Source organism: Oryctolagus cuniculus, chromosome 13 (assembly GCF_051225735.1).
Source record: "Oryctolagus cuniculus isolate XC-2025 breed Fujian yellow rabbit chromosome 13, ASM5122573v1, whole genome shotgun sequence".
Classification (NCBI taxonomy): Eukaryota; Metazoa; Chordata; class Mammalia; order Lagomorpha; family Leporidae; genus Oryctolagus; species Oryctolagus cuniculus.
The window spans coordinates 62,303,108-62,879,823 of NC_142879.1; the positions used below are offsets into that span (position 1 = coordinate 62,303,108).

At 40.3% G+C, this 576,716-nt stretch overlaps 1 protein-coding gene and 2 pseudogenes across 6 annotated transcripts; 1 reads left to right on the forward strand and 2 right to left on the reverse strand.

The window, feature by feature from the left end:
* Window positions 1-21,725: 21,725 nt before the first annotated feature.
* On the reverse strand, window positions 21,726-432,128 carry PLD5 (phospholipase D family member 5). 6 transcript variants are annotated; one of them, XM_051820761.3, is made up of 10 exons: window positions 431,475-432,128; window positions 274,566-274,702; window positions 227,319-227,487; window positions 202,634-202,745; window positions 155,040-155,167; window positions 63,700-63,897; window positions 50,603-50,739; window positions 38,429-38,597; window positions 33,821-33,935; window positions 21,726-23,094 (listed from the first exon to the last, which is right to left on the reverse strand). In XM_051820761.3, the coding sequence occupies exons 1-10, from the start codon at window positions 431,661-431,663 to the stop codon at window positions 22,835-22,837; spliced, it is 1,614 nt and encodes a 537-aa protein (XP_051676721.1). In that variant the 5' UTR covers window positions 431,664-432,128; the 3' UTR covers window positions 21,726-22,834. The 6 variants fall into 6 exon arrangements, with proteins under 6 accessions (XP_051676721.1, XP_069911691.1, XP_069911690.1 ...); XM_070055590.2 differs by having other exon boundaries at window positions 274,559-274,702; XM_070055589.2 differs by lacking the exon at window positions 431,475-432,128 and adding an exon at window positions 373,078-373,489 and having other exon boundaries at window positions 274,559-274,702.
* LOC100343669 (14-3-3 protein theta pseudogene) lies at window positions 72,965-73,679 on the forward strand (annotated as a pseudogene).
* On the reverse strand, window positions 140,684-151,064 carry LOC149122624 (single-strand selective monofunctional uracil DNA glycosylase pseudogene; annotated as a pseudogene).
* Window positions 432,129-576,716: the final 144,588 nt, after the last annotated feature.

Consider the following 576,716-nt stretch of genomic DNA (forward strand, 5'->3'; position numbering starts at 1 on the left):
TCACTCACAGAGATCCTTTGTGGAGATCTTTTTTGCCACAGTGTCTTGGCTTTCCATGGCTGAAATGCTCTCATGGGATTTTCAGCCAGATTCAAATGTCTTAAAGGCTGATTCTGAGGTCAGAGCACTGTTTAGAGGGTTTTTCATTCTATGAGTCTGCTGTGTGGCCAGTTTCCCAGGTGGATCATTCTCTCCTTTTTAACTCTATCTGTTGTTATTACCAGACACTTGGTCTTATTTATGTGATCCCTTTGTCATTTATTCCTATATATATATGATCAGTTACACACTTAAAATGATTACTTTACCATGTAAGATGGCATTAGTACCACCCAGCTTAATGGTGTTTGGAGTCCCAAGGCCAGATTTTAGCTTTACTCTTAGGGGCTAGTCAGTGGGAATGTGTGCAAATTTGTACATGTCCTCTCTCTCTTATTCCCACTATTAGTTTTTATGGGATCTATTTTTAATTAGATTTAAATACCTATGAATAATTCTGTGTTAAGTAAAGAATTCAACCAATGGTATTAGTAAAAAAAGAAAATACTAAAAAAATAAAATAATGAATTGTTCCTCAACAGTCAAGATAAAGGTTGATCAAGTCATTGCTTTCCATTAGTGTCAATTTCACTTCTGCAGGTTTCCTTTTAGATGCTTTGTTGGTTGTCATAGATCAGGGAGAACATAAGATATTTGTCCCTTTGGGACTGGCTTATTTCACTAAACATTATGTTTTCCAGATTCATCCATTTTGTTGCAAATGACCAGATTTCATTTTTTGACTGCTGTGTAATATTCCATAGAGTACATATCCCATAATTTCTTTATCCAGTCTTCTGTTGATGGCATTTAGGTTGATTCCATGTCTTAGCTATTATGAATTGAGCTGTAATAAACATATGAGTATAGATCATTATTTATTGATTTCATTTCCCTTGGGTAAATTCCGAGGAGTGAGATGGCTGGGTCATATGATAGGTCTATATTCAGATTGTGAGGTTTCTCCATACTGTCTTCCAGAGTTGCTTTACCAGTTTACATTACCACCAATAGTGGATTAGTGTACCTTTTTCCCCACATCCTTGCTAGCATTTGTTGTTTGTTGAATTCTGTATGAAAGCCACTTTAACTGTGGATAGTTTGACTTCCTACTTCCCAGTTTGTATCCCTTTGATTTCTTTTTCTTAACAAATAGCTTTGGCTAAAACTTCCAGGACTATATTGAATAGCAGTGGTGAGAGTGGATATTCTTGTCTGGACCAGATATTTTATAGTATTCTGTAGATTCCTAACAGCATTTTTTAGTTTTCTAGTTTCCTCTTCTTGCTTTGGTTTGACTGTATAGTTTCCATTGCTTTGTCTTTTATTATTATTATTATTATTTATTTGACAGATAGAGTTAGACAGTGAGAGAGAGAGGTCTTCCTTCCATTGGTTCACCCCCCAAATTGCCGCAGCTATGCCAATCCGAACCCAGAAGCCAGGTGCTTCTTCCTGGTCTCCCATGTGGGTGCAGGGGCCCAAGCACTTGGGCCATCCTCCACTGCCTTCCTGGGCTACAGCAGAGAGCTTGACTGAAAGAAAAGCAGCCAGGATGAGAACCCGGTGCCCATATATGCTAGCGCCACAGGCAGAGAATTAACCAAGTGAGCCATGTTGCGAACCCCATGTCTTCTAAGTACGATATTCTTTCTTCTGCTTCACCGATTCTGTTGTTAAGGATTTCTACCGCATTTTGTATTTGTTCTATTGAGTTCATAATTTCATTTGATTTCTCTTTAAGGTCTCAATTTCATGTTCTATTGAATTCTTCATTTCATTTTGATTTCTCTTTAAGATCTTAATTTCACTGGAGAAATTTTCTTTCATGTCCTGTACAGATTTCAGTAGTCCGTATATTTGCTTCTGATTACTTCAATGTAATATTAATATAAATTTTTTGAATTCCATTTCTTGCATTTCTTTTTTTCTTTTTTTTATTAAACATTTATTTATTTACTTGAAAGTCAGAGTTACGCAGAGGCAGAAACAGAGTCAGAGGGAGGGGGAGGGGGAGGAGGGGGGGAGGGGGAGGGAGGGAGAGTTTTCCATTCACTGGTTCACTCCCCCAATTGGCTACCATGGCCAGAACTGAGCCAATCCAAAGCCAGGAGCCAGGAGCCACTAGCTTCCCCCAGGTCTCCCACCTGAGTGTAGGGGCCCAAGGACTTGGGCCATTTTCCACTGCTTTCCCAGTCCATAGCAGAGAGCTGGATTGGAAGTAGAGCAGCCAGGTCTCAAACCAGTGCTCATATGGGATGCTGGCGCTTAAGGCCAGGGCGTTAACCCACTGCGCTACATGCCAGGCCCCTTGCATTTCTTTTGTCTTATCATCTTCACAATCTTGTATTGAAGTCTCATGTATAATATTCGTCTACTCTGTCCCAAGGACCACACAAAGGATCTGTTCAGTCCTCAATGTAAGATCAGTTTCCCCAGCAATGTCTCTCGCCAGATAACCAGGAAACCCTGAGCATGTGGAGTCTCCCATTGTGACTGCTCAAATCCCAGCCACACGGTGAATCCTCCCACTCACCCTCAGGTTTTTTTCCCAGTCCGTGTTCAGAAGCCTCAGATAGACACAAGCTCCTATTCCCATGTTAGTTCTCCCCATTAGAGTTAGCAGTCTCCTCTCGGCTTCTTTTCTTTTCTTCTTTTTTTTTTTTTTTTTTTTTTTTTGGACAGGCAGAGTGGGCAATGAGAGAGAGAGAGAGAGACAGAGAGAAAGGTCTTCCTTTTGCCGTTGGTTCACCCTCCAATGGCCGCCGTACCGGCGCACCATGCTGATCCGATGGCAGGAGCCAGGTACTTCTCCTGGTCTCCCATGCGGGTGCAGGGCCCAAGCACTTGGGCCATCCTCCACTGCACTCCCTGGCCACAGCAGAGAGCTGGCCTGGAAGAGGGGCAACCGGGACAGAATCCGGCACCCTGACCGGGACTAGAACCCGGTGTGCCAGCGCCACAAGGCGGAGGATTAGCCTATTGAGCCGTGGCGCCGGCCTCCTCTCAGCTTCTTGATAGGCATAGATACAGTTAACAGCTGCACCAGCTCGTCTTGTATGTCCAAAATGGCGCCCACTCTAACGGCTTTTCACAAGATGCCATTATAAAGTGATCAGGGCGAGAAATGTCCCATTCCGCCACCCCGCCCTTTTTTTCCTTCTCTAGTTTGGCTGGTATTTTATCCTCATGGGGCTCCAGTTTGGGTTCTGTGGGAAATCCCACAGGAGTCTCACAAAGAGTCATGGATCACCACTTACCTGGATAGGAGATGAACTGTGGAAACTCCACAGTAAAACATTGAGTTAGAAAGTTACCACTAGCCACAAAATAAATGTAAAGTGGAGTTATTCATAATAAGTCAGGAGCTGAGGCAATTCCTAACATCTTTTAGGGAGATGCTCCTAATCATACCAAGCAGACATCTCTGGTCCATCAGATAACAGTGTGCTAGGGGCAATACCTTCCTACCTACACTAACTGGACCATTCAAACACAAGTCAGGAACAGTATTGACTGGACTGTTCAAGCAAGGAGGAAACAGCATTGATTGGACAATAAGTCAGAGGATGGCAAACTGGATGGAGGACTGTCGGAAAATGAGGATAAAAAGGGGAGCCCTTGCACCGCTTTCCATCCTCTTGGGGATCATGGCCCGGTGTGTGTGAACCTCTGGATCTCCACACACCTGGAGCTGAAGAGGCAGCCCGTTACTCTGCACAGAGCAGGTAGCGGCACAAGCCAACAACGGACAAAGGGCCCAGTGCGTGTGAACCTCTGGATCTCTTCGCACTTGGAGCTGAAGAGTCAGCTTGCCAGCCCCCTTGCTAAGCGACACAAGGCAACTACTGGATCAAAAGCCGAGATGCCACCTCACCACCTTGCCTGGAGTCCTTGTCAGCCTGCTGCCAGAGTTGACCACAGAGCCGGACCAGGCCTCTCAGCAGGGGACCTCTCCAACTTCTCGCCTTGCCGTCTACCTGGGAACTGTGAGCCTACCGCCCAGAGTGACAGCCTTCCCATGACTTCCTGCCTGTAAGTGACTGATGCGAGATCCGTCTCTGCCGAGACATGGAGCGCTGGACCTTGAACACTGACACTCTTTTTCATGACCATGAGATGAAAAATCAGACACATGAAAAAATGCTCAGGATCCCTAGCCATCAGGGAAATTCAGATCAAAACCACAATGAGGTTTCACCTCACTCCGGTTAGATTGGCTTACATACAGAAATCAACCAACAACAGATGCTGGCGAGGATGTGGGGAAAAAGGGACACTAATCCACTGTTGGTGGGAATGCAAACTGGTAAAGCCACTATGGAAGACAGTTTGGAGAATCCTCAGAAACCTGAATGTAGCACTACCACAGGACCCAGCCATCCCACTCCTGGGAATTTACCCAAATGGAATTAAAGGGGAGAAAAAAAGAGCCATTTGCACCTCAATATTTGTTGCAGCTCAATTCACAATAGCTAAGACATGGAATCAACCTAATGTCCATCAACGGATGACTGGATAAAGAAACTATGGGATATGTACTCTATGGAACACTACACAGCAGTAAAAAACAATGAAATCCGGGCATTTACAACAAAATGGAGGAAGCTGGAAAACATCATGCTGAGTGAAATAAGCCAATCCAAAAGGGACAAATATCATATGTTCTCCCTGATCGATGGCAACTAAACAAACATCTAAAATGATTCCCATTGAAGTGAAATGGACACTATGAGAGACAATGACATGATCAGTCCTTGTCTAGACTGTTGAGGAACAACTTACTATTTTATTCCTTTTAGTATTGTTGTTGTTGTTGTTACTCTGTTTGTTCTACATAAGACCACTGGTTGAACTCTGTAATCAATGCACAATCATTCTTAGGCATTTAAAATTAACAGAAAAGTGATCTCTGTTAAACATAGGAGTGGGAATAAGAGAGGGAGGAGATATATAGGTTGGCACATGCTCACTCGGACTTACCTCCAATGGTAGAACTAGAAATGTGCCAGGGGATTTCAACTCAATCTTACCAAGGAGGCAGGTACCAATGCCAACGCACTTGGTAAAGTGATAAGTATAAATACACAACTGATCAAAAAGATAGGGTAAGTGTCAATGAGATTTCACAAATAAGACCAGTGTAAGCAACTAAAGAAGGATAGAATTAAAAGGGAGAGAATGATCCTGCGGGGAAAACAGGACACACAGCAGACTCATAGAATGGCAGCACTCCTGCCTCAGAATCAACCCTTGGGACATTCGGATCTGGCTAAAAGGTCCATGAGGGTCTCACAGGCATGGAAAGCCATTACACGGTGGCAAAAACCAATCTAAATGAAAGATTCTGGTGAACAAGACCCCAGCAGAAGGAACAGGCCATCAAGGAGAGAGGCGCCTTTCTCTGAAGGGAGGAAGGAACCTCCACTGTGATACGGCCTTGACTAAACAAATTCAGAGTCGGTGAACTCAAGGGGCTTCCATAGCCTAGACAGCTCATAGCAAGAGTCTCGGGTGATTGCTGACATCATAAATAAGAGTGCCAATTGTTGAATCAACAACGGGAGTCACTGGGTACATGCTCCCCACGTAGGATCTCTGTCCTTAATGTGTTTTACTATGAAACTTAAAGACAACACTACTAGTCGAACAGTACCCTATACCTTGTGCAGTTGTGTGAGTACAGCCTGTTGAAATCCTTGCTTAGTATATACTAAGTTGATCTTCAATATATGAAGGTAATTGAAAATGAAACTCGATGAAGGGCGGGATGGGAGAGGGAGTGGGAGAGGGGAGGGCCACGGGAGGGAGGGAGGTTGGTGGGGGGGAGCCACAACAATACAAAAGTTGCACTTTGTAAATTCACATTTATTAAATAAAAAATAACTATATAACAAACAAAAAAAAGAAAAAAAATAATGTTAGTAATATGTTATATAATATAACAATGCTTTGACCCTATGTTATGATGCCATGCAAGGTATCTGCAAATAATGCTGGAGACCTTGATGTACATATACTATTATAATTGTATAGCCCTCAAAATTACTTTAACACTGTATACTGTGATCTGTGGATTAATGAATTAGTTTAAGTAGTATTATTGACATTGATATTAATGGTAGTGATTCCAGTAGTCCTCTAGTCATTAAGGAAATAGTGTTACTCTGATAGTTAAGTGTTATTATAGTAAGTTAAGTAGAAGATAAGTAGTTATGTTAAGCTAAGTAGTTAAGCTAAGCTAAGTAGCTAAGTTAAGTAATTAAGTCATGATTAAGTAGTGGTGTTAAGTTTATTGTTAAGTGTATTAAATAGTATAGATTGATAAGTATATTGATACTGACAAATGTATTGACCTCAGTGAGCATGCTGATGAGTAGTGTGATAAAAAACCCCTGGTGTGTAAGCAATAAAATCTCTCATTGGAAAGATAGTCTTGTGTCCTGGTGTTCCTTTCTTCCTTGTGACTGACAAGTTGTACGTTGCACTTGCTACTGTCAAACTGCGTGACAGTAGGCGCTCGCAATAGCTTTTTGGGCTTTTTTTTTTTTTTTTTTTTTTTGGCTCTTCCTGCAGCTTTTTTACCAGTGGCTTGGCCTGCTGCGGTGTAGTCTTGCCTCACTTTCCAATGCTGGTTTGTAGGTTCTCAGCTGCTGGAATCCCAAGCTGTAGGTGCCCACAACCTCCATGTAGGTCCACCATGTCCCTCTAATTTCAGTAGAGTTTCCTTTACCATTTTCTACTTAACTCTTCTCGGAGTCTACACTCACTCCACTTTTTAAAAACTATCTTCTCCTGGGCTAAAGCAGTAAGCTTCCTCCCTACTCCACCATCTTGGAAACAACCTTTCTTCCTTTCATAAATGAATGAATGAATGAATGAATATTTAAGAGGCAGGCAGAGAGAGAGGGAGGGATGGAACAGAGAGAGACAGAACACAAGAAAGAGCTAGCTAGCTCCCATCTGTTGTTTCATTCCCCAAATGTTTCCAGTGGCCAGAGCTGAGCCAATGCCTGGATCCAGGAACTCAATTCAGGTCCCCTACTTGGGTGATAAGCATGCAACTACTTCTTGTTTCACCTGCTGCCTCCTGGGGTATGTATTAGTAGGTTGGAATCAGAAGTAGAGCTGGCACTCAATCCCAGGCACTCTATATGGGATGCAGGTATCCCAACTGGTGTCCTCATTGCTAGCTCAAACACCCACCTCTCCCTGTAAAAGTCTTAGGAACGAAATGCTGACACTTAAGATTTACCTTCAAGAATCATGGGACATTTCACTACTCTTTCTTTGTTTTCAAGAGTGTCAAGTCAAGTTTATGCTTTTTAGGCATGATCTTGTCCATTTAAATGTCACTGTATAACTTCACAGTTCAGGCATTTTAACTGTTGATCAGGAAAGGGACTAATTCTTAGGATGGAAATAATATTCAAACCCATTGTCTGCTTTGTAGGCTGTGGATTGTTTCAAAAGAAAAATGAGTTATTTAGACATAGTATATTTTGTATTTAAGGACAAGCATAGCTAAATACTCGTTTATAACCAAATGAAAGAAACAGGACCTCAGATCCAGCTCAGCCATCCTTACATTCATTTATTTAACACAATCTTCTGCAACATGGGTGGCCCTCACTTATTTCCTTTTCCAAAATGCTCATGATCCATTTCTTGCATTTGAGTCTCTCATGTGCTCTATACAGTTTTGAAGTGTTAATTTTTTTTCAGGCTTAAATCCTCATCTTAGTTTTATGGTTAAGATTAGTATACTGGGCCAGCGCCACGGCTCACTAGGCTAATCCTCCGCCTTGCGGCACTGGCACACCGGGTTCTAGTCCCGGTTGGGGCGCCGGATTCTGTCCCGGTTGCCCCTCTTCCAGGCCAGCTCTCTGCTGTGGCCCGGGAGTGCAGTGGAGGATGGCCCAAGTACTTGGGCCCTGCACCCCATGGGAGACCAGAAGAAGCATCTGGCTCCTGCCTTTGGATCAGCGTGGTGTGGCGGCCATTGGAGGGTGAACCAATGGCAAAGGAAGACCTTTCTCTCTCTCTCTCTCTCACTGTCCACTCTGCCTGTCAAAAAAAAAAAAAAAAAAGATTAGTATACTGTGGATTCTGTGTTTTCTAGGGTCCCCATGTACTGGGTAAACATTAAAGATATGCCTTTCAGAAACTCAAAAAAAATTAAGAATATGCTTCAGTGTTTATTTTCAATTTCTGTGTCCTTAAATTTAAGGCAAATAGAAATTGACATTTTGAGGGGTCAGTGCTGTAGCGCAGTGGCTTAAATCCCCCAAATTGCATCATTGGTATCCTATATGGGTGCCGGTTTGAGTCCCAGCTACTCTACTTCTGATCCAGTCCCCTGCTAGTGTGCCTGGGATAGCAGCAGAGGATTGCCCAAATCCTTGGGCCCCTATACCCACATGGGGGACCCAGAAGAAGCTCCTGGCTCCTGGATTCAGATCAGCTCAGCTCTGGCTGTTGTGGCCATTTGGGGAGTGAACCAGCAAATGGAGGACCACTCTCTCTGTGTACTCTCTCTGTGTCTCTAGTTCTCCCTGTAACTGTCTTTAAAATAAATCTTAAAAGAAAAAATTGACATCTTGAGATCTGATTATTATTTATAACCCTGTCTTTACTCTTGAGGAACAGTGGTTTTTTTAAATACAACTTGTTGAATTCTTTATTTTGTGGAGGTGATTGTGAAGTAAATTGGAAGTATGTCATTGTGAAAATTAAAAGAAAAATAAGAAGAGAAGAAATCAGGTGGGAGTGAGAGGATATAGGGTGGGAAGTATCATGTTCTTCAAACTGTATATATGAAATACATGAAATATACTCCCTTTATATAAATTTAAAAAAGAATAGCATACAACTGGATTTTGAAAAATCCAATAAGAAAATTTTATCTCTTCAATAGAGTAGATATTTGTTTAGTCTAGGATTAGGTTTAAGTAGAAAATTGTTTTGTCTATGAATTAATTCATCATCTTAACTACTGTTTTCTATTTGGCCTGTTCTGTGTTCCTTTCTCCCTCTATTCTTGCCTCCTAGAGAATTATTTTAAACTCATCCCTCATCCATTTTTTTAAATTATTGGATATATATATATAATTTTATTATTCATCAACCCTTGAAATTATAATATTCATTCTTGACTTATTAAAATCTAAGCTAAATAAATACTTTTGTTCTGAACAAGATATAATGACCTGAAAGCAATTCAACTCCATTTACTTCTCACCTCCTCTTGTCGACCAATTTCCTCCCTCCCTTTCTCTCTCTCTCTCTAGATTTGTAGTTAAATAGCCATAGTAAATCAACGTTTATTCAATGATTTATTTGGCAGTGCCACCGTATTAACCTTTTGTGGTGATTTTCATTCATTCTTAAATCTGTGAGCTTGCATCTGGACTCATTTGCACCCTTAATGTTCTTGTTGGTATATGACAAAATCCTCAACTTTATTGGCCTGAAAATAATTTTTTGTCACCATCTCTTAGAGGAAACATTTTTCTGAGTAAGCAATTCAAAACTGGCAGTTATTTCTTTTAGCACCTTGACGTTATTATGCATTTATTGTCTTCTGTTCTGTTGTTTCTGTTGACAACTTAGCCGTCATTTTTGTTGTTGCTTCTTTGAGGGTAACGTGTGCTTTTTCCTCTGCTTTGATTTTGTCGTCTTTGGTAGTTAGATGTTGTCCTATGATGTACCCAGAAGCTGATTTCTTTACATTATCTTTTTTTTTTTTTTTTTTTTTTTTTTTTTGACAGGCAGAGTGGACAAGTGAGAGAGAGAGACAGAAAGGTTTTCCTTTGCCGTTGGTTCATCCTCCAATGGCCACCGCGGCCGGCGCACTGCGGCCGGCGCACTGCGATGATCCAATAGCAGGGGCCAGGTACTTCTCCTGGTCTCCCATGGGGTGCAGGGCCCAAGCACTTGGGCCATCCTCCACTGCCTTCCCGGGCCACAGCAGAGAGCTGGCCTGGAAGAGGGGCAACCGGGACAGAATCCGGCACCCCGACTGGGACTAGAACCCGGTGTGCCAGCACCGCAAGGCGGAGGATTAGCCTAGTGAGCCTCTGCGCCAGCCTGCATTATCTTATTTGTGATTCATAAAAGTTCTTGGATTTATGAGTTCATATCTCACTAGTTTTTAAATAGATTTATTTATTTATTTGAAAGAGTTACAGAAAGAGGGAGAAACTGAGAGAGTCCTCTTTCATGCACTGGTTTATTATCCAGATTGCCACAATGGTAGGGGTTGGGCCAGGGCTGAAGTGAGAAGCCAGGAGCCTGGGACTTTATCTGGGTCTCCCACATTGGTGACAGGGACCCAGGTTCTTGGACCACCCTCCAAAGCTTTTCCCAAGCCATTAAGGAACTGGATTAGAAGTGGAGCAGTTGGGACTCAAATTGGCAGCCATGTGGGATGCTGTTGTCATAGATAGCGGTTTTACCTGCTATGCCACAACACCTGCCCCTTCAATAGTTTTTGAAAAATTTCAACCTTTGTATTTTCAAATGTGTAACTTCCCCATTCTTTCTCTCCTTATCTTCTTTGACTGAAATTATTTAAATGTTATCTTTTAATTAGAGCATGTATGTCTCTTTGTTCTGATATTTTCCCTATGTCTTTCCACTTACTCAGTATGAATATTTTTCTGACTTGATTTGCAGTTATTAGCTTTTCCTTCTCTGTTGTTAAACTTATCAATTGAGTTAATACATTCAGTTTCCATATTTTAAAGATTTATTTATTTATTTGAAAGGCACAATTACAGAGATGCAGAGGCACAGAGAGAGAGAGAGAGAGACAGACAGACAGACAGACAGACACTCCCCAGATGGCTACAATGGCTGGAGCTAGGCTGATCTGAAGCCAGGAGCTTATTCTGGGTCTCCCATGTAGGTTCAGGGCCCCAAACACTTGGGCCATCTTTGATTGCTTTCCCAGGCCATAGCAGAGAGCAGGATCGGAAGAAGAGCAGTTGGGACTTGAACCAGTGCCCATATGGGATGCTGGCACTGCAGGCAACGGCTTTACCTGTTACTCCACACTGCCAGCCCCTCAGTTTCCATTTTTAAAAAGATTTATTTATTTAATTTGAAAGAGAGAGAGAGAGAGAAAGAGAGAAAGAAAATAAATATGTCTCTTGCATCAGCTGGTTCACTTTCCAAATGGCCACAATGGCCAAGGCTGGGCAAGACCAAAGCCAGAAGCCGAGACCTTCTTCCAGGTCTCTCACATGGGTGTCAAGGGCCCAACATCTTCTCCTGCTTTCCCAAGCTGTTAGCTGGGAACTGGATCAGAAATGGGGCAGCCAAAAAATGAACTGGTGCCCAAATGGGGATGCCAGCACTGCAGATGGCAGCTTAATCTGTTATGCCAGCCCGAGTTTCCATTTTTTTTTAAATTCTAGAATTCAATTTGATTTTTTTTTACCCAGTTGTTTATGTTTTCTGCCAAAATTATCAATGTTGTATTTTAATTTATTCAACACATTAAGTGGATTTAAAGATTGTGAATGAGTTCTTCTTTGTCTGGATTACCTATAGGACTTCTATTTTTTTTTGTTTCTCTTATTTTGTGGGAACATTATTTTTCCCCTTGATATGCTTGGTAACTTTTTATTTTTCACAGGCAGAGTGGACAGTGAGAGAGAGAGAGAGAGAAAGGTCTTCCTTTACTGTTGGTTTACCCTCTAAAGGCTGCTGCGGCTCGCGCACTGCACTGATCCGAAGCCAGGAGCCAGGTGCCTCTCCTGGTCTCCCATGCGGGTGCAGGGCCCAAGCACTTGGGCCATCCTCCAATGCACTCCCGGGCCACAGCAGAGAGCTGGCCTGGAAGAGGGGCAACCAGGACAGAATCCGGTGCCCCGACTGGGACTAGAACCCTGTGTGCCAGCGCTGCAAGGTGGAGGATTAGCCTATTGAGCTGCGGTGCTGGCTGCTTGGTAACTTTTCATTGAATATAAAACATATTTAAAAATGAGAAAAATATGAGGCTCTGAATTTTATGTACGTCCAGAGAGAATATCTGTTTGCTTTTTGCAGGTGGCTAAGATGAGAACAATAGCAACTCCAACTCATTTTCATTCAATCAGGGATGCAGATGATGTTAAACTCTCTGGCTAGGCTTGTCTACTCCCAGTTCATCCTTACTCCTTGTGTATTATCTTTTCTCCTTCTCCAAATCCTGGAGGCTGATAATAACCTATCCTTTGTGGATATGGTTTCTAATATTATATTTTCAACCCTCGAATGTGTTAAAAGCTCTGCTCAGCAGCTGTGCTTCTGAAGCTAGCAGATGGCTGTGAGGAACAGTGGCTGCAAATTCTTGACTTCCCTCTTTAGGTTTTTCTCTATTATCTGTGGACCATGTAATTTTCCTTTTTGCCTTGGTATAGCTTTTATGTATTTAAACAAATGTGGTACTAAAATTTTCTCCCAGCTTTCTGGGTTGTTTACTGCAAATAGATTGATCAACATTACCTACTCCATCATCGCAGGAAAGAAAACACTCTTTAAGTCTTTAACACGATATTTTGCTTTATTTCTTTTCTCCTTAAACTCTATGTCTTGAGAAGGAAAACTATCATTCATTTTGGTATGCCCAGCACTCAGCAGAGAAGGAATATAATGCATGATTACTAAACATTTGTTGGCTAAATTAATAAGTGCATCTTTCTACTGGAATTTGTGATATTGAATATTAATTTTTTCATCATCTTCCAGTGTCACTCCTGCACAGTAGAAAATCAAGGGCATGGCAATGGGAATTGTCTGTTCTGGCTGTAGTCAAAGGGTTAGAACTTAGACCAACACACAAAAAATGTTTTCCTCAGAGAATGAGTATTTTATAAATGAGATGGTTTAGAACTGCATAGTGATGGTAAAATGTAGGTGAGTTTTAGTTTATTCTTAAATTCTCAACGTAAAAGATGCCCTCATTTTCTGCAGTATATGGTGGGCTGCTCTCACCTCCAACCCTAATCCTTGACCTATCACCTCTCATGACAATGGAGTCAGTGAGGACAGTCCCACTGAGTTTATGCAGAAGTATGTGCCCCTGTTGTGAGTGAGCCAGCTGGGTTTTGGCACATTTCTTTCTTCCTGCTTATCTTAAACCCTACACTGGAACCCTGTGGATACATATATCTGGACTGCATTATTTTTCTAATGTAACTTCTTTTAATACAGTGAAAAATTTAAAATCGTCTCCTTTCAAATTTCTTCATCCAACTATCATAGATATAATCACTGTTATCATTTTGGTCTTTCACTGATGTCAGTTCTAGTATTTTCTCTTTGTACTTAAACAACAGAGATTTATCATTCATGGATTGGATTATTTTTAACCATACTCCTGCAGGACACCAGGGCAGGCAAATATTTGAAAACTATTGATTAGAAAATGGATCTAGACTCCATGTTTGAGTTTGCTTTTCATCTCAGATTTTAAGTTTTCTGGTGGGCAAGGACAAATATAATTCATTATCAGTAATAAATCTAGTATTAAAGAGAACTAGAACTCAAAATATATTCATTACATGAAGAGACTCTTCCCCAAGTGTTATTTAACATATAAAATAGAGTATAATTTGTTGTATTTTTATACTTTAAGACCAACGTGCATAGAAAAGAAAAATAAGTATTTTAGAGAACATATGACATCTTGTTGAAAGGTCTCCTTTCTGGGATAAAATTTTAAGAGAAACTGTTAAGATACAAGTAAAGATTATACTGCTTATTCAAAGGGGAGGATAAAATCATAAAGAAATGAAAGGTTTTTATCTCATGAAGAAAACGATTAGTGAGAGTGAATCTCTGTAGTAAGAGGAAATACCACACATCAAGAGATGAGGTTATGAACTCAAACAGGCTCCTTATGTAGGAAGGCTTTTGATGTAGCTCAGTTGAGAACCCTCCTTTCTTTGGTTATGCTCTTATTTATCTGTTTTTTTTTTTTTTTTTTTTTGAATGTGGGCAGAAACTGAAGTCTACCTAAACAGATATCTGGAACTCAGGACCACATTCAAGAAAGCTACTTGAATTTCTTACATTCGTGATTATTTTTTCCTTGCCTAAATATTAAGTCTGCTGGTTGGCATCCTTGAGTAAATTTTTAGAATGTCTTTTTAAAATGATATTGACACCAAAAGTTAGGGTAGCCTGGCCTAGTTTCATTCATCCTTCTTCAGTCATCAGATCTTGGACTTATATTGCTAAAGCACGCCTTACTTTTTTGTCTGCATGGAATTCTTCTCACTGTATATGAACTCACTGATAAATTTGTATTTTTGTAGTTAACTGTGTCAATCATTAATACCATCCCTACATATTTTGGATTTTCCATCATCCCAGAAATTCCAGTAGGATTATATTTCTTAGTATTAGACTGCGTGCGATCATGCTATCTTCAGGTCATTGTGGGTAGAAGTGACTTGTAGCTTCTTGATTAGAAAAGGAAAATTCAAGTGCTGATGTGAGGCTCTCCAGCAATCTCTTTCCCTGTGACCAGCAACATTTGCTCTGTCAGCTTAGGTTCCTCAGGGCCACAGCGAGCAGAACATTCCTGCTGATCCATGGGTCACTAAAATTTTGGGATTGCTAATTACTGTCTGTACTAGGGTTCCACTGCAGAAATAGAATGAACACACACACACACACCCTCAGTGATCAAAAGGAATTGATTTGTGATTATGGGGCTTCTAAGCAAATCTGAAGTCCATAGGGCAGCACACCAGGAAAGGCAGGCTGCAACTCAGGCAGGAGCTGACGCTGTAGTCCATAGGTGGGATTTTGCTTTCACAGAAGCCTCCGTTCTGCTTGTTGGGCCTTTCAATGGAATGATTGAGGCCCACCCTGATTATCAAAGGGTAATCTTCCCTACATTACAAATAAACTGATTATAGACTTTGATTAGACATCCATATAATGTGTTCATAGCAGCCCTGAGTTTGGTGTATTGCTAATGGGACAATCCCTTAGCCAAATTGACACATACTGACCTTTACACTGTCATTTATTAATTAGGTTACCTCAATTACATGTATGTGCAACAACTCAGCAATATATCACTGTCAGCAGATTTTGACTCCTTTAATCTTCTATTTCATGCAACTTTTTATAAATATCTACAAGACTGGCTTAGTGACAAACTCCAAAATACAGAATTTTGTCTTCCACCCATAAATTAAATGGTATTTCATGGACTGTTTTCACTTTTGAATGAATGCCCATACTGGGCTACATGTGAAATAGAATAAAGCACTATTTACCTCTTGATATTACTGATACTACCCAAGTTAAGTTGAAAATGAAGCCAGGCTAAATGTATTCTGACTCCACCACCACTTCTTCCAATCTGTCCTGTGGCATCTTGTTCCTTTTCAGACCCCCAGGAATATTACTTCTGTCCTCTATAAATCTCTGTAAACAGCCACCTTAACCAAATATTCAGCAACATATCAGTACCTTTGCATTTATCAAATCAATCATTAGAATACTTCAAAACATTATACAAGCTTAGAATTCATCTGCTTTACTTCACTCAGTGTGTGTTCTATGTCTCATTTTCTCACATAGAAACATAATGCGCCGGGCCTTCAGAAGTTGTAATTTCTCTTCCAGCTCTAAAATCTGTATCTTTATCAGATAATCATATTCTACATTATTTTTATTTTCCACCTTCAGTGCTAGTAATTAATCTTTATGACTCCAGGATATTTGGTTACTATTGATTTGATAGTTAATATCTATGGAGTAGATCCACATTATTTAACATGGAGATATCCATGCCCATATGAGACTGTCTAACTCAAATGGCATATACTATGTTTCATTTCTTTCCTGTTTTACTTTGAAGTCACTTACAAATTCCAAGCCACTTGCTTTCAGTGTTAGTTAGGCCTTGACAAATTGCAAAAAACCAGCCACATTGTCAGGATATTTCAATTATTGTGATTTTTATTGATGTCAATACATAAGAAAGTATGGAAGATAGGAAAGCAACCCAGTAGCTACAAAGTCCAGACTCATTGTTCAGGAATCATTCATGTCTCCAGTAACCTAAAAGAAATGGTTAATCTCAGGGACTTTAATTATCTTGACTCAAAAAATTATTTTGCTGCTGTGACTGTTTCCATCTTGGCTGCTCTGTTATTCATTTACTTTTTGTTTCTCACTCCTTAAGGGAGGGCTTTGATGGGTGGGGTCAGCTAGCATGAAACAGGAAGACCACTTAACCTTTCCTGAGGCCCTTGTTTGGCCTGTAAATGAATTGCCTTTGTGCAATTGTGAGTGACTTACGTATTAACAGACATGATTTTGCTTGTGTAGGCCTGGTCTTTCCAGGAAAACTATGGAGCCACCCATGAAATATTGATAACATATGTATAGCTTTATTGCTAGGGACAAACTATTTCTCAATGACACTTTCCCAGTAAGGATTTTCAAAGTGCTCCTTTCTTATTAGCATGCAGTTTCTAAAGAAGCAGATAATCTCCATTAAAAGCAAGCATAACTAAAGAGTAAGCTCTGATTCGTGAGTGGTGTTGGATTTTCCGAGTTCTCTTTAAAAGAGCTTAATTTCCCACATATATTGGAAAGTCACATATAATTTCAACATTTTCAATCCTGGAAATTGAGGTCAGTTGTCCCAAGATCAGTTGTCTACCCAGGTGGGAACTCTATAAACTAGAAACCAAGTTTGTCTGTTTCTGTATCTTATAATGAGCTAAGAATGTCTCAGGTATTCCTTGGAATTTTCCATCCATGGGGAACAGTAGAATCCAGACAGGAATTCCAAGGCCAAAAGGAATGAGTTTGACAGCTAGATCTTCCAAGGGGACAGTTTTTTCCCTAAGTTTTCCCACATAAGAAATAAATAAAATTAAAAAAAAAAAGAAGGAGGTACCTTTCTTTGAAGGGGAGGAGAGTTCTTCCACTTTGACCATGGCCTTGTCTAAATATGATCAGAGTCAGTGAACTCAGGGGGCTTCCATAGCCTTGGCAGCTCATGACAAGAGCCTAGGGTGATTACTGAGGCCATAAACAAGAGTGTCAATTTGTTAAGTCAACAACAGGAGTCACTGTGCACTCACTCCTCATGTAGGATCTCTGTCCTTAGTGTGCTGTACATTGTGATTTAATGCTATAACTTGTACTCAAACAGTATTTTTCACTTTATGTTTCTGTGTGGGAGCAAACTGTTGAAATCTTTACTTAAGGTATGCTAAACTGATCTTCTGTATATAAAGAGAATCGAAAATGAATCTTGATGTGAATGGAAGGGGAGAGGGAGTGGGAAAGGGGAGGGTTGTGGGTGGGAGGGACGTAATGGGGGGGGAAGCCATTGTAATCCATAAGCTGCACTTTGGAAATTTATATTCATTAAATAAAAGTTTAAAAAAAAGAGAAATAAATGACAATCTTCACTCTTACTGTCTCTCATCAAATTATTAGCCCAACAAAAACACAGAATCGTAGGATTTAGAAGCTGCTGATAAAATCAAGTTATGGATTATATTGACTACTGCAGATTCAGAAAGTCTACAAAGACTTTGCTAAGCTCTCAAATGATCATTTTTTAAAAAGAAAATTATACCTCTTACTCACCTTAAGCATGCACTATGCATATTCTTTCAAGGTATAACTTTGCCTCAAATCCAACTTTCCTAGAAAATTAGTAAAATTTTACCCTCGGTGGGTCTTCTGAAAGGCACTGTACTAAGCATTCCAAACTGTTTACCTTGAGTAAGTCCCCACTTTCGAGTGGCCAGATGGGAAGGGAATTTGTGCATTTGGATAAGTTGGTTAAGATGGCTGCCAAGGTGAGCTCCAAACCTGAGATTCAGTGTGGAGGTGTTGAAGACATCATGTGTATTTGATTATGGATTTAGGCAGAGAAAGAATAGCATTGTGGGCAAACAGAGGTAGCTGAACTCTGGTTCACAAATGTGTTTTCTATCCCAGGACCCACAGTGCAGTGTGGTTTCTACCACTGTTTCTTTTTTCACTAAACACAAGTACTTATTCACTCAATCAATATATATTAGGAGTAATTTTTAAATAGAGATAAGAATACTGTCACAAAGATGCGTCCTTTTGTGAATATACAAAATAATTGGCCTGGAGCTCACAGGGACTACTGCATTTTCCTTATTCTTTGTCAGAATATGGCTTGGTTATCAATGAGAGACTGGTTTGTATCTGAGATCAAGCTAAGGAGAAAAAGGAATGCCTCATTTCACAGTAGGAAAAAGCCATATAATACTTACTTCTGGAAAAACTGAGAACTTGGTTATACAAAAGTTTTGACAGTTTTAATAATCCCCCCAAATTCAGCCTGTGATCACATGCATTTTTTATAGCTATTTCCAGGAACAAGTTTATCCTATTTACATGAAGGAATATTAAAAATTCAAGATACCCTTTGTAACAGCATTAGAAGTTTAGTAAAAGAAAATGTATCCTTTCCTATTAAATCCCACCCTACTTTTTGTCAAAAAATACCAACAGAAGCATAAGAGATCAGCGAACTTTTAGAATTTTGTAAGGACAAGACTGATAATGGGTCAAAAATAAGAAAATTCAGTTTTTACAGTTTCAAGAAATTTCTAAAGAAACCTATTTAGTCTCCATTAAAACAAACAACTTCATAATTCAGCTAAAGATGGGAATTCTTTTGAGTGGGAAAGGTAGCTGTGAGCTGAAGTTGACTTCAGCACCATTAAAAAGCCTCCACAAAGTTTAGTCAATAAAGTAAAATTGGTAAATTGCTATTTGGTTAATAACATATAAAAAGAAAAGCAAAGGTGCTTGTTTATAGCAAATGACAAAATATTAAATATGAATAGATTTATCTAATCTACCATAGGCCATATGGCAGATACATTAATTTCTCCTTTAAACCATTTATAACAAAAGGCAGAAGGTCATTGGGAACAAGTATAGGAAAAAAAGAATTCATATTTTTCCATTATTTATAGGGATGAGTTTGAATAAGCAATTAGAAAGTACTTTCCATTGCAGGAGATGACTCTGCTCTAGTGCAAGTACAGGCAGTTTGAGACATTCGTAAATATTAAACACGATGGACTGAATTTTAGACATAGGAATGCACACAAATGGTCATACATGAGAAAACAAAAGGGGGAATTCTAGAGTAGAATTCGTGACACAGATGGGCCCTGGTTCTGATCTTATCAAGAAACTGTTAGTCTCTATATTTGTTTTCTCCTGGAATTTAGTTCAATAAAATTTTCTGAAATGGAACAATAACTTAGATTCAATAGAAGTCACTTGAGAATAGCTATAGGCTTGTGGGAAATGAGCTTTTGTCAGTTCCAAGTTTGTTGGGGCACTGTTAACAAACCAGGAATTGCATTAGCAAAACAAATTTTGCAAAGAGTAAGATCAACCATAAATGAGGTCTGACTCATCTCACTAAAATCCAAATCAGATGTGTGACAAACAATAGCACAGACTCAGCCCAAATGGGAAAAGTGGTGCCCAGAGCTATACAGCCTGGAAGTTTTTCTACCAACCTTTTGTTTCTTTGTTGAAGACATTAGTTTTCTTTCTGTATCCCACGGGATCTTGGAAGTTCACGAAACATCACTTTACAAGGCTCTTTAAAGACAGTGTACCTCACTTGTATAATTTTTCATGCATTAAAAGCATGGCATTTGCAGAACAGAGATATAATATCAGTATGTCATGTCCCACTTCTCTCCAATGGTTTGATAAGCTATGATTCAATTATTTGATATAGTAGTGGCTAGTGACAAGGCCATGAAGAACAAGAGTACTGATATTTGACAGTGCATATCAATGATTTGATTTAAGGGTGAAAAAAGCTATGTGGCTTGGGAAGAGAGAAGGCTGCATAAAAATGGTTGCTCGTATGTTTGCAACTGCCAGGCCTATCAGAAGTATTCCCATATAGTACATCACTGTTTAAAATCAACATGAGAATAAATAAGGCACTAGATAAAGTGTTAGCAACACAGAAATCCAAAATAGTTTCAAATTTTGTTTCCCTTTATTCCCTTGGGAAATAGTTCACGGCATGTTTATGGGGGAAAATAGAGGTTAGGAGCCACCTTCCTGCTGATAATTTTCGGTATGATCATTCCTCACAGGGCCTTAAAGGGGTTTTGTTTTATGTTCTTTTCCTCTTTAGAATTCCTGGGATATTTGGGAGTGGGAGGAATGGAACTTGGTCATCTATTTGCACAGTCTGAAAGAGAGGAAGGCCACCAGTAGGTGGTTAGATAAATCATCCAGATGGAAGAGAAAGTTCTATGGCATGAAATGTTCTTTTGCCAGACAAATACCCATTGATGACTCTGTCCAGCAGTCATTTCCTTGATCAGTACTGCCCCCATGGAGCAGTGACCTCGCACCTGCTGCCACCCAGGGTGCCCTGATGAGCTGGTTGGTTCTGTCAACAGGGCTCTGCCTCTGCTGGTGCATGCTAGAAACATGGTTCCTGGACCATGACAATGGTCATTTTGTGAAGGATGGCAAGCACTTTTCCCTACCACATGTGAAAGACAGTGCTAATGAATGGGCCCCTTAATACCAAGCGTATTACTTGTTCTATTACTATGGACAAATACATCAGACAAAACAAAGGATCAACTGCTTTTTCTCCCTTAAGGTGACCTTTTCAAATTCCACACAGATTGCTTTTGTTTGTCCATGGGTGAACTTGGTTTGTCTCCACTCTCTTTTCTTTCTTTTTAAAATCATCACCAAAGCCACCATTACTTTGCTGGGATGACTGGCAGGATAACAGCTCAAATAAGGATTGAGTTTATGGTAAATATTTATAGATTTCTAGGGGCTGGCAGTTATTGATGAAGAATTTCATTGAGAATTCCCCAGTCATAAAATCAGGCTATCTTTAAAAATAGCTTTGTTTCAGCTCTGTTGACTGACTAAATATCCAGTGAAACAATATTTGGAAACAAGAAAGTTACATGATCGCTGGATGACCAACCACAGGTCATCCAACATTAAGTGAACCAGCTGGTAAGATTCCTAGGCTCCTTCTTCACTGTTTAGGCATATTCACAACCAACTCTCTAGAAAGGAAAAAGAATGATTGAGATAGATTATCTTTTTTCTGAAAAATACATGTACAAGCTGTTTCTGAAAGAATGATTCCCTAACACAATGACTAATTTTGTGTTATTTATGCCAAAGTAACCCAGTAAAATGTCCCATTGAAATTATAACAATCCAGATTGCCACTAGGGTTTTTGTGTTGCTGTCTGTCTTCTGTCCACATTCATAATTAGAAGCTGTGGATCTGTTTTCCCTTCTGGGTTCTTGGACCTAGTGTTAAGTCTCTCAGTATACCACAAAGATTATTTCAAGAAAAAGAGTATACATTATAATGCTTAGCATTTATATAGGTTCTTTTGATTTCAAAACAAAGTTATAAATATTTCCTACCATGACAAATCCTTGCGAGGTAGGTATTACTGTCTCTACATTACCAATAAAAACCGGAGACCAAAGAGTGAGGGACTTGGAGCCAGTCAGGAGCCTCAGGGACAGGGCATCCTGGCCACCTGTTTTGGGCTCTGAACAGGACATACCTTTCTCTTGTCTCCCACAGTCTCTATTTATGTAGGTTATATATTGTATAGATATAAAACAACAACACACAATGACATTATAGAACAATAATCTAATATTTCTGTTTCTTAGTAAAATATGTTAAGCACAGTATTTAAATTGCATTTCTCTGAAAAGCATTTGGTATATTAAATAGCAGAAGGTATATTAAATAGCTCTATAAACATTTGCTGGCATACTCTTAACAGCATAATGATTCTAAAGAGATTAAAATCCACTGATACATACAGACCTTCCCTTTATAAATACCATAAACTAATCAAAAACATGAAAAACTACTTTATTCTCAAAATGCAGACTAATAGCTTGCTGGATATTAGCAGGTAACTACATAATTTTTCTGAACTTGAGAGAAAGGATACATATTGCTGGCTGTGGTTTGAAAAGACCTATTCGGTAGGGGGGAAATGCAGTTGAAAGTTGAAAAGACTGCTATTTCCACTTTGTATCCATTCTGAAGAATTCAGACATTATCAAAAGACGTTATCTCACTTGGAACTAATGGTGAGGTGAATATAGGGATGCTATGTTATAAGAACATTTTTTGAAAAGAGAAAATGATGTGAAAAAAACCCTCATGATATTGGAAGAAAATGAAAAAGGAAGTGAAAAGGGTATTGTTCAAGAGAGTTGAAGGCTGGCATGAGATGTAGGCTGGTCATGCTTAGCTGATTGTACAGGCCTTGGAGAAGGCTAACAAGGACACACTTGGTGTTATCAGCCTCTTCTCCAAGGCAAAATCCTCACCTTCCTTCGAAAACCAGTAGTTCTCAGCATGGTGTTAAAGCAAGCACTCACTTCATGCTAGGCTTCCTAAGAACTGACCAGGAAGGTCAGCAGAAAGGTCCTGAGACCAGCGAGGGCTAAGAAACATGAATCAAAGTTTTAAAATCTGTATGCATACATAAAAACTAACTTCTAAGCCAGGATGACATTCTCAGTCTAAAGTAACAAGTACAAAAGTCTTAAACGTAGTGCATACAGAGCTAAGATATTGTTAGATAGATATGACATGTTCAGAGAACATTTTTCATAAGTGTGCTTTTTCCCTAAAAAAAAGACATATTAAATTGTTTTTCGCTCCTCAAGTCCTGTAGGTATAAATATGAAATTCAGAGCTGTTAGGTCAGTTTGTTCACTCTCATTGTATGCTCAAGGGCTCCTTCCCACTTGTGTTGTAGCTGGCAGTTTTGTTGGAGGGGGGTTTGAGTTTGAACAAGCTTGAGCAGTTTGGCTGCTTAGTTGGCTGTAAGGTTTTGGCATAAGGGGAGTACCAGTCCCTTTCAAACACATCTTTAAGTTGCTTAATGATGCTTCTGTTGTTCCTCACATCTGCCTGGTTGATAACAAGGCCGGTGCCAGCATTCTGGGTAAAATCATTCCCAACCCAGTCAAAATTTCCTGCAAACAAAGAGACAACAGTGAGGAATTAGGCTCCACTGGGAATAATTTCAGTGTAATGAAATGCAGAGAAGATTCTATTTTAACAAAATCAAAACACCCAGGACTAATGACAGAGAGAGGCTGAATTGTGTTGACAGCTCTAGAAAAAAAATTCAAGAAGCCTTACATATGGCATATTAATATTTGCATAGTATTTTGGCATTTTCTTCAGCTTTGCTATAGTTGAAACTCAAAACAAGGAATCTGCTGTTCTTTTTTGTAAATGTTATTTCTTATTGACATTCACAAGACACACTAAATACAGCAACATTTAAAATATATAGGAATACACTTTAAAATCCTGTGAATAATTACTACCATCTGAAAGAGACAACATCTAATTCATATATACAAATGAGGGATTCTAATTATAAGCCCAAGAAGCTTTCACATCGAGGAAAAACTGAAGCTAGGGAAGAACACACCTTAACTCAGGACACAAACACTAAGAATCATTTCCCAGGCACAGGAGCAGGCCTCTTGACCCAAGAATCAGGGCAGCAGCTGTGAGCACAGGCTTTCCTGACTGATGTCTTGGTGTTGGCGGGTTTACTCAATTTCTAGGACTGCTATCACAAAGTAATCACAAATTGGGAGACTTAACTTATTCACAGTTCTGGAAACAAAGTTACACAGTGTGAGTGGGATGGGTTCCTTCTCATGACTATCTTTTTCCTCTCTTCCAATGTCTTCCCTCTGTGTATCTCAGTGTCCAATTTTTTCTTTTTCATAAGAGTATCAGGCCCATCCTAATAACTTCACATTAACTTTGTCTTTATCAAGACCCTATCTACAAATCAGGCCACATAATGACATACTCCAGATTAGGACCTCAACGTATAAGTTAGTTATTCATTCATTCATTCTCCAAATAAATTGTTTATTTAATGACTAAATTTCAGGCATTTAATAAGCAAAACTTTAGGAATACAGTGATTTTCCCTACCACACCCACCTTCCCAGGCATCCTCCTCTTCCCTCTTCCATTAGATCCATTTTCAATTTACTTTATAAACAGAAGGCTAACTCTATACTGAGTAAAGAGTTCAACAATTTGCATGAAATACAAACCAAAAAGAAGTAAAAAAAACCTGCTACTCAACTGTCCAGACAAGGGTTGTTCAAAGTCATTGCATCTCAAAGTTAATTTGACTTCTTTTTTTAGAAACTTAATTAACTTTAAAGAAACACCCAAGAATGATACCTCTTTTGCAAGCACTTAGACATAACTATAACTAATGAGACATAAAAATATCCTCCACTTAATACATTAAAAGAAAGTAAGTCCTTCAACAAGTTTTATCATTAATTAAGGCAGCACCTAAGTAAACAAGCAATGGAGTTGGCATAACTAAAACTTAGGAGGCATAAGAATATCCTGCACTTAATAAACTACACTGAAATAAATCTTTGAGAACAAGTTTTAATGTTAACTCTCATAATATAACTCTTTGAGGACAGAGGTCCTGCATGGGAAGTTAGTGCACAGTGACTCCTGTTAATTTAACAATTAACACTCTAATGTATGATGTCAGTGATCACCCAAGGCCCTTGACATGAGCTGCCAAGGCTATGGAAGCCTTCTGAATCCACTGACTCCTTCAGTATTTAGAGAAAAGTACATCCTTCTTTATGACCACTTCTTTACACTGAGGTCTCATGCAGAGAGATCCTTCATGTAGAACATTTTTTGCCACAGTGTCCTAGCTATCCAGGCCTGAAATGTTCTAAAAGGCTTTTCAATCAGACCAGAATGTCTTAAGGGCTGATTCTGAGGTAAGAGTGCTACTTAAAGTGATTGCCATTCTATGAGTAGGCTGTATGGACTCCTTTTTAATTCTATCTATTATTATCACCAGACACTTAATCCTATATATATGATCACTTTAATACTTAATCCTATACACATGATCACTTTAATACTTAATCCTATGCATACAATCACTTTAACACCTAAATTGGTATTTTTACCACCCAGCTTAAGGGAATTTGGGGTCCCATGGCAAATTTTTAAACTGTACCCTTAGAAATAAGTCTTCAGGAATGTATGCAGAACTATACAATTTACAGTTACAAACTTCATACACTTCATACAACTTAGGAACATGGTGATTATTCCCATGGTGCCCACCCTCCCACCTATACTCCCAACCTTTTCTTCCTCTCTTATTCCCACTTTTTTTTTTTACTAAGATCTACTTTCAATTAACTTCAGATTAACTATGTTAAGAGTTCAACAAATAGTATAAAAAATGTTCCTCAACAGTCAAGACAAGGGTTTTTCAAGTCATTTCTTGTCAAAGTGTCAATTTCACTTCTACAGATTGCCTTTTTAGGGGCTCTATTATCATAGATCAAGGAGACCATCTGCTAATAAGATTCATCCATTTTGTTGCAAATGACCAGATTTTTTTTTTACTGATGTGTAGTATTCCATGATGTATATATCCTGTAAATTTCTTTATCCAGTCTGAAGTTGATGGGCATTTAGGTTGATTCCATGTCTTAGCCATAGTGAACTGAGTTGCAGTAAACATGCGGGTGCCTTGTGGTATGTCTTGAAATCTGATATTGTGATGCCTCTGGCTTTGTTATTGTTGTATAAGGTTGCTTTAGCAGGGTCAGTGCCATAGTGTAATCCGTTAATCCTCTGCCTGTGGTGCTAGCATCCCATATAGGCACCAGTTCTAGTCCCGGCTGCCCTTTTTTTTTTTTTTTTTTTTTTTGGACAGGCAGAGTGGGCAGTGAGAGAGAGAGAAAGGTCTTCCTTTGCTGTTGGTTCACCCTCCAATGGCTGCCGTGGCTGGTGCACTGCGCTGATCCGAAGGCAGGAGCCAGGTGCTTCTCCTGGTCTCCCATGGGGTGCAGGGCCCAAGCACTTGGGCCATCCTCCACTGCACTCCCGGGCCACAGCAGAGAGCTGGCCTGGAAGAGGGGCAACTGGGACAGAATCCGGCGCCCCGACCGGGACTAGAACCCAGTGTGCCGGCACCGCAAGGCGGAGGATTAGCCTAGTGAGCTGCGGCGCCAGCCTCCGGCTACCCTTCTTCCAGTCCAGCTCTCTGATATGGCCTGGTAAAGCAATAGAAGATGGCCCAAGACCTTGTGCCCCTGCACTCATGTGGGAGACCAGGAAGAAGTGCCTAGCTCCTGATCGGTACAGCTCTGGCAACTGCAGCCATTTGGGGAGTGAGCCAATGAAAGGAAGACCTTTCTCTCTGTCTCTCCCTCTGTCTGTAACTAACTCTCAAAATAAAGTCATAAAAAAGTTTGCTTTAGCTATTCGAGTTTTCCTGTGTTTCCATATGAATTTCAGCATCATCATCTATATGAGAAGAGTGTCCTTGGTATTTTGATTGGCATTACATTGAATCTGTAAATTGCTTTTGGAAGTATGGGCATTTTGATGATCTTGATTCTTACAATCCAGGAATATGGAAGATTTTTCCTTTTTTTGTATCTTTTTTTTAATGTTTTATGATTCTCAATGTAGAAATCTTTGCCATCCTTGGTTAAATTTATTCCAAGCATTTGACTTTTTTGTTAGCTATTGTGAATGGGACTTATCTTCAAAGTTCTTTCTAAGCTATGGCTTTGTCTGTGTATTCAAAGGTTGTTGATTGTTGTGTATTGACTTTATATCCTGCTACTTTACCAAACTCTTTCATGAGTTCCATTAGTTTCCTATTGGAGTCTTTTGAATCCCCTATATATAGAATCATGTCATCTGCAAATAGTGTGTTGTCAATTTTTACTTCTCAAAAAACCAGTTCTTTTTTGCTGCTCTTTTGTATTTTTTTCAATTATGCTTATTTATTCTCTAATTTTAATTATTTCTTCTCTTCTAGTCTTGGGTTTGGTTTGCTGTTTTTCTAGGTCCTTGAGATGCACTGATAGCTCACTTGGTATGTTTCCAATTTCTTGAAGTAACAATTGCTACAAACTTTCCTGTTAACATTGCTTTTTGCTGTATAAGTTTTGATGTTGTACTGCCATTTTATTCATTTCCAGAAATTCTATGATTTCTCCAATTACCCACTGTTCATTCAGAAGCATATTTTTCAGTCTCCATGTGTTTGTAGAGATTCCTGAATTGCTGATGCCCAGCTTCATTGCATTGTGGTATGAGAAGCTGCATGGTATGACTTCTAATTTTTTGAATTTGCTTAGACTTATTTTATGGCTTAGCATGTAGTCTATCCTATAGAAGTTCCATGCACTGATGAGAAGAATGTGTATTCTGCAGCTATATGATGGAAAGTTCTGTATATACCTGTTAGGTCTATAGTGTTGATTAACTCTGCTGTTTCCCTGTTGATTTTCTGTCTGGTTGATCTGTCCATTGCTCAAAGTGGGGTATTAAAATCCTATATTACTACTGTATTTGAGTCAATTCTCTCTTTAGATCCTGTAACATTTCTTTTAAATAGCCATGTGTCATGTAATTAGGTACATACATGTTTATAATAGTTACATCTTCCTGTTGATCCCTTAATCATTATTAACAGTTTTTTTGTGTTAAAGTCTTTTTTGTCTGATATTAGGATGGCTACTCCAGCTCTTTTTTGTTTTTTGTTGGCATGGAACATTTCCCTATTTTTTGACTTTCAGTCTGCATGCATCTTTGTTGGTGAGATGTATTTCTTGTAGGCAGCAAATAGATAGGTTTTGTTTTTTTAATTCATTTAGCCAGTCTGTGTCTTTTACCTGGAGAGTTGATGCTATTTGCATACAAGGTGACTACTGATAAGTAGCAACTTTGCTCTGCCATTTTCCCATAAATATTCCTATTTTTTAACCTTGGATTTCCTTTGTACTTTTATTGGGAGATTTTTTGCCTTCACCTTCCTTCATAGTGATATCCATGTTTCTGTGTTTGAGTGTAGCACATCCTTAAGAATCTTTTGCAAGACTGGCTGGGTAATGATAAATTATTTCAATTTCTGTTTATTATGGAAGGTCTTTATTTCACCTTTGTTCATAAATGAAGACTTTGCAGGCTACAGTATTCTGGATTACAGAAAAAAAGAGGCGCAGCAGGTTAAAGTCCTGGCTTGAAGCACTGGCATCTCATATAGGCTCCAGTTCTAGTCCCAGCTGCTCCACTTCCGATCCAGCTCTCCACTATTGCCTGGAAAGCAGAAGATGGCCCAAGTCCTTGGGCCCCTGCACCCACGTGGGAGACCTAGAGGAAGCTCCTAGCTCCTGCCTTCGGATCAGCTCAGCTCTGGCCGTTGCAGCCATTTGGGAAGTGAACCAGCGGATAGAAGACCTTTCTCTCTGTCTCTACCTCTCTGTGTAACTATTTCAAATAAATAAATCTTTTATAAAAAAAAAGACTTGGATATATCTCACCATTCTCTCCTATCCTGTAGAGTTTCTGATGAGAAATCTGCTGTGAGTCTAACTGCAGATCCTCTGTAAGTAATTTGGCATTTCTCTCATGCATATTTTAGAATCTTCTATTTATGTTTTACTGTGGTTTGATTACAAAGTTTCATGGCAAGGATCTTTTCTGGTCATGTCTATTAGGAGTTCTTTGTGCTTCCTGTACTTAGATGTCCCTTTCTTTCTCCAAACCAGGGAAGTTTTCTGCTATTATTTCACTAAACAGGCCTTCTAACCTTTCTCTCTGTCCATGCCTTCAGGAACTCCTAGGACCCATATGTTGGGTCATTTGATAGTAGCCTGTAGATCCCCAACAGAGCTTTTTATTTTTCTATTTTCTTTTTCTTGTGTTTGGTCTGATTGTATAATTTCCTGCACTTTGTCTTCTAATCTTCTAAGTCAGATAGCCTTTCTTCTGCTTTACTGATTCTGTTAGGGCTTTCCACTGCATTTTTATTTACTCTACTGAAATTTTCATTTCTCGTATTTCATTGATTTCCCTTTAAGATCTAAATTTCATAGGAGAAATCTTTCACGTGATGTATAGATTTCATTTGCTTCTGATTCTAATAATCCTATCATCAATATTTTTGAATTCTATTTATGGCATTTCTTCAATCTCTTCATCATCACAGTCTAGTATTGAAATATTGTGTTATGTGGGAGCGTCACATTGTCTTCCTTATTTTTATTTCTTGAATTGGTGTGTTTATTATTTGGTGTTTGTAGAGATTGTCATTGGTTTCTTCTATGTTTTTTCACTGTAGAAGCTTTTGTCTTTGGAGTATGCTTCTATGGATTAGTGAAGTATCTAATTTTTCAGTGCATACTGAGAGGCATGTGGTAGGTGTGGCCAGAGAGCTGTTCAGTGCTCCAGGGTGAAGGGAGTGTCCAAGGTGACACCTCCACTGGGTGTGGTAAATCTTTTTTTTTTCTTTTTTAAATCAGAGGCCAGGTTTCTTCTGCTCTGTTGGCATAGTTGGCTCACCTCCTCTCCTCAACAAGACCAATGCCTGGGTGCTAGCCCCAGTGGGTATAATCTTCATCAGCATTGCCACAGAACCACACAAAGGATCTTTGAAGTTCTCAGTGTAAACACAGATTCTGTAGCAATGTCTTGCACCAGGGAATCAAGGAGCCCTGAGTGTGTGTAGTCTCCTACAATGACAGCCCGAAGTCCCAGCACACAAGCCTCCCAAAGTCATGAGCGCCCAGCTCCCTGCCAGTTCTCCCCACCAGACTCTGGTGTCTCCACTTGGTCACTGGGCATGGATACGAACTGGCACAGCTCTTACGTATGTCCAAAATGGTGCCCACTCTATCGGCTTGTTACAGGATGCCATTGCAGGGTGATTGGGGAGAGAGAAATGTGCCCCCTTCCATTTTTTCTCAATTAGTTTGGCAGGTAAACTATCCCCACAGAGCTCTAAGCCTGATTCTCTCCAGGCTCTTCCTGCAGCTTATCACTGGTGGCTTGGGCTCTTGCAGACTGATCTTACCTCACTTTCCAAAGCTGGTGCAGAGGCTCCTGGTTGCTGGGGTCCTGTATTGTGCATCTGTGTGCACACATTGTTGTGCACACATAGTTCTACATATCCCTCTAATTTTCATATAGTTTCCTCTGCCATTTTCTCCCTAACTCTTCCCTGAGACTGCACTCTACTTTTTAAACTATCTTCTGCTAGGCTGTAACAGTAAGCTCCATCCCTACTCCACCATCTTAATCCTTCAAGTTGTTCCTCAACATATGGGTTTTAAGGGGACATGATTCAGCTATGTCAGGTATTCATTCTTGGACTTGCCCCAGAACAGGCTGATAATGTCTACTGCTATGCACATGTAGTCCATCTTCAAGATGGCAGCTAAGAAAGGACTGGACTACCCATAACTCTTACATGCGTCTCTGGTCTCTGGTATCCAACAAAGAGTGTTCCTGAGAGAGAGAACAATGGTTTCTCCCCTGAGGCCACACAACCATTTATTTCTATAATTTTTATTGTCATTTAATGTATACTTATTTACTGAGTGCTTAAAGTCTACAGGTACAATGTTAGGGGTTTTGAATATGAAATAAAATGACTGTCCCTGCCTTCAAGGAGTCCAGGAAGGAAATAAAACATACATGATAGTGTAAGAGATGGATTTACACAATGCCATGAGGGAAGGAGAGAAGGAATTTCTCTCTGGTTCAAAATGTAAGGAAAGGAGCATTCTACTGAGTAATCAGAGATACATAGAAATTTGATAGGAAAATGGAGAGCCACACCCTCAAGGGGAGGGTTACTTCCTGAGGACACACAATGTGGCTGGGATATTGAAACATGAAGGGGAGGAGTGAGGGATGAAGTTGGAATATATGAGACTTTGAGAGTAGAGAAAGTATCATTTGTTAAGTTCCTGCTATGAGCAAACCACTGTAGTTTGCGTTTGTGTCATTATTTCATATGGTTGGTAGGATTTACCTCCACCTTACAGATTAGGATTAGGAGGTCAAAGAGGTGAACACTAATCATGGAGGACTCAGATCTCAGACTCTATGAAGTAAATACAATACTATAAACCAAGATGTATTCTCACTGAACAATTCTGAGCAAGGTCAAGACTGAAAAAGTTATTTTATAAAGTACCACCAGCCCAAGTCTGTTCTAAGCTCCAAGTTTTGTTCTCTTTCAATAAGAGCTGGTTCCATAAAGGGAACTGAAGACTTTCTAAGTGTGTACCCTCTTGGCATATTGGAAAATGATTCCTTTGTCTCTCGTTCTATTCTTAAATTTATTTCTCACAGTTTAAGAATACCAAGTTATTAAGTCAGATTTGTCAGCACACAGAATGATCTCCCCCATCACCTTCCTCTGCTAATAAACATCACAATGGTGTTGTCAGCAGCTTCACGAAAGGCATACATTTGGATGAATTTTTTTTGCTATAAATTAGTGAATCATCTACCAAATAACACATAATATTTTCAGGTCTCTACACACTGTTTTTTTCCTTCAATGCATTGGATAGAGCCAAGGTCCAGCATCTTGTGATGCTTTCACATGCAAACACAGTAATTTCTACACCAGTGTGATCCAGTTTTTCCATATTTCACTTCCCAATGGTTTGGGCAAACATCAAAATCACATATATGCTTCAAAAACTTTTAATTGGGATGCAGCATCAGCATCCCCTTTCCCCCCAAAATGCATGTTGAGGCCCTAGTTGCCAGAGCTGTAGTATGTTTCAAAGCAACATTCCAGTGAGTGTGCAAGACCTTGTTGGGAAGCTATATGAGACTGCTGAGTGTGTTCATTCCCTACCATAGCCTCACCTCCCATCAGCCAAGTTTGAGGCACTTGACTCAAATATATTCTGGAGAATTCAAAAAGTCAGAGAGATAACACTTTTTGCAGATCCTTCTGTAAGTGTTGTGAAAATTTAATGGAGCCGTAATTCCATGACATGTCCAGTGTAAATTTTCTTAATTTTGTATTCCCAGCAAGTGTATGAGTGACAACTTGGGATTTCCAGAACATGCTGATAATTATTTAAAATATCACTGAATTTTCTCTTAGTAGTCTCTGAATTTATGTAAATGGAATTATAGTTTAGGTGGTTGATGTTGTGGGATTTGTTTTGCTAAAATGTTATGTGAAACATATACTCAGTTAAAGAAGTATTATGTACGGAAGATGAAGGAAAGGAGCAAGCAATCTTTACAATGAAACTAGATAGGGACAGTGGTTAGGAGCCTTTCAGATATTTTGTTTAACCATTGTTTATTTATCTGTAAAAGGAAAATAATAGCAATAACTCTTTGATAGTGGTATGGGGGTTAAAGAGATTAAATAACTTCCTACCATCCTCCAGCTTTTAACTCTCAATGCTGGAATTCACAGATGGTTTAAAGTGTGAGTGTAATCTAACAAAAAGCTAGAACTGCGTCTTTAAACTCTTCTGTTTCTGAAACCTGATCCATCTCTGCATTTCTCAATAACTGAATCGAAAGCTTTCCCTTTTTATTAAATGATTGAGGGTTTTGACACTCAGTTTAATAAAAGCTGATTTCATTCGATTAACTCCGACCTGTTAAACATGAGAAAATCCAAATAATCACATTTTGAGATACTGAGACAAACAACAGTAAATAATATTCTCAGATTCCAGAGAAACTAGAATGCCATTTTAAAATCACTTCTGTACTCAATGTTAATGTGATACTATAGCCATTAAAGATGAGAAAAGATGGAACATCTTCACATTGGGCTGGCAGGTAGTAACTCTCCAAATGGCTAACAGCAGTGGCTAGGTTCCCTGTCTTCTAGTGCTAGCCTCTTCCCCCTAATGTCCGCATGGCCTGATCATTTCATATCTGTGGCTTCAACTTTAAACTGCAGATAACAGAAGCTGCCCTCCCTATTGACAATGCTGCTAAAATAATAAAAAGATAAATCAAGTACTGTACAAAGTTAAAAGGGTAAAGTTCTTATTCACTGAATTCGAGATTGAGAAATTAAGAAATTCCATATATCAGCATTTCAGAAGCATATATTTTCTGCTTTTTAGGGTGCCATTTCATGTGTGCTACACAGTAACCATACTGCTAATTTTGGATGGCATGTGCCTTCTTTTTATAGATAATTTAAACTCTTCCTATGAGTTATGACAAGTTAAGGCGTTGCCCTGAATTCACAGACATCATGGAATATTGGAACAGATTTGATACAAAAGTAAATAATTCCACCAATACATAATGGTTTCTGCTTCTGGAGCTGTATTACCTATAGAGTGGTAGCTGGCAATCATCAGGTGTTATCTATGTTCCAGGTACTTTGCATATATTATCACATTTAAATTTCATCCAATGAAGTAGAAATTATAAATTCCATTATGCAGATGAGGAAACTGAAATTTTAGAGTGCTCAAGTAAATTGTCCCAAAGTAAGACATTCAGGAAACTGCAGGGGTGGGCTCATTGCCTGGGTAATGTTATGTTACTGAAGGTCTCCAATGCTTGCCTCCCAGGACTCATAAAAGACTGGCATGGTTCTGTGGGCAAGGGAGTGAGCACCATGCTGGTTCCAGCACCAGGACTTTGTGAATCACTGACCTCCTCACCTATAAATGAGGACAGTAGCCCAAAGAATTTCTACAAAACATTGCTGAGAATGCATCTCCTATGGTTTCCTAGAATGAGTTAGGTCATAGAGGAGATGATGTTTGGCTAAAGAGCTCCTTTCCCTACTCCTCCTGTTGACTGACCTCCAGGTCTTCCCATCAGCCAAGGGTCTCAAGGCTCTGCTTTGACACTTACCAATATAAGCTGCTCCATCTGTCACCATGTATTTGTTGCGATTTAATTTAGGAAAGGTGTGATTCTTTTGTTCCTTTGCAGCACAAGCATTTTCTCTTTCCAGATCAAAAAATTTCTGTAAGAAAAAAAAAAGCAGGTGAATAAAGCATGTTTCTGGTCTTGTTCAAGAGTACAAAAGAGTGTATTATCCAAATATCAACAATAGACCTCCTACTGGGTTATTAAAAACCATAATCTTGTTGCTTTGTATAAAGGAAGCTACTTTTTTGTTCTTAAATGTATATAGGAACAAAAGAGAAAATTAGCATGCTCAACTAAGTCTCTAATCAACAGTTTTAAGCTACAAAATGGACAAAAAATTCAGTCTTTCAACAAGATGAGAGTCAGAAGCTTGTTTAATTCTCATTGTCCTATTCATTAGGGTGCACTGGCATTTACTGCGTGCCTCAGGGTGCTTTCTGCCAAGCATGCCAGTGAACTGAACGGATATTTTTACATGTTGCATAGTTTATATCAATGAATAGCTAAATAAATTGGGGATTTGCAAAGATCGAAAGAGATTTTGCCACCAGAACAAATCTTTTCTATCTAAACACTTAAGGGTACAAGCTCTTTTAATAGAACACTCAGCAAAAACCACAACTTCTATTAATCCTAACTTCAACTTTATAACCTCCAAAGTAGCATTTCAGTTCACCCAAGGCTAGGGATGGGGGATTCAAGAGTTGGATTGCTGAGAGCAAGAGTGGTCAGGCTGCGCTTCTAAACCTGCTAAGTGCTTAGATGAAGCTTCCAAAGTGAAGCTCATGGGTCTCCAATTACTGATTTCATGGGAAGCAACCAGTCAGTGGTGGAGGTCTCAGGTCTCCTCCATGTTGGAAAATGTTGAGCATTTTCAGAACTGCCTGGCATCTTTCCAGAATGAGTTGTGGCATCATACGTGTTCAAAGGAACAAAAAGAAGATATAATTTATATTTTTAAAAGTACAAAGTGTTCCAATTTGATTTCAGAAAGTACTGAGAGTTGGTCTTTACCTTCTTTCCAGGTTAGAGGAGGGACAATAAACTAGATGATCAGTAAGGAAACTGCTTGTCCCTAAATTCTGAATTTTAGTAAAACTTTTGAGATCCATGGTGCACAGACCAAAATCTACTACTGAAGACCTATCTATTCCTCAGCCAGAGGACCATTCTTTGAAGGCCACATTACCATGCTTATGGGGGAATGCTAGTTGATCCACCTTTATATCCTTACTTCTTGCCTTCTGAAAAACTGCATTGGTTTGTGGGCTCTTTAAATTGACTTACCCAGTAAATGCTTTTAAAATAGAGTTAAAACTTCATGAGGTTACAGGGCTAGTGAGGGTGTCATCACTCAAAAACAGCAGTCACATTATTTGGACATTCTCCTGTAACACATGTCCACATATTTGACTGTTTCCTTTACAAAAAGGTACTCCCTTATAGGGATGGGTATTTAGCTTAGCTGTTAGGATTCTGTTTAGAATGTCCACATCCCATGTTGGAATGCCTGGTTCAAATCCGGGGTTTGAGTCTTGGCTGGTCTACTCCTGATTCCAGTTTCCTACTAACCCACATTTGGGAAGCAGCAGGTGATGGCTCAAGTAGCTGAGTTCCTAGATTGAGGTCCTGGTTCCCAACTTTGGCCTGGCTCAGTGCCTGCCATTATGGGCATTTGAGGAGTGAATGAGCAGATAGGAGCTCTCTGTCTGCCTCTCAAATAAATAGATAGTAAATTTTTGAAAGAGGATTATAGAACTAATGTGGACTGGAAAAATAATAAAGTATACACCCTATATTAAGTCAAGGATGAAGTCACAGCCTGAGGCTGTTATGAGAATTCATTTGTTGAAGGAAGTCAAAAATGGTCCCAAAGAGGAAAAGCTGTTTTATCTGCGAGGTTAAAATGATAGCAAAAATTAGATCTTATTTATTGAGATTTTAGATATATGTTATGGATGACAACAAACACATTTCAAATGTGATTTGCTAATTTATGAAAAAATTAAAACTTGGTCAACTGGGATAATCTTGTGAGTTGCAGCCTCATTCTAGGACCCCCTAATGGATGCAAACCCACATCAATGCCAGAGAAAGTGTGTCCACTCCTCTAAGGACCAAGCTTCCCTGCCTGGTTCCCAAGCCATCTGCTTGTTCAGAGCCCAAGGCTCCTGAAGACTGGCCATATGCAATATTCCAACACCCACTTATCTTGGAAGAGCTCAACACCTATCTGTGTTCTAGATATTGGGACCGTAGCTTTCTTTTCCACCTTGCCTCTCCTAAAAAGAGATGGCCTGTGTTTTACAAAATGGGTAGCAGTGAGCTAACAATGCTTGATTTATTCAAAGAACATGACTCAAAGAGCTGAAGTTGATGAAGTACTATAGAGCTTAAAACAATGTATTCTGCTTTCCTTGCACTCTCTTGCAAATCTCCAATGAAGCCCTTTACATTTCATACTCTGGAGAGTTGTCAACTGTAGGGGCCTTAGTAGCAGGAGTACTGTGGTGTCAGGAAGCAGCGGGGGGGGGGGGGGCAGTAGTAGGAACCCATTGACAGGATCTAAGGGAAACTGAGAAAGGAGATGGAGCAAGTACACCAGATTCAGTGCCCAAGGCCCAGACACTCTCCTCTTTACTGTCTCTAGACCTTGCAAGTCTGTTAGCAGTGCTCCTCTGACCTTACACATACTGACTTCTGGAGTGCATGACTTCACTGGGCTACACACTGGCAGAAAATGGCTAACTAGGCCTGAGTCTGGTATTTGCTCCCTGCTTCACTGGCTCATAGAATCTTTCTTCCCACTCTGCCTTTGGTTAGCTCCCTTTAACTTCATTTATTCATGCATTCACTCATTCAATTTGTTTCACACATTTCATGACAAACATCATGCTAGGCAGTGAGAATATGATAGTGAACTAGACACCTGGTTCCTTGTCTCATTTGAGTTTCCATGGAGCTTAGTAAACACTGTAATTATCTGAAAAACATGTTGTCCTTGAGCTGAAATAATCCTAGGCATTCTCTTGTCCACAGAAAGATACTGAAAACCCAGGATCAGTTCTCCTGTATCTCTGCCTGGCTTTCTGAGGCTGTACCAACTTCTCCTTTGATCCCCCAAATCTGCTGCAAATCAAAGCTGGGGCCTGGATCCAATAAATAAGCTAAGGGAAGGATTGGTTGATTTTTCAAGCAGAAATAAGAGACTAGATAGATCAGATGTTCACTATTCCAAAGAGCTGGGAAACTTGATTGTGCCTGGACAACTTTGAAAAATTCTTTTTGTAACCAAGGCTGATTAAGACTCAGTCCTGTAGCAAATCACAAATAATTGGTGTCATTATGCTTGGTATAATCTTCCCATTCAGGTCTGAGGGTACCACTGAGGTACCATGGGGGAGAGAGGAAGAGAGGGAGGGAGAATATGAATGAATATGGGTGAGAAAAGTTTGGGAATGACAAAGTATCTTCAAATAGTTTGTGGAAAATGTGTTGTGAAAAAACTGTGCATGATACCCCCCCCCACTAAGATAAACTTTTAATTCCATTTTTCTATGAATGTTTTGAAGTACTCCATGTGTACATCAGAAACACTTGGACATGGCTATTACAACATGGAAATAGCTATAGGCAAGTAGATCAGAAGCCTACTAAGTTTCTCAGACAATTTTGTTGCAAAGATACTGTGAACTAGGATCAACTCCTTTAACTGTTCATGGCTTACCACTAGGGGACCCCCAATCTTTCCTTCTTTGAATGGCAGTGTTTTTTTGTTTTGTTTTGTTTTTGTTTTTGACAGAGTGGACAGTGAGAGAGAGAGACAGAGAGGAAGGTCTTCCTTTGCTGTTGGTTCACCCTCCAATGGCCGCCGCAGCCAGCACACTGCGCTGATCCGATGGCAGGAGCCAGGTGCTTCTCCTGGTCTCCCATGGGGTGCAGGACCCAAGCACTTGGGCCATCCTCCACTGCACTCCCTGGCCACAGCAGAGAGCTGGCCTGGAAGAGGGGCAACCGGGACAGAATCTGGCGCCCCGACCGGGACTAGAACCCTGTGTGCCAGCGCCGCAAGGCGGAGGATTAGCCTAGTGAGCCGCGGTGCCGGCCTGAATGGCAGTTTTAATTGTGTTCCCTGTTGTTTGAAAATGAGGTCCCCTTAACCAAGGTAGTGATATTTTGTGGGCATTGAGAGTTCCCTGCGTGGAAAGAACATAGAAATGCCACAAGAAGCAGAGCCCCATCACCTAGAGGGCTTACACATTTCTCAGGGCTCATTTCTTGAATGATAGCACAGAGAATTAGGAAAGACTGAGACTCAAAGGATTAATGGTTCTGAGTCCAGTGCAGAGGAGCAGAGGAAAGTCAAAGATGATCTACAGAGTTAACACATTTCCAGCAATACCAGGTCTCCTTTTCTGTATATGATTGTTGAAAAATTAAACTACCTTTTGAAGTATTTTTCATTCCCAAAGATTATTATCCTAGCTTGTACTAGAAGTTTACATGTCTGTGTATGCTTACAGTTTTCGTAGACATGCAAGGAGTATGAACTCTTTTATTCAATAGTACTTACAACATAATACTTACAACTTTCAAACTGCAGTTGGCTATTTCAGTGCAAATAGCTTTAAGAGAGGAAATAAAGTTAAATGTGAGGGGATCAGTTTTCTTCCAGAAGCTTATAAGGAGTCGAACTTTAACGCTTCGTAAAACTAATGCTTCTCTTATTTTTCCATCCAAGTCGGGCCAGTATGTCCTGAAGAAATAATATCCATGTAGATAAAAATAAAGAAAATATTTTATCTTTAGGAAAGAGATTCACAAGATGACAGATAACATTTTGTTACTCTGATCATTATTTTATTCTGTAATAGACAAGGGGATTTCAAAAGTTCATGCTACAAAAATTTTTTGGGTACAAAAATCTTGACATTTATGCAGTTTTTTTTACAATATGAATTTTCCATGAACTTTTAGAAGACCCCTTAAATAAGTAAACTTGCAAGGAAGGTTGAAAAACCATGTGTCTCTTGAGTTAGACATCAGAGATAATGCTTTACTGGCACTTGCCACAGCCTAAAATGAGATCTTCCATCACTAGAGTCTTGCATTGTGTGGGCTCCGTCTGTGTGGACAGACGGGCGACTACCATGAGTCACTCTCATCACATCTCCAACCTTACTCAGGAATCACTCCATATGAATCATCTTTCCAAAGGAACTCAGGACCCTTTCTCCTTCAGTCTCCAATGCCACTTAAGCCTCTCATCTTTAGTAACTGCCTCCCTCCCCAGCCCCTGCAATGAACTTGGTTCTGGTTATCTGAGCTTTTTCAGACTGTTCTCGGTGTTGTCTGTCCTGATCATGCCTCACATGACTCCACTGTCTCCCGCCTTTCCCACTGGACACTTGGAGTCCTCCGCCAGGCACACAGCTTCTCCTGTGGGCTCAGCCTCCTCCCAGAATCCTTAGCACTCTGCAGTAATCATAGCCTAAGGCCACAATTCTTTTTTTTTTTTTTTTAAACTTTTATTTAATGAATATAAATTTCCAAAGTACGACTTATGGATTACAATGGCTTTCCCCCCATACCGTCCCTCCCACCCACAACCCTCCCCTTTCCCACTCCCCTTCCCCTTCCATTCACATCAAGATTCATTTTCGATTATCTTAATATACAGAAGATCAGCTTAGTATACATTAAGTATGGATTTCAACAGTTTGCTCCCACACAGAAACATAAAGTGAAAAATAATAGATGATTTTTTAAAATGATGATGAAATCAGAGCAGACCTATTGTCATGTTTAATCCCAGTGAGAGTCAAGTTGGGAATTGATAATTTCTTTCTTTCTTTTTTTTTTTTTTTTTTTTTACAGAGGATCAGGTTAGTATGCATTAAGTAAGGATTTCAACAGTTTGCACCCCCATAGAAACACAAAGTGAAATATATTGTTTGAGTACTCCTTATAGCATTAAATCTCAATGTACAGCACATTAAGGATAGAGATCCTACATGAGGAGTAAGTGCACAGTGACTCCTGTTGTTGACTTTACCAATTGACACTCCTGTCTATGGCATCAGTAATCTCCCTATGCTCCAGTCATGAGTTTCCAAGGCTATGGAAGCCCTCTGAGTTCTCTGACTCTTATCTTGTTTAGACAAGGTCATAGTCAAAGTGGAGGTTCTCTCCTCCCTTCAGAGAAAGGTACCTCCTTCTTTGATGGCCTGTTCTTTCCACTGGGATCTCACTCGCAGAGATCTTTTGCCAGAGTGTCTTGGCTTTCCATGCCTGAAATACTCTCATGAACTTTTCAGCCAGCTCCGAATGCCTTTAGGGCTGATTCTGAGGCCAGAGTGCTATTTAGGACATCTGCCATTCTATGAGTCTGCTGAGATTCTCACTTCCCATGTTGGATCACTCTCCCCTTTATTTACTCCATCAGTTAGCGTTAGCAGGTACTAGACTTGTCTATGTGCTCCCTTTGACTCCCAGTCCCTTCACCATGACCAACTGTGAACTGAAACTGATCACCTGGAACAGTGAGATGGCATTGGTACATGCCACCTCGATGGGATTGAATTGGAATCCCCTGGTATGCTTCCAACTCCACCACTTGGGGCAAGTCAGCCTGAGCATGTCCCAAATTATACATCTCTTCCCTCTCCCATTCCCACCACCATGTTCAACAGGCATCACATTTCAGTTAATTTTCAACACTTAAGAATAACTGTGCATCAATTACAGATCTAAACCAGTCATATTAAGTAGAACAGACAAAAAAAACTACTAAGAGGGATAATGTATTTAGTTGTTCATTAACAGTCAGGGCTATGCTGATCAAGCCACCATTTCCCATAGTGTCCACCTCACTCCAACAGGTTTCCCTCTTGGTGTTCAGTCAGTCGTCACCGATCAGGGAGAACATATGGAATTTGTCCCTTTGGGACTGGCTTATTTCACTCAGCATGATGTGTTCCAGATTCCTCCATTTTGTTGCAAATGACTGGATTTCGTTGTTTCTTACTGCGGTATAGTATTCTAAAGAGTACATATCCCATAATTTCTTTATCCAGTCTATCGTTGATGGGCATTTAGGTTGGTTCCAGGTCTTAGCTATTGTGAATTGAGCTGCAATAAACATTAGGGTGCAGACTGCTTTTTTGTTTGCCAATTTAAATTCCTTTGGGTAAATTCCAAGGAGTGGGATGGCTGGGTCGAACGGTAGGGTTATCTTCAGGTTTCTGAGGAATCTCCAGACTGACTTCCATAGTGGCTTGACCAGTTTGCATTCCCACCAACAGTGGGTTAGTGTCCCTTTTTCCCCACATCCTCGCCAGCATCTGTTGTTGGTAGATTTCTGCATGTGAGCCATTCTAACCGGGGTGAGGTGAAACCTCATTGTGGTTTTGATTTGCATTTCCCTGATTGCTAATGACCTTGAACATTTTTTCATGTGCCTGTTGGCCATTTGGATTTGCTCTTTTGAAAAATGTCTATTGAGGTCCTTGGCCCATCTCTTAAGTGGGTTGTTGGTTTTGTTTTTGTGGAGTTTCTTGATCTCTTGTAGATTCTGGTTATTAACCCTTTGTCTGTTGCATAGTTTGCAAATATTTTTTCCCATTCTGTCGGTTGTCTTTTCACTCTCCTGACTGTTTCTTTTGCAGTACAGAAACTTCTCAATTTGATGCAATCCCAATAGTTGATTTTGGCTTTGACTGCCTGTGCCTCCCGGGTCTTTTCCAGAAATTCTTTGCCTGTGCCAATATCTTGAAGGGTTTCTCCAATGTTCTCTAGTAACTTGATGGTGTCAGGTCGTAGATTTAGGTCTTTAATCCATGTGGAGTGGATTTTTGTGTAAGGTGTAAGGTAGGGGTCTTGCTTCATGATTCTGCATGTGGAAATCCAATTTTCCCAGCACCATTTATTGAATAGACTGTCCTTGCTCCAGGAATTAGTTTTAGATCCTTGATCAAATATAAGTTGGCTGTAGATGTTTGGGTTGATTTCTGGTATTTCAATTCTGTTCCATTGGTCTATCCATCTGTTTCTGTACCAGTACCATGCTGTTTTAATTACAACTGCCCTGTAGTATGTCCTGAAATCTGGTATTGTGATGCCTCCGGCTTTGTTTTTGTTGTACAAGATTGCTTTAGCTATTCGAGGTCTCTTGTGCCTCCATATAAATTTCAGCACCATTTTTTCCAGATCTGAGAAGAAGGTCTTCGGTATCTTGATTGGTATTGCATTGAATCTGTAAATTGCTTTTGGGAGAATGGACATTTTGATGATGTTGATTCTTCCAATCCATGAGCATGGAAGATTTTTCCATTTCTTGGTATCCTCTTCTATTTCTTTCTTTAAGGTTTTGTAATTTTCATCGTAGAGATCTTTAACGTCTTTGGTTAAGTTTATTCCAAGGTATTTGATTGTTTTTGTAGCTATTGTGAATGGGATTGATCTTAGAAGTTCTTCCTCAGCCATGGCATTGTCTGTGTATACAAAGGCTGTTGATTTTTGTGCATTGATTTTATACCCTGCTACTTTGCCAAACTCTTCTATGAGTTCCAATAGTCTCTTAGTAGAGTTCTTTGGGTCCTCTAAATAAAGAATCATGTCATCTGCAAAGAGGGATAGTTTGAGCTCTTCCTTCCCAATTTGTATCCCTTTAATTTCTTTTTCTTGCCTAATAGCTCTGGCTAGAACCTCCAGAACTATATTGAATAGCAGTGGTGAGAGTGGGCATCCCTGTCTGGTTCCAGATCTCAGTGGAAATGCTTCCAACTTTTCCCCATTCAATAGGATGTTGGCTGTGGGTTTTTCATAGATTGCTTTGATTGTATTGAGGAATGTTCCTTCCAAACCCAGTTTGCTTAGAGTTTTCATCATGAACGGGTGTTGTATTTTATCAAATGCTTTCTCGGCATCTATTGAGATAATCATATGGTTTTTCTTCTGCAGTCTATTAATGTGGTGTATCACATTGATTGTCTTGCGCACATTAAACCATCCCTGCATACCAGGGATGAATCCCACTTGGTCTGGGTGGATGATCTTTCTGATGTGTTGTTGCATTCTATTGGCGAGAATTTTATTGAGGATTTTTGCATCTATGTTCATCAGGGATATTGGTCTGTAATTCTCTTTCAGTGCTGTATCTTTTTCTGGCTTAGGAATTAAGGTGATGCTGGCTTCATAGAAAGAATTTGGGATGACTCCCTCTTCTTCGATTGTTCTGAATAGTTTGAGAAGAATTGGAGTTAGTTCTTCTTTAAACGTCTGGTAGAATTCAGCAGTGAATCCATCTGGTCCTGGGCTTTTCTTTGTTGGGAGGGCCTTTATTACTGTTTCAATTTCTGTCTCAGTTATGGGTCTGTTTAGGTTTTCGATGTCTTCCTGGTTCAATTTAGGCAGGTTGCATGTGTCCAGGAATCTATCCATTTCTGATAGGTTTCCCTGTTTGCTGGCATACAAGTCCTTGTAGTAATTTCTGATGATTCTTTTTATTTCTGTGGTGTCTGTTGTTACATTTCCTTTTTCATCTCTGATTTTATTGATTTGGGTCTTTTCTCTTCTTTTTTTAGTTAGTTGGGCCAATGGGGTGTCAATTTTGTTTATTTTTTCAAAAAACCAGCTCTTCGTTTGGCTGATTTTTTGTAATGTTTTTCTTGATTCAATCCTGTTGATTTCTTCTCTGATTTTAATTATTTCTCTTCTCCTACTAGATTTGGGTCTGATTTGCTGTAGGTTTTCTAGATCCTTGAGGTGAATGGAAAGCTCATCTATTTGGTGTCTTTCCAATTTCTTGATGTAGGCACCTATTGATATAAACTTTCCTCTTAACACTGCTTTTGCTGTGTCCCATAAGTTTTGGTATGTTGTGCTGTTATCCTCATTTACTTCCAGAAAGTTTTTGATTTCTCTTTTGATTTCTTCTATGACCCATTGTTGATTCAGGAGCATGTTGTTCAATCTCCATGTGTTTGTGTATGCTCTAGGGATTCCTGAGTTGGTAATTTCCAACTTCATTCCTTTATGGTCTGAGAAGCTGCATGGTATGATTCTAATTCTTTTGAATTTGCTGAGACTCGCTTTATGGCCTAGTATGTGGTCAATCCTAGAGAAGCTTCCATGTACTGCTGAGAAGAATGTAAAATCTTTAGCTGTAGGATTGAGAGTTCTGTATATATCTGTTAGATCCATTTGGGCTATAGTGTCGTTTAAATCTACTGTATCCTTGTTGATCTTCTGACCGGATGATCTGTCTATTTCTGAGAGTGGAGTATTGAAGTCCCCCAGTACTACTGTATTGGGGTCTAAGTCTCCCTTTAAGTCCGTTAATAAATCTTTTAGATAAACTGGTGCCCTGTAGTTAGGTGCATATACATTGATAATTGTTATATCTTCCTGTTGAATTGATCCCTTAATCATGATATAGTGTCCCTCTTTGTCTCTCTTAACAGTTTTTGTGGTAAAGTTTATGTTGTCCGATATTAAGATGGCTACGCCCGCTCTTTTTTCATTTCTGTTGGCATGGTATATCTTTTTCCAGCCTTTCACTTTCAGTCTGTATGGATCTTTGTTGGAAAGATGTGTTTCTTGTAAGCAGCAAATAGATGGGTTTTGTTCCTTAACCCAATCAGCCAATCTGTGTCTTTTAACTGGACAGTTCAGGCCATTCACGTTCAATGTGACTAATGATAAGTGGTAACTTTGCCCTGCCATTTGCCAAAGATAAGTTCTAATATATGCTTTGAATTCCCTGTGATCTTTTGCTGTGAGGTTTCCTTCCTTGGTTTCCTTCCTTTACCTTCTTTCATATTGATGACCGTGTTTCTGTGTTTCTGTGTGTAACACATCTTTAAGCATCTTTTGCAGGGCTGGACGAGTGGCAACAAATTCTTTCAATTTCTGTTTGCAATGAAAAGTCTTTATTTCACCTTCATTCACAAATGATAGCTTTGCAGGATATAATATTCTGGGCTGGCAGTTGTTCTCTCTTAGTACCTGGGCTATATCTCGCCATTCCCTCCTAGCTTGTAGAGTTTCTGATGAGAAGTCAGCTGTGAGTCTGATTGGAGATCCTCTGAGAGTAATCTGACGTTTCTCTCTTGCACATTTTAGGATCTTTTCTTTATGTTTCACTGTGGAGAGTTTAATTACAACGTGTCGTGGTGAGGATCTCTTTTGGTCGTGTTTATTAGGGGTTCTGTGGGCTTCCTGTACTAGGATTTCTCTGTCCTTCTCCAAACCTGGGAAATTTTCTGCTAATATCTCACTAAAAAGGCCTTCTAATCCTTTTTCCCTCTCCATGCCTTCAGGAACTCCTAGAACCCGAATGTTGGGTTTTTTAATAGCATCCTGAAGATTCCCGACAATATGTTTCAGATTTCTAATTTCCTCTTCTTTTCTTTGGTCTGACTGTATCCTTTCCTGTTCTCTGTCTTCTAAGTCCGATATTCTCTCTTCTGCTTCACCCATTCTGTTTGTAAGGCTCTCTATTGTGTTTTTCATTTGATCTATTGAATTCTTCACTTCAGTCACTATCACAGTTTCCTGTTGTACTAGTTGTTTCGTTTCATTTTGATTCCTCCTTAATATTTCATTTTCACGAGAGAGATTTTCTATCTTGTCCATTAAGGATTTGTGTAGTTCCAGAATTTGTTTTTGAGAACTTCTTAATGTTCTTATCAATTTTTTGAGATCTGCTTCTTGCATTTCTTCTATGTCATCATCTTCATAATCTTGAATTGGGGTGTCTTTTTCATTTGAGGGCGTCATGGTGACTTCCTTGTTTTTATTACCTCGGTTTTTGCGTTTGTTATTTGGCATATTGGAGATATTTGGTTTCTTCACTGTGGTGCTTTTTCTTGTTATACTATGACTCTAGATTAAGTGGACTATCTGTTTTTGATGGAGCCTTAGGGCTTGAGATGGGTGTGGCCTGAGAGCTCTGTTTGGTGTGCCAAAGGTGACACTCCCAGGTTAGGCGTGGTAAATCTCTCTCTCTCTCTCTTTTTTTTTTTTTTTTTGATTCAAAAGGGAAGTAATTCCGCACAGCTGAACGAAGTTGGAGGTAGTTAGCAGGCAAATGATATACCCACAGGAGCCAGAGATTGGAAGCTCTTTCCCAAGATCCCCACAGGGAATCTGTTCGGCCCTCAGAGTGGGCTCAAATTCTCCTTCAGCCTCCCACTGGGTTGCCAAAGTTACGGAATTGTAGCGTCTCTGGAGAGTGCTCACGTGAATTCCGTGAGTTCTCTCCCCCACAGTCTCTTTTTTCACAGTCTCAGTTCAGTAGCACCACAAATTTACTAGCTCCTAATCTCCTGTTAATTCGCCCCGCCCAGAGTCAGGTTTTTCTGCTAGGCTCAGGGCCGGTGCAGACCTGAGGTCGCTCTGCTTATGACGTATGTCCAAGATGGCGCCTGCTCTTTGTCTTGCTCGCCCTTGAGAGGTGAGCGGAGAGAGAGAAACCCGTGTCCGTACTAGTCACCCTTTTTTCTCTCTCTCTCTCTCTTCCAGTTAGCCTTGTGAACTTCCCCCCCCCGGGGGTCGTTCCCTCTAGTCTCCTCTCTCCGCTTGCCTGCCGGTGTCTCGGGCTATTGAGGTTCGGCTCACCTCACGTTCCAGCGCTGGTGTGTTGAGTCTGCCGCTGATGTCCCGAACTGTGGGCTCCCACGCTCTCCACGCAGGTCCGCTGTGAGTCACGCGTTCCGGAAGAGTTTCTTGTGCTGTTTCCTCCCCTACTCTTCCTTGAACCTGCAGTATCTCCACTTTTATTAAACTATCTCTCCCCAGACTATCAGTGTGCTCCCTTCCTATTCCGCCATCTTCCGTTTCTTCCAGGCCACAATTCTTCTCAACTCCTGGCATATATCTTCCACCACAGTGTAGCCACTCGATTTACAATTGGGGGGACACCCTACGCTTCCCTTTCCCTAACAAAACAATCCCATTTCTAGAACTGTCACTTAATTTCTCACTATAAAAGAAAACAAGAAACCCTTTCCTGTCATAAGGTCTATGCCTTAAGTGACTCAACCTGCCCTCAGTCTCATTTGTCCCATTTGTCCACTTCCTGTTCCCTCATTGAAATCTTACCCCAATCCTGGGCCAATCCAATGCTTAGACTGATGATCTATTATTCTATTGACTATTCAAAACCTTACTCTGTCATAATCATTGCACTCCAAAGGTCTCCCCTTTGTATATGACCCTGGCTCCTACCCTCCATGTCCTCAATCTCTCAGTCACACTAAATCTGCTCTTTCATCTCTTGCAAGCTGCCAGCTCACCATCCCTCACCATGTGCCTGCTCCTTCTACTGATCACTTGAAGAATACTTGCCCCTCTACTTTCCTCTCACTTGTGGAAAAGCCTAAACCCTGGATCAGTGCTGTAATCCTCTTTGTCTATTTCTGTAAAGCTGAGGACTTCTGCGAAAAATCATCTCAAGCTTGTGCTCGAAATTGGTCTTTCTGCCTCCAGTCTTACAATGTCAAGTACATCCTCCAAGACCATGAAAGCACCCCATCTAAAAGCCAATATGGTCATCTTACTACCTTTGATTAAAAATGATGGAGGCTCTACAAAGTCGTAAGACCCCCTGGAGGTTAGGCCCCCAGGTCCTGTTCTGTGCCCCCTTTCCAATTTGATCCACCTTACCTTAGGCTCTATGATCAAGCTCGGAACCTGCCAGACTGCTTTTCTCCATTTTAACTTTGTTCATGCTGTTCTTTCTACATGGAGAGTCACCTTTCTCACCCTTTGCTAATTGATTCCTGAGTATTTTGAAGCATCATTCAGGTGGCATCTCCAATACGCTTCTTCTAATCCTGAAACTGTCAGAGATGCCCTTTCACTGAGCATCTGTAACATCCTGCACATACACATATTTCCATTCATAGCGCTATGTTCTAATAACCTATTCTGTGTCTGTCCATTCCTGTTCGATGGAGCTCTTGAAACATATACTTTAATATGTAATGCACAGTGCTCAATAAATATCTGTTGATTGAATACATAAGTCAATAATACCAATACAGTAGTTCTTATCCTTAAGGGATATGTTCCAAAGTCCCTAATATATGTCTGAAGCCAATGACAGCACCTAACTCTATATTACTACATTTGTTCCTTTACATACATATCTGTGATAATGTCTTATAATGCCTAATTTATAAACCAAACTTTAATGACAAAGGCTAATAAGATAAAGTAATTATAAGAATATGTTGTATTAAAGTTATTAAAGCATGAATTATTTGTTCCTGGAATTTTCCACTTCAGATTTTTGGAGCACAGTTGATGAATGGTCATTGCAACTGCAGAAGGGAAATTTGTAAGTGGTGATGGCAGGGGACCACTACGACTCAAAGACTAATCAGGCTGTAGTTTTATTAATTCTTCAGATATTTCTGGGTTTCCTTCTGAAATATATGTTTCATGTGACTGAAGAAATAAATAATGAACAACCCCAAACTGAGACCTAAATAATTAAGTGAATGGCTCAAAGAAAGAGAGCTTGATTGCTACTTCAGAAAAAAGTGAAATAGGGCTGATTTTTTTTTTAATGCAGGATTTGTTTAGTTATACACCATTGTTCCATTCATGTCCTACTACCTTGGAAAGCAGAAGTTAATTCTAAAACTCTTGCTGTACGCATAATAGTGTATTTTTACATGCTGTCAATCATTTCTAATTTTGGAGTGTGTGGACTTTTTCATTTGGCTATCTACAGTGTGTAGACTAAAAGTTAAATCTGTAAGATATTAATTAATTCCAGTAATACAATGAAATTTGGTAGTAGTTACATGTCTATTAAAGTTGAACTCACTCCTGAAAAGCTTTTCCAGGACTATTAGATAAGTCATCAGTTTGGTTTAAAAAATGTTCCATTCATAGAATTGAGAATTTAATTGTAACCTGGATGTTTGAACCATTAATATGTTCTGTTGATGACTTTTCATTTAGAAAACTAAATAAATTTACAGGTTTGAAATTTAAAGAATACAATAAAAGAGAGTCTCTTTGAGTGCATCTTAATGATAGACTAATAACCAAAATACAAAAAATAAAAATCCCCAGGTTGAGTTGTCACCAGTATTTAACATTATTTATCTTTTTTTTTCTTTTTTGACAGGCAGAGTGGACAGTGAGAGAGAGAGAGGACAGAGAGAAAGGTCTTCCTTTGCCATTGGTTCACCCTCCAATGGCCGCCGCGGCCGACGAACCGCGCTGATCCGAAGGCAGGAGCCAGGTGCTTCTCCTGGTCTCCCATGGGGTGCAGGGCCCAAGCACTTGGGCCATCCTCCATGCACTCCCGGGCCACAGCAGAGAGCTGGCCTGGAAGAGGAGCAACCAGGACAGAATCCGGCGCCCCGACCGGGACTAGAACCCCGTGTGCCGGCGCTGCAGGCGGAGGGTTAGCCTATTGAGCCACGGCACCAGCCTCATTTATCTTTAAATTTTAATTTCTAAGATATTTTAGATTCTTCATGATAACCCTTTTTTCCTTGACCATAAAAAAATATCAACTTTGTTCATGGAACTCCACGGAATAAGAGTTTTGCCAATCCTGAGGAATCATTGTCCCAGCCTTTATTCTTTTGAATATGAGAAAGACTCAGCAAAACCTCTTTTGTTTCAAAAGCTTCCTAACCTGAAGCTGAAGCCCAACACTAAACCTAATACCAAGCAAACAGCAAAATGAGAAAAATAAAAAAGGAGGGATAGAAAAACCAGAAGTGCTCAAAGGATGCACAATATTTAGAGTGGAAAGCATGTTAACAGTGTGTATCTTGCAGCTTAAAAATGCTTTTCTACTGACTGTCATCAGAGGCAATCACTTTCTGGGAAAAACACTTTCTTTGCAATCCTACAGTCATTTGCATATAGAACTTGCATGTTATGCATATTTGGGGTTAGCAATATGGAAAATATTCAAGTAATATAGGGCACATTTAATTTTAAGCTCAGGAAATGGATCATTTTAAAATTGTGATTTTTTTTCCCAATTACAAAGTTCTCAAGTTTCACTCCCAGAAATATGCACTTTGAAAACTTTTCCTAGAATAAACTAATTATGCAAAACTTTGACAAGCACCCAATTCTTTGCATTCCCAGCAAGAAAGCAAAAGTGGGAATGCCTGGGCATGGCGATGATTTATGCATGTGATAATTTTGCAAGGAGTTTGTCATAGACTTTGCCTCTAAATTTATTCCATGTTGTCTGTATGCTTGAACAGTGATAAATTATTGGAAAAACATTTTTGGGATGATATCTTCATCACACAGAGGAATAGCTTGCCTGAGAACATATATTTTAAGTTACCTTCTCCTTGACATTGAGAAGACATTATGAGAATTTTGCATTTCATGAAGACTTTCAGGAATACAAGGAAGTGAGACCTGCTTCAGGGAAACTCCTTCAAAATGTCCTATTATAATATGCTCTTCAGGTCTACCTGTGTTAATAATTTTCAAATAATATTTAAAATAATTTTCAAATTTAGAGCCACCTTATTTTAAAAGTTACTCTCATGCTTTTGACTAAACTACTTAGATATTTTTCTGTAGGCTGAGACTGAAAGCAGACTTGCACAAGGGGAGACACATCAGGGGTAAGCTGCGAATGCACCCTAGGCAGATTTGAATGGTGTACTCAGTGTAGCCTGATTGCATCTTGATGTCTAGGCTGCTTTCATCTGCAGTCCTCAGTGTAGTGCCCAGCCCTGGAGAGGATGGGTGCTCACTGACCTCTTGGTGCTTGTACTGGAGATCGGCAGGTAGTCCATGACAGCAATGTACACGTATTGCTTGGCATCGTCTATCACACTGTAGATGGCATCTATGTCAAAGCTTCTGTTTTTAGGGCAAAAGAGTTTGGGAGAATTCTGTGAAGACACAAAAACCAAACTTTTAGAGTGTTAATTTTTTGCAGCTAGGATTTTCTTTGTTTCCTTAATGAGTTTTTGGCTTTTAACTAAATATTTTCAAATCTACCTTCCGATTCTCCATTGGAGTAGTCAAAGATATTTTCAGTCTTATCAAAGTTGAGGCATATAGAGATCAAGGTATGGTGGGATGGGCTTGAGTCTGTTTCTCTCTCTGGGTTTTTTTTTTTTAGAGATTCATTTATTTATTGGAAAGGTAGGTGAGAGATCTTCCATCTGCTGGGTCATCTCCACCAATGCCTGCAACACCCAAGGCTGAGCCAGGTTGAAGCCAGGAGCCAGGAACTTCATCTGGGTTTTCCTAGTGGGTGGCAGGAACCCAAGTATTTGGGTCATCATCCACTGCCTCCCAAGAGCATCAGAAGGAAGCTGGGTTAGGAGTACAGAGTAGCTGGGACCTGAACTGGGCATTCAAACATGGAATTGAAGTGGACTAAGCTGCCCCTCAAATTTTTTTTATAGAAAGACCACTGCTCCAGAGGAATATACACAAGGGCTATAATCAAGTCTCAAGATGGCAATTTCACTCACATATATTGCATTTTTTGTACTCTCTAAATTAGCTACAAATCAAACATATTTGTGTTGGATCCAGTTTATTTTGCCAAGCATAATGGTCTCCAGTTGCATCTACTTTGTAGCAAAAAAGACAGGATTTCATTACTTGTATGGATGAATAATATTTCATGATGTACCTACAACACATTTTTCTTTATTCTTCAGTTGATGGACATCTGAGTTGATTCCATATCATAGCTTTTATGAACTGAGCTGTGATAAATGTGGGGGTGCAGATTCCTCCTTTATGTGCTGATTTCATTTCCTTTGGATAAATTCCTAGGATTGGGATGGCTGGGTCATTTGGTAGATAAATATTAAGATTTTTGAGGAAATCTCCATACTGTTGTCTTTCTTTTATACAGGCATTTTCCAAAGAATGATACAAAGGCCAATGGACACATGAAAAAATGCTCAGGATCACTAACCAGCTGGGAAATGCAAATAAAAACACAATGTGGTTTCACCTCACCCAATTAGAATGGCTATCATCCAAAAATTAAAAAAAAAAAATAACCAAATGTTGGCCAGAATGTGGAGAAAAGGATGCACGAATACTTTGCTGGTGGGAATTTTGTTCTTCAAGTCTGTTTTAGGAGAGAAATCTTGGTTTCAATGCATACTTGTGATTCACTGAGGAGAACTTTAGTCTCAACATTCAATTCTGGTACACAAGTATACCCTGTGAGACATACCTGTTAATTTTCTCAGGTGTTAACATCTATACACTCATCTGTACACACCAAAGCCCAGAAGTCATTTCATTTGAAATGTGATATTGCCAAGAATGTCCTAGATGTAGAACTGTTATGGGCCAAAGAAATCAAACAGCAGTCAAAGCTTTGTGGGGAAGGGCACACAGTTTATTTATGCATGCCAGTTTGACTAGACTCCTGTCTCAGGAGTCAAGCCTCATCCTCTGACTTTCTCTACTTTCATACCCTAAATTTAGCAAGGCAGTACGAAGGCAGTTTCAGGGAGCACATTGTTATCTTAGGCTCTCGAGTCTAACAAATCACAACTGCAAGGTAAGATAGTTTGAGGATACAGGAACCAGGAAGAGTCAATGAAAACTTAAAGACAATTTGGGAGGCACACAACTATCTTATCTTATGTATCTGACTAGGCCTTTATGGCAGGTGGGGAACCAGTTTTTAAAGTCAGACCTGGTTGGCTTAGATCCATCTGGCCCTTTGATAACAAGTGGGAGGGAATGTGTAACATTCCCTCAAACTGGCTCCTTAATGGCAAGCAGGAAGGGGGCTGTAACAGAAGCTACAAAGTTTAGATTTCTTCCCTGAAATCTTTCACTGAGTCAAGAACATTTGAGAAAGAGTCATCAATAATCTACAGCAAAAACTGAGTTAAGATGCCCAAATTCATCAGCAGAGCCAGAGAAGAAGGATGTTCTGAAAGATGTAAGCCATGGCCGGCACCATGGCTCAATAGGCTAATCCTCTGCCTGTGGTGCCAGCACACTGGGTTCTAGTCCCAGTCGGGGTGCTGGATTCTGTGCTGGTTGCCCCTCTTCCAGGCCAGCTCTCTGCTGTGGCCCGGGAGTGCAGTGGAGGATGGCCCAAGTGCTTGGGCCCTGCACCCGCATAGGAGACCAGGAGAAGCACCTGGCTCCTGGTTTCGGATCGGCGCAGCACAGCGGCCATTGGGGGGTGAACCAATGGAAAAGGAAGACCTTTCTCTCTCTCTCTCTCTCTCTCTCTCTCTCTCTCTCTCACTGTCCACTCTGCCTGTCAAAAAAAAAAAAATACATAAAAAAAGACGTAAGCCAAATGAAAGAGAAAAGAAGAAAATTATTCTTATGGTATTTTCATCATGTTGCTTGAGGTTTCCATCTTATAAAATACAGTATTTTTAGAAGTAGTTGTCATAGAAAGGAAAAGATGTAGTTCCAGTCCTAATTTGATAAAGCATACACTACATCAAGTGGAAGAGCATAAATAATGCTAGGGTGCTTAATATCACAAGGCTGAATAAGCAGGTTCTGGAACTGCCAGAAGTGAATGACATATGGGATAGGCAGAGCCATGTTCTGGAACAACTGCCCACACTGCACTGGTGGGAATTCCCATCCCAGCTTAGAGGTGAAGCTCCTGGCATGAATGCCCCCCCTAGTAAGAGCATTTTAGAGGATGCATACCCTCAGATGTCTTTATCCAGAAAGTTCTCTTGGAAAGTCATAAGCAACATACACTTCTGATCATTTAAATTATTTTTCTTTCAGAATGAGAACAAGTTTCTAAGTCTTAAAAAAAATCAAGGATAGTCCTACACTCTGTCCCCAGAACTCCACTTGTCACCGAGACAGCATGTGCTTGTTTGGCGTTTTCTTTGTTCTACCATCTTACTCCTTTCTATGACTTGGATATTAATTTGGATGTTAAATATCCCCCAAAGGCGGGAAGCCATTGTAACCCATGAGTCGTACTTTGGAAATTTATATTCATTAAATAAAAGATAAAAAAAAAAAAATATCCCCCAAAGGCCCATGCGTTACTGACTTGGTCCTCAGCATCTTATGTTAGTGGTACTAGTAGGGTGGAAACTTGATTCAACTATGGTGTTCAGAGGTGGGGCCTCTGGAAGGTGATTGGATTAGATTGGGTTGTTAGGATAGAGTCCACAGGATTACAGCCTGGTGTATTTATAAGAGACTGCATAGACCTAGACAGGTATATTCCCTTTCTTTTGTCCAGGATGCTCTGCACCACCTCAGGACTCTCCAAGCAAGAATACCATACTAGAGGTAAAGCAACAGGGCCAGCCTAGTCTTGAACTGTGAACCTTCATGACTGAGCTAAATGACCCTTTTCTCTTTAATGAAGTATCTGAGGCAACCAGCTTTATAAAGTATAGTGATACTGATTAATATATTCCTGAATACTGTTTGCTTCATGCTGTATGCAGGCGCTTTATAATACCTTCCTAACTAATCCTAACTAATGCTTTCTCTCCACAGTATTTAACAAACACATGTCACTTTGATGAAATGACTCCTGGTCTCCTGAAATCCAGAGGGAAATATCCATGGCCTTGTAGCTTTGCTTCCCTTGTGAGCTGGCTAGCATACCACTTGCACCCTAAAACAGAAGCAATCACCATTCCATGGCTGTGCCCTTATTTTGTCTGCCACTGAACACATCTTCATGCTTGGCTCCCGGTTGATGTATTTCCCTATCTTTGACTGTCCAAGTCCTGTTCATTCTGTTCTCTAAGTTCCAGCTCCAGCCTTATCTCTACCATGAACCCTTTTATAACTAACCAGCTCCCACCTCTGTGTTTCCACACTGTTTCTTTTTCACCATGTTAATCATCTGTGGGTACACATGTCAATGGCACTGAGTACCTGCACACTGTTATGCAACCATTACCACCATCCGTCTCTGGGATTTATTTATGATTTTGAAGAACATATTCAACCACAATTATTTGCACTAGCCTCACAATCTCAGCTAGATTTTTAGTTTGTTGGGGGTTGAGTTTTATTCATTTTCCTGTATCTATTAAAAAACAAAATATTCAAATGATCTAACTTCCTGTACCTGTTAAGTTTGCTTCAAACAAGCTGCATGTTAATATAGAGAAGCTGAGGATCTGAGTTCTGTGCACAGCTCCTTATGCCAACTCTGAAATGTATCCCAACACCTACATAATTTTTTTTCAGTTAATTTCATCACATATTCCAAAACTGGATTTTGACATTGGGGAGGAATAAATTTAGGCAAAAGATGAGGCAGGTGTTGCAGTACAGTGGGTTAGGCCAATGCCTGCATATCAGAATGCCAGCTGTAGTCCTGACTACTCCACTTCAGATTCAGTTTTCTGCTAGTGCATGCTGGGAAGCAGCAGATGATGGCTCAATTGCTTGGACCCCTGCAACCCATGTAGAACACCCAGATGGAGTCTCTAGCTTCAGCCTGGCCAGCTCCTAACTATGTCAGGCATTTGGGGAGTGAACCAGTGGATAGAAGGTTGATCTCTCCCTGTTCTCCAACCCTCACTCTCCCTCTGGCTCTGCCTTTCAAGTATATGGGGAAAAAAATCAAATTTAGGCAAAAAGTTGATGGTGGCCTCTTTATATCAGCTATTCTATTCTGCTTGGCTACTGAGGCTATAATCTAGAAGTAAGAGCTTGGACTTTACAATTGGAGACATCGTAGCATGTCCCTTTCACTTTTTAAAGACTGTTTCCTAGTGAGGTTAATAACAGCACACTTTTCGCACTGCTTTGCCATGAGGCTCAAATGAAAGCATGGCCTGTTCTATAACTGTGCCCTCTTTATTTGCTTTCGCCCAGTCAGCAAATATTCCATGTGCCTGTCGTATTCCAGGTTGTGTTTCAGGCATGTGCTGTATATCAGGGATTAGGCAAAACCTTGGTTTTTGTGGACTTTCATTCAAGCTCATGTCATATGGCATTGCATTCATTGTCTGCATTTACAGCACTAGCTTGTGAGCTGTTTGCTATTCACATATTATGTGCTTAATAATATTTTGTGGATGAATGTAAAAGTGTTTTTCTAAAATTAGTTGATTAATGTTGAAGCTTCACTTGACCCTCAACATTTACTCCTATTTGGAGTTGGCTAATTGTAGGTATTTCCAAACATTTCCTTGCCTTATTGTTTTCCTATGCTCCCTTTTGACTAACACAATGCCTAGTATTTGGTAGGTGTTCCACGTGTTTATTAAGGAAATGCATGGTTACCTGTATCAGTCCCCTTGATACTTCCCTGTGTGTCCCACAGTCCTCTACCTAGATAGGCTAGGGTCTGAAAAATATCTGTTCAAGGTCAGATGAATAAAAGAAGACATAAACAACAATGTACAGCTCTGGCAGAGGAAGTTAACTAGTTCCAATTGTTTTTATAAAAGGTTGTTAAGTTTCCCTCTTAGCACTCCTCAGAAGATTTTCTGAACCTTGCATGGTGCAGTGGAAGGGATGGGAAAACATAGACCCTTTTGTATATTTTTAGCTTTGTCATAATCTTTTATGAATCAAAAGCTCTTGAGACGTCTCATGTCTAGGTTAATCTATGATTCTTAGATTAACAGGTGCCTTATACATGTGTATAACTTATTTGAAATACTTGATTTGTAAAGACTAAACCTGTTAAGATAGGTCTCTCATTCATTTCATAATAGCTTTCTGGCTTTGAGAAGTCCATATTGCAGTTCTAGAATATATATATATATATATATATATATATATATATATATGTTAAAATGTAGCTAAATATGAAAAGACAATCCCTAGAGTCAGAGAAAATATTTGCAAGTCCCTGATAAGGGACTTGTATCTCAATATGGAAATAACCCTTGCAACTCAACTTCTTGAAAATCCCTAATTTAAAAAGAGTTTGGTAGATAATTCTCTAAATAAGATACATAAATGGCTAATATGCATATGAAAACCACAGTAAAATTCCATTTCACATCCACTAAGAGATCTAAAATAAGACAGATATAATAAGTGTTGACAAAGATGTGGAGAAATAGGTACATTCATATATTACTGGTGAGATTATAAAACAGTGCAATTTGGTAAACAGTTCAGCAGTTTCTCAAAATGTTCAACGTATAGTAACAACACTAGCCAGTAATTCTACCCCTAAATAACTGAAGCCAGGTATTCAAATAAAAAGTTATACATGAATGCTCATAGTAGCACCATGCATAATAGCCCCAAAGAAATAACCAAATGTTCATCAACTAAATGCTGTTGCTATTCAATATAATCCTAAAAATATTAGCCAGAGCAATTAGACAAGAAAAAGAAATTGAAGGGATACAAATTGGAAAAGCAGGAAGCAAAATTATTCCTGACTGCAGATGACATGATTCTATATATAGGGGACCCAAAAGACTCCACTGAGAGACCGCTGGAATCATAAGATAGTTTGGTAAGATTGCAAAAATAGAAAAATGAAATTACATAAAGCCAAAAAGCTTCTTCACTGCAATAGAAACACTTAACAAAGTGAGGCAGCAACTGATTAAGGATTACTATCCAGAATCTGAAAAGAAGTTAGGAAACTCAAGAACAATAAAGTTAACATTTCAGTTAAGACATGGGCAAAGGATAGAACAGAAATTTTTCAAAAGAAGAAATTCAAATGGCCAACAGACATATGAAAAAATGCTCAGGATCACTAGCCATCAGGGAAATGCAAATAAATATTACAATGAGATTTCACCTCATCCCAATTAGAATGGCTCTCGTACAGAAATAAAAAAAAAAACTATAAATGTTGGCAAGGATGTGGAGAAAAAGGTTACTGAATCCACTGTTGGTTGGGATGTAAACTAGTACAGCCACTGGAGAAGACAGTATGGAAATCTGAAAACAGATCTACCAATGTCCCAGCCATCCCACTCCTGGGAATTTACCTAAATGAAATGAAATCTGCATTTGAATGAGTTAACTTATCTCCATGTTTATTGCTGCTTAATTCACAATAGCTAAGATATGGAATCTACCCAGAGGCCCATCAACCAATGACTGGATAAAGAACATGTGGTATGGAACACTATGGAATACTATCCACCTACGAAAAAGAGTGATCCTGTCTTTTGCAACAAAATGGATGCATCTGGAAACCACTGTACTTAGTGAAATAAGCTAGTTCCCAAAAGACAAATACCATATGTTTTTCCTGATCTGTGGTTACTAATATAGTATAAAAGATATAATGTATATTAGTGGAATTGACATTTTGAGAATTGATTTTTGTTTATAGCCCTTGTTCTCTACTGCTGTGGAACAGTGGTTTTTTTTTTCTTACATTTTGCTGAATTCATTACTTATTGGAGGGTTAATCTTAAGATTATAAAATAAACTTAATCTATGTCATTGTAAAAATTAAAAGAATAAGGAAGGAAGGAAGAGGGCAAGTGGGAGCATGCTCAGGGGAGAGGGTAATGTGGGAAGAATCACTATGCTCCGAAATCTGCTTATATGAAATAAGAAATTGTAAAAGAAATTAAAAATTTTATGGTATGTAAGGTGCTGAAGGAGTATAACATAACATTTTTCCATGGTAGCACTACATTCTATTGAAAGCCTGCTCCACTCAAGAAGTACATCCCAATATACTGATGAGTGAATGAGTGTAACAATAAACAACATGAAATTATAGTCTGTCAAGCACTTAGATCTATAAAAATAGACCTTTAACTCACCAGTCTTATCTTTGCAAGCAAATATGTTATCTTAAGAGTGCTACAAAAAGCCTGTAAGAGAAAAACTCAGCAAACTATCATTTCCAACTTCTGATCCCAATGGGCAATGTAAGACAATTAGAATTATTTGTCCTTATGTTACAGGAAATCACACAGTTAAATCCAACCAAATACCTATTTATGTTCCACAGGAAAATTATGACAATCTATAGGGGCTGGCGCTATGGCGTAGTGGTAAAGCAGCTGCCTGCAGTGCTGGCATCCCATATGGGTGCTGGTTCGAGTCCCGGCTGCTCCACTTCCTATCCAGCTCTCTGCTAATGGTCTGGGAAAGCAGTGGAAGATGGCCCAAGTTCTTGGGCCCCTGCACCCATGTGGGAGACCCAAAGAAGCTCCTGGCTTCAGATCAGCGCAGCTCCGGCCGTTGCGGGTATCTGGGGAGGGAACCTGTGGATGAAAGACCTCTCTTTCTGTCTCTACCTCTCTCTCTGTGTAATTCTGACTTTCAAGTAAACAAATAAATCTCCAAAAAAATATATATATACTAACTTAAGATTTATATTTAACTATGTTTAATTATCAATGATCTAACATCTAATTTGGGAGAGGCTTTTTCTTAAGGACTTTAAATATTCTTATCCACTTTAAATTTATTCTTGTGACTGTCAGCTTATGAACATACTCTATTTTACAATATTTTGTGACAAATTTATTGAATTTAAATGAATTTGCCTTGGTATTTGTTTGGTCATGCATTACTAAAGAAACTATATGCATTGTGAAACTTTCTATCAATATTACTTGTAATAAAAGCAACCCAATATTTATGGATGATTTCAGAGAGTACCAAGTATTGTTCTGGGAATAACAACAATGAAGAGTATTGTATATGATCCTCAAAGTCCTATAAAACAGTGGAAAGGGAGACCATAAACAAGTAGTTATGAAAATTGTGGGGAGCAACTCGGACTATACTGTTACTGGAATTAAGACTTATTCTATGCATCTGCTCTCCCACAATATGGCGCTGGGAGAGAAGAAAACAGATTCTGCACAGCTGCCTCCAGTTCAGCCAATAAACTGTAGGACTTGCTCTTGATTGGAGGAGAGCAGCGTACTCGGCGTGTGGGCAGCCGAGTTAGGATTGGCAGAGGAGGACTATAAAGGAGGAGAGAGACGGCATGCACCAGGAACATCTAAGGGGAACATCTAAGGGGAACACCTGTGCAGCCCCCGAGAGAGCCGGCCGGCAGTGTGCCGCTCCCCTGCGGAAGTGGGGAATGTGGCCAGGGGGAACCGCCCTTCCACGGAGGTGGAAGGGACAGTAGCCAACCCGGGAAGAACCAGCAGCAAACCCGGGGAGGGCCGAGCAGACGAAAGAACAATGCAGGGTCCTGTGTCGTTCCTCCATGAAGAGGGGGAGCGACATAATGGTGCCGTGACTCGGATAGGAAACCTAGGAGGGAAGAAACGGGAAGAAGTGGAAAATACTGGAGAGAGAGACTAGCAAACAGCCTAGGGAAAAGCCGGACGAAAAAGGTGCCGGAAGAAGCTATTGAAAGCCTAGGCATAGACTCAGATACGGACTACGGGGGGAAGTTGGGAGAAATCTCTAAGGTTGAAAGCGAAAGTGAAAGCTAGAACAAACAGACTCGGATGCGTACTGTGGGGAGAGGCCAGGAGAAATGAGGGAGGAGTATTGTTGGAGGAAAGCTTGGGGAAACATACCGGGTAGAGAAAAATGTTAGGGAAATTGAAGCCGCGGGGGGCAGGCCGAGGCGGAAACGAAAGCCACTTTGGGATTCTCAAGTTAGCCTGGGAATAGGGGGCAAAAAGTTAAAACCAGAAGCGGAAACGTAAGCCCGGTTGGGATCCGTCTGATTAGCCCGGGGAGCAAAGGACGGGAAGCCAAATCGTGGGGCGGAGACGTGAGCTGGGTTGAATTCGCCAGGTTAGCCCGGGGAACTTGGATTGAATACTAGTGGCGGAGACGCAAGCTACGCTGTGTGACTCGCAGAGGCTGCCGCGCGCAGACAGAGCGTGCGGGGCTCAAGTAGATAGGGAACGCGGGGCTAGTGAGAGACCGCGGAGTGTGCGCGCGAAGCCGAGCCGCGCAGAGCCGCGAAGCCGCGCAGATGAGAGAGGCGCGGGCTGAAGCGGCTCAGAGCCAGAAAGCCGCCGAGAAGCGGCCTCGGGGCGGGCGCCGGGAAGCCGCGGGGATAAGAGAAACAGAAGTTTAGAAGTAAAATGAGAAAAATAGGAATGCTGGAAGATAGAAGTAAAATGGGAGAAATAGGAATGCCCGGAGATAAAGAAATAGAGAAATAGAAAGGCCTCCCCACAATATGGCAATGAGAAAGCTTGGATTCGGTCTGCCTGATTAAGGCGGTAAGCACCAGCAGGCGGCTCGACCAGAGTATGAGCCACAGGTCACCGAAGACAGGCACGCATCAGCGCCTAAAAACCTCCTCACAACATGGCGAAGAGAGGACCCGGATTCGGTTTGCCTGATTGATAGGACTTGTAAGAACCTGTGGCAACTCTAGCAAGTAGAGCAGAGTGTGTGCCATGGGACACCAAAGACAGGCGCGTATCAACGCCAAAAAATAAAAAGAAAGGGGGATCTGTGGGGAGCAACTCGGACTATACTGTTACTGGAATTAAGACTTATTCTATGCATCTGCTCTCCCACAATATGGCGCTGGGAGAGGAGAAAACAGCTTCTGCACAGCTGCCTCCAGTTCAGCCAATAAACTGTAGGACTTGCTCCTGATTGGAGGAGAGCAGCGTACTCGGCGTGTGGGCAGCCGAGTTAGGATTGGCAGAGGAGGACTATAAAGGAGGAGAGAGACGGCATGCACCAGGAACATCTAAGGGGAACATCTAAGGGGAACACCTGTGCAGCCCCCGAGAGAGCCGGCCGGCGGTGTGCCGCTCCCCTGCGGAAGTGGGGAATGTGGCCAGGGGGAACCGCCCTTCCACGGAGGTGGAAGGGACAGTAGCCAACCCGGGAAGAACCAGCAGCAAACCCGGGGAGGGCCGAGCAGACGAAAGAACAGCGCAGGGTCCTGTGTCGTTCCTCCATGAAGAGGGGGAGCGACAAAAATGTGATAAAGTCTATTGCAGAGTTAAAAGCAAAAACTGTGACTGAATGATACTAGTTCTAATGGCAGAGGTTCTCTGACTTTCTAAAATGTCTGAACTAACTTCTACCTCTTCAAAAATGATGCCAAATCAATATATATATATATATCAAATCTAAAATCAGACAGGTTTGATATTACTAATAGTAAATAGAAAATAATAAAAAAGAAAAAGTGTTTCACCTTGATTCAAAGGCTCTGAAAAAAAATGCTTCAGACTCATTTTGTGGCAAACATTTACCAAAAGGCAGTTTCTGAATTTACCCTAGGGTATATCAAAGGCCTTGCATTTTAGTATGTTTTACTAAAGGCCCAAGGTACCTCTCTGTGGTAGATATGTTAACTTCAGAATCAACAAAAGAAAACTTTTTATAGGCAAGAATTTACTATATACAGTAGTCACATTCATTTATCCATCGATTGCCCACTTGTTCCTGCTGCATCTGGCTGAACAAGTGCCCTTGCTTGGGATGTCATGTTACCCAATAATCATCTGTATTAAAGGTTCCTTGGTAAATGTTCTATTATTGCTCATCCCAAAACTGGGAATACTACCTGGCATTTTTTTCTATTAGAGAGTTGTCTTGAGAAGCCATGAAGATTTATATTTGGAATAATTTTGTTAGTACAACATCCTATGCAATGTTACTTGTTACTATTCTTGACCTTCATCCACAGAAAATAAGAAAAACATTTTTTTTTGGCTCTATTTGATGAAATTCATTCATAGTCTATTTTCTGCTATTCACACTTCTGTGAATTTGATATTTAACACAACTTCAACTTCTTTTTTCCTCTAATGTTATTTTTCTAAAATTTCAGATTGTACTTTCATTTGAGAAGACAAAATCGATCCAATTCATCTTTGATAAAAATGCTCTTAAGTGACTAAGGGTTTTTGACATAAAAAGTACTAATATCAGTCAATGGATAAAACAGCAATGTTAAATTAGGAGCATGGTTTACAGAAGTTTCTCTGAGCATCAGGATCAGTTCAGAAGCTTGATTCAAATTTGACTCCAGAAGTCTCACCTTGGATGTAGTAGATGAGCTTGCATTGTCAATCTAAATTTTTTTTTTTTTTTGACAGGCAGAGTGGATAGTGAGAGAGACAGAGAGAAAGGTCTTCCTTTGCCGTTGGTTCACCCTCCAATGGCCGCCACAGCTGGCGCGCTACGGCCGGTGCACCATGCTGATCCCAAGGCAGGAGCCAGGTGCTTCTCCTGGTCTCCCATGGGGTGCAGGGCCCAAGCACCTGGGCCATCCTCCACTGCCTACCCAGGCCACAGCAGAGAGCTGGACTGGAAGAGGGGCAACCAGGACAGAATCCGGTGCCCCGATCAATCTAAATTTAAACAGACTGCCAAGCTGATTCTTAAATTCAAGGATTCAGGGCTATAGGCCCAGATATTCACATTGCTGCGACGTGTGGGCAGTGACATGGTGGCCTGGGGAGGTGAGGGATGTGGAATGGATATGAGCTAGAGGTTTTCAGTCTTTCCCTCCAGCCCCAGTCAAGCAAAGCTGCTCTGTTGCAGTGTATGCTTGGATTCTCTCATATGTGTCTCAGTGGGTTCTACTGCTAAAAACAAGTCTGAATATCATTGCTGTAAAACACCAAAAAGAGGCTACTAGATTCTGATGTCAGGACACCCGAGAGCTGATGTCTCTCTTGACACTTCCCATCTGATGGACTTCAAGCTGGTTGCAATGTCTTCATTTGTAACACAGTCACAGTCCTTTGCCTACCCTCCAGGATGATGGTAGGGGTCTAATGAGATAAAGTATCTGAAATTAAGAATGATTCTAAAAATTTCTTATTGTTATTATTAGGGACAGCAAATGATTAGCTTAAGAGCAAGGAACATTTTAACTCTTGGAAGTATGGGACACAGCCAATTTATCTGATTTGCTTTTGCCCAATACAACACCATACTGAAACATTCCAGCTTAAAACAAAGCCTTTGGAGGAAGAAGAGGAGAGAGAGGTCAAGCAACTCACCGACACAAATGCTTGGGATTTGGTCTCATTCAACTGAAGCTGCAATTTCTTTTCATTGTCGTAGACTCCATAGAGTCTCTTGGACCAGGTCTGAGGTACTCTGCTCTTGAATTTTAATGAACTATATAAAGCAAATATCCTTTGTAAATCTAGGACCAGACAGCTGCAGTTGTAGAAGATGACACCGAGTTCTTTCATCTGTGAAATTAAAATGGAAGGCATCAATGCTGCGTACTAGGTATTATATTCAGAGAAAAAAAGGACACCTAAGAACGTAGTAGCGGCCTCTTTTCTCCTTGCATTTGCCGTCACCCAGTAATACGCAGATATAGTCACATCATGGTACATAGAAGTAATCAGTTATAAAAACTTTTAGCTATTTCAAGAACTTTTGCTTGTCTTTTGCATTTGTACTCTTACAGATAATTCTCCATATCTACCTATAGTTTTCTCATTAACTCTTCGGATTTGTTTTCTTAGAACTAATCTCTGTATGAGTTGTTAGAACATGCAGCAAGAGAAAGGCTGAGTCTTAATTGCAGCATAGCAGAACCATTACAGTCATGGATTCAGGAATTGGGCTCCAGCTCCATGACTTTCCAGTTGTGTGACCTTGAACAACATACTGAAACTCTGGACCACAATGTCTTCCTCCATAAAACAGAAGTAATAATATTCCTTTCATATAGTGGATGCTTAGAACAGTGCCTATCAAATGACAGTTACTAAAAATACACTGGCAATCTTTATTCTTGAGGTTGATATAATAATAAGAATAAACGACACATAAATTCTTGCAACTTTTCTCAATGCATGGATGAGGAGAGCAAAGCTCTCACAGGTAAGAATATTTTCCCAAAGTTGGAAATTCAATTGGTAGTAAATGAAGAATTTGAACACAGGTTTTCTGATCCCTCATCAAATATACTTGGAAACATGGTTATACTGGCTTCATCTGAGTCCAGTATCATTTTGTAAAAATTCAGTCAGAAAAGAACATATAAATATGCATGCTTTATTGAGCTAAACATATGGTGAGGGGTTTGTCATGAAACCTTGGCTCTCTAAAGAACTGGAGTCCACTGATAATAAATTTCCCTCCTTTCCCTCCTTCCAGGGTTGCAGGACGGGTCACCCATGTCACCCCCAGGGTACCCAGTACCATGTGCTATGGAGATCTTTCCACAGCCATCTATACATATCTGTCACCATTTTATGAGCTGCTCAGCACACAGAATGAAGGGACCCAAGTTACCTACCATGGATAGATGTATTTCTATTTCTCTAAAGCAAAAAGCAAAGGCATTAGCATTCTTATACAAACAACTATCCTTCTGTACAACTGTGTCCTCACACGTATATTTGGCCCTCCATATCTGAATGTTGCATGTTGTAGAATCAACCAACAGAGGTCAAAATTATTTGGAGAAAAGTTATGCCTGTACTGAAAATTTGAAGACATTTTTCTTGTCATTATTTCCTATATAACATAGTAGACAACTGCCTACACAGCATTTACTATGTGTTAAGAATCAGAAGTAATCTAGAGGGGCTGGCGCTGTGGCATAGGGGGTAAAGCCACGGCCTGCAGTGCCACTATCCCATATGGGCGCCGGTTCAAGTTCCGGCTGCTCCACTTCTGATCCAGCTCTCTGCTATGGCCTGGGAAAGCAGTGGAAGATGGCCCGAGTCCTTGAGCCCCTGCACCCACGTGGGAGACCCAGAAGAAACTACTGGCTCCTAGCTTTGGATAGGCGCAGCTCCAGCCATTGCGGCCAATTGGGGAGTGAACCAGCAGATGGAAGACCTCCCTCTCTCTCTGACTCTCCTCTCTCTGTGTAACTCTGACTTTTAAATAAATAAATAAATCTTTTAAAGTAATCTAGAGATGATTTAGCTATGAGGGAGGTTATGTGTAGGTTCTGTATAAGTGCAATGCTGTTTTTTTTTTTTTTAAGATTTATTTATTTATTTGGAAGTCAGAGTTACACAGAGAGAGGAGAGGCAGAGAGAGAGAGAGGTCTTCCATCCGATAGTTCACTCCCCAACTGGTCACAACGGCCAGAGCTGTGCCGATCCAAAGTCAGAAGCCAGGAGCTTCCTCCAGTTCTCCCACGTGGGTGCAGGGGCTCAAGGACTTGGGCTATCTTGTACTGCTTTCCCAGGCCATAGCAGAGAGCTGGATTGGAAGTGGAGCAGCTGGGCCTTGAACCAGCGCCCTTATGGGATGCTGGCACTTCAGGCCAGGGCGTTAACCTGCTGTGCCACAGTTCTGGCCCCGCAATGCTGTTTTATGTAAAGGATTTGAGCATTTGTGGATTCGGGATCCTGGAACTAATCTCCAGGGATACTAACGAATGACTATGTATCTTTTTGACCTATGCATGTAGATTCCTAGACTTAGATGGACAAGCACCTTAGTGACAATTAAACTTAAAATACAAAAGGAAACAGATAGGAGGGTACATCATTTATGTGCAAAGGCACCAAGGTGAGGAGGGATATAGTCAGATCTGTGAGATCGAAAGTGAGCCAGAAAGAGGAAAGTGTGAATGTGTGTACATGCATGATTTGTTTGCTTGATGGTAGGACATAGACCTGAAGGGACAGGGACATCAGATCCCAGGGACATTTGTGCATAGATAAGAATTCTGACATTTATAATGAAGGTCATGGGGGAAGGGGGTGGGCAGGCATCAAAGGGAGGGCCACAATAAGGTTATGAATTGAAAGGGTTTTTTTGGCTATGGTGTAGATGAGGGCAGACAGGGCAGGACATTCAGCCTCCAAGCCTTGGCAGTGGCACAAGAGGAAACATGTTTTTATGTGCTTTTGAATCACAGTTATTCTAGAAACTGTCCAGAGTAACTGATAATGATGACCAATCTTATTCCAGGTTGAATATAGTACTGCCCACTGTCTACATAGCTCCTCCTGACAGGGTCTCATGTGTATCAAACTTGGCACCTAGACTTTATGCTTATGCACCTTTCTCCAGATTGAATCCATGCTGCCACCCTCTTCTCCAAGGAAACCTCTACCACTTCATTTCTTATCAAATTTCCTATCAGGTTAGCAATTATGTTTGGGATGTGAGTTCTGGTCTTTGGTTGTGGGTAAGTAGCTGTCCAACAGGACAAGGACCTATTGAATATATCTCAATGCCTGCTAAACGCAGGCAAGATACAGGTGCATGTCTGGGAGCTAATGATCTTCCATCCTTTCCTGGGGCCACTACCAGGAAGAAATATACAAATAAATAAAAGTGCTGAACCTGAGGCCAAGGATGTGAACTGAAGCCTAGGATCTTTCATCAGCCAGATGTCAGGCAAGGGGAAGCCATTCAGTTTCTCTGCACCTTCTTCTGAATCTGAGGTGATTGGCTATAAGGGTCTTCCAACTTGGCCATCCAAGAAAATATGCAAAGAGGCAGCTCCAGGACACAATTGCTTGCCTACTTTGCAACCCTTTCCACCTACAGACCTCCTTCCCCAACACTGTCCAGAGAACTTCTGGTGAGGCCAAAGTAACTTCGGCTGGCTGACAAGGTCATAGCAGAAGATCTATCTCAGCAAGGTGTGAGAAGGACAGCTATGGTCCTCTTGGTGGTTTTAGGTTTGTTGGGAACTACAGTTTGCATAAGAAAGCCGGAGCTTCCTAGTGGTCCCACTAATGACTGCTGTATTCCTAATTTTAGGGAAGAACACTTAGTCTCATAACCCACAAAATGTCCATTGCTTTGTAGAATTTTAATCAAGCAAAATGTTATTGTAGGAGAACGACTTAATGCTTTATGCAAGGTTGAGCTGTTTGTGAAAAAGAATTAAAAGATAACAGGCTCTCTGGTATATACTTCCCACTAGAATAAAGATAAATGTTAATAAAGCTTTAATTCACTATATGCTACAAATACTACAATGCTTAGGATGTCAAAACTATAGAACAGATCTAAGTGAACCTTAAATTTCTTTATTGTACTTATTTAAAGAATTAAAAAAAGAACTTCAAAGAGGGGATACATTTTTAAAAAGGGTCTGCTTTGAACTTGGGCTTCTAATAAAGAGTAGTTTAGGAAGGTACAATTCTAGCTTGTGTAGCCAGTTTCTACATAGTTCAGCAGCACTCGAGGTCTTAGCTTGTGTGGGCAGCCCGTTATCTCACACCTATGATTGTAACCCGTGTCTAAATATGCCCTTGAAAATCAAAGAAATTGTAATTTAAAAAAAATGGACAACAGACTTTTCATTGTAAGAAGAAAAAATTCATCGTGTGACATGATATAAAAATAAAGTCTGGTGCTCGAAAGCCAGAGCCATGCCATCATCCTTGCTGTATCTCTCATTTCTTCGAGCACCGACACCTCTCACACCTTGGGGTCCCAGGACTGGCTGGAGTGGTCTCTGGCAAACTTGTTCGTCAGAACCAGCTCCTTTCAGCTCTTAGGAGATTGCCAATGATTTGCCTAGATGTTAAAGTCAGATCAGGGAGGTTTACATCGTGACTCAGTTCCTTGCTTGCCCTTTGGGTAAATTAAATCTTAAATTTCAGTTATTCAAGGAGAAGAATATCTTTCTAAGGGTTGCTGTTAGGATTCAATAATCACAATTTTGTTAGCTAGCGTTGGTTTCTTACTTGGTATGTGTACTGGTTTGAGTACTGTCTCCCCCAAACTCACGTCCACTCAAGTTGTGAGCATAACCTTATTTCGAAGTGCGGTCTTTCCTGATGCAAGCAAGTTGAGATGAAGTCATTAGGGAAGGTCTTGAATCTGATATGATGTAAATCCATAGAAGAGGGAAATTTGGACACAGAGACACAGAGGAGATGATCACATGAAGTCAGAGGTTGGAATGACTCATCTACAAGCCAACAATGCCAAGGATTGCTGACAACTACATGAAACTAGGAAGAGGCAAAGAAAGGATCTCCCCCAGAGTCTTCAGAGAGCACAGTTCTGCCAATGCATCAATTTCAAATCTTAGCCTCCTACACTGGGAGAGAAATTTTTTTCCTTTGACGATCAAGTTCATGGCCATTTAATATGGCAGTCCTAGGAAACTGATCCAATATGTCTCCCCTAGTTTAATTTAAAAAAATTTATGTATCTATTTGAGAGGTAGAGTTACAAAGAGAATGAGACACAGAAAGAGTGGTCTTCTATCTGCTGGTTCATTTCCAAAATGGCTGCAATTCCCAAAGCTGAGCTGACTAGGAGCCAGGAGTTAGGCCACCTTCTACTGCTTTCCCAGGCCATAATCAGAAAGCTGGATCAGAAGAGGAGCAGCTGGGACACAAACCGGCAACCATATGGGATGCTGGTGGTGCAGGCAGAGGTTTAGCCTACTATACCACAGTGCCATCCCCAACCCTACTTTAATCTTGATACTAAATCAGGTAGAAACAATTTTTATCCTATTTCACATAGGAAGAGGTTGAAACTTTTTTTTTTTTTTTTTTTTGGGACAGGCAGAGTTAGACAGTGAGAGAGAGAGAGACAGAGAGAAAGGTCTTCCTTTTTCCGTTGGTTTACCCTCCAAATGACCGCTACAGCCAGCGTGCTGCACCGATCCAAAGCCAGGAGCCAGGTGCTTCTCCTGGTCTCCCATGCGGATGCAGGGCCCAAGCACTTGAGCCATCCTCCACTGCACTCTCGGGCCACAGCAGAGAGCTGGACTGGAAGAGGTGAAACAGACAGAATCCGGCACCCCAACTGGGACTAGAACCCGGGGTGTCGGTGCTGCAAATGGAGGATTAGCCAAGTGAGCCGCAGTGCCAGCCAGAAATTGAAACTTTTGACAGTCGTTTGCCCCGTGGTAAATGACATAGCTGGGATTTGAATTTTGGTATAACTCTGAAGCTTGTGTGTTTAATCACTATTCTATACTGTATTTAGCAAAGGCTAGTATACTATATATATATATCTTCAGAGACTTCAGAGATCTTCAGTATATATATATATAGTATATATATACTATACTATATATATATATATATATATACTATTGTGTCTATTATTGATTCTGTGAAGCCTTTTATTTTTTAGCAAATCATTTCTTGCTTTGTCTACTACTTCACTTGGTACATCTCTCTGATCTAACATGTTTCATACTGTATAATTTTAAAAATTATCTGTCTTGGGGCCGGCGCCGTGGCTCAATAGGCTAATCCTCCACCTTGCGGCACCAGCACACTGAGTTTTAGTCCCAGTTGGGGCTCTGGATTCTGTCCCAGTTGCCCCTCTTCCAGGCCAGCTCTCTGCTGTGGCCCGGGAGTGCAGTGGAGGATGGCCCAAGTGCTTGGGTCCTGCACCCCTTGGGAGACCAGGAGAAACACCTGGCTCCTGCCATCGGATCAGCACGGTGCGCCGGCCGCAGCACCGCGGTGGCCATTGGAGGGTGAACCAATGGCAAAAAGGAAGACCTTTCTGTCTCTCTCTCTCTCTCTGTCTACTCTGCCTGTCAAAAAAAATTATCTGTTTTGGAACAGGCATTTACTTTATCAGTTATGATACCTACATCTCACATTGAACTACCTGAGTTCCATTCTCAGCTCTGGCTTTCTGCTAATGCAGAATCTGGGAGACAAGGTTTTAACTCAAGTAACTGGGTTCCTACCACTCTCATGGGAGATCTGGATTACATTCCTGGATGTTTGGGGAGTAAATCAGTGAATAGGGGCTCTTTGAAGGTTTGTAGCTCTCTCTGCTGAATGAATGAATGGAGTGAGTAAGTAAATAAATAAATAAAGTGTTCCAATAGTTAAGATGTCACTTGGGTTGCCCACATCCCATATTTGAGTATATCAATTTGATTCCTTCCTCCATTTGCAATCCAACTTCCTCTAATTTGCACCTTGGGAGGCTGAAGTAATATCTCAAATACCTGAGTCCCTTTCAGCCATGTTGGACCTGGACTGAGTTCCTGGCTCTTGCCTTTGGCCTGTTCCAACCATGGCTATTGCAGGCACCTGGGGAGTGAACCAGCAGATATAAGATCTTTTTCTGTCTAGCTCTCTCTACTTTTCAGATAAAATGAAAATAAATAAATATTTAAAAATGTTTCTGTTTCCTTTAAGTGACTCTATAGTCTCTGAAGATAGCAGCTATGTCAGGTTCATATTTCCAGGGCTGGGTCCACAGTAGTTTTTCTAAAACTTTCTATTGAATGGAAGTCTGGGTTTTGAAATGAATAATTGGTGGCTAGAGATAAAAATGAGCTCCCTTCTCAACCCAAGATGCCTAGTACCAGGCCAGCCTGATGCCTTCTGATCCTGAGCACCTGAATCTAACAACCCCTCTTTTGTGCCAGGGCCCTGGACCAGGAAAACTGGAGATGGCCACTAGAAGTCCATTGGGCCATGTCAGCCTTAGCAATGCACCTGAGAGACTTTCACAAGCATCGCCCTCAGTGACCAGTGTCAGTGACAGGTCTTGGATTGGCCAATGAGCTGACTGTTCTCTAAATATGCTTCCTGCTCCTACCAAATATGGGTGCAGGGCCTGACACAGGGCTGTCATTTGAATAGGAGACTGCCTTTAATAAGGCAACATTAGCCAGTGATCAGATGATTCCGAATAGAGCCAGAGCCATGAAAGTAGACATCTGGAAGGCAAACTCCTTGACAGTGATTCACTTTTATTAACTCAGGTCTTTGGGGGATCTTTTGCTTTCCACATCAGGTCTTTGGTGGTTCCAGGTTATTTTGCTCACACAAGGCAAGTGTGTATGTTTGGAAACCTCCTTTGAAAGCCTGGATAGGATTACAATGTTTCCCTAACCACAGCGTTCCTCAGGAATACTTGCTCCCTAACCGTCACGTGGAGGTTCTGCCTTCTGTGCTGTGGCTGGGGATAGATAAAGACAACAGCAGTGGTTATGGAGCAGAGCCTTTCCTGCTGCCACTCTGCTTACTCTCTCCTGCTTGCAGAATGATATTGCATAAAGAAGGCCCAGCACTGCTGCTAGATCCCCATATCTGAAGAACACAACTGCTCTTCAACAGGATAACAGGGCATATCAGGATTACTCTGGATAACTGCTGTTTTGAAATTGACAGCTGGCTCTCTCTGCCTCTCCTTCTCTCTCTGTAACTCTTTCAAAAATGTAAGTAAATCTTTAAAAGGGGTGGGGTGGCACTGTGGCATAGCGGGTAAAGCTGCCGCCTGCAGTGCCGGCATCCCATATGGGCGCGGGTTCGAGTCCAAGCTGCTCCACTTCCAATCTAGCTCTCCGCTATGGCCTGGGAAAACAGCAGAAGATGGCCCAAGTCCTTGGACCCCTACACCTACGTTGGAGACCCGAAAGACACTCCTGGCTTTGGATCAGCATAGTTTTGGCCATTGTAGCCAATTGGGGAGTGAACCAGCAGACGGAAGACCTCTTTCTCTCTCTACCTCTCTTTCTCTCTGTGGAACTCTGACTTTCAAATAAATAAATCAATCATAAAAAAATTTGACAGCTGGAAGGGTATTAAAGTGACAACTCTGAGAATTCCTCCCTGCAAAGGAGGGATAAGAAGCAAGAGAGAGACAGGACATAGCAAGTCATCTCCTGGAGCAGGCTCTGAGGATAAACTAACTCCACAATGGGCAAAGCACTTAACCTCCTCACTTCCTTCACTTGGAAATGGGTTTACATTACAAGATTGCCATAAAGAATTAGTGAAGGGGCTGGCATTGTGGCACAGTGAGTAAAGGTACCACCTACGACACTGACATCCAAATGGGCACCAATTCATGTCCTGGCTGCTCCACTTTGGATCCAGCTCCCTGCTGATGACCTGAGAAAATCAGCAGGAATGACCCAAGTGTTGGGGCTCCTGCTACCCACGTGGGAGACCTGGAAGAAGCTCTTGGCTTCAGCCTAGCCCTGCCCCAGTTTCAATGTATAAGGATCTTTACCCCAAATTCTCAGGGAGCGCAGGAATTAAGCAACGGCTGTCTGGCTCCTTACTCTGTGCTTTGCAATAGATACCTACTTTCTTACCATCTGATGTCAGTGATTGGCTTTCTGCAGGTTGGGCTAGCAGACCCAGTTTGGAGGGCCTAGAGCAACTCCTACAACTAGCTTGGGGTGTTCGGCAACATGGCTCTCCAGAAGTGTTAGCCCAAATAAACTGCCCGAAAAGTTAGGCTCCTTCAATTCATTATAGTAATTTAATGCTTTCTAGTGTGACATCTACATCTGAAATTGTATCCAGACTCACGTCATTTTCAAAGGTCTCCCAGAGGACTGTGCTCACTCTCTGCCCATCCTTAGTGCCTGCAATGGGGAAGATGGAGTTGATCCAGAAGGCCAAGCTGGCTGAGCTCCACAACACGGCCACCTGTATGAAGGCGGTGACTGAGCAAGGCACTGAGCTGGCCACTGAGGTGGAAAACCTGCTCTTGGTGGCCTGTAGGAACATGCTCAGGGGCCACGGGCCCATCTGGAGAGTCATCTCAAATATGGAACAGAAGACTGACATCTCCGACAAGAAGCTGCAGCTGATTAAAGACTACTGGGAGAAGGTAGAGTGGGAGCTGTGGTCCATGTGCACCATGGTCTTGGAATTGCTGGATAAATACTTGATAGCCAATGCAACTAATCTACAGAGTAAGGTCTTCTATCTGAGAATGAAGGGAGATTATATCCAGTACCTGGCTGAAGTTGCATGTGGTGATGATCGAAAACAAAGGATAGATAACTCCCAAAGAATCATTTGATATATGGAAGAAAGAGATGCAGCCCACACACCCAATCCACCGGCGGCTGGCTCTGAACTTCTCTGTATTTTACTATGAGATCTTTAATAATCCAGAGCTTGCCTGCACACTGGCTAAAATGGCTTTTGATGAAGCCATTGCAGAACTGGATACACTGAATGAAGACTCCTATAAAGACAGGACCCTCCTCATGCAGTTGCTTAGAGACAATTTAACATTATGGACATCAGATAGTGCAGGAGAAGCTTGTGATGCAGCAGTAGGGAAGGAAAACTAAATGGATACAGGTTGTCATTCTTCTTCCCACCAAGAAACCATTATATGTATCTTCATTCCTTACTCACTTTGGTTTCCTATAGCAAAGAACCCCATTCCTGCATATGGAATCTACTATTTATAGTCTCTTTTCCACACTGCAGCTTTGGGAAAACTCCATTCCTTGATTTGTGCTTGTCTTGGCCTTCCTGGTCTGCAGTGACTGGTGTATAAAAGTATTAATAGCTTAATTATATGTAAATATAAGTAATTTCCAAACATGTATATAGAGAACTAAAGATGTATCTGGTATTTAAGTAATCTGAATCAGTTGTAAGTGACTGTGTTTTGTATTACTGTGAAGATAGGAAAATATAGTTAATTACAATTTAGAGAATGTTCTACATAACTTCTTAATTTGCTTTACTCTTCTTCAGGGATTTTCTTTCAGCAAGAAACTTCTCCATGTTCTTAATGTATTCTTTTAAGTAGGAATCTCGAAGTATTACATTGTACAGAAAAGCATTTGACAGTTCTGGGCTTGGGAGAGGTCACAAATTGGAATGCCTCCCATATCTTGTATTACAGAGGTCACATATTGTTGACACTAGGAGTTTCCTTATTTACTCTTTGCTGATGTTTAACTTGACAGTTTCCCTCCCCTCAATAATTCACTTGTAGCTCCAAAAAGTCATATTCAGGTGCACATCAAATCCAGAGCTACACCAACAACCACATCTATAGACATATCTAGACCCATATCTACATCTGTAGCTATCTCCACAGCTATGTCTATATCCATATCCAAACGTATATCTACATCTATAGCTTTATCTATATCCATATCTACAGGCAGTTCTACATCTATATCCATATCTACTATCCAGAACAAAATCTACATCTATATCCATATCTAGAACTAAATTTTTCATCCATATTTATATCTACATCGAGATCCATACCTACATCTGCATTTGTATCTATATTCTTTTTTTTTTTTGACAGGCAGAGTGGACAGAGAGAGAGAGAGACAGAGAGAAAGGTCTTCCTTTTGCCGTGGGTTCACCCTCCAATGGCCTCTGCGGCCGGCGCATCATGCTGATCTGAAGCCAGGAGCCAGGTGCTTCTCCTGATCTCCCATGGGGTGCAGGGCCCAAGTACTTGAGCCATCCTCCACTGCCCTTCCGGGCCACAGCAGAGTGCTGGACTGGAAGAGGGGCAACTGGGACTAGAACCTGATGTGCCGGCGCCGCAGGTGGAGGATTAGCCTACTGAGCCGTGGCGCCGGCTCTGTATCTATCTTCTTCCATGAATTAGGTACCAGGCCACGTTCTGAGGCTATAACAGAGAATATTCAAACCTCATGCCTTAAAGCACAGAATATAAAAGGAGTACAAACAAAAGTTATGGATTTATAACATAAGGTGATTTATGATCAAAAAGTGTGTTTTGAGGAAGAGAGTCTAGCTGTCATTTCATAGAGAAGGGTACCAAAGCTACAGTCACTGATCTTTTCCAAGGTATCTTTGCTAATTGATAGCAGAGTTCATATCTGAACCCAGGATGTTTTGACTCTCTAATCAGTTTCTTTTCACTGTTTCACCTGCCTTAGGCTATATGCACCCTAACTTCCTTGGAGAAGTTTCCCTTGCACTTTCTACTGCATCTGAGAAATACTTTGAAGAGGAGTTCACTTGCCTTCCCTGGAATACTTGTGCTATCAAACTGGGTGGCTGGAGCTAAAGGCTGGAGATAATTCACTAGAGGTGTTCCCAAGCATAAATGTGATGACTTGAACAGAATATTATCTTCAACAAAGGCATGAAAAGGCAGAAGAAAAAGCTGGAATTGAAACAGACTATGTCTAGGTTATCGTAGGCTTGGATTCTCATTGAAGTCAATGGCAATTTTCTTTTAAGACTCAGTACAAATCTCTCCACAGGATATGCCACAAATCTTGAGCAGATTCTCCTAGGAAATCCATGAGGATGTTTCGTGAAAGCCAAGTGAGACTTAACCATTGCTAAGGGACTAGGCTTGGAGACCAGAGTTTTATTATTATCATGGCTCTCCATCTCAATAGTGGTGTGGCTCTCAACAAGCACTGACACTTGCTTTTGTCACTGAGAAAAAGAAAAGCAGTTCCTGACATCTGAGACTGCCATGTGATTCTCACTTGGCCTTGATTTTCTAGGAACTGTCCTGGCACAGTTACGGACTCAGGTCCTGCTGTGTGAATCACAAACCATTTCACACAGCACTAACAGACAAGATATCACCCCTCGGTGATGATCTATGGTAGATCAAAATAAAAACAAGACCACTCTGTAATCATGACTGAACAGAGACAAAAATATGAATAGTGTTTAAGTCACATATTTGACCAAATATCTCCCCGTCTAATATGGGTGTCTGCTGCTCTTCTATAAACTAAACCTTGGTTTTTGCTTCATTCTTAAACCCCAATAGACAAGATTTATTAAGAAAGCCAATCCTTTGTCTCGACTGTTGAGGAAGATTTTTTCATACTATATGTTGAACTCTTTATACACATATGAGTAACTTTGTTAAGTAAAGTTAATTTGAAAATAGGGAGCTTCTAAGATGGCAAAGTAGGGAGGGAGCTTACTGCTCTAGTCTAGGAGAAGACAGTTTGAAAAAAGTGGAGAGAGTGCAGTCTCAGGGAAGAGTTGCAGAGGAAACTCCATGCAAATTAGAGGGACACAGTGGACCTACATAGAGAGTGTGGACACTCACTACTCAGGACTCCAGAAGCTGAGAGCCTACACATCAGCATTGGAGAGTAAGGTAAGACCAAACTGCAGCAGCCCAAGCCACTGTTGATAAAGCTGCAGGAAGAGCCTTGTGGGAAACTGGCTTGGAGCCCCATGGAGGATAGTGTACCTGCCAAACTAGAGGAGGAAAAGAAGAGGAGGGACACATTTCTGTCTTCCTGATCATCTTACAATGGCATTCTGTAACAAGCCAATAAAGCATGTGCCATTTTGGACGTATGTAACAGCTGTGCCACCTCTTGTCTGCGCAGAGCAACCGCTGTGCCAGCTCTTGTCTGAGCACAGCAACCACCTGAGTGGAAACTCCTGACTCTGGTAGGGAGAACTAACAGGGGGCTGAGTGCTTGTGACTGTGGTAGGCTTGTGTGCCGGGACTGTGAAAAAAAATTAAAAACAGGGTGTGTGGGAGGACTAATGGTGTGGCTAGGACTTTGGGCAGTCATTGTGGGAGACTCCACATGCTCAGGGCTTCCTGATTACCTAAAGGACATTGCTGGGGAATCTGAGCTTACACTGTGGTCTGCACAGATCCTTTGTGTGATCCTTGGGGCAGAGCAGATGAATATTATACCCACTGGGGCTAGCACTCAGATACTGGACTTCTTTGAGGAGAGGAGCTCAGCTGAGCAGAATAAACTTCTCTTCTGATTAAAAAAAAAAACTAAAAGATTTTATTGAACCAAACCTGAGTGTGTCAACTTAGACACACCTTTCACCCTGGAGAACTGAGCAGAGCTCTCTGGCCACACCCACGACACTTGCCTCTAGATAATCAGACACTCCACTTACCTACAAAGGCATAGAACAAGCAAAAAAAAAAAAAAAACCATTGAAACCAATGAGTATCTCGACAAATGCCAAATAACAAATGTACCAATTCAAGAAACAAGAGTAAGGAAGACAACACGGTGCCCCCAAAAGAACACAACACTTCAGTAATGGATTGTGAAGATGATGAGATTGAAGAAATGCCAGATGGAATTCACAAAATTGATAAGATTACATACAAGTAATCAGAAGCAATTGCAGGAACTACTGAAATCCATACATGACATGAAAGAAAATTTCTGCCACAAAATTGAGAACTTGAAGAGAAATCAAAATGAAAATTTCAATAGAGCAAATAAAAAATGCAATGCAAAGCATTAACAACAGAATCAGTGAAGCTGATGAAAGAATATCTGACTTAGGCTGGCGCCGCGGCTCAACAGGCTAATCCTCCACCTGCGACACAGGACACCAGGTTCTAGTCCCAGTCGGGGTGCCGGTTTCTGTCCCACTTCCTCCTCTTCCAGTCTAGCTCTTTGTTATGGCCCGAGATTGCAGTGGAGGATGGCTCAAGTCCTTGGGCCCTGCACCCGCATGGGAGACCAGGAGAAGCACCTGGCTCCTGGCTTCGGATCAGCACAGTGCGCCAGCCGTGGCGCGCCGGCCACAGAGGCCATTGGAGGGTGAACCAACGGCAAAAGGAAGACCTTTCTCTCTCTCTCTCTCACTGTCCACTCTGCCTGTCAAAAAAAAAATAACATAAAAATAAGAATATCTGACTTCGAAGAAAAAGGAAAAGCACAGGAAATTATATAATCTGGCCAAAAATAAGAGGAGGAAATTAGAAAACTAAAATACACTGTTGGGAATCTACAAGATACTATCAAATGACCCAACATACAGGTTCTAGGGGTTTTTGAAGGCATGGAATGAAAGAAAGGACTGGAAGGCCTTCTTGGTGAAATAAAAACAGAAAGAAAGGGAAATCCAAGTACAGGAAGCACATAGAACTCCTAATAGACATGACCAGAAATGATCTTTACAATGACACATTGTAATAAAACCACAATAAAACATAAAGCAAAGATTTTTTTTAAAGATTTACTTATTTATTTGAAAGTCAGAGTTACACAGATAGAGAAGGAGAGGCAGAGAGAGAGAGAGAGAGAGAGAGAGAGAAAGAAGTCTTCCATCTGCTGGTTCACTCCCCAGATGGCCGCAATGACTGGAACTGTGCCAATCTGAAGCCAGGAGCCAGGAGCTTCTTCCAGGTCTCCCACGCGGGTGCAGGGGCCTAAAGACTTGGGCCATCTTCTACTGCTTTCCTAGGCCATAGCAGAGAGCTAGATCGGAAGTGAAGCAGCCAGATCTCGAACCGGCGCCCATATGGGATGCCGGTGCTTCAGGCCAGGGCTTTAACCTGCTGCACCACAGCGCTGGCCCCAAAGGAAAGATTTTAAAATGTTCACTAGAGAAACACCAGATTACTTTCAGACGATCTCCAATTAGATTCAGCAAATTTTTCACCAGAAACCCTACAGGCTAGGCGAAAATGGTGAGAGGGAAAAAAATGTCAACCCAAAATATGGTACCTTGCAAAGCTCTCATTTAAGAAGGAAAGTGAAATAAAGACCTTCCATAACAAACAGAAATTGAAAGAACGTCACCACCCATTCAGCCCTGCAAAATCTGCTTAGGGATGTGCTGTACACAGAAATGCAGTCATCACTACAAAAGATAAAGGAAGAAAATCTAACAGTAAAAGTTCAAATGAAATTCAAAGTAAATATAGGGATATTTTTGGAAAAATGGCAGGGCAAAGCTGTTAGTTATCAATGGTCATCTTGAATGTAAATGGGCTCAACTCTTGTAACTCTCAGTTATATCACACAGGCTGGCTGAATGGATTAAAAAACAAAACCTATCTATTTGCTGCCTACAAGAAACACATCTAACCAACAAAGATGCACACAGACTGAAAGTCAAAATATAGAGATATTATACACCAACAGAAACTAAAAAAGAGCTGGAGTAACCGTCCTAATATGAGACAAAATAGGCTTTAACACAAAAACTATTAAAAGAGACAAAGACAGGCACTATATAATAATTAAGGGATCAATCCAACAGGAAGAAGGAACTATTCTAAACGTATATGCACCTAATTACAGGGTACCTGACTCTTTAAAAGAAATGTTAAGGGATCTAAATAGAGACATAGACTTCAATACAATAGTCATGGGGGACTTCAATACTCCACTTTGAGCAATGGACAGATCAAACAGACAGAAAACCAGCAAGGAAACAGCAGATTTAATCAACACTATAGACCAAATGACCCTAATAGATAGCTTGAGAACTTTTCATCCTACAGCTGCAGAATACAAATTCTTATCACCAGTTCACGGAACTTTTTCTAGGATTGACCACATACAATGCCATAAAGTAAGTCTCAGCAAATTCAAAATAATCAAAATCATACCATGCATCTTCTCGGAACACAATGGAATGAAGCTGGAAATCAGCAATTCAGGAATCTTTAGAAAAATGCAAGGAACAGTTTTGTTATTTTTGTTTTTCATTTTTTTCTCTTCATACTATTTGTTGAATTCTTACTTAACATAGAGTTGATCGTGTGTGTAGGAAGTCAATTGAGGATAGATCTTAGTAAAAAATAAGCATGGAGGGGCGGAGCCAAGATGGCGGAATAGTGAGGGCGCGCACCGATAGTCCGGGAAAATTTAGTTTAATAAAAGGGGAGTTACGGTAGCCTCAGAAAAAAGAACCAGGAAAATATTGCAGACAAAACTCTTCTGGATCCAGTGGGCGTGAATCGGAGGACCTACTGGGAGAACAAGGTTGCCCACCGCGCGCGAAAGCGGAACCGCAGGACCGAGCCGCGGGACTGAGCCGCGGAAGCCGAGCCGAGGGACGGAGCTGCGCAAGCTGCAGGGTCTGCGCGCAAGTGCTCGAAGGGGAGTGCAACAGCGGGGAGACTTGGGAAGTCCAGGGCTCCGAGTCCACACATCGGCGCTGGAAGGGGAGCAGACCTGCGTGGAGAGCGTGGGAGCCCACAGTTCGGGACATCAGCGGCAGACTCAACACACCAGCGCTGGAACGCGAGGTGAGCCGAACCTCAATAACCCGAGACACCGGCAGGCAAGCGGAGAGAGGAGACTAGAGGGAACGACCCCCGGGGCGGGGGGGACTTCACCAAGCTAACTGGAAGAGAGAGAGAGGGAAAAAAAAAAAAGGTGACTGGTATGGACACGGGTTTCTCTCTCTCCGCTCACCTCTCAAGGGCGAGCAAGACAAAGAGCAGGCGCCATCTTGGACATACGTCATAAGCAGAGCGACCTCAGGTCTGCACCGGCCCTGAGCCTAGCAGTAAAACCTGACTCTGGGTGGGGCGAATTAACAGGAGATTAGGACTTAGTAAATTTATGGTGCTACTGAACTGAGACTGTGAAAAAAGAGACGGGGGGGGGGGGAGAGAACTCACGGAATTCACGTGAGCACTCTCCAGAGACGCTACAATTCCGTAACTTTGGCAACCCAGTGGGAGACTGAAGGAGAATTTGAGCCCACTCTAAGGGCCGAACAGATTCCCTGTGTAGTCCTTGGGAAAGAGCTTCTGATCTCTGGCTCCTGTGGGTATATCATTTGCCTGCTAACTACCTCCAACTTTGTTCAGCTGTGCAGAATAACTTCCCTGTTGAATCAAAAAAAAAAGAGAGAGAGAGAGAGAGGTTTACCACGCCTAACCTGGGAGTGTCACCTTTGGCACACCAAACAGAGCTCTCAGGCCACACCCATCTCAAGCCCTAAGGCTCCATCAAAAACAGATAGTCCACTTAATCTAGAGTCATAGTATAACAAGAAAAAGCACCACAGTGAAGAAACCAAATATCTCCAATATGACAAATAACAAACGCAAAAACCAAGGTAATAAAAACAAGGAAGTCACCATGAAGCCCTCAAATGAAAAAGACACCCCAATTCAAGATTATGAGGATGATGACATAGAAGAAATGCAAGAAGCAGATCTCAAAAAATTGATAAGAACATTAAGAAGTTCTCAAAAACAAATTCTTGAACTACAGAAATCCTTAATGGACAAGATAGAAAATCTCTCTCGTGAAAATGAAATATTAAGGAGGAATCAAAATGAAACGAAACAACTAGTACAACAGGAAACTGGGATAGTGACTGAAGTGAAGAATTCAATAGATCAAATGAAAAACACAATAGAGAGCCTTACAAACAGAATGGGAGAAGCAGAAGAGAGAATATCGGACTTAGAAGACAGAGAACAGGAAAGGATACAGTCAGACCAAAGAAAAGAAGAGGAAATTAGAAATCTGAAACATATTGTCGGGAATCTTCAGGATACTATTAAAAAACCCAACATTCGGGTTCTAGGAGTTCCTGAAGGCATGGAGAGGGAGAAAGGATTAGAAGGCCTTTTTAGTGAGATATTAGCAGAAAATTTCCCAGGTTTGGAGAAGGACAGAGAAATCCTAGTACAGGAAGCTCACAGAACCCCTAATAAACACGACCAAAAGAGACCCTCACCACGGCACGTTGTAATTAAACTCTCCACAGTGAAACATAAAGAAAAGATCCTAAAATGTGCAAGAGAGAAACGTCAGATTACTCTCAGAGGATCTCCAATCAGACTCACAGCTGACTTCTCATCAGAAACTCTACAAGCTAGGAGGGAATGGCAAGATACAGCCCAGGTACTAAGAGAGAACAACTGCCAGCCCAGAATATTATACCCTGCAAAGCTATCATTTGTGAATGAAGGTGAAATAAAGACTTTTCATAACAAACAGAAATTGAAAGAATTTGTTGCCACTCGTCCAGCCCTACAAAAGATGCTTAAAGATGTGTTACACACAGAAACAAAGAAACACAGTCATCAATATGAAAGAAGGTAAAGGAAGGAAACCAAGGAAGGAAAGCTCACAGCAAAAGATCACAGGGAATTCAAAGCATATATTAGAACTTATCTTTGGCAAATGGCAGGGCAAAGTTACCACTTATCATTAGTCACATTGAACGTGAATGGCCTGAACTGTCCAGTTAAAAGACACAGATTGGCTGATTGGGTTAAGGAACAAAACCCATCTATTTGCTGCTTACAAGAAACACATCTTTCCAACAAAGATCCATACAGACTGAAAGTGAAAGGCTGGAAAAAGATATACCATGCCAACAGAAATGAAAAAAGAGCAGGCGTAGCCATCTTAATATCAGACACCATAAACTTTACCACAAAAACCATTAAGAGAGACAAAGAGGGACACTACATAATGATTAAGGGATCAATTCAACAGGAAGATATAACAATTATCAATGTATATGCACCTAACTACAGGGCACCGGTTTATCTAAAAGATTTGTTAACGGACTTAAAGGGAGACTTAGACCCCAATACAATAGTACTGGGGGACTTCAATACTCCACTCTCAGAAATAGACAGATCAATAGGACAGAAGATCAACAAGGATACAGTAGATTTAAACGACACTATAGCCCAAATGGATCTAACAGATATATACAGAACTTTCAATCCTACAGCTAAAGATTATACATTCTTCTCAGCGGTACATGGAACCTTCTCTAGGATTGACCACATACTAGGCCATAAAGCAAGTCTCAGCAAATTCAAAAGAATTAGAATCATACCATGCAGCTTCTCAGACCATAAAGGAATGAAGTTGGAAATGAACAACTCAGGAATCCCTAGAGCATACGCAAACACATGGAGATTGAACAACATGCTCCTGAATGAACAATGGGTCATAGAAGAAATCAAAAGAGAAATCAAAAACTTTCTGGAAGTAAATGAGGATAACAGCACAACATACCAAAACTTATGGGACGCAGCAAAAGCAGTGTTAAGAGGAAAGTTTATATCAATAGGTGCCTACATCAAGAAATTGGAAAGGCACCAAATAGATGAGCTTTCTATTCACCTCAAGGATCTAGAAAACCTACAGCAAACCAGACCCAAATCTAGTAGGAGAAGAGAAATAATTAAAATCAGAGAAGAAATCAACAGGATTGAATCAAGAAAAACATTACAAAAAATCAGCCAAACGAGGAGCTGGTTTTTTGAAAAAATAAACAAAATTGACACCCCATTGGCCCAACTAACTAAAAAAAGAAGAGAAAAGACCCAAATCAATAAAATCAGAGATGAAAAAGGAAATGTAACAACAGACACCACAGAAATAAAAAGAATCATCAGAAATTACTACAAGGACTTGTATGCCAGCAAACAGGGAAACCTACCAGAAATGGATAGATTCCTGGACACATGCAACCTACCTAAATTGAACCAGGAAGACATCGAAAACCTAAACAGACCCATAACTGAGACAGAAATTGAAACAGTAATAAAGGCCCTCCCAACAAAGAAAAGCCCAGGACCAGATGGATTCACTGCTGAATTCTACCAGACATTTAAAGAAGAACTAACTCCAATTCTTCTCAAACTATTCAGAACAATTGAAGAAGAGGGAATCCTCCCAAATTCTTTCTATGAAGCCAGCATCACCTTAATTCCTAAGCCGGGAAAAGATGCAGCACTGAAAGAGAATTACAGACCAATATCCCTGATGAACATAGATGCAAAAATCCTCAATAAAATTCTCGCCAATAGAATGCAACAACACATCAGAAAGATCATCCACCCAGACCAAGTGGGATTTATCCCTGGTATGCAGGGATGGTTTAATGTGCGCAAGACAATCAATGTGATACACCACATTAACAGACTGCAGAAGAAAAACCATATGATTCTCTCAATAGATGCCGAGAAAGCATTTGATAAAATACAACACCCGTTCATGATGAAAACTCTAAGCAAACTGGGTTTGGAAGGAACATTCCTCAATACAATCAAAGCAATCTATGAAAAACCCACAGCCAACATCCTATTGAATGGGGAAAAGTTGGAAGCATTTCCACTGAGATCTGGGACCAGACAGGGATGTCCACTCTCACCACTGCTATTCAATATAGTTCTGGAGGTTCTAGCCAGAGCTATTAGGCAAGAAAAAGAAATTAAAGGGATACAAATTGGGAAGGAAGAACTCAAACTATCCCTCTTTGCAGATGACATGATTCTTTATTTAGGGGACCCAAAGAACTCTACCAAGAGACTATTGGAACTCATAGAAGAGTTTGGCAAAGTAGCAGGGTATAAAATCAATGCACAAAAATCAACAGCCTTTGTATACACAGACAATGCCATGGCTGAGGAAGAAATTCTAAGATCAATCCCATTCACAATAGCTACAAAAACAATCAAATACCTTGGAATAAACTTAACCAAGGATGTTAAAGATCTCTACGATGAAAATTACAAAACCTTAAAGAAAGAAATAGAAGAGGATACCAAGAAATGGAAAAATCTGCCATGCTCATGGATTGGAAGAATCAATATCATCAAAATGTCCATTCTCCCAAAAGCAATTTATAGATTCAATGCAATACCAATCAAGATACCGAAGACCTTCTTCTCAGATCTGGAAAAATTGGTGCTGAAATTTATATGGAGGCACAAGAGACCTCGAATAGCTAAAGCAATCTTGTACAACAAAAACAAAGCCGGAGGCATCACAATACCAGATTTCAGGACATACTACAGGGCAGTTGTAATCAAAACAGCATGGTACTGGTACAGAAACAGAAGGATAGACCAATGGAACAGAATTGAAATACCAGAAATCAACCCAAACATCTACAGCCAACTTATATTTGATCAAGGATCTAAAACTAATTCCTGGAGCAAGGACAGTCTATTCAATAAATGGTGCTGGGAAAATTGGATTTCCACGTGCAGAATCATGAAGCAAGACCCCTACCTTACACCTTACACAAAAATCCACTCAACATGGATTAAAGACCTAAATCTACGACCTGACACCATCAAGTTACTAGAGAACATTGGAGAAACCCTTCAAGATATTGGCACAGGCAAAGAGTTTCTGGAAAAGACCCGGGAGGCACAGGCAGTCAAAGCCAAAATTAACTATTGGGATTGCATCAAATTGAGAAGTTTCTGTACTGCAAAAGAAACAGTCAGGAGAGTGAAGAGACAACCGTCAGAATGGGAAAAAATATTTGCAAACTATGCAACAGATAAAGGGTTAATAACCAGAATCTACAAAGAGATCAAGAAACTCCACAAAAACAAAACCAACAACCCACTTAAGAGATGGGCCAAGGACCTCAATAGACATTTTTTTTTTTTTTTGACAGGCAGAGTGGACAGTGAGAGAGAGAGACAGAGAGAAAGGTCTTCCTTTGCCGTTGGTTCACCCTCCAATGGCCGCCGCGGCCGGCGCGCTGCGGCCGGCGCACCGCGCTGATCCGATGGCAGGAGCCAGGAGCCAGGTGCTTTTCCTGGTCTCCCATAGGGTGCAGGGCCCAAGCACCTGGGCCATCCTCCACTGCACTCCCTGGCCACAGCAGAGGGCTGGCCTGGAAGAGGGGCACCGGGACAGAATCCGGCGCCCCGACCGGGACTAGAACCCGGTGTGCCGGCGCCGCTAGGCGGAGGATTAGCCTAGTGAGCCGCGGCGCCGGCCAGACATTTTTCAAAAGAGGAAATCCAAATGGCCAACAGGCACATGAAAAAATGTTCAAGGTCATTAGCAATCAGAGAAATGCAAATCAAAACCACAATGAGGTTCCACCTCACCCCGGTTAGAATGGCTCACATACAGAAATCTACCAACAACAGATGCTGGCGAGGATGTGGGGAAAAAGGGACACTAACCCACTGTTGGTGGGAATGCAAACTGGTTAAGCCACTATGGAAATCAGTCTGGAGATTCCTCAGAAACCTGAAGATAACCCTACTGTTCGACCCAGCCATCCCACTCCTTGGAATTTACCCAAAGGAATTTAAATTGGCAAACAAAAAAGCAGTCTGCAGCCTAATGTTTATTGCAGCACAATTCACAATAGCTAAGACCTGGAACCAACCTAAATGCCCATCAACGGTAGACTGGATAAAGAAATTATGGGATATGTACTCTTTAGAATACTATACTGCAGTAAGAAACAACGAAATCCAGTCATTTGCAACAAAATGGAGGAATCTGGAACACATCATGCTGAGTGAAATAAGCCAGTCCCAAAGGGACAAATACCATATGTTCTCCCTGATCGGTGACAACTGACTGAACACCAAAATGGAAACTTGTTGAAGTGAAAGGGACACTATGAGAAACGGTGACTTGATCAGCATAGCCCTGACTGTTAATGAACAACTTAATACATTATCCCTCTTAGTAGTTTTTTTGTCTGTTCTACTTAATATGACTGATTCAATTCTGTAATTAATACACAGTTATTCTTAAGTGTTGAAAAGTAACTGAAATGTGATCCCTGTTAAACATAAGAGTAGGAATAAGAGAGGGAAGAGATATATAATTTGGGACATGCTCAAGCTGACTTGCCCCAAATGGTAGAGTTAGAAACATACCAGGGGACTCCAATTTAATCCCATCAAGGTGGCATGTACCAATGCCATCTCACTAGTCCAAGTGATCAATTTCAGTTCGCAATTGATCATAATGAAAGGACTAAGAGTCAAAGGGAGCACATAAGCAAGTCTAGTACCTGCTAACACTAACCGATAGAATAAATAAAGGGGAGAGTGATCCAACATGGGAAGTGAGATACTCAGCAGACTCATAGAATGGCAGATGCCCTAAATAGCACTCTGGCCTCAGAATCAGCCCTAAAGGCATTCGGATCTGGCTGAAAAGCCCATGAGAGTATTTCAGGCATGGAAAGCCAAGACACTCTGGCAAAAGATCTCTGTGAGTGAGATCTCAGTGGAAAGAACAGGTCTTCAAAGAAGGAGGTACCTTTCTCTGAAGGGAGGAGAGAACCTCCACTTTGACTATGACCTTGTCTAAACAAGATAAGAGTCGGAGAACTCAAGGGGCTTCCATAGCCTTGGAAACTCATGACTGGAGCATAGGGAGATTACTGATGCCATAGACAGGAGTGTCAATTGGTAAAGTCAACAACAGGAGTCACTGTGCACTTACTCCTCATGTAGGATCTCTGTCCTTAATGTGCTGTGCATTGAGATTTAATGCTATAATGAGTACTCAAATAATATATTTCACTTTGTGTTTCTATGGGGGTGCAAACTGTTGAAATCTTTACTTAATGCATACTAAACTGATCCTCTGTAAAAAAAAAAAAAAAAAAAAAAAGAAAAGAAAAGAAAAGAAACTATCAACTCCCAACTTGACTCTCACTGGGATTAAACATGACAATAGGTCTGATCTGATTTCATCATCATTAAAAAAAATCATCTATTATTTTTCACTTTATGTTTCTGTGTGGGAGCAAACTGTTGAAATCCTTACTTAATGTATACTAAACTGATCTTCTGTATATTAAGATAATCGAAAATGAATCTTGATGTGAATGGAAGGGGAGAGGGAGTGGGAAAGGGGAGGGATGTGGGTGGGACGGTATGGGGGGGAAGCCATAGTAATCCATTATTCGTACTTTGGAAACGTATATTCATTAAATAAAAGTTAAAAAAAAATAAAAAAATAAAAAAATAAAAAAAAATAAGCATGGAGATAACAGAGGGAGGAGGAGATTTGTAACTGTAAAGCTGTATAGTTCTACATATATTCCTATGGATTTACTTCTAAGGGTACAGTTTAAAAAACTTGCCATGGGACCTTAAATCCTCTTAAGCTGGGTGGTAAAAATACCATTTTAAGTGCTAAAGTGATTTATTGATAGGGTTAAGTTTTAAAGTGATCATATAGATAGGAATGTTTGGTAATAATAATAGATAGAATTAAAAAGGAGAGAATGTTCCAACATTGCAGTCCACACAGCAGACTCATAGAATGACAATCACTTTAAGTAACACTCTGACCTCAGAATCAGCCCTTAAGGCTTCCTGGTCTGGCTGAAAAGCCTGAGAGAGCATTTCAGGCATGGAAAGCCAAGACACTGTGGCAAAAATGTTCTACATGAAAGATCTCTTGAGTAAACCCAGCAGAACGAAATGGCCATCAAAGAAGGATGTACTTTGCTCAAAAGGGAGGAAAGAACTTCCACTTTGCTTATGGCCTTGTCTAAGTACTGACAGAATCTGTGGACTCAAAAGGCTTCCATAGCCTAGGCAGCTCACATCAAGAGCCTGAGGTGGTCACTGACATTATACATAAGAGTGTTAATTGTTAAATTAACAACAGGAGTCATTGTGCACTAACTTCCCATGCAGGACCTCTGTCTTCAAAGAGTTATATTATAAGAGTTAACAGCAAAACTTCTTCTCAAAGATTTACTTTGTTTTAGTGTATTAAGTGGAGGATATTCCTATGTCTCATAAGTTATAGTTATGTCTAAGTGCTCACCAAAGATGTATCATTCTTGGGTTCTTCTTTAAATGTTAATTAAGTTTCTCAACATATATGCTTAAAAAAGTGAAATTAACTTGAAATGCAATGATTTTGAATATACCTGGTCTTGACTGTTGAGAAAGTTATTTTTCATACAATTTGTTAAACTCTTTACTTAATATAGTTAATCTTCTATGTATAAAGTTAATTGAAAATAGAAGTTAGTAAAAAAAAATAAGACTGGGAATAGGAGAGAGAAGAGGAAGAGCTTGGGAGTGTGGGTGGGAAGGCGGGTATGGTGGAAAGAATCACTATGTTCCTAAGTTGTATTTATGAAATGCATAATGTTTGTATTCCTTAAATAAAATGTTTCTTCAGAAAAAAAAATTTTTAAAAACTATAAAAAGATAGAAAAAAATCACAGCCTTGCCCGTGCTACCTACTGGTATCCAACCCTGAGCAAAGCCCTGCTTCCTTAGGCCTATCCCTAAATCACCTAACACAAGCCTGAATCCCATCCTGAAACCTGCTTACCGACATGCCTCACAGTTTGCATGGTGTGCATTCTTCTGCATCATAACAAGAAATCTTTTTAGCGTACAGATTCCTGATGGTCTCCAGCTGGAGGCTGACATCACCTTATCCCTAATGGCTACGTCATAGATTTGTGAGGACAGACAGGTCAGGGTGGCAGCACTGACACTTGATGTATGTTCACCATTAATTATTATTATATCGTAAGTCACATTTTAAATGGAAGTACGAAGTATTCAATATTTCAAAGTTAGCCAGGCAGCAGAGCAGGACATTTAGAGGAAATGAACACAGGCAATCATGGCCTCTGTGGACAGGAACAAAGAAGGACTGCGCTTAGGGAAGAGATTTCACCTTTTAGAATCTAAGTCCAAATAATTCTACAGAGGACTTTTCACTGATTTCTTATCTTTCAGCCCCTGTATCTGTGTTATATCTCATTCTAGAATGTATCCCATCATAAACTTTAATCTCAGTATCTGATGGGTCAAATCTTCAAAATCTAATGGGAAAAAAAGGAAACATAAAATGCTTACTTAATGGCACCACAATTATGAGGGATGTTGCCTCCTTTAGGTGTGGTAGGAAGAGCACTGATGAACATTCTCAGCATGGATTATGCCCCAGACACTCCTCCAGTTCCATTTACTACCATCAAGGTACAGGTGGGAACTGTCTCTTTGTGCACCCTGTCTTAATCGTATTCAACTAATGATATTCTTAATTACTCCAAACAGACTTCATGTTCCTTTTTCCCTGTTGTGAACTTTATTCTGCTGTCTCTGGCCTCCTGTTGTTTGGCTACCTTACAGCTTTAGAAGCTGAAGGCAATTGCAGAAGGCAAGCCTTGCCCTCTAGAGATGTAAAGAGAATTAAACTTCCTCTGAGTATCATCTTCTGAATCTCAGAGTGACTGAAGCCCATTTCTAGCTACAAATATTTGGTTCTGGCTATTATTGAAGGTGGAAAAAATGAAGCTGGCCTTTGTTTTGCAGATTTATCACTGAAGCAAAAATTCAGGACAGATTTAGGAACAAACCTTGCTAAAATGTTGGCAGTGGGGAAATAAAAACAGAGAGGTGGGCTTCTGACCTGTTTCCACATCTAGATTATCAAAGGAAAAGTCGATTATCAGATACACCTATTGTCATCTGAGCAATGAGACAAACCTTGCCTGCCAGAGATCAGGCACAGGCCCTGCCCAGCCCCATCCAGCCTCCATGGCAGGCCATATAGTCACTGAACATCCTGATGTGCTGCCCTGGCATTTCAGTTCAACCTTACAGTTGATTGCTGCAGTCTGAAATAAGTTAAACTAATTGACTGAATATCCCAGATGCTTGAATAAAATCATCTTGAAAAACCTGGAGGTTTATCAGCTAACGATTATTTGGAAGAAAATGTAGAAAAAAGAATCTCTTCCTAAGTAGGCATAGTGTTACAGATGAATTCATAGAGTCAAGAGAGGCTTGAGGCCTCAACCAACTGCAATATCCTGCCAAGAAGCTGTAAAATTACTTAAGACTTGATTTATATCAGTGACTCCATTCTGTTCCCTGCATTAGGACATGAAATGTGACAGACTCTTAAGATTGCTTGGGCTTCATGTGATCTTAGAGATGCTATCAACCTAGTGCATGGGGAAAAATAACAATAAAAGGACTACTCATTTATTATACTGCACTCTGTGTGCCACGTACTGTTCTAAATGCTTTACATGTCTGCATTTTAAACCCCACAATAACCCGTAGTACAGTTACGGAAACTGTGGTCCAGAGAGATGAGGAGTCTTGTGCAAATGCAGAACCAGCAAGCAAGGAAGCTGGGTTTCCTGATGCTCAGAGACAAATTTAATATTTAGTTTTCATGTAGAATTATTTATAACATTGAAGCTCATGGAAGATTAGATGTTCCCTAGTGAGAAGCATATATCCTACTGTTTATGTGTGTGTGCTGTTTTTTCTATGCAGGTGTTAGGTTTCAAAACAAAGGAAGAATTAGGGGCACTAGAAGAGAATGAAGATTCCAACACATAGGCCTAGTAATATTTGAAAAGAAAGAGAAGATAATTACCCTAATTTTATCATTATACATTGTATACATGTAAATTACATTATACCCCATAAATATGTACAAATATTACATGTCAATTAAAACAGATTTTAAAAGAGAACTAGGGAAAACGTAACAGAAAATTTTTCCCATTATTTTATGAAAATCAGTGTAAGGTGGTTATCAAAGGGAATGGGCTGAGTAAATTAACAGGAGATCTTTTTTAGCTAGGGCATAGAGGCAGAGTAAAAGGGAGACAGGTTTGGTTTTGTGGGATTTATTGGTGACGCAGAAGCCAGAGCAGGCGTGTGATGGATGCTCTTGTCAGGAGAATGGTGGGAGGAGAGGCATTACCATCATTCTTTGTTGTAATTCAGAATAATTAATACAAGTTAGCCTAACCACAGCTCAATTCATCATTTACAGATGTCTAGTTTGTGGTTTTCATGATTTTTATAGAAATGTGAACAAGTATTTCTTTAATTTTCCTGACAAAGACAAAAGAACCTGTAACTGTGAGCAACTAACATGCATACAGTTAGCTGCTGATTTATATTCTGAGTTACTGCTGGAAATTTAATTACTAGGAGCTCTAACTTGATTTGGTTTCTGCCCTCAAGGTGAAATTTTTATTCCTGGGAATAAAAAAATAAAAAAATTGAATATCAGAAGCTGAAAGACAGTCTCTTGTTCAGAAATGTACTTACTCTCCTGCCCCTTCACTACCACAGTGGGTGGCTGATAAAACTTAACTTACTGATGTCTTATTTTTCACGTCTACCAAGTGGGAATAATAATGCTTGCTTGAAGGAACAATCGGCTTGAAGGGCAGATTGAAGAAACAGGAGAGAATGTAACTCTTGGAAGACAGCTAGCTCAACCTCATCAAAATTATGGACACTGAGGACCCCAATGGGAAAGTGACTTACAAGATCACAGAAGTCCTGGGTTCCATCACCCAATAAGTATATGCAAATAACATACATGGTTTATTTGTAGGATAGATGAAGAGCGTTGCTTTCTCTCTCTTGATCTTTATATATATATATATATATATATATATATATATATATATATATATATATATCTTTCAGAGAGAGACAGAGAGACAGAGAGAGAGACAGACAGGGAGGGAGGGAGGGAGAGAGAGGGAGGAAAGGAGGGAGGGAGGGAGAGGGCGAGAGGGAGGGAGGGAGGGAGAGAAAGCCATTCACTGGTGTAATCCCCAGTGCAATGATTCCATCAGGACCTAAACACAGGATCCAGGAACTCAACTCAGGCTTTACATGTTGGTAGCAGTAACCTAATTCCTTGAGCCATCACCCCTGCCTCCTAGGGTCTGCATTAGCAGGAATCTGGAGTCAAGAGACGGAGACTCCCTTCCTTTTCTTATTTTTACTGTAATCAATACTTCATTTTTACAAGAACCTAAAAACTCTCCAAAATATTCACTTGGCATCCCTGACTTCTGGTTATAAGGAATTCACAAAGCTATACCTTGGATTTATCTAGGATAAGGGAAAGCAATAGATAAAATCTTACAGAGTAACTGAAAATGTTAGTGGGAAGAATCTTAAATGAATGGGGCCCAAAAGTGGAATGGGATATAACAAATTGGAAACAGATTTCAGTTATTTTGGGGAGTGTTTTATCTGGCCTCTTTAGAAACTGAAATTTAAAAATTGAAAGTGGTCCCAAAATGTCACCATGACTCCTCCTGTCATTCCTGCCTTCTGTCTTCCTGTCTTCTTAGAGAACAATGAAGTTGAGATCATTTCAGTTGATTGTTTTTTGATCCCCTTATCGAACTCTTGCAAGGCTCCACTCTCTTTAGACAAAACATTGAACCAAATCTAAGTGACTATCTTCCTTTCAGGTTCATAAACTAAACATCTTACCCAACTTATGCACCAGGATGTTCACAGTAATGTGAATATTATCCATTTAGTTTCTTCTGATCCATGCAAAGAAAAAAGATTAAGAAAATTGGAATAGAGAAAATATTTTCCAAAAGAGAATTTAAAATGTGTAAATACTGTGCCACTTTTCTTTGCAACCCAGTCATCAAATACTGGGAGGAACAGGAAAGTAGATAGAAGCTAGCAAGTTTCCATTTGTAGTTTATGACTCAGAACATTTAGTCTTCAAAATCTACCTTGAGAGAGACCTTGAAATACAGAAATAAGCTGAAAATTTTCAGGGAAAAGGGAACACCTCTAGCACCAGAAACAATACATAAAAAATCCAGACCTGACCTGAAGAAGTTCCCTCTGCACTTCCTAGCTCATGTGCTTGGATCCCTGGGCACAAACCCCAGTAACGCCCTTGTATGGTTGTGAGAACTGAAAGTTTCATTTGTGCCTTGCAGACCCAGGACTGTTGATGTTGGTATTATAATCTTTGGAGTATCTCACACTCACTCATGGTATCTAAAGTGCTCTATCTCTATTGCTGTGCTTCATACAGGTGGCTCCAACACTGGGAGATCTGAGTGATGACCCCACTATATCCTGCAACACCAGGACTCCAACAATCATTACTAATTTCATCAAACACCCTGGAATCTACACAGTGGGACCTAGGGAAGAACTTGCTGGCTTTTCACCTCTCCAGAACCATATCTGCCAGTGAAAATCTCCTGTGCACCTTGTATTCACTTTGTAGGATTTTAGCATGGTTGATATCATATCGCTCAGTCCTGGCACTAGGACTGTTGGTGTTATAAGCCCTAGCACCAGTTGCACCTCCTGGCAGGACCCAAGGAAAGGCCCATCCATATCATACAATCCTAGAGCCACACCAGTGGTGCCATAGTCTCCAGAATCACTCAGTCTTGTCAGTGGGACAAAGGTGGAAATCCTTCTTTGTTTCCCTTAGCACCAAGAACAAGACCCTGACCGTAACAATCCCCAGTCTAACTGAAACAGAACTCTCTGGGCACTGAAGATACATACCCTAAGAAGCTCACATTCTTGTCATATTTACACTTCTAACCTTATGCACTGCAGCAGACTAGACCACTGTGTCACTTAGAGAAACAGTTGACACTGAAGCAAAAGGAATCATTTAGAGGCTCACCTACAACCAAAGTCAAAGAAACAAACCAGGTAATACCCTGCATTGCAGCTAGACCATAAATGCTTTCCCAATAATACATACTCCACAAAGAAGAAGGAACTATTACACCATATGCACAGACATCAGCACAGGGACACAGGAAACATGTGTAGCATGCCACCTCCAAAAGAGTGCAATAATTCTCCAGAATTAGATCCTGACTTGAAGGAAATCTATGAATTGTCAGAAATAGAATTCAAAATAATGACTGTAAGAAAACTCAATGTTATGCCAGAGAATACAGATGGGCAGCTTAAAGAAGTAAGGAAATCAATGAGTTACATGAACAGAAAATTCACCAAGGATATAGAAATCATAAAGAAGAACCAAACCCAATTTTAGAAATGAAATCTTCAATTAGTGAAATAAAAAATAAGATTGAGATGCTTAACAGAATAGATCGAGTGTAGGAAATAATTTCTGACATGGAAGACAAGATATCTGAAATTATCTCCCCCTACAAAAATATAAGGAGAAAATAACTTAAAATGAGTAAATTGTACATGATATATGGGGTACCATTAAACAATAAAATATTAATATTATAGGAATTCCTTAAGAAGAAAAGGAAAAGGACATTGAGAAACTGCTAAGTAAAATAATAGTTGAAAATTTCTTGTCTTGAAAGAGACATGGACATCCAGATACAGGAAGCTCAAAGAGCCCCAAGAAGACTCAACCAACAACAATCTTCTTTGAGGCATTTTGTAGTTAAATTGTTCAAAGATAAGGGCAAAGAGAAAATTCTAAAGACAGTAAGAGGAGAACATCAAATTACAAATAAAGGGAAAAAAAGCCGACTAGAAGCAGTCTGCTCAGTAGAAACTCTAGGCCACAAGAGAAAGGGGTGATATATTTAAGGTCTTTTGAAGAAATTTCAAACTAAGAATATTATACCCAGAAAAACTGACCTCTAGGAGTAAAGGAGAAATAAGGTATTTCCCAAATAAGCAAAAACTGAGAGAATTCAGTACTATCAAACCAGCCTTACAAAAAAAATTCTGAGGAGAGTCCTGCATTAGAAGTAAACATCATGAAAACACATGATACTGCCAAATTCACTAACAGAACAAGTGTTGAATCAACAAAATGACAGGTGTTTGTTCTGTCAATAATAACCTTGAATATAAATGGATTAAATTTCCCATCCAAAAGATTTAGGTTGGCAGAATGGATAAAAACCAAGACCCAACTATATGCAAACTACAAGACACTCACTTCATGAAGATACATTTAGACTGAAAGCCAAAGGCTCTGAAAAGATATACCAGGCACATGGAAACCGAAATGATGAGTAGCTAGCCTCATATCATATAAAGCACACTTTAAATAAACTGTAAAAAGACAAAGAACATTATATTTTGATAAAGGGATTGATTCAGCAAGAAGACATAGCAATCATAAATATATATGCATCCAACACAAAACCACCAAGGTATATACAACAAGTCCTAATAGACCGAAAGGGAAAGATGGACTCAAATACAATAATAGTGGAGGACTTCAACACTCCACTGTCAACGGACAGATCATCCAGATAGAAAATCAATGAAGATATGTCACAGTTAAACCATAATGGACCTAATAGATATCTGTAGCTATTCAACCAATAGCTACAAAATATACATTCTTATCAGCAGCACTTAGAACATTTTCTAGGAGAGACCACATAATAGGTCACAACTCAAGTCTTACTAAATTTAAAAAGATTGAAACCATACCATGTATGTTTTCATACTGCAAAGGAATAAAACTAGAAATTAACAACAACAACAATAGAACATTCACAAATACATGTGATTAAACAACATGCTAATGAATAATCAATGGGTCATTGAAAAAAAGAAAATAAAAAACTTTCTTGAAGTAAATGAAAATACAAAATGTCAAAACCGGTGGGATACACCAAACACAGTATTAAGAGGAAAGTATATAGATAGCATCAAGTGCTTACGTTAAAAAAAGAGAAATGTCTCAAATAATGACATAATGGTACATCTCAAAGACTTAGAAAAACAAGAAGGAACCAATCCCAATATCAGCAGGAGGCAAGAAAAAAAATAAGGATTAGAGTGGAAATAAATGCAATTGAAACTAAAATATACAAAAGATCAACAAAACAAAAAGTTGGTTGAGAAGATAAACAAAATACATAAACCTCTAGCCAGGCTAACAAAGAAACAGAGAAAAAACTCAAATATATAATATTAGAGGTGAAAAGGACACATTACAACCAAAACCATTGAAATACAAAGGATCATAAGAAACCACCATGATGATCTAGGCACTAATATACTGGAAAACCTTGAAGAAACAGATAAATTCCTGGGTACAAATAATCTCCCAAGATTAAACCAAGAAGATATAAAGAATCTAAACAGACCCACAAACAACAATGAGACTGAAGGAGTAATCAAAATTCTTAAATTAAGGAAATTCTGGAACCTTATGACTTTACTACTGAGTTCTACAAAACTTCCAAAGAGGAAGTAACTCCAATACTTTTCAAACTATTTCAAGATACTCTACAGAATGGATTTCTGTCAAAGTTTTTTATGATACACTCTGATACCAAAACCGAACAAAGACACACATGGAAAGAAAACTACAGACCTAAATGCTTAATGAACATAGATGCAAAAATTCTCAATAAAATACTAGCAAAACAAATCCAAGGCCACACCAAAAAATATCATACATCATGATCATGTGGGAACTATCCCAGGATACAATGGTGGTTCAACATCTGCAAATCAATGAATGTCATGACTCACATCAAAAGAATGAACAACAAAAATGAAATAGTCATCTCAGGAGATTTGTAGAAAGCATTTCATAAGATTCAACATCCCTTCATGATAAAAACTCTCCACACATTTGGTATAGAAGGAACATACCTCAAAATTATAAAGGCTATATATGACAAACAGCCAATATCATACTGAATATGAAAAAGCTGAAAGCATTTCCCCTCAGATTTGGATAAGACAAGGATGTTTACTTTCACCACTATTACTCAACATAGCTCTGGAAGTTTCAAAAAGAGCAGTTAGGGAGGAGAAAGAAATAATGGGCACCATAATTGAAAAGGAAAACCCCAAAATATCCATGTTTGCAGAGACATGATATTGTACATGGAGAAACAAATGCTCCACCAAAATGCTGTTAGAACTGATAAACCTGGGTGTAGCTTTATGGTGTAGGGGTAAAGCTGCTGTCTGCAATGCCAGCATTGCATATGGGCACCAGTTCATTCCCAGCTGCTCTACTTTAGATCCAGCTTCTTGCTAATGACCTTGGAAAAGCAGTGGAAGATGTCCCAAGTACCTGAGCCCCTGCCACCCACGTAGAAGACCAGATGAACTCCTCCCTAGCATTAGCCTGGCCTAGCCGTGAATGTTTGCAGCCATCTGGGGAGTGAACCAGTAGTTAGAAGATTGCTCTATGTCTCTCCTTCTCTGTAACTTTATCAAATAAATAAATAAATCTTTTTTTTTTAATGACAGGTAAACCCATTCAGTAAACTTGAATTTTGCAAAAATATAAACTTGGAAGATAGAAAGCATGTTTAAAAGCTATGATAAACTCATTGAAAGTGAAATCAAGAAGGAAATACCACTTATAATAGTCACAAAAATAACATATTTAGGAATAAATTTAAACAAAGATGTGCTCTACAATGAAATTATGCCATTGATGAAAGAAATCAGCAAGATCACAAAAGAAATGGAAAACTATTTATTGCTCAAAGATTGGAAGAATCAACACCATTAAAATGTCTTTAATTTCTAAAGCAACAGATTCAATGCAGTCCATATCAAAATACCAATGAAATTCTTTAAAGAATCAGAAAAAAACTATCCTAAAATTTATATGTAATCACAAAAGACCCAGAATATCCAAAGCTATCCTGGGGAAAAAAAACAAGCTGGAGGCATCACAATACCTAATTTCAAAGCATATAAACAGAAACATAGATAAATGGAACAGAAAAGAACACCCAGAAATTATTCCACTGATTTTTTTTTGTTTACTTAAGGTAAACACATTTCATGTATACAGATTTAGGAAAATAATGGTATTTTCAACCCTATCCTCCTTCCCATCCTTCCTCCTCCTTCCTCTTTTATTCCTTCTCTTAATTTTTATAGTTACCTATTTTCAGTCTACTGTTGCTGTGGATTCGTTCTGAGAGAAGTGCGGTGGGGGCAAGAGGTGCAGAGTCACCAAACAGACACCAGGAGTTGTGTGAAGTGGGCCAGAGGCGAGCAGCCCACAGACTTGTTTATTTCAGTTGGTACAGCAGCTTATATAGCCGAGGCAGCCAATCCGACTAAGGGGCAGTTTATGCCCTAACCAATCACAGCCTGTTGCCAGGCAGGCTCCTTTGCCAGGTGGGTTTTGAAGCCATTCCTGAGTAACTGATGCTCGCTTGCCAGCAGCCATCCTGGCATGGCCTTCTCATTCAACAACAGTCTACTTTATACTCAAAAGATAAACCCTGCACTAACTGAAAAGTTCAACAAATAGTAAGAAAAAATAAAACACTGTTCCTCAACAATAGAGAAAAGGGCTGTAAAGTTTCATCAGATTTCAAAATGTGAATTTCACTCCTATAATTACATTTTTTGTACTCTATAGTTACCACAGATCAAGGAAAATATATGGTATCTGTCTTTTGGGGACTGCCTTATTTCACTAAATATAATGGTTTCCCGTTGCCCAAAGGAAATTAAATCAGCATATGAGTTATGTGTACCTCATGTTTATTTCAACTCAATTCACAATAGCTAAGATATAGAATCCACACAGATGTCCATCAATTGATGACTGGATAAAGAAATTGTGGGGGGACAGTGCTGTGGCATAGCAGGTAAAGCTGCCACCTGCAGTGCCAGCATCTCAAATGGGGGCCAGTTCAAGTCCCGGCTGCTCCACTTCTGATACAGCTCTCTGCTATGGTCTGGAAAAGCAGAAGATGGCCTAAATCCTTGGGTCCCTGCACCCACGTGGGAGACACAGAGGTTCATGGCTCCTGGCTTTGGATCAGCACAGCTCTGGCTGTTGTGGCAGATTGGGGAGTGAACCCATGGATGGAAGACCTCTCTCTCTTTTTCTGCCTCTTCTACACTGTGTAACTCTTTCAAATAAATAAATATTTTAACAAATAGAGACTAGATTTGCTATATGATCCAGAAATCCCACTGCTGGATATACACCCAAAAGACACGAACACATTTTAACATAAAGATACCTGCACCATCATGCTAAAATATGAAATCAAGGTGACCATCATCAGATGAATGGATAAAGAAATGTGGTATGTGTAGATATACAATGGAATATTATCCAGGTATAAAAATGATGAAATTCTACCATTTGCATCAAAATGGATGCAACTGGAGGACATCATGTTGAATGAAATAAGCCAGACCTAGAAAGACAAATACCGTAAGTTCTTCCTTATATATGGGAGTTAAAATCAAAAAACAATTTAAAAAAATGCCTATGTGTATCAGTATTTCTATAAATATTGCTTTGTCAAGCTTTGTTTTATATGTTCATCTAACCAACTGTTAAGAATAATATACTACTATGGTTTTAATGATATGTGACTATTTTAAAATTTACTGCATGTGAGTGAAATTATTTTTTTCATTTGATGATGTTTTTATAGCCCTTGTCTGCTTAGACAGGGTCTTTTTGCTTTTTACTTGTTGCACTCTTTATTCAATAGACATATGAATATAATGTAAATTAAACATATGTTACCTAAAAATTAAGGAAGGAAGGAGAAGGGAAGGGAGTATTATACTCTTATAATTTTATTGAATCATACGATTATATTGAACCACTGAATCTGTTTTGTTTGTATATCACATTAGCATGAGAATTGTGTTGCAGTGATAATCATGCATTTGCTATGACCCTGAGAATCTAATATATTAATAAATCCCTTTTTAAAAAACTCTGGAAAATGCATATTATGAAAAAGCTATGCATGGATTTCAAAATTTGGGGCACCAAGAGAAAAATGAAAGAAAAGGGAATCCCAGAGCAATGTTTCACTTCTGCATGTCTCTCCTCACTTCTTCCTTCTTGAACATGGGCTTACAGGATGCCTTGTCAACAATTCCCTCAGAGCAGCTCCGCCTCCCCTCACTTATACTTCAGCCCTGGGGTAACAGGGCTTGGACTAACCTCCCCAAATGAAATGTTACATTCAGACTTCCAGCCCCATTTTTTCTCATCTCCTCACTGTCCCAGTAGCAATTATGAACATTTCTGTATGACTAAAGGCAACTGTACTTCTCCTCTGGTCTGGCGCACCACTGAGTGAGCCTACAACCCTGAGTGCAATTGCTGGCCAGTCAAGTTTATCTGCCTTAGTGGGAAGATCAAAAACTCAGGTTTGAATTGCAGCTTTACTGCTTTCTTGATTTTGTGCAAATTAATCTTTTGTGACTATACATGACAAATTCCTCAACCTTTTTATAAAGCGAGATGGTTATAATACTCATATGATTATTGTGATAATGAAACACACATGTATGTGTATATAAACATATATGTATATGTCTATACATGTATGTATATAATATTGGGACACTGCCTACCACATACCAGTTAAGAAGTGTTGGGTCTCATCATTGCCATTATCACAAACAACCACACATCAGAAGGAATTATGCTCAGATATAACAGCTGACTGTACACTTCTATCACAATACACTTACATCTCAGGAAAAGGCTCATGGAGAGGCAGTGACCTGCTACAACTTGCATATGAAAATTACAAATGCACTCGCCATGCTCTGCTGCTCCCTGACTCAACAGATTTCCCTTCCTGCCCTTCCTAATTTCAAGTAGGAAACTTGCCTGCCTACCTATTTTTCATTTTTCAGCTTATCACTATCGCATGCTAGTAAAATAGGAAACTCAGGAAGACTTTAATGCAGTTACAGGAAGAAAGATCCTGGAGGAGCAAAGTTATCCTTCTTTGTATTAGGAAGAGCTTCTGACATAAAAATAGATTGTAACTGTCAGAATCCAAGTCATACTTCATACTTGAACCTTAGTCCACAGGCTCCACAATGTAACTTTCTCCTCCTTGTCTCTATCATGACTTTGAGAACCAACTTCTCCATCTCCCAGGTTTCTTTCCTTGTCCAAAGGTAAGGGCTTCCACCTTTGTGGAAGTACTGAAAGCACAAATTCTATCTTCTACTTTTCTCCTGGCAGAAAGAGTGACTTCCAAGTGAGCCTGGAATGAATGCAGCATGCACAGCACAGCTTCCTCCTCTTATCAGAGCAGGCTGGTCTCCTGGCATTTCCCCCTGCCCTCTCTGAGGCATGTTTAAGAACAACACACAGACTTGCATTTGCTATGCCTGTAACTCCTGTAACTTGGGCAAGTTCAATTCTGGGGAAACTAGTAGGATGCCCAGCTGGACCACACATCTTAACATTTCCTGTTTTGCTTTCGTCAGTAATATGCTGATAGTTTGTGTTCAACATCTAAATGATTCCCACAGGTATTTCTAAAAAAAGGCCTGGAGCTCATCAGGATAAGAGAGGAGTGATATTTATAGGCTTCCCAGAATGAACTCCCACTTCTCACACTCTCAACCTCATTCTCCTATGACCATTCCCATGTATTGGAATCAGATATAAGAACTCCAAGCAATTTCCATTTTGCTTTCCATAAGTGACACATTCAGCTAGAATTTTAAAAAGGTGACATGGCTTTGTGTTATGTTATAACATAATATTAATTTACTGCTGTTTCTCATACATCTGTTGCATTATTCATTGTAGAGTTCACCGCTCCCACCCCCATTATTCTGCTTTGAACAGAGCAGTCACTTAAGGTGTTCTAACATTGTTGAAAACAACAATATCCCAAACTCAAAGAGAAAGCATGAGAAGGAGCCTGAAAATACAATTGGGAAAAACCAATTCCTTGTCGGATCCTTCAGTTAGTTCCTGTGGTTAACACACAAAGCACCCAGAGCACTACAGTGCTGAGGCTTTGATATCCTGTCTGTGTCCCTATGGTACACCTGATTCCTTTCGATACACTTCTAGACAACATCTCATTCAAGCTTGATCTGGGAATGCTAGAATAAATGTCAATAGCCAGAAATGGGAAAATTTGAAATCTGGGAAACACATCAAACAATTACCCACTGAAGGCATTAATGTATTCGCCAAGTGTTTGTAATCGATTTTTCAGCTCAGGCGGAAAAAGTCATCATGTTAAGCAGCATGGTTGAGGAGACTTTCCTGAAGGAGAGGGGAGGCAGCCCCACAGCTGCTTGGTAGTGTGCTGGTCAAAGGCTAACAGGGAACATGTCATTGAACTTGAACACGGTTAGGTGTGAAGGACTGTAAAAACCTACTGCCAATAATCTAATATTGCTTTTTCATCCTTATAACCAGCAAGAGAGCTACTCGAATTGTCAATATTCTTATATATAACATTTCTTTGCAATTTTCTGTTTTTTTTTTTTTAATATCTTGGTTCTAGCAGTTTGAATATGTTATGGCCAGTTTTTACTTGTTTAGTTTTTGCATTTATGATGCTTGATGTTCTTTCTCTAGGATTCTTAGATTTATAGTTTATGTCTATCATTAATTTCTCGAACATTCTTGGCTATTCAAAGGTATCTTCTGTCCTACTGTATCTCTTATCTCCTTCTGGTAATTCAAATACATTAGATGTTCAATTTTTTGAGCCTATTATTCTGTTTTTTAGGTCCTTTGAGTAATTTCTGTTTACCTATCTTCAAATACAATGATTTTTTTCTACAACTATGTCCAGTCTCTTAATAAGCCTGCTGATGGCATTCTTTATTCTCTAATTTCTAGCATTTCCATTTAATTCTCATTTCTCTTTCTTATTCTATTCTGCCTCTCTAATGAAATTAACAGCTGTTTTAGCATGTTGCCCAACTCTTCCACTAAAATCTTTATTATATTAATGATAATTTTTAAAGTTCCTTATCTGATTGTTTCAGTATTTTCTTTAATAACAGATCAGAGTGATTGCTTTCTCTGTTTTTCTCTTAATGTATGTGCCATAATTTTATTTTATTTTTTGTGAAGAAAGAAAGATATCTTGAGTAAGAGTACAGATTGTGGCAAATCATCTTTATGCTGATAGGTGACAGGCACATCTTTCTTTCTCCAAGGTGCTGGACATAGAATGGTTAAATCAATCTAGTGAGGATTTCACCTATTTTGGGATTTGTGGCTGCTATAATTACCATCAATAAACCAAGGGATTCAAACTCCACAAATATTTACCTTGTATATGGGGTGTATATGGGGACATGATTTTCTAGGAAGGTATTGTCAACGTCTACTCCACCCTTGGTTTAGGTCTCTAATTTTTTACTGTATCTCTGTGGTGGTTTCTCCATGTGTTTGTCCTTCTCCTAGCAAGAAAAATATTGACTTCTTGTAGGAAAGTCTTTGCTTTTGTAATTCAGTTTTAATATTAGACAGTAGTGACTGATATATAGTGACTGTGTGTGATTCTCTGAGGTGAGGCTTTTAAGTGATTCCCTTCCTACATCCAGTTGTAGGCCTATGCTCAGGAGGTATACTTTTCCTTACCACCCAGGGACAAAGGACTTTTTCAGTTCCCTTCCTCCAGTTTCAATGGGCTTTTACCAGTACCTTAAAGCCTTGACCTGGTAGTTCATTTTTTTTGTTGTTTGTTTTTTTTTTTTGTTTGTTTTGTTTTTTTCCCCCTATGAAATAAATGGGAAACAAGGATCCTGATGAGGTTTCATGCCTTTTCTGCAGAAGCTATTGTTTTTTCAACCACAAGCTTATGGCAACAGAGAGGCTTTCTCAGAGATCTTGTCAATCATGGTGCTATTTCTCCTTGTGTTTGCATTCCACAGGGACTCTATTCTCTTGGAAGACAGTGTCTTTTTTTTTTTTTTTTCAAAGTAATTCATCAAAAATTTCACCTCAATTCTCTTCCTCAGATGAGTAAGTGATTATGTCCTATCTTTTTGTCTGAATTTTTGGATAATTTTGTAGCTCTGCAACATTAACTCTATGATGTATTCAAGGAAAGTTATAAATTTATAAATTATCTGGTTTTCCTTTTTTTAAGGGCAGTGTTTTTTCTTGTGTATTCCATCCTAAGCAGAAGCTCCATGGGGTTTTAAAATCAGAAGTTTCCTTAGAAATAACTATTTGAAGGCTTTCTTTTTGAAGATCACACTCCCTACTCAGTGGTTACTGAGTTGTTCAGCATAGCATTCTTGAGCTAATAGGTACATGTTAGAAGAATGGAAGCAACCCATGGGTACTGAGATGCAGTTCAATAACTGGCAATGTGTCCATATAAGTGAATATACAATTAAGGCCTTCATAGTACCATAAATATGTGTTCACTGATACTACAAAATATTTTTTTCACTGTTAAAGTGCAAATAGCTAATTATAAAATACCAGATATAGCATGATTGCTTTTTATTGTAAGAAAAATGTAAACAATGGAAGTGCATGGGATTTATGGTATCTATTTTTAAAAAATGGTACAATATTTGTCATGTTTTAAATAAGAAAACACTTGAATATTTAATTTTGTACATTTTAGGTATATTTCTATTTACTGTTATTTAGAAGCAAGTGTGTCTTCCTGTGGACAATGATTGATAGGAACAGAAAAAAGAAAATGTTATTGAAGTGGTAGAATATGAGATGTCTTTTTTTTTTCAGTTTCCTACATTATAAAAATGAATGTAACTTTTGGAGGGGATAGTCACTGTGAGTAATTAAGATTCCTTCCTTAGAGTATATCCAAAGGTCCTGCATTGGATATGTAGGATGAGACCATCATGAACAATGCAGACAGAATTGTGCATGCTCAATCAGAACAGTTGATTCTTAGGAAGATCTCACCCTCCTTGTCTTCCTTTGCTCTCCTTGCTCATTTTCATGGTAAAGACCTCTTTGAGATATAATTTACATCAAGAAAGAAGAGACTATAGTTTTGGAGGAAGAGCAATTGGAGACATGTTTGGAGTCCATGATGATCTCTCAATCAAGACAAAGTACACTGAGGTACAACACATGGAAATGATGTATGCAGGCAGATAGGACAAAATCAATTAGATTTGTGAACTGGAAGACGATGTTCCCTGCATGGCCTCATGCCCCTTTCAGGCCCCACCTGCCAATCTGAATATGTAACCACTCCCCTTTGGAAGTGGATAAAAGGCTTGGACTACAGCAGGCCTGGCCCCTTGTTGCCCTCGTTGCCCCCGCACCTTCGGGTTGCATGGCCTGTTGGCCTGCTCTCTGCCTTTGCTCTGCTGCTGTGCTAAGCTACCTGTGGCTGCTCAAAACGATATGCTTGCTCCTAGCCTGTTCTCTACTTGGGATGGACCCAACTTAGCTTCTGGACCTCTCTCCTAAATAATGCCCTCATTTCCCCATGCATTCCTCTCATGGAATAAAATCCTTAAAAACTTACCATGTTGTCTGGTCTACTTGAACCAGTATTTGGAATTCTTCTCTGAATACATGGAAAGAATCCACAAGATATTAATATTGAAAACTATTAATAAGATGGCTGATGTCAGAGAGTTGGAGCTGCCATGACAAAGGAAAAGGAAATATTCTTGTTACAGTTTAGGCCATAAATCCTTGCAAACTGTACCTCTCAGGATAATATGCACAGCTGTTCAACCTTGGCAGCAAAACAAACATTGCCATGTTCTGCGTGTTTCAAGGGCCAGTTATTGCCTCCTTTGTTGGCAAAAATAAATATTTGCCATGGTTTTAAAAAATATATACAATGCACTGAATCAAGAATATGAGGACATTTATTCAACTAACAACTTGAGACTGAAAGTTAAATTCTCCTTTGAGTGGTACATAAAATTAAATTTCCTATTAAAATTTCTAAAGATTGACATCAGCGAATGAAAGAACTAGGAACGCTGGAAGCAGGAACCTTTGTGTTGTACTCAATAGGAAGGAGCATTTCTTTCTCCTCAGAAAACACTGGGTCCTTTTTTGCTGAGCCTTGTCACTACTGAAGTGCTTTTTCATTGCTGCACTTCATCAATCCTCTTCCCTTCCAAGGTACTAATTTGTCATCTGAAAAGCCACTAGGCAATGACTATAACCATTACCTAGGAAGCAGGTCAATATGGTTGTTGTCACTTGGTAACTGAGAAGCCTAACACACAAAGAAAACTGCCTAGCCCCAAATCCTCAGGAAGCCAGTGTCCTGTACTTATTTCTCAGGAATAGCTTGTTTGCTTTTCTGGGTTCTCTGTACAATTTGAATTTATTAAGAATTGTCCAGGGATAAGACTCTGGTGCTATGTTATCCAGAATGTTATTGCACTGCACATTTGTTTGAATATTTCTAGCACACATTTAGTTCTAGCTTGTCTTTTGGGATCAAGGTTGCAGTATTGAACAGCTACAAGGAGCTTTGTTCTGGCTCACTTAAAATAATAAGGCTTGAAAAATAGGTTTCTGCTAAATTATAAAGAGTAAACAGCTTAAGTCACATTGGAATCATGAAGCATGTACATTATTCTTAGGATAGAAATATTTGGTATGGAAGGGAGATGTGGCAGCATGGCCACAAAATACCTTCTAACCTAGCAAGATGAAGAAGGGGCATCTGCGGCCCCCATGCATGTTCTGAATGAAGAAAAAAGGTTTGTAGATTCAAAAGCTACACATTAGCAATAATTAATGTGACCCATCCCCAAAATAATAGAGACCCTGCAACTTTCTAACTCAGTCACTCCTAGTCCTGGTATCCAGTGATATTCATCAGATGTATTCGGGTTCTGGATGCCATAAACATTTTAGGATTATGCAAACAACAAAGAAATCCATAGGAATCCAAGCAAACAAAAGCAAAGGGGGAAGCACTTTTTTCAAGTCTTAGTTGTCACTAAGAAGACAGAAATCCTATGTGGACTTTATTTTAACTCAAAGAAAAGGGGAGGGGTTTGGAGGAGGGAGGGAAGAAGAACACCCAACGAACCTGTGAGAGAACTCCTTTCTTATAATTTTGAACCTGCACAATTTCATCAGTTACTCTCAGTGTGTACATAATGTGGAACCCATTCATTCTTTCTCCTAGCATTTTCCAGATCATTTTGATTCTCAAAAACTAGTGCTGGCTTGATTCTGCATTCTCCACACTCAGCAAAGGAGGGAGAAGAGAAAGTGAAAGAAGATGAAAGTAAGGAGGTGGAACAGAAGATGGCCAAAGAGCTGGAACAAAAGGGAGAGAACAGCATCAATTGTCTTCATTTGAAAACAAAATATCTTTTGCTCCATTACCTTTGGGAACACTAGTTGTAAACAAATTTCTTGCTATTTATATCAGTGATTTCATCCTTCAATTCCTTATGTTGCCAAAGTCTGAGGTTTCTTCAGGAGCTAATTTGAAAAACTATGTATCTACAGGGGATAAGTGTCTATTAATGGCATCATTATTTTTTAAAGAGGCATCTGGGTAATGTAAACCATGACCGTCTGAAAATAGAAAAGAAGAAATGCACAGTTACACGCAATTATGGAGACTACAGAAAAGCCATGTGTTTTTGGAAACCCCATTGGATATTGGAAACACAAGGGCATACATGTGGCACAGTGCTTAATTTGCTACTTGGGATGCCCACATTCCACTTCAGATTGCCTGGTGTGGGTCCTACTTGCTCTGCTTCTGATTCAGCTTCTTGCTACTGGACATCCTGGCTGACAGCATATGATGGCTCAAATACTTCAGTTCCTGCCACCCATGTGGGTGACCTGGATTGACTTCAGTCTCCTGGCCTTGGTCTGGCCCAGTCCTGGCTGTTGCAGGAACCTGGGAGTGAATTACCAGATGTCTGCCACTCTGTCTCTTTCTCTGTATCTCTGCCTTTAATATATAATTAAATGAAAAGAAACAAAACCCAAGTGAATATGGAGGAGGAAGTGAGCACTGACTAATGTGGCACATAAAAAATACCTGCATTCTTCAAGCAAAACTGTGAATGCCTCAAAGATGCTATTAAATTTTTCCATTGAGTTGTGAAATATTTTAAAATTTAAAAACTCTCTCCAGCATCATTCTTGAGGCATGAACACTCTCTAAATTAATTGATATCTTGCAAAATTGAGCAATGTTTGGATATTTCATTTGCAATGGAATTCAGGGCAGAAGAAACACACCAGCAGCAAAGAAAGGAAGTTTTAGAAATGTCTTTTTGGGGGCCTGTGTGGTGGTGCAGTAGGTTAATCCTCTGCCTGCAACACCGGCATCCCATATGGGTGCCGGTTCTAGTCCTGGCTGCTCCTCTTCCCATCCAGCTCTCTGCTACTGCCTGGGATAGCAGTGGAGGATGGCCCAAGTTCCCGGGCCCCTGCACCTGCATGGGAGACCAGGAAGAAGTTCCTGGCTCCTGGCTTTGGATTGGCGCAGCTCCGGCCATTGCGGCCATTTGGGGAATGAACCAATGGAAGGAAGACCTTTCTCTCTGTTTCACTTTCTCACTGTCTGTAAATCTACCTGTCAAATAAATAAATAAAATCTTTTAAAAAAATAAAAGAAATGTCTTTTTGGAAAACCCAAATTCAAATTCATTTGTTTTTAAATGTAAAAGTGGGGGCCATCATTGTGTGGCAGTAATTGCCTTCAATGCCAGCATTCCATATGGGTGCCAATTGGGAGTCCTGGTTGCTCAACTTCCCACCCAGCTCCCTGCTATTGAGATTGGGAAGGCAGTGGAAGATGACCCAAGTACTAGGGCCTCTGCCACTCATGTGGGAGACCTGAATGGAGTTCCAGGCTCCTGGGTTTGGCCTGGTCCCACTCAGGATATTGTGGCTATTTGGGGAGTGGACCTGTAGATGGAAGATAGATCTAACTCTGCCTTTCAAATAAATAAAACAAATATTTTTTTTAAAATGTAAAAGTGAATTAAGTACTCAGCGACTTATAAACTTATGTGACAGTTTTTCCTGGACTATCCATGCATGACCTCACTATTCCATCTGGAATCAACCTAAATACCCATCAACAGTAGACTGGATAAAGAAATTATGGGATATGCACCCTTTAGAATACTATAGAGGAGTCAAAAACAATGAAATCTGGTCATTTGCAACAAAATGGAGGAATCTGGAAAACATCATGCTGAGTGAAATAAGCCAGTCCCAAAGGCACAAATATCATATGTCCCTGATTGGTGACAACTAACCAAGCACCAAAAAGGAAACCTGTTGAAGTTAAATGGACACTATGAGAAATGGTGACTTGATCAGCTCTTGCCCTGACTGCTGATGAACAACTTAATATGTTATCCCTCTTAGTATTTTTTGTTCTACTTAATACTATTGGTTGAACTCTATAATTAATGCACAATTATCTTAAGTGTTGAACCTTAACTGAACAGTGATCCCTGTTAAATATAAGAGTGGGAATAAGAGAGGCAAGAGATGTACAATTTGGGACATGCTCAATCAGACTTGCCCCAAATAGTAGAGTTATAAACATGCCAGGGGATTCCAATTCAATCCCATCAAGGTGGCATGTACCAATGCCATCTCACTAGTCCAAGTGATCAATTTCTGTTCACAATTGATCACACTGATAGGTCAAAGAGTCAAAGGGATCACACAAACAAGAATAGTGTCTGTAAATACTAACTGATAGAATAAAAAAGGGAGAGATGGATCCAACATGGGAAGCGAGATACTCAGCAGACTCATAGAATGGCAGATGTCCTAAACAGCACTCTGGCCTCAGAATCAGCTCTTAAGGCATTTGGATCTGGCTGAAAACCCCATGAGACTATTTCAGGCATGGAAAGACAAGACACTCTGGTAAAAAAAAATGACCTAAATGAAAGATCTCTGTGAGTGAGATCCCAGTGGAAAGAACGGGCCATCAAAGAAGGAGGTACCTTTTTCTGAAGGGAGGAGAGAACTTCCACTTTGCCTATGACCTTGTCAAAATAAGATCAGAGTCGGTGAACTAAAAGGCCTCCATAGCCTTGGCAGCTCATGACAAGAGCCTAGGGTGATTTCTGACACCATAAATAAAAGTGTCAAGTGTTTTTTTTTTTTTTTTTTTTTTTTTTTTGACAGGCAGAGTGGACAGTGAGAGAGAGACAGAGAGTAAGGTCTTCCTTTGCCAGTGGTTCACCCTCCAATGGCCGTTGCGGCCTGCGCGCTGCGGCCGGCGCACCACGCTGATCCGAAGGTCTCCCATGGGGTGCAGGGCCCAAGGAATTGGGCCATCCTCCACTGCCCTCCCTGGCCACAGCAGATAGCTGGCCTGGAAGAGGGGCAACCGGGACAGAATCCGGCGCCCTGACTGGGGCTAGAACCCAGTGTGCCGGCACCGCAAGGCGGAGGATTAGCTTAATGAGCCGCGGCGCCGGCCAAAGAGTCTCAATTGTTAAATCAACAACAGGAGTCACTGTGCACTTACTCCTCATGTAGGATCTCTGTCCTTAATGTGCTGTACAGTGTGATTTAATGTTATAACTAGTACTCAAACAGTATTTTACACTTTATGTTTCTGTGTGGGTGCAAACTGTTGAAAGCTTTACTTAATATATGCTAAATTGATCTTCTGTATACAAAGAGAATTGAAAATGAGTCTTGATGTCAATGGAAGGGGAGCGGGAGAGGGGAGAGTTGCAGGTGGGAGGAAAGTTATGTGGGGGGAAGCCACTGTAATCTATAAGCTGTACTTTGGAAATTTATATTCATTAAATAAAAGTTAAAAAAAAGCAAGTAAATGAGGAAAATGAAAAAAAAAACTTACGCAACAGATATGAATGTTTGACAGATGTGGACTTAAATGTTCCTCTCACTTGTACATTGGTTCAGAACTGTTTTCACTTTCAAAACCTTCATTGCACTGCTTATGGAAAGCTTTATCTGAGGTATGTGTCACTTGAACTTCCAATTATTTCTGCAACTTAGAATATAGCTGCTTAGCACCCCTATGGTTGACTTATACATGATTAATTTTCAGGTATTTAGATGTTACTTGTAAATATTTAAAGGTCCTTTTATTTTATGCATTCCCTGCTGTTCTAACTAAATGCAAATTCTATGTATATCCTTCCATGGACCACATGTCTGTTTCCCCACCTGCAGAACCAACCCAGCCTTCAGAGAAAATTTATCATCCTACAAAGGGCTCTTCCATTAGGAGGAGGAAAACTTTGAGAGGGGAGCTTTTACCAGGAGAGAAAGGTGTTTTCCAGTTGAAATAGCTTCTCACCTCTCTTTCCACTCTTCTCTTGCCTTACATTCCTTTCTCACAAGCAAAATACTCCGAGAGAGCACAGACCAGGGATCAATCTTTCACTTAAACAAGAACGCCCAATGAACATGGTCTGAACTGTGGCAGCCAAAGCTCTATAACAAACTATTTTCAGTCTTTCGAGGTTTCAACAATCTTTTGCAAGAGCACATCTTCTCCTGTATAAGTTTTAACTATTATTTATGGAAAATTAAGAAAAGCCTTTTCATTCCCTCAGTCTGACAAACAGGTTGTGTGTGCCTTAAAGCAAATAAGTGTCTGCCAGCTACTAGCTGGAAATTGGTGAACAATTTTTAGATCCTTACCTGACTAATGCATGCAATGAAGGAAAAGACAAAAGCTAATGTCTCTCTGAAACACACTTACCTATGTTCACTCTTGTGTCTGTACATATGTGCACATACTCAGACACTCAGACCCTAATGGGCTGTTGAATAGCACTAGTCTTTTTTTATTTTTATTTTTATTTTTTATTTTTTGACATGCAGAGTTAGATAGTGAGAGAGAGAGAGACAGAGAGAAAGGTCTTCCTTTGCCACTGGTTCACCCCCCAGAACGGCAGCTACGGCTGGTGCGCTACGTTGATCCGAAGCCAGGAGCCAGGTGCTTCCTCCTGGTCTCCCGTGCGGGTATAGGGCCCAAGCACTTGGGCCATCCTCCACTGCCTTCCCGGGCCACAGCAGAGAGCTGGACTGGAAGAGGGGCAACCGGGACAGAATCCGGCACCGCAACCGGGACTAGAACCTGGGGTGCCGGCACCACAGGCAGAGGATTAGCCTAGTGAGCTGCAGTGCCGGCCAGCACTAGTCTTTTCTCTTTAGCACAGAAGCAGCATTAAATTCTCATCCCCACACCATTTCCAAGATTCATAAAAGTAAGCATGTCAGGGAAAAAATGATTTTATTCAGTAAGTGATTTTGTGCATCTTTAGGTGCTAATGGGTTTTTGAAATTATTTTCAAATAGAGAAAATTAGCAAGGACTACTTAAGCAATTGAGTATACCTTACAAGAAGTTATTGACTAAATAAGTATTGACTAGTAAGAGTTATTTAGAGAGGGATCCAACGATGGGAATTCAGAAGAGTTCAACCTTCTTTAAAATCCATAGACTACTGATATATTTTTTGAGTTACTATTGCCAGGTAGGCCATGCTTACACGTCTCATTGAGTTTTGAATTGTACGTGTGACTATTATCAACAACATGGAAAGACCAAAGACTAAAATGTACTTTGGCTTTATGAATTAGAGTGAACTTTGATTACCCCTACTATAAAATGAAAGTCACTCTCTTGCTTTGTGGTAACCTTTTGAGAATAAGGGGCAAAATAGTAGACGTGTAGCTCATTGGTTACAGCAGGGTTCAGTAAGAGTGGCATTCACAATGACTAATACTAATTACTAATATTTATTCAACTTTTAATAACCGTTTGATCTCAGTAAATTAAAAAAAAACTGAAATCATACCATGTATCTTTCCTGACAACAATTGAATGAAGCTGAAAATTCACAAGAATCTCTAGGAAATATGCAAATACATGGATACTACATAATATGCTCCTGAATGAACAGTGAATCATAGAAGAAATGAAAAGGGAAGTAAAAAATTCCTGGAAATGAATGAATATGACAGTACAACTAATCAAAGCTATGGGATACAGCAAAAGCAGTGTTAAGAGGGAAGTATATAGCATTTAGTGTCTGCATCAAGATATTGGAAAGGCATCAACAAAATGAGCTATTATTGCATCTCAAGGACCTAGAAAAACAACAATAAACCAAATCCAAAATTAGTAGGAAGAAATAATTAAAATTAGAGAAGAAAATTGAAAGAACAAAACAACAAATACAAAAGATCAGTGAAACAAAGTGCTGCTTTTTTTTTTTTGAAAAAATAAAACTGAATCAGCATTGGCTGAAGTCAAAAACAAGAGGGAGAAGACCACAATCAATAAAATCAGAGCTGTAACAACAGATACCACAGATAAAAAAGAATAATCGGGAATTACTACAAATAGCTACATTCCAACAAACTGGAAAATCCAGAAGAAACAAATAGATTCCCAAACACAACAATCTTCTAAAATTGAGTAAAGATGGCATTGAAAACCTAAAAAGACCAATAATCAAGACACAGATTCAATCAGTAATAAAGACCCTCCCAAAAAAGAAGATCCCAGGATGGGTGCAATGGGATGGACCCACTGGATGGGTCTAGTGTTGAATTGTACCAGACCTTTAAAAAGAACTAATTCTAATTCTTCTCAAACTACTCAAAACAATTGAAAGGGAGGGAATCTCTGAAACTCCTTTTATGAGGCCACCATTACATTACATTTTCAGATTTTCAGAAATCTGAAAATAGATCCACCATATGACCCAGCCATCCCACTCCTGGGAATTTATCTAAATGAAATGAAATCAGCATGTCAAAGAGTGATCTGTACTACCAGGTTTATTGCAGCCAAATTCACAATAGCAAAGTTATGGAATCAACTCAGATGCCCATCAACCAATGACTGGATTAAAAAAAATTGATACACACACACTCACACATACATACACAGAGACACACACACATTATGGAATGCCCCTCAGCCATAAAAAAGAATGAAATTCTGTCTTTTGCAACAAAATGTATGCAAGTGGACATCATATATACTTAGTGAAATAAGCCAGTCTCAAAAAGACAAATACCACGTTTTCCCTGATCTGTGGTAACTAATAAAGTATAAAATAATGTAATGTATATAAGTAAAATTGACATTTTGAGAACTGATTATTGCTATAGCCTTTGCGTCTATTGATGAGGAACAGTGATTTTACCTTCTACTAGTTGAATTCTTTACTTAGTGGAGGGGTTAGTCTTATAAAATACACTGGAAGTATGTCATTGTAAAAATTAAAAGAATAGGGGCCGGCACTATGGCATAGTGGGTTAAAGCCCTGGCCTGAAGTATCGGCATCCCATCTGGATGCCTGTTCTAGTCTGGCTGCTCCTCTTCCGATCCAGCTTTCTGCTCTGGCCTGGGAAAGCAGTGGAAGATGGCTCAAGTCCTTGGGCCCCTGCACCCAACTGGGAGACCTGGAAGAAGCTCCTGGGTCCTGGCTTCGGCTCGGCTCAGCTCTAGCCATTGTGGCCATCTGGGGAGTGAACCAGCGGATGGATAACTCTCTCTCTGTCTCCACCTCTCTCTGTAACTCTTTCAAATAAATAAACTAAAACTTTAAAAAAATTAAAAGAATAATAAAGGAAGAAGGGGGCAGGGTGGGAGGGAGGGTAGGGTGAAATATCACTTCTCTCCTAATTATTTATCTTTATTATACATGGAATTCATTCACTTTATATAAATTAAAAAGAAAAAAAAAACTACTTGGATGTCTGCACCCCTATTAGAGTACTTGAGTTTGAGTCTCCATTCCATTCCTGATTCCAGTTTCCTGCTAAAGTACTTTCTGCTAATGTTTATGCTGGGAGGCAGCAGATGACGGCTCAAGTAGTTGGGTTCCTGCCACCCACATGGGAGTCCTAGGTTGGGGTCTTAACTCTGGCATTTGGCAAGTGAACCAGTTGATGGGGTTCTTCTTCTCTCTCCTCCCTTCCTTCCCCCACTTCCTTTTCTTTCTCCCTCTCTCTCAAATAAAATAATGTAAAGCATAAAAATTGCATTAAGCAAAGTATGGTTAACTTTTAGTTCACCAGTATTTCTGATATTGAATTGTAGGTTATGTATGTATAAATATTGATTGTGCACTTATGTATTGTTTTGTAAGTTGCATATTTCACATATATCTTGGAGATTTTTCCTTATTTATACAATTGTCTATAGTTAATCATTTTTGACAATTGAACAATAGTACATTCTGTACAATGGAACTTAGTTTCTGTAACATCTTACTTATATAGTAGTTTATAGTAGTTGTTTATGTAACAAGTTTTTTGTTTTATACTACTTTGAAGGGTATTGTACTGAATATCTATATCTTTGCATATGTATTTATTTTGTTAGAACAGACTCCTTAGGCTGAAACTGCTGGGTTAAAAACAAATGCATTAAGACCTTTTGATTTTGAAAGTATCTTCTGGAATGGTAACTCTTTCAACTCTTGTGAACACAGTATGAAAACATTTCTTTCCCCTACAACCTCTAATCATTAGAATCTTTGTGGGGTAGGTGCTGTGGCATAGCAGGTAAAGCCGCCGCCTGCACTGCTAGCATCTCCTATGGGCACTGGTTCGAGTCTTGGTTGCTCCACTTCCAATCTAGCCCTCTGCTATGGCCTGGGAGAGCAGCAGAAGATGGACCAAGTCCTTGAGCCCCTGCAACCATGTGGGAGACCCAGAAGTTTCAGGCTACTGGCTTCAGATTGGCCCAGCTCTGGCCATTGAGGCCATCTGGGGAGTGAATCAGCAGTTAGAAGACCTCTCTGTCTCTGCCTCTGTCTCTCTGTAACTCTGCCTTTCAAATAAATAAATAAATAAAATATAAAAAACCACAATAGAATCTTTGCTGATTTTGTAGGTGAAAATGGTACTGTTTTTCTGCTCTGAAATTTTAGGAACAAATGTCTTTCCCATGCAGAAAAAAATATGGCCCAATAAGTTCTAAGTAATTGACATACGTGATCTGTTCAGATCATCACAAGAATACTAAGAATCAGGTACTGGTTTTTCATCCCCATTTCACAGATGAGGCAACTAAAACACAGGGCAGTGCAGAAGCTTCCCCCAAATCACATATCCAGCAAATACATCCATGGACATGGATTTCCTGTGTGAGAGCAATCTTGCCTTGGAAACATTCAGTAAGTATTTATCCAATCACTGTTGAGGATCAAGAGGGAAAATCCACAGTTTATGTTGCTACACATAAATGGTGACTGTTTGCTTGAGGAAGGGTTGGTTGTTCTCTAGGCTGCACAACAAAACACACTGGGCAAGCATTTTTAAAATTTAGCATGCTAAGGCACAACCCCAAATCCACGGGGCCAGAACATTCAGCATTTACAGAAACAAACACCCAGTAACAATGATGTGATTCTTAATTAAACAGCTAGCCTTTTAATAATTGTATAGATGCTTCTTTATCCATGTTATTATCATGGATAAATGAAACACCCTTTAAAGAAAGCCTTTGGTTGAACTCAAAGAATATATGAATATTAATTGGATCAACAAATCAACTATGAACGTCTTTATAATACCAGGGAAATAGGAACATGTTACTGATGAAAATAAATTTCAAGTTTTCGTTTTTCACTTAATGAAGTTTTTTGCTGCATGTATAGTGCAGTAACTATGCCCTTATTTTAAAAGATGGGAAGAAAAGTGCTTCAAAGTTGCAATAACTCTACTGTCTATACAGAGGCAAGATGACAGAAATGATCAGCCAAAATGAGAAATGAGAGCTTGTGTCAAGTCCAAGGTTATAACAAGTAGACTATATAGAGTAGTAAGCTCTTATTAATTTTAAAACCCACAAATTTAAGATTATGACAGCTTATAGTATACTTTTGCCCTATTTATGACAGGAGAGGATTTCAAAGGTTTTGGGGGTAAATCTTTAACCTAGTTAAATACACCATTGTATTACTACTACTGGTGGTATACAAACCACACTGGTTAAAAATGAGTTATTAGCTAATTAAAGCAGCAATCTACTGCTGAACATCTGCTTGAAAGTTGCATCTAAAACTGGTTTAATGTGGTATATGCTATGTGCCCTTAAAATAATCAAGTAGCATTTCATTAAGCGTACTCTATACTTCATATTTCATTCATTCATGCAGAAGTTATCCATAATAGTTTTGAGTTAGTGAAGCGTTACAATGAACTTCTGGACCTCTACTACTTATGAAGCCAACGAAAGGGGACAAAGGAAGAGAGCCTAATGAATTTGAACACAACCTGAGAAATAAAAGACCTCAAACCATTCCAGTTTCCTCATTAACAATGTAGACAAAAATTGGAAGGACGTTCTTAACATAAACCAAGGCTCCCTGTCTTTTTCAACCATTAAATCCTCCAAAAACACAGAAAATAATTCCAACTAGATGATTTTAAGTTGGAGCAGTTCAGCCAAATTAGTTTCTTCTTTTCAGTTTAGGGACTCTTGAGAATTTCACAATTTTCCATAAAATCTATGAAAAAATATTCTTTTTAAAAGACAGAGCCTTCTCCTATGGGATCCATATTCTGGTGGCTAAATAGGCCTTCAGAGAACTCCAAAGCCCATTGGAGGGATTTCTATTGATCCCTTTTAATGACTGACCCCCAAAATGCTTGGGCAGCAAGTTACCATGCAACCTTCAAGACACCTACAAATCCGTCCAGAAGACTCTCCAGGGACCAGCGGGGAGAGTAGTTCTTAAGATTCATTCTCTGACACAGAGACTTAGACAGGATCTAAATGGCTACCAGCCATTTACCACTGAGCTGGTGCCCACCTCTATAAATAGGTGTTAATCAAATGTTTGCATGTAGATAAAATGGATTAGTAGAGGACAAGTGAATCTCCTTAGCATTTTGGGTGCTAATTAATGCTTTGAACAACAACTGTGGGCTAAATCTTATCCAGCATGTACAACTGTCTTCATCTAGTCTCTACACACTGACATGATTTTGTGACTCCTCATTTCATAGACCTGTCATATATGTTCATTATAAATCATAATTAACTCCACTCTTGTATAGTATTAGTGCCCTAGCTAGCCCACAGTCCAACTTCCAATAGCCACCTGGAGGCTGAGCACAAATGCTCCTATTTATCACAACTCCATAAGTCCTAACACCACTCTCAATTTTTTTTAAAGAAAGCAAGAGAGAGAGAGAGAGAGAGAGAGAGGGAGGGAGGGAGGGAGGGAGGGAAGGAGAGGGGGAGGAAGGGAGGGAGGAAGAGAGAGAGGGAGAGGGAGAGTTAGAGGGAGGGAGACAGGGAAGCAGGATCTCCTGTTTTCTGGTTCACTCCACAAATGCCTGCAATAGCTAAGGCTTGGCCAGGCCAAAGCCAGGAACTCAGAACTCAATCCGACTCTCCCAAGTGAATAGCAAGGTTCCAACTTCTTGAGCCTTCCCCTACTGTTTCCCAGGGTGCATACTGGTAGGAAGCTGAAATTTGGAGAGGAGTCAGGATATACACCCAGGTACTCAGAAGTGGGATGCCAGCATCCCAAGTAGCATCTTAACCTGTGCCACCTATGTTGCTTTTATCTATGAGACCCATCGTTGTGTCTTAGAGAGAGATGGAAGGGCATTCTAGGGCCATCTTTTTCTTCCTACACACTTTCTAATTACTACTTTGGTATTAAATTTCTCAATATTTTCAAGCATAGTTTTTTTCCAAGGAAGACAAGATGGTGTCATTTCAATGATTCTCTGTTTAGAGTAGGATATTTAAATTGTGCTGTCAGCTACAAATGCATTAGTTAGCACTCAATAACAACATTTTTACAGAAGCACAGACTGTTGCCAAAATTCTGAATCTGTTATTATAGAATGAAACAAAAATGATGACTTACTTTAGAAAAGAACTAAATCAGTTGCCACTAACTTCTTATGTGTAGAAAGGACATATTCTATAAAAGAAAAAAAAAATGGCTTCCTTGGAGTCTTCACTCCAGTGAGTCAAATATTCTGCTATGGGACGTTAAAGATCTTTACAATGAGAATTACAAAATCTTAAAGAAAGAAATAGAAGAGGATACCAAAATATGGAAAAATCTTCCATGCTCATGGATTGGAAGAATCAATATCATCAAAATGTCCATTCTCCCAAAAGCAATTTATAAATTCAATGTGATACCAATCAAAATACCAAAGACATTCTTCACAGATCTAGAAAAAATGATGCTGAAATTCATATGGAGATGCAAGAGACCTCGAATAGCTAAAGCAATCTTGCCCAACAAAAACAAAGCTGGATGCATCACAATACCAGATTTCAGGACATACTACAGGGCAGTTGTTATCAGAACAGCATGGTACTGGTACAGAAACAAATGGATAGACCAATGGAACACAATAGGAACACCAGAAATCAATCAACCCAAACATCTACAGCCAACTTATATTTGATTAAGGATCCAAAACCAATCCCTGGAGCAAGGACAGTCTATTCAATAAATGGTGCTGGGAAAATTGGATTTCCACGTGCAGAAGCATGAAGCAAGACGCCTACCTTACACCTTACACAAAAATCCACTCAACATGGATTAAAGACCTAAATCTATGACCTGACACCATCAAATTATTGGAGAGCATTGTAGAAACCCTGCAAGATATTGGCACCAGCAAAGACTTCTTGGAAAAGACCCTGGAGGCACAGGCAGTCAAAGCTAAAATTAACTATTGGGATTGTATCAAATTGAGAGGTTTCTGTACTACAAAAGTGACAGTCAGGAAAGTGAAGAGGCAACCGACAAAATGGGAAAAAATATTTGCAAACTATTCTACAGATAAAGGATTAATAACCAGAATCTACAAAGAGATCAAGAAACTCCACAACATCAAAACAAAAAACCCACTTGAGAGATGGGCCAAGGACCTCAATAGACATTTTTCATTAGAGGAAATCCAAATGGCCAACAGACACATGAAAAAAATGTTCAAGATAACTAGCAATCAAGGAAATGAAAATCAAAACCACAATGAGATTTCACCTCACCCCAGTTAGAATGGCTCACATACAGAAATCTATCAAAAACAGATGCTGGCAAGGATGTGGGAAAAAGGGACACTAACCCACTGTTGGTGGGAATGCAAACTGGTTAAGCCTCTATGGAAGTCAGTCTGGAGATTCCTCAGAAACCTGAATATAACCCTACCATACAACCCAGCCATCCCACTCCTTGGAATTTACCCAAAGGAAATTAAATTCGCAAAGAAAAGAGCTGTCTGAACCTTAATGTTTATTGCAGCTCAATTCACAATAGCTAAGACCTGGAACCAACCCAAATGCCCATCAACGGTAGACTGGATAAAGAAATTATGGGACATGTACTCTATAGAATACTATACAGCAGTCAAAAACAATGAAATCTGGTCATTTGCAACAAGATGGAGGAATCTGGAACACATCATGCTGAGTGAATTAAGCCAGTCCCAAAGGGACAAATATCATATGTTCTCCCTGATCAGTGACAACTAACTGAGCACCAAAGGGGAAACCTGTTGAAGTGAAAGGGACAGTATGAAAAAGTGACTTGATCAGCCCCTGCCCTGACTGCTGATGAACAACTTAATACTTTATCCCTTTTAGTATTTTCTTTTGTTCTACTTAATACTATTGGCTGAACTCTGTAATTAACACACATTTATTCTTAGGTGTTGAAATTTAACTGAAAAGTGATCCCTGTTAAATATAAGAGTGGGAATAAGAGAGGGAGGAGATGTACAATTTGGAACATGCTCAATCAGACTTGCCCCAAATAGTGGAGATAGAAATGTGCCAGGGGATTACAATACAAGCCCATCAAAGTTACATGTACCAGTGTCATCTCTCTAGTTCAAGTGATGAATTTCTGTTCACAATTGATCACAGTGATAGGTCTAAGAGTCAAAGGGATCACGTAAACAAGACTATTGTCTGCTATTACTAACTGATAGAATAAAAAAGGGAGAGAACAATCCAACATGGGAATTGGGATACACAGCAGACTCATAGAATGGCAGATGTCCTAAAGCACTCTGGCCTCAGAATCAGCCCTTAAGGCATTCGTATCTGCCTGAAGAGCCCATGAGAGTATTTTAGGCATAGAAAAAAAAAGAGGACCTAAATGAAAGATCTCTGTGAGTGAGATCCCAGTGGAAAGAACAGGGCCATCAAAGAAGGAGGTACCTTTCTCTGAAGGGAGGAGAGAATTTCCACTTTGACTATGACCTTGTCTAAATAAGATTGAAGTCAGCGAACTCAAGAGGCTTCCATAGCCTTGGCAACTCATGACTGGAGCCTAGGGAGATTTCTGACGCCACAAACAAGGGTGTCAAATTGTTAAGTCAACAACAGGAGTCACTGTGTACTTACTCCAGGAGTCACTGTGTACTTACTCCTCATGTGGGATCTCTGTCCTTAATGTGTTGTCCAATGTGAATTAATGCTATAACTAGTACTCAAACAGTATTTTACACTTTATGTTCTGTGTGGGTGCAAACTGATGAAATCTTTACTTAATATATACTAAATTGATCTTCTATATATAAAGATTATTGAAAATGAAAAAAGTAGAATTTTTACAATAACTTATGTTGTTCTCATTATATGTCTACTAGTAGCACTGCTGTAGAGACCATTATTTTATCCTCTGCCTCCAGAGTCCAAGATTGTTCTTGAAGCAGTGCCAATGAAAGCCTCTAAAGTACCAATGACCACTTTCTGAGTGTCTCCTTCAGGCTGTTTTTCACTTCATCTCTCAGCATACTTTTTTAAAATAAGTCAAGGTCAAATCTTCAATGGCACCACACTGTTTAGCAGATAAACCTCAAAATTTTAAGTTTGGCCTTTGAGGCCATCCATTGTATATCCAATCTGCTTTTCCAAAGCAGATTATGTATAATTATGTATAATTGCTTTCTTAAAGACAAAACTCAAAAACATTTGCTGTTTGATTAGTGACAATTCTGAAAAGTATTGGGAAGGTGGATTTCTAAACAGCCTTGTCTAAATTCTGCCTTTTCAGGCTAAATTATCAGACAGGGTTAATGTGAGGATTTAGTGACATTATATACAAAAATGTCTAGTGAGTTTTCATTCTCCTGCCTGTGGTTTAAGAAGATAAACGCAGGCCCAGTTTTGACATGTAAGAGGGCCTGGAAGCAGTAGCTCATCTCTGCAGCCTCTTCCATGGTTGCTCCCTGTAGGTCAGGAAGCCGTATACTTCTGGGAGTTAATGCAGTGGCCCCGGTGGCATGTAACTTGCAGCTACTTCATTATACAGGTTATACTCAACAAGTTGAACTCTTTGATGCTGTGTCATAGGTATCTGTAATGCATTCAATTTCAAAAATGGGTGCAATTTTAAATATTTTGAAAAACTGTTGTCTTTTTAAAAAATGCTCAGATTGTTATCATCTATATCTATATGGTCTCTAAGGCTCATTCTTATGTGTATCCTTATATTACATGCCATTTCTATTTTTGATCATCTTTGATTCCAAACTCAGAAAAAGTAAAGGGCTAGGGGCCGGTGCTGTGGCATAGTGTGTAAAGCCAACGCCTGCAGGGCCAGCATCCCATATGAGCACTGGTTCAAATCCCGACTGCTCCACTTTCTGATCCAGCTCTCTGCTGTGGCCTGGGCAAGCAGTAGAAGATGGCCCAAGTCCTTGGGCCCATGCTCCCATGTGGGAGACCTGAAGAAGCTCCTGGCTCTAGGCTCCGAATTGGCGCAGCTCCAGCCATTGCAGCCAATTGTGGAGTGAAACAGTGGATTCAAGACCTCTCTCTCTCTCTCTCTCTCTCTGCCTCTCCTTCTCTCTGTAACTCTGAATTTCAAATAAGTAAATCTTAAAAAAAAAAATCAAGGGCTAAATGAATGCACACCATAGTACCACCTAAAGGGAAGAGGTGGTAGACATTTTATTGTATTTTACTTTCACTGGGATAAGAAACAGTAAAAGGAAATATGAATATTAATATAATACCAAGTAGCTTTATCTTTAACTCAAGTATTCACTTCTTAGACATATGGATGTGTGCTACATAATAATGTTTCAGCAACAAACTGCGTATGTGGCAGTGGTTCCACAAAATTATAATGGAGCTGAAAAATTTAGATCACTTGGTGTTATCATGGCCACCATAAAATCAGGGCACAATGAATTAGTAACATGTTAGTGGTGATGCTGGTGCAAACAAACCTGCTGTGCTGACAGTGGTATAGAAATACAACAATTATGCACATTGTCTAATACTTCATAATAATCATAATGGTGATGTTGGTTTTTATATTTACCATACTATATCTTTTATCATTATTTTGGAGTATACTTAATTATAAAAAAAATTGCTATAAGACAATGTGCTGTATTGTTGCCAGCAGCAGCCTCATAAATCTCGTCATCTTGAGTCCATTGAGAGGCTATGTGAAGAGACTGTCCTATACCATCGAGGTTTGCATTAAGTACGTTCCATGATATTTACACAGTGAAACTGCCAGACGTTGCATTCCTTACCACATATTCCAATTGGTAAGCAATGCATGAATGCAATTTTTAATCTTCCCCTAATGAGGACAGTTCACGAAAAACTATAATATGCTTTGCTTTACAGTTTAAGGATTTTATTAACACATCATTCCTCATTAAATATTTTTAATATGATCAAATGGCTATTTAGTTGGACTAAATTCTAGGCAGAGGTTCCTGAACTTTCTTGTATCATAGCACCCTTAGTGTCTCAATAGTTACATGGCACCCCTAACCAAAAGAAACACCTAAAATTTGATTTCTTAAGTAGTTGGGTCCAAATGACTCCATATTTATTTATATCCTAACAACTCAATACCTGTTTGAAAAAGTTGTACACATAAGTTAAAAAAATTTTTTTTCATTCCTAATTAATCACAATTTCACACTAATTGGAGGTATGCTTCTGTTGTGTACTTCACAACTTCTCAAATTCTGGCATCAGATTATACTGTCTTTGTCTCCACAAGTATCTTTGCCCAGCATCTGTGTTTTATCATAATGACCACCAATAGCCTATCTTCACAAAGAACATTAAAATTATGAACTACCTCAAGACAGGAGCCTTTGGGGTGAGCAGGGCAACAGATTTCACTGTGTTTGCTTTTCACATTTAAAGTATTCTGCATCCAGCCCTCTGGGCAGAGCAGGATAGTCTTTCTAAGGCCACTGTCATGCACCATAGGATAGATAGCAAGAGGAAATACTCATATCCATCTTGACGCCCATATGTCAGCTTTGAAGTAGCTACAGAAGACAGAACTCCATCCATGTATCCTAAAAAGAATTATGGGTATTTCTCTCTTGAGGAGAGAATGTTAGGTAGGAAGTCAGAAATGAGCTTATGTGTGTGTGACAAAGGCCTAAGGAATTGACATTTAGGTCCAGCATCTGCACCTCAAAGTCATCCCGATAACCTTCCAGGTGCAGCCCAGTATCTGCACTTCAAACATCCTTCCCCTAAGGCAGGGCGATGCCAGCCAGGCTTCCTCTGTCTGATAACTCAGGGGGAAAAACTCAGAAAGGAATTTTTCATATTTATATCCAAAAAGTCCTTTGTTCCAGGAGGAGAAGAGGCTGGAAGGCAAGACCGATCCCCTTAAAAACCCTGGCCTCAGTCAGACTGCGTGCTTAGCCCTCTGCTTCTCTGCCGAGCTGCCCACTTGGCCTGCCCAGGTGTATTCTCCACTCAACCATGTAACCTCACTCTCCCCCAGCCTGAGAGACTGGGCACTCTCTCTGAAGTTCTGTCTGGAGAGGTGCCCATCCGTTCTTATGGATGTCCCTACCCTAATAAACCTTGCTATTTTGCTTTCCACTTAAAAAATAAATAAAATATCCTGCATTCCCTCTATGAATCTTCAGCAGTGTCTCAGAATATCTCAGTGCAGAGTTTGGGAACCACAGCTCTGAGTTTTCTTCTGACCCTGAGATATTAAGATTCAAAAGATTTTTAAATTTGAAGCTTGAAACTCTGTATAGTTTACTGTTGAGATTCAAGACCCACGGCATTGTTAGAGAAAGTCAAGAGCATCAGAAAAGGGAGAGACTTGCATCATAGGGCAGGAAGTATGGGAGACTTTGCTATTCTTCCTCTGGTCAGGAGAAGTGACAATCAGGAGAGGCCTTCTAAGTGTCCAAACTATGCGGTGGACCTCCAGAGCTCCCTCAGTGAGCTCAAGTACACTCTCCCCAGTTCCCAGTTTTTCTTCTGCAGCTTGTAGCAAGCTTGCTAAGCAAAGTAGCCTGAATGACTCACTTAGAATTACACTGCATGCAACAATGATTGAAGACTTGGGCAATGGTGACTTATTAAGACAGCTGGCTGCCTATGTTTATGTCATTTGGAGTCCACCTGAGAACACAAACATTTGTCCCAGTGTGTTCCTGAAATGAATGAGGCTATATCCCAACTGGCCTCATGTCATCAAAGCAGCCCAGCCCCATATTGCTCATAATAAATTTGCTTCATTTTCCAAAAGCAATGGGATCCTACAACAGGCTGGGGTGCTTCCAAAGCTAAGGAACTGGAGAGAGCAAGGAAGAAAGTGCCTGGGTAGAAGCAACTATCAACACATCTGACTAGAAAATTCTAAAATGGAATGACAGATGCATGTATTATTTGAGAAAATTATGAATATTAATAAAATTGTGTCTTACTATAATAATTTTGATTTAGGGAAGGAGGACCAAAAATAACTATAGCAATTTTCTAGATGGCCACAAACAAAATTATATTTTATTTTCAGATAGGAGAAGGGCAAGGATAAGACAGTACCACAGAGCTTGTCTAGGGCATAGGAGATTATAGAAGAGAAACTTTGTCAGGAAAGCATATCCATGATTTCCTTAAGGATCTCTTCAATCCCTCCATTGGAACTTTAAGGCGTCTTTGGGTCTTCCTTTTCATTTCTTAATGTAATTTATACTGGCTCTGTTATTGAAATAAAATAAAGAGTGAGGTTCTCTGTTTATTTTTTTTGGTCAGGTCGGCATTTTATATTTAACTTGAGAGTTTACAGTGTATCTTGGAAAGAATGAAAACGACTCACAGCATGGGTGCTGACATTCTTCCAGAAGACCCCAGACCCCTGTGGCTTCCTGTGGCCTACTGTGGAGCCAGCATCTGTCAACACAACTCAGAATGATTCCCATTAAAAAGGGGCATGGCTGCCATCCCAGTTCATTACCCACCTTATAACCAGAGCGTGGGGAAGCAGCAATGTGATCAGTCTTTTTGGCAGTTATCCTGAGACAGATAATTCAGATTAAAAAAATAAAATGGCAATTCACTTTTAATATATTGATGGGTCACAAACTATAGGAATTATTCTGTATTATTTTTAAAATAAAAAGCTGAGAAATAAAAAAAAAAAAAACAGGGACAGCTGAAATAGAAGGCAAAAGAGAGGTAGCATGAAAAAGATGCAACATTTAATGAATTTTCAGAAGCAGAAGGGAAACCAGGTATTGAAATCTATTAAAGTCCTTTCTGTATTTTCTTATCTAATTTCACATAATCTTAACAAAAATAATGAAGTTTAGTCACAGACACACAAGAAATTTGAACTCATGGTTTTCCAACTCTAAAATTGAAATATTTTCTACATACTACTTCAAGTAAGCAAACAAGGAAATGAACAAACATCACTCACGTATTTTAAAAAAAGGTTTTACAGAGGAAGTGTCTTTGATGATGAAATATGAGGGAGAGATTGATACTTATACTCAATTTTTCATTAATATAAAAGTAACATGTGTATATTATTTTAGTGTCAAGGGTAATTAAAAATCAATCCTTAAGTTAATTCTTCAAGCACATTTACAATATGCTTGGTTGACTGGTTTCCCAGTGTTCAGGTACAACCCTTTCTTCCCAGCTAGGGACAGGGGGTTCCATGAGATGTAAGAGTACTAGGGGAACTCTCTTACCCAATAGAGTTGAACTTTCTGGTGAAATGGCTTTTCCCCTGCCTTTTCTGCCAGTGTTCTTACTGATGCTTGCTTCCTGGAACACAGATGCAAGAACTAAGGGGTTCTCGGTTACCTTTTGGCTATCACACAACAAACCTGAGGACTAAGGCAGAAAGACCCAAGGACCTCAACAGTACCATTGAGCCATGATGTCAGTCCTGCATGGTTTACTCATGGATTTCTGGTTGTATCAAACAACAAACTCTGACCTTTTTAAGTCAGTGATAGTTTTTGTTGTTGTCATTTTTAGGCAAACATATTCACAGCTGATGTTATACACTATTAATATTATACACAAAGATCCTTTGCATATAGAATTTTGAAACTTGCTCTCCTCTCTCCTTCCTTCTCCTCCTCTCTCCCCCTCTCCCCCATTCTCTCTCTCTCACTCTGACTTATTTCCAGAATAACACAGAGGGATCTTCAATTTCTTTTCCAAATGGCCACAAGGCAAAAAGCTTGGCCAGGAAGAAGCCAGGAGCCCAGAACTGCACTTGAGTCTCCAGTGGATGGTAGAGGCCCAAAGCAATTGGGCCATCCTCTGCTGCTTTCTGAGATGCATTAGCAGGGAACTGAATCAGAAGTGGAGGAAGTAGGACTTAAACTGACACTCTGATATGGGATGCCTGTCACAAGTAGTGGCCTAATTTCTATTCCACATACCAGCCCTTCATTAACTATTTCTAAAAGACATACTATTTAATGCTTAACACTGTATTTCACTAAATGCACATATCATAATTTATTGCACCACTCTCCTATTATATTCATAGGTTGCTCCTCTTTCTTTCCTTTTTAGTCATTCTAAATAAACCTTTGAACATATTTTACTGTTCATCTTTGAGTACATGAGTAAAAACGTTACCAGGTAGTATGAGAGAAGACAGCAGTGCATGTAAAGAGAGGAGTATGTGTAAAGACAGAGACACAGAGATGAGAAAAGCAAACCTTGCATTGGGAAGAGTCAGTAATGTGTTTGGCTGGTATAGGGGACTGTAAAAGTTACAGTTAGAAAGACAGGTAGGAGTGAAACCAAGGAGAGTTCTGAATATCAGGCTGAGGGGAGTCACTGGAAATTTCTGCACTGTGGAAGGGTCTGAGGGATTTAGGAACACAAATCTGTGTGTTCAGATCAGGATTAATGACAACAGGGAAAAACCAGAACAGGAAGATGTTAGTTCCAGGGTGGACTACTCAAGGCACTCTCTGACATACACTTTTTTTTTTTTGACAGGCAGAGTGGACAGAGAGAGAGAGAGAGAGAGAGAGAGAGAGAGAGAGAGAAAGGTCTTCTTTGCCGTTGGTTTACCCTCCAATGGCCGCCGCGGCTGGCACGCTGTGGCCAGCACACCACGCTAATCCGATGGCAGGAGCCTGGTGCTTCTCCTGGTCTCCCATGAGGTACAGGGCCCAAGCACTTGGGCCATCCTCCACTGCACTCCTGGGCCACAGCAGAGAGCTGGACTGGAAGAGGGGCAACTGGGACAGAATCCAGCGCCCTGACCGAGACTAGAACCTGGTGTGCTGGTGCTGCTAGGCAGAGGATTAGCCTGTTGAGCCATGGCGCCGGCCTGAAATACACTTTTTTTGTGAAAAGAGTTTGTGCAAAATGGAATGAAAAGATAAGTTTAAACTAAAAACAAAATTAAATGCAGTAGGTGTTTTTTATTATTTAAGATTTATTTTATTTGAAAGGTAGAGTTACAGAAAGAGGGAGAGACAGTAAGAGATCTTCAATCCATTGGTCTACTCCCCAAATGGCTTCAAAGGTTGGGACCAATCCAGGCCAGGAGCTTCAACTGGGTCTCCCATGTTGGGGCAGGGGCACAAGTACTTGGGCCATCCTCTGTTGCCTTCACAGGCTGTTAGCAAGAAGCTAGATCTGAAGTGGAGCAGCCATAACTCGAACTGGTGCCCATATGGGATGCCAGAGTTGCAGCTGGTGGCTTAACTCACTATACCACAATGCCAGCCCCCTTAAAGGGTATTTAAACTAGACATTAAGGTATCCATGGTTCATAGCAGAGTGCCTGCATTCATTTCCCAGCTCTGGCTCCTGACTCCAGCTTTCTGCTAATGAAGAACCTGAGAGACAGCAATGATGGCTCAAAGAATGGGATTCCTCTCATTAACGTGGGAGACCTGGATTGCTTTCCCAGATCCAGGCTTTGGTCCCAGCCTCAACCATCGCTATTTTGGGCATCTAGGGAATGAAAGAGCAGATGTGAAGTCTCTCACTCTCTGCCTCTCAAACAAATAAATAAATAAAAAGATAAGTTTATTTTGGTGTAAACATTTTTGAAATTGATGTATAGTTTTATTCTAATACACATTGTCCATGAACTTTTTGAAAAGGCTCAATGCATGGACCTTCATCAGTTCAATCCATGCATCTACAAGCAATTTATCTTTGATAAAGGAGCTCAAATCAATCCCTGGAGCAAGGACAGTCTCTTTAACAAAAGGTGCGAGGGAAACTTGATCTCTACATGCAGAAGGTTGAAACTAGATCTAAACCTTAAACCTTACACAAAAATCCACTCAAGGCCAGCGCCGCGGCTCACTAGGCTAATCCTCCGCCTTGCGGCGCCAGCACACGGGGTTCTAGTCCCGGTCGGGGCTCCGGATTCTGTCCCGGTTGCCCCTCTTCCAGGCCAGCTCTCTGCTGTGGCCAGGGAGTGCAGTGGAGGATGGCCCAAGGCCTTGGGCCCTGCACCCCATGGGAGACCAGGATAAATACCTGGCTCCTGCCATCGGATCAGCGTGGTGCGCCGGCCGCAGCACGCCAACCGTGGCGGCCATTGGAGGGTGAACCAATGGCAAAGGAAGACCTTTCTCTCTATCTCTCTCTCTCTCACTGTCCACTCTGCCTGTCAAAAAAATAAATTAAAAAAATAAAAAAAGAGAAAAAAATCCACTCAAAATGGATCAAAGACCTAAATCTATCACCTGATTCCATCAAATTACCAGAGAACATGAGAAGAAAGGGAAACTCTGCAAGACATTGACATAGGCAAAGACTTCTTGGAAAAAACCCCAGAACCACAGGCAGTCAAAGCCAAAATTGATAAATAGGATTATATCAAGCTGAGAAGCTTCTGCACTGTAAAAGAAACATAGCAAAGTGAAGAGGCAACTGACAGAATGGGAGAAAATATTTGCAAACCATGCAACTGTTAAAAGATTAACATCCAGAATCTACAAAGAGCTCAAGAAATTCAACATTAACAAAACAGTTAATAAAACAGTTAATAAAAGGGAAAGGGACTTCAACAAGCTTTTTTTTTTCAAGAGAGAGGAAATTTAAATGGCCAATAAATACTTAAGAAAATGCTCAGGATCACTAGCCATCAGGGAAATGCAAATCAAAACCATGATGAGGTTTCACTTCACTCCATTTAGAATGGCTCACATACAGAAATCAACAAATGACAAATGCTCATGAGGATGTGGCAAAAAAGGCACCCTGGTTCACTGTTGGTGGGAATGTAAACTGGTACAAGCACTGTGGAAGACATTATGGAGATACCTAGAATATGAAATATAGACCTACCATATGATCCTGCCATCCCACTTCTGAGAATTTACCAAACCCAAAGAAATCAGTATATAAAAGAGTTATCTCTATACCCCTGCCTTGTTCATTGCAGCAGAATTCACTATAGCTAAGCTATAAAATCAACCCAGATGTCCATTAACTGTTGACTAGTTAAAGAAATTATGGTATATATACACTATAGAGTACTACTCAGCTGTAAAAAAAAAAAAAAAAACCCAAATAAACAAACAAAAAAAACCCAAAAACCTGAAATCCTGTCTTTTGCACTAACATGGACACAACGGGAAACCATTATATTTAGTGAGATAAGCCAGTCCCCAAAAGACAGATACCATGTTTTCCCTGATCCAAAGTAACTAATAGAGCACCTGAAATGTAATGTATTGGAGTGAAATACACATTTTGAGATTCAATGATTATCTATAGCCCTTGTCTCTTCTATAGAAGAGCAGTGTTTTTTTCTTTTTCTCTCTTCATACTATTTATTAAAATCTTTTACTTAGTGTAAGGGTTAACTATACAATGATTAAGTAAACTGAAAATAGAGGTTTGTAAAAATGAAGAGTGGGAATGTGAGAGGGAGGAGGAAGGGTTGAAATATGGGCAGGAGGGAGGGTGTGTGTGTGTGTTGGGGGGAAGTGTCACTATGTTCCTAAATCTGTATATATGAAATACATGAAACTTATATAACTTAAATAATTTTTTTAAAAAAAGGAAATCAGTGGCTGGTTCTGTGGCATAGTAGGTTAATCCTCTGCCAGTGGTGCTGGCACCCTATATGGTAGCTGGTTCTAGTTCTGGCTGCTCCTCTTCTGATCTAGCTCTCTGCTATGGCCTGGGAAAGCAGTGGAAGATGCCCCAACTGTTAGGCAGGAAGTCAGAAATTTAGCTTCTGTGTGTGTGAGAAAGGCCTGAAGACTAGCACCTACTGGGGAAGCTCCAGAAGCCCAGCATTTTGCACTTCAAAGTCCTGCTCAGAGCCTGATAGCCTTCCAGGTGGCCCTAGCTCTTCCCCCAAGGAAAGCTCCCAAGAGAATTCTCATTCAGGACAAAAAGGGTTACCTGACCTGATATCATAGGGCACTAAAACCTTCACAAATACCCTAAAGGAAGCCCCTCTACTCTGCCCAGTGCCAGCAAAATTTTCACCCAACAAACCCTTCAGGTAGGACTCTCCATCCTTTGTCCTGGAGGAGAGGGGGATGTGAGTAAACAGACTCCCTTAAAAGCCTAGGGAGTCCAGACTGTGCTCTCGGCCCTCTGCTCCGCTGAGTTGCCCCCCTGACCTGCCCAGAAGTACTCTCTCCATTCAACCATGTAACCTCGCTCTCCCCCAGTCTGAGTGACTGCGCTCTATCTGTCCCTTCCATTCTGACAGATGTCCTTTCCCCAATAAAGCCTTATTGCTTCACTCTCTCACGTCTGAATTCCTTCTTGTGTGAAGACAAGAACCGCCCCATCACCAGCTTCCATGGCCTTTACTCTGGAGACACAACCACTTGGGCCCCTGCACTCACATGGGAGATCTGGAAGAAACTCCTGGCTCTTGGCTTCGGATCGGCTCAGCTCTGGCTATTGTGGCCATTTTGTTAGGCAGGAAGTCAGGTATGTGCTTATGTGCGTGTGACAAAGGCCTAAAGAGAAGAAGTCTATGTCCAGCATATGCATCTCAAAGTCATCCCAATAATGTTTTAGAGGCAGCCCAGTGTTCACATCCTGCTCTGCCCCCTCCTACCCCATAACCTGCCAAGTGGGGGTCCCCGCCCCTTTTGCCTGATAACCTTCCAGGTGCAGCCCAGCAACTCCCTGCCCTCCCTGCCCTTCCTCTAACGGCAGGGGTGGGGGAAGGGGGGAGATGGCGCCAGCCAGACTTCCCTCTGTCTGATAAACTCCTATCTGAGTTTTCTCCCTGAAGTTTTCTATTTACATCCATAAAGTCTTTTGTTGCAGGAGGAGATGTGTGAAGACAAAGACCCATCTCCTTAAAAACCCCTGGCCTCAACCGGATGGCGCATTCAGTCCTCTGCCTCTCTTCTGAGCTGCCCACCTGGCCTGGTCAGGTGTAATCTCTCCACTCTACCATGTAACCTCGCTTCCCCCCACCCCCACCCCAGTCCAAACGACTGGGTACTCTCTTTCAGGTTCTGTCTGGAGAGGTGCCCATCCGTTCCTATGGATGTCCCTTCCCTAATAAACATCGCTATTTTACTTGCCTCTACTCTCTCACGCCTGAATTCTTTCTTGCGCGAAGACATCTTGCCCTTCTCCGGTAACAATTTGAGAAGTGAACTAACAGGTGGGAGACCTTTCTCTCTGTCTCTCCCTCTCATTGTCTGTAACTCTACTTGTCAAATAAATAAATAAAATCTTTTTTAAAAAAAGTCAATGAACCTCTGTAAACTCCAGTTTCTTTAAAAAACAAAAAGAAATCAGTTGGATTCATGGGATGGGAAAAAGGAGGAAGGGAGGCACACAGCTCAAGAAGGGGATTGCAGTTTTGCGATGAAGTGGTTAAAGAACAAAGAGTCAATACACAGACAGTGAAGACAATTGGGTCAGGAGCTGTTAGGATAGAGAGGAAAGAAATTGCAGCAATGTTTAAGACAGAGATAAGGCTTTAACAGTAGAGGATGCAGAGGGTAGAAGTTTGTCTTCACAAATTGAATCTGGAGTTGGGAAAGAATTTGAACACAGAGATACTTATTTAAGACATCACTGATGTAGATTAGTTTTGAGGCAACATTGAAGGGAGAGAGAAGGCTCAAGACATAACCTGGGGAGCAGTGACAGGAGGACTGCTGGGCACTGCTGTCCACAGCTGGATGGTTCTGAAGCCTGGGGCCTGACAGAAGCCTTCAGAAGGCAATGTCTTGGCACCTACTGTGAATTGCTGTGTCAACTGTATCTGACTATTCTGATGTGGAGTTGTAGAAACAAATTTCAGCAGACTGAAGGTGCCAGTTTGAATTAGGAGAAGTTGTGAAGCGAGTACTGCTTTGCATATCTCAAGTGCATACAGATTCTGAAACTGGTTGTAGAGTATTTCCAAATGGAGATCTTGGTTAGACTGTTAAATTAAAAAAGAATGTACTTTAAAATAAAAAAAAAATCACTTGTGAAAATAATATTCTGTGCTGGGAAAGCAGCAAAAAAAATTAGATGTGACTATAGAAATTTAGAATTCTGTCTAGATTAGGGTAGAATGTTCATCAATCAATCAGAGTACTTATTGAGCACCTTCTGTATGCCACTGTTCTAGGTACTGGAGGCTATGCTTTTGGACAAGAGAAAGTCATTTAAGGAGTTTAATTCTAGAGGAGGAAGAATTAAACTGTAGCTGTTTGCTAGATGGCCATACACAAATCTTGTTGTATTTTCAGATAAGACAAGAATAATAGGAAGATAGCATCCCAAGGCTAGCCTGAGGCATAGAGAGATTATAGAGGCAAATGCATCCTCAAATAATCTAATCACACTCATGAACCCTCTAGGGTCTCTTAACTGCCCTAATTAGAGCCTTAATGGGCCTCTCTCTTCATTTTCTCCTGTACACTGCAAGGGCTGTATCACTGAAATAAAAGGAAATGGATAAGCCTTTTCCTATAGATGAGGAACACAGCAGTAAATGACTGCACAAGACAATTCAGGCACAGACACATATCGAGAAGATAAAATGAGGGAACATTACAGGGAATGACGGACTGAGCAACTGGGGAATCCAGAAGGCTGCTCTCAAGGGGAGGCACTAAGCACGGGACATAGGATGGACCCTACAGCTAGGAGAACAACATTAGCAGTAGCAAGGACAAATACTGGGCCCTGGCAAGTAGGGAGAGCTCGGGGGCACCACCCATCAGGAAGAAAGCCCATGTGGCAGGATCACAGTAAATGGGAAAGTTGTCAGGGAGGAGACTGAAGTCAAAGAGATCACAGTGGCCAGAAGCTGCAGGGACATGGTGTGCTGAAGTTCAACTCCAGACACAAATGCTGCCCCACTGTGAAGGCCTCTGTGACCTCCCTGGCATTTCATTCTTCACTGGGCTCTCTGGGACCTCATCTTCACTGCTGTTACTACACACACAGGTGCCCCACAGGCAGGCACCATGCTCCACTGAGGTGTGGGCTGGCAGCAAGCCACGTACCTCATAGCACAAACATTAACTCCACCTGCACCGAGGGAGACATTTCCAATTATTTAAAATTTAAAAGGCAAAAGATGGCCATTTCTGCTTGTGGTTCCAGAAGCCAGAGAAGGCTTTACTACAGGGAAGTCACATATCAACCGTGTTAATAGCTTAGGAATAAGACACCGTGGAACATTTTTCTCTGTTGGGTTTTCTCAGAGTGTACTCAGAGGCAGATCTGAAATGGCTTGGACGGATCTGGCTTAACCTGAAATTTGTAAACTCCCGAAGGAAGTGAAAAGGGGACAAGTGACAAAGCAAGGGGGAAATCCATGGGACAACAGATTTGAACACTGTGGACTAGCAACAGTGTAAGCAACACCCAATGATGCTGGCTAAGGGCTCTTCCCAATCAGCAGTCAGGGACCACTGTGCTAACTTTTCCCTTTAACTCACTCGCTCTTTCCAGTTAACACTAGGGAAATAAAACACCATTTGCCTAAATATTCTAGAAAGTCAAGGAGGGGTTTTGTTTTAGTTTATTCCTTTGTTTTTAAGGAGGAAAAAGGAGACACAGCTGTTGGAAAATGAACAAACTCTCAATGGGAGCGAGAAGGTTCAAGACAGATTAGGAAAGAGAAGAGAGAAAAAGGGTGATGGATTTAATGAGGAGAGAATGACAGCTTTAGGGGAAGAAGGTAGAGGGAGAAAGTGAGGTGTGAAAGCAAAGAGCCCTAGGGGAAATGAGACAGACTTCACAGAAACTACTGGAACGTCATGGTACCTTCCAGGAGGCAGACAGTGAAGGAACAATCAGCAAGGCTGTGTTCCTGGGAACCAGCTGCCCACCAGCCCGCTGAGGTGTGGATTTCATCTTAACACAAAGCTCACCTTGGAGCTCTAAATCTGTGTATTTGTCTGCCTGACATTTCCTCTTGGATTCTTATTTAAAAAATTTTTTTTTGACAGGCAGAGTTAGACAGTGAGAGAGATAGAGAGAAAGGTCTTTCTTTTCCATTGGTTCACCTCCCAAATGGCCACCACAGCCAGCAGGCTGCGTCGATCCGAAGCCAGGTGCTTCCTCCTGGACTCCCATGTGGGTGCAGGGCCCAAGCACTTGGGCCATCCTCCACTGCTCTCCCAGGCCACAGCAGAGAGCTGGACTGGAAGAAGAGCAAACAGGACACAATCCAGTGCCCCAACTGGGACTAGAACCCGGTGTGCCGGCGCCGCAGGAGGATTAGCCTAGTGAGCCGCGGTGCCAGTCTCCTCTTGGATTCTTTATGTGTATCCTAAAGTTAACAAGTCAAAACCTGTCTTATACCCAGCTTGTTCATCTGGGGATAACGTCTCCATCATGCGTGGTGGCTGCCTCTGCCAAGGCATGCAGGTTCAGCAGGTGCGGGGTAGGCTGCAAACCCATTCTCCTGCCCCATTCCCTGCGGGGAGGGTCTCCTCACTCCTCATACCTCATCCTCACTTGTGTCCCCTTCTCCACGCAGAGGCCAGAGTTAGCTCCTGGAAATGTGATTCAGATACTTCTTTACTCTGACATAAACTCTTAATTGTACTTCCAGTAAAAGCTCCAAGGCTGTCTTCAAGAGAGGAAACAAAATGAATACAGCCCTGCTGTGTCTGATCATAGCATGTTGAGCAGGAAAGTTCCTCTACAAGGTAGGCAAAGTTTCATCAGAAACTAGGCAAGTGAAGAAGGACGGCAGTTTCAACTCGAGGCTTTGGGACACAGTCAGAAATGGTTAGTGAAACATACAAGGGCAGCTGGGTGGGCTGCCTTTAGTCCTGAAGATGTTCAAGCCCTTCAGCAGGAAGGTGGGGCTAAGAGAAGAGCCCAAGACTCAAAAGGCGGTGGGATTCAGAAGATGAGGTGCTGGAGGTCTCGCAATGACTCTTCAGCATATCATGTTCGCTTATCACATGGGTCCTTTTTTTTTTAAACCTAGAAGCCTTTTATTTAAGGTATACAAATTTCATGTATTACATATATACAAATTTAGAAACATGGTGATTCTTCCCAACCTACCCTCCCTCCTGCCTGCATGTCCACCATTCTCCCTCCCCTCCCTCCTCCTCTCATTCCTATTTTATACAAAGATCTATTTACAATTAAATTTACACTCATAAGATTAACCCTACATTAAGTAAAGAGTTCAACAAATAGTATGAAAAAAACAAACACACCTGTTCCTCAACAGTCAAGACAAGGACTGTTCAAAATCATTGTATCTAAAAATGTAAATTTTACTCCTATAGATTATGTTAGGTACTCTATTATCACAGATCAGGCAAACATATGACATTTGTCTTTTGGGGACTGGCTTATTTCACTGAGTATGATGGTTTCCAGTTGCATACTTTTTGATGCAAACAGTAAGATTTCATTTTTTTACCACTATATAGTATTCTATGGTGTACATATAATTTCTTTATCCAGTCTTCAGTTGATGGACATCTGAGTTGATTCCATATCTTAGCTACTGTGAATTGAGCTGCAATAAACACACAGGTACAGATCACTCTTTCAAATGCTGATTTTATTTCCTTTGGATAAATTCTCAAGAGTGGGATGGCTGGGTCATATGGTAGATCTGTATTCAGATTTCTGAGGTATCTCCATACTATCTTCCGCCATGTCTGTACCAGCTCACATGGGCCTTTTCTCAGCTCCAGCATATACCAACTTACAAAAATTCTCTGGGGTAAGCCTTTGGCCTAGTGGTTAAAGTACAGATTAAGGCACCAGTGTCTTGCCTTGGAAGTATCTGGATTTTATGCTTCGCTCCAGCTTCCTGTCAATGCAGACAGGAAGGCATCAGTGATGGCACAAATACTTGGGTGCCTGCCACCCATGTGGGATATCTGGATTGAATTCCTGGCCGCTGGCTTTGGCCTCAGCCCAGCCCCAGCTGCTCAGGCATTTAGGGAGTAGATCAACAGATGGAAGATCTTTCTGTGACTCTCAAACAAATCACAAGAAGAAATGTACTCTGGGTCTTCCACAAGCCATTTATTCTTCCTGAAATCCTGTCCTCCACCCCTCCTCTTTCCTGATGCTTCTCATCATTTAGGTCTCAGGACCACATCCAGAGAAATCTTCAACTACCACAGCTATAAAATCAACCCCGATTCCTTGTTCCTCCCATCGCCATTTATCAATAATGCATTTTTTATTCCTCTTTATTCCTATCATTGGACTTGTCTGTGTGTGTGTGTGTTGTAGCCTGACTTCCCTCCAATCTATAAAATCACTGAAGGCAGGAGCTATTTTTTATTAGTTTAATTTTAGCTCCAATGTCTGGCATGGTCTAGATTAAGGGAGTACATTAACAGAAAGATAGAAATTATTTTTTACTGCTTCTCCCTTCTTGAAAATTTCCTAAAATATCCCATTGTTTGGGAAAAGATGGAACTCCAAAATAGGTGCTGGGGAATGAGACAAAGTCCCAGGGAAGAGGGTGACACAGCCAGGTCAATCTCCTTACTAACAGGCTCACTTTGCAAATATCACCCAGCCTGGTGCTGCTGCTGCACAGATTGACTGCTTTTGGGATTGGGACCAAATGAAGCATTTGCCTCATTGTTGATTCCTTGTAGATTACATGTCTGATGAACACATTAAGTCGTCAATCTAAGGATTCTTCTTTAGGGTGTCAGCTGTGTGAGCAATGCCATGGTCATCTTCCATCGAGAAGGTTGGAGCTGTCACCTAGGTTTAGACACTTCTTAGCACCACATATTTCAGCTGGCCATTTAGTTATTTCTAGATCTCAGCCCCATGTCTGTGATGCCAAGAGGACAATAAATACTGTGTTTTCTTTCACAAACCGTGGGAGGATCAGATAAATTCATGTGAAGGAAAAGTGTTTTATAAACTAAGTACAGGCAACTGACAGGAAAGATTATGCTTCCAAAGTCTTCATTGGCAGGATATTTGCTGTAAAAGCATTTTGCCCATAATTTGTCTTCAGAGATGCTAACAAGCTGTGGAACTACTTAGAGAAAAACAACACAAATCTCTTGAATATTTAACCAAGAAACAGCTCCTGTACTCATCTGCAGTGGGTTCTGCCCTCAGGGATACAAGCCATGCTCCATGGGCAATCTAGAGTATGGCACCACTAGACTGCCTCATGTTCCTGGCCTGGGGGCATTGCCCTGGGAAAGCAAGGCCCCAAGGACCCAGGGTGCTCACATTTCTGTTCTCTGAAAGCATGATGAACACCTGATGCTCACACGTTTGTCAGAGCCTATGAGCATCATTTCCACAGAGCCTGTAAGGATGCATGTTCTACAACTTGGATCAATGGATGGGTGATTTGGAAGGCAGATTTGGGATTAACATGGAAGAAGACAAATTCAGGAATAAGCTGCTTGGGTAGAGGTGAGACTCCTGCAGACACTCAGCCCTGCTGGGGGATGCTACATTTTCTTCCCCTTACCACTTCTGAGAGTTCAATGTGGGGTTCCTGGTCTAGAAGGCAAAGAGAGCTGAGCTCACCAGGGTGAATTTCTCTCTTCAGAAAATGTTCCAAGGCTTGAATCCCCTGTGCTGTTTCTCTGCTGGGTTTTAACCCATGAAACATGTCTTCCCTTTAGCAATCTCACGTTTTCCTTGGTGCTGGATATAAACGCAAGTGACACCAAGAAACTGACAATGCCAACTAAAAATAACTTGAAAATAAAAACATTCAAGCCTGCCATAAGTCTGGTGTTTCCCATCTGTTGTAGATGCAGTCTCCAAGACTGTCTGGCACCCAGTTTCAGAATGAGAGAAGGGTCCAGGGCCAGCTTCTCATTCCTTCCACGTCTGTTGCCTGAATCTCATGGAAGAGTCCATCTGGAGACCTCTGCCAGGAGGGGGACCTCAGGGACTCAGAGGAATCTGCTTTTCCCAGTCCCAAAAATGCCTCTGAGAAGATCATGTCATCTCATGATAAATTCTATCCTTTGCTCCAAGATTTAAGTTTAGAAATGGATAAATAAGGATCCAAAGGTAAGAGTTCAGCCATGGAACAAGGGATGCCAGGGCCTGAGAGAGGAGGAGCAGTAGAAATGTGTCTTATGTGAGGCAAGTGGACAGAAGTCAATTAAATGAGGGCCGGTCTTTGAGGTGCAGGATAATATGCCAGAGATTGTTGAAATGATCTGAGATATTTTTGCTGTTGTTTGGTGTGGGGTGATGGTAGGCAAAAGGCAAAAATGTCACCCAGACAGAACCAAGTCAATTCAAATTAATTTGACCCCCACACTAAAAAAAAATAGTTGAGGTGAATAAAACTGTTACATTTTTATTAGTAACTAAATCGAAATATTTCATGTTCATTTGAATACATGATGAAAACATGGCAAGGATTCGTATGAGATCTTGTCCTGTCAATAAATTACAGAGGGTCAGGAGCAGTGTCACAAGGAGTAGGAGGTTGGTCCCAAGTTGGATAACCAGTAGTGGGCTCTGGCAAGGGGTAGCATTATAGGAGCACCTATTACTTAGGAGGTCAGAAGATTACAAAGGTCTTTTTTTTTTAAATTACTTTTCCTTTTTAGTTTAAGAGCTTTTAATGAGGCTGGAAAATCCCAGGCTGGGTTTTTCATGAAGTCATTGGTCCATCTCTGGTAGAGCAAGAATTTACCCCTCCTCAGAGCACAGGTAGAGACTCAGACTCTCCTATAGCCAGATCTTTAGAGTGGAGAGGGGCTTCTTATAGGGTAGTGCCATGAGTCCCAACCCAGAGAGGACAACAAAGAGGGGAGCTCGGATCCAGCCCCATGCGCCAGGCCTGTGCGAGGAACTGTCAAGTGTTATCCTAGTTATTCCTCACAGCAAGCACATGAGGTAAGCATTCCCATTTTATAGACGAGGATCCAGTCTTAGAGAGGTCAATCAATTTGCCCATCATAAAGTCCACGTCTCAAAGCTAGGATGAAAATCCAAGTCTTCTGGCTTTCTCATTCTGCCACATTGTATTCTCCCTCTGATCCAGCCTCAGTCTCCCACAGAAAGTTCACTCTTAGCATCATGTGCTATGTTTTGTCCCTTCTCTCTGACTGTAGACACTCCAATCTTAACACCAGTTACTTGGGGTGCTCTTGGGTAGGGGTCAGCATAGGTTCCCCAATGCCCAGCCAGTCTCAGGCCATGTTCACTTTCCTAAAGGGAACCCCAGACTTAGTCGTCCCAAAAGACCCCAGGTTCATGCCCAGAAGAGCCTTCCTTGGGGTCTTGGCAGTATTAAGCTACGTAGTTACAGTGTGACTCCTGAAGAGCCAAAGTGACTCCATTTAAAGAAAATAAAATAAAAAGAAGCCTCTGTTTCCTGTAGCAGACCTGAGTCCTTGTAAAAGCAGGCATTCAGGCATTCTGGAGATCTCAAAGCTTACCAAGGACAGCTCAGCAGACCAAGGGCAGCTCAGTAGAGATTACCAAATGAGGTAACTCCCTGAACCCAAGCCAAACGGAGACATTCACCCCCCGCCCCGCCTCCCCGTTCAACTAAGAGCAACCCAGAACAGCCCCTTCCAATCACCAAAAGCCCTGTACTGTAAGCCCCCGCTGATGTAACCCTGTGGTTTTTTCCTTTGAAAATGCTCCCAAACAAAGGCCTGGGCTTTTCCTCTGACCTCCACTGCGTCGGCTGGTCAGACGAGGTCCCTGCTGCGGCTTGTACTTTTAAAATAAACCTTGCTTTTGTATTTCGGTGTGATTGGGTCACTGATAGCTTCTTGAGGATCTACTTATCTGGGCATAACAACTCCACATGTCCTCCTCTGGATTGTAGATGATACCTATGGGATCTGAAAACTGTAGTTGGCTCAACTTAGCACTGAGCTGAAGCTCCTCCTCCAGACACCCTTAGCCAAGCTTCCAGGGAAGGGCTGAGGTTCATCAGGGCACCTAGGGGTTCATGGAGAGATCCCAGCAGGAAAGCCTGGAGCAAGTCATGTTGCTGTTACCTGTTCTAGCTCCCCATCCTGTTTGCTCCAGTACTTTTTTGAGAGCGAGCGAGCACATGTGCTCCCATCTGCTGGTTCACTTCCCAGTGCCCCCAATAGCTGAGCTGGGTCTGGTTGAAGCCAAGAGGTATGAACTCAATTCAAGTCTTCCACTCAAGTGGTAGGAACTCAATTACTTGAGCCATCACTGTTGCCTCCCAGAGTCTGCATTAGCACAACGCTGGATTCAGGAGCCAGAACAGAAACCCAGGCATTTTAAGGTGACACACAAGTGTTGTAATTGTTAGGATAAATGCCTACCCCAACAAAAGTCTTTGATGAGCAGGATCAAAGTTCTAAATATTTCTTCTTGGGCAAATATCATAGTGTGACATACATATAAAACACACACATTGCACAACCCCTCAGATACCAAATGTTCTTTCATATATATTGAATTAAAATTGAATAAATGTCCAGTTATAGCTATGTTTCAACATATCTGCTTACTATAGGGGAATATTTTCAAACAATGTTTGGTATCTCCAAAGTAGGAAGAGAAAGCTCTGTGCTTCCTGTCTCTGCGCCTTGCTCCACAAATGATCACTGTGCAGTTTCCAGACTCATCTATGTGCATCTGTATGCATGCACAAACATGTGCTCCTAGGTATTGGGGGTTTTGTTTTCAGAAATGAGATGATATTGCACTCCTCCAAGGAGGCACGGGGGCTGATCTGACTCACAACACCCCAACTCAGAGTCTCGGGCTTCTTTTAGGAGATGTGGGACAAGAAGGAATAATGCTAAGACCAGGTAATGATCCATCCACCAACCTAGCTCAGGAGCTCAACTATACCCACCCCATTGTTGCAAAAGCTTCCCCATCATTTCCCCAACTCCAGTTTCAGTCTTTCCAATCCTTTTCCCCAAGGCTGTCTTTTTTTTTTTTTTTTTTTTTGCCTAAAATCTTTCAAGTTCATCCATGACCTTTAGACTAATTCCATGCTTCTTTGTATGACACCCAAGGCCCCAATTCTGTCTTCTCTCTCCACGCCTGCTGGCATCGCCTGTTCAGCTGCACAGGTGATGCCCTTTGCTCTGAACCAGCCTTGCCTCCTGACTTTGTGCAAAGCAAAACCTTTCTCACTTTTGTTCAGTCAGATCCTCTGCACAATTCTTTAAGCTCAGCTCAAGTATCTTCTTGAAGAACCCATGCCTGACTTTACCCTGGGTCTTTTGAATTACACTCTCTTCAAACTGTGTTATAATCATGTGCATGTTTGCCTGTTTTCTCAGTATAACTTGAGCTCTTTAAGGAAGAAAAACCAAGCTTCTGCATTATCATACCCCCAGGACTTTTTTGTGCCTAGAGCCTGGCACAAAGTAGATGCTAAACAAATCCTCGCTGAACAAGTAAATGGATGAACTGATTAAAGTAATAGGAAATTGACACTGGTTTACAGCAGGTCCAGTATGTTTTGGAGATATTTCCTGCTGAAATCTCTTAGCAGAAAAATACTGTACTGGACTTCTGAGAACTACATCGAAAATCATTTTAGAAGTGGCCAAGTCTAGCCCACAAATCTGAGTACAAATAAGCAGTTTATATCAGTGCCACGTGTTGAATTGCATGCAATGTTTTTGCAGCTTTCAAAGTCCTGAAACTCTTACAGAATTTTGGATAACCTGACTTCTGCAGTGAAAGTAATGCCCCAGGAAGCAGATCTTCCAACTGCAATTGATTTGTTTGCCTGATATTAAAAATTAGGTTTTCTGAGTAAAACCACAGCAACAACGACAAGAAAAGCCAAACAAAAGCCCTTGTCTGCTATTTGTGTGTTGAATCAGTAAAGAGAATATACTGCTTCCCAATAAGAAAAAGAAACTGACTTGAGATATCTGCTAATAAGACTGTCTCTAGTCACCTGTGAAAGGTGGCTAGTCTGAACTGAGATGTGCTGTGTGAAACACTCATGGGATTCAGAAAACTCATTATGAAAAAAAAAAAAGTAAAATGTCTCATTAGGTATTTTATATGGATGATGTTTTGAAATAATACTTAGGATACATTACATAAAATATCATTAAAATTATTTCACTTCTTTTTTGCATTTTTTGCATGGCTATGGAGAAATGTAAACTACATCATAGCTCACATTCATGGCTTGGAGCATATTTCTATTGGATGGAGGTGCTTCAGCATTGCAAATCACCCAGAGCTGACAGTAAACAGCTTTGCACACTAGACTTTCATGCCCTTTTGTGAACTACTCTCTATAATGTTTAAACCCATTCCTTATGTACTGAATGGGAAGTAGCAAGTGGGTGTAGACTTTTTCTTTGACCTAAAGGGTCAGTCACTGTCATTCTGAAGGCCTGGAGCACTTGGAGCGTGCTGTGAGGCATGAGGGGCTAGCAGATACTTACTTAAAGGTTCACCAATTCTGGAGTTCGAGAATTAGTGTGTTGGTTTCAGAAGTCAGAGTGGTTATACTTGCCCCGGGGACAGCTCTCATTTTTCTGGACTGTCACTGTTTTCTTCCTCTTTTACTGGTCATGAGCTTTGGTAAACCTATGAATAATCAGGCCTTGAATAGGGTCTGAGAGGGGCTTCAATAAGTACAAATAGTAGCTTTGAGGAGTCCTGGTCATGTGGGGTCTTTTTGGATCTTTTCAGTTTGGTTCTTTGTTGAATTCTAGTTTAAAAACACTGCTCCAATGTCTAGGTTCTGAAATTTCTGGATATTACTGTACATGGGATGTTACTTTATATGTGAATCACTGATTCAGCCAGTTAGAGAAACTACATGCTATAAGAAAATAAATGTTGCATAAACTAGAAGTTTCCATTCAATTCATAACTGTGTAGTTAACTTATTGAATATTCCAGCATGTTCTTCATCTAGCATCTAAGAGACTATCTCCTGATCTGTCCAATGATGGTTCTAAAGCTTGTCATGTGTATCTCAGAGCCTGTTGTGAAGTTTAAATGAAACAGTGTTCTTCAGAAATTTCTAAAAAGTATAAAATCCTTACTCAAAACCATGACCCTATTAACATGTGTTGGCTTCTCTTAATCTTGCTTTATCATGAAGCGAGATTTCTCCCACAAGTGTCTGAGAATGAAATCCAGACCCATCACTTCTAGAACAAACGTATCTAGCATTGCAGGCAACTCAGAAATGGAAGAGTATTTTTAGGTAGTTCTTAAGGTCCAAATATGGTACATTCAACTTTGATGAAAACAACACAGGCATAATTTAGCAATTTGTGGGTGGGGGTTAAGAAGGTCATATTAAAGTGGTGCAAAGCAACAGAGCTAATTTTCTACACACAGTTTGCTGAAGGAATTAAAGCTTCAGAAAGGCTTTTAAAAATATGACAGAATTGGTGTTGGTGAATTCAACAATAAAGGACTGAAGTGACAGCTAATTATAATAATAGATGCTTGAGCTGTAACACTTGAAGTATGCCGAATGATTTATGGGTCTAAGAGTAGTGTTCTTGCAAGTCATTGTATCAAGATAATGCACTCTAATTTTTTCCAATTAAACTATGAAAGCCATGAAGTAAGAAAAATGGGGCAATAAAATTCACCTAAGTGAATCTTTGTTAATATAGTTGTTAAAATAAATGCATTTCCTAGATCCCACTGAGCCCTCAAAGAAATCCAATGAAACATTTTTAATAAACATTTGTTGAAGGAAACAAAATTTGTGTGTAGGAATTCAACCAACTTTGCCATTAGAATTTTAGCTCATTTTTTAAAAACTTCGTTTAAAGTGGCATTTTTCTGCATTATCGTCATAATGAATAGCATATTCTTAGCCAGTTTGAGGACAATGTCAGGAGTATCAGTAAATTGGTGTGGACCAGCTTTTGGGGAAAGTCATTGCTCTGTCACCAAGCCCCACTTAAAGAATGAGTATCTGTGGCCAGGTTCTTGAGTGTGATGCATCTGTACTGCAAGTCAAGGTACAGTCAAGGTCAGTCAAGATCAGTGAAGGTCAGGAAGCAGAGGCGTCCTGATGCCTGCTGACTGTGCTGGCAGACTGTAAAAAATTGATGATGATGATGTTGCTGTTAGCTCAGATTTGGTAAGCTTACAACGTGTAAGCTTTAAGGAATACACCACACTGCCTTAATTCTTGCCATCTTTTCCTGCCCAGTAATATGGAAACATTTTTAGTACCCAGAAGAGTTACTGCGCTGAATCCCAGCCCATGCCTGTGATAGGGAACTAGCTTGCTAACAAATTCATGCTTACCTTGACACAACTCCTTTTTTTCACAATTTCTGATCTTTAATTCCAGTTTGCATAGGATACAGGAGAACTATGGGGTTATTGAACACACGCTTGTCAATTCATGCAATCATGCAATAAAATTGTCTGAGCATCTAATATGTGCCAGGCCTGGATTAGCTGCTGAGATTTCAGGTCATTAACCCATAGTTGGGTGACACTCCATTCTGGTTCCCCATAAGAGCTCCCAGAGACCTAGCAGGGATTCTAAAGTCAACCTGTGGGGAGGCAAACAGTGGGGATGTTCAAGAGAAGGGATTTTCTAACCCCTGAAAATTACAGGCAGAGAATAGTCAGACTGTATATATAAACAGAACTGTGGTTCACAACCTTCAACAACCAGCCCAGAAAGCCAACCTACTATCTTCAATAGTCATTCCAGGGAGTCAGACCATAGCCCTTATAGCAAACCAAACCATCCCAAATGGCCAGGACATAGTTAACAATTTCCAGTTTACAGCATTCTTCCCTCTGCTTCCAACAGAGGACCAGCCAGGGGAAAAATTTTCTTTTTTTTTTTCCCCACCACAAAGCATTCCCACACTTCTGCTTGCCTTTGAGTCTCTCCCAAGCTCAAATGACACTGGCTGACACCCATACTAATGTGAGCATGTTTGTTCTCATTTGAGTGGTCTTCATTTATTTCCACATCCCTGTTCAATTTCTTCTCTTTTATAAAAGATTTATTTATTTATCAGAGAGAGAGAATTATAGACAAAGAGAGGGAGAGACAGAGAGAGAGGTCTTCCATATGCTGGCTCACTTCCCCAAGTGGCTGCAACGGCTAGAGGTAGGCCGATCCGAAGCCAGGAGCTTCTTCCGAGTCCCCAACGTGGGTACAGGTGCCCAAGAACCTGGGCCATCTTCCACCACCTTCTCAGGCCATTAGCAGACAGCTAGATCAGAAGAGGAGCAGCTGAGACATGAACTGGCACCCATATGGGATGCCAGTGCTGCAGGCAGAAGCTTATCCTACTGCACCACAGTGCTGGTCCTCATTTTTTCTCTTTACCACTGGTCTGATGAATACTCAGAAATCTCCTTAAGTTGGGTTTCTAAACTCCAAGATTCTACTTGTATCCCTTAGATTTGTGCAATGTATACAGTCGGCCAATGTCTTCTGGGTATTACCCAGAACAGCAAGGTTTAGATACAGAATGGATGTAATATCTATAGAATGTAGAATGAAGCTCTATGGCAAGAAATTAAAGACCTCTTCAGAAATGCACACAGCACACCCTTGGATGCTGCTGTCTGCCTCACTGTACTGTTAACCAGATCATGTATTTGTGGGCAAACATGACATTTGCAAAATCTTTGCCAAAGACAATACATGCAAATCAGTATCTCTGATCTATTGACCTAGAGAACTCTTATCAAAGAAGGAAATAAATTTCCCTATCACATACTCTAATGGCTACAATGGACTGGGCAGTACCATGCTGTAATATATGGTGCTAGGTGCATTTTAGTATCTCATTTGGTGTCCTGAATAGTTGCTGGAGGAGAGCATTATTAACTCAATTGTAGAGACAAATAAATGGAAACTTAGAGAGGTGAAAGAACTTGCTCAGAGTTATACCACTTTAAGATGTAGGAAAAAAATCAATTTTAATCCTGACTCCACTTACCTCAGCGTTACATTGGCAAATACGCTTAGAAGCAGGCAATGAAAATAGTAAGACTGGCAAAACAGCAAACGTAGATTCAGCCTCTGCTTTCAGAAGTATGGAGTCAATAGAACTAGAAGCAAAAGCCCACAAATAGGCTACTTTAAAAATACTACTTAATTTTATTTATTTCAAAGGCAGAGAGTGACAGAGAAGGAGAGAGTTAGAAGAGAAATCTCCCATCCATTGGTTTACTCCTCAAATGCCCACAATAGCCAGGGCTGCACCAGGCCAAAGCCAGAAGCCAGGAACTCCATCCAGCTCTCTTCTGTGGGTGGCAAGGACCCCAAGTACTTGAGCCATCACCTCCCGAGGATGCTACTTTTGAAGTATCATATTTGATTTCTACGCATCATATTTTAAGACAGACTTAAAATAAATGGACTAGAAAGCTAGAAAAAAGTGACCAAGATCGAGATCTCAAGACATGCCATGCAAGGATATCTCAGACTACCACACGTTTTAGAACATATTCAGGAAGTAGTAGCTGAAGGGACGTATGAAGAAAAATTTTGAAAATAGATGTTTTACTTGGGAATGACCTACTTACTAAATCTCCTGTTAGGAAAGGCAAGTACAAGAGACCAAATGCGGCTCTTATTTTGTCATGTAATTACATAAATTGAGACTACAGCAAACAACAAGCTAAGTTTGCAAGAACGTCATGCCTGAGAGACTAGCAAAAAGGTTTCCCTATTTGTGTTTCTTATGAACAACATCGTTTGTCAAACTGTAATCTTAAAAATTGTACAAAATGTACAAGACTTAGTTATTAAAATGCAGTCTGCTAATACATATTTTATTAAAAATAGAGGCTTTCACCTCATTTATTTTTAAATGCATATGCAAACAAGAATGACCTTTCTGAGAAGCCTAAAGTAATCTTTTAAATCAATATGGGGAGAATTAATCATTTGTTTTCCCTCATTACACATTCCCTAAGGAATATTAATGATTCTCTGTTGTACTGGCAGCTGAATTGCCTTTACTTTGCTTCATTTTCATTTTTGGTTCTGGTATCTAGTTACCTGTGTTATCAATGCACCACTTCCCTAAGAGCTAAAACATGTCTTTCAAAACTAATCAGCTCTGAGGAAAACATCAGCCCAGATACAGCAAGAAACCAGATGACAGGATGGGCAATAACACAGTGAACTCCTCTTGCCCACAGACATGTACGCTGGGTCTTCAAAACTCTGTCTCAGCACTCTGATCTTTTAATTGAAAGAAAAAAGGACAAGGAGAGGGAATCGAAGACACTTTAAGCCTTGATGCTTTTTCCCATTGTTAACAACAGGCTACAACCTCAACCCACAGGAAGATTTGAAAGAAGTCACAGAGCTCTGTGAGGCATAGGGGGTGTGAATTGTGTTCATGTCCCTCTAAATGGTTACTGCAGATACAGCAGTTATGATCAGCAGCTTTAGGTTCAGTAAAGAACTATCATGATGAGGTGCTGAACTATTACATGACATGCCGCCATATTGGTCAATCTTTTTGCTGCTTCTCCATCTGCCTATTGGACACCAGGACTGCCCCTTTGTCCTGACAGTCTGCATTTCTGTTGACAGAATGGTCCTTCTCCAAGTGTGCCTAGCTCCAGATGCTGGAAACAATGTCCAGTCTGTGTTCCCTTTGGCTCACTCCTCACATCCCATCAGTCACAGTGACACAGCACTGCTGGTCTCCACGCCTCATCAACCTCCCAGTTCTCATAGCTACTATCCTCAGTACTACGGCTTCTCCAGAAAAGTAGACATAACACTGTCCCTTGCTCTACACAGGGGATTGGTTCCAGGAACTTCCCCCCACACCAAATCTAAGGATGCTCAATTCCCTTATATTAAGTGGTGTAGACTCACATATTATATATTCATTACATACATATATTTTATATTCATATACATACACATCCTCTGGTATAATTTATATCTCTAAATTGCTTATAATACCTAACACAATGTCTATGCAATATGAATAGCTATTGTGCTGTATTGTTCACAGAATAAGCAAGAATAAAGTTTGTATATGTTCAGAACAAACAATTTTTTCCCAAATTTTCTCTGTGGTTGGTTGAATTTGTAGATGGAGAACCCACAGAAACAGAGGGAACTGACCACACATACACACTCACACACGTACACACACAGGGTATATATGAGGGTTCTTCAAAAATTTTGTGAAAAAAGGAGTAAAAAGTACATTTATCTTGGTGCAAAAGTTTTTGAAATTCATGTGTAGTTTTTTCATAAAATATATTTTCCACAAACTTTTTGAAGTACTGTGTGTGGGGGTATACAGAGAGAGAAAGAGAAAGGTATTTATTTTAAGGAATTTTCTCACACACAACTGGGGCATTGGCAAGTCTGAAATCTATAGGACAGGCAGGAAGACTGCAAAGTCTGGCAGCGTTTCTATGCTGCAGTCCTTCATCTTTAGGACCCCTTCCCCCACTTTTTGTTCTTATGGCCTTCAACCTACTGGATGAAGCCATTAACACTCTAGAGAAAGATCTGCATCACATCTGGAAAACAGCTCCCTACCAACCCCCAGCCCTATGTTTGATTAAACAACTGGGCCCCACTGTCTCACATGTTGACACACAGAACCTACATTTACATGGCCATCATTCACTCCTTTAACAGTGGTCTGCTTCCTCTAGTCCCTGCTCCCTGTGCATTTTCTCTGGATGGATCCAGTAGAGGCATGCACTGATCATAGATCTTCAGTGGTTACCTCTGGGCCTGCAGGACTGAACCACATCCTACCCTGGGCACCTGCATCTTTCCACTGCTTATCCTTGCCTTTCCCAGTCTTAGGTTCCAAGGCCTTCCATCTGGGACACTTCGTTCCTGCAAGAAGCTGCTCCTGGATCTTCTAACACCCCATACTTGCTCCCAATTTTGTGTGTCCTTGCTCACTCTGTTCCACGTATAAGATCTTTCTTCTTCACCTCATTCACACAGGTGTGCTCACCAGCTGAAATCCCCTTCTCACTGTGGCCTTTGCTCTTTAGTCTGCAGGAATTTTCCTCTTCCCAAGCCCTATGGGGTTGTCTGTGTATTTATTGTGATCTTCCCTAATTACATACCAAGGCTGCCTTCAAGGGCAGGGCTGCAAGTTCAGAAGGCTCTGTGTTTGGCTTCATGCTTTCCTGTTACCATGTTTAAATATTTTATAAATTTTTAAAAAGAGGCTTCATTTTTCATTTTTGCCTGGGTCCCCAAATTATTTCTCTAATGCTGTAGGGCACATGTCTTGCCTGGTCATGTTCACTTTAAATAATGATTGAAAATTGTGTTTGCAAACAGGACTACATAATTTTTATGGGTTTATGCCTTTTTTTTTTTTTCAGTTCTCTGAGTATAGTAAATGTGCAATAAGTAGCTGTTAATTATCTTTACCACATGAGACTAAGCCTTGATTTGCCAGTTGTCCAGTTTGTCGCTAAGGAAACAGAGCCCTACTATTACCAGCTATGGACTCGCATGCTGAGGCACACCAAGAGCTGGCTTATTTTAATATTTAACTTTCAGCTCTTTTCACAATATAGGTAGGCTAAGATTAAAATACACATTAACAGGATTTAAATAGGCCTGTTCTTATTCATTCTAATTACATTGAAGTACACTATTTAAAAATCTCCTCACCCTAGAGATGTCGGATTCTTGTGACCAATGAACATATGGAACCTGACCTTCAACTCCAGCCCAATGGTTCACTTGAGTGAGTTTGTTCAAAACATTATAAATGTAACTTTTTTGAAAAACATGTTTTTCACCTTTTCTTTCCCAAGCTTCTCTTTATTGTGTCACACCTCCAGAGCCCTATGGTTGGAAGACTGCTGTGCCTTTTGCTTTCAGCTTCATACACTGCTTAGTCTTTTGTTTGCTTTGTTAAGAGCTGTGTTGTTCATTCCCCCATGCTGTTTTTAGGAGCTATTGAGAGTCAAAAATCCAAGCCCATGTAGAAGGCCTGTGGTGGTTCACTTTCTTCCTGCAGGACTCCCTGTGGCCAAGAATTCCAGGGGGAGCACCTTATGGATTGGAGGATGCAAGGGGTATGAAGGCAATACACATTGATTTCCTAGTCTTTGAGTCACTTAGAGATCAAGTGTGTTTGCAGAAATCAAGTATTAAGCAACAGTGGGTGTCATTCCACTGCCACCATATCATCCCGGGTTTGCAACTGGAAAGGTATAAACATTAGTTGTTCTTAAAGTTAAAAAGGAGAGAGAGGAAACCTGTAAGTTATCAAAAAAGCCAATGATTCTTCCTATATAATTCATTTCAAAAATTACTGGAAGTGGGTTTAGCCTGGGATTAGGATACCCATGTCCCACATCAGAATGTTGGATTCAGTCCCTGGCTCCTGACTCCATTTTCATGCTACTTCAGACCTTGGGAAGCAGCAGTGATGGCTCAAGTAGCGGGGCCCCTGCCACTCACGTGGGAGACCTGGACTGAGGTCCCAGCTCCTAATTTCAGCTCCCAGCTGTCACAGGTATTAGTTGAGGGAACTAGCAGATGGAAGATCTTTCTCTCTACCCCTCTATTTCTGTTTGCCTTTCTTATAAATAAATAGAAACTCGCATTGTGGCACAGCAGGTTGAGCTGTGCCTACACTGCTAGTCTCCCATGAGGGCACCTGTTTGGGTCCATGCTGCTCTGCTTTCAATACAGCTCCCTGTTGGTGTGCCTGAGAAGGAAGCAGAGGATGGTCCAGGTGCTTGAGCCCAATAGCCATGTAGGAAAACCAGATGCATTTGCAGGCTCCTTGCTTTAGCCTGTGGCCATTTGGGGAGCAAACCAGCAAAAGAGCAGAAGAAAGTTTTAACACTACCTTTTAAATAAACAAATAACTCTTAAAAGCAAAACAGATAAATAAAAATTTAAAATAGTGACAGTGAAATAAGAGTGAGGGATTGCGAACTAGATGGCCTGGGCTTGAATTCTAGCATCACTACTTCCTGGAAGGTGACCTTGGATACATAACTGAGCTGTGTCTATTTAGCATATTTCTTTGTTAAATAAAGTGACAGTACTGTTTACAAGAAAGGTTGTTGTGAGTTTTGAATAATTTATAGTTCAGGCTCTTTACATGCTTAGAGGAATGACCAGTATAAAGACCTCGTTCACTGGAGCTGTTATTATTACCAGTTTTATCTTTTTTCCTACTTACCATAGATTTGAGACAACAATTGACAGCAAGGATTGTGGATTTCACTGGAAAATCTTACAAAATATAAACCTGATGACACTGGCTCAATCTGTCACTTGGAAAATATAATTCTTCGTGTAATTGTTAGCTTTGCATACAACTTTGCACAAAGTCACACCAAGTCTCACGTAATCGAGTACACTTGAAAGGCACATTAATTTAAGGTGGGTGACTAATAACACGATCCCAAATACTCAGGGCTGTGGCAAAGGGGCTCCCGATAGCAGATAGTATTAGTGCACAAGAGTGTTGAGGCAGAGAAGGGGGGGGTGCTGCCCCCAGAGAGGTCCTGAGGAGGCCAGCAGCTGACATACAGAGGCAGGGAAGCCGATAGGGTGCTAAATGTACACAAACAAGAGTTTTCAATCCTGCCTACTCCCTAGCTTATTTCTCCCTCCACCTCTATCAAAGATCTCTCTTTCGAGAGGAAAGCTGAGAAGCATGGTAAGAGAACAAGAATGAGGCTGGTTTCAGTTTTTAAGAGTTTGGTTTAGCAGCAGAAACATGAGATACTGGTGACTTTGGAATGATTTACATCTAAATCTTGGATTGCTGGAATTATATCTGAGTCCCAAATCACTAGTCTAAAACATCTAGACTCCACCTACTTAACTGTCAATCTAAGGAATATGAGAACCACCTCTAAATGCTTGAGTCTTACACAGATTAAAGAGTTTTTTTTTTCCCCAGTAGCAATGAGATCTGTTTTGTTTTTACTCCTACCTTATTAGGAAAGTAGAGAAATAACATCTATCTTTAGATTGTTATGACAAATGAAAAAAATCTATACAAAGCCATTAGCATCACACCTGACACACAAATTGCACATAAAGGAACAGCCTTTCAGCAGGTACAGAGTTCTTCTACTACATGTCCCAGTTTCCTGACCCCAGGGAATTTAACCCGCTATTAAATTCACAACAGACAGTAGAATGCAGATTTCCACAAAAGAAGCCCAAAAGGCTAAAATCATTGAAACCCTAGAGTCCCACCAACTTACCCGTTTTATTTAAGCCTGATGCTTTTCTCTAAGCAGCCCAGATCTCTCTTCCTCCAGGGCAAAGGGTGAGCAGGATTCTCCATCTGCCTTCACTTCAAGAAGATGATCAGAGTATGCAGCGCTTTTTCATGTTTTCTTATGTGAATTTACATTGGATCATGAATTAAGTTTATTTTGAATCCCTGCATTACATGTGCTACAGACCTAAGAAATAGCATGTTCATCCATCTAGGTTTTTAAAGCATGACCTTGTAAGTATATTGGGGCTAAAGGAGGGAAACCTAAAATATACACCGTGTTTATTCTTTCTCACTGTGTGGCTTAGCACCTGAGAACAAACAAGCAGGAGACCAGATCAGCTCCTAGACAGATGAGATGCCCCTTCAGCGTCATAATGAAGAGGTTATAACTCTTCAGTTCCTACTGAGAGAGACATTAAAGGAATCACAAGGGGCTGACTGGTTTTAGGAAAGGAGCCTTAGTGTTGTGAAATCCAGGAAGGGTTCCCAGTGTTTTCCCACTTCACTGATTGTTGTACACCTCTGGGATTTTTATATGAAGGGAAGCTAGGCACATCATCTTTGGATGTCATCCTGAAAATTTAACTTTGAGGAGTGTGAATTACATATCAACTTGCTCTAAAGAATGTGGGAGCAGCATTTGAATTACAAAAGCATGGAAGCAAAGGCAGGTTTTTTTAGTTCTGTTTTGTCCTTTCCCTTTTGTTAAAAGGACAAGGAAAAGTTTATCATTTTAACATTAAACAAAAGGGAGTCACTTAAACCTACACACTTAAAATTAATAAATGTTGAAGATTTTCTTTCCCTCAACTGTAGCACAGGTGGCTGAGCCCCAGTTTTGATGCTAACCGAACTTGGAATTTAGACAACGTGGAAAGATTACCTGTCCCAGAGACTGCCAGTCCAAACCGGCACTGCCGATATAAACGTGCTGTTTGTCCACAATCCAGAAGGAGGACTGCAGCCGGCCCTTGTTGTATGCGGTCATGTTCATGTATGTCACCTCGGCCCCTAGGAGTTCAAGGAGAGCCCGTCAGCCTATGCTTCAAGTTCCTGCACTGACAACCAGTCATCCAGCAGCAGCAAAACTCATTGCTTGTTATCAACCCACAATCAGGACAGCCAAATACTTAATTTAGGTTGATGCAAGGAGTAGCCTCAAGGCACTGATCTGTTCCCCAAAAGAAAAAATACAAAGGAGACAAGAAGAGATTTTCTCTAGTTGTGGAAGGGATTGTGTACACAGTGACAAGACCAGGACTTCTCAAGTCACTCAGATCTACATTACAGCCCTGGCTGTCATTTATCACATAGATGGTGAGGCAGGGGCACCATACTCTTTTTCTTTTGGAATCATCTTAAAATAATTTTGCCATCAATGAAAAGGTCAACTTTGTTTTGCATTTTAACTTTCTGAAAAAATTAGACCCATGCTTTTTCAACTTTTATTAATAAATATAAATTTCCAAAGTACAACTTTCAGATTCTAGTGGCTTTGTTCCCCCATAACCTTCCTCCCACCCCCAACCATCCCATCTCCCACTCCCTCTCCCACCCCATTCTTCATCAAGATTCATTTTTAATTATCTTTATATACAGAAGATGAACTTAGTATATACTAAGTAAAGATTTCAACAGATTGCACCCACACAGGAACACAAAGTATATAGTACTGTCTGAATAGTTTTGCCATTAATTCACATAGTACAACACCTTAAGGACAGAGATCCTACATGTGGAGTAGGTGCACAGTGAATCCCATTGTTGATTTGACAATTGATACTCTTATTTATGGTGTCAGAAATCACACAAGGCTCTTGTCATGAGTTGCCAAGGCTACGGAAGCCTCTTGAGTTCACAAACTCTGATCTTCTTTAGACAAGGCCATAGTAAAAGTGGAAGTTGTCTCCTCCCTTCAGAGAAAGGTACCTCCTTCTTTGATGGCCTGTTCTTTCCACTGGGATCTCACTTGCAGAGATCTTTCATTTAGGTCCTCTTTTTTTTTTGCCAGAGTGTGTTGGTTTTCCATGCCTAAAATATTCTCATGGGCTCTTCAGCCAGATCCAAATGCCTTAAGGCTGATTCTGAGACCAGAGTGCTATTTAGGGCATTTGCCATTCTATGAGTCTGCTGTGTATCCTGCTTCCCATGTCAGATCATTCTCTTCTTTTTAATTCTATCAATTATTATTTGCAGACATTGGACTTATTTATGTAATCACTTTGACACTTAATCCTATCTTTTTGATCAATTATGAACTCAAAACTGATCACTTTAACGAGTAAGATGGCATTGGTACATGTCATCTTGATGGGATTGAATTGGAATTCCCTGGTATGTTTCTAGCTCTACCATTAGGGGTAAGTCCGAGTCAGCATGTGCCGAATTGTACATCTCCTCCCTTTCTTATTCCCACTCTTATATTTAACAGGGATCACTGTTCAGTTAATTTTAAATGCCTAAGAATAAATGTGTACTAATTAAAGAGTTCTATCAGTGGTATTAAGTAGAACAAAAAAATACTAAAAGGAATAAAATAGTAAGTTGTTCCTCAACAGTCAGGACAAGGGCTGATCAAGTCATTGTTTCTCATATTGTCCATTTCACTTCAACCAATATCCTTTTAGGTGCTCAGTTAGTTGGCACTGATCAGGGAGAACATGTGATATTTGCCCCTGTGGGACTGGCTTAATTCACTCAGTATGATGTTTTCCAGATTCCTCCATTGTGTTGCAAATGACCAGATTTCATTTTTTACTGCTGTATAGTATTCTATAGAGTACATATCCTATAATTTCTTTATCCAGTCTACTGTTGAAGGGCATTTGCGTTGGTTCTAGGTCTTAGCTATTGTGAATTGAGCTGCAATAAATATTGAGGTGCAGACAGCTCTTTTATTTCCCACTTTATTTTCCTTTGGGTAAATTCCAAGGAGTGGGATGTCTGGGTCATGTGGTAGGGCTATATTCAGGTTTCTGAGCAACCTCCATCTGTCTTCCATAGTGGCTTTACCAGTTTGCATTCCCACCAACAGTGGATCAGTGTCACATTTTCCCCACATCCTCACCAGCATCTGTTGTTAGTTGATTTTTGTATGTAAGCCATTCTAACCAGGGTGAGCTGAAACCTCATTGTGGTTTTGACTTGCATTTCCCTGATGGCTAGTAATTCTGAACATTTTTTCATATATCTGTTGGCCATTTGGATTTCCTCTTTTGAAAAATGTCTATTTAGGGCTGGCGCCACGGCTCACTAGGTTAATCTTCCACCTGCAGCGCCAGCACCCCAGGTTCTAGTCCCAGCTGGGGCACTGGATTCTGTCCCGGTTGCTCCTCTTCCAGTCCAGCTCTCTGCTGCGACCTGGGAGTGCAGTGGAGGATAGCCCAGGTCCTTGGGCCCTACACCCGCATGGGCGACCAGGAGGAAGCAACTGGCTCCTGGCTTCGGATCGCCACAGCACACCGGCTATAGCGGCCACTTGGGGGGTGAACCAACGGAAAAAGGAAGACCTTTCTCTCTGTCTCTAATTCTGCCTGTCAAAAAAAGAAAAAAAAATAAAAAGAAAAAATGTCTATTTAGGTCCTTGGCCCATCTCTTAAGTGGGTTATTTGTATTGTTGTTGTGGAGTTTCTTGAGCTCTTTGTAGATTCTGGTTATCAAACCTTTATCGGTTGCATAATTTGCAAATATTTTTTTCCCATTCTGTCGGTTGCCTCTTTACTTTCCTATTTCTTTTGTAGCATAGAAACTTCTCAATTTGATGTAATCCCAATTGTTAATTCTGGCTTTGATTGCTTGTGCCTTTGGTGACCCATGCTTTCTATTCATTCCTTCCCCCCTTTACAGGCCTTTACTTCTTCAATCCCTCCTTCATTACTTAATAAGGATTTAATATTTTCTTGGCTTTGCAAAATCAGATAGTTCTTTATTCAAGAAATGATTATTCTGGCTTTACTGAAATGCAACCTTGAGTGGTTAACTGTGTCCCTCAGACCAATGCTAACTCTAAAAACACATTTGAAGAGCTGAATTTGACCAATTGTTTTCAGCATAATGTAGCAGAATCCTCTGTGAAGCCTTCATTATTGCTGCCTCAAATGCATTTACAAACCATCAAAAGCAGCATATAGTCCATTCACTGCAAGGTTATTTGAATAAATTTCTGTCCAAAGTCCATTCTCTTTAAAATGACAGACTTATATGCACATATTTAATGAACTAAACTGTTCTGTCTTCAGATATTTAATGTTAATGATGAGACTATATTCCAGTGGCACACTTCCTTCTCAGAACCTATATTCCCAGAGGAACATATAACACTGTATGCATAAGCATTCCCTTCAGGATATTAGGAAAGAGGGGAAGTGATTTATACCACGGACTTAACCTCTAAGTCTTATGACAATGAAGCTATGCATCCGGGCTCCTTGCGGCTATGGATGGGGGAAGATCCGAGGGGACAGGAGATTCAGGCAGATTTTCTGAGAGTAGAGCAGTTTCTTTCTCCTAGAAGTGACACATATAAGTTCCTCAGCCTCCAGCCTTTCCAGCAAAGTCACATCCAGGGAAGAGTTACAGATCCCAGAAGAGGAATTCTTAGCTATAGCAGAATCTGAATGCCTTAAGTGGCTGCTTACCATGGCCAATACGGAGACTGCAATCTGCATGGAAGCTGCAGTAGGTCCAAGGGACACAGCCAGATCTCCCACATGCAGGAGCAGAGCCCTTCTCTTTAACACACCAAAGTCACTTTCTAGGGTTTCCACAACAAAGCATCAATAACTGGTGTTTGAATGCAACAGAAACTCATTCTCTCCCAGTTCTGGAGATCTGAAGTCCAACTCAGGGTCTGGCAGGACCATACTTGCTCTGAAAGCTTATAGCAGACGCTCTCCCCCGCCCCCTCTGATGGTGGTCATCAACCTTTGGCATTCCTTGGCTTATGTAGCAACACTCCAAGATCTGCCTTTCTTGTCACTTGGGATCTTCTTCCTATGTCTCTGTTTTCTCTTAGGAAGATACTAATCCTGTTGGGTGGTGTCTACCTCACTGCAGTATGGCCACATCTTAACTACATCTGCATCAACTCTATTTTCAGGGAAGATCACACTCTGTGGTCCTAGGGGTCAGGTCTCACATGTCTTTCTGGGGAACACAATTCAACTGATACTGAGACTCAGGTCACATAACTAACTGGCCATGATTTCTACAGCAGGAAGCATGTTCTCTTCTTCTCTTCAAGGAAGAGAAGGAAGGTGATCTTGGTGTTTGCCTCAGGAACCACATTAAGCATGCACCTCCAGCCAAGCCTTCTTTTGCTTTACTTTTCTGCCTAGAAATAAAGTGAACCCTACGTGAAGCCACCAGACCCTCATCTTCTGGCCTGGGACACTGCTGAGACTTGGCTCCCTGACTGGTTGCTGCATTGCAAGAGATGGCTTATTAGTTCTGAGAGTGCCCATCTATTCTCATTCATGTCACTTGCAGTCCCAACCCTCTGCCCCCCTGAAGCACAGCTGAGACTATCTGAAGGACCCACTGTGGACCCTTATGGGACCCCTCTATCACACAATGCATATACATCACTCCAAAAGTACCAAGTTATTTCACTGCAATTTAGCCTACAGAGTTTTATTTCACAGGCCAAAGGTTTCATGTTGAGCTCCACTCAAATTCTGCAGCTATGTACTGAGGCCTGCTTAACAAAGGAAATGATTTGCCTTTGGCAAACCTTTACTTAGTCTCTAATATATACCAAAATGCCATGCTATGTGAAATCAGGGATAAGAGGCCTAACATGCTTGATTACAATTTAGGCACACTGAAGTGTTGTTTTAACCCATTCAGGCTGCTGTACCAGCATACCACAAACTGAGTAGCTCATCAACAATGTGTATTTATTTCTCACAGTTCCAAAGCTTGAGAAGTCTAAGATCAAGGCACTGGCAGAATCAGTGCCTGCTAAGTGACTACTTTCTGTTTCATAGATGGTAACTTCTTGTTGCATCATCACACAGCGGAATGGACAAGAGGTCTCTCTGGGGCTTCTTTTATAAAGGCACTGATGCCATTCATCAGGGCTCCGTCCCATCCCCCAGCACCATCACCTTAGGGGTCAGGATTTCAATCAATGAATTTTGGAGGGACACAAACATTCACGCTCCAGAAGGGTAATCTTTAAAATAATCAGAATCTGCTCCATTCCTGCTGTTTGGCCAGCAAGGAGGGCACTGGATATCAGAGAGATCAGGAGGAAGAGTTTCCATTGCTGCATCAGGGAACCCAAAGTGAAAGCTAAGAATACAAAGGACAGTGAATGTCATCACAGTTCCCTCTAGGGCCAGAGGTAACTGTAGAGAGGCCAGCAGCACTGAGTGCATAAATCTAGCAATACGTAGGAACCGTAACTCCCAGTACTATAGTAACTCTGCGGTACTCTGTGTGTCTAGCACCAAGAAAAGTATGTTACAACAGTACCATGTGGTATGCCTAATTTTCTCTGTTTTACAATAAACTATTGTACTTGGCATAAGCAAATCCACTAAACACATTTGATGATACATTTGAAAAAATATATTTCTGTATATGGTTTGTATAATATCATTTCCCCATTAAAATTTTTTTCTATCCTCCCTATATCCCTGAAGGAATATACTCTTATACTCTTATCTTAATTTATACTTGGGTAGAAATAGTTAATAACCTATAAACTATCCCTCAGTTTACTACTAGCATATTAATTAGTATTTTACTTAAGAAAACGCATAGCTACATGTACTTTCAGAACTGCTTTGCTGGTTGGTTTTAGAAATTATCCTCTTCTTGCTAGTTTTTAAATATATATGGATATTGGAGATGTTTAAAATCCAATCTTTTCTTACTATAAAATATATTTAAATATGAATGTCTTTAAGATACAACTTACTGCATGCATAATCTAAACTGGAGTATATTTCAAAGTGTTGTGTTGTAATTTCAATCTGTAAAGATGATTACACGCATTTATATGAAGTTGTTCCTTTAAATAGTATAGACTTAAAATATTATAAAATATATTTAAATCTGGTTTGATTCAAATAAATACATTCTTTTAAACAGTTTTGAAAAGTAAGTTATGTTGATAGTTGATGAACCTATTTTCATGTTAATGGATTTCATTGTACCAGGAGAAATATGTCAGCTTTTCCATGTGCAGCTCTGTGACCCACTGGGCAGAGTCCCCAGGATGTCAAGTGAGAGATGACAGCAGAGCGACATGACACTAGTGGATCGCTGGCTTATGGCTGTGTGCAACCACCACTGGTGGTGAGTCCACATCTTTGTAAATCTCATTTTCAGCCTGACACTCATTTTTTTTTAAACTAATGTTTAATGGGAGTTATTAGCAACTCCAAGCAATAATTTTAAATTCAAACATGATAAAGCAAGAGTATGTACTTGTTTCTATAATTGCTTTATAAAATACTTAAATCTTTAACAAAAAATCATGTATCTTAATCGGAAATGCTAATCTACAAATGTGCTGACTTGATGGTGTAACAGTCAGTCCTAACCAGTCATACTAACTGAGGTAAAGTGTAGATAACTCCAAGTTTTAGGATGTCAAGTGTTAAAAATCAGGAAATTCCAAATTACCCAATACAACTCCTTTGAGCTTTAACAGAAATGTTCCTTTGAAATTTAAGAGACTGCTCCTGTGTTTGGAGGGACTCTACTTTTTGTACTAAGATATTTTTATGGTAGTAGTCAAAATATTGTACTTTATGTAATGCTTTGTAAAGTCGATGGAAATAATGCACTGTTGTAATACAGGAAATGGAAACATTAAGAGATTTTATTAAAAATTTAAAGAAATGGGCAAAGAATTTGAACAGGCATTTTTCAAAAGAGGAAATTCAAATAGTCAATATACACATGAAAAAGATGCACAGAGGATTGCAAGATAGAGGAACAGGGAGGGAGCTTACTGCTCTAGTCTAGGGGAAGATAGTTTTTTAAAAAAAGTGAAGAGAGTGCAATCTCAGGGAAGAGTTAGGGAGAAAACAGCAGAGGAAACTCCATGCAAATTACAGGGGCACTGTGGATCTATGTGGAAGGTTTGGGCACACACCATTCAGGACCCTGGCAGCTGAGAGCCTCAACAGCAGCTTTGGAGAGTGAGGTTGAGACAGGACTGCAGCAGCCCAAGGCACTGGTGATAAAGCTGTGGAAGAGCCTGGTGTGAGTCCCGCCTGCAGTTGCATGGGTGACAGTGTACTTGCCAACCTGGAGGAAAACAAAGGGGGCACATTCCTCTCTCCCTGACCAGCCAGCACCAGCATCCTATAACCAGTGGAGAGGGGGCAGGCACCATTTTGGATATACACAATAGCTATGCCAGCTTGTGTCAATGCACCCAACAACCAGCTGAGAGGAGATGCCCGATTGCTGGAAGAATTGGTAGGGGCTGGGTGCTCTTGACTACGGGTGCCTTGTGTGCCAGGACTGTGAGACAGTGTCGCTGGATGGGAGGGTGCAGTTTTCTGGATTATTGGGCAGTCACTATGGGCAGCTCCACATGCTTGGGGCCGACCGATTCCCTAGTGAGTGTCATTGCTACAGGATCCATGCTCACACAGAGAACTGCGCAGATCCTTTGTATGGTTCTTATGGTAGTGCCAATGGATAATGTTCCTAGTAGGGCTAGCATGCAAGCATTGGTCTCCTTGGAGGAGAGGAGGTGAGAGTAAGACTATGCCAACAGAGCTGATTAAACCTCCACTCTGATTTAAAAAAAAAAGACTCAGAGCTCCTTGACCATACCCAGAACAGGCCTCTAGATAGTCAAGGAAAGAGCAGACAATCCACTAAGACACAGAGGTGTAGTTCAAAGATAGAAGCTATCAAAGAAAAAAAAAAAAAAACAAAACAAGTATCTCCACAAATACCTAAAAATAAACACAGCAATTCAAGAATAAGAATAAAGAAGACAACATGATGACCCCAAAAGAAAACAAAAACACTTTACACTAGAATGTGAAGATGGAGAGATTGAAGAAATGCCAGACGTGGAATTCAAAAAACTGATCATGGGATTACTTAGAGGTTTAGAGGTCATCAGAAGCAAATCCATGAATTAAAGAATTCCATTCATGACATGAATGAAAACTTTCCCCAAGAAACTGAGATTTTTAAAGAGAAATCAAAGTGAAATATTAGAAATAAAAATTCAATAGATTAAATAAAAATTGCAGTGGAAAGCCTTAACAACAGACTTGGTGAGGCAGAAGAGAGAATATCCAAGTTAGAAGACAAATCTCTGAAAATTTTACAGTCAGACCAAAAAAAAAAAAAAAGAAGAAGAAGAAATTAGAAAACTATAAAACAGAGCTGGATATGTATGGGATACTATCAAACAACCTAACAAACATATGGATCGTAGGAGTTCCTGAAGGTATGGAAGGAGAAAATGGATTAGAAGGCCTTTTCAGTGAAGTAATTACAGAAAACTTCCCTAATGTGGAGAAGGAAATGGATGACCAAGTACAGGGAGCACATAGAACTCAGTCTCTTCAGCAAATGGTGATGGAAAAACTGGATCTCCACATGCATAAATATGAAGCAAGACCCCTACCTTACACCTTACACAAAAATTCACTCAAAATGGATTAAAGAACTAAGTCTCTAACCCAGTACCACCAAACTGTTAGAGAACATTGCAGAAACCCTGCACAACGTTGGCACAGGCAAAGAGTTCTTTGAAAAGACCCTAGAGGCACAGACAATCAAAGCAAAAATTGATAAACGGGAGAAGTTTCTGCACTGCAAAAGAAACACTCAGGAAAACGAAGAAGCACTATTAGCAAACAATGCAACAAATAAAGGATTAATAAATAGAATACATAAAGAGCTCAAGAAACTCAACAGCAGCAAAACAACGCAGTTAAGAGATAGGCCAAGGACTTAAACAGACATTTTTCAAAAGAGGAAATTCAAGTGGTCATCAGACACATGAAAAAATGTTCAGCATCATATAAATCAAAGCCATAATGAAGTTTCACCTCACCCCGGTTAGAATGGCTTTGATTCGGAAATCAACAAACAACAAATGCTGGAGAGGATGTGGGGAAAAAGGTATCCTAATCTACTGGTGGTGGGAATGTAAACTAGTACAACTACTGTAGAAGAAAGTATGTAGGTGCCTCAGAAATCTGAATATAGATCTACCATATGACCCAGCCATCTCCCTCCTGGGAATTTACCAAAGGGAAATGAAATCAGCATATGGAAGAGTTATCTGAACCCCCATGTATATTGTAGCTCAATTCACAATAGCTAAGATATGGAATCAACCTATAAGTTCGTCAGCTGAAGACTGGATATAGAAATTATGGGATATGTATACCACGCAATACTACACAGCAATAAAAAACAATGAAACATGGTCATTTGCAACCAATTGGATGTAACAGGAAATCATCATACTTAGTGAAATAAGCCAGTCCCAGGAGGACAAATACCATACGTTCTCCTTGATGTGTGATAACTAATATAGCACCTAAAAGGTAATCTATGAAAGTGAAAGTGAAATTTATACTTCGAGATGTGATGACTTTGAATAGCCCTTGTCTTGAATATTGAAGAACAGTTTTTATTTAATACAATTTGTTGAACCCTTTACTTAGTTCTAATCTTATGTGTATGAAGTTAATTGAAAATAAATTTTAGTAAAAATAAGAATGGGAATAGGAAAGGAAGGAGGAAGAGTGTGAAAGTTCATGTCGGGGGGGCAGGTACAGTGGGAAGAGTCACTATGTTTCTAAAGTTGTATTTGTGAAACGCATTACGTTTGTATACCTTAAATAAAAGGATTCTGGGGAAAAAGAGAAAAGATGCTCAGGATCACTAGCTATCAGGGAAGTGCAAATAAAAATCACAATGAGGTTTCAACTCACCACAGTTATAATAGGTCTCATACAAAAATCAAAAGACAATAAATGCTGGCAAGTATGTGGGGGATAAGGTACCCTAATGCATTGTTGGTGGGAATGCAAAGTAGTACAGAAATTGTGCAAGACAGTATGGATCTTCCTGAGAAATCTGAAAATAGGTCTACCATATGACTCTGTAATCTCACTCCTGGTAATTTACTCAAATTAAATATAATCAACATATGAAAGAGTTATCTATACCACCACCATGTTTTTTGCAACTCAATTCACAATAGCGAAGACATGGAAGCAACCTAGATGTCTAACAACCTATGAGTGGATAAGAAAATGTGGTGTGTGTGTGTGGGTGTATGTATATGTATGTATACACACACACACAATGGAATACTATTCAGCCATAAAAATGAATGAAAGACTGTCTTTTGCAACAAAATGAATACAACTGGAAATCATTATACTTGGTGAAATAAAGCAGTCCCCAAAAAAGACAAATATCATATTTTCTCTGACTTATGGTAGCTGATAGACTATAAAAATGTAATGTATATGACTGAAATTGACATTTTGAGAACTGATTATTGTTTATCACCCTTCTGTCTACTGTTGAGGAATAGTGTATTTTCTTACTATTTGTTGAATTCTTTACTTAATCAAGGGTTAACCTTATTATTACAAAATAAACTGAAAGTATATCATTTTAAAAATTAAAGGAACAAATAAGAAAGGAAGGTGGAGGGAGGGAGGGAGCATTGGTGAGAGGGATGTTAGGGTGGGAAGTATCACTACACTCCTAAATTTGTATATATGACATAGATGAAATTTGTTCACCTTATATAAATTTATCTCTTCTACAATTCAGCAAAAAAAAGGTAGAGTACACGTGTCCCAGCCCACAAGTGCAATGAAGATTTATGATTTGTGCATATTTCTCCATACACATTCATATAAATTATGATATTCATAAAATTGTGTTTCAAATCCTTGCGTGTGATGTTTAATAACAGCTAATTTTAAAAGTTAAAATTTTAAATAAAAAAGTATAATGCCACAATGAATTGGAAAGTAATGTTCCTATATTGTAGAACTGAGTTAACTAGAGAGACACATGTTCTAAACTGGGTGCATTCTTAGGAGCTCTCTGCTAATTTACATTTCCATCAACAGTGTACAAAAGCTCTCTTTTCTCCACATCCTTACCATCTCCTATCTTTTGTCTTTTTTATAATAGCCAATCATTTTTAAAAAAAAAATATTTGGACTGGCGCTGTGGCTCACTTGGTTAATCCTCCGCCTGCGACACCAGCATCTCATATAGGGGCTGGGTTCTAGTCCCGACTGCCCCTCTTCCAGTCCAGCTCTCTGCTGTGGCCCGGGAGGGCAGTGGAGGATGGCCCAAGTGTTTGGGCTCCTGCACCCACATGGAAGAGCAGGAAGAAGCACCTGGCTCCTGGCTTTGGATCAGCACAGCACTGGCCGTGGCGGCCATTTGGGGAGTGAACCAATGGAAGGAAGACCTTTCTGTCTCTAACTCTGTCAAATAAATTAAAAAAAATATTTGAAATGTATAGTGAGACACACACACACACACACACAGATCTTCCATCCAATGGCTCATTCCCCAAGTGACTGGTACCGAGCCAACAGCCTGGAACTCCATCTGGGTCACCCACATGGGTGGCTGGGCCCCAAACACTCGGTCCATCTTTGGGTGATCTCCTGCATACATTAGCAGGTAGTTGGATTATTAGCAAGGCAGCAGAGACTATAACTGACAACCCAACATGGGATGACGATGCCAAAAGCGACAGTCCAATCCACTGCACTAGCCTCATAGTAACAGCAAATCTTACTGGAGTGAGGTGTCATCTCATTGTTAATTTCATTTGCATTTCCCTGGTGAGTAGTATTTTTGAGCATTTTCTCATGTACCTGTTGTCCATTTGCATGCCTTCCTTTGAGAAATATCTGTTTAAATCTATTACCCATGTATTCAATTGGATTGGGTTTTTTTTTTTTTTTGGTTGTTGTTGCTATTTAGTTGTTTGAGTTCTTTATATATTTTGGTTATTCATCCCTTGTCAGATGTACAGCTGTCAAATATTTTCTCCCATTCCATAGGATGACTCTTCAGTCTGCTGATTTGTTGCCCACCTCAATGTCTTGAAATGTTTTCCCTATATTTTAATAAGTGTTGGTGTTAATTCTTCTTCAAATGTTTGGTAGAACTCAGCAGTGAAGCCGTGTGGTCTTAAGCTTTTCTTTCATGTGACTTTTCTTTAAATTACTGATTCAGTCTTGCTACTTATTACCTGTCTGTATATTCTATTTTTTTCACGTTCAACTTGCATAAGTTACATATATATATAAATCTATTGGATCTATTGTGCTACTGATGTCTTTCTGCATTATTTTCACTTGGTGTCTTTTTGAAGGATTTCTACATAATTTTGCATAACTTCTATCCTTTATCAAATCTTTTGAATATTGAATCATGGGGCCAGCATCATGGCATAGCAAGTAAAGCTGCTTTCTGCAATCCAGCATCCCATATGGGCACTGGTTTGTGTCCCTGTTGCTCCACTTCTGACCCAGCTCCCTGCTAATGTGCTTGATAAAGCAGTGGAAGATGGCCCAAATACTTGGACCCCTACACCTCAGGGAGTCCTAAAATTCCTGGCTCCTGGCTTTGGCCTGGCACAGCCCTGGCTGTTGTGGGCACTTGAAGAGTGAACCAGTAGACAGAAAATCAGTCAATCAATCAATCAATCTCTCTCTCTCTCTCTCCTATTTCTCCCTCTCTAACTCTGATTTGAAAATAAATAAAAGTCTTTAAAAAAAAAAACAATGATTTCTTTATTTCCTCATGGTCTCTTGAATTTTTATGTTCCTTTTGTTGCTGTTGTTTTTAAAGTCAGAGTTACAGAGAGATCTTCCTTCTGCTGGTACACTCCCCACATGGCAAAAATGGCAGGGAACTGGATCTGAAGTGGAGCAGCTGGGATCTGAACACCTACATGGGATGCCATGTAAGGTGGTAGCTTAACCCTCTACACCATGCTGCCAGACCCCTGCTGAATTTCTTTAAAACAGATATTTTGAAATCCTCATCTGAGCATTTGGAAATTTCCATTAATATATGGTCCATTTCTGGTACCTTATTTTGCTCTTTGATTGGGGTCATGATTCCCTGATGCTTTGTGCAGTATGATACCCTCTGCACATTAAAGGATTAGTTTTAGTAATCTGGCTTCTTTTATGTCTGTCCTAGAAATTCCTAGCAGTCTGTTTGGCTGCTGAAGTGGGCTGTGGTCTCTCTGCTGCTGAGGCTCACCTCCTGATGCTGCGCGATCAGCCACTGGTGACTCTGGCTGATGCATAAAATGGCTTAAGTAGGACCGAAGAACTTCACTGGGTACTGACATGGGTTCAGAGGCTCTGTCTGCAGGCAGCGGTGTGGATGAAGGGACCATTAGAATCTGCTCAATGCTGAGGGTTTTATCAGCTTGGTACCGAGTTCCAAAACAGTCCTATGATTCCTTGCTGTCTGTTCAGAATTTCAGGGTGACAGATACAGCCCCTCAGCTACTTATGCAGGTCAAGTGGGGTCACACCTGAGTCTCACATCCCTAGACCCGTACAGTGTTCAGAATGCATGCCAGGCCTGCAAAAGGCTGGTAGTGTTGTACACCAATACAATTCTCTCTCACCAGGGTGCACGTCTCCACCTGATATTGGGGCAAACCTAAAGGCTCTGTCCACAGGCACTGGCCTAGGGACAGAAACAGCGAGGATCTGCCCAGAATTGGGCTTTATCAACCTCCCACTGATTCCTAAGAGCCAGCCTTTTGGCCCCTTGCTTTCTGCTCAAGATTGGAGGAAGGTGATAAAGCAGACCCTGGGCCTCCCAAATTGACCCCAGGCTGATCACACCTGGTTTCTACTGTCCATGGGCCTAATAAAGTCCTAACCCAGCCATGGCTGGCGGTGACACATGCCAAAATGAATGTGACCCACGGAAGTGCAAGTGTGTACCTGACACCAGGCAAAGTCTACAAGTCCAATATGTCAGAACCAGCTGGGTAGCAGAGGCCTTTGGGCTTTTTTTGCGTGTTGGGTTTCAGTGTAGCAGGTCCATCTGTGACCTACAAGGTATGGTCCTAAGCTCCATCTCCAGCCTCTTCACATGGCTGGTGTTTTGCTTTCTGCCAGCCATTGGAAGAGGGGTAGAGGCCAGCTAGCCATGGAGGCTTCAAATATTCATTCCACAGGTAAGGATGTGGGGGCAGAGGCTGGCAGCCTCATTCCAACCAGATTTTGCAGTGAGCTTGGCACTGGAATTCATTTCACCCTCCCTCTCTCAGAATGTGTCTCTCCACACCACTGAGAGATTACTGAAGAATGGATAAAGAAATTCTGGTATATATACACTGTAGAATACTATGCAGCAGTGAAAAAAATGAAATCCTCTTGTTTGCAACAAAATATATGCAACTGGAAACCATTATACTTAGTGAAATAAGCCAGTCCCAGAAAGACAAAAACCATATATTCTGCCTGATCTGTGGTAACTAATAGAGCACTTAAATTGTCATCTATAGAAGTGTAATTGACTCTTTGAGATGTAATGATTTTGAACAGCCCTTGACTTGACTGCTGAAGAACAGTGTTGTTTTCTTCATCATACTATTTGTTAAATTCTTTACTTAGTGTAGGGTTAATCTTATGAATATAAAGTTAACTGAAAATTGATCTTTGTAAAAAGAATGGGAACAGGAAAGGAAGGAGGAAGAAGGGTGGTGTTGCTGGTGAGAGGGAGGGAAGAATGGGAAGAATCACTGTGTTCCTAAATTTGTATATATGAAATGCATGATGTTTGTATACCTTAAATAAAAGATTTCTAGGTAAAACACGTTATTTATTTCAAAAGAAGAATGACAGAAATATAAGGAGAGACACATAAAGAGAGGTATCTTCCAACCCCTGGTTCATTCTCCGAATGCCTAGAACAGCCAGGGTTGGGACAGGCTGACACTCCATCTGGGTCTCCCACACAGGTGGCAGAGACCCAAGTACATGAGTCATCATCTGCTTTACAGGCACATTAGCTGGAAGCTGGATCAGAAGTGGAGCAGCTGGGACTGGAATTCTAACATGGATGCCACTGAGCCATAATACGCACCCCTCCAGGGAACTTCTTTGAAAACAACTTTGCATGCATAGATTTCAGTTTTTTTCCCACCAAAATAAACTTATCTTTAACTTCTGGAGTACCCTTACATAAGCAACTCTAATAAGACAATGTCCTCATAAGAGAGAGAAATGGAGCAGTGGGGAGATCACGGCTTTCCCATCTTTTCTGACCAGTTCTTAAAATTTTGATTTCCTCTAAATGTTCAGAATAAATTACTTATTACTGAAGCTGGATTCAATAACATTTTCTTTCTTTATTAAGTCACTTTGATGGTATTAACCATATAATACTGTAGTTTATTTTGTGCACACATAATTTTAAAATTCCCACAATATTTAGATCTTTTTAAAATTTGACTAAAAAATTAGTTCTGGCCTAAAAATTTACCCAATTTTAGCAAAGAGACAGTTGCACAAGTTTTATCATTAAATGATTCAAATTCACAACATTTAAAATACACACCACAATGAAACAAAAGGAATAGGCTAGTGCATTGTGGTTAAAAGTGAAAAGTTACAACGTTCCACATTCTCAGTGGAACCACATGATGAAAATGAAAGTTTCTATCTCCAAGTTTATTTCCAGAATTTCACTTGTTCAAAGTTTATTATCAGCAGCTTTGGTAAGTTTTATGACATTTGTACATTCAAAAGTACATAGGTAATTTATAAATGAACTATAAAGCACCATATAAAATGGATACTGGTGAAATTCCCACCTTAACAACAACAGTCTTGCTAATATTATAAAGCTGTTGGGGTGTTTTAGTTTCACCCATCTCACCCCAAGAGGCACACAGCAATGTCTGGAGACATTTTTAGTTGCCACAGCTGTTGGTGAGGAGGAAGTGGAGTTAAGGGAGAAGCTGTTAACATTCAGTGGATAGAGGCTATGGATCCTGCTAGACAACCCACAAGGCACAGGATAACCACCCCCAATGCCCACCAACAAAGAACTATTCAACCCAAATGCAGAAACCCTACATTGTAGCTATTTGTATGTTTATGGCTCTTCTCATATCCCTTTCCTAGGAGTTCACATACCCCACTGTTTTGGTTCTAACATATTTTATATGCTTATATATATATGTATATAATCTATATCTCTTTTTAGAAAATGTATTCACTTATTTGAGGGGAAGAGAGACAGGAAGGCAGAGACAGTCAGAAAGAGAGAGGCTCCCATCTGCAGATTCACTCCACAAATGCCCTCAATGGCTGTGGCTGGGCGGGGCAGAGCCAGGGGCGGTGAGTTCAATTCAGAGTTCCCACTTGGGTGGCAGGGACCTACTACCTGAGCAATCACTGCTATCTTGCAAGGTGCACATTAGCAGGATGCTGGGATTGGGAGAGGAGCAGGACACAAACCTAAGAACTCTGATATGAAAGGTGAGCATCCCAACCGGTGTCTTAACCACTAGGCCAAACACCCACCCCTAAAACACATTTTATCATATGTGTATGTATCCTGAATTGTATGATATGAAGTGAGTTGATCACTAGCTTTTAAACTGATTACTAATGAACCTCAAGTATGCCGCAAAGGCAAACAAATCAGTATTAATGTAGACTTCTGGAAAAACTATCAGATTTCTCCTGAAAACAAGGTTTGCAGCAGAAATCCATCTTAATAATCAAACTCTTCTTCTGGATATATTAATATGTGCAAATGAGGAAAAAGTTCACGGCTAGTCTGTTCTTAGGAGCTTCAGTTTTTATTAACAAGTACATTTTAATCACGTTAATATTTTGGAATTCCTTGAAGACTAAAGAATACAAAAGTGTTAAACATCATCTGTCATGACTTATCTGTGCTTTAGAATCACTCAATAAATGAGAGGAAGAAAAATTTTAAGATCTTCAATTATGTGTTCCAGTTATGGAAAAAATTAATCTTAAGAGCACACTGCAGTTTTAGCTTTAACACATCTGTTCAGATACTGCTAAAACTATGTTGTGGAATTTGCGTGGGCTATGTTTGATACACTGTCTTTAATTTACAGATTTGGAGCCACAAGGGTAGTTTCTAGGAGCTGTCTCTTCCCTTCTGCCTTACTCATATTTTTCTTACAACTAAAATTTTCAGTTTCTAGGGAGATAGTGTGCTTTGATTACTATCTCCCGGTCTAACAGTTAGGCTATCTGTAGGAATGGCTGATTTCAGGAACCATCAGCATTAAAAATAATGTTATCCTTATAAAAAATAAACTTGCTTAAAAATAAGATTTGCCTAAATAACACTTCCTCAATTATGCTGAAAAAAAAATTCTACATTCAAAATGAATCAGGAAAAATGTTGTCTTCAGTGGCTCATTAGTTATGCTAAAACTGTTGGGGAGGTTGGCAGCCAGAGCACAAGCTTAAGACCAGGCTTCTCCCCCACCCCCCCACCAATCTGTTGAGGCCATGCCCCCTGGATAGGGAGTGGGACCAGGGGCACTTGCAAGGCTGCTGTGTTGGTGCCAGTGTGCATGGAAAGAAGGCAGCCTTTTAGACTCCAGGGCTGTGGCCAGGCCAGGGAGGATGGGGACGCAGCTTCATTCTTAGAAATTTTAAAAATCCCAGATAAAAATACAATTGAGGTAATTGACACAGGCTTGGTAGCACCAAAAACTGCAATAAGATCTAGCAACTCAAGTGAAGTGGTTTATTTATAACACAGTGAATATAAAGAGGAGGAAATGATGTTTAAAAGCTGATGCCTGAAAGAGTCTGGGGGAGCTAATGTCTCAAGTAAAGTCTCCAGAGGAGAAAAAAGGATCTCTCCAAAAGGAGAAAGAAAAAGGGGAAAATGACTACTGTAAACAAAACAAAACAAGAAATTAGGCATGAGGAAGACAGTCAAAATCCAAATCGCTAGAGGGAACCAAAAACAGAGAAGAAATTATAAGATCAATAATATAGCAACATTTCCAAGAACTAAGAAACAAGTTTCTAAATGAGAAAGCCCACCAACCCCTGGCAATAAATTTTAAAAAGGCACACACACATACCATGAGACATTTTTATAATAGCAGTAGAAAAACAAAAGAGATTCGAGAAGCTTTCAGAGAGAAAAGTGAACAAAAATGATAACCTAAAGGCTAATTGGAACTATACCTTATTTTAACAGCAATGAACACTAGAAAATACTGAGTAGAAATAAATTCATAAACTCAAAAAAATTTTTTCTCAAAGTAAAAATTGCTCCAGGAAATAGTCAAATTTTTAAATATATTTACAAATGGATAGGGGGTTATATTCATGTATAATTTAGGCATGGTATATATCTTATTACTGGGGCAAAGGTTACTCTAGATTTTATAAAGTATTTATCATTAACCTTTCCTCTCCTTGAATATATATAATTAAAAGGGAAAAATCATAAGTTCTTAATATTTTAAGGAGTTATATTCAAATTCCTTCAAACTAAAATTACTAAAACATACTAAAATTATTAAAAACAATACTTCCTTATATTTACATAGTACTATATAAATTATAAAGAGTGACAAAGATTCACAGGGAATTAGCTAGTTCTGTGGTTTGATGGCCTTGTCTCAGGGGAAAGGAGGGACCCTCCTGAGGCCCACAGTATCAAGTAGCTGAGATCCAAGGACTTTATTCAAATTCAGGATTCTTCACACTTCTTGCTCAGGAACACACAGCAATCTGAATTATTCTGACACTCTATAGGGGTGCTACTCATATAAATGGAGATGCTTGAAATAGAAGAGACTGGTTTCCAATAAGGCCCCTATTCAACATTCTTCTTTAACACAGGGTAAAAGAAAATTATGAGGAAGGAAGGAAGGGAGGGGGAGGGGGAAGGAGAAAGGAAACAAGAGAGAGAGAGAGAGAGAGAAGGAGGGAGGGAAGGGAGATGAAAGGGAGTAGGAAGAAGAGGTGGAGAAGGAGGGAGGCAGGCAGAGAGGGAGCAACCTCCATGAAAGGGTGAGCTTTGTTAACTCCAACAAGTAGCACAGGGCTGGTACGTTTGGAGGAATAAATGAGTGAGTAAAAGTTTGTAATCACCTGTGTTTCTTATTATCCATGTGTAGGTCTCTCCTACAGCAAGAATCATTGGTCTGTGTGGGTCAGGGAGCCAAGTCCAGTAACGGGGGAAGCAGACAGGGGGGCTATAGTAAGAAGGTCTCAAGGGTCCAACCTAAGACCTCAAGATGTAGCTTTCTAGGAATTTTCTGGCACACACGGGTCTTCCCGCTCAGCTCCTGAAATGTACTTGCATCTGATGCATCCTGATTCGCCCTCACGTTTGTTCCTTTCTTAGCTGTCAATTCCATCCATAAATTTAAAGATAGGAAGGGAGAAAGTGCAGTACATGGAGAGGGGTGAGAGGAAGATTCCAGAAGAAAAATCTACAGAAGATGTTTCTAGTTAATCTCTAGTGTAGATTGGAGGGACCGAAAGCCAGATTTCCAGGTCTAAATCCTGTTTGTGCCACTTAGGGAGCTGAGTGGTTCTCGGTAGGTCAATTAGCTTCCCTTGACTCAGTTTTCTCCTCCAGGAAATGCAGATGATGTGAGAGGATATGTCATTCAGAGTTGTTGTGAACTATAACTGAGTTAATACATTGAAACACCTGTGTGAGAGAGTGCTCAGAAAAGTGAATCTCCTTGCAGGGTTCTTTGGTAGCTACTCTTCTCAGGTGTCATTTCCTGGTTAGCATTTGTCTTCCTTGCCAGCTTATAAGCCTCATGAGCTTGACAACAGGGGTTGATTAAGCCATACCCAGAGGCATTCAAAAACTCATGTCTGCTGAATGAATCTACAGGCCTCCATTAAACATGGCTTTCCTTCAAAATCACCAAGAAATCAAACTCACTTCACAACAACATGGCAAGTCAATCATGTCATTAAGAAAAAAATTCAAGTTTTAAAATTACATTTTTCATGATTAATGTTGCTGTACTCAGCAAAAAAAAAAAAAAAGAGTGAACAAATGAGAGAATTTGAAATGGGGAATGCCACCAGCTACAGACAGGAAGTGAAGGGAAAGGATATGAGAGCATTAGGGTTTTGGGAGAGGAAAACATGTGTATGTGTCTGTGTGTGTGTGTTATTAAGGAAAGTGGAGACACCATAGAAGAAGCAGGTTCCCCAGTGAATGAAAGAAAATTCTTCAGGTAGAGGATTGCTTGGGAAGCTAGAGCAGGAACCTGTCATCCTCCTCACTATTCCTGAAGCCACTGGTGTCAAACTTCCCTTTCATGAAGGGCTGTGGGGACCCAGACATCAATGCCCACACCTCCCAGGCAGGCAGGCTGTTCACAACACATCCTCCTGAAACATTTTAGGCCAGTTCCCTTTGTGGCTACCAGTGGTGAGAGTGGGAACAAATTCTTCAGGAAAGCCTAGGGCATCCCTGTTAAGGCTTGCATGGGATGCTACAGTTATACCAAGCTTCAGCTCTGCATCACTTTGACTTCCAACACACATTTCTCAAGCCCATGTACAAAGGGTTGTGGTAGAGATTCTGTTCTGTGTGCCTTTGTGGGTTGGGAGGCAGAGACCTCATGACTGCGATCCATGCCCTTATTTATATATATTTTTTTATTTTTTTGACAGGCAGAGTGGACAGTGAGAGAGAGAGACAGAGAGAAAGGTCTTCCTTTTGCCGTTGGTTCACCCTCCAATGGCCGCCGCGGCTGGCGCGCTGCAGCCGGCACACCGTGCTGATCCTTTTTGAAGGCAGGAGCCAGGTACTTCTCCTGGTCTCCCATGGGGTGCAGGGCCCAAGCACTTGGGCCATCCTCCACTGCACTCCTTGCACAAGCAGAGAGCTGGCCTGGAAGAGGGGCAACCGGGACAGAATCCGGCGCCCCAACTGGGACTAGAACCCGGTGTGCCAGCACTGCTAGGTGGAGGATTAGCCTAGTGAGCCGCGGCACCGGCCGATCCATGCCCTTATAAAAGAAGCCTGGGAGAAATCCCTAATCCTTTCTACCAAGCCAGGACTCAGCAAGAAGACAGCTGTCTATGAAGCTGGAAGTGAGTTTTCATCAGACAACTAACCTGCTGATGCCTTGATTTTGAACTTGCCCATTTCCAGAAAGGTGAGAAATGAACTTCTGTTATACATAAGCCACTCAATTTACAGTATATTGTTACAGAAGTCCAAAGGGACTCAGACAATATGTCAAAAGAAATGCTTCTGATGGCTTCCAATCTAAGCTTAAAACTCCCAGAAACTACAATCTATTCTGAAAATCTGAATAAATTCTATATTTTCACGTATTTCTTACTGGCTTAAAGTTTTATAAAACTTTTTCAAAGTCTAATTTGTCATTCTAAAATTTATATGTGTATCTGAAAGACAGACATACACCTTGTGCCTGTTGTTTCACTCCTCAAATGCCCACAACAGCTCAGCTGTGCCATGCAGAAGCCAGAAGCCAGAGAACTTTACCCAGTCTTCCCAGATAGGTGGCAGGGATCCAACTATTTGAGCCATATCCCGCTGCCTCCCAGGATCTGCATGGGTACCAAGCTGGAAGCTGGAGCAGAGCTGGGAGGAATCCAAGCACTCTGACATGGGATATGGGCTTCACAACCAGCATCGTAACTGTTGGGCCAAATGCCCAATGACAGGAATAGTCTCTCCCCAGTCCACAGCATGGATTACTTTTGCTTTTATGGGGGAAAAAAAGACATAGCTTAAAGGCTTTATACTTAGAAGTTAATAAAATTTAAATACTATTCAGAGATTCAAAGGGAGGTTTGCATCAAAGGAAATCCTTTGTTCTACAACAAAACAGTTTTTGAACAGAACTTTCATGTGCTATATTATCACAAAGGTATACTACCCTGGGAAAATAAAACATCACCTGTTTATACCAATGTGGGTTTACCACGAGTAGATGGAGAGGGAAGGTTTGTCTGACCTAAGCTACACATAGGTCCTAGAATTCCTCTTTTTTTTTTTTTTTTAAAGATTTGCTTATTTGAAAGGAAGAATTATATATGGAGAGGAAGAGGCAGAGGGAGAGAATCGTGCATTTGCTGGTTCACTCCCCAAATGGCCATAATAGCCAGAGCTGGGCCACGCCCAAGCCAGGAGCTTCTTCCAGGTCTCCCACATGGGTGCAGGGGCCCATGCACTTGGGCCATCTTCCACTGCTTTCCCAGGTACTTTAGCAGGGAGCTGGATCGGAAGCGGAGCAGCCGAGATAGGAACAGATGCCCAGATGGGTTGCCGGTGTCACAAGCAGTGGCTTTATAAGCTAAACCATAATGCCAGCCCCAGAATTCCTCTATTTTAAACTCTCATTTGAAAACTGTAATCATAGCTGTGAAATATATGAAGAAAGAATTTGGATCACAACTAGCTGAACCTTAAATTTTATAGCTTTAATACCTCACTTTACAAATGGAGACAGGCATTTGGCGTAGTGGTTAAGATCCTGGTTAAGGTGCCCATGTCTCATACTGTCGTGCTGGGATTCGAGTCCCTGCTCCTGACTCAGCTTCCTGCAAAGGCAGATCAATCAGCTGGAAGGGGGTGGAAATGTGTGTTTTTGTTGGAATCAAGTTTCTTTTATATCATGCAAATAAAAAAAGTTGTTCTGTGGTTTCTATCTCCTGGTTGGACACAGACTGGTGCACTTCATATTCAGAAGCTAAAGGAAACCCAGACAGTGAGGCTTCCATGAAGTAATCCATTAGTAAGGAAATGCTAGCCATGTCCAGGGAAAAATCACAAAAGAAACATCAGGTCCTAACAAGGAAGAATCCTGAAAATAATAAAGCATCTAATGCCAGAAGCCTCTCAGAATCAAGGCTATAGGATTTGTGTCATGAAATAGTTCCCATACTCCCTTCCTGTATTTCATGGATTCTCTGCCTCCTATTGTCCCTTCAGCCTGCTTAACTGTAGGCTATGGTGGCATCTTGCAGATGGACTGAGGGCCAAGAATATGTCCCTTGTTTGAAGGGAAGTGGTGGTCCTTTCTGAAGAGTGACAGACCTCCAAGGTACTATGGTGAGGTGTTCAAGACATGCTACCACTGAATCAAGGAATTTTATGATTCAGCAAAAGAATGAGAAGGCTTTAAACAAAGATGTGAATGTTGGAGAATTAACTGTTGGGAACATTTTGTTTAAGAAACCAACATCTGAGGAATCCACCTTGTGATTTCCCTGGAGAAATAACATTTTTTTTTAAGTCACAGAAGCCTCCTATTAAAAATAAATCCTTGTGACATGATAAAGTGCACAAGCTGAATGACAAAGCTATATCTGAGTCAGCAGCACCTTTGGATGCATGGGGGACCAGGCGGGGACCTGAGAGACAGAGAGAGAGGTGTTGTAGCAAGCTCTTGTCAACACTGATGGAAGGGTACTTTGAGGGTTCTGCTCCGACCATGAGCTTAACTCACTAGGGGGAGGCTTGCAGCAATGCCAGCTCAGGTGGTCATGTGCAGCTGCCTCAGGGCAGAGATCTGCTTACGCTGCAGTCATGTCAGCTACTGGATTCCGTACTATGTCACAAAGCAGATTTTAATGGTTCAAAGCCCAAAAAAGTCTGAGAAACAATTATTCTATCCTTCTTTGTGTGACAGTTATTCTTGTGTCTTATATTTATCCCACTCTATCATAAACTTGAAAATACTGATTTGCGCTTTGTTTACCTGAAATCCTCTTGGGTCTGGCACCACACACAGAACCTTTGTGGGCTAGGGAATACTGTTTGAGAAATAACAAAACAGCAACTGTATCACTTCTTCTGTGTCTGCCATTCACTGTGGGTCCTCAGGAAGAAATGCAGTCCCTGTTGTGGACTGAATTACGGGGATGACTGGACAGCTGTGACTCAGAAGAGTCTCTGAAAACTTCAGTCTTCAATTAGTTGTTAAGTTTTTTTCTTGTATTTACCTGTATTTTGCTACTTTGTCTCCTCACAAAATGCAAGTTTCTAAAGAATCTGTTAATATAACACATTTCATTTTGTCACCATCAGCATTATCAAAGACAATTCTTAGAAGATCTTTTCCTTGTCTGTGTGGCTAAGGAAATGTGCTGTATTTACTTCTGGCCATTCTGACTGACTTACAAGCGACTACATAAGTCCAAATATCAAGTGAGTAAAGAAACCCCTCTTCATGTCTCTCTCAGAACCTCCACATACAACATACAAGATCAACTAATTGATTTGAGTTTCAGATTCTGATAAAATGGAGAAAGTTTTAGTCATCCAATCTATAAAACTATACTCACTAACCTATCCTCTTGGGCAAGTCATATACTCTCTAAGAGCCTCATCTGCAAAAAGCAAACAATAATAGAACAGTCTTCTTAAAGCTCTTGAGAAAATGAAAGGGGGTAATAATGAGTACCTAATACTCTACAAATATTAGCTACTATTATTGCTATTAGTATCATAGTTGGGGAATTATAAAGTGTGGTTGGGCAAAATTTGTCTGATGAGGGACTGCCAGCAGGGAGCTGCCTGTCTTGTTCATGGCCATATAAAGGGATGGGAATAAGAAAGTTTCCTCTGCTTGGCTCTTAGATTTCTCTACCTGGAACCAACATTCACTCCACTATTTGCAGCTGTCAGCATCTTCAGGATTTCAGTTGTTAGTTGTCAAGCCCGTATCTCATGCTGCACATGGCAAGTAGCCAGAACTCTTCTATCTTTGGAAATGTTTCTTCCCCATCTCTCAGATCTCTGCACTGGCTTAGTGTTGTTTCGGCAGCTTCATCTATTCCCTAGACAGACCAAGGAATAGCTATCTTCCTCCTGGCATGGAGCCAGCTGAACCTCAAGGTTTCACCTGCTCAGCACCTCTACTATTTGGTTTAATTTTCCATCCAAACTAACCCCCACCCCCCAAACATTTTTTCCTCCGAATATTATTAATGATTTATAGTATTTAGTTCTTTCAACAGCTGTGCTTGAAAGACACAGTCTGGGTGGCTAATGCTTGTGAATCATTTAAAGTAAATGTAATGACCTTAGAATGGAGTTGACATTTTTAAAGCAATTTTGATGCTCTTCTTTTTAGGTTTGGTAAGGTAGGCTTATGAATTTCTCTCCACCTCCCTCCCCTCAAAAGATACAGGGCTCTTTTACTGAAGGTAAAAATGTGAGGAAGGTCTGCTCAGGGAGTCTGAAGTCCTAAGACACAGGAAATGGAAAATCTCTAGCCCAAGGATAAAACGTAACCCAGAAAAACAAAAGAATGTTCAAGGTTACAGTGGAGACAGCAGGACATAAAGGGCTGGCTGATGAAGACAGAAGGCAGGAAATTAATTAAAACAACTTTGCCTTCTTTTCTCATCCTAGATGCTGACTCTTCATCTGAGGCACCTGGCTGCCTTTGTTAGGTTCTATTTCAGCTTAATAAAAGACAGAATAAGAATCAATCTAGGAGGAAAACTGAGATAGTTATAAAAGGTGTAATTAGAGTACGGTAAATGGAATATAAATTCAGAGAAATATGATTGACAGTGGTACTACTTTAATGACTAATTTGCATTTGATCTCATTAAAAGGGAAAAGAAAAAAAGGATTTGAAGGCTAGTACTTTAGAATGACCCAGGATTGGCCAGTGCCGCAGCTCACTTGGCTAATCCCCCGCCTATGGCTCCTGCACCTCGGGTTCTAGTCCTGGTTGGGGCGCCGGATTCTGTCCCAGTTGCTCCTCTTCCAGTCCAGCTCTCTGCTGTGGCCCGAGAAGGCAGTGGAGGATGGCCCAAGTGCTTGGGCCCTGCACCCGCATGGGAGACCAGGAGGAAGCACCTGGCTCCTGCCTTCGGATTGGCGCAGCACACCAGCCGTAGTGGCCATTTGGGGAATGAACCAAGGGAGGGAAGACCTTTCTCTCTGTCTTTCTCACTAACTCTGCCTGTCAAAAAAAAAAAAAAAAAAAAAAGACCCAGGATTTACAGCCCCACAAAATGTTAAATTTCACTAAACTGTTCTACAAAAATGTTTAGTTTCCTTTTGAAGCTGCTGGTCAGACCCAACCACACTGTTTGAAGCACTTAATCTTGGCATCAGTAAAGCATTCCCACAGATGTCTTAACCTCTAGACCTACCTCTGATGGGTAGAAAATCCCTAAGAGTTACAAATCTTCAAAAAGTCCTGACTATGTATTCAATTCAAACACCTAAAAATTAAGGAGCACAAATAAAACATCTGAACACAATGTTCTTTTCTTACACCAACTGTCATTTCCAGCTGATGAATGACCTTTATCAAGTCTTACCAGAAGGAAACTTTTAGGTAACTTTCTAGACTTGACAACATGATTATATGGGCATGCACAAATGACAAATATGGCGAATTGCTAAAATCTGTGTTGATTATGGTAAGCAAATTGTCTGGAGTTAAATGGAAACTCTGAAGCTTAAAAACACACAACACTACTATTTCAAATTTCACAGAAAGGTTTCTTTTGGTATTATGCACAACAAAAGGAAATTAGTAAATTTTTAGTCTGCAGACCATATCCACAGAGGAATATTAGAGAAAAATTCAATTATTACATAACAATACTTCTTGAAAAACAAAATTCTAGCTGAATTTCTAATCAGACTGAGTATCACATGCAACTTAAGACCTTAATTAACCTCATATTACTCCCAAAATGTTATTGAGTTATTCTATAACCATAAATTAAATTATATGAAACTCCATTCAGCTTATGAACAAGTTCTGTCAATGCTGATTATGTTAGGAGCCTCAAAATTATTACAAGTATAGCACCATGCTGTTGCTTTTCTAACAACATATATGGCACTCCTGTTTTTCAAACTTGAACCACTATAATTTAACTGGTATAGATTAGGAAAAGAAAAAAGAAATATTTTAGAGAAGGTTAATGAAAAAGATAAGCTCAAATTACACTCCAGGAAAATAAAACCAGAATAAAGGTGTTACTGAAGCTTTGTCAATACTGCCCTTCCCAAAGTGAAGTTATGAACAACTTTGACTCAGTCGTAATTACAGGAAATTCACTCCAGGGACAGAGCAGCATAGACTTCGTTTGCACTAGTTGGCATTTGCCTTCTCATCAGCTTTGCTTTGTGAGCAATTAGATTCATTCATCAGTCTCTTTGTTGAGTATAACAGCCTCAAATCAAGCTCAACTGTTCTGCGCCGTGTGTGGGGACTTGGTGGTGCAAGCTCCTCGGGGAGAGCCAAAGTCTGGCTCGCTGGGAAAGCACAGACCCATTCCCAAGCCTGTCAGGATGAGTTAGAGCCCATCTCTGCACACCTCCTCCTCAGAACCACATGAAAGATTTAGTCTCTGTTGGTAGTTTTAACTCATTCTCATCCAATATTTATGTGTTGGCATTTTCAGCTGAGAAGTCCTCAGGAGACGAGGAAATCTCTCTGAGACAGAAGGGAGTGGGGACGTGGAGTTGTCTTTACGCCACACACCCCCTAGTGCAGACACGGCAGGACTCAGCACCGCAGCCCCTGAACATACAGACTGTGTTTGTGGAGCAAACAGGACTTCCCTCCTTCCTGTCTTGTCTTCACAGCATTTCCCCTTTCATAAGATATGCCCCCCACTTTTTGAAAAATGTTTTATTACAGTACCTGTCATGTGTCAGGTGCTGTGTTAAACACTTTCTATGAATTATTTCATTGGCCTTCAGAACACCCCGATGCAACAGCTACTGTTATTAGGCCAATGCAGAAGACAGAAGACTGAAGTTTTCAGAGATTAAATAACTCGCAGTGGTCACACAAGTGGTACAGCGAGGGACATATTCCCACTTTCCAGTCTGAACTTTTGTCTTACACCTCAGGCTTGTATGGAAAAGACACCACACACACACACACACACACACACAGGAAGCAGAACCAAATCACTCATATTCTCATTGTTCAAAGGGAACCTCTACTAACACTTGGGTAGATCTTTCACATATACAAAAGTAGATTATCCTTAAACAAAAATGAAACAAAACTAGATTCTGCTTTATAGACTATTGCTTTCTACTTAGCAACAGAATCTGAACATTTCCCCACAACGTGATTTTTGGAGGCTGGTGGGAATATTCCACCATGCAAAATGTTCACACTGTTTAATTTTAGGAACTATGCATTCAGTGTACATCTTTGTGCATAATATATGTGAACCTAGCACTGAGCAGCTGCCGTAGCAACCTGAGGGCAATGGGCCTGGAGAATGAGGGGCTGGCTGCAGTGGGTTCTCAGCCCAGTTGAGTCCACCCTCTGCTGAGGTCATGACCATCCAAGGTACGAACCTCAGTATGACTCATAGCAAGCAACTCTGGTCTGGTTGTTTTTATCATGGTGCTAAAGCTATTATTAAAGCTCATATTGAACTATTTTTATCTTTGGTTTTATATTTTTCAAATTAATTTATTTGAATGTCAGAGTTATATATAGAGGAGGAGATATGGAGAGAGAACTTTCATTTGTTGGTTTACTTCCCAGATGACTGCAACAGCCAGGCCAGGGCTGAGCCAGAAGCCAGGACTTCATCCAGGTCTCCCACATGGGTGACAGGGACCCGAACACTTGGGCCATCTTCTGCTGCTTTTTTCAAGCCATTAGCAGGGAGCTGGATGGGAAGCGGAGCAGCCAGGACATGAATTGGTGCCCATATGGGATGCTGACATAGCTTTACTCACTATGCCACAATGCTGGCCTCTGGTTCAATCTAGTTATTATGCAGTTACTTTACATTTATTAGTTATTTTACATTTTGTTCCACTTTTACTTTGAATGTACCCTTTCCTCAGGAGGAACTATGTCTGATTTATTAGTTTAATAATTCTACAATATAAGGTTATCTTCACACTCCCTTGAATATGATGATTTGAATGTGTTCCCTCCAAATATGGTATTGAAACTCAAAGGTCAACCTGATAGTAGTAACAGGTTGTGCCTTTAAGAGGTGATCAGGCCATGAGGGCCCCTCCCTCATGAATGGGGTTAAGTACTTTGATCAGGGACTTGAAGGAAGAAGTAGGTCCTCTCTTTCCTCCTCTACCTTCTCCCATGGGATAACAGGGTTTAAAAGTCCCCCACCCCCAGGTACCAGCACCTTGATGTTTCACATCCCAGCTTCAAAAATGGTTAGAAATGGATTTCCTCTTCTGCATAAATGATCTCCTTTCACATAGTCTGTTATAGAAGTACAAAATGGACTAACACACCTTCAAACCCTCTTTCAAAGAGAGCTGGGAGAAAGTCAGCAGAAAACTACAGGGAGGCCAGTCAACCATTAATCTTCTTCAAGTTTTGCTGAGAAGGAAATCACGTGATGCCTCTGCCTGCGTCTGGGTTAATTAGCCAGAGGGATGAATGGAGAACTTGGAACCTCAACAAAGCAAGGACACATGCTCTTCTACGAATGACTCCCTACCCCATGCTCCAGCTGAGCAAAAGACCATGTGGAAAAGCACATTCAATTAACTCCCCTTATTAACAGGAACTTATTAAAAGAACAGAAACACATACCAAAGTAGTTTGAATACAGAAACTCTTAAAATGACATTTTCAATGCCATTTTCAAATGGCATTTTTTGTAATCTCCTCTTAAAATGGTATTTTTTATTAGGAGAAAGAAACTATGAAAAAATAAGAATTATATAGGATTTTATACTTTAAAATGATAGTTCTATTATTTAATTCACATAGTATTTGAGAATCATCTCACATTTTAAGTATAGGAAATGCCTTCTTAGTACAGCTCTCTTAGTACAAAAATATTGTCCCTTCACTAGCCTTTAGGTGTTTATTAAGTCAGATAAAATTGTTCAACTCAAATATTTCTTGATTTTAGACTTAACAATATTCTAGGTTACCTAATTTATAAATATCAAGACTCTGATATCTGGGAAATCTGAAAGGTGGCCTATGGGATGCCCCCCACTCACAGCTTGAGCTGTTCACCTAACAAACATTTATTTATTACCCACATGAGCCAGACGTCAAGTCCTCATGCTTCCTTCTTTGCGAGTAAAGCCTAGAAGTACAAACGAGTATTACAGTGTGGGGAATACTCAGAGAGAGGAAGCCCTGGGTAAGTGCACACTGACTGACTAGGAGCCCAGGGCTCAGCCTGAAGAATGTCAGAGGCTTTTTAGGGAGACCCTGATGATGGGACTGGAAGATCTCTGGGCTGCTCTTTGAAGGGTGTCTTTTTTATGATGACCAATCCTATCTCACACTTAGGCTATTATTTACTTAATTATATTTAAATGAACTTAATTTTTATTTAAAGATTATTTGTATGTGTGTATATATGAAAGAGAGAGAGCGCAAGCGAGTGCTATCTGCTGGTTCACTCCACAAACATCTACAATAGCCTGGCTGAAGCCAAGAGCCAGGGATACAATCCAGGTGTCTGACATGGGTGACAGGAACCCAATTATTTAACACATCACCACTGCCCCCGACAGTCTTCATTTGCAGGAAGCTGGAAGTAGGAGCTAGAGCTGGCAATGGGACCCAAGATACTCCGCTGTGGGATGCAGGTGTTTTAACCACTAAGTTAAATGCTTACTCTCTGATTCATTATTTTATTTAGTTTTATACTAACTATTAATATTCATAAACCAATGTCTGCTGTACCAGTGCTTTTTATTCTAAAACATATAAAATAATGCATTCAAATGAAAAATTCAGCAATACCTAAACTCAGTTTATGCATACCCAATGGCATAGGTGCTCTACATTAGAATGTTATTTCTAAAGGTCACAGCAAGGAAAAGATGAGGCAGTTTCCTCGGTTTTAGGAATATCATTCTTTTTTTTTTTTTTTTTGCCCAAAACAGAATACAACTTTTATATTACTGAACTTTATGTACAAAATCATTTGATTTCAAATAAACATTTAATGTAAAAACAAACGTTAAGAGATCTATCATTCCTGAGAACAGAGTGTTAAGTTGGACTGGTGTCAGGAAGAATTGTTAGGATACAATTTGCAATCATTCATGAGAGAAACAATAAAGGCCTCAGTCAAAGTGACTGGGAGGGAGAATTACCTCCAGAGATTTAACAATTGTACAATTATGAGAACTGCAGACTTGATTTTACAGGTTAGAGAAAAATAGGAGCCAAGGAAAATTCTAGGTTTCATATGAGACATGTGTAAGGACTGTCATGTCATAGAACTTGAAGAAGTGCTTTGAGGGCAGTGTGGTATAAGAATCCTGGATAGGCCAGCCCTCTGCTGTGGCCAGGGAGTGCAGTGGAGGATGGCCCAGGTGCTTGGGCCCTGCACCCCATGGGAGACCAGGAAAAGCACCTGGCTCCTGCCATCGGATCAGCGCGGTGCGCTGGCCGCAGCGCGCTGGCCGCGGCAGCCATTGGAGGGTGAACCAACGGCAAAGGAAGACCTTTCTCTCTGTCTCTCTCTCTCTCTCACTGTCCACTCTGCCTGTAAAAAAAAAAAAAAAAAAAAAAAAAGAATCCTGGATAAATTTGAGTCTAGGGTTCAGACCAAACAATGTGTGGTATTACAGGTGATGAATGACACCATAGAAAGGAGAGTAGGAAAGTGAATAGAAGAGAAGGAGAGGGAAGAAGAAAAGAGAATAAACCATTGATTAGGGAAAAGATAGAGTACTCTAAATCAGCAGACTGAGAAAGCGGGGCCAGAGACACAGAAAAGAAATCGAGAGCGGACATTGTCAAAGGAAATCGCAGAACAAACAGCTCCAAGGAAAAGAGCAGTGCATGGTATTCAATGCTGCCAAATGGTCATGCGATTCAAGGTCTGAAATAGCCCCATGGAGCCTCACACACACAAGTCTCCGGCGACTTTGACAAGGTAGACTCAGGGGAGTTAGGGAAGAAGCCAGCAAAATGGCAAGACAGGAGGGGCAGCAGCCTGAGGGATGTTGCTAATTTCATCTTCCCTTTGCCCTAGTTGACTTGAGTATGTCCGCATGTTGGAGGGAGACAGCTATTTACAAAGCAGAGTGTAGCTCTCTTAATGAGAGGGGACTATTGAATGAAATCCTTGAGAAAAGGGGCAGATTGGCTTAGCAGTTAAGCTGCCACTTGGGACACTGCATATCAGAGTACGTGGGTTCTAGTCCCAGCTCTGCTCTCCATTCCAAAAAGACTTAGCAGAGCTCCGAGGACTGGAATACTAGTTGATGAAAAGGTGGAAGTTGGAATCACCAGGTATAAGAGAGGGACAGGAGAAAGTTAGTTCAAAAAGTAAAAGAAAAAAAAAAAAACACAATGTGGAAAGGAGAAAGACATAGAAATAAAGGGGTATTGTGAAGGTTCCTGCTGAGCAATCTGCTGGAAACAGAAATGGAGATGTGCATCTTAACCCACACTAATATACAGCACTGACTGAAAAATAAAAAAGAAGTGCGATTAGGATATCCATCTGCAAGACAGGGGCACAGGGTCACAGAAGCGATCTCACTCACTCATGCATATGGTGAATATTGTCTCCAAGCAGGACAGGAACTACTCAAAGAGTAGAAACCAGAGAGGAAAATCTCTGAACTCCTTCAGATCACAGATGTCAGAAGGTCCCACAAAGGGACCTGAGCAGTAAGCCAGTTGGTAAGGCTGAGGATCACCAGGCAGGAGGGCTTTCAGGGAGGTTATCACTTATTCCTTTATTTCTATCTGTGCCTTTGATTCTGTGCACCTATTATTAAAAAAGAACTTCCTCCCCAGATTCCAGCAATCCCAGAATAGAGATGCATAATAGCCATTGCTGCACTAAACAGACATAATTCTATAATGTATATAAATTCCTTGAAGATGTCATGCATGTCAAGGTTTCTAGACATTAGGATAAAAATAAGGGGTGGGAGTTGCGGCACAGTGGGTTAAGCTACCACTGGCTGCCTACATATAATAATTCATTGCCTGGGAATGAGTCCCACCTCTGCTTCAGGGGCAACTCCCTGTTAATGCACTTGAGAGGCAGTAGGTAATATGTCAAGTACTAGGATCCCTGCCACCCACAGGGGAGACACAGATGGAATTCCAGGCTCTGAAGTTTGGCATGGTCCAGCCCCAGTTGTTGTGGCCACTTGGAGAGTGAATCAGCAGATGGAAGATCAATATCTCGCTCGCTCGCTCCCACTCTGCCTTTCAAATAAATAAACATGAGTAAATAGAAAATTTTAAGAGTATCAAAATAAAGCATCTAGCTCAATTTCTATGTTTTAGAGCATGTGGATTGGGGTAACTATATTATCTCTATCAGGTGAAACCTTTAGGAAGGTTTAAACACATTGAAATGTTGTCCTAAACTGGGAGGCTCTTAGAAGAGAGATGGAAAACTTAAGTCATTCGGATCTGGCTGAAGAGCCCATGAGAGTATTTGAGGCATGGAAAGCCAAGACACTCTGGCAAAAAATAAAACAAACAAACAACAAAAAAAAACAAATGAAAGATCTCTGCAAGTGAGATCCCAGTGGAAAGAATGGGCCATCAAAGGAGGAGGTAACTTTCTCTGAAGGGAGGTGAAAACTTCCACTTTGACTATGACCCTGTCTAAATAAGATCGGAGTCGGCAAACTCAAAAGGCTTCCATAGCCTTGGTAACTCATGACAAGAGTCTCGGGTGATTACTGATGCCATAAACAAGAGTGTCAATTTGTTAAGTCAACAACAGGAGTCACTGTGCACTTACTCCTCATGTAGGATCTCTGTCCTTAATGTGCTGTACAGTGTGATTTAATGCTATAACTAGTACTCAAACAGTACTTTACACTTTGTGTTTCTGTGTGGGTGCAAACTGTTGAAATCTTTACTTAATGTATACTAAATTGATCTTCTGTATATAAAGAGAATTGAAAATGAATCTTGATGTGAATGGAATGGGAGAGGGAGCAGGAGATGGGAAGGTTTCGGGTGGGAGGGGAGTTATGGGGGGGGAAGCCATTGTAATCCATAAGCTGTACTTTGGAAATTTATATTTACTAAATAAAAGTTAAAAAAAAAAAAAAAAAGAAAACATGAATGGAGCAGTACTGGTGTCTTCAGCTTGACAAGCCCCACCCCAAACTGGAGGCAGGAAGAGTTATTGCCTAATCGTAAAGGCAAGTGAACTTGCACATTTCAAAAATGTTTGGTAACATATGGTTAGAACTGAGGCCTTCCTTTCATAAGTAAATCACAGGACTTGCCATGTGCTGTAGGGGCAGAAACCAATACACTCTGGACTAAGAGGTGCTGAACAAACACCAGAAAAACACACCTGGGTAAATCAAGACAATGGCTGTAGTCAAAGCCGTTTATTAACAGTTCATCATGCACTAGGCACCTGCACTTGGTTTCTTTTTAAATTTTTATTTATTTTCATTTTATTTGTGAGAAAGAGCGAGAGTGAGAGGTATCTTCCACTGCTGGTTCCTTCCTCAATGCCTGCAACAGCCAGGACTGGGCCAGGTTGAAGCTAGGAGCCAAGAGCTCAATATGGGTCTCCCACATGGGTGGAAGGTACCAAGTACCAGAGCCATCATTGCTGCCTCCCAAGGCTGCATTAGAAGGAAGCTGCACCAGGAGCAGAAGAGCCAGGGCTTGAACCAGGCATTCCCATATGACATACAGACAAACCAAGCAGCAGCTTAACCTCTGTGCCAAATATCTATCCAAGATGCTTTTATCTACATTATCTAATTTAATTCTCATAGCTCTGAGGGAGGTCAATATTATTTCATTTTACTGAAAAGGACACTAAGGCTCAGAGAAGTAAGAAACTTGCCTAAAGTTGCATCACAGAAAAGACAGAAATGAGTGCTTGTCTATGACACATAATTATGCTAATTATAATTAAAGCTTTATGTGTCCAAACAGGCCAAGTAACTTTTTTTTTTGCCAAATATTTTGGTATGCTACGAAGAAAAGTTGGACACAGAATTCCTTGAAATGAATTTTGACTTCTGTGAACAAAACCAAGACACCAGCCTTCAAGCACTCAAGCATGAGTCCAATTGGCATTCACTCTGAGAAGATGTGAACGAAAGCAAAGTCTGATGGAAAAAACATGCCTGGGTGACAGCAAGGACACCTCAGCTTTTGTCTGTGCCATTATCAGAGCAGGTTCCATAGGAGGCAGCCTCATCAGCTTCCTGTCCACAGTTTTCCACTCTGTGACAGCTATTAGGACAGTCTTTCATAGGGACAACAAAAGACTCTGAAATCATCAGGTTCCTTTTCAAGGGCAGGCTTTTAGATGGTGAAAATGAAAGCTAGAATAATGCAAAGCTTACTATAGGAAAAGAATTAAAATATATTGATTGATGCTACATGAAATTAACACGCCCAAGTAGAATTAGAATTAGGAATAATTATAAATCAGTAAGACCTACATAAAATATAAAGCTTCAAGAAGCATAAAAGTCAAATTAGACTCCATTGATTTGGAGTAAGCAGTTCAAAAATTACCTTGTGAAATCTACAGGCCAAAATTGGGGCAGATTGCATTAAAATTTGCACATGCTCAGATCTAGGAATATATTTTCCTGTTAGGTGTTGTTAATCCTAATCCATGAACATGAAAACAAAACATGGCTTACCAATGATGAATAAGTATAGCTTTTTTTGTACTGAAATCAGCAATAACAAGAATCTTGCTTAGAATCTGACAAAGGAACAGAGCATCTTCCTTGGTTTTACTAGTGCAGCCAAAAGAAGACCAAACAGAATAATTAAAAACTGGAAGGTCATCAAGAAGAATGCAAGGGCTTTCATTTTAAATATTAAAATTAGGACTTAAATGAACCAAGTTAGTCACAAGTAAGTGCCAATTAAATGCCTAGTGTTCATTCCATGCTTTGTGAATTCACAAACCAAATGAACTCAAGATGCCCAGCCAGTACTAATTAGGAGCCTGTGCTGTGGGTTATTCACCAACATGGGTAGGGTTCTGCCTAATTAGCTCACTTGCATGGCCTACACTGCTAATGAAGGCAAGTCCCAAGTGTCAGTTTTACTGAAACCAAAAACAGTCTGAGACCTTCAAGCAGTGCATTCATGACTCTGGTCACAAAGGAAGCCAGTGAAGGGTGATACAGGGGCTGAGCACAGCCACAGCAGCGGAGAGTTCCCAGCAAGGGCATGTTTTGCTTGGTCTCCGCAAGCAAAAGGTGAAAAATGAAGCAATGTGGGTAAAAAGTAAACTAGAACTTGGCCAGCGCCGTGGCTCAATAGGCTAATCCTCTGCCTTGCGGCGCCGGCACACCAGGTTCTAGTCCCGGTTGCCCCTCTTCCAGGCCAGCTCTCTGCTATGGCCCAGGAGTGCAGTGGAGCATGGCCTAAGTGCTTGGGCCCTGCACCCCACGGAAGACCAGGAGAAGCACCTGGCTCCTGCCTTGGGATCAGCGCGGTGCGCTGGCTGCAGCGGCCATTGGAAGGTGAACCAATGGCAAAAAGGAAGACCTGTCTCTCTCTCTCTCTCACTGTCCACTCTGCCTGTCAAAAAAAAAAAAAAAAGTAAACTAGAACTTTTTTTATTTGCTGTAAGTACCTGATTTCCTCCAATTGCTCTAGACAATCTACCACCTGAGTCATCTTCTCTTTAATGCATTGCTGTCACTTCGATCCTCTAAAGCAAAGGACATATTTGCCCACAGTAAGGGAACTGAGAGATCCCAATGGTCTTTTGGGAGGCTTTTATTATCACAGAGCTGCAAGGTGACTCATTAGCAGAATTTTTAAATCTCACAGGGAGAAGACTGGAACCCTTCTTTTTCTTTCTCCATGCCCCTACCCTGCAACAGTCAGTATGTCCTATGAAATTCTTGTGTTGAATTTTCATCTTCACTACACTAGTATTAAGACAGGCGGCTTTGGGGAAGCGATGAAGTCTTCAGTGGATTGGGGTCTTACAGAGGGGCTGGAGGAACCCAGGTTACACTTTTGCCCCTGGCTCTCATTGGCCATGTGCGAACATGGTATTCCTTCCATGGGCAGGAGGTGGCAACAAGGAAGCAGAGACCAGGCCCTTATAAAGCAGTGTAAGAACTTTGACCTTTTCATGCCCTGTTACGTTTACGCTGAGTGTTTTATATCCCAACCTCGCATGACTGCCTCCTCTCTCTGCATTTGGATTGCAAATTGCAGTGAACCTGGAAATATGATTTCTGACATCATCTCTGTGTACCTTAGGAGATTCTCTTCTCCAGTGTATTTCAGGATTCTGATTGTATTATGCTGCTTTCCAGTAGATGCTGCATATAAAAAATTCATTTGCATAAATGGCTTTCCATTTCAGGTGATACAGAAGTTTCTTTCTGTGTTTATTATTTGAATAGAAACACTTCCTATCTCTCAATGTGTTAGCCATCAAGGGTTCTGTTAAAAATACCCCTGTGTTTTTTAAAAACAAGAACAGCCTGACATGCACTGAATATGGTCACTATGCTACAAATAAGACCTGTTGTAATAGGTCTGGTCTAGAATCTATCCCTCTCAGTGTGGTATTAGAAATGGTCAGCTTTAATTTGTTAGAGTTGATGGTTCAAAATTGAGTTTTCTAATTTATAGCTGAGTATTTTAAAGGAACCCTTATTAGCATATGTCATCCTGCCCCAAACCCTTAGGATTCACTTTGTAACACTTCTGACACTGGGGTGAATATTCTGAGTGCTCTGGAGCAGGAGGCAGGTTGTGACAGTTGTCACTGCACGCCTGGCAGCATGTCAGGGCTCTGAGAGTTTCTTGATATTCAGTTAACAAATCAGTTAAGGATCTTTGGAGAGAGGTGGAGGAGACCTGGCTCCTGTCTGAATAGCATTCTTTGACATCCTCTAGTAAATGTCAAAAACAAGCAAAATGAAGCTCTGATTAAAGGAAAGGAGAAGATAGTGGGGCACTGTGTCTCAGGAAGTTCCACAGCACCATCAAGAGTGTTGAATGAAAAACACGGCCATCAACAACCGATGGAAAATGTAGTTCAGAAAAGCTGGACTTTGTGTAGATGTTTCAGGAATCCCTTGGTCAATTTATTCCACTTTATCAGGCTTCTCTAACAAACTGAACTGCCTCCCGTCTTCTTTGAAGCTCAGCCTGTTGGCACAGGACAGATGTTCAGGGACGGCTTGTTGAATAAATAATAATGAATAAAGGAAAAGAAGATGGTAAGACCAATCAAGGAAACAAGACAAAGGCTAAAAGGGAAACATCATGGGTAAGGTGTACAGGTAGACTTTGAGGATGGCACTGTGGCACAGTGGGTGGAACTGCCGCATGCAGTGCTGGCATCCCATATGGGCGCTGGTTCAAGTCCCAGCTGCTCCACTTCCAATCCAGCTCTCAGCTGCGGCCTGGGAAAGCAGTGGAAGATGGCCCAAGTCATTGGAGCACTGCACTGCATGGGAGAGCCAGAGGAGGTTCCTGGCCCCTGGCTTTTTGGACTGGTGCAGCTCTTCCCATTGTGGCCACTTGGGGAGTGAACCAACAGAGGGAAGACACCTCTTTCCTCTCTCTCCCTCTCTGCCTCTCCTCTGTGTAATTTTGCCTTTCAAATAAATTTTAAAAATCTTAAAAAAAAAAGAGCCAGCACCGCGGCTCACTAGGCTAATCCTCCACCTTGCGGCGCCGGCACACCGGGTTCTAATCCCGGTCGGGGCGCCAGATTCTGTCCCGGTTGCCCTTCTTCCAGGCCAGCTCTCTGCTATGGCCCAGGAGTGAAGTGGAGGATGGCCCAGGTCCTTGGGCCCTACACCTGCATGGGAGACCAGGAGAAGCACCTGGCTCCTGGCTTCGGATCAGCGCGATGCACCGGCCACAGCATGCCGGCCACGGCGGCCATTGGAGGGTGAACCAACGGCAAAAAGGAAGACCTTTCTCTCTCGCACTGTCCACTCTGCCTGTCAAAAAAAAAAAGGGGGGGGGGAGGGACAGCACTGTGGCATAGCAGATAAAGCCACCACCTGCAGAGCCAGCATCCCATATGGGCCCCAGTTCGAGTCCCAGGTGCTCCACTTCCAATCCAGCTCTCTGCTATGGCCTGGGAAAGCAGCAAAAGATGGCTCAAGTCCTTGGGCCCCTGCACCAGCATAGGAGGCCTGGAAGAAGCTCCTGGCTTCGGATCGGCACCACTCCTGCCGTTGCAGCCATCTGGGGAGTGAACTAGTGGATGCAAGATTGTCTCTCTTTCTCTCTGCCTCTCCTTCTCTTTGTGTAATTCTGACTTTCAAATAAATAAATAAATAAATCTCTTTAAAATTTATTTTTAAAATGTGGACTTTGTTTAGACAAGGTCATAGTCAAAGTGGAGGTTCTCTCCTCCCTTCAGAGAAAGGTACCTCCTTCTTTGAAGACCTGTTCTTTCCACTGGGATCTCACTCACAGAGATCTTTTGCCAGAGTGTCGTGGCTTTCCGTGCCTGAAATACTCTCATGGGCTTTTCAGCCAGATCCGAATGCCTTTAGGGCTGATTCTGAGGCCAGAGTGCTATTTAGGACATCTGCCATTCTATGAGTCTGCTGAGTATCTCACTTCCCATGTTGGATCACTCTCCCCTTTATTTATTCTATCGGTTAGTGTTAGCAGGTACTAGACTTGTTTATGTGCTCCCTTTGACTCTTAGTCCTTTCATTATGATCAATTGTGAACTGAAATTGATCACTTGGAATAGTGAGATGGCATTGGTACATGCCACCTTGATGGGATTGAATTGGAATCCCCTGGTATGTTTCTAACTCTACCATTTGGGGCAAGTCAGCTTGAGCATGTCCCAAATTATACATCTCTTCCCTCTCTTATTCCCACTCTTATGTTTAACAGGGATCACATTTCAGTTAATTTTCAACACTTAAGAATAACTGTGTATTAATTACAGAACTAAACCAGTCATATTAAGTAGAACAGATAAAAAAACTACTAAGAGGGATAATGTATTAAGTTGTTCATTAACAGTCGGAGAACTCAGAGGGCTTCCATAGCCTTGGAAACTCATGACTGGAGCATAGGGAGATTACTGATGCCATAGACAGGAGTGTCAATTTGTAAAGTCAACAACAGGAGTCACTGTGTACTTACTCCTCATGTAGGATCTCTGTCCTTAATGTGCTGTGCATTGAGATTTAATGCTATAACAAGTACTCAAACAATATATTTCACTTTGTGTTTCTATGGGGGTGCAAACTGTTGAAATCTTTACTTAATGCATACTAAACTGATCCTCTGTAAAAAAAAAAAAAAAAAAAAAGAAATTATCAATTCCCAACTTGACTCTCACTGGGATTAAACATGACAATAGGTCTGCTCTGATTTCATCATCATTTAAAAAAAATCATCTATTATTTTTCACTTTATGTTTCTGTGTGTGAGCAAACTGTTGAAATCCTTACTTAATGTATACTAAGCTGATCTTCTGTATATTAAGATAATCGAAAATGAATCTTGATGTGAATGGAAGGGGAGAGGGAGTGGGAAAGGGGAGGGTTGTGGGTGGGAGGGACGGTATGGGGGGGAAGCCATTGTAATCCATAAATCATACTTTGGAAATTTATATTCATTAAATAAAAGTTAAAAAAAATAAAATAAAATAGAAAAAAAAATGTGGACTTTGAAGGATGAAAACATACTTACAAATTGACAAAGAGGAAAGGGAGTATTCCAGACACAGGGAAACACATATTCCAGGAGACAGAGCCCAGAAACAGAATGTTATATTTGGGAAATCATAGCTGGCTTTCAAATATTTGGAACATCATTGACAGTAAATAGTGTGGATCAGAATGAAGAGGGAACCTGAGTGTTTTTAAATGCTTTTTCTAAGGAACGTGGACATCACATTTAGGCCACTGATTCTAAATTGTTTATACTTTATTATACTAGTCATTCTATGAAAGGATTATTATCCAGCCATGAATAAATAAAAGTTTGGTTTTTCCCAAAAGAATTGTATATTTTCTGACTTCACATTTTTTTTTAAATTTTTGATAGACTACTGGGGCCTTAAATACTAGTCATATTATAGAAAATACATAGAATTACTATGTTTTTACAGACAAAAATAATTCTTAATTATACGCTTTATTGCAACAACAACTCTAAAATGCAAAAACAGGTATTATTGATAAATAATATAACTAACATATTTAATCAGAAACTAAAATGTTATTAGTAGTATAAGATATTCAATAATACCACTGTGACGTTACCTGTGCCAGGTTTGGCGAGGAGTGAGGTATACAGGCATTTACTGGGCGGTGTGAACTGGAGAGCAAGACTTGAAAGAATTGTCACCATTACTCTTAGTGAGCCAAATGGGGGCAGCAGATGGAACACCCTCCTTGAAAATGGATAGGATGAAGGAAGCAGAGAATTTCAACAACAACACTACATCTTATTTAGCTTGACTTTAAGGCCTACCACCCAAGATCACACATTAGCTGATTGAAAATCATTTCAATATTTCTACTTTCAGCTCTGATGAAATGGTTTTTAGAGTAACTCTCTGGATGAGACTACCATAAGAGCCGATAAATGCAAACACAAAAATGTAAAGCTGCAAAAAGGCATTAAGAAGTCTCAAGATTTGTAATGCAAATCTATTTCTACAAACTAAAATTACAAAGTAATATTCTATGAATTTCAAATGGCTGAAATCTTAGAGTACATTTTGTGACCAAAGTAAAAATATTAAAACAGAACAATCCCCCAAATGTTGATCAAATATTGATCCAAATGGAAATCAAGGATGGATTTTCACGTAGCCCACGGTTCAAAGCAGAAATTGCCGTAGAAATCAGAATATTTTCTTACACTAAAAATAAGTTAGAAATTTATGTCATAGTAACAGGTTAAGAGATGCAGCTAAACTAGTACTAAGAGGGAATATTGTAACCTCCCATTTCAAGAAGAGAGTGAGTCAATATTTTCTATGTTTACCTACAGAGTGAATAAAACTAACAAAAATTTAAGCAGTTTTGTGACAGAGTACTGAAATTTAAAACAAGATCCAAGAATAATTAAAGAAATTTTATCTTCATCTTGCTATCAAACATAAAAATTAAGTCCAGACCTAAACAAACTGAAATCTGAAAGATAAAATAATATAGCATACAGAAGAAATGAAACTATTATCATGGCCTTATAATGACAAATATCTTTTATACAGGATGCAATAGGCACAAAAATAAATAATAAATCAGATTTTATTAAAATTAAGAACTTCTATTTATCTAGAAACTTAATTAGAACAGTTAAAAGACAAGTCTCACATGGGAGATGTGATATATATATATACATATATATACACACACATATACATGACAAAGGATTCAAATTCAGAATATTAATAATGGTCCAATAAGACAAAAAACATAAAATACCAATGGTCAAAATACTTGAATGGCCACCTTACCAAAGAGGATATGGTAAATACACATAAAATACACTCAACATCAAGAACATCATGAGGAGCTGTCAGGGAAATGAAAACTAAAGGGACAATATGATACAAAGTCACCAGAACAGCCAAACATACACAAAAAAAGAGTGCCAAATTCTGTGAGGGTATGAGTCAAATCCAAAATGCAAAGTTCATATATTGCTTACGGAAGCCTGTATGATACAGCCTATGTGATGTCAGCAATTCTAGCCCTGGGTACACAGGCAACATAAATTTTTATATGAAAACAGCAAAATGGCATGCAGAAGAACACTTAATAGGAAATTCCAAGATGGTGGAATAGGAAGGGAGCTTCCTGCTCTAGGTTAGGAGACGACAGTTTTGTTTTGTTTTGCTTTTAAAGGTACAGGGAGAGTGCAATCTCAAGCAAGAGAGAGAGAGAAAACTGCAGTGGAAATTCAACAGAAGGAAGCCATGTGGATCTATGTGGAGGGTGTGGACACACAGCAGAAGCACAGACACAACTCCGGACCCTAGCAGCTGAGAGTCTGAGTGCCAGCTTTGGAGACTGAGGCGAGACCAGGCTGCAACAAAGACACTGGTAATGCAGCTGTCAGGCGAGCCTGGTGTGAGCTCGGCCTAGAACCCTGTAGAGGACAGGGTATCTTGACAATCTAGAGGAAAGAAAGGGGTGCCATTTTGAACATATGTAACAGCTGTGCCAGCTCATGTCTGCATGTCCAGCAACCAGCTGAGAGGAGATGCCAGAGTCTGGCTGGGAAAATTGATGGGGGCTTGATACCCATGTAGGATTGTGAGATACTCCCAGTCTCCCAACACATCATGGGCTCTGGGCTCAAACTGCCTTGGCATAGCGCCCATGGGCAGCTGGCTCTGGGAGCATCTCCACTTCTCTGTGGATACGACAGACTAGCTGGGTAGAGTGGATCATTGGCATCCCATGACTGTGGAATCCTGTTGTGCTGAGGCTGTGGGAACACTGGGACTGTATGACAGGGTGCAGGGTGTAGCTTGGTCTCTGCACAGTCACTGTGAGCAGCTCCACATGCACAGAGCTCCCTGACAGCCTGGGGTGGGTTATTACAACAAGATCCGAGCTCACACTGAGGACCACACAGATTTTTTTGTGTGGTTCTTATGGCAGCACAGATGAATATTGCACCCACTAGGTCTAGTGCCAGGGCATTGGTCGCCTTGGAGGAGAACTAATTTCAATTCTTTTTACAAGCTATTCAAAACAATTGAAATGGAGGGAATCCTCCCAAACTCCTTCTATGAAGTCAGCATCACCTTAATTTCTAAGCCATAAAAAGATAACAGAGAAACAGAACTATTGACCAATTTCCTTGATGAACATGGACACAAAAATCCTCAACAAAATATTAGCCAATCTAATCCAACAACACATCAGAAAGATCAACCACCTAGACCAAATGGGATTTATCCCTGGTATGCAGGGATGGTTCAATCTTTGCAAATCAATCAATGTGAAACATCACATTAGCTAATTGAGGAAAAGAACTATGTGATTATCTCAATAGATGCACAGAAAGCATTTGATAAGATACAAAAACCTTTCATGGTGAAAACCGTAAGCCAATTGGGTATTGCCATTCATTGCATATACGATACTCATCAGGCACACTCACACACATACATGATTTAGGTGGTGGTGTTAGTTGGTAATAAATACTTTGTAGATCTCTTTATTAGTGTGTGGAGATCAGACGATGGGAGTGGATGGTGATATGGCTTGAATCAAGTATTAAAGACCTGCAATAGGGCAGTGGATATCTTGCGTGATACCTAAGAGTGAGCAAGATGGAGGGGCAGATGTAAAGAGTGAAGGTTGGAGTTTGGTTTCTGACATGAGTGACTGGGCAGATAGCTATTCAGGGAAAGGGACAGCTGTTGCTGCTGTTGTTGGGGAGAGGAAGAAAACAAGCTAAGTCCATACATCATGCTGAGATGTTCATGGAGCGCACTGGTGGAGATGCACCATAGGTGAAATTAGGGACACCGGTTAGTAAAACTCTTCTTTAATTCCTCTGGATTTAAAGATGGCAATTGGTATTCCAAAGCATCCTAACTTGAAGCCACATTTTGAGATCTGGGAACAAGGTTTGCCTTTCTGACACCTGGATCAAGGAGAAACAGGAGATCTGGAACGTCACCCAGCCACAAAGGGCTCTGTGGCCCTGAGCTAACTACCTCATATCTCTAGCCTGCTGAGCCCTTGCTGGATCTACATCTTCACTAAATGCTTACCAACTACTGGGAGGCTCCACTTTTACCATTTTTCACATTGCATTCCATTAGCTTCAATATTCAGTAATTCTCTCAAGTTTTACTGCTACTTATTTTTTGTGTATTATTTTTAGATAAAACTTCTGGAATTTTAGTAAAAAGCTATAATTTCCCCTAAAAATTTAAATGACAATGTAAATAAGCTTAAATACCTTAAGCCAGGTATTCAAACACAGACCTAAAAGAGTGCCATAAAATATTATTTATAAACAGCACTGCTGTCAGGGCCAGTGCTGTGGCTTAGTATGCTAAACCTCCACCTGTGGTGCCAGCATCCCATACAGGTACTGGTTCCTATCTCAGCTGCTCCTCTTCCAATCCAGCTCTCTGCTATGGCCTGGAAAAGCAGTGGAAGATGGCCCAAATGCTTGGCCCCTGAACCCACGTGGGGAGACCTGGAAGAAGCTCCTGGCTCCAGATAGGCCCAGCTCCAGCTGCTGCAGCCATTTGGGGAGTGAACCAGTGGATTGAAGATCTTTCTCTCTGCCTTTCCCTCACTCGGTCTATAAATCTACCTCTCAAATAAATAAGTAAAATCTTTAAAAATAAACACTGTTATCATTTAATACATTTATTCCAAAGGATGAGACTAGATAAATGTAATAACTGTATTGTAAAGGTTTCTATACTTGTGTATACAGTTCATATTATGTGTATTACTAAAAGCCAGATAAGCCTACTATAGATAAATAGGAAATAGCAATGTGAAATGAAAGACCTGTTTACTGCTCTACTAAAGGAAAGGAAAAATCATTTGATTTCTAATTTTAGTAAGAACTCTTATTATCAACAGATTAAGGTGTAGTAGTATATAGGTATTTATGTGATTGCATTGTGCGAGCTTAGAAATGTAAATACTTCCTTTTCTCTATCAATGACTATAACTAAGCTTTAATTCACTGTTCATAATAGAAATGCAAACCAGGATTTTACCCTTAAATTTAAAAGCTAGAGTATATTATCTGTTTAGAGTAAACAAATATGCAGCAACACCTAATAAAGTCTACTATGTCCTTTAATACCCCCTAGTTTTAAGTTTTGGTTGAGTTCACAAGATTGATCATGGACTATTGCTCATAGATTTACAGTCAATAAATAATATAATTCTCAGGTTCCCTACCTTATTCCTAACTCATCTGCCTTTTCAAATCAAACTCAAAGCAGATGTAAGAAGGCTCCATGAAAAAAATCACTTGCAAATATAGTCACCTTCAGTTGACTACAGTAATGTATTCTTGAAAATATGCTGGATAATGAATTCTCAGGTAGTAGGAACCCAGTTTCACATTTTTAAACGGGAAAAATAAAAATACATATTTAAGCCCTGGGGACTGTATTTACCAATCCTCTGAAGCAGGCATTTTCTGGCTTTTCTAAAAACACTGTGCTGTAAGAGTTTTCAGACCCACTGTTAGCTCCTAAGTTTTCTCTACTTCCCTATGTGTAGAAAACAATGTTCTGCGGGGTGATGGATACGTGTGTGGCCAAGCGTATGTCTTCTACATGATTACGTCTTTCAATACACTTTGTCACTTCCAACTTTTCTTCTTCAATAGGAAAAACAACTAGGACTTCCTCACTTGCTTCATAGTCTCTCCTATTTGTAGAAGGTATTTTCACTTAATAATATAGGCAAGATGAGAAGAAAAAGGCACAGTATGTTTAAACAACAAAAACATGAGATGTAGTCATCAGGTAAAGCGCCAAAGCTCAATGAGGCCAATGTCTGGACCCTCTCTTCCATTCAAAGCTTCTACATTTCACTAGTTCGCACGTGCCTACCCTTGTTACAGCCTTCCAGTTCAGATAGTAAATTCCAGGTAAACATTTGTATAAGTCATTAAAAACTATTTGGAAGTGAGAATTCAGTTCAGTTGGAGAAGATTATGCCAAAATCAAAGTTATTTCATGGGGTGATCATTTAGGGTAGCAGTTAAAATACCACTTGGGGATGCCTTCATTCCATATCACAGCACTTGTGTTTAAGTCTAGGTTGCACTTCTGATTCAGCTTCCCGCTGATGTGTACCCTGTTAGGCAGCAGGTGATGGCTCAGGTATTTGCGTTTCTGCCACACATGGGAGTTCCCAGTACTTGGCTTCAACCTGGCCCAGCCCTGGTTGTTGTGGGCATCTGAGGAGTGAGCCAGGGGACAGAAGACATCTCTGTTTCTGTTTGTCTCTTTGTTCGCCTTTCAAGTAAATATACATCAGTAAAAGTTTTTTTAAAACAAGTTATTTTGGAATTATTCTCTATATTAAACAGATTATGACATAAACAGCAAAATGGCAATATAAATGAAATTCGTCTGTGGAGTTACCTTAAAATTTGTGAGTCAGGCTGTATTAAATAGACTCCTAGACCTGCCTATATTGTTTCAAAAAATACATAGCATGAGGAGGATTTTTTGGGGGAGAAAGATAAAAATAGAAATCCACTGTTTGCTAAGATCCAGCTGTTACTCAAATCATATCACTTAAACATTGAGAGGAAAAATTTTTCTTTCTAGTTAATTGTCATTTTCTGGTTAGGTTACTTTGCAAAAACTAATATGCAAAAATACTAGTTTTAAAATCCCAGTAGCACTAATTAATTAGTTCCTTAATTTAAAAGCTATAATTGAGCTATTTTTCAAAGGAGAAATAAGAAGTGTACCAAGTAAAATGTGGTATTATCTTAAGTAAAATTAAAGGTATTTTAATAGAATGCCCGTTGATAAAGTAGCATATTAACCTTGGTCTTACCCTTTAATTTCAAGGCTTCTAATACCTTTGAGTCAGCTGTTACATCACTTACTAGCTTGATTTCAATATCTTGAGAGGTCAATTGTAGCAACTTTTCAAAAAGACGCTGACCCTGGGAAAAATATTCAGAAACAAAGAAAATCAGAAATACTGACTTACAATGTATACCATTTTAAACAATTGTAAGTAAACTCATTAAAACTTAAAGCATGCATTCACACTTTAAAAGGTAAGTACTTCCATAACTGATACTCAAGATTCATAAACTTCTTTCCAAAGTGTTTATATAGAATAGATGCATTAACTATTCTGCCTTGTACTGCACGGTTCAGCAATCACAATAATAAATTCAAAGCTATAATGCAAATCCACCCCTTTATTCTTACAGCTATAGTTATCTACACATGAAGAGGCAGTGGAGAATATTAAACAGTTGCATTTGGGTCCAAAGAGATCTGGATTCCAGCTGGTTTTCCAATTTACAAGCTATGTTTCTTAATCTTACTAATCTTCCATTTCTTCCTCTGTAAAACACACATTAATATTTCCTTCATGAGGCTTTTGTGAGATTAAAGGAGTTAACAGTAACTATCCTTTGAGCACTAGCTATTAAAGGGGGAATTAAGATTACTAATCAGTGATTTACCTGACTTTATCTTGTTTAAACTTCTCTTACTGAATTTGACCAACATTCTGCCTAAAAATATCTGAAATAAAATATAAAGGTTTTCCATACAAAATTTTAACAAGTATATGATTTTTAGAGCTTTAGTCTTCTGGATTCTCCGATTAATGGAAGTCCCTAGTCACTACATTATGCCACAGGAGTGGATTGGAAAGTCAGCAGATTTATTCTCCTCTGTGATTTTTTATGAACTCTCTCTCCCTATAAAAGGGAACTAGTCTTCTTTCATTGATTTTCCAGTTCTTTGCTACTGGGCCATAAACACAAACGCCTGTAGGGACCAGACTGCCCATTACGCTTTGTTCTCAAAGGCACAGAAGAGGCAAAGTCTCATTTTACTTTGATAAGAAGAAACTATTGGCATTTACTATACAGAAAGGATGTGGTGGGGCCTGTGCTGTGGCACAATGGTTTAAAGCCCTGGCCTGCAGCACTGGCATCCCATATGCATGCCTGTCCTGGCTGCTCTACTGATCCAGCTTCTGATCCCTGTTCATGTGCCTGGGGAAGCAGTGGAAGGTGTCCCAACTCCTTGGGCCCCCGTGTCCACGTGGTAGACCTGGAAGAAGCTCCTGGCTCTTGGCTTTGGATTGGCTCAGCTCCGGCCATTGCAGCTATTTTGGGAGTGAACCAGCAGATGGAAGACACTCTCCCACTCCCCCCCTCCCCCTCAAATAAATAAATCTTTAAAAAGAAAAAGAAATGATGTGGTAAATAGGAAGACACAGCAGAGGAAATGTGAATGCAAAGCAGTGACTCCTGAAATTCAGTTTTAGAAAAGAGAAACATTAAAAGTCAAGACTCCAAGGCTTTGGAGTATGAGGAGGAGGGGGCTGGTGTGCCTGTAGCAGGGTGACAGCCAACAGCAGCCAGGAGGTCTGGCCTGATCCAAGTGTGCTGTGACCTGGAGCTGTCTGGCACTGTCAGAGGTCCACAGCCCCTGAGAGCTGGAGGATGGAGTAGCAGTTACCCCCATGTTAAGCATGGAGACTTCCTTTTAGTTGCACTAAGTGCAGAAATAAAGGTTGCCCAAACCAGAACTCCTCAACAGCAACGCAATCACTCGTGTCCACCCAATCCTGGAGGCGGCCTCACCCTATGTCAGATACTCCTGTGTGGTATGTTGAACGAATCATACAGTTATACAATTCTGCTAAAAGGAGAGTGAAGGAAGGGAGAGAAGGGGATGCCCATCTACAGTGCCTATGTAACTTATGAATCCAGGCAGACGTGAGGGCTTGGATAGTAAGAGACTCAGACTCATGATGCTAGAGAAAATCCACGTGACAGGGCTTTGGAGCTCTTCACAGACAGACACCTTCATGTTCAGCTTCAGCCCTTCTCCCAGAATGCACTATGCTGCCGTCACACGCTGTGGAAGGCCTGGGGATGTCTGCATGGCCTAGAATGCTACAGCCCAGACTTGTGTCCATCACATGTTCTCAGAAGTCTGCATTTTCCCCTCTCACAGAGAAATACTTGATGTGTTTCCTGAGACCCCGTGGTTCATGGGGCAGTATTTTAAAAACAACTTCATTTACATTTGCTCTTAGTTTACAGACTATGTTTAATACATATGAAACACTAGACATCATCTAACTCTGCATTCCTGCCTCTGCGTCAATTACGGACTTGTACTGCATTAGTTTGTGAAATTTAAAACAAAGAAGAGCAGAACTCTCAAACATGAATGAAAATAGAAACTTCGAGACCTACAGAAACTGGCAGACTATTGTTCTTTTTTTTATTTTTTAGTGTGTTCTGATTACTTACACTAAACAATCCTAAAACTCTAATTCCAGTGCTGTGATGAACCTGGGCTTGGGCAGAACTTCTGTGCTTGGGCTTGAGGTTGAACTTCTATTAAATCTCCTGTTTTCACCATGTTATCTCCCTAATCATTTTTGCGAAGACGTTTAAAATGCAGTAACTTCCAAAGGTATTAAACACTTGCTCTATGTAGAGATCAGCAGCTAGGTTTAGTGCTTTCTAAATTAAATTCACTCATCATTTTTTCAATAAAGGAATAACAAAAGCCTCTTGGCTTTTATACGTCAGCAATTTGAAATCTTGCTCTTCCTGATGAAAAATGTTAACCAGTATTTCAAACTTAAATAAATCATCTCAAAGATAGTGGCTCAGGCATGCTGACCTACTTTAAGCTAATTCTTTCTTTTTTGATGAAGTCCGTAAAAACCTTATGATGGACTGAAGAGTCCCAGGGAGGAAGCTATAGGCCAGGAGGCAGAGATGCAGCTTCGGGCCTTGGAGCTTTTCAGGAGGCTGTTTAACATAGGAGGCACTTTTGATCCCATAGGGGAGAAAACAGACCATTTCTTCTACTGCTGGAGGTTCACATTTGGGCTCATAAACCCAATGGATAAAAGACAAATTAACAGAAGTCCCGAGTTTTAATTACCTACATATACACGTGTGCATGGGAGCCTCAGAAAGAAGTGAAACTGAAGGTTTTTTTTTTTAAGATGTATGTATTTACTTTGAAAGGCAGAGTTACAGAGAGGTAGAGAGGTAGAGAGAGAGAAGTAGAGAGAGAGAGAGGTGTAGAGAGAGAGGTGTAGAGAGAGAGAGAGGTCTTCCATTCGCTGGTTCATTTCCCAAATGGCAGCAATGGCCAGAGCTGGGCCAATCTGAAGCCAGGAGCTTCTTCCACGTCACTCACATAGGTGCAGGGGCCCAAGGACTTGGGCCATCCTCTACTGCTTTCCCAGGCCATTGCAGAGAGCTGGAATGAAAGTGGAGCAGCTGGAATTTGAACTGGAGCTCATATGTGATGCCAGTGCTTCAGGCATGTGACTTTACCCTCTATGCCACAATGCTGGCCCCCTTGTATATCATCTTAGGAAAATAGTTAAAAGGGGGTTTGGAGACTCTGGGCAGGAAAACCAACTAATGGGATATGAGGGGAAGAAACACTGGGTACATGGGATATCTTGTTATGCAGACAAGAGCCTCTTGGTGGTAGAGTTGTCTCCAGAAGTAGCTCTTCTGAGTATGGAGAAACATTTTGCAAGGGCAAATTCCACTATAAATGTAAACTTCCTTTACAACAGGGGAAATTATACTCTATTTTTATTCAGTTAGGGAATTAAAGAGTATTTTCTGTATCTATTGTTTATCAATTGCCTTTGCCTCAAAATAATCTATATGTCAAAGGGATATGCTTTGGGGGTAGCATACTGCATATCATTCAATGCTAAGAGAGTAGGGCTCTGATCCTGTCAACCCAAAAGAACCACTGGAAACACTAAAATGCCCAAATATAATGTGAAGGGGAAACATAAAAAAATCAAAGAGAAATAAGAAAATCAGACTTGATAGAATTAATTCTGAGGATTATGTCAAATATAATGTTGTTTTTCAAGCTTGCTTTAGTAGTTTATCTCTTTGTTCAAATGAGAACTTAAACATATCTTGAATCAGTCTCTGTTCTCTTGTATATAATCTCCAGAAATCCATATAACACAGTTAGACACCATTAAATTTAAGCTTTCATCATTCTAAATGCCGTAGGATGTAGAACCCTCAGAATACTGGGATGTCATGCAAACTGAGAAAGTCATAGCTGAAGAATACTTTAGAGATCAATAGTCTGCCGTGCTCCAAATTTTTTTTAAAAAAGACCCTGAAGCCCAAGAAAATTAAGTATTGTACACATGGTCACATGTGGCAAAGGCAGGCCTTGAACCTAAATCTCTTGATTGAGTGTAGTTCTCTTCACATGACCATTTTGTTATAGTAACATTGGAAAATAAAGTGGAATTCCAGAAAAAAGATACCCCAACTCGCTCCCATCACTCCTTTAAGTTCCAGCTGGGGTTTATTTGACTCCCCCAAGCCAAGCAGTGCTGGGGCTGCAAGCACTTAATTACCAGCAGAGCTGGGTTCTGGAAAGTCCAGGGGCCTGCAGAATCATTACAAACCCAAGGCTAATGTCCCAGCACTGCCTGCTTTCTAAGAGGCAAGGCAGGAGTTGAGGCTGCTCCAAAGGCCTGGGACTGGAGTCTGCTCTTAGACTAGTAAATGATCTATGTAAATCTTCATTCACCTGAACAGACAAAGCCCTCAGTAATCTGAGAAAGTCAATCAACATTTGTAAAGCGACCTAACAAGAGGAGAAAAGATGCTTGACAAATGGGCATGGGATGATAGAGGCTACTGGATAAGACAGGAACTACACACAAAACACAAAGTAAGCTCTCAAGGATGGTCAAGGTGGCTGTTACTAATGCCCTGTGATAGCCAAACAAATTAAGGGTGTACTTAAAGAATAGTATGGCCATGGTTGAGTCCCAAATCACTCGCATGAAGTCCAAATGGAAGAAGCATTTCAAAACACACACACGGAGCCAGCACTGTGGCTCACTTGGTTAATCCTCCTCCTGCGGTGCTGGCATCCCATATGGGCACCTGGTTCTAGTACCAGTTGCTCCTCTTTCAGTCTAGCTCTCTGTTGTGGCCCGGGAGGGCAGTGGAGGATGGCCCCAGTACCTGGGCCCTGCACCCTCATGGGAGACTGGGAGGAAGCACCTGGCTCCTGGCTTCAGATTGGCACAGCGTGCCGGCCATCATGGCCACACTGGGGGGGTGAACCAATGGAAGCAAGACCTTTCTCTCTGTCTCTCTCTATAACTCTACCTGTCAAACACACACACACACACACACACACACACACACACACAGAAGCACACAAAGAGGTGAATATAAGAGGAATAGGAAGAGAAATGACTGATATATTGAGAAGATATAACATGCTGCAAATGAGCTTATTAAAAGAGAAAAAGAAATAAGGAAAAAGTCCACTGATAGTTGAAAGCAATTGTCCGGTTGACAAAAGATGTAAATCTACAAGTTGATAATCAATAATGAAGGTAGAACTGAAGTAGAAAGACACCTACAGGCATCCTTTGTAAAATTACTGGACCTCAGAAAAAGGAGGAATTCTTACAAACTTCTGAACAAAAAGGTGGTGATGGGAGTCACTAATCAAGGAAAATGGATTGGACAGACTGACATGTGCCTCACATCTGTGATACTAAGCTGGCCCACAATAGGCCAAGACTGCAGCACAAGAATCTTGCCCCTACTCAAGGACTTCTGTCACAGTGAACAAAAAAATATTCAAAGATATCTATAGGTTTAGAAACTAGATTGCCTCTTTAACCCATAGGAAGAATATAGTCAAGAAAGAACTCTAACCAAAGAGCGAGTGAACTGAACATCATCAAAAAAGACAAAGGGGAGAAGACACAAGTAATGAGCAATATATGTATATTGTATGTGTATATGTCTAAGTGTTTTATATACTTGCTAAACAGAAGAGACATAATACAGGAGAAGCTATACTGAGAATCGGTGACTTGCATTCTCATAGTGGTGAGGCTGCCCAAAAGAGGCTAAGAGTTGATTCTTGGGTAGAGGTGAAAGGATGTTACTCTTTTTATGACCAAAACAGCCTACACATGCAGAACGCACATGGTGTGTGTGTGTATTTTTTTTTTTTTACAGGCAGAGTTAGACAGTGAGAGAGAGAGAGAGAGAGAGAGAGACACACACACAAAGGTCTTCCTTCCTTTGGTTCACCCCCTAAATGGCCGCTCCGGCCAGCGCACTGCGCTGATCCGAAGCCAGGAGCCAGGTGCTTCTCCTGGTCTCCCATGCTGGTGCAGGGCCCAAGCACTTAGGCCATCCTCCACTGCCTTGCCGGGCCACAGCAGAGAGCAGGAATGGAAGAGGAGCAACTGGGACAGGATCCGGCGCCCCAACCGGGAATAGAACCCCGGGATGCCGATGCTACAGGTGGAGAATTAACGAAGTGAGCCGCGGCGCCAGCCCACACAGTATATTTGTAATACTGAAATTTTATGGGGGAGGGGTAGGATTAAGGAAAAAAGTATTTAAAAAGGTTATACCTGAGTAAGGAGAGATTAACAAAAAGGTTGAGGAACACTGATCTACAATGAACAGGATAAGCAATCTCTGTAAAAATGAGAGTAAGATTGAAGGAGACCTTAAAATACTACATGGGAAAAGGTAAGTCAAGATTATGCACACAATTCATGGAGATGAAAGCTATAACGTCAGATGTACAAAATAGCACAGCAGCTGAAAATACAAAGCACATATTAATAGAAATGCAGTTAAAACATTACTATAATATTTCAGACTACATCTCTACAAATTAGCATACACAAGAAAATAAATGAGGATACATGGAAAGTAAATGCTATCAGTGAGCTTGTTATATGCATACATTTATGCATGTATCAGTATACACCTCAAACTGCCTCAAAAATTTTATCTTTGAATATTTACAAAAAGTCTCTCCTACAACTGTCATTAGGGAAGTCTGAACAAAATTTATAATGAGATATTATATGGACTTCATTCTCAACTCACAATCTAATAGAGTGAGAAGCAGGCCATTAATGTGCAACTTGTAAAACAAATCTTACCTTCTCAGAAACTGAAAAATTCTCAGTTTATCTTTAAAGAGAAAAATAATAGCAAATATGTGTATTAAGAAAGCCATGAACAACAAAAGGAAGACCTTTCTCTCTCTCTCACTGTCCACTCTCTCAAAAATAAAATAAAAAAAAAAAAGAAAGCCATGAAGGGGCCGACACCATGGCACACTAGGTTAATCCTCCACCTGTGGCACTGGCATCCCATATGGGCACTGGTTCTAGTCCTGCTGCTCCTCTTCCAATCCAGCTCTCTGCTATGGCCTGGGAAAGCAGTAGAAGATGGCCCGAGTGCTTGGGCCCCTGCACCTGTGTGACCAGGAAGACGCTCCTGGCTCCTGGCTTCGGATCGGCGCAGCGCTGGCCGTAGCAACCATTTGAGGAGTGAACCAAAGGAAGGAAGACCTTTCTCTCTGTCTCTCTGTCTCTCTGTCTGTAACTCTACCTCTCAAATAAATAAATAAAATCTAAAAAAAGAAGAAAAAAGAAAGCCATGAAGGTAAATATCTCATAGCAAAACCATGAAATGAAGCACTACCTGGTTTCAGAGAGAAGTCTGTAAACACAAATGTTGGGTGGGAGGGAAGTTATGGTGGGGGGGGGGAGCCATTGTAATCCATAAACTGTACTTTGGAAATTTATATTTACTAAATAAAAGTTAAAAAAAACAAATGTCTACAATATCATAAACAAATTAAAATCACCATAATCATATCAATACAGTAAAGGATGGATAAATAGAAAAGGGAACTTATTATAAGATCTGAAAATGATATGAAAAAGTTTTAATCAATAACAAAAATGATATTTTAATTCAGTTTGAAAAGAAAAAAGTTTGATTTGGGACAAGAGAAAGGATCCTATTAGTAAATAACATATAAAAATATGTTCAAGGTAAGAATGAACTAAAATGTTCAAGGATGTCCAGTCAACTACATGTACTGTTTTGGAGTAGGAAAAACATTAATCAAACCATAAAAGGTTAAATAATGGCCTCCAAAGATCTGGAACCTCTCGATGTCACCTTATTTGGACCCGAGATTTTTGCAGATGTGACTTAATATTTTGTGATGGGGGATTATCCTGTGTTATCTGAGGACAGTCCTAAATGCAATCACAAGGGCACCTAGGTGACAGAACAAGAAGATCTGACACAGCCGGAGGAGAAGGCAATGTGAAGAGGGAGCAGAGTGAGATTTGAAGATGCTGACCCTCAAGACTGGAGTTCACAGCAGCAAGCGAGGAATGCTGGCAGAAGCTGGAAGAGGCCAGGGAAAGATTCTCTCCAATAGCTTCTGGAAGAAGCAATGCTCTTTTGACCCCTTGGATTTCACCCACTTTTGACCTCTAGCACTATGGAAAAATAAATTTCTGTTGCTTAAAGCTCAAAGTCTGTAATGGCTTATTAAGGTGGTCACAGAAAATGAATACCTAACATAGATAGGTCAAAGCACTAAATGATAATACCAGCATAGAAAATTATAAAACTTAAAAATTACAGAGATTCCACAAAACTAATGATACACAAAAAACTGGAATAGTTGGATGCAAATGGGAAATGAAGAATAGCTATATTCTATAAAAATAGTAAAAATTAACATGATAAGGCCAACAGCTCAATAAAATGTGGGGAAAGTATGAGACTTAGAAAAGCAAGCCTGGACACTGTATGTAGACAAGGAAAGCTCAAAGCAGAGCTACAAAGAGGTCTCTCCTTGTACTCACAGAAACTACAACAAAACATTCGCGTGCCAACATTTCCTCTTGTTAGCAATTTGGGAAAAACATATTCTGACATATTGTTTGTTTCCACCCAGGACACCCAGAAATTCATCCCAAAGAAGTGAGTGAGTGAGTGTAGGATTGTATGAGAATGGAAAAATACAGAATGGTAAATCTTGAACACTTTATCATATTTATGTACATATATGAAAATTAGTATCCTTCAAAAACTTCATGGAAAGTGGATTAAAAAATAAGCTTATTTGGTGAAAAATTTTTTGAAATTCATGCATTTGAGGGATCTTTAAAATATCCATGGAAAATACACATTATGAAAAAAACTATGTGTGGGTTTTAAATTTTTTAGCAGCAAAATAAACTTATCTTTTAATTCCATTTTCCATGAGCCTTTTGAAGTATCCTCATATATATGCACATATAAATAAAGTTTAGATCAAAATGAAAATGGAAATATGAATAGTTAAATGTATTAAACATCTCCTGATACAGTCAAGAGAAACATTTAGGATTTATTTTAAATCTTAGTGTTCTTTTAAAGCAATATATATGCCTTGATTTTTAAAAAATGCACAACTTAAGAGACAAGGCCATATATAAATGGATCCCTTCAGACTCAGTTTATTAGTTTAATTAATCAGCTAGTTCACTTTGCTATAAGCTTGATATATACTTATCTACATTTTAATGAAATTTTAATGAAATTTTCAGTTTTTAGGATACATAAAGTTTGCCAAGGATATAAACATTAATATATTATTTACTTGTGTTTGCTAGTGTCAACTTTTATTCTCAAATGCCCTAGGACACGGGGAAGAATCTTTTTAAAAAATTCATTCAACCAATAGTATTAAGTAGAACAACATGGTATGATAGAGGCATTTACAAATGTAAATCTAAACATTTACAAATGTTTATCCCTTTTAGTATTTTTTTGTTCTACTTAATATTATTGGTTGAACTCTGTAATTAATACACAATTATTCTTAGGTGTTTAAATTTAACTGAAAAGTGATCACTGTTAAATATTAGAGTGGGAATAAGAGAAGGAGGAGATGTACAATTTGGGACATGCTCAAGCTGACTTGCCCCAAATGGTAGAGTTAGAAATGTGCCAGGGGATTCCAATTCAATCCCATCAAGGTGGCATGTACCAATGCCATCTCACTAGTCCAGGTGATCAGTTTCAGTTCACAATTGATCATAATGATAGGTCTAAGAGTCAAAGGGATCACATAAACAAGAATAGTGTCTGCTAATACTAACTGATAGAATAAAAAAGGGAGAGAACGATCCAACATGGGAAGTGGGATACACAGCAGACTCATAGAATGGCAGATGTCCTAAACAGCACTCTGGCCTCAGAATCAGCCCTTAAGGCATGCGGATCTTGCTGAGGAGCCCATGAGAATATTTTAGGCATGGAAAGCCAAGACGCTCTGGAAAAAACAACAACAACAACAAAAAACCCTAAATGAAAGATCTCTGCGAGTGAGATCCCAGTGGAAAGAACAGGTCTTCAAAGAAGAAGGTACCTTTCTCTGAAGGGAGGAGTGAACTTCCACTTTGACTATGACCTTGTCTAAATAAGATTGATTTCCGCCATTTCAAAAGGCTTCCATAGCCTTGGCAACTCATGACAAGGGACTAGGGAGATTACTGATGCCATAAACAAGAGTGTCAATTTGTTAAGTCAACAACAGGAGTCACTGTGCACCTACTCCTCATGTAGGATCTCTGTCCTTAATGTGTTGTTCAATGTGAATTAATGCTATAACTAGTACTGAAACAGCATTTTACACTTTATGTTCTGTGTGGGTGCAAACTGTTGAAATCTTAATATATACTAAACTGATCTTCTGTATATAAAGATAATTGAAAATGAATCTTGATGTGACTGGAATGGGAGAGGGAGCGGGAGTTGGGAGGGTTGTGGGTGGGAGGGAAGTTATGGGGGGGAAAAGCCATTGTAATCCATAAGCTGTACTTTGGAAATTTATATTTATTAAATAAAAGTTTAAAATATTCATTCAATACATTTACTGGTTGCCTTCTATACGTCAGGGAACTCAGAAATTGCTGAAGGTAGCAGACAAATAGCAGATGATGAATAAGTAAATACAGCCATCATGGCAAATTCCAGGATGGAGGAAGTACAGTTCTACGGGAAAACATAGCAGGACACTAAGAACCCAGCTGAAGGCACTCAGGGTAACTCCTCCACAGGAAAGAAGCAAAGAATGAAGGTTCTAGGCAGTCACTTGTGACAAAGTCCAGAAAGCAAGCAGGAGTTGAGGCTGGACAGGTAAGCAAGAGGCACACCTTCAGGGGTTCTGTGAGGCAGGGTAAAGAGTCTGGAACTTACCCAGAAGCTGTTAAGGACCCTCTGAAGCACTTTACACAGGCAAGGAAACCGTCACATTTTGTTCCAAAACAGAAGTCGCAGTGTACATCGCAAGGTGATTCACACATGGTTTGGCAAGGGATAATGTGGGCTGAGATAGAGAAGTGTCACTGGCAGTGAAAACAACTGGAAGGTCTCCAGGTTTTTATGAGCTAGCACGGTGAAGTACTGCAAGATTTAAGCTGGGGCTTCAGAGAGAGAGAGTGGGGATGGCAGCCAGGTCCCGCCGCCTTCAGGACGCATTAGCTGAAATAGGCAGTTTCCTTCCTGAAGCCAGAAGACGTGACCACTTCAAGTCTGAGGTCATGCATCCGTGGGAGCTTCAGGAGCTCAGACAACGTCCAGGCCCAGCTCAAGAATACTCACCCACCTGACGCTACCAGACAGTATCTGCTGTGGAAGGATGCATGCACGCGGCTCGTCCATTCATTACTACCAGGCTCCATCCCATGACAGGACTTAATTATTCCGAACAGTTCATCATCAAGGTTTTGTCTAATGATGGTTATCTCAATTATGCACCCTGTGGGCATGAACATAGCCATCCCTGTCAGGGGCAGATGAAGAGGGATGAATAAAGTCATCATGCCAATAATGTCCTATCGGGAGCAGCCTGTTCATAACAGGACCCTTGCGGCTGGAATCCTACAGCAGGCAGAAAGTAGCTTTGGGGCTACAAAGGACAGGCAGACATTATTTTGGCACTGTCACTTAGTAGTGTCGAAGACTGGCATTGCAGGCCTATATCATTCCTTTCTCCAGGGGAAAGGGGGGGGGGTGACTGGGGCAATAAAAGAGCACCAGTGCATGCCAGATACTCCACCCTTTTTGTTTCACAATCAAATGTTCCTCACAGTGGTGGCGGGGTTTCAAACCTCCCTCTGCAGACTCTAGCACCCCCAGAGATGACAATATTTTACATGCTCCCTGAAAACCCCAGGGTCTGAGGAAGCAACTCTGACATGGCGGTCCTCTAAGTCTACTTCTGAGAACTGATCCTGAGCAAATGAAAAAAAAAAAAGATTTATCCCTGGGGCCGACATTGGGGTGCAATGGGCTAAGCTGCCACTTGTGACGCTGGCCTCATATCCAGGGTGCCGGTTTGAGTCCTTGCTCCCCAACTTCTGATCTAGCTTCCTGCTAATGTACCTGGAAAGGCAGAGAAGGATGGCCAGGTAGTCGGGCCCCTGCTGGGCTGCTGCCACCCTTGTGGGAGTTCAGGATACAGTTTCTGGCTACTGGCTTCCGCCTGTCTCATCTCTGGCTGTTGCAACCATTTGGGGTGCAAGCCAGCAGACAGATGGAAGATCTCTTTCCCTCTGTACCTCCTTCTCTCTCATTCTTTACACTGTTTCAAATAAGTAAACAAATCTTTAAAACATATCTTTCACAAAGCTATTTACTGAAGCAGCACTTATTACAAAAAAGAAAAGAGAAGTAACTTTAATATGAAATAATAGAGGAAAATGGTTATATAGATTGAATGTCACTTATCTGAAATGCTTGGGACCAGAAGTGCTTCAGATTTCAGATTTTTAGAACTTTGGAATACTTGCATACATAAAGATATCTTAGAGATATGTCCTAAGTTTAGACAAGAAATTCATTTATATTCATAAACAATGTATACACAGAGCCTTAAGGCAATTTTATATAGTATTTTAAATATTTTTTCACATGAAACAAAGTTTCATGATGTAGAATTTTCTAGTTGTAGTGTCATGTCCCTGCTCAAAAAGTTTCAAATTTTGGAACATTTTGGATTTTGGATTTTTGGGTTAGAAATGCTCAACCAGTACAATCTGATGAGTCCATTACATTACATATAAATGATGCAGCCTACTAGAAAATGTTAGCAGTGTTTCTAATAAAATGGGAAGGTACTTATGCTGTGATGTCAAATTCCAAATTATGATATAAATTTCTTAATATGTACAAAATTACACATAAAACATCCACCTGTCAAAAACTGTTTTTGTTAATGGTCATATGGACGTTTCAGTCTCCTTCCCATTTCTCTGTAGTTTCCAAATGTTTTATAGCAATGGACTATTACTATTGTAATGAGAAAAATATATCTACTCTTCTACTTAAAGTATCAAAAAGACAAATGACATAGGGGAAATAGAAAATGCAGAGATGCAGCACCAGGAGAAAACAAGTGTCCAGGCAAATAAAACTCAGATAAGACAACCTTAAAGAAAGTCATTATTTATTCCAAATAATTGGAAGGAGCATCTTTAGGTTCATGATTTATTCATGTCTCTGTGATTAGATTTAAAAAGAATCAGAGGCTAAACCCTTGCTAATGATAGTACTTATAACTTTATATAAGAATAATGATTGCCCTGGGAAATATATTGGAAAACAAGCAAGAGCATCATCAGGATTGCTCAACAGATGGGGAAATGGAAGCATGGAGAAGCCGCAGAATATTCCAGGAAAGAGGGGGTTGGACAAGGTCCAGAATCCACAGGAGCCTGCGAGCTCTGGGAAGCAGCCAGGGGCGGAGCAAACCTACAGGAGTCTACTCACTGGCAGCTCTTTCCTTGCTGTTCTGCTATTTCAGATCCTTATAAATGGCTTTTCCTGTCTCTCTCACTGTATTTTGAGCTGTCTGGGTATAGGAACCATTGCTTATTTGATATTCTATCCCCAGCAAATAGCACAGTACATGTTTGTTCAACAAAGGCATATTCAAAGTTATTTTGTCGCCACATTAGCAATGTGAGAATACTAATTTATAAACAAGTATTTGCTGAGTGTGGATTTTTTTAGCGCTGGCAAAAGATGCTATTTTGAAACAAGGTATTTTCCTTCCATCCATGAAGTTATACTAGTTCTATGCTGACATGGCACTAGCAGTTCTACTGAAATCACGTTTAGCCTGCGGATGAAATGGTTATAGAGTCATCTTCTGTTTCAAATTGCCAAGCAATCATTGTGCTCCCTCTCTTCTGGCCACCTGCTAGATAATACATTCACAGGAATAAACACAACCCTGACCCCTGTATCCAAAAACCCATGCAATATTCAAATGTAAGCTACTACCCATTTACATCATCACTGACAGAACAACTGCAACAAACAGGATTCAATTCAAACAGGCAAAATTAGGTTAACAAAAGTTGGGGAAGGAACCAATCCTGCCCTGTCTTGAAACTTATGAAAACAAAGCTAATTAAACTGAATTGTTTGAGCAGTGATTCTCTATCCTGGATGCCCACTGGAAGTCATTTTTAAAAAGTGCCAAAGCCTGGGACCCCATCTAAATATTCTAATTTAACTGATCTGAGGAGCATATTGTAAAAACTCCTGAGGTGCAGTCATGGTAGGATATGACCAGATTGACATAAGAGGGCAAAGATTCTACCTTAAAAATATTCCCCATTTTCTTTTTCTTTCTTTCACCCAAACCCTGAATAAAAATTTGAATTTATAACTAGATAGAATTACCTTAACATCTTTTCATAAAAGCTGAAGTCTCAACAGATAGTTGGATGTTATTACTTCTCTAAGATTACATAATCTCTCTACAAAAAGAGTTAATGTCCACTAACTTTGAAAGTAATGTCTTATGTTGGAACAAAAAAAAAATAAAAATGAAACCTGCAATTACCTTTTATGAGCTCCATATATTTATGGTTTCACAAAATATTACCTCCTCATGTTCATGAAGCAATCAAGTGTGATAGGCATATTTTACCCATTTTATGGATGAGGACATGAAGAAACAAAGGGGTTATGACATTTGCTCAATGTAAACACATCTACTAAACCATTAAAATGTATTTAATGCCAACCACCAGATTCTTTGAACTCTAGTATGTGTCTCTTGAATAACACTACGAATTTGCCTTTTTAAATATGTAAAACTAGGCTCTAAGAATTGAATGTAAACAAAATAACCAATTCTCAACTAAGCCAGCTAACAGAGCACATGTGTATCCTAAGTATGCTTTCATTAACTTATACATGTTTTATTTTTCCCCATATCTTCATTTTTGAAAAGCCAAAGCAAGTTGTAGAAAGTCTGCCGTGATATAGTAGATACGGGTACAACCCCAGCAACAACATCAAATCCAAGAATATCAGGCATGTTTTCCTTTTTTTTTTTTTTTTGACAGGCAGAATGGACAGTGAGAGAGACAGAGAGAAAGGTCTTCCTTTTGCCGTTGGTTCACCCTCCAATGGCTGCTGATCCGATGGCAGGAGCCAGGTGCTTCTCCTGGTCTCCCATGGGGTGCAGGGCCCAAGCACTTGGGCTATCCTCCACTGCACTCCCTGGCCACAGCAGAGAGCTGGCCTGGAAGAGGGGCAACCGGGACAGAATCTGGTGCCCTGACCTGGACTAGAACCTGGTGTGCTGGCGCCACAGGGTGGAGGATTAGCCTAGCGAGCCACGGCACCGGCCCAGACATGTTTTCAATGTAGTACCAGAATAGCCTGCTCTCCCTGACTGCCTCACTCCAACCTGTTAATTATAATACGCTCAAAGAATTTCACTTAAAGGATTTATCTCCACTACCAAGTATGCTCATCTTTCTTCAAAATGGAAAAAAATGTTTTCCTTTAATGAAATATTTTATTATCAGACCATGAATTTTATCAGACTATCACGTGGGAGTAAAATTGTCAAAAGCTGGACTCTCCTGCATCCCAGTCATATCACTATGTTTCCAGTCACATCACTATGTTGCAAAGTAGATGCCGAATGCATATGATGAGCGAGTGAAGAATCTCTTTCAAAAGTCCTGAGGGAGGGCGGACACACCTAGGACAGAAAGGAGGGGCAAGAAAGGAAGAGAGGCCAGAGAGAGTCAATGAAGCTGGGCAATCAACATGGTGGTGACTAGAGTGAAGGTGCTTGTGTACACTGACCCAAAGAGGATTCCACCAAACCATGGGCTTCTGGACAGGTGAGAGGTGCTAGGGGCCTATACTTAAAGTGATTATACTAGAAAATGTTAATAATGCCATTTATGAACAAATGTAAAGATGGCTATGGAACATGACAAGTTTTACAATTTTTATGAAATGGAAATCCTTGCACGCTGTTTAGGTTAACCTACATTGATAGGGTCAGTTAGGAAAAATACCACAAGAAGCAATGAAGGTGCTACAAGATAGTGCCTGGAGGCATATACTACCTATGGAAGCTGCTGTCTCAATCATAATAGTATGATATGTTCTATCAAGTTCAGAATGAGAGCTCTGATGTTGCTGGGTTAATTGAGTCTTCAGGTTAAACCAAAAACAACCAAGAGAACTGTCAACAAAATAAGTGACTACAGATATGATAAGACAACATTACTTCCTGTGTATTTAAGACATCAGCTATCCAGAGGGATGGATATATGTGCACATATCTACTATAGAATATATACATATATATATGATGTATACAATGGGGTGGTAGGTTATTTTCTATTACACGACACTGTATAAGATCAAGTATGTCACAATCTAAGCAGACAACTTTGCACAACAGTTACTGATTAGGAATTTCAGGAGAAAATGAGAAATACAAAAGGTATTCTTAAACTTGTAGAATTCTGGAAAATGTGGTATTTCTGAGTAGTGAGGGAGTAGTTAGTCCTACCATAGCTTTACCAAAGTTGAAGTGGCCACCTGCTTCACCAAGGAAAGAGCCAGATGCTTCTCAAAGGATGTGTTATCCAGGAACTGCTTGAGCTGGCAGGTAAGGGCAAGAGGGTGGGTGCACGCGTGTACACGCATGTATGCTCAAAGGTTTGCAATTAATAAACCAGAAGCCAGATTTCCAACTATTATGATAATTTGCCTAATCCATCTTTTCTATTTAGAGTCTCAGATTTATAGAAATTATAATCCGCTTTTAAATTTTTAAAAATTTATTTTCATTTGAAAGGTAGAGAATGGGAAAGACAGACACGAAAAGAAATCTTCCGCACAGTGGTTCACTCCCGGGATGCCCACAGCAGTCAGCTGGGGCCAAACTTAAAGTCAGAGTCCCAGAACTCCATCTGGGTCTCCCACATGTGTGGCAGAAAACTGTGTATTTGAGCCATCTATTCCTGCCTCCCAATGTGCATATTAGCAAAAAGACAGAATCAGAAGTGGAGCTGGGTCTCAAATGCAGGCACTCTGATAGGAGATACACAAATCCCAAGTTACATCTTAATCACTGTGCCTAAAACCTTCTCCCCATAATCCACTGTTAATTATACATGATAATTATCCCAGTTTCTAGTACAATGTAATAGAATTAAACTGACTTGAACTAGAGATGTAGTGTGTATATAAAGACAATGTGAATTATATATTTATGAGACTAGTAAACGCACAGGTACTAAAATCATCAAATATCAGCCTATACTCTTTACATATATTAACTAATTTAATCTATACAACAAGCTATGAGGTAGGTTTCCTGATTTTGCTGATGAGAAAATTGAGGAGGGAGAGTTCAGGAGCTTGCTGAAGGTTACCAGCTATTAAGTAGGTAAAAAGAACTCTAAGCTGCTCTCCTGGCTCATTTCTATTATCTAAGACCTGCTGACCGCTCACTGTGTAAAGACAGGATCCAAACCTGTACTTTCCAAAATGACCTCTTGGGTTGCTGAGTGTTCACACATGCCACTAAGAAACAAAATCTGCTCAATTTTTTTAGAAATATAATTTTTCAAAATCAATCATCTGAAATGTATCATCCACTGGCAATCATCACTCACTGGTGGACCTTATTGATTTCACATAAACACATCTCTTGAAGGTTCAGTTGTTACAGCTCATTGATTATTGTATTTGGTTCCTTACCGTGAACTCAAGGAATGGGAATTTTTTACCCAATGAATTAGGTGGCTCTCATGTGAAATATATTTCCTGGCTTTTCCTGAATAGTCTTGATTTCATAAATTCCCATCATTTTATCCCATAAATTATCAGTCAAAATGTCCTAGAAATTTCAGTATTTCATGCTCTCAACTCATCTTGTACACAGAAAGAGAAAAAAATCTCCAGTTCTAAAATAATGTTACCATGGAACTAGCCCTTTTCACTGCTGTGATTCAGAGCTGGGGCACTGTCCAGTTTCCTTATCATGGAAGGAAACCATCAGGGATTAATGACACCTAGTGAGAGGCAGAAAAGACAAAACGCGTTTTACAGGGCAAGAATCAAAACAGCAACCTCTTGGAAGCACAGATAAAAAAAAAAAACACATTTTTAATCAATGTGTCTGTTTCTATGCAAATGAAAAACGAAAAGCAGGCATTCATCATCCCTGTTAATAATACCTGTCATTCACTCTTACAAAACTGCTATCTACCCAGTGAATTCACAGGTACCATGGGCCCTATTTCTTTGGGTCTGCTTTCTGCTCAGCTCAGCCTGCCTGCCAATGACTACACATTTCTTTGTGTATTTTGCTGACTGCTGTATTATAATAAACAGATGGGCTGCTTTTTGGTTATCTTTCCTGCTTATCTGTATGCTATTTAGGGTTCCATTTAGGACTTGTCAGGCTCTGTTGGTTTAGAAGTAAATGTCATGTTTTACAATTCTCCCCCAAACAAAAATTACTGCCTTTCAAACCTAGATATTAGTGGAAAATAAACTGTGACTTTGAGTCAATTTTTATTATACATATTTGTTAATGATGGTATTTAGTACCAGAATGTCTTAAAGAAAATTCAAATTAGGTTCATTTGCATAATCAGTATATAAATTATTTTTCCTAGAATTTTGTATATTTGTATCTACAATAAGCCATTCAGTGAATATATCCCACTATTGATAAGATCTTGATAAAAACAAAAGTGGGGTGGGTATTGCTACTTGTGGGTTAAGCCTTTGGTTGCAATGCTGGCATACCATATGGAAGTGCTCATTTTGAGTCCAAGATACTGTTTCTAATCCAGATCTGTGTTAATGTGCCTGAGAAGCAGCAGATGACGACTAAAGCACTTAGTCCTCTGACACATAAGTGGGAGACTCATATGGACTTTCTGGCTCTTGCCTTCAGCTTGGCCCAGCACTGGCTATTGAAGGCAATTGGAGAGTGAACCAGCAGATGGAAGATCCGTTGAGAGACTGACGCTGTGGCTCGGTAGGTTAATCTTCTGCCTGCGGTGCTGGCATCCCATATGGGTACTGGTTCTAGTCCTGGCTGCTCCTTTTCCGATCCAGCTCTCTGGTAGGGCCTGGGAAAGCAGTGGAAGATGGCCCAAGTGCTTGGGCCCCTGCACCTGTGTGGGAGACTCTGAAGAAGCTCCTGGCTTCGGATCCATGCAGCTCTGGCCCTTGAGGCCATTTGGGAAGTGAACCAGAGGATAGAAGACTTTTCTCTCTGTCTCTCCCTCTCACTGTGACTCTATCTTTCAAATAAATAATTAAAATCTGAAAAAAACAATCTGTTGGACCTTCTCTCCCTCCCCCACTCCATTCTACCTTTCAAATAAATGAACATGAAATCATGCTTATAGGTTCACAGACTGGCTGTGCAAAGTTTGAAGTGTTGGGTACAATCTTGAATTTCCTTCTCCACTTGAAAAATCAAAAGCAGGTAAATTTTTAAATCAAATTGGGTTTTCAGCCAGTGCCTTCTTTTCTTAGACAGGTGTAAAACTCGGCCTCAAAGAAAAAGGATACAGAGGTCCTTGAGCTACATATGAACAGAAAAGTTGGCAGTAAGGACCTATTTTATTTTCATTCCTGATCATTGCATAGTAATTTTCCCACTTGCACAGTGAGGGGGAAGAAAAAAAGGGAGCCAGGCTTTTTAAAAATAATCGTTAAAAGCCCAAGAGATGTGATACTTAGAGAAGTTCCCTTGGAGGTTTTAATGCTAAACTCTGTTGTGTAAATGCTTTAGGGGTTGAAGAAGGAGGATGGCGGAAAGGTGAAAGGCTGCAAATCAGGCACCCAAACAGCTCTACTCTGCAGGCACTAGCTCTCTCCTTAAAGACCATGGTCCAAGCCTGGTCCTTGGCTGGTAGGGACCAATTGATGGTATCCTGCAGGGTCCCCCAACAGGCCAGTGAAGGAGGAGAGCATTCACTATCTTGGTGAAGTTGGAAATCCCCTACTCTATTGTTCTCAACTTAGCACCTTTTAATTGTTCTCGGTTCTCCACAGGGCAGGGTCACAGATAGGTGGGTGTGGAGAGAACTGATCATATGATCAGTCTTAAAGCCTCCTGGAATCCATTTAATGTCCAAAGCAGATAAAAACTCTCAATCCTTTATTTTAAGTACAGATCTTTGCCTTATGAAGAAGCAAGGTAAAAATAGGTTGAAAACTGTAGAAAACCCAACTGATTTTAAACTGTAAGGGGGATTTATACTGTTAAAGGAGTGACAGGCAGATGGGTAAGGGATGGGATTGGGGGCAGTAAAACTCTACCAGATGACATCAGATCAAACTGGCTCTCTTTCTAAGGGGCTGTGTATGGGTTCAACAATTGCCTGGTCATTGGCAGAAGGTGGAAAATTCCATTTGTTAGCCATAAACCGGTTATTAGAGAATGACATGAATTAAGTGAGCTTCCAAGTGTTATTGTCACTGTACATCAACAACATCCATCTTAATTCACTCTCAAGTCATGCAATGGACAAAGATTTTCTCCTTAACCAAACCCTAGCCAGACTCCTCTGAGCCCTCTTCTCAACTCTGCCTCAAACTTTGCCTATGAAAACTGCAGAGTCAACAGAGATCAGACATGAGTTCATATACCAGATCCCACTGCCATGCCATTAAAGCTACTCAGCGAAAAAAAAAATTTTTTTTTGAAGAAAATTCAAATCCAGCATTCCTGTGGCACAGAAGACAGATAATCAGGTCATCAAGTCCAAGTGTAAATTTGAATCTTTCCATTGTGTGTTTAACACACATGGCTCTTAATGGCTTTTCAGTGGTGCACTTGAGGTGGAAGGAAGCTGTCACTGACCTGAGCTCATAAAACAGAGATTCCAGGGGCCTGGGCTAAGTAACTGCACGATTCTCTAAGTAACATTTTACAGTTCTGTCCCATTCAGTGGCTATGTTCTGGTCTTATCTGGAATGAAGGAAACTCAACCTATCTTTTGCTTACATGATCAAAACTGCTATAGCATATTGTTCCCAAAGTCAGCTGCTCACAATTCCTTCCATTTGAATAGAAGTGTCCTACTCCTAAAATCCTTTGGCCTTCTCTTGAACCTGGTCTAACCTTTGACATGCTTTGATTAACACTGTGACAAAGATAGTGTTCTGGAAGTCAAGACCTTAAGGTTTTTAGTTTTCACTTTCCACCTCTTGGGATCCTGCTGTCCTAAACAAATCTCAGGTTAGATTATTGAGTGATGAGTGTCTACCTGGGGAGAATGAGACTTGGCCAACTCTCATAATCCAGATCCGAGTGCCTGGGTTCAAATCCAAGCTCATTTTCTGACTCCAGCTTCCTGCTAATGCAGACCCTGGAAGGCAGCAGATGGTGACTCAGGCTCTTGTGTTCCTGCTGCCCCATGGGAGCCCTGGTTCCTTTTGCTTTGGTCCCAGTCTAAGGTCATTGAGGGCTTTTGGATAAGAAATCACCAAACAAGAGCTGTGTCTCTATCTCTTTTCCCTGAAGAAGGAGAAAGAGAAGGAGGAGGAGGAGGAGAGAAGGGCAGGAGTAGAAGGAAGAAAAAAGGAGGAGAGAGAAGGAAGGAGGAATAATAAGAGGAAGAAGAAGAAATGTCTTTTGGAGCCTTGAAAGAAAGCCTCTGAATCATGTAATTGCAGACTGTTTGGCAACACTACCTCCTGCCATAAAGCAGAATAAAAAAATAATTTATGTGTCTTTCTAGAGATATTTTCAGGCAGATTATGCAACTTTTCATGTATATGATAAGGTGTAAAAAATAACATAAAAGTAAGATGACCCAAAGAAATATTTATCCTGCTAGCAGAATTTAAAGGAAAATGTGGAGATTCTAAGACAGCCTCTCCAGTCAGCAAAAATATTCTCAAAGTAAGAAGTTGCTTCAGGTGGTAGCCGCCACAGAGACTCTCTCAATTAGACAAAAGAGCTCCATATTGTCCATAATTTTTAAATTTTCTGTGTATTAATGTTTCTGGCTAAGGAGTGGTTGCTTCTCTCTAGGTCAATTTTTTTTCAAGATTTTATTTATTTATTTATTTATTTATTTATTTATTTATTTATTTTAGAGGTAGAGTTATAGACAGAGAGAGAAACGGAGAGAAAGGTCTTCCATTCGCTGGCTCACTCCCCAAATGGCCACAATAACTGGAGCTGAGACAATCCAAAGCCAGGAGCCAAAGTTTCTTCCAGATCTCTCACATGGGTGCAGGGGCCCAAGCACTTGGGCTATCTTCCATTGCTATCCCTGGCCATAGCAGAGAGCTGGATCGGAAGAGGAACAGCTGGGACATGAATTGGCACCCATATGGGATGCCATCGCCACAGGTGGAGGCTTAGCCCAGTACACCACAATGCAACCCCAATTTTTTATCTTTATTAATTTGAGAGGGAGAAAGGGAGTGAGAGAGAGCAAATAAGCACACTCCCATCTGCTGGTTCACTCCCCAGATGCCCACAATAGCTAGGGCTGAGCTGGGAGTCTAGAACTCAATCCAGATCTCTCATGTAAACGGCAGGGATCCAATTACTTGAGCCATCACTGCTGCCTGCCAGGATCTGCATCAGTGGGAAGGTGGAACTGAGTAGCCCAGGCTGAAATTGGTAGTGGAAACAGAGCTTGAACCAAGGCTCTCGGATTTGGAATGTGGGTGTCCCATGCCTGGTCTGAACCACTAGGTCAAATGCCTGTCCCAAGGACAGCCAATTCTGAGAAGTCACAGCAAGGAACATGCCTTTGATGTACAAACTAACAGGTGCAAAGGCAGGAAAAGGTTCAAAATGGAAACAGGTTTCAATTCTACCAGCAGGAAGTAGTCTAAGAAAGTAAGTCCAAAGTAAATGCAGGGTATTTCTGAGAGGACTGCCACAGAAGGGAGAGCAAAGAGCATCTGAGAACAACAGATTAGGGAAGCACTCAGAAGGAGCAGAGTTACCTTCTACTACAGGTACACTGCATTTCCCAGAGTCAAGAAACAGGTGACACACGCTAGACTGTATTCAGAATCCCCATGGAGTAACGACTAATACATATCCTCATTTCCTCCTTTTTGAACGAAAATATCTATAGTCGCCTTACCCTTTTCTCACAATTATACGTTTGGATAATGTGTTTGGGCCCATTTGGAAGCTCACATGCTTCCAAATCAAAAGAAACTCACATAAGGAGACTCACCCAAATCCAGACCTAACACAAATAGATTCTAATCTTTGAGTCTTTGATGTAATAAAATTCAACTTTTGCTAGATGAGGTGAGTGTATTTTGCATTTGAAAGAGCCAGAGAATAGACTATGGTATATCATTTCCAAGATGATTATTGTTTTTTAACTGTTTTGTGCTAATACATTACACAACAATATATACCCTAAAGAGCTGCTTAAAATGAATGGGGAAAACTGGAAAACACAATTGGTAAGCATATTAAATTCATCTTCAGCACAGCCTTTGTGGTTTTTGTTTGGTTTTATTTTTGGTAACTTTGGACTTCAAAATAGTTTAACTGAATAACAGATTTCCAAGTACCAATGAGGTAATGATTAATGCCAACACATTTTGTACTTAGACAAAACTGATCTTATTCTGAACCCATACAGACATTAAAGCATAGGCCAATGATCACATACTTGGCTATGATAGCTCAATGCAAACTATCATGGTTGCACCAATAAAAAGAAAAATTTGCTAAAAATTATGTGTCATTGCTTATATCCAGAGCATTTCAGTCAAAAATAATTTAGATATTTAGTCAGTTTCCTATAGGTTGTTCTCTCTGTTAAGCACATTTCTTTTTCCTATTCACCAAAATATGACAGATCGAGAATAAATAATTATCCTTGGAAATTTGCCACCACTATTTAAAAAAGTTAGCTTTGCAGCCTAAATATGAGTTATAACACAAATTAACCAAATGAAAACTTCAACAAGTAGTTACAGAACTAGAACTCTAAACATGAAAGCTGCAAAAAACAGAATAGTGGGCCATGCCATTGATAGAAACTATGATGTGAATGGCACGCCCTGAAGCTGTACAACACAGCAACACTGTAGAGAGTACTTTCACTGAGCCAAAACGAAACATGATTTTACCCTTGGAAACCTTCTGTTTTAGAAGGATACTTCACAATGGCTCATAAACGCAATGATATACATGTACTCTGGGTTTGGGCAGACTTAAAAAGATGAACTTGACCTTGAGAAGTGGAGGACAAGGATACTGAAGAGTGTAGGATGCACGTAACTGAAATCATCACACACACAGAGGATGCAGCTTACCTGACATGCTGATGGATGAGTGTGGTTGAGATCCCAATGGGAAGATACTATGTCAACAGACTTTTTGGCCATGTTGAGTAAGTTCATCCAGCCTTGGAAAAGTGATAAGTGAAATGGTGCATTTTCTGAATAGTTAAGGCCTTCAGGAATATTTTCCACCAGGGCAATTCTTAGAAAAGATTTTTGAAAAAAACAAACAAACAAAATGTAGTCAAATTTGAAGCCATGGATCTTTCTTAATGCATGCATACAGATATCATAAAAATGCTATTTACTCTTTCTGGATGTATACGTCTCTAACTTAGATTTTTCCACCAGAAGCCTCTTACTTTTATCTTGTGCTAATCTAATGTGCTCTTAGAGCTTATACTTTGTTTTTCCATAGGGAGCATTTGTATTTCAGAAGATCATGGTATATATCTCAAATGTTCAGTTCCAAACCAGCCCTGAAAAAACATTCAGAGATTCTTATGCGAGCATCTTCTAGTAAGATACTTCTTGGATAACACTTGCATTACTGCAACAGCAGGATTCTACTTCTGCAAACTACTTGAGACTGTAAATTAAGCTTTGCTTATTTCCAGTTTCTACTATAATGTTGGGCAAATCCTGAAACTAAATCAATGTCATTAGTATTGCTTAACACCTGAACGTATGTTTCCCAGCCTAAGAGGTAAACTGACACCGAGAAGAAAGTTATAAAATCTGCCTTTTGCAGGATTTTACTAAAGTTGTAAAGTAAGTATGTATAAAATGATGAAATAATCAAGTTTATTTAACCAAGCCATAAATTAACTGTAATCAGCAATATCCTAGTTAGTCCATTTTGCCATTTTATACATTTTTATATCTTGACATTGTATCCACTGCAACTAGCTCTCCTTCATACAGCTGCTAAAGATGCTTTTTTCATGTCTAGCTGGTGATATACAAGTTCTTTTTATAGGAAGGAAGAAGTGTCCAGTTTAATAAAGGTATGGTATCCTGCAATTCATGCTAGAAAAACCCCAAATTCTTGAGTAGATACCTGGTAAGTGCCACCAGCTCAGGTTGTTTTAATCATAGTTGGATGCTCAGAGCCAGATACAGAGTTAGGGGCTCAGTAAACATGTAGAGAATGAATTTCAGCACTTCAATAAAATGATTCTAAAAATCTATTAAGTATACACTTGTTTCATTTGGCCAATGTTAGAAAGAAAAACAATACTATTAAGAAAATGCTTTTGTGTATTTGATGAACCTAGAGTACTAGAGCAGAATGGTTCAGTATGTGGCCTAGAGACCTTAAAATCTGGGATCCAATCTCCCTTCCACCTACCTGTAAATTTAATTAACGCTTGCTGATTGTTTACAAAAATAGGACAAAATATTACATGCAACACATAAATGGCTATACTAACTATCCCTAGTCCTTAGAACCTTATAATCTAGCAAGAGAGCCTGTCTCCCATGTGCTGACTCAACAAGAAAAGTAGACTATAATAAGTGATGAAGTAAGAGTAAGAAGTTTAATTAAATGGATAATGTATGCCTAAAGTACTGTCTGAACACTAGCAAGAAGGAAAAGTGAATTGTGGTTGAGGAGACCTGGAACTGGAGCAAGCTAGACTCGAAATGAGTCTTCAAAGACCGAATCTGTTATGAGTGACCTGGAACTGATGGCTACTCTAGGTAGAGGCAGGGGTTTGTCAATAATAATGTTTCTGAATAGTTGAGAGTCAGCTAAGCCAATGAAACAAGACAAAGGCATCATGGCAGAACTTTGTGGTGGTGGTGAAAACTAGTGAAGTCCATATCAACCACACTGAGGGAGTTATGATTAAGAGTTTGGACTTGGGGCAGGGGCAGGTACTGTGACTCGGTGGGATAAGCCTCCAGCTGCAGTACTGGCATCCCATATGGGTACCAGTTTGAGTCCTGACTGCCACACTTTTTTTTTTTTTAAAGATTTACTTATTTGAAAGGCAGACTTACAGAGAGGCAGAGGCAGTGTCAGAGAAAGAGAGCGAGCAAGAGCGAGTGAGCGAGAGAGCTATCTTCGATCCACTGGTTCACTACTCAGATGGCTACACTTCTTTCAGGGGTCTCACATGAGTGCAGAGGTCCAAGCACTTGGACCTTCTTCTACTACTCTCCCAGGCCATAGCAGAGAGGTGGATCAGAAGTGGAGCAGCAGGGTCTTGAACTGGTGCGCATATGGGATGCCAGCATGGCAGGCAACAGCTTTACCTGCTATGTCACAGTGCTGGCCCCTGCTCCACTTCTGATCCAGCTCTCTGCTAATGTGCCTGGGAAAACAGCAGAGGATTCCACAGAACTTGAACCTCTTCCTCCATGAGAGAGACCTGAATGAAGGTCCTAGCTCCTGGCTTCAACCTGGTCATTGCAGTCATTTGGGAAATAAACCAGTGGATAGAAGATCTCTCTCCATCTCTCCCTGATTTTCAGATAAATATTTAAAAAGAGTTAGGAGTTGCTTTGAGAGTTAGGAGTTGCTTTAAGAGTTTTAAGTTTGACACCTATATGATATTGGAATGGAGAAAAGGGGGATTAGAAGATGACAAATCCATAGAGAGTAGAGGTTTATGCACAAGTTCAGGAAATAAAAACAGGACATCCAAGTTAAGTCAATGAGAATAAAAACAGGCACGTGACAGACACTTTAGAAACCAAATCTTAAAACAACTTAAGTAATCTTAGTTGTCTGATGAGTCTAAGCAGAAGGAAAAAGAGAAACAGATAGTTAATGTAGACTCCCAGATTTTCTTGTAGAGTCACCATCCCTTCACTTTACTGGGTTCTAGAACCACCCCCAGAGGTATCCTCACTTGGACTGTTGCATTTCTCCAAACCATTTTTCATATACTTGGATTAATCTTTTGAAAATGCAAACTACTCTGCCTGCTGCCAGTTACACTTCCTGTGGATTTCCCCACTGCCTTTAGGATTATGACTTCCGTCCTACTCCATCATGGACAAAAAGTATGTACCAGTCTGGCTTGTCTCTCTGCAGCTTCTCTGGATTCAAATGCTCTCTTTGAATTTTACACCATAGCTACACTTAACATCTTTTACTCCAGTCCCTGCTATCCTCTCTAGATTGTGAATTTCATATGCATCCGACTAATTCTGATCCTTCCCCTCCCCACTGAGCTCTTTACCAACCTTCAAAATTCCAATTCAAATACCATCTCCTCTGATAGGCTTGCCTGTTGCCCCCAAACTAGGCTAGATACTCTTATTATTATCTCCCCTTTCATCCTACACATCCCTCTTGAAATTACTTGTTCAAGGCTGATGCTCCTTGACAGATTATATGGTATGTGAAGGCGGGTACTTGCTCCATTGATCTGGGATTATTTCTTAGAGTCTAACACAGTCAGTGTCCAGAGATTATCCACGAAGTTTCAACTAGAAAGAGGGTGGTGAGAGATAGAGACCATTAAAACTAACAAGGAACATGGAAAAGGATGTAAACTGAGGACTGGAAGAGATTATTAATGGAGAAAAGATAAAGAACAAAACAGCCCAAAGTCTAATATGGAAGAAATGTCTAGATGTTTCTGATTGGCAAAGTGCAAAACAGATAAGAAGATTCATTGGGGACCATTACAGATACAGGAAGATAAGAGAGGCAAGGAGAAAGCTGTGTCTAGGAGACCAAGGTGAGGGCATGTTGAAAGACAGAGTGGATCATTTTATCTAATTGAAAACCTTCAAAGGCAACAGAGGGTGAATTTAGATACTTTAATTCTGGCCACACTTAAAGTCTTATTATATATGCTAATAGAAGCTAGACACAGCATAAACAAACAATCCAAGACCATCAGCAGCTAGGCCTTCCATATAACCAATGACTGTATTTAAAACAATCCAACAAACAAAAGAGCATCTCCCCAACGAAATGAAACCAAACCAAAACACAGAAACTGTCAGCAAATATAATTAACTGGTTTTAATTTTACTTTAATACAAAAGACATTGATAAAGAACAGAGGCGGGCCAGCGCCATGGCTCAGTTGGCTATTCCTCTGTCTGCGGTGCCGGCATCCCATATGGGTGCCAGTTCTAGTCCCGGTTGCTCCTCTTCCAGTCCAGCTCTCTGCTGTGGCCCAGGAGGGCAGTGGAGGATGGCCCAAGTGCTTGGGCCTCTGCACCTGCATGGGAGACCATGCTCCTGGCTTCTGATCATCACAGCGCCGGCCATAGCAGCCATTTGGGGAGTGAACCAATGGAAGGAAGACCTTTCTCTCTCACCAACTCTATCAAATAAATAAATAAATAAATATTTAAAAAAAGAACAGAGGAGCTTCAAGAAGTTAACCAAATATGTGAAATGAAGGATGTAGAATAGCTCTAATTACAGCTGGCTCTGTGCCACACGTTTTTTCAGTGTCTAGTTGGCTTGCACTAGACACATAAGTAAGTCAGGATTCTCAGTCTCTTTTGGAAATCTTTTTTCTTAAAGATTTATTTTATTTATTTGAAAGGAGAGCTAGAGAGAGAGGAGAGACAGACAGATCTTCTATCCAATGGCCTCAAAGGCTTGGGGTGGGCCAGACAGAAGCCAGGGGCCAGGGACTCCATCCAGGTCTCCTACATGGGTACAGGGGTCTAAACAATTGGGTCACCTTCCACTGCTTTCCCAAGCACATTGGCAGGGAGCTGGACTAGAAATGAAAGAGCCAGGACTCCAATCAGTGCTTATATGGGATGTGGGCACTGCAGGCAGTGGCTGAACTCACTGTTCCACAATGCCAGCCCCTCTTTTGTAAATTACTAGAGCAGATTTTTTTTAACATTTTATTTATTTTTTTAAGAGGTAGAATTAGAGTCAGTGAGAGGGAGAGACAGAGAAAGGTCTTCCATCCAATGGTTCACTCCCCAAATGGCCCAACGGCCAGAGCTGCGCCCGAAACTAGGAGCCAGGTGCCTCCTCCGGGTCTTCCTTGTGGATGCAGTGGCCCAAAGATTTGGGCCATCTTCTACTGTCTTCCCAGGCCACAGCAAAGAGCTGGACTGGAAGAGGAGCAATTGGGACTAGAACCGGTGCCCATATGGGATGCTGGTGCCACAGGGGGAGGATTAACCTACTGCGCCACAGCAGTGACCCCATAGAGCAGATGTTCTTAACCTTGGACCAATGGGCAGAATTCAGGAGTAGTATGAACTCAGATTTTACATCTTTATTTTTCCTAACCTCCACTTAAAAGCTATCATTCCCTTCAGTGATGAACAGCTGCAACAGACCACAGAAATATTAGCAGCACCTGTCATTTTGTCTCCAGTAAGAATTTCCTACCATGGAAAGTCTTTATCACTACTTTGAAACTGTGGTAGTGAGTAGATCTTATTATTTCACAAATTTATAGCACAGGATATATATTATCATATCACAAATATCTTAATACTTAGATAATTTTAACATTATTTCCTTTATGATCCTTTGTATTTTAAATTATGCCTTAAATATTATTCAGGGAGGGATTCATAGGCTTCATCAGACTGTGAAGGAGGTACATGGAGTGAGAAGAGTTAACAAGTTCTCAACAACTGTATAATAAAATAATATTCTTCTTTTATTTTACACACTTTCTTAGGAGATTTTTTGTTTTCTTAGTGACTGAAACAGACACATGGGTAAGATTATTAAGAGAAATTTTCAAGTAGAAGAGAACTGGGTCAAACCCATATCTGGGAAATATCTAATCATTTCTGATGGGTAGAGAAAGTGGGCCATGAAGAGAGAACAACAAAGAAAGCAGATGAACTGAAAAGGAGAGTCAAGTTTCCTGGAAGCCAAGGAAGAAGACCAAGTTCATTATTAATATTATTTGACATTTACTAAATATCAAAATACATTATGTTTTTATACCAATAATAGAAACAGAGTTGGTACTCAAGGCCAGAGTTCTGTTATTGTTTTGGGTCAGGAATTCCAATGTAGGGGGTTGGGGGGAGGAATCTCCAGAGTAACTGCCCTGCTTACCTTCTCTCTTTTTCCCTCTCTCATTCTACCCAGAGACCTACACTGCTCCTTTGGTGGCACAGGGTTTGCTTCCTATGCCCTGTTAGAAAACAGCTCTAGAAACCAGCTTTGAAATGACTTATTTTTGTGACCTATCATTTTATTTCCTTTAACAGCCAACAGCTGGCTACCCTCCAGGGGCCGGTGTAATTAGCATGCCTGTAGAACTTATTTACGTGCCATCACAGCCCCAGATGTACACCTACTTCTCAAGCTAAGAAACTCAGACCACATTAAAATCCACCTTTAGGCAAATCCCTAGAATGCCTGCTAACCTTCTCTAAGAGCACTTTGCCCAGGGGCTATAGCACTATTTCTGACACCCGGTAACAAGGGAAAAAGCTGAATATACAAAATATACAGCAAAAATCTTTTTATGCCTCTTTTCATGGTTCTTCAAGATAAACTGTGAATGATTCCAGCTATAGGTCCAGGGAGCTTAGATGGAATAAATATTTTTACAGTTTTTTTCCATTATTGATAGATTAAAAAATAGAATTCTGTTCATATTAATAGTATGCATTTATTCTACAAATATGTGTTCATAAAAATTTCTTTGAATCCAGGAAAAATTGTTCCTTCTCAAAGAAATATTGTAGCTCCCATTAATAAACCACTAAGAAATGAAATCCATGCATTTGCCAGCTTTAGTAAGTATTTTCTGTGTGTGTGTGTCTTTTTAAATATAAGAATTTATCAAATATATCAGCACACTTGATTTTGGTAATATTGTAGAGAAATATTTAAAAGGAAAGGATTTTCAATAGCAGCCTGAACAGCTCTGCCAGTTGCGAGCTGTGTGACCTTCAACAAATTACTAACCTCTATAAACCTGTTTCCATTTCTAAAGTGAAAAAAGGTTATTACAAAAATTAGAATCTATGTGAAGTGCTTTGCTCAGTAACTCCTTCATATTAAGCAGTAATTAAAAGACACTTATTCTTTTTTAAAAATGACACACAGTTTGAAAGCTTATAATTAAAATAATTTCTCCACGTTTTCAAATTGATATAACAGTTACTAAATGATTCTGCCTTCACATGGCTGAAAGGTCTTTGATGAATTGGAACCTCCAGGACTTTTTCAAAGTGAGTGTCAGCATTCTTTCATTGTCTGATGCAATGGGTCAGGTACCAGGATGTCATCTGCAGAGGTGTTTGGCAGGCAGTTCCCTGGCATTGATTCCCTAGATCTTGGTTCTCTGATGGCACTGATTGACAGCGCGGGACAGATGGCACCAGCTCATCGATACAGTTAGATATGCACTCAGAGTCCAGTGATCACTTTTTATACCCAATTGTGGGCCCTGTTACATTTAAAACCCAGGCTAGAGGGCTAACCTTTCCAAGGAGATACTGGAATGCATGATATTGAACTTGATGACTTGCTATCTATTTGGCAGATTCAGCGACCTCCTCTGGACATGGAAAGAGGTGATACAGAGCTAGTGAGTTTGCTTTAATTCAGCTGAGATAAATATTTTATTTTTTGAGGATTTGGATCAGGGTGAGTTTACTTGTGAAAAATAGCAAAAAGCATACTAGCAATGTCTGACTGGGAAACAGTATCCTGATAATTCTTGATCTGAGGTAGGAAGGACTGTAGTTATCTATTAACATAATTAGGGATTCACACTAGCAAATTTGTTTTGAAAAACTTCCAATCAACAGAAAAGCTGCAAGAATAGAGTGAATATATTCATGCAAGAATAAGTATTGTGAAGGTACGCGCGCACACACACACACAAATTTTGAGCCAAACCATTTAAGTTCTAGACATTATGACAGTTAACTGCTGAATCTCCAGCATGCATTTCTAAGGTATCCATTGTTCTAACCAAAACACAATCATTACACAAGAAACTTGACATTAATATGGTCTTATTATCTAATGTTAAAATTTATCCACTTTTTCCAAGAATGTACTCTATTCTTGTTTTTTGTTTTGTGGATCCAAGATCCATTTAATGTTCACTTATTGTATTTAGTTTTCCTCTTTAGTCTTCTGTATTGTAGAAAAATCCCCTAGACTATATCCTTCCTTGTTGTTGATGTTTTAGAATATCCTAGCAGAGGTGTTTTGCCAAATATTGCTGAGTTCAGATTTCCCTGTTACCTCATGATTAGATTTAACTTAAATAGTTGGCAGAAATACTACATAGGTAATGTGTCTTTTAAAGGGTATCCTATCAAGTGGCACATGATGAAATTTGTCTACTCTTGAACGTCATGCAGTCTAGCTTTGGTTAAGGAGCTATCTGCCAGATTTCTCCATTGAACAGTACCATTTTTTCCTGCTATAATTAATTAACTGGTCACAAGGCACCTTTAGAAGGTGATAATGCTGCTCCCAAACATATCACCCAGTGATTTAGCACCCATCCATTTATGATTTTTAACTGAATCTATTGGTTGCAAATTGGCAGTTTCATAATCATTACTCAGTTGTTAGTAGTCTGCTGTAAAGGTAAGAAAAAAGATGCTTCCCTTTTTCCCATCTCATTTTTATGATTTCTTAAAATTTTGTTTTATTAGCCTGGGTCCCTGGGTTCCCATTTTTTAATTTAAAGTGTTATAATTTATTGCTGTCATTACTCACTGTGATGTTCAAATTATTGCAAATATTGCCAATGGAAGAAGCCCTGTAAATTACATCTTGGTTTTTTTGATTTATTCTTTCAATGTTTTAATACTTTCTTAAATGTTGGCACCAGATGTTTCATTTTTATTAACTTTTAAATTGACTTTCAAAGGCAGCAACAGCAGAAAACACCATGGTCCCTGTGAATTGTAGCAGAGCCTCCTTCTCTAAATCTACATGATTTAGGCAGTTGAAAACTTCATTAATTCTAGGCCTATAATTATATTGATTGCATTAAGAGTAATTACTTTTTTGGGAGTACAGCAATAGAAGATATATTATAATTGTAGCTATTATCCTTTGTATATCATAGTTTAAAAGTACTTTCACAGATATTATTACATCACCATCAATAAGCAATCCTATGAAACAGGTATGATTTCTGTTTTGGAGGTGGGCAGAGCAAGGCAAGGTACCATGCAGCCAGATTGGCTAAGAGCCAGATTGGAATTCAGGCTTTTCTGAGCTTATGTGCGTTAGACAACTCTAGATTTGCTCCTAGACTTATCCTGGGGGTTCATCACAAGCACATGTTGGACCTTTAGAGGGTAATGGCAGAGTGATGTTAGAGAACAGGGCTTGCTGCCCTAGAAGGAAAGGTCAGCTTGGTCTGGGATCCTGATCTTGTACAGGGGAGAGAGGAAGGCAGCAAGGACAGCTCCTACCTTGTATCCTTCACTCCATACGCCCTTCTGCCAACCCACACAAAGAAATTGACAGTTTCAGGAAGGCATAGCTGTCTTTGGCTTAGTATTTCCAAATACTGATCCAGAAAGGAAGAAAGAGTCTGAGAAGAAAGCTCACAAAGCAGGAAGACAAAATAGGAAGAATAAAATAGAACTTAGCACTCCTACCTTTAGATAGTTTACCAATACAATGTGAACAAAGAATAGGGGACTCAAGCCCTGACAGTGTCTTCAAAGAGCTAGAACAAGGATGAGCACTTAGCCTAAGGTTCAGATGCCTGTTAAGAGTCATCTATCCTGGCTCCTGCCATCGGATCAGCGCGGTGCGCCGGCCGCAGCGCGCCGGCCGCGGCGGCCATTGGAGGGTGAACCAACAGCAAAAGGAAGACCTTTCTCTCTGTCTCTCTCACTGTCCACTCTGCCTGTCAAAAAAAAAAAAAAAAAGTCATCTATCCCACGGCTGGTGCCGCAGCTCACTTGGCTAATCCTCCGCCTGCGATGCCGGCACCCAGGGTTCCAGTCCTGGTTGGGGTGCCAGATTCTGTCCCAGTTGCTCCTCTTCCAGTCCAGCTCTCTGCCGTGGCCCGGGAAGCCAGTGGAGGACCCTGCACCCGCAAGGGAAACCACCGGCCATTTTGGGGGTGAACCAACAGAAGGAAGACCTTACCTTAGCTATCTGTCTCTCTCTCCTCTAACTCTGCCTTTCAAAAAAAAAAAAAAAAGAGAGAGAGTCCTCCATCCCATCTCAGAGTACCTGAGTTTGATTACTGGTTCTAGTTCCTGACTCTGGCTTCCTAATAATGCAAACCTGGCAGTGGTGATGGATTAAGTAACTGAGTTCCTGACATCCATGAGGGAGACCTGGACTGAGTTTGTGGGCATTTGCGGAGTGAACCAGGGATAACCGCACATACTCTCTCCCTGTCTCTGCCTGCCACCCTCACTCTCACTCTGTGTGTGTGTGTGTGCTCTCAAATACAAAATAATAAAAAGTGGAAGCAGATGACTAGAAAAATGATTAAAATTTACAATGTATACTAGACAAAGGGATTTGCTTTAAAGGCAGTTATTACCACTTGACAGCTAGCAAAATAGCAACTATGCAATTGAATATTTTGAAAGATGTCAAGGAAACTTACTGGCTAAGTTAATATGTACAATAATTTTCAGAAGTATTTTCTGTCATTATTCTCATTTTATGGATGAAGAAACTGAGGTACTAGGAACTTAGGTAACTTGCCCACATGGTAAGTGATGCAGCCTAGATTTAAGCCCAGCATTCTAACTACAGAGTTTATCCTGTCTCAATACACTCCATTGCTTTTTTCAACTTTCAAAGCAAAATACATAGGCAGAGATGCAAAATTCCATTTTTCTCCCGAGTCCTCAATACATGTTCAGTGAATCAGGTCTATGAACACCTTAGCACAGGATATCAATGAGAGTGAATTCTTGACTCACTGGCAGGGTCACTTTCTATTAAGATTTATCCTCTTACTGTCAAGTTCATTTTTACAAAAAGACACAATTATACTTCAATTGTATTCTTTGAATAAAAGCTCAGGATATCATTTCTCCATTGATTCTGGATTACTTATTCATTCCCCATCAACTGTTACTTATGGAGAGCCAAATCTGTGGTGATTCCGTTCCAAGTGCTGAAAGGTACCCAGGCAAAGCACCTGCTGCTGTAGGGTTTCCATTGTATGAGGGAGGGCACAGGCATTAAGTAAACACACAGAAATAAACAGGATGACATGATAGACCTGTAGAGGAGGGCTGCTTTTTCCAATCAACAGCCAGCAAAGTCCTCTCTCAGGCTACAACACTGAAATGAAATGTGAAGCATACTGAGGCAGATTGTTCTGGAGAGAAAAGAAAGAGTAGACAATGACTCACAGCAGGAAGAAGGTTGGGGTTGGAAGACCAACAGGGATTTCAGGGTGGTGAGATCTAGGGAGTCGTGTAGAGAGGAATGGGAGAAAAAGTCAATCAGGTGGCCCAAGAGCAGAACCCACAGACCTCGTGACCGTGGTGCACGATGGAGATTTACATGATATGATGGGACGACACAAAATGGATTTGGTCAGGTGAGGGATGGTGGCATGATCTGATTTACCCTTTACAAGGATTATCCCTGACTTCCTCAGAAATCAGTTGAGAAGTACAAGAGTCACAGCTGAAGACCCCTATATTAGTCTAGGATGTAGGTGGAGGATGTTGGTGGCTTGAATCACAGGATGGTTGCTGGAAAGAGAAAAGTATAAAGATGTGGAATGTATCTGCAGTTAAGGCAGATAAGAAAATGAGTACTGTTGGGGAATTCCTTTCTATGCTCAATCATTGTTCCACACTAGTCATGTTTCTTTGAGAGGGATCTTATATGTGATTCTACTCTTTGTTTCTTCCTATTTCAAATCTCAGCAATCCTCAGAATTTGAAGTCCTATTAACAAATTCCAACATTTGGAAATTCCATTTTTTGCCTACTACGGGCCATGCCAGATTGACATTTACTCTACTAACATTGGCTAAATGAGAAGCTGACTGGTGACCAGTGATGACCTTGACACCTTGTTTGGAGTAAATTCTTCATGTCAAAGCATGATTCCTGAAAACCTTGAAAGAAACAAGATCTGGGAAGAAACCTCAGGGAAGCATAATAGTTTCTTGTTTAGGAAAGTTGTAAATAACTGACACTATTTCCAGAACCAAAAAGATGAGGTTCAAAAAACAAGGAAAGTGTCAACTAAGTGGCCCAGTTGGAGTACAACAATTGTACATCACAAGCTGTCTCATGAGCTGTCTACAGTGGGCCCACTCCCCTGTGGGCTGTAGCTAGTCAGCACCAAAGACAATTTGGGTTGTTATATTTCAAGTGCACCAAGGGCGATGAGCATCATCTGGCAGAACATGTGCCATTTCCAGGGGTTTAAAATAGTTTTTCTAAATGCATCATTTCACAGTCTGATTATGGCTTGAGTTTTTCAGAGTTGATACACTAAAGGAGATGAAAAAATTCTGTCATAAGTGAATCTTGCTGGGTGATCAAATAAATTCTAGATGTTGATCCACTTTCAGATCCCCAGGGGCACACAAGCCTACATAGAAATATTTCCTTTAATGTAATAAATTAATTTCTATATACTTTCCATGTTTATAGAATTTTAATTATTAAATCTAAATTTGAATGTACTCTCAGATTTCAAGCTCCACCGTTATTTTTCCAATAAAAAATATTTGAGGGAAAACTTCAAATGATATTTCAGTGAAATATCTTCATCAAGCATTTCTGTAAAAACAAACTTTTCATAAATAATGAACATAACTTGGACTTAAATCTATTAATTGATTTAAGATTCAAGAAAACTTCTTTATAAGAAATATTACATTCACAGATTAAGAAAATTCAAATAGTACAGACAATTCCTCCATGTAAACTAAACTCAATCCTGATTCCAGTTCCCTGCCCAACGGTCAACTGCAGTGACACTTGCTATTTTCTCCAACTGAGGTATTCCTTTCATACACATTCATAAACTCATCCATTGTGTATTTGGATATCCCCTACATATACCTTCATTAACTTCTGTCCTTTCTGTTCCGATTTTTTTTTCAAAGCACACAGGATAATTTATGAAGGTGTTCCTGTCCTTCATTTATCCATCTCAAAGCAGACAGGACTTCAGGAGAGGGTGAGTCCAGAATACAATGACTGCCCATAAGCCACTTCCCTTGATGTATTTTGTTTCCCCAAATCCTGAGCTATGGAAGAGATGATGCTGGGTGTCCCTGAGTACAAGAGGACAGAGGGTTACTTTTAAGAAGCACCAAGAGAAAGGAGAGATTCTCCTTAACTGGAGATGTCCATGATCCCTGACACGGAATATTCCCTGTGGTTCCCATGGAACATCCTTTGGCTGAAACTGGCTCATTCTGGCAAGGATCAGAAACTGAAGAGGAAGTAAGAAATGATGGGTGCCAACCAGTGCCATTTTTAATGTAATCTATGTCCATCATGAAACAAAAAGATCCCACTCAAGATATATATCACATTGAGATGGAATGTGAATTTGTTAAAACACACACATTTATGCACATAAAAGTATTTAGGTACAGACTGAAAACAGGAAATCCATGTAAAATTTAACTCAACCCACGAAACCCTCAATACAGCATCTGCATGCCCACTCTGTTGCAAGGAAGTGGCATTTTCCATCGATTTTTGATACAAAAATTACATTAAGTTTCCCGGAGGAAGAATTGAAGAAATGAAGACATGTGTGTCTTGGGATTAGCTGCCACTTGCTCTTTTCTCCCTAACAGTTTATAGGGCAGAGTTGCACTCAATGGCTTATTAGCTGGTTAGAGCTGAAATGTCCCTGGAAATCTCTGGGTGCTAATGGGGCTTATGTCTAGATACAGAATATTAAATTAAGTCCTCCTATGTCTTAACTCTGTTAGCAGTAATGCAGCTCCATCAGCTTCTAGTTTGCATAACTAATCTGTTCCTGTCAAAAGGGTGCTACTGCTGAACTTCAAAAGAGGCAAAATTAGGATATGGGTAAAATCATCAACATTATAAATTATTCCTGGAAAAATGTACACAAATACCTATATAGTTATTGTTTAAATAGAGAAAAATTATGAAAATGGTGGTGGTGACAATATGATAATATACACTCAGTGTTCTCATGAACCAAGCACTTTGCAGAAATAATCATAATACCTTTGACACAGATGTTAGTATCCCTGCTTTTAGGATGAAGACAAGAACACTCAGGCAATAGTGTCATGTGATGAGCCCAGAGTTACAAAGTTAGTGGCAAAGCCAATTTTCAGATTTTGTTCTTCCTGGTACCAAAATCTCCCTCACTCAACTCATCCCCCTCAGGAGCTTCTTGTTTATGCAGATATGACTCTGTTAGAACAAGAGTGCAACACCAGCCCTGGTGCAGAATGAATAAGGATAAGAGTGAGTGTCCCAACACTGTTGAACACTTCCCAGCCAGGATCTTCTCCCTTGCTCTCCTTTTGTATAGAATGCAATAGAGGTTGTCAGCATTGCCTCTATCAATAATTGTCTATACTCCATTAAAACATTGATAGATGTTTAATCATGAAAGGACCATATTAATTAGCCAAATCTAGCTTCAATTTTCTCCAGCAGCTGTTATCAACTCTTCAAAACAGTGTTCAATGCTCTAAGGGGTATAATTTCTCTACTTGATGCCTTGATGGATTTTGATATATTTCATAACTCATGAACTCTATTATACAACATGATAGAGTTATTAGGTACTATAGACACAAGAAAAATTAACATCCAAGTGCTTTCTATGAATTTTCTTATAAATATGTAAATATTTTACATAATGAGCAATAAACTTTCATTCACATTCACATTATAATTAACTTTTTAATTTAAGTAGCATCCTAGAAGCTATAAATTTGGGCTCCTGATTCACTTCCAATCACCTCCTAATTTATATTTGCTCTCATTATAAGTAGTCTATGAAAATCTTCAATCTTGCAGTTCTCTAATCTTGGCAGTTTAAAAATTCATAAGACATAATTAGAATCTGTGTAGGAGACATTGGGTTTAATAAAAGGAACACTGAACTAGGAGTCATAGGAAGTTGATTCCAGACCAAAGTTTGTCTCCAACTCAAATTATTCTTTGAAAATAGAACAAAATAACAATCCTAACTCACCTATAAAATGATGAGGGTATGAGAGGCATTCTTTAAGCTTCAGTCCAGCAATAGCATTGCAAATCATATAATTTTAAACTCATAAATCTTAAATGCACTAAACATACTACAAATCAAATTATATACATATATATGTGTGTGTGTGTGTAAGCAGACACATATGGGTATACAGAATTATTTGTATACACTATCAGAAATGACCTACTCATACAATTAAACCACTGTTGAATGTAAGCAATATCCTTCTAGTCAAATGAGAAAAAAATTCAACTCTAAACATCTTGATTTTAGACTATCACTACTAGGAATCACCCAGCTAATCATGTTTAAGTATTTAAAACCCTTTTAACATAGTTGTTAGTCTTTACCCAATAGAGGAATAATAATACCCTATTCACTCAAGTTTAGGAAAATAAAGGAATGGTTCTCATTCCCTCTTACTTAATCTGGAGCACCACTCTCAAATTCAAACATGGCTGACATTTGCTTCCCTATTTGTCACTTTGGTGTTAGGAGAAGTGTTTTGGGAAGGGAGGGTAAGAGGAGGAAGAAAGAGATGGTTACTCTAAAGCAAGAATAAACTATGAAACAAACAAACAAAAAAAACTTAAGAGAAATCAGAGAATTGTTCTTTCCATGAGCAGGGAAACATTTAGCAAATGCAAACTTCAACTGAGGGAACTGACACATTAAGGAAGAAGAGTCTACAGAGAATATGTAGACTTTTTCATCATAATTCATCTTTCTATCGGAAATACCCTCCTTCTCCCATTCCCTTCCAGGATTCCTTAATCAGAATTCAATCATTCATTTCTGGTCAAGTTCAGGGATAAAAATAGATAGTTCCAAGGCTTTTATAATTGTTAAACATGAATATTCTGAGTATGCTCTTATCTGAGTAGAATAAATAATTTATTGTGTGTTATTCTTAGAGTATGGAAAAGTATTTCACCTGCAGGAGGTCAAAAAGAACACCTTGCTATAATAAAAGGCAGAATATGCCTTGCAAAGTTTGAATCATGATATGAACTCACTCAATAATTCTTTCAGTATCCACTCTTAAATGCCAAAACTTAATTGGATAGAGGAGATTTTTTTTTTTTTTCAGAAAAAAAATTACCCTTAGCAGGGGCTTTAAATGAAAAGTATTCACATGTGGCTGGGACACAAGTCAGCAACACCAATTGCACCAAGATGGTATCAAGATTTAGAGACTTCATCACAAGCAGCACTTCAGCCCAGACTAATGTTCCCTAAATATACGCGCTGTGAGCAGCTAGTCCATGATTTTGGCACCTCTCCCTTTCTTTTACATGCCGTGGACAGGCATGTGTGACTCCTTTCTCTTGGCTATCTTCCCAGAGAGGCCAGTGGGATTCTTTCACTTCTCTTTCAGCATACGTAATGGAACTAAATCTTCCTGAACATAATGGGCAGTAATAGTGCCTTTAAAAACAATTGTCACACCTCTTCCTTAGCTCCCCTATAACACAAATAATAATGATTGAGCCTTGGCAGGGGAGTTTTCTTTTTCCCACTTGCATTAAATCTGTGGTCAGAACACTTAGCTTCTATGCATTAAGATAAGTAAAGGGAAGTGGATACCGTTCTGGTATTGAGGGAAGAATAATCTGCAGCTGGAATAATAGGATCAAGGAAATATCATGAATCTGTGCTTTAGGTAGAGTCCCTAATACCGAGAATGACTGAAAAAGATGGCATATTTGCAACCTCAATCCCTAATTTTATAGGGAAAGACCAAGACAAAGAACTCAATGTTTTTCAGAGTAGCAGGTCACCATGTAATAGGGCTAGGTCGGGTTTGAGTTCAGACTTCCAGAATTGTAATCCCATTGTCTTTATTTACTGAACTGATCCACAATCCTTTGTTTTGAAACTCTATGGTCACGAGCCATGAGTATTTATAATGCACACACTATATGTGTGTGTAAATATTATACATATATATATATATATAAAACCTCAGTAGACTCTGAACAATACCCTATAGTTAAACACATTAGTATTTTTACAGTGAAACATGAATATATACACTAAGTCAAATCAATAAAGATCTAGAGTAGGCATTTGTTAGTTTAGGTGAGATTTTGCCACCACAAATGATTAAAACTGTCAGGGTGGGCAGTGCTGAGGTACAGGTTAATCCTCCACCTGTGGTGCCAGCATCCCAAATGGGCGCTGGTTCTATTATTGGCTGCTCCTCTTATTCAGCTCTCTGTTGTGGCCTGAGAAAGCTGTAGAAGATGGCCCAAACACTTGGGCTCCTGAACCCCCATGGGAGACCTGGAAGAAGCTTCTGGCTTTGGATTGGTTGTTGCAGCCATTTGGGTAGTGAACCAATGGATGGAAGACTTTTCTCTCTGTCACGCCCTCTGTCTGTAATTGTACATAAATAAGTAAAATTAAAAAAAAAAAAGTGTGTGTGTGTGTATGTGTGTTCAGAGTCTTTTGGATTTTTAGGATTTCAGATAGTATATTTTGATTTGATGTAACTATACTACTTCCTTTATAGGAAAAAGGAGGAAATTTTTCAAGCACTTTAAAACAGTACATTCATTATTGTTTGATGAGGAAGGGAAGTTCAAATATAGATAAGCCTTATCAAAAGACAGATTGCTGCATCCCAATACCACAGTTTCTGATTCAGGAGACCCGAGGTGGACCTGAGAATTTTCATTTCTACCTGTCTCCAGATGATGTTGACACTGCTGGTTCACTTTGAGAACTACTGTTTAAGAGTATTAGCCTTGGTGGGTTTGAATTCAGTTCACTTTTCTCAAGTATTTAATTTCAGATAAATTATATAATGCATATACAAATGGGCAATAGACACATTAAAAATGCTCAGGATCACTCCCCATCAGGGAAATGCAAATAAAAAATACAATGAGGTTTCACCTCATCCCAGGTAGAATGACTATCATCCAAAAATCAAAAAATAACAAATCCTGGCAAGAATGTGGAGAAAAAGTTACCCTAATACACTACTAGTGTAATGATTCCGGAAGACAGTATGAAGATTCTATAGAAATCCAAAATAAGATCTACCATATGACCACCCAATCCACTCTTGGGAACATACCCAAAAGAAACGAAATCAGCATATAAAATAGTTATTAGGCCCCTACGGTTGAAACACTTCAATTACAATACCTAAGATATGGAATCATCCGGATGCCCATCAACTGATAACTGGATAAAGACAATGTGGTATTTGTACATGATAGAATTCTACTCATATATAAAAAACACTGAAATCCTATTGTTTACAACAAAATGGATGCAACTGGAGACCATTATGCTTAGTGAAATAAACCATATGTGGTAGCTGATATATAGAGTATAAAAAATAAAAACTTATGTATAAATCAAATTGACATCTTAGGATTTTATTATTGTTATAGCCCTTGTCAGCAATGTACCTTGCAGAACAGCAGTCTCTCTACTTTGTACTTATTGAATACTTTTAGTGGAGCATTAAGACTGCTATTATAATATAAATTAAAAATGTGTTATCACAAAACTTAAAAAAAAAAGGAAGGAAGTAGGAGGGATAAAGGGAGTGAAGTATCATTATATTCCTAGAATTGTATCTGAACTACTTGAAATCTGTTCTTTTATTAACAAAAGTTAATAAAAATATCCAGTACAGATTTTGCACACAGTAAAATCACTGTGTTCCCATATAGTGAAATCTGAATAATTTTTGGCCATTATGATTGTAATAAATACTGTACAACAGTAGACTGTACATCAAATTCCTATCCCTACAATCCTGGAAAACATCACTATGACTGGAAGAGAGTTGGTTTAATTGTGCTTTAATCACAAACCCTTCCTTCCCCCAAAACTCCACACGAAATAAATGGTCTAATCTATGCCCATCTTCCTATGCACTACTATCAGTATCCATTATCCGCAAGAGGTCTATGTTATTGAACATATGAGGCAGATTTTTCACTCTTAGGTTTTATATTTTCCTAAATCATGATTGTTCACAACTTTTAAGAGCAGTTTCCAGTCCTATCACCTAAGTTCTAAAGAAACTTTCTCCTGTGGCAGTGTGAGAAAGCTTCACACACACTTAGTTTTATCTTTTCTTATGACATTTATTTATTTGAAAGTCAGATTTAGACAGAGGAGAGACAGAGACAAGAAAGCAAGCAAGCAAGAGAGACTGATTCATTGGTTGATTGCATCTACTGGTTCACTCCCAAAATGGCCAGAGCTGATCCAAAGCCAGGAGACAGGAGCTCCATCTGGGTCTCTCATGTGGGTATATGGGCTCCAGAACTTTGACCATCTTCTACTACTTATCCAGCATATTAGCAGGGGGCTGAATCAGAAGTGAAACAGCCAGGACTCAAACTAGCACCCATATAGGACATTGGCACTGCAGACACTAACCTACTATGCCACAGTGCTTGTCCTTGAAAGTCTTATCTTTAATACAGACTTGGTCAGGCTTAATTTTAACATACCCATGCCTAATAAAACAATATAAAAGTCATCTTTAGGTTGAAGTTTTGTGTATAATACTTCTCAAATAATTCATGTCCTTTGATGATTCCCTCATTTTCCACATTTTGGTCAAATCCTAACTTTTCTGCTTTTCCAAGAGTTAGTATATTGCCTTACTTTTTGCTGATCTGCCACTTGGATGAATAGATACAACAACTTTTTTTGAAAAATTTATTAACTGTCTTCATAAAGACCAGGGTTCTTTGGTCTTGTACTGGCAAAGACACTGCCAATCCAGAGAGCTACAGTGCATGCAACAGCATCAGCCCTTGCAGGGTTCACATTTTCCATATACTTAATGGTCACTCAGGGACTAAGAAGCAACCAGAAAGAGATCCCAGGAAAGTTAGCTTGTGGCAAACGCTACTACTTATTGCTCAAAGGACTCCTACTCCAGCGGCACTAACCTTGGTGAATTGATGAATTTCAGGTTAGGATTTAAGATTTTCAGGTTCATAAACCTGATTTGGCCAGTGCATTGAGTCGGAATAGAATGCCTTCCAATGTGGATCTACATTTTAGTCAGGTACAAAGAGACACAAGCCAGATGACATTTTCTTTATCCATCATAGTCTAGAATGAAAAAGTAGGTTTCAACAGCACATGTTCTGTTAACTTTTTAAAAGATATATTTATTTGAAAGGCAGAACCAGAGACAGAGACAGAGAGAGACAGAGAGAGCGAATGAATGAATGAATGAGTGAATGAATATCTTCTTTTATAGGCTGGTTCACTCCCCAAATGGCCCCAACAGCCAGGATGACTCATGCTAAAGTCAGGAGCCAGGAACTCCATCCTGGTTTCCCATATGTGTGGCAGGGGCTCAAGTATGTGAGCCATCTTCCACCCCCTTCCCAGGTGCATTAGCAGGAAACTGGACCAGAAGAACAGCAGAGATTCAAGCTGGTGCCCCACAAAGGGGCATGGCATAGAACAAGTGTCAGTTTAACTTGCTACATCACAGTATTGGTCTCATTTTTCTCCCTATTGACAAGCCACTTGGAAGCTCAACAATCCAATGCATCATGTAAGAATGGAGTCAGGAAAAAGAAAGATCATTGGTTTTCAAAAGTGTTTCTTATCTAAGAGGGCTTGAATCATTTCACCATTAAGGAATCAACTCGCCAAGGCGGCTCTAGATTCTTAGAGGACAATTTCCCTTCTTACTACTTTGTGACTCTTCTTATAGCATACTGACTCCATTCCTTGTCTTGTCTTAGTGTTCCTCCAAAAAAGATAGCATTTCCTGATTGAAAGTCTAATCACATAATAGCACTCATTTTCTGAAAACACACCAAGACCAGCTTGCCTAGATGTTTAAGAATCTCTCAACTGTTCAGTTTATATAGTCACAAATAAATCTCTTGGCTCCTCCCATAGGTGGCTCCTAAATTTTATTATTTTACTGATTTAAATCTGATTACAAGTTTTTCTAAGTTAGGAAACTGATTTTATTAGTTCTATTATTTGCCAAAACTGCATTTTTAAACATAATAATTTAACAAATGAACACAGTAAGTTTTCTCTGCAACCTAAAATGCTTCTTAGTTTCTATAAATTAAATGCAAGCCAAAATAATATACAGCAGGCTAAGTATTGTCCTTATTGTGTTCCTGCATAAGCTGGTGGCAGTCTACCTCCTAAAGAATTTGTATATTCCAACTCACAGCCAGTCTTGCTGCCAGGGATGGTGCTTTTGTCCTACACATGACCATATCTTTAGTTACTGAAGTTGAGACTTTACACTGCCAGCTTTCTCAGAGAAAACTGCTGTAAGGGAGGTTGTCACCAAAACTCAACTAGTTAGTAGAAGCCAGGTTAATTCAAATTATATTGGAAAAAATGACATTTTCATTTGTCTCTGGAAATAAGGAGTTTCACTTTCAATAAATAATATTAGAAAAGATAGTTGCCTAAATTTATAAGAGATTGTAAATTTCTTGGTAGATGTTTACTTCGAATCAATAAACATGCACTGAATACCAATAATGAGTTAAGAACTACACTAGATGTTGGGGAAACACAGATGAAAATTGCAGTTCTACACTTCAGGCATGCTTGCTTATCTGGCCTGGGGAAAGACTTCAACATTCCTTGTAGCTCTAGGCTTCAGTGCTTCTATCACTGAATAATGAACTTACCGCATGGTCATTTAACTTTCTGATACTCTCTACTGCTTTGAGAACGAGTTACTACGGCATAAAGTGTAGGCTTTGGATTCAGAGGAACCTGCTCCGAGACTACTAACCTTGAGGAAATTAGTGAGACAAAGATGTATCAGTACTCTGAAAACAGGACTTCAACAAACACTTATGTTTAGGGTTGAAGCAAGAGTTACAACCAATGACTAAGAGCTTGAGTTCTGAAGTCACGTGGATCTGGGCTTGAATTCTGCTTCAATCATTTTTCACTAGGATGACTCTTGGTATGGTATTTTCACTCCTCTATGCCTATCTTCTTGTATGTAAAACTGGGGAAAGAATCACTCCATAGGATTGATGTAATGAGTAAGTTGCATAATGGATGTGCCTAGCACATAGTAATCATATAGTAAATACCAGCTGTCATTATTAAGCATTAAATAATTTACTATATTTTAAAGACATAGTGTACTTCATTAGTGTCTATTATTTTGGACAATAAATTCCAACAATCAAATTTTGTTTTCAATATAGTTCAATTTCAATATAGTTCAATCCTACTGGGGAGCTGGGTCCCTCAAGAAACTCTTCTACTGCTGAAAATCACCAAACTGACACTCATGGCTTTGGGTGGAAACAAGGGGATGATCTCTTGCAGTGGGAAGAAGCTTAAGAGAGATGACTTGGAAGCTCCTTTAGCTTTTCTCATTTTTGATTTGCATTTATGTCTTGTTAGAAAGGTTTCTATTATTGAGGTTGGCATTGTAGTGTAGCGGGTTAAGCTGCTGAGATGCTGACATCCCACATGGGTGCCAGTTCTTGTAGATGGCAGCCCCACTTCCAATTCAGAGCCCTGCTAATGTACCTGGGAAAGCAGTGGAAGTTGAACCAGGTGCCTAGAATCCTGCCACCCACATGGGAGACCCAGAAGCCGTGCCTGGCTTCAGTCTGTCCCCATCCTGGCCTCTATGGCCATTTAGGGTATGAAGCAGTAAATGGACCCCCTCTAACCCTCTCTCCCCTCTCCTCCTCCCTCCCTTCCTGTCAAATAAATAAAATAAATCTAAAACAAAGCACAGAGAGAGGGAGCAGGAAGGGGGAGAGATGGGTATCTTCCGTCTGCTGGTACACTCCTCACATGGCTGAAATGGCCAGGGCTGGGACAGCCTGAAGCCCAAAGGCTGAAGCCAGGAGCCAGGAGTATTTTCTAGGCCTCCCACGTGGGTGCAGGGTCTCAAGCACTTAGGCAATCTTCTGCTGCTTTCCCAGGAATATTAGCAGGGAATTGGATCCTAAGTGTAGCTTCCAGGACTTGAACTGGAGCCCATATAGGACACCAGCATTGCAGGCAGTGGCTTTGCTTGCTGTGCTGCATAGTCAGATCCAAATAAAGTTTTTTTTGTTTTTTTTTAAAGAGCAGGGCTTCTATTATCAACATTGAAGTAAAAAATTTAATTATTTTATTTAAATCATTTCATAAATATTTCATATATGAACTGTCACTGTTTTTTATAAAGGAATCTTAATGGGAAAATATGCAACAATATGTCAAGTACTTTTTCTCTGTAAGTCCATCTTCCTTCCTATTTTTCTGGTTCTACTAATTATGCAGAGAAGCTCAAATCAAAACCAATGATGAACTGTGGTTTTGTTTTAAAACTTTTATATCCTATTACTTTTTCAACCTTGTGAAGCAAGAGCCATGTTCTGTGTTAGCTCTGCTTCTGGTGATATTATTATGAACTGGGTCAGGAGGCAGTTAAAAAAGAAATAGGTCCATAACTAGGAATCTCATTTAAAAAAAAAAAAAACCTGGCCATGTTCCGTATTCAAAATAAACTCTATTCTCTATTCCAGGACAATCATGAGATTTCTGAGAAAAGTGTCAAAGAAATGTTCCGTAAGAGGAAGAAGGGCCGAGGGACTGACAAGCTGACAACATCATCCACTTCCATGGAGGATTAGTGAAAATATCCTGCCCTTCTTTCTCAACGCCTCCGAATATTATCATTCAGGGAGCACAGTCTGGAAGACCTGACCAAGGAGGCATAAGAAATGCTGTGCTTACGCCGGTGCCTTTAGTTGCAGTGTTAGGGTGGGGAGCGAGCTCTGGAATGGGGGTGCTGCAAGATTCTGGAAAAGTGGATTGCCCGAGAAGAGAAACACAAAAACGGAGTCATGTTGGCACAAAAGAAAGGCATGTCTAGGGACTGTGAGTGAGGCAGGGTAGTGTTCAGATCAAGTTTAAAAGCACTCATTTGCCAAGAAGAAAGAGGCACCAGGGAAGTGGTCTGAAAAATGCATTCTGTGCATGCTGGTAGCTTGAGTCCTACCTTGTTTCTCTCCTGAGAGGGAAGGTCAGCCTTACAATTTTTCAGACTCCTTTGTAATCACACCTGACAAATGGGAACCAGTGTGTTCAAACCCAGAAAGAAAGAGTTCCTCGACAAGCTAGCCCCAGGCTTTGGGAGGGCAAGGCTTTTAGTATTCTGTGCTTTGGCTTACAGGGAACCATTCTGTACAAGGTCAATCTCCAGAATTTAAAACAGTTTAGGGTGGTAGGGATAGCAATATTTTTTTCCCAAGTAAATTCTCAAGGGGAAATCACAGGTGACTCTTGTAGTTGGGGGCTGGAGGATACGCCAGCTGGAGAGCTAGGTGAGGACAAACAGTGGCTGCCTATGCCACTGATGATACTGCAGGAGGGAGAACCTTGTGCACCACACTGAATTTACGTCTGGCCTGGAGCCCTAGTGAAAAAAATCCAGTGAAGGAAAAGCACATTTATTTCTCTCCACCCCCAAGGGCACCTGGTGACTTGCAGGGAGAGGCTCTATCTTGACACTAGTAGAGGCTGTGGTGGCTCACATGTGTGCAGGGCCAGGGAATATTACCAGAGGGAAATATCCATGTCTCTGATTTTGAGTTTGCCTGGGGACATTGACAGGGGGTTGGGCACCCACTTAAGACTGTGAGGTGCCCTGATCCTTTCAACCTATTATTGGGTCTAGGACTCAAAAGTGCCAAGGAAAAGCACCCACAGGAAGCTGACTCTGGCAACATCTATTCTCTCTCCATGGATAGGGCAGGTTTGCAGGGCTGAGAGGGAATCCTCTGCACCCCACGACTATGGGAACTTTGGGTGCTACGACTGTGGGAATTCCATGACTGCATGAAGGGTGTGGGGTAGAGCTGATTCTCTGGGAAATCACTTTGTCTGGAGTCAGAGGCTCAGAGCTCCCTGACTGCTTGGCATGGGTCATTGCAGAGGGTTCATGACCACATCGAGGTCAGCACAAATCCTTTGCGTGGATCACGTGCCAGCACATATGAGGGCTGTACCCACTGTGGGCTAACCCTAGACATTAATCACCTCGGAAGAAAGGGGGTGACGGTATGATCAGGCCATGATCACACCTCTTACCCCTGCTGACAATGGAGATCTGCCATATGCAACTTGGCATCACCTTGGATTCTTGCCTCACCCTGTAACACAGATATGAGCTCCCTGGCCACACCCAGCACATATGTCTGTGTAGTCACTGAAGGTGCAGATACTTCACTAAGACACAGAGGCACAGTTCTAAGGAAAAACCCATCAAATCATAAAACCAACAAGTGTTTCCACAAATACCTAAAAATAAATGCAGAAATATATGAAAAAAGAAAAACAAGAATGACAACATGACTCTTCCAAAGGAACAAAAAAACAGTGTTTGAGATTTAGGGGATAGTATCAAATCACCCAACATATGGGTCTTAACGGTCCCTGACGGTGTAGAAAGGGAGAATGGATAATGCCTTTTTGGTGAAATAATAACTGAGAACTTGCTTAATTTGGAGAAAGAAAGGAACATTCAAGTACAAAAACCACACAGAGCTCCTAATAGACATGACCAGAAAAGATCTTCACCATGACATATTGAACTCAAACTTTCAAAAGTAAAACAAAGAAAAAGTTCTAAAATGTGCACAAGAGAAATACCAGATTATCTTCAGAGGACCTCCAATTAGACTCACAGCCTGTTTCTCATGAGGAAACATATAAGCCAGGAGAGAATGGAGATACATAGTCCAAATTTTTTTTTTAAAGATTTTATTTATTTATTTGAGAGGTAGAGTTACAGACAGTGAAAGGGAGAGACAGAGAAAGGTCTTCTGTCCGTTGGTCCACTCCTCAGTTGGCTGCAATTGCTGGAGCTGCACTGATCTGAAGCCAGGAGCCAGGTGCTTCTTCCTGGTCTCCCATATGGGTGCAGGGGCCTAAGGACTTGGGGCCATCTTCTACTGCTTTCCCAGGCCACAGCAGAGAGCTGGATTGGAAGAGGAGCAGCCAGGACTAGAATCAGCACCCATATGGGATGCCAGTGTCACAGGCAGAGGATTAACCTACTGCGCCACAGCGCTGGCTCCATCCACATTTTAAAAGAAAAATACCATCAATCTAGAAAATTGTACCCTGAAAAGCTCTCATTTATGAATGAATTTGAAGTAAAGATCATCCATGACAAACAGAAACTGATTTTGTCACCACTCATCCAGCATTACAAATGATGCTTAAGGATGTGCTACACACAGAAACACAGAAAGGTAGTCATCATTATGAAAGAATGTGAAGGCAGAAAAGCTAGTAAAAGTACAAAGGAAATCCAAAGCAAACAATAGAAATATGTAAGGGAAAACGGTAGGGCCATGTCTTTACTTATCAATAGTAACCTTCAACAATAATGGCCTAAAACGTCTAATTAAAAGATACAGACTGGCTAAAAGGAGTGATAAACAAGACCCACCTATTTGCTGCCTATAAGAAACACACTTCAACAACAAAATTACATGCAGACTAAAAGTGAAGAGATAGAAAAAAATATTCCATTCTAATGAAAAGCAAAAGCAAACAGATGTAGCCATCTTAAATCAGATGAAATAGACCTTAACACCAAAATTGCTAAAAGAGAAAAAGGCAGTAGGCAATGAATAAGAGATCAATTCAACAGGCAGTTGTGATTATAGTAATCATATATACACTCAATGACACAGTGCCTGGCTAATTAAAACAACTGTTAATGCATCTAAAGGGAGAAACAGACTGCAGCACAATAGTAATGGGGGACCTAATACCCCACTTTCATCAATGGATATATAAGACAGAAAATCAACAAAGAAACCACACAGCTGATCTACACTATGAACCAAATGGATCTGATATCTACAGAACATTTCACTGAACAGAAGAATACACATTCTTTTCATCAATGCATGAAACTTTCTCTAAAATATACCAAATGCTATACTATAATGCAAGCTTCAGCAAATTAAAAAACTGAAATCATACTATGTATTATTTCTAACCACAATGAAGCAGCAAGTTAACAAGAATCTTTACGAAATACACAAACACATGGAGACTGAACAACATGTTGCTGAAAGAATAGCAGGTCATAGAAAAAAATCAAAAAGGAAATAAATTCCTGTAAACAATTGAAGATGACAATACAACATATCAAGATTTATGGTATTCAGCAAGAGAAAAGTTTATTGCACTTAGCGCCCACATTAAGATATTGGAAAGTCATCAAATAAATGAGCTATCAATGCATCTCAAGGACCTATAAAAACAATAATAAACCAAACTCAAAATTAGTAGGAGGGAAGAAAGAATTAAAATTAGAGAAGAAATTAACAAAATTGAAACAAAAAAACCCACAAAAGATCAGTAAAATTAACAGCTGGTTTCTTGAAAAAATAAACAAAATTGATATACCACTGGCCCAACTAACTTAATCAATAAAATCAGAAATGAAAAAGGAGATAAAACAATGGATACCACAGAAATAAAAAATCAATAGGAATTACTACAAACAGCTATATGTCAACAAATTAGAAAATTTAGAAGAAATGGATAGAATCCTAGACACATATGATCTACCAAAATTGAGTCATAAAGTTGAAGAAAACCTATACAAACCAATGACCAAGACAAATACTGAAACCTAAAGACCCTCCCAACAAACAAAAGTGCAGGACTGGATGGCTTCAATGCTGAATCCTATCAGACTTTTAAAGAAAAACTAACTTCTATTCTTCTCAAACTACTTAAAGCAATTTAAAGGAAGGGAATCCTCTCATACTCTTCATAGGAAGACTGCATCACCTTAATGTTAAAACCATAAGAAGATACAACAAAGATAACTATAGACTAATATCCATGACAAAAATCCTCAACAAAATGCGAGCTAACTGAATCCAACAACACAACAGAAATATCATTCACCCAAAGCAAGGGATATATCTCTGGTATTCAGGGACGATGGTTCAACATATGCAAATCAACCAGTGTGATATATCACATTAACAAGTTAAAGAATAAAAACCATATGATTATCTCATTAGATGCCAAGAAAGCATTTGATAAAATACAACATTCTTTCATGGTAAGAACCTTAGGCAAATTGGGTATAGAAGGAATATTCCTCAATACAATCAAAGCAGTATGGAACAAACCCACAGCCAGCACCATCTTGAATTGGGAAAAGTTGGAAGTATTTCTAAGACCCGGAACCAAACATGGATATCCACTTTCACTATTTCTATCCAATATAGTTCTGGAAGTTTTAACCACAGCCATTAGGCAAGAAAAAGAAATTAAAGGGATATAAATTGGAAAGGAGGATGTGAAATCATCCCTATTTGCAGATGACATGATTCTACTACATGGGGAACCAAAAGACCACACTAACTCATAAAAGACTTTGTTAAAGTTTCAGGATATAAAACTAACACACAAAAATCAATAGCTCTCATTTACAATGTCATGGCTGAAAAAGAATTGTAAGATCAGTCTCATTCACAATAGCTAGGAGTATATTTCAATACCTTGCAATAACCAACCATGGAGGTGAAATATCTCTACAATGAAAATTATAAATCATTAAAGAAATAGATAAAAAAAAAAAACAAAATATTCTCCATGTTCATTGATTTCAAGAATATCATCAGGAGTCGGTGCTGTGGCTCACGTGGTTAATCCTCCACCTGTGGCACTGGCATCCCATATGGGTGCTGGGTTCTAGTCCTGGTTGCTCCTCTTCCAGTCCAGCTCTCTGCTGTGGCCCAGTAGGGCAGTGGAGGATGGCCCAAGTGCTTGGGCCCCTGCACCCACATGAGAGACCAGGAAGAAACACCTGGCTCCTGGATTTGGATTGGCACAGCACTGGCCGTAGCGGCCATTTGGGGAGTGAACCAACAGAAGGAAGACGTTTTTGTTTCCCTCTCTATAACTCTACCTGTCGGCTGGCACCGCAGCTCAATAGGCTAATCCTCCGCCTGCGGCGCCGGCACACCAGGTTCTAGTCCTGGTCAGGGAGCCGGATTCTGTCCCAGTTGCCCCTCTTCCAGGCCAGCTCTCTGCTATGGCCCGGGAGTGCAGTGGAGGATGGCCCAAGTGCTTGGGTCCCTGCACCCGCATGGGAGACCAGGAGAAGCACCTGGTTCCTGGCTTCAGATCAGCGCAATGCGCCGGCCACAGCGTGACAGCCACAGTGGCCATTGGAGGGTGAACCAATGGCAAAGGAAGACCTTTCTCTCTGTCTCTCTCTCACTGTCCATTCTGCCTGTCAAAAAATAAAAAATAACTGTCAAAAAAAAAAAAACAAAAAACAAAAAAGAATATCAAAATGTCCATACTACCAACAGAATTTTACAGATTCAATATGCTTCCAATCAAAATATAAATGAAATTATTCTCAGGTTTAGAAAAAATGATGCTAAAATTCATATAGATACAAAAGAGATCCCAGGTAGTTAAAACTACTTTAACCAACAAAAACAAAGCTAGGGACATCACAATTTCAGATACCAGGACATACAACAGGAAAATTATAATCAATATAGTCTGGTACCAGCAGAAAAATAGACTTGCAGACCGACGGAGCAGAATGGAAACCCCAGAAATCCATCCACACATCTATAACCAACTAATCCTTGAAAAAGGATTTAAAATCAATCCTTGGAGACAGGTCAGTCTCTTCAACAAATGTTGCTGGGAAAATTGGATCTCCACATGCAGACATTTGAAACAAGACCCGTACCTTACATCTTATACAAAAATCAACTCAAAATGGATCAAAGATATATCTAGTAATTCCATCAAATTACTAGAGAAGAATATTAAAGAAACTCGGCAAGACATTAGCACAGGCAAAGACTTCTTGGAAAAGATCCCAGAAGCTCAGGCAATAAAAGTAAAACATTACAAAGATTCCAGGGGACAATCTTCAAGATCACCAGAGTTCCTAGATTTTTATGATAAATTCTACCCTCATTATGAATGCAAGTTGGAGGACATCTTAACTTTGGAGCAATGATTATATGCCAGGCTCTAAGCCTTATATATTTGAATGAAAGTATCTCATTTAATGTACGTGTTTGTTACTCTGCCATGACCACACTGTCCAGCTGCCACTCTATGGTCATACCACCCACACTCCTAATGCTCCTCTTGCTGGAACCCTCTGCCTCCATATTCCCAGCGCCTTCAAGTCTTTGTCCAGTGTTTCCCAATTCTGGGAAATTTGCCTGAGTACTTAATGATATCACAAGCCCTTCCTTCTCCATGTTTACCTATGCTTTCATTTGCATGTTTCTTCTTTTCACAAAATTTATCACTAACTTTATCTCTCTGTTGAGGTTGTTTGCAATCTTGCCCACTTGACTCTAAGCTCTACTGGGTTGTCTGTTTATGTCTCTCTGTCCCACTGAACAATGCCTGGAATTTAGTAAGTAATCTATAACTACTTGTTGAGTGAAAAAAAAAAAGATTTGGTAATATTACAGTAGACTATTAGTGTTTTTTAATTAACAAAGCTATTTGTTTACTAAAAAGAAGAAAAAAGAGATGAAGGAGGAAACTGAAAAATAGGGAAAAGAAAAATCTTTAGTTGACCATTGACAATATCGCTATGATCATGGAACTGTAGTTTTTTTTTTTTTTTTTTTTTTTTTTTTTTAACTTCTTGCAAATATAAAGGCCACATATGTGGCTTGCAAAGTTGGGGAGGCTGAATAACAGATTCAGGTATCTCCATTGCTCTCCCGTGTTATTACTGCTCTTCTGTAGTTTCCAAATGCAGCACCTGGTAGCCACCTCCCTCAACTGCTCAACAGGAATCTGACATTCCAAAGGCTAATGGTGTACCTTTAAAATAGACATCCATTCCCAGATTCGCCCTCCAATATGCATATGAGATGTCTTACTGCCTCAGAGTTAATATACTTCTTGAATATTTATAAGGAGTTATTTTGATAATAATGGGAGCATAACAGATGGCTCTGGTTCCTTTTGTTGGCAATATCTACAGTCTTCCTTGAATTCCCCTAGGTGTGTTGCAACTGCTTTCTCCATTCAGAATTGTGCACAAACGCCTATAAACTCTAAAATCCTTACTCAGCGGAAAAGTGCATTAAAATATTTATTGTTGCTCTCAGTGTAAAAGTAGAAAAAATTTACATTTCTACCAGATATCCACTCTTCTGGCACTAAAACCTTTAAATGGACTCGGTATACAGGATAGATATAGGATCAGAGACTCCCAGATGGTCAAAAGATGGTTACAGCAAGTTAAGAAGCAGCAGACAAGGCAAAGATGACTTTGTGAATAAAGAAATCAAGTTGACAAATGTAGTGTGCTCCAGGCAGGATACTGAGATCATTATATTTTCAACAAAGAGAGTAAGCACATCCCTGCAGAGTCACATCTCTGCAGTCAAGCATTAAAATCTTTATCTTCACCAGATGCATAAAATGCAAAATAAAATTTTTGAGACAGAAGAAGAACATCCTCTTCTTCACAACAAGCTATTTTTCTGTGAATGCACTCTAAATGGCAGCCTTTCACCACTGGTTTTAGGAAAATGAGTTGGTTAAAATGTAAAAAAAGCTGTCACTCCAAATCCAACATATAAATAAATCCTAATACTGTCATATCAAGTAAGTAAAAAGTCGAATGGTTTCATTATCATGATCAAAAGTGGTACAGCTGTCCCTCAGTATTCTGGGGAGATTCATTCCAGCATCTCCCTCAGATACCAAATTCTGTGGATGCTGAAGTCTCTTATATAAAACTGTGAATTATACATAACCTGCACACATCCCCTTGTATACTTCAAACCAACTCTAGATTATTCATAATACTTAGTGCATCATAGTTACTGAACTGTATTGTTCAGGGGAAAAAAATCTGTACAAGTTCAGTACAGATGGAAGGTACTTTTTTTTTTTAATATTCTTGATACGTGATTGGTTGAATCCACAGATGCAGAACCCGTGGATATGGATGGCCCGGTGTAGTACATTTCCATTAAAAAACTAATTTGCATGCTAAGCAAAACCAATTGCAATTACCCTTTGCTGAAAACAAAGTGAATTTGTGGAGCACCCACTTGGAGCTGATGAAATGTTTATTGAGGACAGAGCTAAAACTCTAGAAATACCTCATAAGCCCAAAATTTAGTTGATGATTTTCCAGGCACCTCTATATTCTGAATATACTCAATTTACACACTAAACTGTTCTAACCATTCAAACAGGGTTTCAAGCGATGGCCTGGGGTGACTTCTTAGCTAAGGACATTTTGGTCTACATGTTTTGTTTTTTTCAACTGAATTTTAATACTTGCATGTTCACAAGCATGGATTCTTGTCCTCTGCAACTGCCTGCTGTTACTGTAGCTCACACATTTCCTGTGACCTGGAACTATCAGGGTGGCATAGAGAGCAATGGGCAGAAAAAAAAATCCATGAACCTATACGTTGGGGAGGTGTATTTCCTCTTCAGGCAATCATGCAGCCCTCAGAATTTACTGAGACCTCTTCTGAAACTACCTTGAGAACCAACTAAACGTAAAAATATCTTTATATTACAGTCACACAGCATTTCTGATCAGAAATAAAATTACTCATATTATTCATACCTTACTTTTAAAAAATGCTTGCTGGAAATGACCTTTACCCATTTCTGAAAGTTAAAACTGTATGCTAAACATCAGCAAACAAAACTAAGCCTGCTGTAGTTCAAGATTATTCTTGTCATGGGTGGAAACTTAGAAGGTGGAAAGGTGGGGTACTGGATTCCTGGCTCAGCAGATCTCTCAGTTCCTGTGTAAGTTACCGGACTTCTGTCAGCCTACTCAAGGTATAAAAAGTATCACTGATTTAAAATTTCTGACATACACTGAAGCTAGTTAAACACTAGCTCCTTCCTCATTCCTTCTTGTGGTCTGGGGAGAAACAAAACTGAACTAACTATTGTCCGCTTACAACTTTGTACTCTTGGGAAAAAAAAACCCTGAAGTTGCTTATATGAGATTTTTTTTCTCCCACTTTCTAGCTTAGGTTTTCAAAAATAGGAATGTATTTAGCTCATTTGATATAATTATTTTTGAATAAACAATAGAGCCATCTTGACAATATAAGTTAGACTTCTTTAATGTTAGTATCTAGTGTTCTATCCTTGAAATACAATGAGTTATAATTCTTTGTATTAGCATCAGACCAGCACAATATACTTAACAGCCCCTTGGTATTTCCTAGTAGTTTTACTTCATTTTTAAAAATCCATTTGTTTATCTACTTGAAAGGGAAAGGAACAAAGAGACAGAGATCTCCCATCTGGTGATGTACTCTCTAAATGCCCACAATAAACAGGGCTGGACCAGGCTGAAGACAGGATCCTGGAATTCCATCTGGGTCTCCCATGTGGTTGGCAGAGGCCCAAGCACTTGAGCCATCTATCTGCTACATCCCAAGATGCAATGGCAGGAAACTATATCAGAAAAGATGTCATGGGGACTTGAACTAGCACCCCAAGCGGAGGCTTAACCTGCTGTGCCAAATGGCAAGCCCATGTTAACAGTTTCAATTGGAGCTAACTCAGTAATAAAGCTCAAGGCAGGGGCTTTAAAAAATGCTGACCCTTGAAATAGTTACAATAAGACTACCCATGTCAGATTTAATAGGAGACAAAGGGATCATCCTTAAAATACAAAGTGGTGAGTTTTAGCATGTGGTAGAACTGTCATGAGGAATATCAGGCATTCAGCACACTTGGGATTCTTGTTTTGGAGTGTGAATTCTTATACCCCAAAATATTCTTACTCCAGAAAAAGAATACCTTCCCTCATATTAAAATTACATCATTGGGGGGGGGCGGAGCTGGTGTTGTGGCGTAGTAAGTTAAGCCACCATCTTCGGCATCAGTAACCCATATGGGTGCCAATTTGAGTTCTAGCTGCTCTACTTCTGATCCAACTCCCTGCTAATATGCCTAACAGCCCATTTGGGGAGTGAACCAGCAGATGGAAGATATCACCTCTTTCTGCAACTTTTATTAAAAATCATTTAAAAATTACATCATGGAGTAAAGATATAACCGGAAAGGTAATCATTAGTAACTAAGTAAAGAGGAAATTGTTAGGAGTGAGTGTTGGTTTCTGTACTCAGAACTACCAGGACTCTCCAGAGGACACAACTTTTTCTAGATTCCCAACTACATACGGAGAGGAAGGTGAAAGGAGCAGTTGAGCCACCTGGGGGGTAGTTCCTACTACCTCAAGACACACAGGATATGAATTAGATTCCCTTTACTCTGAAAATGGATTCCTGCCTGGACAAGGCTCATAACAGTATATGGAACTGAAGCTGACCCAGATTGACAAACAGCTCATTATAGCTCATGGTAATACATTAGCAAGTTGAATGACACACATACCAGGCACCATTATAGGAAATATGAAACCATTTCAGGAGTAAAAAAGAGCAGTAGCTGGATTCCAGGAAATCTCTCATCTCATTCCCAGAAATAAAAACATGAATATTCTTCCCTCTTATTACAATGTACATCCCCGTTGATTAAACGACACATATATTGTTAACCACAGTTCAGAGGCGGGGTCACTTCCATTCAATTAGGTCCCACTCTGTGGAGTGTGTGTCTTTGCTTTCTCAGTGGAACACTTGCTGCTTGCTATTCACTATTCTCTGACCCACTCCTGAATCCTCTCTTGAAGCAAAGTCAAAGACCTGGGTACCAGGCAGCCCTTGCTGCCTGTATGGAACCAACATGAATTCTGTATAAAACAGCTCTTCCAAACCAGAAACTTCAAAGTATTCTTCCCATTCAAAAAGTAGTAAACAACCAATTTCTGCCTCTGGGGCTTCATCACATATTTCAAGTCAGGGTACAAAGCCAAATATAGCGTTTCTCCAGGGTCAATCCATCCAACTACCACAGCCAAAAGAACCCAGCATTGGTGAGAGGGTGTTACTGCTTTAAATCAATGTTCAGTCTGACTTGACTTCACTGTAAGCCACTGAACATCTCTTGTTTTGTATCCTTGAGAAATAAAAAATCCTCTCTGCATTCTTTCTACTTCCTTTATTTTTTTTTTAATTTCCCCCACTAGATTTTTTTTCCTCAAAAACATTTGTTTGGTGTTGACATAGAGATGAGTGATGAGATCTCCTCTTAGCTTCCTTCTGGCCTCTGGAAGATGACACCTCATCCACACCTCAGGCTTCTTCCTGAAGCTCTTCTCAACAATGCAGCATTAAGTTCTGGACATCTACACTCAGGACCCACAGGCACCGCCTTGTTCACAACAGAACTGCATTCTCTAGTTATACTTTGACACAAGTAGTTATCCAAATGTGAACCTAACAGAACAGGTGTTCAACCTAGTAGTTCACCTGCACCACATGGGTGCAGAGGTCCAAAGATTTTGGCTGCCATCTGCTGCTCTCCCAGGCACATCATCAGGGAGCTGGTTGAGAACTGGAGCAGCCAGGATTCAAACCAGAGCCCACATGGGATGCCGATGCTAAAGGCAGGGGCTTTAACCCAATGTGCCATAGTGCCAGCCCCTGGTGTGGTATATTCTACTTGTGGCATCATGTTGGTATTCAAAAAGTTTCACATTTTGGAACATTTCAAATTTTTGAACTTGGGGTGCTCAACCTGTATTTTAAAACCCATTTATGGAAGAAAAACCTCAGTCTAAGATGAAACAGCTACTAAGTCCTGGGTTTGAGATCCAATGTTTATCTGACTCCAAAATCTACGCCACTGTGAGGTTCCCACTACTAAATCTCCATTTACTTATCCAGTGGTTCCCACGCCTTAAGTTGCAATAATTTTAAGGAGTTTTTGTTGTTGTTGTTGCTGAATGCAAACCCACAGATTCTACAGGACTTCATTCAAACTCAGAGACTACTCTACCAAGAACCCTAACCAGGTATCTGGACAGATGCTTTGAGAACTGGCTTTTTCAATACCTATATAATTATTGATACATTTCCCCCTGAAAAGCAAACAGAATAATATCCACTCTTCTTAACTGCTTAATGGCTTCCAGTTGGTTTTGAAATAAAGTCCAAATTTCCAACCCCCATGGATGGCACCTTCACCTGATGGTCACTTGCATTCAGTCATATGGAAACAAATGCTTGCTCTTTTGGACTAAAGTCATGCTTTTCCTATTGTTACGATTTTGCACACTGTTGTCTATATTTGGAAAAGGCTGGGGTTGTTTAAGTCTGGTCACCTGCTCTGTCACTGGCCTGGAGGTAGCAGCTCCTTTCTGTGTTTCCCTAACACTAAGGCTATCTCTTGCCTTTTAATTTTTACTCAGCAGTGTACTTGTTTACTGTGCCACCTCTTGCATACTCTTGGTGGTAGGAACTGATAACTCTCTTTGTATTATCACTTTTATCATTCTCCTTTTCTTTAAGATTTACTTATTTATTTGAAAGTCAGAGTTACACAGAGACAGAGAGAGGGAGAGGTCTTTCTTCCGATGGTTCACTCCCCAATTGGCCGCAATGGCCATAGCTGCGCCAATCTGAAGCCAGGAGCCAGGAGCTTCTTCCAGGTCTCTCACATGGGTGCAGGGGCCCAAAGGCTTGGGCTATCTTCTACTGCTTTTCCAGGCCATAGTAGAGAGTTGGATTGGAAGTGGAGCAGCCGGGACTAGAACCGGCGCCCATATGGGATGCCGGCGCTTAAGGCCAAGGTGTTAACCTGCTGCACCACAGCGCTGGCCCCCATCACTCTCCTTAAGCAAAGTAGTCCTTATTTTAAAAAGCCCTATTAAATTTGACAGATTGAAAAAAAGAATGAATCAAATGAACTTAGACAAATAATCTTAAAAGCTTAAAAATTCTGTGGATATATTTAGGCATTTCTTCATGCATGTTAATGAAATGGATCATTAAATATTTCAATGTTTTGGCCTTTCATAGACCTACATATGTTAAATAAAGGGATTTTGGAGGTCATCTTTGATGATCCTGTTATAGGGATGAGAAAACGCAAATGTAAACTGGGAACGTTAAGTGACTTAACCAGCTTTACTTGGGAGGGTCACAGGAGACCTGAAAGCTTTTCTCTCCCTGGTCTCTCTCTCTTTGCCTTAACACTTGTTTTCTTCTTTTATCCTAGTTCAATATTTATTTGAACACCCACACTGTCTGGTGCACTACTAGGCCAGACATATTAACTTAGTACAGCATTCCTCCATTCCTCCTGGCATCAGCACTCAATACACTCTAGCACTCTGCTAGCTGCCAGAAATGCAAACATTGACACAGAGTTGTCGAACCCAGCAAGAGTATAGTCTAGAACAGAAGACAATTCGCAGTAATTAAGGTATAGCACCTCACATCTTTACATTTCTGGCCATACTAAAATACAAGGTCATCCTTTGACATGAACCAAGATCCTGTACCCCAGGGGTATGCATTATGACATAATGGGGTAAGCCACTCTCAGGACATCCACATCCCATACCAGAATGCCAGTTCCAGTGCTGGCTATTTCAGCTTCTCATGGGAGTTTCCTGCTAACGTCCCTGAGAAGAAACAGATGAAAGCCCAAGCATTTTGCCACCTACATGGGAGACTCAAATGGAATCCTTAGACTCCTGGCTTTGGCCTGGCCCAGCCCCAGCTGTTGCAGGCTTCTGGAAAATGAGGAGGCAAATGGAAGATCTCATTCACTCATTCATTCTCTGTCATTCTGTCTTTCAAGTAAGTAGATATTTTATTGGAAATCAACACTGTACTCCATGAAATCCTTGAGACTAATCCTGGAATGAAAATTTGATGGTGACATATACAAAAAATAAGTATCATTGCTCCATCTTTTATCAAAGTTGTAACAGTGAATTTTTTTCAACCAGAAAAAATATACACACCTGAGGAGGATTGCCCAATTTTGTCTATCATGAAAATGCCAACACAACAAAATCACTAAAAACTGACTTCTGAAGGAAACTTTTAATAACACCTGACTCCCAAGAGAAAATAAAAAACTGAGGCCTTTGAGAGCATAATTACTAATGCCTGAACCTGAAATCAGACACAGCAGATACCAAACAATGTAATCAATTTTTAATATCACATTTGCAAGCTATATTTATTCACACATAGATTTAGTATGTTTTGAATTATTTAAAATATCACTTGACTCAGCTTTCATTAATCTGAAACCACAGTCCCAACTTGACACTCACCCATCTAAGACTATTTTGAGGAAGAGTTGACATTTGATGCTAATATTCTTGGAACTCTAAAATTCCCTCTGTCCAACATTCCTAATTTATTACAACAGGAGGGGTGAGGGTGAGAAACTCTTAGCTATGCCTGGTTTTTCTGATAACAATGCAAAAGAAAAGACACCTAAACTCAAAGATTCCCTGATGTAGCATAGCTCAGCTCAACATTATGGACTTTAACACAGAAGCTCATAGTTCACACCTCTAATAGGAATGCACAACAACTCTAAGACACTAGTTTTGTAAAGTAAACCTCCATTGGAGACTTGTTAAATTACTAGCAACATTGATACTAAAGGGTCACCACTAGAGGGCAACTCTGGGTAGTGCCGTAGCACTTAGAACAGCGACCTGACAGGGATCATCAAGGTGGTCATGGGTGAACATTCCCATTAGAATGGTGAAACCACAGAGATGGAGGCAGGGAGGAAGGCTGTGCTAGCACAGAAGGCAACAGATACGAAGGCGCTGAGGCCTGGGAGAGCTTGGTGATTTTAGTGCCAAGGAAGCCATTTTGGACAACTCCATCATTGGAAGGAAGTTGGTAAAGGAGGGGATGTCAAGAGAGAGAGCAGAGGAGGCTTGCAGGGAGCTTGAATTCCATGTGTTGCACAACTTTATGCATAACAAACCAGAGGAACTCCTCCAAGATCTCGAAGAAGAAAGTGAACTTGCATTTCATTTAGAAAACAATGTCCTACACCTCAAGCCTTCCAAGGAATTTTGGGCTTAAAACAAGGGCAGGGTGCAGCCACCTGCAGTTCCAGCACCCCATATGGGTGCCAGGTCAAGTCCCAGCTCCTCCACTTACAATCCAGCTCTCTGGTATGGCCTGGGAAAGCAGAAGATGGCTCAAGTCCTTGGGCCCCTGCAACCAAATGGGAGACCTGGAAGAAGCTCCTGGCTTCAGATTTGCCCAGCTCCAGCCATTGTGGCAATTTGGGGAGTGAACTAGTCGATGGAAGTCTTCTCTGTCTCTGCCTTTCTGTAACTCTGCCTTTGAAATAAATAAATAAATCTTTTAAAAAATAAGTGCAATACAAGGATTTATACCTTAAAGGCTTTGCAAAATTCAGAAACAGACTTTTTTGTGTAGTAAAATCAATAGGTACATATCACCAGTCAGAAATGTAGTCAATGGCCGGCTCCGCAGCTCACTAGGCTAATCCTCCGCCTAGCGGCGCCAGCACACCAGGTTCTAGTCCCGGTCGGGGCGCCGGATTCTGTCCCGGTTGCCCCTCTTCCAGGCCAGCTCTCTGCTGTGGCCAGGGAGTGCAGTGGAGGATGGCCCAGGTGCTTGGGCCCTGCACCCCATGGGAGACCAGGAAAAGCACCTGGCTCCTGGCTCCTGCCATCGGATCAGCACGGTGCGCCGGCCGCGGCGGCCATTGGAGGGTGAACCAACGGCAAAAGGAAGACCTTTCTTTCTGTCTTCTCTTTCACTGTCCACTCTGCCTGTCAAAAAAAAAAAAAAAAAATGTAGTCGATGAAACAGTCTCTCTCCTCTGGTGGTAGTCTTAGGGCAAGCATGCTGAGAACTCAGAACCATAGTCTCTTGGAAGGAGGAGGACAGGAATGGACCAGACCCTGATTAGGGCAAAGTTTTAGGTGGGGACATCCAGAGAGAAGCCCAGTGTTGTGGATCAAGTCACAGTATTATGTGGGCAGGTTTTATGAGGGGTTGTAGTGATTCAATTGACACCCCAACCTAGAGATTTAGCTCTAGACTCATTACTTGAACTGAATACCAGGATATGTACAGTGACTGAATAATGTGATTATCAAATGAAAATATAACAGCTGACTCTAACTTCAGTTAATAGTAAACAGCATCACTGAGAATTGCATGATAAAGACAAGCAAACATCTGCATAATAGCTAAGGAACTAAATATCCCAGTCTGCAATATTTCCAAAAGAGTGATCAAAATAAAGTGCTTCATTTATAACAAGGGACAGGCCTGGCCCATCTTATATAGCTAATGTCACAATTATTGAAGGATTGCGATCATAGTGAAAGTTCACTTTATAGGATGCACACAACAATCAATTTTCAATGTTCCGTGAAAGTAAAACATTAGTAACTACTGATGCATCCTTCCCACAATTTGATATTTCTAACTTAATGGAGAAGAAAAGCCCCAAGATGTCATTATACTGCTCCAATTCATTAGATTTGCTCCATGTTATGGCGTCCTTATTTTGTTACTATTGTTATGGTTATTTTATTGGTATCAGATAGTTTTCTATGTTTTAGTGGACCCCCTATCAAGCCACACTTCTAATGTATGAAAATGACATGAACAGGCAAGTCACAGATGAAGAAGCATGGCTCAAAAGTATGTAGAAAGATTTTTAACATTACTTGTAATTAAAAACACAATATTTTTATTTTATCCAATTAGCAAAGATAAAATAATTTGATAATACATAATTTGGCAAGAATGGAGAAAAAGGTACTCACCTATTTTAAAGATACAAACTCTTTGGGATATGATTTGTACCATCTATCCAAGCTTAACATATATCTACCCTTTGACCTAGCAATTTGATTCTACAACATATAGCTAAATGTGTTTAAATAAGAACTACCTTGTGGCCTAGTTTATTACAATAACAACAAAACTCCCATTGAACTTAAATGTCCTCAAATCAATGAAGGACTTGTTAAATTAAATTCTATTTATACAATGACTACCATGAAGCCAGGGGTACATCTTAATATGTAAAGATGTCCAGGGAAAAATTTCTGCAATGAACAAAATCATTTCTATTTCTTCCCATTTGTGAGAAAAAAAATGGATGGATATCTAAAGTTCCATAATATAGCAAGATGATATAAATAAACTTAATACATACATCAATACACATGTATAAAGCCCTATTTCCTAAAGGATTTCCCTTACCTCTGGGTAAGGGAACTGCAGATCCGCAATAGGAGAGGGATCCTGTTTCAGTTTAAAATTGTATTGTTTATGTGTTCATCATCTGTATACATTAGCTTTTCAACTGCATACACAGTTACTTGTTTAAAAAGGCAGGGATCAAATGGAATAACTTGGAGATATGGGTATAATAAAATAAAGTCGGATGAACTAAATCTTAGGTGATGAATTTTATAGGTTAAACTTGAGAGATTTCTAAACAACATGTTTTTCCCTTTTATTCAAGTAAGTTACACTCTTTAATACTTTAATTCTTTTTATAAAACTGTATGGAATATGTACTCTTATTGTCACCTACCTCTGAAACAAGACAATTTGGGGCCAAAATTGTGGAGTAGCAAGTAAAGCCACTGTCTATGATGCCAGCATTCCATACAGGAGCCCATTTGTATTCCGGTTGTTCAAATTCCAGTCCAGCTCTTTGCTAGTGGCTTTAAAAAAGCAGTGGAAGATGACCCAAGCATGTGGGCCCTACCACCCATGTCGGAGTACTGGACGAAGCTCCTCCCTCCTGGCTTTTATCTGGCTCGGTCCTAGCTTTTGCAGGCACTTGGGGAGTAAGTCAGCAGATGGAAGACCTCTGTCTCTCCCTCTAACTCTGGTTTTCAAATAAATAAATCTCTCTTTTTAAGACAGTGTAGATGACCGAGTTTGCATACAGATGGACAAACTGAGACACACTCAGGTCTCTCAGGTGCCAAGATCTGACATGCTCTTCGCTGTGGCTCACTGCTACACCTTGATCTCGGCTGCCCAGGATGAGCCAACGTCCCAAAGCTTCTCAGTGGGTAGTTAGAGGTCTAACAAACTACAATTTTTAATTTTGTAAAACATGAGTCTGTGGCTCATATCAAAAAGTGACACTTCTGCACTGGATACTACCAGTTTTTGTGAGTGTGACTCAAAAATGAGATGAATATTGATATAAAACCTTTTTTTTTTTTTTAAAGATTGTTTGTTTGAGAGGTAGAGTTACAGAGAGAAAGGTCTTCCATCCACTGGTTCACTCCCCAAATGGCTGCAATGGATAGAGCTGGGCTGATCCAAAGCAAGGAGTTTCTTCCAGGTCCCCCATGTAGGTGCAGGGGCCCAAAGACTTGAACCATCTTCCACTGCTTTCCCAGGCCATAGTACAGAGCTGGATTGGAAGAGGAGCAGCCGGGACTCAAACTAGTGCCCATATACAACAGGTGTGCCACAGGCGAGGCCTAGCCCACCACATCACAGAGCCAGCCTGCAACACTTCACTTTCTAAACCACTGCCCAATCTTCTGCACACATGTTATCTTACTTTTGTCTCATAATACCATAGAAAGAAAATTAGCATCAATATATAAATGAGAATATCAAGCCTAAGCTTGAAGGGACAGATGTGAGATCAACCCTGAGCTTTCTGAAGCTGTTTTATGTTCCAAACACATCACTACATCAAGTGTGAGTCATTTCTGAAAACCAGCTTTGGACTGACAGTGGAGGTTTCTTTGAAGGCTCTTTTATTGCTTACAGCCATGTCTTTCAGATTCACAGTTCAAAGTTTCTAATCTGAAACATAACCCCACTCAAACACTGCATTCCAAATTTGCAAGCTGTTCTAAATTTCAACTTGCACAGTTTTGGAAGTTGAATTCGTTAACAGATTTTTTTGTTGTTGTTGTTAAATTTCATCTCTCTCAATATAGTCTTTGTTATTATGGCAATTACTTTAGCTGAAAGCCTTGATTAAAAAGAGTTTCCAATTTCAGGTCTATAAGCAAAATATAAAAACATTCATCAGATGCATCAATCTAGGTTTTGTTTTCATTTTTCTCTCCACTTCACCACTTTGGACAATATCCTTTTTGTCTCAGGTGAAGGGTTGAGCTCTTTTCTGTATGAGGAGAATAATTCTGCAAGGAGGGCTTCTCAGCAAGGTGGCCAAAATAGACTCTCTGCCAAAAAGCCAGCAGTACATTCTGTCCCCAGCATTATTCCTGAAGATCAGATATGGCTGTGCCCATAAAGCTTCAATGAACTTTTTGAAAAATATGTCCCATGTTCAAATAATCTTTTTGGAGAACTAACCTGGCAACAGGAAATGTCAACATCATTAATCATATATTAAGTTTCATTAAAATCAAAACTTTGAAATAATTAGCTTCTGCTGCTTCCCCAAATAGTAATTATAGACCATTAGGAAGTGTCATGCTCTCAGATTTCCGCCTTTAAAAATTAAATGCTAAAGATAAAACATTATTTTAAAAATAATCTTTGAGATTGTAGCTGTGGGAATATACACAGTACTTTCTGTGGACTGGGGCCAATCAAATCTCTCATAATTCAGGAAATTTGAATTCTGTTGGACTCAATGTTGAATGAAAATGTTAGTGTGTGCAATTTCACATGAAAGTAGAGTCCAAAGGCATAAAAATGCTTGTAGTTTAGTGTGTTTGGGGACTTCTCATTGCATTCATTTAAAATTAATCTTTTATTTTTATTCCCAATAATTGTTAAAAGTGATTTATCCAATGCTAGTTTGAAAGAAAATGATAATATCAGATATTTATACTTCATTTTGGTAGTTTCTCAGCAAGTTTTCTTTATCAACCTTATTTCCAAATGAGCCTTTAGTAATACAATCTAAACTTTAGCTTCTTCCCTCTCATCACCCCTAGATATTGCCCCCAAAATAAATTCTACTAGGGAAGAATAATAACTTGTTCTAACTAATACATATCATTTCAAAGAATAGTATTATTTTTGTAATAGCTTGCTTTACATGGCAATTATTACCCACTAAAAAAGGGTAGCTACTTAGTGATATATGAGATGTTGTTTAAGACACAAAGAAAGAAAAGGAGATGAGTTCTTTATTCTTCGAGATTGTTAATCCAGTTGGGGAAACAATGAAAGAACCAAAACACTGATAACACCAACATGGCTAAAACTGTCATTACGGAAACAGGATCACATTTTTGAAAAAGGGCAGAGGATGAAAAAGCCAAGCAGACTGAGGTTGCACAGCCCAAGCTTCTAGAAGACACTTTACAAGAGTAGATACACAGGAGAGGAGGAGAGCAGTGTGCAGTGTTTGTTCCTCTCCACTATCAACCTTTCCCACTCCACTGGCAACCCTTGAGACTCTGCTGAAACATTAAGCTCTTGCCTCAACAAGCTCAAAACATGTAAGCTCTGCTCTTTTCACATGGACAGTCTTATTTGCTTCCAAAGGAGTAAGTGTGTATGTAGAGGGGTTTGCTTTGAGAAGGGCAATGGGACATCTCCCCCTGAGACATAAGTTGGAGAAGCAAGTACAAATGAAGACACGTTAGGGATTCTAAGTTGGAAAGAAAGCCAAAGATGTATTAAGTGAATGTCATCTTCTCAACTGAAGTAACTCCTACACAGAAACTCAGGGGTAGCTTGGCTAAAGTGGTAGGAAAGAAGGAGGAATTGACAACTGGGGAGAGATACGAGAGAGCCATTAAGAGGTAGATCTGTTGGCTCACTTGCTAAATGCAGTAGATTAAACCTAAGTGTGGGCTGGCACCGTAGCTCACTTGGCTAATCCTCCACCTGCGGCGCCGGTACCCCAGGTTCTAGTCCCGGTTGGGGCGGAGCCGGGTACTAGTCCCAGTTGCTCCTCTTCCAGTACAGCTCTGTGGTGTAGCTGTTTAAGCTGCTGCCTGCAATGCCAGCATCCCATATGGGCACCAGTTTGAGTCCTGGCTGCTCCTCTTCCAGTCTAGCTCTCTGCTATGGCCTAGGAAGACCGTGGAAGATGGCCCAAGTCCTTGGGCCCCTGCACCTCCTGTGAGACCTGGTAGAAACTCCAGGCTCTTGGCTTCAGATGGGCCCAGTTTCAGCCATTGTAGACATTTGGGGAATGAACCAGGGGATGGAAGACCTCTCCCTCTCCCTCTCTCTCTCTCCCTCCCTCGCTCTCTCCTCTCTCTCCCTCCCTCCCCCCGCCATTTCTCTCTCCTTCTCTCTCTCCCCACTTTCTCTCCCCCCCTTCTCTCATCCACTCTCTCTACCTCTGTAACTCTGCCTTTCAAATAAATAATTAAAAAAAAAAAACAGAAGAGTATCTTATAAACAGAGAAGCTATGAAGAGTTACCAGAATTTAGTTACTGATTGAGATAGGAAGAATAACCAGACCCAACTTCCGGTTGTGAGAGTTAAAAGTACAAATCCAGCTAGCTTTCTCAAAGTGAAAAGTAATACGTTCAAGTCTTTTTCATTTAAAGCTACCAATACCTGGAAATACTGGTTGAAAAATCAAGATATTTTGTCTTAAGGAAGTTGTTATGGGTTGATCTCCATAGAATTATTTGCCAGGTGTTAGAGTTTGCATTTAAGGTATTCAGCATTTTTCATTACAAGATGAGGTGACAGAGACACAGTGTTTCCCCTCAATAAATGAATCATTTTCCCTCCTCCAAGGAATGTTTACATGTGAAGTGTGACAGTACTAGCAGATGATATAGTAATCTATCACTGTATTTCTTTCCAAAGTCTAAGTACAATTTTTCTCCCAGATTCAGATTAGGAAATAAATACATTTATAGAATATCTTTATAACAGGAAGGAATAAAATATAAAATGTGGATTTTTTTCTCATACGCTCTGTATTTAATACTTGTTGCCTAGTAACCAGACTATAATGTATCATGGGTTAAAAAAGTCAATTGTCTTTTTATGATATTTCCTGTGTGAGACCATTCAGTCTGAAGGTAAAATATCCAGGATAGAAATTCACATATACATTATCAGGTTGCTGTTCATTTTAAGCCAGAAAAGTAAGGCTCAGACACTAATGCTCTCCACAGGGAACACTTACAATTTAAATTCATTATGAGCTCCAATTCATAATTACTGTTGAAACTCGGTGGTCTCACTTCAGCTTGGCAGCAATTCATAAAGGAGACCTGTAGCTATCTTCCCCTCTGGGTACCTCTCCCTCTCCCTCTCTCTCTTTTTTCACACACACACACACACACACACACACACACACACACACCACCCCTGGCCTAAGAAAAATAAACATAGCAGCTCAGGCAAGAGTTGAATGAAGAGAGGTATGGTATAACCATGCTGGGATGAGTCTGCCCATTGGAAATGATGCCAGGGAAACACTATTGGTGTCACTGAAGAGATTTCATTCATCATAGTTAAACTGTTGTCATTTCTAGATGAAGCCCAAACTGCACTGAACTGGGACAGATTGAGGAGGCCCATGTCTTCTCCAAGACATGCTTACAATTTTTTCTTTTTGAAAGGCAGAGTTAGTGTGAGAGACAGAGAGAAAGGTCTTCCTTCTGTTGGTTCACTCCCCTAATAGCCGCCACAGCCGGGGGGGGGGGGGGGGCGGGGGCTGCGCTGATCTGAAGCCAGGAGCCGGATGCTTCCTCCTGGTCTCCCTTGCAGGTACAGGGACCCAAGCACTTGGGCCATCCTCCACTGCCCTCCCGGGCCACAGCAGAAAGCTGGACTGGAAGAGGAGCAACCGAGACTAGAACCCAGGGTGCCGGCGCCATAGGCAGAGGATTAGCCTAGTGAGCCACAGTGCCGGCCCTAAAAATTTAATCTCTTACTCAAATTTGGAAATTTTCTCGAGGTGAAATGGACTATCAAAAATCCTATTTGATATAACAACTAGAAATGTTCTTTGTTCATTGGAATATACATTTTTGCCAGGTTCATCAGGGAATAAACCAAACCCTCGTCTATAGAAGTTCTCAGAAATGACCCCTATGTATAGAATACGACCAAATAGTAAAGTGAATTAAACCATTGGTCAAATTCATTGCCTTGACTTAAAAGCAAGCATGTCAGGGTCGTGCTGTAGCTTGAGTCAAGGGGAAGGCAGATGATAAGGTATGTTTAGGGTATTCATCTCTTTCCTATCCAGGACCCTCCTTGACTCTTGCCCACCCCCTAAAAGAGAAGTTTTGTTTGTTACCTCTTACCGACATTTATTTTGACAATTTTTTTCTGAGAGTCCATCTTCATCCTCTCCCACAATGTCCACGGCTGAAAATATCAATGCAACTAGGATGGCGAAGCAGCAGACCAAGGCAAAGATCACGATGCACTTCTGCTGGGACTAGAGGAGAGAAAAAAGAGGAGGAAAAGTAAGTGGCACTGCTGTCACTTAGGAAACTCAAGATCTGACAACTTTTTAAAATTCCATGAAGAATCCTTAGGGATATAATTACTTTTATCCCTGTTAGAGGAAGACTGCTCTCTGGATAAAAATACTCAGACCTTCATGCTTACTCTCAATACAGCCATCAAAACCCTCTGAATTACACTAGAACCTGTTTAATAATTCAAGCGCAGCACCCAGACTTTTGAACAAGTTGCTTCCTCTCCTTTCTAATCAAAGGCAATCGAGAAAAGATCATTTGAAGACTTACTATTTCACACTGAAAATGAAACACAGATGCTGGCATCATAGATTAGGCAACCGACACAGTTCATTTTGAAACATTTTAAGGCACAACCAACATTCCTTCTCTTGATAGGATTTTCACCTAGAAACGCAACCCAAAGGTCTAGGTGACCTACGCCACTCATCTCCTTATCTTTGGGCTAATGGGTTATAATTTAAGACACCTCTGTCTCTAGGGGCTCATGGCTACAAGTGACTGAAGACGGAGCCATGATGACTGGGCAGAAGCCATGACCACAGGGAAAAATAATTTTACCTGCTTTTTTTCCCACTATGGTCTGAGCTCTCTTGCCCTTCCAATGTGTGAGGATGCAGCAAAAAGCTGCTTTCTGTGAACTAGGAAGTGGGCGCCTACCAGAACTGAATCTATCATTGCCTCAAACTGGATTTGCTGGCCTTTGGAACCCTGAGAAATAAATAGGTTGTTTATAAGCTGCTTAGTTTATGCTATTTTGTTGTAGTAAACTTAACAGACTAAGACACCCTCTTCTAGATAAACTAGGATGAGGACAGAACAAAAGCAATTTTTAAAAGTTCATGTCTCAGGGGCCAACGCTGTAGTGAGTAAACCTGCTGCCGGCAGCACTGGCATCCCATATGGGCACCAGTTCAAGTTCCGGCTACTCTGCTTCTCATCCAGCTCTCTGCTATGGCCTGAGAAAGCAACAGAAGATGGTTCAAGTCCTTGAGCCCCTGCACCCAAATGTGAGACCTGGAAGAAGCTCCTGGCTTCAAATTGGTGTAGCTCCAGCCATTGCAGCCAATTGGGGAGTGAAGCAGCGGATGGAAGATCTCTCTCTCTGCCTCTCCCTCCCCCTCTCTGCCTGTCTCTGCCTCTCTCTCTCTCTGCCTCTATGTAGCTCTTTCAAATAAATAAATATTTAAAATAAAAGTCCATGTGTCACTTTTATTTTATCCCATTTGTTATTTTATTTGAGAGGAAGAGCTCTCAACTGCTGTTTCACTCCCCAGATGCCCACAACAGTGATGCACAAAGCCAGGAGCTGAGATTTCAATGCAGGTCAGGTCTCACAGAAGGATGACAGGAACTCAACTAGTTGGGACATCACCAGTACCTCCCAGGGTCTGCACTAGCAGGAAGCTGGAGTCAGGAACTGAAGCCAGGTATGGAATCCAGGTACTCTGATACAGGATGCAGGTACCTTATCTGCTAGGCTAAATGCCTTTCTACTTTCTAAGTAATGCTATCAGGGATACAGAAAGATAAGCGTGCTCTTTGCCCAGGCAGCAAGTGTTATCCCTTAGTGATGGAATAAATATATGCACATACATGTGTGTGCATGTTTGTGCACTCCTACACATGCAAACACACATACTTGAGAGTGAGTTGATAAAACCAGCTGAGCTCACTCTTACCACCCTCCTGTTCTTTATCACTATGGTCACTTCATCTTCAAGGAATTCAAGGAACCTTCCCAACTCAGACTCCAGTTGACCAAGAGGCAGCCTCACATTAAAAATTACTGAGGAAGGTCCAGTCAGTTAGGAAGTAACAGCATTTCTGTAACCAGGCACAATCAGCCCAAGTCAGTGTTGCTTTCGTATCCTCTAATCCTCACTGAGGCCTTCGGTACTATTCCAACCTTGTTCCAACTCCACTTGCCTGTCAGCATGCTCTTCCCTTACTCTGCAGTCAAAGACAAAGAAGGTGAAAGCAAAGGAAGCCATAACCACTGTTCTTTCATCACCTTTAAGACATGGGTTATATTTTATTCTTTTTATCTCCAAGCAACCAGCACAGTGCCTGGTAAACAGAAGATGCTCAATAAATCACTGTTCTGCACATAAATAAAGAGTGAATGAATGAATGGAATGAAAATGAGAGCTGCATATTTCCAAGGATCCAGAGTCACATGAAATATTTCTAATTATTCGGATGTGACCTTCCTGAAAATGGGTTTGCTGTTATATTTTTGGTGATTGTAGATTTCGCAACTCATTCTTTACTGGACACAGAGGCAAATTCGGGAGCTACCTTCTGCAACCATCTGTAACTCAGCAGACACATCATACATTTGTCTTGCCTTCTGGTTTCCTATTGATCCTCTTTTTCTCACTAATTTTATGACTAATCAGCAGCATAGTGATCTGATTGAGGGCTCAGGCTTCAGAATCCGGATTCTGCCACTGCTGCTATGCTCTTGAGCAAGTTATTCAGTCTCGTGTTTCAGCTTCCTTATGTGTAAAATGGAGATAATAACAACTTGGTAAAGTACTTAGAAGAGTGCCTGAAAGACAGATAGAACTAAATCAAACTAAATAGTGTTTGCTATTGTTAGTACATTATTGTATTTTGAATAGTTCTGTAAGGTGCCTTGAATAGTTGGAGAAACAAGATGAACACATGAACAGCAACAAGAACAAAAAACAGTAAGTATGTGTTAAGACAGACAGAATAACACACAAAATAGGACAGTTAAAAGAGAGATGTTACACAGAAATTTTCTACTATAAATTTAAAAAAAAAACTGTTCTAAACCCAGTATCAGAATGGCATTTCTCCATTTCTCTCAAGTTTCAGCATGCATCAAAATCCCCTAAAGGGCTTGTTAAGATATACATTGCTGGGCATCCTACTTCTAGAGTGTCTAATTCACATGATCTCTCTATGGTGATGCACAAAGATATACATTTGTAATAAATTCCAAAAACTTTTCTATGCGGCTGATCTAGGGCCACAGTTGTAGAATATGGACCCTAAATTACTGCAGTCTCCCCTTATCCATGGGAGATATGTTTCAAAACCTCAGTAGATGCCTGAAACCATATACAGTACCAAACTTATATATACATTTTCTCCTATCCATGAATACCTCTGATAAAGTTTCATTTGTAAATCAAGCTCAGTTACAGTAACAACAATAACAATCACAAAAGAGGGCAATTATAAAAATTCACAATAGAAGTCTTGTGAATGTTGTCTCTCTGAAAATACCTTATTCACTCTTGTGCTGGTGTGAGAAGACACCAAGGTGAATGACAAGGTTACGGTGATGTAGTGTTGGGATCCTGTGTAGGGTTAATTGAACACAAACACTATGACACCGTGATAGTCAATCTAATGGCCAAGACATCTACTGAGTGACTAACAGGTGGGCAGCATATACAGAGTGGATGTGCCAGACAAAGGGATGATTCACATCCCCAGGCAGGACAGGGTGAGACGATGTGAGATTTCATCACACTGCTCAGAATGGCACACAATTTAAAACTTGTAAATTGTTTATTTCTGAAATTTTCCACTTAATAGTTTTGAACTTCAGTTGATAGCAAGTAATTCAAACAGTGCAAAGCTATACAGTAGATAAGGAGGCACTGCCGTATCATCCCTAGTAAATCCTGCTTGACATTCTTCATCCTTGGGACTCAGGTGGCATGCACATTTTCAAACATTAAAGAGATCACTATAAAAACACCCTAACAAAAATATAAATAAAAATGTAAATATAAATATATAAATCTTTTAAGCTTCTTTGGAGGGGGTTCAAAATGTTTTTTAAGTTTTTATTTATGTATTTGAAAGGTAGAATGACAGAGAAAGAAGGAGAGACAGAGAGAGAGAGATCCTGCATCTGCTGGTTCACTCCCCAAATGCCTGGAATAGCCAGGGCTGGGCCAGGTCAAATCCAGGAGTCAGGAACTCCATGCTCCTCTAAGTGGGTGGCAGAAGCCCAACTGCTGGAGCCATCACCCACTGCTTCCCACGGTATGCACGAGGAGGAAGTTAGATTTGAAGTGGAGGCTAGACTTGATCCCAGGCACTCCCATACAGGATAAGGGTGTCCTAAACAGCAGCTGCTGTGCCACAACATCTACCTCCTAAAAATAATTTAACAGTGATTTATTAAAATATTTTTTACATTTTCTACTTTGAATGTATTTTTTCCTGGCAATTCTGATTACTTGCATAATCAGGAAATGTTTGCTGTTAAATGTTTTTAAAGATTTATTAATTATTTGAAAGTCGAGAGAGAGAGAGAACATACTTCTATACTTTGGCTCATTCTCCAAATGGCTTCAACAGCCAGGGCTGAGCCAGGTCAACAATAGGAGCCAGGAGCCTCCTCCGGGCCTCCTATATTAGTGCAGGGGCCCAAACACTTGGGCCATCCTCTATTGCTTTCCCAGGCACATGAGCAGGAAGCTGAATCAGAAGAGGAGCAGCTGGGACTTGAACTGGTATCCATACAGGATGCTGGCCCTGCAGCTGGCAGCTTAACCCTCTGCACCACAGTGCCAGACCAATGTTAAATATTTTTTAAAAATATACATAATATAGGGGCTGGTGCTGTGTTGTAGCAGGTAAAGCCACTGCCTGCAGTGCCTGCGTCCCATACAGGCACTGGTTCAAGTCCCAGCTGCTCCACTTCCGATCTAGCTCTCTATTACAGCCTGGGAAAGCTGCAGAATATGGCCCAAGTCCTGGGCCCCTGCAGCCATGTGGGAAGACCTGGAAGAAGTTACTGGCTCCTGGCTTCAGATTGGTGCAGCTCTGCCCATTGTGGCCAATTGGGGATGAACAGCAGATGGAAGACTCTCTCTCTCTCTGCCTCTCCTTCTCTGTGTAACTCTGACTTTCAAATAAATGAATCTTTTAAAAAACCATATTATATATAAAAGATCACTCATAAGTCTACTCAGATGTAACTGTCATTAACTTTTGTTCCATTTCTTTACTATACCATTTCTACCTAATAATCTGATAAAATTGCATCACTCTCTATATAAGATTTTATGTTCTGTTTTTTCACTTGATCACATTTAATGCCAGTAAATGTTCTTTTAAAAGAAATTTTGAATTTTTGCATGATACTCCATTACATGGATGTGGCATTGTCTCCTTTATTCCAAGTTTTTTAAATTAAATTTACTTATTTTACAACAGATTAAACATCTGTTGTATTTTATTTTCTTAAGAAATTATAAAGAGAAATAAGAAAAAAATTTAGAGAGATTTAAACTAACATAATGACATTCACGTAACTAAGTGCAGAAGAGACTCTAACCCAGGACATCATATTAAAAATTACCTAATAAAGAATCCTTAGGGAGGCAACTTGAATATATCCTATCAGGTACATCACAAGCACTTAATGGCTGAATTTTAGTAAAACTAACGCTCAGACTATGTATATATTTGTTTGCCTTTATTCTGAATATTTTGATAAAGCAGTAAATGACACCACTGGCTACTCTGTGTGCTACTGGAAGCACTATTATGCAAAAACAGACACATTTCTATTAGCTTCTATTCATTTAATTCTATGAATTAAATTCTACTAAAAATAATAACTAGAATTTTCATTTTAATTTGTTAAAGAAGTGCAGACTCTGATATTCATTTTTAAATGTCTCTTTGGAAAAACGTACTGCCACAGTATAAGGTCATATTACTACTTTCTTTATTCTCATATAATTTCCATCTCATCAAAAGGGAAAGATTCTGTTCAAATGATAGCATCAGAGCCTCATAAATGAGACCTAACTTCAGGTTACTAGGAGACTTATTCATTTTCAAATTAACAGATTATTTCAGAAATAAATTTGAACTACATTTTCTATTTTCCTTGAATTGAATGGAGGGAAGTAAAGTTTTAAGGAGAACCCATAAACCCGATTACAACCTAAAGCAGTTCAATGTATTAAGGGCAAACAAAATTTGAATTGCTATTATCTAGTGTCAGTCAAGGAATACTTTCCACCTCTGTTTACATGCAAACTGAAAAGAATGACTCTCTTGGTCAAGAAGTAAATTTAATTATGATAACATTTGAAACATTTGAATGTCATATCCTTCCTGAATACATTTTACCTCAAATATAGAAATAGAGATGTGTGACCTCTACCTAGGGAAACAGAATTAAACTTGAAAGTTAGAAGAACTACACAAGGGTACTTCAAAAAGTTTGTGTAGGGACAGGTGCTTTGCTTGGTAGTTGGGATGCCTGTACCCTGTATCAGTGAGCATGGGTTTGAGTCCCAACTCTGTTTTTGATTCCAGCTTCCTGATAACGAGCACCCTGGGAAGCAGTGGTGGTATCTCTGGTGGATGGATCACTGCCATACATGTGGGAGACGTGGATTGAGTTTCTAGCTCCCAGTTGGTATAGAAATTTGGGGAGCGAACCAGCAGATGGATACTCCTCAGGCTGTCTTTGTCTCGGTCCGCCTGTTAAATAAATAAGAAGTTTAGAAGTTTATGTAAGTGAATGAAAAGATGTTACTTTAGAATAAAAAAAGTTTTTAAATGTAGTTTTTTCCTAATATGTATTTTCCATGAACTCTTTGAAGTCCCCTCCTATATTCCAACCTGGGTTTTTATGTAACAAGCTCTTTTTTTTTTTTTTTTTTTGGACAGAGTGGACAGTGAGAGAGAGAGAGAGACAGAGAGAAAGGTCTTCCTTTGCCGTTGGTTCACCCTCCAATGGCCGCCGCTGGCACGCGGCAGCTGGCACACCGCGCTGATCCAATGGCAGGAGCCAGGTGGTTATCCTCGTCTCCCATGGGGTGCAGGGCCCAAGGAATTGGGCCATCCTCCACTGCACTCCCGGGCCACAGCAGAGAGCTGGCCTGGAAGAGGGGCAACCGGGACAGAATCCGGTGCCCCGACCGGGACTAGAACCCGGTGTGCTGGTGCCACAAGGCGGAGGATTAGCCTAGTGAGCCACGGCGCCGGCTAACAAGCTCTTAAAAGGTAAAATGCAGATGTATAAAAAGTAACAAAAATTAAAATGATTCATATCTTTTGTCATTTTGTTTATCATACTAAATTTTTTTAAAAACAAAATCATGGCTAAATCCTAAAACTAACACACTTTATATGCACAGTTCTTCATACTTTTCAACCTGGAAGTTCTGATGCAGTTATTTTTTCACAGATGACACGATGTACAAACTAGGGTTCAGAGATATTTTCATGAGCTGACCAAGGTGATCCATCCAGTTGAAAAAAGTTTTGGTATTATATCAGGTCTCTAAATCTTAAATCTCTGGATTTGATTTATAGATTCACACTTTTCCCATTATGGTTTTTAAAAATCTCTTCATTTACTATTTAATCTCAACTATGGTATCATCATCCTCATCATCATCATCATCATCGTTTGGGCTAATGAATTCCCACAGTTATCCATTAGTAGAACATTAGATTGAATACTTGGCCCTGAGCTCTGGAAATATGGCATTCGTGGGTCTCTAATTTTTGTATGCTTCTAGATACAATCCTATCTTGAGTTCTTAGGCACGTTTTCAGGGAAAACAGGTCAACGAAAGAACCAAGCAATCACCTCTGGTGACTTACCAAGCTCCTCAATAATGGCTACAGCATGAAACTATGTCAGAAATGGCTACACCATGGAACTTTGCCAGGAAATCTAGACTATAAACTACACAAGAACTTTTTTCCGGGAATCCTTATAGAATAATCACTTCATTTCCCATATATACGTTTGTGTTCCTCAAGGTTCCATCTTGGGATTTTTCTCTCCTTACTGTATCCCTTCCTTGCTTCCTTGAGGGATTCTTACCTAGGCTTCATTGGCTGTTTCTAACAGTAATTCCCAAATGCAAACCATCAACTCAGGGTACACTGCTGATAATCCATACTGGAAAGGAGAATCCTAGAAAAATCCTCTGGAATTGACACCAATCCCTATAATGTAAAGGCAGGGCCTGGCTTTTTGTCTGTTTCCCTCAACCCAAGGTGTTCTTTATCAAAAGGAATTCACTGATTTGAGGTATTGACACAGCTGTCCCAACAAAGCTCTACCAACTCAAGAAGTCATTTTCTTCTCCAACAGGTAAACACTTGCTGGTCAGTATTGCCCATAGCGGTTGTTTAGGGGTGTTCCAGGTCCAGGCAGGGAAATTCCAGATCTGGAGCATAAAGAGAAGACTCGCATAGAATACCCTCCCGGACCAACTGGAGCCCATCTGGCCATCATAAATTCTCTAAAGAGCACTGCATTAGTGACCAATCAAAGGAATGTCACAAGCACCACTGACCAATCAGGAACTTGGACACAAGCTGACAACATACCATTCAGCCCCAATTTCAATCCAGGAGAACCTCAACCTCTAACGTCCCTGGGAGCCTCAGAATCAAGCAGTAGCTGGCCAGCTCCTTGTTCTGAGCTTTGCAATAAACACCTACTTTCTTCCATCACTCTGTCAGCACATTGCTTTCTGCCTGTCTGGCGAGGGGACCCAGTTTGGGGGTTCTGTAGCAATACCTCCAGTTAGTTTGGGGTGTTGTTCAGGAACAGATTGATCCAAATAAGGATGCAGTTCCACTTTACCCAACTAAATACTTCCTTTGCCTTGCTTCCACAATCACTCTTAAAAAACCTCCCCCCCCCATTTACCTTCAGTACAGCCCAAACCTCCTGCATTCCGGAGCTGGCTGACTCATGAATCACTGCTTGCTCAAGCAAGCTTTTCAATATTTAATGTGCTCAGTTAGTTGTCACCGATCAGGGAGAACATATGATATTTGTCCCTTTGGGACTGCTTATTTCACTCAGCATGACGTTTTCAAGATTCCTCCATTTTGTTGCAAATGACCGGGTTTCATTTTTTTTAACTGCTGTATAGTATTCTATAGAGTATATATCCCATAATTTTTTTTCTTTATTTTTTAACTTTTATTTAATGAATATAAATTTCCAAAGTACGACTTATGGATTACAATGGCTTTCTCCCCCCCCCCACTCGCAACCCTCCCCTTTCCCACTCCCTCTCCCCTTCCATTCACATCAAGATTCATTTTCAATTCTCTTTATATACAGAAGATCAGTTTAGCATATATTAAGTAAAGATTTCAACAGTTTGCACCCACGTAGGAACACAAAGTGAAAAATACTGTTTGAGTACTAGTTATAGCATTAATCAACAATGTACAGCACATTAAGGACAGAGATCCTACACGAGGAGTAAGTGCACAGTGACTCCTGTTGTTGACTTTACAAATTGACACTCCTGTTTATGGCATCAGTAATCTCCCTATGCTCCAGTCATGAGTTTCCAAGGCTATGGAAGCCTTTTGAGTTCACTGACTCTGATCATATTTAGACAAGGTCATAGTCAAAGTGGAGGTTCTCTCCTCCCTTCAGAGAAAGGTACCTCCTTCTTTGAAGACCTGTTCTTTCCACTGGGATCTCACTCACAGAGATCTTTTGCCAGAGTGTCTTGGCTTTCCATGCCTGAAATACTCTCATGGGCTTTTCAGCCAGATCGGAATGCCTTTAGGGCCGATTCTGAGGCCAGAGTGCTGTTTAGGACATCCGCCATTCTATGAGTCTGCTGTGTATCTCGCTTCCCATGTTGGATCATTCTCTCCCTTTTTTATTCTCTCGTTTAGTATTTTCAGACACTAGTCTTGTTTATGTGATCCCTTTGACTCTTAGCCTATCATTATGATCAACTGTGAACAGAAATTGATCACCAGGACTAGTGAGATGGCATTGGTACATGCCACCTTGATGGCATATCCCATAATTTCTTTATCCATTCTTCTGTTGACGGGCATTTAGGTTGATTCTATGTCTTCGGGCCAACAAAGAAGGCAGTACCTTTCTCTGAAGGGAGGTGAGAACTTCCACTTTGAATATGGCCTTGTCTAAATAAGATCGGAGTTGGTGAACTCAAGAGGCTTCCATGGCCTTGGCAGCTCATGAAAAGAGCCTTGGGTGATTACTGATGTCATAAATAAGAATGTTAATTGTTAAATCAACAGGAGTCACTGTGCACCTGCCCCCTCTGTAGGACCTCTGCCCTTAGTGTGTTATACTATGCAAATTAACGGTAAAACTACTACTCAGACAGTACTCTATACTTTGTGTGTCTTTGTGGGTACAGTCTGTTGAAATCTTTACTTAGTATATACTAAGTTGATCTTCTGTATATGAAGATAATTGAAAATGAATCATGATGAAGAATGGGATGGGAGAGGGAGTGGGAGATGGGATGGTTGCTGGTGGGAAAGAGGTTATGGGGGGGAAAGCTGCTATAATTCAAAAGTTGTACTTTGGAAATTTATATTTATTAAATAAAAGTTGAAAAGAAAAAAATATTTAATTTGCCCCTGTTCATCTTTCAACAGTTCTAACATGTATGGGAGAAATCTCAAGAGGAACAGAAAACAGCATCAATCCTGGGAAGCCAATATCCATCAGATCAATGTCCCTAATGAAAGAACAGAAAGAATATGGGACTATAAATAAAAACTTTAATAGCTAAAAATTTGCATCTTTCAAATAAGGGTGGGAGCTTAGCAATAACTAAGATTGACAACTGTACCTGGCAGGGGTTGGGCAAATAAGCATTAAATAAAAATGCAAACTAGCTGACTTTTTGGATGGCAATTTGACAGTTGTTATCAGAATTTTAAGTGCACATATTTTTGACATCTAAATTTCACTTCCCAAAAGATAATTTTACAGGATTGTTTACACATGTGCACAAATTTAAAATGCAAAATGTTCACATGATTATTTGTAAAAAACTGGAAATATTTCAATTTGATATAGAAAAAATATAGTAACCATATGGAATATTATGTAGCCATTAAAATAGATATGTATGTTTATAAGTGAATAGAGAAATCTTTAATGGAATCACACAAAACTATTATGGTGGTTATCCATCAGAAAGATTTTTTGAGATCAGATGGGTTACAATGCTAAAGGTATCCACAGTTCATTATGCATTTTTTCTGTATTATTTGTCTATTTTTTATTATCTGACTCTAAAGTATCTCTGATAGCAATGAGGAAGAGGTTCCCTAATTTTGGACTACTTCTATCCCAGGACACATTATTGCTACATTTTCTTTAGATATGACTCAGCATCAAGCCACTAACCCTGGGTAGTATTCTGTTTACATAAAGTCCCTCAAATTATTAATCAAAGGACAGAACTCCAACTCATGTTTCACAAATTGCACAGGACACCTGGAGATTCCCAGAGTTTTGGAACATAGGGAACACTCAGAGACTGTCCACTTCAACTCTCATCTTACACATTTCTGGGTAAGAAAACTGTCAGGAGCAGGACATGGGAGACCTGGCCGCACACTCTTTTTTTCTGCCAATGCTTACTAAGTTGAAGGACACACAAGAAAGCAAACGAAACAGCAGAGTTTGCAAAAACCAAATGGTACACAAGAGGCACTTCAGGGACAGTCTGTGACTCAAAGGCAAGCACATTTGGCACACTTTGGTGGAGCTGGGTCTGGGAGGACACTCAGGACATAACCGAACCTCTTTAATCCCTTGTTTCCTACACCTGCAGTCACAGGTAGCCTTAGGCAAATATATATATATATATTTAACTCAATTTAAAAATACTTTGTGAACACCTAACACATGTTACACACTGCACTAATCTGGCAATTCAGAAATATAGCCCCCTTTTTTAAGAACGTCGTTGCCCTTAAGGGGATTAGTCATATTTTCTTATAACAAAATACCAGATGCAGCCTAATTCTATAAAGAAAAAGGTTTATTTTGGCTCATGGTTCTAGAGGTTCACAGTTCAAGAGTTGGTGATCCCATTGGTTAGGCCTCTGGCAATGATGTTCCTGCTGGCATGAGTCCTAAGGTGTATCATTGGCAACAGAAAGTGTCTTTTGTCTCTATCAATCTGTATGCTCTCTTTATAAAGTCACCAGGGTTCAGTCATGAATGTTCCTCCTTAATGATCTAATCTAGCCCTAATCAGTCCCTAAAGGCCTCACCACTTAACACCATAATTGGATCAAATTTCCACCCTCTAAGTATCATTGACTTATGATTTTAGCCTTAACATCTTGTATGAGTTCAGGAGCCCAATCATAAACAAAGCTATGGGGGGGGGGGGGAGGGAAGGAGGGAGTGTGTGTGTGTGTGTGTGTGTGTGCGCACGCGTGTGCGTATTGCAGAAAGGATGGATGTGCCATTCCAATGGTACAGAGGGCTGAACTGAAAGGTGGTACTGGCAGGTGTGATTGTGACCTGTTTCACAACAGAGCTCCACTTATACAAGCCAATTCTGATAATCCCCACCCATCACCGCCTGGCAGCCCTACACATCAAGTACTACAACAGGAATAAGGAATTTCCTCCATGCTCACCATAAAGTGAAATGACTTATTCTGAGTATCAGTGAGTAACAATACTCAGTTCATGTCAGTATGCAGCTGTCATTATTTAACACCAAAATGCTGTATTTTCACGTTCTCTGTCTCCCTCCCATCCATTGTATGTAAAGTTGAATAACAACAATCAAAAATGACAAGAAATAGCCAGCATGCCTTTAACAAGCTGGGGGCCATTTTGGTAACCTGCATTCTACATTGTACTATGAACAAGCTGGGAAAAAAACTTTGAATATTTCAGTGCATCAAAGTAAGTCCAAATCTTTTAATTTACTATGATAGAAGATTTGTTCTAAGGTCAGTTTACTACGATTATTTTGTTTCTTTTTCTAATTAGTTTCCTGGTCACTGCAAACAAAGATATTTCACCCAGTGAAGGGGAGAAAATATCACTGTAAATCCATAAGCTGTACTTTGGAAATTTATATTCACTAAATAAAAGTTAAAAAAAAAAAACCTATAGGCAAATCATATTAAGCTGTAATACAGATTTAAAACTTTGCTCTCATCCTACCATCATGACCACAACTTCTAATTTTTATACTCCTGTATTTTACCCTGTTTATATCAACCACTAGGTTCTTGTCTGTGAGTCTCCATTTTAATTGTTAATGTTAAGATATTAGTAGTATGTTTCCTTTTTGCCTTTCTACATTACGTAATCTTAGTTTCTGCTCTGTTCCTTATCCCTCATACCTGGAAAGTTAGGAAAAAAAAATTAAGCAATATTTAAGATAATTAAAATACAAAGAAAGTCCAAATTGATTTTGGCTATACCAATAAAATAAGAAAAGAAAAATGCATCTTTGGCACTCCAAGTATTCAGTTTCCCTCTTATTTTAGCAAACACACACATACAATCCTCAGTCCCCTTGAATAACAGCGCCATTTTTCTCTGCTCAGATACGTCCTAGCTACCTAAAGTTCACTGCTTCCTGAGACATCACTAACTACTGGAGTATCCTACTACACTGGGAAGGCATGTGGTGAACAGGAGCATATTGAATACTTGTGATGAAATTTTCCCCTCTTAACCTTGGCCCTAGCTCCTGTCGGGCTCTCTCTCCTGCCCACCTCATCCCTATCTCCCTCAATTGTTGTCTATTTTCAGACTTCCTTTTCTCCCTTACCCCTCACTGCTCCCTACACCCACCACTATTCCTGCTCTCTTTCAAACATCCCCGGGGCACCTCCCCACTTCTAATCTTTCCTGGATTCAATGCTTCCCACTGATTTACAATCCCCAGCTGAACTTGTGTTGGCTTTTCCCCTACAGAACACTCCATCAGTCTGCTTTGGTTGCAAGTGGCCTACAAAAATACAAATGACAACATCCTGAGGCAATGGAAAAGAAATGCAATTTTACAATCTAGTTCAAGGAGGTCCATAGCAGTTGAAGGAGGAAAGGCAGAGGTTAAATATTTTCATGGGTACTTTAACAGATCTAGAGAATCTTGTCTAATTAACATCTCAGTGGGAATAAAATGCAGCCTGCTCAGTGCTCTTCCATATGCCAACATCCCCTTTCTCTTCACCATTGCTTTATTTATTAGCCTCCTTTGTCAAAGACTCAGGCAAATGCCCACCACAAGCCACACACAGGGCACAGCCATGTCCAGGCATCAGCAGTATGGATCTGTGCAAGCGCTGTTTTGTGGATCTAGATAGTCTGAGGATATCTGAACAAGGTACCATGCTGAGCCCCACAGCAGTCACCTTCCACTAGAAGACTGCCTGCTTATGATGGCTGCAGGGTGAGAGAAAGCTGAGCTGAGCTGCTGTCAGGCTTCTCATCAATCTTCCTTTGGCTGAGTCATTAACAGCATTAATAGCAATTGCTCTTCCATTCTTCACGCTCCCTACCTAGGCATATTTATCACTCCCTCTGAAGCAGAGCCAACAACCTTCTAGAATGCCTAAATCACAAAATAAATAGAAAAAGAGTAAGTGTGGTTTATGTGTTCCCTCTTCTTCCTTGCCTCCCAGCCATGACCTCCCAATTTCCCTATTTATCAGAGAGGCTGACTGCCACTTCATCAGGAAGATCTCACCTACAGGGACAATATTAACAGCCCCTACTTAGGGCTTTCTCCTTTACAGAGAGGTATCTGCATACCTGTCTGCCCTTCCCTGCCCTAATCTCTGATGACCTCCCTCTTTGGTCAATGTCCCTGTGCTGCCTGACCATCAGCCTGGTCCTATTGAGCACTCCTGGCCTCTCCCCTTCCAGATCTGCAGACAGTGGAAACAGGTTAGAGGTTTGATTAGGGCTATGAATGGGCTAAGAACGGTGCCATTTTGAAGCCTATACCTCAGGTGCACGGTGCAGCCACCTGTGTCGTCCGCCTATGTCTAACAATACCCCATTCTTCTCTTGGTGACGTGGGTCCCAGCTTTTACAGCTATGCTATCTAGGTTTCTTTATTATTTTTTATTTTTTATCTTTTGACAGGCAGAGTGGACAGTGAGAGAGAGAAACAGAGAGAAAGGTCTTCCTTTGCCCTTGGTTCACCCTCCAATGGCCGCCGCGGCCGGCGCGCTGCGGCCGGTGCACCGCGCTGATCCGACGGCAGGAGCCAGGTGCTTATCCTGGTCTCCCATGGGGTGCAGGGCCCAAGGACTTGGGCCATCCTCCACTGCACTCCTGGACCACAGCAGAGAGCTGGCCTGGAAGAGGGGCAACCGGGACAGAATCCGGCGACCCGACCGGGACTAGAGCCCGGTGTGCCGGCGCCACAAGGCGGAGGATTAGCCTAGTGAGCCGCGGCGCCGGCTGCTATCTAGGTTTCTAAAAAGTTTGAAAAGTACCTCTCACTCTACACAGACAGCAAATCAGAGACTTTATAACTGCTTGCCTCCCAGAGGAGAGTTTAATTCTTTCACAGTCAACACAGCTTCTTCCCACCAAATCATCTGAAAATCACCACCTTGCCATTCAGTCAACAGAACAGAATTTTATATTCTTGACAGGGGCTTAACCTCAGTCCCAGGACAACCTCACATAGGAGGCCTGATAACTCAGACATGGGCAGCTCCTGGGAAAAAGAAAAAAGCAAGATAAATAGACCAATAAACTCAAAAACAGACCAAAAGAACCATATAAAACTTAAAAGTGAGCAAAATATGTGGATGGACATTTCTCCAAAGGAAATGCATCACTGATCAATAAGCATGTGAAAAGATAGTCAACATTGCTTTAGGGAAATGCAAACCCAAACTTCAATGAGCTATTTCACAGCCATCAGGATGGCCAGCATCAGATAATTAGAAAAGAGCAAGTGTTGGTGAGGATGTGGAGAAACTGGAGCTTTCTGCATTTCTGGTGGTCTAGGATGGTATGGCGAATATAGTGTGACAGTACCACAGTTTCCCAAAAAAAAAAAAAATTTAAAAATAGAATTACCTATGATCTAGCAGTTCTATTTCTTGGTTTAAGAATGGAAAACACGGAATCAAAGAGAGATTTGTAGATCAATTATGACAGCAGCATTTTTCACAACAGCCAAAAGACAGAAACAACTCAAACCAGCAAAGGGACAGAATATGGTATATGCATACAACGAAATATTATTCATCCTTAAAAGGGGAGGCAATTCTGACACATGTCAAAGCAATGAATTAACCATGAAAACATTACACCACGTGGGAAAAAAAAACAACACAAAAAGACAAATGTTGTGTGACTCCACTTTGAGGTATTTAGAGCAAATTACTGAGATAGAACAGTGGTTATTGGGGGTTAGACTAGGGAGGAATTGGGAGCAGTTGCTTAACGGGTATAGAATCTCAGATCTGCAGGACAAAAAGACTTCAGTGAACACATGGTGGTGAGGGTAGCACAACATGAATGTATTTAATACCACTGGACTGCACACTTAATGGTTAAAATGGTAAATTTTATGTCATGCATATTTCACCAAAATTAAATTAAAAATGAAAACCACTAACAGTAACTGGTGAATTTGGACTTTACCAGCTTTGTCTCCATACCGAGGCTTCTCCTTAAAGATTCCTACATCTTCCTCAAGTTCCTGTATCCCTCTCATCCCATTCTCTGGTCTCACATACTTCAGAACATTTCCTCCACATCCCAAGAAGTCAGCATTTACCAATCTCAAATGGCACTTCTTGCCGCTTCTACCTGGAAGACTAACAGCTATTTGTTAGTCCAGGAGTGCAGCAAGAAATAGGATTCCACTCTTGTAAGCATGCCCAGCATCTTGTGTGGCATTCTGTATGTAGTAGACATTGAGGTCACTCATGTGCACAAGGTTATGTTCCCAGGAGAAATCTGTGCCCTGACCTAAAACCTACCAACTGCTCTTCAGAGGGCTCCCAGGCTCAAATACACTGGGAATCTCCAGGTATGTGGTATTTAGCCATTTCCTTTGCATATACCTGGTGTCCACTCCCTCTCAAATTTCAGCCTATGCCCTAATGTCAAGGGATTGTGTAGATAAAACTATGTGTGCAAGTTTGGGACAAAACTAGTCACTGCAAAAATATGAAATTCTGAGTAAGGAGTGAAAAATATGTTCCAAGGAAAGAACAATATGTGAATCTCAAAATGGACTTTGAGCACACGAGCATCCAGGAAAAGCATATTATGGACATAGCATCAAGAGCAGGGTTACCTCTCTTCATTTCTTTGCTTTTGTTTTCTAGTTTTTCATAAATCAAATTAAGTGGGGCTGGCAACGTAATGCAGCCAGTGCCTACAGTGCAGAAAGCTCACAGAAAGGGGCTGGTGCTGTTGCACAGAGGGTTGAGCCACCATCTGCAGTGCTGCCATCCCATACGGGTGCTTGTTCAAGTCTCAGCTGCTTCACTTCCAATCCAGCTCCCTGATCATGTGCCTGAGAAGGCAGCAGAGGATGGCCCAAGTACTTGTGCCCCAGCACCCATGTGGGAGACTTGTATGAAGCTCCTGGCTTCAGCCTGGCTCAGCTCTGGCTGTTGCAGCCATTTGGGAAGTGAACCCATCGATGGAAGATCTCTCTCCCTCTCCCTCCCTCCCTCCCTCCCTCCCTCCCTCTTCCCCTTTTTCAAGTAAATAAATCTTAGGGAAAAAATTTCACAGAAATGCATATTATGAAACTATGGGTATATTTCAAAAGGTTTATACCAAAATAAACATCTTTTACACTCATTTTTAAAAAGATTCATTAATTTGAAAAGCAAGGCAACAGAGAGGGAAAGAGGTTTTCCATCCACTAATTACTCTCCAAATGCCCACAACATCCATTTTTGATGTGCCAGGCTGAGGCCAGGAGCCTGGAACTCCATGTGGGTCTCCCTTATCGCTGGCAGGGGCCCAAGTACTTCTCAGGTGCATTAGTCAGGAATTGGATCAGAAGCAGAGCAGCTGGCATTGCATGTGGCAACTTAAGCCACTGTGCCACAAGTGGACCCCTCCATGAACTCTGAAGTATGCTTGCACATGAGACAACTGAGGAATTGCCCATTTACATTGGGTAAATCCTTGAGGCCTTGGAAGTAATGTGTTCTTTTCTGCCTTTGGAATATTTCAGAGGAAAGGTTATCCCTTATAACAAACATGCATTCTTATTGAACTTGAATGCAAATCCAGCAGAGCTAGCTCACTGAATCACAACCGAGAAGAAATATTCTTAGACAATACTTCAAGTGTTCTTATAGCTCTTCTCTCATCTGGAAAAGTTCTCTTCCTTCTCTGCATTGTCCTATCATCAGTCCACTCCAACCCATGCATTAGTTTCATTCAAGTCCTAAACTGCTTATTAAAGCCCAGATAATTTTTGAATAAATCTGATCTTTAGCGCATCACACTTAAACATATTGATTCTTTTTCAAACCTTATATCTGTGTTCAAAATACACTGGAGATCATCCATTGGGAAATCTTCGCAATATAACCCCTGTGATTCCTTCTACTATCTGATATTTGATAATGTTTTCCAATCAAATCATTGTGACAAGCCTTTCCACCATCACTCCAGCGACTCAACTCCTACTTCTTTGGAGAAGGTGCGTTCTGTATCTCTATGGCTTTCTGTTATTTCCAGGATAAATTATATGCTATGACCTTGTGATATGCATCAAGTACTTATTTTTGTGCAAATGTCTGCTCCTCTGTTGACTTCCAGGTACATATGAATTAAATAATAATGTTCCCCTGAGGGCTACACAACAATCAAATCCTACCTCCAGCCAAGGTTCATTGCATTCCCTGGATTCTCACAAAAAGAGAATAAAGAACTAAAAAGAATGAGAATGAACAAGTTGTGTGTGCTGCCAAAAGTGTCAAACAGTAAGCCCAGATATCCTGGGGGATTCTGAAGATGGAGTGAAAAATATGTGTAGTTTTTCTGTGCTGTAAAATTATTTCAGAATGCACTCAGAATTTGCTTTCATTAGTTACTGTAAGGTGACAGAGATTGCTGCCTTGAAAGAATTTGTTATTTGCAGTCCCCAAAAGGGAGCATGCCTTGGCAGTAGGGGCCAAACAAGGAAGAACCCGGGTTGGTCAGGAGGCAGAAGGAAAAAAGGAGTCAAAGACTATTATGGTTTCCATGGAAGCAAGTGGGTAAGGCAGGGTAGGCAAAGTTGAGCAAGTTTAGGATTGGATAGTTTGAATAACTGTAGCATGTTCTAGGCCATGGAGTGAGGTTTAGTTGTCTGGTATCTGGCCTTAAGGAATTTCAGAGTAGGAAAAATATTGGCTAGTTTGGATTAGACAAAGAAGGGAGGCAGAGATATGGGTTTTGCCTTGGTTGGTTTGTATATGAAAGGCATGTCTGTAAGCAAATTGTTTGCTATCTCTAGAAATTAGTCCTGGGAGAGGCAGAGCCCCTAACACATCAAAGCAACATTAAGAACATCAAAAAACAGGGTTAACACAACAATGTAATAACTTATCTACCAACTCCAGCCCAGAAATAGCATAAACCAAACGAAAGTAATCAGTCTTAGACCACAGTGACTGTTTATAGCCTGTGAACCCAACACACACACACACACACACACACATGCGCCCATGAACGCACACACCCCACAAAACCTATGCAAGGATGTTTTGATCTCAATGAAACCAAAACCTTTCTCTTATTAACATGCAAAGCTACACTGCAGTTGAAATACAATTGATGTGGGCCGGCGCCACGGCTCACTAGGCTAATCCTCCGCCTTGCGGCGCCGGCACACCGGGTTCTAGTCCCGGTCGGGGCGCCGGATTCTGTCCCAGTTGCTCCTCTTCCAGGCCACCTCTCTGCTGTGGCCAGGGAGTGCAGTGGAGGATGACCCAAGTACTTGGGCCCTGCACCCCATGGGAGACCAGGAGAAGTACCTGGCTCCTGCCATCAGATCAGCGCGGTGCGCTGGCCATGGTGTGCCGGCCGCAGCACGCCGGCCGTGGCAGCCATTGGAGGGTGAACCAACCGCAAAGGAAGACCTTTCTCTCCGTCTCTCTCTCTCTCACTGTCCACTCTGCCTGTCAAAAAAAAAAAAAAAAAAGAAAGAAAGAAAAAAGAAAAGAAAACAAAGAAATACAATTGACGTGGAATGTTGTAATTCTCTATGCCACATTTATGAGGAAATGGCCAAGGCCAGGGGTTTGAATTCTATATTATCTTGTTAAATAGGACATTCTTTATTATCCTATATACTCTTCTTAACATTGACTGATGTATTAAAAAACAAAAGATGGTGTTTTCCTTTATGATACTATGTTGGAAAATTATATTTAAAATTAATGTTTTTCTAAAACTGACCTTAAATCTGCTAGGCTGGAGCTGGCACTGTGGCACAGCATGTAAAGCTGCTGCCTGTAGCACTGGCATTCCATATGGGCTCCAGTTCAAGTCCCGTCTGCTGCATTTCCAATCCAGCTCCCTGCTAATGTATCTGGGAAAGCAACAGCAGATGTCCCAATTACTTGATCCTTTGCACCCACGTGGGAGATCCTGATGAAGTTTCTGGCTCCTAGCTTTGGTCTGGCCCAGCCCCAGCTGTTGCCACCATTTGGGGAGTGAACCAGCAGATGGAAGATCTTTTTTTTTTTTTTTTTTTTTTGACAGGCAGAGTTAGAGAGAGAGACAGAAAGGTCTTCCTTTTGTTGGTTCACCCCCCAAATGGCCACTACGGCCGGCGCTGTGCCAAGCTGAAGCCAGGAACCAGGTGCTTTCTCCTTGTCTCCCATGGGGGTGCAGGGCCCAAGCACTTGGGCCATCCTCCACTGCACTCCCAGGCCACGGCAGAGAGCTGGACTGGAAGAGGAGCAACCGAGACAGAATCCGGCGCCCTGACTGGGACTAGAACCCGAGGAGCCAGCGCCACAGGCGGAGGATTAGCCTAGTGAGCCACCACGCCGGCCAGATCTCTCTCTCTCCTTCTCTCTCTCTATATATAAATCTTTCAAATAAAAAATTTTTAACTTTTAATAAATATAAATTTCCAAAGTATAACTTTTGGATTATAGTGCTCTTCCCCCATAACCCGCCCCTACCTGCAACCATCACATCTGCCATTCCAAGTCCCTCTCCCATCCCATTCTTCATCAAGATTCACTTTCAATTATCTTTATATACAGAAGATCAACTTAGTATATACTAAGTAAAGATCAAATAAACTCTTTAAAAAAAAAAAAAGCCTCTTAGACTACCTTTGGCCACTGGAGGCTGGAAATGTGCCTGTGGCAGCCATGAGACAGAAATGGTTATTCACTGGGAACAATGTCTCTTCCCAAGCCCAGGTCTGGTAAACAGTTCTAACAATGGAAACCAAATCTTTGAATACCACTACCCACCATTTCATAATAAGCTTGAAGTCCCTGGTAAAAACTGGTCTTAACAAAAAGCAATGAATATATATGGGTACACTTCAGTTCTCCAAGATAATAAATAATTAAGCCACACATAATGAAATATTTGACATAGATATATTTTGGGGTGAAAGTTCTGCATTAGCCTGATTGCCTAATGATTAAAATGTAGGAGTGAATAAAATTCCTTCAGAAAGGGGCTAGCATTGTAGCACAGCAGATAAAGCTACCACCTGTGATGCCAGCATCCCATATGGGCACTAGTTCAAGACCTGGCTTCTCCACTTCTGATCCAGCTCACTGATAATGCACCTGGGAAAGTAGAAGAAGATGGCCCAACTGCTTGGGCCCCTGAACCAACATGGGGGACTTGTAGGAAGCTCCTGGCTCCTGGCTTTGGCTTGGTCTAGCCCCTGCCATTGCAGCCATCTGGGGAGTGAACTAGCCAATGGAAGAACCCTCTCTCCATTTATCCCTCTTTCTCTGACTTTAGAATAAATAAAATAAATCCTTTTAAAAAATGCATTCAGGAAACATTTATTCAGAGTCTACCAATTTCCGACACAATTCTAGGCCAAAGAGATTTAATAGCAAACATGACATGTATGGTCTCTACTCTTACAGCTTTCATTATAAAAGAAGAGATAAACAATAACTGAATAAGGAAGTAGACAAGCAGAATAATGTCTGAAATTGGTATATGTGCAGCTCAAGTGAGCACATGTCTGAAATTGGAAATGCCATGTGTATGTGTGTATATACATGTAACATATCTAAAAGTCTGGTGTAATGGTGAGTAGAGATTAGGCCTTTTTGTCAGGACAATTAAGGAGGTCTACTTGAAGTTAACACTTGGGGCTGGCGCTGTGGTTAGTGGGTAAAGCTGCCGCTTGCAGTGCCAGCATCCCATATGGGCGCCAGTCCGAGTTCCGGCTACTCCTCTTCCGATCCAGCTCTCTCCTATGGCCTAAGAAAGTAGTAAAAGATGATCCAAGTCCTTGGGCCCCTGCACCTCTGTGGGAGACCTGGAAGAAGCTCCTGGCTTTGGATCGGTGCAGCTCTGGCCATTTCGGCCAATTGCGGAGTGAACCAGCGGATGGAAGACCCCTCTCTTTCTCTCTGCCTCTCCTGCTCTTTCTGTGTAACTCTTTCAAGTAAATAAATAAATCTAAAAAAAAAAAAATTAACACTTTAGTTGCAAAATGGACCAGCTAATTAAGTCACGTTGGAAAGGAAAGTAATAATGAGAACAGCAAGGACAAAGGACTTCAGATGAAATCCAGGAGATAATAAGCAGGAAACTGCAGATTACAAGAGCCTTCTATGCTATAGCTAATGATAAAACATTTTATCCTTAGAGGGAAAAAGAAAAAAACAGAAGAATTTAAGGTAGGCTGTTGGCATGATGTAATTGACCTTGTTTTACTCTGCCATATGTGAACAGGTTGCAGACTTGGTGTCTCACTGCCCTTAAATACTTCAATGACTGCATCTGCAAAGCAAGAACACTCTCCCACATAGCCATAGGACACACAGTAACACAACTAGTTGTCAGAAACTTAACTCTGCTATAATATTATCACAGAACACACACGCCCCTTTCAAATGTCACCAAAGTACACAAATGAGTCTAGTCTGGGAACAGGCTCATCCCAAAATGACACATCTCTTCAGTCTCATTCAATCCAGAACAACTTCCTCAGGCCTCCCTTGACCTTCACAACATTGCTACATAACATTCTAGCATTCAGTAGAATGTCCCCACCCCCTTCCCCCTTTGGCTTTTTCTGATGTTCCCTCAATCAGCAGACCCACGTTATGCACTTCAGGTAGGAATCAGGTAAGTGATGCTGAGGTCTTTACTTCCTATTGGGAAGTACCCAATTTTTATTTGCCCCAACTCGGGATGTTCATTTGATCACTCGATTAAGATGATCTCCATCAGATTTCTCCTCTACAGAGTCACAACTTCCTCACTGCAGCTAAGAAACATTTTGAGTGACATACAATGCAACTATGAAAACACTGCTCTTCAGCAACACTAGTTTCAGCATCTGTTCATAACTCCTGTGTGAATCAATTACTACTACTATGGTTGCCAAAGGGTAGTTTTCTAAGATCATCATTCTTTCCACATTTATTGGTTGGCATTTTAACATAAGGAAGAGTTTTCTCCTTTATTCTCACCTATTTACTTACATATGTTAGTACAGGCCCCTAGATTCCTATTCTGTTTCTGTATCATAAGATGCCATTTGACTATCCATTCTGATGCTTCAATTTCACCTCCACACTGGATTCCTTCTCCTCCTGACATGTATCCATTAGATACTTTACTTTATGGTACAACAAAATGTTTCAGGTACATCTTGTACTATCGCTGCCTAAACCCTAAAATTAGTCTTCCCTCTAAGTATTCCTGCTTACTTTCAGTGGAGAATACATATCAGAAACCAATATTTTACTAAAAATGCAGCGTTAATGTTATTAGAATGTGATTTCTCCCAGAGCCTCTTAGTGCATAATGCTAGGAAATAAACACATTCCTATATTTTTGTCATCTATTTCTAAATATTAAAAATCCTAACTTCATTCTAATGTCTCAAATTCTAATTCATCTCCTGGGTTCACTTATACCTCCCCTCACCTGCCTTCACTGACAATAAGCAATCAACCTCAGCATCTTTAATCAATTAACACACCTGTCCAGTTTCCCTGGATGTAACCAATCCCCAATCCCAATCCCAATCCACCACTGCTCCCCTCAAACAGCATCCATGCTTAGCTGTAACTTTAACAAATATTAGGGAAGAGAAAGAGGAATGCTGTTGACACTTTTCAAAATGATTTGTCTGCTGGTGTAAAATGAATTTTAAGAAGAAATACTGGAGTCGGAAAGAACAGCTGGGAGGCCACCTCTTCACCAAATTAGATGACAGATTACTTAAAAGATAAGTGGAAGAGTCCAAAATATGTGTTGGAGTTAGAGCTGTATGTTCGGCTGAAGGGGCATGGGGTTTGAGGGGCAAGGAGGAATGCAGGATGATAGGAAGGGTTTGACTGTGTGACTGGGATGGTGAAGACTTTGACAAAGAAAAGCAAATGAGGACCAAGTGAGGTGAAAGCATTTGCTTCAGGAATGTCTATTTCCTGAGCCATTACATCAATGGATTTTATGATTCTGCTTTCCAATTTGTAGAATGTACGTTTGCATTCATATTATCTTTACGGTCTTCCCAGGGACCCCAAGAGCTATATTTTGCAATTTTTATTTTGAATTTATTTATGTTAATATCCAGTGGGCAATGCCAAACTGGCAGCTGGGTAGTAATGTCAGCATTGAAGATGACATTCAATATCACAAGACTAAAAGAGACTGCCAAGATAAAGAATAAAGATATCAAAAAAGGAGAAGTATTTCTAATTTAAAATGTTTTAGTTAATAATACACTTGTTTGATACTATCTTTATATTGAAATAGATGGAAAGCATCCCAAGAAAATAAGAGTTTTAATTGTATGTTTCATCAAAATAAATATTGGCTCTCATTAATCACATTCAAATAGACTATACTTCCTCTGTAAAATTACTTCAAGCCCTGGTAAATTTTTAGCAAAATATTTGCAGGTGTAGAATCATTTCTTTTAGGTCTGAAGTGAGAGCTTTCAGGACAGAATTAGCTTCTTCATAGAAGTTTTGATTTGCGGGATCAACTACTGTCAGCTGTTCACCAAATGTGGGTCTAGCACCTCTCCCCCTTACGCTTCCCTTTCCTCTCCTGCTTCACACCTGCCTAAAGGGAATCAGCAATTCTTTCTCAGAAAGTCCCACATCTTTTACCTTTGATTAAATTTTTCCTTCATTAATTCAAATTCTAACATTTGAAACTTAGCTATCTTTAAGAGTTTCCTCTATGTCATCATTTAAAATATGAAAACTCTTTCCCCCTTTTTTTCCATTTATTTTTTCCTTTTTTTTAATTTAATTTTGACCAAATTTTATTCTTATAAATTTCTGTGGCTTTTAAAAAAAGATTGTTTATTTGAAAGGTAGAGTTACAGAGAGGCAAGAGAGAGGGGCCCAAGAGGGGTCCGAGAGGGGCCCGAGAGGGGGGCGAGAGGGGGGCGAGAGGGGGGCGAGAGGGGGGCGAGAGCTTCCATCTGCTAGTTCACTACCCAAATGACCACAATGGCCAGGGTTGGACCAGGCTGAAGCCAAGAGCTTCTTCCAGGTTTTCTACATGGATGACAGGGGCCCAAGCACTTGGACCATCTTCCACTGCTTTCCCAGGCCATTAGCAGGGAGCTGGATTGGAAGTGGAGTTCCTGGGACATGAACCAGTGTCTATATGGGATGCCAACATGGCAGATGGCAGCTTAACCTGCTTTGTTACAATACTGGCCCCTGTCCTTGCATTTCCTGTTTAATGCTTTTTAAAATTAGAGGCAAAATGAAGCCTTTAAAATTTTGTAATGATTTTTTATTTGAAAGAGCAACAGAGACAGAGGCATAGATGGAGAGAGAGAGAAAAAAAAAGAGAGGGAAGAGAGGAAGAGGGAGGGAAGGAGAGAGGGAGGAAGAAGAGGAAGGGGAAGAGAAGGGAAAAGGAAAAAGCAGAAAGGGAAGAAGGATGGATCTTCCAGCCACTTGTTCACTCACCAAATGCCCATAAGCAACTGCAGCTGTACCAAACCTGAGTACTTCCAGGTGAAGCCAGGAGCCAGGAACTCCATCTTGGTCTCTCACACGGGTAGCGGGGACACAAGAACTGGCCCATCTTCGGTGCCTCTCAGGGTGCACATTAACAAGAAGCTGGATCAATGATGTGCTGGGATTTGAACCCAGTATTCAGATATGGGATAGGGCTTTCCCAAGCAGTGCCTTTTTTTTTTTTTTTTTAAGATATATTTGAGGGGCCGGTGCCGTGGCTCACTAGGTTAATCCTCTGCCTGCAGCACCGGCATCCCATATGGGAACTGGTTCTAGTCCTGGTTGCTCCTCCTCCAATCCAGCTCTCTGCTGTGGCTGGGAGGACAGTGGAGGATGGCCCAAGTGCTTGGGCCCCTGCACCTGCGTGGGAGACCAGAAGGAAGCACCTGGCTCCTGGCTTTGGATAGGCGCAGCGCCAGCCGTGGTGGCCATTTGAGGGGTGAACCAACTGAGGAAAGACCTTTCTCTCTCTCTATCTGTCAAATAAAAAAGGATTTATTTGAGAGGTAGAGTTACAGAGAAATGGATATAGAGAGAGGTCTTCTAGCCATTGGTTCATTCCCTAACTGGTTGCAGCAACTGGATCTAGGCTGGTCTGAAACCAGGAGCTTCTTCCAGGTCTCCCACATGAGTGCAGGGCCCCAAACACTTGGGCCATCTTCCACTGCTTCCCCAGGTCATAAGCAGGGAGCTGGATTGGAAGTGGAGCAGCAGGGACATGAATGGGTGCCCAAATGGGATGCCAGTACTGCAGGCAGAGGGTTAAGCTACAATGCCGCAGTGCCGGGCCCCCAAGCAGTGTCTTAACCTATTGTGCCTAATGCCAGTCCATATTTTTTTGTTCTTGTTATTCAGAAGCTTCTTAAGCTTTTGTCTAGTTTTATTTTTTTCAGCAGAAGCTGTGTCAATTTCCATAAACACAAAATCTTCAAATTACATTCGCTTCAGTTGTAGCAATTTGGGCATCCTTAGGAGGGCAAAATCTCACGACGAGCAGAAAAATCAAGACGCTTTAATTTGAAGATGAGGCTACAATCACCCTTTGCATAATCTTCAAGAGACAACAAAACACATTTTCATTCACTTTTCAAACACACCTCTGCCCACCAGGGCCACAGATCACTGTGGCTTTGGAAAAGACCTAGGCATTTTTCTGAGATTTCTTATAAATGCTGGATTTATTTGCTTCTTTGTTAAAATGCAAGGGAACTGATGCATGACTCCTCCTGGAGAAAGGAAACCCCAGAGCTGGCTTGTATTGTCACAGGGCACTGAGCAGTGACAGGGGTGCACTGCAACAGCATCTGCATCACCAGTGGAATCTGCTGCAAAACCCAGTTTGCTTCAGGAATGGCACCATCCTGAGCCACTGCGTTCATGTGTATTAAAATCCCAGTTTGTCCATTCCATGTTACTTCTCTCTCTTTCCAGGTACTCCAGTGTCTCACCACAATATTACAAGTCACAGGTACTTAATGATAACCAGATGATTTTTCTGGCTCTGAGTTTGAGGAGATGTACCAGTAAGTCACATTCCTTCCTCCAATACATACCACTTTATAATGATGAAAACTTGCATGTGGCTGGGAGGTTCTGGGTTCTGTTGGCTGCCACCCCTTCTCAGAGACATCTACAACGGAGCCTTGATTTTCTCTTTAAGGATCCCAAGGGGCTGGAGAAAGATTTCTGTCCTCTGTTTTGACAAAATATCTTGGATGGTATTTACATCCATTTCAAATTTCATATTCAAAAGTCTCTCTGCTTCATCAAAACCAGAACATCAAAGGATTTTATCCACAGGCTAAACCCAATTCCTCTGTCTTCCTTCAGAATGTGGCCTCCAAGGGGCTCGAAATTGCCATGATGTTGCATCCTATTAACCCTCCAATGCCCTCTCCAGCATTACTGCCTCCAATACAATCTAAGCAAACTGTGGTTTCCTGTCTGTATTTGAATAGCCAGTTCTCTTGTCAGAGTGACAATCTGAGCTTTAACTTCTTTTTACAGAGGGGGAAGATAGAAAAAGAAATAAAAGTTCCATTCACTGGTTCACTACCCAGATGGCCACAATGGCAGAAGCTGGACTGGACCAGGCTGAAGCCAAGAGCCTGGAACTCCATCCTGGTTTCACATGTGGGTAGCAGGTACCTGAGTACCTGGGCCATCTTTCACTGCTTTCCCAGTCCCATCAGCAGGGAGCTAGATTGGAAGCAGAGCAGCCAGAACTGGAACTGGTGGTGTGCAGTTGGTGGTCCCACCACTGCACCACGCTAGCCCCTGAATTTTGATTGACATCCTTTTTCTTCTTAAACTAACCTCAGGATGGAAATAAAAATTGTGTTATGTTGACATAGGAATACTCCCTTGATGAATCTGCCTTAAAGATATACACCCACCCCCACATAAAAAAAATACAGGCTGATGGTTGTTCACTAGGGATTCTCTGAGTACTAAAATATGGGGGGGGGGTATCCATCAGTAGGGCACTGATGGAAAAAACAATGATGCACTCACACATTACTCATTTGCAGTTGGAAGGAAATGTTTCTCTGTACTGATATGGAGAGATTTCCAGCATACATTATAATGTTAAAAAAAAAGAAAAAAAGCCATGACTGGGCCAGCATTGTGGCACAATGGGTAGAGTCACTACCTATGATGCCAGAATCCCATCTGGGCCCCCGTTAGTATCCCGGCTGCTCCAATTCCAATTCAAATCCCTACTAATGTGCCTGGGAAAGAAGTGGAAGATGTTCCAAATATTTAGGTCCCTCCCACAAATGTGGAAGATACAAGAGAGTTCCTGGCTCCCGGCTTCAGGCTGACACAGCCCCAGTAGTTGATGCCATTTGGGGAGTGAGCAAGCAGATGGAAGATTCTCTGTCTCTGTTTCTTTTCTCTGTAATACTGCCTTTCAAATAAATAAAGAAATCTTAAACTGCATGAGTCAAATATTTCATATAATATACCCACCTTTGATATATGAAAAGGGAAACATAGGCATAATATTGCACAATAATTTTGATGCTACTATGCATACCATAAGAGAAAGCAAACAAAGTTATGTGTAAATTAGATTAATAAGATTTAGGTATAAGAGAAAAGTAGAAAACAAAATGAAAGAAGAAATATCATTTTACTAAATTGTTAATTTGAGGTGAGAATATTAAACACTAGTGTTTTAACAATAATATACTCTCTGGTTTTGTCTAATGAATAGACCTGCAACAAATGCACCTTACCGATCCTGAGACAAGTAGCTAATTCCAAGTCTGAGGTGGGAAAAAATACAAGGTGAGTTTGTGGAGTATTTTTGTGCCAACAAACAAGCTATCAACAAGCAATAGGGCATATCAAAAGGATGCGAGAGCCAGTTTACAGAAGTTTCTGTCAAATTTGGAGCATTTCAGCATCAGAAGAATAGTAACTATAAGTTACCTTAAAATATTAGATAATTGGGAAATGCACAAGTCTAGTGGTAATTAGAAAAAAAGGGGAGGGTTGAACAATGGGTACAAAATTAGAGATGGTAGGAATAGATTGTGGTACGCTACTGCACAGTAGGGTGACTATCTGAATTAGCAATAATATCCCTACCACACTGCAAAATATCTCTAAGAGAGGAATTTGAACTTTCTCACAATGATCAATGTTTGAAGTGACAGATACACTAACTACTCAGATTTGACCATTAACACTGTACACATATGTCAAGACACCATACTCGACTCTATAAATATGTAGAGTATGTCAATTAAATACTGAGGAAAAACAGCGGAAGAGAAAAATACTATACTTCCATCATTAGATATGTTTCTTTGATTCTCTATTCTGAAAATTAAAAGAAGCATTGACACCCCCCCCCCTTTTCAAGGGGAATAAGTTTATTCCCAAATGATGAGGAAAACTCCTAAAATGAACATAGAAGAAATACTAGAACTAGAAAATGACAGTCAATGATGTATTTTCATGGTGAAAAGTATTTCATTGGTTTCCCAGGGCTCTATAACAAAGGATCATGGACAGAGTGGCTGAAACCACAGACATGTATTGTTTCACAGCTTTGGGAGCCAGAAGCCTGCAGTCCGGGTACCAGCCCGGTTGGTTCCATCTTCCCTCCATGCATTTCTGTCTCTGTTTCCAAATTTCCCACTTTTATAAGGATGCCACTCATACTGGATCAGGGTCCAACCTCATGATTTCATCTTAACCTGATTACCTCTGTAAAAATCCTTTCTCCAAATAAAGTCACATTCTGAGGCACTGAGGGTTAAGACTTTTGTTGGTGGGGAGAAGGGGACACACAATTCAATCCAAGACAATCATCTTAGAGGTTACCATCTCATTTTAAAGAGAAAAATCACATCACACTTCTACAATAGAAAGAGTTGGTGGCCACAGGTATAGCTAAGTGGGGCAACCCGAGCTCAGGTACCTTGTGAGATGACAAACTGCCATGTACACGGGACGACCTGGAGTGTCTGCCACTCAAACATATCCAACCTGAACACAATCCAGCCTCAGAACTGGACTTCAATTCCCAACAAGGGAAATGGCATTCATGTCATCATGAAGTCATACGCAAACTCAGAAGATGAGGTATTCTACACATATCCAACCTGCAGCAGTCAGTGTCATGAGAATGTAGCTATCAGAACGTCTCTAGAACATAAAAGGCTGGAAAGCACACTGATAAGATGCAATGCATAGATGCTCCTGACTGAATTTTGGCCAGAAAATTTGTAGATAATTGAGATTTGAATATAAACTACATATTGGATAAGTGGCATATGTGCTTCCTGATCTAGAGGTATGGTATTAGGTTGTAGAGAGGCATTCCCTTAGTTTTAGGGGAATTACAGCAAGTGTTGTGTTGTCTGCAATACATTTCTGATGATGCTAGCTAAACTGATTTACTGGGAGATATTGTTTAAACAAATTCTTACTCTAAAAATTGATAATAACAATAATAGTAAGCATTTACCCTGATTTCTAGAAGAGATAGTATCCTCATAGAAGATGTGTAAATGTTAGCAATTATTGAACTTCAATGGTGAATATATGAATATTCATTTTACTAGTTTTGAAAAATTTTACAATAAAGATACAATTTAAAAGCTACCTAATTAAATAGTGATATGATATGCTATGGAGAAGACTTAATATCATTCTTATCACTGTTCCATGTCTTAGATGCAATTACATTATAATCAAAATCTCAGCAGGGTTGTATGTGTGCATAATTTGTAAACTAATTCTTAATTCTATATGTAAATTTTGTAAGGCCCAGAAATAGTCAAAATTTTCTGAAGAATATTAACAATATGAACTTTTCTCTACTACTTAACAAGACTTGACTGCTAATAAGGTGAGAGTGATTAAAACGATAAGGGATTAATGTAGGGGCATGCAATTATACCAATGGAGCAGAACTGAAAGTCTAGGCTGGTGCCATGGCTCAATAGGCTAATCCTCCACCTGCGACGCTGGCACCCTGGTTTTTAGTCCCGGTTGGGGTGCCAGATTCTGTCCCGGTCATTCCTCTTCCTGTCCAGCTCTCTGCTGTGGCCCAGGAGTGCAGTGGAGGATGGCCCAAGTCCTTGGGCCCTGCGCCCGCATGGGAGACCAGGATAAGTACCTGGCTCCTGCCATGGGATCAGCGCGGTGCACCGGCTGCAGCGGCCGTTGTGGGGTGAACCAACAGAAAAGGAAGACCTCTCTGTCTCACTGTCCACTCTGTCAAAAAAAAAAGTCTAAAAGCACAGAACTCAGGACAGTGGCTGCATCTCAAGGTAGATGAGGATGAGGGTGGGAAAGGGTGAACAGATGTGATGGGAGAGACACCTACAAGGGTTTCTAGAAATGTTCTATTTCATAAGTTAATTAATATTACAAGTGGTTAATTCTTTAAAAATACACGTGTCACTTTCATGTAAGATATAAATATCAAGAAAACATGTGGAATGCAGTGACAAATCAAAATTAATGAATTAAGAGGCAGAATAGAATATGGAAAATTCTCTCAGAAAACGTTATCAAGAAAAACACAGTATAAAGACTATAACTGGTGGAAACTTAAAGGGTAGGGTTTTCTTTTCTTATTTTCTAGTGTACTTATTCACTGTCATAAAAGACCCCCAGGAAGGAAACTATTGATGATCCAGGAAAGAAAAAGCAACAAGAGCAGCCGGCGCTGCGGCTCACTAGGCTAATCCTCCGCCTTGCGGCGCCGGCACACCGGGTTCTAGTCCCGGTCGGGGTGCTGGATTCTGTCCCGGTTGCCCCTCTTCCATGCCAGCTCTCTGCTGTGGCCTGGGAGTGCAGTGGAGGATGGCCCAAGTACTTGGGCCCTGTACCCGCATGGGAGACCAGGATAAGTACCTGGCTCCTGGCTCCTGCCATGGGATCAGCGCGGTGCGCCGGCCGCAGCGGCCATTGGAGGGTGAACCAACGGCAAAGGAAGACCTTTCTCTCTGTCTCTCTCACTGTCCACTCTGTCAAAAAAAAAAAAAAAAAAAAAAAAAAAGCAACAAGGGCAAGAGTGGAGCTGCTGCAAAAACAAGCAGCAGGGGAATCACAGCACAGCACAGGGTCACCTGGATTAGATCAGGAAATTTCCAGAAAGACAAAAAAATATTGTCATAGAAACAAAAAATGTTTCCGGTGTAACATTACAAACAGGAACACTCTGGCTTGATGGCTTCCCTCTTGAAGGCACAGAGGAAACCATATTGTGAGGAGGCAGAAAGAGCAGCAGGTAAGAAAAGGCCCCTTCTTCAGAGCAGCCAAGTCAGTACTTTAGGAAAGTGCGGCAGGTTCAGTGCCTCTAAATGAGCACCTATTTGAAATGTGTGGTCATGAACTTGAAATCACAGAAGGTCAACATAACTAATATTTTCTCCAGCTACTTGATCTCAGAAGATCACAATGTTTTTGTCTGGTTTAGAAAACTGTCAGGGATGCAACTCTAAGGTCAGAAGAAGGACTCAGGGGTGGACCTGGTAGGCACAGAGGACTAACAGGTGGTAATGGATAGTTAAATAGAGTAGTGGATGGAGATCCATGTGGGATAGAAGAATTACTGAGGTGCTGTAAAAAAGGGATGATTGCAAAGGGAACTGTCATGCATATTCACAGTAAGGTGCACAGCTAATATAAAATCTAACGTGTAATTGTGGAAATTCGTTACTGAGACAGAATGGAGGAAATGACTATTAAAAATCATTGAGATGGGCCGGCGCAGCGGCTCAATAGGTTAATCCTCTGCCTGCGGCACCAGCACCCAGGGTTCTAGTCTCAGTTGCAGCGCTGGATTCTGTCCCGGTTGCTCCTCTTCCAGGCCAGCTCTCTGCTGTGGCCTGGGAAGGCAGTGGAGAATGGCCCAAGTGCTTGGGCCCTGCACCCCATGGGAGACCAGGAGAAGCACCTGGCTCCTGCCTTCGGCTCAGCGTGGTGAGCCGGCCCGCAGTGGCCATTGCGGGGTGAACCAACTGAAAAGGAAGACCTTTCTCTCTCTGTCTATTCTGCCTGTCAAAAAAAACAAAAACAAAAAAAAAAAACAAAAAAACAAACAAACAAACAAACAAAAAAAACAAACAAAAAACAAAAAATCATTGAGAAGCTAAGGTATTGGATGGGACCTCCACACTGACATTGGTATCATTAGCAATAGTAGTAACATGAGTCTGAAAAAGAGGAAATGATAGGAAACTGCAAGCCAGTTTATTGTTTGTAAATAATATTCTAACCTTGTAAGTAAATAAACATACTAAGTATAGAAATATAATTATTCACAAATTTTAAATGCCAGCTCCCTGGTGTACATGTTACTTGGCTAATTTTCTAATTAATAAAAAGAGCACTTGCAATTTAATAACATCTTATAATTGCTTGTACTCTCAGAGGTTTTAGCCATCTACAACAACCGTTTGCATAAGCTCAGCCATCAATATAATAAATGTGTATATCTTTTGCAAAGATTTCTATTTAGATGTTATTTATGATGCTACTAGGAAACACATAATATCTAAAACAATGTCTAATAAAATCCACAAGAGTGATGAATATCTCACTGTGCTAGGGGGAAAAAAATCTCTTCAATATTCTTTGAGGGAAAGAAGTATCTCTGATTTTCTGAGCTGGGTCTCAGCAGCAGAACAAGCAATAAATATGCCACTAAGACTTTCTATGTCCTTCCTTGGGCAAGATAAAACGATATAGGAAGGGCCTAACTGGCTGGAACAATAGACATTCATTCAGAAATCTCTCTACAGTGAATGCTTCAAGGAGATTAATAAATGGTGGGACCCTAATCTACTTAAGCAGCCCTTTAATAGCTCCAACAAGCAGGCAAGCATGGATTCATGCAGAATTCGCTAAAGCTGGACAAAGGCTACCCCCCCCCCCTTTTTTTTTTTTTACAGGCAGAGTTAGACAGTGAGAGAGAGACAGAGAGAAAGGTCTTCCTTTTCCGTTGGTTCACCCTCCAATGGCTGCTGCGCCAATCTGAAGCCAGGAACCAGGTGCTTCCTCTTGGTCTCCCATGTGGGTGCAGGGCCCAGGCAATTGGGCCATCCTCCACTGCCTTCCCGGGCCACAGCAGAGAGCTGCACTGGAAGAGGAGCAACCAGGACAGAACCCAGCACCCCAACTGGGACTAGAACCTGGGGTGCAGGCGTCGCAGGCGGAGGATTAGCCCAGTGAGCCACGGCGCCGGCCTACCCTTTTTTATGAGCTGAAAAACCCATGTAATCTCTCCTTCAGGACAAAGCTGGATTCCACAGGACTCTCAGACTACACTGTATACGACTGCTCCAACATACAAACGGTTTGAGGTACTCTGAGCAATAATGGTACGAATTATCAAAGGTCCTGCCTACAGTAATCAGTACAGCAATGACAGCCCCCAATCAAGTAAAAAACCAACAAACCAACCTTGGAGTGGTAGTACTGAGGCTGGCATTAGGCAGGAAGAAAGGGAATCGAATGAAATCCTCAATGTGTCCTTGTTTTCAGTTTGAACATTTTTTCCCCTCTCATCCAATTCTTAGACTCATTCTTTATATCTTCTTTATTCTAGTGGCAAATAACAGACTACATTTTTAAAATGTTCCATGAGCAAAACAGCGCAAGACATCAGCTACTTGATGCCAAGGTCAAAATGACCCTCGTATTATTGTTTATTCCAATTAGTGAAAGGTTGAAATTCTGAAATGCTGAAAATAGAGATGATGTGTACTCAGCTGAGTGATAAAGTGACAGAATATCTGGTTCCATATTGACACTTTCACAGTGAAAATATAATATTTCATTATGCAGTCTGCCACAAAAATCAATCCTCAATGTGCCTGAGTTAGACTAGAAGGAGATGATGCCTTTCCTAACAAGATATAATCTCAATTCTTCATGTAGAAGACCCTGGAAAATGACAGAGGAGATGTGGCAGCAACTGACGTGACAAAGAATAAAGCTAGTTGCTATGGTGGTCACTCCGATTCCAGCTATAGGATACGTGTTGCAGTATTTGTGCTGAGATTCACGGAAGGTCTTGGACAGTAATTTTTGTTTGTTTTTACAGTTTATTATGGGGTTTATTGTGAGAGGGTGCTCATTAGTTTAGTATCACTATAATGCAGTGAAGAACCAATAGGACAAATGGGGAATTTTTTTTTTAAATACCTGATTTTGAAAAATAAGGAAAATTTTCAAACATGGAAGGTATTAAACTTAGAGGAGTGATAAAAGGAAAGTATTTTCTAGTGAATTCAGTTTGTAAAAGAGAGACATCAAGAAGAAAAGTTTCCATTCTTTTCATCTTTTATCACACAAATTAAGGCAGTCAATCACCAAAAAGCAATTCAACCAAATCAAAGTTTCCACAAGATTCTACAATACCTACTGCATATCTAGTTACCATAGAAACAGGACATCCACCTTATGAAAGGGGAAGCTTAATGTGAATAAAACAAATAGCAATCAGGTGAAGGGGTGTGCATGATCTACTTAGCTCTGCCTTGGGAAATGTTTGGGGAGCAGCTAGAAAGGAATACCCCTTACTGTCAGAGAACAATGCCATGCAAGGGAATACTAAGACATACCACAGGTAAACACCAGCCTCAGGCTTGTGACAGCTTCCTGATTGTACTGTGGCTTCTCCTACTGCCCCAGCAAAAGCTCTGTTTGTGATGAGAATCCACGACATCCTACCTGGTCCATGGTAGCATCAGAGGTGCTGGTCAGACCAGGTGGGACAAGGTAGATGACCTCTCTCTTGTGCCTCATGGGTTCAGAACACCTGAGGCAGCCTGCACTTAAGTGGCTCATTCTGTCCTGATCGTCTACTTGGAGGGCTAGAGGCCCAAGGCAGGTAGAAGGGAGGACAGGAAGGCAGGGAATGAAACTGGAAGTCACCTTGGATTTTTGGTAGTTAAGAATTCTGCCAGAAAAGTTTGAAAAGACAAATTTTGGGATATTTTGCTTCTGTTTCCTCTAGTTAATGATATTTAAATGAAGAAATTAAATGTATGTTGTACAGAGTGATAAAATGTGTTGAACAGAAATAATCCCAAAATAAAACATTTTTACTGATGTGTGTTTTCATTTATATAAATCTAAATTAAATTCTAAAAGTCTGATTTGTTCGGAAGCCATTAGACTTCATTGCGTTCAACATGGTATTTATGTACTAATCCTTATTCTCTTCCCCTATATGAATTTGTTTTCTGCCTGCTTTTGTTAGCATGAACTCATGTTACTAAAACTTAACTGCAGGGGCCGATGCTGTGGCTCACTTGGCTAATCCTCTGCCTGCGGCACTGGCATTCCATATGGGCGCTGGGTTCTAGTCCCGGTTGCTCCTCTTCCAGTCCAGCTCTCTGCTGTGGCATGGGAAGGTAGTGAAGGATGGCCCAAGTGCTTGGGCGCCTGCACCGGCATGGGAGACCAGGAAGAAGCACCTGGCTCCTGGCTTCGGATCGGCGTAGCTATGGCAGTAGCAGCCATTTGGGGGGTGAACCAACGGAAGGAAGACCTCTCTCTCTATCTCTATCTGTCAAAAAAAAAAAAAAAATAGAAGCACTGGATTTCAAGATTTAAAAAAAAAAATTAACTGTAGACATAATGAATAGATACTTGGCATTTTCCTGAAGAATCATTAAAGAATTAGGAACCAAGATGAAGAGACAAATGCAAGAGTCAACAGACAGAAACTACACCATAGGTCAGCAATAACGTGCTAACTGGGAAAGGCTTAGAGGGCTGGGAAAGAAAGGGAGAGGCGGCATTTGAAACTTCAGGGAACCGAGACTTCAGAAATCTTCACATTTTTGTAGACACAGCATGTAACAGATCAAGTAGAAGCCACACAAATCTGTATAATTTAAAGGCTTGCAGTTGGCCAAAATTCAAATGGAAGACCTATGGAGATGATGAGCCTCCTTACTGGTAAGCATCAAGCTGAGGGAGGTAACAGCATTGAGGGAAGCCATATGTAAAAAGATGAGTTGAGCAAGAGGTCAAATGACAGCATCCTGAAACTCCTAGGAGTTGCAGGTCTGGTTGAGCACTTTCCTTTCTCTCAAATTTCTATCAATAATTAATTCACAAGCTGGAGAGCACCAGGACTTTGCATGATATTTATTTACATTCTTCACAGGCTTAGTGCTGTGTTCCCCACATAGTAGGGGATCAATAAATACTGCTTAATTGATTGAGAAAGGCTATAATAAGTGTCACTCTACTGGAGGTTTTCTCAGCATGAGAGAATTTACGTGAAAAGGAATAATGAAATTGCCTGCATTCAACACAAACATTATCAAATCCAATTTGTTCTTGAAAAAGATGTTGGCACTCACTCTTACATGTCTTTGAAATGCTTCCAAATTAAATGCATTCTGGACAAAAACATATCACACAAGAGAACGCCAGATACGTAAAATTAGCTGAGCCTGTTCAGTCTCTCATAGAAGTAGCAGTGGTGCTTCTAGAGAATAAAGCCATATTTTGCCTCAAAAGCATTTTAAATGATTTTTCTTGATTATTAACTGGTACCTCTGAGTCTTGCATGGAGGGCAATGAAGGTTAAATATAAGAAAAATACTAGTGCATTAATATAGTTTGTACAGTATATACCGAATGCCCAATGATTCTGGCTTAGTGAAACAAAAAATGAACAAACTCCTGGTACCTGTTTCTGATGAAAACTAAACTTTTCCAAAGGCCTCAACATGGAGACAGTGAATGCATAACCCCAGCCTCAAGGATCGTATACTGTATATACAGAGACTTAAATTCAGTTTTAACTACATTTATCTTGTGCCTACTTAGTCTTTTTATATATTTATATACACAAGTCTCATGCCATCCCACCAGCTGAATCCTATTATTACTATACTTTCTAGATAAGGAGCTTGACCATTGCAGCAGCAGTGTTATAGCATTGAACTAAAGCACAGGTTCTCTGATTCCACATCCCAATAGCCAGAATGGTCTCTGTAACCACAAACAGGATCATATCCAACCCCATTCTCTCCCCAGACCAGGAATCAACACAGATTTCCTTCCTATGGCCCAGCCCCTGTTGACTCCCAAGCCCTAGAGCCTACCAAGTTTTCTCACCTCAGAGCTCCCAGCCACTGGCGGATGTGATGCGATGTGATGTGATTTGATTTGATGTGACGTGACGTCATCTAGACCGTATGTGACTTCTTCAGGCCCTCCACACACCATGTTCCCACTGTCCTTCATTCTGTCCTTTGAGACCTTTCTCTGTCATCATTCTGATTTCTGCTCCAATACCACCTCCTAGGAGAAACCACTCTGGACAATCCTATCCTTTTGGATGATGTGCCTGCTGTCTGATTTGCTGTGTTTCATCATACCCACTGATGCTATCAGTTCTTGTATTGTCTCTTCCACCCCATCCTTGTGCTTGTGGGTCTCCTGAGGACGAGAGACCCTGTATGTCATGTTCAGCTCTGCATGCCCAAAGGCTAGAGGAGTTCCCGGTGCACATTAGGGATCACTACACATTTTTTGAATAAATAAATGAATCTGAATTCATGTATGTTCTAAAGTCAAGAGAGGAGCTGACACTGTGGCGTAGTGGTTAAGTCTCCACCTGAGGTGACAGTATCCAAGTGAGCTCTGGTGCTAGTCCTGGCTGCTCCAATTCCAATCCAGCCTTCTGCTAATGGCCTGGGCAAGCAGTGGAAAATGGTCCAAGTGCTTGGGCCCCTGCACCTGTGTGGGAGACCGGGAAGAGGCTCCTGGCTCCGGATCAGCTCAGCTATGGATGTTGCAGCCATTTGGGGAGTGAGCCAGTGGATGGATGACCTCTGTCTTTCCCTCTCTGTCTATAACTTTACCTCTCAAATAAATATAAAAAAATAAAAATAAATAAAGTCAAAGGAAAGAACATACTTGTTTTCCACAAGGAATATTCTCCAGCACCAGCTTCAGCCTATATTATATTTCTGTTGTTCTCTAATACTTTTATACTCTTCTTAACCATCAGTGTTGCTGTGAAAATGACTAAAAGATTTCAAGTCTATTCATGCTGAGAGAATGGTATGGAATACATTCCATGTACAAGGTTAGTCAATTATGTTTGTGACAGAACTGGAAGATGCAATTTATATAAACTAGAGAATGAACGGAACAAACAAGAGGTTTCATAGTTCTAGAGCTCCCTTATTAAAAAACAGGAAAAAAACAAATAAGACATATTTTTGCACAAATCTTCACTGCACTGACCTTTATTACATTAATCATAAACTTTCCAAAAGGCATTTTTCTTTAGGAATTTTTATGCCTTGTAAAATGGTGGAAAAAATAGTTATAAGGAAAATGATTACAGATGTCATGGTAGCTCTTTCTATATAATACAAAAGGAAAAGAAATCATTTTAAATATAATTAAAATATATGGTTGTCAACTTTATGGAACATTTACCAATTTATTGGAAGCTTTGTGGTATTAACTTATTATTTAGCAGACTGTAATTATATATATGTTTTAGTTGTATTATTCTACAAAATATTAATGTGTCTATCAAAGACAGGTTTTTATTTACTATGTCCACATGAGATAATCCATTCCCATAAACCAGTACAAGTTCTTTAATGCCTAAGCTCATTTTTTCTCCTTACAATATGAGAGCATTCAAGCAGACATTCCCATTAAAAGTGAAAAACAGCTCCACATATAGTAAGCAATGAATATAAGGAAGGTGGGAAATGGTGAGGGTGAATATAATTCCTGCTGCATGAAGTAACAAAGCTATGCTGATTAGTAAATGTAAGTAGAGCTCTTTATGTACAAAAATGATGCCAAGAGTTACAAGCAGTTCACTGTGGTAATGAATTACATGATGATGAATAAAAACAGGAGAAAGAATTAAAGTTTCCTTTTTCCTACTACTTCTATAATGGTATCTTTTAGAAACTTCTATTTTTGTGATGATCTATTTTTGTCCTTTATTCTATCACTACGATGGATTTTTAAAAAATTCTTTAATATAGAGAACAGATTTTATGTATGCCGCAGGTACAGTTCCAAGAAGAAAACCACAATTCCCTCACTACCCTGCTCCCTCCACAATCCCCCTCCTACCTCCCCACTCTTTATTGGTTTTGCCAAAGACATAATTATAATCTACTCTATTCCACATGCTTAATTCAATGCTAATCATATTATTCAACAAGTAAAATATAGGAAGAATTCAGTTCCACAGGATTATAAACACAGAAAATGACAATCATATCCTAAAGTTACTATTTCAATCCCATGAATTTTTTTTTTGGTATTCTATATTAGTTGCCACTTCTCTATCAACTTCTTGAATGCTTTTTTCATACTTTTCAAGGTTCTGTTCAAATGCTTTATCTCAGTGTTTCTCAAGTTGGGCAACTGTACTCACCAGAGGATATTTGGCAATGTCTGAAGCATTTTAGTTGTCAAGACTGGTAGAAGAAATCACTGGCATATAGTGGGTGAAGGCCAGGACTATTGTTAGATGTCCTAAAACGCACAGGACAGCCCCAAGAACAAAGGAGAATATGGCTCAAAGGGTTGATCATATGGAGGTGGCTCTTCTATATTCAGTCCTGTTTGTCACTCCCAACTCACTGCTACTTCATCCCAACAACCTTTCCTCCAGTCCCATGCAATTCTTAGGTTGCACCATATAAATTGCCAGTGTTCAACAATTTCAACCTAAAAATCCTTCAATTTTACAATTTTTTTCATATCATTCAACAAAGTTTAGTTTCTTGAGTACAACTGCATTTCTCCTGACTGAAATGCATCCCTTTTTACTGCTTTCTCCTGCTCATCTTCCAGATACAGATTGAGTTCCACTTTCCCAATAGCCCTACAATAAGTTGCCAATATGACATGCAAGACCACTCTGTTCTCCCATGGTGACCTCTCCTCCTTCATCGTACTCTCCCAGACAGCCAACATCAGGTCAGAACACTAAGCGACTCACTGCCAGGGTGTCATGTCCCAGTTGATGCTGTCAACCCAGGTCCCAGCACAGGACTTGGCATCTGGAAACCTCTCCATGAATTACAGTATACAGAATGACTCATTAAGGGGCTGGCACTGTGGCACAGCAGGTAAAGCTACCACCAGCAGTGCTGCCATCCCACATGCACACTGGCTTGAGTCTAAGCTGCTCCTCTTCTGATCCAGCTCTCTGCTGTGGCCTGCGACAGCCACAGAAGATGGCCCAAGTGCTTGGGCCCCTGCATGCACATGAGAGACCCAGAAGAAACACTTGGATTTGAGCTAGTCTAACCCTGGTCACTGCAGCCATTTGGGGAGTGAACCAGCAGATGGCTAACCTCTCTTTCTCTCCCTCTGCATCTCTGTAGCTCTTTCAAGTAAATAAATCTTAAAAAAAAGGAAGGATGAATCATTCAACAACCTCATTTCTCCCCATTGCTCCCAACTGGCAGAGCTGTTAGCAGAGCTACTCTTAGTCACTATGAAATGTCTCCCAGCATAATTGTAATAAAGAAAAATCATCAATACCTCCCAAGGTGAATGAAAAATGTACTTCACATATACAATCAATGATTTTGTGAATCCCCAGATGCTGATCCAACACTGGGCATTGTGTTAAGTAGGCTAAAACCAACCACTTGTGTTCCAGTTTTCTTGCTGAGTGCCAACGAAGCTTTGGATACAAAACAAAACAAAACCAACTTTTAAAATCTGGGAGAGGTACAGAGAAACCAACACATGCACTCAAGTTTATACTGGAATCAAAGACTACATATTATTGTGCCGCTTGTGTTTTCACTTACTAGGTCCTTGAGATCCTTTTACATCAGTACACAAGGCTGTTTTTATTTTACTTGCTTGACTATTTCAGTGTAACATGGATCTCCTAGTTTCTTTTAATGAGTAAGACATGTAAAAGCCAACATTCTCCAGGAACTAACTTATATTGCAAGTTTATTAAAACACAACCTTGTGTAGTTTTCCTCTTTTTACTGGAAGAGAAACAATGTACCCAGACGAAGGACTGATTTAGTGGAATCATCCACTTCCTGGTTCCAAAGAAGGCAGAACAAATGATGATTTAACTTCTGAAGTCAAGATAGTTTTCCTAACAGAGAAAGACGTTGCTCTCCTTTGAAATTTTGGAGAAAATGTCTCTCAACCTAAGCATATGTGGGCAAAACTACACACATGGCTCTAGACACAGTGTTGTCACTATTGGCTTATTGGCCTTGGATAAGGTACAGCCTTCCTGTTTGCTCAGCTGTTGTTTATCTTATCAGTTCTCTTACGTATCAAGTACAATAAATATCATGAAGAAATGTTGAATCTTATACAAATTTGAGAAATCGAATTAGATGATTCTAGAGGTTTATTTCATTTCAGATGATAGCAAGCCTTCGTTAAAACAAAGAAAAAAAAGGCAAGTATTTCTTACATTCTCATTTATCACATAAGGAAAACTGCCCAACTTGCTTCATTGGCACAAGCAAAGACTGAAAGCAAAAGTATTTTCAGAACACATGGTTCAGTACCTGAGGGACCTACTATAGGAACTGGCAACTGAGAATTATCTGATACTTTAAGAACCATCCCAGAAAGTCCACAGGGAATCTACAACTGCATAACTGGCTCTACTTGGACAGATCCCAGAAAAAAAAGCCTGATCACTTTCTAGAATACATCATTTCCAACTCTCCAGAGATACTGTTTTGTGCCTCATTCTACCATACTGCAAAGAGGGGAGAGGGGACCACAACTAACTGACCTACTTGGGGGTGGGGGAAGGGAAAGGAATTCAGAAAATTGAGAGTTTTAAACACTGTTAGTCCAAAGTGCAATTTCATATTTTTTTAACTCATGAAGGGGAGTCAAATCAATGTCACTTAAATATGAGGGTAGTTAAAAAGTTCATGGAAAATTAAATTAAAAGCTGAGTTTATTTTTGTGCAAAAAATTTGAAACCCATGCAAAATTTTTCCATAATATATATTTTCATGAACATTTTGAAGGTCCTTTATATGTATAAATTTCAATTTGGGGCACCAGAATAATTTTTTTGAAAAAGCAAGCACCAATAAATTATAAAATCTGATTCCAATGACTGAAATGCTGCAGATGATTGCTAAGGAGCTGGGCCAAGGAGGATCACTCTCTTCTTTGATGCCCAGATTGTACAATCCTATGGTGTAATTCTTGGGTTGGCAAACCCTGCGGATCAGAAGATGGAAATCACAAAAACAGGGTTCAATTGTTTCACACTGTTTCATTATGTAGCCAATGCTAATTTTACCAGGAATCCAAAAGATCAACTATTTTCAAAAGACTGTGGAGGTATACAAATTACTCCAATGTAGCAATGAGACAGACCAGAGTTTTGTAAGACAAAATAATGATCCAAGGTGACTTTAATAAGAGAAATTGATTATAATTAACAGAATCATAAAATGAGAAACTTGCTATGGTTTGGACATTAGTTTGGGTGTCCAACAAAGTCTTACGTTCGTGGTACTAAGAGACCAGACACTTAACTCAATCAAGGTGTTTACAGGTGGGGGCCTCATGAAATAATCATGGGGGCTTTACAAAGAGAGACATAGATGCCAAGTGCTCCCTCTTGTCATGTGATGTTCTGCCAGCAAGAATGCCAGTAACAGATGCCAAACCAGCAGGACCTGTCTGATCACAGTGAACCTCCAAAACAATAGTGGAAATAACCCTCCTTTCCTTCATAAGCAGCCTTTGTCTGGCATTTTTCTATAGTACCAAGAGGCTCCCAAATTGCTTCAAATATTAAGATACTTGAGCACATACTCCAACTCTAACAGATAAATGGTCTCTGTCTATAGTATTCTTGAGACAGGACTGCCATGTCAGTCTTTTTTTAAATTTTAGCACTGTGCTTTAATGAGAGTTTAAATTTCAACCCCTAATGTGTAGCATAAATTCTGTATGAGTTATGGCTTATTTTAGAAATTTTATAGTATAATTTTGACCATCTGTAATATTTTCATTGAATTTTTACTGAGATAATTATAGATTCAGATAAACTTGCAAAAATTATTACACAAACATTCCTCATTTACTCTGCAGTTTCTCCCACTAGCAACATCTTACAAATTTATAGCATAAAATTGCAACAAAAATACTAACACAATACAATCCAACTGTGTTCAGATTTTCCCAATTTTACTTGTACTTATTGTGTGTGTGTGTGTATTACACCTTCTTCAATTCATGTATTCAACACAACAGTCAAGATATTAAACAGTCCCAATATTCACATTTCACAACTACGTAACTGGGGGCAGGTGTTTAAACAGTTAACATTTTGCTTGTGATGTCCACATCTCAGCTCTGCACTCAATTTCAATGTCTGATACTGTATACTATGGGAGGCAGATGATGGCTCAAATTCTTGCATCCTTGCTACCATGTGGGAAACCTGGATTGAGTTCATGACTTTGGCCTGGCCCAACCCTGGCTATTGCAGATATTTGTGGAGTGAACCAGCATTAGATGATCTCTCTCTCTCCGCCTTTCAAAATAACTAAATATATGAATAAAAATTTTAAAACTACATAAATGATATCATATCATATATAACCCACCCCTTTTGGGATTAGCTTTCTTCTCAGAATAATTCCTTCAAGTTTTTCAAGGTTGTTTCTGTTTATAGCTAAGTAGGTTTTTTTTTATTCTATGGTGTGAATGCACCACAATTTCTGTAGCTACTCACCTGCTAGACTGACTGCACTTTTTATCACAAATGAAGCTTCTGTTAACATTTGTATACAGACTTGTGTGTGAACATAAGTCTTCATTTCTTTGTGATAAAGGCCCTGGCATGTAATTGCTGAATCATTAGGCAACAGCATGGTTAATTTCATAAGAAACCATGAAACTGTTGTCTGAAGGGGCTGTACCATTTCATATTCCCATCGGCAATGCAGGAGCAATTCAGTTTATTTGCATCTTCTCCATTATGTGATGGTTTTACTATTTTTCAACTCTATTTATTTTGGCCATGTATGTGTAATGACTTCTCATTGGGGTTTCTGCCTTGTCTTTTCAGAAATCTTAAATGATCCAAACATTATAGGCTCCAAAAGAAACATTCTGTGAACTTTGTATGAGGCTGTCCTCAGTAACATCCCTGCACCGGCCCCATTTCTAATTTCCAGAGCCCAGTGCCCTCTCTTTGCACCAACCCCTTTCACCCCATTTCATAAATGCTGAGATTGGCTTTCTCAGTTATTTCCATTAATTCTCCAAAATTTTTTCTGGCCAGTTCCGCGGCTCACTTGGCTAATCCTCCACCTGCAGTGCCAGCACTCCGGGTTCCAGTCCCGGTTGGGGTGCTGGATTCTGTCCTGGTTGCACCTCTTTCAGTTCAGTTCTCTGTTGTGGCCTAGGAAGGCAGTAGAGGATGGCCCAAGTGCTTGGGCCCTGCACCTTCATGGGAGACCAGGAGGAAGCACCAGGCTCCTGGCTTTGGATCGGCGCAGAGCGCCGGCCATAGCAGCCATTTGGCGGGTGAACCAATGGAAGGAAGACCTTTCTGTCTCTCTCTCAATGTCTAACTCTGCCTGTCAAAAAAAAAGTTTTGTGATTATGATATTTCTTTGTTTAAAGATTTATTTTAAAAGTACAGTTACAATGACAGAGTGAGAGAGATCTTCAATCTGTTGGTTCACTGCCCAAACAGCTATAATAGCTAAGACTGTGCCAGGTTTAAGCCAGGAACACCAGCTGGGCCTCCCACCTGGGCAGTAGGGGCCCAAGCACTTGAACCATCCTCTGCTGCTTTCTCAGGTGCATGAGCAGAGAGCCGAATCTGAAGTGGAGCAGTGAGGACTTGAACTGGCACTCATATGTGATGCCAGTGTTGTAGGTAGCAGCTTAACCTACTGCACCACAATACTGGCCCCAATCTTTTTCTTTCAGTCATTGACTTATATTTCTTGAGGTCCTATTACACATGACAGTCTCAATAAGAATGAATTAAATAAAGGTCCCTTCTCACAATGATCTAATGGACAAACAATCCTCTACATTGTATAACAGAGTATCATTTATAGAGATGTAAAATGAGCAATGACTACTATTGGCTCTCGTGCATTGAGGACCAACTTTATCATTTACAAAGATTTAGTGGGTTCCCATTCACAAGACTTGTAATCAAAGGAAGGATAGATGCACCAACATGTAATTTGAGTACAACATAAGGATATGAGGCAGGATTGGAGATGTGAAGTTGGGAATGGGGCTGAAGCCAGGAGGGGGAAAACTGTAGAAAAAAGAAAGGATGCCTTCAGATGGAGTGGTGGGATGAAGCTGACATCCTGGGTTGAGGGATCAGCAGAGCCCAAGGAGGGGACAGGGGACATGAAACGATCTGAAGCAATCGGCAATACTGGATAACACCCAAGTGGTGTGGGATTTCTGAAGTCTAATTCATTAGGGACAGTGCAGATAATGAAGCAGGAAAGGGAGCAGGAAGGCATCATCCAACTTGTTAAGGAACCTGGATTTTGTCCTGCAGAATAGCAGGGTATCCAATGGAAGAAGGGCAAGTCAGGTTGCTGCTTTTTTTTTTTTTTAGTCTTTTTGTTTATTTGACAGGTATAGTTATAGACAGTGAGAGAGACAGAGAGAAAGGTCTTCCCTCCGTTGGTTCACTCCCCAAATGGCCACTACGGCCAGCGCTGTGTTGATCCGAAGCCAGGAGCTTCCTCCTGGTCTCCCATGTGGGTGCAGGTGCCCAAGCAGTTGGGCCATCCTCCACTGCCCTCCCGGGCCACAGCAGAGAGCTGGACTGGAAGAGGAGCAACCGGGACTAGAACCAGGAGCCCATATGGGATACCAGCGCTGCAGGCACAGGATTATCCTAGTGTGCCATGGTGTCGGCCCCCCAGGTTGCTGCTTTAAATAGTTCCCTCTGGTAGTAGAGAAGGGGAATCCAGCAGAGAGATTGCAAGGAGAAGTGTCAGGAGAAAGCTATTAAAATTGTTCAGCAGAGGTGTTTTTAGGGTGGAAACTACAGTACTGGTACTCAAGAAGGCAAGGGAAAGATTGAGAAATTAGGAGACACAAATTACGGCTATGTTCTGATGATATTAAGAATGAGAAATGAAGAGTGAGGAACCACAACTGACAATCATATATGACTTGGGAAATGCAAAACTTCAACTGTTTAATTGCTTAAAAGTTGCAGGAAAAGAAGAAACAGATTATAGAAGGAAAAGTTTGGGGTCATTAAATCTAAAGGGCAATGTGACTCTAACCTTTACTCCTATGGAAAAGGACCAGATCGAGGATTGCAGTCACATCTTCCTCCACTTTTTATGTGGAAGCATAAATAATATAGGTCAGATATGTGAATGATTTTCTAGTTAATAAGTATGAGAAAGGACTGTTAAATTACAAATGCAAATTCCAGACAATAAGGACTGGATCTCAAATCAGCTAAGAGAGGAGAAAGACTAGTAAGTAGCACTCCAGTAGCAGGCAAGGCACATGAGAAGAATTATTTTATTTAGAAGATATAGCAGGATAAATTTAAAGCATATAAAATATTTAATATTTTTAAAAATTTTAGTAACATTTAATAAATATACATATCTATGGAGTACAGTGTGGTATTCTGACACCTGTATACAGCATGCACTGATCCAATCAGGGCAGTCAGTGTGCTTCTATTGTCTTACCACTTCATGTTTACAGGCTTGGAGCGCTTCTCTTCTAGTTTTTTTTTTTTTTAAATATAAAATGATTTGTGAACTATAGTCACTCTGTCGATCAAAGGTTTTGATGTAAATAAATTAACCATAAAAAACTGGAAGAAAATACATGAACACCTTTATAATCTGGAATACAAAAACCACTTTTCTAACTATGACTCAAAATCCAGAGGTATAGGCAAATGATAGAAATATTTAATTACGTAAAACACTAAAGACATAATGCTTGCAAAAAAAGCATCAGAAGCAAAGTTTTACCAAATAGACATATTGGGGGAAACATATGTGCCTTGTATCACAAAAAAAGGGTTAATAAAATGGAAAAGGAGGAACTGGTATCGTGTTTGGTTAAGATGTCCACTTCCCACATTAGAATGCCTGGATTCAATTCCTCACTCTAGCACCTTAGCTTGAACTTAACACCAATATAGACCTGGGAGGCAGCAGTGATGGTCCAAGTAACTGGGTTTCTGCCACCCACGTGGGAGCCCTGGATTGGGTTTCCAGATCGAGGCTTTGGTCCCCACAAGTGGACACTTGGAGAATGAACTAGTGTGTGGGAGTTTTCTGTCTCCCAAATTTTTAAAAAAGATTCATTTATTTGAAAGGCAGAATTATACAGAGAGAGGAGAGACAAAGAGACACACATCTTCCATCCACTGGTTCATCCCCAAATGGCTGCACTGCTGGTGCTGGGCCAAGTTTAAGTCAGGAGTCTAGAACTCCATCTAGGTCTCCCGTGTGGGTGACAAGGGCCCAGGTATCTGGGCCATGTATAGCAGCTTTTCCAGGTATATCAGCAGGAAGCTGGATCACAAGTAGAGCAGCCAGGCCTCAACTGGTGCTTATATGGGATGCCAGCATCAAAGGCAGTGGCTCAACCCACTGTGCCGTGATGTCAACCCTCATACAAATTTTCAGAAGATAATTTTCAAAAAAAAGAAAAAGACTTATAACACTATAAAAAATTAGTTGAAAAAATATAGTTTATAGAGAAATACAAAAGCCTCTTAAACATTGTAAATAAAAAAGTTCAGCCTCACTTAAATAAGATTCGTATTAGAAATACATTGAAGTACAGTTTTTTCAGTGAAGTGATTGGCAAAAATCCAGGTTTGACAATATCTAACCAGTATGTATACACATTTAGCCTCTCACTCATTAATCTAAGAGAGTTTATACCAACTATTCACTGGGTTTATGTATAGAGCAATACACACACACACACACACACACACACACACACTAAAGGACTCAGGGAAACACTGAGCATTGGTTGAATGACTTATGGAAGAGCCAAACCATGAATGCACACAGATCTTGATCAAAAGTACCAACCAGGGGAAGGATAAAGATGGTGGAATATGGAGGGAGCTAACTGCTGTAGTCTAGGAGAAGATAGTTTTAAAGTGGAAAGAGTGCAGTCTCAGGGAAGAATTAGGGAGAAAACGGCAGAGGAAATGCCACACAATTTAGAGGGACATGGTGGACCTATGTGGAGGCTGTGGACACACATAACTCAGGACCCCAGCAGCCAAGAGCCTCAGCACCACGTCTGGAGAATAAGGTGAGACCAGATGGCAGCAGCCCAAGCTACTGTCAATAAAGCTGCAGGAAGAGCCTAGAGAGAATCCAGCTTGGAGCCCTCTGGGGAATAGCATATCTGCCAAACTAGAGGAGAAAAGGGGGAGGGGCACGTTTTTCTCTCCCTGATCACCATACAATGGCATCCTGTAACAAGCCGATAGGGAGCTGATACCATTTTGCACATAGGTAACAACTGCACCACCTCGGGTCAGCGCCCAGCAACCAGCCAAGGGGAGACTCCAGAGTCTGGTGGAAAGAACTGACAGGGGGCTGGGTGCTCCTGACTGTGGGAGGCTTGTGTGCTGGAACTGTGAAAACACTAAGGCTGTGTGGGAGGACACAGGGCAGTCCTGCTGGAACTCTGGGCAGTCACTGTGGGAGGCTCCATATGCTCAGGGCTCCATGGTTTCCTGATGAGGGACATCGCTGGGGAATCTGTGCTTACACTGAGGACTGCACAGATTCTTTGTGTGGTTCTTGTGGCAGAAGAGATGAATATTATACCCACTGGGGCTAGCACCCAGACACTAGTCTCTTCTGAGGAGAGGAAGTGAACTGAGTCTATGCCAACAGAGTAGAATAAATCTCCCCATTTGATTAAAAAAAATTACCATGCCCAATCTGGGTGTGTTACCATAGACACACCCTTCACCCTGGAAAACTAAACAGAGCTCCCTGGACACAACCCACCATACACCTCTAGCTATTCACTGAAAGCAGACACTCTACTAATCTGCAAAGCCATAGTACAAAGATAATAGCCACCACAGTAGAAAAAAAGGAGACGAAACCAACAAGTATCTCCACAAATGCCGAATAACAAATGCACCAATTCAAGAAACAAGAATAAGGAAGACAAAATGATGCCCTAAAAAGAACACAGTACCTCAATACTAGATTGTGACTATGAAGATATTGAAGAAATGCAAAAATGGAATTTAAAAAATTGATCATAGAATTCCTTCTGAAGTAATCAGAAGCAAATGCATGAACTAATGAAATCCATGCTGACATGAAAAAAATTTCTCCCACGGAATTGAGATCTTAAAGAGAAAGCAAAATGAAATCTTGGAAAGGAAGTACTCAACAGAACACATAAAAAATGTAATGGAAAGCCTTAACAGAACCGGTGAAACAGAAGATGAATATCTGACTTAGAAATTGCAGGAAATTATACAGGCAGACAAAAAACAAGAGGAAATTAGAAAACTAAAAAACACTGCTGGGAATCTACAGGAGAGAGGATTAGAAGGCTTTTTAGTGAAATAATAACATAAAACTTCCCTAATTTGGATAAAGAAAGGGACATTCAAGTACAGGAAGCATATAGAATTCCTAATAGACATGACCAGAAAAGATCTTCACCACGACATATTGTAATCAAATTCTCCACAGTAAAACATAAAGAAAAGATTCTAAAATGTACAAAGGGGAAATGCCAGATTTCTTTCAGAGGATCTCTAAGTAGACTCACTGTGGACTTCTCATCAGAAACCCTATAGGCTAGGAGAGAATACAGAGAGATATTCCAAGTTTTAAGAGAAAAAAATGTTAACCCAGAATACTTATTCTGCAAAGCTCTCATTTATGAATGAAGATGAAATAAACATCATCCATAATAAACAGAAACTGAATTTGTCACCACCCATCTAGCCTTGCAAAAGATGCTTAAAGATATGCTGCACTCAGAAACACAGAAACATGGTCATCACTATGAAAGAAGGTGAAGGAAGAAAATCTCCCAGTAAAAGGAAATCCAAAGTAAAAATTAGGATTTTATGGAAAAAAGGCAAGGCAAAGTCATTACTTATCAATTGTCACCCTGAAAGTAAATGGCCTCAACACTCCAGTTAAAAGACACAGACTGGCTGAAAGGATTAAAAACCAAAACCCATCTATTTCCTGATTGCATGAAACACATCTTACCAGAAAGATGCACACAGACTGACAGGATGGAAAAATATACTCCATACTAACAGAAGCCAAAAAAGAGCTGGTGTAGCCATCTTAATATCAGACATAAAAGTGCACTATGTAATGACTAAGGGAGCAATTCCACAGGAAGATGTCAATAAATGTCAATAATGTACATGCACCTAATTATTGGGCACCTGGCTAAAAGAGATGTCAAGGGATCTAAAGGGAGACATAGACTCCAGTACAATAGTAATGGGGTATTTCAATACTGCACTTTCAGCAAAGCAAAGATCAACCAGACAGAAAATCAGCAAGGAAACAGAGTTATTCGACACTAAAGATCAAATGGACCTAACAGATATCTTGAAAACTTTTCATCATATAGTTGCAGAATACACATTCTCACCAATGAATAGAACTTTCCCTAGGACTGACCACAAGCAAGGCCATAAAGCAAGTCACACCAAATTAAAAAAATTCAAGCTATCATATGATGTACCTCTTGGACCACAGTGGAATGAAGCTGAAAATAATCAACTCAGGAATCTATAGAACACATGCAAACGCATGGAGATGGAACAACATGCTCCTGAATGAACAGTGGGTCATTGAAAAAATCAAAACACAAATTTTAAAATTACTGGAAACCAATGAAGAATACAACATATCAAAACTTATGGGATACAGCAAAAGTGGTGTTAAGAGGAAAGTTTATAGAAATGGGTGCCTACATTAAGAAATTGGAAAGGCACCAAATAAATGAGCTACTGATGCATCTCGAGGATCTAGAAAAGTGGGAAATGAAACTCAAAACTAGTAGGAGAAAAGAAACAGTTAAATTTAGAGAAGAAATCAACAAAATTGAAACGAACAAAACCCCAAAAGAGCAACAAAATGAAGAGCTGGTTTTTTGAAAAAATAAAATTGACACACTATTTGGCCCAAATAACCAAAAAAAGGAGAGAGAAACCTAAATAAAATTAGAGATGAAAAAGGAAATGTAACAGCAGATACCACAGAAATAAAAATAATCCAAAATTTCTACAAAGAGGTGTATGCCAGTAAACGAAACCTAAAAGAAATGGATAGATTCCTAGATATATACAACCTACCTAAATTGAGCCTTGATGACATAGAAATCCTAAACAGAAGCATAACAAAGAAATAGAATCAGTAATAAAGACCCTCCCAACAAAGAAAAACCCAAGACCAGAGGGCTTCAGTGCTGAATTCTAGCAGACAATTAAAGAAGAACTAACTCTAGTTCTTCAAGTTATTCAAAACAATTGAAGGGAGGGAATCATCCCAAATACTTTCTATCTAGCCAGCATCACCTTAATTCCTAAACCTGACAAAGATTCAACAAAGAAAGATAACTACAAAAATTTCCCTGATGAACACAGATACAAAAATTTTCAATCAAATTCTAGCCAATCAAATTCAACAATATATCAGAAAGCTCATTCATCCAGACCAGGTGGGATTTTTCCCTGGTAAGCAGGGATGGTTCAACACTCATAAATCAAACTATGTGATACATCACACTAACAAACTGAAGAATAAAACCATATGATTATCTTAATAGATGCAGAGAAAGCATTTGATAAAATACAACACCCTTTCATGATGAAAACTCTAAGCAAATTGGTTATAGAAGGAACATTTCACAACACAATCAAGCAAATCTAGGACAAACTCATGGCCAGTGTCCTATTGAATGGGAAAAAGTTGGGAGCATTCTCACTGATTGCTATTCAATATAGTCCTGGAAGTTTTAACCAGGGTCATTAGGCAAGAAAAAGAAATCAAAGGTAAACAAATTGGGAACGAGGAAATCAAACGATCCCTAATTGCAGATAACATGATTTTATATTTAGGGGATCCAAAAGACTCCACTAAGAGAATATTGGAACTCATAGAAGAGTTTGGTAAAGTGGCAGCATATAAAATCAATACACAAAAATCAACAGACTTTGTATACACAGATAGTGTCACAGGTGAGAAAGAACTTCTAAGATCAATCTCATTCACAATAGCTACAGAAAAAAACAAATACCTTGGATAAATTTAACCAAGGATGTAAATGATCTCTATGATGAGAATTACAAAATATTAAATAAAGAAATAGAATAAGATACAAAAAATGCAAAAAAAATCTTGCATGTTCATGGATTGGAAGAATCAATATCATCAAAATATCCATACTTCTGAAAGATTCAATGTGATATCAATCAAAATACCAAAGATATTCTTCTCAGATATAGAAAAAATGATGCTGAAATTCACATGGAAACACAGAGACCCTGAATAGCTAATGCAATCTTATACAACAAAAACAAAGCCGAAGGCATCATAATAAAAGATTTCAAGACATACTACAGGACAGTTATCATCAAAACAGCCTGGAACTGGTACAAAAACAGATGGATAGACCAACAGAACAGAATAGAAACACGAGAAAAAAAATCCAAGCATGAACCACCAGCTTATTTTTTGACAAAGGTGCTAAAACCAGTTCCTGGAGCAAGGACAGTCTATTCAACAAATAATGCTGGGAAAATTGGATTTCCACCTCAAATAGCTAAAGCAATCTTAGGCAACAAAACACACCCAGAGGCATAACAATACCAGATTTCAAAACATACTACAGGGCAACCATATTCAAAACAGCCTGGTACTGGGACAAAAACAGATGGATAGACCAATGGAACAGAATAGAAACACCAGAAATCAATCCAAACATCTACTACCAACTTATATTTGATCAAGAAGCAAAAACCAAATCCTGGTGCAAGGACAGTCTCTTTAACAAATAGTGCTGGGGAAACTGGATCTTCATGTGTTGAAGTGTAAAACTAGGCACATACCTTATCTTACACAAGAACCTACGCAAAATAGATAAAAGACATAAATCTATGACCCAATACCATCAAATTACTAGAGAACAATGGGGAAACCCTGCAAGACATTGGCATATTCAAAGAATTCTTGGCAAAGGCTCCAGGGGCACAGGCAATCAAAGCTAAAACTGACAAATGGATCACATCTAGCTGAGAAGCTTGTACACTGCAAAAGAAACACTCAGCAAAGTGAAGAGATAAATGACAGAATGGGAGAAAATATTTGCAACTATGCAACTGATAAAGGTTTAACATTCAGAAATTATAAACAGCTCAAGAAATTCAACAACAAACCCACCCAGTGAAGAAATGGGCAAAAGACTTAAACAGGTATTTTTCAAAAGTGAAATCCAAATGGCCAACAGACACTTGAGAAAATGCTCAGGATCATTAGCCATCAGGGAAATGCAAATCAAAACCATGATGAGGTTTTACCTCACTCAAATTAGAATGACTCCCATACAGAAATCACAGACGACAAATGCTGGTGACGATGTGGGGAAAATGGTACCCTCACCCACTGTTGGTGCGGATATAAACTGGTGTAGCCTCTGTGGAAGACAGTATGAAGATACCTTGGAAATCTGAATATCGACCTAACATATGACCCAGCCATCCCACTTCTGAAAATTTACCCAAACCAAAAGAAATCAGTCTATGAAAGGGTTATCTGTACCTCCATGTTCACTGCAGCAGAATTCACAAGAGCTAAGATAGGGAATCAACCCAGACGTGCATTAAGTGTGGACCGGATAAAGAAATTATGGTATATATACACTACGGAGTACTACTCAGCTTTAAAAAGAAAATGAAATCCCGTCTGTTGCAACAAGATGGATGCAACTGAAAGCCATTATACTTAGTGAAATAAGCCAGTCCCAAAAAGACGATGGTTTCCACATCCAGGGTAACTAATAAAGTACCTGAAATGTAATATATTGGAGTGAAATACACATTGAGATTCGATGATTGCTTACAGCCCTTGTCTCTTCTGTTGAGGAACAGTGTTTTTTATTTCTTCATACTATTTGTTGAACTCTTTTACTTAGTGTAAATTTAACTATATGATCATTAAGTAAACTGAAAATAGATCTCTGTAAAAATCAAGAGTGGGAATGTGAAAGAGGAGGAGGAAGAGTTGGAGTATCAGTGGGAGGGGGATTATGGAGGAAGTGTCACTAGGTTTCTAATATGAAATACATGAAACTTGTGTAACTTAAGTAAACTTTTTTATAAAAGAAAATATTACTAAGGAGAAAGAACTCAATAACAACCTCAAATAGCAAGTTTGGAAATGAAATCTTTAGTAAGTGAAATAAAAAATAAGCTTCAAAGTTTTAACAGTACAGTAGACCAAGTGGAAGAAAGAATTTCTGACCTCGAGGACAAGAATTTTGAAATAACCCAATCAGACAAAAATAAAGACAAAAGAATTTTAAAAAATATAGTATATGTGAAATATGAGATACAGTTAAATGACCAAATATTCATATTATAAGTAGTCCTGAAGGAGAAGAAAAGGAAAAAGGCATTGAGTACTTGCTGAATGAAATCATAGCTGAAAATTTCCCCAGGTCTTGAAAGACATATAGACATCCAGATACAAGAAGCTCAAAGAATCCCAAGCTGACTCAACCAAGGTCTTCTCCAAGAAATATCATTGTCAAATTGTCAAAAGTTAAAGACAAGGAAAATATCCTAAAGCCAGTAATAAAAAGGTGTCAAGTTATGTATAAAGGAAAACCAATTAGATTAATATCAGACTTCTCAGCAGAAAACCTACAGAGCAGAAGAGTGTGGGATGAAATATTCACAGTTTTAAAAGAAACTTCAAATCAAGAATATTATATCCTTCTTCATGGGTAAGAAGAATCAGTATCATTAAAATGCCCATATTGGCCGGCGCCACAGCTCACTAGGCTAATCCTCCGCCTGTGGCGGCAGCACCCCGGGTTCTAGTCCCGGTTGGGGCACCGGGTCTGTCCCAGTTGCTCCTCTTCCTGTCCAGCTCTCTGCTGTGGCCCAGGAGGGCAGTGGAGGATGGCCCAACTGTGTGGGCCCTGCACCTGCATGGGAGACCAGGAGGAAGCACCTGGCTCCTGGCTTTGGATCGGCACAGCCCACTGGCCGTAGCAGCCATTTGGGGAGTGAACCAACGGAAAAGGAAGACCTAACTCTGCCTGTCCAAAAAAAGAAAAAAAAAAAAAAAGGATAAAATGCCCATACTACCTAAAGCAATCTATATTCAAGGCAATCCCTATCAAAATACCAATGACATTCTTTACAGAACTTGAACAATCTTAAAGTTCATATACAGAAACAAAAGACCCAGAATAGACAAAGCAATTCTGAGCAAGAAAAATCAAGCTGGAGGTATCTCAACCAACTTCAAAGCACAATACAAAGCTTTAGTACTTAAAACAGAATGGCACTGGTATTTAAAAAAAAAAAAGATACATAGCTCAATGGAACACAACAGAGAGCCCAGAAATTAATCCACATGCATACAGCCAACTGATTTTTGACAAAAGTGCTCAGGCTGTACAGTGGTGTTGGAGTAAAGATACTCTTCCACAAATGGTGCTGCCAAACTGGATTTATAGATGAAGAATAATGAAATTAGATCCATACCTCACACAATATACAAAAATCAAGTCAAGATGGATCAAAGACTTTAAGGTCTGAGACTACGAAGTTGCTGGAAGAAAATGTAGAGGAAACACTTCAAGATACTGGTGTAGGATATGACTTCTTGGATAAGACCCTAAAGCATAGGCCACAAAAGCAAAACTAAATAAATGTGACTATTCAAACTCAGAAGCTTATGTACAAAGGAAATGATCAATACAGTGAAGAGACATCCAACAGAATGAAAAAAAATTTTTCAAACCACCTATCTGACAAAGGATTAATACCCCAAATATATCAGCAAGTTAAAAACTCAACAATGGGGGCTGACACTGTGGCATAGTTGGTAAAACTGCTCCCTGAAGTGCCAGCATCCCATATGGGTACCAGTTCGAGTCCCAGCTCCTCTTCTAATGCAGCTTTCTGATACAGCCTGGAAAGCAGTGGAAGAAGGCCCAAGTTTTTGTGCAAGTCCTGTACCCACATGGGAGACCCGGAGGAGTTTCCTGGCTTTAGATCGGTGCAGCTCTGGGCGTTGCAACCACTGCGGGAGCAAACCATCAGATGAAAGACCTGCGCCTCTCTAACTCTGCTTTTCAAACAGATAAATATTTTTTAAAAAAGCAACAAAACAAGAAATCCAGTTGAAAAATGGGAAACACTTTAATAGACAATTCTAAAAAGAATACAAATGGCCAACAAATATATGAAAAAACGCTTAACATTACTACCCATCAGAAAAATGCAAATCAAAACCAAAATCAGATATCACCTCACTCCTGTCACAATGGCTAATATCCAAAACACAGAGTAACAAAAGCTGACAAGGATGTGGACAAAGGGGAACACTTATATACTATTTGTGGGAATGTAAATTAGTGCAGCTACTGTGGAAAACAGTGGAGATTTCTTAAAAGAAATAGAGTTGCCATATGATCCAGCAATCCCACCACTGGGTATATACCCAAAAGACTGGAACATACCATATCAAAGAGATATCTGCACCATATGTTCATAGCAGCACTGTTCACAACAGCCAAAATTTGTAACTGACCAAGGTGTCCATCATCATATGAATGTAGAAAATGTGGTACATATACATAGTGGAATATTATGTAGCTATATAAAAGAATGAAATTCTTCCATCTGCAGCAAAATGGATACAATTGAAGGACATCATGTTGAGTGAAACAAGGCAGGCCCATAAAGACAAATACTGCATGTTCTACCCTATATATGTAGGACCTAAACATTAAAAAAAAATGTCTGTGTCTAAATAAAATTTTGCAGGACTTTGTTTTAAACCTTTGTGAAACCAGTGGTTAAGTATATTATGCTATTACAGTTCTAATGATCTGTGATTTAAAATTTATTGTGCATGGGTGAAATGTTCATTTTTCCATTTGATTATTGTTTGTAGTTGTTGTCTGTATTCCCACTAAACTATGCCTTTTTGATTTTTATTTGTTAAATTTCTTATTTGATGAAGTATTAAGCCTTTTATTATAATGTAAATTTAAAACTTATCTCAAAACAAAAAAAAGGGAGAAGGAAGGAGGGCAGGTAGGAGACAGGAGAGGGAGGAAGGGAGCATCATGTTCTTCGAATTGTATCTACAAAGCACATTGAATCTGTTAAAACTAGTTAAAACTTAAAATTAAAAATAAAATAAACCAAAACAAATGAACCTGAATGTGTATACATTTGCATGACTGTACCAAGAAGAGTTACTTCAACTTTTGTTAAAAAACTGCATTTTGTTGTAAGTGTATGGTGCAGCACGTAAGCTGCGGTTTGTAATCCTCATATCCCATTTTGGACTGCCAGGGTGCTCCGCTGCTTCCAATCCAGCTTCGTGCTAACGTTCAAGTACTTGGGCCCCTGCCACTCCTTGGGAGACCAGCCTGGCCCACTCTGGGTGTTGCAGATACCCTGGGAATGACTCAGCAGATAGAAGATCTTTTTCTTTCTCTATGTTCTCTCTCTCTGTAACTCTGCCTTTCAAATAAGTAATTTTTTTTAAAAAAATGAGGTAAGTTTATTCTAGTGAAAAAAATTTTATGAAAGACATATACATGGATTTCAAAACACATTTTCAACAAACTTAAAAAATCTCATGAAGGCATTCTATCACAAAATAGTCGATATAAAACTGAGTTGGGGAAAGCTGAAAGCTGTCTTGTTTCAAATCTGAAACAAGGCAAGGATGGCCACTTTTACTACCTTCATTCATTAAAGTATTTGAAATATTAGCAAGAGAAATTAGGGAGGTGAAGAAATAAGGGCATCAAAATTGGAAGAGGGAAAATAAAAATATCCATATTTGCAGATGGCATGATGTTGTACATGGCAAACCCTAAACACTCCACCAAAAGCTATCACAACTGATACACCAATTCAGTAAAGTTGCAGTTACAAAAATAAACATACACAAAACAGTGCCTTTTTATATGCCAACGATGAATTTGCCAAAAGAGAAATCAAAGAAATATCATACATGATAGCCACCAAAAAATCTAATATTTAGAAATAAATGTAAACAAAGCAGCAAAAGATCACTACAAGGAAAATTATCAGACATTGATGAAAGAAATCAAGTACACCCAAAAATTGGAAAGACATTCCTTGCTCATGGATTGGAAGCATCAATATCATCAAATTTGTCTACAACACCTAAGGGAATCCACAGATTCAATGCATTCCCTATCAAAATACCAATGACATTTTTTATACAATTAGAACACACAACCCTAAAATTCATTTGGAATCAGAAAAGGTGCAGAATAGCCAAAGCAACCTGAGGGGAGGAAAAAGAAATCAAATTGGAAGCTACTTAATACTATTGGCTGAACTCTTTAATTAACACACAATTATTCTTAGATGTTTAAATTTAACTGAAAAGTTATCCCTGTTAAATAAAAGAGTGGGAGTAAGAGAGGGAGGAAATGTACAGTTTGGCACATGCTCAATCAGATTTCCCCCAAATGCTAGAGTTAGAAACGTGCCTGGGGGGTCCAATTCAATCCCATCATGGTGGCATGTACCAATGCCATCTCACTAGTCAAAGTGATCAATTTTTAGTTCAGATCATAATGATAGGATTAAGAGTCAAAGGGATCACATAAACAAGACTAGTGTCTGCTAATACTAACTGATGGAATTAAGGAGAATGATCCAACATGGGAAGTGGAATACACAGCAGACTCACAGAATGGCAGTTTTTCCTAAACAGCACTCTGGCCTCAGAATCAGCCCTTAAGGCATTCGGATTTGGCTAAAAAGCCCATGAGAGTATTTCAGGCATGGAAAGCCAAGACACTCTGGCAAAAAAAAAAAAAAAAAAAAAAAAAAAACAACACACAACAACAACAGCAAACAAACCAACCAACCAACCTAAATGAAAGATCTCTGAGATTCCAGTAAAATGAACGGGCCATCAAAGAAGGAAGTACCTTTCTCTGAAGGGAGGAGAGAACTTCCACTTTGAATATGACCTTGTCTAAGTAAGATCGGAGTTGGTGAACTCAAAAGGCTTCCATAGCCTTGGCAACTCATGACAAGAGCCTAGGGTGATTACTGACACCATAAACAAGAGTGTCAGTTGTTAAATCAACAATAGGAGTCACTGTGCACTTATTCCCCATGTAGGATCTCTGTCCTTAATGTGTTGTACAATGTGAATTAATGCTATAACTAGGACTCAAACAATACTTTATACTTTGTGTTTCTGTGTGAGTGCAAACTGTTGAAATCTTTACTTAGTATATACTAAGTTGATCTTCTGTATACAAAGATAATTGAAAATGAATCTTGATGGCAGAGGGAGTGGGAGATGGGAGGGCTGTGGGTGGGAGGGAAGTTATGGGGTGGGGGGAGCCACTGTAATCCAAAAGCTGTACTTTAGAAATTTATATTTATTAAAAGTTAAAAAAAATTGGAAGCCTCACAATACCTGACTTCAAAACAAAACACAAAGCTCTAATAATTAAAACAGTATGGAACTGGCATATATACTGACACACAGACCAATGGAACAGACTAGAGAGCCCAGAAACTAACCCACATAATACTGCTGACAAAAGTGCCCAGATCATACATTGGAATAAGGGTAATCTCCTCAATAAATGGTGCTGGTGAAACTGGGTGTATATATGTACAGGGATGAAATCAGATCCCTATCTCTCATTTTATATATATAACCTCAAGATGGATCAAAGACCTAAATTTAAGACCTGAAGCTATTAAGTTACTAAAAGAAAATGTAGAGGAAACACTTCAGGACATTGGTACAGGTGATGACTTCTTGGCTAAGACCCCCAAAGCACAGACAACAAAAACAAAACTAGACAATGGGATTATATCAAACTCAGAAGCTTCTGCACATCAAAGAAAACAATCAATAGGGTGAAGAGACATCTGACAGAATGGTAAATCACGTGCAAGCATCTAATCTGACAAAGGATTAATATCCAAAATGTATTAGCAACTCAAAAATCAACAACAAAAATCAATCCAGTTAAGAATGGGCAAAGCACCTGAATGGACAGTTCTAAAAAATACAAATGGACAACGAATATATGAAAAAAATGCTCAATATCACTAGCTATCAGGAAAATACAAACCAAAACAACAGTGAGATATTATCCCACCCTTATCATAATGGTTATTATCAACAAATGCTGGTGAGGATGTAAAAAAATCTTGTATGTACAATTGCAAAATATTTTTGCACCGAAATAAACTTATAATTCCACTTACTGAAGTACTCATATGCGTGGAGTTGAAAAACATTGACTATGTAATACCCTCATGATATTTGCATTGTTGCTGGGAACCGAGATTCTCAGTATGGGAGAAAAAAAGAAAATACTAAGAAAAGTGTGAAGAAAATTGGATTGACTATGTGTTGATACACATAAGAGCTATATTATGGATTTTCTAGGGTTTTATTATATTGTTCTATTTACTTTCTTACATGTTTGAAAGTGTCCATATAAAATGTTTACAAAGAAAAGAGAGGACCACTAATCGAGAAAGTATAATTGCCTGTAGGTATCTTAACAAAAGGATCTGGGTATGTTATTTAACCGAATGTTAATAATCTAATCCTTTCATAGGAAGGCTAAAAGAAGATTAAGATCTCTTGGGTTTGCAAGACCATAATCAGTATTTTTGAAACTGCAAGAATTCAGCTAATTCAGCTAACAGCATGATCCTAACAGGATAGCAAAATGAATATAATTTTCCTTTAGGGAAAAGTTACCTATCTTTTGTTAGAGAGAGCAAATCCTTGGCTTCCTTGTCATTGTTTGAAAAAGCTATTTTACTTACATTAATGGCCTATCTTACTGTATCACAAAAACTAATAACATGCAATGATTCTTTAGCTGGAGATACTTTCACATATTTATACAAGGTAATTTACATCTTATACAACTGGAAACAAGTCAATTAATTGTTTTTTAGTCAGATCCTTAAGTGGCTTCTTAATAAGCTACAGTTCTGATTGCCAAGAAAACAAACATCCCCAGCCAAATTAAACAAATCCACTTAAAAAACAAAACAACATCAACAACAAAACTATTGGGTAAAAACAAAAATTCTCATTTGAACAAAAACACTGATTTAGTTGATTTCCCTGTTTACTTATTTGATATACAGTTGACTGTTTTTTTTTTCTTTGACAAGCAGAGTGGACAGTGAGAGACCAAGAGAAGGGTCTTCCTTTACTGATGGTTCACCCTCCAATGGCCGCTGCGGCCGGTGCACCACGCTGATCTGAAGCCAGGAGCCAGGTGCTTCTCCTGGTCTCCCATGCAGGTGCGGGGCCCAAGAACTTGGGTCATCCTCCACTGCACTCCCGGGCCACAGCACGGAGCTGGACTGGAAGAGGAGAAACCGGGACAGAATCCGGCACCCCGACCGGGAGTAGAACCTGGGGTGCCAGCACTACACGCAGAGGATTAGCCTAGTGAGCTGCGGCACCGGCCTACAGTTGACTCTCAAAGTCAAAAACTCAGCCTGTTAATAGATGCTAATGTTGATACAGTGTAATACTCACCTATATTCTTTCTTTCATTCAATAACATGCATTACAGCCCCTGTTTCTAAGTCAAACATGGACACACAGCCAATATACAGAAATCTCTGCCTCCATAATAATGTCAAATTCATATTTCAGATGATTATAAACATAACCACAAAGAGTGGCAATGTTGTATTATTTTTATAAATATTCTTATTTTATTTTTATCTGAAAGATGGAGAGAGAGCAAAGAGAGAGAGAGAGATCTTCTATCTGTTGACTCACTCCCCAAATGCCCACAAGACTTGAGGCTCAGCCAGGCAGAAGTCGGGAGCCAGGAACTTCATTTAGGTCTTCAATATGGGTGGCAAGGACTCAAGTACGTAAGCCATCACTGTTGTCTCCCGGGATGTACATTATCAGGAATCTGGATTGGAAACAGGGGCAGAACTCAATTCCAGTCCCATATAAAGGATGCAGGCCTCCCAAACAGTTGCTTAACTTGATGCACCCCAGGAGAACTGGTGTGGGGAAACTCACTAAGAGGTAGACATGTGTAAAGACCTAAAGCAGGTGAGGAAGTTAGCCACTGGAAAAGAATATTCTAGGCAGAGAGGAGAACTAGTTATAGGTCCTGGAGTTGGACTACACTGGCACTTTTGTGCATGTGTGCATGATGGGATGAGGTGGGACAGCAAGGGGGAGAGTAGCAGGAGGCAAAGAGGCCACAATCAGCACTTTCCTTTACTCAGAGTGAAACGGGAAAACCAGCACTAAGCACGAAAGGATCCAATGTAGTTCTCACTCTAAAGTACTCTCTGCCTGCTCTCTCCAGGTAGAGAGAAGCAGTAACAGAAAGCTTCTGCCACAACCCAGGGAGGAAGGAGAATGTAGTTTACACTAGCACGCAGCACAGAAGCAGTGAGAAATGGTCAGATTCTGAAGGTATTTTGAGAGTCGTTCCCACAGTATTGATTGACAGACTTTGATCTTTCTCCCAAAGCACAGATCTAAGTAGGAATAAATCTAGAATTGACTAGAATTTGACACACAGCTGGACTAGAGTTTCCATGGGTTGGGAATTACTGCAGGAAAACCTAACTTGGGGGAAGAAGATTGGCAGTTTTGATCTGGATGTATTGGGATTTGGATGTCCATTAGAAATTCAAACTGAGACCGGTGCTGCAGCTCACTTGGCTAATCCTCTGCCTGTGGCACCAGTACCCTGCGTTCTAGTCCCAGTTGGGGCACCAGATTCTGTCCCGGTTGCCCCTCTTCCAGTCTAGCTCTCTGCTGTGGCCTGGGAGTGCAGTGGAGGATGGCCCAACTGCGTGGGCCCTGCACCCACATAGGAGACCAGGAGGAAGCACCTGGCTCCTGGCTTCGGTTCCGTGCAGTGCGCAGGCAGTAGCGCACCAGCTGTAGCGGCCATTTGGGGGGTGAACCAATGGAAAAAGGAAGACCTTTCTTTAACTCTGCCTGCCAAAAAAAAAAAAAAAATTCAAACTGAATCTCAAACAGATAGGCAGTTGAACAGGAGTCTGAAGTTCAAGGGTGAGGTCTAAGCTAGAGACAGAAACATCATGGTTGTCCATGTGTGTATGATATTCACAGAGAAAAGTCTGGGTAGCATCAGCTACAAAAGTGCCCTATGGAGCAAATCAATATTTAGATGTCAACAATATGAGGTAGAATCTGCAAAGGAGACCACAAAAAAAGGAGAAAAGGGAGGGATTTTGAAAGCTCAAGAAAGTGCTGCTGGGAAGAGAGGGTGACTCCCGTATCACATTCAGATGCTGCTGGTGCATTTAGTGAAACAGCAACTGATGCCTCTGTGGCCTCTCTTGCACACGATCTCTTTACACAATTTCATTGCCAAATTCAACACGAAGCTCTTTCTACATTCACACTACACTGAATCCTGCAGTCTGCCCTATACACTAGCACCTCTGCTACGTCTCAATCCATGGCCATTGACTGAGGCTCCAATGAAGGTGTTTTCTTGATTCCAGAGTCATTTGGCAAGAGAACTAAATTGGAATAATACTTTCCAAGTAAAAAGGATTCATTGTAATCTACATATTATCTGACTAAGAAGCAGGGTTTTGGTTGCTTGAGCCAGGAGCCCCCATTCTTCCAAGTGAGAGAGACTTCAAACAGACATGAAGTCACAAAGTAGAGATAAAGCTAAGCAATCTGTACTGTTACCTCCTAAAGTCCTTCTTAGATACAGGAAAAAGAATACACCTCCAGCAGTGTTTGGTTCATAGCCAGGTATGGGAATGGGTGAATGGAGTATTCTCATCGCCTGTGGGACCTTTCTCATACCACAAGGAAAGCAAGTCCTTCCCTCAATGGGTGGCAGATGCGAAATTCATGATAATGAATAGTCACAGATTTTTAGTTTCATGTTGTCCCAGGAATAAAGCCATTTAATGGTGCAAGCAAATTTTTATTACAGTCTGGAATTCAGAGCTTGAATTTCTCAAGCACAAGTAGTTCATGAGTTCTGTAAAAAAGAGTGAAAAGCCAACCACACTTTTCCACCTCAAATGGAACTGCTCAACCGACACCGCTGCATTAGAATCTACATCACCAGCTTTAAATCCAAGACTTGTAAGTCACAGTTACCTTAAGGGATGCTCTTCTGACAAATCCAAGTCTCATATCAAAAGTGGCATTTGCTTAGCAAGCTCTAGGCTCAGAAATAAGATTGTTTCAAGGACTCTCGCAAAACTTATTACACTGGGGGCCCCTCTTAGAAGCACTGTCTTTTAGTGCTTCCTAGTTTCAAATAATACAGCTTGTGTGGAGCATTGACAAGGAGCCAGGCACCATTTCAAATCTCATTATCTACTGATCATGATCTCAGGAGTACTCACAAGGCCTTTATGAGGTGGATATATCATACGCATGGAGAAAACAAGGATTAAAAAGAGTAAGGGGCTTGTCGAAGCTCTGGCAGTCACTAAGCACCAGAGTCAAGGCCAGAACCCAGGCACTGGATCCAGAGCCCTTAGCTCAGCCACCTGCTTCTACTGGGTTCTTTTGCTGCAGGTCAGTGCTTCATTCCTCAAGTCCCAAAATCTAAAACCAGGTTATACAGGAACTGTGATGTTACACAGCTTCCTACTCCCATATTTCTCTAGAGACTAGAAATATCTTTCTGCATACACATCTAACAATGCACCCAGAAGTTAACTTCTATGCCCACTCCTTATGATGTAACTGTAAGAGAACTTTAATACTTTTTATCTTTTCCTCTCTTCCATGGATTTAACTAGTTCAGCACTTGCAGGTCTCTAATTTCCCTATCTTTAATTTGTCTTTCCTGGGCCCATTGATGACCCCAACTTCAGCTCACACTTCAACCTGCCAGTCAGTGCTTCCCAAAGCTCCCCACTGAGATGAGTGCAGGCACGCATGTCTCAGTGGTAGGAGCAGTTCATCTGCAACAGACCCTCAGATCTACGAAAATGCCATGCACATCCATTTTGCATTCGCTAATATTCACTTACTTGAGCCTTAAGAAGGATGTTTTAAATAACTGAATTTTAAGCCGATGAAAACAGGCACTATATCTTTGTTCTTCACTGTATTGTCCATGCTTGGACGCTTCTTAAAGATGTACTGAATAAATAATTGATGCCCCAGGTCTGTTACTATGAGACTGCAGATGAGAGTGCAGCCCCCACTGGGACGTGGCCCTCTCATAGCAGACAGAATTGGAGCAGAGGTGGCCAGCAGAAAGTTTGTAATCACGATGAACACTTCTGCTCAGAAGTGGGGAATGGCACACACCACTGAGCCATTTGCCTGAGCAAGTCAAAGAGCCAGGGCCGACAGTGAGATGACACAGGGGTTCACTGGGCAGGGAGTGAAAAGATGTGAACAGTCCATGCAGTCCCTGGCATTCTATATAAATCTAAGCTAGGAAGAATTCAGGAACCTTCTAGATGCCAGAAGTCTGGAGCAGAGTCCCAGGGATTAAATCCTGATTGCTACTGATTTAGAGTTACTCATCACAAGTTTCCTCAGAGGAGATCTGTATGTAATTTTGTTGTGGATGATGCTGCTTTCAGTATATTTAAATATATTTTGAATGCATTAAAGAAGCTCAACTTTAAAGAAATCAAGAAAAATCTGACGAAACTATCCTCATGAAATGCAAATATTTTCTTCTGTAATATGTATTTAACAACCTGTGTCTGAGAAATACCATATTTTCCTATGTCAAGGCATACCTGTCTTATGTAAAAACATACAATAGCATCCAACTTAAACAAAAGGAAGCAATAGGATTGGGTCAACCGATATCACCCTCAGGCTCTCAGAAATACTCTAATTAAAGCTGGTTCCAGAAGGTCCTCATTTCTCAGTCTTTCCTTCCTAAATATTTTTATGAGCAAGTCTGTCCCTTTCTGCTAGAGATATTCAGTTTAAATGCAAGACACCCGTCTTGTCCCAGATAAATGAAAAGCATTAAATATATATATATATATATGCACTTTCCTGACAGGTTTACCGTGCGAAGGGAGGGCAGGAGGGGAAGAGCATGCACAGAAAGAGAACATGTGCTGCCATGCAAACTGCCAGATTCCTGACAAGGCGGGCTTGGCCGCTGCACCCCAGTTATCAGAAAGCTGCCTCCTGCCCCATGCTGCCTTTCCAGTTCATCTTCCTGAAAGAGGGCAGAGAAAATGTAACTCACGACTCCACGCAAGAGGAGTTAAAATATTTTTTATTAAAAGTAGATAAGCATAGAAAATTATTAGAAGGTGAATTTTCTAGTATTGGCAAGATTTCAGTGTCTGATTTAAATATATATATGTACATATATATATATATATTTGTGTATGTGTGTAGATAATTTACATATCACATACTCTACTGGTTCCCAAATTGCAACCACAGTACTTAACTGGGTAAGTATTGAGAAATTTACATAGAAAATTTACTTAGAAAAAAGTGAGTTGAATTTTTCCCCAAATTATCTCATACTCTTGGAAATGATTTTTGCAATGACTGATAACAGTAGCATCTGGATGCCTGACATTCACAAAACAGGACTAGAACACAACACAGTCTGGGAGCACAATGTTGGTTACAGAAGATCCATATAGAAAACTATCCCAATTTCTGCCTTCCTGTGCTCAGCATCACAGGCAAAAAGCAGCAAAAGCTGGAATGCCTGCCCACCCTGAGGTGACAATCTAAGCAGGTAGATAGAACATTTTTTTTTACAAATTAATAACCAAAATCATTTGTAGAAAGCTAAAGTTTGCAGCAACAAGAAAACTAGAAGAGCAAAAAGATCCAACTGTGCATGACAGACAATAAATGTAATCACATCAGAAAAATGAGAAACAAAAAAAGTATTATAGAGAAGGAAAGCCTTGAGCTGAGCTGGAAGGTGCAATGGGACTCATAGATGGAAGTGGGGGTGAGGTGGGGCAAAGGGCAGGGCCTGTCATATGGGAGGAGAGGAAACCATGGCAAAGTCCTTGACTGATTAGACACTCTGCATCTCCTTCATACTCAGACACTTGAAGACTAACTGGTGACCCTGGGCAAGTCACTTACATTATTTTATTCTCAATTTCTTCAGCTACAAAACAGGAATAAACTCATCAACCATCTCACCAGCAGATCCACCTGGAGCATGTTTTTGCTAAACTTCTTACCAGAAACTGGCTCCAAGAGAGGGACATGGTCATGTTCACTGCTCCTCCTCTACTGCCTACCAGAGCACAGAGCACAAAACAGGATTTCAACAAAGGGAGGTGAAAGGCTGCTGGAAAAATGCCAAGGGAAATGGTTTATTCTTCTACTTCCACTGTTGTCTGCTGAAATCTTTTATTCAGGTGGTTTAAGTAGCCCACCCTTGGATGGAGTTAATGCCAGACAACTAATTATACCACATAACTTTACATACAGAAAACAGAAAAGAAATAAATATAACAGTAATAACACTCTCAAACCAGAGGCCATACTGAACAAGAGGTTCATGAGCATGAAGACAGGTGTTTATACTTCCCTCTGGGCAATTACTGCCAGTATCCAAGTCCTGTCTCTACTCTGAATTACAGATATAACTTCCAAATGTTTCCAGAACATTCCTTCTTGCCACTTCAAATTCACTATGTGTAAATATGAGTTCATTATCCTACCTCTTCCCCCTCCCAAATTAATTCCAAATTTGTCTGCTCACAGAAAAAAAAAATATATATCAGAATGACCTTTGACCTGCCTCTACTTGGTACTTCAAATCCACTGGAAGATCAGTGCTATTCATTTGACCTGAGAACTTTCTGTCAAGCTGGGCCCTCTCTCAGACTCACTGCAATTGCCTTAGTTAAGAGGTCAGAATTTACCTGCTAACTACTTTTCAAAAGTTGTAAACATCTTGCTCCACGGTATCTATAGAACAGTTCATCAACTTTTTTTCTTTTATTTCTCAGAACAGTATTTATTTATTGAGAAAACTTGATGAATTGAATGCAAAAACAACTACTGAACATTACTCCTTGATTTCCCTGTCTCAGGAGTTAATCAAATCTCTGAATTTCTAACTACATGTGTAATATTAATTTTTAATATATCTCTATGATAATTTCAAGAAATCCTGAAGGTTTTATCATGGTGTTTATTGGATATCATCCCTTAAAAGAAAAGAGCCCATTGTAGTATTACAATAATAAAAACTCCTTTGTCGGGGGCCGGGGCTGTGGCGCAGCGGGTTAATGCCCTGGCCTGAAGCACCAACATCCCATATGGGTGCCAGTTCAAGACCCGGCTGGCTTCACTTCCAATCCAGCTCTCTGCTATAGCCTGGGATAGCAGAAGATGGCCCATGTCCTTGGGCCCCTGCACCTATGTAGGAGACCCAGAAGAAGCTCCTGGCTCCTGGCTCCGAATCAGCACAGCTCTGACCATTGCGGCCAATTGGGGAATGAACCAGCAGATGAAAGATCTCTCTCTCTGTAACTCTTGACTTTCAAATAAATAAATAAATCTTAAAAAAAAAAACCCTCTTTTGTATAGAATCAAATTGATAAAATGTGGCCCCAAAATTTAACTATTATCACTAGACAACCCTTTAGAGTTACTTACTAATTATTATATCTGCCAATAAACCTAAGTGTAGGTGAATCACAAGCACATCAAAGATTCTCCTTCACAGCCCACACAATATATTTTCCTTATCTTACTTGATTATGATCTAATTTGCTATATAGTTTCACCTCTAGGAAATAAAAAATATTGATAATATAAAATGAACCATTGTGCCAAGTGTTTTGATAATAAGAAAAGCAATTTATTGTTTCTAAGCATTAATGCATGCCTCATTTTCACTGCATTTATCTATGCAAAGGGAACAGATATCATGTGCTTCAGACATTCCGTTTTAACAGCATAATGATACTTCGCACAATACCCCAACACTGCTCATTTTCTTATTTTTCTGAAAGTATGTAAATGTGAAAAATAAGAAAAGACATCTCTTTTTTGATCTATGCCAACTATAGGAATAAAAACTTCACCAAATAAAATACTTTCCCAGTATTTTAAAGTAACTCTAAATGTGAGGCAAATATCTTCGATTTCAAACTTAGGTACTCTAATGAAAATAATGACAGCAAAAAGCACATTTTTATAGCTTCCCTCAATCTGTTCTTAGATTACTGGAGTAGAAAATCACTCAAAGACTCTACTTCCTAAGGAGGACACAGTTAGGCTGTGTTTCCCAGCCCTCCTGGTGGTTACTTACAGCCATATGCCTGATTTCCAGCCAACAGAATGTGAGAAGAGTTAACTGATGTGCACCACCACCAGCCTAGCCAGTAAGAATGTCCCATGCTCATCCATCCAGTTATTTCACCTTCCCTTGGTGTGACCTGAAGATCTACAACTTGAAGGCACAGATTAAAGGAGACAGGGCAAGAAAATGGAAGGAGCCTCAGGCTTTATACAGAGGAAAAGCCACTTATCAATCAGGAACACTCATTTTGATCTTTAGTTGAGCCAGAAATAAGCTTCTGTGTACACTCATAAGTATCTTGTGGTTTAATTTTTACAACAGGGGTCGGCGCCATGGTACAGTAGCGCTGGCATGGACGCCTGCAGCGCTGGCATCCCATATGGGCGCCGGTTCCAGTCCCAGCTGCTGCTCTTCCAATCCAGCTCTCTGCTATGGCCCGGGAAAGCAGTGGAAGATGGCCCAAGTATTTGGGCCTCTGCACCCATATGGGAGACCACGAAGAAGCTCCTGACTCCTGGCTTCAGATTGGTGCAACTCCAGCCATTGTGGCTATTTGGGGAGTGAACCAATGGAGGGAAGACTTTTCTCTGTCTCTTCCTTTCACTGTCTGTAACTCTACCTATCAAATAAATAAAATCTTTAAAAAAGTTTTTACAACAGCTAGAAATACCCAAATGGACACAAAATTATGAGCTACAATTGTCATTATTCTGTATATTAAGGCATTCATTTGGAGGGACCCATGGTCCTATAGAGTTTCCAGGGTGACCTTCAGGGGATATCATCATTAGTAACATTGTTAGAAAGAACCGAATTATTAAGATCACTAAAAAATGCTGTCACCTGGGTCCATTTCTTTATACACTGACCAAGGAACAGCACCATGTCTTTTAAGCTATCCCAACTATTTTGTGTCATATCCATTAACAAACATAGAAATCACTTATAGGTTCATTCCACAGTGGTTAAATAACTACTTTCATACTGCACAAACTCTAGGAAAAAGGAAAAGCAGAGGATGGCAGATGGGGATTTGAGTTCATCTCAATATTTTTGAACTGGCAGGTCTTAAACTCTTGGAAATTTGACAAAGTGGAAATCCCAACCCCCTATGGAAAGCTAACTGCTTTCTTTTTAACATATTTATTCTTAGACTATTCTGTGCAACATTTTGGAGCAGACTGATTAACTGACAAACTTGTTTCATCTTGTCTGCTAGAACCAACAGGCAGCACAGAGCCTTTGAAAGGTTTGCCTTTAATTGGCACAGCACACTGGAAATGGATGTGCCATGGCAAAGGCAGCTTTTTTTCTGTTCTTCCCTCCACCCCATTTCAATAACCAGACATCATTAACCAGCTTTCTTCCATGTTCTTGATGTTTCTCTAATTTAAACAGCAAAAACTATGAGCTGTAAGGATGGCACCATCAAGGAGGAAAACAGTTACAGGCAGACTGAAATAGAGCAGAATCCCACATGAACTTCCTAGAGAGAGCCAAAAGGATGCAAGCTTCTCCCAGAACATTTTCAGAAACTCTGAATACCTTCTGGTAGTTTGATTCCATTCAGCAAGGCACACTGAATTCTAACAGACTGTCAGGGAACAGCAGAGTGCCACCAAAGCCTCCTCTAAGTAACCATTATGGATTAAGCTGCCATCTGCAGCGCCAACATGCCACATGGGCACTGGTTGGAGTCCTGGCTGCTCCACTTCTATTCAGCTCCCAGCTAGTGCACCTGGGAAGGTAATGGAGGATGGCTCGTGTGCTTGGGCCCCTGCACCCACATGGGAGACCCAGAAAAAGCCCTGAGCTCCTGATTTTGGCTTGGCCCAGCCCTGGCTGTTGCAGCCATTTGGGGGAATGAACCAGCAGATGGAAGATGCCCCCTCTTCCTCTAATTCTTCCAAATAAATCTTAAAAAAGGAAACCACTTAGATACTCTTATACAGTGAACAACTAAAATAAATGGAAATGCACTTTTCTGAAACCTGATGGATGACAAATATGAAAGCCAAAATCACTTCCTATTTTGCCTTTGACTGCCTTGGCTTATAAACCAATTGCAGAGTCTCACAATTTTGTTACACGTGAGGAAATATTTATTCTCTGGCTAGAAAAACATCAACTAACTCTTCCAACATTGATTCTAAAACTAAGCTTATTTTACTACATACAGAGCTGCCAGTGAACAGTGGTTAGAAAAATGGATTGGAGATTTAGTCCTAATGTAGAAACTCTTTAACCTAGTTAACCAGACAATGCTATCTGTGCAAAATGTCAGCTTATCTTTAAAATTCAGAAGCACAACACATGGCCTCAATTAGCCCAGCTTTCAGCTGCATGTGGTCTATTCATCGGATATTATATTTAACCTAAGCAGCTGCTTCCATAACCCTAAACTTCCCATCTTACATTTCCCCAGTACTTTATAAGCTCATACAATGATTCTGCACTGAAAACAGCCACCCCCAAAGAAGCCTTGTAGAACAAACTTAATTGTACTAAATATATAGTTAGAAGAGGAAGTAGGAGGAGGAAAAGGAACAGGAGAAGGAAAATTTATGATATCAGCAATGCTGGTAAAAACAGGTGGAGAAATGTTTTAGTATGACAAAAGAAATGACAGAACTGTTCGTTTAGTTGGGGTCAGGGCCATACTCCTTGGTGATGGACATGGAGGCTTCCAGGGAAGGGTTGTCAGCTCTGACTTGGGCACCGACTGTCAGCCTTCTCTGAAGCTGGACGCGGCCCTGCCAGGCTAGATGACCTTCCATGGTCCCTTCAAGCCTTATGATGCCATGGTTCTATAAACAGCAAGCTACCACTCAGAGGTGAATGGCTGCAAAAAAGTCTTTCAATGAGAATCAAATGTCACAGTTAATATTAAAATGAAAAGGAAAACTTGATCTTGGAAAAGTTCAGATACCTCCAAGCCAACCAGAATTTCCTTGGATGTTGACCCAACTTCAAAGTCTGCCAAAGTAGTTTCACTTCAGTTTGGCAGAAAACTTTTGCATTTAACTATGGGGTAAGAAAAGCAGCATTCCAGAAATAATTTAACCCACAGAAAACCAAATCAATAGCCTAAGTTTAACTGCAAAGATTGCAAACAATGGAAAATTCTTCATGCATGCATCAACATGGCTCCAGATATCAATAACAATTCAGGAAAATTATATGAAATATTCTAATTGGTTTTCTAATTATCATTTTTATTTCTTATCATGAGTATATTCCCAATGGCATCTAAATCATTGTTTCCTTTCCATATTCAAGACTAATCACTACTTCTGCATGTTTAAATTACCATAAAGTAGAAATGTGAATTCAAGAATTAAAATGTTCAATGACTCATTCCTCCTCTACCCAAGTAACAGTTATAGATGCAATAAACTATAAAGAAATATTTATGATCTGAACACAATTTTTTCCCAGAGAAAATTTAGAATTCATTTTTAGTAGTACCTTTTTTAAGTCATCGAAAGCCCCACCATCTCTAACACACAAAGCTACACAAAGTGATGGTTCTCCACTCACTTGCTGGACCACAGAAAGCTTTATCTAGGCTTTAGGCCAGGATGCCTAGACATTATTTTAGTAGCTCTTTGCCTCATTAGAATTCATAAGTCTCTTAGGAGCCAGGAATCCAGAAACAACCCTGGAATCCCCTGTGGTCCCCTCAGTATCCAGCATGAACATCAGGCTCTGCACATGGCAAACCTAGTGACTTAGTTCAAGGCACCATAATAAAATACCATACTGGGCCGCTTAAACAATAGAAATATACTTCTCACACTTTCAGAGTCTGGAGAGTACTGGAGCAGAGTGCTGGCTGATGTCCCTGTTCCTGGCTTACAGAGGACTATCTTCTCAATGTGTCCTCACACAGCAGGCAGACAGCTCTGCTCTCCTTCCTCTTGGGAGCTCACTAATCCCCTACTCTCATTTAAACCTAATTATCTCTCAAAGGGCACATCTCCAAATACCATTATGCTGGGGTCAGTCTCAATCTATGAATTTGGATAGGGGAAACACAACCATTCAGGCCACTGCACCCAGAAATGACCAATCACCCAGGCACTTGCCATAAACCCCCATTCCTACTCTTTGGGGCTCATGGGTTTCTCTGCATAAGCTATCTGTCCCTTTCTGTAATGGTGTCCCTGGCTTACACAGCTCAGTACCCAATGCCCTGTATTCCTCCTCCTCTGCTTGATTCCCAGACCCCTACTTGGTGGTTGTCACTCACTGGCACATGTCCAACTTGCTTGCTCAGAGTTCTGAGTGTGGTGTCGAGTTCCCCATCATCATGTTGCCATCCGTCTGGGGTCTTAGATGAACTCTGTACAAGCCTGGAGCTGTCAGTACTGTGCCCACTTCTGCCCCCCCCCCCCCCCCGGTGTCTCCAGGGGGAGCCTCTGAACTTGGGTCTCTGCTTGTTTCTCCCCACCAGGTCTGTCTCGGGGGCAGGCAATGTCCCGGAACCTCGTATCTCCTCTGGCCTCATCTTCCCTCAAGCTGACCACAAGACTTGTGTCCAAATAATGAGTAAATTTTATCTGTCTCAAAAGAAATAATTTGGCTGGCGCCATGGCTCACTAGACTAATCCTCTGCCTGCAGCACTGGCACTCCAGGTTCTAGTCCTGGTTGGGGTGCCAGTTCTGTCCCAGTTGCTCCTCTTCCAGTCCAGCTCTCTGCTGAGGCCCGGGAGGGCAGTGGAGGATGGCCCAAGTGCTCGGGCCCCTGCACCTGCATGGGAGACCGGGAGGAGATACCCGGCTCCTGGCTTCAGATTGGCGCAGTGTGCTGGCCATAGCAGCCATTTAGGGAGTGAACCAATGGAAGGAAGACCTTTCTCCCCTCTTTCTCTAACTCTGCCTGTTTAAAAAAAAAATTAAAAAAATCGTGGTGAAATATACACAATATGAAGCCCAGCTTATGCATTTTAAAGCATACAGTATAGTGGTATTAAAGAATGTTTCCACCATGGTTGCCATCTTACAAAACTGTAACTTTATTTGCATTAAAAATAATTCCCCATTTCTACAGTTTTGATTTAAAATTTGCTGTATAAAACAAGGCTGAGAGAAGCCAGAGTTTGAAGAACACAAATCTTTGCTAAGTATTTTTGTATATTCTATTTTAAAAGAGAAATGAGGCCACCTTGGCTGATCCTTTCCAGGAAATTAAGAAGTTCCACATGGTAATTAGATATTCCATCCACGTCACCCCACCAAGGTTCTTCCTATTTCACTCTCACTTGGATGTTGAATACTGAAATTCGCAGTGCGTGGGGCACCTGCTCATGATACACCATAATCCTGCTGTATTTCCTGCCTGGTTTATTTACACGTGTTGTGTTTCAGCTACTTTAAGAGGAAATAAACACAAGAGGAAGAGCAGTAACATTCATCAAGTCTGTCACTTGCCTAAGAAACAGATTTAACTGTCAGCAGAGCAATAGAAATTTAGATCACATATATAAGAGTCACACGTCTGATTATTTTGGAGATAGCCTTTATCCCGCCACCTGTATTAACACTTGTTCTCATGGCTGAAGAGACCCAGAGATCTTAAGTACTCCATTTTCATTTTGTGCCAGTAAAAACTGTACCTCTAAGTCATAACTTAATTAGGAGAGCTGCCAGTCAGAAGGCTCAGGGAAGCTCTCTGTTCCACTGGTTGCTTTGGTTCACTTAAGGCTCAGTAATCCCAGCTTCAGAGGTAAATCAACGGCAGTCACAGCAGTTCTGCCAGCGATTGTGAGAAACCACCCGTGCTGTCACCCGTAAGCTAAAGTGGAAGAAGCCAGTGTTGCCAGCAACATGGAACACTGGAAGTGGCAGGAGTGGAAGGGACCACAGAGTGGCTTCTCTAATTAGCACTGTATCTTGTCTAATAAATATTGTTTATAGGTTTATTTACTTGAAAGACAGTTTGAGTGAGAAAGAGAGAGAAGAGAAAGAGGAGAGAGAAAAGAGGGAAAAGGAAAGAGAAAGAGAGAGAGAGAGAGAGAGAGAGAGAGAGAGAGAGAGAAGAGGGATAGAGAGAAAGATCTTCCATCTACTGATTCACACACTGAATGTCTGCAATGGCAGGGGCTAGGCCCAGGCCAAAGCCAAGAGCTAGGAACTCCAATCCAGTTCTCTCTCATGGGTCCAGGGGCCATCTTCTGCTGCTTTTCTAGGCTCATTAGTAGGGAGGTAGGGAGCTGCATCAGGAGGGGAGCAGCTGGGACTGGAACCAGTGACCATATGGGATGCTGTTGCAGGTGGCGGCTTACTCCACTATGCCATAATTCTGGCCCCCTGATAAGCCCATTTACTGTACAGAATTAACTAAGGAGAACTACAGTGTTTGCTTTATAATATTTCTGTCTGTTTCATGCTTTTCATCTGGATATTAGACTCCAGGGATTACTGGAAGGACAGGAGGAAGGAAACGGACTAGTGCTGATGGGAAATTCTAATACCACGGGTATACATTAGAGGGAAGTTATTCATTTCCATTGGAAACCAAAGGAAAAAAAAATAGTTTACTTTAAGGGAAAGCCACAGTGGAAGCTGACGATTTAGGGGATTCCTTGTGAAGCTGCAGGGTACACATCACAATATAGAAGGAACCTTTTGGATGCCTAAGCCCTTGCTGGGTGCTCACAAATGGAGTTTGCTTCTGTAGAAATCTATCCTCCAAAGTTGAAGCTTAAGGTCACCAGTAGATTTCTGAGAACTTTATCCACAAGACATGCAGGTTTAAGTATGACCACAAAGGAGCAAATGGAATTCTCCTCATTTTCCAAGGCAAGTCGAGGAAAATTCCCCTGGCAAAAAGCCTGGCAGGCTATGCAGCATTTGCTGTCACAGGAGTGAGCACCACTACAAAGGCAGGAATGGAACAGGGCTGACAAAGGCCAGCCTCCAGGGCCTTCTTTCCCATTTTCCACAATAGGTTTGTGATTCAGAAAACCCAAGTGGAAAACCATAGAGGAAAAGCCACGGAAGGGGGGAAAAAAAAAGCCAAAGCAACAAAAGGCAGACTCTAACAGGAGAATGTGGTCATTCAACATGAGACTGTGATACAGAGCTTGAATTTTTCAAATTGGAAATTACATTCTAACGGCTGCCAACTTGACACAGTGCCTATCTCGTCCCCATGTCAAAATTCCTGTGGCAGATGGCAAGGCGCAAATCGACCCAAAAATGTCAGTCCTTTTTTCTTATAATAAACAGAGGCTATCACACAGACTCAAAACACAGGGGAAGGCAAGCCAAAAGAAACAGCGCTCTTCACTGCAGGAGTGGCACAGTACACACTGTGGCCCTGAAATTCCGATTCTTTCCCAAGAAAATACAGCTGATGCTCAAAAGAGGAGGTTAATGTAAATTTTTCTCCAACTCATTTAGTTGGTTTGTTTCTGGGGAAGATGTTATATGTATGACTACACAGTAAAAGGTAGATGTCTCAACCTCTCACCCTTGAGAGTTCCCCTTTCCGGAAGCAGCCACTCTCAGCATGTTTTTGAGAGTCCCTAGAGATACCTCCATGTGCATGCTGCCCCCCCATTTTTATGCAAATACTACAATCTAAATATATTGTTCTGCACTTTACTTTTTTCACTTAAAATATTAAGGATGCTGCTTATCTATTGATTCCTTCCTTTACCCATTCGTTCAAGAAATATTTATGCCGCATAGGCTTGAACAATGTGCCATGTCTAAAAATCAGGGTCTTCATCACTTTTTTTCTTTCTCCCCCTGCCTTACTTTTCTCACTTGGGTAAACAGCCCCTCACCCCTTTCAGAAGCTCAGAATTGAGGTCTTCCTTGGCTGGTCTTTTCATCTCCTCACGTGAGCTGTTAGGAAATGTGGATACACTGCGTGTGCAGAGTAGAAAAGAGGAGCCAAGGGAGAGATGACTTCTAACATGAGCTATGGAAAAGACTGAGTGACCATTTACTGAAACAGGCAAAGTAAGGCTGAGAAATGGCAGATGAGCAAGATACTGATTTCAGACATGGCGCTTCAGACAGGCCCAGCAGACCTGCAAGTGGAGGCCATGGGACATGCGAGTGTGGAGGTAAAGGAGATGCTAAGGAGAGCAATGCAGATCCGGGAGTTTCAGCACACAGATGCTGTCTCGAGACCTGTGTCAATCATAAATATGGTCTGTTCATACATATATCATACATACAATCTACTCAGACTTGCCTTGCTCTTCTTTAACAGCTGCACAACTTCTTTACACTGAAGTTTCTCAACTGCATTGAGGAAAAGTCGGAAGATGTAGTCAACTTAATCTTTGTTACTCAGGATTCCGTACTTGCAAATTCTCCTGCTTGCTACAATTTATTAATTTTGTTACCCCCAAATTAATACTTGTAAGGCTTTTGCAGTCTATGGGTAGTGTGGTGAACATTTTGAAACCCCGATGCATGTGTTCCCAGCTAAGGTCAAATAAGTTGACATTCTGCCTTCTTGTTTCAGCTCATGCACTATAAAGAAGTGCCCATTTTGCAATCTATTTAGCACCATACTGTTTACATTTTTATACTATCTGTTGGTGATTTTCTAGTTTAAAATGGCCCTCAGGGATAGTATTGAAGGGCTGTCTAGAATTCTTAAGTATAGGAAGACTGTGATATACCTTTACAGAGAAAATTTTTGTGTCAAGTAAGCTTTGTTCAGGCATGAGTTATAGTGTTGTTGGCTGCGAAATCAGTATTAATGGATCAACTATCTATATATATATATAAAAACATAATGTGTCTATATATAGAAACATACAAAAAAAGGTCATATATTAACTGGTTGAAGAAAAATTGTGACTAGAGCTTTGCAGGAACCCAATTCTGCATTTCTGAAAGGAGAAATGGGTCAACATTCACTAATTCACTGCTCATGATGACTTTATAGAACATAACTGCTGCCAATGAGACTAACTTTATTTTGATTTTAGTTATTTTTCACCCTTGACATCAGAAACCTAACATTGATGTTACAGAAATCATCTACTATTACTCTATGCCTTATAGAACCTCAAGGAAACAAACCAAGAAATAGGAGGCTGTGAGTTATTTAAAAAAGTAATAGAGAAAGGAAAAAACTCTACCAACAGGTACAATGATCTGCAGACACTGAACTGTCAAAACACGTCACTGACTGACAATTCTCAAAACCCATTAGACTATCTGAGAGCATTCCTGGTCAGAAAGGCATCCTTGTGTCTTACCCAAAACCCCCAAAGCAGTTAAAACTCCTATCCACTCTTTCTGTTCATGGCCATAATGGAAATCTGATCTCTAGCTCCTGCCCTAATGCTTCTTCATATACTCAAACACATGTTAAACCACTCTTTGTTCTTCTATCCCCTAAGTAAAATAATCCTATTTACTTCAACATTTCTATCTGGGGTCTTATTTTCCATCCTCTAATCATCTGAATGCTATTTGTTCTGCTTTGAAACATGGACAACCGTGTCATCATTTTGGTCCTCATAAAGGATCCATTCAGAAATGCAATTTCCATCCTGTTGCTTCCAGAGCCCATATGCAAGTTATAAATGTTTCACTGGTGGGATCATCTCATATTAAGATCTCCATTAGCAACTCTTTTACTATGCAACTGGTCTCCTGATCTTCTTAAGGATTCACATTTTTTAAATAAAAAAGGTATCTTTACAATAAAATTACATTGATTATAAAGACAATAGCTCAAGTGCACAGATGGAGTAAGCTTTTTATCCAAATGAAAATAAAAACCAGAAAGTAAAACTAAATGCAATCAACCTATGAATGCAAGCTCATTATAAAGAGATCTGATGTTTAATGGCCTAAGTTTTAAGAATCTGCCCACCTGGAGGATTTGGAGAGTTAAGTAAAAACTTAGGTACCATGTTCCTAAGTCCTAACTGGCAGAGTATTTTGTTATTGCCTTAATGTTCAACTTTTGAAAAGGATGTTTCATAGCTCGGACCATCAGGAGGTTACATCACTCCTACACAACACCATATGGCCAAATATTTCTATTATATTTAATAGCTATTCTAAGAAGGTTTCTAAAATAGAGCCTAGGAATTTAAAAGAACAAATGAAAAAAGACTCCTTGAGTTATAAAACTAAACTATTAACAAATACATGATTAGAGCAGGAGAGAAAAGGTTATCCAGGGCACTAAACCCAGGAGTCCTGAAATTCATTGAATCCCTTTGCTAGAAAGTTGCATGTGACCTCAGTTTAGTCATTGAACCTTCTGAGATCTAAGTATCTGCATAAATGAATGTACCTGATGATCTTGAAAACTTGCCATGGGACTCCATATCCTATTTAGCTGGGTGGCACTAATCCCATCTTATGTGATAAAGTGATCATATAAAGTATAGAATTAATCATATAGATAGGAACAAAAGTCAAAGGGATTTAAATAAGACCAAGTATCTGGTAATAACAATAGAATTACAAAGGGAAGTCCCAACATGGGAAGCAGTCCACATAGCAGACTCATAGAAGGACAAACACCCTAAACAGCACTCTGGCCTTAGAATCAGCTCCTAAGGCATTCGGATCTGACTGAAAATATCATGAAAGCATTTCAGGCATGGAAAGCCAAAACTTACTGGCAAAAACTCACTCTGTGAGTTGAGACCCCAGTGGAAAGAAAGGGCCAAAGAAGGATGTACTTTCCTCTGAAAGGAGCAGAGAACTTCCATTTTGCATATGGCCCTGTCTAAAAATCGATGGAGTTTGTGGACTCAAAAGGCTTCCATAGCCTTGGCAGCTCATGTTAAGAGCCTCAGGTGGTCACTGATGTCAAAAATAAGGGTGTTAATTGTTAAATCAACAACAGGAGTCACTGTGCACTTGCTCCCCATGTTGGACCTCTGTCCTTAATGAGGCATACTATGAAAAATAATGGTAAAACTAGTCTCCAAACTGTACTTCATACTTCGTGTGTCTGTGTGGGTGCAAATAGTTGAAATCTCTACTTAGTATAGAGCTGGTCTTCTGTATATAAAGTCAATTAAAAACAAATCTTAATGGAAAATGGAATTTGAGAGGGAATAGGAGGTGGGATGGGAGTAGGGGTGGGAAGGCAGGAATGGGGGGGGGGATAAACACTATATCCCTAAAAGCTATACATATGAAATTTATATTCATTAAATAAAAACCTTCAAAAAATCTTAATAAAAAATTTTGTACTTAAATAAGTATGATTAGTTGGAGAAAAGCTCAGTAACAACACAAATCACATAACCTCAACTGGGGAAGATATTGTACTATAATCATGTATCCTACATATGCCACTCCATAGGGCCTACCAAGTAACCAGCAGAACCTAAGATACCCAAAGCCTGGAGATAGGCTTACTTCAATAAGTGTTGTATCATTTTTCAACAATTCAAATACATCATTCCAGCACTAACTCTCCAACACTACCTTGGTATCCTACAATTCAACTCAATTCTGATGAATATAGTTAGCACAGATCCCTCAAGTTACCTTCAAGTTGTCCTCAAAGGTAAAGTCCTTCAATTCTGGCACTACCTGGTATTACTGCAGAGCCCACACCCAAAACTGTCTCCTTCCAAGGTACCAGCCATATATTGGGTCTCTGGGTGCCTGCACTTCAGCTCAGTCAAATATTAACCAAGTTCCCTTCAACTTCTCCCTCATTAAGTTTCAAGAATTCTCTGGAATAGCTCACAGAACTCAGGAAAATCACTATATTTACAATTACTATATAAAGGATACAACTCAGTAAAAGCAGAATGGAAGAGAAGTATAGGACAATGTATGGAACAGTTCATTATAAGTAACAGAGACACTCCTATTATTCCAGAAATTTCAAGACTTTTAGGAAATTCTGTCAGGAACCAGAGACAAAGACAAAATATTTATACTTTGAGGGGCAGCCTTTTGTCTTAGCAGTTGAGACCCTGCTTGAGAAGCTCACATACCTCATCCCACATCTGAGTACCTAGGTTCAAGTCCTGGCTCTGCTTCTGATTCCAACTTCCTGCTATTGCTGGCCCTGGGAGGCAGCAGGAGATGGCTCAAGTGCGGGGGTCCCTGCCACCTACATAGGAGACCCAGATTGAGTTCTAGGTTACTGGCTTCAGCCCCAGCTGTTATAAGCACTTGGGGAGTGATCTAGCAAAAGGAAGATCAATTTCCTCTTTTTCAAATAAATACATAAAAATTGTTTTAAAATTGTCTTCTATTAAAACAAGGAGATTCAGAATTCTATCTTCATGGCCAATCCTCAAGCCATGAGAACACAAAGCAACTACGTCATCCCCACACATGCAGAAATCTTCCCTATGCCCCTCTCGGATGTGACAAAGAAGGACACTGGAGAAAATTTCTTTGCATCACCTTCTGGGTGGCTAGAAGTTGAGAGGATGAGATTTTATGACGATGGCACCCACCCTCCTGCCAAACAAGTGGCTCAGAATTGGAAGTCCTAGAGTCACTCATTCTCATCATTTACTCTCCTTTCTCTGAACTGGAAGAATCTCGCTCATTTATAAATATCTATGGAAGTACCAATTATGTGGTAGTATTTATGAAACAGTTTGAATTTTCAGGATGCTAACTCAGTTAATTCTCATTTTGCCTGCTATAGCTATGAAGAAACTGAGGCAAGAAAAGTTAAGTAATTTGTCCAAGCACAAACTACATGATTAACAGAGCCAGGATTCAAACCTGGAGTCCACATGCCAACCACTGTGCTACTGGGTAAGCTCTGGATTCCCTGATAAAAGCTGTTATCCCGGAGTAGCACTGAGCTTTGCTCTACTGTAAAACTGTACTAGAGTCTCCTCCTCCCATACTTTTACACTCTAGGAGTTTAAAATTTATTCCATTGGTTGCTAAATAGTGTAGAGGGTTACAAGAGTTTTGGTGCACTCATAGGCATCCTTGGTTATCGTGCCTGATATTAACAAGGAACTTTTTAAAGACCTCAAGCTTTCCTCTGGGTACAGTGGATATACTTGGTCCAACTGGGGAGAAGGTGTCAACATGTATGATTGCTGAGATATCAGCTACATTAGACTAAGTGTAAGTGTAGAGTGGCGTGCATGAGAAAGAGCTGTGTTAATGCTGGTCTCAGGGTGGAAGGCGGGCAGTTATGTTGCCCTTTGCATTTGTGTTGATGCAGCCCCTTCTCACTCTTCCCACTGCCTACATCAAGAGCAAGCTACCCGGTGCTGGCACTGTGGCATAGCAGGTAAAGCCTCCACCTACAGTGCTGGCATCCCAGTTCAAGTCCCGGATGCTCCACTTCCTACCCAGCTCTCTGCTATGGTCTGGGAAATCAGTAGAAAATGGCCCAAGTCCTTGGACTCCTGTACCCATGTGGAAGACCTACAGGAAGCTCCTGGCTCCTGGCTCCCGAATGGTACAGCTCTGGCCATTGCAGCCATCTGGGGAGTAAACCAGTGGATTGAAGATCCCCTCCCTGCCCCCTGCCTCTCTAAAACTCTGCCTTTCAAACAAATAAGTAAATAATTAAAAAAAAAAAAAAGCTATTTCCTGGACAAAGCCGATTGAATTATGGTATACAACAAAGAGAAAGGATAGGGGGTATATTCCAATACTCACTTTGGGGATTTGGAATCAGGGCACAGACACTCCAGTCATGGAGGTTAGGCTGCTTTGTGGGAGTGTCCAGTCAGGGATGTTCTTGTGTATTGACATATAAACGGATTAACAGTGAGTAGAGCCTTCAGAGATAAACAAGAGAATGGAGTAAATATCAAGAAGCAGAAATGTGGTTGGTGGGGGGAGGGGGAAGCTGACTGATTTCAAGAGGTCTCCCCAGGGCCAATTACACCGTCACAGGAGGCATGGCCTTACTTTCTTAAGGGGTTTTAGGATGCCATGGTTGCTTATAATAAAATTTCATTCAACTTCAGTAAGCTTGAGTATATTTAAGTGCCCTGTATTTTTTTAAAAAAGTATGTGAATACCATTCTAACTTATAGTACAGGTTAAGTTTATAATTTCAACAAAAACTCAGAAGTCCTGGTGCTACCATATTTTGAGGGATATTAAGACAAAAAAGAAATCCTTCCTCTTCAACTTCTACTTAACAAGTTGTCATTCAAATTGAAAAATAACATCTGCCAACTTTGATGACATTCCTTGCATGGATGGATGGACAGATGGACAGATATCTTCCATCACTCAATGATATTTTTCCAGTTTTGTAAAGGCATCAAAAGGAACAACATCAGTATAAAATCAACCACATTTACTGAGCACAAATCACCTTTGCCTTTGAGATATTTAAATTAACACAGCCAATTTATGCTAAATGATAGTTTTCAACTCATCAGAACACGGTCCTTGAAATTTTTTGGAACTTTAGAAATTTCTTATCATACTTAGAAGTAATGGGAATAGGCTTAGAGGGGGCATCAGGAGTTGCTCAAAGTTTCCATGATCTTCCTACATCCTCCTTTAATCGACAGTTATTTTCCTACTTTCAGAATAATCGATAATTCTTATGTAATTAAGACTTACTCTTTGTGTGTGTGTGTGTGTTTTTTTAACTTTTATTTAATGAATATACATTTCCAAAGTACAGCTTATGGATTACAGTGGCTTTTCCCCCACATAACTTCCCTCCCATCCGCAACCCTCCCCTTTCCCGCTCCCTCTCCCCTTCCATTCACATCAAGATTCATTTTCGATTCTCTTTATATACAGAAGATCAGGTTAGTATATATTAAGTAAAGCTTTCAACAGTTTCCTCCCTCACAAAAACACAAAGTGAAAAATACTGTTTGAGTACTTGTTATAGCATTAAATCTCAATGTACAGCACATTAAGGACAGAGATCGTACATGAGGAGTAAGTGCACAGTGACTCCTGTTGTTGACTTTACAAATTGAGACTCCTGTTTATGGCATCAGTAATCTCCCTATGCTCCAGTCATGAGTTTCCAAGGCTATGGAAGCCTTTTGAGTTCTCCGACTCTTATCTTATTTAGACAAGGTCATAGTCAAAGTGGAAGTTCTCTCCTCCCTTCAGAGAAAGGTACCTCCTTCTTTGATGGCCTGTTCTTTCCACTGGGATCTCACTCATGGAGATCTTTCATTTAGGTCATTCTTTTTTGACAGAGTATAAGACTTACTCTTTATTCAAATCCAGTTTATAGGCAGCTGCTCCTCTCCAACATGATGAATTTATCACTGTGACCTTCCTTCATAGCATTTATCTCAGTAACAAGCTTAATTTGTTTATATGTTCATCATTCCCCTCACCTAGCATAATGCCTAAAATCTAATAAGAACTTGATAAAATTTATCTCACGGCTCACTACTCTAACCAATACACCAAAATGTAGGGTGGCTCAAACACAAGCAAAGTTTTTTTTCTTGTTCATGTAAAGTCCAAGCCCATTGCATGCAAGTAAGGAGAAAGAGGCTTTGGTCAACAGGTTGGTTCTGAGACTAAAGCTCATGAGAGCCCTGCCATCTTCAACATGTGGCTGCAAAGTAACACTTCCCATGAGCACTCAGCTAGCAAAAAGGGAAAAACATGGAGGCACAAGCATGGGAAGTGTTTCTGGGTAGGCTTGGAAGCACCCACATCACTTGTGTCCATACCCAACTGGCCCGACCTCAACTATATAACCGTATGGAATAGCTAGGACAGAAGAAATATGTAGATTAGTTGTGTGTCCAGGAAAAAGTGAAAAGTGTGTAGCTGTTATCAGTGAGCAATTCACAAACATCTGTCAAAGAACAGGTAAAAGTGAGAGAAGCAAGACAGGCAGGCAGGCTTTTCCTGTCACAGAAAGATGTTGCCCCTTCCCATGCAAATAGCTGCTCCTGCTGACCATCCAACCGGCTATGGAGCACACTTTTTTCTCAAGCTCCACAGTTGCCTAGAATAAGGTCATGCCTGCAATAAATGCTACACACATTTGGAGGAACAAAACAAAATCCTTTTGTTTCACAAGTATTAACAGAAAGAAAGAAGGGGATGCTGTAAACCAGAGACATCTGCAAGTGCTCCACTGACCAAGGTTCACTCTGAGAACTCCAAATCACAGTTAGGTCCTATGTACCCATTAGGTACTGAGCCCAGTGCTGGGTGTTTCTGCAAGGATTTCAGTCCTCTACATATCACTGTGGGGAACAACTGAGCTAAATAAGCAATAGTTTCAGATTATAGTTCACTTTGAGATCACACAGGCAAATCCGAACTATTTCAAGATGCCTTCTAAAAAGTTTTTATTTTTAAAGGATTTATTTATTTGAAAAAGAAACAGAGGGAATGAAAAATCTTCTAACTGCTGGTTCACTCCTCAGATGGCTTTAACAGCCAGTGAGGGATCAGGCTGATGCCAGGAACTCCATCCTGGATTCCGATATGGTTGGCAGGGGCCTAAGTATCTGCGGCCTTCCCAGGCATATTAGCAGGAAGATGGATAGGAAGTGGAGCAGCTGGGTCTCGAATTAGCACTCTGATATGGCATAGCAGTACTGCCAAGTGGAAGCTTAGCCCGCTACACAACACCAGTAACCTCTTTATTTTTAAAAAATTTGGTTTCAGTCAGTGGCATGATTTTAAAGAAAACTTAATATAAATTTCAAAAGTACAACTTCTAGATTATAGCAGTTTTCTCCCCCATAACCACCCTCCCATCCACAAACCATCCCATCTCCTTCTCCTTCTCCCATCCCATTCTTAAGATTCATTTTTAATTATCTTTACATACAGAAGATCAACTTAGTATATACTAAGTAAAGATTTCAACAGTTTGCACCCACACAGAAACACAAAGTGTAAAGTACTGTTTGAAGACTATCTTTACCATTATTTCCCATAATATACCACATCAAGGACAGAGATCCTACATAGGGAGCAAGTGAACAGTGACTCCTGTTGTTGATTTAACAACTAACACTCTTATTTATGACGTCAGTGATCACCCCAGGCTCTTGTCATGAGCTGCCAAGGCTTTGGAAGCCTCTTGAGTTCATAAACTCCGATCTTATTTAGACAAGGCCATAGTCAAAGTGGAAGTTCTCTCCTCCCTTCAGAGAAAGGTACCTCCTTCTTTGATGGCCCGTTCTTTCCATCAGTAGCATGATTTTAAGTCATCCTGATGAAAGGGAATGAGGTTTGGTTTTGCCAAGCATCTAGAATCTTTAAAATGGGTCACTGGTCACAAGAATTAGTTGGGACCTGCCAACTACATTGTTCTGAGTGGGCTGGAATGGCACTCCAGCATGCCAGGTGGAACAGACCTCTCCCCATCTGAGCGACATTCCCAAACCATCAATGTTAATGTAGAATGATTAAAGATGGAACATCAGATGCATGAGGCTGATCTATATTGTAGACCTGATCGGTACAAACCAAAAGACACTTATCAATGTCTATATTTAGTCAATCACAATAGAGGCCAAGTGTACCATTTGAACACTGAAGTTGGATTGGGAATCCTTGCCCTTTAAGGTGGCCCAGCTTCAGAAACAGATTTTTAGCTTCCAGGGTCTGAGATACCAACTTGCTGAACTCAGTCACATGCTTCTCCTCAATGTCCCAGCCTGCTTCTCAGTTTACAGATTAAACACAATCCAAATGCTAAACATAGAACATTACATTCTGGGGCCGGTGCTGCAGCATAGTAGGTTAAGCCGCTGCCTGCAATGCCAGCATCCCATATGGGTGCTGATTTGAGTCCCGGCTGCTCCACTTCTGATCCAGCTCCATGCTAATGTGCCTGGGAAAGCAGCAGAGAATGGCTCAAGTCCCTGGGCTCCTGAACCCATGTGGGAGACACGGAAGCTGCTCCTGGCTTCAGATCAGTTCAGCTCCAGTTGTTGTGCCCATTTGGGAAGTGACCCAATGGATGGAAGATTTCTCTCCCTCTCTGCCTCTTTTCCATTATTCTACTTAAGATTTCTGAAATCATGATAAAGGGCCCACATGGTGGCACAGTGGATTAAGCTATCTTCTATAACTTTGGAATCCCATATCCGAGTGCCAGTTAAAGTCTGGGCAGCTCTGCTTCTTATCCAGCTCCCTGCTAACGTGCTTGGGAAAGCAGCAGCGAAAGACCCAAGGGTTTGGGTCCCTGTCACCCACATAGGAGACCAAGATGGAATCCCAGGCTCCTGGCTTCAGCTGGCCCCACCTGGCTATTCCACCCCGGCCTTCCAAATAAATAAATCTTTTTTTAAAAAGTGAATAATGGTAATGTATCCCCTTGATGTTACATAAATAAAATACTAAAAGAATTGCACTGGGCAATTGCTTAAACTTGTATGTCTAAGGTTGCCCATTCAGCATTACAAATAATGATTTTGAGGAAAAATTGAAAAGACACCCATGTACATTAAAATGATGATGTAGGGCTCTATTTATTGGCATGAAATTAAGGTCATCATAAATTAAGTGCAAAAAATCAGGAATAAAAACCCTACATAATGTTAATATTTTGTTCTTCTAGCAAATATTTAATAAGCCATGTTCTGGCCATCAAGATGATAAAAAAGCAACATGGTTCCTACCTACAGGATTTTATGGTCTGTTGAGGCCATTGACATTAATCAAATAATAGTAGGAATAATTCATAAGTGATTAATATTATGAAGTACAATGTAAGATACTGTGCGTATATAAGAAATATTCAAAAAACTCATGGAAAATACAGAGAATGAAAAACTTGCATGGTTTTTTACAAATTTTTGGATCAAAGTAAACTTATATTTGAATTCCATTTTTCCATTAGCTTTTCGAAATACTCTCATAATGAAGACAACTTACTGCCATCAGCAAAAATTGTGTGTATCTATGAGTGTGCTGTGTATAAATGTATATATGTAAAAAATGAAATAAGGCTAGAATTATATATAAGTGAGACCAATAGTTATTAGCCTTGAGTGACATAATCTTTCCTCTTTTCAGCATCTCATAAATCTTCTCCAATCACCATGTGTCTCTTTGGTAATCACAAGCAAAAAACCTTTTAAAAAATTAATTTGGTTCACTAAACTTATCTTAGTTTCCTCACTCACATGCCAGGCTCCTTTTAGATCTGCAGTTATCAATTCCTTTCCATCTTCCTTTAAGGTAAACTCAAATGTTCATTCCTGACTTCACAGCCATAAGGACACATTACCATGCTGTGAAGTCATAGAAACAGAAAGCTCTGGGAGAAAAGCAGTCAGACAGACACGCTGTTCCCAAGGGACACAATGCACCAACCATGGCAGGGCAGCCACTGGGCTCCCCTAACACCAAGGCCCAAGGGAGCTGACAACATACTTGGCAACACTTTATAAAATTCATTTTCTGCCAATGTTGAAGCATCAGTTATATCACAGTATGCAAGTCCTCAAGAGGCTATTAAATACTTTGATTAAATTTATTCCTTATAAAGGTCCACAGAAAATGAACTTGAGACACACTTTAATGTGTTTTAATTTTTCACTGCTACTTACAGCTTCTCCAGCACTTTTATGGCTCAGTCGTAAGGTTTCTATAAAGCAAGAAGGAAGAACCCTGCTGCCACTTCTTGCTGACAACTGAGAAATCTTCTGCTAGGAGCAAGATCTCTTCCCTACTAGGGGCAAAAAGTATCACACTGACCCTGCCCCCAGTGATTTGAAAGATGCCCTGATCACAGCTCATCCTAAAATATTCCAAGGGCTTATTGAAGCCATCACAGATCCTTTAAAAACATGTTTATATCTTAAAGTAGGGTGCTGGTGCAGCAGCTAGCACATTGCCTGGGATGTTCACATCCCACATGGGAGCACCTGTTTCGAGTCCCACTCCTACAAGTCCAATTCAGCTTCCAGCTGATGTGCACTCTGGGAGACTGCAGATAATGACTCTAGCACTTGGGTCCCTGTTACCCAGAAAGGAGACCTGCATGGACTTCTGAACTCCTGGCTTTGGCCTGGCCCAGCCCTAGCCAATGTTGCAGGCATTTGGGGAATGAATCAGCTGATGGAAGATCTCTCTGCATTTCAAATAAAAGATTTTAAAATGTTTATACTTTTTTTTTGGAAAGTAATACTACTCACTGCCATAAAGAACATTTTTTTAAAAAAGATTTACTTAAGAGTTACACACGAGAGAGAAGGAGAGACAGAGAGAGAGAGGTCTTCCATCTGATGGTTCACTCCCCAGATGGCCGCAACCACCAGAGCTGTGCTGATCCAAAGCCAGGAGCCAGGAGCTTCTTTCTGGTTTCCCACGCAGGTGCAGGGCCCAAGGATTTGGGCCATCTTCTACTGCTTTCCCAGGCCAGAGCAGAAAGCTGGATCAGAAGTGGAGCAGCCAGGATACAAATTGGTACCCATATCGATGCCAGCACTGCAGGCGGCAGCTTTACCCACTTCACCACAGTGTCAGCCCCAAGAATGTTGTTTAAATAAATAAAGAAAGAAAAGTGTTCTACAATGTTCTCTGAATTCCACACCTGCTAGTAGTGTAGTGAGAATATTCTTCCAAGTATAGTGATCCATCAATGCAATTTTACATACATGGAGTTATTTTTTAAAAATAAGAATGAAAAAAGAATATCTAAAGCTTAAACTTCAGTGGATCTCGATTTAGGGGTTATAAATCAGGTTCACATTGCCACACAATGGCTGTAGGGATCCAGTGATGTTCTATTCTTTCAGCTTGGTGCTAATTACAGGATTGTGTTATTTTTGTGAACTCAGTTTTTATGTGGTCTTTACATTTTTTGAAGCTTAAAAAATCCCTGATTAAATAAATCACTACTTGGGGCTGGCACTGTGGTGTAGTGGGTAAAGCTGCACCTGAAGTGCCTGCATCAATATGGGTGCCGGTGTGTATCCTGGCTGCTCCACTTCCGATCCAGCTCTCTGCTCTGGCCTGGGAAAGCAGTAGAAGATGACCCAAGTCCTTGGGCCCCTGCACCCACGTGGGAGACCTGGAAGAAGCTCCTGGCTCCTGGCTTCAGATTGGATCAGCTCTGGCCGTTGTAGCCAACTGGGGAGTAAAACAGCGGATGGAAGACCTCTCTTTCTCTCTCTTCCTCTTCTCTGTGTAACTGACTTTCAAATAAATAAATCTTTAAAAAATAAATAATTCATCACTACAAACAAATGAAGAAGCAAAGAGAAGAAATAACCCTAGAAACAGTAAAGTCCATTTCTATACAATATTTAATTTCCAGTGTCTTAAAAATTAACCTATCATTTGTGAATTTGCTTTCACATAAATTTAATAAGCAGGGCTACTAAGTCCCAGATTGTCAAAATGGATATTCATTTTTCTTTAATGGTACAACCTAAGTTCTTTAAAACAAAACAAAACTGGGACAGGCTGAAGCCAGAAGACAGGAACTCCATCCAGGTATCCCACATAGGTAGCAGTAACCCAAGTACATGGGCCATAATCTGCTGTCTTCCTAGGCACATTAGCAAGAAGTTGGAAGCTGGATCAGAAGCAGAGTATCCAGGACTCAACTGGCACTCCAGTGACAAAAGCAGCAGCTTAAACCGCTTTGCCACATCTTCCACCCCTAAATCTAAGTTCTCATTACAGTTTTGCAAAGAGTCTCCATGCCAAATAAATAAAAACAGAGGAAGCCTCAAGAATGGTTACAAACTGCAATACTCATACACCTGTCCTTGCTTTGCCAAGCACCTGAGCAGAGGAAACAACTTCGCTATGAACTGCTTAAGCAGCCATGGTGTCCAGTAGATACATCCACGGATAAAACAGTAGTTACAACAGGGAGATTTAACTATATATATATATATATATATACACACACACACACACACACATACACACACACACACCTTATCAGGGATTTAAACGATCTCTTAAAACACATTGACATGTATTATATTTTGATGTTATATATTATATTTTGATGTTACCATTAAAACTAAAATAAGCACAATAAGAAATTAATCCAAGTATTTTTGCAACACAAGCTATGAATTTAAACATTCCAAATCTAAGAATCCAAATGCCAAATTTCTCCTTGTACATATTTCTTCTAATTAGGACCACATCAGAGAAGTTGAAACTGGTACTAGATTCCAGGGAGTTAGGGCACTTCCTAGAGCCAAGAAGCAATTGCTCAGAGCCGAGTCCTCAGGGGTCCAGGGTGTAAACAAGAAGATTATCCACCTACCAGACCGCTAAATCCAAAAAGTGAGATGAGGAGATAGCAGTGAAGTATAAAAGGACAAGAGCCGTGGCATAGTATGATAATCCTCCACCTACAGGGCCAGCATCCTATATGGGCACCAGTTTGAGTTCTGACTGCTCCATTTCCGATCCAGCTCTCTGCTAATGGCCTGTGAAACAGTGGAAGATGTCCCATATGCGTGGGCTCCTGCACCCACATGGGAGATCTGGAAAAAACTCCTGGTTTTGGCCTGGCCCAACTGTAGCCATTGCAGCCATTTTAGAGTGAACCAGCAGATGGAAGACCTCTCTGTCTCTTCCCCTGTAACTCTGCCTCTCAAGTAAATAAATCTTTTAAAAAACAGAAATGAGGTATAAAGACAAACACCAATAGGAAACCTATCAATGCCTATGTATGAGGAGTGCTGAAGCAAGGAAAAGCTAAGGGACAGTGAACTTCGACTATATAATAAGCTCACACTGAGGTACCTAAAGAGGCTGTGATCCTTGTGTTCTGGAAATCCTAGAGGGCACTTAAAGTTATACTCATGATTAAGAACACAAACCATAGCATTTCTCTTGCAGTCCTCCCAGTATCTCTCCAGAGAGTTCATCCATCACAAACTCAGTTTGAGGACATCCAGCTAATTAGTTTCTTTACTCTAGGCCTTCCATTTATCATTTTGATTTTACAATCAATGTTAGGCTTCATTAGCAACCACTTCAATTGCATTTTCTCCAACATCCCCTTTATAGTTGCTCTTGTTTCTTCTCACAAAATGGAACCTGTGTAGGATCCAAGAGGCTGACCAAGAGGATGAAAATTTAAACTGAGGGACCAACACTGTGGTGTAGTGGGTAAAGCCACTGCCTGCAATGCCAGCATCCCATATGTGCGCCAGTTCAAGTCCCTGCTGCTTCATTTCTAATCCAGTTCTCTGCTATGGCCTTGGTAAGCAGAAGAAGATGGCCCAAGTCCTTAGGCCCCTGTATGCATCCCTCAAATGGCTGCAACAGCCAGAGCTGCGCCAATCCAAAGCCAGGAGCCAGGAGCTTCCTCCAGGTCTCCAACATGGGTACAAGGTTGCAAGAATTTAGGCCATCTTCTACTGCTTTCCCAGGCCAGAGCAGAAAGCTGGATCAGAAGTAGAGCAGCTGGGACTCAAACCAGCGCACATATGGGATGCCAGCACTGCAGGCAGCAGCTTTACCCACCACGCCACAGCACCAGCCCCAATATGAATATATTTCATACAACCTCTTCTGATCCTCCAGATCTACCTTCTTCTCCTAGGGGACATAATCACAAGTCATTTCATATCTTGAGCCAATATGTTTTTCCCAGAACATAGTACATTTTCAGTATTTCTAAATACCTCATTGGACTTTGACTAACAAGTTATAGAACTCAAGTAACATAATTATATAGTTAACACATTATATAGATAATATATATCTGTTATCTATATATTAAAGATATATAGCCTATCTCTAAATATGAGTTGCATAGCCTATTAGTCACAGTCCAAAAGATAACATATGTAGATATGTTACATATCTGACATATACAGTATGTGCACACATTATATTGATGCCCAGACCTTTTCTTCCTCAATTTACTCCTTCAATTACTCATTCAGTAACACAAAATATCTACTATATGTGAGGCACTTCTGCGTTCTAAATGCTCATTCCCAATACAAAAGTATTGGGATACTTATGATAAAGTTCTAGGGGTTATACTCCCATGAATGTGATTAGCTCCCTGTGAAACACACTCCAGAGAGCCAGCCCCTTTCTGCCAAGTCAAGGCATAGCAAGAGGATGCCATCCGCGAAGTTTAGAGTGACCCTCACCGGACATCAACGTGTCTGAGCCTTAATCTTGAATCCTAAGAAATTAAAGCCTGCTGTTGCCCTGTCTGGTGTATTTTGTCACAGCATCCCAAGACAGTCACCACCCAGGTAATGCAGGAATTAGAGTAAGAGGACTTTTTCTCCTTTTTCTCTAGCTAGTTGTTTCCAATGCCAGAGTCTTTGCTTTTGCCTTTCATGTTTCACACTCAGGCAAGGTGAATGCCTCCTTCATGTCATCTCCTGCCTTGGTTTCTCCATTTTCTCTCCAGCATTCTCATTGAAATCCTTAAACATCTTGTACCTAAATATTCTCAAAAGCTTCCTTCTAATCTTTCTCCCTGTCAGGGTCCCCAGACTAATTAAAAAACCTACTTTACACAAATATATTGTTCTAATCCTCTAAAATACTCAAGGGATGCAAGAATCATTTCCATTTTTCAGATAAGAAGGCTAACAGTTAAAGAGTTTTTTTTGAAATATACTGTCCAAAACCATACAACTAGTATTGAAGTCAACACAGAAATTTAACCCCAAATCTGAGCAAATTTAAACCCTTTCTATAACGTTAGATTACTTCCCAGTTAGCTGTTCAAAGGAGAATGGCTGGAGTGGGATTGAAAAGTACTGGATTGTGGAGTTGGTACACAAATGACAGGAAACTAGAACCGGGAAGGAAGAACAGAGGAAAAGAGACATGGTGAAGACTGGGTGTTTGGAGGCCAGGTTCTTGGAGGTTCCTGTTACTTATGGCCAAGTGGTTGTCTAGGCCTGGTTCCTCTAGGTTACATCTTGCAAGGCTGCAGGATGGGTTGTTTAAGCAGCAAGGACTATGCTGCACTGCAGCCAGTCTGCATGTGTCCCCACCCTGATACCCCACCCTCTTACTAGCCCTGTGTCCTTTGGATAGCACTTTACTGTTGTGTGCTTTACCTTGGTACAACAGGCTAATTATGTTAAAAATACCTACTTAAAAACAAGGATGAGAATCAATGAAGTGTTTCAATATTTAGCATGGAGATTATATCCTTGGTATTTGTAAAACATTTGAGAACACCCACAATTTTCCTTGTTTTCAAATAACTAAGTCATTTGCAATTACATAGTATGAATTTAATTATTTGTATTTCCTTTAAATTTGTAAGTAAAGCAAACACAAACAGAGGCCAAGCCCCAGGAGGGCTGCCTTTTTTAGTATAACTCCCCAGAAGCTCTGACATGGGCCTGATTCTAATGAGGTCAAGGAGAGTATTTTAAACACAGTTGAGTGTCTTTTCTTTTGGATAAAAGTAAAATAACTTAGCACATTTGCATGATGAGAAACATGATTGGTTTCCTTTTCATCATGTAAGAGACTTAATGGAAATTTAATCTATAGATTCACTCCCCTTCCAATCAAAAACTAGTGTTTTTCAAACCACTGATCTTTTAAGAGTTCTCACTGAAATGAAAGGTGAAATAGGGCTCCTTTTGCAGAATCTAGCTGGTTAGGACGTCTTTCCTATATAAAGGTGTTCCCAGGTTAGTGCCTGCTGTTAAGAGTTCATTTAGACCAAAACTTTATTTTAATGGATATTTGGGTGCTTTTTTTTTTTTTCCAATTCTCTAAAGAGGAATTAATCAACATAATCAGAGGCTAATCTGGAAGCAAACACCTTGCAGTCACTCTCCTAGCACCCATAGCGGCCTCCCCTCAGTGGCAAAGGAAAGCTAGTTCTCTTAGAGATCTAAGCATCAAGGTGGACAATGGCATTTCCATGAGCTCAGCCTCTGGCCTGCTCCCTCCTTGCCCCCTGGGTCACTGCACAAAGTTGCCACAAGGTCCACGCTTGGGCCCACACTCCAAGTACCCACGCTGGCAGGGGACTCACGGGGCATTTCAGCCAGGTCCTTGGTAATCCTTAAGGGAATGTTCTCAGGTTAATGAAGAAAAGAATTGTTGTGCTCCAGAGTTCAGGCAGAACATTCCAAAGCACTGAGAGTCCCATTTAAACCTCATGCTGGATATGCCCACTTTGTCACTCATCCTGCTCCTCGAGGAGAAACAGGCAAGCAGCTTCTGGCTTCTTCTCGACCAGTCAAAAGAGCTACCAAGATGGCCAACAGGTGCAGAGGACACTGAGCAAAGGGCAAGTCTTGCCTTTGCAGCTTTATTTCTACGGCCCATTTGCTTGGGAGCAATCGAGGTTTGAAGAGTTGAGAGCAGGAAGTGAAATGAAATAGCCTCACAAATCTGGCTCCCACTGGACTCACTTCTAAAAATTCCCACACTCCCTTCATCACCATTCTCTTCACTCATCTGGATTAGAAATGGAACGATCATTCCCCACATATCAGCTGTGCAGCCGAGTAACTGTATTTCAGGCATTTGCTCTATATAGTAATAGGTTTTCTTTTCTTCTAAATGTTATGTAATATAATTACTCATGTCCCTATATCCCTTAATTCTTTAAAGAACAGGTGCTTCATGTTCAATTCTCTCTCACCTCCCCTCTCCCTGCTTGTGTCAAGCATGAGTGACAGGAGGCACTTGGAAAAGGCGCATGGACAGCAGAGCCTACGCCAGAGAGGACACTGCCATTTCCATGGTACATTTTAAAGCCTTATCCAAAGCCTCAATGTTTAAACACGAAGGTGCATCGCCTCTGGCAGTGTTTTCATTTACAGGAATGAATCAAACAAACTTCCTCCAAAGTCACATAAAACTTGCTTTTAAAGCATGGGCTCCTGTTGTCCCTGCCTGTGTATGGTAGTTTTAAAAGGAAAGGAGATCACTCAGAAGTTTGCAAAGGAGATCACTCAGAAGTTTGCTCTAGTAACATTTAATGCCTCCAGTAACAGTGACACTCAGATGTGACAAGTCGCTAGTGAGAAAAGAAAGCTGCTTTAGTACAAATGGGTTTAGGTCCCCACCTGCAAATATGGAGTAAAACAGGCACTGATGGCTCTGAACAAGTCTCACGGAAATTACATTCGTTTCAGAGCCAACAGTGTACTTCAGAGAGGACAGAAATCAAGGCTTACGTTTGAGGTCACCATGGGACCATCCTCCCCTGGCAAAGCCCAGCAAACAGCCCTTATTAATTACAAGGCACCATTACTCTGGACACAAGAGGCATCATTTTTCAAAAAATCAGTGTGCTCCACTGACAAGGGTGCTCCTGTCCACCTAGTGAAACACTGACAGCGCCCAGAGCTCAAGTCTCACACTTCCAACAGCCATTTTCACCAGCAGGGGCTAAGCATTCCTTCCCAGGTAACAAATGAGGTCTGCACAAAACTCCGGAGTTTCTTACCATTGCGATGCAATCTTTCCTCCCTGCAGAGTCCAGCAGCCAGGAGCTCTTGCTGTGCCGCTGCCCACAGCGGCTGGAGCCTTTGGAGGCAGAGAAGGCTTCATGTGGTGCAAATGTATCGCCACTGATTATGTTTCAGTCCCTCCACTGCTGGCCTCGATGCTCTGGAAATCGGCCAAGCCAAGCGCAAAGAGAAAGGGCTGCAGCTCACAATTTCAGAATTTCCGCTAGAATGTGCTCTCACCAACGGGCACCACTCACTCAGCATTTTAGCAAATCCAGAGGATTGCTATGTTCAATCATGTTTCTTCCTTTTAAACTGACCTGAGTTGTGTTGCTCGCAGAATGAAACAACCGCAAGATCTCAGGCTGACCAACAGAAGACAGGCACCATGCCCACATCCACATACCTCCTACCTGAGCAGAAACGGCTACTATCCCAACCTGGGGAAAGGAGAATCCCGAGACAGAGAAGAGGGGAAACTGCTGCTGAGCACTCCAGGATTTAAAGCAACTCGGGCATCATTGGGTATTTGTAAACTCTAGACTAAATCACAGTAAAGTGGCACTGTCAAGCTGTACAGGTGTGAAGAAAAGCATTTTGTGCACCATGTTGTTTATGGATAACATACAGCCTTATCTTGAAGAATAAGCTTGAAGGTCTTCAAACACGGGACCCTGGTTTCTCAAATGCCTTAAATCTCACCCATGCTGCCCAAACCTATTCCTCTCTTGGACTCTGCTTGTCCTATGCTTTGACCATAGTGCACGGCTTCAAGGATTCAATCCCACAACCAGCAAGCACACAGCAGCGGCTGAACTGCACCCAAAGCTCTGGACACAACTCTTTAGAATAATAAATGGCACACATGAGCAAAAGCATCTACTGATTGCCAGACTGTTTACCTGCCTTTCTTTCCCTGCTTGCAAACGCCAGTAGGGTGGTTCCCATGCTGATTTTGTTCACTTCTGCATGCCCAGTCAGCCCTCTGAATCCACAGGTTTCACATCCCCAGATTCAACCAATCACAAATGGAAAATACCTTTTAACAAACAAAAACAAATTGTGTTTCTATTGAACATGGACAAACTTTTGCTCCAGTTACTATTCACTAAAAAAAATATAGTATGACTATTTCCATAGCATGTACATTGCATTTGGTTTTATAAGTGACCTAGACTTGATTTCAAGTTTTCAGGACAGGGAGCAGCCATTTAGCCCAGCAGTTAGGATGCCGGCATTACACATCAGAGTACCCAGGTCTGACGTCCAGTTTCACGCCAATGCAAATCCTGTGAGGCAGCAGTGATGGCTCAAGTACTTGGGTTCCTGTCACCAATGCAGGAGACCTGGATTATGTTCCAAGCTTCTGAATTTGGTCTGGCCTAACCCATCCCCATTGTAAGCATTGGGAGGAGTGAACAAGTGGATGGGGGCTCTCTCTGCCTCTCAAATAACTTTAAAATGTTTACGTTTACAGGAGTTCAAGGCAATATGCAAACACTATGTCATTTTTATAGGGAAGTTAAGCATCTGCAGACCTTGCTCATCATGGGGAGTTTTGGAACTCAGACACCAAAAGATGACCTTATTCCACTGTAAGATAATTACTAGCTGAATTAATTCTTATTTCCTATGATTGTTAGAAATGTTGGCAGAATCCCACAAACTGGTGAAATCCCTTTTGCTCAGAGCCTATTGTGGTGTGGGCTTGTTTTGGGTTCCTTTCATGACTGCTTCTCCTCTTTCCAACAACCAGAAGTTCACATGCCCTCATATAGGCCTAAGAAAGAGCCGGAATAACTTCCAGCAAAGCCAAACACCTGTTCCAGTACAAATCCAACTCAAATAATAAAATGTCGGTGATGGCCAAGGATTAAGCTTAGATAACATCAATAAGTATCTGTGAATCGGAGTCCAAGAAAATTAGCCATTTCCTTCCTTGTAGACATTGGTCTTTGAAAACAGAGAAGCAGACGTGCAAGGCAAACCAGGTGTCCAGGTGGGACAACATCTGGCCAAGATGTACTCGCATATAGGTTTCAGATACTTCACGTAATTCTGTAAAGGGCTGCTCAGATATTTGGCACCTAGCTGGCATGTGCCAACACTAATTTGGGATGTCAGTTCATGATCCTATCCCCTAGGTCCTTTCTTCAGGCACACACTCAATGGCACATGTCCCCTAGACTGTACCCAGTTATTCTTCTCAAACGGAATGAGGTGGAAATATACCTAGTGCAGTGTGACCTGAGTGGACCACTGTGGCTCCACTGCTACTCAGCCTGAAGGTGCAGAGTTCTAAAGGCACAGGTGCCCCTCATGCCTAAGTCAGTAGGCAAGTCCCTACTGAAGAAACAGCACTCAGCCTGCCCCTGAAGACTGGGCTGTGGCCCCACTGCTTAGTCCACTGATGGGTAGGACAACCACTGAGTAGCCTTAAGCTGCTCTTCCAATAGGCTCTAAAGCAAAATGGAAAATAAATACCAGTTTCTTCCAAACAAAACAAAAAACAGAAGAGAAAGAAGTATTGCATCCTGACCAGGAATAAAATCTTATCCACTGTTTTCTCCTGATTTACTTTTTAAGGTACAAGGTTAGTCTTTCCCTCCACAAGAAGATGCCCTTGGTAGTTTCGACCCATAGCGATTTCTCCACCCTGCAACTGGATCTCTGTATCAGGTATTTAATCATATATGATTTTCTGGCTCTCCTTGGATGCTCTTGGCTTTTATATTTTTGTTTTTAGGTATATCTTACCATTTATCCAGAACATAAACATGTGACTCCTGCATAAATTTCTTTTAAAAAATTTTTTAATCTTGAAACGTCATTTTATTAGAAAGAGAGACAAACAGAGATCTCCCCATCTACTGGTTCATTCTTCCAATGCCTCCTCCAATAGCCAGGGCTGGGCCAGGTCAAAACCAGGAGCCCAGAATTCAATCTTAGTTTCCCAAATGGTGGTAGGGACCCAACCTAGTGGGCCATCACCTTTGCATAAGAATCCCGCATGGCATCTTACTCACTGAAAGATAAAATTAACTACTCACCATGGCATTTTAGTCCTTTGTGAAGGCACTCCTTTCACTTCCCCTATCACTGCCACTGCAAGTACCTTCCGCTCAAGTCACCAAGAAGCCTTTGCAGCACCAGAAAATCACTGTGCTCACTCCTGCTGCTGGGCCTTTGCACACAAAGCACTCTTTCAGGAATGCACTTGGTACTTTCCCCAGTGGGGCCTCCTGCTCAATCCCCCATGTCTGTCATCTCCCCTGAGCCTTCCCAAAGGACTGGGTAGCAAGCTCAGGGCTGGAGGCGAGTTCATTATTGATGGGCATGCCCCTTATGTCTGTGTCAAAGCCAACCCTCCCCTAACCATGCATACACCTAATCAGATTCAGAATTTGTTTCTTCTTCAATGAGAAATGCTTGTACTTTATCAGCTTCTTTTCCTAAAAAATGATTTTTTTCTCAAGTAAATTAACCCAGTAGAAAGAGGGGGCTATGTAGAAGAATTTGAGTGATTATTTGTCTGTTGACCAATTCAGGACACTACAGATGTAAAAAGTTGTTGGACACTAGGCATTAATCAAAATTGTTAGACTTCTCAGCCCGATTTCTCAGAACACATCAAATCATCAAATCCCAGGCCCTTGTTGATACCCAGTAAGATACCACTAGTAAAAAATTTAGGGATTTCTGGGGAAAGAAGTGGAAGGAATATTGGAATTTTCTGTAAAATAAATGCTTGTACATTTTCATTAATAAAAATGTATCCATACAAAAAGTCTGTTTTCCTCTGCACCCCTCAGAACCCATCCTTCTACATGGCCCTAAGCTAAAACGTCCAGACACAGCAACACAGTGTCTGAGATGAAGGGAACAAAAAGCCCAATTGGGAGCCACTCTACACCTTTTGAGTGTGGAAGGGTACCAGGAGAGAGATCCTTTTACAAATGCGCTACAGTTTGATTATGTCCCCCTCAAAATCCATGAATGGCAACCTAATCCCCCAATATGACAACATTAACAGGTGGGGACTTTGGGAGATGACAAGATCAGGAGAACAAAGACCTTGGCAATGGGATGAATGCCCCTAGAAAAGAGGCCCAAGGGAGGGTCTTTGCACTTTGCAACATGCAAGTGCACAAGGAGAAGATGCCATCTACAAAGTCGAGAATGAGCCCTCACTGGACACCAAATTTGCCAGTACCTTGATTTTGGACTTCTCAGCCCCCAGAATTCTGAGTAATAAATTTCTGTTGCATATACACCAGCCAATTTATAGTATTTTTGTTACAACAGCCAGAAAATTTCAAGACAAAATGCATGTTAATAGCACCTGCTTCAGTGTTTTCTTATAACAAAATCTTTATTTAATGAAGTCTTTCTTATACCTTTAAAAGATATTTATAATACTTTGGAGAAGCTCAAGACATTATCATCTGCCTCCACAGAGTGCCCGTTATTCACATAATCAATACTTGTATTTCTAAATGTTGGTCCTACATTAGCACACTGTTTGTGGAACATTACAAAGAAGAAGTCACAAGAGATTGGAAACACACTATGGTTAGTGTGAATCCCATTCCTTGCTAACCACAAGGGCTTTGTGTACAACAATCCAGAGGAAACAAAGAAAAGCAGACTTCTAATTATTGCATGGAAGCAGAATGACACAAGCCACCCCCACATCCATTTACCCAAAAAGAACAGAGGAAGGCATTGAACACTGCATATTTCCCCCTGGTTCTCCCATCTCCAGTTTGAACCCCAAATCCCATCCTCTTGTATATGCTTCCATATTTTGCTCTACAAGGAAGAAGTTAGCCTTATCTACCCTTGCCTAGCCCCATATATGCAGCCAGTTCAGGCAGCAAGGCTGAGAGAGCTCAGCATAGCCCTGTGATTATAGATTCCCTCAGAAATAGCACAGGCAAGATGGTGCTTTCAAATTTAATCTCAAGCACACCTACTCAAAGAATCATCAAGCATGTAGGAATGCCTTTAATTTCTAATAGTGTTTCTAAGATTTCTCCTTTAATAGACTTAAATTGATGTTGGCAGAGGGAAAATTAGGTCAAGGCACTCAGAAAACAAACCATCACTTCCTAAAACCTTCCCAAGAGTGCCAAGCATTTGTATATACTTGAAAAGTTACACAGGGTAAAACATATTTCAGCAGAAAAATACTAACATTTATTTCAATTATGGCTTTATGATATGCAAAATCAAACAGGATAGCTTCTAACAATGACACATAGCTACAATAGAGAGGAAATGAAGGAATCAGCAGTAAAATAGGAGAGCCTTTAGGTGGGATATTGGCAATCACTTATCCAACAGAGGGCTTTGCAAGTTCTAAAACATCTGGCAGGAAGAACGGAGTCTCCTAGGCAATCATGTATTACACAGAGGACCGAGGAGATGCTCTGCATCTTTGCAGTTTATCCTTTCGGGTTCTGTCCCCAGAACTATCTATGTCTTCTTCCACGGTCACAGATTCTGTACTTTCCTGTTCTTTTGTTTCACCACAAGAGGGAGCCACAGCACAAAAAGGGTACAGTTCATCTTTCTCCACTTGGTAACAAAATGACTTATTACCAGTTACAGTACTGTTTCGAATGCCTCCCACCAAAAAAGAATAAATTGATTGTTCAAAGTAATCTTCAGAAGCATCAAAAAGTCCTCTAACAAACTAAGTTTTTCATGTATGTGTGTGTGTGTGTGTGTGTATACATACAGTGTGATCATTATGCTTTTTATTTATCTTAATGCCAGGATTTATCAATTATTTGAAAGGATTTATTTAGATGAGGATAATCCAGATACACATTCTAAGTGTTAAGATACTTGACTTTTTAACTAATGACTTTAATCACGTGGAACTCATTCAATTGATTTTTACATGGATTTAAAGCATCCTATAATTTATCTTCCATACTCCACTTCTTCTGTCATAAATGACTGCCCTGAGTAGCAAGAGTCTTGTGAGGCATTTTGCTGAAGGAGATCTAGTGATGGTGAACCAGCAGCTTAATGAAGTGAACTCTCCTTATTAACCTTTAGCCAAAACCACATCTGTACCCATTCCCTGTATCAGCTCTTAAACACTTTTTAAAAGCAGCAGCCAACTTCAGTTCTAATTTGCCTCTGAAGAATTCAACACAAGCCCATTTAGAAAAATGATTATCCCTCAATTTGTAGGCAATCAGACAGGTGCTTACACATCGTGTCCCAAAAGACATCAGTCAGATCATAGCACTAGTCCCAGAGGGGAGCTTTACACCCAAATCAGGAGCTCACACTCTGTGGGCAATTCTACAAAGTTGTATAAGGTGTCCAAGTCAGTCAAATGCAGCCACAGCCACGAGGAACAAGGGTGAACCCTGCCATAGGATCAACGGCAGTGTCCTAAAGAAGGCCCTTAAGCTTTAATTATATAAAGCTCTATTCTGTCCAGACATGCATTGAGGTCATTGTGGTACAGAGGGGAGTTGGAGCAGGGACAAAACAGCCAGCTCTCCTCCTACCCGCACAAGCTGGATACACCAGAGCAGAGCACCAGGAGTTCAGGAATTCTGAATTTGAAGCTGGTCTTTCAGGCCATTCTGGGGCAGTATCTCATAGGTAGGAGACAGGAGGATAGAACATATTTTATTAAAGAACATCAACTTGCTGTGTAAGTTTCATGCAGGGCCTGCGCTGTGGCACAGCGGGTTAATACCCTAACCTGAAGCACAGGCATCCCATACGGGTGCCAGTTTGAGACCCGGCTGTTCCTCTTCCGATCCAGCTCTTTGCTCTGGCCTGGGAAAGCAGTAGAGGATGGCCCAAGTCCTTGGGCCCCTGCACCTGCGTGGAAGACCTGGAGGAAGCTCCTGGATTCCGACCAACACAGCTCCGGCCATTGCAGCCAATTGGGGAGTGAACCATCTGATGAAAGACTTCCTTCCTTCCTCCCTCCCTCCCTCCTTCCCTCCCTCTCTCTGCCTCTCCTCTGTGTAACTCTTTCAAATAAATAAGTCTTTAAAAAATAAGTTTCATGCTTTTAGACATATAAAATTTTGTCTTGACCCCAACCAGGTGGGATTTGGTTTCCTTCTCTCCTTACTCTACTTTCTGGTCAAAGATTTATGTGGGTTTGGTTTCACTCAGTAATTTGTGGCTTAATTTCTGTGGGGATGAGAATTATGCAGAGACCTGAAGGTAAAGCTTGGTAGCTGCCAGCTCTACGTGGCTATTTAAATTTAAATTAATTCCTAAGAAATAAGCTTTAAAACCTAGTTCCTTCAACACACTAGCTGCATCTCCAATGTTCAACAATCCCATGTAGCCTGCAGCTCCTCCATCACTGCAGAACATTCTAGTGGATGGAGCTGCCCTAAAGGACTCTAAACAGAGGAGATACAAAATGGGGAGGACTGTATATCAAATGCACAAGTCAGCAAGGAAGTCTGCCCATTTGAAGTTACAATCAGCAACATTCTTGATTGTAATTAGGTATTGTAAATGGAATCATTTCTTTGGTGATGGTGTACATCATAGATTTCAAAGCGATTACATGTGAGGTGAATATTTGATTTGGTTTCTGTCGTGTTGTAAACACGGAATTAGTTTCCAATATTAAAAAATGAGGCCTGATGAAATATAGCTTCATGGTTTTGCTTGAAAAATCAGAAGATCTGGCGACTCTGGGACTGTATTCCCATACTGAACACAGACCTGGAGCCAGGAGCTGCTCTCTTTTCAGAAGTGGAGTACTCTCTAGTTTAACCAAGTTCCTACCACCCACTGCCTGCAGGACAGGCTCCCTGTTTCAATTCCTCCTCATGTGCACCTTAATGGGAAAAATTGCAAAAGAAGATATCTGTAATAAACTGTCATTAAAGATACATAGGACACTTTTACTTATCCTTTCTCTGAATGAACAAATCCCATCACAACTTACCCAAACAGTATTCTCTGATCTATAGAAAATGGATTAAATTACAAAATAAGGTTAAATATCATAATTTCCCATAGGTCTATGGTCAACATACTAGGCTTTCAAGCTGATGAAAGAGCCCTTCCTGTCTCCTCAATGCTGCGTGCCCAGACATGAACACACCACACCACACCACACCCACACCCACACCCTGGCAGCTCTTTCTGCATAAACAAGATATCCCACTTCTAAATAAGATTTTAAGTAACAATAGAAAATTACCCCAATCACACATAAGTCTCTTCATTCAAAAATCTACTCTTATGTCCATAAATGGTACCAACTTAAATTTGAGTTCCATCAATAAAGCAGTGACTTTACCTGTCCTGGTTAGTACCAGCATGGAGCGGGTGTTCAGTTCTCCATAAATATTTGTTAACTGTACTAGAGAACAGAACCTTTCCTTAGAAATGCTAAGCCTCTGCCGCATTCCCCTTGATCTCAGCCTGACATAATGATATTTCTATTAATTTATTCAACAGTTACTGAAAGCCTTTTATGTACTGCTTCTCTGTTGTATTGTAGCAGGCAGCAGTTCTTTTGCTAAGTTATAGGTCATGTGTTTAGGAAGGGACCTGCAATCATGTGAGAAGAATTTGATTGTAAATACTTGTCATTTTTAAAGTTACAAACACACAAAACAATACTGTAATTTGTGCATTAGGGTCTATGCGTCCTCTGTCCCTGTATCTCCCTGCCTAACAGATATGACTCCTGCCTGGGGTACTGCTTTCCTGGGAGCTATTGCAGACTGAGGCTGTGTTTTGTCCTTCAAACCTCGTATCATGGGATGAGAGCTCTGCAAAGATGCCCTCCATGCCCCTCACTGCCACTTTAAGGCCACTCTCCCTTCCATCCCCCAAACCCCTTAGCATTGCATCTGCTGTCCTTAGACCAGACCATCCACTACTCCTCAGGGTCATCATTCTTCACTTACCTCTAGCTCAATTCTCTTCTTTCTTTTCCTATCATTGTCTCCAACACTATTGGATCATAATCTCAAAATTTCATCAAATAGGTAGAAGATCTTTCACATTATGAGGTCTCATTTCCTTCATAATCTTACCCTCCACCCTGCCTCAGCCACTCACTCCCATGTATTTTAACTAGCTGCAAACTCTCCCTCATCTCAAGTTCCTGCATCACACTCTTTGCCCAGAAACTTCTATATTGTCCCCTAAGTCTCTCTGGATCTCTGACTTCAACCATTTTCCCCCATTAGGATAGGCAAAGCACGGATCATAGTACCCGAGTCAGTATATCTTAGCCCTTGATGTTCTCTTTTCCCTTACCCAGCTTAAATTCAAAACCAATCAGTGTAACTAAAGGGCATGTTGTCCATTCCCCACCCAGTTTCCTCCCTTTAGTTGAGTGCCTTGGTGCAGGACCAGACTCAATCTCCCCTAGACTCCTTGCAAAGCAACTAGCAAAACAGATAAGCTGCACAGAGCAGCTTGTGAAACAGATAAGAGGAAAGTTCCCAGAGGCTTCAAAGAGCCCCCTACTCCCTGCTTTCTGCCAGCTGCAAGTCTTCTACCTTCCCCCTAGTAGTGCCAAATTCCCTCCTTAACCAGATAAAATCCCAGCTCTAAGCTTGTCCTGTGCACAGTCTCTTCACAAGAATATTGAAGCAAAGAGGGGCAGCAGTCTAAAGTATCCTGTCTCTGTTGAGGTCGGTTCCCGCTCCCTTCTGTCTCATCCCTGGGGGTGCGAAAGGCCAGAATCCTGAGAGATTCCAAACCTAACAGTGAGCACTCCCTTGCACATGCCTTCTGTTTCCCCTGTCCTCCTGCTTTGTTGTGTTTGCTTGTCCTACAGCCCTTCCTACCTCCCCTTCTTCACTCACATCTGCGCAATTAAGTGTGGCTGGAGAAAAGCAAACTTCAAATTTATGCTTGCGTCACAAGTACCACAAGGCTCCCAAGTAACCTCCCCCTAATCTCTAGTGTTTGCATTCATCCCACCCCAGGAAGGGCTGTCTCACACTTCTGCACCTCTCCAAACTTCCTTCACCTTCACTCTCAGCTTATGGCCACTCTTCTTACTGCAGTTACATGGACCTTGCTGCCTTATCCTCCAACTTCTCAGCATCTGGATCTATAGAATCCACCTTCCTGTTTACTGCCAAGAATGAACTAGCCACACTCCCACCTACAGGCACATCATCTCCTAGTACAGTGTATCTCATCCAAAGCACTTTCATTAGCATACCAAATACTATTATTTCTCCCATAGGGGGAAAGAAAAAAAAAAAAAACCGGAAAAGGTCTTCTCTACTCCTCATTTTTCCTGGCAGCCACTATCTCATTTTTCACTTTCCTCTACAACACAGTTTGGAAAGCATGTCCACACTGACTACCTCCACTGCCACCACTCCATCAACACTGCTCTCATTAAGGCTGTCCACGACCTCTACATCACCAAATCTAATGCCGGGTTCTCAGTTGTAATCATGATGGAACTTTGAGAGGCTTTCAAATAGTCAATCATTCCTCTTCCTTGACATAGATTTTTCATTTGGCCTTTCAGAAAAACTCTTATTTCTCTGTCTACTGTACTGGCCATTCCTTAGTACATCTCATGTTTCCCTTCTCCTATACCCAACCTCTTAGTTTTCAAGGACCTTCAGGCTGCATCCTGGTTTTCTCATCTATCAACACCCCGAATCCAATGGATTTAAATAGCAACTAGTCCCAATGACTCCGAATTTATATTTCTAGTCATAACCACCTTTTCTAACTCCAATCTCATCTCTGCTATTTGTACATCAAATTAAACCTGACAAAAGCAGACAAATATCATCCCATCCTCTCCTATTGTACCAACAGCCTCCCCTATCTCAGGTATGGCTACTCTACTATTGTAGACCAAAAACTCTGAAATCACTCTCAAGGGTGGCTATACTAAAATTTTAAATCATAATGGAAGATAATAAGCATTGGCAAGAATGTGCAGAAATCAGAGTCCTCATACATTGCTGGAGAAAATGTAAAATGATGCATTTACATTTATGGAAAATTTTCCAGCTCCTCAAAAAATTACGCAATTCCACTCCTAGGCATACACCCAAAAGAACTTAAATATCCAAATACTTGGACAAGAACACTCATAGCAATATTATAACAGCCAAGGCGGAATCAATTCAAATGTGCATAAGTAGATGGATGAATAAATGCAATGCAGTGTGTATCCATTGGCCATATAGAACAACGGAGCTCTGATACATGCTGCAACACAGACGTACCTTGAAAACAGACACAAAAGGCTCCATGCTGTACGAGTCCATGTACATGACATGTCCAGAACAGGTAAATCCACTGAAATGGAAACTAGATGAATGGCTGCCAGAGACTATTTAATGGGTATAGGGCTTCCCTTGGGGAGGATGAACATGTTTTGAAACTTGATGGAGGTGATAGCAGCACATTATGGATGTACTATATATCACGGAATTGAACACTTTAAAACATTCATTTTATGAGTATAAAGGAAGCTGAAAATAGATCTTTGTAAAAATTAATGGAAATAGGAGACAGGGGAGAAAGGTGGGAGTGTGGGTGGGAGGGAAGGTAAGGTGGGGTGGGAGAAATCACTATGTTCTCCGCTTATGCCCCCCCTCTTTCGTACTGTTGCCTCCCTATACTGGATTCTCAACACAGCATCCAGGCAAATCGCATCATTTGCCTACCTGAAACCTGTAATGAGACACACATGTAGCACAACAGTTGCACTTGGAACACTTGCATTGCATACAAGTGTGTCTAGTCTGAGTCCCAGCTACTAGGCTTCTGATCCAGCTTCCTGCTAATGCGCACCATGGGAGGCAGCAAATGATGGCTGAAGTGCTTATGTCCCTGCTACCCATGTGGGAGACCTGGATGGGGTTCTTGGACCCCTGGCTTTGACCTGACTCAGCACAGGCTGTCACAGACATTCAGTAAGTGAACCAGCAGATTGAAGATATCTGTCTCTCCTCCCAGCTATTCTGCTTTTCATCCAGCTTCGTGCTAATATACCTGGGAAGAAAATAGGAGCTGTTCCAAGTGCTTAGGTCCCTGTTACCCATGTGGGACACCCGAATGGAGCTAGCTGCTGGCTACAGCCTGCCCAGATTTGGCCATTGTGGTCATTTGCAGAGTGAATCAATAGATGGAAAATCACTCTCCCCACCCCGCTTTGTTGCTGTGCCTGTCAAAATAAAATGTCTGAGAGACAAAGAGAGAATGATTTAAGAACTTGGCTCATCCTTAAATTTAAGAACTTGGCTAGTTCTTAAATTTGTTCTGGAATTTTACCCAAATTTTACAATGTCAAAGAGGCTTATCCTGACCACCATTTTATACTGAAAACTATGCACCCACATACATGATGCTGATTTCCCTTACATTACTCAGATTGTACTTTTTCACATAGCACTTGCTTTTCTAAAGTAATATGCAATTGCAAGAATGTATTACTTGTCTCCCTTGGTTAGGATGGATGCTCTGTGAAGGAGAAATAATTTTGTCTGCTTTGTTTCCTGATGTACCACCCCATGTGTGCAGACCAGTGCCTGGCACATAAGAGATTTTGAGTAACACACACTGCCTTGAAGTAAATACACCTCCAAAGTACAAAAAATGAATTATAAATTACTAATAGTGGTGGAACATGAGAAAGAGGCATGTAATTAAGAATAGGTTCAAGAAACCTCATCTAATGCCACTTGGGATGCCCACATCCCACATCAGAGTCCTGGATTCAAATCCTTGCTCTGCTGTCAATTCCATTTGCCTACTAACCTGCATCCTAGAAAGCAGAAATAGATGGCTCAAGGTTTAGTTCCTGCCACCCACAAAGGAGAGCTAGATTGATCTCATCTTCAATCTGACTCAGTTCTGGCCACATTGGTCATGTGAGAACCGAACCAGTAGATAAGAGCTTTTTCTTTCTGTCTCTAAAATATGTCAACAAATAAAATTTAAAATAAAATTTAACTGAATACTATTGAATACTATTGAGCCCTTAAAAAAAAAAAAGGATTTTGTCATTTGCAACAATGAACCTGGAAGAAATAAGCCAGGCACAGAAAGACAAATCTGGCATGATCTCATTTATAAGGGGACTCTAAAAGTTAAACTCATGGAAATAGAGAGTAGAATGGAGGGTTACCAGGGGCTGAGAGGAGAGATGTTGTTGAAAAGGTACAGCATTTAATTTAGAAAAAATAAGGACTACGGAGCCCAGTGGTGACTATAATTAACAATAGTGTTATTATTATATTATACTTAAAGAATAGATTTTAAATGTTCTCATTACAAAAAAATGAGAAGCATGTAAAGTGATGGAGGAATAATTAGCTTGTAAACATGCCAAAATATAAATAACACATTGTATTTCATAAAATATAGCTATCATTTACTACAAATAAAGTTTTAGGGGTAGGCACTGTGCCACAGATTAAGCTACCATTTGGTTGCCCTCATACTATTTTATCAGAGTGCTGGTTTGAGTCTCAGCTGCTCTGCTTAAGATCCAGCTTCCTGTTAGTGCCCCCCTGAAAATCAGAAGATGGCTCAAGTGCTTGGGTCCCTGCCATCTATATGGGAGACAGTATAGAGCTTGTAGATCTTGGTTTCAGCCTGGCCCATCCCTGGCTGCTAGGGATATTTTGGGGAGTGAATCAGTGGATGGAAGATTTCTCTCCCTCAGTGTCTCTACTTCTCTGCCTGTAAATAAGCATTTTTTAAATAAAATAATTTTAGAAATAAAATTAAATACATATATATGTATGTATATGTATTTCTAAGGGACTTGATCTGTACCTGGAATATGTTGTTTCAGTTCAAAAAATGACCAAGAATCTTCAGTAACACAGAACATTAACACTTGTCAATTCTGGAAGTCCTGGAGGTACTAGTTATAGTATTCTGTGTACTTTTTTCACTGCTTTAAAGTCTCAAATTTTTTACAGATAAGGCTTTCTTAGTGAAAAATTCTTTTACTTTTCAAAACAGAATGAAAGTTGTCTTTTTAGAATTCCTCTAACAACCTCCTTTTTAGATCAAATATAGCCATTTGGCAACTGCTCTATCCACCTCATATCACTGCAGAAGGGAACCAGCAGAGCTACAAGCACAGAAACATGCTCTTCTCCATTAAATTGACCTTCCTGACGGTCCAAGTTGCAACGAAGCTGGCAAAGTCCTTGAAGTTCCCTCTGTGGCCCACCAGGTGGTGTACACACACAGCCATCCATCACTGCTATAGAACCCGGGCTCCCACGCATCCCCATAAAACACCTTTCTCAAAAATGTCCTCTGATGGAGAGTTTAAAAGCTTTTCAGTTTATCCGTGACTTAGGCATCCATGCCCGAGTTAGAGCTCCGTACAAAGTTCCTCTCTCGAGGCTCAGCTGCAGTTCCCTTCCCAGCCACATTCCAGTATCTCTCAGAATCTACAATTTCTAGGCAGAAGTAAAACTATTTATTTTGGAAAATGAAATTCTGTATATACTCATTTCCTTTTCAAAGATTTCACAGCAAAACAAAAGTTGTATTGCCAAGAGCTATAAAATGAGAGAGGAAATGAAAATCTGTTATTTTCATAACAAGGTCTTTTAACTGAGCCAAAGTATTTTCAGTTCCAAAACAACTCACGTTCCCAAATGGTAGAGTTTTCACAGTGATTTACAGATTTGAGGAATTTGTTGTGGACTCTAACCTAACAAAATGCTGAACACAGTCATTTTTAAGCTGTGTCGGGAGCTACTGGTCAGCTTTCTAGTACTGTAATTAGATCAATACCCCTACATACGTGCTGTATGTAATGTGCTCATGATATGTTGCTCAGGTAAGTAGCTAATCCTTATTTTACCATTGAAAAGGGATGTAAGCCTGCTGTAGAAAAAAAGAAATTTCAAGTGAAACAAAACATGAGCGCTGTATACTTTCCACCCCACTCTGTCTCACTCCTAAAATTACATTATTGACTCCTTAAATTATTGTAAAGAGTTCATCACCCTTTAAGGGCATTTAATTTTTTTTCATATATTGAATTTTTACAAGACCCCCATTATACATATTGTTCAGCAACATTCCACTGTTTACTTAATAGGTCTAAAGTAGAATAGCTCATGTTAATTCACACACACACACATGCACTTCAAAAAGTTCAAGGAAAATGGAATTAAAAGATTTTGTTACCAAAAATTTGAAACCCATAGTTTTTCTATAATATGCATTTCCATGACTTTAATATCTCCGTGTGTGTGTGCTAGTGTGTGCTCATTCCCTTTAGTGATTGAATGGAATTTGAGAATAATAAAATAGTCTCCTCCTATGCTTGAGTGATCCATTCCAAGACCCTCACTGGATGCCTGGAACTGTACAGCATCAAACATTGTTTATTATACTACACATACAGATGTGTGATAAAGTTTGATGTGTAAGTTAGGCACAGTAAGAGATTAAAAATAGAGTAATTATAACAGTATGTTGTTAGAGAAGTTACTTGTTAAGTTGTTTTTAAATTATGAACTATTTCCAGAATTTTCCACTTAGTTGATCATGAGTAACAAACCACAGAAAGCAAAACTGTAGATAAGGGGAAACTACTGTGCTTCCATAATTCATACTGTGTGCCAAGCTTCAAGAACTTTATGTATTTTAACCCAATCATTATTCAAAAAACCCTATAGGGGAAGCACAATTTATTATACCACTTCCAGATGAAAAAACTGAGGCACAGAGATAACTTTTTCAACGTCACAGAACTAATTAGAGGTGGTACTGTGATTCAAACTCAGGAAATCTGGCTTGAAAACCGCCACGTCTGACTATACTATTACTTGACAATCTCCCTGGAAATGAGACTTTTGGATTGTGTGTTTACTATTTTAAACAGTGTCACAATAGATATGTTTTAATATTTCTCAAAGTTGCATTTCTAGAAGTAAAATTGCTCGTCTAGGCATTCATAACTTTGGTAAGGGATCAAGCTTTTGGCCTGGTAGTTAAGACACTGGTTGGGATGCCCACATACCATAACATAGTGCCTGTTTCAGGCTCCAGCTCTACACCCAGCTCCAGCTCCTGTTCATATACATCCTGGGAGGCAGCAGTTGATGGCTTATTTAGCTTAGTCCCTGCCATCCACATGGAAGACCCGCTTTGAATTGTTTCTAATAGTGATAATAATGAATATTATTCAGTACTAAGAGACATACCCCCCATTGCAGATAATGCCAAATTGACCTACAGAAAGCTATAAATGCTTTGCCTATAACTGATCCTAGATGTTATCAATAATTTCTTTCTTGGTAAGCTGATAGACATGAGAATATGATCTGTCTTTAGCTTGCACATCTCTAATCACTTGTGAGTTTGAGTAGAATTTTAACTGTTAACTGCCCACTTGTATTTATTGGACTCTGAATTTCACATATGGCCCATTGCTCTATTGAGTTGTCTTATGGATTTGTAGTTCTTAACCCTATGGGCTTTGATACCCATTGAGTATACATGGATCCCTGCTAGAATCCAACCAGTGCTTGGAACTGTGGCTGAGCAATCAAAACAGATTCCTGTGAAGGTCAAGAAGCAAAGGGCTGAGAACAGGAAATCAGTTGCTTCCCCAAAGCAAAATCACCAGCAAAGTATAAAGATAAAGCTTATCTGAGGCTGTAACTTATGATCTGCCCACCTAAAGCCATTTCCCTTTACAGTAAATGTTATTTGGATCCAACATAATACATCAGAAAAAGCTAACCAAAATGCTGTAGAGAACACCAAAAAATGGCTACAGAATCATATTGGCCTGAGTTTGAATCTTGGAGCCATCAGTCATTTAGCTGGATGGCTTTGGGCAAGTTAACTTCTCCCACCTTCAAACCTCTACAGAAAAAGAATCATAAAATCTATCATATAACATTACAAAATTTATGTCTGTAAGCATCTCTCAGACTTGATCACATAGTAGGTAGCTAATGATTAGTTTTGAATATTACTATCACTATTAAAAATAATACTTGTGGGGCCGGCGCCATGGCTCACTTGGTTAATCATCTGCCTGCAGCGCTGGCATCCCATATGAGCGCCGGGTTCTAGTCCCGGTTGTCCTCTTCCAGTCTAAGTACACTGAACTTCAAAAGCTCAGAAAAAGGAAAACACTGCTGCTTTGTTCACGGAAAGGCAGGTGTTCGTACTTAAATTAGACATGTGTTCATAAAGCAGAAAATGGAAAAATAGAGCCCGTGGTCATTTCCACTGCTTGGGCCTCAGCGGAATCCTGGGTCTTGATCAACTGAAGATGTATGTGCTCAATAACCATACAGTTTTCAAAGACATTTTCAGATGGTGATGCATAAGGAACACATTGTATTTGCTAGAATGCCTTTGGATGTGTCTGAATGACCAGGCATCTGGTTCAACATCAAGGTGAGCTGACAAAGCAGAAAGTGAGGAGTCTGAAGATGAATCCCAGAAGTATCCTACAGTGTCTCTGCAGCCAAATGCTGGGCAAGATCTGCTTACATCTTTCTGTGCATTTGCAAGGCTGTTGGAAGAAAAACACATAACTGTTTTCAGCTGTGTGAACCTGAAGTCACAGTATGATCCTCTCTACTTGCTACTCTCAGTTCAGACTGGTTTAGTCTATTAAATGTAACAGTGTCTTTGGCTTGAATAGAATTTATCAGGAACTTTATTCGCTCAAGCAACTAAACCTCTGAGGTTTTAGGGAAACAAAAGTAAAACTTAAATAAACTATACATGTATCTATAAAGATTTATATATAAATATATAAACACATATATATACACACACACACACACACACTTAGGTATTTGAAAGGCAGAGTGACAGCAATGGAGAGATAGAGAAGAGAGATCTTCTATCCACTTAGTTTACTCCCACAATATGGCCACAATAGCTGATTTCCAACATGGATAATGGGAACCCAAGTACTTGGATCATCAGCTTCTGCCTCCCAGGCACATCGGTGTGAAGCTGTCAAACAGGCACTGGATTTGGGTGGCAAGCATCCCAGCTGGCAACTTAACCCACTGCACAAAGTCTGCCCCAATATACATTTTAAATCTAAAACATTTCTCAGTTACCAGTCATCACTTTACCAAATGCATGTGTTCCAAACATGTATGGGTAACATTATGAAGTCCATCACACAAACAACTTTGAAGTCTGCAAGCTCAAGTGTGACTACTTTTTAAACAAAACAAACCATCAGAGTTTAAGAATATATTTTAAAGAAATTCAAAGAAGGGAAGGAATATTCCATTCCACATGTTATTAGTTTCCAAGTCCAACATATAATTTTTCTGGGTTAAAAACTACCAGGAAAGTAGAGGGATTTAAAACAAGTGGACAGAAGTAGAATTCAGAAGACAACAGAAACTGTATTCTGGTCTTTGACTCAATACAAATTTTGAGCACATCCTTGGATAAGATGCAACCTCTAGATTTTGGTTCAATTTCCAAATGAGAATGGCATTTATTCCCTTCAACAGGACCGAGTAAAAATAATGCAGATGATATGTAGGAAGTACAAAGAATGTAAAGGTAGATCCATGTTGCACAGCCTGGTTTTAATACTAAAGCTATTAAGAAAAAGAAACATTGCTTTGTATTTCTGGTATTAAATAACAATGTACACATATTCTATAACATATCATGGGGTCTATTGAAAAAGATAAAAAGTTTTTCTTCCCAAAGGTAAAATAACCTTGCAGACTGCAGGAAGGGTTGTTACTAAATGTTATAGATTAGCTCTAGTAATTAGGATACCAGCAAGAATGTGCATAATCTTCCTGAGATCATCAAGGGGGTGGGAAAAGGAGGCTGCTTGTGTGCATTAAAAAGATTTACTCGGCTAATACAAGCCAGTATTGTATCAAAGTGCTGAGAAACAGCACCATAAAATAGTAAGAACTTGAAAAATAACTATAGAAACTAATGAATGCTATTTGGTTTTTTAAAAATGAGTTTCAACTACTGGGGATCATTCCATTTCCCAAGAAAATAATTTTAAGGAGTGTAATTACCTGTAAATCTGTTGAGTTTCAAATACAAATAAACCTAGTACCAAATGGGCTGTTAAGCCATGTGATGGTAGTTTTATTACTCAGGCAATAGAGAATTAATTCCAAGAAGACATTTTTCTAGAATTAGCACATGAAAGAAAAGCAAATCTGAGCTGAATCAACAAGAGACACAAGCTTCACTGCCTCCCTCGAGTGCCAGTGGTCACCTCCACCTGGTTTCCTACAGATTCTGTGGCCAATATGGAAGAGAGCTCATTGCCATTCCCAAAGCCATCCCTCTTCTGTTTTCTATGTTCAGCTGGCAGCACCATGACCCAAGTCAGAAACCTGGATTACTCCCTGTCACTGCCCCATATTCAGTTGCCAAGTCCCTCTAAAATTACTTCTTAATGCTTCAATTGTATTCCTTTCTCAATTTGCACTGCCACATTTTAATTTCCCTTATCATAATCCCTCATCTAAAATATTACAATAAAGCCTCCCTCAACTAGTCTCCCTGTCATTTTCTCCTATAACCACCTCTACTTCATCACAAAAGCTATCTTCCAAGTACAGAAACTGGTTAGGTCACCGCTTTGCTTTAAATCCCTTGGTGAAAGCACAGCGTACATCTTGATCTGATGCTTCCTTTCTCTGCAGTCATCACTTCTGCTGCCTCTCATCTTTCATGTGCATCCAGAAATATGGCTGTTCTCCAAATACATCGAGTTGCCACAGTATCCATTAGACACATTCCTAATCATCTTTGAAGACCAAGACCAGAAATCACCCTCTCTGAAGTCTTCTCTGCCTGTTCTATATTGATAGCTACTCCTCTTTGCTACCTCTGTACCTTGCTCAGAGGTCTCTTGCTGTGTCGAATATACTGCATTTTAAATATGTACTTATATGTGTATTGTCTTGTTATCTACCAGCTCAGAGGCAGAGCTGTTTAAGTTATTTCTGTCCCTCATGTATTATATAGTATCTGATAAAAATAGTGCCAAATACTGAATTTAAAAACCTGAGCCACTAAGCAGACAGAAGGGCAAGCTATATCCCTTCAGTATCAGTTAAGAGATTGACCCTTAAATATAAGCAACAGGGATGCATACAAGTACACACACACACACACACACACACGAAAAAGGAAGAAAGAATCTCCTGTGCAAGACAGCACACATCTTTGGGAGAGAATAAACCAAACAGGGCAAAGATGCTGAATACAGTGTCACGCTCTCAATTGTGTTCTCAAAGAAAAAAACATGTTGAACTTTCAATCCCCATACCTTGGAATGTGACCATATTTGGAGACAAATATCTTTAAAGATATGACTAACTTAAAAGACGACATTATGGGGGTGGGGGAATGTAATCCCATGACTGGTGAGGATGAGACACCAAACGAGTGTGTACCCAGAGGGACCACAGTGTGAAGAGGCGGAAGGGCGGGGCCATGGGGTGAGGACATTCGCAAGGCTAGGAGACAGGTTTGGAATCCTTTCCTGTCAGCCCTTAAGACAAATTAACTTCCCGATTGATCTTGGAGTTAAGTTCCAGGATTCCTGTATTCGAGCTCACAGTAAGGAAGGACTAACATTAGGATTAGCTGACTTTAAAGTTATTCAAGTCCTGACATTCTATCATTTAAAAAAAATCTTCTTAGAAGGTTTTATTAGAGACAGTACAAAGATCTACCATTAAGAGCTCAAAACACTTCCCCAAATGACTAATATTTCAAGTTATAAATCATCTCACAAACCATAGAATGGCAAAGATCAAAGCCAAACCAAAGCTAGAATTCAGATACTTCTGTTGCCTGTGCTGGTCTCCTCTATTACAGAATTATTCTCCTTTGGTCAACACGAAAGTTGAAGGACATCCTGAGAAGAATTCACAGTTGTCCTCTGTCGGGATTCACATGTACAGCAGGTGTGTGAACTTGGTATCATGTATATGGGAGGAGCAACAGAAGAAATGTGCTATGGAGGATGTGGGGAATCCCTGAGAAAGACATTTAAGTCAAGGCCAAACAGGAAGGGATACTTCAAGGTGGTGGTGACCCGAGTCCCGCAAACATGGTACTCCACACTAAATATGCTCATGTTACAGGAAGAGCAAGACAAGCGTAAAGTCTGTAAAGCTGCCGTTCTATTTTCTGTGCAAATTTTGGACCTGGCAACATGGCACAGGACCACTCTAAGACAAATATCACAGAAATTAACTCCCATAATATTGAAGTATATTATACATCAATATGACACGAAATACTGTGTTATACTCAGAGTTGAGGTAGAATGGGAGGGAAGAGTGGCAGCTCGAAGGTAAGAGGTTTGTATGAGGGAAGAGACCAAGAAGCAGAGGGTTAAGACAGTCCAGGCTGAGGAATGGTGTGAACACAGCATTAACCGGTGGTCAAGAGCTTGGCAAGTGGCAATTTGAGGCAAGGCTTGGACCAGTTTTGATACAAGCAATGAGTGCAACTGGAGCAAGGGGTGGCCCAAGTGGCACACTAAGGTAAGTGGAGCAGACGGATAGAAGTGTAAATTCAACCTTGGAACAATCTAGTCCAGAAGCATGTGAGCTGGACCATGAGAGGACAGTCCATTAGAGATAAGAGGAGCGGTGGAATGTGGTCTGAGTTCCCTGTTATACAGGGGGACAGCACAAGGTTCTGCATATTGAGTTTTAAACACAAAAGGTATCCTTAATGGTATCCACAGATGGCTAGTCTGGAAACATTTACTATGCAAAAACTCTACATTAACAATATGTTCTTTAAAGCACATTTCAAAGCTTACACTTACAAAGCAACCCTGTGGAATGCCATTAAATCTGGGCACATTGCCAAATGGGACATGAAAGACAAGAATGGGTCTGGAGATAGTCAAGGGCAGCCAAAGCATTCCCACTAATCACCACTGACAGGATCTCGAGAAGCCTCTGACCCCCCAGTCCCAGATTCCCAGAGGAAGGACACGTTGTCAGAAGGCTTTCAGAAGCTTGCTGTGTTCTATTGTTATTTGGAGAAATTCAGGAGAACTCTTGGTGGCTGGCTTAGTTCAGGGAATTCAAAGCAGGCAGGAATAGAAACAAGATTGAGACCTTGGTCCCTAGTCCTGCCACTGTCATTAGCCAGCCACTTGGTCTTAATTCCTACCTCTTTGCATCTCAGTTTCTTTTACAATACAGCAATATAGATATCTAACTTACTGACCTCCTTGGAATGGGACAATCAACTGAGACAGTATTTCTTCAAAGGGGTCAAGCATGTATGTATGTGTGTATATATATCTATTCTCTCTCTCTCTCTCTCACACACACACACACACACTCACTCACTCTTGGTTATTTACCCAGTTTGACGACCTCCTAAGTCGCATTGGCTTATGGGACATGAAGTGAATATTATGTTCCAAGTTCTACAAGGCTTGGGGCAGATATAGTGTACTGTAATCCATTGTTCTCATGGAGAAGCTCATGAGAAAATTATACTCCAATGAGAGAATTACTATATCAGAGATGAAGTATCAACAATATAAAAAGTTTGCTATAGCAACAGTTAAATGAATAAATAACCTAAGAGTCTGATAATGAAGGATAATAGATTATAGAATATTCTTATGACAGAATATTAAATGCCCATTAAATGGAGGTTTTTATGAAGCTTTTAATGATATTCAGAAATGTTAATAACTGTTGTGTTTAATGAACAAGCAGCATGCAAAACAGGATATGTGAATAAAACAAACTCTAATAAAATTAATCTCAGAAGACTATCAGCGGGCTCCCAGGAAAGAGTTAGGAAACTGTACAAAATATGTGAGCTATATTTTCAGACACTGGACTGGAGGCTGCACGGAAAATGACGCAGGTTGTACAATAGGCACAAAACCTATTAGATGCAAACAAGTAAACTGTGCTTATTTGCAGATGACGAAGTGGTCTATATAGAAAATCCTAAGAAATCTAAGAAAAAAAAGGCAACTAAAACTACTAAGTAAGTTAAGCAAGGTCATGTCATACAAAATTAATATACATAGATGAATTGTATTCATCTGTGCCAACAGTGAAAAAGTGGTAAACACTATTAAAAGTACAATAGTATACTTTTGAAGAATACATGATTAAGGACAGATTTAACAAGATATGTTTATTGTAAACAAAAATATTGAAGAGACATGTAAATAAATGGAGAAATATACTATATCCACAGATTGAAGGATAGATATTAAGATTTCAATTCTCCCAATGTTGATCTGTATATTTAATGCAATCCTTATCAACATCTCAGCAAACTTATTATCAAAATTGACAAGCCGATTCTAAAATAACATACAAAATAAGAGGCCCAGTGGTGTGGCATAGCAGGTAAAACAACTGCCTCCTGGCATACCATATGAGTGCCTGTTTGTGTCCAGGTTGCTCCACTTCCAATCCAGCTCCCTGCTAACATGCCTGGGAAGGCAGTGCAAAATGGCCCAACTCTTTGGACCCCTGTACCCATGTGGGAGACACAGATGAATTTCCAGTCTCCTGGCTTCAGCCTGGTTGATCCCTGGCTATTGCAGTTATCTGGGGAGAGAACCAGCAGATAAAAGATTGGTCAATCAATATCTATCTCTCTCTTTCCCTCCCCCCCCCCGCCCCTTCTCTCTGTAACTGCCTTTCAAAATAAAAATGTTAGACATAAACACACATGCACATACAAAGACCTATAATAGCTGAAACAGCTTTGATAAAAATCACACAATTGATTTCAAGACTTACTATAATACTGCAGCAATCAAGACAGTGTGGTATTGGCATACAGATAGCTCACAGATCAACAGAACAGAGATGCTGAACTAGGTCAACATAAATAGATCAATATGATCCACTGATATAACAGTGCCAAGAAAATTCATTGATGGTTTGGAATAAATGGATATGAATGTGGAGGAAAGAAATGAACTTTGATCCCTATTTCACACCATACACAAGAATTAGCTTGAAATGAATTACAGACAAATCTATGAACTAAGGTTCTAAAATTCCTGGAAGAAAACACTGAAGATAATCTTTGCAATTTGGCATAGGCAAATATTTTTAAAAAGAAAACTTTAAGATTTATTAATTTGAAAGGTAGAGTGAAAGAGACAGAGAGATCCTCCATCTGCTGGTTCACTCCCCAAATGGCCACAATGGCTAGAGCTGGGCCAATCTGAAGACAGGATCCAGGAGCTTCTCCCAGGTGTACTAATTGGGTCATCCTCCACTGCTTTCCCAAGTTCATTAGCAGGGAGCTAGATTGGAAGTGGAGCATCCAGGACTCAAACCCACACCCATATGGGATGCCAGAGCCACAGGAGGCTTTACCTGCTACACCAGAGCACCAGGCCCAGGCAAAGATTTCTTAATGAGGAAATAAATCGTACTAGCCATAAAAGAAAAATTCGGACATCATTAAAATTGAAAACATCTGCTCTATAAAGATATCATTGAGAAAATAAATATGCATACTAAAGAACTGCGGGAAATGTGTACTATATGTAGCTGACAAAATTTTACATCTAAATATAGAAAAATCCCTCAAAATTAATGAAATGGATCCTTAAAAACTGCAAAGTATCTAAAGTAGATACATGAACAGTCAATAACCACATAAAAAGCTTAATATCATTAATCATTATGCAAATGCAAATTAAAACCACAATGACAAGACAGGTGTTTGGTACACTGGTTAAGCTAACCACCTGAGATGCTCGCTTCTCATATCAGAGTACCTGGGTTCAAGTCCTGGCCACACTATCCATTCCAGCTTCCTGGTAATGAGCAACCTGGGAGGCAGCAGGTGATGGTCCAAGTAGTTAGGTCAGGGTCTTCCATATGAAAGACCTGAATCAAGTTACTGGCTTTAAGCTGGCCAGTCATGGTTGTTGTAGGCATTTGGGAAGTGAACCAGCAGACAGGGGAAGAGAATTCACTCACTCTCTGCCTTGTGAATATAAATAATACACTATTATTTACTGTCATCTATTTTCAATTCACTTTATACACATGATTAACTATGCTAAATAAAGAGTTCAAACAGTATGAAGAACAGAAAAACAACAACAAAACTTACTCAACAGTCAAGATGAGCTGTTCAAATCAATGCTTCTCAAAAGTATCAATTTCACTTGTACAGATTTCCTTTTAGGTGCTCTATTATCACAGATCAGGGAGAACTTATGGTATTTGTATTGATGGTTTATTTCATTAAGTATGATGCTTTCCATTATATATATTTTATTGCAAATGATCAGATTTTTTTACTGCTGTGTATTATTCCAGTAATAAATTACTGGAATTATTCTCAGTAAAAAATAAGAGTGGGAATGAGAGAGGGAGGATGAAGTTTGTAACTGTAAAGCTGTATAGTTCTGCATACTTTTTTTTTTTTTTGACAGGCAGAGTGGACAGAGAGAGAGAGAGAGAGAGAAAGGTCTTCCTTTTGCCGTTGGTTCACCCTCCAATGGCCGCTGCGGCCGGCGCACCGCACAGATCCGATGGCAGGAGCCAGGAGCCAGGTGCTTTTCCTGGTCTCCCATGGGGTGCAGGGCCCAAGCACCTGGGCCATCCTCCACTGCACTCCCTGGCCACAGCAGAGGGCTGGCCTGGAAGAGGGGCAACCGGGACAGAATCCGGCGCCCCAACCGGGACTAGAACCCGGTGTGCCGGCGCCGCTAGGCAGAGGATTAGCCTAGTGAGCCGCGGCGCCGGCCTTGCATACATTTCTATGGAATAACTTCTAAGGGTTCAATTTAAAAACTTGCCATGGGACCCCAAATCCCATTAAGCTAGGTGGTAAAAATACCATTGTGTTAAAGTGACCATATTAAGTGTTAAAGTGATCATATAGATAGGATTAAGTGTTAAAGGGTTCATATAAATAAAATCAAGTGTCTGGTAATAATAATCAATATAATTTAAAAGGAGAGAATAATGCAACATGGGAAGCGGTCCACACAGCAGACTCAGAATGACAATTGCTCTAAAAAACACTCTGACCTCATCATCAGCCCATAAGACATCCTGGTCTGGCTGAAAAGCCCATGAGAGCATTTCAGGCATGGAATGCCAAGATACTGTGGCAAAAAAAAAAAAAAAAAAAAAAAAAAGAAAAAGAAAAAAACATCCTACATGAAGGATCTCTGAGTGAGACTCTAATGGAAAGAAGTGGTCATCAAAAAAGGATGTACTTCTCTCTGAAGGGAGGAGAGAATTTCCACTTTGCTTATGGCCTTGTCTAAATACTGACTGAGGTTGTGGATTCAAAAGGTTTCCATAGGCTTGGCAGCTCATGTCAAGAGCCTTGGGTGATCACTGACATTATAGATAAGAGTGTTAATTGTTAAATTAACAACAGGAGTCACTGTGCACTTAGTTATGCAGAACTTCCATCCTCAAAGAGTTGTATTAGGAGAGTTAACTATAAAACTTCTCAGGTTTGTGTGTGTGTGTGTGTACAAATTGTTGAAATTTTTAATTAGTACAGAGTTGGTCTTCTGTGTATAAAGTTAATTAAAAATGAATCTTAATGGAGAATAGGACTGGGAATGAGAGAGGGAGAAAGTGGTGGGGTGGGTGTGGGAGGGCAGGTATCATGGTAAAAATCACTATCAGAAATCACTTTGAGAAAAAATAAAAATGAAATAAAACAAATACAATATTCTTTGAAAAACCACAATGAGGTATAACTAAACACACATTAGAACGTTTAAAAAGGATTAAAGCTGACTACAGAAATGTTGTAGAGAAAACAACTTTAACACTGAGAGTGGGGTATCTAGAATGTTACAACACTTTGAAAAACAATTTGGTAGTTTTTTTTGATGAAAATCAAAGTTGAATTAGTATATAATGCAGCCATGCTAACCCCAGGTATTCACCTATGAAAAAGTAAAATATATGTTCAATGAAGACTTCTACATGGATGTCCATAGTGGCTTTACTCACAATCGCCAAAAAGCAATGGGAATGTCTATTAATAGATAAGTGATAAGTAGAATGTGGTACCTAATATTTCTTAGCAATAAAAGGAATAACTCCACATGCAAAAAACCAAAAAAACAAAAAACTAAGAACCTAGACAAATTTTACATCTTTTCACAAAAATTAACTCAAAATAGATCACAAACCTAAACATAAGATGAAACTATAAAACTTCTAGAAGATAACATGAGAAAACAGGTAACCTTGGTTTGGCAATGAGTTTTAGATCCAACAGTAAAGGTACAAGCCATGAAAGAAGTCATTGACAGGCCGGCGCCGAGGCCGCGGCTAATCCTCCGCCTGCGGCACCGGCACCCCGGGTTCCAGTCCTGGTTGCCCCTCTTCCAGGCCAGCTCTCTGCTGTGGCCAGGGAGTGCAGTGGAGGATGGCCCAAGTACTTGGGCCCTGCACCCCATGGGAGACCAGGAAAAGCACCTGGCTCCTGGCTTCGGATCAGCGCAATGCGCCAGCCGCAGTGCACCGGCCGCAGCGGCCATTGGAGGGTGAACCAACGGCAAAAGGAAGACCTTTCTCTGTCTCTCTCACTGTCCACTCTGCCTGTCAAAAAAAAAAAAAGTCATTGGCAAGTTAAAAGGAAGTCTGTCCTATGAAATGACATTACCAAGAGAATGAAAAGACAAGTCACAGCCTGGGAAAACATCTTTATAAAGCACAGAGCTGATGAAGGACTGGAATTCAAAATGTAGAGGGAACTCTTACAACTGAACAATAAGAAAACCAACAACCCAAATAAAAATGGGCAAAGGACCTTGACACCTCAAAGACGATTTGAAGATAGCAAATATACAAAAATATGTTCAACATCATATGATATCAAGGAACAGCAAATTAAAACAGTAGCGAAATACCAATACAGTCATTAGAACTAAAATCCAAAACACTGACAATACCAAATGCTCAGAAGATGTGGAGCTATAGGAACTCTCACCATTGCTGATAGGAATACAAAAGTAGCACAATCACATGGTGAGACATTTTAGCAATTTGTTTCAAAACCAAGCTTTCTCTTACCAAGTGATCCAGCGATTATACACTCCTGGGAATTAATCCAAATGAGCTGAAAACTTCGTCATACACAAAAAGTTGCACATAGATGTTTACAGAAGTTTATTTATAACTGCCAAAACTTGGAAGCAACCAGGATGTCCTTCAATAGAGGAATGAATAAACAAACTGGTATGCCCACCCATTTATTCAGTGATAAAGAAATGAGCTATCAGGCTACAGAAAGACAAGGAGGCTCTTTAACACGTTACTAAGTGAGAAAAACCAATCTGAAGAGACAATAGATTATTCTAACTACTGTGCATTCTGGAAAAGGTTAAACTACAGAGAATAAAGGGATTGTCTAAGGCTCAGGGGAGGGAGGAATGAATAGCTGAAACACCTGGATGTTTAGGGAGTGCAGCTCCTGTGAAGGATCCTATAACCATGACTGTCAAAACCCAGAGGATATACAACAGAGTGAGTCAACCTTGATGTCAACTATGGACTTTAACGAATAAGAAACTCCATATTGACATATCTGCAATAACAAATACAACACACTAATTCAAGATGCTAAAAATAGGGGAAATTGTGCAGGGGAGAAGTGACAAAATTTGGAACTTTCTGTGTTTTCTGCTCAATTTTTCTGCGAATCTAAAACCACAATACAAAACAGCCTACTAAGAAAAAAATTTAATAGTACTGATAAAAGTTTGAAAAGATTCTTAAAGTGATAGTAATAAGAATATGACACCAATCAAATACTTGGGAAAATAAACCTAAGAAACAAAAGGAATAAACAAATGACATGTGCAACAATACAGACCAATTTCAAAAACTGCTATGCTGAGTGAAAGACACAACAGAGTGCATGCTATTATGTTTCCATTTATTCAAAGTCCTAGAGCAGGCAAGAGTAATCTCCCATGTGCTTCCCCTGTGCATGGCAACCATGAAGTCAGTGAGTACTGGGCCCAGGAGTGAGGAACACGGCTCAGCCAGGCAGGACTTCTCCCGGTGATTTCACACTACATGCTTCCAGAAGTTAGCTTCTTACCTCGAGGCTTTTATGTATTAATTTGTAGTAAGCCACAGATTGAACACCAGCCAGCTGCTTCATGGCTCTTTGGAGAGCCCTGCATTGCTAAAGTACGTACAATAAACCAAAAACCATTTTCTCCGTGTTGCAAGCATCTCTGTCCACGTGAGTTCTCTTTCAGTCTTTTAACAAATTGAAGTCTACATTTCAAAAACAGAATTATTTACCCTTGAACTGCTTCAGTTTTGTTTCATGACGTTTTTCTTCTATTTAACTGATATTAAAGGTTCCGCATCTGTTGCATCCAACGGCTCAAGTACTGCATAAACTATTTCTAAAAAAGTCACCACCAAGTCTACATAGGGATGCCTCAGCTTTCAGCAATGTTCTCTCTAGAAACCACATCTGCATTACAGGATTTTCTCACTGTTCATTTCCTCTTTCACCTTGGAAATATCAATATCCTTCAACCCATTTGGTACCCCCCAAGAACAGTGCTTCCCAAACTGCACTGTGCCTTCAAATCACCTTAAAATCCTAACTGCAAACCCAGATCCAATAAATTGGGAGGGTTCACATGACATCCATATTTCTAACAAGAGCCCCTTTGGTGAGGCTCATGCTGCCTCTTGGGGACATGTACCGAATATCCACACTCAGCAAGTTTCTTGCACACAAGACTTAATTTTTCCTACATCTACCCCCTTCAGATATGTGTTTATCTTGACCTTGACAAAGACATTGTTAGATTCACCTGAGCTGAATTACATTCCTACAGCCCACTGGAAATCTTGCATGCTTAAAACTGCCTGGCATCTTCCTCAACATTCTTTTTCATATTCTCAGCATGCTTACATACAGTACCTTCCTTCCCTGTATTAGACCTTTCATATCCACTCACTGATCTGTTTAGGTATTTTTAGGGCTTTCCTCTGAGTTATTAATCATGATTCCAGAAGAGAAAATTGAAATACCTTCCTCTCTTGTACATAATTTATAAATAGATGGATACGAGGGAAGGTACTTCATAAAGCTCATAGTAACACGGAATTAAAAGATAAATTGACTTTGATTCAAAAAAAATTCTGCAGGCCATGCAGTTTTTCCTTAATAAGCATTTTTCATGAGCTTTTTGAAGACTTCTCATATATACAACTTAGAAAAACCACTTGAAGGAATGAAGAAAAATAAACTTATCTTTAATTCTAAATTTCCATGAACTTTTTAAAAAAGATTTTTAAAAAAAATGTTTGAAAGGGAGAGGGACAGAGAGAGCAGGATAGAGATCTTCCACTCACTGCTTCACTCTCAAAATGGTCACAATGGCCAGGCCTGTGCCAGGTGAAAGCCAGGAGCCTGGAACTCCAACTGAGTTTCCCATATAGGTAGCAGGGGCTCCGTCACTTGGCCCAGGCACATTAACAAGGAGCTGGATCAGAAGTGGAACAGCTGGAACTTGAGTTGGCCTCTGATATGGGATGCCAGCATCACAGGTAGTGGCTTAACCCACTGCACCATGACACAGGGCCCACCAGGAAATTTTTGAAGCTCCTTCTCAGATACACAGGTATGTAAACAATGAAAAACTGCATGCATGTTCAGATACACATATCTGCTTAAGAAAATACAAAGACAAACCTTTACAAGGCAAATGAGTATAGGCTAGCACAATCAGATTCAAAATCCAATTCCATAAAATAGAAGAGAAGAATCAGATATGCATTGTATCTAAATACTTCAGAAACTTAAAAACATTCTGTAAATTGGGCTCTATTCCATCAAGAAAATTTTCCAGATAGCCCACTGTTTTTATCTTGAACTTAACTTTCTCTAGTCTCATTCACTAGTATTATGATGCCTCATTCTTTCCCATGGAACTTCAGGGTTTTTTATGTCCTCATTCTATGGCACTGTGTTCTCTGCTTTAAAAACAGAAGTCAGGTTATCCTTTGATCCTTCCCTGGTGTTTACAATGCTCTGTCTCTGTGGCATTATTGGAGTAAGTTGTCATACATACAGTATTATTAAAACATGGACCATGGCTGGAAGCCAGGTGACCCCAAGGCCCAACCACCAGTGTTAGCTCCACCCCCACCCTAAAGGGATTCACTGCTTCTACTTCCCTGCCCCCCACCAGCAAAGGTTTAGCAGGACCTGTTCCTGAACAGGTGGCTCTCTGTCTCACCCTCTGTCTTTTGATCTCTTATGATCTCCTTCTCTCTTTTCCTTCTTTGCCCCTTCCCTCCCATCTGTCTAGTTTCCCCCAGTAAACCCTTTCCATAAAAAAAAAAAAATAAAAAACCACACAACACACCTTGGTTCATGGGGCCAGTGTTGTGGTATAGCAGGTTAAGCCGCCACCTGCCATGCTGGCTTCCCATATAAGTGCCCATTTGAGACCCTTCTGCTTCACTAAAGATCCAGCTAATGCACCTGGGAAAGCAGTGGAGGATGGCCCAAGGTTTGGGCCCCTGCGTTCATATGTGGGACCCAAATGAAGCTCCTGGCTCCTCACTTGGGCCTGGCCCAGTCTCACCGATTGTCGCCATTTGGGGAGTTAATCAGTGGATAGAAGATCTCTCTCTCCTCTCTGCAACTCTGCCTTTCAAGTAATTACAATATAAATCTTAAAATGGTTCATTACACCATCCTCTCCGAACCCCATTCTTGTAGCCCTGCAAAGAAAATCTGATAGACCTTTGAGCCCAACTCTAGATATTTATCATAGGCCTGAAATGCACAATCCATCTCTTGGCTAGCCACCATCATTTTTATCTGTGGCAGTGACATATCAAACTGAACATGTCTACTTTTTATTATCTTCATGATCTAGCAATTTCCAATATACCACATAGTTTCTTTTCTTTTTAATATTTATGTATTTATTTGAGAGGCAGAGTTGGAGAGAGAAAGAGATGGAGAGACAGTTCTTCCATCTGATGGGTTCACTCTCCAAATGGGGTCATACTCCGCTGCTTTCCCAGGCACCTTAGTAGGGAGCTGGATTGGAAGTGGAGCAGCTGGGACTCAAACCAGCACCCATATGGGATGCCAGCACCACTGGCTATGCCAACACCAACCTCCATAAGTAGTTTCTTACGAGGGTGTTCACTAACAGTGCATACAGCCAAAGTCTTATGAATAATCCCTACTCTCTGATGGTTTGTCTCTCTTCCCTAGCAACCAACATAGAGCATGCTATGTTACACTGTATACATTATTGCTACAGTATCACACAGAACACAAATTTCACATCTCTGAGGAGTTTGCAAGGCAACCTACAAGTTCACTGCAGGTCTCCACTCAGGTTGCTACAACAGAATACCACAGATTTTGGGGCTGGGGGGCTTAAACAGAAAACATTTACATCTTCATTTTGGGAGACTGGAAAGTCCAAGATCAAGATACCAGGCAGCTAGTATCTGGTGTGGGCTCTCTTCCTGGTTTGCAGATAGCAATCCTCTCCTTGTATCCTCATATGGCGCAGAGAGAAACCATCTCTCTTATGTTTCTTCTTACAAGGACACCCATTGCATTTGTGAGGGCACTATCCTTAAACCTAATCACCTCCCAAAGGCCCTGTCTCTTAATCCTGTCATTCTGGGAGTTAGGACTGTGATATGTGACAAACATTCATCCTGTAACACTATGTTTTAAATACATGAGAGGCCGGTGCCGCGGCTCACTAGGCTAATCCTCCACCTTGAGGCGCTGGCACACCGGGTTCTAGTCCCGGTCGGGGCACCGGATTCTGTCCCGGTTGCCCCTCTTCCAGGCCAGCTCTCTACTGTGGCCCGGGAGTGCAGTGGAGGATGGCCCAAGTGTTTGGGCCCTGCATCCCATGGGAGACCAGGATAAGTACCTGGCTCCTGGCTCCTGCCATCGGATCAGCGCGGTGCGCTGGCTGCAGCGCGCTGGCTGCAGCGGCCATTGGAGGGTGAACCAACGGCAAAAGGAAGACCTTTCTCTGTCTACTCTGCCTGTCAAAAAAATAAATACATGAGAAAATAAAAAAACGAACAAACCTGACAAACTTCTAGCTCATGCTAACTAGAAATGTTTTTATTACCTTAGAACTTACCATCAACCTTAAAAGTTATCAATTGTCCTAAATTCTATTCCAAATATCTAACTTGTCCAGTTACCATTACTGTCGTACACATTGGGATCCTGGTCACATACCACACTATTTTTTTGTTTAACAATTCCTCCTCCTTGCCCCCCTCCCTTTTTTTCATAAGACACAAAGTTCCCAAATGCCCACAACGGGGAGTTTCACTCCCCAAATGCCCACAATGACGAGAGCCAGGTGAGGCTGAAGTCAGAAGCTGGGAACTCAAGCCAGATCTCCCGGGTGGGTGGCAGGAACCCAACTACTTGAGTCATCACCGCTGCATCTGAGGAAGTGCATTAGCAGGAATCTGGAGTCAGAAGCCCAAGCCAGGAATCAAATCCAGGTGCTCTGATAGAGGATGTGGGCATCCTGACCACTAGGCTAAGCACCTGCTCTTGACACTCTTCTTGAAATAAAAGGAAGCATCCATTTATGGGCCTGACCAGGGAAAAGGAAAAGTGGAGAAACCCTACAGGCCTAAAGGGGTGGGCTCACACTTTTCCTGAAGTTCACATCCAATGTCACAGTACAGAGGACACAGCAAACCCCAGTTCAGTCCATGTGTGAGCAGGCAACGGTCAGGAGAGAACAGAGGCACGGGGTCACGGTCCTAGGCCATTCTAAGGGTTGTGGGATGGGCATACTCAGAACAAATAGAAATCTTGGGCAAGGAGGACTGGTAGAAGCCAGGTATAGGCAGTCAGCCCCCCACCCCCATCTGCAAAGCTGCAGCTGCCACATGGCTACCATGTTAGCTGGAGACAGGCAGTCTGAGAAAGCCAACTCAGGAATCTTCCAGGATGGGCCCTGAGGGGCCTAGAGCTCAGAGCCTCATGCACACACTCCATCTGGGGTCTCCATCACAGGTCCGTTACAAACTATGAATGCTCAGCTGCCTCTAATGAAAGGGAAGGAATTCCTGGTGGCACTGCCAGGCAGCGCCCCAGTCCCAGGGGGCCACACCTAGGAATAACTTGCTGGCACAGAGTCTGTAATGCAACACATTCCAAGTAATACCTTCTACTGCTGACTTTATTTGAAAGGCACAGTTACACAAAAGAGATGCACACAGAGAAAGAGAATCTTTCATCTGCTGGTTCACTCCCCAAATGATTGCAATGGCCCAATCTGGACCAGGCTGAACCCAGGAGTTAGGGGCTTCTTCTGCGCTTCCTGTGTTTGCAGGTGCCCAAGTACTTAGGCCATCTTCCACTGCTTTCCCAGGCATATGGGCAGGGAGCTGGATCACAAGTGGAGCAGCCTGGACTCAAACTGGTGTCCATATGGGCTGCCAGCATTGCAGGTGGCAGCCTTACTTGCTTGGCCACAGTGCTGGCTCCTACTGCTGCCTTCTTAACACTGTTGTCTGAAGAAGTCTCCTCTTGTAGATAAACTCTGCCAATGAAGAATTAAGCAATGAGTTCTTCGACATTAAAATGTGGTCCTGGAGAGTGGGCCTATGTATCTCAGAAAATTCCCTCTCTGACCTTTCTGTCTCTAATAGCTACACCTGTGTGTGCATCAAGTGCACCCCCACTTTTCTCCCTCCCCGCCTCCACCCTAAGGCTGCGTGTGTCCTCTCCAGCTTCTTTTCCTTCCCAGTTCTAACTTTGGGCCACATGGCCCCCACATCCCTTTTCACAGGCTATACAGCCTGCTATTTCCACCCTGGGCCCTATGGAGCCCCTGCTTTGTACACCGCATGCTATCATGCGTGTGACAGCTCCTATTTAGATGCTCCGCAGAGCCACCTGAACTGCCCGCCACACGCAGGTCTGCAGCAGACTCCTCCGATTTCAGGTAGCAGGCTTTTAGCAGGTGGTTGAGAGTTTCTGGGGCCACAAGCCTCCCATCACTTTTGCTGTCCCTCCTCTAGGCTCCAAGTCCATCCCTATCACACGGCTCACTTGTGGCTCACCACGTGCATCCTGACCCTCCCGTCTCCATATCCCCAGCCAGGTCTCCCTCTGTACAGGCATTACAGAACAGAAACGGCTGTGGCGTGCAGTTGTCTGCTGCACATACCCCAAACCCCAGCCAAGGCTCACTTGGTGTTCCAAAAGGACCATCAACCATCCCAAACTCATATCTGACTCTCTCAATTACAGAATCTCAATAACTGAAAAAGGAACATAGCTTGCCATCACCAATTATTCCTTTAATAGGGCTTCTTCCATTATCTCTTTCTCATTGTCACCATTTTTCTCTCTGCAAACCTTCCGTCTATCAGACGTCTATCAGGTCTCTGATTTACAATGGTTCCACTTAAGATTTTCCAACTTTAGAATGGTAAACCAGCAACATACATTCAGGGAAAATGTTCTTCAGATTCTGAATTTTGATCTTTTCCCAGGTTAGTGATTGTGTGGTGTGATGACCATGTGATGCTGCCTCAGCTCCAATTGCAAAGGAAACACCCATTATTCTACAGTATTCCCTGTTGCCAAGCCAGGATAAGCCATAGGCTGGGTGAATTCAATGTATGTTCGACTTACAATATTTTCAATTACAATGAGTTCAATGATGAAGCCCAGCATTAAGTAAGGAGCATCAAGATTTGAAAAGCCAGCCAATACAACTGTAAATTTCCTTCATTTTTTAGCAATTATGTGTATATGACACAAACTGCCCTTCCTTTTTTTTTTTTTTAATCCTTCTGCTGTTTTATCATTCCTCATACTCACTCCTCCTGAGTTGTGATTTACCTCACAGCTCTGCCAAGTCTGACACAAGACGGTCTCAGGGTGAAGAGCTCTCTTGCCAGCCCATCCTTGCCACACTGCTATCCGAGTTGCTCGTGCACTCTTGTTTTGTCCTGTCAGTTCCCTCTCCCTCAATGCTGCTAAGCAGACAGCCCTCTTCTGAGTAGGAGAGCCACAGTCCTAAGAGGCAGCAGGCAACAGTGCTTTCATCCCATCGCATTTACAGAATACTCACACTCACCAACACATCCCTTAACCAAGGCTAGCATTCCCGCCATGACTGAAATCCAGACTCAGGAGAAAATGAGATGAACGGGATGCTGCCTCTCATCTCTGGAAGCAGGAAGCAAATCTCCCCATTATCTAATTTCCAAGTCCCTCTGCAGTCACCCTCATCCAGTCCCTGGCTGGGAATCTGGCAGATGCTCGAGATGCTAGTTCACCAGTGTCCAGTGCCCACAGGCAAGGTGGAGGCCTCAGCTAGAGAGACATCAGTTACCCCAGCAGGGGGGCGATGGATTTTTTTTCCAGGCAGAGCAAGAGAAAAGTTCGAGAAAAATATTAACTCCTCTCAAGTTCATAAATAAAAACAGCAGTGAAAATGCAAGCTATAAGCAGTATCCCAGGGAAAAACAAGCGAAGACATAGCAACTCTTCTAAAATTAGTAGAGAAATAATATGTTCAATATTACTCAGCTGTTATGTCTATTTTAGAATGTCTTTAACATAACTGTTACCGACATATTAGTGTTCAAGGAGAATTGCTGAATGAATAAGTGGGCGAAGAATTAAAATGGGGAAAAAATGGGGATGTGAACAAGAGAAAAGACCTGGAGAGAAAATGTAAGCAGTTGGATTTCAAATCCTAGCAATCATTGGTTAAAAATCCTATACAACCTCATCTGAGGCTATTCTAATTGTGGCATAAGAGGAGACTGACTTAAAGCAACAGTGTTTTGATTATTTATTCAAATGTTAGAAACTACCAAAGCACCAAATATGTCATTTATAATTGGACCCCTAGGGTAACCTAATGTGTTATTATAAAATGTAGATGAAATACTAGCATGAGGTCTTCACCTTCCACATTTTTTCATGTTTTCTATTTAATTATGTAACCATAGCGCCCCTATTAGCTTTTGGCATTAAACTGGTGTAATCTAAATAATGAAGAAATTATTACCCGGACTTCAATGTTCCCTTTTGTTTCTGTAATGAGCACTGGCAGGAAAAGCTTTTTTTCTTTAGTGTTTCTGCTGCATAGTCAGGGACACTTCTCAGACCACAAAATCTCAGAACACCAGATTACAGTCCAACCAGAAAATTTTTGCAATGGGGAAAAAAACCCAGAAAACTAAAATGAGCTTAATTTTTTTAAAACTGCATAAGGGAGATAAAGCCGGGGGTGGGGTAGAGGGAGAATCTGTCTTGCTTGAATTTTCGCTCTTAAGATGGAAAGCAGCTTTGAAGAAAATAATACTCCATACAGTTACTCTTGAGAAATTCAGTTTCAACTTCAGTAGGCACAGATTGACACTCCTTTCAATAATTTTTTTAAATGGAGGATTTTGCTATTTAATGTCATATAAGGTAAAGATTTAATAGCTTCTACTGCAGTCTTATCAAACATCACTTGATTATGTTCCTACTGGCAGTTTTTAAAAAAGTATTTCTGGATAGATTCATGGTCTTTCCACTTCAGACTTTGAGAGACTACTTCTACGAGAAGACTAATGAAACAGCAATATAAAAATCACTAAAATGGTCATTTTGATTTTCTTCATTTTTCCCTCCCTCTCACACATATCAAACTAATCTACAAAATTGGTGCTTTTAGGGATTTCTAAAAAATCAAAGTGTTAAAAGCACTGAAAGATTGTGAGTCCTCCAATATCTTCCTACAGTGCCATTGGATGTCAGCTGGTCATGTGGCTGTCCAGAGCAAGGCCTAAACGTGTCAGCCTCTCGTAGCTTGGTGTGGCATGAGACTTGGTTTAGAATTAAGGACAGATGGGTATGAAATGGTACAAGTACTAGGATATGTTTTAAAGGGGTTGGTAGGGTGGATATGCCTTCTCACTCCTTCTCCACCCTGCAGCTAGGAACCTGGACTGACTCTGAAAAGATTCACATACTTCAGAAGCCACAGAAGACACCTGGAGACGTCATTCAAGCCCATCAGCTGCCATCATCTGGACTTCATGTAAGACAGAAATGAAGCCCTTTCTTCATAAGCCATTGTTTTGGGAACACTGCTCCTTTCAGCCCAAACTAAACATGTCACAGAGGCAACTGAGCTGGGACCAAGACCAGACCTAAGAATTTCACAAAATCCGGTGTTGTTTCAGTTCCCCCAGACAATCTTACCAACATAATTGGGATATATTTTTAAAAGTATAATGCCTTGGTATTTTACTATAATTGAATCAGAACTCATTTTTTCTTGCTGACATTCTTGCTAATAAATGAGAAAATGACATTTTAGATGCAAAGTAGCAGACTAAAAAGATATTTTACCATAAACATTATTTATGGGTCACACCCTTTGTGAGTGTACAGGTAGTGTACAGGGATGGAATGCAAGAGGCTACACAAGAACACAACTGTGTTCTCCACAGTGTGGCTATTTAACCATAAGAAAGACAGCTTCATGCCTCCTTGACATTGTTGAAGAAATGAACTGGGATAACATACTCAAGTACCTATCATTGCACTTGGTACCTAAGAAGTGCTCAGAAAATGTAACTCTGCTTCCTTTACATATATTTTTATGTATCTACTCATTCAAGAATCATTTATAAAGTACCTATATCTATGTGTCACAGGCACTATGCCAAGTACTGACAAAGGAAGTAAATAAATCAAAAAGGACAGGGAGATGGGCATTGTGATGCAGGGGTTAAGCCACCACTTCAGACATCTGCATCCCCCTATCAGAATTTGCTTACAGTACCAGCTCCCATGCATAGGATCCAGCTTTCTGCTAATGTGCACCACTTCAGGCAACAGATGATGGTTCAAGTGCTTGGATTTCTGCCACCCATAAGGGAGACCCAGATGGAGTTTCTGGCTGCTGGCCTCAGCCTGGCCCAATCCTGGGTATTGCAGCCACTTGGAGAGTGAACCAGTGGAATGAAAGATCTGTCTCTCACTCTCGCTTATGTATTTGTGTGTGTGTGTGTGTGTGTGTGTGTGTGTGTGTTTGTCACTTTGCCTTTCAAATAAATATACACTTAAAACAAAAACATGATTAATGCTTTCACAGGGCTTTCATGAAAGATGACAAATGAATATAGGAGTAGAATAAAGGTACTTTGAAAGAATAGTTTAATTTTTTTTCAAGATGTATTTATTTGAAAGTCAAGTGAGAGAAGGACAGAGGGACAGAGAGAAATTGATTCCACCCACTGATTCAATCCCCAAAAGGTTGCAATGGCTGAGGCTGGACCAGTCTGAAACCAGGAGTTTCATCTGCATCTCCCACATAAGGGGCAAGGCCCCAGGCACATGGGCCATCTCCCACTGCATTTCTCAGGCCATTATTGGGGAGCTGGATAAGAAGTGGAGCAGCCAGGACATGAACCTGTTCCCATGGACAACACTGGCATCACAGTCCGTGGATTAACCCTCCACACCACAATACTGGTCCCAAATAGCTGGGTTTTCTAAAATATTTTTGAAATTTCTTGGAGCCAGTACTCAACCCAGGCACTCAAATATTGGATGTAAGTGATCACAGTAGCATCTTAAGCACTGCACCAAATATCCACACCTTTTCTATTAAAATTAACCCTACTCTAATGGTACCTTCGTAGACAGGCTTTCTACTAGGAGCCTGATTAAAACAGTTCCCACTTCCCACAGCTGCTCCCTGCTTCATTTTCTTCATTGTACTCACAATGTAAAAAAAAAAAAAAAAAATCACAATACATATCACCATATGTGCATAGTGTTACTACCTATTCCCTCACTGGAATCAAAACACAACCACTAAATTTGTCTTGTCCACTGCAGTACATCCTATGGCCAAAAACTCTGCCTGGCACAGAGTAGGTATCAGTCAATGTTTGTTGAATAAATGAAAGATGAAATGTTGTGATGACCATTCTCAAATAAAATGTGTAGGCATAGAGAGCCATTTCCTTAAAATAAATTCATAAAGAAAAAAATGGTAGCCCAAAGGGCATTAATGGTATTAACTCATTGGATGTATGCTGCCAAATTATTAGACATAAGGGCTTTACAATTTACTTTTCCCAAAAGAGGAAGGGCTCATATCTCTATTCTCACTAGCATTTGGTAGTATGTTTAAATGCTAAAAATTTTACTATTAATTTTTATCTATTTGTTTTAAACAATGGCCAATTTAGATGTAGTTATTGCTCATTAATGTTGGAGAGAAGATGATCAAGGGAATATCTTAGACATAGTTTGTTGTTCTTCTCAGTCTTTCTGTGCAACAAGTAGGTTTAATGGAGAAACAAAAATTTTAAGAATAACTGAAGAAAAAGACAACTAAATAGATCCATAATGACTAAATGTCATATTTGCAGAATGACAGAGATGGAAGGTTAGGTACAACAATAGGAGTCACACCTACATACCATCTAGACTAATAGTAATTAATGTTTTTAAGTCAATTCACTTTTTTAGAAAACTTAAGAACATTTATGTGAAAAGGAAATTTTCTATCAGCACTATACAATAAAGCCTAGTATTCCTAGCTTGGTCCCTGCCTGACCCTATCTTTCTATAGGGGATATAGGTGGTAAGACAGTTGCTGAAGACTAACAAGCAAAGATCTCATGTTCACTCAATAGACAGGATTCAAAGACCATTGAAGAAGGAATCACGTACTCATTAGGGAATCCAAAATTGGCCACATCATGCCTGTACCTCCTAAATTCTCACTCATCAGTAGTGCCTTAGTGAATTTCAGACCAACAAACCTGAGCAGACAGCAAAGCAACTGGACAGAACTGCATCTGAGCACAGTGCACATTTCTTCTCATACTGAGTCAGAAATAACTATTATGTAATATACAATAATTATAATATTAAACTCAGTGCCTTCCAGGTGACCTTCACTTCTCCCTTCTTTGCCACATTGGCTGCTCCGTCTACTTTCAGACAGACCTCTGCCTGTTTCACCAACACAGATACAGTAAGTTCTTTACTATAAATGTTAACAAAGAATTAAAATATATACATTTGTTTTGGAAGCAAGTATCTCTCATTAGAATTCACAGATATGAAAGGCTAAGGAACAAGCAAGGAAAAATCCAAATAGTGCATCTTTTAAGCTTCAGAACACATTATGTGGCTGGGAGAATAAATAAGCAAGATTTACTTTCCTCTTATTGGTTCAACATAAAATGGAGATATATTAACTTTGTAGATATACAGAGGGCAGAATTTAAGCCTGAAAGTAGTCTAAGATGCTAAGCCACAGTTTAGTTATTAATCTCATTTATTCATGACTGTAGCTACCACTCATATGCTAATGACTCGCAAGTCTACATCTGCAACCCTGATGTCTCTCTGAATTTCCAGCAATACCTAACTCTATTGGATATTTCTGTCTCAATATCTCACAAGAACCTCAAATTTAGCATATTCAGAAAAGCACATCATCTTTCCCTTCAAACTCCATGATTACCCTTGGATTTATAATGTTGGTGACCACCATCTAGGAAGTTAGCAAAGAGAGGAAACTAAGTGACCTAGGGCTTAGTCCTCTTGATTACTTCCCATAACAAACTAGCAAACAAGCACATACGATGCCTCTGTTAAAGAATTTATTTCTGTGGTGTAGCAGGTAAAGCCGCTGTCTGCAGTGCCAGCATCCCATATGGCTACCAGTTCGAGTCCTGGCTGCTCCTCTTCTGATCGCACTCTCTGCTATGGCCTGGAAAAGCAGTAGGGGATGGCCCAAGTCCTTGGGCCCCTGCACACACGTGGGAGACCCGGAAGAAGCTCCCAACTCCTGGCTTTGGATCAGCACAGCTCTGGCCATTGCAGCCAATTGGGAAATGAACCATCAGATGGAAGACCTCTCTGTCTCCCTCTGCCTCTCCTCTCTCTGTGTAACTCTTTCAAATAAATAAATCATTTAAAAAAAAATTTTAGGGGCTGGCACTGTGCACAGCGTGTTAATGCCCTGGCCTAATGAAGTGTCGGCATCCCATGTGGGCACCAGTTCGAGATCCGCTGCTCCTCTTCCGATCCAGCTCTCTGCTATGGCCTGGGATAGCAGTAGAAGATGGCCCAAATCGTTGGGCCCCTGCACCCACGTGGGAGACCCGGAAGAAGCTCCTGGCTCCGGATTGGTGCAGCTCCAGGTGTTGGGGAGTGAATCACTGGATGGAAGACTTGTCTCTCTCTGCCTCTGTCTCTGTGTAACTCTGACTTTGAAATAAATAAATCTTTACAAAAAGAATTTATGTAACACTGTTTTAATCATCTCTTACTTATGCAGAATAGTAACAGAATAGAATTATACAATCAAATACCTATTCTGATTAATGGTTCCCAAGACTACTAATTTTCAAATAATTAAGTATAGCAAAGCATACAACATTGTTAAATATAAAATCATATTTCTTGCACTTCTTTAACAAGCCTCTGAACAATTACCAATAATCAGTTAAATCATACATATCTAGTTTTGTGGATGCTTGTGTATACACACATGGGCACCTTTGTATCTCTTCACTTCTGCAAACAAATTTAAGATGGAAACCTATAGAAAATGTAGGACAAAGGGCTACGTGGACAGTCTTATTCTTGACCCAATAACCACCCTTCTCCACTCCCTTCCACCGCCTGTGTTGAGAAGGCGCTCTGAGTTTTAATCAAGGATAAGAAAGTAGAGAGCAGTCCAGTCTCAAGATGACATTTTTTATTTTCTTTGCCAAAAACTGGCTTAGAAATAGCTCCGTGGAACTATCCAATGAGACCTGAGGGAAAAGTCCAAAGAACAGAACTTTGGAGAAACATTTCCACACTATCAAAAAGTGATATAATGTCAGGTATTCTATTCTGGCCCTGGAAGTTTTTTTTTTTTTTTTTAAACGAAGATATGACATGTGGAACTTCGATGTCATTTTAGCACCTGAGAAAGAATCTAAAGGCTGGGGTGCAGAGAGGGAACATGCAAAGGAGCAGGGGATCTTAACCATGTTCAGTTGCCGAATTAACCAATTCTCCCATTTTTATGCATGCTAATAAACTTCCTTACTACTTAATCCATTCTGACATGGGTACTAGTGAAAGCTGAGCTCATTTTAAGTGACAAAGACTAAATGAGCTTTAAATGTTTTCTAGTTTGTGTTTTAATATTACAAAACATATGCTTGTCATTCCTTTTCTTATAGAAGAACAATACACAGAATAATTTTTACATGTTCTAGCCCTTTCAGTTACAGACAGGCAAATGTGTCAGTGAGGAGGAGAACAGGAAGGGCCAATTGACTTAACAAGCAGAGGAACTGCATGTTAGGTGCCTCTCCAAATGTTTTGTTCTAACCACTCTACAGTTTTGTTGAAAGCAGCTAGTTGATTTGTCTTCAAAGTTAAAAAAAAAAAGGGGGGGGGGGCGGCAGCAAATACAGGTGTCAACCAGCAATGTTCAAGGTCCAAATCCTCTAAAGGCTGGAGATTCCAACTCCTAAGACTCTATGATATACAGGGTCCACATGGGCACTACCACCTTTGAACAAAGCCAGGACAGTTCTTCAATTCATTTTCAGACTAAGCAAACTGAATCTTTAATCACAGAGCAATTATCAACACGCTATTCCTTTGCAATCACTACTTCCACCCATGAAAGCATTTCTTACATTGTGACATCTAAAAATAAACTCCAAAGTCTCCCCCAAACAAATGTATGCTTAAGTTTTATTTATGTCATATATAGAATACATATCAGAGATTTATAGCTATAAAATGAAACATGATTTTCCACATGGATTTCTTTTTAAACTAGTTTTTCCAGTTATTCAGAATTTCAAAAAGTTTCTTAAAAATCATAACCCCTGAAATGTAGAATAACATGTGATCTAAGATTTGGGATGTTAACGCTACTATGAAATTGATGTCTTGAAGCTACTGCCTCTAAAAACTATAGAGCAAATCAGTAGTTTTCATTCTGTGCTAATGATGACAGAACAATCAGAAAATGGGTTTAGGTCTAACAAGAAGGCCTAACTAGGCAAAAGGAGGGGATTTATAAATAAGGACACATTTATTTTTGTTAATATTGACATATTACAATTGTATATATTCATGGGATATACATCCAAGTTTACTACAGCATTTTTCATAAAAGCTAAGCTATTGAATCAAATGTCCATCACCTAAAGAATGGATAAATAAAAAAAGCATGCATTTCTAAGGTAGGCTGTGATGGGAACACTTTCTTGCGTTATTATTTTAATGGATTCCACAGACATCATGCCAGGTTCTAACATCATCATCTCATTGGCACTTAAGTTCCATATAAAGGAGACCCACCCTTTGAGCTGTGAATTAAAAATAGCATCATCAGATCAAGATGAAAGACAAGGGCAGACCTCCAGGTGCCCAAGGAGCTTGGAGGTGATGGGCTCAGGTATTCTCACTGCAGTTATGCTGCCCAATCACGTCCACCTCAAGACCAACCAGACTACTCAGAAATCATTATCTTCCTCACCCTTCTGCCACCAGCATCACTAGCCAGAAGGATGGTGTAATAAAAGCAATACAAACACAAATGTAAGAATTGAAAATGAATAGTAGGAAAGAGGCTTTCATAAAGAACAGAAAGTAAAAAGCAAATAGCACTTCCTGGAGACAACACCTAAGTTTCCATTTTTCCCCCTCAGGAAATTAGTAAGAGTGTTGTCACCATTCATAAAAAGCAGGAAAATTCTGATACACATTAGAATCATTTGTTCAACATGGAAGGCACATTTAGAATTTTAACACTGGAAGAAAGCTTTGCTGCATCAATGGTTCTTTGGCACTTAATAATCCTCTACTACTCACTGTATGCAGGATAAACAAATTTTGATGAAGATGAAGCCAATGCATATCTTAGCAATGTTTAGCTAAGAAATTAAATCTAAGTTGCATCCCTAGGTATAAAGACAACTGGGCTGTAATTTTCTGTCACTGAACTTGCTGCCCATGAAGATGTCATTCAAGAAAGATGAACAATTCAGATAAAAGCAAGGTGGAGGGGGGCTCAGGATTAAATCCATGCAGACTCAGCTAAATTGAGGCCTGCTAGGGAGAGATTAAGAGCTGCAGCATGAGAAATAATGATTTTCCTGGGAAGGAAATTCACCCCTAAATGGAGAACAGGACATCAGGATATGCCCCAGACTCTGGAGGAGACGTGAAATCAAGGCATAGAGATTGCATATTTAAGTTCTGATGCCCCAAAGTGATAGAGTTCTAAGAAGAAATAGGGGGCTCAATAACAGGAAAGGTGATTTTCACAGGCAATCTCAGAAGCGCTGGATGCATACGCCAGTTCTACTTTGAAAGCAAGTGGTCAGCATGAGGCACGCTACTGAGTGGGAAGAGATTCTTCCTGATTTAGCAGAGTGACTGGCTTTCATGCATTGGCACAGTTCAGCTTCCAAGAGGTAGGTACAGTAAATTAGCCAGTGTCAGCCTCAGCATAGCATCTGCAAATGCCCTTGACAGCAGAACAGCATCACAGAAACAAAGGTGATCACAATGAGAGCCACTATCCTCAGTAGCAGTGGGGGCCATGCCAAGGATGGAAGATCACCCAGCAGCTTTAGAAACAGCAGGAAGTGGTGCCCTTGGCAAGGACACCACTTCCCAGACATGAGAGGCTATCTCTGGGGCTCATTATCTCTCCTAGCCATTTAAGCTATTCAGAAGAGAGATCTTCAGCAATGCTAATGTCTAGAAATTCTTTTGATCCCTGATCACTACAAATCTAGACACTCAAAAAAATGTTTCTGGTTAAGAAGAGCTGAGTATTAGTAGGCCTTTGGCATTTGTGGATTTAAGATACTTGGTCTAAAATTTTAACAAGCAGCCCTGAAATTTAGCATAATAGAATAATTTACAAAGTTTCAAGCCACAGATCTGAATCATGGGTGCTGTGCAGAAGAGTCTATGGCTGGCTGGCCATGCTTATATTGTCCTCCATATGTCAATGGGACTTTGTCACAATGTCCAACTCTTTTCAGGAAGATACTATACTGAGATGACTGTTCCTTATTAGAATGACAATCTTTTCACTATAGGAATGGTGACAGTCAATAATATGTTTAATTATCCATGTGGATATGTATACTTTGTTGACTACCCTGAGGTAAAGGAGTAAATGTTAATGCAAGGATTAATCTGTGAACCTAATATTCATATCGTACTCAAACTGGACAACTAATCTTGGAATTACATGGGGCAAAGATTATATTAAGTCACTTTCTCCTTTTATCCTTTTAACAAGTCTGTCAGATAAAACAACACAATTCCAAATCTATTGTGCTATAAGAAATGTCTTTATGGATTAGCGACAAAAATAATGGCTCAATAGTTTACCCTACAGCCAATTTATCTGTTGTGTTTTCATTAGAAACATACAAGCAAGAGACAGAATAGGCGGCAGGCTATGTATTAACCTACTTATTTTAGTAGGAATTAAATTTAATGAATGTTATAGGAATTACTAGTCTCTCTCCAGGAAAGACATTAAGTTTTTTTTCTATAATTTTATCAATGAAGATTGAATTAATCCATTTTTTAATGATGGTCAATAATTCTATTCACATAATTTGTCACCAATAGATTTCCAAGATAAAGAAATACGTTTATTCTCAAAAAACTTCTGGACCAAATGAAAATAGTCAAGTGTATCATTTAAAGCTCCTCATCAGAAACCTAGGTCCTTTAACATGGGGAAGAAGAGATAAGTCTTCCTTAAAAATGATACATTCAGCCACTTTCTAAACCAGGAGTTGAACATGGGGATCTGGGACTTAATGTTGCACTTTGAAAAATCAGATTGTGGAAAGGGAAAATTAGTAAGTTTATGGTAGAGAAACCTGGTGAGTGCTAATTTAACCAAATAATCAAGAACAACATCATCAGTAATTTATGAGGCTAGCTAACTAGCATGTATGCTTTGATGAAACAAGAACCAACCCTGTGGGTTCTTTCCAAAAATCCACCATCCTAATCATACAAAAATCAGGCAACTCTAAAATTAGGAATATTCCCCAAACTTCACCAGGATGCTTAGAAGGACAAGGTCATAAAGAACTAGGAAAGCCCGAGAAGCTGTCACAGATCAGAGGTGACTAAGACAACAGGACAACTAAACATAATATAGTACCCTGGATGGGATCCTGGAACAGAAAAAGGACACTAATTTAAAAACTGGTGAAATTCAAATAAAGTCTGGAGCTGAGATGTTAGTACTGGGGGACACTAAAATTGGCTGAGGAGTGCAGGAAATGCTTGTATTATCTTGTAATTTTTCTATAAATCTAGATATTCTGGAACAAAAGTATATTTTTTAAAAAATCTGTCAGGAATCTTATAGTTCAGGCTTTAAGTACTGAGTGCACATTGTCACAGACTAAATCAAGAAGATTAAGGGAATGAAAGAGGCTTGAAAACATTCAGATTAGGAAGTCTTAGTAGGAGGTATTTAATGATCAAGACTGTTAGGTCTTTAAGGGGGGATTTTTGGCAGTTTTGACACATTCCCTGCTATAGAGTATCTCAAAGTCTCTGATCAAGTGTGTGCAGGGCAGGAGCTAAATAACCAGCAGATTTAGGCAGTATGTCATACCAAAGTACTTCAGGAAATAATGTTCTTTTCTTGACTGATTGAAACAAAGGTACAGGGAAATTAAAACAAAAGGCTCACCATAAATAAACTAGATGTTGGACTAAAGTGCCTGTGAAACTCCATTTCTCCAGAATTTTAAAAAATAATCAATGGACTCTCAACCTATGGGATGGTTTAGATAGTCTTGTCTGCTATATTCTCCACCTGACAACTAGAGCACTGGGAATGCCTTTTTGGTAGTTTATCATGATGCTTCTGATTTTTCTCTGAATTTGTTGCATTTCACACCTATAACATGTATTTTGCAAGTAGCATAGGTCACCTTATTCCTTCTCTTGTATGTAAGTTCTGCCTCACTGAACACATTCAAAATCATTCACTTTTTCTTTCAATAGTCAAATTAATGAACATTGTGTGTCTACCAGGCACTATGCTAAGAATTAAGAGTACAGTGTCAGGAAAATGAAACATTGTCTTCTTCCCTTAGTGGAAAGCTTGAAGACAACAATCAGGCAATTAAAAAAAAATAAAAGTTGTGTTAACATGCTATAACAGATGCCTGTCTATGATGTCATAGGATCACAGAAGAGGGACATCCAACCAGGCTTTATGTTTAGAGATGTTGACACATCATTTGAGTCCCAAAGGACAACTAAGTCATAAATAAAGGCCCAATCATAGACATTTGAATTTTAAAAAGCCTGATGCTCAGCTCATTGTAGAAGCAATTATTAGAATCTTTGCTAATTACAACTATAATTGTGAATTAAAACAATAGCAATGGCTTGAGTTCAAAATACAAAGATGAATAAGCAGAATTTCAACTCTCAAAGGGATTTCCAAATATTCCTTGTTCTACATCGATCACACCAATCACCATTTCTGGCATATCCATGACACTCAATATCTGCTGGTGGATAAGCTCGTTCATATTCCCCACAACCAATGCAGCCCCAGTCTTGTGAACTCATTTCATAATACTTCTTGCATTGGTGCTTCATCATTTTTTCATACTTCCATCATCTTCGTGTAACTTCCTTGGCAATTCCCACAGGAACCACTAAGCGACTTTCCATGGCTCTCCCAAATTCTATGTTCTTATTCTTCAACACTGCATGCCACTATCAGTTGTACTGAAATCTGGACTTCCCAAATAAAGTGCCAATTCTAATGTCCCCCTTTTGCTTAAATAATAAAGCTCAGCATCTCCAAAGTCCTTAGGCCCCCCTAATCTACCAATGCAGATGTTTTTACACTCAATCCCCCCCTTAAACAGTATCCTTTTTCTTGCCCAGATGCTGCTCAAAAGTTTTGGTTCATGCCAGTCCTACAACCAGCAGGTCTACTTCCTAAGCTCTTGCATCCAGAACAAACCATCACCAAGTGAATCCTGCCACCTTCTCTGTACCAGGAGAGATTTAAGGTCTCTGTACCAAGGAGACTACAATTCACTAAGCAACTGCAACTACAGGGAGCTCAATATGAATTTATTAAAGAGTAAACTAGTAGAGGAGCTGGCCGTTCAATTATAACACAGTGGAATATGTGCAACAGGATGACAAGGAAGGCTATCTAAAGTAGATGGCAAGGGGAGAAGAAAAGACCCAGGAGCCATAGGGGGATAAAGAAAGTGACAGAGGGAGTCATGGCCCAAGGCTTATGGAGTAGAAAGAGTAAGATAGAGAAACAGATTCCAAGAAGCCAGAGATAAGCAATAAATGTAATGAATGTACATGTTACTCTAAGCTATCATTGAGATATGACATAAAGTATGCAAATCTTAAGCATAGAGTTTCGTAAAGGTTTACTCTGTAACCATCAGCTAAAAAATGAGATGGAACACATGGTTTCCCAGAAGCCCCCAACTGCCCTTTTTACCTTTAAGAAAATCACTAAGTTCTAGCTCTCTAACTTAGTTCTATTTTTTCACATAAGTGGAATCATTTATCTGTCTTTGACTCAATACTATGTCTGAAAGAATCATACACATTATTGCATGCATATGCAGTAGAGAAATATGTGTAATCTCTTATAACTGCTTAGTATATTATAATATATTGTCCATTCAACTACAGTTGGGTATTAGGTACGCATCCTATGGGAGCTACTAAATACAGTGCTTCAATAAACATCTGCATATATGTTTTGGTGTATATAAACACATTTGTTTAATATACACATAGAACCTAAATTGTTGGTAAGATACATGTTTCCATTTAGTAGATACTATCGACGATTTTCTAGAGAGGCTTTGTGAATTATAGTTCTAACAGAAGCTATGAAAGCCATGAATGTTTCTCATTTTCATCAACACTTTGGTCACTCATTTTAACTTCAACTATTCTGGTGGCTGGACTGTCCGCTTTTGTCTAACTTATGATTCCTTGATAACAGCATCAGGTTCCTTGTCGTGCATGAAAATGCCACTTGAATATTCGCTTTTGTGAAGTTCTTGTTTAACTATCTTACATACTTCTCTGTTGGGATATGTTTTACTTATTGATTTGTAGGTGCGCTTCAAAGTTTCTAAATAAAAACTCAGTAGAAGTGGTATCCTTTGTGACTTGCTTTCACCCTCTAAATGGAAACTTTTATAGACAAAAGACACTTAGTTTTTAGATAGTCTATTTTAAACTATGTACTACAATTTGTCTTTTATATTTAAAATTATTTTATTTAAAAGTCATAATATAGTCTAGTCTATTAATCTTATTAAATTGAGATTATCAGGGCCAGCGCTGTGGTGTAGCAAGTAAAGCTGCAGCCTAGAGTACCAACATCCCATATGGGTGCCGGTTCAAGACCCGGCTGCTCCTCTTCCAATCTAGCTCCCTGCTATAGCCTGGAAAAGCAGTAGAAGGTAGCCCAAGTCCTTGGGCCCCCACACCAGTGTGAGACCTGGAAGCAGCTCCTGGCTTCTGGTTCTGGATTGGTGCAGCTCCAGTCATTGTGGCCATTTGGGAAGTGAACCAATGGATGGAAGACCCCCCCCCCCCGCCCCTCTCTAACTCTTTCAAATATAAAAATCTTAAAAAAAAAAAAAACTGATTAGAATTTTCCTAGTCCAAGCTGATTTATAGTATTTTCATGAAGTCTTATTTTACTTTCTGAATCACAATTAAAATTTTTTGTAGATGTAAAAGTAAAATCAAGATCCACTTTTTATATATACAACTGACCTAGCACTTCTTTCTTTAAAGACTATCTTTTTCTCACTGCACTTCAGTGTTGTATTTGTCATAAGTCAAGTACCTAAATACACACAGATCCACCTTTGCACTTCCTAGCTTGTTAATTGATCTATCCTTACATCAATACCACACTTTTACTATACTTGTTTTATAATAAATTTTGAGATCTGAAAGCAGTCTTTTAGGTCTGCTCTTCTTCAGCATTGTCTTGGTTATACTTGGCACTTTGCATCTTTATATTTTATAGAACCATTTCTCAATATATAAATTTGAGGTTTTTTTTTAAGATTTATTTGAAAGTCAGAGTTACAGAGAGGAGAGGCAAAAAGAGAGGCAAAAAGAGAGGCAAAAAGAGAGGCAAAAAGAGAGGCAGAGAGAGGCAGAGAGAGGCAGAGAGAGGCAGAGAGAGAGAGAGAGAGAGAGAGAGAGAGAGAGAGAGAGAGTCTTTCATCCGCTGGTTCACTTCCCAAATGACTGCAATGGCCAGAGCTGACCTGATCCAAAGCCAGGAGCTTCTTCCAGGTCTCCTATGTGGGTACAGAGGCCCAAGCACTTGGGCCATCTTCTAATGCTTTCCCTAGCCACAGCAGAGAGCTGGATCATAAGTGGAGCACCCAGGACTTGAACCAATGCCCACATAGGATACCGGCACTGCAGGCAGAAGTTTTACCTGCTACACCACAGTGCTGGCCCCTACATATTTGGATATTAACTGAAATTGTACCTGCTCTATACATAAATCTAGGGATGGGTTAAACAGGTCTTTACCAACTTTTATTAGCTTTATTCCTAAGTATCTGGTATTATCATACTAATATAACTGGTATTGGCTCTTAGGTTTTTTTGAGTTTTATATAACTCATTGTATCCAATGACTTCAATAAATATGGTGACACTATTAAGTATATCTATTTTTGATTTTCAGATGTATACAATCATATCTTCTAATACTGATAATGTTAATACTTCCTTTAATTCAGTTTTTGCCTATTGCATACAATGCTGAACAGAAGTGATGTTAGTAGACATCTGTTTTTAATATCTTCATAGATGATTTTAATATTTCACCATTAACTGATTATTTTTAAGGAAATCCCTTATCAGAATAAAAGTTTATTTTTGGTTTGTTAAGAATTTTATCATGTTGAGTGCAAATTTCAAATGATGTTTCTTCATCTAAGGTAATCAGGTTTGTTTTTCTGTTAATATAATAAATTACATAAGTTGATTTTCAAATTTTGTTTCAACTTTGCTGGGGTAAACTCAACTTTGCTATGTCACCTTTTCATTATGTGTAACAGTATTCACTACTTATTTTAACTGTATTATATCCTTGTCTAAATAATGTGCCCCTTACAGGCAGGACTCTTATTTTGTTTTGCATTCTGTGTTGCTCATAACACTGGATCCATATTGTAACTATTTATGAAACTGCAAATATCTTGAAGATATCCTATTCTTTTTGTGTATTCTCCACTCACTGGAATACCGATTATATCAAGTAAAAGCTTACTGAATTAAAGCTCTCTCAGTCTCCTCCTTCATAAACACCTATTAACTGATAAAAAGATGTATCAACCAGCAAACTTAAGTTTCATCTTTTCAACTTCTCATGCTATTGCTGGGTCAGACTCAAACATTTATTGGTAGAAATACAAAAATAGCTCAAGTCTGGGAAACACTACGTTCACAGGAATCACTGTCTACTTTGGAGACTAAAGAATGTATTTGTCAACCAGTGCCCAAAATATCCAGTCTTGTGTCACCAGCTAGGTAGTTCAGATTGGGTCCTCTTCATGTATCAGGCAGCAATGAGATTTTTCAACAAAGTGAAGTCTACTTGGGAATGTTTGTGCCCCTCATTAAATCTTTCCAAGGGCTAGATTTGTGATTTTAGAAACTTGGCCCATTTTCCCCCATGTTTCCATGAAAAATTAAAGTGTTATTAAAAGGTTCTATCTGTTAGCCACAGTTTACCATTTTAACTCAATATTTCTGTTGCACCCTACACTCAAGATTGTCTAGAATTCACACTTGCATAGACTATCAGGAAATGTAATGTCCCCAATGTATACAATGTAGGCACCATTTCTGATGTCAGATCTAGCCACAGACTCCATCCACCTAATGATGCCATCTATCAGTCAAATCAGTATCAGAACTTACTACATCTTTGCCATATCCCAGGCAAGTTAAAGCAGAACTGTTACATGCATAGGTTTAAGTCTGAGACAGGTACAAAAGTCCGACAAGAAAAGTAAAAATTTCTAGAGAAATTGGCATGTGACTATTACATGGCAGAAGAGCAGAAAAAGAAACCTTAAGCCCAGTCATCTTGATCCTGTCAAGTTAAATATACTAAGTATGTCACAGACTATGATTATGTTAAAAAAATCAATAAGCCACATTCAACAGAATTCAAAAAATACCGAAGATTCTTCAGAAGAAACCAATGTCAACCCACAGTAAGAGAAGTCCTTTGGTATATTAGTGTACGTTTGCTTCATAGTGACCAATACAATAATGGACACAGCACTAAAATCCAGATATGCACGGACATCTAAACTTTCATCTCTTGATTGATCAGCTAGACAAGCAAAGAACACAGCCTCAGCCTCAAGTTTGGTTTGTTTACCTATAATCCTAGTAAATGTTAACATTCTTAAGCTTTGCCAGGCTGTGTCTGCTTATCTGCTTGATTTTTAGTGGAACATTTTAAAGATTCATTCCCTTAGGTTGAACTTTGTCTTTCGGTGTTTTGCTGATCTGCTCTGTGGGGTATAGTACGTTCACGGATCTGCTCTGTGGGACATAAATGGCATTACATAATATGAGCCAGACCACTGTGACCAAGTTTTCTTCAATCCATTTATTCCTTGCTTATCATGTGAATAATTCATACCAAGAGGCAAGTGTGCACTTGGCATTTATTTACTCTTCACTGGTAGCATAAACTCTATTAAAAGTTGATGTAAATTCACACTTCAAGAAGAACATCTTTAAATTTGAGGCATTTACCAAACAAAGACATTATAGCAGCTCATTGCAAGTGTGAACCTTAAGGTTTCTGTTCTTTTATTCTTTACTGACTCTTCTGCTTTCTTTTGCAAGTTTAAAATTGCTTGTCTGAGCCACCTTGCAGATATATGAAATATTGGTTGACTTAATTCCACCAGCACAAGCTGGGAAAGAAAGCACAGGCTGAGAATGGGGCAAGGAGCTGTTCTCTGCTGGCAAGGTCCAGCACACAGAATAAGTACCAGAAGACTCAGCTCAGAAAGGCCAGGCAGGAAGCAAACAAGGTCCCCTGGGCAAGAAGAGTCAGATTCCACAGAGACTGGATTGAAAACCAGACAAAGGGACAGCGTAACAGGCCAAGACACTGAGCTGGACTTGCTGGCCAAAGGATCCACGCACTGAAGGCCTAGGACTATAATGCAGGTAACTGTTGGGTGGAAACTGGTGACAAAGCTGAGTGTAGAAGCCCTCTGGGTGGAGTGCTAGGTTTCAGCCAGAGAGCCAGGCAGCACCTGAGAAGTAATCACACCTGTTAGGCATTTAACAAAGGCCAAACACTCCATTTAATGCTTTATGTGCTGGGTTAGTTCTAATCAGCATTCGTGAATTCTTTCTTCCTTCTGAGCCTTGGCCACCTCTCTCTTCTCCAGCCCTTTTGCAGTGAGCCTTGGCCATGAACCTTTGGCCAATAAATGTGTCAAATGGACACATTATTCCTAGTGGAAGCATTGAGAGCCATTCTGAGTCACCAACATCCCTGAAGCTGCCTGGGCAATCATGCAAACAAGTATCAGGAGGCAGTCTCCCTCAGAAAAGCAACAAAGACAAGGTGAGTCCACAGCCAACATGCACAGTTGAGAAACATCAGGGAAAATATAATTTTGTGGTGTTGAGCCCCTGGCAACTGGCAACAGTCTGTCTGTAATATAGACGTAGATGGTCTCATTTAATCAACCCAGCAAGCCTGTGACTCCTTTAAGGATCATCCTGCTGACTGTAAGTCCTTTGGCTAAGATCACAAAGTTAATATGAAATGGAGTCAAAATCTAAATCCAGGTCTATCTAACCAGTGACCCTGGTTACTTTAGCAAGAGCCAATTAAGTAGGGAAGAAAAGGTATTTCCATCTCCATTAAAAACAAACAAATGACCAAAAAGGAAACTTCCACCTATTTAACTGGCACAAAACCCAGATCCTGAGCCAAGAAGCCTCTGCATTTCTTCCCCGTCGCAAAGGAAAAGTTCAAAAAGGGCACCGAGCACCAAAGGACACCAAACTAATGCCATGCTGTCCTCTAGCACAGCCAACCCCTATTAAATGATAAAGTGGCAAAGGGCTGAGAGAGCAAGGGCAGCTCAAGGGTCCAGGGAGTGCCCCCTTGTTCCTCTTCCTTGTTAGACTATAATTCTTCACTCTTTCTTTAGAATGAAAGTGAATATAGGACCCTACAGAGACTACTACTTCAAAAGCCACACCTCTGAAGCTATGGACATGATGTGGAAGAACAGAAAGGAACAGACCCTAAGAATCAAAGAGCATTCTTTGCATCTAAAAAGACAGCACTCCCTTTGGGGCCAAGAACGTTACTTTTTTCTTGATTTTTCTAAGTGGTGTTGCAAAATTCATGGTACAGAAAACAACTTCCTTGTGGCTTCTATTGGTGACATGAGAATAAAAGATCCTCCCACATAAATGTAGTTCTCAATAGGTGTTCATCTCAAGTACAGATCAACCAATGACAGGAGCCAGTTCCTGTCATTCTTTTCTCCAATCTGGAGGTTAGTCCTATAGCCTTTACACCAGAAAAGGACAGAGAAACTACTCTCGTTTTTAGTGAAGAGGGTGGAAATAGATTCTTTAACTGTCATTTTACAGCACGTTATTGACTTTCAGATGAAGCCATGCCTCTGAAGTCTGGACAGAGTCCACACACTGCCACATTTCATCTCAGGGAATTCCATTATTGTGATGACTGAAGATGAGTGTCATTTGAAGTCATAACTTATTTATTCCCTTAATTCGTAGACTGCCTTTTAAACTACCAGCAAAATAACTGAGTAGGCTGTTTTCAGGCATATGATTTCCATCATAATTACTAATTCATTTTTTCTAGATAATAAAAACAGTGGTCATCCATTTGATCAGACAGATCAGAAGGGTGTTTAAGCCACCATATATATCACCTTTGAATTTCTAGGACACATTCATCCTAATCCATGCAACTTCTGCATCAGAAGGCATCACATAAGTTTCAATGTTGCCTATAATGAAGTCAACATTACATTTTCAGGTCTTCTATAGCAAGAATGTACCAGAGTACATTTGTTAGGAGATTTTAAATCTCAAATACCATATCAGAATTTACAATCAAACTGCCTGAAACATCCCAGCATATGAAATATGATACAGATTATAAGTACTAGATGCTTGAATTCACATAAAATCACGTTTTATATGATCTTAATACTTTCAAAGCATTTTCATAAAAATTCATTGAAAATGTCTGATATTTCCAAGGAGCAAGAGAATATCACCAATAAATGCATTTGAAGCAAAGCTCCCTTTCTGGCTGAAAGTGGGCATAGAGGAAAACATCAGAATAGACTATGCATGTCATGTAAAATATAGTTGAGAAAGCAAAACAAATGCTATGCAGATTTAAATAACAAATGAGGTGATTTTTTTTTTTTTTTAATGAATGCAGTGCTCTCTTTGGGAGCATGTGAGTGAAGGAGAAAACACAGATGTTCTCCTGCTCTGAAGCAACCAGATTTTTTCTTCGGCCTCTCAACCCCTGGAGCACCTAGCATCCTACACTCCTGTAGAAAGATAAGGCTGCCATGGCTCACATGGTAGACTGGATACTTTCAATGAAAACCAAGAAGTGAGAAAGCATTTAAGTGAAATATGTGCAGCATCTGTGACTCAAGAAGACAGTCATAAAGTCTGCACTATTGATTTTCAGGAGAATAAAGGAAACAGATCAGCTAAAGGTGCGAGCTGCAAATGAGCACACATTCAAAGTGGGGAAAATACTGAAGATATCGCCTACCATCATGTTAAGGCTAGACCATTTTTCCTGGTACCCAGATTAACATCAAGAGCCAAATTACAGCAAGATACTATTTGCTCCCTTTAACATTACCAGTGCTTCCACTAATTCTGGAGCATGCACTTTCTAAAAGTATGTGTTGCCTTTTGGAAAACTTGCCATCCTGGAAACCTCTTTCAGCTACTTCTCGGGTCTTAAGCAGCCGAGACATGCTTCGGATATTAGCAAATGGCTCACTACGCACAAGCCAGAGCTTGCTATACAACTTAAAGCTTTAAATTGCGCTTTCAATGACTTAATAAGACTAAGTTAAAAAAAAAAGGCGCAGCGAACCTTCATTTCACATCCTAGTAGAGAAATAACCCTTTGAAAGCTTTTTGCTGGGAAGCCTACTGGTGCTGCAAAGCCCAGGAGAGGCGCTGGGGGATGGGAGGGGTGGGGAGGCAGATGAGATTCAGGTGCAGTGGTTGGTGACCCTAGAGTTCCAGGAGTCCGCTGTGTTATCACTGCGTTGTGACCCGAATGTAAGGAAACCTCCTCATTCCACTAACACTCCCTTTGGGCTGTGCAGCGCTGCGGGAAGAAACAGCATCTTTGCAGCTAAGTTGTGCTGCACTCTCGACCTGATTCTCTTAGGTTCATCCTAACACCCGGTTGAAGAAGATGCTGACGGGTTACATTTGAAACTGTGGAGCCGCTAAGGCGCCTTTTCAGGACTTTTTCCTTCCAGAATGGCAAGCCTTGGGGGCTCAACCCCAGCACCAGCACCGCCTCGCAAGCAGCCGCACCTGGGAGGAACAGGGGTCCGGCTCCTCCACAGGTCCCACGCCCCAGGGCGGCCGGTGTCCACGGAACAGAACGATCCGCTCCCTCTTTTCCCTCTCTTTGCAACGCGAAAATTTTTCCCTACTTGGGCTCTAGCAGAGAGGATCGCCAACTGCTCATCGCAGCGGACACGCGGTAGAAAACTCGAGTTTGTGCGCGAACCCAGACTGGGTGGCTAGCTACAACTTTGTGGTTTCCGTAATCTGTTAGTTTCCGGACTCAATAACCAGCCACTCCTCAACACACTAGCAAATGGCCCTCTAAATATCCTGCTGCTATGCAACACCGGCTTCCTCGGAACCACGCTCGCGGCACTTCCACACTTCTTGATCATCCCGCACAGGTACCCCAGGAACGCAGTGCAAATAAACCCCACAGCGGGTGTGCAGGGGCCAGGTGGTGCCTGAGCGGGAACCGAACCCCCCCCCCCCCTTCTCCGCAGGCTGGGCAGTGAGGCAAGAAAGTGCAGGAGAAGATGCCCGCGGCCGGGACAAGGGACCCACATGCTCGCGCCCTGCACCCGGCCCCTGCGCTCCACGCGCTCGGGGAGGGGCGCGAGCGGCAGGTGCGGGGCTGAGAACCCAGGGAGCGAGCAGCCCTTACGTGTTCCAGCTTGTCTTTCCTCCGAAGCCAGACGCTGGCGCTGTAGTCCTGCTGCTTGACGCTGCTGTAGAAGTTCGCGCCCACTCGGGTCAGGCTCGGCGAGGGCTCCTTGGGGCGGCTTTTGAGCCTCATCTGCTCGAAGCCCTCGTGGGGGGAGGCCGAGAGCCACTCGTGCTGCCGGATCTCCATCCTGACATGACCAGGCGGCGGCCGGAGCGCAGCGGGCTCGGGACGCGCGCCGGGGGAGCCGGGCGCGGGGGGCGAGCGGGAGGCCCCAGGCAGGCGCTGCAGGAGGAACCGGCGAAGGAGCGAGCCGGCACGGGGAGCGCGCTGCCGGGCGGGAGGAGAGGGGCCGGGCGGGGGAGCGCGCGGGGGGACCCGCGGGAGGCAGGGGGAGGAGCAGCCTGCTCCGGGGTAGGGCCGGCGGCTGCGGTCCGGAGCGGAGGTTCTGCTGGCGCCACCGACTGGGGCCCGAGGTCGGCCCGGGGCGGCGGCAGCAGCGGCGGCTGCCGCGGCAGCGGGGGTGGGTGCGGTGGGAGGGGCCGCCGCCCGTTGGCGCAGTGAGGAGCCGCGGCCGCCGCCGCGGGCTGCGAGCCCGGCCGCGCCCCTCCCGCCGCGCCCAAGACCCCGCTGCGGACGCGCCTCTCCCCTGCCCGCTACCAATCTCCCTGGCTCCTATGCACTGGAAAGCCAGGCAGCCGGTGCAGAAGGGGGCGCCTCGTCCCTCCAGCTTTGCGAGCGCGGGGCGGGCTCGGGCGAGAAATACTCGGGGAACCGCCCCCGCCCCGCTGCTCCCGGGCCCCGCCCCCGCCTAGCTCGGCCCCTCTTCCTGAAAGTTCACTAACTTCCACCTGGGGGCTTTTTCGTGTCGCCCAGGGCACTCAGAACAGACTGCCAGGTAACCCCCAGAAAATGGCCACGCGGACCTGTGATTTCCCCTGGCGGTTCACAGTACTTTGAGGATGCAACGCTGCAAATCCTCTGGGCTGAAGGAGCAGAGCAGGCGGGCGAGCTGGACCCAGGGCAGCCCGGCCCGCAGTGTCCACGCTGACCATGCCCCACGCGCTTCCCGGCCGCTCCAAGTGGCTTGCACCTGTGCTCATTTGACTTTGGTCATTGAGTGTGCATGACCTGCAGTTGTTTCTTTTCCCAGGTTCTAAGCCCCTGGGGTCAGATTTTACTCCTCCAGGCTTTTTTTTTTTTTTTTTTTTTTTTTTTTTTAACTTGTATGTTGGCTCCCAGGTCTAAAACAGCTAAGCCTGGTGATTATTAACAATGAGATGGCCTGTTGATAATTAAATCTTAAACCTCATTGTCTTTTTGCTCTCTTTGGAGTTAGCATCTCAAGACGTTTTCTGGTTTTATCCGAAAGGTAGGCAACTAGCGTTAAGGCTTTTGTTAGGTGGGCATAGAAGCTTGAAAAGCAATCCTGGAAACCACTGTACTTAGTGAAATGAACCTGTCCCCAAAAAGACGAATACCATGTTTTCCTTAATCTGTCGTAACTATTGGAGTACCTAAAAGGTATATATAGATTTATAGGAATGAAAATGGCACTTTAAGATTCGATGATTGTTTACAGCCCTTGTCTCCACTGTTGAGGAACAGTGTTTTCTTTTTTCTTCATAGTTTTTATTGAACTCTACTTAGTATAGGGTCAACCTTATGGTTATAAAATAAATCAAACATAGATCTTTGTCAAAATTAAGAGTGGTAATGGGGGGGCAGTTTGGAAGTATCACTAAGTCCCTGAATCTGTATATAGAAGATACATGAAAATCGTATACCTTAATTTTTTTAAAAAAAATTAAAAATAGCAATACCAGGTATGCTTCCAGGAGCCACCTAGGGTCACTTGAACTCGCCAGCCATTGGCAGACTGGTCCCTGATTGTGCTGTTTGAATGATGGTTTTAGAGAAAGAAATTCCAGAGTTGGAATTTGACAAACTTTCCTGAGGACAAAGGTTGTGTCTCCTCTTTTCAGAGTCTCTATGTGAAAGGTGGTATTGTAAAAATGTTAGCTGAAATAAAATCCTGCAAATAACTAAACACAAAACACAAGTTTTTCAGTTCTGTTAGGCTGGTTTTCATAAGAGCTGAATTGGTTTGTCTAATACTTGGCTATGCCCTGATCTATGGATTATCACTAAGTACCCTGGGTATTTTGCAAGGTGAATATTATTATTCCCATTTTTCAGGCAAGGAAACTGAGGCTCCAGCAGAAATTACACTTTACTGAACCAGGCTTAAAAGACTGTGAACATCATTCATTTCATCCTATAGTGTCTCCCACTACTTACAATTACAATTTGCTCTATTATGCCTTGCCTCTCTGTTTTAAGTGTTACAGTTAAGCCTTCACAGCTTTTGCCTGTTTTTAATATGAATACACAATTTAAATAAGCATACACAGTACAAAGTCTCCTTTGATACTGGTGTTGGGTAAAGCCTACTGCCTTTCCTCAAAGCATATCTCCTCTTTTGCTCTACCAGATTATATGGTGGGAATGTGATGCATCCAAGCCTTGATATGTAACCAACATCCAAATCAGAATAATGATAGCATGGCCACCTCTAGAAGAATTTAAACAAGTCATGTCCATATCGACCAGGTTTTCATAATGAATTTTTTTAAGCAGTACAGGAAAATGCACTATACTAACTATTGCCACCCCCAGGTTTTAAAGAGGCTACATTGGTAGCATATATGTTATAATAGCAAACTGCATTGTAATTAACCATAGTGTTTATTATGATCAAAAATATCAGGCAAAGCATACTTTTTTTTATACTTATCCTACTTAGTATGTAGTACTAGACCCAATAAATTCAAATAAGACAATTTTTTTTCTACCCACGTTCACTGTTTATGTAATATGAAACTTGGTTATTGACCTTCAAGAGAATGTTTGCTGTAAAATTGAATCAAATTTTTCAATCTGTTGCATGGAACCAAAAGTAGTATTTCTGAACACGGCCAATTATATGTTAATGTTGCACCAAATTATTATTGAAATGTATAAAGTAATTGAATTTATAAATTACCCCCCATAGCACTTTTCTCCTAGGCATTTTCATAGCCCTGTGTTGTTGTGAATACACCACAGATGCTAGGCATCTCCTGCTGGCCCATGGCTTCCTCAGAGCTGAGATCATGCTGATCCTATATTGTCCTAATTAGGACACATAATGAACAGCCAATAAACCATAGTAAATAAATGAAAGAACAGGTCCTAACACTTCACAATTCGTATTGGCTTAGTTATCTTCAAGAGTACTACAGTTGACATTTAAATATCTAGATTTTAGTTATATCTCCTTTAATTACTAGTTGTGATTTTCTGGGTTTTTATTAAATTTCTATAGGCTTCAGGTTTATTTAATAAGTTAGGAATAATTATAATAATAAGTTAGGAATCATTATCAAATGATTACAATAGGAATAAAATCATATCATACATGAGGAAATACTGTATAAAATATAGGGTGTTATGTTATTCCTAGAATGTTCTTTGTATTCTTGTAATGATAAGTTATGCTTTCCTTCATCCATTATATCACTTAATTAATCTTGATTGCTCATAGTTACAGAAATTGTACTCAGACACAAATTTGCATCTCATTAATGTTTATAATATAAGTATATTGCCATTGGTATTTTATACAATTCCTTCAGACTTTATGGAATACTCAGGCAAAACATATATAATCTATCAACATCTATTTATTTCAAACCAAAACTTGACAGGTGTCATTGACCAGGAATTACTAATATTATCTGAATTAGGCATTTTGCATGAGCATTGGAAGTGTAAAATATCACTGTTATAAAGCCTTAATAAAATATTTCCAGTTACCTGCTGAAACTTTTTTTTGACAGGCAGAGTTAGACAGTGAGAGAGAGAGAGACAGAGAGAAAGGTCTTCCTTCCGTTGGTTCACCCCCCAAATGGCCGCTACGGCAGGCGCGCTGCACGATCCAAAGCTAGGAGCCAGGTGCTTCCTCCTGGTCTTCCATGTGGGTGCAGGGCCCAAGCACTTGGGCCATCCTCCACTGCCTTCCCAGGCCACAGCAGAGAGCTGGACTGGAAGAGGAGCGATCGAGACAGAACTGGCGCCCCAACCAGGACTAGAACCCAGGGTGCCAGCACCACAGGCGGAGGATTAGCCTAGTGAGGCATGGCACCGGCCACCTGCTGAAACTTTCAACCTTATGTTTTATGCTCATGCAAAGTGCCTAATTCAGACCATATTGATATTTCCTGGTTACTGACCTTCTATAATAGTAGTATCTTACATTTCTATATTATTCACATTTTTTTGCATGTTTTTATGCCCTTATCACATTACTGCCGGGAAAAACTATCTGAAAATAGCTTTGGTGCTTGTTTCCAGCTCCATTTATGAAAAGAAGCTCATGGAAGTGAGTGACCTGCTCAAAGCCATGTTTCAGAAGGCTCACAGCATGTGGTCTCCAAGCCAGGTGCACTGACTCTAAACAAAAAACTTGTTTTTTACCATGTCAAATCCAAAGCTCTCAAATGACTATATCTTAGTACTTGCATGTTTTATTTTTCACATGTGTACTTTACATAGTATTACTAATTTTTATCAAATATTTACCAAATTTTACCAAAGATGTATTACTAATGAATAAAACATTTCAATTAGACCTTCCCTGAAAGAATGTATTATGTCCTCCCAAATTACCTTACACTACACAAGACCACATTAAGGACTGGTGTTGTAGCACAGCGGGTTATGCCACCATTACTCTCTGAAAAATGTCTGTTACGTACATTATTTTCTTTAGCCAAGTAGATTTATTGATTAGTTATAAAATAAGTGTTTTAAATGTTAAATTATTAATAAAATAAATTTATCTGTCTACAAACTTATTTTAGACTACCAATTTTTATTTTTTGAGTAGCTCTTCTGTGCCACTTATTATGTTAGCTGGTGGTCAAAGGCATTCTCACAAAAATCTCTTCAATATAGCTCCAATGTGTCTTTGTTTCCTATTGTTACAATAGAACACTACAGACTGAGTAATTTGTGAAGAAAAAAAGGTCTCTTAGCTTAGGCTCTGGAGGCTGGGAAGTCATGGGCAAACCAGCAGTGCCTGGCAAGGGACTTCGTGCTGTGTCATAACTTAGCAGAAGTGAAAAGTCGAGCAACTGCATGCAAAAGAGATAGTATGCAAGACTCATTTGCTGTTGCAACAAACTGCTCTTGCAATAACAGGTCCACTGCTACAATAGTAACATGAAGCCATTCACCTCTCATTAGACTCCCAGCACCACAATATTGGGGATCAAGTTTCCTGCATGTGAATTTGGTGAACACATGCAAACCACAGCACCACGTTACAAATGAGAAAACAGACCCAGAAAGACTCACTTGCCCAACAGACACAAAGATCAAGAGGCGACACTATGGCTGAAATTCTGGATGACCCAGCCCTAAATGCCTTTTCACAACACCAAACTGCCTGACCTTGGTTGGGTTTTGGGTGCCTCCAATTGGCTGTGAACCCCACAATTACCTGGACAGAATTGAGGAATAGTGGAAGGGGTTAACTGGACCCGAGGATGAGACCCTCATAGTTTACACTGTGTCACAAAGGTTTCTATCTACACAAGGACATCCAAATCAAATGGCATTGGAGTATTTCTGAGGATTAGAAACCCTGCTTCTAGTGCCACCTCAGTTGGTGACTAAGCCACAGTGGAGACTCAATCAAGGTGCTTTGCCTAATTGAATCTGTCAAGTTGCTCTGGGTTGGTCAAAAGTTTGCCTTTGCAATGAAGTAGTGGACAGATCCATTGTATACAGACAATGACCATACTGTCTAAAAAGCAAATAAGTAAAACATATAGCTGAAATAGCTAACTGTTTAGATTACTAAATTAAGAGCTTCTGATAGGAAAGAAAACAATATTCTGGCTCACGGTGTAGATTTATTAATCAGATGATTACTTGAACTGTCACTTCATTTGGCCTTTGTACTCACAGCCTTGAAACTATAATGAAACAATTGCGAAGTATTAATTGAATAAATATTTTAAAATAACTAATAGGTGTCTAAGTTCTACTTTATTTATTTGATATGCTCTTTTTGTTACCTCTCGTGGTACCCAATGTAAAAGATGTCCAAGTCAAAGGGGGAAGATCTGATAATGTAATTCACACTCCTACCCATATTCTTGACACTGATATCAAACCTTGACTTAAGTGATGTGAGAATAAAGTGTATTTAATACATTTGGACACCCAAAAAAATGGTCATTAACTGTAACCATTAGTGGTCATGCTTTTCTTTAACTTTTTGTTCTTTTTAAAGAATCTATTATTGTTATTGGAAGCAACAATACGGAATTAGGCAATGTCATAAAGCTATTTGAATACTGCTAACATCTCCCATTTGTTCACTCATGCTAAAGAGGAATCTGCTAACTCCCTAGAACTTCAATGTAGCAAACAATTTTTCTACAGTAAATCACATAAACAACTATAAGCCAATGTGCACCATCTCAGTGCTTGTCCAAGTTCACCATTGATAGCTTCTGCACATTACATAGTACTAATGAAGGCTGGATGTGGATGTGACAAGCTCATTTCCCAACCATGAAATTCAGAAAGCTCAGAGTTCATTTTTATGCTCAGTTGCTGGGACTTTCTTCTTAGGTTTTCTAGGCCCTCCTGATTGTGCAGTCCTAGTTCTTTACTGTTGTCCTAGTGATTTAAAAATGTAGGCAGAATATAAATAATAGATGAAGAAATAGTTAATCTGTCATGAACCAAGACTTCCTAACAACTTGTCAACCTGATGGATTGGTTTCAAGTTATTAAAACTATCAAACTGACATACAAACTTAGAAGCAGCATATTAAATATCTTTCATGTTGCTCTTTTAACCTTTCTCCTCCAATTATGTTCAAGCCATTCCTGTTCTTCCCCAAAGCACTTAATCTTAGCAACTTATATCTAGTAGGCTGTGGAGACACCAATAAATAAAATCAAACAAGATTAAAAATTATTTCAGAAGTGCGCATTTGAGCTAGTGTTAAGACACCAGTTGGGATGCCTGCATCTCATATCAGAGTGCTAGGGTTCATTTTCTGGTTCTGTTCTCTATTCCAGCTTCCTACTCATGTACAACCTGAGAGACAGTAGGTTATGGTTCAAGTGCTTAGGACCCTGACACCCACATGGGAGACAAGTTGAGTATCTGGCTCCCAGCATTTGCCTGTACCAGATCCATCCTTTGCAAGGCATTTGGGGAGTGAGTCAGCAGATGAGAGATCTAGCTAGCTAGCTAGCATCTCTATTTGTAGCTCTGTCTCCCTGTCTCTCAAATAAGTAAGATTTTTTAAAAAATATATTTAAACTTGACATAGTGGGAGAAGCAGGCGAGCAAATCCTGTGATACAGCTACAGGTGTAGAGGAACCAACTTTGGGTATAGAATGAACTGGGGGTAATATACAGAAGACAATTACTTAAATGAAGATACAATTCCAAAAAGAAAATAAGGCTATACATTTAGATATTAGCAAAGAGACAGAGTTTGACTTTACTAACTTGAAACTCAAAATTTTAACTTGAGAATCACTTGTGGAGGTTCCAGTGTATACTTAGATTTTGCTAAGCATCACTAGGAGTCATAATTCTCAGAAAATTTATAAATAGACAATTGGTAATGAAACCACAAACAACATAAGATTATGATCAAATGTTGAAGATTAATGGAAAAGCAAATGCTAACCCTTAGTTGCTAAATGAGACAGAATTTGATGATGTTGAAAAATATACATTCTCAGAAATTGGAGCATTTTATGTGGAAGGCAGATCCAAGTGACTGGGAAAAAAATCAGTAGGACACTGGTTATTAGAGTTGGTTATGTGAACGAAGCACAGGCCTTCATTCCAAAAAAAGACACTAATTTACTTGATGTAGCTTAGGTATCACTGTGGAAGAAGATATACGCTCCAACATCTTGCACAAAAACAGCCAGCTTGCCTGATATTCCTCTAGATTTGGGATTATAACTTACTATTAACCATGCTTCAGAATGCTAAAATAATGAAGTCTTCAATTTATTATGAGTAGGTACATGAGGAACATATTATATTCGACATTGTGGTAAAAGTGCAGGCAATTTCTCCTCCTTAAATTCTGTTACTCAATTGCTCATGTATTTGAGTGTCATAGATACATAAACTGAAATTCTGATATAATAAGTCATCTGTACACTCAAGATTATTCCTTCTTTTGTTTTTGTTTTTAGTTTCAACTATTAAGAAGACTTAACAAGTAAAAAGGCAAAAAAGAACCTTGTTTATCAGGAATATATATCATTTCACCCATATACAGTAAATATACAGTAATATAATAACAGGTCATTAAAGTTATTATAGTATAATATTCTTAACCATTCATTTCACAAAGGTATAAAATGAAGTACAAAACTGTATTTGCTACAATGCAGATATGGACATTTCTTCCCTTTTTTGTTTGTTTTTTAAAATTTTAGTTCCCACATATAAGGGAGAACATGTAGTATTTGTCTTTCTGGGTTTGGCTTATTTCACTCAACATGATATCCTCCAGTTGTGTCCATTTTGCTTTAAATGGTAGACTTTCACTATTTTTATAACTGAATAATATTTCATTGTGTCTATATAACACATTTTCTTTATCCATTCATGTGATGATGGACACCTTGGTTGATTCCAAATTTTGGCTATTGTGAACAGTGCTGCTATAAACATGGTGGTACAGGTATCTCTTTGATAATATTGCTTTCAAGTCTTTTGGCTATATACTCAGTAATGGGAATGCTAGATCATATGGCAGGTCTATTTTTTGTTTTTAAAGAAATCTCCACACTGTTTTCCACAGTAACTGCACTAATTTACATTCTCACCAACAGTGTATAAGTGTTCACATTCGTTCACATCCTCATCAGCATTTGTTCCTCTCTTTGTTTTGGATTTTAGCCATTCTGACAGGGGTGAGGTGATATCTCATTGTGGTTTTCATTTGCATTTCTCTGATGGCTAGTGATATTGAGCATTTTTTCATATATTGGTTGGTGATTTTTATTCTTCTTTTGAGAACTATCTATTAAATTTTTCTCCATTTCTCAACTGAATTGCTTGGTTTTTTTCTTGTTGAGATTTTTAATTTGCTGATATATTTGGGATACTAATCATTTGTCAGACAGGTGCCTTGCAAATATTTTTTTCTCATTCTATTGGCTCTTTCTTTATTCTATTGATTGTTTTCTTTGCTGTGCAATAGCTTCTGCATTTGATATAGTCCCATTTGCTTAGTTTTGCTTTTGTTACCTGTGCTTTGGGGATTTTGTCCAAAAAGTCATACTCTCCACCAATGTCTTGGAGTGTTTACCCTTTCAGTAACTTCAGTCTCAAGTCTTAAATTTAGGTCTTTGATTCATCTTGAGTTTACTTCTGTATATGGTGAGAGGTACAGATCTAATTTCATTTCTACATATACACATCCAGATATATACATGCCAGCACCATTTATTGAAAAGATTATCCTAAATCTACAGTATGGTCTGAGAACTTTTGTCCAAAATCAGTTGGCTGTATGTATATGGGTTAATTTCTGAGCTCTCTATTCCATTACATTGATCCATGCATTGGTTTTTATGTCAGTATCAACCTGTTTAAATTATTACAGCTTTGTAGTATGCTTTGAAATCAGGTATTGTGATGCCTCCAGATTGGTTTTCCTTACTCAGCATCTCTTTGACTATTCAGGATCTTTTGTGATTCCATATGAATTTTAGGATTGTTTTTTCCAACTCTGTAAAGAATGCCATTGGTATGTTGATAGGAATTGCATTGAATCTATAAATCACTCAAGGTAGTATAGACATTTTGATGATATTAACTCTTCTGACCTATGAGCAAGGAATATCTTTCCATTTTTTGTGTCCTTGATGATTTCTTTCATTCATGTTTGATAATTTTCATTGTAGAGATCTTTCACTTCTTCAGTTAAATTTATTCCTAATTATTTAATTTTTTGTGGCTATTGTAAATGGAATTTCTTTCTTGATTTCTCTTTCTGTGAGTTCATTATTAACATATAAAAAGCTAGTATTTTTATATGTTTATTTTGTAAACTGCAACTTTACTGAATTGATTTATTAATTCTAAAAGCTTTTTGGTGGAGTGTTTAGGTTTTTCCCTATACAACATAATGTCATCTGCAAACACAGATAATTTGACTTCCTCTTTTCCAATTTTGATGCTTTTTATTTCTTTCTCCTCCCTAATTGCTCTTGCTAAATCTTCCATTACTATATTAAAAATGAGCAGCAAAGGTGGGTATCCTTGTCTTGTTTCAGATCTGAGGGGAAATGCTTTCAAGCTTTTCTCTATTCGATATGATATTGGCTATTAGTTTTTCATATATAACCTTTATAAATTTGAGAAATGTTCATTCTATACCTAATTTCTGGAGGGTTTTTATCATGAGAGAGTGTTGAATATTATCACATATTTTCTCTGCATCTTTTGAGATGACCATGTGGTTTTTGTTCTTCATTCTATTGATGAGATTTATGTTTATTGATTTGTGAATGTTGAATCACCCTTCCATTTCTGGGATGATTATTCCAAAGTATTTAACTTGAATTTTATTAACATAAATTGAATTATTATAAATTTATTTGCTAAAATCTATCATTACCCGCTGAAAACGTGTACTTGCTAGATTTTTTAAAAAGACTTAATTTTCTGAATTGCAGACTAACAGAAAGAGGGAAAGATACACACACACACACATACACACACAGAGAGATCTTCATTGTCTGTTTCACCAACCAAATGGCTGCAACAGCTAGAGTTGAACCAAGCTGAAGCCAGGAGCCAGGAACTCTATCTGGGTCTCCCACATGGGTGACAAGGGCCCAAGTGCTTTGTGCCATCTTCTGCTGCCTTCTCATGCACATTAACAAGGAGCTAGATCCGAATTGGAGCAGCTGGGACTCAAACTAGTGATCCAATATGGGGATGCTGGTGTTATAGGATTAACTCACTGAACCACAATGCAGACCCCTATTCCTAGATTTTTGATAGAATGTCAATGCCAATGTATATGCCATGAGATGAAGACAATCTAAATTTGTAGGCTTCCAAGAAAAGAGCTCTCTGATTTATACTTGTCAGAAATTATTAAGCTCACTTGCAAATGATGGATAGGAGAGATTGTAAATTCTAATAGAAGATCTATAGTGAAAGGAGGGCAGGAAACCCCAATGGAATATGACCAAGTTAGAACTACAAAATCTGTCCAAGGGGATCCCTTGGTGTGTAGAAGAGACAGGAGATTCACATACCTCCAGACCAAGGACTCAGATGGGAAAGAGAGGGGTTGGGAAATGAGTCCATAGAATCTTCAGATCTCAACCTGTTCAGATACCAGCAACCACATAAAAATCTGCAAACCAACTGCAGGAGAAAAACTGATTTTCTTGATAGGTAAGTCTTGTAAGTTGAACAAATTGTCATGAAACTGTTTAGAAAAAGCTATGATAGCAACACACCAACTGAAGTTGTAAAGAATCATTGCCCCCATTTACAATTCTGTTATGGGAAATAATTCTCTTTTTTATTTATCTTCTTAGACTCTGAGAGTGAGAAGAGACACAGAACCTGGCCTGAGATATCACTTTGTACATTTACTGTTCCAAGAGATCCTTGTCTGGGAATAAACTATAGAAATTACTCAGGCGAAGAACAAATCTGGATGCCTGCTCCTGTGCTAATAACTGTGTGTACTTTTTAATTTAATACTTTCAGTGATTCGCTATCATCTCTGTTTCATATTTTAGAAACTGCAGCTTCAAGTGTCTGAGTGAAATACTCAAGGTCACATACTCTGAGTAAATGACAGAACTTGGAACTGAACCCAATTCCTTAAAAACCAAATTTCTTAAAATGTATGCTACTATAATCAGTTCATGAAATAGAGAACAGCTTTTCACTTTCTTACTGTTAACTGGTTCTTTCCTACTCATGAAGGATGCATCTGGCCTGTTTCATGGTTTATTCTGGCCACTTACTCTGTATTTGAAAAGTCCAGTCTAAGAATTGCTTGCAACTGGACGGTCTTGTTCCCACCTCCAACTGCAAGGTCTTCAGGCTTAGAAACCTGCAATGGGAGAGGAACTTGGCTTAATCCCCCACTACCTCTCCTTCACTGCTGCTTATGGCCTCTGATATCAGGTATAGGAGGAGGACTGTTTCAGGTTGGATTTCCCTGGAAGCAGGCTTGGAGATGGAGATGAATGTGCAAGAAATGCTTGGGGATCAAGACCTGCCAAATGGATGAGGCAAAGGGAGAAGTCCAGCAAAGGCTATACTCAGGACCTAATGGAAAGCTCTGGGGTTGGCTGGCCCTTCAGAGTTGTCCTGAGAATTCACCTGGACCTCATACTGATTAGGCACTGGCTGTGCTGCTCCCCTAGAAAGAGCTGTGATGGTGGATATGGAAGTTCCCCTACAGTGAAACAATCTCCGAAAGAAAGCTGAAAGACAAGGCCTTTCCTCAAAGCTCCTAAAAGCTGGGGGAGGGGATCTCTATTGTTCACCTTAGCATCTGCCACGGGGATGGAAGGCGTGGGGAAAGAGAAAAACTTTTCTTTGACCAGATGGTTTTCTGGCCCTGATGTTCTTGCAGTGTAACACAAACCGAAGGCATGGGTTTTTTTTTTGTTGTTTTGTTTTTTGCCTCTCAAGGGGTTATTTTGAGGTCCTTAGGAAATCTTCCCATCAATAAGCCTCTCTCTCTTCTGCAGTTCTTATGCTGCTGGCATCCACTCATGCTAGCTGTTTATAATCTTCCTCTCGGTAGCCCCCAGTTCTGGTTCCTCAGGCCCATCCCTCTGCTGGATCACTTTACCCACCAGACTCCTTGGGTGAATTCCTCCATGATGACCAATGCCTAAACCCTCTACCATCTAGCCAGTAAGATAGGACATTTTTCTTTGTTACTCTAACTCTGAATGCACAGACCTTTTGAGTGTAACCCTGGCTTTTTGTTCTCCTGGAGACAGACCTGATCTCTCATCTGTAGACTTTCCCAGGAACCCATTTGTTACTAGCTCCGGTGTTCCCCACACTTCAAGTATCACTAGTTAAGTGTGGGGAGCAACTCGGACTAGACTAAGTTACTCGAATTAAGACTTATTCTATGCATCTGCTCTCCCACAATATGGCGCTGGGAGAGAAGTAAATAGCTTCTACGCAGCTGCCTCTCGCCAACTTGAGTGATGACCTGCAGGAGCTGATCCTGCTCCTGATTGGAGGAGAGCAGCGTACTCGGCATGTGGGTAGCAGAGTTGGGATTGGTGGAAGAGGACTATAAAGGAGGAGAGAGACAACATGCACCAGGAACATCTAAGGGGAACATTTATCTGAAGGAACACCTGTGCAGCCCCCGAGAGAGCCGGCCAGCGGTGTGCCGCTCCCCCGCGGAAGTGGGGAAAGTGGCAGGGGGAACCGCCCTTCCACGGAGGTGGAAGGGTCGGTAGCCAACCCGGGAAGAACCAGCAGCAAACCCGGGGAGGGCCGAGCAGACAAAAGAACAGCGCAGGGTCCTGTGTTGTTCCTCCGTGAAGGGGGGGAGCGACAGTTAAGTTCCCAAATTAGTCCTCTGGAAGACCCCTTGGTAGGAAATGGACAGAGACAACATCCTGCCCTTGACAAATCTTTCCCATGTTATCTCTTTAGCCTCTCAATGCTTTTTCTGCCTTTTCTGGTTTAGTTTGGAAGTAGGTGATGGGCTATTATTGGAAGAACAACTTTAGAAATAGATGGTGACCAGAGTGGCACTCCAGAGGACTTGGCATATATGACATTATCCTCTAATGAGGTCTTTGTTGACATTCTGAGATTTTAAGGTGACCTTTAGATGCAGTCATATTAGACCATCTCCCACACTTACCTGCCTGCACTGCATTGAAAACCTCTGTGGTTCTAATGAAGGGAAGGAGTGTTGAAAGATCAGCCCTGGGTTAATCCTCCGCCTGTGGTGCTGGCATCCCATATGGGCACCAGTTCTAGTCCCAGTTACTCCTCTTCCAGTCAAGCTCTCTGCTGTGGCCCGGGAAGGCAGTGGAGGATGGCCCAAATGCTTGGGCCCTGCACCCGCAGGGAGACCAGGAGGAAGTACCTGGCTCCTGGCTTTGGATCGGCGCAGCTCCCGCCGTAGCGGCCACTTGGGGAGTGAACCAACAGAAGGAAGACCTTTCTCTCTGTCTCTCTCACTTTCTGTAATTCTACCTGTCAAATAAATAAATAAAATCTTTAAAAAAATAGAAAGAAAGATCAGACCTGACATACTGCACATTCCACCCCATCGAGACCCATCAGGTGGTGAAAAAAGGGAGGGAGGAAAGAAGGAGAGGAGCCAAGTATACATGCATCATAAGCAGGGAAAGTTGATTCCCAACAGTCAGATTTTCTCTCAACTGCTATCCTTGCCAAGGCTGATGTTATATGCCATAACCAATAGGCTCTTGCCAAAATAGTAACTGATGGGACATGATTCATATACCCATGCTGAATATATTCCATCCATACGATGCTATCACTTATTAGATTTAGACAGACCACAGCTGTCAAAGACCGCCCAGAATTGCTTGTCTACTTAAAACACAGGGCTGACAGAAGTTCCTGCAAACATCGTAATCCAGCTATCTTCTGGCCTTGAGTACTGGCTTTGGGAGTCAACCTCTATCTAATCTTTATGTATCCCTAATAGTTTTACATTTTTTCCTTATTAACTCAAGGCTAGAAGAAAATATATCAGTGTCTATTTTTCTAACAAACCACATCTAAATGTTCTAATAATTTTTTCAGCTTGATGAAATCATAGGTTTGGCCTTTGTATGAGTACACAAATATGTGTACAATCACATCTGCTTCTTCTGTAAGTCAGGCTACATTCTCCTTCAGTGTCTCTTCTTGGAATGTAGCTGGTGGTCTTCCCATCTTCTTATTTTAAATATACAAGGAACACGTGCCAGCTTTTCATCACTATAACTAAAATATAAAATACCTAAGAGAAACTACTTACAAATGAAGAAGTTTATTACAGCTCACAGTTTTGAAGATTCACAATCCAAGATTAGGTGGCCCTATTGGTTTAGCATCTGATAAGGGTGGTAGATAGCAGAAGGCATGAAAAGGAAAGATTACATGGTGATCTAGGAGGGAGATGGAGAGAGAAGAAACACCATCATCAATGTGGTCTCTCCTCATAAAGCATGCATGATTCAAGCATGGGGCTCCACTTCAGCAACTTAATCCTATCTAATCACTTCCCAAAGGCTCTACTTTCACTCACCATGATTGGATCAAGCTTCTTCCCTCTTAAGTGCCATTAACTTATGAATTGGGGATTAAAATGATTGCATGAGTTTGGGGAACAAATTAAGTTTAAATTACTCCTGAACAATTTTAGATTTTTGGCCAGGAATTGCTTGATCCTAGACACCTTGTGATAACACATGGTAAAGTTGGAAACCATAGCCCTTCAGACATATCCTGAGTGGCAGCAAAGACAGAGAGCTCTTCTATTCTGGAATAAAGTGATCAGGGATTCACATAGGATGAGTATTACATAATCCTGCACGTTGAATATACCTACCATCTTATACATTCAAAATAATGTGCCCTTTATTTTTATACTTTGCAAAAGAGCCTGACCAACCTCCCCAGGCAAGGATATTTAAGTTTTCTTTTCGTCTGATGATTTGCCCCCGTGCTCAAGTCCTGCCTTCCCTTATGCATTTTGGGAACAGTTGAAATCTGCTCTGTACTTTTCTTAGCTGTGATAGCCAATGTTCACAAGGTTACACAGTTCATACGAGAGTGAAATCAACACCATAACTACACAGACACATAATCTTGAAAAACACTAGTGGGAATGTCAATTGAACTGGTAGTGGTGAAAATGACTTTGAATACCAAGTGTCCATTAATATCACCAAGAAGTATCTATGTTTTGTAGTTTCTATTAAATTGTAATAGCTCCCCTGGGACCTAGCAAAGACTCAATTCAATTTTCACTCTGTGAATCAGTGTGTCAAGAATACCTAAGGCATTACCCTTGGCCTTCTGCCATAAGCAGATGTAAAGTCAACAAGGATATGAGGCAACATCTTCTATATATAAGCAGAGAAAGGTTTTCAAATGAAGTTCAAAGAATGGGACTGGGAATGGGAGAGGGAGCATGGGGTGGGGTGGGAGTGGGGGTGAGAGGGCGGGTATGATGGGAAGAATCACTATGTTCCTAAAGTTGAACTTATGAGATTTGTACTCATTAAATAAATGGTTTCTTGGGGAAAAAAAGGCAAAAAAAAAAAAAGAAGTTCAAGATATATTGTATTACTATCACTGTTAGAAATAGTGTTGATAATGACAAACATTGGAATAGTACTCTATATTTTAAAATAAATTTTACCTATCACTCCATAATGCATAATTGGGCCCCTCCAAAAGTATGCTAGAAATTCTTCCTCCTCAAAACCAAAAAAATAACTTATTGGGGAAAGTCGTAGGAACAACTGTGTCTACATATACCACTGAACAAAATCTGACTCTCCACTGACCCCATCCTACTGAGAATTCCACATGTTACAAATAATGCAAACCTGAACAGGGGAACCCATTTTCATCATATTGTATTTTTTCTTTCATCAAGGGAAGTATTCTTTGCCTAGACTGAAGCTTTCTTTCGTTGTGTCAGCCTTGGTTATAAAGTACAGATATTTTTGTTGATCCACTCATTCCCTTGGCCAACAGAAAGTAATAAATGTAAAGGTGAGGAAAAGATACATGTAACCTTCTTGGATTAACATATTCATAAGGTTAAAAACAATTAGGTAGTTTACAATCGCCAAATACTCTCAGTTATCACAAAATAATGTCAAAGAGCAAATGTAATCATAAGTAGTGATTACTCTCAAATAATAACTACACCTGAGAATTCACAGAAAAGCAGGCCCTATCTCCTGCCTGCTCCTCTAATACAATAGAGAAGCAGAGGAAATCTTTCTGTGGTCCCAGGGAGTCAGATTAGACTGTTTTATCCTTTGGGCACCTTTTTATTAATTTATTTGGGAACTAAATTTTTACTAAATAGGATACTCTGTGTAGTGTCCCAAGAATATAATCTACTTTAAAGCATTGGAAGGCATTGCCAAAGAAAGTTTCGGAATTTCTCCTCTGGCTTTATCTTAAGTGCTCCACTTATTACTATATTTCTTCAAATTCTGAACCTACCAAGAGAGAAAGAACAGCAAACATCACCTTTTGCACTCTACCAAAGGAAGGATTTTAGTTTGTTTGTTTCCATGGAGTACAATGAAGCTATCTAAAACAAGAATGTACTATATAACTGCAAGGGAAATGGCAATTATATTTCTATGCTTATAGAGGTGGCAGTGGGAGATACAGATTATGAACTTTGCTACCTCAGAAGGCAATCAAGAATTGAGTTGTGTGCTATTACCATCCTAAAAGAGACCAGGTTCCTTACGAAGTTTTGTTGCTGGGGCATTGTGCCACCTCCTTGCTCCCAGGAGATGGTTTTGCACTGGCACAGTGCTCTTTCTGTCTCACACCACACTTTGTGTGTTTTCAGAGCTAAGTAACGAGAGAAAACCGTCATTGTGGGAGCTAACATGCTGAAACCAAGGGAAGTGAAAATTCTCAGCTGATGATGGTAGAACCTGCAGTATTTCTATTTTAAATAGCTGCAGAAATCATGACTCAATGTGAAGATACACTAGTGCTGTACTCATGTATTCTGTTTGCTATAGAAGGTAAAACATACAGAAAGAGGAGGAAGAAAGGAAAAAGTGAGAGGAGCAGATGGAATTTCATGATTAATATAATACGATGCATATTGTTACACTGACCAAAGGGAGTAGTAGATTTTGCTTCTACTTCCTATAAATAGCTCTGGGGATGAGGTTGACTGTTTGAGGGTAAAACAAGATGGAAAAAAAGAAAAAAACCATATGCTTGGACAAGCTTATCATTTTGATACTCAGTATCTGTTAGTGTCTTCTCTCCCTCACCTCACCTGTTTTTTGTATTATTAGAACTATCAGGGAATCCATGGATTCTATCTCAAGACTTCCATTATCCCCTTCAAGCCCCAATGATTGAAATAATTTTAAAGCTCTTGTTTCTTTTGGTGTATAAATCATTTTCTTCTATTTGCTTCTGCCTGTCGTCCTATTCCTATTTCCAGGCCTTTGGGTGTAGCAGTTTGAACTCCACCAGCATACCATCTAGGGAAAAAGAGATGAAATTATTTTAAGATTCAAGAAAAATATTGTAGCAAAAATACTTCAAATGGAATTCCCTACTATATTATATTACTTCCATCCCAGAGTCTCCCTCGGGCTACAAATGACACCTAAGAAATTATAACCATTTACCAAGAGAGGCTATATGAAGCATCTAATTTTGTGACTTACCAAGAAAGCACTGAGCCATGTGTGAATACAGGCAATGTGAAGTCAGCTTTAAGTGGCAGCATTTATTTTTAGAGTCAATCATAATGTTATGGTTTACTTGGCTAGGAAATACATATTCAATATTCAGTACATACTAATTATGATGATATCATGGTACATAATTCATTTATCTTAGTTTGAATGTAGCCAAGTCAGGACTCAGTCATGAAGAATTAGAGTTCCAACTCTAAGGATAAGTTTTATTTGTAGAATCTTATTTACTTAATTTGGGACATAGGTTGAGCATCACTTCTCTGAAACGCTAGAGATCAGAGGGGTTTCTGATTCCAGGCTTTTTCAGATTTCACAATATTTGCATATACATATGGAAATCTCTTGGAGATGGTGCCCAAGTCTAAATACAAAATTAGTTCACATTTTATGTACACCTATACACATAGCCTGACGGTAATTTTATGCAATTTTTAATTATTTTATTTTTATGTAATTGTAAGGCAGAAAGACAGAGACAGATAAGAAAAAAAGCTTCTATCTGCTGATTCACTCCTCTGGAAGCTAGGAGGCCAGAATTCAATCTGGGTCTCCCACATGGGTGGCAGAGACCCAAATATTTGACCTATCACCTGCTGCCTTCCACAGTGCATAGTACCAGGAAGCTGGAACTGGGAACAGAACCAGGACTCAAATACAGGCACCCTGACACAGGACATGGGCATCCTAAGTAGCAGCCTACTGCCATGCCACATACTAGCCCATTTTGTAAATTTTTTAGTTCACCGAGGTTTTTACTGTGAACCATCACATGAGGTCAGCTATAGGACATCCTGCCTGTGGCATCAAGTTTTTGCTCAAAAAGTTTCAGATTTTGGAGAATTTCAGATTTTAGATTTCTGTAATAGGAATGTTCAATCTGTATTGATTTTGCCCTTTGGGAATCAGGTGCCTACAGCCTTGTGAAAGCTGGTTGTGCACATTTCTTCATGATTCCATATTCACTGACTTCAGATTGATAACTTTTGATCACCAATGATGGGAGTACTTACATCATGGAAAAAAGCAAATGCTACAAAACAAGACTTCCCTCCATCCTTCCCAGGGCCACATGTTAAACATTCACCAGACATCCTACACAGAGAGGAAGAAAGAAGAGATAAACGTGGCTCATTTTCCTACTTCATTACAATGCAACAGTCCTATTTCATCACAATATTAATTCATGTTTTGCATAGTTGTGGATGAAAACCAACATGTTGTTTATCTGGCTAAAATATGTGCTCCTCATAAAAACGAACAAAACAGATACTCTCTGGGATATTATCCTGTTGAAAATGGTACTAAGTTGCTAGACATTTCCTTGCCTGTCACTTTGCAAGGAAATCAGTAAAAGTGAGGCAAAAACGTAAGAGCTGCAACCTGGGCTACCTTTGCTTCCCGAGAGCTGAACTTGGGCACCACACAGTGAGTTTGCCATCACTGTGTATGCACAAGATACCTTGACCCCACATCACCACATTACACTAGAGAGCCATGCTATTGGTACCTTGGTTTTCATCACAACCTTTTTCTGTTAAAATAAGCTTTGCAGATGTATCCTGATAACACATATCACAGTGACAGGCCTCAGCAGCACTCTTGGACTCCCATCTCCCTTCTTTCTTACATGAAAAGCTGAAGGCATTTAGGAATGATAGAGACCAAAGATCAGATCCCTGGGATGGAACGGCAAAAATTGATAAATCAGAATTTTAACAGTGCTTTAACAGTTCTCTAGAAGCAAAATAACATACAGATGAATTTGGCTTCCAAGACGGAAACAAGTCACCCTTGAAGGGACAGACTAGGAAAATTGGGGCAGATGACAGTCTGGAAGCCACGGGGAGACCAGCAATCCATGTTTATTTGTCTGGGAAGCAGTTTGCAGTAAAGGAAAACCTGATGTCGTACATGCATTCTGTCTGAAGCTCAACAAGGCTCCACCCTTTAAATCCTACAGGAAACAAGTGCAAACTGTGTCTTCACACATGGCTTTCAAAACACATCTCTGGCTCAGTTATCATTAGTCATGGAGGTAGTTTGGGACTTCTTTTAAATGCTAAAATAAAAGGGTTTTTTGGTTGGTTTGCTTGTTTTTCGATTTTGCCAAGCTGACCCTTGAAATCCAAGGACAATGAAATGGCTCTCATTTATTCTCCTCCTTTATATAAAACCTGCATTTCTGCACATTTTCTCAACTGTCTACTTGTGTTGTTGTTGTCTACTTGTTGTGTGTTGTACTTCGCATACACTATCTTGAGAAGATCCACACTCCTAGCTATGTGTATGGAAGGAGGATGCCATGTCTTACTCATTTGTTACCCCCAGTTACACTGATACAGGGCTCTCTTGGGGAGCTGCAAGTGGAGTTAATTTAATCATCTTTTTGCTTTTGGAGATGTTTCTCCATGCATCGTTAGATTAAAAATATACTAAGAACATGGAACTAGAGTGGGGTTCATGTTTATATAGAATTCAAGAAAATCATTTTGCTCTAGATCTCATAACTAGAAATCTTTAGTTTTCAAAGGAGAGACTTTCTGTGATTAGTTTATTATATGCATTATATACTTTATTATATTCTATTTGACATACAGTTGATTCTCTGTAAATGTTCATCGCCTTCCATTCCCCTGGTGGCCTTAGATTATTCACCTGAACTTGCTCTCTGACCTTCAATATTCTCTGAGCCACTTTACCCAAATGCATCCACAAGAAGTCTGGGAAGAAGACAGAAGAAGACACTGTACACACATGGATTGCACACCAACCCCCAACACCACTACCACCACCACTTGTTCATGACTAGTCACTAACCTGTCCAGGCCTCCATTTCTTCCTCTAACGAGGGCAAATCAGAGTGGCTACAAGGATTAACATAGATGACATAGGTAAAAGCCTTATCCCTTCTCTACAAGTGGTCCAGATACGAACATTTCTTCCAGGCGTTTCCTTGTCTCCTTACCCTGGTCTTTCAGAGAGAAGAAGGGGATGAGGTGAGTGATGGGGTAGGAAAATGCAGAGCACTCAAAGTTTGAACCCAAAATATTTTTTATGTTCATGTTCCGTGTACCTTTACTGTTCCCAGAGGCTCCTCTGCCTCAGAATTTGCTTCTTCTCCTGTCCTCTAATTAGCATGTTCCCCACATCCCTCCACAAGCACATACCAGGTCACTCCACCTAGTTCCGTCCCATCCTCAAAGTTTTCTGAGGTTTAAAATTACCTCTGCCATCTTTCCAGGAAAACTCTCTTTCATCTACCTCTGGCCATCTTCAAACCTGTATCCGTCATACAGCTCTCTCAGCTAAGGTCCAGTCTCTATAGGCTCATGGATCAGCCTGGGGGATAGGTGTATCTGGAGAGGTAGCCAACAGATGCCACTTTGTGTTGACTTGGGTGGTCCACTGTAACTCATTAGGTGACTCCTTTAGAAGTAATGCCAATGAATAGAAGGCAAAGGGAGACAGCCTTCACCCCAGTTTAAGGGAGAGATTTCCACATTATAAGATTTTTTTTTGAGAGGAAACACAGTTCCCCAACACTGACATTATTCACACTAAGGTTGAGTGATCACTGCTGTATGGATTTAAACACTGGCAGAAGGATTCAATGAGATGATGTCATGACTATTAGAATTCCATTTTATTTTGCAAGGGTGATTATCACAATACAGTCCAAAAATTTTAGACGAAAGTGAATCTGTCTCACACACAATGTTCTTCATCTGCCTTTTGCTCTCCTTTTGCAGATTGAATCAATGTACAATTAAAAAAAAAAGTTACCCAGTGAAATTGGACTTTCCAGTTTCATTTTCAAAAAGAACACTGCAGAACAATCAAGGAAAACTCAGAGATTAACTGCAGTTCTTCATTTAGTTAATCCTCTCTATCATGAGAAAACACTTCCTTTGGAGACTGAGCAAGGACATTTGTTAATAAAATTTTGCTTTGCATGTTCCTGTTGTGTAAGTCCATTGCTGTAGGCCACCTTGATTTGAATGACAAGAATCTGCCAACATTGTGAATGGACCCAATAAATTGGAATACTCTTACCTTGGATAAAATAGAGATTCTAATACTGAGTCTATATTTGAAATAAGGCTGGTCTCCTAGGAATGGCATAGATACTTTATTACAATGTCTTCCGTTTAAAATCCATCTTTCATTTGACACTTGAATCTTTATTCCCAGGTCTTCTACAATTTTCATGCAAAATATGATTCAGCAATATTCACTGAATATTTGCTAGGCACAAGTCACTATGGTAGGCCTTGGGGGAAAGAAAAAACCAGAAATAAGAAATTGAATAAGACGTGGTTCCTACCTCAAGGAATTTAAATTCTACTGGGGGAGGAACTAATGGCTAATACTGTCAGTTAGATTTCTGAGTTGTTCTTATTGATTTAACATTTTACCTAAGAGCTATGAAGAACAGCATATTGAAGGAAAAGTTTGTAAGGGAGGAGACTAGGAGAAAAGCACCAGATGCTAATGGTTGTTGTGTTAGGGCATTCAGATGCCTTCGCTAATTTTTCTTTTATTTTTCTACCATTTCCTCAGTAAGATTATAATTCTTTCATAATGAATGGAAATATATGTTAATTAAAAAATTATCCTAGAGTACAGAGTACTTTTTGCTCCCTAAAACAAAATTATCATGTTTTTAGTATAACAATTGATTGAAAACAGTATCAGAATGAATGGAATTCATGAAAGTAGTGGTTCTGTAGCTCTAAGCATGCATAAATTCTTATATGAATATGGTGGATGCATACAAAACACATATTCACATACTCATTTGACATACAACTATGTATATACAGCTGCATACATACGTATCACATATATTCATTGCCAACTCTAGTATGTTCATGGAGTGATGATGTGTGTTTTGGTTTTCTGTTCCTTGGGATTTTTCACTATTTGTACTCTTTATTATTATTTATGACACTTATTATAATTATTAGAAAGGCAGAAAGTGACTAACTACCCAAGTCCACTTTTACAAATGCTATTAGCTGTGGGGGAAGAGTAAGGAAGCCTTGACAGGTGAGCTTTAGCTCTGATTTCAGATCCCAACTCACTGCTCCTTACTTCTCCCTCCCCATGAGGATATGGGAGTTTCTAGGCCTCCTGCTTGAGTAGTCTATGGAGAATTAAAGGACTCAGTCATTTTCTTGCTGATCTCAGTAAACAGTTGCTTAAGAATAAAGAGAAAAAAGTGAGAAGTACGTTTGATTTCTCTTGACTTTAGAGAAAGCATTTGGAAATCTAGTCCATGACTGCTTCCAGCCCCTTGTAGACAAAGATACAGACATCCACATCTTCCAATTCCAAATGCCATGATTGTTCACTGTTATCTGAACCTCCATCACTGTCAGCCTGGTCTGCCTACTACATAGAGGATGTTTCCATGGCACAGTCACACCGAAGGCTGGGTACAGACAAATAATAGCTACTACAAGTAACTATTTGTTAAGGATACATTATGACCAAAGTCCTACTGCCATCATCTTATTTAAAATTCAGGAGAATCTGCCAAGCTAGATATTATTTATCTAGAGAGACTGAGGTTTTGAGACCTAAGTAACCTGCCCAAGGACAGCTAGTTAATAAGGGCACAGATCAGAATACCGGTCTGACACTGTGCTACCTGCCAGCAGAACCAAGGACAGACCAATCCATGGATAAAAAAATGATACCAGAATTGGTTAGACTTAGGGCTTAAGATGGATTCTGCAGAAGTTGGATCTGATTTGTCCTTTGCCAGAAGACCTTTACCTCAACAAGGAGATAAATCTAATCCTGCAGCAGCTCTGACAATGTTTTATCAGTACAAAGAGAAGGGAGGGAGGCTTGGAGGAAGGGGATAACATTGCAAAATTTTAACTTTGGATGGACTAGAACAAAAACTTCAATTTTCAATAGAAATAATAGAAGGGTCTAGCTAGATCTTTGCATAAAGTTACCAAAGGCCGTTTTGAGAGCCATCCCAATCCATATGCTAGCGTGTAAACATTTACTTTTTCTCCAGGGACCCACAAATCCAAGTCTTCTGGCTTTGGTACACCCTAGTCCTTGTCTTTAATGTGCATTAGAACCCACTAAAACCAAGACTGTTGTAAATATCAAAGCAGAAAGATAGCTGATATAAATTTATCTTGAAATTTTAAGGGTAAAGAAGGGCATAGAAGAATGAAATCTGAGGAATTTGAAAACAGGAAGGACAAATATCTCCAATGACTTATGAAATCATGAACTCCAATAATATATGCCTTCTCAGGGTTAAGGGATGTTGTGGTTTGCAACAAACACAGAGGCAAAGCTTTATAGGGAAACTCAGTAGGGAGTCACAGGGTCCTTACAATGAACACTGCCCCTCTCCCTACGAAGGTAATGTGTGGAGGTTGCATCTCCAGTAACTGATTGGTCACCATGAGATGATGAGCTAGACTTGTGTGCCCAATTCCTTTGGGTCTCACTTCACGACCGCTAGATTCCCCTAAAATGCAAGAGACATTCCAGATGACTGAATTTCTTTAAGTCATCCTATTCTGCAGTCAGGGTCCTTCTTCCTGCTGACCAAATCACTGAAGTATTTAAGTTGACTCAAGGTCTGCAGAAAATAGAATTTCTGGAATATGACACATCAGAAAGGACTAAGAATGAAAACCTTATCCCAGTGCTGGAAAAGAAGGTAGATGGCCTTCCTTATATGGAATATCTCTAGGTTTATTTCTGTTAAAACGAATTTGGGCTGGTGCCGCGGCTCACTAGGCTAATCCTCTGCCTGCAGCGCCGGCACCTCGGGTTCTAGTCCCAGTCGGGGCGCCAGATTCTGTCCAGCTGCTTCTCTTCCAGTCCAGCTCTCTGCTGTGGCCTGGGAGTGCAGTGGAGGATGGCCCAAGTGCTTGGGCCCTGCACCCCATGGGAGACCAGGAGAAGCACCTGACTTCTGGCTTCAGATCAGCGCGGTGCGCCAGCCGCAGCGGCCATTGGATGATGAACCAATGGAAAAGGAAGACCTTTCTCTCTGTCTCTCTCTCTCAATGTCCACTCTGCCTGTCAAAAAAAAAATTGTTAGCCTATAAATTGAAATGACCAAAGAAGGAGACTTTCTTTTATCTTATCCTTTCACACCTTCTTGAGCATATTGGTAAAAACAATGAAATTAGTCAGGTCCTTAATGTCATGGTGAAAGATTTGCAACCTCACTCAGCGTTCTGATTATTCTCTTTATCCTACAACTGAAAAGAACCTGTGCCTCATTATCTATTCAGTGGGCAACAAGAAGGCATAAATAAATGTTTCATTTCCATTCCTGTCAATTTAACATTGGTAAATATAAATTTCACCCTGAACCAGAAAGTTAATAGTCAATGAATATATTATAATTTGTAGAGGTAATCACTGTGGAAAAATCACAAAGATATTTACCTTTGAAGTTTAATTTTGACTAAGAAGTAAAAATCCATTGTTTACAGGTGAAACGTTATGTTGGCCTTAGATTATTTTTCTTTAACATTTAACAATGTATTTATTTGAAAGGCAGGGAAACAGAAATGGAGATCAACAGATAAATGTCCCATTGGCTGGTTCATTTCTCGAATGTCCGTAAGATCTGGGGATGGGCCAGACCAAAGCTGGGGGCAAGAAACCTCAATGTAGGTCTTTGAAATGTGGATGGCAGGAACCCAGTTCTTGAACAATCACCATTACTTCCCAGGTCCTCATTAGTGGACAGCTGGAGTCAATACCAGGTACTCCAATCTGGGAACTGGGATTCTTCACCGGCATCCAGACTACTACAGTAAATGACTACAACTACAATTCTTTTTGTTAACTTGCAAAATGTGCAGTACATACAGAAGACTATATAAAATGTACATGCATATTTAAAGAATACAAAAGCAAACACTCACATTAACCGCCATCCTTGTTACAAAACAGAACATTATGAGTTTATATTTTCCAGACAGATTGTATCACCTTTCCCCATTCCAAGGTGAGTATCCTGATTTCTATGACCATCATTCCTCTACTTTATAGTGTTATCTGCATCTATTGTCCTTAAATAAGTATCATTTATTCTTGTTGATTTATAAACTTTGAAATCAGTTTGTATTTTTCTGTGATTTCTTTATTCATTGATGAATTCGTGAAATTCATCTGTAATCAGTATTGATGCAGTTTCTTCATTTTTTTCTTTCAAAATTCATTTATTTATTTTTTATTTGAAAGAGTTAGAGAGAGAGGGGGAGACAGGAGAGAGAAAACTTCCATATACTGGCTCGCTCCCCAGGTGGATGCAATAGCCAAGGCAGAGCCAGGCTGAAGGCAGGAGCCAGGAGCTTCTTGCAGATCTCCCAGGTGAGTGCAGGGGACTAAGCACTTGCACCACCCTCCATTGCTTTTCCTAGGCCATTAGCAGGGAGCTGGATGGGAAGTGGAAAAGCCAGGACATGAACTGGCACTCATATAGAATGCTGGCATTGCAGTGGAGAGCTTTACCTGTTATGCCACAACACCCACTCTCCCCATTTTCACCTGTATAACATGCCATGGTATATCACAACTCATTTTCTCAGCCCCCTGAAGTATATGATTGCCTCTTTTCAGTTTGCATCTATTTAATAAGACAAAAGGAAACATAAACTAAGAAGCCAGGAAGTAGGGAAATTAATTAGTCAGAAGGTGGGTAGGAAGTGGCTGTAGGTAAAAGGAAAAAGAATTCTTCAAGTAAACATTTTGAAACATTTATTTTCATGAATGTTATGATATTATATATTCAATATCTTTTAAAAAATCAACACTGAATAAAATAATATACTGAAATTTTATGTTAACAGAAACAAATAAACCTAACCATCAATCTGTAGTACTCAGAGGGAACCACTAGTCCAAATACATTTTAAGCCAGTATTCTAAATAAAATACCCACTGATGGTGTATTTTAAGTACAAAAATAACTATACTAAAATACCTATTGGCCTTTTAGTTTTGTGATGTATGTTTGAGGGCACATTAAACATTGTCTTCCATTATCAAGGTGGCATGTGCCAATGCCATCTCACTATTCCAAGTGATCGATTTCAGTTCACAATTGATCATAATGAAAGGACTAAGAGTCAAAGGGAGCACATAAACAAGTCTAGTACCTGCTAACACTAACCGATAGAATAAATAAAGGGGAGAGTGATCCAACATGGGAAGTGAGATACTCAGCAGACTCATAGAATGGCGGATGTCCTAAATAGCACTCTGGCCTCAGAATCAGCCCTAAAGGCACTCAGATCTGGCTGAAAAGCCCATGAGAGTATTTCAGGCATGGAAAGCCAAGACACTCTGGCAAAAAGATCTCTGTGAGTGAGATCCCAGTGGAAAGAACAGGTCTTCAAAGAGGGAGGTGCCTTTCTCTGAAGGGAGGAGAGAACCTCCACTTTGACTATGACCGTGTCTAAACAAGATAAGAGTCGGAGAACTCAAGGGGCTTCCATAGCCTTGGAAACTCATGACTGGTGCATAGGGAGATTACTGATGCCATAAACAGGAGTGTCAATTTGTAAAGTCAACAACAGGAGTCACTGTGCACTTACTCCTCATGTAGGATCTCTGTCCTTAATGTGCTGTACATTGAGGCTTAATGCTATAACGAGTACTCAAACAGTATATTTCACTTTGTGTTTCTATGGGGGTGCAAACGATTGAAATCTTTACTTAATGTACACTAAACTGATCTTCTGTAAAAAAAAAAAAAAAAAGAAAGAAATTATCAATTCCCAACTTGACTCTCACTGGGATTAAACATGACAATAGGTCTGATCTGATTTCATCATCATTTTAAAAAAAATCATCTATTATTTTTCACTTTATGTTTCTGTGTGAGAGCAAACTGTTGAAATCCTTACTTAATGTATACTAAGCTGATCTTCTGTATATTAAGATAATCGAAAATGAATCTTGATGTGAATGGAAGGGGAGAGGGAGTGGGAAAGGGGAGGGTTGTGGGTGGGAGGGACGGTATGGGGGGGAAGCCATTGTAATCCATAAGTCGTACTTTGGAAATTTATATTCATTAAATAAAAGATAAAAAAAATTGTCTTCCATTATAAAACCATAACATGCTTATTTGTGACAGTCAATAGTGCTAAAATTTTGTTTTTAGGGCCGGTGCTGTGGCATAGCAGGTAAAGCCACCACTTGCAGTGCTGGCATCCCATATGAGTGCCGATTGGAGTCTTGGCTGCTCCTCTTCCAATCCAGCTCTCTGCTATGGCCTGGGAAAGCAGTGGAAGATGGCCCAAGTCCTTGGGACCCTGCGCCCATGTAGGAGACCTGTAGGAAACCCCTGGTGCCTGGCTTCAGGTTGGCCCAGCTCCAGCTGTTGGGGCAACTGGGGGGTGAACCAGCAGATAGAAGACTTCTCTCTCTCTTTTTCTCTCTCTGCCTCTGCCTCTCTGTAACTCTGCCTTTCAAATAAATAAATAAATCTTTAAAAAATTGTTTTTATCAAAGACACATCTTTTATACATTTATCCATGACTACTTCATACTCTTGATGACAGTACAAGTTTCCTTTCTTTTCTAAGATTTATTTGTTTGAAAGGCAGAGAGAAGTAAAGAAGAGGGAGTGTCAGGAGCCCAGAACTGTCTCCCACATGGGTGCAGGAGCCCAAGCAATTGGACCATCTTCCATTGCCTTCCCTGACCATTGCAGAGAGTTGGATCACATGCTCATATGCAATGACAGTGTTACAGGAAGCAGCTTAACCTGCTGTGCCACAATGCTGGCTCCAGTAGTCTCTGTCCTATTTCATTTTATATTTATTCCTAATATAAAAAATATAATGCATGTTTGTATATTAATATATATTTATATTATTTTTGTGTTAACTTATTCCTGGTATATAAAAACACAATCTATTTTTGCACATAAATGTAATTTCTATATATTATATGTATTATGCCATGCTAATAAATTTGCAAATTTTTCTAATTCTAATTATTTATAGATTATTTGAGCTGTCCTACTAATAATAATTTTATTTCTGTTTTTTTACAGATTTATTTATTTTACTTGGATGTTGGTTACAAAGTGGGGAAGGGGAGGGAGAGAGAGAGAGAGAGAGAAAGATCTTCCATCTGCTAGTTCATTCCCCAAATGATCTCAACAGCCAGGGCTGGGCCAGTCCAAAACCAGGAGCCAGGAGCTACATCCAGTCCTCTCAAGTACTTGGGCCAACTTCCACTGCTTTCCCGGGCACATTAGCAAGGATTGGATGGGAAATAAAGAAGCCAGGACTGAAACAGCACTCATCTGGGATGCTAGCATTACAGGTGGCAGCTTAATCCCCTGCCACAACACCAGCCTCTCACTCGGGACTTTTGTATTTTTTTTTTCTTCTTTTGCAGTCACACTGTCTAGAACCCCAAGGATACTGTTCATGCGAGTAAATGACAGGGGCCATTCTCGTGTGGCCTCTGATCTCTATCAGATTGCTCTCAATGTTTTACTAATGACAGTAATGCTTCCTATGTATTGCCCCTATGTTATGTTCCATGTATCAAATTAAGGAATTTCTCTCTACTCACAATTTTTATAAACATTTGAAGTCAGAATAAAGATTGAATGTTCATTCTCTAATAATCTTGTAGTAGCATTTACTGGTTTTCATTTAATTTTTTCTTTTACTTAAATAACGAACTGATTTAGATAACTTATGGTTGTTTTGTTTTTTTTTTTTTTTTTTTTTTTTTTTTTTTTTTTTTTTTTTTTTTTTTTTTTTTTTTACAGGCAGAGTGGACAGTGAGAGAGACAGAGAGAAAGAGAGAAAGGTCTTCCTTTGCCGTTGGTTCACCCTCCAATGGCCGCCGCGGCTGGCGCGCTGCGGCCGGCGCACCGCGCTGATCCGATGGCAGGAGCCAGGAGCCAGGTGCTTTTCCTGGTCTCCCATGGGGTGCAGGGCCCAAGCACCTGGGCCATCCTCCACTGCACTCCCGGGCCACAGCAGAGAGCTGGCCTGGAAGAGGGGCAACCGGGACAGACTCCGGCGCCCCAACCGGGACTAGAACCCGGTGTGCTGGCGCCGCTAGGCGGAGGATTAGCCTAGTGAGCCACGGCGCTGGCCGATAACTTATGGTTGTTAAACTTATGTTCCTATGATAAATCAAATAACTCTACATTATATTTTTATACATTATTGGAGGTGGCTTACTAATTTATTATGATTTTTAAAATAGAGGGTTAAGCTTGTGATTATAAAATAAGCTGAAAGTATGTTATTGTAAAATTCAGAAAAAAAATAAGAAAGGAAGGAGGAGGCAGGGTGGAAGTGTGGGCAGGCAGGAGGGTGAGTGGGAAGTATCATGATGCTCTTATCTGTGTATATGAAATAAATGAAGTTTGTTCACTTTATATAAATAAAAAAATTTTAAATCATTACATAATGCCCTTCTTTTCTGTTAACAGTTTTTGTGCTAAAGCCTACTTTGTCAGATATTAGGATGGCTACACCTGATTGTAGGCAGAGAGATGTATAGTAAACCCCTTTGTTTTTTTGTCTGTCAAACAATCTCTGCCTCTAAGAACTGCTCCTGCTCACGTTCATGCGGTAAATGCAGTTGCTGTTGCTTTTCTTCAAAATGACCATGACACATGGAAGAACTGTTTAAACCATTTGTGAACATTTGATCCAGGTATGATCAATCAGGGTCCTTTATCTGGAGCTGAAAGAAAGAAGGCAGTTTTAATGGGTATCTGGGTGATAGCATGTAGAACTAGGGGTCTGATGGGGCCATCTGCCTTTGTGTCCCAGAGAAGTAAAGAAGCCAGGATGTGAGGAGAAAAAGGATGGGAAAGGGATGCACTGGACAGAGGAGGAGGAAGAGAGTATCTGTTTATTCTCCTCTTCTAGAGGTCTCTAAGGTCTGACTCTTTCATATTTTTTTGGTCCTTTAAAATTGTTTATTTTTGTGCATTTATAATTTTTTAATTTTAAATTTTTTATTTACATAAGGTGAACAAATCTCATGTATTTCATATGCACATATTGAAGAGCATGATACTACCCACCACACCCTCCCTCCCATCCATTCTTCCAGCCTCACTTGTCCTCCCTTTCTGATTTTTCTTTTAAGTTTTACAATGACATACTTTTATAATCACAAGTTTAACCCTCTACCAAATAAATAATTCAACAAGTGGTAAGTAGCAAAACCCATTGTTCTTCAAGAGTATAGACTAGAGCTGTAAACAATAGCTTATATTGTGCTTCTGTGATCTGCAGATTGTGATAATTGTCAATACTGATCATTAAATATTCTACCTTTCTACATTTTGAACACATGAAGGATCATGTTTCCTGTGTCTCATCCTTTGTAAGTGGGGCCGTTGCATCTGCTTCTGGATGATGAGTTGTGTGCTCAGGTTGCAGGTGTCTCCTCCAGGACAGGGAATCTTAGTACCACCTCAAGGCTCTCCAGAGCTCTTCCCTCCACCATCCAGATGGTGGCTGCTCTCAGTCTGACTCCCAAAATGAACAGACAAGGAGCAGAGGAGATCTCAGCTGACTCAAGAAGAATGTGCATCATGAACAAGATACAAACCCTTGTTATGCGCCACTGTCATTTTGAAATAGTTTGACGGTGTGGCTTAAATTAACTCATTCTAATTGCTATACAACCAAAATATATTTAACTAATAAAGTCAGCTAATGTTGGAAATAAAGGTATAAGAGTCTAATAGCATTTGAAGCGCCATTGAAGGCATGAGACAGACCTATTGTGTATTTCTGCCTCTGATTATAGATTTTTTTTTTTTTTTGCCATTGGTTCACCCTCCAATGGCCGCCACGGCCAGCGCGCTGCCAGCGCACCGCACTGATCCGAAGGCAGGAGCCAGGTACTTATCCTGGTCTCCCATGGGGTGCAGGGCCCAAGGACATGGGCCATCCTCCACTGCACTCCCTGGCCACAGCAGAGAGCTGGCCTGGAAGAGGGGCAACTGGGACAGAATCCGGCTCCCCGACCAGGACTAGAACCCCGTGTGCTGGCGCCGCAAGGCGGAGGATTTGCCTAGTGAGTCGTGGCACCGGCCATAGATTATCTTTTGAAACAATATTGGTCTCATATTTATTAATAAAATAGTGCTTTAAAAAATAACCATAAATGTGATTTAAGTTTTCAAAATATTCATAATTTGCCTTCAGTTTGTCTCAAACAATGAGACAATAGTCAGGAAGAATACCTAATACCTTAGTCAGGAAGTCCTTGTATTTGGGGGAAAGAAAAACTATGGATTTGATGAGGTGATATAATAAAAAATGAATGTTTACTTGTTCTCCCTGGCTCCTGGCATAAGCTCTTAAAACCATGGGAATCTCTGAAATGATATGAGTGTCTCTGTGTGCTAATGAGATGGCTGATAGTTGGAACCCCTGAATAGCTTCAGGATAGAGGCTGCTGTACAAAATGATCAAGCCATGATTAAAGAAAGGGTTGGAACTTTAAGCCCCAATTGCTGACCTCTGGATATGAGGACAGAGTTGGAAACTGAGTCAGGTACCAATGGCCAGTGACCTAATCAATCATGCCTATGCAATGAAGCATCCATTAAACCTCTCAACTATGGGAATTGAGGAGCTTCCGGTTGCTGAACACATTGAGATGCTGGTAGGGTCGTGTGTCCAGATAGAATGTATTTTCCATGCCCGACCTTCCACAACTTGCCCTGCATTTCTCTTCTATTTGGCTATCCCTGCATTGCATTCTTTATAATAATCCAATAACAGTAGATAAAGTACTTTTCTGAGTTCTGTGAGCCATTCTAGAAAATTATCAAAACTCAAAAGAAGGGGTTTTAGGAACCTCAGGTTTACAGCCAAGTCAGACAGAAGTGTGTGTACCTTATCTTGGGCATTTGTTACTTACAACTGGCATCTAGGATAGGGACACTGAATTCTGACATGAACTATTCAGAATAGAGACTTGAACAGTGAGACACTCTGTTGGTGTTTAGAAAGAGCTACATGCTGGTGTGCAAAACACATGCATACACACATACACACACAGTATCAGAAGCACTGTGAATAAAAACAGCTCAGGCAGCCAGGCCCCACCAACTTCTACATATACCAACTGCTGGTTTTGGATTCCCAGGCTATGAGAAGAATCCCCTCCCTTTCTTGCTAGAGTAAGAGTTGTGCATGGTCCCACTTTATCATTGGTAGGAAAGAATGACATATATTCTATTCTTGGTATCAAAGCTGCTGAAATTTCAGGTTCACAAACTCCAGAGACTTACATAATACTCAAGATGGAAGTAATCTTAGGAGCTACCTAGGTTGGGAGAAAAGAAAACAGGAGCTCAGGGAGGAGGGAATTTCAGGTGGAACCAGGGTGCTGCCTGTGAAGTTGGTATTTGAATTTGCCTATAATTTGAACTCAGAGCTACCGGATTTGCTAGTGGATTGTATGAGTCATTAGAAAAAAACAAATTCAAATGAATTCAAGGATTTTGGCTTTAAAAACTAAGAAAGTAGAGGTAGCATATCTTAGGTAGCACAGCTTATGAGTGAATTAATTGAAAACAGAAAGACAAGACTCAGGTCCTGTGACTGCCAGGTTACTGATATTGTTTCAGCCTAAAGAGTTTATAAAAAGAGTCAACAGCAAAGCCAGCATCCAGGGTACTGGTTCAAGTCTCAACTGCTCCATTTCTAACCCAGCTTCCTAGTACTACAACTAGGAAGGCAGCAGGAGACCCAGGAGCTTGGGCACCAGCCACATGTGGGAGACCAAAATGCATTTCCTGGATTCTGGCTTTCCTCTGACCCAGAACTGGCCGCTGTGGCCATTTAGTGAGGGAATCAGTGAATGGGAGATCTATTTCCCTTTCCCTGTCTCTCCATCTCTCTCTGTTGCTCTGCCTTTCAAATAAATAAATAAATACATCTTTTTAAAGCAGAAAAGTTAACAATGTGTTTATATATAAGGAATTTTTATCATCCACATTTTTATGAGATTTGTTATGTTTATTTTCATCTTCATAATACTTTGTAAGAACAAAGGCATAGTTTTATTTTAAATTCTGGCACAAGTCTCCAGCTACCAATTATTCTTAGGCTAATTTTTACAATAGAACTTGAACAGATCTCAGAATAGTGTGTGGCTATTACTTTATGGATAATGCAGCATTTGCTGAGAATAACTGGTGCTACTGTCAGTTCCTATGTGTTTTGAAACAGACATGGGAGGATTGAAAGATACCATGGAAAGCAGAGCTCTAATGTAAAAGGCCACCTTAGAGAGAACCAAAGGCAGGGGAGGCAAACAGGTACTCACAAGCAAGTCTGGCATAACTCATGTGTGTGCCTCAGATCATAGTTATTAACTTCTAGGAAAAGATAGTCAATGAGAAGAACATGAGAAATATTTCCCCCAAATGATGCCATGACATCTCAAAGCTCTGTGATCTTTAACAGGAATGATGTAGGACTTAATCACATAACACAACAGCAACAGTGAAAAAGCCCAAGTGGGATGCTAACTGTCTTGTTCATTCATTTAATAATAGTATTGAGCACCTAGTATATACCTGGCATGGTTCTAGACACTAGTATTACAGTGAGGAACAGAATAGATAAACTTCTTGCTGTAAATGAATGTATTTTACAGGGTCAGGGGGAGATAAGACAGCCAATAAGTGACTGGGTAGATCATATGTCACAAAGGGATAAGAGCCAGGAAGAACAATAAAGCAGGGAAAAAGGTAGAGTGAGTGAGTATGGAGTTCAGGAGTGTTTCTATTTGCATAGAAAAATCAGTAAAGATTACTCTAATAAAATGGTATGTCATCAAAGATTGAAAGGAAGTTGAGGACAAATATGAGAGTATCTGGTAAGAAGTGTTCTAAAGAGAAGAAAATAATAAGAGCAAGACTTGAGGAATGAGTACACTTGAGTGTGAAGAATAGCAAGGAGGGCCTGTACCTGGAACAGAATGGGTGATAGGGAAAATGTGGTGGGTGGGGGCAGGAATAAATAAGGTCCTTTAAGCTATTGGCAGCCTTTAGTTTTTACTTTGGGAGAAGTCATTGAAGATTTCTCAGTGGAGCAATTGGATGATTTTATTGAGAGCTTAACAATTTCTCCACTGCTATGTTGAGAATAATATGAATCAGGAATTTAAGGTGTTTGTAGAGAAGATGGAAGCAGGGAAACTGGTCTGAAAGCTATTGCAATAGTCCAGGGAAGAGGGGATGGTGGATTGAACCAGGATGATACCAGGGAAGTTCGTATTTGGAATCCTGGCAATAATCTGAAGATAGACCCACAGGATTTGCTATTGGGTTATAGGTAAATTACTAAGGAAATTCCAGGATTTTGAGCTAAACAACTGAAAGAATGAAGCTGTCATTTACTTTTTGGAAGGATTATGCAGAAAGAGCAGGTGAAAAAAAGAAAAACAGAAGTTTTATTTGAATAGGCCAAATTTAAGATGCATATTATATATTAGAATGCCATGTTAAGTAGATGGCTAGGTATAGAAATCTGGAGTTCAAGAACATGTCTGGGCTCAAAATTTAAAACAAATAGTCATCTACATAAAACTGCAATTTAAAATCATGAGGTTTGATGAGAACACTAGAGGAGTAGAAATAAATACAAAGGAGGTGTGACACTGGGGCACTCTAGTAATTAGAAACTAGGAAGAGCAGGAGGAATTCATACACACACACACACACACACACACAAGCCTCCATGTAGGAATAAAGGAAAACAGAAAGTGATGTTCCAGGATTCAAGTTAAGGAAGTATTTAAAGAAGTATGAGATCAACTATGTTAGATGGTCAAATAGGTAAATAATATGAGAACCAAGAATTGACCCACTGGGGGCTGGCATGGTGTAGCAGGTAAAGCCGTGGCCTGTGATGCTGGCATCTCATATGAGCACTGGTTCGTGTCCTGGCTGCTCCACTTCTGACCCTGCTCCCTGCTTATGGCCTGGGAAAAGCAGTAGAAGATGGCCCAAATGCTTGGACCCCTGCTACCCACATGGGAGACCCAGATGAAGCTCCTGGCTTTAGCCTGGCCCAGCACTGGCCATTGTGGCCATCTTGTGGGTAGTGAACCAGTGGATGGAAGATACCTCTCTCTGTCTCTTCCTTTTTGTTACTCTGACTTTCAACATAAAAATTTTTTTTTAAAAAAGAGTCTACCCATTGGGTTTAGCAACACAAAAGATGTTTCCACTAACTACTTAAAATGAAAGAAAGCTTCACTGGAGTGTGTTCAAGAAAAGAAAGGATGAAAGAGGTTCCACCTCCAGTGCAAAAAGACATGAGAGACCTTTGTTCCCATGGTAACAACAAGAAAAATGTGCAAAAGTGATAATCATTTTTATATAGTCCTAGAAAAGACGTTTTGAGGCAAGGAAGCCCTGATTAATTGAATTCCAAAGAGAAAGTGCCATTCAAAGAAGGTCAAAGAACCATGTTGGCTTCCATACCTGGTTTGTGCAAACAGAACAGCAGGTCTACCACAAAGAGAAAAGAAACTTGGCAGAAGCAAGAAAAAGTCAGCGTAGGCTGGTGGGACAGATTGGAATCTTTAATAGTCTCAAATGGAAAAATAAAAGCAAAACAATAGCTTGCCTGACAATCCCTAACCCTCATCCCCTACGGGGCCATGACTTTTGCAGAGAAAACAGCAGTGCAAGAGGACCTACAGAGAGAAGTCGTGTAGCGCAGCCATTCTCATCCTGTTGATTCCAGAACCTTGCTGGGGTTGAATCCAACAAAGAATAAAAAGTATCTACAGCTGTTGCCCAATCCTCTCACAACTCAAATAATGACAAAATTGAAAAGGCACTTGTATTATGTGGGAGATTGGAGGTTCAGTTTATCCAGATAATTCAATTATATTAAGTCTATGGTACATCTCTCTGTGTTGCTTTCTTTCAAGTAAATAAAAATAGAAAAAATAAAAAATAGGAGGATATATGTGTAACACAAGGGCAGGCAAATGTTTCCTAGAAAAAATACAAAAATTACTAACTATAAAAGAAAAAAATTTGCTCAAAATTAAAATTTAAAATTTTTGATCAACAAAAGGCACCATAAAGCAAGAAAGTACTGAAAACAGAGTCCGAGAGAAAATATTTGCAATACATGTATCTGGCAACAGACTTATATTCAGGATATATACATATGCTATATATTAAAAGCACTACTTTTGTTGGTATAATTCAAATACGGTCCTCAAGATTCCCATCTCCTGGGTACATGAGTATAAACAGATCCTACCAATGTCATTTCTTTGATTATGTTATGATATGTAGCAAAGGAGAAGAGATTTTGCAGATTAAGTTAAAGCCAAACATTAAATTAGTTAACAATACTTTAAATAACTATTTAGTTAATAATTAGAGTTGATTCTAACCAAAAGGGAGAGTATATCATGAGTGGTCAGCATTTAAAAAGAGATTCAGGGGGCCTGCGCCATGGCATAGCTGGTAAAGCTGCCACCTGCAATGCCGGCATCCCATATAGATGCCAATTTGAGACCTGGATGCTCCACCTCCAACCTTGCTCTCTGCTATGGCCTGGGAAGCAGTGGAGGATGGCCCAATTCCTTGGGCCCCTGCACCTGCATGGGAGACCCGGAGGAAACTCCTGGCTCCTGGCTTCGGATTAGCGCAGCTCTGACCATTGCAGCCAATTAGGGAGTGAATCAGCAGATGGAAGACCTCTCTCTCTCTCTCTCTCTCTCTCTCTCTCTCTCTCTCTCTCTCTGCCTCTCCTTCTCTCTCTGTGTAACTCTGACTTTCAAATAAATAAATAAATATGATCTTTGAAAAAGAGATTCAGAACAGGAGATAGTCTCTTCTGTTGGCTGTGAAGAAACATGCCATCACAGTCCGAACTATCTAGAGAGAGGGACAGCCTCTAGGAGCCACCACCACAAAAACTGCATTATGCTGACAACCTGAATGAACTTGGAAGAGACACTGAGCTCCAGAGAAACCAAACCCAGCCATCCCCTTGATTGTAGGCCTGTGAGACCCTGAGCAGAGAACATAGCTCAGTTACCATCCCCAAGTTCCTGACCCACAGAAACTGTGAGATAATAAATGTACTTTTGAAGATGCTACATTTGTGGTCATTTATTACACATTACTGAAAAATTAGTATGCCTTATAATTCAATAATAAAGCAACACAATTTTTAAAATAATCAGCAACAGATTTAAAGATTCTTCACAAAAGCCATAAAATAAGCCTATGAGAATATCATTGAGTGTCAGGGAAATGTCGATTAGGACAATGATTAGACACCATTTCACATTCACACAACACCAAATTCAGTAAAAATTTTAAAAAGGACATTAACTGGAAATGGTCTAATCACTTTGGAAAATGATTTGATGTCTTCTGATGGGGTCAGATATACATCTATTGTTCTGTCAGACAACTCCGTTCTGAGATACATTTATAATAGAGAAATGAGCAACATATGTTTACTGTAATTTTCATCAATTGCACACAAATGTTCACTGAAGGCTTATTTGGAATAGTGAAAATCTGGAAACAATCCAAATGCTCACCAACAAGAGAATGGATAAAAAATTATGAAGTAAATAATAATCACCAATATCAATTTACATAATAGTGATGCATGCAACAGTGTGGATGAATCTCAACACACTATATTGGGCAGAAAAGCAAGCTACAGAAGAATTCATACTGTGTAATTTCTTATATGTGAAACTCAATAGCAGGTGGAACAAATCTATGGTCATAGAAATCAGAATCATGGTTGCCCCTCAGGGAGGAATGGAATGAATCACTAGAGAATTTTTGGAGAAGGTAGGAAATGTACTGTATCTCGCTTGGGCTACGTAAGTAAACACATTTAACAAAATGTTTACCTTTAGTTAAATTATAGTTTCATCTTTAGAAGTGTTAATGAATGAGATATTAGATAATAAGGAATTAGAATCAATGAGTACCAAAAATTGGTGGAATTCTGATGTGGAAAAAAAACAAGGAAGTAAGAACATAGCTGGGGCATGATACATGGAGACTAGTGAAGACTTTTTAAAACATTATTTATAGTCCAACATGTTCCTGTGCTGATGCAATGCTCCAGTACAGAGGAGAAAACTAATAGTGGAGAAGAGATAGGGGAGGTTAGCTGGGACGAAAAGGGGATCTAACGTCCATATGGAAAGGTTGGAATTAGAAGCATAGTTCATCTAAAATATAAGCAGGAGAGACCGAAATTACAGTACAGAATCTGGCATAGAATGAAAAGTGGGGAGAAGAGCTGAGGGTGTTTGCTAATCTAGAGTTCCAACAATCACTGCTTAATTAGAAGAGTAAAATCATCCTTGCCTGGCTTTCCTCACAAGCTTGTAATGAGGAATTAATGAGACCAAGCCTGTGAAATAATAGAGCCTATGAAAATGATAAAGCTTGCTACCAACATTATAATTACTAATGATACTTGCCCTGGAGTAGAGTGGATTGCCTTTGAGGTCACGGTCTCTATCGTGGGTTGTTTATGGCTCAAGGGTCCCTGTGATCAATGGGGGTTGGACAAGGTTTCCTGTACAATGTGTTATGAGTCAAAGTTAACAAAAGCAAGTCTTAAATGGTAAAATGATGGAGTAGTGGGGCTGCTATTCTTCCTGCAAGGCCTTATTTCAAGTAGCCCTATACATGGCTAGTAGATTTCAGGTTAACTATAGCCACAGAATGAACACAGGCTTTGGAGTCACCCATTCCTAATTGGAATCATGGTTCTGTCATTTATAAATGTGTGAATTTGGGGGCCGGCGCCATGGCTCACTTGGTTAATCCTCCGCCTGCAGCGCCGGCATCCCATATGGGCACCGGGTTCTAGTCCCGGTTGCTCCTCTTCCAGTCCAGCTCTCTGCTGTAGCTTGGGAAGGCATTGGAGGACAGCCCAAGTGCTTGGGCTCCTGCACCCACATGGGAGACTGGGAAGAAGCTCCTGGCTCCTGGATTCGGATCAGCACAGCGCCAGCCATAGTGGCCATTTGGGGAGTGAACCAGTGGAAGGAAGACTTCTCTCTCTCTCTCTCTCTCTCTCTCTCTCTCTCATTGTCTATATGTCTACTTGTCAAATAAAAAAAAGTGTGAATTTGAAGGAAATCATTTCTAAAGCCACAGCATAAATAAATGATTAAAATAATACAAATATATGTAAATAAAACCAGAAGATAAATAGACCTCCTGGTGTCGCTACAGGATTAGATGGTACATAATGTTTACAAAGCATCCAGATAAGGGTATGGCTCATGTAGAGTCAGTACAGTTCTGTCTTCATGATGGTTATGATGGCAATTACGTTAAAAGAAGGGGTAGGATCGAGGGAGGAAGAGATGTTCTTGTGGCAAATGAATGATTCAGTCTTTTGTAATAAATTTTAGGAAAACAATTTATTGTTTGGTAAAATATCATCTTTGCTGGAAAAATATTGACAAATACTTACAATTTCCCATCCTCAGATGATCTTCCCCATGCACAATCATACTCAGCCAGAAAACTACACTGACAGACACTTTTCAAAGTCCAACACTAAAAGGAACTTGTTAAAATATGCCTCTCTGCTCTGTGAAGGAAGCAAATTCTGGGTATGACCTCAGACATAAATATCTTTCAACAATTCTTATTTATAATAAGTGACTATATCAATATTTGCCTGAAGATAATTTTAACCTTCCTTGACTTGGAAAAAAAGGAGAGAAGCAAAATTAGTCAATGCTTAATGTAATTAGGTATGAGAGTACTATAAAAAGTTTTTTGAGAAATGGAATCAAAGGATGTTCTTTTGTTGCAAAAGAATTTTGAAATGCATGCATAATTTTATATAATATCTATTTTCTCTGAAATTTGTGAAGATCCTCATATGTTAAAGATGAGATGAGGGGAATATAGGAAAGAAATATTATTAATAAACTCTGTTACTAAACCAGTTTCTATTGGCCCTAGCGTTGCTCTAAGCCAGAAGTCTGCAAGCATTTTTTTTTTCTGAAAAGAGCCAGGTAGCAAATATTTTAGGCTTTATGAGCCCCTTTTAACCTACAACACAGCCACTCACCTCTGTTTTGCAGCATGAAAGCAGCCATAGACAATATGAAATGAATGAATATGGATTTATTCCAGTAAAACTTGATTTATGAAACAGGTGACAAGTCATAGTGTGTCAACCCAGGGTGGTCCAAGCTCCATGGATAGCAACCAGGGTCAGGGTCAGAGATCATTTTCACAATATGAAACTTAGATGAAGATGAGGGAAATTAGCATTTATTAGGAGTCAACTATGTATCTGGAACTTTCATGTCCACACTGTCTCTGAACTGGCATTACTGTTCTGAAAAAGGAGATGCCATTCATGAGGAAATCAGTCAAATGACTTCTTCAAAGCACCCGCTCATTCTTTTTCTTCTCTCTCTCTCTTTTTTTTTTTTTTTTTTTGACAGGCAGAGTTAGACAGTGAAAGAGAGAGAGACAGAGAGAAAGGTCTTCCTTCCATTGTTTCACCCCCAAAATGGCCACTACGGCTGGCGCTGTGCTGATCTGAAGCCAGGAACCAGGTTCTTCCTTCTGGTCCCCCATGCAGGTGCAGGGCCCAAGCACTTGAGCCATCCTCCACTGCCTTCCTGGGCCACAGCAGAGAGCTGGACTGGAAGAGGAGCAACCAGGACAGAATCCAGCACCCCAACCGGGACAAGAACCTGAGGTGTCAGCTGCGCAGGCGGAGGATTAGCCTAGTGAGCTGCAGCGCCGGCCAACACCCGCTAATTCTTGCCATCACTCTAAAATAGGGGATCCACGAGCATAATTTTTTAAAGTCTGAGTGGTTATATAAGAATAAGGGATACTTCTCTTCTTCCCTGGACTCTTGCCAGGAGGGGGCTTGCTGTAGCCCTGTGCCTCCAGGGCTTTCAACTGCTAATTTCGAATTGGAGAACTGGTCTGGTTGTTTATAAACATGTTAGCATCAGGGAGGACATTCTACTTCCTTCCTGTCATGGAGAGTTGGACTTCTGCCCCAAGATGGTAGCCTGATTAATAGAGCAATGTATATTAAATCATGGTTTGTTTTTTTTTTTTTTTTTTTGCAGGCAGAGTGGACAGTGAGAGAGAGAGACAGAGAGAAAGGTCTTCCTTTTTGCCGTTGGTTCACCCTCCAATGGCCGCCACGGCCAGCGCGCTGCGGCCAGCACACCGTGCTGATCCGATGGCAGGAGCCAGGTACTTATCCTGGTCTCCCATAGGGTGCAGGGCCCAAGTACTTGGGCCATCCTCCACTGCACTCCCTGGCCACAGCAGAGAGCTGGCCTGGAAGAGGGGCAACCGGGACAGAATCGGGCGCCCCGACCGGGACTAGAACCCAGTGTGCCGGCGCCGCAAGGCGGAGGATTAGCCTAGTGAGCTGCAGCGCCGGCCTAAATCATGTTTTTTTAATTTATTATTTTTGCCTTTGGAGTGGATCCCAGTTATTCTTTTTTTTTTCCATCTCTGGAGCAGCATTAAGCCATATTTTTAAATTTTCGTTTCCATAGTGGATGCCCCTCATTCCGGTTTCTTTTCTTCACCTCTGTAACTGCATTAAATCTCTTTTTTTTTTTTTTAATTTTCGCCTCTAGAGTGGATACCCCTCATTTCACTTTGTTGTTTTCATTTCCGGGGCAGATTCTAACAGTCTGAAATGGCATTTCTCAGACTGGGTGGTTTATATTCCCTTGGTATGATATATATGCATTAAGCTCTATAATAGGCATAGTAGCACTGAGATGTCAGATTATTGGTTAAGATAGATGATCAGAGATATAGCTGGGCCAAAAGCTTAGCCCTATTTACCTCCTGTCTCCCCAGGTTACAAAGTAATTTAACTATGGGTAGTTCTACATCTGCTCCTTTGGAGACTCCCTGAAAGATCTACACTTAATAATCGGGAGACCCTTCAACTAGATGGGATTAAGGAATTATAGCTAATACAATGTGTCCATGTAAAATGCTTAAGGATGATTAAGCTCGTGAAGAGCTGTGTCTGTTTTTATTTTCTCAGGTCCTACGGAGAGAATGTAAAGCTGTATAGCTCTGCATGCATTCTTATGGACTTCTAAGGGTACAGTTTAAAATATGCTATGGTATCGCAAACCCCCTTGGGCTAGATCATAATGGTAACATCTTAAATTTTAAAGTGATCATATAAGTGGGATTAAGTGTTAAAGCGATTGTGTCAATAGGATTAAGTGTTTACTACTACTAATCAAGTTAAACAGGAGTAAATGCTCCAAAATGGAAAGGAGTCTGTACAGCAGACTCATAGAGTGGCAATCACTTTAAGTAGCACTCAGTGACCTCAAAATCAGCCCTAAAGGCATTCTGGTCTGGCTAGAAAAGCCCATAAGAGCATTTCAGGTGTGGAAAGCCAGGACGCTTGTGCAAAGGCCTCCCTACATGGAGAACCTCCGTGGGTGAGACCCCAGTGGAGAAGAGTGGCCATCAGAGAACAGAGAAGGATGTACTTTTCTCTGGAGGGAGGGGAGAACTTTCACTTTGCGTATGGCCCTGTCTGAATACTGATGGAGTTTGCAGAACTCAGAAGGCTTCCATGGCCTAGGCAGCTCATGTCAAGAGCCTCGGGTGATCACTGACGTCACAAGTAAGAGTGTTAATTGTTAAATTAACAACAGGAGTCACTGTGCACTAACTTCCCATGTAGAACTTCTCTTCTCAAAAGAGCTACAGTATTAACTTTAACGGCAAAACTTAATCCCAAAGATTTGCTTTGTTCTATTGTGATATTATGCATCATAAGTTCTAGTTATGCCTAAGTGTCAGACTCCATTGCCTGTATTCCTAGGTATTTCTTTAAAATTTATTAAGTGCCTCAAATGTAAAATCTTGGATACATGTCTCTCTGAAATGTCTATCTCGTATATTTTAACATAGGGTCAGATATTAAAAGGCAGCCGAGGATATTTCTGAGAATGGCAAAATTCCGTGGACTTTGGATTCCAAGATTTGGATTCTAGGCTTTTGTGTATAGCTTTAAAGACGCCCTGATGCAGACTCCATACTGAAAAGGGTAGCTGCAAAAGCTGTTCCGGAGAACTAAGGAGCTTCTAACTAAAGCTCCGGTATTGGGAATCGCTGATGACAGGATTCTATGGAATTTGGATTGCGAACTTTTGTGTATAGCTTTAAAGAGGCCCTGATGCAGTCTCCGTCTGAAAAGTGTAGCTACAAAAGTTGTTATGGATTCCAGGATTTGGATTCTAAGCCTTGTGTTTGCTTAAAAGCCTCTGAAACAGACACTGTGCTGGACAGGGGAGCTGCAAAGGTGTTCCAAGGAATCAAGGAGTTTTTGACAAAAACTCCAACATTAGAAATTCCTGAGCAAGCCATTCAAAGATCCTCTTCAGATCAGCTTCAGCGTAAATTAAAGGGACCTTACCTGGTGCTATTGAGCACAACTACCTCTGTGAAATTAGGATTAAACTTCTACTTCTTAAGTCTTCACAGGTGAATGCGAAAGACATGCCTAACTGCTCCTATAAGCCAATCAGAAACCTTAAGTACTTCAAAGCAAAAAGGATAAGTTAAGCTTTTGCCTTTGTCTCCTTAAGGCAAACATGCTGCAGCTGCCTTTCTTAATTATCTCTGGGAACTGTTATTGAGGATAAAGCTACCTAATGATTTCTTCCATTATAATTCTCTATACTCAAGCTAAATGGGTTTATAATCTAAATAAGGATAGCCTATCGCTACCCACTGAAGAGTTAAAATTGTATATGTGCGGGTGTAAAAAGTTAAGCTTAAGCTTACAGGTTTAAACCTTCCTGGTGCAGCTGTGAAAATAAGACAGAGTGAAGTAGCACCTTGACAGTAGGGACTCCATTTTGGAGCACTTGAGACTGCATTCTGAGAAAGCACCCCCCCACCGTGAGACTCTGGTCTGAAACTATGATCTCAAATAGTCGGACAATAGTGCACTACATCACCCTTGGCAGAGCACAAAAACCCCCTAGCATGATTGCTCAAGCTTAAAAGTAGAAAGGTTGCACCTGGGTTACCTGGACTAATAATAAAGATGTGATTTGTCCGTGTCTTGCATTAATGTCAAGTCCTAATTGCTAATTGTAATATTGTAACTGGTATTGTCAAGATTATGATAAATATTAATTTCACTTGGGTTTTAGGTTATGTTGACCCCAGTAACCATATACTCTCTTTTGATTTTAGCAACTGTGTATAGCAACCGTGCATAGCAATCGTGTATTCCCCCCTTCCCGGTTTTGCAGTTTTTGCCTTTATAAACCCTAACCTTTGGTTATTCGGGGCTGCTCTGTTCATGTATGATCAGACAGCCCCAGCATGCTGGATAATCAATAAATCTTTAACCCTTTGCTGGTTGCATGAGAGAAAAGTCTCTTGGAGTCGTTCCTCGGGCGGTGGGCTTTTTCAGACTGTAACACCACCATCTGCGAATCTGTAAGATATGTTGTTTTCATCTAAAGGGGCACCCCACTTATAATTGGTTTTGTTCCAGTTTTGCTTATCCTAATTAACAACTTACATATTTCAGAACTCGACTTCTGGGAATAACTGACTATGCAGGGGACACAGATGTTGCCAATGACCAAGACTGCTCCAGCTCACAAAGCGAATTTGTTAGATAGGATAGGCAGAGACATCCAGACCCTGGATAGGCAGGGCCTGCACTACGCCCCTCATAAGCAGGAAGCAGTTACAGAAGACATGATTCAACATCCATCATCTTCCCTTAGGATAAAGGGATGGAGTCTCTGAGGGGGGAATGAAGTAGGCAGCCATACAGGTTGATTAGGTTTGTGAGCTGGAAGACCACGCCTTTGCCACACCCCTGTGTGACCTCATCCCCTTACCTGGCCACACCTGGGTGCCCACCAGCCAATCAGGTTAATTAACCACTCCCCTTTGGAAGTGGGTTAAAAGCCTGGGACACAGTGTGTCGGCCCTGCTCTTCTTCCCTGGCCTCTTGCCAGGAGGGGACTTGCTGTAGCCCTGCGCCTCCAGGGCGTGTGGCCTTCAGGCCACGTGCTCTAGGCTTCCTGGCCTAGGTGCTCCTAGGTTGGTTCCTGGTGCTCAGTATGAACCCAGATTTACCTCTCTCTCTCTCTTAATAAAGCTCTCACTCTCCTATGCATCTTTTGCACTAAATAAAGCTTCAAATGTAAAAAAAAAAAAAAAAAGAACAAGGGATACAAAAAGTGACAATAACTCAATTCTACTCTCAGAGAAATTTTGTAGTGAAGTTGTTATTTAAAAAAAAATCAGATGGAGCAGGATCATGTTACTATATGGGCAATGTGTACACTCAAGAGTGCCACCTCCCAGGGCAGTCACCATTGATCTGTGCCAATGGAAGGTAAGGAGGGACAACTCTGGGCATAACCAAGAGGCCCACGGAGGATGGTTAGTATTTCCACATTCCCTAGTAGCACTGCTGCTCACTCAAGAGCAACATCATCTCTGTGTTTCAGTTCTTGGCACTTGTTTCTCAGCTTCATTTTTCTCTATGAAAAGAAGCCAGTGTCTGTATCAGCTATTTTCTTCATATTTCCAGTGGTCCCCAGCTCCCTTTCATGGTCTCTTCTTTACTCTGAAAGAACCCTGGGATTTTGACCCCTGCGAGCTAATCCACCACCCCCATTAAGAAAAGAATTGCCAATGCCCAAGTTTACATTGAAGTCCATAGGACACCTCAACAGTCACCACTATTTTAAGTTGCATTTGTTAAACTATAGATCTCAGCAAACATGCAAGAAATAATGTGGAAGTTCTAGAACTATTAGAGTGAAAGTGTAGAATTTGAGGAGAAAATATAGGCTCCTGAATGAACAATGCCAACTTCCTTTAGATCTTGGGGATTTTATAGTGTCAGGACAGTAATGAAAAAGGAAAGGGTAGACGAAAAATGAATAGTTCTTCAAAACACGCTATATATGATAAACACATACAATCTTAATCTATAAAATAAAGTATGTGAAGGAAGGAAGGGAGGGAGGAGGGGAGGAAGGAGGGTGGAAGAAAGGAAGGAAGGAGAGAAAGAAAAGAAAACAGAAAAGGAAAAAGAAAGGAAAGGAAGAAAAAAAATGAATAGCTCTTTGTATCCTGAGCTCAATTTCTCCTGAGGAGTATGGGTTGGAGGGTGGCAACTGGTCAGCCACAGTGCAGGAGCTATAAATGTGGAAGACTCCACAGTACCTTCTGACACCTGATTTAACCTGGGTCTAACCAAAGGCTCCTCCCTCTGAGGCCTCCTGCCCAAAATGAGGTTCTGGGCTGATTCAGATGGTTCCTTCCAAGCTTAAGTTCTTCTGCTCCTGCCCAAGTATAAGATGGGCCACCACCCTAACCTTCACTGCTCCACAGTTTTCACGGCATGCAGGTGTTCAGAGCATGGGCAATGTGCAGACAGAAGACTCATCCTCTTTTGTTGTTGTCCCTTAATTTCTCATCATGCCTGACAAAGGCTGTAGTGACAGCAACTTTCCTGGATTGGAGGTCTCAGCCAAGAAGCTGTGGTTGTGTGCAGGAGGAGCAGAGTACAGGAGAGGGGGACAACTTAATACCCAGACATTGCACATGGGGAAATTTTCTCAGATACCCTATTTCACTCTGGGAATTTCTCTCTGACCAGATTTACTCCTCAGTCTCTGGTCTATTGCCAGGCTGCTGGAACACTGCAGACCCTATCTCTCTTGCAACATTCCTCATAGGCTTATCTCTGAAAGTATGATTGGGTTTGTCAGAGCCAGCCTCAGTGGTCCTGAATCTCACTGTTCAGAGGTCGAAATCCATAACTGAGCCAGTAGAGATGAGCACATTGATCAAAGGTGAAAGTATAGATAAAACTAAGTCATCACATACGATCTCTCTAGAGTATTACAAAATATAGTAATGGTGAGTGAAGGATTAGTCTGGCAAAAAGTCACCTGCTCTTGTACAAATGAAAGTCCAAAAAATTCAGACTTCAATTTCTGAGCATGGACATCATACAAGTGGAAAGTCTATTAAGCAGGAAGATCTACAATAGACAATGGGGGTGTTGAAATGTTCCCTGAAATGATTGGTTTGACCATACTGTGCCTCCAACCAGACATGATTATGCCCACAGACTTCATGGTGAGAAGCAATTTGTCGAGGATTGAAGTTCACCGCTTAGAATGATTAATGTGTGACCCACTTACAGGAAAAACAATCCTTCTCAGGTTCTTAACTTCCTTTGTACTTGTAATCAAGTGCTGAACATGTGGGAGTGTTACCAGGAGTCTATGGCGTTCAGAGTAGGTGACCTTGATTTCTACATTTAAGAAAAATAAACCTCTCTTGCCATCAAATGGAATCTAGGTTTCCAGGATCCTGATTACCAAATTCAAATCACACCCCCTACTTTACTAACATTATGAGGTCTAAGAGGATAGCTCAGATTTTCCCACAAGAAATGATATTATTATTTTTTGCACAAGAAGGATACTAAGGCTCCAGGGTAAAGATACATGTAAAGTTTTCTGAAGATTTATGGCACTCACTACATTCTGCATTACGAGCGATCACTTGTATATAAATCTGGTGAAAAAATTTCTGTCTTTGTTGACAAACACATCCCTTGAGGCATGGGCCACAGGAAAGCAATGCCCCACTTGCGGAGTGCCCATCAATTGTGCTGCCAGTCTTGGCATTTGAAGACCCAGAACTAATTAATTCTACCATGAGAGTACACAGAACAAATAAAGGCTAAAATTAATCAGAATGTGACCAGATTTTCAATCAGGCAGCAACAGGACTTGACAAGGATGTAAGTGCTATTGTTAAGTCACATCAAACCTACAGGCAACTTAAGTGGAATTTAGAGAAACCAGAAGCTTGGAGAGGGGCCCTGACGTTCAGAATGATATGTCTACCATCATTTCAGCCAAGATTTTTCAGTGAAAAAGAAAATCTTTGAAAGTGTGGGGATAGCTTTTGTCCCCTAATTCTTACAAACATCTAATGTTATAATCTTTGAAAGTTATATTTAAGGCTGAGCGTTGCACGGCTCAGTAGGCTAATCCTCTGCCTTGTGGCGCCGGCACACCGGGTTCTAGTCCCGGTCGGGGCCCCAGATTCTGTCCCCGTTGCCCCTCTTCCAGGCCAGCTCTCTGCTGGGGCCAGGGAGTGCAGTGGAGGATGGCCCAAGTGCTTGGGCCCTGCACCCCATGGGAGACCAGGAGAAGCACCTGGCTCCTGCCATCAGATCAGCGCGGTGCGCCAGCACACCGGCCACGGTGGCCATTGGAGGGTGAACCAATGGCAAAGGAAGACCTTTCTCTCTCTCTCTCTCTCACTGTCCACTCTGCTGTAAAAAAAAATTCTGTAATTAATACACAGTTATTCTTAAGTGTTGAAAATTAACTGAAATGTGATCCCTGTTAAACATAAGAGTGGGAATAAGAGAGGGAAGAGATGTATAATTTGGGACATGCTCAAGCTGACTTGCCCCAAATGGTAGAGTTAGAAACATACCAGGGGATTCCAATTCAATCCCATCAAGGTGGCATGTACCAATGCCATCTCACTATTCCAAGTGATCAATTTCAGTTCACAATTGATCATAATGAAAGGACTAAGAGTCAAAGGGAGCACATAAACAACTCTAGTACATGCTAACACTAACCGATAGAATAAATAGAGGGGAGAGTGATCCAACATGGGAAGTGAGATACTCAGCAGACTCAAAGAATGGCAGATGTCCTAAATAGCACTCTGGCCTCAGAATCAGCCCTAAAGGCATTCGGATCTGGCTGAAAAGCCCATGAGAGTATTTCAGGCATGGAAAGCCAAGACACTCTGGCAAAAGATCTCTGTGAGTGAGACCCCAGTGGAAAGAACAGGTCATCAAAGAAGGAGGTACCTTTCTCTGAAGGGAGGAGAGAACCTCCACTTTGACTATGACCTTGTCTAAACAAGATAAGAGTCGGAGAACTCAGAGGGCTTCCACAGCCTTGGAAACTCATGACTGGAGCATAGGGAGATTACTGATGCCATAGACAGGAGTGTCAATTGGTAAAGTCAACAACAGGAGTCACTGTGTACTTACTCCTCATGTAGGATCTCTGTCCTTAATGTGCTGTGCATTGAGATTCAATGCTATAATGAGTACTCAAACAATATATTTCACTTTGTGTTTCTATGGGGGTGCAAACTGTTGAAATTTTTACTTAATGCATACTAAACTGATCCTCTGTAAAAAAAAAAAAAAAAGAAATTATCAATTCCCAACTTGACTCTCACTGGGATTAAACATGACAATAGGTCTGCTCTGATTTCATCATCATTTAAAAAAAATCATCTATTATTTTTCACTTTATGTTTCTGTGTGGGAGCAAACTGTTGAAATCCTTACTTAATGTATACTAAGCTGATCTTCTGTATATTAAGATAATCGAAAATGAATCTTGATGTGAATGGAAGGGGAGAGGGAGTGGGAAAGGGGAGGGTTGTGGGTGGGAGGGACGGTATGGGGGGGAAGCCATTGTAATCCATAAGTCATACTTTGGAAATTTATATTCATTAAATAAAAGTTAAAAAAAAGAAAGAAAGTTATATTTAGTGGGATTTATTTCTGAAGTTCAAACCCATCATACTTCAGGAGAAATGGTAAGAGGTACAAAAAGTACCTAACAATATCTGTTTTGAGGGCCGAGACTGCTGGTCTCCTCTGCCCTTGAAGTTTGGTGCCTCTACACAGAGGCACTTAATGCATGAACATGGAATAAATGAACTGATTCAAGGACTTCGTAAATCAGAGAAAGGCTCCTCAAGAATAGAACATTTTGTTAGGTTCTATAGATAAGCTATCAGCTCATTAGAATAGCACACACTGGAGTGGATGAAAAATGTTAAGTCCTAGTTTAAAGAAGGATAAGCAGAGCTAACACATTGGGGTACTCAGACACACCAGTCTTGACAGCCAGATTTTTTTCAATGCTGAACATGAGACAGTTTTGCTACTTTTTTCCTGCTCTCCTCCTCTGGTTGGGATGCAGTGGTCAGGGCAAAGCGCCTCCTCCTGCTGTTCCCAGCTGATGATTGAACTCATCAGGACACCCAGCCTGGAGAAGAAGGAGGGCTGATTTTAGCTTGACTCTACCCAAAGATTCTGCTGAACCTTCCTTAGTAGAGAAGTCTAGGACACTTCTGTCCCTGCCTTTCTTACACTCTCTCCCTCACTTGAGATCAGACTCTGTCACAGGTATGACAGTTCTCCAGGGTTCTCTGACACTGTTCCTTTGATCCTTCCCGTGTGTTCCCCTAATAAATCAGGCATGTTTAATCCCATCTTGACATCTGGACTCAGACACAGGCTGAAGGGAAAACTTTCTGAGTAGTGTAGCTGGCATAGCATATGAGCGTTTTCTCTGAACTAGGTAAAATTAAGATACTTGGGGGTCAGCACTGTGGCTTAGTTGGCTAAGCCTCTACCTGCAGTGCAAACATCCCATATGGGCTTCTGTCCCAGCTGCTCCTCTTCCAATCCAGCTATGGCCTGGGTCGACAGTAGAAGATGGCCCAAGTTTTTTGGGACCCTGCACCCATGTGAGAGATCTGGAAGAAGCTCCTGGCTCCTAGCTTCGGATCAATTGTGGACATTTGGGGAGTGATCCAGCGGATGGAAGATCTTTTTCTCTGTCTCTCCCTCTCTGTGTCTGTAACTCTATTTCTCAAATAAGTAAGTAAAATCTTGTAAAAAATTTAAGACCTTTGGACCCTTAAGCTCTGAGATAAAGAAAGACCTATTACTTCTAGGGAAAGATAGTAATAATATAATAATATGTGTAATGTATCTATAAGAGGTGGAAATCAATTAAATTTACCTAAAGGATAAAGTTTGAGTACCCACATCTGAAACAAAAAAGATGATAGATCATTGAAAATTAACATTCATTATGCTTTGTATCCAACACTGTGATAAAGTTATGAAAATACTCAAAACTATCTCACTTGACCCTCCTAGCTCCTACGATGTACTATTACCATCACCCCATATTTATAGGTGAGGAAATTGAAACAGAGATAAGTTAAATGGCTTGCCCAGAGTCATACACAGCCTGAAACTTTGGTTTCAGTGATATCAACTCCAGAAGTTGTACATTGAACTGCTCTCCAGCCCCTTGTTTTATGATTATCTGTGTCAAGACTGGTAAGTGCATATTTGAACAACCCTACAACAGCAAATCTTGAATTTATTTATTTATTTATTTATTTGACAGGCAGAGTGGACAGTGAGAGAGAGAGAGAGAAAGGTCTCCCTTTGCCATTGGTTCACCCTCCAATGGCCGCCACGGCTGGTGCGCTGCGGCTGGCGCACCGCGCTGATCCGATGGCAGGAGCCAGGTACTTATCCTGGTCTCCCATGGGGTGCAGGGCCCAAGCACTTGGGCCATCCTCCACTGCACTCCTGGGCCCCAGCAGAGAGCTGGCCTGGAAGAGGGGCAACGGGGACAGAATCCGGGGCCCCGACCGGGACTAGAACCCAGTGTGCCCGCACCGCAAGGTGGAGGATTAGCCTGGTGAGCCGTAGTGCCGGCCTCAAATCTTGAATTTCTTAACCAGTTCCAATTTCCTGACTGGCACCAGTCATATGAGTGATGAAAATCAAAATAATTCTTCCTAAAACATTGAGGAATATTATCTCTCAAGTACTTGGGTCTCTGCTTCCCACATGGAAGAACCAGATAGAGTTCTGGGCTCCTGGTTTTGACCTGGCCTATCCCTGGCTATTGTGAACATATGGAAAGTGAACTAGTGAATGGAAGATCTCTCTTTCTCTTTCTCTATCTATTTCTATCTCTGTCTCTTTCAAATAAAATGAAAAGAAAAAGGGAAAGAAACTACTTATTTACAAAAAGGCAGGAGAGGTCTTTCTGCCTTTCCGTTTGGCTGTTGGCAGGACAAAGTTCATACAGATAAAAAGTCTTTTTTCCTGCTTAAATCCAGAGATATAAATCCTTCCTTGCTGCCCCTTGTGAGTCCAGAGATGGCATCAGTGGATGCCATAGGAATCTGGGGGCAGATTTCACCACCCTTCCATAGTTTTCCAACCTTGGAAACCTGAATCTTCTTTTTTCACTGTCTTGTCATTCTAAGATTTATTGCCCTTTGTTAAAATATACTTAAAACAGATCCCAAGCCACTGCTATGAGAGTTACTTTTCAGAGAGAGTTGCTTCTTTCTCATGAGACAGACATGACATGCGTCATCAAAATTGCTTATTTTTCTTATGTTAATCTGCCTTTTGTTAATAGAAATATCTCCCTGCTAAGAACCTGTATGGATTGAGAAAAAAATTATGTTTTGTTCCCTTTCAATGACCTTAGTTCTGCCTTTCATGATTTATTTCAATGTTAAGCTTGGAAAGAATGAACTCCATGGGGATTCTGCTGCCAGGAGCACAGAGGATTCCAAGGCAGTGCTAACCCCACTTAACGGCTGAGTGTGCGTATTCATAAGTGCCTGTAGTACTGGCTTGCAGCATGTGAGAAAACTCTCCAGGTACCACATCTCAAGTACAAAACACAAGCCAAAGAAGGACTGAATAGAATTTCATTTATAATCAAAATGGCTTTGGAATCAATGGCTTTGGATGTGGGAGGAGATTCTAGATGCTGAAGTCTGGGCAAAGAGTATGCAGAAGAAATGACCAGAACAGAGGCCCCGGGGTGGGGTGGGGGAGGCTGCCTTTGCTGTCTACTCTCCAGTCTGAACAAGCAGACAATGAGAGTCGGATCATCTCTCTCTTCAGTTCACAACCTGCAGGTGCTGTGCTTCCTGTGTACAAGAACACCTGAATTCCTTTCTATAGCCAGCAAGATTCTACCTTATCTTGTCTGTGGCAGCCTGCCCTCTCCCTCCCTGCAGCATTCGCTGTAGCCACCCAGGAGAGCATGCTCCCCCATTCTCAGCTTCCATTCTGTGGTGGCCCCCACAGCTGCTCAGCAGGAGGCTGTCAGCTGAGTGCCATTCCCTTCAACAGCTTCTGTCTTGCATAGGTTCCAGGAACCCACTTTCAGGCTATCAGAATAGCCTAGGCTGAATTAATCAAAGCTCAGATCCAGGGCAGGCACTTCACTCTCATCTCTGTCTTTCAGACATCAAACATATTCTCTCAGTGAGTGCTCTTATACATTAAATTTCCCTGAAATAAAATGATTTTATGATTATCAAAAATATAGATTGTTGATAATTTTCAAGAAATTAATTTGCATCTTTCTTTTACATTTATACTACCTGGCTTCAGGGTAACATTAGGCTGACTAATAGAGTCTACTAGGAGGAGAAATTAAAAATGAAAATATAATATTTTACATTTACTTACATATTTATGGATTAAAGGAGTCTTCATTCTTTCCAAGGGATTTGAGTTTGTATTTGGCATTATTTCTATTCAAGCTAAGAAATTTTAGCATTCATTTAATTTTATCTAATCTTTACTTAATCTTTATTTTAAAAAATAAACTAGTGTCGCTCCCCCTCTTCGTGGAGGAGCAACACAGGACCCTGCGCTGTTCTTTCGTCTGCTCGGCCCTCCCCGGGTTTGCTGCTGGTTCTTCCCGGGTTGGCTACTATCCCTTCCACCTCCGTGGAAGGGCAGTTCCCCCTGGCCACATTCCCCACTTCCGCAGGGGAGTGGCACACCACCGGCCGGCTTTCTGGGGGGCTGCACAGGTGTTCCTTCAGCTAGATGTTCCCCTTAGATGTTCCCTGGTGCATGCCGTCTCTCTCCTCCTTTATAGTCCTCCTCTGCCAATCCCAACTCGGCTGCCCACACGCCGAGTACGCTGCTCTCCTCCAATCAGGAGCAAGTCCTACAGTTTATTTGTTGAACTGGAGGCAGCTGTGCAGAAGCTGTTTACTTCTCTCCCAGCGCCATATTGTGGGAGAGCAGATGCATAGAATAAGTCTTAATTCCAGTAACTCAGTCTAGTCTGGTTTGCTCCCCATAAACTAGAATTTTTATAGTAGTCTTAAGTTTAATGAAGAATTAAAGAATTAAAAGAATTAGAAAAAACCCTGCACAAATACAGGGGTTTTCATGCTTTCTCCTCCATTTCTCCTATTATTAACTTCTTACATTACTTGCTCAATAGTTTTTTTTTTTTGGTTTATAAATCAATATTGATGCATATTAACTAAAATCCATAGTTTACATTAGTATCCATCCATGAGATTTTACTTCCTATGAGTTTTGACAAATACATAATATCACATACCTACTACACATAGAATCATGTAGAATAGTTACACTGCCCTACACATCCCCTGTGTTCTACCTAGTCATCCTTCTCTCCACCCTTGAGAAATCATGGTAACCACTGATCTTTTCAATGTTCCCAGTTTATCTTTTTCCAGAGTGTCAGACAGTTGGAATCCTATAGTGTGATGATCTTTTTTTTATTAAAAATATTTATTTATTTATTTGAAAGAGTTACACAGAGAGAGGAGAGGCAGAGAGAGAGAGAGAAGTCTTCCATCTGATGGTTCACTCCCCAGATGGCCGCAGCGGCTGGACCTACTCCGATCCGAAGCCAGGAGCCAGGAGCTTCCTCCAGGTCTCCCAAGTGGATGCACGGACCCAAGGACTTGGGCCATCCTCTACTGCTTTCCCAGGCCACAGCAGAGAGCTGGATCGAAAGAGGAGCAGCCAGGACTAGAACCGGCTCCCATATGGGATGCGGGCACTTCAGGCCAGGGCATTAACCCGCTGTGCCACAGTGCTGGCCTCATGATGATCAACCTTATGTATTAACTTGACTAGGCCACACAGTGTCTAGATTCTTAGTTATAATATTCCAAGTATTTCTGTGAGGGTGTTTCTAGATAAGATTAGCATTTGAGTCAGGAGACTGAGTAAAGTGAATGAGTGTCATCCAGTTTGTTGAAGGCTTGAATGCAGCAAAAAGGCTAAGTAAAGAGTGGCTGGCACTCTCTGGCCCACTGTCTACAAGTTGGGACATCAATGGACTCCTTTGTTCAGATTCACACTGGAACGTACACCTTCGGCTGTCTTGGGTCTCTAGCTTGCCAACTGCAGATCTTTAAAGTTTCAGACTCCATGATCATGTGAGCCAATTCCCTAAAATAAATCTCTCCTTATCCTTCTGTCTCTCTTTCTCTCTCTCTCTCATACACACACACACACCCTATTGCTCTCTTTCTCTGGAGAACTCTGACTAATGTATACAATATAAAATCCATTCATATTACCTTCTTTCACTTAGCAATATGCATTTAAGTTTCCTTCATTGCTCTATAGCTCATTCTTTTTGTTTCTAAATAAGATTCCATTGTATGCATGTACCACCATTTATTATTTTACTTGTAGAAAGGTATCTTGGCTGCCTCCATGTTGTAGCAATTATGAATAAGACTGCTTGTACATGATTTTTTGTGTAAATCTCAGTTTTCAGCTTGATTGGGTAAATATCAAGGAGTTGGATTGTTAGATCTATGGTCAATGTGTGCTTGGATTTGTAACAGTCCTTGAAACTGTCTTTCAAAGTGTCATTGTCATTGTCATTTCTAGCAGCAATGGTCACTGTAGTTTTTAAAGATATTTTTCAATGTAGAATACTGAGTGGACATTTTTTTCTTTGCCTGTAAAGATGCCATCCCCCTGTTTTCTGCCTTCCATTTTTTTCTAATTAGAATTTACTGTGGTTTTTTTGGGCTGCTCTCAAGACATTCTCTTATCTTTAGTTTCTAGCAGTTGGTCCATCATATGCCTAGATGTGTTTCTTTTTATTTATCCCACCTAGATAAAGTTCTCCTGTAATTCAATGATAGAAAAGAATATTTAAAAATCTTCATAGTCAATTATTTTAGGTGAGTGAGCTTATATAAAACATTTAGTGGCTGGCATTGTAGAGCAATGGATTAGGCCACCAATGCAACAATGGCAACCCATGTGAATGCCAGTTTCAATCCCAGCTGAACTGCCCCACTGTTTATTCAGCTTCTTGCTACTGCATCTGGGGAAGCAGCAGAAGATGGCCCGAGTATTAGGGCCCCTATCACCCACAGGGGAGATACCTAAATGGAGTTTCAGCCTCCTGGCTTCATCCTGGCTTCAGCCAGATTCAGCCTTGGCTGTTGCAGCCATTTGGAGGGAGGAATCAGCAGATGGAGGGTCTCTCTCTCTTTCTCTCCCTCTCTCTCCTTCTCCTTCTCTCTGTAACTCTGTGCTTCAAACAAATTAAAAAATCTTTTAAAAAATTTAGAACCATGCTTGTTACATGGTTCTAGCTATTAGTAAGATATGTTTTTATGTTATTTGTGAAAATAAGCAAAAATAATTTGTTCACTTATGTATTTTATACTGTCACTAGATGATATTTATTATATAATTATATACATATTTTTAAAGATTTGTTTATTTATTTGAAAGTCAGAGTTACACACAGAGAGAAGGAGAGGCACAGAGAGAGAGAGAGAAAGGTCTTCCATCTGCTGGTTCACTCCCCAATTGGCTGCAATGGCCAGAGCTGCGCTTGTCCAAAGCCAGGAGTTTCTTCTGGGTCTCCCAGGTGGGTGCAGTGGCCCAAGGACTTGGGCCATCTTCTACTGCTTTCCTAGGCCATAGCAGAGAGATATGGATTGGAAATGGAGCAGCTGGGACGTGAACTGGTGCCTATATAGGATGCTGGCACTGCCGGTGGCGACTTTACCCTCTACACTACAGTGCAGGCCCCATAATTATATTTATTTTATTTTATTTATTTTTATTTATTTATTTATTTATTTATTTATTTTTTGACAGGCAGAGTGGACAGTGAGAGAGAGAGAGACAGAGAGAAAGGTCTTCCTTTGCCGTTGGTTCACCCTCCAATGGCCGCCATGGCCAGCGCGCTGTGGCCGGCACACCGCGCTGATCCGATGGCAGGAGCCAGGTACTTATCCTGGTCTCCCATGGGGTGCAGGGCCAAGGACTTGGGCCACCCTCCACTGCACTCCCTGGCCCCAGCAGAGAGCTGGCCTGGAAGAGGGGCAACCGGGACAGAATCCGGGGCCCCGACCGGGACTAGAACCCGGTGTGCCGGCGCCGCAAGGCCGAGGATTAGCCTAGTGAGCCGCTGCGCCAGTCCCCCATAATTATATTTCAATAAAACATTGTTCCTCAAAGCAAAGATAAACTATAGTTAAGCATTATCTATAATTACCCCAAATTTCAAATTAAATGAATCTAGATTGATATGGAATTTTCTCTACACTAACTCCCCAAAGACAGAGATGCAAATATGGTTACCAAAGACTTAAACTAATAACCTCAAAAGAGAAGGGTTAAAGGCAAAATTGTTTCTTCCCCACGAGAGGTTGCTAGCATTCTTTGAAATAGAAAATACAGTGACTTTGCTGTGCGTTGTAAAGCACTTTAAAGTTAGGTTACAGGAAACACTGTAAAGAAAGAATGTCTCTTTGGTTTGCTTGTTAAAGACATGGGCTTCCTGATGATGTCTCCTGAAATAATATTCTTTTATCCAGAATGATAGTTTATTCTTAGAAGACACCTAATTTATATTATTTTCCCAGCTTACAAAGCTTACAGCTTACAGCTTACAAAAATCAGTAGGATAATCATCTCTATATTATTTACAGACTTAGCAAGTCCACAAGAGCATTCTAAACTCAACACATGCATTAATGGCAGACCAAGGCATTACAAACGTAATCTTTTGGGCCAAATCCTTTAGAATTCGACACCATACTACCATCTTGAATCACAAATGGCTAACTTCACAGTATGAAATGAATCCCCAGTAACAAAGCTGCAAACACTGGAATCCAATAGATTGAGATTTAGCTGAAATCTTAAGCTCTAGGAGGAGTTTTAGAGACAATAGTTGAGAGTTCCTGGTGTAGAGAAAACAACAGCAGCATGCAACAGCAAACAAAGAACGCACAGTTTCCTGCAAGTACCTAGATCCACAGAAAGAAGAAAGTTAACAGGAGAGAGGGGCTGTAAGGCAGACTACAGAAGGCAGAAACCACGGGGAAGAGGTATCACAGAAGAAATGCCAAGAGTACGAAAGACTCCTCTAGGAAGGAAATAGAAACACCTAAGGTAAAAGAATCATCACAAACAGTAGCTACAGGGACTACATTAACAAACAAACATTTAACCTGCCTCTTTTATAAGCACTTCTTATCTGTTACTTCCCAGTACACTCTGAAGTCAGTATGGATATTGATCTTAATGTGCAGAGGAGAAAACTAGACACAGAGGGATTGAATTACAAGCTCCAGATCCCACCGCTTATAAGAGATGATGCCAAGCTTAGACGAAGTCTGACTGAGTCTGGAATCAACTCCTTAGAGAGTGTGCAATAGCATGCTGCTAGTGGGATAGCTGGAAACTAAGCACATCCCAGAGTATGACTGTAAAACCATGGGAGGCCTTAAAGAAGAGAGCAACGTAGATAGGATGCAGGAGAGCAAGACACTAGGTACAGAGATATAGCATCAACTCTCTGATATTTTGGTTCCTATGGAAAGAGACTAGAAAAAGCAAATGGCAGAAGAGTAATTTCTAATCTAACTGAAGTGTCTTCAGTAAAGACATTTCAAAGTTTGCTAAGAGTGTGGTTACTTCTCTCAAACAACTCCATTTTAATGTAAATTTGCAGTGAAAAAAAACTTGTCAGATATTATCTGAATATAACATTTAATATGTGTACATTGCTTTTACTCTCTTCAGAAAGGCTTTGCACACAAAATGTCCTTTGGCTCTTGAAAATTCTGTGATGTTATTGATGCTTCAAATTTTTGAGAAGTATAGCTGTCTTTTTGTTTTAATGTTTATTTTATTTTCACTTTCTTTGAAAGGAAGAAAGATAAAGAGATACAGATCTTCCACCTGCTGATTCACTCCCCCAAATGCTCACAACAAACAGCGCTGGGATGGTAGAAGCCAGGAGCCTGGAATTCATTGGTGGAAGGGATTTGAGCCATCACTTCTGCCTCCAAAGGTATGCATTAGCAGGACACTGGATCAGAAGTGGAGTAGCCTAGTCTTGAACCAGACACTCTGATGTGGGATGTGAGCATCACAAGTGGTGTCTCAAATGGTGTGCCAAATTCCCACTCCCAAAATATTCATCTTAATGAGGCACAAGTCTGTGAAAGAAAGAGCATGAGCCAGATATTGGACAGATTTTGGTTTGCATTGTGGGCAAAGCCTGACAATTAGGTGTTACACTAGGCAAGCTACTAAAAGTACATGAACCTTAATTTTCCATACACATATTAAAGTACCTGAAACAAAGTATGCATTCAATAGCTAGTAGACACTATTTTAACAAGAATTCTTGTCTTCAGGTGATTAAATTCTGACCCAAACTGTTTACTATGTTGGAGGACACCAATGAATATTGAATGACTAAGTTGTAGGAACAGCAGGGATACAGTTGAAAGTTAAAAACTGCAATGAGCTATATGAAATCAGCAAGGAGAACCCTTTTATCTTTTCTCCTACTTTTTCTCTGGGTGTCATTTTCATCCTTTCTTATTACAGATCATGTTTCTTCAGACAGAGGGGAATGCAGTCTCTGATAGTTACCAAGTTCTACATCCTCTGCCACAGGACAGAATTAGGACTTAGTTCTCCTGGGTTCTGATGTAGAATCAAGCCCTATTTCTCACTCCCCATACCCACTCCTCCGTAGCCAGAGGGCAGGCATCCTGTAAGGGCATGACAGCCACACATGGTAATGGACTAGGAGAGCAGCAATAGGAGGGTACAAGTGCCCAGGAGAAAGGGATGATGAGAATGTGATCTCAAGGCATCCAAGGTCATAGACACAGTGTTAGATATGGAACTTAAACTCAGACTCCAAGTCAACAATTTTCTACTATATCAATTTTAACACACTGATGAAAGCCACTAGCCATCTGGCCAGTGGGGTGAGTGCAGACAGGGATGCTTTCATTTATGGGTCTTCCTAGGCACCCTACTTCCTCACTGGGAAGAGGAAGTAGAGTTGTCTACTTCTAGTAATGCAGACTCTAGTAGCATTAAAGCAATGACAAGTATACCTTCAGAGTAGGACAAATGAGCTTCTACTCTGCTGCAATAACCTGATCAGGGCATGGCTCTGGAAGCAGCCTGCAGATAGAGACTGAGGGCTGGGGGCATTCATGGCTCAACAGCAAGTGTTAACTGCTCAGCCCACTGGGTGGAACTGGTCTGCTCCAGGACCCATGTTCTGTAACAGATGGGATCTTTAATGATACATTTTCTATTTCAGCACGAAAACATTGATGTATTCACATTTCTGAGGTCAGGAGTCCTTTTGTAATTGTTGCTGTCTTTTGAGTTTTTGATGAAGCTTACAAAAATACAAAGACCAATTTAGCTTGCCATAATTTTGGAAGTTTTATTTTTGGGCAACCAAAGAATCATGATGGAACAAGCAAAATTGTTCCTTAAACTTGTCTGAAAAATTCATCCCAAATGTACAGGCCATGGAATCTTTCTCCAGACACTATTTTACAATCCTACTGGGAGAAGCCCTTTCCTAATACGCCATAGTAAACCTCACATACCCTAGAGGGGTGAAGAGAAAACTAACAGGAGAGATGGCTTATTGCTGCAACCTTCAATCTTTGTTTTAGGAAATGTTGGGTGCTGAGTATCTTTAATTGGGTTGCTATAACAGATTAGTATAGGTGGGATGGCTTAAACAGCAGTTAATTATTTCTCATAATTCTAGGGTTTGGGAAGTCCAACATAAAAGATTCAACAGATCCAATGTCTGGTGAACCATGCTGTCTCCTGTCTCTTCTGATCAGGGCACCAATCCCATCACAAGGGTTCCAACCTCATGACCTAATTACCCCTACAAAGACTCCACATCACACTGAAGAGTAGGATTTCAACATCTGAATTTCAGGGGACACAAACTTTCACTCCCATAATAGTGGACAACTGGTATCTCTGCCTGCCCACAAACCAAAGAACTCAAGGTTATTTCAGCTACTTGGCATTTAGATTCTTCTTCTATATCCATCAACACAAGATACAAATAATTCTCTACATCAATGAGGGAGAAGGAAAAAGCATATTGAACAGTCAGAGCATTCAAGCTATTTGTGGGTGGTTCATAGTTGAGAATATGCAGTTCAGAGAGTTTTAACAGGGTTGAATCTCAATGCATCTGTAACTCCAGACCTTTAGGGTTTGATGAGGAGCACAATGTGTTGCCCCATTCCAATGTAACAAGTTAAACTAATTTTACCAGGATACAAATGTTAGGACAAGTGCTCACCATGCATTGCCTTTAATCTCATACTAATCTAGAATATAGCAAGAACAATCATTAAATAAAAAATAAAAGCTCCTGTGTAGTAGCATTTCAGTTTCTAAAAGTATCACAATAGGCCTTGAATGACCTTTGTGAAAGCATTATTTTATCTATAGTTAAATAAAGGACTATTCTACTGCATGGTGATTCAGCTTGGAAACAGTGCTGTTTGGTAGAAAACAGTGCTGTTTGGTAGATGCTGAGTTAATATAAGTCAATTGCTTGAGTGTGCAAAGATTGATAATGCCTTCTCTCAAAATTAGGGTAAGTAGGGTGTCAGGAGCTGTACATTAACACAATTCTTTGTAAAGTCTTCATTTGGCTTAAGATATTGGATGCAATTCTCTAGACTTTTGAAATTCTCTATAAATCATATTTTGGAAAGTTTCAGAGTTAGTATGTTCTGTGTGACTAAAAGGAAAGATTGCAGAACCTTAACAAAATAAGGTTCATCGTCACAATTGACCAACCTTGATCATTAACTCTGTGCTGTGCTATTTATTTTAATTGACACACAAAAATTATATGTACTTATCTGATGTTTCAATACATCTATATTATGTAAGTCAGGGTAAACATGTATCTCCTCAAACATTTAACATTTCTTTGTGGCAAAAGCCATTAAAATCCTCTCTACTTGGTTTTTTTAGACAAATATACTACATTATAATTATCTTTAGTCACACTGCTGTACAGGGAAACACAGAACTTATTTTTCTTATGTAATATAGTACCCATTGATTAAGCATACCCAACTCTTCATCCCCCTTACTCTCCTCAGCTCCTTCTCCCCTCTCTTCTACTCTCAACACTATGAGATGAACCTTTTTAAAATTTCACATAAGAATGATACCATTTGGTATTTGTCTTTCTGTGTCTAGCTTATTTCACCCAACATAATAACCTCCAGTTTTATCCGTGCTGTCACAGAGGACACTAGTTCATCCTTTTAATGGCTTAATAGTATGTCATTGAGTATATAGCCACATTTTGTTTGCCTTTCATTTTCCACTTCTTGGCTATTGTGAATAGTGCTGCAATAAACATGGGAATACAAATGTTTATTCAGCATATTGATTTCATTTCCTTTGGGTATGTACCAAGCCATGGGATTTCATTGCAAGTTCTTGCTTTTTAACTTTATTGGCATTCCACATTAAACCCGAAGTACTGAGTCCAACCCCACAGTAATATCTAGCTCTGTGCACCATTCTTCCCTCTAAAAGATGTGACATACAACAAAGCCCACTCTGGAAAAATGTAGATGATCTTCCTCATCATCCACAGCACATTTCTCTCTAATCTGAATCTCTAAAAGAGGCAAATGAGTTGGGACCTTGGTCTGTTTCTGTCAAAAACCACATTCTACTGAAAATAGTACTCTGGGGTCTCGGACTATTCCAGAACCTTTACAAGACATCCAGAAACTTTGAGAGAAATTGAGTATATGTTGTAGTTGCAGGTCTGGCTGCATATAATGCCAATGAAAAGTCCCATCTGCAGTATATTGTTCCCACAACACCACATTGTGATCTTCTGAAGGAAGTCAAGTCCAGCTTACTTTCCTGGCTCTGACCTTTCAGTCATGTGACTTTGAGCAAAAAGCACTTTCCAATATAGTGAGAACAGCAATAGAACCCACATCAAAGAGTTTCTTTAAGAATGAAATAAAATGCAGGGGTTGGCGCTGTGGCGCAGTAGGTTAATCCTCTGCTTGGGCATCGGCATCCCATATAAGCACTGATTCTAGTCCCGACTGCTCCTCTTCCCATCCAGTTCTCTGCTATGGCCTGGGAAGGCAGTGGAAGATGGCCCATGTCCTAGGGCCCCTGCACCCACATGGGAGATCGAGAGGAGACTCTTGGCTTGTGGCTTCAGATCGGCACAGCTCCGGCCATTGCAGCCATTTGGGGAGTGGACCAGTGGACGGAAGACCTTTCTCTCTCTCTCTCTCTCTCTCTCTCTCTCTCTGTAACTCTACCTCTCAAATAAATAAATGAAATCTTTTTTTTTTTTTGGACAGGCAGAGTTAGACAGTGAGAGAGAGAGAGAGAGAGAGAGAGACAGAAAGAAAGGTCTTCCTTCCATTGGTTCATCCCCAAAATGGCAGCTACAGCCGGCGCGCTGCACCAATCCAAAGCCAGGAGCCAGGTGCTTCCTCCTGGTCTCCTATGTGGGTGCAGGGCCCAAGCACTTGGGCCATCCTCCACTGCCTTCCCAGGCCACAGCAGAGAGCTGGACTGGAAGAGGAGCAACCGGGACAGAATCCAGCGCCCCAACTAGAACCCGGGGTGCCAGCGCTGCAGGCGGAGGATTAGCCTAGTGAGCCACAGTGCTGGCCAATAAATAAAATCTTTAAAAAAAAAAAAGAAATAAAATGCAATGTTTTTAAAATGCTGGTACAGGCTAGACATACTAAGAGCTCAATAAATGTTGAGAATTCTTTTCCCTTAAGAGAAGCCAAATCCACTGACTAGTGTTTTTGTCATGGCTTACAACAAATCTGAGAGATCCTCTTTAAGATCCTAAAATAGACAAGCTCTGTACCTTATTTTTTTCTCCTGAAGTTTGATCCAGGGGAAAAAATAACAGACATCAAAGGGACTCTTCATATCTAAGGAAACTGTGTGGAGAACATAAACTGATAGCTTGTTAACTGGTGAAATATGTCTGTCCCTGATTAGAAAGCTTGAAAGTGAATTTTACCTTGACTGCTCCTTATTGTGCTCAGGGGAAGCGTGTTCCTCAGGTGAACATATTGGTGAATCAGAATCTGCCAGTTCATTTTATTCTCAGCTCTTTGGAATTCCAAAAACAAACTTCTTCTAGGAAAACTTCCAGTATAATTCTCAGAATTTCCTGAACAACCAAATAGCCCCTGGGACTGTGTGTGTCCTGTTTATCTAGCTCTTTAACCTATATCATCCTTAAAAGTAAGCATAAGAATTTGTCTGGCTTAATTTCACTTTTTTAAAAGTCGATTTAATCTTTGATGCCAGGAGTCTCAAGAAGTAAAGTACGTGATACCAGCATTTTGACACATCTGGCATACATCACTTTTTAACTTCAGCAAAGGAAAAAATTATTTATAATATGAAAGCTGCATTTCAATATATTAAATATTGAGAAGTTTTGGGAAATACACTTGTGTATGTCTTTCACGTTTGGTTGTGCATCTGTAGCACTGACTCCTATACGTACAGAACATTATTTCCTAAAGAAACTGGTTTATAGAACGATATGTATTATCTTGGTGTCAGTTATAGTAAGAAATGTGTAAGCTTCTTTACTCCCGTGAAGCCTAGTAAATGAAAACTCATGCTTCCATCTGTACTATTTCATGATCCAGTGAAAAAAATAGAGACAGAGTAGAAAGTGATTAAGTGTAGTTTCTGACAAAACTGTTGCAATATTTGAAGGTACTAATTCCATCTAGGTCTTCAGGGACATTATATAATAAGATGCAAATGTCCTTCTAGAAGGGTTGCCACCTCAGAAGGCACCCCTTGAGTTGTGCTGGCCACAAGAGCCTCCTGCTGTCTCACCCATTTCTGAATGACAAGATAAATGGGGAATGTACCCACCGTTCTAATACAGGACTCAGAGAGCCAGAGCATTAAACTGTTGTAGCTTCTGCATCTTCTTAACACTCAGGAAACAAGAGTGAACACAAGGACACACTTGCAGGGAAACATGCTACTACTCATTGTCCTCACAGACCAACAGAGTCAATCATTACAAAAGGTAGCTCCACATCAATTCTGCCTGTATGAATGTTCTCACTGAAAGACTAATTTGCACTTAGAACCCTATTGCAAGGGAGTCTGGGGAGTGGAACTCTTAGCTGTTCAATTGACTGTAACCAGCATGAGTGTAGAATAGAGGTAGAATGAGTTAATTCAGAATATCCAGTATTCCATTTATGACAGGTGGGTAATAAGTCTTTTCCCTATTAAACTGTGCACATATCTCTGGTGTAGCACTAATATTCATATTTATGTGCTTACAGGATTGTGTATATATATATATATATATATCCTCTGAAAAATTTACTTATGTTTCTCGTACTTGGTACATGGCAGAGACCAAACAAATGTCCGTGAAATGTATAAAAGAATGAGTACATTATCTCTTCTAGGCTTGGCTTCAAAATAAAGGGATATGTCTTATTCGCTTTGCTATACTCAGTCCCCAGCAGCTGGATCTAGTCTATATTTGGGAAGTAAAGAAAGTGATGTAACTGCATATAAAATATATGACTTATTAATACTATATCCAGTTGTAATGCCATCCTAAACCTTCTAGATGAAGACTGAAGACTACCATTTCTTTGAGCAGATTCATCTTTACAGTCTTATTTTATGTAATTTCTACTACCACGTGCTCACCTATAATCAATGATTACTGTATTCTAAGCATATTTCAAAGAGATTTTTACATATTTATCCTCAACCTGTGAGGTAACACTAATATTGACTAGTCTCTCATATACAGTGACCTGGAAAACAAAATATTCAGTTTAATGAAATATAAACATCCATGTAGCCACAGGCAAGACCAAGAAATAAATAATTCTCAGTACCATAGAAGCGCCGTCTCTCTACACATCATTCCCAATAACCCTATATAAAACTATTCTCCCACTACTCATGCTTATCCTTCAAATTTTTATCTCTGATTTACATTCCTTAACTGATATTTTAGCTTTAACTTTAATTTTGAGCTTTTTTTATAAATAGAATCACACGCTATAAAGTCTTTTGTATTTAGTTATTTTTAATTATTATTCTTAAATATTATACATGTGAGAGTTACCGCATTTCTGTTGGTGGCTTCAAATTGTTCATTTCATTGCATGTAACATCCCATATTGTTAATATTTGCAAGTTACTTACACAAGTTACTTTTTAAAATATGATTTTTAAAATTTATTTGAAAGGCAGAGAGACAGGAACAGACAAGAGGTCTCCCATCTGCTGGTTCATTCCCCACATGACCTCATACTGGAGTTCAGCCAGGCCAAAGAAGGGTCCAAGGACTCAGTCCAGATCTCCCGTGTGGATGTCAGAAACCCAACTACTTGAGCCATCAACTGCTGCCTCCAAGAGTATGGATTAGCAGGAAACTGGAACTGAGAGCAGAGCTGGGACTCAAATGCAGAATCTCTGATGCAGGCTGCAGGCATTCCAAGCAGCAGCTTAACTGCTGTGCCAAATACTTCCACAAACCTATCCTACTCTTGAAGAACACTTGGAAGGTTTCTGTTTGAGCATATTATAGATGGTGTTTCTAAGCACATCCTTTCATGTTTTTCTGGGAACTAGTGGTGTGCTCCTAAGTTGCCAACAACTGATTCTGTAGGGAGAAAAACTCTGGTTTTGTAATTGTGTGTTTACATGATGTGATGTCTCCCACACAGCTGATTTGAAGCTACTAACGTGAAGTCACTACATGTAGAGTTGGGAATGTATATATACAAACAGCTCTCCTAAGCTGCACACCATTCAGCACACCATTGTCTGGGGGCATACATGCACTCATTTCTGTTTGGTGTATATTAAAGACTAAATTTCTATATCAAGTATGTTCAACTAACATACCATGTCATATAATTTCCAGTTACTGTACCCATTAACCTTCCAGCAGAGTGTGGTAGTTCCAGTTATTCCACGTCTTTCCCAACAATGTGTATTTAAATAATTTTTAAGCATTTCTGTTATAGTGATTTTAATTCATAGTTCCCTGATATTAACAAGGTTGGTATCTTACCATATGGTTGTTGGACATTTGAATACCCTCTTTTATGAAGTTCCATTCAAATCTCTAACCTCAGAATGAGATGTCTGACTTTTCTTGATTTCTAGTTACTTCTGTGTTCAAATGTGTTCAGGATACTAGGAAAGGTTTGAACATGGTTTGTCCTCTCTGAAACTCATGTTGAAATGTGTCCTTGCAGCAGTGTTGGGAGGTGGGGTGTGGAGGGAACAGTTTCGGTCATGGAAGCAGAGCCCTCCTGACCATATTCATGATTTTCTCTTGGTGATGGGTTAGCTGTTCTGGGAATTTGCTTCTCCCATTCTGTCTGCCAAACACCTGCTTCCCTTTCTGTTTTCTGTCATGATTCATGGTAGCTGGTGGTCTTTTCCTCATGTGGCTGCTGGATCTTGGACTTTACAGCCTCTGTCACCCTGAGCCAAAATAAATCAAATCTTTTCCTTCTAAATGATCCAGTGGTTTTCTATTAGAGCAACAGAAAACAGACTAAGGCAGGTACATATATTGTAAATATTTTCTATTACTCAGTGGGCTTTCATCTCTCTTGTGATGACTTTTGATTTACAGAAGTACTTGATTTTTAATATATTCCATCATATTTAGTGCCTTTTGTTTAAAAATTATCTCCATATTATGACATCCTAAAGATACCCATGCATTGTTCTCTAAAATATATTTTTTAAAAAAAGATTTATTTATTTATTTATTTTTATTTATTTGACAGGTAGAGTTATAGACAGTGAGAGACAGAGAGAAAGGTCTTCCTTCTGTTGGTTCACTTTCCAAATGGCAGCCATGGACGGTGTTGCGCCAGTTCGAAGCCAGGAGCCAGGTGCTTCTCCCTGGTCTCTCATGTGGGTACAGGGGCCCAAGCACCTGGGCCATCCTCCACTGCCCTCCCAGGCCACAGCAGAGAGCTGGAAAAGGAGCAACCGGGACTAGAACTGGCGCCCATATGGGATGGGCAGAGCATTAACCAAGTGAGCCACGGCAGTGGCCCCAAGATTTCCTTATTTATTTGAAAGGCAGAGTCACAGAAAAGCAGAGGCAGAGAGAGTTCTCCATCCACTGGTTTACTCCCCAAATGGTCACAATGATCTGATCTGATTCGAAGCCAAGAGCCAGGAGCCTCTCCTGGGCCTCCCAAGCAGATACAGGGACTCAAGGACTTGGGCCATCATCCGCTGCTTTTCCAGGCTTCAGCATAGAGCTGGATCAGAAGTGGAGTAGCTGGGACCTGAACCAGTGCCCACGTGGGATGCTGGCACCGCAGGCGGTGGCCCCACCCACCACACCACAGCACCAGCCCCATATGCTCTAAAATTTCTATGGTCTTACTTTTCACACTCAGATCTGGAATTGGTTTTGTGAAATAGAGATCTATGTGGATATTTTATTTTTCCAGCATGACTTACAAAAGAGTGATTTTTCTCCCAACTCTTCTCCTGTACCATATTTGTCCCAAATTAAGTGTCAATATGTAAAGGAATCAGTTTTGGGGTCTTCTACTCTGTAATAGTATTTTATTTATCTGTCTCTACAACAATAATAGATTGGCCAATTTACTTTTAATAAATATTACTATCTGATAGAACAACTTTTCTCAAATTTTTGTTCCTTGTGTGTGTGACATATTGTACTGGATATGAATACCAGAACATCACAGAACAGTGGTTTTAGTGATGGGTACTAGTGTTTTGTTTCTGATCTTAAAGGGGAAATATTTTCAACATCACCATTCATGTTAATAGTTAGTGTAAATTTCTTATAGATACATTTTACCAAATAAGGAAACTTTTCATGTATTCTTAGTTTGTTAAGAGTAGGAATTCTTGTCAAAAATTGAATTTTGTCATTTTCTCTGCATTGATGAGAAAATCATATAATTTTCCTCCTTTATTCTATCAATATAAAGAATTACATTGATTAAATGTCAAGCTAATACACATTGATGGAATTAACACAACTTAGTCATGATTTATCCCCCATATAAGCTGCTAAATTATGCTTGCTTATTTTTAATTTATTCATGAATAAAATTTTGCATGAATTTGTTTAGAATTCTTATAACATTCTTGCTGAGCTTTAGAATCAAAATTATCCTGGCTCCAAAATATGAATTTGGAAATGTTCCCTTTTTTATTTTCTTGGATAAATTGTATGCTATCAATATTGTTTGATCCTTAGATGTTTGGCAGAATTCCCTAGTGAAATTATCTGAGCCAACCTTTAACTATAGATTAAATGTCTTTAATCATCATAGAGATACATAGATTTTCCATTTCCTTTTATTTCACTTTTGCTAAATGGATGCTTTTATATTAGTATTTGTTACTTTTACTGAGACTTTCAAATGCACCAGCATAAAGTTGTTCATAATTATCCTCTTGCCATTTCATAATGACTACAGTATCTAACTATAGTTATATCTTCCAGATTGACAATTATTTCTCCCGCCGCCATTTTGAAGATTTTATCTCATTATCTTCTGGCTTCAGTTTCTTTAGTTGAGAAGTTAAGAAACTTTCTACTTTTAAGGCATTTTGACTCTTTTATCTGAATGCTTTTAATATTTCCTCTTTGATTCTGCTTTACATCAGTTTTCCTAATTTAAAAATAGTTTGTGTATATACATGTGTATCTTGTTTGAGGGTTATTTGGCCTTTTATTATTTAATATTTTTACTTATTATTTTTTAAGAAACATTTTATTTAATGAGTACAAATTTCATAAGTACAACTTTAGGAATGCAGAGATTCTTCCCACCATACCCACCCTCCCACCACCACTACCACCCCACCTCCTCTTCCCTCTCCCATACTTCATTAAGATTCATTTCCAATTAACTTTATACAAAGAAGACCAACTCTATACTTAGTAAAGATCTCAACAATTTGCACACATACACACAAAATATAAAAACTGTTTGAGAACAAATTTTACAGTTAATTTTCTAGTACAACTCATTGAGTACAGAGGTCTGGCATGAGAAGTAAAGAGTGACTCCTGTGTTAATTTAACAATTAGCACTCTAATACAGGACATCAGTGATCATCAGAGGCTCTTGATATGAGCTGCCAAGACTATAGAAGCCTTTTGAGTTCACAATCTGTCAATATTTAGACAATGCCATAAGGAAAGTGGAAATTCTCTCCTCCCTTCAGAGGAAAGTATCTCTTTCTTTGATGGCCCCTTCTTTACACTGGGGTCTCACTCACCAAGATCCTTAATGTAGGACATTTTTTTGCCACAATTTCTTGGCTTTCTATGACTGAAATGCTCTCAAGGGCTTTTCAGCCAGACCAGAATGCCTTAAGGGCTGATTCTGAGGTCAGAGTGCTTTTTATAACAATCATCATTCTGTGAATCTGCAATGTGGGCTGCTTCCCATGTGGGAACATTCTCTCCTTTTTAATTCTATGTCATTATTACAAGAAACTTGGTCTTATTTTATATGATCCTTTGAACACTTAATCCTAACTATATGTTCACTTTAACACTTAATATGATTACTTTAACACTTAAGATAGCATTAGTATCACCCAGCTCAATGGGATTTGGAGTTCCATGGCAAGTTTTTAGCTATAACCTTAGAAGTGAGTCTATAGGAATGTATGCAGAACTATACAGCTCCTCCCTCTCTTATTCCCTCTCTTAGTTTTTACTGGTATCTATTTTCACTTGACTTTATATACATATGTTTAATTATATATTAAGTAAAGAGTTCAATTAAGAAGGAGGAGAGAGGGGCCGGTGCCGTGGCTCACTTGGTTAATCTTCCACCTGTGGCATCGGCATCCCATATGGGCGCCAATTCTAGTCCCAGTTGTTCCTCTTCCAGTCCAGCTCTCTGCTCTGGCCCAGGAAGGCAGTGGAGGATGGCCCAAGTGCTTGGGCTCTGCACCCGCATGGGAGACCAGGGGGAAGCACATGGCTCCTGGCTTCAGATCAGTGCAGCACCGGCCGTAGCAGCCATTTGTGGGGTGAACCAATGGAATGAAGACCTTTCTCTCTGTCTCTCTCTCTCTGTCTATAACTCTACCTGTCAAATAAATAAAAAAAAGGAGGAAAAAAAATTAACTGTTCCTCAACTGTAAAGCCAAGGGCTGTTCAAGTCAATCCTTCTCAAAGTGTCAGTTTCACTTTTACAGGTTTCCTCTTAGGTGTTCTGTTTGTTATAGATCAGGGAGCACATGTATTTGTCCCTTTGGGACTGGCTTATTTCACTGAGTGTGATGTTTTCCAGATTCATCCATTTTGGTGCAAATGGCTGTATTTCATTTTTATTTTGCTGCTGTGTAGTATTCCATAGAGTACATATCCCACAATTTTTTATCCAGTTTCAGCTGATGGACATTTAAGTTGATTCCAAGTCTTAGCTATTGTGAATTGAGCTGCAATAATCACGGGGTGCAGATAACTCTTTTATTTGCTGATTATATTTTTTTGCTGATTATATTTCCCTTGGGTAAATTCCCAGGAGTGAGATGGCTGGGTCATATGGTATGTCTATATTCAGATTTCTGAGATATCTCCATACTGTCTTCCATAGAGGCTTTACTAGTTTACATTCCCACCAACCAAGGATTAGGGTATATTTTCCCCACATCCTCTAGCATTTATGGTTTGTAGATTTCTGTATGAAAGCCATTCTAACTGGCATGAGGTGAAACCTCATTGTGGTTTTGATTTGCATTTCTCTGATAGTTAGTGACCCTGAGCATTTTTTCATGTGTCTTGTCCACTTGGACTTCCTCTTTATAAAAATGTCTGTTTAAGGCCTTTACCTATTTCATGACTGGGTTGTTTGTTTTGTTGTTGTGGAGTTTCTTGATCACTTTATATGTTCTGTTTATTAATCCTTTATCAGTTGCATAGTTTGCAAATAATTTCTCCCATTCTGGCAGTTGCCTCTTCACTTTCCTGAGTGTTTCTTTTACAGTACAGATGCTTCTCAATTTGATTTAATCCCATTTGTTGATTTTGGCTTTGACTGCCTGTGCCTCAGGAGCTCTTTGCCTGTGCCAGTTTCTTGTGTGGTTTCCCCATTATTCTCTAGAAATTGGATGGTATCAAGTCATAGATTAAGGCCTTTAATAAATGTTGAATATGTTTTTGTGTAAGGTAAGGATCCTGCTTCATACTTCTGCATGTGGAAATCCAGTTTTCCCAGCATCACTTGTTGAAGAGACTGTCTTTGATCCAGGGATTGGTTTTACCTCCTTGGTCAATATAAGTTTGTTGTAGATGCTTAGAATGGTTTCTGGCATTTCTATTCTGTTCCATTGGTCTATCCATCTGTTTTTGTACCTGTACCAGACTGTTTTGATTCTAACTGCCTTGTTGTATGTCTTGAAATCTGGTACTGTGAGGCCTCTGGCTTTGTTTTTGTTGTATTAATTTGCTTTACCTATATGAGATCTTCGCTGTTTCCAAATGAATTTCAGAATATTTTTTTTCTAGATCTCTGAGGAGTGTCCTTGATATTTTGATTGGTATCACATTGAATCTATAAGAATGAACATTTTGATGATATTTATTCTTCCAACCCATGAACATTGAAATTTTTTCCATTTTTGGTATCTTCTAATTCTATCTAATGTTTTATAATTCTCATCATAGAGATCTTTGACATCCTTGGTTAAATTTATTCCAAGTTATTTAATTTTTTGTAGCTATTGTCAATGGGAGTGATCTGAGAAGTTCTTTCTCAGCTGTGCCATTGTCTGTGTATACAGAGGTTGTTGTTTTTTTTTTTTTTTTTTGTATTGATTTTATATCCTGCTACTTTACCAAACTCATCTATGAGTTCCAATAGTCTCTTGGTATGGTCATTTGGATTTCCTACATATAGAATCATATCATCTGCAAATAGGGATAATTTGACTTCTGCCATCCCAATTTGTATCCCTTTGATTTCTTTTTTGGGCTAATGGATCTGGCTAAAACTTTTAAAGCTTTATTGAATAGCAATGGTGAGAATTAGCATCCTTGTCTGGTTCCAGATCTTAGTGGAAATTTTTCCAACTTTTCCCAATTCAGTAGAACACTGGCCATGGGTTTGTGATAAATTGCCTTGATTGTGTTGAGGATTTTTCCTTCTAAACCCAATTTGCTTAGAGTTTTCATCATTAAAGGGTGTTGTATTTTGCCAAATGCTTTCTCTGCATATTTTGAGACAATCCTATGGTTTTTGTTCTTCAGTTTGATAATATGATGTATCATATTGATTGATGTGTGAATGTTGGACAATCCTTGCATACCAGGGATAAATCCCACTTGGTCTGGGTGAATGATCTTTCTGATGTGTTGTTGAATTTAAATGGCTAGAATTTTTTTTGAAGATTTTTGCATCTTTATTCATCAGGGAAATTGGTCTATAGTTCTCTTTCTCTGTTGTGTCTTTTCCAGGTTTAAGAATTATGAAGATGCTGGCTTCATGGAAAAAATTTGTGAGGATTCCCTGCCGTTCAATTGTTTTAAATAACTTGAGAAGAATTGTAGTTAGTTCTTCTTTAAATATCTGGAAGAATTCAGCAGTGAAGCCATCTGGTCCTGGGCTTTTCTTTGTTGGGAGGGCCTTTATTATTGATTCAATTTCCATCTTGGTAATGGATCTGTGTAAGTTTTCTATGTCTTCATGGCTCCATTTTGTAGGTTTAAAAATCCAGGAATCTATCCATTTCTTCTAGATTCCCCAGTTTGTTGGAATACAGCTCTTTGTAGTAGTTTCTGATGATTCTTGTTATTTCTGTGGTGCCTGGTGTTATATTTCCTTTTTCATCTCTAATTTTATTGATTTGGGTCTTCTCTCTCTTCTTTTTTTGGTTAGTTGGGCCAATAGTATATCAATTTTATTTTTTTCAAAAATCCAGCTCTTTGTTTTGTTGATTTTTTATATTTTTTGTTTCATTTTGTTGATTTCTTCTCTAATTTTAATAATTTCTCTTCTCCTACTGGTTTTGGGTTTGGTTTGCTGTTGTTTTTCTAGATCCTTGAGGTGTATTGATAGTTCAATTATTTGGTGCCTTTCCCATTTCTTGATGTAGGCACCAATTGCTATAAACTTTCCTCTTAAAACTGCTTTTGCTGTACCCCTTAGTTTTGATATGCTGTATTTCACCTTATTTATTTTCAGCAATTTTTTTATTTCTCTTTTGACTTCTTCTATGACCCACTGCTCATTCAGGTGTGTGTTATTCAGTCTCCATGTGTTTGAGTATGTTCTGGAGATTCCTGAGTTGCAGATTTCCAGCTCCATTGCATTGTTGTCTGAGAAGATGCAAAAAAATTTTGATTTTTTTGAATTTGTTGAAACTTGCTTTACGGCCTAGCATATAGTCAATTCTAGAGAAAGTTCCATGCACAGGTGAGAAAAATGTGTATTCTGTGGATATAGGGTGGATGGCTCAGTAGATATTTGCTAGGTCTATTTGGTCTATAGTGTTGATTAACTCTGTTTCCTTATTGATTTTCTGTCTGGTTGATCTGTCCATTGCTGAAAGTGGGGTATTGCAGTCCCCCATTACTATTGTATTTGAGTCTATATCTCCCTTTAAATCTTTTAACATTTCTTTTAGATAGCCTGGTGTGCTGTAATTCAGTGCATATATATTTATGAGTCATATCTTCCTGTTGAATTGATTCTTTAATCATTATATAGTGTCCTTCTTTGTCTTTTTAAATAATTTTTGTGTTAAAGTATATTTTGTCTGATATTAGGATGGCCATACCAGTGCTTTTTTTTTGGTTTTTGTTAAATGGTTTATCTTTTTCCTCCCTTTTAATTTCAGTCTTCTAGGCAGCAAATAGATGGCTTTTCTTTTTTTAATCCATTCAACCAATCTGTATCTTTTAACTGGGCTGTTGAGATCATTTACATTCAGAGTGACTATTGTTCAGTCCTGACTTTGACCTGTCATGTTTCCTTAAGCAGTTCTAATTTTGTGTTTTGGGTTTCTCTTGTACTTTTGCTGGGTCATTTTCTGCATTCACCTTCTTACATAGTGATGTTCCTTTTTCTGTGTTTCTGTGTGTAGCATATCCTTGAGCATCTTTTGTAGGGTTCGGCGAGTAGTAAAAAATTCTTTCAATTTCTGTTTATTTTGGAGATCTTTTTTCTCCTTCATTCATAAATGAGGGCTTTGTAGGGTACAGTATTCTGGGTTGACAGTTGTTTTTTCTTAGGACTTGGAATACATCTCACCATTCTTTTCTTGCCTGTAGAGTTTCTGATGAGAAAATCTGCAGTGAGTCTAATTAGATTTCCTCTGAATGTGATTTGGCATTTCCCTCATGCACATTTTAAGATCTTTTCTTTATGTTTTACTGTGGAGAGTTGTACTACAATGTGTAGGGGGTGTGGTGAGGTGGCTCCCCAATTGATGAGTGTGTGCATGGGAGGCAAAAGTGGCTGTCCTCTGCTTATGTTCAAAAATGTAAACAAACAAAATATTTTCTCCTGGCCAGCTGCAGGTCCAGTTGGGGGGTGCACAACCTCTCTGTTTGTTCCTCTATACCTTCTCCTTTTTACTGCATGGAACTTCAAATGCAGTTCACCAAGCTCCCCCTCCCTGTGCTGTTTGCAGCTCCATGGATCCACGATTTCCCATCTAAGGTAGTTCACTGGGAGCTGGTGGCAGCATCCCCTTTCTGTGCTTCCACTGTGCCTCTGCTGCTTCTCTTTCCTATTTGCTGCTTCATCATAGACCTGCACAGTTTCCGTTGGTCTTCTGGGCTTCCAGTCATGAATACCCCCATGGCTCTATCTCCAGCATGTATCCTTTCTCCTTTTTAACTATTTATTTTGCCTTACATGACTCGGATTGTCCTGTTGCTATACTGCCTTCTTGAGACCCTCTCATTTAATATATTTTTAAAAACCTTTCAAATAGTGTCTTTGCTCCATTCTTTGTTATATTTCCTTTCAGAAAGTATTTTTTTATTTTTTTTTATTTTGTGCCAGGCAGAGTTAGACAGTGAGAGAGAGAGACAGAGAGTTATAGACAGAGAGAGACAGAGAGAGAAAGGTCCCTCCCTCCATTGGTTCACTCCCCTAATGGCTGCCACGACTGGCGCTGTGCTGATCCTAAGCCAGGAGCTGGGTACCTCCTCTAGGTCTCCCACATGGGTGCAGGGACCCAAGCACTTGGGCCATCCTCCGCTGCCCTCCCGGGCCACAGTAGAGAGCTGGACTGGAAGAGGAGCAATCTGGACTAGTACTTGTGTCCCAACCAGGACTAGAACCCAGGGTGCCAGCACCACAGGCAGAGCATTAGCCAAATGAGCCATGGCGTCAGTCCAGAAAGTATTGTTTTATAATTTTATATTATTTATATTATTTATATATTATGTTATATATATTAGACCATCATCATTCTGTTTCATCTATTTTTCTTAGAGGTGTGTGTGTGTGTTAAATTTTCTTGTCTTCCTGAACATTTTCTTTTACCAATTTTCTGCTGATTACATTTCTATTCAGCTATGTACAACATGCCGTTGCAGCCATTCATCACATTTTTCATTTCACTTACTATATTTTTTAATTCTCTTTTTATTTTTTTAATTCTAAGGGTCCTATTTAATTATTTTCAAATCTAGATTGAATTGTTTTTAGTTCTTGGATAAAATATTTTTCCTAGATAATAACATATTAAATATATTTAAAATATGTGAAATATGGTTCCAATATATAGAATTCCAGTGGTTCTTTTTTCTAGCATTTATGTGTGTGTGTTTTAGTGTGCTTGGTTATGTTTTGTACCCCAGGTATAATAATGGAATTTTATTTATAGGAAAAATTTAAAGACTAGGATAAATGTTTTCTCCTCCAGCGAGGATTTTGTTTTTCTTCTTCTATGCCCTTTGGGGTCATCAGTAATCCAGGATCACATCCTTCCAGTTTTAGAATTGAGGTGATTCATGTTTGGACTTCAGCTCATGGAAATGCTGGTTTACTTATAGTTCAGGTAGTTTGTCTAAATTACCTAGTCTGCTATGACTAGAAGAGGAAGTATGAGAGTGATCTTTCTAAAGCATAATTATGGACACTTTACTTCCTCTTTGTATCTTTTTCATGGCTTCACTTGGCATTTAGAATAAAATCTAAATTTTTCTCATGGTAAGAAATAACTGCATGGTCAGGCCACAAACTTTTTCAACCTCATTACTGTTTTTTTTTTTTTTTTCAGTTTGATATAGAAAAAGCTTCTTTTTATTTCCACAGCAAGCCAAGCGTTCTCCTTCCTCTACTTAGAATACTCACCCCTGGCTCACTGAATTGCTTATTCTAACTATTTTGGTTTATGAATGATGACTTCCTCAGATTAGTCAAGGGAAGATCAGACCCAACAAAATTAGCTTGTCCAATACCAACCTATTATTCTCTCTAACTCTGTGTACTTCCTTGCTAACACTTACCAGAATCTAGAGTTACCAGTTATTATTTTTGCTTACTTTTTCTCTCTTACCACTAAAATGTACACTTTTGACCTGGGACCATTTCTGTAGTAGTTATGATTCCTTACATAACACAAACTAATTTTTCAGTAAACAGAGGTGCAAGGAAGGAAGATTGTATTAAGTGGAAGATTGTATTAAGTGCTTGGGTATAATGTTGGAAGTAGAAGTCAGCACTTGTAGTAATAACAGCATTGTGGTATCTGAAAAATGGTTATATGGCAGTGATAAGTTGTTAGAGTCATATAGAGAGTTTGGACAGGCAGAGTTAGACAGTGAAAGAGAGAGAGAGACAGAGAGAAAGGTCTTCCTTCCATTAGTTCACCAACCAAATGGTCGCTCAGCTGGCGCGCTGCACCAATCCAAAGACAGGAGCCAGGTGCTTCCTCCTGGTCTCCCATGCGGGTGCAGGGCCCAAGCACTTGGGCCATCCTTCACTGCCTCCCCGGGCCACAGCAGAGAGCTGGACTGGAAGAGGAGCAACCAGGACAGAATCCGACACCCAGACCGGGACTAGAACCTGGGGTGCTGGCGCCACAGGCGGAGGATTAGCCAAGTAAGCTGTAGCGCCAGCCCAGAGTTTGAATCTAGCTCTGACACCTACTAGTTATGTAATTTTGGAGAAGTTAATTGACTTCCCTGTGATTAAATTTCTTCATCTTTAGAGGAATGATAGCCAATTTTTATCTCTTAACCAAATCTTGAGGTTAAAATATTCTGGATTCAGATTTTTTCATATTTTTTTTAACTTTTATTTAATGAATATAAATTTCCAAAGTACGATTTATGGATTACAATGGCTTCCCCCCCATACCGTCCTTCCCACCCACAACCCTCCCCTTTCCCACTCCCTCTCCCCTTCCATTCACATCAAGATTCATTTTCGATTATCTTAATATACAGAAGATCAGCTTAGTATACATTAAGTAAGGATTTCAACAGTTTGCTCCCACACAGAAACATAAAGTGAAAAATAAATGATTTTTTTTAAATGATGATGAAATCAGATCAGACCTATTGCCATGTTTAATCCCAGTGAGAGTCAAGTTTGGAGTTGATAATTTCTTTTCTTTTCTTTTTTTTTTTTTTTTTTACAGAGGATCAGTTTAGTATGCATTAAGTAAAGATTTCAACAGTTTGCACCCCCATAGAAACACAAAGTGAAATATATTGTTTGAGTACTCATTATAGCATTAAATCTCAATGCACAGCACATTAAGGACAGAGATCCTACATGAGGAGTAAGTGCACAGTGACTCCTGTTGTTGACTTTACCAATTGACACTCCTGTCTATGGCATCAGTAATCTCCCTATGCTCCAGTCATGAGTTTCCAAGGCTATGGAAGCCCTCTGAGTTCTCCGATTCTTATCTTGTTTAGACAAGGTCATAGTCAAAGTGGAGGTTCTCTCCTCCCTTCAGAGAAAGGTACCTCCTTCTTTGAAGACCTGTTCTTTCCACTGGGATCTCCCTCGCAGAGATCTTTTGCCAGAGTGTCTTGGCTTTCCATGCCTGAAATACTCTCATGGGCTTTTCAGCCAGATCCGAATGCCTTTAGGGCTGATTCTGAGGCCAGAGTGCTATTTAGGACATCTGCCATTCTATGAGTCTGCTGAGTATCTCACTTCCCATGTTGGATCACTCTCCCCTTTATTCTATCGGTTAGTGTTACCAGGTACTAGACATGTTTATGTGCTCCCTTTGACTCTTAGTCCTTTCATTATGATCAATTGTGAACTGAAATTGATCACTTGGAATAGTGAGATGGCATTGGTACATGCCACCTTGATGGGATTGAATTGGAATCCCCTGGTATGTTTCTAACTCTACCATTTGGGGAAAGTCAGCTTGAGCATGTCCCAAATTATACATCTCTTCCCTCTCTTATTCCCACTCTTATGTTTAACAGGGATCACATTTCAGTTAATTTTCAACACTTAAGAATAACTGTGTATTAATTACAGAATTAAACCAGTCATATTAAGTAGAACAGACAAAAAAACTACTAAGAGGGATAATGTCTTAAGTTGTTCATTAACAGTCAGGGCTATGCTGATCAAGTCACCGTTTCCCATAGTGTCCATTTCACTTCAACAGGTTTCCTTTTTGGTGTTCAGTCAGTTGTCACCGATCAGGGAGAACATATGGTATTTGTCCCTTTGGGACTGGCTTATTTCACTCAGCATGATGTGTTCCAGATTCCTCCATTTTGTTGCAAATGACTGGATTTCGTTGTTTCTTACTGCGGTATAGTATTCTAAAGAGTACGTATCCCATAATTTCTTTATCCAGTTTACCGTTGATGGGCATTTAGGTTGGTTCCAGGCCTTAGCTATTGTGAATTGAGCTGCAATAAACATTAGGGTGCAGACCGCTTTTTTGTTTGCCAATTTAAATTCCTTTGGGTAAATTCCAAGGAGTGGGATGGCTGGGTCGAACAGTAGGGTTATCTTCAGGTTTCTGAGGAATCTCCAGACTGACTTCCATAGTGGCTTGACCAGTTTGCATTCCCACCAACAGTGGGTTAGTGTCCCTTTTTCCCCACATCCTCGCCAGCATCTGTTGTTGGTAGATTTCTGCATGTGAGCCATTCTAACCAGGGTGAGGTGAAACCTCATTGTGGTTTTGATTTGAATTTCCCTGATTGCTAATGACCTTGAACATTTTTTCATGTGCCTGTTGGCCATTTGGATTTCCTCTTTTGAAAAATGTCTATTGAGGTCCTTGGCCCATCTCTTAAGTGGGTTGTTGGTTTTGTTTTAATCAACCCAAACATCTACAGCCAACTCATATTTGATCAAGGATCTAAAACTAATTCCTGGAGCAAGGACAGTCTATTCAATAAATGGTGCTGGGAAAATTGGATTTCCATGTGCAGAATCATGAAGCAAGACCCCTACTTTACACCTTACACAAAAATCCACTCAACATGGATTAAAGACCTAAATCTACGACCTGACACCATCAAGTTACTAGAGAACATTGGAGAAACCCTTCAAGATATTGGCACAGGCAAAGAATTTCTGGAAAAGACCCGGGAGGCACAGGCAGTCAAAGCCAAAATCAACTATTGGGATTGCATCAAATTGAGAAGTTTCTGTACTGCAAAAGAAACGGTCAGGAGAGTGAAGAGACAACCGACAGAGTGGGAAAAAATATTTGCAAACTATGCAACAGATAAAGGGTTAATAACCAGAATCTACAAAGAGATCAAGAAACTCCACAAAAACAAAACCAACAACCCACTTAAGAGATTTTTTCGTATTTTAAAAAGAAGTGTGGGGCCAGCAATATGGCCTGGCATCCCATACGGGCACTGGTTTGAGTCCCAGCTTGCTCCACTTCCAACCCAGCTATCTGCTATGGCCTAGGAAAGCCCCAGAAGATGGCCCAAGTCCTTGGGCCCCTGAACCCACATAGGAGACTCAGAAGAAACTCCTGGCTCCTGGCTTCGGATCAGTGAAGCTCCAGCCATTGTGGACATCTGGGGAGTGAACCAGTGGATGGAAGACTTCTCTCTCTCTCTCTCTCTCTCACCCTCTCTCTCTGCCTCAGCCTCTCTGCAACTCTGCCTTTCAAATAAAATAAATAAATCTTTTTAAAAAAGAATGTAGTATCTATGCCATATATTTAATAATAATCCCACTAGTGTCAAGAGCAGTTTCTCTAGTCAATTACATTCACATTTTTACAATGAAACATACCAATATTAACCTTAATGGGAATGGTTAGATTGTAAGTGAACTTGTGTAAGTTCAGCACAGATTTTACTACCCAAACTGTAACATTTGATTTTCAAAGATAATCCTTAGAAACTGCAAAAATGTACATTGATTATTGAATTTTAGAAAAGAGAAATAATACTAGTGATTATTTTTATACATTTTCCAATTTTTTTTTGACAGGCAGAGTGGACAGTGAGAGAGAGACACAGAGAGAAAGGTCTTCCTTTTTGCCATTGGTTCACCCTCCGATGGCTGTCGCGGCTGGCGCGCTGTGGCCGGCGCATCGCGCTGTTCTGAAGCCAGGAGCCAGGTGCTTCTCCTGGTCTCCCATGGGGTGCAGGGCCCAAGGACTTGGGCCATCCTCCACTGCCTTCGCAGGCCATAGCAGAGAGCTGGACTGGAAGAAGGGCAACCGGGACAGAATCCAACGCCCCGACCGGGACTAGAACTTGGTGTGCCGGCACCGCAAGGCGGAGGATTAGCCTATTGAGCCACGGCGCCGGCCACATTTTCCAATTTTAATATGAAGAAAATGAAGGCTAAGACATATCAGACAACTTTTCCAAAATAATATTAACCAGTTTGTAGCAATGAGGGAGGCTGACCTTCTGTTACGTGTCCTCTCTGTCATACTGTGACACAAAAATGACAAGATCATTTTATTTCAGGTTGGAAGAGGACAAGATGATATTTCATGTGGTCCTTTCCAATATTTAAGTTGTTCAATGTGGGCTTGTTAGAGCTTCTAAACAGATGGAGGGATCAAGAGAAGGAACATTAGAAAGAGTTGCATCAAATGTACTTACAAGATTACAAATATGCAAATAAGATGAGAAATAAATAGGAATTAGACTGTGAAACTTTTTAATGAATACCAAATGCTTCAATTTCATCATTAATTGCACTGTAAAAAATATGATGAATAATAGGAAAGTTAGCATTGCTAAATGGGAATATCTGCAGAGTTGTATGGACATTCCCCTTTTCAAAATGGGGAAAAAAAATCTTCAGTTATTCCTTATCTCATATAACAAAGTGTATTCCAAAAAATACGTGCAATTGAAAGTCATATACTTTGGCTGTTGAAAATCAAGTCATTATTACTAATGGTATATCAAATACTATACCATATTTATTCAGTTGATATACTAAAGTTGGGGCCGGCACTATGGCATAGTGGGTAAATCTGCCTCCTGTAATCCTGGCATCCCATACAGGTTCTGGTTTGTATCTCAGCTGTTCCACTTCTGATCCAGCTCCTTGCCAATGGCCTGGGAAAAGCAGCAGAGGATGGCCTTGGTGCTTGGGACCCAGCTACCCACGTGGGAGACCTGGAAGAACCTCTTGGTTCCTGGTTTCAACCTGTCCCAGCCAGCTTGTGCAATCTGGGGAGTGAACCATTGAAGGGAAATGAACCAGAGGAGAAGATCTCTCTCTCTCTCTCTCTAACTCTCTCTCTGTAACTCTGACTTTCAAATAAATAAATAAGTCTTAAAAAATATCTAAAGTTATTTACAGGGAAAGTTAGCATATGCTTTTGTTAAAACAGGGGTGCATTTTCATTTACCTATAAAAGTTTCAGAATCTACCGATTCTACAGGAAAACATTTTAAAGGTACACCTGAAATAATGTTTAATGGCACCAATATAGCATGGTAACCTCGTAAAAAGTATTGCGGTCATGGAATGATTGACATTTAAATGCCACATGGACTGCCAATATGTTTTCTCTTGGATCATTCACAGGCATAAAATTCTCTGAAGGCAAAGTTTCAGGTGATAGTGATGGAACTGTCTGCAAGAGCTATTCATGGGAAGACACTGGAAAAAAGAAGGAGTAGCAGAGTTATAAAACGACATCATAATTACAGAAGAAAAATGAATACAAATCTCAGTCTACAGGTATGCATTTTTCCTTTTGTAATAATCCAAGAGACTTGCCAAAGGCCTCTGAGCATAAGTACCATGTCTATTTGCTGGCATGGAAGGTTAGTTGCTCAGAACATAAAGTTTCACATTTTTGCTGGAGACATATTTTCAGTCTCCCCAGGGAGCTATAGGAATTTAAAACTGGGTGAAGGGGAGATTCATCATTTCTAAGCAATTTGACTCATTCAGTAAACCTAATCTAAGTCCAATTCCTTTCTTTCCTTAATAGAATTCCATTTTGTTATTATGAAAAAAAATCAGAGAAGCATAAAATGAGGATAAGTATTGTCTACATTTTTGTGATCTTCCAGATTTTCCTATGAATATATTTGTGATTGTCAAAATAATAATCATTTCATATACAGAGTCTTGAGGCCTCTTATTTAGAATCATGACATAAATGCCCTTCCATACTGGTATTTTTATACATAATTGAATTTCTAAAAGAAGAAAATAGTGATTTCTAGAATAAGCCATGTGCTAAGTACTTGATGTTTACTTTCTAAACTTAATCTTCATAATAAACATATAAAGTTGATGTCATTATTACTTTTATAGCTGAAGAAATCAAAGTCCAGCTTAAGTAATATATGCAAGTATACATTTATAGAAAGCGAGGAACAAAGAATTTTAAACCTGGGCACTCTTACTCCAAGAGTTTATGCCCTGAATCACATCATTTAGATTTTCCTTTGTATGCATAATATACCCTATATTTAACCTTCTCTTATTGTCAGACCTCTAAGTTGTTTCTTTTCCTTTCTTTTCCTTTCTCCCTCCCTCCCTCTTTCCCTCCTTCCTTTCCGTGTCATAGTAGGAACAGTTCTGATAAGCATCTAAGAAAACCTTGTTACATAACCTCAAAGATTAAATGGCTCAACTTAGCAACCAATCACCAAACACCCAGGATTTGTTGTCTCCCAAATCCTGACCCTTTTCAGTTCAGCAAAAACAGTTTATGGACAAGCTCTGGTCAATGGGCTGTGAGGAGATATGACCCCATCACATTGTGGGTGAGGCATAGAATTCTGTCTAAACTCTCCATACGCTCTCCTTCTGCCTGGTGAACTTTGGGTATTGAGATGGTGGCACCACACACATGAATCCCTCCTCCCCCTGAGACCCTGAGAGACTGAGAGTTCCGCATGCCCAGCCCTCATTTGTCTGTCTAGAACCTGGAGCTTGAATAACAAGACAAAACCTTCCTCATGTTAAGTAAGTGTGCTATTAGGTTGAAACCATTACCACAAGGAATGGTTTTTTATAATAATAGTTTATTATAATATAATATCTAGCAAAAATTATACCCATTTGCCATCCATCTTAGTCTCCTAATCTTAGGAATTATTAGGGATAAAAAAGGAAAAGAAGGAAGGGAGAGAGGGAGGGAAGGAGGAAGGAAGGAAAGAATGGAGGGAGGAAGAGAGGGAGGGAGGAAAGGAGGGAGGGAGGGAGGGAGAAATGAAAACAAGATATCTTGACTTTGGAATTATATTCTTGCAATATTTGTGTTTCTTTGCTTGTCTTTTTGCTCCTTCATGCATACATGAATACATTTTCCTGATTCAGAGAGATATTAAAGCAGTTTCCTAGGCTCAGACATTGACATCTAGGTAGCATCAGGCTAGAGCTATAAGAAGTAGATGGTATCCTGCGTTATTTTTATCTTTTTTTTTTTTTTTTTTTTTTTTTTAAGGAATTGAGTTAAAATCCTCTAGTGGACACAAGAAATCTAGGCAGACTGTGGGTTTTGGTTTTACTTCTTATGGATTCAGCATATTGTATCTTAGTTTCCTCAAGGGATTTGGCTTCATTTGCATTTGAGAGAGAGAGAGAGAGCAAATTTGCAAGATCACTTTCCCTCCTTCCCTTTGGGTAAATAGAGCCAGTGCAGTTCTTGCCAACCTTCTGAAAGATGAAGGGCTTTTCATGTTTCTCTCAAGGTCTCACTAAATAGGGCATCTGAAGAAATGAGAGTCTGAACCGACAACCACCTACTAACCCGCGTGCATGTCTGTGGACATTTTTCAGTGAATTCCTGCTTTCAGGATGACATTTGCACCCTAGCACCCACGCCTCAGCCTTGTGCCACATTCAGCGGCGACCTGTGACCGGCACACAGAATTGGAAAAGTTGCTGGTATGATGAGAATGCCTAATGTGCTGAGAACAGCCTGATGTGGCAGAAGCCAGCTCTGACAAATCAAAACTCCACTCTGCCGTGCACAGTGACGTGGAAAGTTTTTGAAGAGGGAATCTCTGCTTTACGCAGTTAGCAGCTGGGGTGTGATCACAATGCATAATGAGCAGGCAGCAGCTGAACTGAGAATGATGCCTGCTGCTCTGTGGCCTGCACTGTTGTTCATCGTTTCCTGGGCAAAGCTGATAGCTGAACAGGGAGCCCAGCTGGTAGCCACAAGGCAATAATCAATATGCAGAATGTAAGCAATAGGGCTGCCTTGATGCATTTGTAATAAGCAGGCGCTGCAGTATCTAACACTGGCCATAGAAATGTAGAAATGGGGTTGAGTGGAAGAGGGAAATCCATACCTCTAGAGAAGACTGGAGGAGGGGCCATCTGCAGAGAACCGGGCAAGAGACATTTCTAAAGAGAAGCTTCATTGGCAGGGAAGACTTTGGTGACCTAATCACAAGAAGGTTTACTTTTGTGTGTGTGAAGACAGAAACACTGTTAGGAAAAGCTGTGTCTCCTGTCCCTGCCATATTTCTTGCCAAATTAGTGTTCTGCCTATACAAGAGGAAGAACAGGACTGGTATTGGTTGTACGGGTCCTGGGCCATTCCAAGGTTTGAAGCCCAATGGATGAAAAGACCATCCAAGGAGGTGGGGAAATCAGGAAGGAGGCATTGGTAATGAGCACCTTTTCAGATGTGTCAACCTTAAACCTGTCATTGGGCATTCCAGTGAAGACGTTGATTAAAGGTATACCATTAAAGCGAGGGGGTGCTACATGTCCCAGTCCTCTGACCATAGCTTCGTCTTTTTGGTTCTTATCCTGAAGCTGCCTAGGAACTCTTACCAAGGATTGTCTCATTTGCATCCAAAGGACTTTCTTATCACTCAGGATGTTCTGGGCCAGAAACAGGGAACAATCTTTAATCATAGCATTCAAGGTTATAAGAGTTTTGCAACAGAGGCATTTTCTTACTAGGTTCACCTTAAAAATCTTGTCTCAGCCTGTCTGTTCAAGACTTGGTCCTAGTCAGAGAGACTTGTTTTCATCAGAACACTCACAAACACCGTGGGATACGAACTAGACCAGCCACACAGTAATTTGCAGCACAAACTTTTCTTTTTCTGTTGGGATTCTTGCACCTTCCATCCGGGTACCATCTTACAATATCAGAATACCTGAAAAACTGACATAGCAACCGACAGATTGCTTTGTGAGCATGAAACTGGAGCAAAGGAAATGGATAGCTTTGAGGAATACTCTGCCTCTGGTGAGACTCTGAGCACGGCCTCTGTTCCATGACATTGCATTTCCCCAGGGCCTGGAAGATTGTGTATCCAGGGTTTATTGTCTTTTTTTCCTAGGTGGTGCTAAGTGGACATGGCCAGCATTAGGCTTTTGAACTTTGCTTTTCTGTACTGACCAGCCATACCTTCTGTTCATGTACTCTTTCTCCAAACAAGGTAATTTTATTATTAGTTTCTTTTGAAGAAACAGCAGTCATGGCTGGCACCATGGCTCACTTGGCTAATCCTCCACCTGTGACACCAGCATGTCAGGTTCTAGTCCCAGTTGGGGTACTGGGTACTAGTCGCAGTTGCTCCTCTTCCAGTCTAGCTCTCTGCGGTGGCCCGGGAGGGCAACGGAGGATGGCCCAAGTGCTTGGGTCCCTGCACCCGCATAGGAGACTGGGAGGAAGTACCCAGCTCCTGCCTGGCACAAAAAAAAAAAAAAAAGAAAGAAAGAAAGAAACAGCATGTCATGTCTCACTGTATTCTCCTTGAAGCTTTGCATGCTCCTAAGTTCTTAACTACATATTTAAAATTTTTGAAATTCACCTGTAGCTATCTAAGCATGTCCCATTTCCTCTATCTGTGGGCTTTACTGCTTTAACTCACAGTGGCTCAAGCATTTCCAAGTTAATAGTAATAGCCACTGGGAGTAGGTGTTCAGCCTAGCAGTTAGGAAACCACTTGGGATACTTGTATCCCTTATCAGTTCAGTTCCTAGCCTGACTAATCTAATTAAATATGCAAAATCTATCAATATGCATGTTCTAAAAGCAAACATACATGTAGATATTCAGCATAATTAATGAAGATAGAAGTACAAAATAAAACCACAATGAATTATAAAAACAGCAGCTAGAAAAACAGGATGTTCTTTAAAAATTTTATATATTCTTGCCTATGATCCAGCAATTCCACTCCTATTAACCCAAAGGAAATGAAGGGGCAGATATTTGGCATAGTAGTTCAAATGCTGCTTAGGGTGCCTTGTATTCTATATTGGCATGTTTGGTTTTGAGCCCTGGCTCCATTCCCAATTCCAGCTTCCTGGTAATGCACACCATAGGAGGTAGCAGGGGATGGCTCAAGTAATTGGGTTCCTGCCCTCCACACAGGAGACCCAGATTGAGTTCTCAGATGCCAGCTTCAGCCTGGCCCAACCCAAGTGTTGCAGGCATTTGACGAGAACCAGTGTCTGGCAGCTCTCCCCTTCTCTCCATCTGTCTGTCTCTCTGCCTATCAAATAACATAAATAAAATTTTTAAAAATAATAATAATTGTTTGTTGAGATTCTTCCATGCCCCTGTTTTTTCGGTTAGACTCTCTGTTGCAAGGAGCAGATATGTACACAGATTAGCTCAAGAAAAGAGGGGACTAAGGGGGTGAAGAAACATTGTAGATAAGGGATGGGAGAGCTGCTTGGAAGATAAAGAATGCAATTAAAGTTTGACTCACAGCCTCATAGAGGCTACTGTATTCTCTGGCAAAATTTTGCTGATCTTCTGTCAAGTATTCCTCCATTAAAAGAACTCAAATAGTTTCAAATGTTCTTTCTATTCTTTTCTTCTTGCTGTCCCTGGCTTCTATTTTGTATAACTTTTCTCATGATCATAGCTGTTTCTTACTCATAATTGAAATTTGTCACATACTCTCATGGTCTGGACTGTATTTCTCAGTTTTGTTATTTCACTGCTGACAGTTAATTCTCTTAGTATTTTCCCTATTCAGATTTCTAAAAGCAAACACTTGATTGGTCTAACTCATTCTTCTTAGTCATGTTTCTTTTTACACCAAATTAATTCATGGCCACCTTAAATCTGATGTCGTTCACAATCCAATGAGCCACAGCTGATGAGGAGATTTCTGTAAGACATGTATAAACTTGGCTGCTTAAAAGTCATTCATCTAGGCCGGTGCTGCGGCTCACTTGGCTAATCCTCCACCTGCGGCACCAGCACCCCGGGTTCTAGTCCTGGTCGGGGTGCCGGATTCTGTCCTGGTTGCTCCTCTTCCAGTCCAGCTCTCTGGTATGGCCCAGGAAGGCAGTGGAGGATGGCCCAAGTGCTTGGGCCCTGCACCCCATGGGAGACCAGGAGGAAGCATCTGGCTCCTGTCTTCGGATCGGTGCAGTGTGCCGGCCATAGCAGCCATTTGGGTGGTGAACCAATGGAAGGAAGACCTTTCTCTCTGTCTCTCTCTCACTGTCTACTCTGCCTGTAAAAAAAAAAAAAAAAAAAAAAAAAAGTCCTTCATCTATAGAGACAAGCAATCATTTTCCTTAGCAAACAGGAAACATGATTGGTCAACTTATTTAATTATCTTGGTAAATTACATACATTAATTCACTTAATTCTCTGAATCAATATATGGGATAAATACATCTTTATAGAAAAAGAAAGTTAAACTTAATAAAACTAACTCCTGTATCATACAGTTTGAAAGTGGAAAAATATACTCCAGTAGAGACTATTATGATTTAAATGTCTCCCAAAGCCCATGGTTTAGTACCTAAGATTTTTGGGGGATAGAGATGTTATCCTCTATGAGTAAGTACAAGATATTCCCATGGCCTTTTTTATTTATAGATATGAAATATAATTAGGAAGTTTGTAGAATCACAAAAATATCTAACAGTAAAACATATTCAATAACATTTAGTATTTTTGTAGATTCATTTTGGATTTCTATTTTTTTATTTCATATCTGGGAGCCATTAGATACAATCAATACCATGCTCATAAAATTATGATTAACCATTTATATTTTCTATAATTATGTATGATTTTTCTAAATAAAATGACAAAGCTCACAATTTTAGGTAAATAAAGACAATGATGACGCACTGGGGAAAAATATTACTCTTCTCTTTATCTAACGAATGCATATCTAGACTTTGACCACACTAAGACTGCATTCTACCTCAACAGGTAACATTTTCTAAGAGCTTTCTTTTCTTTTTTTTCTTTTGGACAGGCAGAGTGGATAGTGAGAGAGAGAGACAGAGAGAAAGGTAAGAGCTTTCTAAGTACCAGTCACTGTTGCAAGTGTGTTAAATAGAGAATCTCAAATCTTCACGACATGATGAAATAGATACAATTATTACCCCCATTTTATAGATTAAAAACTGAAATGCAATAAGAAACACATAAAATGACCTTTTGTTAATGACAGTCAGACTTACGAATCCAGACTATACTGGCTAAATTTGATCCTATACATTTATTACAGGCAATAATGATTGAGAAGAACATCTCAAACTTGTCTCATTTTCTATGGAAGGCAAGGCAATACCAACATTTGTCTGTCTGTTTTGATTCAAGGAGAGCAATTTTGATTACATATTACAGGTAACTTTATGGCTATAAAACTTGGGCTAAATGGAATCACTCAAAAAGCTTTCTACGTATATTTTTTCCACATGTTCTCCTTTACATCCAAAATCTCCCATTCTCCTCCTTCTCAAAAACTTTAGCTAATTTTTTTTCAAAAGGGTTTTAATTTACTTCATATGTTTCTGGGTCTACTTCTGAAATCCTAAGCAAATTCTGCTTCCCAGGACAGACAGATATTGTTCAGAAATCAAGAAGAGGTTGTGACTTGCACAAGAGTATCACAGCTACTGAAGGGCAGAAGCCACATAAGACTTTGGTGGGAAGGGATTCCCATTCTCTTTCCTCATTCATGTTCCTCATGGCTAGGACTTGCAACATATACCAGTGTCATCTGTAATCAGAAATAGCAGTCAACCCCATCTTTATTGATCACTTATAAAGTATTTAACAATGAAGAAGTATTTGAAAGCAAACACAAATAACTAGAATCCTGGAAAAGAAATGTCCCATTCCAGAAAATCCAGCAGACAGAGGGAAAGGCTGTCTTGTCCCAGACAGACAAGGGAAGAGGTGAGCTGAGTGTCTTGCCTTTCTCTTGCACCTTGGTTGTGTCTCTGTCATACCCTTGTTGCTGCCTACCTTAAAGATAAATTGATTGAGTACATGTCTATCCTCCTCACCAGATCGTGAGCTCATCAAGGTCAGTGTCCATGTGCTGAGACAGTTTATGTTTTTAGTAAATGTTTTCTGAATATTTAGCATTTCCCCTTAATGTATAGGTGAAAAAAAAAAACAAAAAATGGAGAGAGTATTCTTACTTATGGCTACTCAAGAGTCAATAAATCACTCTGTAGGCACTCTACACACTCTCTGTGCATCCTTCTTCTACATGTCCAGCTTCCATAGTTTTAATCTCTCCCCAAGGAGCTGATTTCAAAGGCATCACAACTTGTTGGACACTTTCCTAGGTGTCTGTCTTCTCTGGCTCCCAATCTACACATTACTGCACTTGAAACTTAATCACTGTCTCCCATGTGGATGTCAGGAAACCAACTACTTGAGCCATCACCTGCTGCTCCCAGAGTCTGCATTAGAGGAAGATTGAGTCACAAGCCAAGGACTGTTACTGAATCCAATAGGGGATGTTGACATTCTAACTAGTGTCTGAACTGCTAGGATAAAACCCTGATCCTGCCATTTCAGTTTTTGTTGCTTGACTTATGTTGTTGACCTGTTAGGAGTCACTCCATCTTCCATTTCTTTTCCACATTCCCTTTCACAATCTTTCCCCTAAAATGCATGGGGCAGATGCCAAAAAGAAGGTGGTCCTGGCTGGGGTCAGCCTAGGTAGAATTTTAGAGAGCATTATATTTTCAGTATGTCATGTGTTGAGATAATTCATCTAGTCTTCTTCCTCATTTTACCAATAAAAGAGTTTAAGCTCAGGTGGTTCAAATGACCCACCCTAAATCACAGAAATGTATCACGAAGGAAGAGATCAATCCAGTATCTTTATTACCCATTCAGTTGCTTATTGCTGTAGAATACTTGATAGGGGAAGGAAAATGAACGGTAAATACACCAGTATTATTGCCATTTCAAGGTCTACCACAGAGCAGCAGACAGAGGTTAAGAATACTTTGTTTGCATAAAGACAATATCCCTTTTGAATCTGGAGTGTTAACAAAGATGAAGGTTTATTTGCTATAATTTTTTTGGCATTTCATTTCTGAGTATCCTAAAATGTAGAAAACAGCAGGATTAATTTTCCATCATGATAAGAAGCTTTCATACACAGAATTAATTAGTCAGCATTTTGCTCCTGAGGTTTCACAGTATGATTGTTTCCATTTTATAGCTTTTGGAACCTTGGGTTCAATAATGGTATTAATAAATGCTCTGCAGGACTTCGCAGAGCTAGCTACACATCCCTGAAGCTGTACTCTGATAGAGGAGTTTAGTTAATATAAATTCAAGGAATAGACAGTTGAGCAGAAAAACCAAGTCTCAGACCATGACAGTGTCATCCAGGAGGTTAGTTACTAGACATATCGGATGCAAAATGCTCTTAACTTTGATATATTACAGGAGCATTTTATTTCCATGTACTTTACTGTTTCACTGTGTTGGAGTAGATAGACCAGTAAATGTATTTTCACTTTGCTAGAAATTAAATATCTGATCAAATTTAAATGGTTTGATTCTTTTTCATTGTATTCCTTTTTTTTTTTTTATTTTGACAGGCAGAGTGGATAGTGAGAGAGAGAGAGAGAGAGAAAGGTCTTCCTTTTCCATTGGTTCACCCCCCAGTGGCCGCTGCGGCCGGGCCGGCGCACTGCAGCTGGTGCACCCCGCTGATCCAAAGCCAGGAGCCAGGTGCTTCTCCTGGTCTCCCATGCTGGTGCAGGGCCCAGGGACTTGGGCCATCCTCCACTGCCTTCCTGGGCCACAGCAGAGAGCTGGACAGGAAGAGGAGCAACCAGGACAGAATCCGGCACCCCGACCAGGACTAGAACCTGGTGTGCCGGCGCCACAGGCAGAGGATTAGCCTATTGAGCCACGGCGCTGGCCTCATTGTATTCTAAAGTTACCTCCCTAACTGGGAGAATTGCTCTTCAGACTGTGTGCAACTTATTCTCATAGGCCATTTGCACAACCTGGAGGTGAGAGTTAGTAGGAGAGGGGAATGTGGGGAGCCAAATGGGTGGGACTTGGGACTCCAACTTATGCTTCAGCCAGAGAAGTTGTAGGTGGGTTTCCCTCCCTCCATCCTTCTTTTCCTTCCTTCCTTCCTTCCTTCCTTCCTTCCTTCCTTCCTTCCTTCCTTCCTATATTCTTTCCTTCTTTTCTTCCCTCCTTCCCTCCTTCTTCCTGTTTTAGCCTGCACAGTCAGCAATAACAAAATACCATAGCCTGGGTGGCTTACAAGCAATAGGAATTTATTACTCCCAGTTCTGGAGGCTGGAAGTCTGAGATCAGGATGCCAGAATAATAGTGTTTCATAAGGCCCTCTTCTAGAAGCAGCTCCACTGCAGTCTCACTTGGCCAAGAGCAGATGTCTCCTTCCTCCCTTGCACCTTTCTTCCTTCCTTCCTTTGCTCCATTTTCCCAAATTCTGACAAAGGCAGCCTTTTAATAAAGGAGTTTCACTTTTAAAAATAGAGTTCAACAGAATCAACCCTTAAGGCTTCCTGGTCTGGCTGAAAGGCCTGTGAGAGCATTTCAGGCATGGAAAACCAGAACTCTGTGGCAAAAAATATCCTACACAAAAGATCTCTGTGAGACCTCAGTGGAAAGAAGGGGCCATCAGGCCGGTGCCGCGGCTCACTAGGCTAATCCTCCACCTGCGGCACCGGCACACCGGGTTCTAGTCCTGGTTGCTCCTCTTCCAGTCCAGCTCTCTGCTGTGGCCCGGGAGTGCAGTGGAGGATGGCCCAAGTCCTTGGATCCTGCACCAGCATGGGAGACCAGGAGAAGCACCTGGCTCCTGGCTTCGGATCAGCGCGGTGCACCAGCCACAGTGCACCAGCTGGAGCGTCCACTAGGGAGTGAACCAATGGAAAAGAAAGACCTTTCTCTCTGTCTTTGTCTCTGATTGTCCACTCTGCCTGTCAGGAAAAAAAAAATAAGAAGAAGGGGCCATCAAGGAAGAATGTACTTTTCTCTGAAGGGAGGAGTGAACTTCCACTTTGCATATGCCTGTGTCCAAATACTGATGGAGTCTATGGTCACAAAAGGCTTCCATAGCCTTGGCAGCTCATGACAAGAGCCTCGGGTGATCACTGACATCATAAATAAGAGTGCCAATTGTTAAAGGAACAATAGAAGTCACTGTGCACTTACTCCCCATGTAGGACTTTCATCCTTAATGAGTTGTACTATGAGAATTAACTGCAAATCTTGTTCTCAAACTGTACTCTATATGTTGTGTGTGGGGTGCAAACTGTTGAAATCTGTGCTTAACATGGAGTTGGTCCTCAGTATATATATAAAAATCAAACTAAAAATGAACAATAATGAAATAGGGGATGGGAGATGGAGAGGAAGGTGGGATGGGAGTCGGGGTGGGAGAGTGGGTGTGGGAGAAAGAACCATAATATTCCTAAAGTTGTACATATAAAAATGCATTCATTAAGTAAAAACTTTAAAAAGAATAGAGTTTAAATATAGTCCAGAGACATGCGAGATTATATATCTAGTATTTTAAATTAGTTTTGTTGAAGTATGATTTACAAATAAAACATACCATTTAAATTGTACAATAAACTTTGGCAAAAAAAGTCCAATAAACTTTGGCAAATATATGGAATTGTGTAACCACTGTCACAATCAAGGCAGTCTGCTGACTTAGATGTCTGTTTTTGTTTTCACATAACATTACATGCTGTTCTGGATCATCTACGTAGTTGGGTGGATTCCTAGTTCACTAATTTGATTACTGAATAGAGATCATCTATATGACACCACAGTGTATCAATCCTTTTTTCTATTAAAGGATAACTGGGTTCTTTTCATTTTTTAATGTGTCACAAATAAACATGCTGAACATTCTCATGCATTATCTTTGTGTGGATTTTTTTTTTTTTTTTGACAGGCAGAGTGGATAGTGAGAGGGAGAGACAGAGAGAAAGGTCTTCCTTTTGCCGTTGGTTCACCCTCCAATGGCTGCCATGGCTGGCGCGCTGCGGCCGGCGCACCGCGCTGATCCGAAGGCAGGAACCAGGTGCTTCTCCTGGTTTCCCATGGGGTGCAGGGCCCAAGCACTTGGGCCATCCTCCACTGCCTTCCTGGGGCACAGCAGAGAGCTGGACTGGAAGAGGGGCAACCGGGACAGAATCCGGCACCCCGACCAGGACCAGAACCCAGTGTGCCGGCACTGCTAGGTGGAGGATTAGCCTAGTGAGCCACGGCGCCGGCCGGATACATGTTTTCATTTTTTTTAAATGGTTTTGTTACATCTTTCACCACTTCTAATTATTTTACTGTCTTTCACCACTTCCAATTATTTTTCAAAAATTTTGTTTGTTTTATTTTTATTTTTATTTTTATTTTAAAGGCAAAGAAAGGGAAGGAGGGAGGAGAAGGGAAGATACGGGAAGGGGGAGGAGGGAAAGAAATTTCCCATCTGTTTGACTCACTGCCCAAATATCCTCAACAGCTGGGCTGGGCCAGGCTGAAGCTAGGATCCAGAAGCACAATCTGGGTCTCCCAATTGACAAAAAAGATGAACTAGTTGATTTCACCTGCATCCTCCCAGGGTGTATACTAGGAGGAAGCTGGAACCGGGAGTATTGCCAGAACTCGAACCCAAGCACTCTGATACAGGATGGAGATACACCAAGCAGTGTCATAACTACTATGCCAAATGCCCGCCCCTTAATTTCTTTTGAGTAAATAGGACTAGAATTGCCAGATCATAGATAAGTGGATATCTAAATATTAAAGAAGCTGTTTTTCAAAGTAGTTTTTCTGTAGCTCAATGTGGTTTTAATTAGCATTTCCAACTTGATCAATGATATTGACCATTTCTTTGTGTTTCCATATGCCTTCAGAAAGTGTATATTGAGGGGCCGGCACTGTGGCATAGCAAGTAAAGCTGCTGCCTGCAGTGCCAGCATCCCATATAGGTGTCGGTTCGAGTACTGGCTGCTCCACTTCTGATCCAGCTTTCTGCTATAGCCTGGGAAAGCAGTAGAAGATGGCCCAAGTCCTTGGGCCTCTGCATCCACGTGGGAGACCCCGAGGAAGCTCCTGGCTCCTGGCTTCAGATCAGCACATCTCCTGCCGTTGCGGCCAATTGGGGAGGAACCAAAGGATGGAAGACCTCTCTCTCTCTCACTCTCTCTGCCTCTCCTTCTCTCTCTATGTAACTGTGACTTTCAAATAAATAAATAATAATTCTTAAAAAAGGAATTGTATATTGATATAATTTGTTTAATTGGATTATTTAAGTTATTATTGATGTTAGGAGCTGACAATTATTTGTATTGTGAATATTTTCATCTTTTTTTTAGATTGTCTTTTCATTTTCTTAACTGTCTTTTCAAGAGAAGTTTTCAAATTTATAAAGTTCAATATATTATTCTTTTCTCTTTTATGGTCCATACTTCTGTGTCCTCTAAGAAAACTTTACCTAACCTAAAGTCACAAAAACTTTATATTGTTAGCTTATACATTTAGATCTGTGACCTCTTTTTAGATTAGTTTTTCTATATAGAATAAGGGTTAAGATTCTTTTTCCATATACATCCAGTTTTTCCAACTCAATTTCGCTCTCCCATTGAGTTACCTTGACATCTCTGTCTGAAATCAATTAACTTCTATATGAAGATCTTCTCATCTTTTCCTCTGATCCATACATCTACTCCTAAATAAGCAAAGATAGTATTTTTTTGAGCATCACTTGAGCATCATGAGGGGTTAACTTTACTATAGCAAAGTCAAGTTGATACTTGAAGTCTATCCATTGCCTTTGGATGGGTCTTTTCTATGTACTACCCAGGATGAGGAGCTACCTTTTCTATTCATAGATATGGGGCTTCCATTGATAGATGTAGTACATGGCTAGTAGGTAGCAGATATCATTTCCTAATGAGCTACTGAACCTCATTCACATCACTGTGTCTGCTCCCCATTCAGTGACCTAGTACACCTGTAAGCTATTCCCCAAAAGATTGCAGACTACTGAGGGAAGTAGTATTTGGGAGGGAAGGCCTCCCATTTTTCTCCTCTCCCTTTTAAATGGCCAATTCATTCTGCTTATAGGATAAACAATAAGTATTTATTGACATGTTCCTGTTGGCATTTTTAAAGTGTTATATTAATTCTTTGTACCTTTGTGACTATTAGTGTCCTAAATGTTATAATCCATTTTAATTGTTTTCTTCCATGATGATAATGATGACAAATAATGATGATGCCAATGAAGAAGCCAGGGTAGGATAATCAGAATTCCTAGGCCATGTTCTTCCCAGTTTCTACCAATAGTGAGCACGGACTGCGGTTAACTGCACTGATGTCACAACTATTTAGAATAATTCTCTTAGCAAGAACTGCTATACAAAAGGTATAAGGTTGGCTAGAGATTTTCTCCACTTGATTCTTCCACTGCTGTCAGTTTACAGCATCCACCATTTTACTCAAAGTGGAACAGTGAACAATATGCCTTGAGTAGTAAATCATAATTTAAATTGAAGGTGAAATTATGCCTTTACTTGGTGGTTATGTTCTCTGCCATCCACAACAACCCCTCCACCTTTACACACACACACACACACACACACACACATTTATATTAAATAAATACTTCTCTCATGGGAAGAAGGATTGAATCATACTTATTATCCACCACCCATGCTCAGACATATTTTTTGTGATTATGCACAGCAAAACACAATCCACATTAGCTAGTGAGGTAGAGATGGAAAGGCATTATTCCTCATCCTCTTTTGCTTGCTGCTATATGACCCCAGAGCAAATCAGCATATATTTTTACAAGCTTATTGTCACTTAACATTAAAATTTGGAGAATCTGTTCAATGTTACTTCACAGACTGAAAGGTAGTATACACTGCAATCTATCTGAGCGTGGGAAGCCAATTGCTTTGGTCCAGCTAACTCAGGAGTAAATAAATTTGCCTACTGCAAATGACATGAAATATTAAACACATGATTTGAGTGGGTTTTTGTAGGTTATATGTGAGTGGGGGGGCAGTATGGAGGGAGGTTGCTTCTTTTGTTTCTAAGGCATATCCTTTGCAGCCCCAGCAAATAACACATCTAACGAACAGAACCAGACTAATGGGAATAAATATTGCCCTTGACTCCCTCCAGTCGAGTTCCTGCTACCTGGTGTTTTGTTTTAAGAAATGTTGAAGGGCAGCTGCTATTGTTTTCAGGCTGAATAAACTGTAGTCAAACTAACTCTCTCTGGCTAAAATTCTACCAGAGGCCCTGTTCTTGCCTCTAAACTCCTGGATGCAACTGTCCTCTTCTATTTTATAGGCCCACATCCCCATCATCGTGCCATGTTTGGCTTTACTTATTCAACATTTTCCCTGCCTCAAAAGAGCATTTTGACATTTCTTGTCCCAGCTGCATCAAATCTTCTCCTAGGGACCTGCTGCATTACTGGCTAATTAATTTGATGAAGTAATGGAAGAGAGGTATTAACTGCTGGGATGACCTAAATTAACCTTCTCAGGTGATGTGCATTTTTACAAGATGCGTGTTGCTTTTAGAAGTGAAAAACATGCACTTCAAAATGTGTTTCTGGTTGGGGAAGCATGAGTTTTCATCAGAGAAACTTTCTACCATCTGTCACACACTACTGGGTAGATCAATTTAAGATCTACTATTCAAGGCCAATTGTTCACCATTCCCCTTTGAGTAAAATGGTGCAGCCTACCTGTGCAGCCAGGTGAAAGGTGTCTTGGAGTAGGTTACCACCTGAACTTTATAGCCAGGCCACAGACCACAGTCTTAAATGAAGCTATTGTTTTGAAAAATATGCATTGTCATCCCCAGAGGGGGAATGACAGAGGTGGATGGAGAGGCACAAATCCATCATCAATGAGAGAAAACAAAACTGAAGCACCGATTCTGCTGTAAACAAGTTACTGGCGAGCTCTTCATGTATAAGCAGGCCTCTTCACTGAGTGTTGGCAAGGAAAGAGGGGAAGTGATAAAGATGTCAAATGGTAGCTGCAAAACATGTCAAGATAAGCGATGCTGAAGAGAAAAGTATCACTGTGCTCACACTGCCAACCTGCTCTTTCTAGAAAGCACTGTTTGCATCGGTAATGCGTTACAGCATGATACAAACATTATGGCCCTGAAGCCCTTCTTCAGGACACTGAGAAAGTGATCAAAGAGCTCTGTTTGGCAGCAAAGAACTTTATTATCAAGAAAATAAAGAAAAGGTATAGAAAGAAGATGAAAAGGTAGACTATTAAGAAGTAACATTATTGGGCCGGCACCGCGGCTCACTAGGCTAATCCTCCGCCTGCGGTGCTGGCATCACAGGTTCTAGTCCTGGTTGCTCCTCTTCCAGTCCAGCTCTCTGCTGTGGCCCGGGAAGGCAGTGGAGGATGGCCCAAGTGCCTGGGCCCTGCACCCACATGGGAGACCAGGAGGAAGCACCTGGCTCCTGGCTTCAGATCAGCGCAGTGCACCGGCCATAGTGGCCATTTGAGGGGGTGAACCAACAGAAGGAAGACCTTTATCTCTCTCTCACTGTCTAACTCTGCCTGTCAAAAAAAAAAGGTAACATTATTTTTTCCACAAATATAGTTCAAGTCACTTACCCCAAAACACTACTACAAATGTCAAAATATTTCTACTCTGTTTTCTCTTATAGTCTGTAAAACCTCACAATTTTCAGACATCTTATCAGACAGTGAAACAGGTTCACCTGCACTGATGCTTTTAAGATGAGAGACAGTGGCTGGCGCCACGGCTCAATAGGCTAATCCTCCGCTTGCGGCGCCGGCACACCAGGTTCTAGTCCCGGTCGGTGTGCTGGAATCTGTCCAGGTTGCTCGTCTTCCAGTCCAGCTCTCTGCTGTGGCCTGGGAGTGCAGTGAAGAATGGCCCAAGTGGTTGGGTCCCTGCACCTGCATAGAGACCAGGAGAGGCACCTGGCTGTTGACTTCAGATTGGCACGGTGCGCCGGCCGGAGCAGCCATTGCAGGGTGAACCAACGGAAAAGGAAGACCTTTCTCTCTGTCTCTCTGTCACTGTCCACTCTGCCTGTCCAAAAAAAAAAAGATAAGAGACAGAAAAATTAGTTAACACAGGCATCATCTGTCTGAGGCCCAAGTGGATAGGATGCAGGGATTTATCACATGGATCAATGGATCATAGGCATGGAGTGGAAGAAGACAGTTCTGACTGCTGGGGAGGGCTGGGCATAAACAATGATTTCTAACACTTTGGGGTGAGTATTGTAATACAGACTGTAATACAGACTGGTAGAGCATGAGTGGGTATATGGCAGAGCCAGGAACCCTGTAGGAAAAGGACATGAGAACCTCAGTGACCAAGCCAGCTGGACATGCTATCCTTGCAGAGCATTACATAATGGCAAGAACTCCTTCTATTCAACTTTATTTTTTTAAAGATTTATTTGAAAGATAGAGTTACAGACAGAGGTAGAAACAGACAGAGGGAGGTCTTCCATCTGCTGGTTTACTCCTCAAATGGCTGCAATGGCCGAAGCTGAGCCAACCCAAAGCCAGAAGCCACGTGCTTCTTCCAGGTCTCCCACATGGGTGCAGGGGCCCAAGGACTTGGGCCATCCTCTGCTACTTTCCCAGGCCATAAGAGAGCTGGATCGGAAGTGGAGCAGCTGAAACTTGAACAGGCACCCATATGGGATGCCAGTACTGCAGGCCAGGGCTTTAACCCTCTGAGCCACAGCACCAGCTCCTCTATTCAGCTTTAAAAAATTCATTTGGAACATTGAGAGGGAGACCAATGCAAATTGGCTAAACATCACTAGTACCTGATTGTCTATTGGTTAACTGAGAAGAGTTACATAATTAAATAAACTAACTTATTTTACTTATACCATCTCTTATTTATAATAGGATAAAATACATAATAATAGTAATTTGTAAGTCCTCTTTCTCAGAACTGATGTTTCCATATGTGTAGCCCTGGGATTATGCTTTTCTTTAAAGCCTTCCAGCCAAGTAAAAGAATGAAACACTAGAACTGATGAGTAGAAGTTACAAAGAACAGCAAGTTTTTGTCCCAGGATAAGAAGGAAATGTCCATATACTGGGTTCTCTACATTAGAATGGATGGACTCTCCAGGAAATGAGTATCCCTTAATTAGGCACGCCCAAAACATGTAGAAGGAGTTCTCCTCTGGTAGGTGGGAGTTTGAATTCCATGATTTTTAAATAGCTTTGAAAATCCTTAAAAATCTCACTTCTAAGTTTATGTTTCTGGTCTAGCATAGATTCCATAGAAAATGAAGCCTGAAGCAAACTTGAACTTGCTAAGTTTTTATTAGAAGATGTATTTCCAGAGTAGCCAGTGTTAGGGAAAATGGAATGCCATACAAGAAAGAGGAAAAAGCAAGTTCAAGGTGGTACACTACCCAACTGGCCATAACATAACATAAAACACAGCTAGCACTTGACCATGGGTTAGCTTCCAGACAGGCAAGGCAGAAATACCATGCCTCTTTTCACTCTGATGCAAAATAGAAGGAAAAAGAGGTTATTTGATGCCTTCTTCCCATCTCTTCCTTCTTACTGTTCACAGTTTACCCTGCCTCATGGGGTATTGACCCTTTTCCATTTCTACATTGTGTTGCCTCACACTTTGGGATACTTGCTAAGAAATAGTCCCTGAGGCTGGTATTGTGGTTTATGGATGAAAGTCACCGCCTGTGATGCCAGCATCCCATATGGGCACTGGTTTATGTCCCAGCTGCTCCATTTCCAATCCAGCTCCCTGCTAATGGCCTGGAAAAAGCAGTGGAAGATGGCCCAAGTGTTTGGGCCCCTACCACCCACATAGGAGACCTGGATGAAGCTCCTGGCTCCTGACTTTGGCCTGATCCAGTGCTGGCTGTTGCCATCTGGAAAGTGAACCAGTGAATAGAAAATCTCTCTCTCTCTCTCTCTCTCTCTCTCTCTCTCAACTTTCAAAATAAATAAATCTTCAAAAAGAAGTACTTATGTCCTAAACCTTGCAGTGTGGCTCTTTATCAGAGGTTTTGGGGGAGCTACAGTCTGTCTGGTCAAGCGAGGTCATGTGAAATGGAGACTTTGCCCCTCTTGGTCCACATCTCTAGGGGAAGTTGAAAAAATATGAGGTGTCAGGAGACTAAGCCAGGGAGCAACACAGGAACCATCCTAAACACATGGTCAAGGCTTGAGACCAGTGGAGCCAAGCAAACCTGGGGAGGCATCTGTGCTGGGCCCAGAAATGTATCCTATTCACATCAACACCTGTTTCCAACAAAGACTCTCTCCAGAGCATGAACCTTTTATTCAACAGTAAAACTTAGGCAATATGTTGTGGGAGCTGAAATGAGAAAAACAAAGAGTGAATTAACCAACCACAGAGAAAGAACTGCTGAGTCGAAGCACACAAATAGAAAATGACACAAATAGAAAAAGATTTTTAAGAAAGTATGTTTTGGAAGTATGGCCTTATCTGAATCTTTTTTCTTCATTCTTGCTTCTCCCACAAATGTCGAGTTGATGTGATTCCATGGGAAATGCATTTTTCATGCACTGGGGTGGTTGTAACCTTTAGTTCCTAGAGTTGGAGGGCAGCACTCCAACGCCTCCACCAAGGAGGCTGACTGTGATTCTGGGATAGCAGCATGAGATCTGCATGCCTGGGGCACGCAGGGACTTCAGAGGCCTTTTTAAAGTGCTGTTTATGGTGCTGTTTGCAGGGTTATGGGGGGCAGGCAGGCTTTGGCTAATGTCTTACTTTCTCACAGTTTTTAAGTCTTAGGGTCTCCTGTGCTTCACTGTTGAGTGATGGTTCTGTTTTCTGGCAGATGCAGAATTAAATTCCATAGCCCAAACAGAAAACTGGCTGTAAGGAAGGAACACAACAAATAACTGAGTATTTAATATAGAGAAAGAATCACAGAGTAAAAGTATTCTGTTGCAGGAATCTGGCTTTTACAGTCCTACCTCCTATTAACCCTTGAACCCAATGGCATTTAATTCTCCTCACTAGAGATTGAAACAATCTCTCAAAGTCATGTAGAACCTTCAAATGCAGACTCCCAGGCCATTCCTAGTACTTATCTATTTCACCTCTCTGTTGTCTTCATAGCTTTGACCAGTATCTTCTACTTCAAATGTGGTTTCTCTCCTTTGGACGTCTCCTCTCTTCCCAGATTCTTCTTTTCCCTCTTTGTGCCCTTCAACAATCTCTGAAGCTTGTTTTCCTTCCTCCAATGGCTTTTCAAGGGTTCATTCTCCAGACACTGTCCATTGTCAACTGTTCCTCACCCATGGTCATGGCTTCAGTGACCAGTCACCTACTCATGACTCTCTAATTTGCATTTCTATCCCAGCCTTCTCTCCTGAACTCTGAACATTTATTTAACTTTATTTACTGAACATTATCTCTTGGTTGGCCCATTAGGTATCTCAATCTTAAGATGTATCAAGCTTAACTCTGTGTCTTTCCTCCCACATGTTCCCTCTTTTGCCTTGTCCAGTTAAGTAAGTGACATCAAAACCCACCCAGTTGCCTTCAAAACCTGAGGGTCATCTGAGAATCTCCTCTATCTTTCACAAACTCTCTGGCCTGAGAAACAATGAAATCACCTCCCCCTCTCCTTGCCTCTTACCACTGATGCTCTAATACAGGCTCTCATCACTCCCACATCTATCAGGAGCAGTCTAGACTTGGCCTGATCCACAGGAGGTGTGGTGGAGGAACTCTCAAGTATAAACCACCAGGTGTTTCTCCTTAGCATGAAGGGGTTAGCGCTGGTATCCTCAGATCACTCCATCATGGGCTGTGGATTGCCCAAGATGTTGGTGTGGGGGAAGGAATAACTTTTCAGGCCAAAGGGCACCTGCTAGTCAAGGACAATTCTTCAAAGAAGAGAAGTAATTGTAAGCTTTTAGCAGCCAACATGTAAACCAGTTGGAGAAACTAAGTATCGGTCTAGCAAAGGGGAGATAGGCATGCCCCAAAGCAGCTTCTGCACCATGTGTAAAGACCTATTTTAGCTCTCCATTCAAGTAGAAATAACCATTAAGCTTGGCCCTTCTCTCCTTGAGCCTCGCCAGACTTATTTCTTGTTTGTTTCTTCCCTTTACCTGCCATCACATTTGAATTGTCCCAATAGGCTGAAGTTCCTATCTTCATATCCTCGTTCTTTTTGCTCTTGCTATTTCCTCTGCACAATCTTCTTTCATGCTCACCTGAAAAACTCCAGCTCAAGTGTCACACTTGGAAAACTGTTATTGAAATTCCTAGGCAGAATTAATTACTCCTATGTCTAGTTGCCATTGCATTTTATACAATGCCCCCATTCTAACAACTTTGAATTGTAGATATTTGCTGGATTGCTTGTTTCTTCACTGAGGACAAGAATTCACTTTATCTGAGGACAAGAATTATGTGTCTCACAATCGTTGAACCCCAAAGACATAGCAAAAAGTCTATTCCTTTTTAAGAACTCCATATATGTTGAATTAAATGGCAAACCTGTGTTCTTTATGTAGGCAATAATCAGTGTATCTTTGAGGTGTATAACAACTTACAGTCTTCAACTCTAAGGCAGTTATTGACTCAATTGTGCTTTAGCTTATTGTCATGGATTTCTTTGATCGTCACAACGTTTATTGCCCTTTTATTACATCCCTACATCTTTTGTTGTTTTTACTTGACAAATACATAAAATAGACAAAGTCCAGGTTCTGTGAAAAAGGCTCAACGCCTTGTTGAATATTGACTATGTGAATCCAGAATACAAACCAAAAATAGCTGATCAAAGCAAAGAGTGTCATTTCTGAAAGTCACAACTCTCAGAGGTAACACTGGAATGAAGGGAAAATGTAATGAAATCTCCCTTTAATTCTGTGGTTTGGGCAGAGTCAAAGTGTGAAAACAATAGCTCTTTTCTGTATGGTAATTTTCACTTATCTATCCCTACTTTTTGCATTATTCATCTTAACTTACATATAATAAAATCCTTCATTTCTAAGTCTAGTGTTTGTACTAGTCATGTAGCCACTATCCCTTTCCTTGGTCACTACCCCCAGTCAGCCTCAGTCTTCCTTTTTTAGTATTTTATATAAATGCAATGTAATCTATAGTGTTCAGCTTATTTCACTTAGCACAATGATTTTAAATTCACTCATATTGCTTTGTGCTTATTATTCCTCTATTGTATTAATATCCCATACTATTTGTTCATCCAGTTGGTAGATATTTGGCTATTTCCATTTTTTTTTTTGCTGTTATGAACAATGGTGACATTCATCATCTATTTGTGAACATATAAATTTCATTTTCTCTTGGAATGAGATTGCTTAGATTTACCTTTGTAATATAATGCCAAATGATTTTCCAGAGTTGTTATATCATTTTACATTCCCAATAGAACTGTATGAAAGTTTTAGTTATACTGCATCTTCTCCAACACTTATCATAGTCAGTTTTTTTTTTTAATTTTGATCATTCTAGTAAGGGGATAGTGGTAACTTGGTGGTTTTAATTTGCATGTCTCTGATAACTAATAATGATATTCATTTGCTTAATGTCTATATTTGTCAAGATTACCCAGAGAAATAGAACCAATAGGCAATTTTCACATATGTGTGTATGTCCACAGGTGCAGGGGTAGATTTATTGTAAGAAATTTCTGGGGCCAGTGCTGTGGCACAGAAGGTTAATCCTCTGCCTGCAGTACTAGCATCCCATATGGGCACCAGTTCTAGTCCTTGTTGCTCTTCTTCTGATCCAGCTCTCTGCTATGGCCTGGGAAAGTGGTGAAGGATGGTCCAAATGCTTGAACCCCTGCACCCATATGGGAGACCTGGAGGAAGCTCCTGGCTCCTGGCTTCAGATTGGCTCAGCTCCAGCAGTTGCAGCCATCTGCGGAGTGAACCAGTGGATGGAAGACCTTTCTCTCTGTCTCTCCCTCTCATTGTCTGTAACTCTACCTCTCAAATAAATTTTTTAAAAAAGGAAATTACTGATGTCACAAGATCTGTAATTGGAAAGCTGGAGGCCAAGGAGAGCTGGTGGTATAGTCCAAAGGCTTGAGAACTGGGAAGCTGATGATGTAAAATCTAGTCCAAATCTGAAAACCAGGGAGGACAGCTGCATAAGTTCCTTGAAGGTAGACCAAAGCCTCAGCTCAGCAGTCAGGCAGGAAGAATTTCCTCATCCTCATCCTCATCCTTATCTTCATCCTCAATCTCATCCTCTTCCTCTTCGTCATCCCCTCTGTTCTATGTAGGCCTTCAACTGATTGGGTGAGCCCTATGGGCTTCACGGAGGGTGAACTGCTGTTCTCAGTCTACTGATTCAAATGTTATATCATATCTAGAAACACCTTCATAGACCCACTCAGAATAATGAGTGACCAAGGGTCTAGGTGCCCTGTGACAGTGCCAAATTGATACAGTTAGCTCTCACCATGGCTATTCACATATCTCCTCTTTTGAAGCATATGGTCCAATGTTTTCTCTAGTTTTTGTCAGAGTTGGAGGGGGTTGCTTATCTTCTAATTCAGTATTTTGAAAATATATTCTGGACAAAAATCTTTTATCAACTATCTATACTACAAAAATTCTTAGCTTTAAGTCATTTTTTGGCTCAGTTTGTTTCGTGATTTTGTAAAAGATTTATTTTTATTTTATTTGAAAGACAGAGTCACAGAGAGAGAGAGAGGAGGAGAGACAGAGAGATCTTCCACCCATTGATTCACTCCTCAAATGGCCACTATGGCCAGGGCTGAGTCAGGCTGAAGCCAGGAGCCAGGAGCCAGGAGCTTCTTCCAGGTCTATCACATGGTGCAGGGACCCAAGCATTTAGGCCATCTTCTGCTGCTTTTCCCAGGCCATTAGCAGGGAGCTGGATGGGAAGTGGAGTAGCTGTGACTTGAATACCTGCCCATATGGGATGTCGGCACCACAGACAGTGGCTTAGCCTACTATGCCACAGTGCCTAATTGTTTCATGACATTTGTGTAATGCTTAATAAAACGTTATTTCATCCAATGTCACAAATATTTTCTCCTATGTTTTATTCTAAAAATGTTACAGTTTTTGTTCAATGACAAACCTCTTTTATGGTCATGTTCAGTTATCTACTCCCAGCTTTTAAGTGTAGTGACATTTAGAGGTGCCTAATATGATCAAAGCCACATGTTATAGACATAAAGGAAATAATTCATCATTTGTTTTATGTTTACAAAACTTATTAAAAGGTATATAAATTAAGATCAAACTTTTGGAAACAGAGGCTAGAAAAACACAACAAAATGCAATGGTGTTCATCTCTGGGAGAATTATGAGTAATATTTATTTTCTTTTTCTTGTATTCTAATTTTTTCAAAGGAGTATATATATAATTTGTATATTTAAAATACTGTTACTATGCATAAGTAGCAATAAATAATAAATAGTAATAAATAGAGGATGGACATTTACAGAATTCAGCTCATTTCTTGTTATGTTTCATTTGGTAAATTCAAGGAATAATAATTGTCTATGTAGCTGTAGTTTTCATCTTTTTTTATTTTTATTTTTTGACAGGCAGAGTGGACAGTGAGAGAGAGAGAGAGAGGAAGGTCTTCCTTTTTCCGTTTGTTCACCCAACAATGGCTACTGCGGCCGGCATGTTGCAGCTGGCGCACTGTGCTGATCTGAAGCCAGGAGCCAGGTGCTTCCTCCTGGTCTCCCATGCGGGTGCAGGGCCCAAGGACTTGGGCCATCCTCCACTGCCTTCCCGGGCCACAGCAAAGAGATGGACAGGAAGAGGAGCGACCAGGACAGAATCCAGCACCCAGACCGGGACTAGAACCTGGTGTGCTGGCGTCGCAGGCAGAAGATTAGCCTATTGAGCCGTGGCGCTGGCCTTGTAGTTTTCATCTTAATATATTCATTTCTTTAACATGCCAACAGCTATTAGAGAGCATCCATTTGCATTTTATTCAGATATCTAAAAAATCTTTTGAGTTTATTTTTAATGTGAAATTTTTGTTCAAGTCATTATATCCTAGAGGAGAGAAATAAGGAGATTCCATTTCCTTGATTCTATCTTTAAATTGCCTTTCTGCCTTTATTCGACTTGTCTCCATGAAAGTAGGAAAGGTCAGGGAAAGTGGATAAGGTTGTGTCTACGGCTGTGATAATTCAAGTTATCTAGCAAAAAGCCACCCAGCAGTGGAATAAGCTCTACTATCTTTTTGAGTTTCCTTCTCTGGGTGTAGGCTTAAGGAGATAATTGAGGCAATGAGTATCCTTAAACACTTGGTTTATCTACTCTACAACCACACCTGCAGGAATAACAACAGAATTCCAGTGCTAGGTAGTCTCCTCATCTAGTAGCTGAATGCAATTGTTTTTATTTACAATTCAAGACAAACCTTCATGGTCATATCTTCCTACAACTGCATGCATTTGTCCAAACCTTTCTCCAATGTCCACTTGGCTAGCACAAACTCCCTAAGTATTATTTTCCTCATTTTCATGCAGCATTTCTCTTTATAGTAGTAATATAAGTATCAGATGCTACATCTGTGGTGCCTGCAGAGTATAGTCTCAAAGGGGAAATCACCCCGCACTGCTTGAACCCTAATTCTACTTTGAGGTCCCAGGCAGGTAATCACTCTAAGACATCTATCTTATCTTTTCCCCTTCTCCCAATATCCTTACTGAATTAAAATCTAGTCCTACCAAGTAAACCTAGTACACTCTCTGATTTAACAATTGTCCAATCTGATCAGTGTTAAACAATGCTTTCTAGAGAGAAGCAGATAGAAGCTGTGGATTAAGATTAGCCACCTTATCAAGTAACTTTGTAACAGATAGCTATGGGTCTATGAGGCTCCTCCCATTCTGATGGCTTGAAGAGAGAAGGACCATAGATTCCTTTATAGAAAACAGGTGTTGGTCCCTTCTACCTCTCAGTTCCAGTTCACTGGGTTGTTCTACCATAACCTGGTCATGGTTCTTCCAAAACACATACATAGGCAATTGATAATGTTCCACTTTGAGTTCATTCATCCAGTAGCATTTACCATCACTTATTATGAAATGAACCCTAATTATCTAATATGCACATTAAAAAGTTCATAGCAAATATTCATCAAATCAAGAAATTACTATTTCTTTCTGTTCTGCTCTACTTCTTTAAGTGTTTATAAGCAGAACTCATTAAGATTTCTGGAAGTTGTTTATCATCTGCCTCTTTGGAACTATTGTTTTGCTTCTGTAGATTTAAGCTACTTTGTAAAAGTATACAAAAGCTTTCCATGAGCAAATCTAGCTGTCTATGCTGTCCTTGTCCTTAGAGTCAGCAGTTACCATATGGTTGCTCTGACTGCTAAATGGCTACCCACTGACCACATCATTCCACCCCCTTCACTGACTCTGCTTCTATTTTCTCCAGAGATATTACACCATTTGAACACACTGATCATTTAATTTACTTATTATATCACTTTTATCATTTTCCTTAAAATGTAAGTTTCATAAGGGCAGGAACCATTGTTTTGTTCATGAATATAGGCCAAATATCTAGAACAATTCTGGGGCCGGTGCCATGGCACACTAGGTTAATCCTCCGCCTGCAGTGCCAGCATCCCATATGGGCACTGGGTTCTAGTCCTGATTGCTCCTCTTCCAGTCCAGTTCTCTGCTGTGGCCCAGGAAGGCAGTGGAGGATGGCCCAAGTGCTTGGGCCCCTGCGCCTGCATGAGAGACCAGGAAGAAGCACCTGGTTCCTGGCTTTGGATCCGCGCAGTTCCAGCCATAGCAGTCACTGGGGAGTGAACCAATGGAAGGAAGACCTTTCTCTCTGTTTCTCCCTCTCACTGTAACTCTACCTGTCAAATAAATAAATAAAAATCTTTCTTTTAAAAAAAAATAGAACAATCCTGGTATGTATAAGGCATGTGGTGAAAGCTTATTCAATGAAAAAATTTGGTGATTCTAGGCTATCAGGAAGTCTTTGCTTCTACAGTATCTATACTTTGCTTTCTACAATATCTATACCGCAAAGGTGGCACAGTGTTTGAAATTCCACATGTGTATACACACGTACACTATCAGGAACAACATTCATCTCTCTATTCAGTGATTATTTTTCTGATTATTCACTATGCCCTAGCACTATGCTCCATATACTGGGAATGCAGAAGTCTGACACTCATCCCAGTCCAAATGCAGGCTTCTACTACCAACGCGGTATCAAGCCCTCCAGAGAAATATGCAAAGTGCTTCACAGAGGTTCCCAGCTGGTGGCAACAGTTTCCTCCACCTTCAGCTGGGGTTCTTGGCAGGAGGTAATTCTCTATCCCTGACTGTGTACTTATTGTTTTTTACTCTTTTTTTTTTATTCTGAGACTGTGTACTTCTGAAAACAGAAGGAGGGGTAAATTGCACCTTCTATCCAGTCATTTGTTCACCTACTCATTAACCTACACTGGATTTCTTCTGTGTGCCAGGCATTTGCTAAATCCTGGGCCTATGGCAGTGAACAAGAATGACAGATCTTGCTTCAGGTCACAGTTACTTAAGAAGTTGGATACTAAGCAAGAAATTATTTCTCTTAAATCCTCATAGAGGATTATAAATAAAGATAGATACATACAGAAAAGACTCTGACTTTAATCTAACCTGGAGGTAGATTCGTCCTAATGAATGATGTTTTCAAGTGTAGCCCAGGAGACAGCACAGGTTTGCACTTGAGCCCTAAATTTTACTGGAATAATGCATAGACAGATGTTTAGTAGTTTTTGAGTTGTCTTTTGTAGTTGGGTTGCTTTTTCATGGCCATGGGTGTGGTGGTTGTTTCTGTTAGGTTTTGCTTTGTTACATCAGATTCCATGACAAGTACCATGAGACCCAAAGAATCTTCCTCCCACCGCCAAACTTATGTTTTTATCTTCCCTTATCTCCTGCCTTTAAATTAGTGCGGCCCAGCAGAACATCTTCCAGCTAGAAACCAAGACTTGCTTGGTGGGGTGAAGCAGGAGAGCCATTTGGCTCATGCTTCACACTCATTAAGGCCTTTATATTTAGACATTGGCCAATATTTTAAAAATCAAAATCTATAATGATCTCTTCCAAATAGCATTTACATTGCATTAATTTTTATTAAAAACTATTAGTTTGTTAAATATACGTTTAAAATACATTATTTTCATAATGTTATTTTGGATTTTTTGTTTTTTTTTTTTTGTAATTTCTTGAGAATGGAAACAGTCCAGACCCGCCCTGGGCATCTGAGAGGCTCTGCAGACGCCCAGTGTAAATGCTCTGAGGCCCAACCTTGTTGCCTCAGTTATCTGTGTCTTTCACCTGCTCTTGTTTGCCTTACTCTTCACTTCTTACCCTGGCTCCAGATCTTCACTTGACTTCCCATTTCCATTCCCTCAGTGGACTAGACAACAGGTCAGGCTCTCTGCTTTGGCCCCTCAGTGTTGCTTAAGTCATAGACTGAACTTATTCTCAGCCTTTCTGTAATTCTCATCCACATAGTGCTGTTACTCCAGAAGCCTCTGCAAGGATTTTCTTCTACTCCTCTCCTCCACCTACCTCCCACATAGCTGGACATTCTTACATCAAACTTAGTTACCAAATATGCCCATTGCCATGGCAACACAAATGCTGTGGTGGTTTCACCTGGGAAACATGGTGCTTGGGGAAGAAATGCCAGCCTTTGTGTGAAGAGTTTATTGATAGGACTGAGGGATTTGAGGTCACCCTTCAGTACCAAGTTCACCTGCCATGTTCCACATGAGCCTTTTGGGACAATTTGTTCTGCTTAAGGGAACTTTGAGAATATCCCATATAACTTCTAGATATTGCAGTGTAGCTTTGAATCTAAATTAAATGTTAGCTCTTAAAATGTGTATGTGGAGCTAGAAAGGTACCATGTTCTACTAAGTACATTAGCATTAGTTCTCTAATAATGTGTAAAAAATTATCTCAACATTTAGAGATTTAAAAGACAAAAGCATTGTCTCTTAGTTTCTGTAGATCAGGAATTTGAGAGTGTCTTACTTAGCTGGCTGGTCCGGGCTCAGGTTTTCCAGACCAGATATCAGCCGGGGTTGCAGTCTTCTGAAGGCTGGAGTGGAATTGGCTCTGCTTCCAAGGTGGCTCACTTACATGACTGGCAAAGTAGTGGTAACTTCTGGTAGGAGGCTCAGAACCTTCATCATGCAGACCTCTCCGGGGCTGCCGGCATGTCTTCACAGGATGCTGGCTCACATCCCCAGGTATGTGTTTCAAAAGAGTGCAAGAGGGAAGGTTTAATGCCCCTGAAGGCACATTTTGTCAGTACTGAAATATCCTATTGATAACACAGGTCAGCCCTATTCATTGTGGAAGGAGACTAGACAGGGTAGTGAACATGTGGAGACAGCACCACTGAGGCCACATTAGAGTCTAGTTATCCTAAAAGAAGAGGCATGAGGAATTACAGTCTAGCAACTGGTTTTAGGATCTTCTGGATGAAATATAGGAAATGAATTTTTCATAACTTGTGATGACACTTGGCACAAAGATCTGAGCTCCTCCACATTTAAAGCCCAGACGATTGCTGCAGGCCACTGTGCTGCACACACAGGAAGACCCAAATGAATCAAAGGTGTTCTGGTATATTGAGCTCCTCAGCTCTTACAGCAGTTGAACAGGGCCTGAGATAGATGGAGCAAGTGGGCAAAAATCATTTTCTGTGTTCTGTAACTATATGCAAACAATAGGTAAATGGATGTAGGTATTTATTCATAAAATATATATCCCTTATTTTCAAGAAAGTTCCCTGTCCAAGGTGCTGAAAGGAGTACCAGCACCCTGTTGGATGGAAAGTCCCTAAGCTCAAGGAAGTTATAGTGGGCACTGTTAAATGTATGTCCACTAAATCAATTTGTCAAAAGTTCTGTTTATACTTAAGAGTCTTCCCCATGTCTATGTTATCAGTACTTGAAGATGTGTACTTCAATCTTTTACTATGGTAACAGATTTATCTACTTTTTATTTCTAGTGCTAATCATTTTCCCTTTGTACATATTAAGGCTATATTATTTGGTGCTATAAATTTAAAACTATTGTATCTTTACCCTAAATTAAAACTTTACCTTCATAAAGAAAAAAATTTATCAGCAGGAACATTCTTTGACTTCAGTTTTGGCTTTACCAATTCTTTAGTGTATATCTTATCTTTTCCTATATTTTTACATTTAATTTTTTGGATTGTATCTTTTTTTCAGAATTGTCTCTTGTAAACAACATATTGTTGGATTTTATTATGTTATTCTTTGTTTTAAAATACTGTCTTTCAGTGGTAAACTTTAACTCAACGTTTTGTTTACTTGTTCATTATATTTAATAAAAATCCACTTGGATACATTTTACCAATGTATTTCATATTTTCTATTTCTTCCATCTGTTCAGTGTTCCTTTAACTGTTCTTTCTGCCTTTTTTGGATTGACTAAGTATATTTCTTAAGCAATTTTTACTTCCACTAGTTTGCAAGTTTTGTTCTGTTTCTATTCTTTGGATAGTTACCTTGGAAATTAAAAGATGCTTACCTAATTTATGCAATCTAATATTAATCTAGATCTGTCCTCCTCAATGGTAATACAAATGCATAAGAACATTTTTATTCTTTTTGATTTTTTCTCAACTTGCATATTTTAATATGCAATATTCTTAACCTATCTTGTTTTGTTATGGTGTTTTAACCTCATTAAACAATATGACTAGTTTATACAGATCACAGGAAGGTAGAAGACTGAATCCAGGCAAATTCTGAAGAACCTCCTATTTCCCCTTCTCCTTCTTCATTTGTCCCGAGGGTTACTTTATCTGTAGTCTGAGGTTTGAGCTGTGGCTGTGAGTTGGTTTAGGTCTGATTTGCCTTTACCCTTAGGGGATCCAATCTCTATGTCTTTTGTGAGTCCTGGGCTTTCACTTCTGACTTCACCCTGCGTGGCTCAGAAACTATGTCTCCCATTTGCTGCATCAGCAAATGAATGCAGGGCATGTACAACTTTCACCAAAGTACATGTTCAATATTCTACTTACTTCTCAGTTTTAAGTCTTCATGCAAAAGTTAGTTATCCTGCAGGTTCTCCTCAGTCTTTTAAACTTCAAAATGATAATCACCTTAAGATATTGAAAACTGTTATATGAAATTATATACAATTGTTTTTAGAAGAAGGATTAATTCAAATTATCCATTATTACTGAATCTGAAACCAGAATAAGTGTTGCACTTAGATTCAAAATTTATAAGTAAATACTGTATTTTTAATAAGAAAAATAAGTTAATAATAATGAGTATTTGTATATGCCAGTGCCATGAGTTTTATATGTACTAATTTATCTGGTTCTCACAATGTAAAATAATACCCAGCATGTATTATGCATTCAGTAAATATTAAATAGTTATTTTTACATTCACTTCTTTGCTGCAAGTTTTTTTTCACAACTCCAGCCCTCCAGTGGCATGTAATTGCTGTCCAAGGTCCTGTTCCTCCAGAGCTTGCTAGGAGTTTTTTTTTTTTTTAATTGTTTATATATACCCCAAAAAACAGAGTAAGTAGGCAAAGAAGGAAGGCTGTGAATGTAAAGATTTACAGAGACAAGACACAGCATTAGACTTCAACCACTTTGATCATCAGTCATATACAAAATGCTATACTGTTATTGCATAGTTACTTAATATGTTGGCCTCCAAATAAGAACTTTTCCTTGTTATAAGGTCTTTGACATCTTTGCCTCTAAAGGATGATTTGGGGATTTGTGTATTATATTGTTTCACTAGCTCACAGTAAAAAAAAATCTCATTCTTTGTGATGCCTTTCCAAAGAAGGAAGACTCCATCATTGGTGTTTTTCCTTTCTTCATGTGAAGAACAAATACAACAGATCATTAGATTATAATTTGGATTTTCTCACTTCTATTTTTAACATAAATTCTTGCAAGCATCTTAAAACTTAATTTAAGAAGGCACATCAAAAATCATTAAGAAAACACAACCTTGACTCCAATTCTGTTTGTTTAAGCTAAATCTCAATGTCACTTTAACAGACTTGGACTGTAAATAGTTTAAGTTCTGGTGCCAAGAAACAATTATCTGCAGCGAGCAAAAACTAAATGATTTTATGCAGAATGAATCATGCAGGGAGTTTTAAAGCTCAGCAGGCAAATTGGCTCAGATGAGATGTAAGACTATTTCTTGATTAGAGATGAAGCCACCAACTTAGGGTGGCTGCTTTTAGGGACTGAAGGAGACACAAATCAAACAAAACTTAATGTGGAATTCCCCCAGATTCCATCATGATGCAGGGATTCTAAATACTTCTCTGAATGGTCTGAAAATAAACATTAAATTAAATCCAAGCAGTAGATATTTATTCTGAATTTATAAATTTCAGAATCCCAGTAAGCTTGGAGGCTTCACTTTTCCTTGATTTTCATCACCTTTCTGGGTAAGAATTCTATATAATGTGATTTTTTAGATTTAGAGAGTGCACTCAGTTAATAAATTTCTGACAAAACACTATATACTCATAAACATATGGCACAATGTTTTATAAATAAGTTTGTTATTGACATCTCCATAGAATTCACTGACTGTAAAGAAACTCACTAACCCAGAGAAATAGCTTCAAAGACCAGGAATAAAGAATGGAAAGAAATTCCTAAATATATTTGTCTGATAATTTTCAAATAATAAAAGCCTATTGGGGCTGGCACTGTGGCGCAGGGAGTTAAAGCTCTGGCCTGAAGCACCAGCATCCCATATCGGCGCTGGTTCTAGTCCCAGCTAGCTCCTCTTCTGATCCAGCTCTCTGCTATGGCCTAGGATAACAGTGGAAGATGGCCCAAGTCCTTGGGCCCCTGAACCCTTGTGGGAGCCCAGAAGAAGCTCCTGGCTCCTGGCTTCAGGTTGGTGCAGCTCCGGCCATTGTGGCCATGTGGGGAGTGAATAAGTGGATGGAAGACCTCTCTCTGTGTCTCTACCTCTCTCTGTAACTCTGTCTTTCAAATAAATAAAATAAATCTTTAAAAAAAAACTATTTATGACTTGATGAGGATCCATGTAACATTGCATTTAAGCCATGGCACAATCAGTGGAAAACCACAATTTTTTTTTTTCTTTCATTATATGCACTTCATGTTTCATTCCACACTTTGAAACTTCCAGTTCACTAGTCTGGATGAGATGACACTAACAATATTCAGGCATGCTATACATAAAATAACAACTTTGTAGTTCAAGTTTTTGCTTAATAATTGCACTACTACTGCTTAAGATGTTCCATAATAACTTGCATCTGTGATTTTAAGTTTATTGTACTCATGTATTTATTTAGAAACTGATGTAAACTATGACTGTTCTCCCAGGAAATTCTCTCTTGTATCATCATACAAATCTACCTATTCATACACAATTTTCACAGACTTTTAGGAGGTTCTCAGCTCTCTGTGAAGCTCAGCTGGATTTACCAGAAACCTGAATCTAAAGTTGAGAACATTTGTCATAAAACTGCTCTGAGAAACCACAGGGTTGTTAGTCTTCAGTTTCAGGACATAGGACTGTAAAGCAACAGATTTCAAATAAATATGTATTTAACTGAGATAAGGAACCAAACCATTGATCATAACCACTGAAATCAACCACACTGGAAATTGAGGTGGTCAGCAAGCTCTCAACTTTATCTAGTCAATGATTGATCTGAGGACCTGGCAGAACACATTAATTTATCTTTCTACCCCCACTCCATTGCACTCTCTAACAGGGGACTGAAGAAGAATCAAATTAAATAACACTTACAGGTAAAATTTAAGTTCTATTATAATGAAGGGATTCCAAGCACTTCTGTTTATGGTCTAAGACTAAATATCAAAAATTACTTTCACACACATATGCATGTATTGGCTTCTCTTATTTATTTATTTATTTATTTGGTTTTTGTACTCTGCCTGTCTTACACTGACTCTCCAGTTGAAACCTAGCTGATGAAACCTAGCAACTATAATGTGACACTTTCATGACCTATTTCCATAGCAAACTGGCAACATATGGTGATAGAAAACATTGCTTTCAGCATATTCCTTAAAAGTGCTCAAGACTACTACTCATGGCTAATTAAGATAGCATCTAGTTAATCAATGCATATTATTGCAAGACATTTTCATTTTTTTGATCCAGTTTGTTAACTCTATATTTGCTTAACTCTCAGTGAATGTGTTTTTTGAATTCTGAAACCTATGTCATTTGACTCATATTTTCCTCTCAAGAAGAGAACATTAATTTAAGATGGGGATATTATGTCCAGTGTTTCTGTTTTTTGTATGGCTCTTAAACATGGCTACAACCAGTTCCCAGGAAGAGCTCTACAGCCTATGGTGTCATCACTTGTGGTTCTACCATAGAGCCATGGATGTTTTCTACTAACATTTTTCCAAGGAGCAAAAATTGGCACTGGCATTCTCCTCATCCACACAACTGCTCTAGCAGCAGGCCAGTCTGTTCCTCTGTGTAGAGGAGCCTGGTGGAATTTGCTGACATAACACCTAAAATTTGGTTATCTAGTTGAGCAGGAACTTACTGTAACTTATCCACATATACTTACATTGAGAAATAAAGCACTACCCCCATCTTGCATCACTCTGCCCACCCTTTCTCTAAGTTTATTTAGTGAGAGATTGGGCAGGCCAACAGGACTAGTTATGAGCCTGGGACTTCATCTAGGTCTCCCAGTGGGTGGCAGGGAGCCAAGTACTTGAGCCATCACCTTCTGCCTTCTCAGGCACATAAGCAGGACACTGAATCTAAAGCAGGGTAGCAGGCACTTGATCTGGCTCTTTGAGATGGAATGTGGACCTCTTATGCGATGACTTTACCTGCTGGATCACAACACCAGCTCCTGTCACTTTTTTTCAAATGAAACTACCTTTTATTACCCAGAAGATATGTGTTCACATAAGTGAAACACTCCTCCTTTCCATTCTTTTGTTTCCAAAGGAGGTGGTTGACTGTGACACAGAATAGTGATGAGAGTGACAGGAAGATGCTACCCATCAGATAAACTGGTCTCCAACCTTGCCTGGAGGTGGAAATCTCCACACAAACACACGCACACACACACACACACACACACACCCTAGAAGGCAGGGCAGACACCCGATCACCTGTAGCTTTTATTTGGCCCTAAAGGAGCAATTCCTTTTTTTCCTGCTGTTAATATTTATATTTTTTCCCTTAAAGTAGTCCTGGCTGAAAGACGTAAACTAGTATTTAGTTAAAATAGGTGTTTTCCAGTTATGAAGAAAAATGTCTGGGCTTCATTTCCATTCTACTCTTTGCAAATCATGAGACATAGGGCAATTTACTTAACACTGAAACTTCAACTTTCTCATCTGTGAAAATCCAGTTATAAGATTTCTGTGAAAACTTTCTGAGATTATTGCATAGACAGCCCAGGCACAGTGCTTAGCACACGTATCATTCAAGGATGAGCTTCATCATGGCAAGATTAGAATCTTATAACAAAATTTCAGATGAGATTAACAAACAAGCCCGGATTGGCGAATTCCTTGATCTTAGAACACAGAGATTCTTTGGACTCTTTTAAATGTCTAACTAAATGCCATTTATGCCCAAGAAATGCTAAAACTTATTATAATCTAATCCATTTTTTATAGTTGAGAAATAGATAATGAGGTAGAGAAAAATTCTTCTCTTGACTTCATCATTGTTTCCCATGTGTGGTACTCATGGTGTTAAACGATGAGTGATGGAATAGAATTTCTTGACTCTCTTCTCTCAGAGAGAAGTGTTTTTTTGTTTGTTTGTTTTTTTGTTTTTTTGTTTTTGTTTTTGTTTTTTTTTTTTGACAGGCAGAGTGGACAGTGAGAGAGAGAGACAGAGAGAAAGGTCTTCCTTTTGCCATTGGTTCACCCTCCAATGGCCGCTGTGGCCGGCGCACTGTGGCCAGCCCATCGCGCTGATCCGAAGCCAGGAGCCAGGTGCTTCTCCTGGTCTCCTATGCGGGTGCAGGGCCCAAGGACTTGGGCCATCCTCTACTGCCTTCCCGGGCCACAGCAGAGAGCTGGCCTGGAAGAGGGGCAACCGGGACTAGAACTCGGTGTGCCGGCGCTGCAGGCGGAGAATTAGCCTATTGAGCCGCAGCGCCGGCCAGAGAGAAGTTTAATAGCAAATGAATTGAACCCAAAGGAATGATTAGTTTCATTGCCAATTAATATCTTCTGAGCACCCTGTGGTTTGATTTACACATGAAAAGTAAATTGGAGTCATCATTAAAATAACTCTAATCAAAGAATATTTTTTAGCGTAATTAAGATAGCATTTTTGTGACTGTGATTAATCTAGTGTTAGATTATGAAATGAGGGTGACTCTCATGTACCTCCCCTAATTTAATCCATTTTTGGCAACTTGAAAAATCCTGGAAGAACATTAAAGATTAATTAATGAATGTTTACATACTTAAACATACAGGCTGATGTTCATGATAGAAAAGAACAATTAGAAAGCTTACTTTTTGAGTACTGTGTATATGTGTGATATCAAGACAAATCAGTTGTGTCCTTATTAACTGTAGATGATAATGTACTTGGACTTCCATCATTTTTTGTACTAAATTCCTATTATTAATTACCCCTTTAAATATTTTCATTGAGAATGGAGGCAATGGATGCATTTGCTTATATAAATACCTTTGTTAATTTTCTAAGGACAAATACAAATTAAAAGTAAGAGGCTTAATTCTCCTTATTAAAAACAAAAGATTTTCCTTCCCTCCTTTTTCTTAGGGCACCTAATTTTAGATACATGTAACTGTATTTCCTACTCTCTCTGAAATGTATATATGCATATATATATATATATACACGTTGTCTTTTGGAAGACTAGATAGACTGCCCATCAGCTTTATGACACAGAAATGTCTTTCTCAAGGACTTGAGGCATTTTTTCAGAAAGGGAACACTGCAGGAGCTAGCACCCCTATCTCCTGGTTCCTGTGAGAGGACAGGAGCCGAACTTCAGTGAGCCTCTTGCCCCAGTTTACAACACTACTTTCTGTGATAAAGGTATGAGGAATTTGACTTTTCCTCAGATAAAGCCAATTGGCTATCACAGAGGGTCACTCCAAGTAAAAGGTAAAGTTTGAATGATATATGTATCACAAATGGAGCTTTCAAGTTAACGGGTATTTGAGGGTTCTATCTGCTTGGTCATATAAGAGGAGAGGAGAGGAACTTTTTCTGTTTCTGGTCTGTGGATCTCTTAGTGGATTCTGTGAAGAGCACCACATTTTGGTTTAACCGTTATTCCATAATGAAAGCCTTTTCTTTCTCTACTAGTATGGTGTAGAAGACTTATACACTGGGAGAAGATTTTATCCTAATTCTAATCCGACAACAATTGAACAACTTTCTTCAGTGCCTACCATTGCTATATCATTTGGACATAGGAAACTGATCAGTAGCCAAAATTTATAAAACTTCCTCTCATTATGAAGGTAATATTCTAGTGATACTTTTCCCACAAATCAGCTATTTTATTAATGTGATTCACTATATCAGGAAATATGAGTTTAATTGTAGTTTTCTCATCTGAATAACCAAAATCTGTCATCCTCTCTCATAATTTGGATGTGTGATTTAAACTATTGGGTGCTTGAACACAGTGCCCATCTAAGTGGCCATTATCACTTTCTGCTGGAATTAGAGGAATGGCTACACATCCAGAATGGTAGAAATAGACTAGTTCATCATTTTCAGTCTTAGTTAGTACCTCATAGTTTATACATCTCAAAGGTTTTTATTTCTTTTCAATAATTTTTGTATTTCTGAGGAATTAAAAACCTACTCTATGTCCTAAATTGCTCCAAATTGAAAGTAACTAGAAATAACATAAAGGATGGCCTCCAAAAGAGTAACATTATTTGTGAACATTCTCACTTTCTGAATTAATGTTTAAAAAGTACTTTCGGCTGGCGTTGCGGCTCATTTGGCTAATCCTCTGCCTTGTGGCGCCGGCACCCTGGTTTCTAGTCCCGGTTGGGACTCTGGATTCTGTCCCAGTTGCTCCTCTTCCAGTCCAGCTCTCTGCTGTGGCCCGGGAGGGCAGTGGAGGATGGCCCAGGTGCTTGGGCCCTGCCCTCTCATAGGAGACCAGGAGAAGCACCTGGCTCCTCGCTTCAGATCAGCGCGGTGTGCCAGCCGCAGCACACCGGCCATAGCAACAGTTTGAGGGGTGAACCAATGGAAAAACGAAGACCTTTCTCTCTGTGTCTCTCTCTCACTGTCTAACTCTGCCTGTCAATAAAAAAAAGTACTTTCTAGTGAACAATAAAATATATTCTGTGATAATAAATACTTATTTATTACATTATAAATACTTTTATTATCTTACAAAGAATACTTATAAAGGCATCAGTAATTTAGGAAATATTTGTCACATATACTTCCCCATAATATCTACTGCCTTCCTTAGCAATTCATTAAGAACTAGATTTTTAAAAATTATTTTTTCAGAAATTTCTCCTTTTGTACAATATGAAAACATAAATATCACTGAGCATCTCATATATTTCTTCAAATATGTTCTTAAGTTCTTAAAAATGTTTTATCTAATACATTTTTGCATGATGTTTTTGAATATACATGTTTTATGAAAAATAGAAAATAAATCTTAATAGGTATACCAGGTAGGACTATCTTATGAATCCTGTTCTAAATTCTGGTTTTTAAGAATGTGTTTATGTTATTTTTGGAAGAGTCCTTTGAAAATTGATTATTCTTCCAGTATTCTGGTCTATGCCACTTATTCACATTTTTACATGAAAAATATAAGCATTTATACTTATATATCATTTAAGTTAATTTCCTATAAAATATAGACAAAGGCCTAATTTGATTTAATTTCCTGTCATATCACGTGAGTGTCAGTTTACCTCCCAAGGCAATTGTGCTGATCATTTTTGCAAGGCTGGGCAGTGTGAAAGAGGTGCCAGTGAGCAGTCATAATGAGAATAGGAGGAGCATTTCACATTTAACACTATCCCCCTGCTCCCAGCAACACTAAGAAGTAAATGCTATTGTTATCTCATTTTTTTGACAGGATTACCCAAGGCAATACAGGTTAAGTACGGGAGCTGAACCCAGGCAGGCTGTATTCATGTCAAAATGTATGTAGTTGTGTGTGTGCATATGTGAGTACCCAATTTAGACTGGATCCTCTTTAAAGCAAAAAGAAAAAAAAAAAAAACAAAAACCTCATAGAGTTGAAAAACTATTATCATTAGCTATAAAGACATAACAAGTGAGTCACTTTGGAGAAAAGCAAAATCTTAAATGATGGTAGTTAGGCTATAAGAAATGGCTGAAAGTATATTTAGGATAAATATGCCATAAAACAATCTGCATGTATTTTTACATCCTCACAATGATTACAGAGTAATCATGCCAGATATATTGTTGAACACAAGAACTTCTCTGTAGGCTCCACTTCTTGCTTTGATTAAGCCCATCCTCCAGCACAAACAAAAGCGCGACCTTTCAGGAAACTCCCACAGACCTATGCGTACCCCAGACACCGTGCCAACATTTCTTCCTGCTTTCCTGTAAAGATCTCTCTGAATGTCATCACCTTAGATGGAGGGACCTGGGGGTTACTTTTGTTCGGTGCTTTACCCCATGCATCAATGTGACCACCACAAAATGTGCTAGATAGAGAGTCACATGGAGACTCTTTTGGTTAATTCCCATATAAACTGACTTGCCAGCAGTGTAATCCTAACAAATATTACATGTGTCACAGTTTCTACATATTCATGTATATTTTGATGGTAAAAACAAAATTTAATTTGCACAGCACTAAAATGGTACTTAATTTAGGCACTGCCATTGTGGCTCAGTGGGTTAAGCTGCCTGTAATGCCAGTAATCTATATCTAAGTGCCAGTTTGAGTCCTGTCTGCTCTGCTTCCAATCCGGCTCCATGCTATGTATCTGGGAAGTAGTGGATAATGGCCAAAGTATTTGAGACCCTGTCTTCCAATTGGACCTCCTGGCTCCTGGTTTTGGCCTGGCGCAGCCTCAGCTTGGCCTGGCCCCAGCCATTGCAGCCATTTGGGAGTAAATCAGTGTATACAAGATCTCTCTCTCTCTCCTCTCTCCCTCTCTCCTCACCCCCGTGTGTGTGTGTGTGTGTGTGTGTGTGTGTGTGTCTTTTTGTCTCTGTCACTATGCCTTTCAAATAAATGAATAATCTTTACAAATAATGCTTAATTCATCCCAGTCATGACTCCCATATTTCTGTGTTTCTATCAGCATGCTCTCAGCCTTGTGTTAAGCTTCAGTGCTCAAGATCTTGCAGTATGGCAACCCATTGTCAGTGTAACTTCTCTGTATACTTCTAGCCAAAAAGATTCCTCTTAAAAATCACCTCTGTGACTTTACCTTCCCCCAGATTGAAAATTTTTTGCTTATTATATTCTAGATACTACACATCTAGTACCTGAACATCTCAAGGTAGTCAATTTTTTTTTTTTTTTTTTTTGACAGGCAGAGTGGACAGTGAGAGAGAGAGACAGAGAGAAAGGTCTTCCTTTGCCGGTGGTTCACCCTCCAATGGCTGCCGCGGCCGGCGCACTGCGCTGATTTGATGGCAGGAGCCAGGTACTTATCCTGGTCTCCCATGGGGTGCAGGGCCCAAGCACTTGGGCCATCCTCCACTGCACTCCCTGGCCACAGCAGAGAGCTGGCCTGGAAGAGGGGCTACCAGGACAGAATCCGGCGCCCTGCCTGGGACTAGAACCCTGTGTGCCGGCGCCGCAAGGCGGAAGATTAGCCTAGTGAGCCGCGGCGCCGGCCAAGGTAGTCAAATTTTAACACACAGAAATCACTGAATTTTCTACATATTGATTCCTTTAATATCAATATTTAGGTATTAAATTCATCTAAGACTTCTATACCACTGGTCTTCCATATATTTCTTTTTTTAAAGATTTATTTGAAAGACAGAGTTACAGAGAGAGGTAGAGAGAGAGAGGGGTCTTCCATCTGCTGGTTCACTCCCGAGATGGTCGCAATGGCCAGAGCTGCGCCAAACTGAAGCCAGGAGCCAGGAGCTTCCTCTGGGTCTTCCATGCGGGTGCAGGGGCCCAGGGACTTGGGTCATCTTCTACTGCTATCCTAGGCCATAGCAGAGAGCTGGTTCTGAAGAGGAGCAGTGGGACTAGAACCAGTGCCCATATGGGATGCTGGCACTTCAGGTCAGGGCTTTAACCTGCTGTGCCACAGCACTGGCCCCCCCATACATTTCTTGTTTCAAACATATTTTTTTTTTCTTTACAAAGGTTGGGGATATGAAGAGAAAGGAAGAGAGAGGGAGAAAGAGGAGAGGAGAGGTATCTCTAATCTGGTGATTCACTCCCCAAATGCCCAGGTGCCTGGAATTCAATCCAGGTCTCCTACATGAGTGTTAGGGACCCAAGTATTTGAACCATCACCTTCTGCCTCTTAAGAAGCACATAAACAGGAAGCTAGAATTAGGAGTGTAATCAGGATTCATGTGCACATTTTTTAGCTACTGTGGTAGAGGCAGTGGGAGTGGGCTAACAGAGATGAAAAGCCACACTGATGGTAAAGTTTGAGTACTTTCCAGGTTGGATGGATGTCTGTGTGACAGGCAGAGAACCAGGAACAGACTCAGGATAGAATTAGCATCTGGATTCAGTGATAATTTGGAAATAACCCACATATGAATGTCATTAGGAGTTGCTCAGTTCAACTTTATGGAGCCGTGGGCCACAGCTTTGATTCTAATAGGATATTTTTCAATCGAAAGTTAGGGAGGAAGAGAGGAAGAAAAAAAGTGATTTTAGGAATGATCTTCAGACGTTTATGTGAAGAGAAAAAATTCATGAGATGAGCAAAGAAAACAGAATAATCAAGGCAAGAAAGAAAAATTTGTGTTTAGAAATCCCAGGGGCCGGCACTCAGGCATAGCGGGTAAAGCGGTGCCGGCATCCTATATGGGCGCTGGTGGAGACTCGACTGCTCCACTTTCAATCAGGCGCTCTGCAATGGCCTGGGAAAGTAGTAGAAGATGCTCCAAGAGCGTGGGCCCCTGCACCTGCGTGGGAGACTCAGAAAAAGCTCCTGTCTCCTGTCTCCTGGCTTTGGATCGCCCCAGCTCCAGCCATTGCAGTCAATTGGGGAGTGAACCAGCAGATGGAAGACCTCTCTCTCTTTCTCTCTCTCTCTCTCTCTCTCTCTCTCTCTCTCTATCTCTATCTCTATCTCTCCTTCAGCCTCTCTGCAACTCTGCCTTTCAAATAAATAAATAAATCTTTAAAAAAAAAGAAAAAGAAAAACTAATGACTTCCACACTTACAGAAAGTATGAGAAACACACACACACATGCACACACACAAAGAAATTCTAGGTTTTGGGTCCCAAATGATCGTTCTACACACTTACTGCTGTGCCAAAGGAGAAAGAGGAACTCTGATGGCTTTCAGAGCAGCAAGTGACCCACTAAAGGGTTCCAAATGTCATGCATCTGGTTTCCTATCTTTATCTTTTGGAGTCCCAGGGCATTTTCTGTTTGCCTGCTAGAAACTTCAAGGGACTGTGCAGCTATCCTGCTTCCAAGTTCTTCCAGAAGATTTACAGGTTGCCAATGGTTTCCAAATGGAGCCACAAGGTTCCTTAACAAATCCTTCCAATAAACAGTTAAACATCTATAAAGTGCTCATTTAATATGGCCTGTGGACAAGGCATGCTTGTATCTGTTCCACTTAAATTACTGGGCCCTCACAAGATAGGCAACCCTTAAATTGTCTTGGCTTGACATTCCTGTGTCTATTTCTGTGGAAATAGCATTTGTGTTATAACCAATCATATTTACAGCAGAGTTATTAGGAAGCATTGGACACTGGGCTCTCAATATGCTCTGGCAACCTTTCATCACTCGCTGTCCAGCCCCTACCTCCAATTCTGCACTCTCCAAGTTCATCAACTTTTCAAGCCTCTTATCTCTTCTAGCACCAACCCTGCAGTGCACCTCTGACAAAATCTCTCATCCTTTTTCCCTATGTTTGAAAGAAATTTCAGGTTCTTGGGTGTGAATGCTTCTAATTTTCTATCTCACTTCTCAGGAATTTCTGACTGACTGTTGCCTTATCTTGTCTCCTCCTTACTCCCCCAATGTGCTATGCCATTTGTATAATGGATTGAACTTCATCCATTCCATCGCATCCCAGACATAGAATACCTTTGTCTTCTTCATCTGTCAGTATGACTCCCACTCATTTTTCAAAAACCAATTTGAGTAAGCAATGATGATCTACCACACAAAATGTGTGACACCATCGTGGACAGTCATTCCTCCTTTAAGTTATTTGTTCTACATCATTAAACACAGAATCTACTATCTTAGCTGAAGAGAATTGGAAGTAAAATAAGAGTTAAGTGGTTCTGTAGATTCTAGATTATTTATTAGCAGTTTATTCATCTAACAGTGAGTCTTCTTCCCCCACACTTGGTTTTATCTTAATGTTATGACTACTTCAGATTTTCAGCTTTTATTGTTGATTTCAGTTGATTTGGGGCTTTGTCATTTACGATACTTCAAAATCTGTCTTATTCATTGGGTCACATAACCTTTATACTGTCTTTATAGCTGTCTTTTTACAACAGAGTACCACTGGGAATAGCCAGTCTGAGATCCTTTGATGGCCTTTTGATAGTCAAAAGTATGCTTGTAAAATAGCTTCCCATTCTTTTCGGGTCACGCTCCCTTTCAGAAATTTTGCTCATGGAATGAAAACTGCCATTGTTCTAAATAGTTTTGATGTCTGCATCCCAATATCTAGATATATGTCTGATTATCAATATCTAGTGTTCACAACCCATTGTAGGATGACTTCAGAGATATTTTGCCTAACGTATATATTCTTTGCTTCCAAATTACTGGTAGTTTTGATGAATGAAAGGGAAGTTAAGTATTGAATGGAAGCCTATTTACCATCTTCTGTAAATGGAGAGGTGAAATTGTAACCAGGATCATTAAAGAATTTGTAATCAGATGCTTGGTCTTTCATGGGACTGATGATCAAAGTAGTTGAAGTCTAATGCTGTGTTTTGTCTCGGTAAATCTTTACATTCACAGCCTTCCTTCTTTGCCTATTTACTCTGGTTGGGTGTATCGTATGTTTCCTTTTCAGTATCTTTTCTGTGTTTCATCTTCACTCGCGTGTCCTCTGGATTATCCATTCATTGATTTCACATCATACAACAGAGCAATTACTGTGGAGCAGGCTGGCACTGCTCTGGGAGTGATATGTGTTTTCTGTTTAAGAACATTCTCTCCTTCTAGAAAGGAATTTTTCAAGCCCATGAGAGTTTCACAGGCATGGAAAGCCAAGACACTGTGGCAAAAAAAAAAAAAAAAAAAAAAAAAAAAAACAAACCTAAATGAAAGATGTCTGTGAGTGAGATCCCAGCGGAGAGAACAGGCCATCAAAGAAGGAGGTACCTTTCTCTGAAAAGAGGAGAGAACTTCCACCTTGACTATGGCCTTGTCTAAATAAGGTCAGAGTTTGTGAACTCAAGAGGCTTCCATAGCCTTGGCAGCTCATGACAAGAGCCTTGGGTGATTACTGACGTCATAAACAAGAGTGTAAATTGTTAAATCAACAACAGGAGTCATTGTGCAGTTTCTCCCCATGTAGGATCTCTGTCCTTAATGTGTTGTACTATGTGAATTAACGGTAAAACTACTACTTAAACAGTACTCTATACTTTGTGTTGGTGCATTCTGTTGAAATCTTTACTTAGTATATACTAAGCTGATCTTCTGTATATAAAGATAATTGAAAATTAATTTTGATGAAGAATGGAATGGGAGAGAGAGAGGGAGGTGGGATGGTTGTGGGTAGGAGGGAGCTTATGGGGGAAAAGCCACTATAATCCAAAAGTTGTAAATTTACATTTATTAAATAAAGGTTGAAAAAAGGAAAGAAAGGAATTTTTCATTCAACAAATACTTAGAATCCTTATTAAAAGCTAGACAATTTTCTTAGTTCTGGGATCTTCCCATTCCTTCCCTTTCGTAAATAGGTTTGCCCAGAAAAAAATGTCTCTGTAGCAGTTTATGTTTCAGGCATATATTCCATCTCAGCAACACTTAAGGATATGTATAAGGTGATCATATTATGCATTCCTTGCAGTGTAACCATTTGAAATAAGATATACTTAAAAGTAATTAAATGATATTTCTTTACATAATAAATATGTTAGGAGCTGGCATTGTGGCTTAGCGGGTAAAGCTGCTGCCTGCTGTGCTAGCATCCCATATGGGCGCCAGTTCATGTCCCGGCTGCTCCATTTCTCATCACTGCGCCTATCCAAAGCCAGGAGCCAGGTGCTTCCTCCTAGTCTCCCATGCAGGTACAGGGCCGAAGCACTTGGGCCATCCTCCACTGCACTCGCGGGCCACAGCAGAGAGCTGGACTGGAAGAGGAGCAACCAGAACTAGAACCCGGTGCCCCAACTGGGACTAGAACCCGGGGTGCCGGTGCTGCAGGTGGAGGATTAGCCAAGTGAGCAGCGGCGGTGGCCTAAATAAATCTTTAACAAAAAGAAATACATTAACAATTTCCAACACCAAAGAATAAAACTTTCTTTGAATACGTGATACTTCTGTATCTTCTTATATTATGATTTTGTCTCAAAATTTTTCTCCTTTTCTTTAAAAATTATTTTCAGAGGTTTTTCATTTTTCTTAAATTATTGTTAGTGCTGGGCCTACTGTTACAAGTATTTGTTACTTAAGTCTCAAGCCCTTAACTAGTGTTATGGTTCTTAGTGGTGTTCACAATGCATATCTACCAAACTGCTCTGAGAACAGATATTTGGATATACCTCTTGACCACCTTAAATATTGGGTTGGGTGTTGTCAACACTTCTAGCCTAGACTATGGTTGGTTGGAAGTTTTACTTTTAGAAAAGAGTATTTAATTGCTAATACAAGGCCCCACAAACCTCTTTTTCTCATTGTCATAGCAACAGTAATATTTGAGATGATTGGTCCTCTGAGTACATTAGTTCTAGGATGAGAAGAAAGAAGTAGAATTCCCTGCAAACCTTCAATGAACATGAACCATGAGAGAATGAAATAACCCAAAATAAAATAAAACTTTGGAAACTGTTTGTTACCACAGCACAGTTTAACTCATCCTGATACTATGGGAATCCATCATTCTGGCATAGAGTTATGGAACTGGAAATGAAATGTTGGCTGGTATACAGGCAAATAAGCACAGAGCCTGTGTTCATTACATTATAATAATATATTATAACAATATAGTATAATCAGAGACATTAATTTAAGTGAATGAAAAGAAAATGTCTTGAGTTTCCAACATAGAACTTTAGGTCATTGAGGATATCTCCTGTGTTTCATCTATCATTGTTTTCTTACAGTAAACACCAGAAGTGATTTTGGCAAAACCACGATGAGGTTTCACTTCACTCCAATTAGAACGACTCTCATACAGAAATCAACAAATAACAAATACTTGAGAGGATGTGGGAGAAAAGGTACCCTGGGAAAAGGTGGGAATGTAAACTGGTGCAGCCACTGTGGAAGACAGCATAGAGATACCTCAGAAATCTGAAGACAGACCTACCATAAGATCCAGCCATTCCACTACTGGGAATTTACCCAAACCAAAATAAATCAGCATATGAAAGAGTTATCTGTATCCCCATGTTCATTGCAGCACAATTCACAATAGCAAATATATGGAATCAACCCAGATGTCCATCAACTGCTGACTGGATAAAGAAAGTATGGTGTATACACACTATGGACTGCTATTCAGCTGTATAAAAAAGAAATGAAACCCTGTCTTCTACAACAAAATAGAGGCAACTAGAAGCCGTTATACTTACTGAAATAGCCAGTCCCAAAAGGACAGATACCATATATTTTCCCTGATCCAAAGTAACTAATAGAGTACCTAAAGTGCAATGTCTTGGAGTGAAATGGACATTTTGAGATTCGGTGATTGTTTATAGTCCTTGTCTCTTCTGTCGAGGAACAGTGGTTTTTTTTCTTCATGCTATTTGTTGAACTCTTTTACTTAGTGTAGGGTTAACTTTATAATCATTAAATAAACTGAAAGTAAGTCTTTGTAAAATTAAGAGTGGGGATGGTAGAGGAAGGAGGAAGAAGTCTTGGAATAGGGGCAAAAGGGAAGGTAAGGTGGGAAGTAGCACTATGTCCCTAAATCTGTATATATGAAATACATGACACTTCTATAACAAATAAAATTTTAAAAATAGAACTAAAAGAAGAAGTGATTTTGAAAGCTGATGAATCTTGGCAATGTTTTTGTAACACCTCAAACTTTAATAAGATTTCAATTATTAAACGGCATGTCATAGGGCTGAGTTTAAGGTTATGTTTCACTCTGTGCATTGCCAAATCAGAAGATTTTTGTATCAATATGCTGAACTCGATAACATAAATGAGAAATATCCACTGAGAAAAGCCCTCCAAATCTTCAGAAGAAGACTCTATTCTTTTTCAGTATTTTCCATGTTATTTGACATTTTAGCCAAAAGCACATTGTGATATTTTGACATATTGAGGATTACATATGTATATGTATATGTATATGTATATATATATATATATATGATATATATATTTGGTTTTTATTCCTTGCCCTGGCACAGAGCTTCTGAAATCTTTGAAATCTCATGATTCATAGAAGTGTCTTATTATGATTTAATGCTATAACTAGTACTCAAACAGTATTTTTCACTTTGTGTTTCTATGTGGGTGCAAACTGTTGAAATCTTTACTTAATATACACTAAACTGATATTCTGTATATAAAGAGAATTGAAAATGAATCTTAATGTGAATGGAAGGGGAAAGGGAGCGGGAAAAGGGAGGGTTGTGGGTGGGAGGGAAGTTATAGGGGGGAAAGCCATTGTAATCCATAAGCTGTACTTTGTAAATTTATATTCATTAAATAAAAGTTAAAAACAAAAAAATAAAGTGTTTAACAATTTAAAAAATAAATAAAATGAAATTAAAATAAAGTGTCTTATTATCCACAACAGGCCCTTTCCAGCTACACTTGAACTTATGTTAAAGTGAGGGTCCTTAGAAAGCTTCAGAATGCCAAAGGAACCATTCAGTGAGAGGGTTGGGGCTTTCAGGCTCACTCCTCTGCCCTCCAATGAAGGAATGGTGGTAAGCTGATCCTCAATGGCCAATGATTTAGTCAATTATGGCTTCATAATGGAACTTCCATTAAAAACCACACAGAATTGGATTTAGAGAGATTCCACATTGGTAGACACATCCAGAACCCCCTGAAAAGACATGAAAAGCTCGACACCCACACCTAGTCCTTTGTCTTATACACTTTCCACTGGGACATTCCTGAGTGGTATCCTTTATAATAAACTTGTAATAGCAGCTATAATGCAGTCCTGGATTTGTTCTGTGAGCTGTTATAGCAAATTGTTGAACATAAAGAGAGGGTTGTGGGAAGTCCCAATTTGTAGCTAATTTGTCCCAAGTGCCGATGACCTGTACTTGGATTTTGATCTGAAGTAGTATAGTCCTATGGGACTGAGTTCTTTAACTTGAGGAAATCTGATGCACACGTGAAATCTTCAAGTAGTGGGATAGTTAGCATCAGAATTGAGCTGAACTGTTGTACACACAGTTGGAGTTCAGCAAGTTGGAGAGTCGGTTGTAGGTATGGGAAAAAACCCGCCTATATGGTGTTAGAAGTGTTGTGAATAAAACCAGATTCTAGGGGTAGCGCCTATTATATTTTTTGGAATTGACATTTTATCTTCAGAAGTTTCATTTATAAGCATGTGCTTGTGAGGCCAGAATAAAAGATGTAACCTTGTTCTCCCTTAACTTCTACACACAAAGCTCGGACAACCTCTACTCTGTATTCTGTTGTCCATAACATCTATCTTCCAAAGGCATGGAAAATTTAGGGAATTTATACTCAATTCCATTTAAAAATTATTTTTCTTTATATAAAACTTTTCTTTAAAGGGCTAATAAAGTCTTTTATGAGCCATAATTATACATACTAAAAATAATAAAAACAACTCAGACTGATATTTAAAGATGTGTTCTCTTGATATAAATAAATTTTTTAAAATGTTTCCAATGGGACACAAATACCATAGCAATTAGACACTAACATCTAGTTAGAAACCACTAAAATAGGGTCTTCAACAGAATAAGATTATTTCAGTGCATTTTCTTTGTTTCTGTGTCTTCTTATAGTCCACTTCTTACACTGAATTTTATTTTTAGTGAAATATAGTTTAATTTGAGAATCTTTAATATTTGTTCTCTAGGATAAAAATAAGATTTTAAACTGAAAAAAGATATAAAGCACTTAATAAGTTTAACTGACATATAACTATTTAGTGTATTGATTCTTTTTCTAAACATGAGGCTCTAGCCATATCATAACTCCCTATCTTAAAGGTAGAATCTTTGATAAAACTATCTGTAGTTCACGCTTTTCTGTCCCAAAACCCCAGAGACAGTATCTTGCAGCATTTGGCTCTCTTTCTGGGAGAAGAAATTATAAGTACTTCCAGATTCCAATCAAATGTTATCTTTAAAGTCCTTAGAATCATCTCTGAGCAATCTCTCTGACCATCCTATATAGTCCCATTCCTCAAGCAAGAACAAGGATAGAAGAAACTCATTTTAGAGTGATTCGTCTAATATGTGCCCTTTATCATTGGCCAATTTGGATCCTGCTGATTGGAGTCACTGAGGGAGCAACCTCCCCCTGCACTTGCTCCCCAGGTATGGGTTCACAATTACCTTTCATTGGAACTGACAACATATGAAGTCTCAGTCCAAATGTCAGATTGAATTCCATAATTACCTGACAAAGGAGGGGTGAGTGTCTATCTCACTCATTGATTTCTGCATAGCACTCAAGTTTGATGACAATGACATTGAATTGGAGCTCTGGTATTCAATTTCTTGCTAAGCCATAGAAATAAGCTAAAATTATAAAAGACCAACTTCTTCTAGACACAGAGTAATTATTAGAAAAAGATGTAGCATGTGGGTTGAGACAGGTGGGGGCTCGCTTATAATGAAAGGAATGGGTGATACGTTGGAGGGCACCACCTCTGCTGCACAGCTTTCATACTGTCTAGCATGCTTGGTCTGGGTGCATGGCCAAATTGGGTGAGAGCTGGACACATTTATATCCATCTGCCCATCACTATACAACTTTTCAGATTTCCCTATGCACAAGAAGAATGCTTAAACATTTTCTGCAAACGTGATATGGGAAGATAATAGGAGTTTGCTCATCAGAACAGTTTGTGACTATGTTTTCCAATCAGTGATTTCCCTGACAGTTTCTAAATTGCTCCAGGTTTCTCCTCTCCCATTTATTTCTAGCTATTGGATGTTTACTGATTCAGTAGTATTGCCTATAATTTGTCTTAAGAGTCCTGGAACTAAAAGAAGATCTTAGGTTTTAGAGATTTCTAATCACTGGTTTGGTTATCTGAGACAAGTTACTAAAATAGCATAACATTAGTATTTTCATCGGTAAAATGAGGGTAACTGGTTTGACCTGTCCTCTCAGAGCTGTTGAACCAATGTTACATGATAACTTTATAATATACCTTCAATAGAATAGTTTCTCTGTGCATAAATAAAAGTCATTATACGGCCGACGCTGCGGCTCAATAGGCTAATCCTCCACCTGCGGCGCTGGCACCCAGGGTTCTAGTCCCGGTCAGGGGGCCGGATTCTGTCCCAGTTGCTCCTCTTCCAGTCCAGCTCTCTGCTGTGGCCTGGGAAGGCAGTGGAGGATGATCCAAGTCCTTGAGCCCTGCACCCTCATGGGAGACCAGGAGAAGCACCTGGCTCCTGGCTTCAGATCAGCGTGATGCGCTGGCCACAGAGGCCATTGGAGGGTGAACCAACGGAAAAAGGAAGACCTTTCTCTCTGTCTCTCTCTCTCATTGTCCACTGTGCCTGTCAAAAAAAAAAGTCATTATACAAAAGATAATATGGATATGACTTGGCCAAATTATTTGTCCTTGGTGATACATGCATTTCAATAATTTATGCATTTAGTAACAAATGTTAGATGAGTTCCTACCGTGTGCCAGTCCATGTATTAAATACTTAAGGAGATTAAACCTTTAGAAGACATACTTTCTATAATAAAACTAGATATTTTCAAAAGATTTATTAATTTATTTGAAAGTCAGAATTACAAACAGATAAAGGGAGCGACAGAGAGGGAGAGATCCTCCATCCACTGGTTAACTCTCCAAATGGCTACAATGGCCAGGGCTGGACCAGACTGAAGCCAGGAGTCAGGAGCTCCATCCAGGTCTCCCAAGTGGGTGCAGGGGACCAAGCACTTGGGCCATTCTCCACCATACTCCTAGATACAACAGTAGGGAGCTGGCTCAGAAGTGGAACAGCCAGGACTGGAACTAGCACCCATATGGGATGCCACCACTGCAGATGGTGGCCCTACTGCTACACCACAGTGCCAAACCAAGAATATATTTACAAAATGCCCAAACAAGTCAATAAAAGCTTCGTGAGCATAATTTTATTCAGAATGTTGGGAAGAGATAGTATAGGAGACCAAAATACTAAGTGATCCCATCCAAAATACATATACTGAGGAATCAATTCATATTTGATATGCAGTATAGGCAGCAATGATGTAGCCATGTCTGTTATGCCTAATAAAGCTGTGCTTGAATTTCAACACCCGAGGCCATATTAAAATTTTTGTGCCAGAGGTTACTAGAGGGAATTTGAACTTTGGTAGATAATTTAAAATATACTTTTTTCCCCATCCCTTTATCCACAAATACAAAATCAGTTTACAGCAAATTATTGTTGGAAATTATATATGAATTAGTTGCATAATCATTCTAATCTAAACATATTCTTACATTGAGAGCTACCCTAGAAATAAAATATAAATATTCGAGTTTGAGAAGAGTCAATAACAATAAATAAAAATCCCATCAAATCTCAATTTGATGATGTGTTAAATTTGTTTTGATAAGTGATATCTGTTATAAATCCATGCATATGCAGGGTCTTCAAAAAGTTCATGAAAAATGTATATGATAGGAGCCGGTGCCATGACTCACTTGGCTAATCCTCTGCCTGCGGCACTGGCATCCCATCTGGGCACCAGGTTCTAGTCCCGGCTGCTCCTCTTCTAGTCCAGCTCTCTGCTGTGGCCCGGGAAGGCAGTGGAGGATGGCCCAAGTGCTTGGGCGCCTGCACCCGCATGGGAGACCAGGAGGAAGCACCTGGCTCCTGGATTCGGATTGGCATACCTCCGGCTGTAGCGGCCATTTGGGGGGTGAACCAACAGAAGGAAGATCTTTCTCTCTGTCTCTCTCTCTCTTACTGTCTAACTCCATCAGGCAAATAAATTTAAAAAAAAAAGTATATGATAAAAACTACACAGATGTCAAAACTTTTGAGCCAAAATAAACTTAACTGCATTTCATTTTTCCACAAATGTTCTGAAGTATCCTCATATTTGTTCAATGAATTAGCAAAGGACACTTAGGTTTTCTGTACCATGATACTCACGCTCAGCCCAACCCCCAACCCATGTCTGGAACCTAAGGAAAATAAAATAGCTGTAGGTAGAAACTCAAAAGGCAATTTTCAACCAAGATTTCATTTCTCTCAAAACTCTGTAAGATGCTGGGATGCAAAATGGTATTGTTTAGGTATAAATCTGACAGCTTGGACACAAAAAAACGGAGACAATTCATTTCCATTCACTTCATCTAACACTGTAATTTTGGAATCTCCTAGACTTCATGGCATCTACATGAGCAATGCTAGTGTCATTATAGTGGCAGAAGTTACAGTGAATATGTGATGCACAACAGAGGCTACTATTCCAGCTCAAGTCCTTGGAAAGGCAAACAGAGAACTGACAACAATCAGAGCTGATGCTTACTGGGTCTTACTATGTAGCAGATACTGCTCACACAGCTTTTACATTCATTATCCCATTGATTCCCCACATAAAAAACATGAGAGATTATGTTATTCCCTCACAGATGAGATATGATTATTGAATAGCAAGGACTAACCAAAGAAACAAAATACAAGTGGATAGAATTAGAGGAGAGTCAGAGACCACCTTGATATATTTGCCTACATCAGCCTTGCCTTGACACAATTCCTCTTCCCCATCTGAGCCATAGAAGCTGAGAGGACTCTGATTCATGCCTTATTCTGGATCCCTGAATAAATAAGGCTGAGGAAAGCACCTACCAGGGAGGGAATTAGAAAGATTTGGATTGGGGAAAGTGGATAAAAAGGAGCATAATGAAGAAAGAAGGACTGTAAAAGATGATTTCCATGTAGATCCAGGCGCACATTCACGGCAGAGTTGAAAGCTAACTTGAGGGTATGGGAACGACAATGGCAACTTCTCACCACCATTGCTATGGTCTGAGTGTGATTTGGTCTTTGAAATATTGCAGGGTTTTACTTCCCAAGGTCTTCTGGAAAAGGAAGGAAACTTAAACCAATTGTGGTATTTAGAGTCAGGGTCCTTGGTTAAGTTATTAGATTGAATTATGTCATTATAGTGAAGTGGCCATGGTAGAAGGCTGGCTGCTCTATAATGAGAAAGAGACATGGAGATGGACAGCCCTGACGCTTGTCATATGATGCTCTGTGTCACCTCAGACTCTACCAGCAAGAATGTCATCACCAAAGACTGAACTAAGGCATTCTGCCTGATCTTGGATATTCAAGAATCATAAACCAAAATATACCTCTTTCCTCTGTAATGCCTCACTCATAGTAATGAAAAGGTAGTCTATAGTCCATCGACTAGAGGAATGGCTTCTCTGACATGTTCTGTATGTCTTTAATTTCTGGCCAGAAAGGGGTAGATGGCACTCCAACCTGAAAAGACACACACACACAGCAGCAGCAGCAAGCCAACTCGTCAGTGGAACTTGTTTTTCTGGTCTCCTGTTCTTTAATCTCCAAAGCCACTGTGAACCACAGATAAAGCTTCTGTGTGTGTAAGGTGACATTTCACTGTTTAAGCCAGTTCTAGGCAGGTTTCCAGGACTACTTCAACTGTCTCTTCTCTGGACTTTGGGAAGAAACTTCTACTTTGAGCAATTCTAGGTAGAATTCCATTCTGTCTTCATATTGTATTTATTTATATTCACTACTATTTTTCTCCAAGCAATATAACCAATACATCATAATCCTTTAGAAATCTGGTGGGAAATGCATCATCTAGTTGGCATATTTCTATTATAATTCAATTAAAATTCTAAAAATAACTTAAAGGAGATATCTGAAATCACAACCTCAAGTCTTACAAAGTGACAGATAATGAAGATTTATGGTGCTGATGTATCTCACAGAGTGAATGATCCTGTACTCTTACAGTTAAAGGGATTTGCAGTGTTTTTCCTCTGTATTTGTATACTTCTCTGGCTTTAGAGGGATATTCTTCCTCTTATTTGTACACATTCCTCCCATCTACCTATAATTAAATTCTGCTTCAATGGTTCTTTAGAAGGTACTAAGTTATAATTAGATTGGATTAAGAAGTTCTGGTATCCTATTGCATGATAGGCAAAAAAAAGAAAAAGCAGAAGAAAGGATTATGAATGTTTCTACCATAAAAATGATGAATATCTGAAGATACAGAATACATTTATCCTAGTTGGACATTATATAATGTATACATATAACAAACATCACATGGTACTCCAAAAATATGTATAATTTTATATGTCAGTTAAAAATTTCTAAAATTTTTAAAAAACAGATTGTCCTGTACTGTACTTCAGATGCCCACAGTAATAAAGGTAGATGCACTCAATTACCAACCATAGGGACACATTTCGCTGTTTACAATTTGCTTTTTTTTTACTTTTATTTAGTAAATATAAATTTCCAAAGTACGGCTGATGGATTACAATGGCTTTCCCCCCCATAACTTCCCTCCCACCCGCAACCCTCCCTTTTCCCGCTCCCTCTCCCATTCCATTCACATCAAGATTCATTTTCAATTCTCTTTATATACAGAAGGTCAATTTAGTATATATTAAGTAAAGATTTCAACAGTTTGCACCCACACAGAACATAAAGTGTAAAATACTGTTTGAGTACTAGTTATAGCATTAATTCACATTGAACAACACATTAAGGACAGAGATCCTACATGAGGAGTAAGTGCACAGTGACTCCGGTTGTTGACTTACAGATTGACACTCTTGTTTATGGCGTCAGTAATCACCCTAGGCTCTTGTCATGAGTTGCCAAGGCTATGGAAACCTTTTGAGTTCGTGGACATTGATCTTATTTAGACAAGGTCATAGTCAAAGTGGAAGTTCACTCCTCCCTTCAGAGAAAGGTACCTCCTTCTTTGATGGCCCATTGTTTCTCCTGAGATCTCACTTGTAGAGATCTTTCATTTAGGTGGTTTTGGTTTTGTTTTTTGTTGTTGTTGTTGTTTTTTCCAGAGTGTCTTGGCTTTCCATTCTTCCAATTTCAACTTCAAGCTCATGCACTTCTTGGGAGACAGCAGATGGTGCTTCAAGTACTTGAGACCCTGCCCCCATGTGGGAGACATGGACAGAATTCTGGGCTCCTGGCTCCACCCAACCCCAGCCCCAGCCCTGGAGTTTTCAGGCATCTGGTAAATAAATTAATGGATAGCATATCCATGTCTGTCTGTCTCTGTCTGACTTTCAAATAAAATGAAAATAAATAATAATTTAAAAAAACTTCTGTTCACTTGTTACTTCTTAAATAATATTATCTAACTCTTCATTCTCAACATAGTTTCACACACAGCTACTGTCTATGTTTTATATTATCATAACTTTCAATGCCTACTTCTGATCACTCATTTCTCAAGTACGGTACATACTATCCCAGGAACACGTAGTGGTAGGCCAAGTAGTAGCCCAAAGTAGTGGATCATCACACAGAATACCTTCCTTCAGTGTCAATTTTACTTGAAGATTTAGGAAACTTCTTTTCTTAAAAAATTTATTGGGGCCAGCACTGTGGCACAGTAGGTTAATCCTTTGCCTACAGAGCCGGCATCCCATATGGGCACTAGTTCTAGTCCCAGCTGCTCCTCTTCCAGTCCAGCTCTCTGCTGTGGCCTGGGAAAGCAGTAGAGGATGGCTCAAGTGCTTGGGCCCTGCACCCATGTGGGAGACCTGGAAGAAGCTCCTAGCTCTTGGCTTCAGATTGGCACAGCTCCAGCCATTGCAGCCATTTGGGGCGTGAGTCAGCGGACAGAAGACCTTTCTCTCTGTCTTTCCCTCTCTCTGTCTGAACTCTACCTCTCAAATAAATAAATAAAATTAAAAAAACTCTTACATTTTTGTGCACATATATTAAAAACATATTAGTGGAATTCTTATTTTTTCATGTTGCCCTACCTTAAACTGGGCTTGGTTATGTTTCGATATTAATATCAATGGAATAGCCTGCAAAACTGGCTTCAAATTCTTTTATTCCCAATATCCACATATTTGTGATGTGACTTTGTAGATTTCACTTCAAGCTAGAGTATTCTTCTTCCCTCTCTTGGGTATGGAAGGACTCTAATATTTGTAAAATGTGATACTAGCACAGGATTGAAAAGTATTGTGCATTGATTGGGCTTTGGCTTCTGGAAAGAAATCCAGGCTATCCTGCTGGAGAAGGAAAGGCCATGTGAAAAACTGGGGCACCACCAACGATGGGCCATAAGCCTCAATCAATCTGCCAGCTGACCGAACACATGAGTATCCTAGGAGAGATCAATCAAGACTGAGTTATAAGAAGAACCTTCTAGCTGAGCCCAACCCAGATGACTGACCTACAGAATCTTGAGTCAAATCAATTAAATGGCTTTAACTTTAAAAAAAATTTATTTATTCAAAAGGCAGAGCTGAGAGAGAAAGAGAGAAAGAGAGAGAGAGAGAGAAATAGATCATCATCCACTGGTTTATTCTCCAAATGGCCACAAGAGCCAGGGCTGAAACAGGCCAAAACCAAGAGCCTGGAACTCTAATCGGGTATCTCATGGGTGGCAGGGACCCAAGAACTTGAGCCATATTCTGTTGCTTTCCCGGGCATATTATCAGGGAACTGGATTGGAAGCAAAGCAACCAGGAATTGAACCAGCACTTCGATATGGGATGCCATTATAACACACTGTGGCTTAATCCACTACATCACATGCTGATCCACATTTAGAATGATTTATCACTCAACAAAAACTAACTGGGATGGTGAATAAGAGAGGAGAAAAGATTAAGGAGTAAAACCATCTTTTATTTAGAACAAATGACTGGAAAGTTCGGTCCTTCAGAGTTATCAGAAAATCCAATGTTATTGTCTCCAGTGTTGTTGTTCATCCCTCTGGCTCCTCCATATTATCAAACATGTTGTGTGATTTCTGCATGAAATCATTACTATTGTTGAGGTATTTTCAAATCATTCATGTGGAACTTTAGAGACAATCAGGAGAATGTTTGCAATTAAAAAGAACCAAGTCTTGGCCAGGAACAATATGTAAAACACAATTGAACAAGTTCATTAAAAATGACTCGAGACTTCCTGCAAAGTCAGTTTTGGACAGACTTTGCAGAGTCAGATGATGAAAAAGAGGAAAAAATGATGAGGTTACATGACTAGTTTAAGCTACTTTTAGACTCAAAAATTAGTAATAAGGTAGAAAGTACTCTCAAGACTTCCAATGATCTATTTCCTTCTTCTCCAAAAATATGTGTATAAAACTGGTTAGAAAACAAATCAATCTAGTTGATTATAATACATTTGAAGGAGCACATAGGCGTAATGAACTGATCCATTTATTGGTCTCTGTTCTGTAATGGTTTTTATTGAAGTATTTGTGTATGTTCAATGAGGTGGTCAAAAAGATAAATTTTGTATGGGAATATTACATTGAATAATTATGTTGTAGCTGAACTGTAATATAATAAAAAGTAATATAATAATATAATAATATGTAGCAGTGACTGCTTAACTTGGACAATAGGAGTTATCTGTCCTAGGAACAGGCAATAAGGGGATGAATTTTCTGTGCAAAATTTAAAAACAGTCACAAAGCCAGTAAAATTAGGTCTCCTTTGATTATATCCACACATTCTAGACATTCTAGTTGGTTTCAGTGTTAATATATTCTGTTCTTATGGGCATAGACATTCCTTTGGTACCCCTACCACCTCAGCTGCCAGGTATCCTTTTGCAATACAAATTAATTCTGTCTTTGCTGAAAGAAGGCCCTTTCAGAATTCATGTGCTCAGTTTCATTGCTTTCTTTCCTCATGAAAAATAAATTACAACAAAGGGGAAACTTGAAAAAGATGAATGAGTTAATTGTCAACCATCAAAATCAAGGATAACTCACAAAGATATATTACTCATAAAAATCCTGAAGGAAATTGCTACTTATAGGCATATAGGTATAGGCATATAGGTAGGTGGGCCTAGACTTTAGAACTATCTTGGCATTAAGTCAGAGAAATTAATTTCCTGGATCAGTGCCAGCCCCCCCTTCAATTTAGTTCAATCTTCGGATAATAATAGACCTGGTATAACAGTATTTTTGACTATGTGCCAAAAAGAGGAATAATGTTTTTCCATAATGGCACTTTAAATTTATATTATATTATTACACAGACCTCAAAATCCTCATGAATTTCAAAAAAAAGTGTGAAATGTTAAAAATTTTGTTTTCACAGAGGGTGAAAATTTTAAGCTATACCTCTACTCACGTCTACAGTTCAGGGATATTTTGGTGAAAACTAGAGTTGTGTTTTTCCACCCTAAACTTTACCCTGTTGCGCTATATATATATATATATATATACATACATATATATATATAATATATATATATCCTTCATATGAATTCCTTCAATGACAGGGACTAATACATCTTTGTATAACAGGCTATCTGCTATGTGCAGATATCATGCTATGTGCATGATTGCCTGTTCATCCCTAGCCGATATTAGGGCCATAGCCCTACCCTTAATTCTTGTTCAAAGAGGACTATAATCAGTCATGTTTGATATGCACAACTGCTCCCTATCATCGCACTCTCTCCACATATGTACATCTATCTATATTCTGTATGCACATATTTCCATATATAACACATATATGCTATATTTGCATATTTGCTATATATATCAGTGTTCTTCAAAAAGTTTGTGGAAGGAGTTGGCTCCGTGGCGCAGTAGGTTCATCCTCCACCTGCAGCACCAGCATCCCATATGGGCGCCAGTTCTAGTCTCAGCTGCTACTCTTCCAATCCAGCTCTCTGCTATGGCCTGGGAAAGCAGAAGAAGATGGCTCAAGTGCTTGGGCCCCTGCACCCTTGTGGGAGGCCAGGAAGAGGCACCTGGCTCCTGGCTTCAGATCAGCTCAGCTCCAGCCACTGCGGCCATTTAGGGAGTGAACCAATGGAAGGAAGACCTTTCTCTCTGTCTCTTGCTCTCGTTGTCTGTAACTACCTGTCAAATGGATGAATAAAATCTTAAAAAAAATTTTGTAGAAAATGGAGCAGGAATTTAGCTTAACAACTAAGATGCTACATCCCTCATTTGTGTGGCTTTGTTGTATTCCTGCCTCAGGATTCTGACTCCAACTTCTCACCAATGAGGATGCTGAGAGGCAGCAGTGTTGGTTCAGGTAACTGGGTTTCAGCCACTCACATGGGAAAATTGGACTGCATTATCAGATCCTGACTCTGCTTGGAGATCAGCCATAGCTATTGGGGGCATTTGGGGAGTGGGCCATCTCTCTATCTTCAGTCTCTCCCTCTACCTCTCTTACCTTCAATCTATCTCTCTCTCACTCTCCCCCTGCCTCTCAAATAAATACTTTTTTTTTAACTTTTATTTAATGAATATAAATTTCCAAAGTACAGCTGATGGATTACAATGACTTCCCCCCGCCATAACTTCCCTCCCACCCGCAACCCTCCCCTTTCCCGCTCCCTCTCCCATTCCATTCACATCAAGATTCATTTTCGTTTCTCTTTATATACAGTTTAGCATACATTAAGTAAATATTTCAACAGTTTGCACCCACACAGAACACAAAGTGAAAAATACTGTTTGAGTACTAGTTATAGCATTAAACACAATGTACAGCACATTAAGGACAGAGATCCTACATGAGGAGTAAGTGACTCCTGTTGCTGACTTAACAAATTGACACTCTTGTTTATGGCATCAGTAATCACCCTAGGCTCTTGTCATGAGTTGCCAAGGCTATGGAAGCCTTTTGAGTTCACTGACTCTGATCATATTTAGACAAGGTTGTAGTCAAAGTAGAAGTTCTCTCCTCCCTTGGGCCGGCGCCGCGGCTCACTAGGCTAATCCTCCACCTTGCGGCGCCGGCACACCGGGTTCTAGTCCCGGTCGGGGCGCCGGATTCTGTCCCGGTTGCCCCTCTTCCAGGCCAGCCCTCTGCTGTGGCCAGGGAGTGCAGTGGAGGATGGCCCAGGTGCTTGGGCCCTGCACCCCATGGGAGACCAGGAAAAGCACCTGGCTCCTGGCTCCTGCCATCAGATCGGTGCGGTGTGCCGGCCACAGCGCACCGGCCGCGGCGGCCATTGGAGGGTGAACCAACGGCAAAAGGAAGACCTTTCTCTCTGTCTCTCTCTCTCACTGTCCACTCTGCCTGTCAAAAAAAAAAAAAAAAAAAAAAAAAA

What these genes read in the sequence shown, in the direction of transcription:
- PLD5 (XM_051820761.3), bottom strand. Translation starts at nt 431,663, where the DNA reads ATGGAGATCCGGCAGCACGAGTGGCTCTCGGCCTCCCCCCACGAGGGC. An exon ending in AATCCCAAGCATTTGTGTCG is followed by an intron (nt 50,740 to 63,699) that starts GTGAGTTGCTTG and finishes GTGTCTTCACAG; the next exon opens with AATTCTCCCAAACTCTTTTG. An exon ending in CCAACTGCAGTTTGAAAGTT is followed by an intron (nt 33,936 to 38,428) that starts GTAAGTATTATG and finishes TTTTTCTTACAG; the next exon opens with AAATTTTTTGATCTGGAAAG.